A 576,716-nucleotide genomic window follows, 5' to 3' on the forward strand; every position below is an offset into this window, starting at 1 on the left:
CTTCTCTTTGGTTCTTTTGGTTGTAGCATTAGGGTATATTATTTAAGAGCATAGAGGGGAAGTGGCTTGCAATGGGGGTCAGGGCCCTAAGAGGTTTTGAAGGTAACTTATAGTAAGTTGACTTAATAAGTTGCAACTTAATAAACTTTAGGTTGGGATAAAACATTAATGAGATAAATGTGTTCCTCACTCATAACTTGAGTGCTAGTACAATGTAAGATGTGAGTGGGAGAAGATGGTTGGTTGAGGTATTTTATTGTTGACTTTCCTTGCGTGTGCAAAAGGATTACTAATACTGCATAGAGTCAGTAGGGGGTCGGGGTCTAGAGAGGCAACACAGATAAATCTAGGGTTGACTTATGTGATGAGACTTCCCCCATATGTATTATAGGTTCTTACATTGCTTTTGGCATACCTGATTTATGTCTTGATTACTTATACTTCATAACCTTATAACCATTTTTTACCACTTTATTAAATCTATCATTTGCTTTATTATTGCTTGTTGGTTACTTTGTGTGAGGCATGGTGTTATCTCTTCAACACGATGGGAGTGGACTTTCGAGTTTCATGTGGTGATGTGGTACGATTCTTTTACCATTGAGATATGACGTACATGATATTGCCATTGGACGATCCTTGTTGCTGCTTCTACCTTCTTGTTCATTGCTTGGAGTCTTTCATATTGTTCATCATGAGATGTTGTCATCTATTCTATGATGTATTGCTATGTGACATCCATTCACGAATGTATATTTGTACTTTTATTTTATCATGACTTGATACATTATTGTTATTATCCGTGTGACTTGTGCAATGAAAGATGAGCCATTATATATGCCATGGTGTATCATTGTATCTTACCTTTGCTTGTATGGATATGATAAGTGTAATTTGGTTTCTTCTATGTCATGTAGATGTTAGAGCCTACTTCATTAATATGAGTTCATTTCATTATGGCTAATTGAAGGATTGGGAATATTTCATATGGGTTTTAAAACAAACTTGGGATATGTCATTTGATTATGTTATGGTTGATCTCAGTATTTTAATTAATGTAGTAAAAAAAACTACATCTTGGAACTCTTGGAATAATTAAGCTGTATTGTAGTGTCATATGTTAATGATAGTTGTACTTCCTTCCACATTTGTAATATGTAGTGTATGTTAAACATTTAAGAATATAGTGTAAAGTTTGGCTAATGTCTAGTAGGTTATAGGACAAAGTGTGGCAAGAATCTACTTTAATCATACAACTCATCTATAAGCACCATAGATTTAGTTAGTGATCATACAATTACTTAAAATTCATATCGACTGATTCAATATTTACATTTCATATATTGTAATATATAAATAGAAAATTGTGCATTTAATATGTAATCATTAATTGAATTAATAAATATGAATATATTTTGAATGAAATATCTTTTTCATTAGGTGTTATTTTGCACCATTACGAGCCCTTATTCCACTCCTATTGCACGCATCTAAACTACATGAGAATCGTGGACATTCATAGCAGCTTATGCTCGTTGTCCGTTTAATTAAGTAAAAAATTTCCATAAAGCATTTTTATGATTATGTACAATTGATCCTCGTCAAGGAATAATAAGCCGCCGGTTCGTCCTTAATCTAGAGTCAAATATTCTAAAAGCCAATAAAAAGTATACACAGAGTTGCCAGTAGAAGTCTTCTGTCCCGTTTGTATTTAGAGCGACTTTCCGATTATTCGGGGAATGAAGGGCAGCAGAGATTCAGGAGGGTCGGCCAGGTAGCAGCGATAATAATGACGATGGCGATGAAAGCAGCACTAATGCTTGTTCTATTAGCCAGTACTCCTAGTGAAGGAGAAACATGGGGAGATCATAAGGGGAAGCTCTCAGGAGTCATCATACCTGGCTTTGCTTCAACACAGCTCAGAGCATGGGCCATGCTTGATTGCCCCTTTTCTCCTCTTGATTTCCATCCACTCGATTCAGTATGGCTCGACACTAGAAAGGTACAATTATCTGTTTCTAAAAATACATACGATAGGATTTTTATTACTCCGATGCATTTTAATTATAATTTTCGATTCTTATATGTGATTTTTTATAGATGTCAGGGTGATTTTTAATAGATGTCAGAGTGAATTCAATGTTGTGAAAAATGTTCAAATGATTTACCTCCCAAGCGTCATATGGATCAGCTCAAACATCGAAAGGGTTCTTGAAAATTGTACCACTGAAAAACAAGGTGAAAAAAAGGAAAATTAAATTAAATATACGTTCCACGGAAGGAAGGAGATCCAAAAGTATCTAAAAGCAGTTTAGAGAACTCATTGAGAAGTCGGAGGAGTCGCAAGAGACAAAGACATTAAACAGATTACAGTTGGGGGTTTCAGTCTCCTTAAAAAACTTCTCTGTCAACAGAAACTGGAGGAGAAATAGGTCTCTCGTGGAGGAGGCATGTTAAACTGTGGATTTTCAACCCTTTATAGATTCTATTAACAACATTTATCATGCTCTGGAGTCTTATTTCAATGATGGGCCATGGCTTGGGTAGGCCTTGTACATACTCCAACATATCCAGCTTCAGGAAGAGAAATGCTAGCTAATTCTGAGTTTGGAGAACTTGAGATCGAAGCCTCAGTTATTCTTTCCGAAGAAATGTTCTGTGCTATCACATGCTCAAGTATCTGTCTCCTCCTTTATAAAATATCAACAATGTCTATGGTGGTACTATGACAACTGACAGTTGAGGTGTAACGATAGCTTCAGTTGTATAATCTAAACCAGAATACTTCTCCTTTTTAACTATACAGAAACCATGAACACTCTCACCTGCCATTACAGTAGAAAGCCCAGCTCTCTTTGCACAACCTTCACTGCTCAGCAACACTTACAGGAGAATGAGTGAGATTGACATTCCATTCCAAGACTTGATCAATCCTAGGAAACAACCAATAACTCATCAAAGTGAAAGCATTAGCCTGAATGGTACCTCCATTGAGAAAACCTTTCAAATTCTGATTCAGACACTTTTTGACAATAATTCTTATGTACATGAAATTTTGAGCATAAGAGAATAAGCTAAAATGACATTAACCTATTCTACCCAAAACAAATACAGCACTCAAGATAAGGCAAAGAGTTAGCAAACACTGATAAAAACACATAACATTCTCTCCAAACTAACCCTTGTTGCACTATGGCAAGATGGTGGCGCTCAAACTGATTGTATGTAGGTGCCTTCTCCAGCAGCATAGGGTTGCATTTCAAGGAGCTGTTCTAAATGGCTTATGATATCTTATTTATTGATTTTTGGGCTAGGGAATGGATGGCTTAGATAATAAAGAGTCAAGATAAATAGCTCAAATTGGTTGAGACCCTTGGGAGGATGAGGAGAGGACAAGTTTCCTTAAATGATTAGTTGGTGGAGAGTGGACCAAGATTGTATGGGGAGAATCGCCTTGGAAAAGGTGGATGGTCAAGATGGAAAGGATACTTGAGGGATGGGCAATTACTGGGACCCATGCTTGTGTACACCTTGGAGGATTTTGGGGATTTGAGGGAGTAAATCAAGGATTTGGTTGTGCAGGGAGTAAATCAAGGATTTGGTTGTGCAAGTGGAGGATTAATGGGCTAATTGAAAGGGAAAAATGTTTTTCATTTTGTGGATTACAAGTAACTCTAAATAGCACATCAAACCATATTATTTCCTTGTGAGCATATATAGACCAAGCCAACATGCTTCCAAACAATTTTAGCACACATAATCAAAAAAGATACAAGTAATGTATTTTGTAATGGTCCTTGTCCACACACAGAGAGGAATATGGTGGAGATAGAACCCTATGACAGATTTTTGTGGTTACAGAGAGATATATGGACAGTGGTGTACATACGGTAGAGAGGACCTTAGTACGGTGGTTGGTAGTAGGAGGCCAAAAAAAGAAGTATGGAGGTGATGGAAGTGTATGGAATATGGAAGATGGATTATGGAAGTGTATGGAGGAGTACGACAGTAGTGGAGGTGTAGAGAAGAGATGGAATATGGAAGTGTATGCAGGATTACGGCAGTATTGGAGGTAGTAGGGTGGATGGAGGGAGGAGTACGGAGGGAGGCAGTACGATGGATGGAGGGAGAAATCATGCCGAAGGTGGGGAAGAGATGTACAGTGGATGGAGGGAGAAATCGTGCTGAAGGGGGGGAAGAGATGTGAGGTGGTACGACTGGGAAACTGAGGTGGTATGATTGGGGAAGAGATGTACAGTGGATGGAGGGAGAAATCGTGTTGAAGGGGGGGAAGAGATGTGAGGTGGTACGACTGGGAAACTGCAAAGATTGGAAGAAGTACTTTTACTTTGAGGTGAGAGCCAAGGATGTGGAAACAAATATGATTCAGTAAATGCATCCAATACTCGCCAAATATAGATGTGTACACCAAACACAAAGATATAACAATTTGTTGCCGAAATACAAAATATTATTTTCCCAAATAAGATGGTGCTCCAATTTGCCAAATTCGAACAAGTAATACAGATAATGGATTAGGATGAGGCTTGAATCCCATTGAAACCAGAATAGCCAAGTAGGGAAGATCTCTCACTTCTGAAATGGCAAAAACAGAGAACTCCAACAGGCATTCACTGTACAAAGAAGAAAATCCAAATCGCATGCCTAAAACAACCTACAAGATGGCCTTACAAAGGGCTTCGGGGAAGCTTCCCGAAGGATTACAAAAACATCAACAGGCCAACAAGTGACAAAGAAAATAAAATAAAGAGTAAGCCCGAGAGATAAAACCATTGATTGTTGGCCACATAACAAAAAAATATTATTTAATAATATTAGGAACATCACATTATTCATCTTTCCCACAAACAAGTCAGGGGCTCATGATTGCTAGTTTTTGATGCAACAATAGCTATCTAAAACATAACTTTTTATGCTCCAAGCAGGAAGCCCAAATTACTTATAACTTATCGGCCCGTCTTCTTGGAAAATCATTAATATCTATTTAGCATCTAGTTTTCTGATCACCTACAGAGAGCCAGCCAACTTACCACACAACACCCTTTTATTCATCTATATTTATTTCGGACTTGGGTAGCAAAGCCCAAAGAAAAATCATCAGGGTCCTTTTTTTAGGCCCAAACAAGCTTTGAGAAAGTTGTTATTTGGAAGGAAGGAATCTTATACACAAAAAAGGTCAGACCATAAAATGACTTAACCTTCTGTAAAGTTATGAGAGAATGATTAGATGCCTTTGCTATACCAAAACCTAACAAATCATCTTGCAATGCAAGCTAGGGGCATGCTTTTCTATTAAAAATCCTGCCAAATGGATCCAAAAGCTTGGCATCTAGTACCGGAGAGAAAAACAAAAGCCTGAAGTGTCAATAACTAGTTGCTTTATGGGCAGGCTTCCCATGCAGAGCAAATATGACTGACCCTGCAGGAACAATGGAAAAAAGGCTCAAAGATAAGATCCACTGGGTGCAATGTTTTCCTTGACCATTTCCTAAAGGTACAATTCTCTAAATATGTTTTCTCATTAGAACCTTCCAAACTCCATCAACGAAGATGTTAGTTTTACGGCTGTCGATGTTCAACTTATCGAGGCTTGACTTTCCGTAGTCGCTCAATGGTGTTCCTCATTTAATTGCTTCTTATAATGTTCAGCTGGTTATCAACAAACTCTTTGGAGATGGAATTCGCAAGAAGAGCTGCGCAGACTGAAAGAGTCCTCTTTTGTTTAGTATCTTGTAACTTAATATTCACATTCCATGCTGTTCTGAAGATAATTTTGGAGATCGCAAGGGTTAATCTGCACTCATTTATATATTGGCAATTTCCTTGTTTTGGTGTTCTGATTCCTATTGCAATTTCAATTCCAAGCATTAATAATTTGATATATCATATATCAGTGATAACCTTTAAGAGTACAACACTAAAGACAACAAGCAAGGGCAATTTTCAAATCTATGACAGCAACAGCACAGAGACTCCAGTGCACATATAGATACGGAACCATACCATTAATCCACTTATCTAATTACTGAAGCAACTATTCATAACCTCTACGATCTTCTATTTATACGTGCATGACAGATGCAATTTGCTGACATTATCAGAAGAAAAACCTGCACCTGAATAAAGTACTAATTAGTTATCTAATGTATAATATAATAGTTACAGGCTGTAGAAACTTTAAAAGCATGTTACAGTTATTTAATTTTCCAAGTAGTGCTTCTCTCTTTATTTTAGAGTCTTATACATTTTATGATTTTTTAACTTGGAAAAGTTTACAATGACATTAAGATTTGGAGGTGAATAAATAGAGAATTGTTTGAAGTCAATAGTCAATCCCATGTAACTTTTACTCTGTTAAACATCACGATCACTTTGTCTTTTTGCTAAGTGAATCCTTAATTGTTAGTACCCAATCAGGTGGACTGTCAGAAATGTAAAGTTTTCAATTTTGCCTGCTAGTCTCCGCATGCTATGGAATCATTAATACTACAATTGTCTCAACCACTAATAGGAGTTGCAAATTTGCACCAATTTTCTTCCTTATGAAGGTTGGTTCTTATGGAAACATTATCACTTGCATTCAATTGGATGAGTAAGTTAATATACATTCTACCCTATGTGGGGATTGCTCCAACAAGCTTAGTATATTATTTGGCCACATATGATTTGGTAAGTTGATAATGATTTCAAGCTAATAGGGATTGTAATATCAGGCTTAGAGCATTGTTTTGCTAAGAAGATCATGTGAAAATTGTGTTGGAACTTATGTTCGGCATTAATCATTATAACATTCACACCTTTTTGCTAGAAAAGCTAATTAATTCTACACTATGTGGGGATTGCTCCAACAAGCTTAGTATATTATTTGGCCACATATGATTGGGTAAGTTGATAATGATTTCAAGCTAATAGGGATTGCAATATCAGGCTTAGAGGATTGTTTTGCTAAGAAGATCATGTGAAAATTGTGTTGGAACTTATGTTTGACATTAATCATTATAACATTCACACCTTTTTGCTAGAAAAGCTAATTAACATTTAACAAGTGATAGGAAGGTTCCCATTAGGTTTATGATAATGTTATAGTTTGACCAAGTATTATGATAATAGATAGTCATCTATTATTAGTTAATGGTAAGCTATTGTAAATATCTAGTTAGCTTTCTCTGTTAGAATAGAATGTTTCTATTCTTTGCGACCGTTTCCTAAGGAAACATCATTTTATTCTTTTGCATATATTGACCTTTTGGTCTTCAATTTTTTTTGAAAAATCTATAATTTCTTTTGAAATTATTTGCTCAGATTTTTCGAAATTGTTTCTACATTTTTTTCTCAAAAAATCTGTGTAGGGTTTCCATAGTTGAGAAAAATTCTTCTATTAAAATGTTGGTCGCAGCTAGGTTTTTTTGGCTCAGTGAATGCAAAATCGCAGCATCAAAGGCATAAAATCGCGGCAACAAATTGAGCCCAGTTTGTACATGATCTTGGTTTGCACCCGATTTGATCTCAATCTCCATGAACATGTTGAGTCTGCTCAAGCACAAATCCTAGAAATTGTGATTTTTTTGTGACGTTTTTTAAAAACAAAAGTTGGGTTTGTCTTTTTTCTTGCGTTTGAGTTTGCATTTTCATTCTTGGTGGTTTTTTTGAGAGCTCAATTGGGTGGTTGTCCGATTTTTTTCGGTGCCTTGTTTTTCGTGTTTTGATTTTAAGCCAACAGATCTAGAGAACAACAACATATTCCTTTTGGTTTTTCGAGCTCTCTTCTGGGTCACTCTTTGAATTTTTTGGGTCTTCCATTTTTTTCGAAGATCGTGACTTCATAGATTTTCATGTTTTTCATTGAAAAACGTACCATGGCATCTTTGACAAACATTTTGCTCGAGCACAACTCCAAATTCAATGGTCGAAATTATGGCACTTGGAAGCAACAGATCATCACAATTTTTGAATATCGGAACACCGATCAACTTGTTCTGGGTGTTACGAAGCGTCCCACTTCTCCTTGTCCTGATCAAGATACATGAGATCTGAATAATCGAGAGGTGGTGATGCTTCTCAAATTATCCGTGGCTGATGATCAGCTTTCTCAGATTCTATCCGCCAAGACAACTGCCAAGATCTAGACACATCTCAAAGGTCTTCATGAGACTTTTGACAAAAGAAGAGCTTTCTTTCTGAAGAACACTCTGTTTTCTATTGTCATGGATGAGCGCACCTCGCTCTAGGCACACCTGAATCGGATTCAGGAAATCCGTGATTAGTTACTTGCCATCAATCGCAAGATGGAGGAAGATGATATTGTGGTTATCACTCTTCGGAGTTTACAAAAGTCCTATGAGTATTTTATCGAGACTCTCAACATCATGTCTTTTGGTGTTGATTTGAAGTTCACTGATCTCTGCACACTTTTGCTTTAGCAAGATCAGTGGAAACAACAGTTCGGTACCAGCTCTAGCTCCACCTCCACAGAGCAAGCCTTTGCTGCGAAATCCTTTCAGAAGGATAAAGGTAAGTTTCAACAACCATCTTAGTAGAAATCTTCTGCTCCAACATCAGATGGTTCCTGAAAGAACATTCAATGCACCTACTGCCACAAGTTTGGACACATGAAGGTTGAATGTCAGAAATGCTTAGCTGTACAATCTAAGCAATTAGGTTCCAAGCTTAAAGCGAATAGTGTAGAGCACACTGAGCAGACAAAGTCTACCTTTTACGCCTTCATGGCTAAAAGACCTGTAGATCATGTGAAGTCATTTGCCTGGTACATTAATTCAGCTGCCTCTCGTCATTTCACTCATTGCAGAGACTGGTTACTGACTACCAGCCTTATTCAGACTCTTTATTTTTTGGTGGCGGAGAAGAGTACACAGTTGTCAGCAAAGGCAACATTTAGAATCAGTCTGTTGGGAGGAATCTCGTATTCCTTGATGTGTACTACGTTCCAGGGATGGAACTAAATCTACTCTCAGTCAGTCAGTTGCTGCAATATTCTCCACACTTGGATGTCACCTTCAGTTCACATCAGTGCACCATCATTGATCGGGCGACTTAGTCTACTATTGCAGTGGGTCTTGAGGATCATGGACTTTTCAAACCTACTAATTTTGGTGATTCTCGAGACTTAGCTATGGTTGCTTGACGGTCTTCTATCAGTACACTTTGGGATCAACGATATGGTCACTTAAATGTGCATTATCTCTCACAACTTGCTTGGGATGGGCTTGTTCTTGGATTGCCAGAGATTCAGACTCAACAGCTTGGAGTTTGTGATGTATGCCAGGCTAGGAAGCAACATCTCACACCTTTCACCAGCAGGCGATTCATGACAAGCTTCTCGGGTACTTTGGCTTGTTCATGCCGATATTTGTGGCCCTATGACCACTCCTATTCTTGGTTCCAGGTATTTTTTGTTGTTTGTTGATGATTTCAATAGAAAAATGTGGGTGTATTTCCTTAAAAAGAAATCAGATGCATTTCTTGTATTTCAGAAGTTTAAATCTTTAGTTGAAAAAGAATTTGGGAAATCTATTATTACTCTTAGATCAGACAATGGGGGGAAATTTTGTTCTAATGTTTTCGCTAGCTTCTTGGATACACATGGCATCAAACGCTACTTAACCACACCCCACACGCCACAACAGAACAATGTAGTTGAACGTCAGAATCAGACAATCACCTAGATGGCTCGATCCATGCTCGAACATAGAAATGTTCCGAAGAAGTTTTGGGCAGAAGCAATTAATATTGCAGTTTATTTGTTAAACCGGTCACCAACAGTGGCGGTCAAGGTTAAACTCTGGAAGAGGCCTGGTCAAGTCGCAAGCCCAGAATCAATTACTTGAAGGTTTTTAGCTCCCTTGCTTTTGTTTGGATCCTTGATGCGTCACGCACCAAGTTGGATGCCAAGAGTCAGAAACTCATGCTTGTTGGATACAACAGTCTTCATAAAGCCTAACGCTTGATCGATGCCGAGACATCTCGTCTCATCTATAGTTGTGATGTAGTCTTTGATGAGCAACGAGGACCATTCATGCCTGTTTCTCCTGTTTCTGATCCAACAGATCAACCTATGAATACTCATGATTGGGAGTTTGACTTCCATTAGGTCCACCTCATGGGAGGGCTCCAGTAGCTCCAGTTATGCCAGTGATACTTGTACAGACACCTCTGACTTCTCCTGTAGGATCACCTCGATTTGTAGATGATTCACCTGAGTTTGATCTAGATTCTTCTGACAAGGAACCTGATCACCAAGCATCTCCTAATACTAATGTTGGTCATTCTCCTTTCCGGCCTAAGTGGTGGGCTAAGACACTTGCTGATCTTCGTGATGATGAGCTCATTGATGGGAGAATTGCTCGGAAAAAGAGCAAACCTAGAGAGTCTATTAATTTTGCTCTCATGGCCAACATTCACAGTGTGTTTGAACCTCAAACATATTCTAAGGCTAAAGGAATTCTAGAGTGGGAACAGGCCATGACATTTAAACACCAGAGCTTGCTGAAGAACAACACCTGGGTCCTTTTTGATCTTCCACCAGGGAAGAAACCCATTGGCTACAAATGGGTTTACAAAATCAAATACAAATCAAATGGTACTTTGGATAAGTACAAAGCTCATTTAGTGGTGAAGGGCTTTTCTCAATGTTAGGCCATTGATTATGAAGAGACCTTTGCTCCTACTACGAAAATGAGCACCATCAAATTAGTCCTAGTCATGACAACCCAATTTGGCTGGAAGGTCCATCGGATGGATGTCAAGAGTGCTTTCCTGAATGGTGATCTCCATGAAGAGGTCTACATGACGCAGCCTCCTGGTTTCAAGGTTGCTGGTAAAGACCATCAGGTTCTCAGATTGGTAAAAGCTTTCTATAGCTTGAAGTAGGCCTCTCGGGCATGGTACATAAAAATTGATAAGTACCTCGATGATCAAAGCTTCAAGAGAAGTTTTTCAGACTCAAATCTATACATCATGACTACTGATAGTGACATCATCCTTCTGGTTATTTATGTGGATGATTTAATCATCACTAACAATTTGACATCTTTGATTTAAGGAATCAAACAAAATTTATGCCAGTCTTTTGATATGATCGACCTTTGGCTCATGCATTATTGCCTAGGTGTTGAAGTTTGACAATAGTCTTTTGGTATATTTATCTCTTAGTCCAAATATGTCAGGGCCCTGTTAGACAAATTCCGTATGCAGGATTACAAGCCTTCATCTACACCTATGGAGAAAGGTCTCATGTTATTCACAAAGTCTGATTCTCCTTCCGTTGATGATACTACATACAGGCAACTAGTAGGTAGCCTCATCTACCTCTCTGCTACTAGGCTTGATATCAACTTCGCAGTTAGCTATATCTCACGCTTTATGACAGCTCCTAAGGCTGATCATTAGATGGCAGCAAAGTGTGTGCTTTGTTATGTGCAGGGCATTTCAGCTTATGGACTTTTGTACTCTCAAAGTTCTAATTCTAAACTATGTGGGTTCATAGATTTAGATTGGGCAGACTCTGTTGATGATAAAAAGTCAACTTCTGGATATGTGTTTAGTTTGGGATTTGGTGCAGTCACATGGACCCGTAAGAAGCAGCAGGCAGTTTCTCTCTCCTCTATAGAGGGACTGTTAAGGCAGGATGTGAAGTTGTTTGGCTTTGTCGAATGCTTGGGGATATGCAAATGTCACCAATAGGACCAACTACTCTGTTTGTTGATAATAAAGGTGTTATCAAGTTAGCATGAAATCCAGTCTTCCATGAACGAACCGAGCATGTAGATGTTCACTGTCATTACATACGATAGCTGGTTGAAGACGAGACTATAGATTTGCAGTATGTTCCTACTGCAGATCAGATTGCAGACATTCTCACCAAGCCTCTTGGTCCTGATAAGTTTGTCAAATTCAGAGGACAACTTGGTGTTCTAGATAGATTAACCATTAAGGGAGGGTATTTTTTTTTGATCGGTAAACGGCCATAGCCATGATTAATTTTATTAATTAAAACAAATTTACAAGCTATCCTCCATTCTGACAGGCACTGGTAGGAAAGAACGGGGAAGAAAACCTCCAGTCTTGCCCGGGACCGAAGTCCTATATTATACAAAATAAAAGGGGCATACCCCAGTGAGATATACAATTGAAATTACATGATAATATTTGAATCTCTCAAAAAATCTCAAGATTAAAGAGGAGACCTCATTTCTGCATACAAAATACCACAATCAACAGGCGTTATGGGTTAGAGAAATCCAATAAAGCCTAGTTACAAAGCCTTGGGTTAAGTTGATTTAGAAAAATGAGTGTAAATGTGATAGAATTTTAAACTTAATATTTATTATGATTTTACTTTGTTATGTTGACTGATTTCTTTTTTAAAATTTATGTTGCTAAGTACTTATTAAAAGGATAAGAAACAATTAATTGAGATTGAGTTTAAAGATCCTAACAATTTAACATGCTTAATACTTAATATATTAATAAAAGCAGTGAATTTGTTACGAATTGTAATCTGCCAAATATGCTTTTAGGGGAGCAAACCGAAACTAGTAATACGTGAAGGAGATACTGATATAATTCCATGGCGGAAATGACACCTCAATGATCTTAATAGCTCCACTTGGATTCATCATAAGATTTTGTGATATAAGGTACTCTGCCCAAGTCATGTGAAATCAATACTCACATAGGAATATGATTGATATCGAGAATATCATCATAAGTGAGATTCAGAATTATGATTAAAAGATAGAGTATTAATACCATCAGTGCCCAGATTCGCTAACTTATCGGCCTCTTTATTTCCTTCTCGAAAGATATGCAAAAATATTACTTCTTCAAATGTTGAAAGAGAATTTACAATGTCTTCCAGTTTAGAGTTTAGAACCCAGTTTGGTGTTTCTCTTTTCCTGAGAGCATTAATAATAATTTGGAAATCCCCTTCGATCATCAATTTTTTGATTTTAAGTTTTATACTAAGATTAATTCCTTCTGCTACTGCTTCAAGTTCTGCAATATTATTCAACGCCTTCTCAAGAGATTTGGATCTTTCTGCTAGTCTATTACCATACTCATCCTGTATTATACATCCTATTCCCGCTTTACCAAGATTCCCTCTAGAAGCCCCATCAAAGTTTAATTTCTTCCACACCGGTGGCGGGGGTTCCCATTTGCAATTTAATCTGGCTAGATTGTTCTTTTTTTGTAATACAAAGGGGGATTAATTAGTAATGGCCACCTTTTTTTGATTTCTGCATCCCAAACAGAGAAGGATCCTTCTTCTCTTGGCCGCTTCTTGAGATCACTATTCATCACTTTTGAAATTGCCACTTCTATTTTAGCATAAAACGCTTGCTCAGATAGGTTTTGATTTAAAAATATTCGTCGATTTTGCTCTTTCCAAATCTCCCATAAAGTTATTGCCGTAGCAATATTCCAGAGTTTGCAATAGATTCTCTGGGAGACATCTTTTGGCCATCCTAATAAGTGATCTATCCAATTGCTAGCTAGTGGAGAGGCCCAATTTAGTTTATTTTGAAGCCATCTCCAGCTATCCTGAGAAAATTTGCATCCATATAAGAGGTGATCAGCGTTTTCCTCTGCTTCTTTGCATAGGATACATCTAGAAGGTCCTACAATACCCATTTTCCTAATTCTATTTGCTGTTAAAATTCTTTTTTGCATTGCCGCCCAGAGGAACATTCCTGCTTTAGGGAGGCTTGCAGGGTCCCAGCATAAATCCAAGGGAAGAGTGCTAACTTCCCAGTTTTGCGAGTTCGTAATCATTCTGTATCCTTCCTTAACTTTATAACACCCATCTTTTGAAGCAGCCCAAATAAGTTTGTCCTCCCTATCTTTAAGTGAGATGATTCTATTTTTTAGAATATGCTCTATTTTTTCCTTCTCTGATAGGTTGATTCCTCCTTCAGGTAATGTTTTCCACTTCCATTTGTTGTCAGAACTAGAATCAGATTCTTCTATGTAGTCTTTTACTTTATTTCCACGAAGAGTTTTAAGGAGGGATATTACCTCAGGAGAAATGTTAGTGCTAATAAGGGGGGGGGGGGTATCCATTCCACGAATCTTCCCAAAATAAAGCGTCCTCTCCATTCCCTAAATCCCAGGTGAGATACTTGGTGATCAATTTTCTGCAGTTAACTATAAAATTCCAACCTGCGGAACCTTTGGGGGGGGGTTTTAACTCTGAATAAAGAAGTTTTATCTAGCGGATTAAGATATTTGTGGAATAGGATTTTTGCCCATTTTCTATCTCTCTCTTGATATAATCTCCATATTTGTTTAGCTCCAAGAGCTTCATTTTGCCATTCTAGATTTTTGATCCCTAATCCACCATATTCTTTTGGTTTGCAAATTTTACTCCAACTAATTAATGTAGCTTTTTTCTTCTCCTCTAATCCATTCCAAAAGAAATTCCTAAGTTTACTTTCCAGTTTTGAATTGATTCCTTTGGGAAGATAAGAGCATGAAAGCTGATAGGTGGGAATAGCTGATAATATGGCTTTAATCTTGGTCGTTCTACCAGCCTTTGTTAACCACCTTCCTTTCCATGATTCTGTTTGGTTATCAATTTTCGTAAGGATATGGTCCCATCCTGGGTTATTATGACTTTTTTTGTCGAGATAAATCCCTAAGTATTTGAAAGGAAATTTACCTTTCTTAAATCCTAGTTTATTGCAGATTTGATCTTCGATTACCTCTGTAGTATTGAGGAAGAAGATTTCTGATTTGTCCACATTTATCATTTGCCCTGATGCTTTAGAGTATGTATCTAGAATTTGTTGAAAATGTTTAGCCTCTTGTAGATTACTAATGCCAGCTAGAATGGTATCATCAGCAAATTGCTGATGAGTGGTGTTTTCAACTTCATTTGTGACTTTTACCGCTTTAATGTTTCCTACCAATTGGGCTTCTTTAACTGCTCTTCCAAAAGCTTCCGCCATTATGATAAACAAAAATGGAGAAATAGTATCTCCTTGTCTGATCCCCCTGGATATGTTGAAAAAACCTTCCGGGGTTCCATTGATGAGAATAGAGATTTTGGGGGTTGAAATACATTGAAAAATAATATTAACCCATTGTTTTGAGAAGTCAAAGGCCTCAAGAGTTTTACAAAGAAATCTCCAATCTACCTTATCATAAGCTTTATGAATATCGAGTTTGAGAAACATACATGCTTCTTTGTTTTTAATAGCCGAGTGAATAGTTTCTTGAATAATAGAAATGCCGTCTAAAATCGATCTTCCCGAAACAAAACCAGTTTGCTCCTCCGAAATAAGTTTAGGAAGAAATCTTTTAATACGGTTAGCTAGAGTTTTTGAGAAGATTTTATAAACAGTATTACATAAAGCAATAGGTCTAAAGTCTCCAGGCATTATACACTCGCATTTTTTTGGAATGAGTGTCAAAAAGGTGTGGTTAATTTCAGTTAAAATAGAACCACCATTACGTGTGGCTTCAAGGGCTTTCCATAACTCCTCACCTAATATGTCCCAACATTGTTGGAAGAAAAAGGCTTGAAAGCCATCTGGACCCGGAGATTTATCTGGTTTCATACTAAATAGCGCTATTTTCACCTCTTGCAGAGTGAAGGGTTCATTAAGGAGTCTATTATCTTCTTCCGTAATAAGTTTTGGTATATGTTTTAACATTTCTTCCTGAGCAGTTCTGTTAGAAGAATCATAATTATTAAGAGTATTGGTGAAATACTTGATGAAGATGTCTGCGATTTCATTTGGGTTTTCAGTTTGCTCCTCCATAGAATTCTTAATTTTAGCAATGTTGGTGTAATTTCTGTTTGAGAGAGTGCTATTATGAAAAAATTTTGTATTACGGTCCCCTTCTAGGAGCCATTTTTCTCTAGATTTCTGTCTCGAGAATGTTTCTTCTTTAGCTAAGATTTCTTCATGTTTTAGCAAATATTCTTTTTCAAGAAGAAAGGAATCATTATTCATTCCTTTTGAGATAATTTCTTTATTTAGTTTGCCAATCTTTTCTTCAATTTCTAATTTTTCTTTGAATATGTTTTTAAAGATATTCCATTTTAATATCTTTTCTTTAACGTATTTTAATTTTGAGACCAGGCAAAACATTTTAGAACCTTTGAACTGTTCCTCCTGCCACCATTCTCTGACATGATCCAGGAAAGCTTTGTCTTGAAACCACATTTTTTCGCATTTGAAGGGATTCCTGCTTGGTTTGACCTGTTCTTTAATTTCCAGTTTTACTGGGAAATGATCTGATCCAGCCATAGGAAGAATTTCTGCATTAATTAGCTTATCCAGATTGTGTTCTCCTCTAAGAAGAAATCTATCCAGTCTTTCTGCTATATAGCAGAATCCTTTCCTTCTATTGTTCCACGTATAAATACCATTTTTAGTCTTAATATCCATGAATGAGTCTTTCTGAATCCAGTCTTTGAAATCTTCCATAGATTTACAACCATGATTGATTCCTCCCTGTTTTTCTTCCATACTTAATACTGCATTAAAATCTCCCCCTATAATAATATTTACTAGGGGCATTGAATGGATGAAATCATTGATTTCTTTCCATACTGTTAGCTTATCTGCTGTTAGTGAGGGCCCATATACATTGGCAATGATAGTTTGAAGATTTGATTTAGTGCTTGTTATTCTTGCTCCCATCCAATTTGTTTGGGAGGAAAGTAGTTCGATGTTTATTTTTCGTGGATTCCATATTATTCCCAATCCTCCTGATGCTCCTTGAGAGTGTTGTAACTTTGTTTTCCATTTGCCCAGTTTTTGACCCAATTTTTGTCCTTCTTCTTTGTTAAGTTTAGTTTCCTGTAGTAATAAGATATCGGTATCAAATAAGGTGAGGTTACGCTTGAGTAAGCGCTTTTTGCTAGGGGCATTTAGACCACTAGCATTCCAAGTTGTTAACTTCATTGCTCCTTGGGAAGGCGCTTCCCCTTCCCAATGTTCAATAGATTGAAAATTTTGGCTTGCTCCTTTTCCTGTCCTGCGGCCTCTCTAAGTTCTTTTAACGATTTCCTTCCCCTTTTTTGCTTTGTTTTACCACACATAGGAGTCTTCCGACCTTCTTGATTCTCTGCTATTCCAATTTTTTCAAGGCATTGCTCTTTCACTACCTTTGCTGCAATTTCTGATTCCTTGCCTACTTGGTTCGCTTCTGAAATGATCTCTTTAACCAATAGATTACTGATTTGTAATTCTCCTTCATTGATGATGTTGTTGGGCCTTGAATCTTCAACCTCTATACTTAATTTTTCTTTACTAGGACTATTTACTGTCAAATTCCACCAGGCGTCATCTATATCAGCTGTAACAGAAGAGTCTCTCAAGGTATTATAAGTTTTTCCTATATCTAGTGCAAACATATCCTGCCCATTACTGGGGGTTTGCCAGAATTTGTAGCTTCTCTTTTTCCCTCTTTTCCTGATTGTAATATTGCTCCATTTGGCGGAGTTTGCCGATGGAATGACAGTGTTTTTCTCTATGCTTTCCTTTTGAGAGTCTAATACTTGCTGGACATCTGTGTCTGGTTCCCTACTCATGTAATCTCTTTGTTCCTCATGCTTGTCATAGTTGAATTTTGTCTCAATCCTCTGAGTCTCTATTTGAGTTTCACACCTTCCTAACTTCTCCTCTACTTCTGTAGAATTTGTTTTTTTCCCTTTATGTTCCCTATGAGATTCTTCCGCCAGTAGACTTTGATCTATTAAGTCATTTTGAATTAAAAGAGCTTCATGCCACAGTTTATTTAAATTTGAAATATTCCGATCCATATCCTCTATGACTACCCTTTCCATTTGACATTCTAAACAGTTTTTAAATTTGTTTAGTGAATGCAGATAATTGATATTTTCCATCCCTTCAGCTTCCATCAATTCCTTTGCTGCCTTACCAATATCTATCTCATCTTTCCTGCTGTCTGAAAATTTTTCTGTATTATTATTGACTGCTTGTTCCTCAATCGGATTTTCTCTGAATCTTGTAGTCTTGCTAATGCCCTCTTCCTTCTTTCTAGTTGTTTTGCCTGTCCTCTTTTTTGCGGTTATGAAGTTTTTAATGTTATTTTTTATATTGGTTTTAATTAGATTTGAATCTACCATTTTATTGATGTCTCCTGAGAATTCTTTGAAGATTAAATTATAAATTGATTTGTTTGTAATGATTCTCCTGTTAACCGAATTTTGGTTTATTTTAACCAAAACTCTAATTTTATTATCTCTATAAAAATTATCTTCAAATCCAATTACATTACCTAAAGAGTTACCAATTTTTTTAATGGTTGATTCTTCCATTAATTCTGAAGGAATCTCTATACTTTCCATCCATTTTATGGATTCTGAATTTGCAAAATGGTTTCTATGTAAATTAGGTTTCCAGGATATGAATTTGATGTGATGACCCTTGTAGAAGACAAGATTGGATTTCAATATTTCCTCTTTATCCGGTGAGTTTCGGCATAAAATGAACCAAATTTTTTTTAGAAAAAGAGTTAAGACTACTTACCTTTTTGCCCCAGATCATTGAAATTATACGCACCAGTCTAGATCGTTTCCTTGACGGTCCATTCCAGTACATGTAAATGCCCTTGTTTTCGCATTCCGCCCATCTCTTTTCACCGTTAGGGTTACTGATAATGATTTCCTCATTACATGAATTCCTTTTCAAAAAACAAGGCTTTGGGTGCCTTTCCATATTTAGTTTAAAGTCACTATGATCTTTTCGATGTGGCGGGATGTATAATGCTTTCTCCTTGTCGGGGGAACAATTCCACGGATTATGCTCATAGATTTCCTTTGACAATGTCAAAGGATTTTTTATTGTAGATCCATTTCCCCGGGCTCCTCCTAGAGGGATAGAATTGACCTCTGAAAGCATTCGGGGCTTTTGGGGTATTTCCAGTTTGTGGATGGATTTTACCTCAGGAGCCGCCACATTTTTGTAAGGAATTTTGTATTGATGGATATTTCCATCCTTTCCTTTTTGCACATGTCTTTGCGGTGGTCGTTTTTTCTTCTTGCGTACAATTTGCCATCCTTCTTCTTTTTTATTGGGCTGGTTAACAGAGATCTCCCGATTTCGATTGATATGTTGCCGCACAAAAGAGTTGAACTTGCTTTCATTTGCTTCCCGAGCTTTGCTTTGTTCATGAGATCGCTGAGATAGGGCCTTGAATTTGTTGAAGGTATTCAAGGTAGGTTGTAGGCCTGTCTTTCGCTGAAATGAATAGAAATTCGTGTTGGGGCGTCTTCTTTTTGATTGAAATTTTGCCAAATTCGGCATTTTACAGAGCCAATTTTTTTTAAAAATAATTGTTTAAGATACAATGCCAATATTGTCCTCTGTCTACATAAATGTTTTACGCACAGCAGCTTGAAAGCTAGGGTTATTAGAATGCTCGCTCTAGAAGGTCTCTGTCGTTAATGCAATTCTCTGCCATTTTCGCAATTATGAAAATCTCTAATCTCCTCGAAAATTTGAAAAGAAATGCAAATTATCTGCCGTTTTCGCAAATCTCTGCAAATTCGCAAATTTCCTCCCATATTTATTTTTGACTTGAGGTCTTTCTTTTAATCCATTAAGGGAGGGTATTACGATAATAGATAGTCGTCTATTATTCCTTAATGGTAATCTATTGTAAATATCTAGTCAGCTTTTGTTAGCTTTAGCTTTTTTAACTTTCTCTGTTAGAATAGAATGTTTCTATTCTTTAAGATCGTTTCCTAAGGAAACATCGTTTTATTATTTTGTATATATTGACCTTTCGGTCTCTGTTAATAACAAGAAAGTATTTTACTCATTACTTCGTAATACCAAGAAGGATTGTATACTTTTGCTAGGTAAATTGGCAAAAACTTAAAATTAACAGGGAATGCATCATAAAGCTTAGGGTACTTTGGTTATGTTGAAATTTGCCTAGGACTTGCACTTACATCATTTTAGTTTTTGCCTACATTATGAAAATTGTTGCAACATCGAGATATTAATGCTCTTTGCTAATGCCTGGAGGTGGATGCAAAAGAATGTGGATGTGTGATGCGCCCTAGAGGCCATGTGGAGGTGCTCAGGAAGCACTTCCATGAGCATCCACAGGCTTAGGCAGCGCTTCTTGAGCACCTTCACAGAGCTTTCGTGGACATTTGCAGTCCCCATGCCATATTGGATGCCCAAAACAACGTAAAAAATGTTTTTTGCATGTGCAAAATTGATTTTTTAATTCTCTTTTGCTCCTAAATCCTAAAATGACACTTTTCGGTTCAAATGGTCTTGAACTTGCAGCAGTTGGAGATGATGAGAATGTGGATTTTGTTGAGAATCTTTATGATTCTGAATCTGGTTAGTGAATCTTGAGTCTTGGTTATTGATTGATCAACATTGAATTGTGAACTAAGTTTTGATTTTGTAATTCAAATTGCATTGGAATCTTGTACTTGAGTAATTTACTAATTAGTTATTTCAATTTGTACATTTGTGTTTGTGAAGTTTGAAGTTGAACTATCAATGGGGAAGTATCATTCTATGGAATGATTTATTTTTGTATATTTCTTGCATTTCTTTGCAGATATATTCTCTCTCTCTCTCTCTCTCTCTCTCTCTCTCTCTCTCTCTCTCTCTCTCTCTCTCTCTCTCTCTCTTTCTCTACACACACACACACACCCAATATTTTTTAATTTTTTTCGCGTATCCAATTCGTTGGGTGGATATTTTGCAACCAATAGTTTTGGGTAAAAATTCAGTCGCAAAATAGGATGACCAGCCACAGTGTGTGAAACAGAGTCTCTTCTATGTTAAAGGGAAGGTTCCCCCTTCTCACCGTTCCTTGGAGCAACTCAAGGTAAGCAAGAAGATGAGAGATTTTGTAAGGGGCGTTACCAATTTTCTTTCCTCTTAGCTTTCAGGAAAGAGTCCACTAACCCGCAGAGCGAGTAATGGGTAGGGTGAAATCGCTAACTACACTTCTATCTAAAGCTGGAATCGGTGATACTGATAAACCAACACTAACCTAAAGGTTAGCTGAAAGTGTACTAGTTTGGCTCTAAGTCCAATCGTACTTCTATATGAAAAAGCTTTACAATTAGGGCACAAAGACTCCTAAAAGTAAAAATAACTATTTTGCAAATTAAGAAAGAAGTATAAGCTACAGACAAAGCTTCTAGCTATATATCTCCACAATTGCTCCTAGTTAAACCTCTGGCTCCAATTGCTTCTTAACTCTTATATTTAATTACCAAGAACGTAAGATAACATGAATCAAAGATAATGTATGTGAATTACAGACAAAGCTTCTAATTCACACAAATAACTATCTAGCTCAATCAAAGTTAAGTCTAAATCGCTCCTTTGTATTCACTTTTCTCTCAAAATAGTGCTACATAAACAAAGTTCTACTAGCACAATTTCTCGATAGCTCTCTTGCATACAATAAAAGATAAAAGATGATTTTACAATGAGGGGGGTACTCCTTTATATAGGCATAGGAGTTGAGAAAAAGATGGAGGAAAAAGTGGGAGCAACTCAACCAACTTTGACCTAGTCTAACTAGAAGAAAATTATAGGGTTACATGCAACTACAGATGCAACTCCCATCACATCTTTTATGCATATGTAACTCGCATTACTTGTAATTACATCTTTTTATGCAATGTATCCTCTTAGACCTACAAACATAAATAAAAACAAAAACAACAATCTTAAAGATTGTTTTTCAGTGCCTTGAACTTGACGGTGACATCACGCACTACAGGAAGATCAATAATCTCCATTGTTTTTGATATGGCATCAATCCTCACTGCATCTGCATACGCTGATTGTACACTTTTGGTTTGTTGCCACAGAATCTAACAAATGCTTTGTCGAGGATTTACACAAGACAAACTTGTTCACTGTGTGTGGACCAAAGTCTTCAAAATCCACATCAGAATTGATCCTGATTGTATGTTTTGAGCTTGCCCTTTCAACTGTAATAAGATTACCATACTCATCAAGAACTTGGCATCCCATTTGTTCTAAATCATAAGTGACATCTATTTTAACTGCTTGACAATCTCCAAGGTCTGCTTGCAACTTTGTAATCAGCTTCCTCAATGTTTCCTCTTTGTAGCCAATAAGTCCTTGAAATCAGAAGAACATTTCACATGATAGAAGAATGTCACATGAGACCAAGGCATCTAGTTCAAATTTTGCAATTTCATCCTAATCATTGAGGATTTCCTTAAAATCATTTACTTCTAGAGTCAAAGAAGAGATCAAGTTTTGCTCCATTTCATTCATTTCTTTGACATGCCTAAGAATTGCAAATGTTTTTGTGATGGCTCGAAGTCCTTTAGAGATGATTTCTCCTATCCAAGACTTGGCGGCTTCAATTAGCTTTCTCTCGTTGGTTGTCTGAGACATAACAACTGCACTCCGAGAAGATTGTTGCCGAATGACCTCGTTCAGGCGAGAAACCTCCTGTTTGAGTTGATTTTTCTTCTCCCATAGCTCATGATTGCTTTTCAATACATTAGCTAATGCATCTTGTAAACAACTTAGACGTGATTGTTTGCCGATCTCAACCTTGGTGAACTTGTAATTAGAACGAGTAAGTTCTTCAACAGGTTTGCCCACCAAGGGCTCAACAACTTCTACAAATTTGCCTTTATCCAAATCAACCGAAATCCTTGAAACAATCTTATCTTTCAAAGATTTGGATTTGGTTTTCTTGACAGGGAGATTATCCGGAGGTACAACCACTTTTCTTCTCTTTGTTGTTATTCTGCTCAACCATGTAGGCAAATTGAAACTTTCATCTGCAGAAGCAGGTATAGTGGAGACCATTGGCACTGATCCAGATTTTATCTTTGTCGTGATTGAACGAGATTCAGTCTGCACAGCTGAATTCATTGGTGCATGATGAGAGGATTCCATCATAAAAAGCTCAAAACCCTTCAAAGATGTATCAAGTTGGGAAACTTGATCACTTGTAAGAGTTGGAAAATCCTCAAACACATTTGCCAAATGCTCATATTGTTCATTTGCCAAGATGAGAGGAGCAACAAAAGAAAAAGGAAGAGCCATTGTATTGACATCCGAGACTGGAATAGAAGGTGTGAAAACAGTGGAGAATGAATCCACATCATCATCTACTTCATCCAGAAAAGGTGCTTCATGCACGGATGGTGCATGAGTTTGTGTAGGCCTTGGGGGAGATATGATCATGACTTCTCCTTCTTCCTTCTTATCTTCTTATCCGATTCTGTCTCCAGTTCCTCCGTTGATTCTTTTGACTTTTCTTCATTTGGTTTTGGAATCTGAGATGACTTGATCCTTTTCGGTCCTTTAATTTGAATTTGAGGGAATTCTTCACATCAAAAGAGGAGGCACCATCGTTTCTTGTAATTTCTAGTTGTGACTTATTTTTGGGAGGGCCAAAGCTTCCACAATCCAAACCCATCTTAGGATTTACTCTTTTTAGGCCTTTAATCTTTAGTCACTTGTTGGTGTTTGCCAAAATGGATTGATATCTGTCCAAGATAGATGTACCTTCTTTCTGTTGCCACTGAGTAGGAAAAGGGCACCTATTATCAAAGTCGGCTTGATGAAATTCCGGATCAAGAATGTTGCCTTCATCTTCGACTTGGAAATTTGAAGGAATCTCCAACATCTTAAGATCGATTATTTGCCGCAAGGTTAGTCTGTAGTAGTCCATCTTCATTATATCCAGCTCCGTTCTCATATCAATCTAGACATCCTCAATGCGATGAACATGTGTGAATGCCCTTTTCATTTGAGAATTCATTTCTCGATAATTGAAATCAAATCGGCCTTTGAACTTCTTCGAAGTAACCAACTGCAACTCTACTTCCATATTCTTCGCTTTGTGCACAAAGTTGATTGAGTAATTGCTGATTGCTAAGGGTTTGGCTGAAGTAATACTGAAACCAGGCCTATGCATAGTATGCTGATCACACTGCACTTCCATGAGCTGTCTAGCTAGCTTCATCAAGATGATTCAATCAGTAGCATACCTAAGTAAGGTATATGGTTCTCCTTTAAAGTATCCTACTCTCAAGTATGTAAAAGTTGGAAATTGAATGAAAATACAATTGTATTGATTCACCTTTTCTCATGTTGCGTTAGATACCCTCTTGATGGATAACTGTTTATTGAATAAGCACTAGAAATGCCCAAAGAAAGCATCTTGGATTCTTCTGAAATGAAACTTACTATTAGCCAGAGTGATTTTGTCATAGTAATCCCAAATTGTAATTTGAGGACGATCTCCTTTGGTTGAGAGACTAGAGAAAGATCCCATAGCAGCAGTAATGTAAACAAGGTAGGAGCTCATGTAAAAGGGATCTAAAGTTCCTACGTTGAGCAACTGCTAGCAAAGTGCAACGCTAATCAACTCTCCCCAAAAGATGTGTTTTCTGTTTTCCATGATTTGGAAGATAAACTTGTACATCCATGGCTCAAAATCAGTAGAATCTTTGAAATTGCAAACTTTGCTGAGTGGAATGATGAGATCTTTGTATTGTGGTTTGAAATTAAACCAATGAACGGTCTTTGGCCATCTTGAGAAGTTATTTCTTTTATTGTCTAATTAGTATTGGTTAACATATTTATGATAATCACCTTTCTTCCCATTCCAGCTTGCCAAAGATGATTCTCTGGTTAGATCTGCACACTCTGCATTATGTGGTACCTTGAAGATCTGCTCAATGACCTCTAGATCATGACTAATGACAACCTTGCCGTAAACATTCTTGATTGTTTTCGATTTTGGGCTAAAGCGTCTTGCACATCCAAGAACAAAATCAGGTTCCATAGCAGCCATAGGAAAAATAGACACCAAGTGAATGTGACTTCTTTTGATGCACTTCATCTCGTGGCCAATAGGAGTTACTACTCTCTGCAGAAAATCAGCCATGTCCACATGACCGATCTTTGTGTCCATTACGTTATCAAGAACAAATACAATTGATGATGGAGTTGCATGAGCCAACTCTTTATCGAATTGATATTTCATCTTGCCTTTGGATTTTAATTTTGATAGTGAGGGCATCTCTTGCACTTGTGTTGCAACACAAAAATCCCAAAACATAAACACATCACCAGAGGAAATCACCATACAAATTAATTCTCGATCAACAACAAAGGTTCGAAAATGGATTGGAGGCTTTGTAGATCCAATGAAATGATCTCAAAAAGAAAACATATACTTATGTAGTGAATGGAGATGAAATGTGAATGGAAATGGAATGTGGAATGAAGTGTTATGAAGGTGAAAAATGGAAGATGGAAATGAAATGAAAATATGTGAAGGTGAAACACATAGGAATGCGTGTGAATGGAGATTGCTGATTTTCAAACGTAACTTAGGGTTTTCAAGATGTTATTGCATGGAAAATGAATTTACATGTAAGTGCAACATGTAACAAGGGATGAAAGATGAGATGAGATGCGAATGGAGGATGAGCTTTTACATGTAAGTGCGGAAAACGGATGAGATGTGAAGCATGTAAAAAACGCGGAAAATGGAAAAACATGTATTTGTTCATGAAAGCATGAGTGCATATCGAGAGATGGAAATGGAAAAGGGAAGAGGGAAAATGAAGTTTAGAGTCATCTTTGGTGAAAAGGTGAAGTCAAAGCACATGGGAAATGAAAATGACATTTTTTTGACTTTTCAAAAAGTGACTTTTAAGTCAAAAATGGGTTTTGGAGATGCAATTGCACGTAAAGCTTTTTCATGTAATTGTGTCGTGTGAGTGGATATAGAAAGTGATATGAGTGAAAATGGAAGTGGAAAATGAGATTACATGCATGTGTGGATGGTGAGTGAGATGGAAAACATGTAATCATATTTGTCAAATGAGATGCAAAGTGTTGTGGCATGGAAGATGGAAATGGAATGTGATGATGCTTTCGCATGAAATGAAACAAGAACAAGTTCTTGGGAAAGAACTTGTAACTTCTCCAAAGTGGAGAAAAGTGGAAAGAAAACACACAAAACACAAAAACTTCGAAAGAAAAACGTACCTATGGCAAATGACTCAAACATGACAATATGCAAAGCACTTCAACATGCAATTTCGAATTTGGAGTTTGGGGAAAAACCAAAAATATGAAAATGAACATTTTCATCATTTTTAAAAGAAAAATGCACTTTTCATGGTATCAATTTCAACAAGTGGCAATCATTAAGCAATAATGTGCATAAAATCAGCGAGATAAGCACAAATTAAATAACAAGAAAGAAAATGTCCACTTACATGAAGATTAAGTGCCAACAATGATGGAGGAAAATGCTCCAAAGTCGATTTTTTTTTCAAAAACACTTGGACTCTTTCAAACTTTGCAATTTCAAAATGGAGAAGGCAACAAATGAGGCGTTTTTAATGGTAGATGCCAAAAACGTGCCCTATCTTTGCTCTAAATCCCAATGTTTTTGGTTGCACATGCATGTGGGATGTTTTCGACCAAAAATGTGATTCTTCAAGGTGAGAGATCAAAACGTTTTGGCTTCCAAAAGCCAAAACGTGCATCACAATGCAAGGAGAACACTAAAGCATACCAAATTGATTCCTCTTTGGGCAAACACGTGAGCCAAAAATGTTGTTATTTGAAGATTTTTCCAAAAAATGCCCTTAAGAGGAGTTTGAAATAATGTTTTTTAGCAAGATAAATCCATTTTCATTGCTTGAAAACCCATGGCTTAGCAAAAATGATCCTATTGGAGAAAATTTCATGAAAAACCATGAAGGAAATCTCCCACAATCATCAAAAATGGGTTTTTGGAGGCTCTTTGCATTTGTTCTTCCAAAAACGGGTTTCTTGAGGGCAAGAACATAAACTTTCATTCAAAACGCACCTTTTAGTGTGCAATGCATATATTAAAAACATGCCAAGATGCAAATCACACTTTTTAGGAGGCATTGCATGTTTTAAAATATGCATTTAGCTTGAAAACTCACCTTTTTGGGGCGATTGCATATTTTAAGTGAAAGCTCACATTTTGTGTGCAAAATCATATTTAAGTTATAAAACTCACCTTTTTGATGTCATTGCGTATTTCAAGTGAGTAATATGCAATGGCATCAAAAGGTCCATTTTTGATGACTTTTATATGCAAAAACATGAAAAGGTCCACTTTTGATGGATTTATGTTTCTCAGTTGAATTTCATATGCAATGACATGTAAAAGGTCCACTTTTGATGGATTTTACATGTAATAACATATAAAATGTCCACTTTTGATGACTTTTTAAAGTGATTTAATAAGCACATGTCAATTCAAATTCATTAAAATATTACTTAAGTGGGACATAAATTGCATTTACATATCATATTAATAATATAACATGTAAATATCATTTAAAAAGTAATATTTACTAGAGCATTTGATTTAAATGCTAAAAATTAAATTGAACTATATAGTTAATATAGTCACTTAAGTGAAAAATAAAAAAGTAAACTCAACTTAAAAATATAACATAAAGTACACTATAGTTACTTTAAGTGAAAATTAAAATGATAAAGTAACTTAAAAACATAACATAAAGTGAATTTAAGTTATATTTTTCAAAAAGTGAATGTCAAATTAAAAATATAACGTGATATTTTTAATTCGTGCTGTTCTGTTAAAAAGGTCCACTTTTTGGGCACTAAAATGACCATATTTCTTGACTGACAACTCAAATTACGCTCTAGGTTAGATCAATGAAAGGAAAACCGAAAGTCATGACTTGAGCAAGACCAAAGGACTAAAAACCAACAAACGCACATTCAAAAGCAAAGAAAAGGATGATGAAGGCCTCAAAAATCAAGCATAGGCGCGCCAGAAAGAAAAACAAAAAAGACTTGACGAAGGCCTTCAGTAAAAGAATTTGATATACGAATTGGAGTTGATTGATCGATCAACATTAAGCAATTAAATATCAAATTCAACTTAGAGAGACACGAAACTAGTTTGAAAAAGTTTCTTACTGTTACCTGCATTTTGTGGTGACAAAATATAGGACAACACAATTCTCACATTCGCATCCACATCGACAACTTAGTTTTAACAGGAACAATACCTAACCGGGCATGAGACCATCTCAATAATCCTTGTATTACTCTTCATTCCTATTAGACCATGACCTATATAAACATTGATTTAAGAAAATCTTTTGACATTTTCTAGTTCTTATATTGGAGTGTTAATTTTTTTATATTGTTAATAAGGGTTAGTTGGTGAGAAGCGTATTAGCAGTCCATTTACACAACAGTGGCACAATGTGATCAAATTATTCAATTATCTAGGTTTGAGCACATAAAAACTTGATAGGCAAAATAATATATTGCTATTGATAAAAATTAAACAAAAAGAAACAATTTTGTTAGAAGAAAAGTATAGTGCATACAATAAACCAATGTTTCGTGGAGCTGTGCCCCACCTTCCCCCCAAAAAAAAAGAAAAAAGAAAAAAAAGAGAGACCTCATGTCCTCATGACGTAGGGATTTGGAGGAAACATTCTCCCTCAATGCCGTCAAATCTACCACTTCCATTGCGGTGCCACCGAGTTGCTTGCTATGTGTCTCTGGCCATAACATTTGATTGCAACCTTTAACTTTGTGAAAACTAGTTTGCCATTCATTGGGCACTCACAGATATGTTGCATTGCAGATTTTGCCTTGATTTCAATTCATCTCAGTTTGCATATCAGCGTCGACCCCTACCATCGCTCCACAACCGTCCCCTCAACATGCCCTCAACATCCTCAAATTCGGGCCCTTGATCCATTGTCCTTAAAACTTGTCCCCACGTCCTTACGTTCCTTTGTCAAGAAACTCCATAGAACTATAAATGAAACTTAATATAAGACATTAAAAAGGGCACAAGCTTAAAAAAAATAGGTTTACTACTATAAGAGGGATCATGTAAAAAAAGTGCTAGTCCTACATTTGAAGGCTCTTTTGTCATGAATGATTGATCCTACTATTTTAGTGGCAGACTCGGAAGTTTTTACTTGAACCCTCATTATGGTTTAAAATTATCATTTACTAGGAATAACAACCAATAATTGGCTCCACAACATGTTGATGTGTGTTTCATGATAGTACCAACATTGGAATAAAATACCAAAGTATCTTATCCTCTCTTGAGCCAAATCATGTGTATGCTAAGATTGCAAAGGATCATACAATAGACTCTAGGGTTCTTTTATGTCAGTTTTTGATTTTGGATAAGCTCAATGTTTGATGTGATATGTTGGTATTACAAGGGGACTTACTCATTCTAAAGATGATTGAGACGATAATAATGTATGGGAGCTTTCATATGATATAGAAATGAAAGTACATTTTCAGTTTTTTATGATATATGTAGAAATTAAGTGAGGGTATGGTTGAGAGTTCTATTCTAATCCTAAGAATGTGAAAGATGAATGCTACTACAATGAATACTAGGTATGGGAGATTTCATATGGTAATATGATATAGAAATGAAAGTACCTTTTCGGGTTTTTACGATATATGTAGAAAGTAAATGAGAGTAGGGTTGAGAGTCCTATTCTAATCCTAAGAATGTGAAAGATGAATACTACTACAATGAATACTAGGTATGGGAGCTTACCTATGATATAGAAATGAAAGTACATTTTTGGGTTTTTACGATATATGTAGAAAGTAAATGGGGATAGGGTTGAGAGTTCTATCCTAATCCTAAGAACATGAAAGATGAATACTACTACAATGAAATCTACCAATCTTTGCTTCGCCAAATTCAACTACCCAAAGGTGGTGCAATCTTCAAGGGTTGTGCAAATAATTTTCATATCACAATGATCGACATCGTAATAAATAATTTATATCAATTATAGAAGTGAAACATCCACATATGGGCTTGAAATCCTGCATCCACCACATAAACTAATGCGACATAAAAAGGATATGTACATATACTCAATAATGCAAACATTGTTAATAAATGATCAAGGATTAGAGTAAAGACAATACATCTTCATAATCATGCAATACATGAATTATATTTGAATTCCAACTATAGAAGACGTGTAGTAAGGAAGCAAAGCAGGGTGACCTAAGATTGCTGTTCTCCCTCTATACATCTTCTACCATTCTTCTATAATTGTAGTTAACCATGTTTGACCACTAGACATATGAGCTGGAAGGTACTTGCAATAGAGTTTGCAGTTATCCTTTAATCATAGTGTAGTAGGGTGCCTTTATAGTTCTTCCTTAACTGGCACAACAATATGGTGCCCCTAGCAGTTCTCCCTTAATTGCCACTGTTATAGGGTGCCCTTGGCAGTTCTTTCTTAATTGCCACTGCAATTGGGTACCCTTAGCAGTTCTTCCTTCATTGCAGACTCTCCTCTATTTCCTTATGATTGCCCATTGTGAGATTCTACTTATGTTTTAATATTGATTAGTTTAAAACAAAGATGCGTAAGATCGTATAACTAAGCTAATTAATAATGGGCAGATATAGATGCTATTAACTATGGTGTACTAAGAACTATTGTTTCTGTATCTGGAACAAAGCTATACATATACAGGTTTAGTAACTATTGCATTTCCTTAACAATCATAGTTGTTAACTCATATTTGATGATTATCGATGACATATATCTCTCCTTCTATGGCTGACAATAATACACGTATGAAAAATTCTTAAATTTGATATTGCTTGGCATTACCTGCGAGGGTCTCCTTTGCCGCTGAATTTATGAGGGAGTATATACATTACACAGGATCATTGTAAATGATCCACTACAATTCTTTCTATTATATATTGATTCCATCTCATAAATTTCATAAAGCATTGCTATGCTTGCTGGCCCTTGTGCCTCTTGTCCTTAATTTGTATGTGGATGTTGTATTTCAACATTGTTTGATGCTCAAATTTATTTTTGATGATATCTTTTCAATTGTTTATTGAAGGCATTTCATGGTGGGGATATGACACTTAGGCTCATCCTTGCATTTGAACATCATTAACATATTCAAATTGTGCATCTGAGAGCTGGTATTCTTTATGTAGGTTATTTGGCTTGAATAAGACTTGAGTTTTTACACGATCTATTTTCTTTTTGGTGACTTAGGGCTCAAACCTAGTTGACACACTTCTTTGATACCCAAACATTCAGTGTTATTTGATTGATATTTCTGTTCTGTTATTCTATCAGTTGTCATCATCTATGTGGTGTGATATGCCTAATTAAATTTTGAATTATTGTAGCTAGCAAGGTATGGAAGAATTTTATTGGACTGCTACAGCCAACCTTTGTACTAAAATTTATCTGCTAATAGGAGTTGAATTGTCATCATGAAAGTTCTCCCCCACAATGTTTTCCTATGCGTGGCTTCATTTTTGGTATCATGCACATCATTATCAGTAATTACAGTAATTCATGAAGACATTCCCATTATCATATTCTACTGTGTTTTTACAAGATGGTTGTAGTAAATTCTTCTAGATAGTTTCTTTTCTTCTACAAATGGGTCAACTATTCTGGCTGCATTGTATTTATCCATGTATTTTCTCACTACATCACCAAGATTTTGTGTAGTGACCCTTGCTAAAAAGCCACTAGGACTTACCAATGCTGAGGTATGGAATTTTGTCAAACACTTGACATACAATCTGGACTGTACTGCTGAAGAATGAAACTAAATATGTACTATGAAAATTCCGTCGAACACTTGGCATGCACGCAGCTCTACTGCTGTTAGTAAACAACTGATTGCAGAAATTGTTGATGCCAAATCCACACAATACAATGATGCAAATAACAGTGCCAATATATATATGCATTCAATATAGATGTCAATTACAGCTTCATTGTCTCACACAATAGATTCTAACTAATACAAAATGACAGTATTTGTGCAAAGACTATTACACAGTGACTGAATTTTTTCAGACCCTTATATCTGAATATAACATATGCAATTTTCATAATCAAGTGCAATCAAAATGGAACCTGATTACTGCCAAAATGCTGTAGCCGAATGCTGATGATGAAACAACAGTGCTGCAGCCCATAAACTGCTCCCAATCCAGTCCCTGTACCGCCAGCAGGTACAGCCGTACCTGTACTAACTGTACGGCTTCTAGCAAAAATAATTGCTGGGGTTTTAGCTGCCGAAAATGCCAAGGAAAGGGGTGCCTAGGTTAGAAGAATGCCCTCCCAAAATTATAAAATCATACTCCCAGCCGATTGGTAGTTATGAGCAAAAATGTGTATCCATTGCATAACAGGCCCTGTCAAAAACTCCTCAAAAATGCCCTGATTTCTTTCCAGATTGCTCCCAAATGATCCTCTCGAGGAATAAGTAGAGCACAAGTCTTCTTGCAACACAAATCACAAACCCTTAACCAAATCTCTGTTCAAAACTGAATATACCAATGAAGTTCAACATGAAATGGCTGATTACCACATCCAATGTGCAACCTTCAGAAGGTCTCTCACTTCCTCAGTTATGCAATCTCTTGAGAGGTATCGTTCTTAAGGATTATGCTGAATATTTGCAGACCTAGATGGTGCCACAAATGCTCATAGAGAAAAGGTAGTAAATCATCAAATTCCCGTCCCAAATGAGAGGCCAAGCCCTCTATTTATTTACTTTTCTAAGAAGTTACTAAGAACTTCTAGAAGCATCCTTTTCTAAGAAGTTACTAAGAACTTCTAGAAACATCCATTATAAAATCCCATTATAATGCACTTTTATAATAAATAACTTTATAAAAGAAAAGTGCAACTCAACTTAGAATTATAACATGTAGGCCCCGTAAAAAAAATGATAGTAAAATAATATCTCCAAGAGCATAATGAGCCATCAAATCACCAAATAAATGCCAAAATGACTCTCTCACCAAACCCATCTGCCTACGAGAGTCTGTAATAGGCAAATCCACGAACAATGCCATGTCATACTAAAGAGGGGACATTACATTTTGATTCCTCTTTCCATCCCAATGGCATCTGGTTTTCCAAATCATGTATGATCATTTTGGGATAATGTGTGAGGGATATCAATTGACCGAGTAATTATAATTTTTTTGAAATTTCAATCTTGCTAAAATAAATTTATTCTTTTTGAATCTACTATAATTTGTGGTAAAGCTGTGGATTTTATGTAATGATGAAAGAATGCTAACACTGTCAAATTTTCTATTCAATAGGTAATTTCTGTTGTAAATTGTTGGCTTAAGTGCATGATGCTCGATCCATACAATCAAACAGACAATCCAGAATGCAAGTCAAGGCCAGACACTGGCTTATCTGCTATTACAGAGCTTGACCCTGGTTACATAACAGGTATCTATAGCATCTTTTACATTTAAAGGGTTACTTTATATCCAATGAACCATGGATATAACTTCTTTTAAAATTGAACTCTCTTTAATGTCTAAAAACTATGTTTGTAATCTTTCCTGTCAATACAGATTTCATGTGTCATAAACTGATCCAATGCTTTAGATTGCTGTGAGCATGACATGCTTTCATTGTTTAAAAGTCATAGGCATCTTGTATTAAATCATATTCAGCTAAAGCATTACAAGGAGAATTGATTTACTTTTAAAGTTCCATAGAGTCAGTTTCCTTTTGAAAGGCTCTTTTTTTGAAAAAAGGCATAAATGCTTTGACCTGGAGCTATGGATGGTGAGGCCACAAATGGGGGACCTCATCCCAATGGGATTTGAACCTTGATGGCAAGAACAACACAACAACTTAACCATCACAACATGCCACTTTTGGCTTTTTGAAAGACTTTTAATCTAAGTGCAATATGAGATATTAAATGTGATCTGGCATTAAGTATTACAAATTAATTTGTAAAATACTTGCTTGTTATTGACAGTGATCAATAGATCAATAGATACAAATGAATAAACGACATTTCCTCAGGAATTGATCATAAAGAATAGAAACATTCTATTCTAGCTAACAGTTAACTAAAAGTAACAACAAACTAAATATTAGAAACATTCTAATATTTACAATAGATTACAAATAGATAACCATGAAATAATAATTGATAATAATAGAAGCTATCTATAATCATAATATTAAGACCTTGTAAGAGAGGATAAGGTTTTTAATAGGCTATTTGGCATCTACACTTGCACAGAATAGATGTTCAATAGCCTTTACAGTTTGACAATTTCATTTTTATGGACCTTGATCATCCAAGTGTCTCCCTATGATACACTTATTTATATTGAAGGGGGACATAGTAAACCATATTCAGGCTCAAAGTAGTTGTGAAAATTCTATTTACTTGGTACTTCTAGGAGTTTTTGATCAAAATTTCTATTTTCTACCTTCAAAACTAGGTAAGGATGGTGAAATTTTTGCCAAGGACAAGGCTGCAATGAATAGAAGCCATCACAACACTTTGTGCGGAAGAAGTTCATCTCTCTTAAATATTATTGCATTGGAGCAACCATGTCTATCTGTTTGATTTAAATTTTTTCTTTCTGTCACTTTTCTCCTTTTGGAAGTCGATGCCCTTTTCAAGAACTATTGATCATCTTTTGATGATCTTATGAATGTTTGAATCATATTTGATTTCTTTCTTCTTTTTCACATGGATTGGCTACTTTTATTTCACATGAGAACAGTTTGAGAATCTGCAATGCATTTGTTAGAAAAGCTCTCATTGCTCCAGTGCTGAGCCCTTGGATGTGGATGTTGATCTACAGTTTTACCTTATTTAAGAATGCATTTGTTTAGTAACAAGCTCATAGCATTAGAAAAGCTCTCATCGCTCCAATGCTGAGCCCTTTGATGTGGATGTTGATCTACAGTATTGTCTTATTTAAGAATCCTGTTGATCCACACTAAATCATTTTTTTCTGTTTCCAATAGGTCCTTCCAAAAGTAGATTTTTTTGTTGTGAATTGTTCACCCCAATTTTTTTACTTGTAATTTTTCTATCTTCACTGTCACTGCATTTCATGTCAAGTGTTGCAGACAAGGATGGTTTGTTTAACCAATGTAGTCACTGCTGTTTTTTTGAATGAATTTTGATGTATGTGTTTTGAACTCCCAATTGCCAAAAAAAATTAATCTAACTTAAGTAAAATGAAAAAGTTGAATAACATTTAACACTTAAAATGAAAACATTAATCTTACTACTTTTTGACAGCAGAAATATTTAGAACTAATTTTCAAAGCTGTATTCTTGTAATTGAAAGAGTGAATCACTTGCTGTCACTGCATTTCATGTCAAGTGTTGCAGACAAGGATGGTTTGTTTAACCAATGTGGTGACTGCTGTTTTTTTGAATGAATTTTGATGTATGTGTTTTGAACTCCCAATTGCCAAAAAAAATTAATCTAACTTAAGAAAAATGAAAAAGTTGAATAACATTTAACATTTAAAATCACAACATTAATCTTACTACTTTTTGACAGCAGAAATATTTAGAATTACTTTTCAAAGCTGTATTCTTGTAATTGAAAGAGTGAATCACTTGATTTGTCATTCGAATCACCTAGATGAAGCTCTCCAGTCTACAGTCTTTTCTGGGTAGACCAAACTCCAGCAGACAGGCATCAAAGTAACTGACATAACAGAAATCCAAAAGATGTGATTTTGACAACTGTGTTATTTTAAATCAGCTCCAGACTCACTCCTTTCCCAGCACTCAAGAAAGCAGGGGTGAACTCTAAAATGTTCACACAATTTACCAATATGCTTGTTCACTGCTAAACTGATTTTAATTAATTAATTTGTGCCCAGATGTCTACAGTAAGCCTTCAAAATCTGTTACATTTACTAGTATATGCTTCAAAACAATCCCACGACCTTAATCAGGTAGTTAGCAGTTCAGTCTAAAGCTTGACCTTTAATTGAAATTTCAAACCTGCTATTTGTTGTCGGTAAAATCTATAGTGTAGCCGACAAGTAGAATTGTATCCGAAAGGGCATGTGACAGTTGAGTCACCCCTTCGGGAAAGTATATGTACACCGTCCAGAAGGGACTATTGATGATGATGATGATGATGATGACGATCATTATTGTAAGCAGCGTACTTGGAGTGCATATTGTGTATACGAATAAAGCATCTGTTCTGTGTTATATCTTACTGTACTACATGCGATAAGTATCCTTTTATCTTGTATGGTAAACATTTGGCACCGTTGCCGGGGAGTGAACCTGGGTCTACTCACCACTATACTACAACGACTTGCTTATTTCCTTCATGAGATTAGGATGTCCGATGGCCTTTATAGTTTGTTTTAAGGAGCAAGGATGGCCGAGTGTGGAGATTGCAGAGATGTGCTAGGATTGGGCCACTACGAGAGATCCAGGTATGGAGAGCCGAATAGAGGCTTTGACTCAGGAGATAGTCGAGATACAAAAGGATGCGTATTATACCCTTCGGAGGAGCCAGACAGACCAGGTAGCAGCGGAGAGCGCTTGGGAGGAGTCAACTACCAGACTAGCTGCAGAGAGGGCAGCTTGGGGTTCCGAGAGGGCAGCATTGTTAGCTCGACAGAGTCAGCTACATAAGATGGCAGCGGAAAAGGACCAGTTAGCAGTAGAGAAGGAGCGGGTGGTAGAGGAGAAAGAGAGAGAGCTTGGAGAAATTGCTGAAATGATGCAATTAGCTTTGGAGCTTCAGATGGAGGCTGAAGCAGAATTGAAAATACGGAAGGAGCAAGTGTATAGGCTATGAGCAGAGTTGAACGAGCTTTGGGCACGAACAACTACTACACTAGGGACGAATCCCTCTTCTTAGTGTCTAAATATTGATGTAATTTTTTATTTTATTTTATTTTATTTGAGTTTTGTTGTAAGGGTTGTCTTTATTTTGTCGTCCGGGGTAGACTTTACTTTTTGGGGGGATGATGTTGTCGGTAAAATCTATAGTGTAGTTGACAGGTAAAATTGTATCCAAAAGGGTGCGTGATGGTTGAGTCACCCCTTCAGGAAAGTATATGTACACCATTCGGAAGGAACTATTGATCATCATCATCATCATTATTGTAAGCATTGTACTTGGAGTGCATATTGCGTATATGAATAAAGCATCTGTTCTGTGTTATATCTTACTGTACTACATGCGATAAGTATCCTTTTACCCTGTATGGTAAACACTGTTTTAATCTTGAAAAAGGCGATCCTCAAGAAGACTCAAAAATTTAAAAGACACCCAAACTCTTTATATCCTATCAGCTAGAAGGGTCAACATATTTCCAAAAATTCAATTCAAATCTTCACTAGAAAGCCTGGAAACTGCCTCAGGCAGCACCAACAATAGGGAAATTTAATGAAGCAATACCCAGAAAATTATATTCTGATCCACACATAGGTTGAGTCAATATTTGAGCTCACAACCTCTCCAAAGATGCAATGTAGTTGCATAATCTTCAGGAAATAAGCAAATCCTTCTACTAATTTTCCAGATTGATAAAACCACTTTCAGAAAGAGATTAATGCAAATTAAAATACAGAAAATATCTTCATCTTTGAATCAAACCTGATACCAATTCCCTCATAAATTACTGACTATTTACCCACCTTAGCCTCTAAATGAGATTAACTGTATACCATCTCAGAGATATCTTTCACTCCTGAAGACGATGTCTTTAAGGAAGTTTGGTGTCTTCCAAAAGCAAACCAAAATCCTGCAAATTCTTTCTATTCTTCTTCACATATGCATAAGAGAAAATGAAACACAGAAGCTTCCTTTATTCTCCACAAAACCTCACAACAAACTTAGGCAGATGAAATTAAAATAAGTTATGCTTACGCTACTCCATGCCCAACATGAAGTTAAAAATAATATTTTACTGGGTCTGCCTATCCATAGCAAACATAGGAGGGAAAGAAATCAGTAATGTAATTCCCTTATATTTCCTTTTCTTTCATGCCCAAGTGTAAGTACTTTAAGCAATAAAATGGAATATTTCATTTTTTAGTATTTTGCCAATATTGGTGCAACACCAAAATCCAAATAAAGTAATTAATTAAATGCATTAAAGTGCAAAAATGAGAGCTTTTTTGCATTTAATTAATAAATTCCCCTCTAAATTGTATAAATGACTTATGAGTAACCATATGCAGGGCTGAAAGTGTTGGGCGTTGCAAGGTGCGAGGAAAATTGCTTGAGCTAAAAATTGACTTATAAAAAATGGGCAAAAGCTTGAAAATTGATCAAAACAAGTCGAAGAAGGAACTACATAGACTTAAAACCCAAGAGCCCTCCTAACCACACACATAGCCTTGAAATATGCCAACAATCCCCAAATACTTAGGCCTAGGGAGGGGACATTACAGTCCTCCCTTCGCATAATTGCTTTGACCAATCAATTTTAACTTTGGATGCTGAAAAATCTGCTCACTCTCCCAGGTAGCATCCTCAACCAACAAGTTCTTCCTCTGTTCACTCTCCTAGGTTGTCTCTGCTCTTCGTTCCTTGTTTCCGCTTCCTTTTGTGTCTCTCTTGGTCACCTGTTTTTTTTTTGGCTAGTTCCTACCCTGTGGGTTGATTCATGGGTTGGCTATTCTCGGTGTTTGCTCTTTATGGGTTCTTGTTGCTTCGTCTTTTTCGGCCTTCTGTTCCTTTGTCTCTGTGCGTGGATTTTTCTCTCTGTCATCGCTCGGATTTTCTCTCTATATGCATGTGGGTTGTTGCTCGCTCTCTATTTGTAATTGTCTCAACTGTGGGGGGCCTCGTTGGTAGGTTTGTGCATCCTCTGCCATGCTTTCTTTGCTCGGTCTCCCACCTTGCTGGTTTACCGACAGCTGGGCACTGGTTTACATTTCTGCTACTATTTACAGGCTACAATGCGCTTGTTGCTGACCTCCTCTTGCAATTGTTCCCTTGCTGGTCGCTGGACATTCCTTGGATCATGCTCAGCCCTTGCTACCCACAGTCGAACCTGTCTTCAATCCTCAATTCAACCTTGATCAGTGTTCTTTGCTCTCTGCCAGCTCTCTTTGAGCGCCATTTTCGTTGGTAGTTCTGTGCATCCTCCTCTGCCATGCTTTCTTTGCTTGGTCTCCCACCCTGCTGGTTTACCGACAGCCGGGCATTGGTTTACATTTCCGCTACTACTTACAGGCTACAATGTGCGGGTTGCTGACCTCTTCTTGCAATTGTGCCATTTCTGGTCGCTGGGCATTCCTTGGATCATGCTCGGCCCTTGCTACCCACAGTCGAACTTGTCTTCAATCCTCAATTCAACCTTGATCAATGTTCTCTGCTCTCTGCCAGCTCTCTCCGAGAGCCGTTTTTGCTGTTCCTGCAGACTATTCTAGACTTGCTCTCGTAGACTTTTGCCTTGATGCCTTTGTGTGGTCAGCGTATTTGATACTAGTTGCTTTGAGCCATGGATCCTCCACCCACGCCGGTCACCTACTAGTGTCTTGTGGACTGCATGGCCAAACTTGAAACTGAAAGATCTGGTCCTTTCTCTACCCTCCACTGTTGCTGATTTGAAATTACAGTCTGTGGGGTTTTCCTCTATGTTAGACGATGCCTCTGCCAATCTAAGCAGGTGGTTGATACAGGCAAAGAGCAGGTTCGTGAGTTTCGTGACCAGTAGGCTGAGTTGGTGTGCAGACATTCCTCCCTAGCATCTAGAACTGAGCAGCAATTAAAATCACAGGCCTCCATTTGCAGCGATTCCAGCTCTGTACTACTCTCGGGGGCTGAGGAGCTTGTCCAGGCCAAGCTGGCCGATGAGCGTGTTAGTCATAAGTTTATCATTTGCAATATGTCATTGTTATATGATTTATGATCCTCTTGAACATGTTTAAAGTCTTCCTGCTCTGTTATGCGTCTAAACATTTAACATATATTATTACAAACATATTGCAAATCTGAAACTGAAAACAATAAATTACCTAAGTAGCTGAATCGCTCCCCCCAGCCCATCGTTTCCGGGTACGAGTCGATTCGGAATCAGAAACCGAGGGGAATCGACTGTGGGCACGAACAGGAATCGGATTTTCATTTCGTTTCGTTTCAAAGCGATTCTGTGTTGACGTGGTGATTCCACGTCGACTCCAAGTCGACTCCTTGACTTTGACCGCGTGTAAAACCCTAAAATATCTTCGTAAACATAACGCGGCGCGGCTTTTTTTTGGGTTATTTTCACTTCGCGCGGCCGCGTTTTATTTTCTCCTACGTGCGTTTGTGTTTGCTGAGTCTGGGGTTTGCAACTCTCCTGCATTTGCACGGACGACCTCCATTAATGCAACCTCGACCTCGACCTGTGTCTGCGATCTTCAACCACGACCTTTGTTTGCAGACTGTGACCTTCAACAACGTGACGCGACCATTATCCAGGCAAGTCAGCGACCTTCATCTGGTTTTTCCGACTCCATTTTCGACCATGGATTTTTAAAATTTTTTACTGCCACAGTTTCATTCGTTTTCAAGGATAGTTTTAATTTTTACTACCATAGTTTCAAAATTATTATTTCATTTTCGGGTTCAAAAATACATGTTTATTAAATTATATATTTATCATTAGAAATATGATAAGGTTTATAATTTATAAACTTGAGTTTATAGTATATCATATAGTTTATTTAAAAAGGATATACTATATATAGTTTAGAGTATATCATTTAGTGAGTTTATAAATATGATAGAGTTTATAGTATATCATATACAAGTTTATAAACACTAAAATAATCATATTTTTATAAACATATATGATATATATATATAAATATATATATATATATATATATATATATATATTATTAGACTATTACTATTAGTAAATACTAAATGCTAAATAAGTATATTAAATATTATTTATTTCAAATTTTATTATTTTACTATTGAAATTAAATTATCTGTTTTAAAAGTTATTCTTGTATGAATTGCAGGGTGCTAGTAGTTATTCAAATTTAACATGGCAGACACTACTCCTGCATTTACTGTCGACTCAGCTTCACCATTATGGAGGCATGTGAACATATTAGAACATGTTCCTGGTGGAGGGACATGTATTTGGATATGTCCCGGATGTGATGTGCAGTATACAAGTTCATACAGCCGAGTGAAAGGGCATTTGTGTGCGATTCCTGGAAAGGGAATCAAAGCTTGTCCAGGAAAAAATAAGGTACCCATACCGGTTTCTAAAATAGCAGCATATATTAAGGAACAAGAGGAAGCGGATGCAAGAATTGAAAGTAGGTATGGGCATCCATTGTTGAAGACCAAAGGAAGGGGCTCACGGAAGTCACGTGCTTCATCATCTCAAAGCTATACACCTAGTGCTGCTCCTGATATTGTTGTAGAAAGCCATCCATTTATGACGAGAAATGAAGATGAGACTAGTAATCTGAAGAGAGCAAGAGGACCATTGGAGATGGCATTTAGTAATGATTATAGAGATATTGCTGATGAAGCGATTGCTAGGTGCCTCTATGCAAACGGTTTATCATTCAATGTTGTCAGATCACCCTATTGGCAAGACATGATAAGAAAAATAAATGAAGCTCCAAAGGGGTACACAGGCCCAGGTTATGAGAAGGTTCGTACCACTTTATTGACAAAGGAGGTCAAGCATATAAAAACTTCATTGGCTCCTATTAAAGCCTCATGGAAAGAAACAGGGGTGTCCATTATTTCTGATGGGTGGAAGGATGCAAAAAACAGACCCTTAATTAATGTGATTGCAATGTCCCCTAAAGGGGCAATGTTTCTAAAAGCTGTTGATTGTGAGGGTGAAGTAAAGGATGCACAATTCATTGCAAACATTCTCATAGAATGCATTAATGAAGTAGGCTCTCAAAATGTTGTCCAAGTTGTAACAGACAATGCAAAGAACTGTAGAGCAGCTGGTATGTTTGTTGAGAAACAATTCCCACATATATTTTGGACACCTTGTGCCGTGCATTCACTCAACCTCATGCTACAGAAGTTGGGTACTAAAATAGCTTGGATCAAACAAGTTTATGATGAAGCTCAAGATATCCAAATGTTCATAACGAACCACCACTTCTCCCAAGCCATTTTTAGATCATTCTCGCGCCTGGAGCTATTGAAGGTAATCCAAAATTCAAATACTACAATTTTATGTTTTACGTTAGTTATAAGTTTATAACTTATTATCTTATTTATTTCAGCCAAACTATATATGTACATATTCTTTATTTTTAATTACTTGTTTTTTAAATTTTCAAATAGGTTGCTGAGACTAGATTTGCATCAAATACAATTGTCTTGAGACGGCTTGTGAAGGTTCAAGAGGCACTTTCTAGTATGGTGATCAGCCACCAATGGAACACATGGAGGCAATCCAATAATGAGAGGGCAATTGATATTAGGAGAAGGATTTTGGATGAAACTTGGTGGAGTCGTGCAAAATACCTTCTTAGTTTCACAGAGCCCATCCTAGGTATGATACGCTTTACTGACATGGATAAGCCATGCTTGGGGGAGGTTTATGATGGAATAGACTCAATGATTGAGAATATGAGATCTGTCATAAATGCAAAAGAGCAAGACTCTGAAGAAACCTTCTTCAAGGAGGTGCAATTAATATGTGTTGAGCGATGGAACAAAATGACCGCCCCACTCCATCTTCTTGCCTTCTCATTGAGTCCCAAATATTATAGTGAAGAGATTCTTGCTTTGCCAACAAGGGTGCCACCATATCGTGATGCAGAAGTAGGTGAAGGGGCTAGGAAAGCTATTTCTAAACTCTTCCCTGATATTGAAATGGAGGATGCAGTTACAAGTGAATTTGCTGATTTTGTATCATCCACTGGTCATACTCTTGCTGCTATTCGTGACAAGTATAGGAAGGATGCTCACTCTTGGTGGTACCTCAATGGCCACAAATCGCCAAACCTCCAAATTCTAGCAATCAAAGTTCTATCACAGGTAAGTTTGTATATACTATAAACTCTAAATCTGGTTGTCATTTTGAAATTAACAAACTCATTTGATTTACTTAAATTTTAGAGACTCCAATGAGATCTTCCTTTGCTTCATTAGGTTGCTAGTTCATCTTGAGCTGAACGAAATTGGAGTATATACTCCTTCATCCATTCAGTGAAGCGCAATCGGTTGGCATCAAGCAAAGCTGAGGATTTAGTCTATGTGCATTCAAACTTGCGCCTTCTTACTCACAAATCTTATGAGTACAAGGAAGGGGCAGCAAAATTATGGGATGTAGAACCGGAGTCTACTGACTTTGATCTTCCTATTGGTGCACCAGCTTTACCAATGGAGGATTTAAGTAGCCAGCATATTTTTAGTGCAAATACCAGTGGGATTCAATCATCTAATGTCAATGTTGATGACAATCTTTCTATTGATGATGACCCATATGGTTCTGATTAGTGAGCTGATCAGTGATACTGATTTCTAGTATTATTTCTATTGCAAACAATAACTATATTTCATGACACTAGCTCGATCTTTTTTGATATCAAAAACTGAATTTCAGATTAATTACTTATGCTAATTAGTACTTATGTTTCAAAGTCTGAAATTTATAATGGTTTTGTTTAGCTGCTAGCATATGTGTTGGTATTTAAATTCTAAATTTAATTTGTTTTTGATATTGGTATGTTTTCTAGCAGCACACATACATATATTTTATCTATATATATATAGATTTTTTGTATATATATGTGGACGTACCCGTACCCGTACCCAACACCTAAAAAAAAATCTGCCGTACCAACGTTTCGTACCCACGTACCCGTACCCGTTCCCGTACCCGATTCGGCTACTTAGTAAATTACATTTGCAAAGTTTACCATTGTTTGTCTTTTGAAAAACCATTGTCATGGCTCATATTTTCAGATTTTCTATACATATTAAATTATAGTTAAAAAATTTAATGTACCCAAGCACCCACATCCCCTATTTTGAAAATAGCCGTACCTGTACTTTAACTGTACCTAAGTACCCACGTACCCGTCCCCATACAACCTTGATTCTCAGTCAAGAGAGTTGGAAGATTGACATATATGTTTAAATTAAAGATCTAGACATAATAAACCATAGTTCAAAATATTGCAGATATATCTATGATAAGTCTACTTATCACAATATCTTTTGGCTCCTGAGAAGTAACGTCAACTTATCGCAGATAATTTATCAAATAGAAGTTTGAAAATATTGCAGAGAATTTGGTAAAATATTAGCGATATTTCTCTGTTTTATTGCGATAAATAGCAAACTTATCACCTGCAGGTTTGTTATAGGGAGGGATGGCCCAAAAAAGGGCAAAACACATTTCTTTGATTGGAAAAAACAGATTTGGGGAGGAGTGAAAGGGAAAAGAGGAGAAAGAAGCTCCATTAGGATTGGGAAAACATATTTTGATTGGAAAAACAAATTTAAGTTCCTGATGTTTTCCCAAGAAGTTTTTAACTTATCTCCGATATTTTCTGATGTCTTTTTTTTCGGCCCTCAGCGATAAGTTGCCAGTAACAATATTTTGAACTATGTAATAAACAATATAACAAGATTATAAATAGGAGCAATTAAATGATAGTGAACAAACTAATAGAGTGGTAAATGTAAAGTCCAGCCTGGCAACATATTGCAAACAGAAATTAAAGTAGAGGTTTAATGATCTATTTTTCAGTGAGTAATATATCTCCACTTAATGCCTCAAATGAATGATTAAGGTAACAGTATTTAAAAGATTTGATGATTGGAAACAATGACCTCAATTACAAATGATACAATTACAAGGGCCGATTGGAGTTGAGGAACAAACAAAGATTGAAGCACTGATCGAAAGAAGATTAACATACTACAATGCGGCCGCTACCTTTATAGCAGACAAAGCAAATTTGATTCAGTATTTTGTTGGGCTGACCAAACCAAATATTATCAAGAATTGGTCATTTATATTTTGCAAAACAATCACCTGAGTATTATGTATGGTAAATAATGATTATATTGGAGGCAGCACTGTTGATAATGAAAAAACGGTGATCAGAATTTGATGATAGCCAATTATATTAGGTTAGACACAGTAGTGATAATTTAGTGGCAGCAATAAAGACAAAGAATGACATATGTTTATTTGTTAGATTAATAAAGAGAATGTTTTATTTAAAGAAATGCAGTGATTATGCTTCTAAAGAAAGCACTCCATATAGAGACAAATAACAATCAAAAGATACATCTATTTAACACAGAGCAGTAATTAAAGGTTAAGTTAGCACTTAAGCCTAAAATAAAAAGACATCTCCCTTTAAACAGTCATACCTCTTCATGAATGACATAGAAAATATGGAAGTGTAAGATTCAAAGAGGAACCTTCGAGATTTTATGACAAGGGTACTGGTTTGCACTGTGGAGCAGCATGTGATGTATTTACCATTGCCAAGTATACATACACAACAGCATGTTTATTTACTGTAATAAGAAGGCCAGTTTGACTATACATAAATAAACAAATGATAAATAGAGGAAGTATGAGTAGTCACCACTCTTGGAAAGTCATCTCTATTTGAAAGACTCACCTCTCTTCATGAAGGTGATGAATATATAAAGGAGCGGAAGTTTGAAACTAGAAGAAGATAAAGTTAAAATGATATATGAAATTTAAAGCAATGATGGTGAAAATAGAATAATAAGAGTAACAACGATTCATTATGAAAGGGTAGTCATCATTAACAAAAGATGTGATAAAGTTTTTTAAGGCAGTGACTATATAGAAAAGGTGTGAACCTTTCAACATTAAAGAATGAGACACTTATGAGATGAGCATGTGTGGAGTGTAAGGAATACAAGTACTATATCAGATTTTGGATTAAGGAAAGTAATGGAAATAATTGAATTAAAGACCACACTTTAAGCAGATTTATGAAGAAGATGTAAGCTATGTTACCGGATTCGTACCTGAGGCCCTCAAATTGGGTCCGAGTTCGAGTGTGATTTGGATCCGTGAATCAGTTTGTGGCTTTGGATCCATCAATCCAAATGGGCCCACAGTGTTAAATACGAACCTTGTGGAGTAAGGAATATATGTAATATATCATATTTTTGAAGGCGGTTGATTGTGAGGGGGAAGTAAAAGATGTAGAGTTTATTTACTAGATTCTCATTGATTCCATAGAGGCGGTGGGTAGTAATAATGCCGTCCCAGTATAATGAACAATGAAATTTTTTGTAGGAGTGCAGGTGATTTGGAAGAGGCTAGATATGATCACATGTTTTAGACACCGTGCACCATCCACTCCCTCAGTTTGGTGATGCAGGCAATTCGCACCCAGATAAAATGGGTGAAGCAAATATATGAGGAGGGCAAGGAGATTTGAATGTTTGTTACAAATCACCATATGTCACAAGCAATTTTCAGATCTTTCTCCAAATTGGAATTATTGAAGGTAAACTCTAATATTTACTTAATTTAGTTTCATTTATCATCTTATGTCATGTTTTAGATAATTGATTTTTTTGTTGTTTACATATTTTAAATGTGTTATTAACTTACTATTAACATGTTATCAGGTTGTTGAAATCTGCATTGCATCACACTATTGTTCTTAGACAACTTTTGAGGGTAAACAAGGTATTCACAAATGGTTATTAGTAACCAATGGGGCATTTGGAAGCAATCTAATACAACAGGGTCCCAAAAGGTGAATGCAATGATATTAGATGATGATTGGTGGGCTTGTGTGGATTAGGTATTAGAATTCACTAAGCCTATCAGTTTATGCTTCGGTTTTACTGACATTAATAAACCATGCTTGTGGAACATCTATAATGCCATGGGCACCATGTTGGAGAAAGTAACATTGGTAAGTTATAACATAATCCTCTATCCTTGTCTATTAAGATATATCTAAATTATTAATTAACTTACATCAAGATAACTTACATGAACATCATTTGAAATCCTAGATCATACAAAAGGGAGAGAATAATCCCGAGGACACCTTATACAAAAAGGTGGAAGCAATTGTTCTTCACCGCTGGAACAAGATGGCTACACCTTTGCACCTTCTAGCATTTGCGCTATCTCCCAAGCATTATAATGTAGAGGTAGCTATTCTAGGTAGAGTGACACCATATAGAAATGTTGAGGCTGCGAGTAGGTATAGGAGGGCATTTAGTAGACTCTTCAGCAATTCAAAGGTGGGGGCAACTGTTAGGACAAAATTTGGATTATTCATCTCAGGAAAAGATGCAGATCCTATTGCTGTGAATGACCAAAGCAAAATGGATGCTATTACATGGTGTTTCCTTCATGGGCAAGATTATGTCTATCTCTAGCCTCTTTCAATTAGGATCCTATCAGAAGTAAGTTTTATAAGTTTTTTTGGCCACTTGCATTATAGAATTTAAAACTTAACACTCTTGAATTCATCTTGTATTTTTTATTTTTAACTTTGTTGGTTTTCTCTCTAGGCTGTGAGCTCTCCTACTGCTGAGCGGAATCAGAGTACGTGCTTCTTTATCCACTTAATGAAGCTTAAGCGGTTGGGTTAAAAAAAGAAGAAGACTTGATGTTGGTTCACAATACCTTGCACCTCCTAGCACGTAAGGAGTCAAAATACAAGAAAGGGGGCAGAGAAGCTTTGAGATGTCGCACTTGAGTCAGCTGACTTGGATATGATCGTTCAAGATCTTGCTAGAGTCACTTTACTTGATATGTGATGATGAGGATGACACAATGCCCTCTAGTACTAGTGGAACTGGTTTGGGTTCCAATGATGATGATAATCCATTTGATGATTAATGACACTTTCATGAGTCATCAATATTGAGTCATGTTTCAAACTTTAATGAACTATATATTGAATTTTCATTTTGTAATTTAGTAATTCAATGTGATGATTTTCTTTAGAATTGGGAACATGGCCAATAATCAAGTACTTAAATTTTTAATTATAAAGTTTATCTTTGAGATTTGGCATTGATCAATGATCAAGCACCATAGATTCATACTATGGAATGATTTAGTTTTACAATTATGTATATTTATCTTATTTTTTTGTATATATAATGCATATATATACACACATGAATCCATATGAATCATAATGGATTTTTATTTCATGAATCCACAAGCTGCATTCTCGTAGACGAGCCCGAATCAATAGCTTAGGATGTAAGTGAAGCTGCAGATTTGAAAGAGAAGAATATGTATACCTATTGTATTGTGTGTGATAAAGATTTATCATATAAATTGACAATCTTTATCTCAGTGATATTATATGCAGATTTATAAGAGTATATGGCAGAATTATAAAGAGAATAAATGCAGATTTGAGAGAATTGTAAGCGCAGATACAAGAGGATAAAAAGTGCGGATTTGAGAAAAGGATAAGTCCTTTCAAGGCAGATTTTTATGATGAAACTATAAAGGACAGATTTATATGAAAAAATTATGAAAGGAAAATTTATGAGAAGATCATTGGAGTAAAGTACAAGAAGGGAGGTATAAGAGTTGAAGAGATTGTAATGTCCATCATCTGTTGAAGGAGAAACATAGAAGGTGGAATCTTGATTTGGAAGTTTGTGCTTGCTAAAGGAGAGATTGGTGTGTCTCGCTAAGTTGGTGCTTAGCAGTAGGGGTTGGTGTAATAACCCCTAAATGAATAAATTGTAGACTATAAAACTATAAGAAATATACAAGTTTTCCATTGCAAAAGAAATATGTATTAAATCCATAGATATTCATTTACACAGATATATATATATATATATATATATATATATATATATATATATATATATATATATATATATATATATATATATATATATATATATATATATATGTATGTATGTATGTATGTATGTATATACAAATATATACATATACGTACATATATATGCATACACTAATTATATTTACACCACATTCCAAAAGAAAAAAAAAAAAATCATAACATCTACTGCATATACATATACATATACATACACATATTTAAGAATTCGTACAAATAAAATTCAAAATGACAATTTTATAATAAAATAAATAATAATAATGACATCCGTATCAATACTAAAGTAGCGCCCATTGATCGCTTGACCAAAGTCGCGAACTAAGGTTGTGGCCTCTGGTCAGCAACCCATGGTTACTGTCCCTTGAAAGAAGCCGGTGGCATATATATACGGTGGAAGCCCACATGGAATGGGGACAAGTAGAGAAATAGATGAAAGGTGGAGCAAAACAAAAACAGTAACATAAGAACAAACAAGGCAAGGAACGAACAATACATTAAAAAGAACAAGAGTTGGTAGTGAAAGTAAATCTGTACTCATGTAGCAGTGACATAAGAAAAGGGATGCAAAGATTACAAGAGGACAAGGACCCACAACTATAAGGAAATAGGGAATTTTAAATAACAACAATATCAAAAATAGAATAATATTAAAGAGAAGTGTAAATGTGGAGAACAATCAGAGTTATATATATATTTTTTTCATGCTTAATATATATGAGATAGCAGAAAATAATTCATGATGAGATAAGAACTAATATTCCTTATAGTGACCAAGTAATCTTGGTAGAGGGCGTCAATTATGGATGTCAAGTTTTTCTTGCAAAGAACTCAGAGATTAGAGGGCATTCATTTTGAATGTCGAGTTTCTTTAAAGGAGAATTTAGAGATTAGAGGGGTATTCTATATGATTGTCGAGATTCCAAATTGGAATCTAGAGAGAGATTCGTTTTGAATCTCTAGAGACTATATATATATAGTAGTGGTTAATCATATGCATATGTTAGAGATTAGAGGCTTGGTCATAGGTGGGATCTTTGCCAAGTTGTTTTTGTTAATGAGTACACTCATTAATAGAGATTCCAGAGGCCTTAGAGAGGTACTCTCAATGTGATGGTTGCCTAATCGAGAATTATTCACATCAGAGGGTTAGGTAAATCTGAGAGAAGTACCTTCTAAAGATTAGGTAGGTTAACATGGTATTAGTGAATAGCTAATTTAATAATCATTTATCTTATTATCTACTAACGCTTGTTGCAGGTTCTTATAAGTAGTTGATTTCATATTTATATATATTTCATCATGCACTAACAAATTGCTACATTTTATAGGTCCTGATTATTTAATCCAAGAAGCGGGGACATTACTATTGGTGCTTAGAAATTTAGAAGTGAGAGTTGGTGTTCATAAACTTGGGGGTTGGTGTGGAATGCCTAACTCGGAAATCTTTGGAACACAAGGATTAAACATGCACTAAAAATATTCTTCTTTTAACAAGTTACCTAACATCATTATTAAGTAACCAAGTGCAATAGATAACCATCTACACATAATGTATAACTCAAGGAGGATCGCACAAATCACATACTCACAAACACAAGCGAAAGTCTTTGTAACACTTCCAAAGATTCCAAAGCCACTAACAAAGTACTTGGAACAAAGAACACATGTTCCCAAGATTACCTTCTAGGGATATGGTTAACACCCACAAATCAAAAGAGGCCAAGTTGACAACCATTCCGAGCTAACAAGAGGGAGGTGACTGCACTATCAATTCCAAGAAAGATTCTAAGAAAAGTTCCTTTAATGATTAACCTTACAAGTTTATTTACCTTTGTAACACTTCCAAAGATTCCAAAGCCACTAACAAAGTACTTGGAACAAAGAACACATGTTCCCAAGATTACTCTCTAGGGATATGGTTAACACCCACAAACCACAAGAGGCCAAGTTGACAACCATTCTTGGCTAACAAGAGGGAGGTGACTACACTATCAATACCAAGAAAGATTCTAAGAAAAGTTCCTTTAATGATTAACCTTACAAGTTTATTTACCTTATTATTCATAGACTAAGGCATTAAGTTCACATACAAGTTATACAACTATAACCAGACATCATTAAGGCCTGCAAAGCAATAAGGGACCCTTGAGAGTCCAACTTGGAAGCTCTCGCAAAATACCCATCACCTCAAACTATTAGCAACTCTACTAGGCGAATATGTAGTGATCAGGCACAAACATTGATTGCGAAGTGCAGACTTTGAATGACGAGGATGCCGATTTGCGACTAGTGGGCTTCCGAACAAAAAGTCCTAGTCTAGTAAGGTTGAAGGCATTGTTCCTCAGTTGAAGACTCTAGCCTATGTAGACGTCGATTGACAACTAAAAGGGGTTTAAATTGGAAATTTTGTTTTTATACAGAATTACCTCCATGGGAAGATGAATCATCCAAATGTGAATTTTGGCACTCATTTAAATAATCATGAGTGGAAGTACTATGGGATGATGAAATGTAATATGAATTTTATGAATAATCATCACACCTAGTGATATTTCAATTTAGTGAATCTAAATATCTCTATAAGCGAGCATCTAGTGCTCATCTATCTTGCCCCATATGGTGTGATTTGTCACACTCAATTCCATCATTCCAAAAATCAACTTTGGAAGTGACATCATCCAATCATGAAGGGACTCATAACTCAGCTCAATAGGGTCAAAGGTTCCTTCGCAACGCTTTCTATATCCTTCTCTATATTCTAGTCTCCTATGTAACTACTATGAAATAAATTTCTTGGATCTATTGTCTTCCTTGTCTCAATGGGAAACAATCATTTAATATGAATGAAGGTCCTGATTTGAATAAATATTAGCGGAAGAACAATTGGATGATGAACTCTTCAATGAATAACTAGAACTTAGTGATATCTTGATATTATGGAATTAATCATCATTTGTAGAGTGTTCCCCCCATCACAATGTCTTTAAAAAGGAAATTGAATGCCTATTGACAACAACTTGAAGTGCTTGGAATTCATTATGCTAAGAGATATAAGTGTAGTTCACAAACAAGAATTTTGAGAGTGCTTGACAAGTCCAAAATTTCCAACTTGGAAAAAAACCTGGCAAAATTTAACAACTTAAAAGAAATACTGATATCTCTTGAGAAATACAATTTTGTTTGCAATTTTCTTTCACAAAATTTATGAAACAAGTCTAAAGAAGTATGTGGATCTGTATACCATGTTATTAGGTTTGCCTGTTGTATTGATATGGTTTGGTCCAAGTGGTCAATCTTGTTTGGCCTCAGGTACTAGGAAGGCCCCTTGGGTCCCCAAGGGATCCTTCATCCAATTTGGGTGTGGGTTTGATTTTGCTGCCATTTAGACACCTTGGGTGAAGTCGTGGTGAACCTAGGGGGATCTATGAACACTAGGCCCCAAAAGCATTAAAAAAATAAAAAAAAAGAAAAATAACTTTAAAGCATTTACTCGCCCCAAAGTGAGGGTCTAAGACTTTCTTCAACACATTTGGTAAAAACTTAAGACAAAAATTGTATGAATACTTTGATGCTTTTGATGAAGAGAAATTTGAAGATAATTAAATATTGATTATGATTTTTGTTGTGTATTTAAATTTAAAATTTAATTTTTTTGGATAAGCAAGAGGCCAAAGCCATATATTAATGGAAAAATAGTTATACAACTCCACTCAAAGGACACTGAGAGGACAAAAGTGGGTGTTAGTTTGTGAGTATTGCCCTTTCTCTCTCAAAACTAGTGGAGATTCCTTAATTCCTTAGTTATCCTTTCTATTTGTATGACCTGAAATAGCATAGATAAACATCCAACAAAACTCTATACTACTTGTTAGGAGGTTAGAGAATCCTAAGAAAGACATGAATCTGCTAAAGATATTGAGATCCTAAAAAGATAGACATCAAGGAAACAACAAAAATTAAATAAAAAAGAGAAAGAAACACAAAATAAACACATAAATCTGCTAAAGATATTGAGATCCTAAAAAGATAGACATCAAGGAAACAACAAAAATTAAATTAAAAATAGAAAGAAAAACAGAATAAACATAAGAAAGTGATTTAAGAGCTTTCAAAGGGAATCGATTACTGAAAAAAGGAAAATAATTTAAACACTTCTGAGGATATCAAAAGTATGCCAAGTTATCATTTAATCTATTTTAGATAATAATTACCGAAGGGGACCGAAGTGAAGATTAAAACTTTATTTAATATGTTTATCAATCCCCATATCAGCTAGCTCATCTGTTATCATATTCCCTTCCTGATAAATGTGTTTAATTATTATTTTGTTGAAGGCTTTGCATAGTTCTAAAGCTTTCGAGAGCTTTGCATCTAGCTTCCAGTTAGAAAGAGCTCCTTTCCTAAGAGCATTTATAATTATGGTTGAGTCTCCTTCTATTTCTAACTTAATTATTCCCAAATGTTTGCATAATAATAGTCCTCTACTAAAGTAGAAATCTCTGCCCAGTTATTAGTAGCTTCTCCAATGTATCTTGCTATATTGGCAATTTCCTCTACTTTGTCATTGTGAATGCAATATTGTAATAATCCCAATAGGTTATAACTTCTTCCAACACCAAAAATCTTTATACTTCAGTTGTTTGACATTTCGTCAAACACTTTGCAAGCAAGGGTCCTCTGACTGATATAACTTTTTAGATTGCTGCAGTGATTCTTGTTTGGATTTGCCTCAAAGAGAATGCTTACAAAAGACTCCAAATTGTCTAAACAATGACCTAACATAAATATGCAACTAATTTTGGCAATAGTGAATGCATGTATGAGTTCTAATCATGAAAATGATCACCTACAGCCAACTGGTATTTTAACAAACAGTTGGTATGCAAGCTAACTGACTAATAAGAAATGATATATTAACGCTCAAAGACAACTATTAATGACCAGCAATTTTATCTCCTTAATTGAAAATGAGTGTCCAATACAATATTCATACTAAGTTAGCCAAGACTCTTGGCATTTACAAAGATATCAAAATATGACGATTGCTGGTAAAGTAATATGCACCTACAGCTGCCAATGAAAACTAATGCAACACTAAATATCTAACTTCAATACTCCCCTACAGCAGTACGCTAATCACATGCATGATTAAATATAACTAAAGCCATGGATTGCTGATACCATTGTGAGGAATGTAAAAATGAATGATATATCTATTAATGAATGATAGGTCTGATACGAAATGACAATTACAACAGCACTCTATAGTGAAAGGCAACTATGAAAAATACACATCAGACCTAGCATATGAAGTCGCCTTAGAGAATAGATGTATTGTAATACCACTGAACAGAAAATAACCTCCTCAAGTGCCCAAGTCGTGCCTCTCTAGCTGCCGCCCCTGATTGTAGATGGCTGTTATAATTTTCTTTGCTTTTTCGGATTGCTTTTTTTTTTTGGATTGCTTTTCTGGACATGCTTTTTCGGCCTGCTTTTTCGGTTTTGCTTTTTCGGCCTGCTTTTTTTTCGGATTGCTTTTTTTCGAACTGCTTTTTCGGCTTGCTTTTTCGAACTGCTTTTTTCGGCCTGCTTTTTCGAACTGCTTTTTCAGTCTGCTTTTTCGAACTGCTTTTTCGGCTTGCTTTTTGTACTCAAATATTTTTTCTCAATGTAGCACAAATAGAAGACTGAAGTATCTTCCTCCCAGCTGCAATAATTCAAGTGATATTTCACACCCTCAAAATCGCGTACCAATTGAGAGTTTTCGTTCTCAATGGCCACAAATATTTTTTCTCAATGTAGCACAAATAGAAGACTGAAGTATCTTCCTCCCAACTGCAATAATTGAAGTGATATTTCACACCGTCAAAATTGCGTACCAATTGAGAGTTTTCGTTCTCAATGGCCAGTTGTGACTATTGCAGAAACCCTAGGCTCCACAATGCACATCAACAAACATCAACATCAACAATAACAAATCTGGATGATTAGAATGAAACCCGAGGTGCCTATTTATTCTTTTTCTCCACTTTCTCCAAAAACTTCTAGAACATTATTTTATTTTATCTATTAGTGACTTTATAAAAAATATTTTATAATTCAAGTCACTTTATTAAATTAATTAAATATAAAGTTACCTTTTAATATTTATTTATTTGATAACTTTATAAATAATTAACTTAATATCACTTATTTATTTAATTAAAATAATTAATTAGTCATCCTCATAAAATATTCATTATTTTGGACAACTTAATTAATTAAATTAATTAAATCAAATTGCCTCCAAAATGGGGACATGACAGTCCGCCCTTCCTAAAATTGCTTGTCCCTAAGCAATGGCTGAACAATAAACCAATCAATCCGCCTGGATCCCAAATGTAGTCATGAACTATACTACTGTCAATTAACACAGGCTCCTGTGATATCCTCTGCAATATAACCAAGAGGAATCCATAATCAAACTGACAATTACAGCTCAACCAAACTCCAAAATCACAACTGCCACAGTCAAAAACCCACGAGACACAAACTCCTAGAACATCAGAACCCAAGTAAAGTGGACAAATCAAACTGCCAACACAGTAAATTCCATCAATGCATCCCACTGACCTATACGGAATGTACAATCCAACTCTGCAACAATGGTGAACACTCTCGAATGAAACTGTACCAAGTATGGAGAATCCACACACTGTATAACTCTTGCAGTCAACACAACTCTGCAGATCACCAGCCACTATCTCATATCCATAACTCCCATGCACCGTTGATGGCGAAAAGACATCACAAGATAAACAGCAAGGAATGGAACCCAAACCAAATCTGCCTACCATCAACTCCTCAACACAGGGATCAAATGCTAACTGATGTACATACCCTGCAGTATAATGTTGATAAAAAGAACTAACCTCCATCAACAGCTCACCATGAACAAGTGATACAACCCACTGTGACTGATCACTAGCTAAGTCAGGAGATGTCATAGCCAAAGGAGTAGAATCAATAACAACAACTACTGAAGCATCACTCTCAAACTCTTGCTCTAAGTCATGTATTATCAAGCTGTCAACCGCAGAACCTATCGCCATGTCATGCCCATCACAACTCTCATCCCGAGGCATCAAACTGTCCCATAATTGATGACAAGCACTAGGAGCCAAAGTACATCTCTGTATCATCATCTCATCAACATGGTCATCAAAGGTAAATTGATGAGCATACCTCACAGTGTAATGCCGATAGAATGCGCCAATCTCAGTCAGTGGCTCAGACTGCAATCCAGATGAAACTAATTGCAATCGATCACTAACCAAGTTGGAACTGACTACTACCTTCGAAGACATTGCCAAGGGAGTAGTATTACTAGCAGGAACCATGCCAACTGTCGGCTCACCAACATCACACATGATCTTTGATACAACATCTCTAGTCTCTGTGCCATTAATACTAGAGGCCACCACCATGTCAGGCATACCACAACAATCTGCTGCAGCACCCAACTCAATTGAACCTGACTCTAGTGGGAACGAACTCGATATGCGAATGTTAGTATCAAGGATGGATGCATCCCCATCTCCACTGTCTTTGACAATCTCGACCATGGACATCCTCGGATCACCAGACACCATAGCTTGTGACTATACATTTTCAGGTAAAGACTATAGTCGCTCTAACTCCATGGTCACCTTAGCCAAATGAAACTGTGACTCCTCGAAAGCCAACTGTGTACTCTCAAGAATCTCAAATGTCACCTCGAGCTGCTGAGTAAGCTCGCTCACCTCATCTTCCTTGGCCAATAATGCATCGTATGCTGTACTTCCCCACTCCATAAGATAATCTCTATCGACTACCAACTGCATATAATTCTGTCTCAGGATCCGAATAGCCTCCCATAAAGAGTGAATCTCTGTCAAGGAAAGATAACTGCCTCCCTGCTCATCACTAGTAGGAGAACCCCATCCATAAACTGCTAACAACTGACGAGCAACATTGAAATGCTGGCAAGTGATAGCAATGTCTCGTTCACTAACTCTCGACTGACTAGACAGATGATGGCACTGGCTAGATTGTCTCCTACAAACCTCTTCTGATGCACTGTCTAAAGGAGTATCCTCAAAGTTACTGGTCTCTAGAGTATTACCAACCATATCCTGCGAATCAACTCCAAAGCTCATGTCAACATATGGAGTATCAAAATCCGTAGCACTGCTGTCCAACTCCTCTGTACCAAAAGGAACTGCCAAGGAAACTAAGTCTTCAAAACTACCCACTGCATCCTCCTGGATATCATCAATGCCAATATTATCCTGGGACTCATCTGTACACACTGCAAAATATGAAAGATTATCAACACATTCCAGCAATAATGGTCGACTGGATATATGAACAATGCCCAACATCGGTGAATAAAAACTAATACCGACATCAGACAAGTTGCTGGCACAAGGAAAGACAACACCGTGCAATCTGCTAGTCAAATCCATGATAGTATCCAAACAATCACTGCTACTAAAAAGTGATAATGATTTCCAGTCAACTGAATCCCAAACGTCAATATAACAATCTTGAGTCCATATCCGTAAACTAGAATCAGCTGGTAAGTCAAGCAAACTCCTCACCTGAGTAATATGACCAATACCAACTAACTCCACATACCTGTCTGACATTGTCCCTGTATCCTGGATGTGAATGCAAGATGAACTCACAACATTATCAACGAACACATGATTTACGTGCCACAGAAAGCTGAGTATCAGGAGTACAAGATGAAACTAAACTCAACTCCATGCCATGCTTATCCCCATGTCTCTCCCAGTCCTGTAATGCCAATGGAGTATTTACCAAAGAAGCTTGAGTGTCCTCAAGCTCGTGAGAAAGCTTGTTAACTTCCTTCCTCCTCAAGGCATCTGAATAGTCTCCGACAAGGCTACGAAGATGGTCACGATCTGATAGAAGATGTAAATAACTCAACTTCATCGTTCCCATTCCTTCCCTAATCACCTGTAAGTCAACACAAGAAGACTTTCCTGAACTCCCTTATGTCTACCTTGTAACTGAATCATCCGGATGTGATCCTCTATCATACCCTGCATTCTGTCATGATGAGATAATGAAGTCACAATACTATCTTCGCTCACCTTCAGCTGGCTAGATAAATCATGTGAAGTACTACCAGCCTCAACCTCATGTGACGAAGCATCTATCTGTGCCTAGTACTCTCTCTCAGCAAAGTCATGAATGCTCAATGTCTGCTCATCTCTACCAAGTATCTCACCATCTTGCACAACAACATCCTCATACTCATCATCTGAACCCACTACGTTGTAGTCACTGCCTGTTGGAACTAAACCATCCTGAGTACCTATGACATCACCCTCTGACGACCTGTATACAATTGTCTCAACTTGAGTATCAAGTTGACCGTTACTATCAATCTGCGTAATATCCATTCCCACTACCTTCTGAAGTATTGTGTGCCCAACATCTTCCTCCAAGCTAGTCTGATTTTTGTCCTCCCTAGATTCGGCTATATGCTGGTCACCAACTGCTGCAAACTCCTTATAGAGGTTTCTAGATACCTCACTTGTAGACACCTCTTGTTCCTCTTTGTCTTTGTTCTGTGATGTAGTCCTCTTAAACATGGAAACCATCAATTCATTCATCCTTTTCTGACTTTCATTCAACCTTTTCAAATTTTGTTTAAGCTTCTTCATATCCTTGTCCCACTGCTTTTGGGTACTTGAAGTAAACATGATTAACTAACTGATTCAATGTCCAATCTACCCAACATGATGGCAGGTCAATAGCTCTGATACCACTGTAATAACCCCAATAGGTTATAACTTCTTCCAACACCAAAAATCTTTATACTTCAGTTGTTTGACATTTCGTCAAACACTTTGCAAGCAAGGGTCCTCTGACTGATATAACTTTTTAGATTGCTACAGTGATTCTTGTTTGGATTTGCCTCAAAGAGAATGCTTACAAAAGACTCCAAATTGTCTAAACAATGACCTAACATAAATATGCAACTAATTTTGGCAATAGTGAATGCATATATGAGTTCTAATCATGAAAATGATCACCTACAGCCAACTGGTATTTTAACAAACAGTTGGTATGCAAGCTAACTGGTTGATAAGAAATGATATATTAACGCTCAAAGACAACTATTAATGACCAGCAATTGTATCTCCTTAATTGAGAATGAGTGTCCAATACAATATTCATACTAAGTTAGCCAAGACTCTTGGCATTTACAAAGATATCAAAATATGACGATTGCTGGTAAAGTAATATGCACCTACAGCTGCCAATGAAAACTAATGCAACACTAAATATCTAACTTCAATACTCCCCTACAGCAGTACGCTAATCACATGCATGATTAAATACAACTAAAGCCATGGATTCTGATACCATTGTGAGGAATGTAAAAATGAATGATATATCTATTAATGAATGATAGGTCTGATACGAAATGACAATTACAACAGCACTCTATAATGAAAGGCAACTATGAAAAATACACATCAGACTTGGCATATGAAGTTGCCTTAGAGAATAGATGTATTGCAATACCACTGAACAGAAAATAACCTCCTCAAGTGCCCAAGTCGTGCCTCTCTAGCTGCCGCCCCTGATTGTAGATGGTTGTAATAATTTTCTTTGCTTTTTCGAATTTTCTTTTTCGGATTGCTTTTTTTTTTTTGATTGCTTTTCCGGACCTGCTTTTTCGGCCTGCTTTTTCGGTTTTGCTTTTTCGGCCTGCTTTTTTTTCGGACTGCTTTTTTTCAAACTGCTTTTTCGGCCTGCTTTTTCTAACTACTTTTTCGGCATGCGTTTTGTACTCAAATATTTTTTCTCAATGTAGCACAAATAGAAGACTGAAGTATCTTCCTCCTAGCTGCAATAATTCAAGTGATATTTCACACCCTCAAAATCGCGTACCAATTGAGAGTTTTCGTTCTCAATGACCACAAATATTTTTTCTCAATGTAGCACAAATAAAAGACTGAAGTATCTTCCTCCTAGCTGCAATAATTCAAGTGATATTTCACACCCTCAAAATTGCGTACCAATTGAGAGTTTTCGTTCTCAATGGCCAGTTGTGACTATTGCAGAAACCCAAGGCTCCACAATGCACATCAACAAACATCAACATCAACAATAACAAATCTGGATGATTAGAATGAAGCCCGAGGTGCCTATTTATTCTTTTTCTCCACTTTCTCCAGAAACTTCTAGAACATTATTTTATTTTATCTATTAGTGACTTTATAAAAAATATTTTATAATTCAAGTCACTTTATTAAATTAATTAAATATAAAGTTACCTTTTAATATTTATTTATTTGATAACTTTATAAATAATTAACTTAATCACTTATTTATTTAATTAAAATAATTAATTAGTCATCCTCATAAAATATTCATTATTTTGGACAACTTAATTAATTAAATTAATTAAATCAAATTGCCTCCAAAATGGGGACATGACAAATATCCTTTGCCAGCTTTACTTGGGTTGCCTCGTGATGCTCCATCAAAATTTAGCTTGAACCATCCCTTTTTTGGAATTTTCCATCTACATTCTTCCCTCGAAGATTTACCTTCATCAACCCCTTTTCCTAGAAAGGGTGGAATTTTTAACCCAATCCATCCTCCACGCATCTTGTCATCCCAATAAGTCATCCTAGTTTGTTTTATGTTAGAATTAAGCAATCTATTATTTGTTAACTCTATAAGTGAAATTTCTATTTTGGTAATAAGTTGATTAACCGACATCTTACAATCTTGAAAAATTCTTCTATTCCTTTCCTTCCATAGTTCCCAAAGAACTATGGAAGGGGAGGAGATCCAAAGGCTGTGAAAGACACTATCTGACCTTAAGAGGGACCAAGACATCATCATACTGAGAATGGAGTTAGGGAAGGCCATCACCAGGCCTAATTGAGAGCAAAGCCATTACCAACAAATAGTTGAATAAGGGCAATGAAGGGAGAGATGATCTGCGGTTTCTTCCTCAACTTCACATAATGGACATCTAGTTGGACATTGAAATCCAAACTTCCTTAGTCTTTCTGCAGTGAGGGTCCTTTGGTGAAGGACTATCTAAGAAAAAGATCTTGCCTTAGGGAGACAAAACTTATCCCAACATAATCTAAGAGGAAGAATGCTTTGATTTGATAAATCATTGAATTAAAAACCAAGTTATTTTATTTTTGCAAAATTATGAATGAGGCATTTAAGTGTTTTGTTCATTGGTAATCACGAGATTTATTGTTTGTTAAAATTTATAATTTATGATTTTGTATATATTTATAAACTTGAGCTTGCACCTCTATATATATCATAATTGAACCCGTACCTATACCCAAGGAAACAAAGTTATATACCACCTTACCTATAGTTGCACCAATACTCATATTGAGATTGGCAACTTAGGTTTAAACATTTTAGTACTTCTATGGCTTCCATTGTCAACTCCAATTACCATTTTCTCCTCTTATGGTCATCTATGTTCTTCTCCTATATTGTTTTGTTGGGTTGGAGGTGCTTTATGTCATATTATTTTTGAAAATTGATTTGTTGATTGCATGTCTAATTCATATTTACTTGTTTAATATTGAAAGCTTTGTTGTAGGGTTCTTTTTGTAACCCCTTGTACTCGCACAGATTAAGGAAATGTCTAGGGTTAGGACAACTTTGTGTAAGAATTTGGTATAGCTCTGATACCATGCAAGAGTTTGCCTGAGGCAAGAATGAAATGCCAAGATCTAGAAGCTCAAGAGATAGCCCAAGAGAGACAAGATATGATCAAATGAGAATGGATATCAGATGATTGGATGAATACATCATAGAAATGCCTTGTATATAAAGGCAACTGATATGACTAGGAGTCAGTAAAGAGATAAGCATACCAACTAAGCACATGTCCACCAAGAGTGGATTATCCTCCATTGTGCATGAATGTATGTGCAACAATGAGAGGATAAGAATGTAAAGGTGTATCTCATAAAGAGATGTAGTAGACAACATGTGATCAATTGGAGTGAAAACTACTATTTTGTCAACAGGACAACTCATATGAATATGCAAACTTTTAGGTGTCTATATGACAACTAATATGAATATGCATTAACCTAAGTAAACTTAAGTGTAAATAGTAAACACTTATTTACACCAACACCCCCCCTTAAGTGCAACTTAGGAGAATGTACTTAAGCTCACAAACTCTAGATAATAATGCAAGATGAGTCTTGGCTACTAGGCCATGTTAGGTACCCATGTACAATATGCAAGTGCAAACGATATGCAATGAAATCTCTCATAAAGCGAAGAAAGAGGGAAAACCACATGGGAAAAACCCTTTTCAAAAAAGATAGATAAATACAATAAAAGAAAATGAGAGAGAAGAAGACCTCATGTGAGGAAAAGATACCCCCATAAGAGAGAAGAAGAGGAAGATAGACCAAGTAACCCCCCCTCAATGTAGAATGTACACCTGTGGTAGATGCACAAGGCTCAATGTAGAAACTCCTCCATGAGTGTAGAACAACATTCCTCCTCTTATGAAGAAACATAACCAAAGGTGTATCAATGAAGCCTCTCCCATCTATAGGAAGAAACCTCAAAATGTATGAAATCTCTGAAACTTGCTCAAGTGTCCCCATGTCAATATTGAAAGGTGCCTCCTCCAAATCATGTGTACTATGCCATTCTGTTGAAAAAGACAAATCAGGATCAACTAAGGATGAATGTAGAACATGTATCAAAGACTCAAATATCTCCTCTGAAAAGAAAGTGACCTCCTCAAATTGTTGTATCAAAGGATCTACCATTATGTCAACCTCAAAAGATTGATCAAGTAGAGAATGAAGATCAGGGTCAGCATGCTGCCTCACAACAACTAAACAAGGACCATCTTCACCAAAGAGAAGATGAATGTCATCAATAGTGTCTCCCAAATCTACAATGTAGGACTCCACAAATAAACTGGAAATATCTGTCAAGTAGTCATCCCATGGAATTGAGTCTGGAAGACAGTGAGTGTTCTGCTGCTTTGAATCACTCTAATCCATGGCTATGTGAATACAACTATCATCAGGAACAACAATAGATGGAATATCAGTAGGAGGAGAAGCAATGGATGGCTCAAGAACTTGATCACATGTGAGAATACCCAAGTTCAAGTAGCCAAAGTCCTCCTGAAAGTCTGAATCAACAGTAGAAGTGTGATCAAAATCTGCTGAGAAATCATTGTCGTTATCATGAGAAAAATCTGAGAAGTAGTATAGCCTAGATGTGTGATCAACCACCCCTGTAGCAATGATTTGTCTAGTCTCCAAGTCATTGATAAAAACTGAATCAGGTGTAAATTCCATAGTCCTTCTATCTCCACGAGTGAGTTGATAGATGGAAAGAAGATTATGATTTAGGTGAGGTACACACAACACATCTTTGAAGTATCCCTCCCCTTATCAATAGTTCCTTTCCCAATCACATTCATGTAAGTATGATTGCCCATCAAAATAGATGGAGTATGATAAAGATCAAATGATGAAAACATAGACTATGAAGACGCCATATGATGAGAAGCCCCTAAATCTAGAAGCCATCTCCCTGAATCTTGACTTGAAGTAGCTAGTAAGGCTTGACCTTTGCCCATGTGATCCTTTCCTTTATCAAAATCTGAATGTGAAGAAGAGAATGAAGTGGACATTCTTGAAGGTAAACCAATTTGATTCTTCTTAAGAAGATTCTTGAGTTCATCTATTTCCTTCTTGTAACAATGACATTCTTCATGTCCATTCTTCTTGCAATATGCACGAGTAAGCAACTCCTTCTTGGATGATTTTCCCTTATTGTTGGAGTTGTGTTATGGTGAGGAGGTTGAGTATTCTTTCTCTTGTGAATTTTGTTGCCATGATTTTTGCTTCTTGTTAGACCCTTTTTTTGATTCCCTTTACTAGCCATCAATGCTTTAGACTTTGAAGACTTCAGCATCCCCATGCTCATCAAATTTGATTGTTCTACCATCAACACCTCTGTGAAGGAATCAAATGAAGGCATGGTGTAGGAAGAACCTAAGGTCAACTTATGAGTGTTGAAGCGCGAAACAAATGATGCGTACTCTGGAGGAAGTTTTCTCATCAAATTATAGATCAATTTTTCATCCTCTATGGTAATTCCACAATCCTTAACCATTGACCTTAGCTCATGTGCCTTGGTGATATAGTTTTGAATTGTGTCAAACTCCTTTGGATCTAATGGCATGAGATTTTCATCAAGTTCAAAACCCCTAGCTTTGTCTACTTTTGCATACAAGCTAGCAAACTTATCCCATGCTTCCTTTACTATTCTACAATTATCAATATGGAAGATAAGATCTTCATGTACATACTTCCTCAAAGTACCAATAGCAACCTTACTGTTATGATTCCATTCATTCAGTTTATTAGGATTAGATGGTGCAACCATGGTTCCATCAACATAATCAATTAAACCTTTTTCCTTCATTTTACTCCATGCTTTAATTTTTCATGTAGCATAATTATGTGGAGTTAAAAGTGGAAACCTAGGAGAACCCATGATGCAAAATAAAAGACCACAAGAGAAAGAGAAGTGGAAGCACTCAAGACACACCCCCCAAATCACTCAATCAAAGAACCCCGCCAAAATGGATGATTTTGATACTTTATACTTAGTACGTGTACAATTGTCACTTGTCAAAATGAACGAAAGTGGACTTTTGATTTTGATGGCTACAACAACAAATATGAAGCTATATTGGACTCAATAAGATAAGACACAAGACCTCTCAAGGATCTAATTAATTACAAGTGCCAGAATAGGCCAAAAATACTAAATGTTGAAAGTATCATGTCTACTCAGAATTACTCCAAACTAATGCTAGATCTGGAAAGTAGACAAAAAAATATGCACTTTTAAAAAAAATAGCACTTGAATATGTGTCCAAATGAGCCCGAACTAAGCTTTTGAAGTTGCAAAAATCATAATTTGTGATTTTAAAAAAAATTCTAGAATAGGGATTGCAAACAACCTGCAGTAATGTGTAAATCATGAAATTCTATCCAAAACAAAAAAAAATTACTCGAAAAAAGGAGTTTGTATGAAGGGGATATCGCTGTTTGAAAATCACCTCTGTAATTATTTTTCCTGAATCGCCACCGTCGCATCTCCAAAAATCAAATGACTCTAGATTTCACCTCAGATGTTCAATTTTGATGAAACAAAAGTCGATTTAGGGGTTTTTTGACCTTCTGAATGTGATACCAACATCTGATTTGCACCAGAAAGCTCCAATCTTAACTTGCAAAAAAAATTAAAATCTCTCCAATGGCTATGCAATGAAACTCCTATGGATTTGATACCATGTAAGAATTTGGCATAGCTCTGATACCATGTAAGAATTTGCCTGAGGCAAGAATGAAATGCCAAGATCTAGAAGCTCAAGAGATAGCACAAGAGAGACAAGATATGATCAAATGAGAATGGATATCAGATGATTGGACAAATACATCATAGAAGTGCCTTGTATATAAAGACAACTGATATGACTAGGAGTCAGCAAAGAGATAAGCATACCAACTAAGCACATGTCCACCAAGAGTGGATTATCCTCCATTGTGCATGAATGTACGTGCAACAATGAGAGGATAAGAATGTAAAGGTGTATTTCATAAAGAGATGTAGTAGACAACATGTAATTGGAGTGAAAACTACTATTTTGTCAACATAACAACTCATATTAATATGCAAACTCCTAGGTGCCTATATGACAACTAATATGAATATGCATTAACCTAAGTAAACTTAAGTAAAGTGTAAATAGTAAATACTTATTTACACCAACACTTTGGGTTTACCAAGGTTTTGCCTTGGTTAACCTAAGTGAACCTAGACAAGACTAGGGTGAATCCAAGAGGATGCGTGGTCCAAGCGACCATAAAATAGAGAAAAGAACAATTTTGAAAGCAAAAACAAAACCCCCCCAAAACCTTATGTTTCTTTAAAGTGAGGGAGCTTAACTTCTTTTGCCTTATTTCACAAATACAAGTGGCTAAAGCAGTTTTTTATCTCCATGCTACTATTGTTGTTTATGAAGGTTCTTGTATTTTTCTTTGAAGGTGAAGGCTATAGGAGAGAAAAAACCTACACCAGTGGTGGACGATTTGCACAAGGAAGATTTATTATTCAAAGGTGAGTGAATCTTGTATTTTTTTTCAAGTTTCAAAGAATATATTTACATTTTTTAAAACCTTTTTTTAAAGTTTTGAATATTGGATTTTTTAAGGACATAATAATGAGTTGTAATGTTGATTTTTTTAATTTTAAAATCTGTGTTGTAAACTTGCAATGCTTTTTTATTTTGTTATGTTCATATTGAATGGTTGGTAGGTCTAGTTCAATTGCTTCATATTTAGAGAGCTTATTTAAATATAAAGCAATGCCACTTCTTTGGTGACGTACAACCATAGCTGAACAACTTTTTGATGGTGGGGTTTATTGTTGGCATTGTAACCAATGTGGAAATGAGTATAAGAGCTCGTACAATTGAGTGAAAGCTTGCTTATGCACTATTTACATCTTAGGAATAAGATTTTTTCTAGGACTAAATGAAAAGAGTTGCAAAAGCAACAAATAATGAGATATATTAAAGAAAAAGAGGTTGGAAACATGGTAAGTAATGGAAAAAAGCAAAGATCACATCCTCTTTCTAAGGAAGACCACACCCCACTTCCTTTCATGCCATGTTCCTATGAAGAGAATATCCCCTTCTTTTGTGTAAAAGATGCCCATTTGAAAATACCTTAAAAATGAGGCAAGGGAGGTTGCAAATTATAGCATTGCTCGTTGCATATATGACAATGGGTTTCATTTCAATCTTGTTGGAGCCCATAATGGTGGGATATGGTGATAGCGATTGTTAATGCACTTGCCGAATACATTAGTCTAACTCTTGACTATGTAAAGGTGTGAACCATTATATCACCCCAAGTTTTCAGGATGGTGATGATAGAGATTGGGGGAATGAGTTTCAACGGTGGCTATTTTAGGCTATTTTTTGGGACTACAAGTGATGGCTATTAGAATGTTACTATTTTTGTTACTTTAATGGTCATCATTTGTATACGATGTAATTTGGTTAGATAAGATCCATTGACTAAGTTGTCGATTCGGGTTCAGGGTTCGGGTTCATGGGTCCGGGCAAAAAAAATAATTTCCCATTTGGGTTTGTGGGTGGGTTTGTGAGTGTATATATATAATTATATATATATAATAATAATAATATATATATATATATATGTGTGTGTGTGTGTGTGTGTGTGTGTGTGCGCATTATATATACAAAAAAAAAGAGAAACCTGTGGGTCCTCTTCGGTTCATCGTGGGTCCTCTTGGGTTGCTGTGGGTCCTCCTGGATTCACCATGGGTTCTCCTTGGTTCGTCGTGGGTTTGTCTGGGTTCGCTGTGGGTCCGGGAAAGGTCCTTATTTTGAATTGTGGGTCCACCTAGGTTCGCGTCACCATGGGTCCTCTTGGGTTCGCGTTGGGCGAACCCAAAGTCCAAAATAAGGACCCTGCCCGGACTCGCAGCGAACTCGGGCGCAAACCCGAACCTGTGCAAACCTGTACCCGGGTCCGGGCAGCAAGGTTCGAACCCGATAACTCAGTCTATTACTCTATCTTCTTAAGTTTCTTAATACAAACTTTCCGTTTCATACATTTATAAAATTCTTTATAATGATTGTCTTGATCATTTGTTAATACATCAAACATTTTACCAAGTACTTTGCGTAATATGGCATTAGAGCAAAAGGTAGTTTTTTGATTTTAATTTTTTTTTTGGTAGGAAATTATCAGTTCAAAAAATTTCAATTTTTTTCCTGAGATTTTGCTCTTAGTTTTCAAATGTTGGTTAGGTTTGCATGTTTTATGGGCCGTTTTCGCTATAAAAACACAAGCAGCAGTGCTGGGCTTTTTTTTGGTGTTGTATATTTTCTTCGAGGGTCATTTTTTTTTGGGTGCAATTGCGAAAATGTGAGCCGATTTTGCTTACTGGTCAAAAACAAAAATCATGGCTTTATTAGACTTGTTGCTGGGATGTTTTTGCTGCAAACGAAAATCATTTTTCAGATCCTCAACCTGTTTTTCTGCAACTTGTCTCTTTATATGGCGCATTTAGGCCCGACAATGACCATAGCTGCATTGTGCAACCTCTTCATAGGTTTTTCAACCATATGTCTAGTTTTTTTTGCTGCTGGCATTTTTTTCCTGCACCAAGTTCTTTTTCGGCCATGGCTGCCTAGGGTTTTTTTAGTTTTGACTAGAGTTTTGACCTCTCAGTTCAAGTCAGATTTTTTTTTGAATGCATTTCCTTGTGGGTTTTTTTGAGATCTCAATTGGGTTGTTAGATTTTTTGGGTACCTTGGTTTTTGTGCCTCAAATACTATATCAGTCAGAATTTTATTCTAATTTCATATTCTTATTGGGTTTTTTGAGATCTCTTTTATGTCATTGTCGAATTTCTTTAGGTCATCCATAATTTTTTCTCAAAATCTGTGCTTGCCATACTTCATTTTTTTGAAGTTCGTACTTGCTCTTGCCTCTATTTTCTGCATTGAGATTTGTATTTTTTTGAATCTGTGCTATCACGTCTTTATTTTTGTTTTTCATGCATTGGGAAACGTGCAAGATGGTGTCATTGACTAACTTAATGTTGGTGGGCAATCGATCATTCAACATCAAAATTATAACACCAGGAAGTAGCACATGCTGATAATCTTCGAATATCGCTACCTTGAGACAATTGTTTTGGACACAGAAACTCGTCCTACCGAAGTCATGCTTCTCAAGCTTTGTGTCACAAACGATCAATTGCCTTAGATTCCTTTGGGCCAGTTTGCAACATACATCTGGAAGCATCTAAAGGAGTTGCATGAGACAGAATCAGTTCTCCATCATGATGGATGAACACGTCCTTACAAGTGCATCTCACCAAGATTAAGATCATTTGAGATCAACTCGAAGCTATTGGTTAGAATATGGAGGATGAAGATATGGTAGTCATCACCTTGAAGAGTCTACCAAAATCTTATTAGCATTTTATAGAGACTCTCAACATTATTTCCACTAATGTTGATTTGAAATTTTTAGAGTTATGCACCAAGCTTCTGCAGAAGGATCATTGGAAACAATAGTTTCGTAGCAGTGCCACCTCATCCTCCTCAAAGATGAAAGGCTCTAATCAGTGTCAGGTTGGTTCAAAGAAGGTGATTTAGTGTAACTATTGGCACAAATATGGCCATTTACTCAAGGATTGTCGCAATCGATTGGCTTCTAAACAATGTAAGCAAGGAGGGTCTCGGCCTCAAACCAATTTTGATGAGCACACAGAGAAAAAAGAGCTTGCCTTTTATGCCTTCATGGCCAAAAAGACCTACAAACCATGTTAAATATTTTGCTTGGTATATAGATTCTGGTGCTTCTTGACATTTCAGTCACAGACATGATTAGCTCACAGATTTTTCTCCCTTTATTGATTCAATTATATTTGGAGGTGAAGATTAGACTATTGTCGGCAAGGGTTAACATGCAAATACAATTTGGTGGAGGAATCTCATTTTCCTGAATGTATACTATGTTCCTGGCATTCTCATTGAGTCAGATCATGCGGTATTCTCCTCAAGTTGATGTAGTATTGAGTACACACAAGTGTTTGATTGTTGATCGTGCGACATGCACTACTGTTGCTGTCGGTATTGAGGGTCATGGTCTATAGAGACTTGTGGATACTAGTAATTCTCTTAAGTATGCCTTCGCAACAACATCACTTCTATCATCAGTCTTTGGCATTAGCGATATGGTCACCAAAACATTCACTATGTTGCTTAGCTTGTTCAGGATGATTTAGTACATGGCCTACTTGAAATTCAAACTCAGAGTCAACGAGCTTGTGGAGCTTGTCAGGATGGAAAGCAACACAGGATCCCATTCAAGGGTGGTGACTCATGGCAAGCCTCTAAGGTACTACGATTGGTTTATGTTGATCTATGTGGTACAATGAATACTCCTATTATTGGGTGTACAAATTTCTTACTTTTTGTTGACGATTTCAGTAGAAAAATGTGGGTGTATTTTATTAAATAGAAATCAAATGTGTTTATTGCATTTCAAATATTTAAGGCCTTAGTAGAAAAAGAATCTGGTTGTTTTATTATATCTCTTAGGTCTGATGATGAGGGGTGTTTTGTTCTATTGCCTTTTCCACTTTTTGTGATATACATGGTATAAAACATCAGTTAACTACACCATACACCTCTCAACAAAATGACGTCGTAGATTATCATAACTGCACCATTATAGAAATGACCAAGTCTATGATGGAACTTAGAAATGTTCCTAAGAAATATTGGGCAGAAGCAGTGTTTATTGCGGTCTATCTCCTTAATGAGTCTCCAATACATGTTTTTAAGGGGAAGATTCTTGAGGAAGTCTAAACTGGTTGCAAACCTTAGCCATCTAAAACTTTTTGTCTCTTTAGCATATGTTTAGATTCCAGATGGCTAATGCTCTAAGTTGGATTCCAAGAGTTAGAAGCTCATGTTTATAGCATATATTGACAACCATACCGAATGTTAAGCTAAAAGGATCAATGTTCATCATCCTAATGAGCTCATTAAGGGTAGATCTTCTAGAAATAAGGGAAAACGACCAGATATAGTTAACTTTGCTCTCATGGCCAACCTCATAGTATCTATGAGCCTAAGATATTTAAAGAGGCGAAAGGGATTGTAGAGTGGGAACATGCTATGGATGCAAAATACCAGAGTCTTTTGAAGAATCACACATGGGTTCTTTCTAATCTTCCTCTAGGGAAGAAACCCATTAGCTACAAATGGGTTTATAAGATCAAGTATAATATTGATGGCGCTTTAGATAAATACAAGGCCAAATTAGTTGCTCGAGGGTTCGCACAACGAGAGGGCATTGATTATGAGGAGAGTTTTGCTCGTACTGCCATGATGAATACAATTCATCTTTGTCTTGCCATAGAAGCTCAACTTGGATGGAAAGTCCATCAAATGGATCTTAAGAATGCCTTCCTCAATGGTATGTCGTAGGAAGAAACCTACATGACATAGCCTTCTGGTTTCAAGGTTGCCACCAAAGAGCACTAAGTTTCTAGTCTCAAGAAAGCACTCTATGGACTCAAATAGGATCCTCAAGTGTGGTCCATCAAGATTGATTAGTACCTGGATCTTCATGGTTTTCAAAGTTGCCCTTCTAACAATAATTTGTATATCTAGCGCTCTGGTGATGATTTTCTTGTTGTCTATATGGACGACTTGATCATTACTGGTAGCTCAACATATTTGATTGCATAAATCAAACAAAATCTATGCAAGCATTTTGATATGACAAATTTGGGGTTTCTTCATTATTGTTTAGGTGTTGAGGTTTGGCAGACTAATGATAGTATCCTTATTTTTCAGTCTAAGTATTCTAGGAACTTGCTTGACAAGTTTCGTATGCAGGATTGTAAACCTGTTTCCACATCTATGGAGAAAGGATTGAAGTTGTCAATAAGTATGATTCTCCTTCTGTTGATGAAACTACTTGCAAACAACCAGTGGATATTCTCATCTCTCATTGCCATTAGACCTGATCTCGGTTTTGCAATGAGCTACATTTCACGCTTAATGACAACTCCTAGGGCTAATTATTAGGTAGCAATGAAGCATATCCTCCATTATTTGAAAGGCACCTTTGATTATGGTCTTCTTTGCACTAGGAGTCAGGATTCCAGACTCAGTGGGTTCATACATTTAGATTGGGTAGGTTCGATTGATGATGAGACATCAACTTCTGGATATGTGTTCAGTTTGGGATCTAGTGCAATCACTTGGACTAGTAAGAAGCAACATGTAGTCTCACTCTCCTCCACATAAGCAAAATATTGACGGGCTGTTAAGACAATTTGTGAGGCAGTTTGGCTTCGTCAGATGCTTGCGAATATGCATTTATTTGAAGTAGGTCTGACTCCCTTGTTCTTTGATTATCAATGAGTGCTCAAACTTGCCAAGAACCTGATCTTCCATGAGAGAACCGAACATGTGGACGTTCATTGTCATTACATTTAGTAGTTGGATGAAGATGAGATTGTTCACTTGCAGTATGTTCCAAAAACGGAATAGAGTGCAAACATTCTCACCAAGCCTCTTGGTCGAGATAAGCTTGTTAAATTTTGAGCTTAACTTGGCGTTGTGGACATTTTGACCATTAAGGGAGGGTATTAGAGTATTATTATTTTATTACTTTAATGGTCATCTTTTGTATATAATGCGTTGTCCTCAATTGTGGCAACCCTACGGAAATTTTCTCATGGATTTTTAGGTGTATCCTTTATGTTTCAATGCATTGATAACATGTAATAGAGGAAGTTTGTAATCCTTGAATTGTGCTTCACATAATCTTGTTTATGTGTTCTTTTTGAAAAGATTTTGTCAATTCAATCCTCATAAACACTTGTTAGAACAAGTTTTTGTTTTCTAACTGCAAGTACTTGATTTTTGACGATCTTCAAGCATGTTCTTCAGTTTTCTCTTTCTTTTTAGTAGTTTTTAATCTTGTTTTTCCATCAGGTTAATAGCCCTTGAAATCCTACTCATTTCAAGCTATGATAGGCGTCAAATAGAGTTGTCTATGTTACAAACGTAAATGGCAAAATACTTGATTGATTAAACAGAGATCATAATGATCTATATATACAAAAAGGAGAGTCGAATAGAATAGAAACATTCTATTCTAGACTACACCTAAATATTAGAAGCATTCTAATATTTACAGAGATACAATAGTGAGCATGAAAAAGAAACATAAAAATTATTCTAATACCCCCTCTTAATGCTCAATCTATTTACTACACCAATGGATCCCTTGAATTTAAGAAACTTGTCAGGACCAAGGGGTTTTGTGAAAATATCTGCTGGTTGCTCTGAGGTAGGGACATAGAGTAACTGAATAGATCTATCTTCTATTAATTGTTGGATATAATGGCAATAAAGCTCTATGTGCTTGGTTCGTTCATGAAACATTGGGTTCTTGGCAAGTTTGAGTACTCTGTGATTGTCTGAAAACAAAGAAGTTGGACTTGCTTGAGGAATATGCATATCTGCAAGCATTTGACGTAGCCAAACTGCTTCACAAGCTACCTTGACAGCTCCTCTATATTTTGCTTCTGTAGAGGAGAGTGCATGTGCCTGTTGCTTCTTACTGGTCCAGGTAACTTCTGCAGATCCAATACTGAACACAGCCAGAAGTAGATTTCTTGTCATCAACTGAGCCGGCCCAATCGGAATCGGTGAATCCACTGAACTGAGGAGTAGTACTCCTTGTGTAAAGAAAACCATAATCTGAAGTACCATGTACATAGCGTAACACACGTTTCACTGCAATCCAATGATTAGTCTTGGGGTTCGTCATGAATCGTGAGATGTAGCTGACTGCAAAACTGAGATCAGGTCTCGTAGTAGTAAGGTAGATGAGACCACCTACTAGCTGCCTAAAGAGTGTTTCATCTATAAGAGGAGAATCAGATTGTGCAGACAATTTCAGACCAGTCTCCATAGGAGTGGAAGCAAGTTTGCAATCCTGCATTCGAAACCTATCAAGCAAATTTTTGGCATACTTGAGCTGAGACAAAAAAATATTGTTGTCAGTCTGCCAAACCTCAATACCTAAACAATAATGAAGCAATCCGAGATCGGTCATATCAAAAGTTCTGCATAGATCCTATTTGATTTCTGAAATCAAATGTTTTGAACTCCTAGTAATGATCAAATCATCCACATAGACAACAAGAAAAAGAATATCATTACCAGAGTGTTTAATATCAAGATTACTGTCGGACGGGCTGCACTGAAATCCTTGAGCAATCAAGTACTGATCAATCTTTATGTACCAAGCCCGAGGGGCCTGTTTAAGACCATAGATGGCCTTCTGGAGTCAACATACTTTTGGTTCTGAACCGACAACCTTGAAACTTGGGGGCTGTGTCATGTAGACTTCTTCCTGTAATTCACCATTGAGAAAAACACGCTTCACATCCATTTGATGAACTTTCCAACCATGCTGAGCTGCAATGGCAAGAAGAATGCAAATAGTGCTCATATTGGCTGTCGGGGCAAAGGTCTCCTCACAGTCAATGCCTTTGCACTAGGTGAATCCTCGAGCAACAAGTCTGGCTTTGTATTTGTCCAAGGTACCATCTGCATGGTACTTGACCTTATAGACCCATTTACAACTAATGGGTTTCTTCCAAGGAGGGAGATCTGAAAGAACCTAGGTGTGATTCTTTTGAAGACTCTGAAGCTCAACATCTATTGCCTGTTCCCATTCTGGAATTCCTTTGGCCTCTGCATATGTCTGGGGCTCAGGGATACTGTGGATGTTGGCCATAAGTGCAACATTAACTGTGTTGTGCTGAATGCTCTTATTTCTGGAGGTTCTACCCTCAATAAGTTCATGGGGACGAAGATCACTAATTGTTTGAGACCACCATTTTGGCCGAAGAGTTGAGGAGCCAATATCAGATGCTGTCGGAATAGCTGGACGAGGAATAGGAGTAGGAGCTGTATTCTCTGGAAGTGGCTGAGGTGGTGTATCAGTAGCATTAGATGACTCATATAAAATAGGACCCAACTCAGAGATTGCTGAAGACTGAATCTCAGAATGCGGTGGGGAGGCAGAGAGCTGAAATGGTTTGAGTTGCTCATCAAACACAACATCACGACTGAAGATTAAATGATCAGTGTTTACATCAATTAGTCTGTAGGCCTTATGTGTGTGACTGTATCCTGTAAACATGAGTTTCTGGCTTTTAGAATCCAACTTAGTGCGTTTGGCATTAGGAATCCATACATATGCTAGAGAGCCAAAAACTTTCAAATTGTTGATCCTAGGTTTGCGATCAGACCAAGCTTCCTCAGGAGTCTTATGGTTTACTGCAAGGGTGGGTGACTCGTTAAGAAGGTAGACAGCTGTGGATACTGCTTCTGCCCATTATTTTTTGGGAACATTTCTATGTTCTAGCATAGCTCTAGCCATTTCTTTGATCGTACGGTTTCAACGCTCTACAAAACTGTTTTGTTGAGGGGTGTGAGGTGTGGTGAATTGACGTCTAATGCCATGAGTAGTACAGAGGGCAGAGAAAGCAGAAGAATAGAATTCCTCTCCATTATCGGTCCTAAGGATACGGATGGGGGAACCAGACTCTTTTTCTACTAGGGCTTTAAACTGCTGAAATACAGGAAAAGCATTTGATTTTTGTTTAAGAAAATATACCCACATTTTGCGACTGAAATCATCCACAAAGAGTAAGAAGTACCTGTTCCCAGTAACAGAAGGAGTATTCATAGGACCACATACATCAGCGGGGATCAGTTGGAGTACTTTAGATGCCCGCCATGATTCACCATCCTTAAATGGTGTCCTATCTTGCTTCCCTGCTTGGCAAGCTCCGCAAACGTGATGGTTTTGGGTCTGGATATTAGGTAGACCATGGACTAAATTATCCCGAGCAAGTTGTGCTAGATATTGAATGTTCAGGTGACCGTATCGCTGATGCTAGAGGCTACTGAGAGCAGATGATTTTATGATGAAGGCACGCTGAAGGGAATCGCCTGAATCTACAAGCCTATAAATACCATGATCCTCAAGACTGACAACAAGTGTAGTGCGAGAAGTATGATCAATAATCGAACACTTATTTCCCTTGAAAATGACATCCAACTGAGGGGAGTGCTTCATAATCTGACTAACAGACAGAAGATTATGTTTCATGCCAGGAACATAACATACATTGAGGAACATGAGTCTTCTTCCTTCGGACTGAATCTGAACATTGCCCTTGCTGACAATATTGTATTCTTCGCCGCCTCCAAAGATTACTGAGTCAGAATAGGGAGTGAATTCAACAAACCAATCACGCTTGAGTGAAATGTCGTGAGGCACTGGAATCTATGTACCAGGCAGAAGATTTCACATGATCTGTAGGTATGCTGGCCATAAAGGCATGGTAGATAGATTCTTTCTATTCTGAGTGTTGGGCAGCATTAGCTTGCTTTTTAATTGAGTCCGACTTCTGATGCTCATAATATGTGAATATCTCAAATGGCACAAACTTGGAGGTGAGAAAATGAAAGATCCAGAAAAATTGGAGAAGTACCCAGAAGGGAGCTCGAAAAAACTAGAAATAATATGGTGTTAGAATTCGGGTCCATTGGCTCAAAAATCGAGGCATGGAAAACAAGGCACCCACAAAAAATTGATGAAGACCCATTTGAGATCTCGAAAAACCCACCAAGAATATGTGATCAAAATTTTTTTCCGAGGTCAAAAACTAGGGTTTCGAAGAAAACCCTAGTTGACAATTATGAAGGTCGATAGTTGCAGAAAAATGGCAGATTGCTTATAAAAAAAAAGGTCTGTTGTTGTTCCAGAATGAGACCCTCAACCAGAGACGACTGTGTGAGCCAAAAAAACTTGATTTCGCTATTGTAGGCGTGTGAAAGAACCAAATCGCGTTTGCAAAAAAAAAGCCAAAAAAAACAGACGTCTTCAAGTTGAGACGGTGGAAGGAAGTCGTGGGTTCAAAGACAACCCTCGATTTTCCAGTTTGGATACCAGTAACAAAATACCAGTAAATCATGATTTTAATGGCGCGATTTTCCAGTTTGGGTTTTTCAGATTTTGAAAAAAACCTTAGTCAAAAAAATGTGATGATCTCCAAGATTCAAATACCCCCAAGATTCGGACAGACGAAAGTCTTCACAATAAAACTGAAACCCTAGCCGGGTTTATGTGAAAAATTTGAGAAATTTGAAGTATTTGTTCAATTCTGATACCAAGCTCTGATACCATGTTACAAACGTAAATGGCAGAATACTTGATTGATTAACAGAGATCATAATGATCTATATATACAAAAAGGAGAGTCAAATAGAATGGAAACATTCTATTCTAGACTACACCTAAATATTAGAAACATTCTAATATTTACAGAGATACAATAGTGAGCATTAAAAGGAAACATAAAGTTTATTCTAATAGTCTAGCCCAAATTATGAAGGAAAAGGTGGGGCTTTGAGTCTAGCAACAAATTTAAATAAAAAATCCTCCAAAAGTGGGCTTTTTATTGACAATAGCATAAAATAAAATTATCATTAATATAAAGTGGGTTTTTGAACCCCCATTTTCAAATTTCAACTAATTATGAGTTGATTTGACCATAATTTTTAATGTTTTAATAAAAATGACATTTAAAAGTCTATTTTCATGTTATTTCATTGAAACTATAGTTATATATTAAAAATAATTAAATGAGACATTTTAAATGCATAATGGTGGGCTTTTTATTACTCATTGCATATCATCCACATACAAATCACCCTGTAAAAACTATTACCAATCAATCTAAGTCCTAAATGCATAAAAGTGGGGTTTTTAAATGCAACTACATATTTTAAATTAAAAATATGTCACTTAAAATGCGTACGTGGGGTTTTTATGTGCATTTGCATAGTAAAATCTTGTTTTTATGAACCTTTTATGACTTAAAGGCTTATAGTGGGGAATTTGAACCTAGTAACACATGCATATGCATTTTAAAACCTATTATTATGTATTTTAACTTGAGTTATGATGTAAAGCAGAAAAGTGGGAATTTTGAATTCAATAACACAAATGCTATGCACATTTGATGTTCTAAAAGTAAAAATATGTGTTATTGATGTTTAAAAACCCGTTTTTTGTTCTCCAGAAGATACGTTTTCACTAAAAAGCACAAAGGTGGGGATTCTTAACTCTTGACACACATATATATGTGCATTTGAGGTTTCAAAAGTAAAAGTATATGCTATTGATATTAAAAAAACATCATTATTTCTCCAGATGAGGCTTTTTGCTTTAAAAGTGCATATGGTGGTGACTTTTGGGTTGAAAGCACACGTTATTGATACCAAAAAGCCCGTTGTGTATTTTACCTTAAGTTTTCACTCAAAAATCCAAGGGTGGCGATTTTGACTCATATGATTTTGGCTTGGAAAAATCCGTTTTTGCCCTTTCTTCTTGAATGTTTGAAGCTGGATGGTGATTTGGGGCAGCAAATGCACGTGATTTGTGTTGATTTTCATGGATCGCTTGTAGATGTAGTAGCACTGCCTTCTTGGTATGTGTGTTCCAAATGGCAACAACCTCTAATTTATAATGAGCAAAGGCTATGAAGAGATTGAAGGGACATGTCTATTCGATAATTAGATATTAATATAATAACAAATAATAATATCTCAGATAATAATATATTAATTAATTAATAAATAGGTATATATTATATCTCTTTCTCTCTCTCACACACACACACATATCTGCACTTTAGTCTCATAGTTTTAATATGTAGATATATCTTATTTCTCTCTCTCTCTCTCACACACACACATATCTGCACTTTGGTCTCATAGGTTTAATATGTAGATATATCTTATATATCTCTCTCTCTCTCTCACACACACACATATATCTGCACTTTAGTTTCATAGTTATTCCAACTGAAGCTACCAAACATTAACACTTCCTTTTAAGCTAGGGAATATAAACACAAGACAAATATTACACCATTTGATAAGAAGATCTCCACCATTTTGATATCTTATTTAATATCATGAGTATTGACCTCTAGAATATCAACACATGATATTCACTAATTACTTTGAGTAATGGTCTGCAAAATATCAACACATGATATTCACTATGTACTCAATAAGGTTTGATATCACATTTGATATCATGAGTATTGGCCTCCAGAATATCAACATATGATATTCACCAAATACTCTTTGACCAATGGCCTCCTGAATTTTGAGTTGCAAGATATTCACCAAGTATTGAGTAATGACCTCCTGAAGATCAAGTTGCATGATATTCACCAAGTACTCTGTGTAATGGCCTCCTGAACATGAATTTGCATAACATTCACCATATAGTCAACATGTTTATAAGGTATGTGTACATGTATTCTCATAATGCATACCATATAAACATCCACCATGCAAAACATGATTTATTATGATCTGCATAGACATCGTAAGATATCCATCATTATAGAAAATAAAGTTATTGTAAGGTTGTCACCTTTCAATAACATCTGCAAATACAAGTGATGATCATTTGCAAGTCGTCACTTCCTAATGATGCACATAGGGGGTAGGCCTATCAAATCATGCAATCACACACATTATACCAAAAGTTTACATGAAGTTAAAATTTCCTCTGATTCTGATGTGATCAAGATCTTCAAAGATCAACTGCAACATATCCTCTATCTACAAAGATTAACTGGAACAAATCCTCTATCTACAAAGATCAATTGGAACATATCCTCTGTCTGCTCCTTCAGACCGATGTGTCAGTCTCCCTTTGAACATCAATCTTGTGAACTCCTTTACCTTTGAAGAAGTGTCAAACTCCCTCCAAATCTGATATCAATCTTCCTTTTCCTACAAGATCATCCCAAGAAAAGAAAGAAATCAAGGCAAATAGCTCTAATAGTATGTATAAGTGAGACTATAATGTAGTACTTAAGAATAATAATTACTTTTTTGTACATCATCATCCTTAATACAAGATGCTTCAAATCCTTTACTCAATTCTTATGGCATTTCAATACTACGCTTTATTTCTTCATTGTATCTTCTTATATATTTTAACATTCATGCTTATTCATCGAGAGGGCACTCTCTATAACCACTTGACATGTTCAACTACGTACTATTTCCCATGATAATGGTAAAATAATATTTTTATTGGCTTTGCTAAATGTCTTCTACGTTCTGTGTGGCAGGACAAAGACGACTTCCATAGGCTCCGCCCAAGTAATATCAAAGGCCCAGAAAATATTATTCTTAGAGTTGGAAATCCTATACGTTCTTTACAAGTCACAGATAATTTTTAAACTTCGATCTCTCAATAATGAATGCAATAGATTTTCATTGTAAATCTTAGTGCCATAAAGAGCCCTCAGACTGGAGTTCCATCATTACTGTCATACAGCATGCACAAGGAATGATTATTGCTTAATTCTCATGGACGTTGTTGAAGATAAGTTTGATGACTCCCCATATGTTGTTTATGTATCTACTGAGAACATGTATTAGTTACTGATGACCATTCAATCGCTTCCTCCATTTCTTTTTGTTATAGTCTGCAACCTTGGAATATTAACCATTCATTCGTTAAACATTTATTCACGGCCTATAATTTAGACTATATGCTGGAATATATTTTATGCTTTAATCAAATATGTTGTCGGCTTTGTATTTTATAACATTTCTGCTTCAGTAATATTATTGGCGTTGTAAATTACAATACTTTACATTAACTGCTGCACCAAATACAAGACATTCAAGGTATTTCATGTTTTAACTAATCTTCATCGTATGGCATTTAAGTCACATCTCGTAATGAAATCACATGCAAGTTAAGGAATTTTTTTTAACAAATTCATGTCGTTTGATTATTTGTAGATCACTGCATATAAGATGTTAGTAATAACATGTTGTGTAGAACAAATATCGTTACATACTTTTTAGGAGTTGCACCATTATAATTGTAGCCTTTGAACAATATGTTATCACTGGTTCAGAGCAAAGCAGTGCTACCAAAGAACAGAATGCTATCTGCTACCCTCCAGCACTGAGAAGACCCGTGCTACATGATCAAAGAAGACTCATGTAATCAGAGGAGAATCTGCTGCTCACCATCTGTTGCCCACTCCAGACAGGAGTTATTGACTGTGTGAGGTTACCAGATTTGGAAATGATGGTCTTATAATATTTTTTTCCTGTAAAGACAACTCTTGCTTCTCTAAGCACGAAATATTAATTTAAATACAATTTCAAAGAATTGAAATCTTCCTCCACGAATGTAGAGTGCAATAATATTTCCAAGTGTGATAGCTCAAACAATAGCCAAATGAAAGATTGGTCTCACAGGAAGTTTTACACAGACTTGGGGTTGTCTAAATTCAGCTTCATAAATTCAATAATATTCAGGCTCAAATAATATCATAATATAAAGATATTATTATTCGAGGTGGATTTCTCATGAAATGTGGACTGGTATATAAATTTCACAGCCTGGGAGGGAACCTGGCTTTCATACCATGTTGATTTTCATGGATTGCTTGCAGATGTAGTAGCACTGCCTTCTTGGTATGTGTGTTCCAAATGGCAGCAACCTCTAATTTATAATGAGCAAAGGCTATGAAGAGACATGTCCCTTCTATTCGATAATTAGATATTAATATAGTAACAAATAATAATATGTCATATAATATATTATTTAATTAATATGTAGATATATATTATATCTCACACACAACACAAGCACATATATATATCTGCACTTTAGTCTCATAGTTTATCCAACTGAAGCTACCAAACATCAACACTTTGGAGTCTAAAAACCTTGTTTTTCTCCCAACAATTGGGCTGTTTGGCTGCGTATTCAACAGTGGTGATTTTGGTTGCAAAAACACGTTTTTCTTTCTTCCAAACAGCCTGTTTAGGGCTTTTTTGCTAAAAAATGACCCATATTTGACCATTTTTCTTCCTCAAAACCATATGTTTTGCTTCTAAGGTGAGTTCTTGGGCATTATATTTCATTTACAGCTTGTTTATCCAAGTTGTTTTTAATGCCCTAGGTGCCGTTTTTGGTTGCACTTACAAATTGCATTTGATTTGGTCAATATGGTTGCTATTTTCGTGCATTTTAATACAACTTCTCCACACTTGGTAAACAATGCATCTTGACTTTGCAATGCATTTATTTTGAGAGAAGTGAGTCAAGATTCAAAATTTCTACATTTCGTTGCTTCAATCTTTACTAAATCTGAAAATCTTCTTGGATTTATTTCAGATTTTGCATAGAGATTTAAAGAGATTACTTCCTTTGCTTTTAATGGAAAAGAGGTAAGATTTATTGTGATTTTCATAGGGCTAAGTTGTATATGTGTTCGTTCTTTTTGTTGTTGCAAATTTCTTCATTTCATTTTCAGATTTGCATTTATTTTGATGCATAATATGTGCTCCTATCTTCTGCCTCATTTCTCCAATTGCATTTGCAAGTGCTTCATCTTGCTTGCATATGCAATCGAGATTAGAAACCTTGTTCTTGAGTGAAATTACCAAGGAAAGCAATCTCAGTTTGCAACATGTTTTTGCATCCAAAAATCCCACTTTCATTCTTACACACACTTCACCCGCACTTGTTATATCGCTGCTACATGACTTAAAACTCATGATGGTGGTTGCTTGCACGCTTGCTTATGATGAAAACATTACAATTCATTGTAAGTTAATGTTATGCCGCCCATTTTCGATGCATTCTTCACACATAAAGCTTGCTGCCTACTCATCTTATTACCCCCCAAAAACCCGTTTTTGGGTTTTTCCATTATATAAGAACACGTTTTGAGCTCAAATGCACGTGTCCAGTAGCTGTCCCAAAAATTTCCAGCCATCCTCCATATGCAATGCTCCTAGAAAATCTCATTTCTGGTTTTTCCCTCATTTGAAGAGTTGATTTTGACTAAAATCCTTCTCCCTTTGTTACTTAAACGCCTTCCACTTATATCCTATACCCATATTCTTCCAGATTTGCAAAGTTCGAGCTTGAAAGACCAGGTTATGGCTTTTTTTGGTGACTAAAGAATGACAACATACAAAAAAAAGATGGAATGATTGTAGGCATAGAATGCTTTCAAGATGGAGATGGAAAGAAACAAATGTGCTTTTTAAGAAACAACCACCATTATACTACAAAACATTGAAGGATGCAAGTTCTTGTTCTAGATCTAGATGCTTCCACCAAACTTGAGCACATCAATTGTAAAGCATCCTTGTAGCAGCATGAAGACCAACAATGGATGATGTAATAGGGGACATGTCTTGTCAGACACTTTGAATATTTTCATCATGTATTTGTAATTTGTAATTGACATGTTACGTGTAATGGAAAAACAAGATGTAATCACATGTGATAGTATCACGTGCAAAACTGTAACATGTAACCATGTTGCAAGAGCTTTAAGCCTTGTAGCCTTGAATAAGTCAAAGTTAGTTAGTTAGAGAATAAGTCAAGGTGTTTAAGGGTTTTCCCCTTCTTTCTCCACTTTTCTGTCCACTCTTTTTCTATATAAAGGAGGGAGATCATTGTAAATAAGCATTTGTTGACAAGGCAAGAAAATTCTGCCAATTTGTAAAAGAACTCTTAAGACTTTGAGCTTAGGTGTAAATATGAATTGCTCTCAATAAAAGAAGCAGGTTGTTTTGAGATTTTGTGCCAATCCAACCTGTTATGTGATGACATTTTCTTAAATTGATTGTGCGTTTTGACTACTTTTTTCAAGAGGGGTTTGAATTCAATTGTCCAGACTTTGAGCTGCCTATTATATTCAGAGTCAATTTGAACTTTTGAGTACTTTGTGTTGCGAGAGAACAAATTGTTCAAGATAGTAGTGGCTGCAATTACTTAGAGCTTCAGTTGTAGGAATTTTTTTATTAAATTTGAGAGTATCTAGTAATAGACTTTGTGCCTTACTGGTTATTCTACTTGAATCCTCATTCGAGGCAAGCAGAGGAGACTTTGGGTTTTCGTTTTTGCTCCACAAAATACAAAAAGTAAACTGCTGTGCCTGGTATTGTTCTTATGTCAATTTCAAGGTCACTGGTATTAGCAATAATGTACTTTTTGTTAAGTTGGAAAATTGTAGTCATATGCAAATCATTCCTGGAAAAAGAGGAATTGATTAAGAGAACCACCTTTTTTGTAATTTGAGTTATGTTTCTATCGAAGCCACCTACGGTAAGAAGGGAGCTTCCCCTATTGCTGAGGGGAGAGAGAAATCTCATGAGACATTCGTAACAAGCTATTTTCCTCCTCTTGAATTAAACAATTAAATATAAATAAAACACACATCTATTCATATTCGCATGAATGAAAGACAATTATAATAACTACTTGACATATTCACATGAATGAAAGACAATTATAATAACTACTTGACATATTCACTTGAAAGAGTTTAACGAATTAACTGAATTTTGGTTAAGCAAAATAAATAACTTAGTTAATTGCTTGCAAAATTAACATCTATCTAAACATAACTTAGCTGAAATTCAAAATACATAAAGGTAAAATACTTGAGGAAATAAGATAACATGAATGCAGATCCTTTTGTATTGGGCAAGTCTTGGCTTCTGGTAGAGAGGAGAAGCATTGTTAGGGGCTTAACCTCCCAATTGTGGACCCTTAAGTATCCCCACACAAACTCAACCGAGAAAGACCCTCCCTACCTAGGATTAAGCATGGGACACCCTTGTCCTACCATTAAGCATCTTGGTGTTAGAGTGTCCGCTATGCAGCCAGCCAGGCTATGGAGCCCTTCCCATCAACCCATCTATCCCATTGCTAGCAACCTGACCTCTAGTGATCACAGCAGCAAACATGCCACTAAACCTACACTGGCTAGGGATTTACATGGACAGTAGGTACCTGATCACCCATCGCTCAATTTGACAACAAGAATAGTACCATTTGATCACCATGAGTTGATTTGTCCATTAGGTAGCTTATGTTCATTAGTTTAATTATTATTGATTTCTTTCTCTTCTCATGCAGGGATAACCCACTGTTCATGTGTTATTAGCCCACACTCGTCATCTCGACCTTTCTGGTCATCCTTAATGAATCTCAGTGTGGCTGTCTATTTCAATGAATATTCTCATTTTATCACATCCAATTACTTTCAACCCAGCCTGGGCTTATAATCATACAATATACATGGAGCTCATGGTATTTCCCTATGGTTTGGTTAACTCTCCGTGAGTGCTTTCTCTTATCTCAAGGGCATATAGATGATGCGTAGAGTTGAAATCTTTTCAATTTATTTAAAGTTCTGGAAGAGTAATCATAAAAGTACACAACAAATAATTCAATCCCTTCTTGCATACATTTTATCATTCAAGTTGTTTAGTTTGGACCTAGTCCATCAAGCTCCATCTTAATTTATCATCTTTCCTTCAGATTATCGAACTAGAATTCAAAGCCTTTAAATGTAACAAGTTGGAAAGAGAAATGCATAAAGGAGTGCATGACCTGGTTAGAAAAACAAGGGTTATATCACCCTCACTACATACGAAAACTAGAATGCTTGGTATGACCCTTTGTAGATTCTAGCAATCACTAGTATGAATATATCGCAGGTTGCTGAACAATGGCTTCTTTGTATGCAATCACAATTATGCATCATGAGGTTGTAGGTACACTGTAGAAGAGAGATAAAGGGCGGTATTGAAAGCGATCTTAATATGAAGCACGACAACTATAAAAAGAAAGCTGTAAATGGCAATGTAATTACTTATGGAAATAGCGAGTGTAAACACTATTATGGAAATGGAAGAATTTGAATGCAACTTGCAGCTAATAATTACTGGTATTATCAATGCAATGTGCAGATAGCAATAGAAATCACAAAGCATTGATGAATGAAATCGCCAATGTATAGCATGGTTGCTAATATGAAATGCAATTGCCTATCTTGTCTTCTTATTTCAAGCATGCTTAGTTATGAGCAAGATGAGGGAAGGTGAGAACAAAAGGAGTTACGCCCAAGAGCCATCAAAAGGTCGATAAAACATATGGCAACACAATAGTAATAAAGGCCTGATGAAAAGTATACAAATTATGGCCCTTGGAAATTATAAAGGCTGATGACGTGAATTAATAATTTTAAAACATTGCCAAAGGTGGACGTATTAATTGCTCTCAATGTATTAATATAAGGACATCATTTTGTATCTACCCATACCAGTATATGCATGTACACATATACATACATATACGCAAAATTCTAATTATATGTACCTTGTGTATATGTCATATTTTAAGTTAGCATATATGTTCATATACGTCATTATTGAATTACGCATATGTATGTTTATATATGTATATACATGTACGTGGACATGTAGGTATCATGGCCTCCTTGTATTAAGACATGTCTCTTATAACAGGAAGGTCTGAGGTTATCCCAATAAATATAAAGCTAATCATTTGTTCTAGATCAATTATTTTATTAACTTATTAAATGCGTAGACCAATTTAGTTAATGGCGATCACTTGGTATACCCTTGCTTGCCTAGTCCAGTTTTCCCTTGACCAAGGTGGTTTAGGTTCCATACCTATTAGGTCAATGGTAGGAGGTTCCCACATGCCCTTTACTTTTATGGCAATGCTTCCCCCCGTCATTGCGTTTCTGCAAAAGAAGTTAATCAAGGTAATAACAAATATCCAAGTTGTTAAATCAAAATTAGATAATCATATTAGCTAAACCACTTGCCATTCATATAACATCATAACGAAAACCATTATTTCAATTTCTCATTAAACATAACAATTAATCAACTCTTCAAATCACATGAAACCATAACGAACAACTAACACTTCATTTTCACGTGTAGTCAAAATAAATAACAATTTAACCAACCAACTCATTTTCATTTGAAGTCCCAACAACATTTTAATTAATAAAATTTTTGGGATGTAACAAGATTGCCTAAAGTCACCATTTTGTAAGTTTTAGTCTTTGGTGACTTACAATTTTTTTAGCCAACTCCATCAAAGTTCATTTTTATCGAGCCCGACTTCTTGCAATCTTAATTCGATCTTTGACTTCCTTATCCCAACAACATTGCTTCTACAATTTTTTTTAATTCTTGAGCATTCTTCTTGAATCTTCATATCCTCCCTAGAAAAGGCCACTTTTTGTTTACAATGGCTAATAGCAACATTCAAAACTTCCTCTATAGCCCTATTTATCTTGTGTTTAATTCTTTCCAAGGATTCCTCTTTTGCTTGAAAAATGCATCTGCTTCGAGCTCTTTCCATAACTCCCAAATAACTAAAGAAGGACAAATAAGCCAAATTTTGGAAAAGGAAGGTCTATTATGTTTATGAGGCCAACTCATAAAAAGCTCCTTTAGACTATTCATAACAGGCCCAACAAAATTTAGTTTTGCTCTAGCCATATCCCGACATTCCTAGGCAAAGGGGGATTGCAGAAGGAAATGGTCAACATCCTCAGAAGCAACATTACGCAAGACACACATTGTAGGCCCTACAAAACCAAACTTCTTCCTTCTTTCACCTGTCAAGATTCTACCTCTATCTGCTAACCAAGCAAAGGATCTTGTCTTTGGAAGACATTCCTTGCTCCAACATAAACTTGTTGGTCATTTTGAGAACTCATCCTCAAGATCCAACATATGATAGCCTGTTTTCACGGGATAGTTCTCATTTTTTGCTGCACACCAGATGATGCTCTCCTCCTTATCAGTTCTTAAGAATTCCCTACTTTGCATCAAAGCTTTCATCAACCCCATTTGTCGGTCTTTTAATTCCAACTGAGAAATATCTTTCTGTCTCCATTGCACACCGAATTCTGTTTGTGTTCTTTCCATAAAATCTGAAACCTTGTCCCTCCATTTATTCACACAAAGTTCCACTACGTCCCTTAAGCCTTCATTATTCATCAGTGCTGGATGCCCATTCCATGATCCCTTCCAAAAGGACACCTTACTACCATCACCAACCTGCCATGACAAATGATTGGTAATGACCTTCCTGCATTTAAAAACAATGTTCCATATTACAAAGCCTTTGGGAGGATTCAGGATACTCAAAATTCTATTATCTACATTAGAATCTAAATACTTAGCCTTAAATATTCGAACCCGCAACTTACTAGGATTAGTATAAATACACCACACCAATTTTGCACCTAAGGCCAAATTCATTTTCTGCCACTTTTTTAGACCGGCACCACCTCAAATCTTAGATTAAGCTCCATTCCCAGAAGGTCTCCTCTTTCTTTGTTCAATGCAGTTCAAGGTTGTCAAGGGGACCTTAAGGCAGCTCACTGAATAAATTAGAATTGTGGATATGACTGATTGCAACATTCAGATTCAGCCTGCAGAGGTTCACCATGTACTCTTCCGTCCATCTATCCTCTCGACACATTTATCAGTCAAATCCTTCCATAATCCTGGCTTACTTGGCCCTTTAAACAATGGGACATCCAAATATTTTCGAGGTGATTTCCCTGTCCCCATGCCAAGAATATCACAAATTTGTCTCCACTCTTCCCTGCTCGTGTTAAATAAGTAAATCTCAGATTTATTCCAGTTTATACATTACCTTGAGGTTTCCCCATATCCGTCCACAATAGATTTGATTATTCTTGCTTCCTTTGCTGACGCCTCTCCCATTAAGTAAGTGTCATCCACAAATTTTAAATGTGATAAATAGTCAATTCCATCAGCTGCTTCAATCCCTTGTCATTGACCTGAGGCTCTCTTGCTAGTTATGAGTCTGCCCAACACTTCAGCTAAAATGATATAAATAAGAAAGGTGAAGTAAGGTCCCCTTGGCGAATGCCCATTGTAGTCTCAAAGAAACCTTGAGGACTGTCATTGACCTAAACAAATATCCTGGGGGTCCTCCAAATGCAACTTTTAATCCACTTGATCCAACTGTTACAAAAACCAAACCTCTCCAACACCTTAAGTAGAAAGTCTCTGTTTACATTATCATATGCTTTTCTAACATCGAGTTTAATCATCATTTTTTTTCCATTTTTGCGGACCTCACCAATTGTACAACTTCATGGGCTATAATTATCCCTTCAAAAATAGGCTTATTAGGGGCAAAGCCACTTCATTCCAGAGAGATGACTGATTAGAGAATAGGCTTCAATCTATTGGATATAACATTAGCAGTAACCTTATATGATGTGTTGCAAAGAACAATAGGTTTTAAATCATCAAAGGAGGTCCTGTCAGATATCTTTGGAATTAAGGCAATAAAGGTCTTGTTGAAATACTTCAGAACAAAACCACCCCTTTTGGATTCCTCCACAACTTCCCATAAATCTCTCCCAAACTCTCACATGTTTTTTTGAAAAAACAAAGCTGGGAAGCCATCAGGCCCTGGAGCCTTATCCTCTCCTAAATTAAAAAGAGCTCTTTTTACTTCCATATGAGAAACGAGTTTAGTTAGAGAATTATTTTGTGCCTCCGTGATGCATTAGGGTATAATATCCAATAGTCCAGCATCCAGGTCTTCTCGATTACATTCCCCAACAAAAATACTAGTAAAATAACTCACAACTTCCTTATTTATAGCATCACTATCTTGCAGGATATTACAATTGTTGCCCTTGATGAAATTTTTTGTTACATGACCTCTTTACCTTGACTGCTTTATGAAAGAACTTTGTATTCCGATCACCCTCCTGTAACCAAGTCTCACTTGATTTTTGCCTCCAAAAAACTCCTTCCCTAGAACGAATCTCCGCATGACATTTTGTTAAAATGATTTTTTGCTCAAAGTCCTGCTCACTCATCCCATCAACTGACTCTAGAATTCAAATATGCTAGCTCAGTCTCCAGATTAAGCTTATCCAAAAAATATTTCTGAAAACCTCTCTATTCCACACTTTCAATTGATCTTTTAAGAATTGCATTTTTTTGATAAAAGTAAAGGCTTTATTACTTTCCTAGCAGGGGCTGTATTCCACCAGTGAGCTATCTCAACTCTAAGAAGTGATCATCTCTAAACCACATTGCCTCGAACTTGAAGGGTGACCTTTCAGGTGTAGCATCCTCCTGGACTTTGAAACATACTGGAAAGTGATCTGAACCTATGATGGGTACGATCTCAACACTATAAACCCAATCCTTTGTATCCCATTTCCCAGCCAATAAAAACCTATCTAACTTCTCTTCAATATTGAGAAAACCACTCCTATTAGTCCAGGTAAAGTCATCATTCCTCAACTCCAGATCCACTAAACCATTCTTTAACACGAAATCACTAAAGTCCGGTTAGCTCTGTCCAGCCCAACATAGCCCAAGAGAAAAAGGTTGTCTTTCCTACTCTCCAGAATATCCGAGATCTCCTGCCACAATATTCTTTTCTTTGTTCAGCATTCGGACCATAGATATTGATAACAAATAAAGTTGGAACAAACCTCAAGCAATTGCTACTTTCCAGATTGCCTAATCAGATTTACCTCCAAAGTATTCTCATCCCACATTACCCCCAAACCTCCAAAGGCGCCGTCAGCTCCCACATAACATTTTCCATGTTAAACAATGCTTTTTAAAAGAATCTATGTCTTCTACTTCTATTTTAGTTTCTTGAAGAATTACCATCTAGGGTCACACCTGATCAAGACATCTCTTGATCAAGCAAAGCTTATCAGGGGCATTGCAGCCTCTGACATTCCACAGTAGTTACCTCATTGTTGCCGAGAAAAGGCTACCTTTTCCCAATCTCAACAATTTTGACTAGTCTGCTGCATTACCATCTTGTTCCAACTTCATCTTTATTGCTTTGGGACCTCTCTTTTTTCTCTTCCCTTTCTTAAGCTTGCTTACATTTGAAGGAGTCTGGGTTATCTCCCTCAGTTCTAATATCCCTGGAACATCCAACAAACCAAGATCCACTTTATCATCTGTTTCATTATAAGTATCATAAGAGTTATCCCCACTATCCTGAGCTTCCTCCAAGGCATTTTCCAGGTTCCTTATAGGAGAGATCTTAATATCTAAAAAAATTGGCATGTTCTCTTCGAAGACTACTCTGTTTGGTGCTGGAACATTACAGGCCTCTCCAATCTGAGTTCACTGACATATTATTTCACTCTCCAAATCTGTTCCTTAATTTCATCGATCACCCACATAGTTAACCAGCTGTTCGGCTTCTGGAATTGAGTCCAAGACAAATCCTCTTGACAAGACCACATTTTGTGGAGACGTTTCCCTGGGCTGCACCTCCACCATTCCAAGATCACTCATCTAAGCATTATCATCTCCACCATGATCAACATTAGGGGCACCAGCATTATGTCTCCCATCACTAGCAGGTCCTACCATTGCTTCATATGCTTCATTTTGCGTTGAGAAAGGAGTCTCTTTGACACATTGAACGAAACTACTCATCACATCCTGGTTCAATCGTCCATCCTATTAAGAGCAAAGATTTGATCCATCAAATCCTTTCTATCTCTCAGCACCCCCCAAGGTGTTTCAGTCTTATTCTCATAACTCAGAAGCATCCTTTCTTCCCATTCCAACAAATTCTACAGACTTGCACTCTCCTTCCTGTTTGTAATTGTGAACCATGTAATCTTAGCATTTAATCTATCCTCTTCTAGACCCTTGTGTTTGAGCCCTATTTCTATTCCTTTACCCTCAGCCTTCATAGTCTTTTGAATTTTCTTCTCCCTTTTGAACCACAAGGGGTCGTGTCCACTCTCCTTTTCTGAGCTTAAAACAACATAGTTTGGCAGCTCATAACAATCTTGCCACTAAACCTTGATTCCAGGGCACAGAAAAATCTTCAGGATCCACAGCTTCCTCAACTTTGATCAAGGTTCCCAGAGCCTCACCAATCAGTTTAAGAGTTTCCTCAGCCCAATATTCCTGTGTTAGTTTTGCAAATGAAACCAAATAGGAATTACCTCCACTTCTTCCTTTTTTGGGTCAAAGTTTGGCTTCCAGTCTTTCACATATAACCCTCTTCCATCAAGCATGTAAGGGCCATTTTGAAGGGTCCAGTCCTTATCTTCTTTGGTGTCAAATATCACCAGAAGAAACCCATTCACTAATGTTTTCAAGGAGTAAAACCCACTTAAGTTATCCTTGCACCATTTATTTATTTCACTCAAAGAGGGCCAAGGACCCAACCATTTCATGATTAGAGCTTTTGCTTTGAGAAAAGCCATAGATTCTAGCCATTGCCTATTACTTACCTGTGTTGAGGCAGTCCTTGTATGGATGATCTTTTCATTCCCACTAGCCGGCTGATCTGCCACTTGATCAACCTGTTGCGTTTTTGGCCTTCAGAACTTCTGCTCAATCTGCTGAAACTTGACACACTTTTGGCCACGAAGAAACCCTGGCATTGGTCTTCTGCAATTATTCTCTCATTGCCTTCCATTCCCACCTCTGTAATCATTGAGCCTCCCTGTCTGAGGCCATTTTCCATCCCTGCTGTTGTGGGTCTAGAAACCACAAGATTGAATCTTGTTTCTCCATCCATAGTGGTGTCTGCTACTGAATCAATCACTGTAAATCAGCCTTGGGTGCTTTCGAAAACCCTCCCTGCCTGTTTCTGCCAATTGACATCGTTATAGCTAATGCACTCAAAAGATATATTTTCATATAGAATTTAATTTCAAACAACTCATTAGCTACAAGTTGAACCATATGGGATATGAATTTCTAATGCTCATATTAAATTTTATCTCTACTTTTAAAATAAGATGTGAATGATTTTATTGCATTTTTGTTGAGGAGTTATCTGGTTTTTGCTCTTTTGTTTGGAACACAGTATCATATTTATCAAATACATATTGTATTTTATTATTCTTTGAGTTGTAATTATGTGATAATGGTGCAGGTCCACTGTCTTCAGTTTGGAGAGAATGGGTTAAGTGGTGTGTTGAATTTGGAATTGATGCAAATGCTATTTTGGCTGTTCCATATGATTGGAGGCTATCAGCTTCAATGCTTGAAGAACGAGATTTGTATTTTCACAAACTGAAGTATGTAATCTTTATCATTTATACTTAAAATTATTGTGTTTGTGAACAAATCCTAGAAATGGGTTAAATCATGTTGATGCATTCACATCACCCCTCTCCCTCCCCTTCTCTTTCTCTCATACACACATATACAAACATGTGCTCATGCATTAATACACAAGTAGAACACAGATAAATGTAATTTCCTTGATTGTATTCTCATTCCCCATAATACTTTCACTAGGGATTGTACTTTAAGTAAACCTCTCTTTAAATAAGCAAGCAAAGTTTTGGTGTGTTCAATTAATTGAGACTAAGTGCAGCTTTCTTTAACCTTTTTTCTCTTTATGATGTGGATATATGAGAGACATTTAGAAAGTTACTGTCAAAAGATGCTTTGTTTCCTGGTGGTTAACAACGAAGTAAGGAAGTATTGCAAAGTTATCACAACAGTTGGAAAGTCAATGCAGTCTATATAGATGTAGACATTTTTGGGTAACGTGTTATTGTGCTTATTTACAGCTGTTAATGACTAAAATTACATATTATAATGATGTGTCAATCACTTATGCTTACTAAATTATTAATCTTTTGATCACGTTTAGCCTTGTAAAGATCCAACATATCCATTTGTTACTATTATTTTCTGAATACTTATCTTGATAACTGTTGACAGAGTTTTTAAAATTAAAAGACAAGACCTATATTGTATGGAGACAAGACACATTGCATATTAGCATAATGAAAGCATTCATGTTTTCTACATCTAGTGTATTGTGCTATGTGTATAAGATTATTTGTATGCGACATATATAGATTCACTTATATTTTCTGTAGGTATGTTGTAGATCTTGTTGCTCAATTACTTATCCTCATTTGTATTACTATCATTTTATGCATTGTCAGCTGTACGTAGTATGTACTCATAGACTTGCAATCACAAGTGATGAAAAACATAGTCATATTAAGAAATTACAAACTAACGAGCCGTGATATTAAAGAGTCACTAACAAGATTCAACCAACTCACGAAACATGAGATTTGTCCTACAGATGTCAACAATTTTATCTAGCAAGAAAGTAAAACTGTAAAACATATCTAACCTATATCTCTAGATCTATGATTCTTCTCTCACACTCTTCTTCCTAAAGGTTATTCTGACTAGAAGAGGGAGCCCATCACTAGAAGTAAGGTGGAGGCAAGTATAGAGGCAACACATGGAATAGCTTTTGCAAAGAAAGAGAACATTAGATAATTATTTGTGTTCCTAACTTGATGAGAGAATTGTCTATCCAGTCTAAAGAAAATAAGAGTAAAATTAGTATAAAAGATATATGGCTCCAACTTTTTTAAATATTTAATATAACTATTTGATAAGCTACTAGAGAAGAACAGACTTGGGAAGATAATTGTTTGAGGTTGAGTATGCATGAGTGGATATCCAGTGGAGAGAGCTGACTCCTTCAGTGAGGCACAAGAAAGAGTTTTGATGATCTTAGCATTACCCTGATGGTCTGAGCTCTCACCTATGTTGTACATATAGAGACACAAATTGGTGTGATGTAGAAAAACAACATGCATCAATGCCATACATTTTTCCAAATATGGACATGCCTTATGGAACAACACCATTGTATGGTGCGCCACCCTATTGGTGCTCTCTAGATCAATGTAATGTCACAGTTTAACTAATTATGTGTAATTGAACTTAAGTTTAATATACTTAAATTAAATTATGTTAACTCATGCTATATAGATAACAATTGTGGGTAAATTAGTAATAAGCTATATATGTGAAATGAGAAGACCATGCTATCTTGGTTATTATTCCTGTTTATGAGAATTCTGAAATACAATAGGTTGCTTAGACACCAAACTCAACGGTTTCCCTCAAGGTTTTTATAGATCCAAGCTCTTAAGCTTTTCTTGGACATGTCCGCAAGGCACTTGGGGTCATCAATCTTTATCCTGTCTTGGGACTGACTGATTCACTGGATTTACACACGCATCTCCCTTATAGCATTTATGCTCTTCTTCTCAGTCTTGGAAATAATAACTAGACTTGAGCATGTATGTTTAAAATAGTGCTATAATATTTCTTAAATTTATTATTTAAATAGGAAAATTGTTCAACAGTTTCATAGATGCATAAATCCCTGACTTATGATTTGAAAGTTTTCCTTACTTGCCTGATGCTATTGGTGGTATAGGGATCTAACTGTATTTAATATACAGTTGCAGACAATGCGTAATTAGTTTCCCTTTCTTATAGTTGTGTGGAATGTTTTGTAGATATCCTGTGGTGAATTCTCAGATGTTATTCCGCTGTTCTTACCAAAATTCCTCCATTATATTCTATATTTCCCCACTGACTAAGTATGAAGTTATCTTTTGTATCTTCCAAACCAAGAGGTGGCAACTTTTGGAGTTGAAAAGTCATTTCCTTTCATTATATTTGGTTCTTTCTTTAATTATATTATATTATAATTGGTTACTATTCATTTTTTAATATGCTAATTTTATTATTATTATTCAATCCTATTTTCAAATAGGGGACGTCACAGCCCTACTCTCCCCAAAATTGCTTGTCTTGAAGCAATATGATTTTTAATATAGGTCTTTTGTGAGTAATTACACATTCATACTTGAGTTTGACTATTCTAGATTAGTTTAATATAGAATCACATCCATTTGTAAGTATGAAATATATGAATATATGAAGATGCAAAGCATAATGAAGAATACACTTTAATGCATGAAGCATACACTTTATACGCACCTTGTTAGATTTCTTCTGATTGAAATAAATGTTTCTTTCGATACATAACATTTATAATTTGTTTCTTTACTTCAATATTTTCTCAAGTACACATGTATGTATTTCTAGATTCCTTTTTATCTACTAGAATGATTCCTTGATTTGTCCTTTTACCCTAGAGAATGGCAGAATCATGCTTTGATACCATTTGTAATGTCCCGATGTAAGTTTAACTAATTATGTGTAATTGAACTTATGTTTAATATACTTAAATCAAATTATATTAACATAACTCATGCTATAAAGATAGCTACTGTAGTTAAAATAGTAATAAGCTATATATGTGAAATGAGAAGACCATGCTATTGTGCTTATTATTCCCGTTTATGAGAATGCTGAAATGCAATTGGTTGCTTAGACACCAAACTCAATGGTTTCCCTCAAGATTTATATAGATCCAAGCCCTTAAGCCTTTCTTGGACATGTCTGCAAAAGGCACTTGGGTTCGTTGATCTTTATCCTATCTTGGGACTGACCAATTGGCTGAATTTACACAGGCCTCTCCCTTGTTGCCTCTTCTTCTAAATGTTAGAAATAATAACTAGACTGGAGCATGTATGTTTAAAATAGTGCTCTGATATTTCTTAAGTTTATTATTTAAATAGGCAAACTGTTCATACCAGTCACGTAGATGCATAGATCCCTTATGATCTATTTTCCTTACTTGCCCGATGCTATTGGTTATATAGGGATCTAACTGTATTTAATATATAGTTTCAAACAATGTGTAATTAATTTCCCTTTCTTTATTTCTTCCACAATTCCAGTATTGTGTGGAATGTTCTGTAGATATTCTGTGGTGATTTCTCAGATTTGATTCTGTTGTTCTTACCAAAATTCCTCTATTATATTCTATATTCCCCCATTGACTGAGTATGAACTTCTTTTATATCTTCCAAACCAAGAGGTGGCAGCTTTTGGAATAGAAAGTCATTTCGTTTCATTATATTTGGTTTTTTCATTAAGAATAATATAATATAATTGGTTACTATTCATTTATTTTTATATTTATTATTATTATTATTCAATCCTATTTCAAATAGGGGACGTTACAATCAATGCATTGTCAACGATCTTTAGGTACAAGGTAGGCACAATAACAGCTGTAGTGCTGGTTGGAACCATTCATGTTTGTAACCAACTCTTTTATTTGCATGTGTGTGTACACCTGCATACACTCAAATTAGTTAGGATGCTTTTCCAAGTTTGTGATCACAAGGACCCTGATTCTTGGTCATCTAGACCTTCATATGCAGATTTATTTTCCTTGTTCATATTGAATAGAAGAGAGTTGTTTTCCTACATTGTTTACATGAATGTGTAGTAGGCTTTGTGATTTTATTCTACTACATGTTCATTATAATATAGTACAAAGTTTTGGAAAACTTGGACTCCACAATATCTCAGCCCACTCAAATTTTTTAAAAATCTCAGAATTTGCCAAAAACTTGGCAATTTGACACTTTTATTGTACATTTGAAAATATACAATTTCTTAGAACTAGAAGCATAAGCTAAAATTAGATTGTCACATAGTATCATAAAATCATATGATTTAATCATTTAAACAACATAAACACCGTAAACTTTAAACTTGTAGTTGTAATCTTAGCATCATTACAAATCATTGTCCAATTGATTGGCATAACTTAGACCTTGCTAGACAAGTTGAATACAAACAAGTGAGCTCCTTTGTCAAAAGCCTCGTTTATTACAATAGGCATAGAAGAAGCGCTTGGAAAGAAGTGTATCATGCTATAAAAGAAGCAGACTTATACCTGCAATATTGTTCTATCCATCAATGATGGATTTATTCTATTCATGTGTACCACTAGAGAAGCTCATTGTCTCCACATTCACGATCTAGTCTAGTTCATTTTGTGCAATTAAACATACTCTATGTCAAAGATGCAACTTGGGATGCCTACATATACATCTTGCAGGAAAATCAATGAGTTGTTGATGCTCCAAATATTTTTGAACCCTAGGCGAATTTTGGATGAATTGGACCCGAATTCGGTAGTGGTTCGAACCAATACATGGTTCAAAGGGCAAAGTGACGAACCTTGGTAACTAAACACACACACCCCAAATTTGTAGAACATATACTAATTTGAGATATCCACCATATATTAATCAAAGTTTTGAGTTAAATACATAACAATTAAAACCTAGTAGATTATCATAGAATCATATACCAAAAAACAAGTATGACATTTGAATAAAAATAAGTTCAATACATATAGAAATCAAACTATATGAAGCTACAACTTCTGAATGCATATTAAATTCAAGCAATAGTATTAGTGAAAACTAGAAGTAGAAATCATTAATTGTGTCTACGACTAAAGCTCAAAAGAGATCGTTGCTGCTGAGTGGGTTAGGCTGAAGTAGTTGCAGGCGCAACATCCTTAAAAAGTGCATGAATAGGTGTCTCAGTCTCAACAAAAGACTCAGATGGATGACCAAGCCCATGTTCCTCCTCACGTGCTGCCACTTTTACATCCTAGTCATCTGCCTCCATCTCAAACTCAACTAGCTGCTCATCAGTCAGTAAAGAATCCACATGCGCATCTACATCATCACCTTCAAGAGGGGCAATCCAATATGCTGAACATGGATCAATCTCATCAAATTCAAGTGCTTCATTTCAAGCTTGCCCTTGCACATTCTTTCATGCAACCAAAGGTTGTATCACGCATAAACCAAGTTATTCTAGTGCTTCTAAATAAACCTATTGCACTTCTTTATGTGTATGTTCTGAAAAGTAATTCAATTTCTCTCGCAACCAGAAGCACTACAGAGCTATGATAATATTTAGAGGACAAGCTTTTGAAGATTATGTGTTTTGGTACCATAAAAAAAGTTCTTTATGATGTGGTGAAGATTCTAATAAATTTAATGAGCAAAATAAATGGTATAATAAAACTAAACACGTTCTTTTTTACCTGATTTCACTGTGTATCTCCTACATTTGCAATCAGAGAAGAAAACAATGGTTCCTCTTACATTTTATAGCTTTGTAACTCATGAAGTACGAGGTCTTTGTTTAGTGGTGAAAAATGGATAGATGTTAATGATGTAAACTATGTTAGGTGAATTCACTAACAAACCATTTCCACACATCAAACATTGAACACAAGAGAAAGAGGGGCCTCCAAACATAACTCTTATTATAACCCAAGTTAGATTAGCATAATCCAAATGGATGAAGGGATGCTAATGCTAAACCCAAATTATATCAAAGAAGTATGCAAGCAAGTCCTCTTTCACACAATGCTAATTGATTTAAGATATGTAATGTGAATGTGAGTTGAACCAATTGATTTAATGACAAGTGTAAGATAGGTGTAGGTGCTAAATAACGCAATAAGCCAAATTAAAATATAGAAATAGGTCTATGTGAAAAGGTGAAATAAATGATGAAGGACTTACCTTGAGATGTGTGACAAAAGATGTCTTTTTGCTCTGAAAATCACGGTTCCGAAACAATAATAGAATTTCCGATTGCAAATTTCTGATCATGACAGAAAACCCGGAAAACCCAATTTTTCGCAGACCCCACGAACAAGTTGACTTGGTGGGAAAGTGTCCGGACACTTTACAAGAAGATGGACATGTTCCCAAGGCATTGTAACAAATCGTCCAACTTCTCCAGAAAAGTCTCAACGAGTAGTTTTGGATCTATAACCAGAATGTGGATATTCTCCTCCTGCACAGAAGAAAAATTGGTTTTGTTTGTTGGAGGAGGGCTTCCCTTGGTTAAGGCTTGGATCAAGGAATCGACCTTGAAATGAATTGTAATGTAAAGCATGAAAGGAAGCAAGACAAATGTAAATATTCACCTTGCTTGATGAAAGGATTTTGCAATGCATGTGTGTTGTCAATGTTGAATGTGCAATGAAGGATGTAGGAACTCTCCACAAGTACAATGGATCTACCAAAACCACATCATGGAGCCATTGATGTAAATGTGCATCAATGAAGAAGATGATGAATGCCACAATGTAGATCTCCTCCCTTGATGACGAACAAAATGCTAAATCTTGAAGAAGAAATGTTTACAAATGATCCTTGAATCTTCAATGCTTTGAATGCTTGATGGATGCTTGAAATGCCTTAGGAAATTTTGCAATGAACCCTGCTGGCTCACTTCGAATCTTTGTTGAAGAAATCTTCCTTTTTTAATGAAGTTTTACAATTTTTTTGAGTTTTTGCAATATATGATTTTTGTTTTTTTTCAAATGTAAATGATATATTGAAATGAATACCGAATTAACAATTGATAACAATGCCAGTATGAAGCTAATGATTTGCGATTATAAACTTGCAATTTATTACAATCTGTTATCATGTAAATGCAATTAAAATTTAGAAACCTGATTATGATTGATGTCCAAATTAGTTGCAACAGACTTAGTGAAATTCAACGCCCATCCAATGAGCAGCAGGTCTAGATAATAACGTTGCCTGACAGATTGCAACGTCACCTCAAAACAGGTCCAAACATAGGCTGTGTACATGCAAATGCTACTTCCTAATGACCACAACCTCTGCAAGGAAATTGGCCCCCAAGTTGTATGTGCATTTACAGGCTGTAAATGCTAAATTTGCAACAGGAAAAGACGGCCTTCAAGCAACAGTAATTACAGTAGAAGGCAAGCAAAACCACATCCAAATAGGGTATGAGTCACAACTCCAGTCATTCTCCAAAAATGGCTAGCAATGGCCTTCCCAAACAACTACAAACTCACAGGAAAAGACGGCCTTCAAGCAACAGTAATTACAGTAGAAGGCAAGCAAAACCACATCCAAACAGGGTATGAGTCACAACTCCAGTCATTCTCCAAAAACGGCTAGCAATGGCCTTCCCAAACAACTACAAACTCACACCAAAATGAAGGAAATGATTGGCATCCAAACCCTGTTCAAATTGCAGCAAGATAATGGATAATTTTGGTATACAACAAAACCAAAATTCCAATCAATATAATCAGAATTTATCTCAGTATTTTTGAACACAATTCACCATTGTCTTTCAATGATTTAAAGTGCAGATCAGAAGAGGAACCAATCCTCACAAATCCTTGAAGAAACCTTCAGCCAAAATTCACAAGTAATAAAAGTCAATAGACAAGAATGAATCCCTTTCTTTCATGAAGTCTCTTTTATAATACAAAGTGCAACTTGTCTTCTTTAATACACTTTTTATTAAAGATACTTCTTCAATACACCTTTTACTTAGAAGCTTTCATTTAACAATTTTGAATAAATAACTCCGAAGCTAAAAGCTTCATGAAGACACTTTTTGGTGCAGGAGCACCCTCATAAAACTATGTGTTTCTATACACTTGAAGGACTTCTTGAAGGTCCTATGAACTATTAGAATAGTTTAGGAATGAAGATTAATTTATTTGGACCCAATTGTAAGACCTAGTTCCAAGATTGACACATTATAAGCCCTTGGTCAACTATTGTTCAAAGGTGTCAAATAACCTTAGATCTTAGCATATTTCCTTATTTCCGTGTTTTTGACATTTTTGGATCCACGTTGGATCATTTAGTTAAATCTTGACCATGATTTGGTAAAAAATTTGCAAAAGTTGCTAATTATTTCAAAATTGCTAAAAAGTTGTCAAGCAACTTTTTAGCAAGAAGTTGCAAAATTTGTATTTTCACTCCCCAACTGCCAAATTTGGTTTTAAAGGTTGTTGTGACCATTGGGGATGCCTACATAGCCATTTTAGGTGGGTGGTAGGATTATTATGTTGTAACTTTTGCTTTGAATCAATAAAATATAACTATTTTCCTGTAAATCTGATGCTGTAACTGGTTGTACGGACTTGTACGGACACATCAGACTGATTGGGCCACATTTTTGGATTCCTTGATGAACTAGCTTTCCAATGCATTTGATTTGAAATTCTGAATCGATTTCTAACTCTAGATATCTGAGCTCCTTTAAATACTGTCACAAATTCTTGCCTAGACCTAGGGTTTCAGACTAAATTGGTTATAACTTGGGATTTCACCTTGGGAATCTGATAATCTTTGGTCAAATCCAAGTATTGACCTTGTACATTAAGATGAATTTGGTCTTAAGTGCTAACTTGTAAGAGGCAGGAAGGAAACTGATGCCCTAGGCATGCAAGACCTATGCGCATATCTACACCATGTAGCAACAACTCCCATAACTCGCTACAGAGAAGTCATCAGGACTTGAAATCTCGTTTCTAGGCTTCATTTGTGTGCCCCTTCATGTTCCAACTGCTAAGTTGGGGTCTTGTTAAGGAGAAATTGCACTTCCTTTGAAAATGGAGGTTTAATAAGGCTAATTGCCTAGGAGAAAAGGTGTATAATACTTGATCGATCAATACCTTCAAGTCTTGGTGCTCTAGTATGTTTTGTGAACCCCAAAAGGTATCCAAATCCATGACTCATTTCAGTGGTTGTGTGGAGTTTGTTCATTTTAGGCTTCTTTTGCAATATTAAAGGGCTGCAAGCGTAGGATTGGAATTGTGAAGTGACCTTTGGAAGAAAGTTGCACAGTATGGGTTTATCCATCACCACATCTTGTTTAGGACCTAAATAGACCAGGTGTTCATCCTAGAGTCACCCCTGGTCCTAGTTTGCGTTTTAGGAGATTTGTGTCAAAAGTTGTCACTGTGCATATTAAGCAACTAGTGATTAGGTGTCTTGGAAACTTGGGTTGTCCTAGTGATTAGGATTGCCTAGTTTGGGTTGGGTTGTGAGAACCTTGAACCACCCATTTAACACTTGTGATGAGTGTTTGAGCACTTTGGCTTGAAATAGACACCTTTTTTATTCAATACTTTAGTGGAGAGGATCTTGAGGACTTATTTCAGTCTTTGAAGACTTTTATGGTTGGCTCCGTTGCATCACTTTTCACTTAAAAGACTTCTTCAATACACCATCAAATTATAACACTAAAATGATAGTCATTTATTAAGATAGTCTTAATTAACAACTTATAATGTAAAGCTCCATCAATTGATCCAATCCAATACTGATGATACCAAACATAGGTGCCTCCACTACACTGCTAAAAGTAGTAATTGCCCACAGTTACTAAAAATAGAAAGTGAATTAACAGAGACCCTCAAAACTATCTGTCAACTCATGAGGGTCGCAATGATGAACTGAACTCTCCTAGCTATAGGAACCTGCTAAAATTGGGGACATTACAAATTTGCTTGCTTGAGTGCTAGTATTGGTGCCTTCTAATTGCTCTAATGGATGATAGATGTCCTTGGATGTGAAAATGAAGTGCCTAGGCTTCCTTTTACACTAGTTTTCAGGCACGAAAATGAAGCAAGCTGACAGGGTCACCCGATTTTCGAATTTGCAATCCCGAGAGAAAACTAGTCCTAGGACCTAAAGTCCCAAGGGAAAAGGTCGACCTATTCAGGGTCTCGGGAACTACGAGATGAAAATGCAAGTAGGAGAGAATAGGAGAAAGAGCCGATTGAGCACAAGTTGATCCATGGTCTATAAGGTCACCAGAGGGTGGGAGCTAAAAGGTCTTGAATAATGGGTACTTCCATTTTAAGATGGTACAGTCTCGAAGGTCCAAATCAACAACCAATCCTTGAATACTTGTGTCCAGGCCAACTTGAACCTCGACATTTTCTCTAAAAGTGTTGAAGAAATAGGACTTGGGGTTCAAGTAGTAGACAACTGCATGAATATGGTAGTGTAGTTGTCACCTATGATCGATTATGTTCCATATGGGTTTATATTTGGTCTCATTTGACTTATACAAGTGCTGAATGGCTTCTTTGCCCTTATCCATTGCCTCATATAGACACCCCATACAGTTTTTATCCCCATCCACCATTCGTAGAAGCCTCACCAATATTTCTGACACCTAGAGAGAAAATTATACAATAATCAGCAAATTGCAATATTTGAAAATTATACAATAAATCATCAATCAAATTTGAAAACTTGCATTGATGATCTCCATTAGCTTCCCGAATCTAACATCAAACACAACTTTCACAACCTTCTCTGCTTCAGCCTTCTCGGCATAAGAATTCTCCAATCATTTCTCACTCACAAATGCACCCACCTCAAGTTTGGCAATGTGGCTAATATGCTCTTCAAGGTGAGAAAATTGGTAGCAAAGCATGTGGCCCTCAATTGCACAAGATTCTTACCATCAATGTGCTCTCTTATAAGACTTAGGATATTCCTTTCATCTTCAACCACCATCTCCACCCAACCCAATTTGTCTTGGTCTTCAAGGAGCAAGTCATGATGATGGGCAACACAAGGGCTCCAAAATAATGTGGGATGCCTATCAATCAAAAGTCTATTGACTGTAACAAATGCAGTTGCATTATCAGTCACAATTTGGATGACATTACTGACTCCCTCTTCCACCACCACCTCATCCAACATGTTGCACAAGTCTCCGCATTTTTCACTTGATCAGAGACATCAATTGAGTTTAGAAATACCAATTGTCCTCTTGAATCAACTAGAAAGGTTGATGAGCGTCTTATTCCTGCCACCTCTGCACCCATTAGATATAATAGTGCAGGCTCTTTGTTACCAAGTTCTTTGCTCTTCCACAAGTTGATGAATGCTTTGGACCTCATGCTATAACAACAGTCCACTCATCTCATAACGAGTTGGGGGCTTGAACCCCTTACTAGACACAAAAATCACTGTGACTAATTGATTTCAATATGGACTACATAAAGCATTGAAGGGAACATCGTTATAGTACAAAAATCTTGCAACTGACACCCTTGTTTTCACATGAATCTTTTTGTTTCATACAATGCCTAGCAATTCGGGTTGAGCACTAGGAGTGTGAGGTGGAACCCAAAAGTCTACTATATACCTGCCCACATTTCTCGATCTTCGTATCTGTGGCCCAATGGAAGAAGCCCCTACACCTATTTGTGACCCTTTAGAACTAAAAACCCCCTGTTGGGCTGCCATGGCCTATGATGTCCTCTTTTTTACTGCCTTCTTTTGTGACTGTGCTTCAAGGCTTGCCAAAGCCTCTCTTGTAGCCTCTCCCAAACATTTATCACAATATAATATCATTGCATGAAATCTTTGCAAGATTATGTTTCAACTGGCTTATGCCTGAAGTAATCTGCTTAACGCAGTGGATACAAGTGACATCCCCTTAATTTGGTCTTGGGATTCCATGTTTCCATAAAGGGTCCCTCTTTCTGCCACCAACCATTTTCTACATTGGAAGCCTGCAAGTCCAAGGATAAAGATTCAAATATTAGATAACTTATAACTTCTAGGTGGACTTTTAACTAAAACTTTGAATTCTACATGTTTAAGTACAGTTAATGCGGTAACAATATTAGTGATAACAATAAACATACTGTGAATTTAATTAATATTGAACATATTATAAATCTTAAAATAAATTCATAATGAACATACTGTAAATTTAATTTATAATAAACGTACTGTAAATTTAATTTCAATATTCATAGTGTAACTGTATATACTATTTTACACTTGTAGTATGTTACTAGTAAACTTTAACGATATTACAGTTTACTGGTAACATACTGTAACCGTAATTACTAGCAGTAACATAATATTAAAATTAAAATTATAAATTTATGTTAAATATTCAATATACTATATTGTGGTAACAATATACTGCCAGCGATGAAGTACAGTTCCATGCTACTGGCGATGAAATTGAATTTACAGTGTATTTGTTGCTTGTTATTTGTGATGAAATTAAATTATTTAGAAAACCCTTATATGAAAAAATCTGCAAATAGCAAATAAATGTTTGTATTGTAAACTGTAACATTAACCTGCCAATGTCGTTGATCCCAGGCTCCAGCAAATGGAAATGTCATTGATCTGAGAATGTCGCGTCTTAAAAAAATGTTGTTGATCGCAGAGGGAATATTGCATGACTTGCGTCTTCAGAAAATGTGTTGCAGTTGCATCTTTAGAAAATGTTGTTGCTTAATCAAAAAATGTCCTTGCATCTGTCCTTTTTTACTTAAAACCTAAATTGTCAAGTTCACTTTTTACCTAATTTTTGGGTGTTGACTGAGCCACTGGTTTTTTGCAAAAGACCACCTTCGTTTGTGGCAATAATTTCAGTAAAACACGCTGCATGATATTCATTAAATCACTGCCAATATAAACAGTGATAATGTCATCCGACACAGAATTGCACAAAATATCGTGAGTTATAAAAAAATACTGGTAATAGTTTCAACTATGATATAATAGATTATCAACTAGTTTATTTGTTGTCCTCTACACTTTCTGTTCTCTATAGTGTGGATTTTTCTAACAGAGGTAATTGTTACCATTCCGCACCAATTCAAAAAATTGGCACCAAGGCATAGAATCTTGTATTCGTTCACTAATATCTTTAGAAAGTTCGTTTAAGCTTGTCAAGATATGTGCACAACTTGAGAAATGAGTACAACTTGTTTTTGAATCATTCTATCCAAGCAACCATTCTACATAGGTAAGATGGTTGTGATTTCCAGATAACAGCTTTTGATGCCTATTTAGATGTTCAACAACTCACAAGGACATGTTTGAAGAATAGCACAATATTTGTTTTGACGGATGCTATCACCTCAAAATGCAACTTGGTCCTTTTGACCTTAAGTTCCTATTTCTATATGCACATTGACAAACCATTTCAACATCAAAGGCCTGTCAAGGTTTAATTCAGTGTTGACATACCATTTTTCCAAGGTAAGATTGAGACTGAAACATGGGCTACTTGGATCCAACAATTTGAGCCTTGAGACATAATGTTGTGTTAAGCATCTCATAATATTGAGAAGATAACCTTCTCATGCTAAATATGTTTGCATGAGTTACACATTGATGGGCCATTGAGCATAAGAAATAATTTGAGCCTATTGAACTTAGGAAAAGTTTGTAAACTATGTCTCTGAAGAATTCTCTCCTTTTAAAAACTACAAGGATGAATACATAAATTTGAAGCATTTATGCCAAAGGATAGAATTCAATGGATTGCCCTATGTATTCAATGGATAACTTGCCCAATAAACCCCCAAACATCACTGATATATGCTTTCGAAATGATGATCAATCTTGCATAATATGGGCGTGTGCTAGCTAACGGAAGAAGGATATCGAATCTGGAAACAACTGCTCACAGAACTCTTTCAATCTGCAATTAAATATCTTCAAACTGACCCGAATGATCAGATAAGACCCTTGTAAATTTATAAACCTCTCAAAGGCTGATTTAGAACAATGACAAGTGTTAAATCCTCAGACTTTATTTATTAGTGAAGAAAACCTTATTTCTTCTGATCTTATATGCTTATTATAATGTGTGTGTGTGTGTGTGTATATATATATATACATCTCTTTGTAACATAAATTGAAGATAGGAAATGTGTCTGTGTCAGAATGCTGCTGGTATTTAGTTTGAAGGCAGACTGCTTAATATATCTACAGAAATCTGTGAGAGATGAAGTGGACCAAACTCCGACTGGTCAAGGCTGAAGATAGTACACTGCAATACCAATGCCGAAGATTATATCTGAATGTAATTTTATCAACACCTGATCGAATGTATCTGTAGGCGGACAGAACTCGAAGACAGATAATATGATGTTATATATTTTCTGCACCCTCCAAACTGCATATTAATATGATGTATGAAGTGGTGAATCATGTCCATGAAGAAACACGACTCCACGATATGTTTAGTCATGTTCCTTTGTGGTTATGATTCCACGTAATGACTTTATTAAACACCGCCAATAATAATAATCCATTCGAATAATATATTGAAAGATCATAGTGATATATGACACTAATATATCTATATTTTATCTGACTGAACTAACACATAAACACTCCGTCTTAGTTTAGAAGGATAAACACATGTATTGATATTACACTATTGGTAACATTTAATAATGGCACAAGGAAGAAGGGAAGGAAGGGAAGGGGGTTTTATAGTCCACGACACTATGCCATAGTTTTTGGGTTTATGTATGGTGACAGTGATATGGGACTACCTTGTACTCTTTTTCTAGAGGCGCTTGGCTCTACAAACAAGCCATACATACCCTACACCCCAGTGGGATTTGACCTTGTGACCTCTCTTTCAAGAGTACAAATTCTCCACCACTAGGCCAACTCAGGATATCTTTGATCAAAAAATATCCACCATTTGATATCATGAGTATTGGTCTTTTAAAATAACAACACATGATATTCACCAGGTACTCAAACAAGGTTCGATATCACATTTGATATAATGAGTATTGGTCATCTAGAATATCAACACATGATATTCAACAAGTACTCTTTGAGTAATGGTCTTCGAGAATGTCGAGATGTAAGATATTTACCAAGTACTGTGAGTAATGGCCTCTATAACATCAAGTTGCATGACATTCACCATGTACTCAAAAAAAATGTTTATAAGATATGTGCACACACATTCTCATAATGCTTACCATATAAACATCCACCATGCAAAGTATAATCTATCATGATCTGCATAGACATCATAGATATCCATCATAATAGAAAATTTAGTTATTGTAAGATCGTCACCTTTCAATAACTTCTGCAAATAGAAGTGATGATCATTTGGAATTCGTCACTTCCTCATGATTTACATAGGGGATAGGCCCATTAAATCATGCAATCACACACATGATACCAAAAGTTTACATGCAATAAAAAACTCCCTCTACTTCTGATATGATCAAGATCTTCAAAGATCGATTGAAATGTATCCTCTATCCGCTCCTTCAGACGGATGTGTCAGTCTACCTCTTCTTGCAATTAAATTCTTGGACGAAAAGATCAAGGCACATAACTATTATAGTATGTATTGAAAATATAACCTAATTATTGTGATTTTCAAGTTAGATTTATATAAAAGATATATTACTGTAATTTGGTATTTTGAGACTCCATCTCAGAATTGTAACCAGGCCGAGTTCACTTTGAAAGTGATTCACATTTATTTTGTAGTTTGATAAGAATGATAAGGAAATAGAGAACTCCCTCTTAATCCGATACTTCACACATGTTAAAGGATATTTTAAATTTCTTTATAATAGACATCTCCCTAAATCTATATCTGAATTGCTGACTATGGCAAATGATGCTTGATGTCTTAGTTGTCAGATCTAAAGCACTGCATTTTAGAATAATCTATTTGTTTCCTTTTCTTTTGAATTTAGGTTTCTCCTTTTTATCAACTTGAGTTGTGAGAGTCTAAATATCATCTCCAATAAAAATATCATCTTGAGACATTAACATGCACTCCTCTTGTATGCAGTCAACTTTTAGTCGAGTAAGTTTAAGAAGCTTGGATCGTGAGCATACTTCTTGTCTAAAAGTTTTCTATGACGGTGACAGTATTTTTAGTGCTATCATGGTTAATTCTTTGTCATCATAGATGTGACCAATTGTAGAGAGTTGGTTCCTTGGTTTTGTTATCCTCATAAAATATGAAGCGATGGATTCTCCTTTATTCATCTTAATGTTGGAGAGTTTGTCTTTCAATGTGAGAATTCTGGCTGTAGTTTTGTAATGACGGGAAGTAGATGATCCTTCACCTTGTCCACTAGTGACTTCATAACTTAGTATTTTCTTTTTCCCATTTACTCAATTCATCACTCCCTTTGGGTGGTGGGTCTGATTTTTCAATAAACCGTTTTATAGTTTTAGATCATGCTCTTTAAAGATCAAGATTACTCACAATTTCCAAGCTGCAAAATTTGAGTCACTTCCGAGTCTGTCTTCTAATCTCATACCATTCACCATTTTGAAAGATGTGGAATTTTAAGAATTTCTGAGTGCATTAGATAGATAAGGTCTGATCAGGATTGTCACTTAGACCTGCTCTGATACCATGTGAAATTATCATACTTTATCTATTAGTGAAGAAAACCTTCTTCTGATTTATATGCTTATTATAATGTATATATATGTATGTCAATACACACACACATATCTTTGTAATATAAATTGAAGATAGGAAATGTCTATGTGTCAGAATGCTGACAGTATTTAGTTTGAAGGCAGACTGCTTAATATATCTAGAAAAATCTGTGAGTGATGAAGTGGACCAAACTCCGATTAGTCAAGGCTGAAGATGGTACGCTGCAATACCAATGCCGAAGACTATAAGTGAGTGTAATTTTATCAACACCTGATCAAATGTATCTACAGGCAGACATAACTTGAAGATAGATAATATGATATGTTATATATTTTCTGCACCCTTCGAACTGCATATTAATATGGTGTACGAAGTGGTGAATCACGTCCATGAAGGAACATGACTCCACGATATGTGGAGTCATCTTCCTTTGTGGACATGATTCCAGGTAATGACTTTATTAAACACCACTAGTAATAATAATACATTCGAATAAGGTTTAAAACACAAACATTCTATGCACCTTAAGACAGTTGATGCAGTTAGACAGTCAGGGCTTTGGTCAGTCGGCATTTTATAATACGATATTATTATTGTATAATGAACCTTTAGAAATATCAACTTTAGTAAGTATATATATATATATATATATATATGTCTATGTTTGTTATATTTTAAATTATTATACAATCATAACAACATAATATATTGAAAGAGCATAGTGATATATGACACAAATATATCTATATTAAATCTGACTGAACTAACACATTAACAAGAAGCACAACCAACAATCTAAGTGCAATCTTTGAGCACCTCAAAGCTGAGTAATAATGGCTTCCAAACTTGCAATGGCTCCTTGAAACCCTTGCTGGAGAAACTCATAAAATTCACCTAGTATTGAAGCACAAAAATGATCGATTCAATATATGAGAATGAGCTCTTAAGTCACTTTTTATTCTTACACATTCCTTACCAATGTGGGATAAAAAAAAAAATATTCCTATATATTTTCTTTTGTTTCATTTAAAGTAATATAACTTTTGTGTGCTTTTCCATAGTTTTGACTTACGCCCATTTAAAATAAAATTAAGTCACATAAGAACTAATTAATGGGTGTTGGCCCCATTGTCCTTTTAAATGATCGTTGAAGTGACTCCATTGTGGCAACTGATGACACTCTGCACTATACCATGATTGCATCTGTTGTCGGTAAAAACTATATTGTAGCCGACGGGTTGAGCTAGTATCCGAAAGGTTGCATGACGGTTGAGTCACCCCTTCAGGAAGTACATGTACATTGTCCAAATGGATTTATGGATCATCATAGTATTTGAAATTGCATATGTGCTTATATGAATAAAGTATCTATTCTGCATTACATTCTAATCTATTAATGCAATAAGTATTTGTTTATCCTATAGGGTAAACATTTGGTGTCGTTGCTAGTCAAACCTAGTACAAAAGAGGTGTTATGAAGATTGATGCTGACTTCGCTCAATAAGGATAGGAATAAAGTAAAAGACGAGGATGAGATGCTCACAACGTGGGAAGCATTAATATTCACACAATAGGCAGAGCGCAGACAAAACTTTCAGCAGCTGACCGACGGGCACCAAAGTGGTGAACGAGCACAGAGATAGGGAGTGCATTCACCTAGCAGACCGAGGAGTGTTGAGGACTTGATTTTAGAAACGTGCTAGAGATTGAATTTGGTAGAAGAGACAAGGGAGGAGTTCTTAAACTTGTATACGCCAAGGGTAGAGAATCCAAACACAAGGGAAGGAACTCACATGGCTCGAGGTGCCGAAGGAGCACGAGCATGGGGTGAACTCTTCGTTCCCGATACACCTGATAAGTAGATACAAGTAGAGAATCAAACAATTTCTCTTGAAGATCTCTTCGCACTGAATAACGCGGTTGTCCATATGAAGGAGGTTGTCCGAAGTAGTGCAGTTGTATAGAGCAATGCGAGTACTTAGAACAATGCGGGTACTTAGAACAACGCGGGTATTCAGAGCAGCAACGTAATTACTCAGAACAATGTAGGTGCGCAACAAGTACCACCGATTCAAAAGAAATTAATAATCGCAGGACCGAAGGAATGATTGCCAAAATTTAATTGGGATGGGACGACTGATCCTGTCAAGCATTGTAAAACAATCTGGATTGCGAACAATAAAATGGATCAAGATGACTGGGTCCAACAATTTCCAGCTACCTTATGGGGTGTAGTGATCAATTGGTTTTTAGACACCGATCCGAAGAAGTTGGCTACATGGCCAGACATCAAGAAAGAATTCATAGCAGAGTTCTGACTACTAAGAGATGATAATGAGATAGCAATGGAAATCTATAGTACCAAATAGGGCAAGAATGAAATAGTTTGCGTGTATGCTAGGAAGCTGAAGGAGCTTGTAGGAAAAATGGAAAGCCAACTAGTAGACGAGTTGAAGAAAAGTTGGTTTGTTAAAGGGTTATGACCATCACTGTGGAAAAAGATGAAAGTTTTACCTCCAACATCATACATGGATGCATAGAACCGTACGATGGACTTGGAAAGTGAACAGAAAACGGGTAAGAAGAAGAAAATTAGATCATCGAACTCAGAAGATTCATCCTCTGAAAGCAACAACGATGAGGAGTCAAGTAAGAAGGTTTGGGCACTACATAAGGACATGTTACGTATGATGAAGCAATTCAAAAACATGCAAAAGAATCCTGGCCAAGCAAGAGAAGGGGAACTGTGTTGTACAGATTATAAGGAGGGCCACATAAAAGGCTACTGCCCAAAGAATCAATTCTGTGATATCTGCCAAATTGCGGGACATTCCACTAAGGAATGCCCGTTCAATATGAAAACAAAGGGACATCAACAAGTATTACTAACGTAGGAAGTGTCCACCTCGGGAGCAGGAACGAATATGAGTAATGATGCGGCAAGCTTTGGAGGGTACCATAACAACAATCAATGCGGACGAGGAAGTAACAACAACAATAATAATAACAATAATGAGGGCTGAAGCTGGATATAGTACGATCTAAGTGGATGACAAATGATACAATGTCATGCATGCAACTTATGGGGACACTTCGCTAGAGACTATACCACTAAGGGAACACCACAGCTGTTGTGCAGATGGTGTAGCCCTGGAGACCATGAGGATTCAAAATGCCCTAAGCCTGGGTTGAACTTGTTAAGTATAGAAACATGTGATGATGAGGAGACATTAGCCATCACTCGAGCGCAAACGAAAATGTATCCAGATCTGGAAGAGGAAAAGAAAAGGTTGCAGAAAGCGTGAGTAGCAATAGAAAAAGAAATGGAGGCTGAAAAATCATAGCCGAAGGAAATTGCTGACACCTCAAGGAGGAACCTGGTAGAACAAAATATCATACGGTAGGTAATGCAAGCTGAGGTTCCCATGAAGTTGAATGACCACCTTACAATGCCGTAGTTACGGACTGCAATCTTGAACATGACACAATCACCGAAGGCGATGGAAGAGCCAGGAAGAGACGCACGAGGTGGAAGCAGAATGACCACAACGGACCCAATGCTACTTGCGCTCACCACATGAAGACACCCTTGCAGTGGTGGAGATGGGTATTCTTGAAACTATTCTCACGGACATCATTGTAGATGGAGGGTCAGGAGTGAATGTACTACCGAAAGAAACATGGAAGAAGTTGGGGCAACCTACGCTATGGCCATCTACATTTCGACTGCTCATTGTAGATCAACATGGGATCAAACCCCTAGGGACCCTGACGACACAACTTGTAATGATTGGGAAATTCTTACTGGACTTCGTGGTCATACCGCTGAAAAGAAAGGGGTACGATGCTATCCTCAGACAGGGTTGGTTAGTACAAGTGAAAGTAAAATACGACTGGAAAAAGAACACTTTGTCCATGGAAGGATGTCATAGATTTATAATTGACCTTCATACATAGATGGCAAAAAAAGAAGCAACATCGTCAGATTCCGAAGGCGAAGGAGACGACGAAGTGAAGAAATGGATGGAACTCAACGAAGAAGGAATCCTGAGATTGGAAGGGGGGGTCCAACGATGACAATCTGGATTCGGTGAACGACTTCATTGGCAAATGGAGGACTATGAGCACTTCTCGAGATGTCACATGTTAGGGGTCGAGGAAGGAAATAAAGGAGAAGAAAATGAATTCCCGAAGGAATATAGAGAAGTGAAGGAGGGAGAGGTGCAAATAGACAAAATATTGGCACATACATTTAGTGAAGATAAGCCTATCAAATACGAAGAACCCATAGTAAAGACGATGAACTTAGGGGATGAGGCTAACCCATTAAATATATTTGTGGGAGATGATTGGAATCTAGTTTTGAAAGTGACAGTGTTTAAAATATTTATGGAATATAAGTATGTTTTTGTGTGAACGTATGAGGACCTTAAAGCGGTACCACCAGAATTATGCGTCCACCGCATCTCACTGATAGGAGCAGTACCCGTACAAAAGCGGTCATACTGGATGAAGAAAAACTATGTCGCACAGGTCACAGATGAGATTAACCGAATGCTTGAAGCAGGCATTATTTTTAGGGTATAAACGAGTGAGTGGGTATCACTGATTGTGCTATCTCTAAAGAAAGACACCACTCAGATAAGGATATGTGTGGACTTTCAATGCTTGAGTGCAGTAACGATTAAGGATCCATTCCTGAAACCGTTCACCGAGAATGTTTTGAAAGAAGTTGCAGGGCATGAAATCTATTCATTCATAGATGGATCTTCTGGATACAACCAGATATCCATTGCATGAGAAGATAGGCTCAAAACAACTTTCATAGTACAAGATGGAGTATATGCCTACAATAGAATGTCGTTCGGTCTATGCAATGCCCCGACAACATTTCAAAGAATTATCCTACACATCTTTGAGAAGATGTCAGTCGGGAATTTCAAGGCATTTTTGAACGATTGGTCAATTTTCAGTGCGGAGGACAATCATCTAATTGCACTTAGAGAATGCATGGAAAGATGTAGACGAGCAAGATTGGCACTAAACCCAAAGAAGTGTAGATTTATGGTATCGCAGAGGAAACTATTGGGACACATGGTTTACAAAGTAGGATTAAAGATGGATCTTGACAAAGTTCGGGTAATCTTGGAAATGCCACCTTCGACGGATGTGACTGAGGTAAAATAATTGTTGGGACACATTGGATACTACCAAAAGTTCATTAAAAACTTTGCGAAAATACCTTACCCGCTCGACAAATTAACATGCAAAGGAGAACCCTACAAATGGGAAATTGATCAGAACGAAGGCTTCGAGGGATTGAAAACACGCTTAGTTACAACATTGATTTTGGCTTATCGAAACTGGGACAAGTAGTTCCATGTCCATGTCGATACATCGAACTATGCAATTAGAGCAACATTGGCATAGACAGGCGATCACGGATTGTATCATCTGGTATACTTTGCAAGTAGACTATTGTCTAAAGCAGAGAAGAATTATAGTACAACAAAGCGGGAGGCTCTCGTGCAGAAGTTTAGACATTATCTACTAGTGACTCCATTCGTATTTTATGTAGATCGTCAAGCATTGTTATATCTCGTGAACAAACTGATCATCCAAGGATGGATAAGCAGGTGGTTACTATTGTTGCAGGAGTTTACATTTAAAATTGTGGTACGGCTAGGAAAAACCCATGTAAGTGCGGATCATTTATTGAGGATTAAGTCAGGAGAGCCTCCGAAGGGAGTCAACGATGATTTTCTCGACGCTCAACTATTCCAGATTGTCGTACTACCATCCTAGTATGCGAGTATCGGGGAATATCTTTTAACATGTTTCAACGGGGCAATTTCTTGGGGAAATGCCGCCAAGTGAAAGACGGGAATTGATGTTGAGAAGTTGAACGTTCCAATTGATTAACGAATTGCTGTATAAGATGGGACCCGTCTAGATTTTATGACGATGTGTTCTAGAAGAAGAAATCCTGAAGGTATTGAAGGAAGCACACGAAGGACCTGCAGGAGGACATATGGGGCCAGATACAATTGCATGGAAGATACTTTTGGCAGGGTTATGGTGGCCAACTATACAGAACGCTAGGGAGTGGGTCGTCGCAAGCGATCAAACCAGGCAAATTTAAGGTGAAGTGGGTCGGGCCATTTAAAATTCGTGAAGTAGGTGATAACGGAGCAATAAAGCTATGGACGTTGGACGAAAAGGAGGTGATGGATGCAGTAAATGGGTCGAAATAAAAAATACATCATGAAAGGAATAAGGTCTTGGGAGAGAATGAGACCCAAACGAACATCTTAGAAGCAGTATAAAAAATACATAAATATAATAAATAGTAGATAATAGTAATATTTGTATTTATATAATAATATTAAGGGAAAAGGTATGCCAGAAACAAAGTGAGAGCAAAGAAGGCCCACATTAAAGTTACTCTAGATTAAAGAGAGCACCTTAGTAGATATTGACCTATAAGCAAAGTACAAATAAAGGTAAGTACCATACGACCAATGGAGAAGGAGAAAGTAGAGCCGTATAGACGTGGAAGACAATAGAGTCATATAGATGTAGAAGACAAAGTATAAGAAGCATAGCAAGTTGTAAGACCTTGACAAACAGGTTATAAGAGGAAAAAAGCAAATCTGCAGAGTGAAATACACATACCGTACGGTGTACGAACTGACCGATTTCTAGGATCCCTCAAGAAAAGAGTTATACGGTATTGCATACGGACTTTGTAGAGAAGAGGTGTGTAGCACACTATACAAACATTGCAAGAAGAACAACCTATACCGTACGAACATAGTATAGAGCATTACTAAGCGAGCCATCGTACAACCGAAGAGAACTAGAAGAAAATATAGATCAGAGCACGAGTAAATATGAATACCGTACGGTATTGAAGACTTGATTAGAGGCAGAATACAAGCCATACGGTTAAGCTGATGCAATGCAGGGGATACCATATGGCCTAAGCCGATGTAGTTTAGAGGATATCGTATGATCTAAGTTGATGCAGTGTAGAGGATATCGTACGACCATGGAGCAAGGGAACATTAAGGGTGTCATACGACCAAAACAAGCAATAGGAAAGCATGTGTGAATAGATGACAAGGTCTATCGTATGCATTAGAGTGGAAAACTTTGAAGTTGGAAGAAGTCACCATACGACCTGGTAGGTTTCAGAAAAGGGAAAAGTATTATAAATAGGCACAAACACAACAGTTAATAATCATCATTAGAAGACACCGTGCGGATGCAAGTGTGGATACATAATGATTTGAGGAATAAATTGATTAACGATACAACAGGATCAATGTATGGATTAAGGAGAGGAGAGCAAGGAGTCAGTCCCATCAGGATACAAGATATCCCTTACGACAACAAGGAAAACGACTTGCAGTCAACCTAGAGAGGCTGTATAGCCGTACCTAGCACGTGAGTAACAAAATTCAAAGGGCTATCTCTTAGGAGCCGTATAGAAGCAAAAGACCCTCGGGATAAGTTATACAGAGGAGTCTGAGCAACTGACCTAACCATGCCTGTCCTTTTCACACAAAAAGACAAAAGAGGCGACAGTTATGCATTCAGCCAAGAAGAGAGTGTGAAAGAAGAAATTAGAAGACTCAGCAAGCAACACAATGAATAGGCTTTACCATTGGGAGTGCTTATTGTAGGAAGTATAGGCAAAAAGAAGGCAAGGGCACAACTGGCTGCAACTGTACAGCTCACACCCTAGAATGTGACATTTGATGGCTTGAATGAACTGGAGTGTAGGAAGTGGTGGCAGGAGACTTCAAATGACCATTTTGAGAAGGAAAGCATACGGAGGGCATAGGAAGAATGGGCACTGCGGATGCGAGTATTCTGCATTTGTGACTTTGAGGGTTTTCTCTGCACCATGTTAGAAGCCTACGATCGATTTTCGTGAACGAGTTCATTTCTGTACCTGGGACAGAATCTCGTGATATCTTGTAGAGCCGTAGACTTCACTAGGGTGTTTGGCATACTTGGTCATGCGCAGGGAGAGAGAAAAATTAACAAGCCAAAGAAATTGAGTCGGGAAGTCAAGGCGCAATTGGTAGAACTAGTATGTGGGAAATGACCTCAGGTAGAAAATGAAGCCTTAGTGGATACTTCGAAGGGAAGAGGATTGAAGAAATCCGGTATACAGGAAGAATATTGGTGTTGTCTGATGAACCTAGTAAAAAGGAAACTCACTGGATCAATTAGGGCATCAAATATTTCATTCCCACAGGTGAGCATGATGAAAGACATCATGATTGGTAGAGTATATAAGTGGGCATCTTTATTGGCTGAGCGCATGCATGAGTTCATGACGTTGCAACATAAAACATTGTATATGTCACATTACGCCATCGGCCTATTTCTTGACGCCACAACATGGATGATACTTATTGATAGACTAGAGATTAAGCCAGATCTAATAGAACCATGGGAGCCTCTGGTCATGTAGTGGAAGCACCTTGATACCATCAGTGGTGAATTTTGTATTTATTATATTTATTGGTTTAGTGCTCGGTGACTTTTCCTATTCACATTATATGTATGTCTCCTAAAGCTAGATGTAATATAATTGATTCTTCTGTATATCTAATCAAGACCTTTCCTCGACTCATTCTCTACTTATTTTATGTCTCCTTTCATTCGCTCGTTTGCTAGGTAATGTCTTCGGTATGCAATTAAATACATATAAAATATTTATGCCAATTACACCCTTCTTGAATCGCGTAGATCAAAATATAGATTTATACCCTCCTTCACATTCGTTGATTGTATGTGATCACCGACTAAATATTATCGTTTCTTCCTGTTTGTATTTGAATATCTTTTACGACAAGCTTACTTTCTCTTTTGTTTGCCATATGGTGCTAAAATAGACAAATCTTTCCTTTGAAGTAGATGTCTCTTCAAAGTCATTGTGACATAGGATTTTGAGTGTGTATTGACGGCGCATGCAAGATTCCTCAATGTTGGATATCAACCAATTTATTTCCCCTTCCCATAGCTGACTGGATTGGTATATATGCTTGTTTAGAATGTAATGTCCAAAACACTAGTTTCATCCTTGTGTATGTCAATTCTCTATTAAACTCACTTGTAATTGATGCTTTTGTCTGTATCATGTACATGAATGATTCTCTTCCATAGTTGCTGACTGGACTATTCCTTAAACATTGCGTGTCAACTCTTATTGCCCTTGCCCTTTCTCTATCACAGGTTGTGCATATCCTCTTCCCTAGGCATCTTCAATCTCTTATATATGATGATCGTTTCCCATTTGATACTGAGTCTTATATCAACAAATTTGAATGATTTGTTTCTATCAAATCGATCTACCTATAGGTATTGGTTTGATGTTGAATGATACAAGCTATACTGCCAATCAGTATCATCGTTGGTGGCTTGTAATGGATGTCATGTTCATAATAAATCTAGCATCGACTTCTCCTCTTTAACACTGTTTATAATGTAACATGTCTACTATGATGATCCTTCCGCTGACTAGATTTTCTATCCCTCTTTTCTTTGTGCCCTGCTTCTTCATATATATATATATATATTTGTGTGACTAGGAAGGGTCACGACTCGTCCTGGGCGGTGACTTTAGTTCAGTTATTATTTATTTTTTCATATTATCATACTTTGATACGTATATTTTATGTATTCAAATTATATTTATACTTTAGAATATATGAAATATATATGATTATTTATTTAATATTTTATTGTATCATACCTATGATAGTTGTTTATCAACTATTTAGTTGTGCTGTAGAATATAATTCCTCATTCTATATATTTTAGTTAACTATTATTTTATTTATTGATAATACTATTTTTTAAATTTAAAATTATTGGTAAACGACCTAAGCCTTTGATTATATGGATAAACTTAAAAATTACAGATAGTGAGTATCTCTGTTCAAACGGGCACTGGTAAGAAAGAACGTAGAAGAAAACCTCTAGTCTAGCCCGGGACCATAGTCCTATACAAAGTACAAAATAAAAGGCACATACCCGAGTCTTTATTACATATTTCTGTTGTTGCCTAATCAATTTTAATCTCTAAATCTTGATTAAAAGTTATAAGGAGACTAAAATGCTCTACAATAGTTAAAGACCCAAAATCGATTTTAGGATCATTCATTCCGCTTTCTATTATGCTTTATGTTTTGATCATATTGCATTTTGCTATCTCACTGCACACACAAAACACTTCAAACTTGTTTTGAAAATCAATATTAACTGTAAATAAAATGATAACTATCTATGTTGGAATAATTCCTAAACAATTCTGATATAAGATAGCACCAAGAGGGAAGAACTAATAAGCATTAACAATATTCCTAAAATTCTTGCATTATATAGTGATTTAAACTGTGATTTGATCTAAAAACGAAAGTTTAATACAATATCTAAGCAAGATTCACTCATTAATATATTGATCTCCTAGCTAGTATCTGTTAGCTTGGTAATCCTCATTCTTAAAAGTTCTATTCAGTCATCCATATTGCTGACTACAAATTTAATGTGTTAATTTGAAATATTTAGGAACCCAATTGAAACTTTGTCATACGGGTCCGAATAATTAAAAGTTCAAGTGAAAATGTCCTGACAGCAAATGATCAATTCCCAAAAAAATAAGATATCAGTGTCTAGGGGAATATATTGCAAAACCCGTCGAAGCATGAAGAAAATAGATATGCCCTTTGATCGATTGAAAAGTTAAAGTTAATGAATTAACAAGAATTGCTGAAATATTGATAATACTAAATTATAACATATATTATATAAAAATTTATTATAATTTATTCTTTTTTTCATATTATGGTATTCATCATATTAATCACATTATAACCATATGATTATATAGTATGATTAAATCAATCAATATATATTTTATGTTATTAATTTTCTATTATATTTCTAATAATAAATAATAAATTATTTATTATTCATTCTATTATTAATTTATTTATTATTAAATCTTATAAATATGGGGACATGACACAAATATAGTAACCACTAGGATAATTGACATACTATAAATAGTAAGTCTCTCAAACTGAACTAAACAAAAAGCTAATGCACCTAGACCTGGTCAGTAACTGCTTTGCACCTTGGAGATGTCCCAAAATAATAGGTAACAATGAACTAGTTTGCCTTTTATCGAAATCACTATCTCATTAGGGCTAAGTCAGAAGGTTTGAGTTAGAGTTCAACGACTATGAAGTTCAGATGAAATTCAACAAGGTCAAAAAATTTGACATTATATTTGCTTTGTATATTTTTTTGTAGTAGTATAAAATGTTAGTATATCCAATAAGTTGTCAAAATTGTTTAACATTACAACATAGATTTGAAATCTTTGTAAATGAGATCACATTTTGAAAATAAATACAAATAAAACTAAAGCCTTAGAAGGAGTACGTAATTCAAGTAAACTTCTAAAGGAGGTGAATAATTGCCTTTATCCCAAAAAAGGAGAAAACAGAGACCTTTAACGATTGCCATCTTATTGCTCTTTGCAATATTCTTTATAAATTATTTACCAAGACTGTGGCAATTAGAATCCATAAACTTCTCCCAAACTTAATTAGTGAGGAACAAATACGTTTTATTCCAGGCAGATCAATCTTTGATGGGGTAATTATAGCCCAAGAAGCCATACATACAGTACAAAATAATAAGGAGCCAAGTATGTTAATCAAGTTAGATATTAAAAAAAACATATGATAAAGTGGATTGGGCTTTTTTAAGAAATGCCTCGAAGCCTTTGGGTTCGCAAAACAATGGGTGAATTTGATCTTTGAATGCGTTTTAACCCTTAAGCTATCAATAATAATAAATGGATCACTGGAAGGGTTTTTGGGATAAACAGAGGACTTAGATAGGGGGACCCAATATTCCCCTTTCTCTTCATCTTGATGGCAAAAGTTTTATGAAGATCAATAAACAATGCAAGAATGGAGGGAACAATTAAAGGAATAAGGATTACAAGTGATTTGGATCCAACAACTCACCAATAGTTTGTAGATGATACTATGCTTAATGGACATAGTAGTATAGAGGAGGCCAAAGCATTTAAAACAATATTAAGTTAATACACTAGTGCATTAGGTCAAGAGATTAACTCAGAAAATGAAAAAATCTTCTTCAATACTTAGCCTCATGTGGAGCAGCAGATTTGCCGAATTCTGAACTTCAAAAGAGGTAGCTTACCTTGCAAGTACCTAGGTCTTCCTTTAGAGAGATGGGTACAGTCTACAAAATTATGGGAACAAACAACTGAAAAAATCAAGAGAAAAATGGAATCCTGGAAAGAAAAATGTCTCTCTTCTTCGGGGAGAGCAACAATGATAGAATCAGTCCTCTCATTACAACCTATTTATCAGTGATCATGGTTTGATCTCCCTGGAAAAAATAGGGAGGAACTAAATAAACTCCGTAAGGTTTTTTTTTGGAAAGGAATAAGGGATTAAAAAAAATCTCCCTATTAGTGTGGGACAAGCTATGCAAACCTAAACACGAGGGAGGGGTAGGGCTTAGGGACATCAACATCCAAAGTAAAGCTTTAGGTGCCTGTACACTAGAATTGTGCACCACTCTAAACCCTTCTATCCAAGTGATTCCATGAGTTGGAATGCTTGAATGACAGCCTAGAGCTCCCTATCCATGGAGTGCAAGGAAGTGTCTTGAGCAATATGAATAGCTCTCAACTGAGCCTTAGAGACACATTCCTAGCTAGTAAACCATGCAATGGGAGGTTCTTTAGACAAGAGCAAGAGTGCAAGTGTCCACAAGAATGCTCAATTATGCAATGCAAGAGTGAAACTAAGCTAGAATGATATGCCAAATACAACTAGATTAAGCAAATGAGAGTGTTACAACAGCCAATGCTAATTAAACTATGTGATTTAAACTATTACAAGATGAACTAATCTACCATGCAAGATGGATCTAAGCTAATATGCCATGGTGATGAGAGAATTTAGACAAGAAGTAGAAGTTCTCCACAAGCTTTAAAAAGATCAATTGATAAACCTGTAGGATAACAATACTCAAGAATGTGGATCCTTTGAGCTCTTTCTTTTAAAGGTGTACGGACGGTCAAGATCAAGATCAAGGGATTGACAATCAAGGGTGGTGGTTGACTTTTGGCATAATCCATGTGTAAGAGCAAGACAACCAATGAAAAAGGAGTTGACTTTTCATGTGAGACAAAAGCCTTTTCTTTTAATTTGTTAATAGAGAAAGGACTTTATGTGTGCATATTGAGTGGGTTAGAAGAATGGGGTCTTTTATTTGCTTAAAAGGGGACATGTTCTTTTAATCAAATAAGGACTTAGAACAATATAGTCAAACTATAGGTTATAATCAAATTAATTGATTTTTAGCAATTTTGCCTAGGAATAATTTAGCCAAAATGTTGGGAAGGGGGCTAATAATCTTGATGACCATTTTTAGGTGATTACAGTGCCAAACTAGTATGGAGAATGTATAGAAATCCACACCTTAGATGGGCAAAGATCCTAATAAAGAAATATCTAAACAATACTGACCCAATTATCATGTTTAGAGAAAAATCACCACTAAGAGGATCAAGAATATGGAGCTTCATGCTGGATCCAGATCTATCATCTAGGACAAATTAACATGGAACTTGGGTAAGGGGGAAGAAGCTCTCTTTTGGCGAGACTCATGGGAGGGTTATGATGCTTTGGAGAAGGAAGGTTATCTTGCCCAATTAAGGACCATTCGTGAAGCTAGTGTGGGAAAATGGGTTATAGATTATGTGACCTTTAAGGATGGAGGGAGGGGTTGGGATTGGAAGGATTTAGAGTGTAAATGTTAATCAAATTTATGATCAGATTGGTGAAGTAATGTCAATTTTTCAGATTTGAGGGATACTAATATTTAATTTACTTGCAGATGATAATCAAATTATTCTAGAATGAATCTGAATAGCAATGATAATGTAAACTGTAAGTTAGATCTGAATATTTATTTGCTTTCTAATCAAAGATCCTTGATCTGAAGGAGAGAATACATTTATTGATTTTCGATGCTTCGCTCTTGGTTTTTCCTTCTCAATGGATATGTCATGAGTGGACATGTCCGCTCATGACATGTCCCCTCATGAAAAGACAAAAAGTTCTCAATAGACCCGAAAATAGTCGGGTATGTTTATGTTATAAACAAAATGCTTTTAATAAGTTTTGCTGATCTGCATAACCATAAAAGAATCATTTGCTTGATTCATTATGACATGACAATAATATATATATATATATATATATATATATATATATATATATATATATATATATATATCATTCCTTGATCGTATTTCTGGAATAGATCATTACTCGATCACCAAGAGATGGAAGATATTTGGATCTGTCAATACAGATTTCAGTATGCTTAACATATGTATATACACGCTTTCGATTTAAATGCAAGGATAATTTTATCTCCAAGGTATGAAGAATCATTTTGGTTTAGCACATAAATTATGTCAAAGTGTATGTATGCATGTAAGTCAATTCACACAGCGAACTAACATACATACATACATGCACTGTGATCAGTTATCTTTGTATCTGATCGAAGCTATATATATCAACACTCCCTCTTAGCTAAGGAAGATAGTTAAGAGTACATCAATTTAGATATCACCTAACTTGTAATATCAAGAAATATAGAGAATATCAAGTCACATGACATTCGTATATCCTAGTTATGGTATGTGCACTGACATCACATCTCATGATGTCTATCATAACATATCATGACATGTGCATAGATATTACATCACATAATATCCACTATGATCATCTCAAATAGAAGATAATGATACAATAGATATCATGTCTCATGATATCTCTCAAAATGCCAACAGATGCTAACTATCATGACACATATATCAAGTCACATGATATTCAACATGATAGTGAACATTGCAAAGTCACCACCTTACTGTAAAATATCTACAAATTCTGTTGTAAATCAGACTTAAATAATACCTTCTATGTGCTTGCTGAAGATGATTTTCCTTCTACAGACTTTTATAAGGAAATGTAAATAAAACTTTAATATTCTGAAATGTTCTATTTTTGCAATTATTCATTTAGGGCAGACTTGCTTAAAGGAGCAGACTGTATGTTCTTCTTGTGTGTCCTTTAACTACAACCACACCCTATTAAATATAGAATCAAGGGGCATGTCCTTACAAAGGACATTTCCCTTCCAAAGTCGGCTTTGATTGATCTCTCAAAATCAATGACTTTCCAAGCACGATTTAGTTTAGTACCTAAACTAACCAAGGAGATTAGTTAGTTCATAAACTAGTTGTTCAAGATAGGCACTGATACCTACTAAGAAGATAAGACAATTATATAATGACTTAGGAAGGGATTTAATGCAAGAACAGATCAGTATGATCTGTAATTAGATCAATATGATTTTAAGTTACAAAATTAACATTCCCTTTTAACTTGATAATCATACTGAGAGATATTATATCTAGCAACATTAATTAAGATGAACATGCAAGGATTGATACTCTATATCTTTTTGAATCTTCTTAGCATGTGGTATCAATAAACACATGATGCAATGTCATATTACTAAACCTGTGATATGACATATCACTGAGACTTGTGATAACAGTATTGCAAAAAATACAATATACAGGATAAATCCGGAGAATAATTAAATTCTTCATTTATTCAAGTTGTGACTCATAGGTACTGGTATTCTTATATCACAACATTATCGTGAGTTAAGATCTACCAGAACACAGGATAAACTCTGGAGAATAATGAAATTCTTCCTTTTCCAAATTGTGACTTATAGGCATAACAATGTCTACATCACAATGTGATCTTGAACTCATCTAGATGTTATAGTAGATCTCTACTGTTTAGCACATTATCTAAGAGATCGTCATCTCTCATAAGGTCTTTTATACAAGTGTTCATTATCTCAGAGATCGCCACCTCTTAGATAATGTATACAAACGATGGAGCCCATTACAGTCAATAGCCTAACAATAAAATTATTTTATTAATAATTTAAAGAATACAAATGTATTACAATTCAACCATACCAAGTCTTTTCTTGAAGTGATCTATCTTCACTCGAGAGAGAAGCTTGGTAAGAATATCTACTGTTTGATTTGTAGTGCAAATGTATTCTAATTTTACAGTATTCCTGTTTACGATATTTCTTACATAATGGTAAGGAATTTCGATATGCTTGGACTTGTCATGAAAAACTAGATTCACAGAAAGCTTGATTGAACTCTAATTATCACAATGAATAATCATAGGATTCATGGTTTGACCAAATAATCCCACAAGTAACTTTCTAAGCCAAACTACTTCCCGAGACGCCATTGTTGCTGCAATGTATTCGGCTTCTGTGGAACTTTGTGCTACTAAAGACTGCTTTCTACATATCCATGATATCATTGCTAAGCCTAAACTGAAACAACATCCTGAAGTGCTTTTCCTGTCAGTAACACTTCTAGCCCAATCCGAGTTTGTGTATCCATGTGGGTCCAATTAAACTTTCTCATACTTGAGCCCAAGGTTAAGAGTGCCTTGTAAATATCTCATGATGTGTTTGACTGCAACTAGGTGAATCTCCTTTGGCTCACACATAAACTGACTTAATGCATTAACAACATAGCAAATATCAGGTCTTGTATTTACCAAGTACATAAGGGACCCAATCATCTGTCTGTAAAGAGAAGATTCTATGGAAGGTGATTCTGCTGCTGCTTCCTTAAGTTTATGTAAATTAGTCTCGATGGGAGAAGACATAGGCCTGCAGTTCCACATTCCAAATCTTTTCAAGATATCTAATGTATACTTTCCTTGATTGAGTATGACGCTGTCAGAATTCTGCCATACTTCCAGTCCTAGGAAGTAATGAAGGAGTCCTAAATCTTTCATGTCATATTCTCTGATTAGATCTTTTTTGCATTGATCTATGAGATGATCATCACTCGCTATTAGTAAATCATCAACATACAGTATCAAAATTACCATATCATCTTTATCCCATTTATAATAAAGATTTGGATCAGCTTCATTCTTAGAGAATCCTAAGCTAGTGAGATACTTATCAATTCTTTCATATCGTGCCCTTGGAGTCTATTTAAGACCATAGAGAGCTTTCTTGAGCTTGCAAACAAAATTTTTAGGGTTATGAGTTTCAAATCCTTTAGGTTGGTTCAAATGCACCTCTTCTGTAATCTTTCCATTCAAAAATGTTGTTTTTACATCCATTTGATGTACTTTCCATCCCTTCGATGCTGCAATAGCATGGACTGCTCTTACAGAGGTGTATTTGGCAACAGGCGCAAAGGTTTCTTCATAATCAATCCCCTCTTTCTGAGAGAATCTCCTATCTATGAATCGGGCTTTATATTTTTCAATGCTACTGTTAACAACATGCTTGATTTTAAATATCCACTTGGAATAAACAACAGATTTTCCTTCAGGACTGGGAACAATTTCCCAAACATCATTCTTCATAATGGATTGGTATTCTTCCGTTATGGCATCCTTCCAAGTTGTATGTTTAATAGCATTTGAAACATTGGTTGGTTCTGATTTAGACAAATCATTCATGTTTGCTGCATAACTAGAAAATCTTTTGGGTCTGTTGCTTTCTCTGAAGGTTCCAGATGGTGCAACAAAGTCTTGTACTTCCTCTACTGTCTTAATGGCCCAAAGTGGTCTTTTCTTAGAATTTTGAGTTTCTTCAAGATTGAGATTTTGAATTTTATCTTCAATTTCTTTAATTTTCTCCCTCTGAGACTTAGATTCAATATTTTTTTCAGAACTAGGTAAGGGAGAGGGATCTCCAGAACTTAGGGCTCATTTGAATGCTAAATCTTTTTAAAAAATTACATGCTTACTAAGTTCAATATTTCTCTGTCTAGGTATGAAAATCCTATATGCTTTAGATCTTTCACTATACCTTACAAAAATACCTTTCCTCCCGAAAGGTTTTAACTTAGTTCTCTTTTCTTTTGGAACATGTATATATACTGGGCATCCAAAAATCTTAAGATGACTTATATTAGGTTTAACCTTTGTAAAGACTTCTTCAAGAGTTTTATCTCATAGGTAGGAGTGAGGACTTCTATTTTGAATAGAGAGAGCACTGCAAGAGGCTTCTGCCCAAAGATAATATGCTAGATTTTGATCAAATATCATAGCTTTTGTAGCTTCTATAATTGTCTTATTCTTCCTTTCTGCTACCCCATTTTGTTGTGGTTTATAAGGAATGATATATTCCCTCTTAATTTTTGTTTCTTTACAAAACTCTTTAAACAAATCTAAGGAAAATTCCCCTCCATTATCTGTCCTAAGAGTTTTAATCTTATGTCATGATAAGTTTTCAATTAAGGTTTTAAATTCTTTAAATCTCTCAAGCATTTCATCTGATTCTTTACATTTTAAGAAGTAAATCCAAGTTTTTCTGGAGAAGTCATCTATAAAAAGTATACAGTACCAGAATCCTTTAAGAGAAAGAACAGACATAGGTCCACATAAATCTGAGTGGATTAATTCTAATACATTGCTATTTTTTCTAGTGCTATCATGAAATGGACTTTTAGTGTTCTTACCCAGATGCATCCTTTGCATGTGCTTGAGTGTTCTTTATTTAGTTTAGGTAAACCAGTAACCATCTTCTCCATAGTTGATAAGGTTTTGAAATTTAGATGTCCTAACCTTTTGTGCTATATTTTGTTTATATCAGCAGCTCCATGAATTAAGGTTTGAATAGGTCGACTAGGTTCTGAATTTAATTCATACAAGTACCCCTTTCTTTGACCAATCAATTTTGCTTTCTTAAATGAGGAGTTCTTAGCCCAGGTTATTACTTTACCGTCCATGAATGCAATATTATGTCCCTCATCTTCAAGCGCTGTAACTGGGATTAGATTCTTTTTTATTCCTGGTACATAGAGTACTCTTTTGAGAAGAAGAGAACTACTCAACTTTAGTTTCAAGATGCAATTTCCAATTCCTTTGACAGAATGTGTTGAATTATCACCAATGGTGACTTCACTATTAACTTTTTTTGATATAGAGTCTAGTGCTTCTTTGTATCCTGTAATATGTCGAGATGATCCACTATCAATCACCCATGCCTTACTTGAGACTTCATTTGATAGTGCTGAATACAGTACAAAATTCTCAGGATTATAGTTATCTTCTTTCCTAGTAATGCTTGTACAATTTACTTGTTGTTTAGAATTCTCAGGGCAATTAGATTTGCAGTGTCCAAACTTTTTGCATTTGAAGCATTTTATTTTGGATAAATCTTTCTTAGGTTTGTCATTCTTTTGATTACCCTTCTTCTTCTTGAAGTGCTTCTTCTTACCTTTATAGGAATTCATGTTGAGAACATGAAGTTCTTCGTCTTCAGTTTTCAACTTTCCTCCTTTCTTAAGTTTTCTGGATTCTTCCTAAAGACAATCTCCCTTAAGTCTATTGAAGTCAGAAAGATTGTCTCTAGCACTTACTCCTTGTGCGAATGTTTCCCATGAATGTGGTAATCCATCTATAGCCATCAATGTTAATTCTTTGTCATCAATTATGGTTCCTATACTTGCAAGTTCATCTCTTAGACTAGCAACCCTTAGGAAGTGAGAATTCATCGATTCTCTCTTCTTTATCGGTATATGATTTTGTTGCCTTTTTAGTGCGAGGACTCTGGTTGCATTGTTAACCTCATATGCATTCAATAATGCATTCATCATATTAAATGCTGTTTAATGTTTTGTTAACATGGGTACTATTTCATTTTTTACTCCATTTAATATGATTTTCATGGCTTTCCTGTTTCGTTTACTCCAGATAGTTTTATTAGGTTCAGTATTAGGTGCTTGGATGCTTTATCAACAAACTTTTTCACATCATTTTCTTCAAAAATCATCATGATTTTGAATTTCCAATCATCAAAGTGTTCTTTCCCATCAAACCTGTCCTCGGGTCTGATTGTGTATGCCATTGAAGATAGGAGAATGTTGCTAGATATACTAACTTTGATTGTTTAATTCGAAGAGCCTAGGTTTGACTACTAAATGCTCTGATACCATGTAAAATATCTACAAATTCTGTTGTAAATCAGACTTAAATAATACCTTCTATGTGCTTGTTGAAGATGATTTTCCTTCTATAGACTTGTATAAGGAAATGTCCATAAAACTTTAATATTCTGAAATGTTCTATTTCTGCAATTATTTGGATAGGGCAGACTTGCTTAAAGGAGCAGACTGAATGTTCTTCTTGTGTGTCCTTTACCTACAACCACACCCTATTAAATATAGAACCAATGGGCATGTCCTTACAAAGGACATGTCCCTTCCAAAGTTGACTTTGACTGATCTCTCAAAATCGGCAACTTTCCAAGCAAGATTTAGTTTAGTACCTAAACTAAGCAAGGAGATTAGTTAGTTCATAAACCGGTTGTCCAAGATAGGCGCCAATACCTATTAAGAAGATAAGACAATTATATAATGACTTAGGAAGGGATTTAATGCAAGAATAGATCAGTATGATTTAAAGTTATGAAATTAACACTTTCAATGTTCGATACAAGTGTATATTATCCGAAAGATCGTCACCTTTCACTAATGTACATAGGGCCCATAAAGTCATTGAGTCACACATATGACAAATAAAGCAAATAAAGCAATTTTGAGACTTGGTCTCAATAAACCACATTTCAACCATACCAAGTTTCTTTCTGAAGTGTTCAACTTTAACTCTAGAGGGAGGCTTGGTGAGAATGTTTGGTGTTTGATCACTTGTATTGATATACTCCAATTGGATCACATTCCTTTCAACCATATCTCTCACATAATGGTAATGAATTCTATATGCTTAGTTTAATTAGATTCACTGAGAGCTTGATGCAACTTTGATAGTTGCAGTGGATAGTAGTAGGTTTCAGGGGCTCACCAAATAGTGCCACGATCAACTTCCGACACCATACTGCTTCTCTAGCTCCCATAGAGGCTGCGATGTATTCGACTTCTGTAGAACTTTGTGTTACGGGAGACTACTTTCTGCTTATCCTAGAAATCATGGCTGATTCCAAACTGAAGCAACAACCAAATGCGCTTTTCCAGTTAGTCACAATCCTAGCCCAATCTGAAGCAGAGTATCCATGTAGATCTAGGTTCGCCTTCATAGGTTTCAGACCATATCCAGCAGTACCTTGTAGGTACCTTAATATATGTTTTGTAGCAATGAGGTGCATCTCTCGTGCTTCACACATAAACTGACTCGAAGCATTCACTGCATAGTAAATATCAGGTCGAGTGTTAACCTTGTACATCAGAGATACAATAATCTGTCTATAAAGGGTAGGATCTGCAAATCTAGATTTTGCTGCTATGTCTTTTAACTTATGTAAGTTGGTTTCCATGGGTGTGGACATCACTGTAAAATTTAACATCCCAAATCTTTCTAGAATTTCGATAGTGTATTTTCCTTTACTCAGAAGACTACCATCAAGTTTCTGCCAAACTTCCATGCCTATATTGAATTCTGAAGCCAAGTCCCTTTTGCATTGAACAAGAAGATGATCCTCTCCTGTAAGTAGTAGGTCATCAACATAAAGGATTAGTATTAACATATCACCTTTGATAATATTAAAATAAAGGTTTGAATCAATACTTATTTGCCGATGGTCTCTTATTGAGTGTGCTCTTTATATCATTCATGGTGTCTATTGCTAAAACTCTCTAAGTTCCTTTGTGGCAAATAAATAATATAGTATATTTGCTGAATCCCTTTTGGTGACATGTCTTTGATTCATTATACTTGGCACTGCATGAGCTATTATAGTTTTGGGCTATGTCTGCTCAATACCATTACATCTGATATTTATCTCTCCTCAATGATCCCTTATTGACCAATGCGAATGTTTTTTTATACTATCTTCATGGAATGAGGAGTTGCTTTGAAGGAGACATGTCTCATATACTACCCATTCTACTTTTAATCCATACTCAATTAAGATTAGTTTCTCCTTATTAATTTAATTATCATTACTATTTATTTTTTATTATTAGGTTTTATTATATAATATCATTATGAGTTTTTATATATAATTTAGAAAAAGTAATATATAATTATTATAGTTGGCAATACTATAATAATATCTAATTGTAAGTAAGACATTTAATGTAATTTAATTATTTTTATTTACTATTGTAATAGTGCATTATATTGTACTGGTTTAATTTTCTTTTATGATTACTTATTATGGAATTTATTATTTATTTTTGTCAATGTAATTATAATTATTGTAGTAATATATCATTATAATAATATTTTATTAATTATTCTTATATTTTCTATCATTGCATCTTATATTCTAATTCCTATTGTTATTAAATTTGCTCTAGAAAGGGGGACATTACACTCTCCACCCATCCTAGCCTTCGCATTACTTATATAACTTTTGTGCTTTTCCATAGTGTTGACTTAGGCACCATTTCAAATAAAATTAAGTCACTCAATTAAAGTGACTTTATTAATTAACTTTATTATAAGTTATTTAATATGATTAATTATGCTCATTTTAGTAATTCCTAAGTCAACCAGTAATTTCCACTGCAAATGGAGGTTTTGATTGAGAAACACTCCAAATGAAGGTAGCAGGAAACTGCAACTTATGACACTGCATTGTACTATGACCTCCTTCAGCAGCCACTGCCAAATATAGTAATTGCCAAGATAATTGACTTACTATAAATAATAAGTTCCTTAAGCTAAAACCAAACAAAAATATGATGTGCCTACACCTAGCCAGTAACCGCTCTGCATTCTGGAGATGTCCTAAAATAGCAGGTTACAGTGAACCAATGTGCCCTCTATCCAAACAATTGGCCCACGACGGTCATAGTGATGGACTAATCCTACAATTGCTGGACTGATTGAAAAAGGGGACATTACAAATAGATGAACTCTCATGGCAATTTTGAATTCCATGCATCGTGCAATCCTTATTAGTTCCCTTCCAAGAGGATGGCGCTCATCTTGATGTATGAGGATGGTGCAGCAATATGTAGTTAGGATGGTTGATTTTCAGATCTTGACTTAGAATGTTTGATCTTCTATAGCTTGTGTTTGAAGGCAACGTGATCTGCATTTTCTCCATTTCAGTAATTCATGACTGGTCAGTATTCATTGCATAAGTCCTTTTCATGGCCTGTGTATATTGCCTTTGAGACAACAATCTATACAGGTATCAAATGGAGAATGGTTATGAAGTTTCATAAGTATTGACTGGAGATCATAAGGATTGAGAAGATGCTTCATATTTTTGCCACACACAACAGTTGGCCATGGAGATTGTTCTTTTTCTTTGATTGATTTCATTGTGTCAACATTATAATACTATTGAGCAATGAATCAATTATGTATTATGTAGACTTTTGATAGCCTTTTGAAGCCTGATTTCTATCAATAAACATATTTATAAAGTCACCTTGCTGGAGAATGAAATAAACCACGATGAGTAAGTTTGGGTGGTGGTTGGTAGTTGGAGATTGTTTACAATTGCTTAAAACTTCCTAACTATATGCATAGCCGAGCACTTTAGACATTTCTATATAAGCAATTTCATTTGAATGGTTGGAGATGTGTGTGAAGTATATGCGAGTGAAAAAGGTAAGACAGTATTGTCCTCAATTTTGGGATCACAAAATGCGACAACCCTGTCATATATTCCTAGGTGTGTCCTTTGATTTTTTGATGCTCTGAATGGTGTGTTATAAAGGCAATTTGTCATCCATGAGTTGTCCTAAATTTCACTCTTTTTGTGCATCCTTCTTGAAGGTTTCCATCAAGCTTATCATCATCTTTCATGTCATGACAGGTTTCTCTTCCCTAATTGCATGAACTTGATTTTTAGCAACCTTTGAGTCGTTTATTTCTTTTTTTTGGTGGTGTGCTTTGTTTTTAGTTTTATTTTTGCCTTGGGATTGTTGCATTTTAATTTTCGCTTGTTTCGAGCTTTCTTTGGCCTTAATTGGAGTTGTTTATCGAAAGTTATTAAAGAATTAAGAATTCAGCTGTTGTGCTTTTTAAGCTCGACTGCATATATTTATTCTTTAATTAAAAGGCTCACCTTGGTGGACTTTTTGTTCACCATTGCATATCAGTATGAGTGCATTTACATCTAAAATAGAAATAAAACTCTTATCTTTGTATGTTTGCAAGGGGATATATGAATTTTTAATGTAATAGTGGACTTTTAAAGTCTTATTACATATTTTCACTTTTTAAAATTACCTGTAGTTATCAATGAGAAGCCCATACCTGTTTAAATATTAAACTATATGCCAAAGATTTCGAAGTTTTGGACCATTTCATATCTTAAATCAAGGTTGAATATTGATTATGTTCCCAGAAGTTCATATTGGTGGTTTTTGAAGGCATTGCATGTATTTTAAAATCAATATTTTAACATGTAAGTGGGCCGAAACAGCCCGTCATGACTAGGGGTGGCATTTGTACAAGTGATTGCATGTTTTGGCATACATGTTTTGACATGTAATGACTTCCCAAAATCCTGTTTTAAGTCAAGGTGCTGATTATGGAGGTCATTGCACATACATGTTATGACCTAACATTTTCTCAAATGCCCTTTATAGCTAGACAATGATTTTTATAGCCTTTACATGTTTGTAAATGCACGGAGACCAATGCAACTCTGCCCTAGGGTCATGTTAAAACTCGTAATGCTGATTTTGAAGGTCATTACATTGTATGCAACATGCGTATGCATCTAAAAAGCCCGTTTTGAACCAAGTGTCAATTTTTGAGGCCTTTACATGTTTTAATCTGCCTTTTTAACTCGTGCACCTGGGACTTTGAATCATGTCATAGCTCATGGTGGTGACTTTTATAATGCATTTGCATATGGGAAATGCCTATGTAATAACATGCAAATGAGTTGTTAAAGCCCGTTCTGATTAGAGGGCATAATTTTTAAAATTCTAATGTCTGTTTTTCTTTCTAAACTCATTTTAGGCTGAAGACAGTGATTTAGAGGGCATTTGCCCTTTGTAAAGCCCGTATTTGATGCTTGCGCAGGTTGTTAAGGGCATATCAAAGGCCGTTTTTATCAAAAACACAAACCACCAGCAGTGTCTTGGATGTAATCACTCATGAGAAGCCCATCATTACTTTTCCAAGGCTTGTACTCATCTTCAGAAAGCCTGTATAGGGCATCTACAGCTTGTATTTGAAATTCCAAAGCATGTATGTGTTAAGAACTTAACCTGGATAATCCACAGGTCTATGGGTGCAGATTGTGCCTAACTTTCCTTGTTATATATTCTATTTAATGGCATTTGTAATTACTTATACTTGCTCTATAGGTGCCGGCGATCTGGGGTAATAGGTTTTAGTTTTTTCCTTAACTAACTTTAGTTAGTACTAACTAACAACTATTCTATGGTCGCTGACTTAGGGTGAATTAATCACTTGTTAAATACTAAGGGTTATGTCCATTAAGGGACATACCCTCTAAAATGGATATATAGGCGGGCAATCAAGGCAGTTTGGAGACACACAGCACACTTACAGTCTGATCTCCAAGCCTTCATAGCCTCACGGGTTCTTAGCAACAATTTCAGTACTCCAGTTTGCACATATACCAGGATCTACAGTCATCTTATCTGCATATTCAGACCTGAATATAAGATTTATTGCCAAGGTTATTTCTGAACCTAACTAGACTTTGATCTTGAAGTCTGATCCTGTTATCAAAATCTGCAGAACATTACATGGTATCAGAGACAGGTTATCAGATCTAGGGCTTTGTAGATTTTCAATTATCAGACCTGTTTATATCCAGTAGTTATCCTTCATTTCCAATGGCATATACAATCAGGCTTGACGACAGATTCGATGGAAAGGAACATTTTGAAGTATGGAAATTCAGAATCTCAATGATTCTCGAAGAAAATAATGTGAGACAGTTTGTTGATGGAGCATCCAAACAGCCACCCGTTGAACCTCACAAATCCATATGGACCAATGGAAATAGGAAAGCCATTCAAATCATCTTGGATGGAGTTAAGAATGACATCGTACCTATGCTTACAAAACACCAAACTGCCTACGATATGATGAATGCATTTGAAGTAAATAATGCAACAAGGGTCCTTGCACTAAAGAGACAACTAAATCACATCCAAATAAAGAAAGCAGAATCAATAAACTCCTATTTTCTAAGAGTTGCTGTTATTAGTGATGAATTGTCAAGCATAGAAACCATCATAAATGACACCGAACTAATGCTCAGAATCATGGGAAACATTTGCACAAGGAATAAGTGCTAGAGATCAGCTTCTGTATTTTAACAGACTTAAGAATGATTGTCTTCAGGAAGAATCAAGAGAACTAAAGAAAGGAGGAAAACCTAAAGTGGAAGATGAAGAACTTCACGTTCTTAATGCCAACTCTTATAAAGGCAAGAAAAATTTTTTCAAGAAAAATAAAGGAAATCAGAAGAATGGAAAGCCCAAGAAAGACCTATCAAAAATAAAATGTTTCAAATGTGAAAAATTTGGACACTATAGATCTAATTGTCCAGAAAACACCAAACAACAAGCGAATTGCACAAATGTTGTTAGAGAAGAAGAAACTTATAATCCAGAGAATTGTGTTTTGTATTCCTCCTTATCAAATGAAATCTCAAATAAGGCATGGGTAATCGATAGTGGATCCTCCAGGCATATAACAGGATACAAAGAAACTCTAGATTTCTTGTCCGAGAAAGTTAACGGTGAAGTTACTATTGGTGATAACTCAGCACATTCAGTTAAAGGAATTTGGAGCTGCACTTTGACACTAAAGACAGGAAATACTTTTCTTCTTAAAGATGTATTATATGTACCAGGGATAAAAAGGAACCTAATATCAATTACAACGTTAGAAGATGATGGACACAATGTTGCATTCGTGGATGGCAAAGTATTAACTTGGGCTAAGAACTCTTCCATCAAGAAAGCTCAAGTAATTGGTCAAAGAAAGGGATATTTGTATGAATTGACTATAGAACCCATTCAAGCCCTTGTTCACAAATCAGAAGATTCAAACGAAATATGGCACAGAAGATTAGGGCACCTAAACATTAAAACCCTATCTACTATGGAAAAGATGGTTATCGGATTACCAAAATTAAACCAAGATCACCCTAGTATTTGCAAAGGGTGTGCGCTAGGTAAAAGTATTAGAAGTCCTTTTCATGATAGTACTAGAAAAACAAATAATGTACTAGAATTAATTCATTTAAATTTATGTGGACCCATGTCCGTTGCCTCCCTTGGAGAATTCTGGTATTATGTCTTGTTAATAGATGACTTCTCTAGGAAAACATGGATTTTTTTTTTTAAATGCAAAGAATTAGAAGAAATCTTACAAAGATTTAAGGAATTCAAAGCATTAACTGAAAATTTTTCAGGACATAAAATTAAAACCCATAGAACAGATAATCGAGGAGAATATGCCTCAGATTTGTTCAATTTTTTTTTGTAAAGAATTAGGGATCAAGAGGGAGTATACTGTTCCTTATAACCTTGAACAAAACAGGGTAGCTGAAAGGAAAAATAAGACAATTATAAAAGCTACTAGGGCTATGATTTTTGACCAAAATCTAGAATACTATCGTTGGGTAGAAGCCTCTAGTATTGTTGTATACATCCAAAACAGAAGCCCTCACTCCTATCTTAAAGATAAGACCCTTGAAGAAGTATTTACTAAAATAAAACCTAATATGAGTCATCTCATAATCTTTGGATGTCCTATATACATTCATGTGCCAAAAGAAAAGAGAACCAAATTAGAACCATTTGGAAGGAAGGGTATCTTTGTAGGGTATAGTGAAACTTCTAAAGCATATAGAATTTTCATACTTGGAGAAAAAACTATTGAACTTAGCAGAGATGTAATCTTTGAGGAAGATCTTGCATTTAAAAGAGCAATAAATTCCCATGAACCCTCTCCTTTATCAAATTCTGAAAGAATAAGTGAATCTGAATCCCAAAGAGAGAACTTACAAGAGGTCGAAGATGAAATAAACCTTGAAGAAAGTTCAAAGAAAAGACCACTTTGGGCCATAAAAACAGTTGAAGCAGCTCAAGATTTTGCTGCACCTTCAGGATTAGTTAGAGAAAGTAAAAGATCTAAAAGATTCTTTGGTTGTACAACAAATATGATTGATTTATCCAAAACAAAGCCAACCAATCCTTTTGATGCTATTAAACATCCAGCCTGGAAAGAAGCTATGACAAAAGAATATCAATCAATTATGAAAAATGATGTTTGGGAAATAGCTCCAAGGCCAAAAGGGAAATCCATTGTTTCTTCAAATGGATATTCAAAATAAAGCATGCTGCTGATGGAAGTATTGAGAAATATAAGGCCAGATTTGTAGCCAAAGGTTTTTCTTAGAAAGAAAGAATTGATTATGAAGAAACCTTTGCTCCTATCATCAGATATAATACCATTAGAGCTGTTTTAGCAATTGCCGCATCTAAGGGATGGAAGGTACACCAGATGGATGTAAAGACAACATTTCTCAATGGGAAGATTTCAGAAGAAGTCTATATAGAGCAACTAGAAGGATTTGAAACCCATGATCCAAATGCCTTTGTTTGCCGACTCAAGAAAGCTCTTTATGGGCTTAAACAGGCTCCCAGGGCCTGGTATGAAAGGATTGATAAATATCTCACTAGCTTAGGATTCTCTAAGAATGAAGCCGATCCGAACTTGTATTATAAAAGAGATAAAGATGGTATGGTAATATTGATATTGTATGTTGATGATTTATTAATCACAGGTGATGATCATCTTATAGATCAGTGCAAAAAAGATCTTATTAGAAAATTCGAGATGAAAGACTCTGGTCTTCTCCATTACTTCCTAGGATTGGAAGTGCGACAGAATGTTGATAGTATCATACTGAATCAAAGGAAGTACACTTCAAATATCTTGAAGAAATTCGAAATGTGGAACTGGAAGTCCATGTCTTCTCCAACGGAGACCAATTTGCATAAACTTAAAGAAGCAGCTGCAGAATCACCTCCAATAGATTCTACTCTTTACATGCAGATAATTGGGTCCTTGATGTACCTAGTAAATACAAGACCTGATATTTGCTATGCGGTTCATGCCTTAAGTCAGTTGTGTGAACCTAAGGAGATTCACCTAGTTGCTGTTAAACACATTATGAGATACCTACAAGGTACTCTTAATTATGACTCAAATATGAGAGAGTTGCTTTAGATTTGCATGGATTCACTGATTTAGATTGGGTTGGAAGTGTTAAAGACAAGAAAAGCACTTCAGGATGCTGTTTTAGTTTAGGATCAGCTATGATTTCATGGATATGCAGAAAGCAGTCTTCAGTAGCTTAGAGCTCCACAAAAGTTGAATACATTGCAGCAGCAATGGCCTCTCGAGAAGCAGTATGACTGAGGAAGTTGCTTGTGGGATTATTTGGGCAAGCCATGAATCCTACTATCATTCATTGTGATAATCAGAGTTCCATCAAGCTCTCAGTGAATCTAGTTTTCCATGATAGATCCAAGTATATTGAAATTCCTTACCATTATGTAAGAGATATGGTAGATAGGAATTTTGTTAAATTGGAATACATTTGCACCGCAGATCAGACAACAGACATACTCACCAAACCTCTATCTAGAGTAAAGATAGAACATTTCAGAAAAAGACTTGGTATGGTTGAGTTGTAATTCATTAGTACTCTTTGATTATTAATAAAATAAAATTTTATTTTGTCAGGCTATTGACTGTTTATGGGCTCCACCATGTGTAATCATTATTTAGAGGTGACGATCTCTGAAATAATGAATACTTCTGCAAAAGGCATTATGAGAGGTGACGATCTCTTAGATAATGTCCTAACAGTAGATTTTACTATAAGATCCAGGTGAATTTTAGATTGTCTTGTGACATTGACATGTTCATGGGTCACAAATTGGATAAAGAAAGAATTTTAGAAATTCTTCGGGTTTATCTTGTATTCTGGTAGATCTTAAATTTAGGATCTAGTTGTGATTTAGAAATACCAGTTTCTATGAGTCACAACATGTGTCTTATCACTAGTAGCAGTGATTTGTCATATTACAGGTTTAGTAATATGACTTTGTATCATGTGTTTTATGATACTATGTATTAAGAAGAGATAGACAGATATAGAGTATTAATTCTTTCCTATACATTTGTATTGATGTTGCTAGATATGATATCTCTCTGTAGGATTATCAGGTTAAGAGGGAGTGTTAAGAAGTAAACCTGGATAATCCACAGGTCTATGGGTGCAGATCGTGCCTAACTCTCCTTGTTATATATTCCATTTAATGGCATTTGTAATTACTTATACTTCCTCTATAGGTGCCGGCGATCTTTGGTAATAGGTTTTAGTTTTTTCCTTAACTAACTTTAGTTAGTACTAACTAACAACTATTCTATGGTCGCCGACTTAGAGTGAATTAATCACTTGTTAAATACTAAGGGTTATGTCCCTTAAGGGACATACCTTCTAATATGGATATATAGGCGGGCAATCAAGGCAATTTGGAGACACACAGCACACTTACAGTTGATCTCCAAGCCTTCATAACCTCACAGGTTTTTAGCAACAATTTCAGTACTCCAGTTTGCACATATACCAGGATCTACAGTCATCTTATCTGCATATTCAGACCTGAATATAAGATTTATTGCCAAGGTTATTCCTGAACCTAACTAGACTTTGATCTTGAAGTCTGATCCTGTTATCAGAGTCTGCAGAACGTTACAGTATGGGCTGTTTTTAAACAAAAGCCTCATTCTCAACACCTGCAACATTGATTCAAAAGCCTGTATAGGACATTCAAAGGCTCTAAATGACATTTGGAGGGACAGATACAAGTTTTAAAACTTGCAATACTAAGTGAAGTCCGCTCCAGGGTCAAAAAAATACTTTTATTTTTTCCAGCTTGTATGCACTTCCACTAACTGCATTTATACATCAATGACACTATTTTTCTTATCATTACATCTATGCTTGTGATGGCATCTAAGATCAGCGTGGGGCAAGTTTGAACAGGTCTTTGGCTTCCTGTCTTAATGCATTTTGGCTCTCATTTATGACCATTTGTCAGAGATTTGTGGAGGACTGAGTTTTGTCTTCTTTTTTGAGAAGATTTGGTATCTGCTGGTTACCCATATAGCTGCAGATTGGAGGTCTTTCCTGGATCCAAAGTTATCAAAATTTGAGAGATTTGTTTTTATATTTGTGTGGTCTTTGGTTTGAGAACATTGTTTGTCAAAACAATGTGAGGGTCTTACCTAAATTTCACTGAAAGTTCTTCCCAGATGATACAAGTTCTTCCCACAAAGAAAAAACCCAAGTATGTGTTTTTGCTTAATATGCAGTCAGGAGTAAAAATCCCGTCCATAAACTTTTCTTGCATGAAAGACAAAGGTTTTCTCCCCATTATGTAATGCAGGATAAAACCCACCTACAATCATTTTCTAAGCACATTTTGACTTTTTCTCAAAGCTGAAAATGAGCATTTAAAACACGTTTGTATTGTAGGCCACAAGTACTTTCCTGACTTGTAGTGGGACTTAAAAACCCCACTTACAAGAGAAAAGTCTCACCAGTTATCTATATATGCTTGTGCAAGGAGGTGAAAAATGGAATGAGGAGAGCATAGAATGCTTTCAAGAATGAAATGGTCATGAAAAGGTACTCTCCTAGTAACAACCACTATGATGTAGAACAATCAAGGATGTGGGTTCTCATTCCAATTCAAGACGATCCCAAACCTGAACAGTTCAAACACAGAGCATCATGTAGCAACATGAAGACCGAAAAAGGATGATGTAGTGGAAGTCGTGTCTTGTCTGACACTTAATCATTTTCAGATGCTTTATAAATAGGTGTAGCATTGTTTACAAATTACATGTAATTAGGTAACAAGTTGTAATTACATGTGATAGTATCACGTGTAAAGCTGTAGCACGTAATCAGATTACAAGTGCATTAGGCTTTGTAATCTTCAATAAGTCCAAGGTAATTAAGGGTTTCCCCTTCTTTCTCAACCTTTTTGTCCACTCCTCTTCTACAAATAAAAGAGGGGGCTCACTGTATTTTTCATCTTTTGGCTATGCAAGAAAACTGTGTCAATTTGTATATCCACGCTCTAAGACTTTGTGCTTGGATGAAGATTAAATTGCTTCGAATAAAAAAAGTAAGTTATTTTGAGACTTTGTGCCAATCCAAACTGTGATGTGACGGCATTTTCTTGAGTTAATTGTGAGTTTTTGTACTATTGTTCAAAAGGGATTTGAACAAAATCTTGCAGACTTTGAGCTGTTTATCAAGTTTGAAGCTATTATAGGACACACAGACAAAGAGGTAACTTGGAGACTTTGTGCTGCTTTTACTTTCTCAGTTTGTGCATACGAGGTGGAATATGTGCTAGAGACTTTGAGTTGCACATAAGTTTATTTCTCGTTCTTAAAATCTCGTAAGAAGCCATGGAAAGATTTCGAGCTTTCACAAGTTTCTTGGTTACATAAAATGCTAGTACGTTGAAGATTATTCTTATGTCTAATCTTCCATTTATCGGAATGGTTGCTCCAACAAATGCTTTGTAAGTGAATTTCACTATTGCTTTAAGTTTGTTTTGCAATAGTAACATCTATTTTGAAATAAGAGAATAAAATGAATGACCCACCCTGATTTAGCTTAGTGTAAAAAAGTAGGTAAGTGTTATGTTAATTCTAGTAGCAATAAGAGGGGGGAGCCTTCCATGAGAATTAGTAGAGACTGTGTCTCACATGCAATGGTTGGAACCACTATTTTGCAATTGATCCTAAAAAACTGTCTGTTGCAAACTATCCACAACTTTGTAAGTAGTGGTCATAGTGACTTACAAAATTGCCACCCAAAATAGAGAAGAGTTTAAAAGAATATATTTTAAGAGAGAATGTATGACATATATGTGGTGATTAAATGTTCTTGAAATCAGTGATGAGTAAAATTCTGAACATTTCCACAAAATAGGTCAAATATTCAGATACCACCATTTGCTAAGGGTTGAAGTTTGGCATGGTTTAAAGGAGGAAGGAAGATAACTCTTCAGGCTGATTGACAGGTATAACCATGATTGTTTCTCTCTCTCTCTCTCTCTCTCTCTCTCTCACTCACTCACTCACTCTCACACAGATTTATTTAACAGTGATCTGATTTTCAATATCCATGTTGGCAATAAGAGTCTGATTTTATTTCATCAAGTGATCATATTGTAAAATATCAAAAAAGTAAGATAACAGAGAAGATAATTTGTAGATTATTTTCAGATTACATAAAATTTGCAGAGAGATTTAATTTGATAAATCAGAAAGCTATGAATGTTTAATCACATAATTTGTAATCATTCGTATCTATCGTATAGTCAAAGAGTTGGTGCTCAGTTCATTAAATTTTACTCTTGGTTAGGTTGGTGCTCATAGAAGGGGATTTGGCAATTACTGGGTTGGTGCCCTAAACTCCTGTAATTCTTCAACTGCGAGGCTAGATTAGGACAGTAAATTCTAGCAGCATTTCTCAGAGTGGTTTTTCCAACTTGGTTATCCACGTAAAATCTTGTGCACCGTCTCATGTGTGGTTATGTTGCTTTCTTGTTTCTCTTACAGTTTCTTTCGGCTTTCAGTTTGAAGGTTAAATAGTTATAATTGCACCAAAGTTAAAAAGGAGGCATCTATTATTGATTCATCTCCACTCTCGGTAGTAGAGTTGTGTACTTGACTAACCGCCTTACAAGTCCTTGCGAACACTGTTGTGATACAAATGTTAGGATTATATTGTTGTTAATATTTTATTATTATTTGTATCTCCAAAGATAACTTGATGAGTGAGAAAGGATGCCAGTGAGGCACATGTGGAATGGAACATTCTTTTAGGTGCTGGGCAATATTGGTTGTAAGAGGCATTGAGTAGGGGATTTATTTTGCAATTCATCCTTAGCCACTTGGCATGAAGTGGAAGAGAATCAATGATGGGGAGTTTTGTTGTAAGAGAGTCCATGAGAAATAAGATGTGTAATAGTTTTCAATTACGAGTTTATGATTCTGACCTTAAGATGCAGTCAGTTTTTTTATTGAGTTTTAGTTCATGGTAAGTTTAGAAGAGACTTGTAGAAGTGCTGTATTAGTCCTGCAGTGTCCTTGGGAACCCTAAGGAGCAGATGGCTTGAATCCTTGGTGATTAGAATTGACATAAGGAGGCACAGGCTTATGTAGTTGGATATTCTCCTTATTGGAAGTTTCCAGGGTGAATCTGTATCCTTTTTATTTGTTTCTGATTGATTCTCACTCATTTATTCACTCTATTGTTTGTAGATTTCATGTTATAGATTCCATCACTTGAATAGCTTCACAACTCTATGTTTAAGAGTTGTTCTAAGAAAGACATATAAAGAACAATGGTCTACCTGAGTTTATCAGTTATATATAACTTAGGATCTGTGTTGATGAATTAAAACACAAATATTATTCTGATTACAGTTCAGATCCCCTATCTATATGGATACATACTCTACATTGAAAATTTTGTTCAAGGAATGGTTGTTTCTTGGCATAATGACTTATGCAGGGAACTTAATGCCTCAGTAAGTCTCTTCTCTAGAGTGTACCATTGTTAGCTTGGAATGCTTTTTACTTTTTGGTAGAGGACATTGAGATCACATCAATAGTAAATTTAGTTAGTGAGGCAACATTTTTTGATTCAAAAGCCCGTAAGTGTTGGTCCTTTATAACAATATTTTAAGGTGGTTCTCTTTATTGTATATCCTATTTGTGCTCATTATCTCTGGCAGTTGATTTTTCAGGTTGACTTTTGAAACGGCACTCAAGCTTCGTGGAGGCCCATCATTAGTGTTTGCGCATTCAATGGGAAACAATGTCTTTCGCTATTTTTTAGAGTGGCTGAAGCTGGAAATTGCTCCCAAGCTCTATAACCAATGGTTGGACGATCATATCTATGCTTATTTTGCTGTTGGTCTGACTCCTTTCCATTGCATATTTTCTTACAGTTTGGTTTGAGAAATGGGAGTATTTATGTGGTCCTAATTCGTTCTAAATGTAATATTTATTTTTACTTTATTGATCTGTTTTTCAGGAGCCCCTTTTCTTGGAGCAGTAGAGACAATAAAAGCAACATTGTCTGGTGTTACATTTGGCCTTCCTGTCCCAGAGGTAATTTTCGAATCAAGTTAGTTTGGAGGATTTATACATGTTTTTCCGCTAAACAACATTTGTACTAAAACTACTAACTCTAGACCAGCATCGTCATGCTATAGCCACTTCCTCCCGTAGATGCTGCCTCCTATGCCAACATCTGACCAATAGTAACAAGCATAGTTCGACAAATACCTGGGAAGGACAGGAAAAAATTGACAACTTAGAATGTGTCAAAGATTAAAATCTCTTAAAGAAACATGCTTTTTTGTAAATTTGAATTACAAAATTTATAAACTTAGAAATTGACATCTTGAAAGAGAAAATGCAACGTTCTATGGCAAAAGAATGTCAGCAATGTATTTTTAACCAGTGTAGTACTTGTGTTGACATTTTTGCCCCTTTTTTTTGCATCTATAAAATCCCAAGAGTTAAACTTGTGAAAACTTACCCATCAAAATAAATTGGGAGGACTTGGCAACAACTCGGAGATTAATCCTAGAATTTACAAACTATGGTAAGAAGAACCCAAAATATCAAGGAAATGGTTGAAACCATACATGATTTCATCAAATTTCATGCCCAAAATGTCATTTCAAAACTAATGTTCCATCAAGAAATGAGAATATTGCTATTTGAAGATGGAAGACCCTCCAAAAATCAGCTTGGCAATAGAAGAGGTGGAAGATCAGCTTTGTCTCATTAAGAAGTGGGCACCGATTTGTCACTTTATGGGAGCTTTCCATGGATCCAAAACTTTGAGACTTTTGGTCATGAAAACTGCACCTACCAGATCAGTGGAGGTGGTCTAGATGCTGGAAAAATATTTTTTGGTATTCTTGTCGAAAGGATAAAGAAACCAAATCTCACAAGGAGGACCCTAGATTATGAAAAGGTGTGGGTTCCATGAAACACTAATACTTGAGTTTCAAGTAATGGATGGTTTACTATGTATAGTGCCTGTATGTTAAAGCCTTTCTCTCATTCCAAGTTTATATTGCTTGCAAAGAGTGCTCCAATGAATAGGTCGAACAGTTTGGGACTACTCACAATTTTAAAGATAATAATGCTATTGTATACATCCAGTTTATTTTGTATTTAGTTATTCTTTGAGTGAAGTTACATAACTTAGACATACTATGAGTCATACTTGAATCTTGTCATGGTCATTAGTGTTGTTTTTGTATTTTGTAGTCAATGCCTTTGCACAATCTACAAAAGAAGGTTTAACATGCATCTCATGAAGGTAGGATTGAAGCTCTTAGAAATAAGAAAACGTTCCCCAATAAAGGATGCAAAATTTGCCAAAGTCAGAAACGTACATCATAGTGTAGCATCTTGTGCTTGACCAAGAGGAACACAAGTTAATTTGGAAAAGATGTCTGCTAATGCAATAGCATGAGCCTTGCCTATGGTGTGCATTGATGTTAAGAAAGTGTTACTGTAATGTCCCTTTTTTGAGACATTAGTAAAATTATGGCCAAATTCATGTAATACTAAAATTGGCTTATGAGAGCTCAATGGAGATTTATAAAAACAAGAATCTAATATTAGAAAGTGGATTAAAAGGTGACAAAGGAGGAAAGGACGAAACTACATGAGATGGAAGTTGAAGGGTGACAACCTTGAGCATTGAAACAAGGAAGCTAGTTCATTTTCAAAATGCTTGGGATTTAGATATTGTTTCAGATTTCTCTTTGAGAATGTCCCCTATTTTTAGGTTTTGGCTGGTGGTCAGTGAGACCCAGTCCATCATTGTGATCCTTGTGGTTTGTTAGGATGTTTAGAGGGTTTGGCAGGCATCTAGGCGCTATATTCAGTCGGCAATTTTACCATACGAATTTTACATAGCTGAAAATAGATAATCATGCCCTAGGGTTAGGTAACATATCATTTGTAATAAGCTAAAAAAAGATGACTTTCCCTAGGGTTATAACCGAATGATAAAAAATGATATGACCAAAAGTAACATCATTTTGGAAATGATCAAGTAACTGAAATTTGAAAGTATTATAATTCAAAACAATGGCTATTTTTATTTCATGTGTTTACCACATAGATTAATTAAGTAATGCACACAGAGAATGAACACGAACAGCAACAATAGTACTCCTTTATTCGCATATGCCAAGAGATTACATAACTGATGATAAGATAAGATAAGATGATTTACAATGATCCCAGACAGGGTATAAATACCTCCCGCCGAACCTTCCCGAAGGGGTCCATCGGCTACATAACAATCCTAATCTACCTGTAGGCTACAAATCTTTACCGACGACAACACCTTGTTGGCTACACAATATTTACAGACGACATCATCCCCTCCAAAAGAAAAAGTTGTTTCCAGATGACAATTGCAAAATATACGAGACAAATTAACAAACAAAATACATTAACTGACTAACTACAACAAGATAGATCACTTTCACATTCATCCCGTGCCTGCACCAAATTGTTTTCCAACCCACGATGCATCTGCAACCTCTACTACACAATATTGTTTTCTTAATCAAGTTGACCTTGATAGCCACCTGTGCCGCTTTTTCTGCTTCCAACTCTTGGGTACCTTGAACCAAGTGTCGCTGTACTGCCTTCAACTGGATGATCAACTCCTTCCGAGCTCTCTATACATCCACCAAGATAGCCTCATGTCCAACACTTGCTCCAAGTACCTCTGGTACCCAGACACTCCATACCTATAGCAGCTCCAGGTCTCATCAACTGGTCACATGTCCCATGACTAATAACCGCAATGATTGGGGGTCTAGGGGGCAACGCCCCCAACAGGGTTGAGGGGCAGCTCCCCTCGCCGCCAAGACCAAATTAGCACTTCCGAAGCCACACAAAACACCATTTTTGTGATTTTCTTCTGATCCAACACTCTTTTTGACAACCACTTATATTTTCTACCTGATTATGTATTTCTCTTCCCTTTGGCATCATGTGTTACTCATTCTAAATTGTTTCAATCTGTCGTCGTGTTTTTTTTTTTAGCTCCTACACTTCTGACAGCTTCCTTCTACCTTCACTCTTGGCAAGACGCTTGATTGCAACAATTTACTAACCTCCACGGGAACATCAGCCACAGGAATTCATTCCACGGAAGAATAAAACACCCCTGCTGAAATCATAAACACCTTCGTTGAGATAGCACCGTCCGCGGAAGAGGGGTTATAGAAGATTGGAGCCGCGGAAAGAAGGAATGAAAGTAGATGGAAGCACTCCCTCACAACAAATACCACCAACAACTCAGTGTGTCGTCTACAAGTCTTGCCCTTCACATTGCCAACCATGGGGATACAAGGGAACCTGCTCCATATAGTGTCCGTGTGAGAAAAAGAGACATCCGTAGGTTGATGGTGGTAGAAAGAATCCTTTACTTCCTACAACACAAGATGCAATGGCCACTGCAAGTGCACATGCTGCTTTGCTAACTTCTGCTAATGTTGGAGTTGGATAGACATGTCTCACTATAGACCCCTTCGTGCACTGATTATGATTGTGGCACCAAGCAATTTATAAGATTAAGCAATTTAAGCCACCGGAGAACACAACGGCCACGGAGGAAAAACACCCACAGAAGGAAGAACAAAGCTGTGGAGATAGAAAGACACGCCGCCTGCGGGGAATCAAAGCAGGGTTGTCTGCGGGAAAGAGAACACACGCGGGAGAAGAAACTTATCCGTGAACGAAGACCATTTTGTGGGGAAGTTAAGACGTCCGCGGGGTGTAAGAAAAATCATCCACGGCAGCAAAAACATCCGCGGAAGGAAATGCAAAGGCTCGTGGGGAGAATGAAAGGCCCGTAGACTATTTCCACCGAATAACATCCTGCAGAACAGGTGTCCGCGGACATCCTGTCTGCAGGACCCTTTATCGCTGCGAAAACTTCTTTTTTTAATTTAAAATTTTTTTTTTTATTGTTTTAAATTTTATTTTCCTATTCAACTCTTTTCTTTTTTTTTCTTCTTTTTAAATACACATATCGAGTTATCCCTCCAGACTTTGCGAACCTTTTGGCGACGGCGAGGGAGTTCGGACTTTTCCATTCTGTGCGGATGAGGGAGGCTTCTTGGAATGGTACATCTTCAACTTTGACTTGTTCTCTGCCTTAGACACCTCTTGTCCATCTAAGGTCCACAATTTTATTGCTCTAATGTCACCTACCTCGTGGATCTGGTATGGCCCGACCCACCTGACCTTAAACTTTCTTAGTTTATTTCGTCCGTCACACTTCAACACCAACTGCCCCGGCTGAAACTTGTTCACTTCCAGGTGCTTAACACGCTGCGCTTTGCTTCTGCTCTATTATATCCTTCCTGCCGGCACCCTTCAACTAATTTTATGGTGCGGCGTATTCTTTTCTTTCTGTGCGGTCTGTTCACCATGTACCGTACGGTGGGATCTTTCTTTTTTCTGGGTTCGTACTGTATGTTCTTCCCCTTAGCTTCAACCGTAACCACCTTTCCTTCTTCCGCTTCTCTGTATTGCTTCGGACATTCATTTCCCTCTTTTTTCTCACCTTCGTCGACTCTTAACATATTACAACTCGGAAAGAGTTCGTAGTCTTCTATCTACCAGTGGTAAAGGCCATTCACTGAGTCCAAATCGTCATCTGTTGATCCTCCTTCCAACCGCAAGACCCCCTTCTGATCTGGTCCCATACGCTGCCTCCCTTCATCTTCCTCTTCAGAATCTGATGATAGAGCTTCTTCTCCCACCATTTGAGTGTGCAAATCAATGACGAATTTCTTCCCTTTGCTTTCAAGTGATAAAGTGTTTTTCTTCCAATCGTGTTTAACTTAGGCTTGAATAAGCCATTCGCGGCCCAGAATGGCGTCGTATCCTTTTCTCTTCAGCAGGATCATGACAAAGTCAAGCAGGAATGGCTGTGTGCCAATTGTCACCAGTTGTGCCATCAGGACGCCGAGAGGTTTAATGCTGTGTTGGTCCGCTGTCAGTAACTGGAATGTGGGTGGCCACAATGTCGGCTGTCCCAACCTCTTCCAAGTATCCTTGGGTAAGACATTCACGCCGGACCCTCCGTCAACAATTGTATCCGTCAACACATTTCCTAGAATCCCCATCTTGACGACCGCCGGATGCCATCCGGATGTGAGGGCTAGCAACATTGGGTCTTCTCCACCGATGGCAATTTCCTTCCCTCTTCCGGGTTCTCCTGGTAACTTAGCAGCTGGCGCAATATTTGAGAGTGCCGATCAAAGCTGAGGCATTGTGAGCAATAGATCGCTTATTTTGCAGGTACCTCAGTTTGCAGTATTTGCCGTACGATGTTCTATTCCGCGCAGTTCCTTGCTGAGGTGCCGATGGTGTCCTTCAACTGAGATGTTTCCCCCTGCGTCACTTTCTCAATTTCCTTACGTACTTCCTCCAGCCTCTTTTCTTCTGTCGGGTTGGGGTAGGGTTTTTCTTGTTTTCGTGTGATGGCCAGCACCTCCTCTTCGTCCGCCCCGACGATGATCAGATTCACTCCAGACTTCGGGCACTTGGCGTCTTCATGATCGTCGGGTCCACACCATCTGCATAATAATTTTGGTGTGTTCGCCGTTGTACAATTTCGGGCAAAGTGGCCTCACAAATTGCATGCGTGGCATTAAACTATCAGTCAGCCGTTCGCATCGTATTGAATTCAACTCCTCCCGCCATTAGTGGTGTTGCCGCTATTGTTGTTGTTTTGCCCTCTGCTATTATTTTTGTACCCACCCGAAGTGGCACCATCAATGTTTGTGTTTCCGTTCCCTCCCAATGTGGAAGCTGCCTGTGTCAGGAGCACTTGTTGAGGTCCTCTGGTTTTCATATTGAAGGGACATTCTTTTGTGGAATGTCCCATGATCTGACAGATGTCGCATAATTGGTTCTTTGGATAGGACCTTTTGGTGTGACCTTCTATCTTACACTCTGTACACCATAGCTCGTTGCCCTTTGTTTTTTTCTGCATGTTCTTAAATTCCTTCATCATACGAATCATGTCTTTCTGGAGGGCTCAGACCTTCTTGCTGCTACTTTCATCATCGTTGCTATCTTTTGCTGAAGATGTGTCGTCATCTGAATCCGACGAGCTACTCTTCTTCTTCTTTTTCGTCTTCTACTCACTTTCCAGGTTCATTGCCTGATTATATGCTTTAGTGTATGATGATGGCGGCACGATCTTCATCTTCTTTCACAGCTTCGGGTAAAGGCCTTCAATGAACCACCTTTTCTGTAGCCCATTAGCCGGCTTATTCTCCATTTTATTGATCAAGTCCTTTAGCTTCCTAGCGTTAACTCGAACTGTTTCGTTCTTCCCCTGTTTTGTATTGTATATCTCTGCGACAATTTCATTGTCGTTGCGGAGTAGTTGAAATTCCGCCGTAAACTCCTTCAGGTTATCCCAAGTGGTAAAGTTTTGGGGATCTGCATCGGCAAACCAATCAATTGCAACACCCCGTAGGGTTGTTGGAAACTGCCGGACACATTCGTTTGTATCTGTTACGCCATTTGCCCTCCAAATTGTTTCGCATGTTTTGCAGTGTCGGATCGGATCGGCTGTACCATCACCATCGAATTTCGGCAACTTTTCCTTTGGTCCTGCCATCACTACTGGATGTTGTGCACGGGTGTTGTTCGGTCCTGCAACACTGGCGCTATTCACTCCCACACCGGCGGTCTGCACTCCCACATCGGCGGTTTGCACTCCCACACCGGCTGTCTGTTCTCCCAAACCAGTGGTTTGCTCTCCCACATCGACGGTCTCAACAGTTGCGAACGTTGGTGAAGAAGAATCTTCTAAAGTTGTCCCTTCTGGAAGTGTATCCCGGATGAAGAGTTCACTCCACGCTCTTGCTCCCTCGGCACTCCGAGCCGTGCGAGTCGATTCTCTTCCGTCTGGACTCTCTTCCCTCGGCGAATACAAATTCGAAAACTCCTCCCTTGCTTCTTCCACCAACTCTACTTGCTGTTGACTCTCTTGAAACAATTCTTCCGCGCTTTTGTGTCTGTCGACAATCTTCTGGAACCTCCTTCTACGGTCGGCTTGTTGTGCCAAAATTAAATTTTCTTGCACAATACATATGCCATCTTTTCCCTTTACCTTATTTCAATCTTTGTTAAGCTGATTTGACATTAATCTTCATTCCTCCCTCCCTCCAGGTTCATAGGGCAACAACGCCAAATGTTTACTGCATAGATTAATTAAGTAATGCACACAGATAATGAACACGAAGAGCAACAATAGTACTCCTTTATTGACATATGCTAAGAGATTACATAACTGATGATAAGATAAGATAAGATGATTTACAATGATCCCAGATGGGGTATAAATACCTTCCGCCGAAACTTCCCGAAGGGGTCCATCGGCTACATAACAATCCTAATCTACTCGTCGGCTACAAATCTTTACCGATGACAACACCTTGTCGGCTACACAATATTTATAGACGACATCATGATACCAGATTAACGTTTATAAGTAACTTACATCATTTTGGAAATGATTAAGTAACTGAAATTCAAAAGTATTATAATTCAAAACAATTATGGATTTAGAAATGAACAAAATGAAAATGTGGTAAGGGATGCTGATAGGGAGTTAGCTTGTATAGTGTAAGAAATTCAAAAGGCCAAGAGACACTGATAGGGAAGCCAAGCGGATGCTGTAGGGAGTTAGCTTGTATGGTGTAAGCAATTCAAACGGTCAATAGACACCGATAGGGAAGCCAAGCAGATGAAATTAATTTTCTTGGATTAATTTTTGTTATTACTTCTATTGTTTTTATCTTCAAAATTCACTTCATCTTATTGGTGCCCTTAATAATCGAGAGCAATCAAATGGAATTAAGAAATATTGATAAAGTTACTTAAAGGCAGCGACAAAAGTGCAGCGATAAAGTGTGATTAAGAACATTGGGAATTATGAAATATATTTGATTAAATGAGGAAGGTATAGAGTTCTCATATTAAACTAGATCATATATGATAATTGATAAGCACTCACAACCTTGACGGGAAGTTAAAGAATTATATATGGTTGGAAGATTAATAATCATAAATGAATCATCTTTCCAAGTACGAGGAACATTAATTTCATTACTACCACTTAATAAACATATCACACGCTGAAACGGTAGTGATAGAAAGAAGTAGCAGTTTCCGATCAATTGCAAGATTCTTATACAGAGGATAGTAGCAAAATAAATTATATAACCAGAACATTGGTGCAGATAAATCTAAGGCACTTTAGCACCGTGTATTTATAAAAGAGGCCAATTCAAGTCATTATCACACACAAGAAAAGCAATATTATCTCTGCCTGTAGCAGCGAACTACATCCCCATTAGCAAGGATTTTTTATTTTATTGGACCGCGAACTGTTTGTGATATACAGATTAGTGGATCAATAATTAGGAGGGGGATAGAATCTTTTGAGAGGCTATAATTGTCGGGGAGGGAGCAGTTTTCCTTAAATAATCAGATCTGGAAGGTGGGGGAAATGCTAGACATTGTGTGATAGAGAATAATCAGAATTATATTCAAATGAATTTCAAATCTTCTTTACTGACATAGGAGATGAACAAGGATGAGACCAAAATAGTCAAAGATGAGTGATCATAGAGGACAATAAACTCATGGTATTTTCTAACCATCTACTACCAGCGATGTCAAAGATGTAGTCTATCATATATGATGCGATACAAAATTGTTCAAACAATTAAAGAGTGAGAATTTTACATTGTGGCGGGGATAATAACAAATGTTCCATTCCCACCTAGACCAAATTTAGAGGGGAGATGTTTCATTCTAAAATAAACTAAGAAGGCATTTTATGATTTTATGTCTATGGACCTTCATGTGTAGATAAGTATTTCTCATCTTTCATTATTACACTTATGTACTCATTGTATTCTCTCTCTTATTTGTACTTCTATATGTGCTAGAAAGAGTCATTTGCCTTAATCTTTTCTTTCGTCTTTGAGGATGTCCTTGTGGGAAAGAAGATTGGAACATTAGGCATGCTACCAAATATTGTACAGACTCAATTTTATGATAGTAGCTCCAAAGAAGCTATAATTTAGGACTCATGAATCATCTGATGATTCGTTTGGATAATGCGAGTTTCTTGAAGCAAATATCCTTGATGATTGAGATTATGAGACGGAGTTTGACAGTTCATTAGAGGCAACCTTGAACAAAGAGAGGGAGCAGATATAATATATGATTCAGTCAAAAGATCTTATGCTATCAGGATACCTCTTAAACTAGGGAAGCATGGCATGACATGTTGCTAGGCGGTTAAAAGGCTGATAACATATTCAAAGGGAGTTTGAAAGGTTGATATCAGAGGTCATAAGTGAAATCCCTTGTAATACATTCTTATCTATGAGAGATAAGTTTGAGGTGAAAACCTTATTCTCTGATGTGTTTCATGGTGGATCTTATGACAACACCACATGACAAAATCAGTACTAACTTCATGTGAACTTTTCTTGTAATATGTGTATGGGCCTACCCCCTATGTACGTCATGAGGAAGTGATGACTTTCAAATGATGTCACTTGTATTTGGAGAAGTTATTGAAAGGTGATGACCTTACAATAACTTGTATCATGATATACATTTTGTGTAAATGTTGAAATAAATCATGAAAGACTTTATCTTATAAGTCAACAACTAGGTGTTAGATGTTATTAATTTAACTATCTACAAATTGTTTGTACAGATATATTTCAGGTACTTGGTGAATATCTTGCTTTGATATTCTGATAGGCCATTACCACATTGAGTACTTGGTGAATATCATTTAGTTGATGTTCTGATAGGCTATTACTCAGAGTAGTTGGTGAATATCATTTGATTGATGTTCTGATAGGCTATTACTCAGAGTAGTTGGTGAATATCATTTGATTGATATTATAAGTCAACAACTAGGTGTTAGATGTTATTAATTTAACTATCTACAAATTGTTTGTACAGATATATTTCAGGTACTTGGTGAATATCTTGCTTTGATATTCTGATAGGCCATTACCACATTGAGTACTTGGTGAATATCATTTAGTTGATGTTCTGATAGGCTATTACTCAGAGTAGTTGGTGAATATCATTTGATTGATGTTCTAATAGGCCAATGCTCATGTTACCTAATATGATATCAAATAGTAATTGGTGAATATCATGTGTTGATATTCTGATAGGCCAATACTTATATGATATCATATACTGGAAATGTTTTGATCAAAGATTTCCTATATGTACTATTCTTAAAATATTACCTATGATGTAATATCTATGTGTTTTATCCTTCTTCATTAAGAGGGAGTGTTAATGTTATAATTCCGTCGGATAAATTATATTATATATATGAGATATATAAATAATAAATGTCAAATTTATATATGGAATAATTAACTTATGTTAAGAGTGTATATATATATATATTTTTATATAACCATTATAATATATTGAGGATATATTACTTGTGTTGTAACTATAACTAATGTAATTTAATATGTTAAAAAGACATGCCTCTTTATTTCACATATATATTCATTCATATAGTAACTTGGAATACACATAAAATATCCAAAAGTGCTATTACAAGTTATCGAATAGATTAATCAATCCTATTTCACTAACACATATGAATGATAACAAATTAATGTTCATAACTAACTTCTATCATACATTTAGAAAGGAGCCAGAAATGAAATCTACATTCACAAGTATACATAAAAGTAAATAAGAATTTTAGAATTTATACATATTTCGGAACTAACTATCAATGTGTTGTGCAAGCCTCGACATTTAGAGAAGAGGAGAAGCATTGACATAGGCGTAACATCCCAACCACGGACCTTATCATATCCCCACACAATCTCTTACAAGAAAGGCCCTCCCTACCCTAAGTTAGGTTTGGAGCACTATATCTAGCCATTTTCCAGCATAGTGGTGTTACAGTGTCCACTTAGAAGCAGACAAGGTTGAGGATATACCTCCACAAACCTTGTTTTTGTCAGTTGACACCATCGACCTCTTTGTGATCCAATTAGGCAAGCATGCCTCTAATCTACCTTGGCCAAGAATTTAGATGGGCAAATGAATACCCCGATCACCACCTTTCGACTTGACAACAGAGCTCAAATTGGACAATCATGAGCTGACCTAGGTTTAGCAACTTCTTTTAAGATGTTTTAATGCATTAGAGTTCTGATCATAATAGTTTTTCCCCTGCAGGAATCCTTTCCTCTTCACCCATTCACATCGGCTTCACTAGCCTTGGGTGCATCCCAGGAGACTACTATTAATATTGTGATCTTTATCATATAGTTTTCTTTGAACACTTTTCTGATTCATGTCATAGCTGATATATAACAAATACCAGTGTGCAAGACGAAATGTCATAACTCTGATTTCACATTCCATACAAGAATACTCATGCAAAATATAATTAAGAATATTCGACAAGGGAACTACAAGTCATCCCTATGGTTATGCAATCAGCATATCAAGAGTTGTGATTCAAAAGTAAATAAAATTTCAGAGCTTCAAACATGTTTGAATTTATTTCCATACTAAAACATAGTTGCATTTCATGTTATCTGCAACTATTAATATGGTTATCTTCATATGGATGAAACAGATGCTTAATGACATTAATGAGAACATAAAATGGAAAGAAGAGTTGATCGTGAGTAACCATAACCTATAATGATACCAGTTCTGTTGATGGCAATCGATTCAATAACAAAGCTTTTCCCTTGTAATAACCCAAACCGGTTATAACTTCAACAAACACCGAATTCTTTTATAATTCAGTTGTTTGATATCCTCAGAATGAAAACTCAGAATTGAATCTATAACACTTCAGCTGTAGATCCCAAACCCTTATACTTCAGCAAGGGCACAAAATTTCAGAACTTCAGATGTGTCAGAAAGACAACAAGAGAAAAATAATATTCAATCGGATGCCTTACTCATCAAATGGGCTCATATTTATGATCTCCAAATGGCACAAAGTTTTCCAAATGAACTTCACTTAAGAAGCTTCCCACACACAACATTAAAATATAATTAAATGCTATTATAATCTAATTTATTAATTGCTTTTGGATCCGAAAATGACCTTTTCTACCATAACTTAATTTTCTGACACGTAAGGCCATTGTTTCTTGTTCCCACGATTTAAGAATTTTCGTCCCGGTTCCAATGAGCTATGATATTGAGGTGACCAACCAACAACACCAACAAAAATAGAAACCTCAGTGTATTTAGATTAATAATAGTTCACCCATCTTGCGAAAACAATTGAAGAAGCATCAAAATCAAAATCTAATAACTCCAAAATGATCCTAATGATGAAAGATGATGAATGAACCTGACGGGGTGACTTACTATAAATAGACGCTCCCTCCAAGATTCTTGGAGCTCAAACCAGAAGCTTGAAATAAAAACTGAGAGCATCCTCCAACTCCTCTAAGTTAACTTAGCTCATTGGAACCAATAGATTGACTTACTATAACTAGTAAGTCCCTCAAACAGAGCCAAACACATCATAGGCTATTGGAAATACTATAAGCACACAAGTGAGGCCCTCAAATCCCATTATCAGCTCATGAGGGTCACGATGGTGAACTAACCTGGCCAAGTGCAGGAACTTGCTAAAAATGGGGACATTACATCCACCGTATGGCAAAGTAGACAAGACTAAGATCCCGATAGAAAAGGTAAAGAAGAGAATAGGAAGTAAGATAGAAAGGAAGAGCACGAATCTGTTTTCAGATGCCACACAATAACAAGATGATTTCCTTATGTTTTGGCTACATGTGGATGCGAGAGTTTATAAGGAACATCGGTTTGAAAGGGTATTAGCTTCCAAGCCGGCTTCAAAACTATATTTAAAAGTTATTACCAATCTTGAAGGTGGCCTCCGCTCATGAGGAGTTATAAGGATTATATTTTTATGGTGTTAAAAAGAAACACACACACACACACACACACACATATATATAATCTAAATATATTATATCATCATGCTATTTTGCCATATCTATAGTCCTACCTAGATGTATACATCTATCTATATAAGTGTGCGTTACATTTGATTTATTTCTAACATAAATATTCTCTTTATATATGCGCGCACGCACACACGTACATATATATACGCATAGGTATGATTCATAGATATCATATGAGTATCATGGTGGTATCATATATCGATATATTTGAAAATTCATAATGTTAGTCACTTCTGAGGTCTCAAAGCAAGAGAGAGGTAATTGTTCTTATCATGATTATGAAATGTTTTTATGTTATAAAAGAATGACCAAGTAGCTCATGACTGTGCAAGGTGTACTTTGTTGCCTAGCCATTAAATCCTTTATCAAGGTAGTTAGAGTCCATACCTGATGGTTTGATGATGGACTAAAATAGTTCCCCATTCCTTGAATCCCATTTAGCAATGCTTTCTCCCATTCATCTACTCTTGCAACCACAGTTGCACCATTTCCACAATAATAACATGTTCATCCATTTAAATCGAAATATGAAGAACATAATAATTGATAACTGTAAAAACGGCTAACCCTCATTAACAATAAATAAGTATAAATGATAAATCTTTTTCACATGAGATAACAGTTAACCATAATTACAAGATCATAACGAATCAACTACCAAGTCCTTTTCGTATAAAATAAATGGTTAACCATAGTTTCCACTTCACAAGATCACAACATTCGATAGTTTTAACTAATCAAATAATGGCTATAAGCTTATTTTAAATAGGTCAAAATTTGGGACGTAACAACAATGATATTCGCACTTTCAGTGGTATATATTGAGTTTAAGTTTCATAAATTGCTTTGGGCGCCTAGTGTGGGTAGTAAATTTAAATAATTAATTCGTATGGATATACTCTTTATGTCTTGAAAACAATGCTTTTAAGTAAAAGGTGTGTTGAATAAGCTTCTTAAGAGAAAAGTGTCTTCATGAAGCTTTTAGCTTGGGAGTTGTTTATTATTAATTCAAAGTTATTAAATGAAGGTTTCTAATTGAAAAGTGTATTGATGAAAGTTCTTTACTGAAAAGTGTGTGAGAGAAGCTACTTGCTTTTGGTGTCTTGAAGAAGACATCTTTAATTATTATAAACACAATGCTTTGTGAGAAAGCAATTTATTCATGGTGCTTATGTTTGATGAAATTGGGTAATGAGGGTCTGAGAATATTTTTTCAAGTTGAGACATTTTCTCTCTTGAAAATATTGCACTTAGAGCCAATTGGTGATTTGTGTTCTTGTGCGTTGGGTTGAATTTCCTTGAGCTAGGTGTCAACAACTATAGACAACCATTATTGTTTTTTGGGTTGTAATTACACGATCAAGACCATCGATTTCTCTCTAGTATTAATGACATTGAATAAGGTGACAATGAATCATGTGACTTTTTGATCTGTTTTCCATCTGAGGAATGAAGGTATTCAATTGAGGGTTTATAAATTGATTCTTCAAGTTCTTTTGGAGTGAGGAATAAGAGCTAGCTTGGCTTCTAGTTCTCTGCAAGAATTCCTTCCCCATACTGCCGTTGGGAGTCACTAATATGTGCTGCATTCCAGTCTTCTGAAGCAGTGTTTACATTTCATACATCTGCCAACTAAGTATAGGGTGCTACGATTTAGTCATTTCTAGCAGCATTGACATGCTGACTGCGTTTCAAATAGAGGGACTGCTAATAGATAGTGGTGTAGGTCTTATAACTGCTGCAAATCATTGTAATGTCCCCAATTTTGTCAGCATCTAAGTTTTAGGGATTAGCCTATTATTGTCATCTTCTGTGGCAGAGGCTTGGCTTGGGAGGGTCTTATCTTCTCCACATTTTAGTAATCTACAATTTGGCCTTCGTTTGGCTCAGATTGGACTTCGTTTGGGCTTAGTTTTGTGTACTTACTATTTGTGGTAAGTTGTTGTTGATTGAGATGGACCCTTTCTATTTTTGAAAAGTGCATTTGATCACATGGAGAAATAATAAGTATGACTCCTATTTCAGACGACATATTTAAATGATGGGTATTTTGGGAGTTATTATATTTTTAGTGGCCAAATTATTATTAATTATTAAATGGCTTATTATAAAGTTATAATTTAACTTTATAATTTCACTTAAGTTGGGAGTTGAGTTATTATTGGAAAGTGCCATTTATTAATTAGTTAAGCCAAGTCAAGTGAGAGAATTTAGAGGAAGCTTCTAATTAATGTTGTGTGGTGAAGCTTCTTAAGTGAAGTTACATTTTGACAGCAAAAGGGAATTTGAAAGTTATAAATACAAGCCCATTTGTTGAGAAAAGCAAGCTTGAAATTTTTTTTTTTCTTTTGTTGCCTTTGTGGCTTTTTTTGAGGCTCTGATTTTCAAATCCCTTGTTGAGGTATAAGGGTTGAGTCTAAGAAGTTCTTGGCAATTGTGCTGAAGTATACAATTGGCCAACATCTCCTACTGTAAATTCTGTGGCTAAGGAGAATAATCTTGAATAATATATTTTATTGATCATCAGGCTGAGTGTTTGCGAAGTTTTGAGAAATGATCTAAAGTGATTATTGCATATTGTTGCTGAGGTATAACAGTTTGCAAATCTCCTACTGTGCTTGCTATGTCTGGGAGATTGGATCTGAAATCATTAGTAGTAGTGTGAAAGAAATCTGAAAAGGATTATATAAAATTGTGTGACTACTAATTGGTGAATTGACTTGTGCTGGAAGGCTGCTGTTTTGCTTCTACAAGCTGTGTGGGGAATCCAAATCTCATTTTTCATACAACACAGGACTAGCGGACACCCCTTGGATACCTCTGGTTATTATCTCTGCAATTCGCAAGAGTATTCTGGGCTGCATTTGTAATTGTGTAGGGTTGCAGCCATTATAAGGAACATCTGTGGCCATGGCTGGGAAGGAAATCGAGCTTACATTGATCAGATGTAAATTGGCGGCCTGTACAAACAAATAGGAAGCTATATCCACCTTCAGCATTAGCATTTCTCCGGGATTTGGAATTCTAGTGGAATCGGCAATCATATGCTTGGAGAAAATTGCTATTGAAATCTGCAATCATATGCTTGGAGAAAATTGCTATTGAAATCTGCAATCAGCCCACTATGATCAGGTTCATTGGTTGTTAGTAGTTCGAAATTAATTGTGAGAACATTGTTAATTTGGTTATTTCCCTTTTGCAAATAAATTCTGGAAAAATTCAGGGAATGTATGTTTTGCAATTTGGTTCTAGTCTTCGTATCTTCTTGAAGAGTTATTTTTTTAGAGATAGATATATATTTCAAAAGATTAAAATTAGAAAAACATTGAAAGAACAAAAAACTTCAGTTTGTGCAACGACAATACAGTTTGGGACTGGTTGGGGTTTTTACAATCATTTCTGCTCTCTATTATCCCAATGTCGATCTATATAGCTAGGTTCTTTCAGTAACATTAAGTTTGGTATTTGCAAATTGTATGTACCTAGCAATTCTGAAATTAAATTGCCTTCCAAGTTAGTTATTTTCTTGCATTTTAGTTGTCAATATCATTATTTGGAGAAAACAAAACCTAACTCTTTCATACATATAAAAAATCAGAACTTGACTTTGTTTGCCAACAGTTTGACAAAATGTCAAACAAAGCCAGCAGGGTTTAGTACAAGGACGAAGCCCTTTAGGCTTCTTAGGTGGATTGGATACAAACTCGATCATCTGCGTGGTGGATTCACATTAGAGTTCATATTTGGAATTATATTGTGCATCAAATAGTTTTTTCCAATCTGACCATTGGCACTATTTCCAAGACTAGATTTTTTATCTTGCTATCTTATATAGGAGAGGTGATTGACACGAGCCTCTCCCATGCCCCTTTCATTGATTCAGCATTGGTGTCTAGGTAGATGGATATTTGTCAGATTTTCGAACAATCTACGCCGAGGTTGAATCAATTAAAGGGGCATGAAGCCACCTTCAGGTGCAATAACAAATTCTGAATATTTTATATAAGCTTTGCTGGTTAATATTGTTGGTTTGTTTGCATAAAATTATCTGTTGTATTTTGAAAATTACTTGGGGAAAGAATATCCAGGTGGATATTCCAGTGGTATCATAGCCCTTTTTTTGCCACATTGTGAGCTTTTATTACAAAGAAAGGAAGTTCTGTTATCATAAATATCAAAAAAAATCAAATTTGTAAGAATCTCTATGTAATTCATTTTTTTCTAGAAAAGCTTTGTAGAAGATTGAAGCCAAATCTTTGAGAGGAATGTTTACCGCATAGGTTAATTAAGAATTGCACACAGATAATGAACATGAACACAAACAGTAGAACTCTTCTTATTATTATTTGCATATGCCAAACAGTACATTATGCTTGAATGATAAGATGAATACAATGCTTCCCGAAAGGGTTATAGATACTTTCCGAAGAACTTTCCCGAAGGAGTCCGTCGGCCACATACAACATGTCGCTACATAACAAAAACCTTTCCGAAGGGACCCGTCGGCTACATAACAAGAACCTTTCTGAAAGGACCCGTTGGCTGATACACAATTTCCTTTTCGAACGGACCCGTCGGCTGATACACAATTTCTACTGACAACATCATCCCCCCCAAAAAGAAAAGTCATCTCTTGACGACTATAGAACAAAACTCAAACAACTAATACAACAATATTGATCTGCCACATCACTTTCACATTCATCCCGTTGCATCTATAGCCTTTGCTAACACAATACTGACTCCTCGAGTTGACCTTGATAGCCACCTGTGCTGCTTTCTCTGCTTCCAACTCCTCAGTACCTTGAGCCAAGTGTTGCTGCACTGCCTCCAACTGGATGATCAGCTCCTCCCGAGCTCTCTACGCATCCACCAAGACAGCCTCACGGCCAACACCTACTCTCAGTGCCTCTGGTACACAGACACTCTATGCCTGCAGCAACTACAAGTCTTCTCAACTGGTCAAACTCCCACGACTGATATCCGCAATGACTGGGGGTCCAGGGGGCAACGCCCCCGGCGGGGTCAAGGGGCAGCGCCCTCGCAGGGTCTTGGGGCACTCCGAAACCTATAGAAAAATGCATGGGACACACTATTTCTGCAATTCAAAAAACTTTACACTGCATTATTGTTATAAAATCCGTACATCACATATTAAAATCCGTACTGTTCAGAGCTCTAGTAAATTCGTACATTGCCTTCACTTCAGCGTCTTCCAAAATCCGTACATCGTACGGATGTAGAAACATGGTGAAATCCGTACAACACAAAAATGTATACTTGATTGGAAAATCCGTACAGGAAAAGCCGTACGCTCTCAGACTTAATGCAAAAAAAATTTCGTAACAAGATGCTAAACCTGATGAAATCTGTACTGCACAAAAACCGTACTCTTGACTGAAAAATCCGTACAGGGAAAGCCGTACACTCAGACTTTATAATATGCAAAACCCGTACTCTTCCTCCAACAACCGTACGGTGAACAGTTAAGAATCTGTACAGTGGTGAGTATTTAAGAAGCTGTACGTTAGTTGGCTTTAAAATCCGTACGGTGGCTTGGGCTAGAAAAGCCGTATGGTGACCCTGACTCAAATTGCTTACTTGGAAATCTGTACGATGCTTGGTTTCCAAAATCCGTACGGTAGCTTTTTCATCACTTTTTTTTTTTTGTTTTTTTTTTTTTTTGGGAACAATTATGTACAATATTTACATATATACAATACTGATAGTCTTCTCTTAGTTGTTCGTCCATGGAGGTGCATTATCATGGTAGACATTCAACTTCGACCTCTTCATTGCGTCGGCGACTTCCTTTCCCTCTAGCATCTATAGTTTTATTGCTCCGTTATCACCCACTTCTCGAAGCTGATACGACCCTACCCATTTCATTTGAAACTTGCCTGAGTTGATCTCGTTCCATCCGTCATACCTCAACACCCACTGTCTTGGTTAGAACTTGCTCAATTTTAGGTGTCTATCGTGCCATGGTTTGCACCTGTTCTATGTCACCTCCGTAGCCCACTCTTGCAACTGTTGCTCATCAAGTTTATTTAAGGTACATGATCTCTCCATCCGGTTTTCCATATCGCCCGGTTTGTTTTCGAAGCTCGGTACCATGGACTCCATCAGCTGCCCCTTCTGGCTGTCAATAACACGTCCACTCTGTACTGCTACAACTTTTATTAAACACTTCCGCTTTGTTTCCTGTGCGGACCGTATGATGTGTCTTCCTTGCTGCTGGCACCTTTCTGCTATATCTGTGGTTTGACGTAATACTTTCTTCCTGTGCGGTCGTACAATGGAATCTTTCCTCCTTTTGAGTTCGTATTGTATGTTCTTTCCTTCAGCTTCAGTCATACCTGCGTTTCCTTCTTCGGCTTCTCTGTGTTGCTTCGAACATTCATTTCCTTCTTTGGCTTCTCCAAGTTCCTTTGGACATTCATTTCCTTCTTCGGCTTCTCTGTGTTCTTTCGGACATTCATTTCCTTCTTTCTTACCTTCGTCAACTCTTAACATGTTACAGCTCGGAAAGAGTTCGTAGTCCTCTATCTGCCAATGGTAAAGACCGTTCACTGAATCCAGATCGTCGTCTGTCAATCCTCCTTCCAACCGCAGGACTCCCTCCTGATCTGGTTCCATATTCTGCCTCCTTTCATCTCTTCTTCTTCGAAATTTCAAGATAGAGCTTCTTCCCCGACCATTTGAGTTTGTAGATCGATGACGTACTTCCACCCTTTGCTTTCAAGTGATAAAGTATTTTTCTTCCAATCGTGCTTCTCCTTGGCTTGTATCAGCCATCCTCGGCCCAGAATGGCATCATATCCTCTCCGCTTTAGTGGGATCACGACGAAGTCCAACAGGAATGGTTGTGTTCCAATCGTTACTGGTTGCGCTGTGAGTATTCCCAATGGCTTGATTCCATGTTGATCGGCTGTTAACAACTGGAAGGTAGGTGGCCACAATGTCGGCTGTCCCAACTTTTTCCAGGTATCCTTTGGCAGCACATTGACACCAAACCCTTCGTCCACGATCGTGTCCGTTAGCACAGTCCCGAGAATGTGCATTTCAACAATCGCCGGATAGCGTCCGGATGAAAGAGCTAACAGCATCGGATCTTCTACACTTGCGCCACTTTCCTTCTCCTTTTTGTCCACTGTACTTGCTCCACTTTCCTGCTTCCTTCCATGTTCTCCTAGTAGTTGAGCAGCGAGAATGATGTTTGTGAGTGCCGATCGGAGCTGAGGCATAGTGAGCAACAGATCATTTATCTTGACGGGTATCTCGGCTTGTAATATTTGCCGTACAATGTTCTGTTCTGCACAGTTCCATATGGAGGTACTCTGCATGTCCTTCAGGTGTGCCGTTTCCATCTGCGTTGCTCTCTGGATCTCTGCTCATGCTTCCTCCAGTCTCTTCTTTTCCTCCATCGGATCGGGGTATAGCTTTGCCTGCTTCCGAGTGATTGCCAAAACTTCTTCCTCGTCCGTCCTGACGGTAATCAAGTTTACTCCGGACTTCGGGCACCTAGCATCGTCATGATCGCCCGGTCCACACCATCGGCATAGGAACTTCAGTGTGTTCGCCGTTGTGCACTCTCGGGCAAAGTGACCCCACAGATTGCATGTGCGGCATTGAACAATTGGCCGACCATTCGCATCATACTGAATACTACTCCTTCCACCATTATTGTTGTTATTTTGCCCTTTGCTATTATTCCTGTACCCACCTGAAGTGGCACTATCAATGTTTGCATTTCCGTTCCCTCTTGATGTGGAAGCTTCCTGAGTCAGGAACACTTGCTGTGGTGTTCTTGTTTTCAAATTGAAAGGGCATTCCTTTACCGAGTGTCCCATAATCTAGCAAATCTCACAAAATTGATCTTTCGGGCAGGATCCCTTCGTATGGCCTTCTTTCTTGCACTCCGTACACCATAGGTCATTGCCCTTAGTTTCCTTGTTCATCTTTTTGAATTCTTTCATCATCCGAAGCATGTCCTTTTGAAGAGAATGGACTTTCTTGCTGCTACCTTCATCGTCGTTGCTATCTTCTCCTGAAGGCTCATCGTCATCTGAATCGGATGAGCTGGTCTTCTTGTTCTTCTTTGTCTTCTGTTCACTTTCGAGGTTCAATGCCCGATTGTATGCTTCAATATATGTCGATGGTGGCACGATCTTCATCTTTTTCCGCAGCTTCGGGTGAAGGCCTTCAATGAACCATCTTTTTTGGAGCCCATCTGCCAGCTTATTCTCCATTTTATTGATTAAGTCCTTCAACCTCCTGGCGAAGACCCGTACTGTTTCATTCTTCTTTTGCTTGGTATTGAATATCTCCATTACAATTTCATTATCGTCACGTAGAAGTTGAAATTTTGCAATGAATTCCTTCTTAATGTTATCCCAACTGTTTAACTTTTGTGGATCAGTATTAGTAAACCAATCAATTGCAACACCCTGTAGGGTAGCGGGAAATTGTCGGATCCATTTGTTTGTATCTGTTATACCATTTGCTCTCTAGATCGTTTCAGATGTTTTATAATGTCGAATCGAATCGGCGGTTCCTTCACCATCAAATTTAGGCAACTTTTCTTTTGGACCTACCATTATTACTGTATGTTGGGGGTTTTGTTGTGTACCTGCGCTGTTCTGAACACCCGCGCTGTTTTGAGCTCCCACGCTGTTTTGAACACCCACGTTGTTCTGCACACCCACGCTGTTTTGAACACCTGCGCTGTTTTCTACACCCGCATTGTTTTCTGCTTCTGCACTATTTTCAACACCCGCACTGTTTGCAACACCTGTGCTGTTTTTGACTTCTACGCTATTTGGTGAAGAAGAGGTTTTGTCAACCGAAGCTATTCATTCCGAAAGTATATCTCGGACGAAGAGGTCACTCCAGGCTCGTGCTCCTTCAGCACTTCGAGCCGTGTGAGTCGATCTCCTTCCGTCAGGATTCTCTTCCTGGGGTGTATGCAGGTTTAGAAACTCCTCCCTCGCTTCTTCCACCAAATTGAGCCGTTGTCGAGTCCCTTCTAACAATTTTTCAGTGCTTTTGTGTTCGTCGGTAACTTGCTGAAATCTCTGTCTGCGTTCAGCCTGTTGTGCCAAAATTAAATTTTCCTGTGCTGTGCGTAATTCATCCTTTTCCTTCAACTTATTCTTATTCTTGTTCAATTGATTCGGCATTTAATTCATATCTGTCTGCCTACGTACCAGGTCCATCGGGCAACGACGCTAAATGTTTACCGCATAGGTTAATTAAGAATTGCACACAGATAATGAACACGACACGAACAATAGAACTTCTTATTATTATTCGCATATGCCAAACAGTACATTATGCTTGAATGATAAGATGAATACAATGCTTCCCGAAGGGGTTATAAATAATTTTTGAAGAACTTTCCCGAAGGAGTCCGTTGGCCACATACAATATGTCGCTACATAACAAAAACCTTTCCGAAGGGACCTGTCGACTGATACACAATTTCCTTTCCAAAGGAACTCATCGGCTGATACACAATTTCTACTGATGACAAGGAATAATATTAGCAGAAGATTGAATCAAAGGTCAAATGGCTGCAAAAGTCGCATAAATATTTGTGTTGGTGTGTTTATATTTCATATTAAAGAAATATAAATACTTAATCTGAATGGTATCGTGGACAATTAAATACTTAATCCGAATCTGAATGGTATTGTGGCTATGTTGTTAAGTGTCGTTATGTAAGGGCCTTAGCTGTTATACATGAAGCATTAAGCTTGGTTATGGACAATGTTTTGTACGTTTTCCGTCTGGTTTGGAATCATTGACAAAGCTGCTACAATACTGAATTTCCGCTTGGATTCTCTCTTGGTATATAGATTCTTGGTGCAGAAAACCTAGGAGAGTTGGAAATTCAAATAACATGATAAGCTTGGAAAACTATTGATAGGGAAGGGCTCTCAGAAAATTAGTTCTGAGCATACGATATTGAAAAGCAAATCTTAAGCATTACCGTGAAGTCACGATTGAAGTTGTTACTGTTGGGTGAGTAATTCATTGTTGAGTGCTAAGGGGCCATTAGTATTAAAGATTGGAATGATAGCAGTTGGACTGTTAGCTATGTTGGCAATATGGCTTAGTAAGTTGAGTAAAGGGTTGTTATTTATGGCAACATATATCTCAGGATGAGATGGCAAATTGCTCAGTTGAAGATTCTATGTTAAGAGACAAAAAATTGTCCAAGTGTTAGACAGTTTTAATATCAGTACAAAGATAGTTCTTGGTATTGCGAAGTCTACAGTGAAAATTGGCACGTGCACAGTTAAGGACAGGTAGAACAGATAGCGCTGATGACGTATCTAAGTGCACAGATCAGTACAAACAGAACAAAACAAGTTACAGGTCAAACATCAGTAAGGGCAGTGAACAAAGCAGAAACCCTAAGTCAACATGGGCTAATTTTTGTACATAGCCAAACATGTGGAAGTATCACACTGACTGGACAAAATTTTCTAAAAGAGAAAGGTATAAATAAGAAGTCATTACTTGCGAAGAAATGAGGCGTGAATGTGAAGTATATGGTGTATATGCAAATTATATATACAACATGCGAACTTATGTGAAAGATCTATGATGCAAATTCTGATGTAAGATCAGAGATATGCAAAGTACAACAATCAATATTAAAGAGGTTTTGTATCTATCTCATTATGTTTAAGGTACTGAGTTGTATAATTGCATGTTTGGGCAGTAGACTCTTCTTGCATACATATGTAATTGTATTACCAACTCCTAATAGGGTTGAAACAACTCCTAACAGGGTTGAGGCTTTTAACAGGGCCTAGTCCTCTAACAAGAACTGAGACACTATATGTAATTCATAGATTCCTAACAAAGTCAATATCCTTAACAAGATTCTTTTGTTTAGTGAATCATTTTGTAGGTATCATCTCCACTGGGGTTTTCCCTTGGCTAGGGTTTCCCCAATTAACAAAATATGGTGTTATGAGTTCTCTTTGTGTATGGATTTATTTACTATCCAACATTATTGGTTTACTTTCATATGCATGTTATAAAGTGATTAACAATATTCAGTTGTGGGCAAAAGTTTGTAGAATAGTGATTCACCCCGCCCTTAGTATTATCTATTTCTAACAATTGGTATCAGAGCATAGTTGCTCAGAAGGGGCTTAACAACTTGAGTAAGATCCCTATGGATATGGAACAGTTAAAGAGGAATCTTCAAGAAGCCCTTGAGCAAATTGATCTTCTTACAGAAGAAAGAGGCAACTTGAAAGAAAGGTATGAAGATGCAAAAGATTACATTGGTAAACTGAAAGATAAGATTGATCATCTCAAATCTAGAAAAGATCCTAGAGAGCAGACTAATGATAGTGATGAGGTAGCAACCCTTAAGAAAGAAAATGAAATTTTGAAACATGAAACTGAACCAGACCTGAAGTCTGAGAATGCAAATTTAAGATCTCATCTAACAAAAGTGACATCTAAACTAGATTCTAACAAAATAGAGCATGGACAATTAGAGAAGTGCAATATCATTGTGAAAGGAGAATTGACCTAGGCTAAGCGACAGTTAGAAAAGTTATATTTTAGTAGTGAGAAAATTGATGAACAACTATTCTATTAGAGATCTTCTTGTGATAAGACAGGTCTTGGATATGGTATTGGAGAAAAATCAACATAGAAAATAGAAGTTAGAAAGGAACCAGATCCAGTGGTTGAAACCTCGAAACCTAAGGAGAATGATCAGAATAGGATTGAACCAAGCAAGTCTACAAAAGTACCTAAAGAAGTTGAGCAAGAAAATCAACCTGAGAAATGTGATGAACCAAAGCAAACAGAGCAAGTTGAACCACCTAAGGAAGTAAGACATGAATTCAGAGGTAGATGTTTTATATGCAATGAAGTTGGTCATATGAAGAGATATTGCATTGGTAAGTCTTTCAAACCTATTATAATTTCTATTGTTATAATTGTCATGGTTTTGGACATAAAGTAGTAGATTGTAGAAAACCTAAGTTTGATATTAATAATGGAAATAGTAGAATGTTTAGGGATACTAGCCTTGCAGGTAATGAGAAAAGGAGATCCTCAAGCGGATCCAATGATGGAGAAGGAAGTAGTGGAACAAGGAGAAATGCTATGTTACAAGTGTAACAACTTTGGACACATTGCAAGGAATTGCAGTGCACTAGACAATCAGAATCAACCTAATCAAAGAAGGAGTACACCTGTATGTCAATTATGCAACAACTTTGGTCACATAGCGAGGTTTTGCAAAATGGATAGAAAGAACTTCAATAGGAATCCAAACTACAAAAGGAACAACAACAAAAATGACAGAAGGAATGACAGTAGCAACAACAGTCAAAAAGAGGCACTCAAAGAGCATGTTGAAGAATATAAGGAAGTATGTGTGAAGGCAAATGATCCATCAAGTTCATATGTGGTTTTAGAAGAACAATTTTTTAATGCACCTAGAGAGAGATTAAATCAGCCATAGTGTGTGATTCATCTTACTTAAATTAAACACTTTTCTACCGAAGACAAAAACATCAGACAAAATCTTCGTAGCAAACTGTGTCAGATTGGTGATGTATACATGGCAAGCCTATTAAAAGGTTTGGAACCTTATCTCAGGAATAAGAAGCGAGCCATACTGATAATGGGAGGAAATTATTAGGAAGTGAACGGAGAGACAGACAAAGCAATTGTGTAGATGATGAAGGATTTGAAATCAGCAGCAACAACGCCACAAATCACAATTGGAGTTGACACCATGCAAGTTGGTGCTACATAGGTGACAGTAAACATTGCAGAAGATCCTTTCAAGGATCTTGGGCCAAGCATTGTTGGCAATATCTCTAGCTCTAATGATGAAGAAGAGAGAAGAAAGAGTGAAGAAGAAGAAAAGAAGAAGGATGAAGAAGAAAAGAAGAGAAAAGAAGGAGAGAAGAAGCATACGGAAGAGGAAGAGAAAGAGAGAAAAGAAGAGGAAGGAAGAGGTAGAAAAGAAGCATAAAGAAGAGGAAGAAAATAAAAAGAGAGAAGATGAAAAACAAAAGAGGAAAGAAGATGAAGCAAATAAAAAGAAAGAAGAGGAGAGAAGATGAAGAGAAGAAGAAGAAAGAAGAGGAAGAAAAGAAGAGGAGAGAAGATGAAGAGAAGAAGAGGAAGGAAGAGGAAGAAAATAAGAAGAGAGAAGAGGAAGAGAAGAAGAGGAAAGAAGAGGAAGAGAAGAGAAACAAGGAAGAAGAGAAGAAGAGAAATGAGGAAGAAGAAAAGAAGATAGAAGATGAGAAGAGGAACAAAGAAAGAATGTAGAAGCAAGTGCGCCAAGCACTTCTCTCACCTTAGCATCTCTTAGAGGCTCATATGATGATGATCATTCAAAATTGATATCATCACTTAGTAAGATCATCAGTGAAAATAGGCAAGTGAAGAGATTGCAGAAAACTCACATGGAGGTAACTGAAAAGTTAGAAGGAACCTTGACTATAAAATCTCTTGATCCAAATCCTGAAGATAGGGCCAAAGCTGTGATTCAAGCATTTGATGCTCAATTCACAAGTTTATCAGAAGTTGCAGTGGCACAAGCTCAAGCAAAGCATGACATGTAGATTGTTGACACTGTTTATCAGAACTTCAGGAATGATTTGACAACTCTTGAGGTTTGCATCAAGGCATTGAGAAAGTGTGAACTTGAAGGGAAAACCTTGTATGCAAAATGTGCAATGTCTTCCATTTTTACAAAAGACATTGATCAGGAGCTTAAGAAGAAGTGCAAAGAAGTTAAGGCACTGATAGATCAAATAAATCAACCTAGAGTAAAGATTGAAGTAATTAAAGCATAGGTTAGTAAGACTTATGATGAGATAAGTCTGTTGGAAGACAAAAAGACAAGGATCACAAAGAGGTTCTCACTTCTAAGAGAACACCTATCTGTGAAGTTGAGCACCATTGGAAGAATGTCTGTTAGCCAAGACATCTTTTGACAACTTCATTCACTTAGATTTAAATGCGGTGGAGATTGCATCCTATGGATTATGCGCTCTCCTCAACATCTTAGGAGTATAAGATTCATGGGAGAAGAACATGAAGAGTTTAACAATAAGTTTTGGAGACTGTATTTCTCACCTATCAGCCTAGCAAGGAGGTAAAGAATTCAATTTTGACATGTAAATAAGTTTTGACACTTTTGTCATTGATGTTAAAGGGGGAGAAGTATACAGGAAAATTGTATAGAATAATTGTATAGAAGAAGTAATAGTTATATACTAAGGGAGAATAGTATTATAGTAATATTATTAGGAGATATAAGGAAAAGATGGTTATATGTGTATTGATCTACAATTTTGTAATTTTGAAATTTTGTAAAGGCCAATTTTGAGAATGTTTTTTGAAGTAACATTTGAGGAATTAGCCAATTTTCCCATATGTTGCCATCAATGCTAAAGGGGGATATTGTTGGCAATATGGCTAAGTAAGTTAAGGGTTGTCATTTATGGCAACATATATCTCAGGATGACATGGCAGATTGTTCAGTTGAAGATTCTATGTTCAGAGACAATTTTAATATTAGTACAGAGATAGTTAAGCAAAACTCTAAAAAGAGATAAAAAAGATATAGAAAAGTGAAAACTTCAGAAATAAAGATAAAATCTTACCCTTTTTTTTTTTTTTGTATTGTGAAGTCTACAGTGACAAGTGGCACGTGTGTAGTTAAGGATAGGTAGAACAGATAGTTTTAATGACGTATCTAAGTGCGCAGATCAATATAGACAGTACGAAACAAGTTATAGGTTAAACACCGGTAAGTGCAGTGAATAGAGCAGAACAAAGCACAATAGAAACAAATGAATTAATGGTTAAGGAATTATTTTGTTTACAAAATAATTACTTAATTATTTAGGGATGACATTCTAGATGTTAAGCCTAAGTCAGCATGGGCTAATTTTGTATATAGCCAAACTTGTGGAAGCTTCAAGCCGATTTGACAGAGTTTTGTAAAAGAGAAAGGTATAAGTAAGAAGTCATTACTTGCGAAGTAATGTGGTGCGATTGTGAAGTATATGGTGTATATGCAAGCTATGTATATGACATGCAAACTTATGTGAAAGATCTATGATGTGAATTTTGATGTAAGATTAGAGATATGTGAAGTGCAACGGTCAACATTAAAGAGGTTTTTGTATCTAAATCATTTTGTTTAAGGCACTGAATTGTATAATTGCATGTTTGGTAGTGGCCTCTTCTTGCATACATATGTAATTGTACAACCAACACTTAACAGGGTTGTAGCAACTCCTAATAGGGTTGAGGCTTTTAATAGGTCCTAGTCCTTTAACAAGGATTGAGACACTATATGTAATTCATAGATTTCTAATAGGGTCAATATCCTTAACAAGATTCTTTTGTTTAGTGGATCATTTTGTGGGTACCATCCCCACTAGGGTTTTTGCTTGACCAGGGTTTCCCTCGCTAACAAACTATGGTGTTATGAATTCTATTTGTGTATGGATTTATTTACTGTTCAACATTATTGGTTTTCTTTTATATGCATGTTATAAAGTGATTAACAATATTCAGTTGTGGGCAAAAGTTTGTAGAATACCGATTTACCCTCCCTCTAAGTATTATCTATTTCTAACTAGATATAGACGCAAAAACTCTTTGATATTTTTTCAAGGTACCAAGAAGAACGTTAAGGAAAATTATACATCAGTTTGGGGTGCCTTTTCCAATGCTGTAGAACCAGAGATTACTTTATTTTGAAACAAGAATTGCAAATCGCAGTAAGAGAAGTCCATGATAGGCTAATGTTTCAAGTGGTTACCTTATTGGAAGGGACTGTCAACATTTTTTGGAATTTGTTGTCGTTTCCTAGTGTAGACATTCATAGAGCTGCTGGATATATTGGGCGTTCCCTTGATGTGGGATTGGCATGAGTCTATGTCATGACTCTAGTTTATTTAGGTTAGAAATTTTGCAACCTATTTGACAAAATCCTTCGAAGGGAAGGAGTGAAACAAGGTGAACTTGAAAATATTCTGAGATTTGAATTGGCAACAAAGGACAGTTTAGCCAAAGTGATTTATGAGACGAGCAACAAGCTAGGTTTGGATTTACAAACAAGGGAAAATGCTCTCATCACTTTAATCCAATTGGAAGGATGCTTGACCATTGTAGATCAATCATCTCATGACTTGTTGCAAATTGCTCTCGTACCTACAATAACTACATTGAATCAACACAAGTTGTTGAAACATTATGACGGCGAGATAAAAGTATTAGTTGCTTCTTGTTTGATGGAAGTCACAAGAATTTGAGCACGTCAAGAACCTTATGAAGTGTACATAATGAAGGAGGTAGTTCAGCTTATTGCTGATAGTTTTCAAAATCTTGGGGGCATCAATAATATTCATTTCTCTAGAAGGGTTGCCATACTAAAATCATTTGCAGAAATCAGATTGTGCAATCTTCTACTTGACCTGGGATTGTATGATATAATTCATACCATGTTCTAGTGTTTCTTGGGCACAATTGGGGAAGAGCATCATGCAGATACTTTTGCAGCTATAGAAACTATTATGGTTATGACCGTAAACAAGAGAGATACTTCTTTTCGGCCTCTTATGTATATGTTGTTAGCAATTTAAAAGCAAGAAAAGGATGTTTCAAAATTTACTTATAAGTTGGTCAACAAGGTGCTCACAATGCGAGTGAAAAACTGAGAAGTACAAACAACAATAGTCTGAAGCAGATTTAAATGCAATTTGCACACACTTTGCAGGATCTCCAGAAATGAGAAATAATCAAATGAGAAGAGAACTGGTTTGTTTTACTTGTCATGAACTTTGGACATTTGATCATTATTGTGGAGTCAAAGTAGAAAAAGAACTAATACAGCCAAACATTGGTAAGGACATAGAAGCATATATAAGTGAAGATTTGATGTATTAAGGCACAAGCTGAAACAAATAAACTTAAAAGAAAACTGCTTGTTGACTTGTAACTTTGGATGACATTATGGAAGAATCCATCACTATGAATGAGAGGTATTCAAAGCTCTTAATTGGTGAAATGCTGATCTTTGACAAAACTAGCGAAGGGGATAAATCCTTTGATGAATCCAAATATGAACATGATGTTATTCCCTTAACTCCTCAAGAGGAATACATGACACCAGCTGTAGAAACAATTAAGTATGATGATGATGTTGCTCCAGCAGATGAGAACAAATCAAGAAATTTGGTATATGGCAACCCTTACTCCTTGGATGAATTTGAACACAAATTTTTATCGCTGCAAGATTTGAAGGACATGTTATTAGTTGCGAAGGAGAAACTTGTACAATTGTTAGATGACCCTAACAAATTCATAGAAGAACTTATAGGGAAAACTCAAACTGAAGGAAGGCAACAAGAGTTTTCATGTGGAGTCCCTAGCTCACAAATACAAACAATCAAAGAAGCATTTGAGTGGATGAAATCAAGTAACTTCCAGCTCCAACTCGTAATTGATAGGGAACTTACTATAAAATTTGGGAATGACAAAAGAAAGGGAGGTAAATGAACTTTATCTTCAACTAAGTATGGCACAGTACTCGCTGTAGAAAGCTGAAAATCAGAATTCTATGACATACACTCACTAAGAAGATGAACTTAATTCAAAAACCAAGAAAGTCATAAATTGGTTGAATGAATCCAGATTCCAGACTATTTGTGAAGATTAAAGTGAGCATATCATTCCCACCTCACTCTACTCAAACAAGACATATTATACTAATGGTGATCATAAGGACCAGTGAGAAGTTAGTCTCAAGAATTCTAATTTTCACAACTATAGTAATTTGCCTTCACAAAACCATTAGGTATTACTTTCTCCACATGACGATGAAGATGAATTAAGTGATACTAGCCTTGATATTTGGTGTAGTGATGATCCTTTTCTGTGTGAAGGTGATGACTCTTATGCTGAATCAGAAAATTCAGAGTTGTCCTTAATGCAAACTGAAGGCTCCTGCAGTCCAGCTAGAGAGTTGACACTGAGTTCTTATCATATGGCAGCTATTTGTTTATTAATTGGTGATCTTATCTTTGTGCCTACTTCAGTTATCAGTAGCTCTCCTACTTGGTCTACCATTCTATTTTCAAACTTTGCCTGGCCTATAAGTTGGTGAGTTACAGGCAAATGCTTGGGGGCATTACACTTTGAAATACATGCCTTATGAGATGTTTAACTTTCCATTTCAGGGACATAGTGACGACATTGTTGACATTCTTGTTGCTGATCTGGGTCATAGCATTGACATTGGGCGACTTGTTGGGTTGATTATCATGTATAGTGAAGGTGTGTTCGACATCTATAGGGTTGACCACGCCTTTAGATGGTTATTGTGGGAAGATAGCAGGATGATACACATCCATTTCTACTCCTAGGATCAGATGTATAGACTATTTTGGGATCCAAGAGTTGATAGGATGAGTGCCTTGCATTTTATGGATTTTGTTGGGCTGCTGAATTGTTTGAGGCATGGGGCGGTTTGGCTTAGAGCAGCATAGTAGGTAGAAGCTGCAGTGTGTCAGGCTGACTTGGGATCCAGGGATCTTACCTATGGATGATTCACATCCTTGACTTTGGTCACAAAATGGCACGTTCTAGTCTCAGGGGTACTAGGATGAGCTCTAGAGTGGCTTGTAGATTGATATGGGATGCTGGTATCAATTTATAGATCCATGATTGCTTGATGGAAAGCAATCTCAAGGACGGGGGATTGTAATGTCCCTTTTTTGGGACATTAGGAAAATTAAGGCCAAATTCATGTAAATTGGCTTATGAGAGTTTAATGGAGATTTATAAAAAAGACAATTTAATATTATAAAGTAGGTTAAAAGGTGACAAAGGAGGAAAAGACAAAAAGATAGGATAGGAAGTTGAAGGGTTACAACCTTGAGCAGTAAAAGAAGGAAGCTAGTCTCATTTTCAGAATGCTTGGAATTCGGATATTGTTTCAGATTACTCTTTGAGAAGGTGGAAGCTTGTTGCTTTCAATATCAGAACTTGAGGATGAACCCCTTCAGGCTTCTCGGGTGGATCGGACGCATACTTGATTCATTTACATGGTGGATTGACATTAGAGTTTACATCTAGAGTTATAGGTGCATTATATAGTTTTGTCCAAACTGATTGTTGGCACCATAGTTGGCATAATGACCAAAAAATTGGTGAGTTAGAAGTAATCGCCGAGTTTTTCCTGGATTTACTTGCGACTTGATAGGTGAAAAAATCGCCGAGTGCAAAAAATTGACGAGTTTTTCAGAAAAAGTCTTTTTAATTTTTTTTTTAAAAATTTAAAAGAAAAAAGCTAAATTCTTATATATATTATGTAAAATAGAGAATTACAATATGCTAGTGGAGTTGGGAATAGGAAGATGTGATTGTAATGATGTATTTACTTCTAGTTTGACACAAACTATTTACTATTTTGCTTCTTGCCATCAACTGCATGAGAATGCGATTTTGTACACACTATGCATTTATATATATCTAAATTCTGCTTGTTTCTTTTGTTTTCTCTTTAATTACCTCATTACATGTATCTTCTCATTGAATTTTGCCAAAAAAATGTATTTTAAATTAAAATTTAAGTGGATTTTAGGTTCCCGAGTTTTTTTGTGAGATTTTCCCCTTTTTTTTTGGGGCTTGGTGAGTTGTTGCCAAGTGAGAGTTTTCCAACTATGGTTGGCATAGTTTGTAAGATTGAATGTTTTATCATGTTATTGTATTACTGAAATTATAATGCATTAGCAAATTCTGAATATTTTATATGAGCTTTGCTGGATAATACTGGTGGATTATTTGCATAAAGTTATCTATTGTATTTTGAAAATTGCTTGCAGAAGAAATTGGGGAAAGAATATCTTGTGGTATAGTACAGTTACATTAATAATATCTCCGACTGTAAGAGCACACACTTTGTTGGGTTGCGAAAAGTAAGCTTTAAAACAATAGATGGTTGCCAATGGAGATGCATGTGCCTCATTAAAGGTTTGCATTTACATTTAAATTTGTGAAAGTGCATGTCTATGGTGGCATGTACTCTTCCAAAGGAAAACATCAAGTTGGAAAAAGAAATTGCAGTGATCTATAGAAGCATGTTGCCTATATGTAGAGATGCAAACCAGATGAAATTAACAATTTGCAACTCAATGCAAAGAAGCACACTCCATCAAATAAGGGTCTTTCTAATTTCCAGGCCATAGAAGGAAGTGTTTACAAAAATCTCTCACTGAATCAATGCTGTGAAAGGCTCAACAAGAGCCACAAATAGGCATTAAATTGTTTGCTTCAATCAGATTTACTATGGAGACTTACAAGTGAGTAGGAATAATATCCCAAAGGGTATTCCAATTGTCAACCCACCACGATGGATCCATCTGCATCGAACAACAGAAGAAACACAGGGAACTTGCTTTTTCTCCATAAAAAAAATCATCAGCACCCATAATGGGATGGAAGAGAAGTACATTGGTTGCACTTTTAGTAGCAATCTATATTAACTATCTGAGGGTTGTAGGTCTGTTATAGTTGTTTTAGTCTGTATAAGCACTTGATTTTTCATTTTTGTTTCTCCATATAATTATCTCTTTAGCAGTTTTTCTTGCTGCTACTAGTAATGTTCTGGCTCATTGAAGTTTTTTTGTAAAAGTTGGCCTTTGTATGTTGATCTTCGTTTGCTAAGAAGGTGTTTTTCTGTAATAGAGATTGAATTATTGTAATTGGGAAGTGGATCTTTTAATTTAAATGCTAATTAAGAAACAAATAAAGTTTTCGAAAACTGAAAAATCATCCTATATCAATGCTTCAACAAAGTTACCTTAGAACATGAATTGATTTTTCTATACCTTAACTAGTCTAATTCTACAGGATCCTACACTTAAACAGTGCACTTTGAGAATTGAATACCCTTATCTAGTAATATGAGCTTTTTGCAATGGAAAGTTGATGCTAATAGATAAAGCTTATATGCTAGACTCCATCTCAACAGATGAACTCGTCTGATTTTATTACAATTGGAATGAAATATGATTCAGTTTGAAGACAGGAAATATGAGAGAGCGAATTTGCAAACAATGCACATAAATTAAGATAAAATTTAGAATGTTGAGGTGAAAATACCATACTGTTACTAGATCATCTTATGTCCAAATAAATTTTTACATTGGTGTGCATTTGGTCAACTCTTATGCTGCCAATGCTTTTAGCTTTTTCAATTTCCATAATTTTATAAGGACTCCGGATCATGAATAGTGGAAAGAATATGCGCTGTGTCAAATGAGGTTTCACCATCAAAGTGCTTTGATATTTTCTGGTAAACATAGTGTCGTTTGTGGAATCCTTGGCTTTTGCAAGTTGTACCCTATAAGTTTTAACAGTTTCTTCCACTTTTAGCATCATGTAAAGAAAAATGACTCTATCAGATAGTTTATCTTTACAGATTTCAATCAATCCCTTAACAGCTTCAATAGATTCAGACAAAGCTAATCAGTTTTTGAGGGGATTCATGATTTTTCAGATTGCATCCTGAAAGTTGTAACAGTTTGTGCCTCCTGGAGCGTCATGTGAAGAATACCTTTTTTTCATTACAAATTTCTTAAGTTTGGACAAAATTAAATGATTATTTGAGGGAATTCACAAATATGATTTGAAAATTGTCATGTGGAATGTGACTAGTGGAGGATCCAAAAGTTACTAATCCTCCTTTATTGTAGATTCTAAATATGATTGAACAGCATTCAAAGCAAAATTGCAACTTCCCTTCTTTGAGGAAATTTAGTTTGTTAATTGATTGTTTGGGCCATTTAGCTTTTCTTCATGATTTTGTAATAGTACCATTCTAGAAGGAAATGCTTGAGAATTTAAATTCTAAGCTTTGGTGTCTGTGGAAACAACCTTTATGGTCCTTGATGTTAACAGATATATATTTTTACAGTCCCCATAATTCTTTTTTGGTGATTAAGCAGGGAACATCCCGCTTGATGTGCAATTCATTTGGATCATCTCTGTGGATGTTGCCCTTCTCAGAGAACTGTCGTAGAGATCACATATATTGGAAGAGTTTTTTTGATGGAATAAAGAGGGAAGGCTATAATGTCAATTGTGATGAGAAGGAATACATATCTAATTTCTCTGGATGGCCTGTGGACCTTGTAAACATTGAAATTCCAGTTTCACCAGGTGACTTGTGAATTTTTACATATGAAGTTAAAGAAAGATTGTATAATTATTATTAATTAATGTTTTATTTATTCCTCTTTTTGTCTGCAAAAATTGCAGGTGCAGATGCTGTGTACCCTGGAATTTCAAAAGAAGCTGAGGCTGTAACTTCAGCTTTTGAGTGTGGCATTCCTTTGCAACAATCCTTTTCTGCACGTGAGGTGGCAGATGGTACACTTTTTAATGAGATTGGTGATATTGATCCAAATAGCAAAACAGTTCTTCATCAACTTCACAAGTGAGTATATTTTATATGCAACTATAAATATTAATAAATATGTAATAATAACACACAAGGAATTTGAGAATAAATATGTGGATATTATCAGTTCTGACCAGTGTCCTTTGTCTATATCCATCATAGCACTCTGTTTATTGTTTTCCGTGTTCATGCTAACTATCAGCGTTTGTCTATTGCATCCTGTTGCCATTTATGTATGAATCAAACTCTTATAGCGTCTCTTTTTTTTTGGTGCTGAAAATTTCCCCCAACATCAATCATAACTATCAGAATAGACAATGCTCATATTCTACCTGGTCGTGATCTTTATGATCTAGTTAGTTATTAATGAATTGGTAGTTATGAGTTCCTTGACAATTACTGGGTAATTGTTATAGGGTTTTGTTGATGAACACCATTATAAATGTAATGCGGATTGTAATGTTCTTGTCATAAAAGAAATAAATTATTAAAAACTTTGTTTATGGGCCGATTAATTTAGCATATGTTAGACCCATTTTTATTTAATTGTTTTGGTAGGTGTTTGTCATGCCTCCTGTCGGCACTTAGTTTCTCCCTCTGTTTCTCCCTCAACGGGGTATTTATGTCCACGAGGTTAAGTTGTTTAGGCATGCAATTTGGATTATTTCTTTGTATTATGAATTTCTTTGTTTATTCCAGAATAAACAATGCTCATATTCTACTTGGTCATGATCTTTATGATTTAGTTGGTTGATAATGAATTGGAAGTTATGAGTTCCTTGACAATTTCTAGGTAAATGTTATATGGTTTTGTTGATGAACACCATTATAAATGTAATGCGGATTGTAATGTTCTTGTCATAAAAGAAATAAATTATTAAAACATTTGTTTATGGGCCAATTAATTTAGCATATCTCAGACCCATTTTTATTTAATTGTTTTGGTAGGTGCTTGCTATGCCTCTTGTCAACACTTAGTTTCTCCCTCAACAAGGTATTTATGTCCACGAGGTTGAGTTGTTTAGGCATGCAATTTGGATTATTTCTTTGTATTGCGAATTCCTATTGGGGTTAGTATTGTTCACCATTTTAGAAGTGAAAGATCTTCCCTATTTGGCTTTTCCAGTTTCGGTGGTATTCAAGCCTCACCCTATTCCATTCTGTATTACCTTGTTCGGATTTGGCAAGTCTGAGCACCTTTCTTGTTTGCATCTTTATGTTTTACTAGGTGATATCAAATTAATCTGGTTTGGCATTAATTATTGTTTGTGGTTATTATCCATGTTTGGAGAATCTACCTCTATCTTAAGTTCTTAACTTCAGCACCGAGTCATTGGGCATTCATTCTTGCCTCTTTTAGCATACTATACATCTTCCTGTTGCATAACTTACCCTACGATCCTCATATCATTCCGTATGTCCCTCATATCGATTGTGCTACAGACCTTGTAACACTGTATGCTAGCAACCACAACAGAGTCCCCACAACTGTACAACCATAGTCATTTTCGTACACCGTACAAACAAGCTCCTTCCAACTTTTGGTAGTGACCACACAAACTCCCCACATTCACCGTATGGACCACTTGGTCTCATTGTATGGTCTCCCCATATCCCCTATACTACCTGCCTGGCATCACTGTTTGCCCTTAGCCATTTTTGTATGGACACCTCCAACAACAACCCCAACATCGTACGACCTGCTGCTACCATATGGGCTTTTTACCGCATGTCTAATGCCTAAGATTTGGAATTACATTTAGAAATTGCTTTCCTACATAGTGTCCAGTTTGAAACATTACAATGGTATCAGAGCCAGTGATCTTGCCAGCCTGTGGACAGTGAATGAAAGTTTATTGTCGAAAATGAAGGAGATCCCACTTAGTTGATAGAATGACGGATTCACAAGAACTCATTCCTACTGAAGTCATGGCACTACTAAGGGATCTTTGAAGGAATCATGCACAAATCATCGACACTCAACAACTAATGGAAGAAACTCTCTAAAAACTAGCAGAAAATAAGATATCTGGTGAACAAAATGGTTACAATGCCGATTTGGTCTCAGGAAAGACAAATCCTCATCCAACACACTTTTGACCTTTCATGCCAACTTTCCCTCCATGGATGGAGGTACTACATTTAGTAAGGGAACCAACCTTTGAGGAAGTTCAAGAATAGTTGAAAGAAGGCTAGAAGAATGCAAACTGCGAAGAGGATATATCTTACAAAGATTACACGGAATTGAGAATTTGATATTATAGTTGATCGAAAGAGTACCATTAAAATGATAAGGGGTGTTAAAATTTTATATTTTCTGACTTTCATCAAGGCTATTGGTTGCTATTTTACTATCACCATTGATAGCTTTCAGCATAAGAATTGGAAAAAATAGTGATGAATCCTAGACAGTTCAAGATCCTAGATTGGCTTCCTAACAAAAAGGAGGACCACAAAGAATGGGTGTTTCTCTCTGGTGATTTTCAATACCCTTGACATGAAGCTTAGAGATGATTTGGATTGCCTGAAGAAGATCATGAATCACTGTAGTCTAAGATTTTATTGGAACAACATTGAAATAACTATTGTTCATAGGTGAAAGACTATTGATGTCTCAAAGAACGGTTGATTACTTTCTTTCCAAGGAGAAGGGTGTTCTGCTTGGGCATTATGTTCAATGATATTTATACACATTTTTGAATAGAAACATTAATGAGAATTATCATAATTGATGACGTTTTTGTTGAGCACATAAGTTGTTTTATAAAATTCATAAAATATGAAGTCTACTCATTCCTTCAAGGTCATGACTCTTTCTTTAATTGGCATTTACTAAAATGAGACAATGATATCTTTTCTTTTCAAGATTGTGACTTTTTTTTGATGGGTTGTATCTTATTTTACAAGACAATGATATAAGAAGGAATATTTACCAAAGAAATGACAAAGAATCCTTTGTAGCTCTTAAAAAAAATTGTTAATTGAAATAAAAAATTAAATTTTAATCTTAAAAAATGTATGTCATAAAATTCATTCTTTTTTCATGTCAATTCAGGAAATAAATTAGGAAAAAAATTGCTAAAAGAAAATTATCTTTTTTTTCAAACTAGCTTTACAAAATACACTTGAACGTGGTAGGTTGATTTGTAGTATTTTGAAACTACAAAGTGATATATATCATTAATGTTGATTGAGTATAAGGAGGCTTCTCATCAACTTTTATATTTTTCCTATAAAAATTATTAGCATAGCCTAACTTGCTTTGATATCATGTTAGGATTTAGGATCTTACGATACCAATCATTATAAACAAGATATAAATAAATAAGATGAGAATCATACAACCATAAATGTAAATAATACACAAGATATCCATGGGGAAATTCTTTCGGATAAAAAATCACATAAATGCATCATTTTATTAAATCACAAACAAATGTGGCACATTATTAAATTAATAAATAGAGTGGAACCTAGAGATAATTCTCCTTACTTCTATTATGGTAAAATAATGAATGTGTTATTAAAAAAAGATCATGAATGATCTATATATACAAGACACAAGAGAATGTTTCTATAACGAACAAGAGAGGAAATAGAAACATTCTTGTAGAGTGAAAGAGAAAGTTTCCATAACGAACAGAGGAGTTTATGGAAACATTAAAAAAAATGACTGACCATTAGAAAAGGACGAAGGAGAGAGAAAACAGAAACTATCTAGTATCGTAATAACTTCCACATGGCCCACAATACCTTTTATGCATAGAACCTAGGAATACTTAGTAATCACACCTTTTCAATAACCCCTATTCATGATTAATTAATATTCTTATAATTATTTCAAATGGAATATGCTTATAAAGCTTATAATATATAGAGTTTGATAATCTTATATTAGAGCAATATATAAATGTTAGAAGAATATGACCCTATACACATTATTGTGTAATAATCATTATTCATTGACCTCAATCACAATTGAGTTGAGGGATGATGCCTTAATTTTATGATTGTATATCTACAAAAATGTTTTATTTTTCTTTTCTTTTTTTAATTACAAAGCATTGTCTTCATTTAAACTTTGAATAGTTAATGTACATGCATATTTTGATTTATAGCTTGTTTTAATTGTTTTTGGCAGGTTTTATCACAACGATCCTGTGTTAAATTCACTTACTCCATGGGATAGGCCTCCGATAAAAAATATCTTTTGCATATACGGAATTGATCTTAAAACAGAGGTGTTTATTACACTATCAATTTTACAATGTAGCCTAGATCTTTATTTTGTGCTGTTTTCCAACTTGGGAAAATCCTTTCTAGGCCTTCTGAAGAGAAGATACATTGATGTTGAGAAATATTTAGTCCTGCATTACTTTATATGTATTTTTATGAATAAAATGGAGATATTGGCAGACAACAAACATATTTCAACTCCCAATAAGAATTTCTGTGTATACGAGATCAGTTTATATGGTTTAATTAAAGTGACATTGGATATCCAAAAGATTTCATTCTTGAAAATGTTGAAAAGAGACATGCTCGATTGACATCTGATGTGAAAACCAATTCATAAGTTGATCCAATATCCTAGGCCTGAGGATAGTGACTTTGTATCAACCCTGTTGTTATTAATAATAATTGTCTATTTAATAATAATAATAAAATATGCAATGACTTCTACATTTGGAAATAATTCACACATCATCGTGACAGGTAACCTTGATTTAAGATAAATGGGTGATGACTTTGGGATGTTTATTGACTAGGGAGGATAATTTGTGAAATATCTTATAGAATTTGAAATTATTCTTTACAAAACTAAGCTCACATTTTGAAACTTGATCTGTGATGTCGAGCATGTCACAATTGATGACATCTATGCATAGTAGACAATATACAACTCAGTCAAAAGTTAAAGAGTACATCATAGGAATTTTATTTTCTATTGCAGATTGATAATTTTGCTTTACATACCATTTTCCTTTGTAGATATAGGTCTATGCCTTGTGGAGAATGTAGATTTGAGTTTTGTCATTCTTAGTCAATCATCCTAGGGTGTCATTTTAATTAAGGAGGAATTTCTTCAAACTATTATCTTTAGCAAAGTTGTATATCCAAACCAAAAACACAGAGAATGCATTGGTTATCATACATTATATATCTGTTAGTGTTCCAATTTGCACCTCAAAATGTACTGTTGTATGAGGACAAACTCTTCTTCAAATTGGAAGAGGAAGCTCCTTGTAACACAACGTAAAACGAACACCCTAAAATCTAAGGTGACTAGGTACCAGCCTTTTACAATGTGTACAATTTAATGACTCATTTCAAAATGAAATTTAATAACTGCCTATCTTTTAGTTCTTGGGAAAGGGCACAAAGCTTGACAATATTTTTACTCAATTCATGAGATTTATGTCTTTTGACTTAAAGCAAACAACCTATAGTTGCTAATAAGGGCTCACTCTTCTCGCATGATGAAGAGGACCAAAGAAGTGTGAGAACAACATGAGAACTGGATTGGTTTGAGCAAAGGATGCTAACAAGATTAAACATGTCGTATAAAGGGAAGTACGTGGGAAGCTGCAACAAACATTCTTGATTGAAATTAGCAATACAAATTTTATTTTCCTAATCACACACACAAGATTTCAAAAAGATAAAAGAGTAGAGGCAATAGTAAAATAGGCATGCAAACTTCTATTCATTCTCTCTTCCTTTTATTTCAGTACAAATGACATTTATTTATAAGAGTTTACAATGTTTTGTGAAATAATTAATTCATAAAGCTAGCTAGTACTTCGACACTATATAGTTTTATTGTGCAGAAAGCAAGCTTATTATATTATACAGTTTTGTCTTCAAATTCCAAATTCCAAATTAGGAAACATTCAAATAGATTGCTGTAAGGATGAATTTCAAGTAAAATTAGAGCTTCTAGAGTAACATCTAAAAATAGCCAATATATAATAGCCATGTGGCGAATTTGGCAGATATACATAGGTATGAAATTTCTCAGAATCAGGTATTATCATATTAGTTCAAATTGCTTGTGGATTCGACCAAGCTTCATTGTTTTCCATTAGAAATGGTTCCTCTCTTTGCCAATCAGACTCAATTGATTTGAGTGGAAACATAGTTTTTTTAAGTATTCCTGTGTGTCACACTAGTGTCTCGGGTTCGATCGCCGGCAGCAGCACCGAATGTTTTCTCTGTAGGGTCTGTTTAGAACAAAATAGAGTGCATATAGAACATAATAGTTAGCATATACAATGTATTTGAGAGAACATGGAACTGTTTATTCATTGCTTTTAGAATTATTACAATATATCTCAGGGACAGTACTATTACCACACATAACATTCCATCACCACAACCAAAGGTAAATTCAATGCATATATAGAGAGGTTTTGGGTGGCAACTGTTGGTAACCATTGGCTAACTGCCAACCCCTTGACACAATACTAACAAATGCTAATAACCCAACAACAATCCTGAGTGCTTTTAAAGGAAGTCATGATTTTCAAAGTTTTAAGACAACTTTTCAGTGAAAAAATTCCCTAAACAGTCAATAGCTTTTTTTAATATCGTGAGTTTAATCTGCCATGGAAGGGGAAGGATGATTTCAGAAACTTGATAAATCCCATCAAATTTCTGCAACTATTCATATATTATTAATTTTTTTTGATTCAGAGTTCATTGAAATAATATAGTGAAAGAAGCTCTATATTTTAAAGATACTTCTGAATTTATACATATACATATAGGAAGCTCATTAAATAAACTCACACCTTATACAAATCTGTTTGAAATTTAACATGATTGACTTTGACAACAGAATATTTTCTATTACATAACTATACCTTAAGATACTTTATCAGTGCTAAAGAATTGAGTGCACCTATATTTTGTGCCCTGGAAATTTTGAATTTGAATATATTATGCTAACCTTCTATTTGACATGTGCCTTATCATGAGATGCAATTGTTTCTTTGAATGTAATGCTTCACCTCACAGAGCCACACTCCTATGTATTAACTGTCAAGGAACATTCTACATTACTGGATGATTGCTTGCATTTATCTTCATGATCCAAACTTTGATCTCCTCACCAGATGCATTGAACACTATTACTTGACTGAAGACAGACAATAGAAATAACACAGATGGTCACAAGTCAGTGAAATGACAAAGTTTTGGCCTAAAATGTGTAGTATACCAAAATAGGGATAATGGAAAAACATCTTCAAAACTATCCAATAGTAATTCTTGAAATTTTATTCGCAAATAGATTAGCATATCCGCTGTCTGAAGCCCTAGTTGCAAGAACCCAGCAATCGAATAGCAGCGATTATATTAAAGAGGGGGGATCTTCTTTAACAACTATCACAATTAGATTATAAAGTAAAACAACTAACTCATGAAGGCTGACACATTAAGAACTAATTAATAATATAGCTGACTATTTTAAGGCCGATCTGTATAAGCAGTGACTAATTACTTAGGCTGACTCCCAATACGCATAATCAATTTTGAAATATAATATAATAAAAGTAACAAAGGGGTGTGATCTGGAAACGAAGTGACTACAGAAGGGGTGCTAAGGGAAGAGACACGCCTCTTCCATCCTAAGAAGGCATAAAGGGCTCAAGGATTGATTCCAAGAGAGGCATCATCCGCAGAAAAAATCCAAAGACAGACAACAGACATCATCAAATCAAATATAATTAAAAAGGGAACAGGTCGCAGTGATGTTTTTGCTTACTATGGTATGACAGAATAAATATACCGCTGATGCATGTTTGAATGGATGTGACTATTAATATTTCTTGCAGACTTTATGTCTGATATACTTATATGCATAGAATGGGCATATTTGAATTTTTGATATATTTTATATGCTTAGAATAAAACATATGCAATTATCTGATATATTTATATGCTTAGAACAAACATGTCCAGAATAAATGTATGTTTACAATATCATATACCTGCAATAATAAATCATATTAGGAAGGAGAGGAAGTGCAAGGAGGGGGAATGGTGACACATTACTAGATACACCACCTTGTGAGATTGGTTAAGGACTGCATGAGACCAAGGGAGATGAAGATTCCATTCTTGAGCCTATGGTCGAGTTAAAGGCATCCTACTGCTATCTTCTCTCCTAGCCCTCTACGGGTTAGTTATTAAGGTAAGTAAGAAATGGATCTTTGATCATAAGAAGAGAGAAGGGTGATGTAATGGGGGGGAATGATGTACAATTTCCATTAGGTGCAATGCCTCATGAGTTTGGTTGTGACTTGTGTTTGCAAATGGGCCCCCCCTCTTTTTCTTGCTTTCTTGGTTTAGTTTGGCTTAGTTTGTCTTAGGTGTTTGTTAGTTTTGTCTAGATTGGTAGTAATATTGGTCTTTTAGTCTCCTAGCAGTCTGAAAGCTTGTAGTGTTTTGTCAAGTCTGGAGGGAATCTTGATCAAATAGTAGACATGAGGGCGAAGTTGTGAAAAATTACTCAAGTGTAAACGGTGTCAAAATGTTGTCAATTGTCCTCAAGTTGCAAGGTGATATCAAAATGTTGTTGTAGAATCAGGCTGTTGTAAGCGGAATTTGGAAGGTCACAATTCAAATTTAAGTCAAGAATGGTAAATGAGAATCAGTGAGTGAAATGGTTAGGTAAACATGAGCGAAGACTTCTGGCCTTGATCAAAAAATGCAAAAAATTCAAGTACAAATAAGAGGAGAAAACTTGTTCATTTCCAGCTGTAATAACCCTCAACAGGTGGTAGCTTAATTAAACATCAATATTTCTTCACAAGATTAATAGTTTGACATTTCGTAATATTTTTTTGACCATTCAAATACATACATGTGATTTCATGTTACATCCCAAATTTTGCCCTAATTTTTAATTTGATAATAACTGTTGGTTTAACGAATTATTTCTTTCATGATCATGTGAAATGAGTTAGTTATTTGTATATGTTGTACCAACTGTTGATGAATTATTCTTTTCATGATCATGTGAAATGAGTTAGTTATTTATATACATTGTACTAACTGTTGATGAAATGGTCGGTAACCTGTAACTGTTATTAGATGATTAGCAGTTGTTTGATTTGAATTAACGATTAATATATTTTATTTTGAATTACTATGGAATTAATATTTTGGCGAGAATGTTTTACATGGGTGATTGTAGGAGAAGACTGAAGAGAGGGGAAGCATTGCTAAAGGGAATCATCGAAATAGGATGTTCGTTTGGTTCAGTCATCAGGATTGGTAGGTATGACCCTAGACTTCCTTGGAAGGGATACGATGACTTGTCCACAGGTTACATTATGGGACTTGCATGAGCTATAAAGGAAACAATATAGGAAAAAACATAAAATAAGCTAAATTAAATTATAATACATACCTTAAGAGATTGTTTATTAATTTTTATCATATCATTATAATAAACACTTACATACGAACACATAAATATAAAAATGAAATGACACCAATAAATTATAATAATATAATCTAATGATGTCACCTCATCAATATACTTATGTAAACATATATAAGAACATATTATTATAATAAAATAAAAATTATAACTCTTCAACTCCTCCTTTCTCCTTATTTCTTTTCCCTCTTCATTTATTATTTTATTTTCAAATCGAATTTATGTTTCTGAATTCGAATAGACATCTTGGAAACGGATAGAAGCTGAGGAGTCTCGGGAAGCCTTTAAAGAAGCCGTGAAACGACCAAGGCAGCATCAACCTATTTCCATGTCTGCTACGTTTTCCATCCAAGCCGTGTGGATCATTCAAGCTGTGAGTTTCCTTCTCAGTCGAATCATTCATTTTGTTAGCACACCCCGTATCATAGTCTCTTCCTTACTCCGCCAACGTTTGTATCCCACAAACCGAGTCTTAGAGCTAGCGGGTGAAACAATTTGCCGAACAGGGGATTCGGCCAAGGATGGGAGGAGCCACGTCCAGACCAACTTCAATCCCAATCATAGGTCATGATTAAATGCAATCGGATTTCATAAGAGTCCTTTTGCTGAGTATATGACCGACTGTAGTCGGCTACACATTGCTAGGGCTGAAAGAAATATAACATATGCATTTGTAATTCATAGTTTCTTCCTTCTCTAATTGTTGTCGGCTACTTATTGTTAGAACTGAGAATAATGCAAAATATGTTTTCATATTCATAACTTCTTTCTTTCCTGATTTGAATGTCTGACTGTAGCTGGCTATGCATTGTAAACTGAGATTAATTCACAAACCATGCTGTTGGTCTCTTACATTACATAGAGTTCATTGAAGAACTACATGACTAAACATCTTTTATAAATTCGAATGATAGCTATTGATACTTAAAATGATTGTATGAACTGACATCAATAAACATGCTGATATAATTTCCAAAACAAAGATCAGAGTACTCTTAGATTCTCTAACACCTAGGATTCACCGACAATGAAGCCATTGAAATGGTGAAGAGGTGGAGTTAACTTGCAAGAACCAAGAATGAAATTAGATATGAATAACTATGTAATGAAACACTTAATAGCTCATGTTGTCCCTATAATGGAATCTGTTGTCAAGTCGAGTGGTGGTGATCGGGTCGTTGAACCCAAATGGAAATCCTTGGCCAAGGTAGTTTATAGGCATATGTGCCAATCTTATGATCACTTGATGCTCGTAGACATCAGTTATATAGGTATAACTGATTGGGCACTCAAAACCACTCGATAACTCGGATGGCTGGATTGAAGAACATCCCAAGCCCGGTCTTGAAGTAGGGAGGGCCATTCTAATATGTTAGGACATGTGGGGATAAGTATGGTCTGAGGTTGGGAGGTTAAGCCTATGTCAATGCTTCTCCTCTCACCAATGCCAAAGCTTGCACAACCAGATAAAGGATCCTCCGTTATTACTGTATATTTTTCATTCTTTTACTTGTTAATCATCTAGCATGAATAGTAGATAGCCTTTTTATTTCAATTAAGGTAATTAATTGCCATCTAAGTTTGAGTAAGAATATGTATACTTTCAGTTAAGCATGATTTCAATTAAGGAAGATAGTTGTTGCTTTATTTTTTCAGCTGAATATGTTATCAGCTAGAAATGGTTAAATTATTTACAATGAATATGTTTCTCGTTATTTCAGCTGAACATGAAAATATGGTTGGATTAGTAATAGTCGTTTAATCGAATATTAATACTGTTATTGCTAAAAAGAAGTCTTTGTCATGTGAAATGGAATCAGTTACTTTGTAATTGTTAGAAGATATAGATCTTCAGATGTCTTTGAATTGGTTATGAAAATTCTTTTGTTACATTTTAGCTTGTGAAATGTGCATCTACAACCAATAGACATTTTTACAAACACTTGGAATGCAATCTAATGACTGAAACACAACAAAAATCTCATGAAATTTGCAATTAAATGAAGAACCTGTAGGTGACTATTGTATATATAAAATTGCCATAGATTTGTATGAGGAGCAACGTACAACAATATGCTTCCTCCAACTTAAGGTAGATCATAAATAGTATGTAATAGACACTACCCTAGTAAAGAAAACATCAAAATCCAAAGGAAAACACAGGTTTGCAACTTATAATTTCTATCTCCAAACCCTTTCGAATCAAACCAATTCACTCACAAACATCAATTTCTCTTGCACAGTTAATGTAGTTGAGAAGAAAAATGAATATGCTATACGTCAACAGAAATTTGCACTACCAATTTCAGACAATCTTCCACTATACTTCAGTAGTGGATAACAAATCCTTACAATAGACCCTTATACTTCAGCAAGGGCACAAAAATTCAGAACTTCAGAAGCGTCACAAAGACAACAAAGAAAGATAAGATCATCAAATGTCCTCATATTTATAATCTCCATATGGCACCAGTTTCCCAAAAGAACTCCACTTACACAACATTAAAATATAATAAAGTGCCATTAATATAATTTATTAATTGCTTTTGGTTGCAAAATGACTTTTTCCATCATAAATTAATATTTTGACATGCAAGGCCATTGTTTCTTGTTCCCATGATTTAAAACTTTTTGTCCCAATTCCAACGAGCTATGTTACTAAGGTGACCAACCAACAACACTAACAAAAATAGCAACCTCAGCATATTTAGATGAATACTAATAATAATTCACTCATCTTGTGAAAACAATTGAAGAGGCATTACAATTGAAATCTGACAACACCAAAGATGATGAATGAACCTAACGGAGTGACTTACTATAAATAGATGCTCCCTCCAAGATTCTTGGAGCCCAAACTAGAAGCCTGAAATAAAAACTGAGAACATCACTCAACTCTTCTAACTCAACTAAACTCATCTGAACCAATATATTGACTTACCATAAATAGTAAGTCCCTCAAATAGAGCGAGAACACACCATAGGCTAATGAAAAACCTATAACCTCACAATTGAGACCCTCATATCCCACTGTCAGTTCATGAGGGTTGCGATGATGACTTGACCAAGTCAAGTGCAGGAACTTGCTAAAAATGGGGACATTACACTAGCGTCGTGTCTCATTTGCGTCGAAGAACTTGATGAATTTCAGGTTCTTAATGGAAAACCAACTAGCTTGGAAGTAGTTCCAACTTACCTCTTTAAACCCGCCAAGATCATTTTGAGGTAAAATGAAGGGGACAATAGCAAGTTTGTTCAAGGTTGAAGAAGATTAATGATAGGGGAAGATATTTCAAGAATAGGAGCGCAGAGGAAGAAATTTCAAGAAGATGAAGCAATTAGGGTTGGTTGTGGTGAATCTTTTTGTGTTCTAAGTGTCGTGGTGATGTGGCTGATTAGATGTGTAACAATGAGGTGGACTCATATCGACATGGTGATAGAATTTCTCAAAGTTATGGAAGCATGTTGGAAAGAGTAAAAAGGTTTGAGTGATCTTGATCAAATTGATGTGTGATTGCTTTTGGAGGCAATGTGGATTTGTAAATGTTAAGTTTAGGGTTTGGTAATACATTTTGGTGGATCAAGTGAATCATGAAGATTCAAAGAATGAAATTCAAACGTAACTCATTTTGCTTATGGTAGTGGCTGCCCTAGAAAGTGAAAAATGTATTTGTCTAGATTGATAAATTGTGAAGTTGTAGATCGTGGATGTTGGGCTTTTGATGTGAGTTTTGTTCCTCTACAACATGCAAAATCAAATACTTAATGTTTCGAGGAGAAACACCAAATACTCAATCCTCTTTTGATATAAGGTCATCTCTCATGCTAAGCTTGCAAAGTAAGATCATGAAATAACTTCAAGGTTCCTTCTTAATTGTGGACTTCACTCAATTTTATAATGTGATATGTTGGTTATCACAATGGGACTTACACCAAACACTCAATCCTCTCTTGATATAAGCTCATCTCTGGTGCTAAGCTTGCAAACTAAGATCATGAAATGACTTCAAGATTCCTTCTTAATTGTGGACTTCACTCTGTTTTATGATGTGATATGCTATTTATCATAAAGGGATTTATGCTATTCATTCAATGGATATCAACTATTGTACCTCTAAAGATTTGGCTCTACATTGTGTAATGAAGATGTAGTTTTGATTTTACAACCCTTCTACTTCAAACTAAACTTAACTTCTACTACTACTTTTACCACTAACTAGGAATGAAAGCAATCATGGATGACTCAGACTCTACTAGATGTCAGCTCACCAATGGCTACACCCACCTAGTGCAAGCTTGTAAGTAATACACAAATGATTTTCACATCAATATCCTCTCTCCAATCCCATCATCTAGATGCAAACTAAAGATTAAATATCATTCGAAGTTAAGTGTTTTCATCGGCTTACCATGCAATGTACTCTTACCATTGGCAAGAGGTTAGTGGCTCGGATTTGTTTGAGTCAAACAAGTAAACATCCACAATAACTTCCATTCAACTAAACTAATTCAACATGAAAATAAATCTACTCCAAGTGAAAGATTGAGGAAACCATGCAATGCTACAAAGCAATATTAAGTAATCCACCATGAAAAATCAACAATGAATTATACATTACTTTGAAAATTATTGTAGCAACAACTTCATCAAGTCTCTCCCTTAGCTAGCCTATTCTACTATAACTTTCTAATCGTACCCCCTAAACTAATGAATGACAAATGAGAGGGCCTTGGCCTTTTATAGTTGTTCAATTACAATGAAGGGCCAAGATTGATTAAATATCAAGGGCTGAGATTTCTTCCCACAAACCCTAATTAGGGTTGCCAAATTTCCAACCAATTACACGAAGGCACTAATTTATGGTCCAATAAGAGAATTACAATGATTTTGATATGGGAAAATAGGACACTTGGTGTAACATATCAAATATGTACTTAATTTTGAATTTCGTAACTAGATCCAAATAACCATATTACCGAAGTAAGCATCTTGTACACCTAACAGTCCATTTCATGTGAAAAATAACTACATTACTCTTTGAAAAACTGAAATAACTAATTGATTTCTACAATGATTCAAGAGAAACTAATCATTTCCATCTATCCCATAAATAATATAATGATTATGATAAATGAACTTGCAAGATAGGATTTATAAAAGAAAGCATACTGAATCTAATTGAGGTATCTGAAGTCGTTATGCAAGCCTCGACTTTCTGGTAAGAGGAGAAACATTGACATAGGCTTAACCTCCCAACCACGAACTTTATTAATCCCCACACAATCTTTTGACAAGAAAGACCCTCCCTACTTTAGGGTTAGGCTTGGGGCACTATCAGTCCATCCATCAAGCATACCTGTGTTTAGAATGTCCGCTCAGTAACAGGCTGGCATGCTTGAGTAACTGGCACCATTGGCATCATGTGATCAAATGGAAGGCAAGCATGCCTCAAAACGACCTTGGCCAAGGATTTAGATGGGTTTATGATGCTCGATCACCACCGCTCGACTTGACAACAGGGTATATAATTGGACAAACATGAGCTTACTTGGGAAATCTGGAGAAGTTTATTATAAAATTTATTGTGTTATCATCTATGGTAGTTCTGATTCCTGTTCTTCCCTTACAGGGATTTCTTTACTTCTTCACCCTCTTTCATTGGCCATTCTATTTAGGGCGAGTCCTTGGTGTTGTTCAACTTTGTTAATCATGGAATTCTATCCATTGGCAGGTACACTACTAGTAAACAACTGATGGAAAGATGTACTTTAAATCAGGCATCATTCGTTCTTATGATTTAGAACCACACTTTTTCAAACAAAAGACAAATCAAAAACTTATCACAAAAAGGAAAATACTTGTTTTTTTATGAAAATCTTTCATATTGTATATCGGCCCCAATCTGATATTGATAGTTTGCATTGATCTTGAATGAAAAAAAGGGTCGGCAGAACATAAGCCGAGTGTATAAACAATGAATGTACATCTAATGTGTAATTGATGAGAGTTGGATGCATGATTTATCCATCAAGAAATATTTGCATTGATTAAGAGGTATGAAGAAAAGAATATATAAACACCAACATAACTTGAACGAATGCTTGTGGGATTTAAGGAGCCTCTGTTGAGTGATTCAAGCGGACTTGATTGTGAATGAAATGCGATTATTGTTTGGAGAAGCTCGTGTTGAATCAGAGTTATTATGCTTGGTGCATAAATTGAATAGTAAGAAAAGAGATAAGGAGAAGAATGTCGTCTTCGCTAGATGTGAAATGTTTTAAATCTTTTTTAGGCTCAAGCAAGCTGTGGCCCAAGGTGGCAGTTTTGATCAAGACCATCAGTTTCAAGTTCACCGATTTAAAAGAAAAGGTGATGCCAAGTGTACATGGTCGCCTCTCATGGAGAGCTATAAGTTTGAATTATTAAAGAATTCCTTTTGAAAAACTTATATATATATATATATATATATATATATATATATATATATATATATATATATATATATATATATATATATATATATATATATATAATTTTCAAATGATTCCATCATGCTATTATTATATCTAAGGTCCCATCCATTAAAATACGTATATCTATACATGTGTAGTTCGGAGAAATATGATTTATTTTACCAACATGTACTCTTGATATACGCACATGTGTATATATACATATATTAATAGGTACGAACTATAGATATTATTTTAATATCATTGTGGTATCATACATATATATATATATATATATATGTGTGTGTGTGTGTGTGTGTGTGTGTGTGTGTGTGTGTGTGTGTGTACATATATATAGGTGAAGATAAAAAACAATGGTGGTGACATCACAAAACAACAAAGGTAATGATTCTTAACATGAATTTTGATTATGATTAAATATATATGTTTTATATGTTGTCCAAGTAGCTCATGTGTGTCCAATGTGTGTACCCTATTATGAAGTCACTAGTTCCTTACCAAGGTAGTTAGAGGCCATATCTGGTGATCAGACAAATGGACTAAAGTAGTACCCCATTCTTTAAATCCTGTTTAACAATGCTTTCTCCCCTTCGTCTACTCTTGCAACCATTAATGCAACAATTCCACTATAATAACAAGTTCTCCCATTTAAATTAATATTAAAATATATCACAAAATAACTGTAGTAATAGTTAACCACCATCATCAATAACAAGTAATTAAAATAAAACAACAGTTAACTACCATCTCCATAAACAAGTATTATAACAATCACTTTCGCATGAAATAAGCAATTAAATATAACTTCCTCTTTTCACATGATCAAGAAAATGACAGTTTTTAAATAATCATCTCAATGGCTATAGCTTATTCTAATTAAGTCAAATTTTGGGATGTAATACTTGGCATGTTGTTATTGATTGTGCTTGAAACTGAAATTTTCTGATTGGAGGAGACAAACAATTGCCACCTCATCATCCTTATTGTGTGGTTGGAGTCTTGGATTTTAGAGTATCTCCCAACGTTTATGATATTCTCCATGCTTCGAAATTTCCCCGTGGAATCAACTTGAACCACTTCATCTTCGTGAAAATGTGAACTTGATCTCTCTTAATATTCCTTAGATATTTCCTCATGTGGTTGGATCCTCCGTGCTTTCTTGAATTTCCTCTTGATTTTGACTTGAGTTTGTAGGTTGATGGCTTGACCATGAATCCTTCTCACTTGAGTCCTCCCCAGGCTTGAGTTGTCTCCTTGTAGTACCCACCTGAAGTTTTGAGGCCTTGATCATCACCTTGCCCTACAGGTTCCTTCTCATTGGCATGATGATGGAGGGTATGTGCACCAACAATGCTAGGATTCTCCAAGATTTCCCAAGAATGAATTTCAATTCAACCCTTCTCCTTGAATTGACCTTGCAAAACAACAGAGAAAAGCATTAAACTTGTGGGAAAAATCTTGAAAATAAAACACATCAATCTTAATCCCAATTTGTAACCAACCAACTTGCAAAGTAGAGGCAGATTTTTATCTCACCACAATCCAAAACAATTTATTATTATTATTACTTTTATTTCTAATTATCGTCACTTTCTCTCTCCTCACGTTTGTTTTCTTGAAGAGAGGTAAGATGGTTTTGACGATTAACAAAGGATGATGGTTGGGGAAATTTCGAAAAGATGCAAAATTTCCATTGATGGGGAGATTTCGAAAGATTCAAAATTTCCATTGAAGGTGGGATTTTGGAAGATCTGAAATTTCCACCAAGACTTGGAGTTCTTAAAGTTTCTTCATTCTAATGCTCCTTGGCGATTTCTTGGTTTACTCTCGGTCATGATGTTGCCTTCATGCCATAAATCGATCTACTAATGTCTTAGAGGATGGCAAAACCTGAGAGACTCAATGTGGGGAAATTTCGGAAGATGCAAAATTTCCACCGGTGTAAAATTCTAAACTTGCAAAATTTCCAACGAAGGGAAAATCCTTTGGAAAAATTATCAAATTCTTCCCCTCATCATTCTAAAATTGCAATGCTTGAGTTGGCCCCAAATAACAAGTCCAAGTTCTAAGAGTTTTGGGAGAAATGAGAAGGGGATAAATTTTAGAAGATCCAAAATTTCTACTAAAAGGGAGATTTTGAAAGATACGAAATTTCCACCAAAGGGGAGATTTTGGAAGATCCGAAATTTTCACCAAAACTTGATTCTCTCACAAACCTTGTCCCCTTTTCCAACATAGAAACCCATCTCTCCCGAACCAAAAATTTACACTTGGACTTGGACTATGAAATTCCTCTAATTGGCATCAAAATACTTGTACAAGCCCAAGAGCAAAACTTGCTTCCCAATGAACCAAAATCTCAGAGACTTGAAAATGTTGCCAACTAAAAGCATCTAAGACAGACTCCTACTGGCTTAAGTGAAAGAGGGGATCCCCATTTGCAATGGGACAATAGTGTGAAAACCACACAACATGTGCGATCGGGAGAAAGCTGTGGATAATCTGCAAGAGAGCCAGAGATTGTGCTTAATTTGATTTGTACAAGCAAAAGTGTATTGCTATTCTAAGATCATTGTACTTGTTGAATCCTAAAAGGCTTTCCAAGATAATCCCTTAAGTGTATAGATCCTAACAGATCTGAAGTTGAAATCCCTAACCGGGTGGCTCTTTAATTAGGATTGGAAACTCCTAACCGATTTACTCCTAATAGGGTAAAGCTTCTAACGAGGTAAACCCTTAATCGGGTGACTCTAGCAGGGAATTTGTAAAGCTCCTAACAAGGCTATGCCTTTAACCGGGTGTCCTTCAAAAGAGTGCAAACAATTGTGGGCACTGATTTCCACCATAGTCTTTCACTCTAACCAAGGGTTTCCATGACAAAAATACTGGTGTTTTTGTGTTTCAGAGTTGGATGGTTTCATGTGTTTCATTGTTTGTTGATACACAGCTTAAAAGTGAATGAATGTTGCTGAATGGTTAATGAAAATATTTGATTTGGTAGATTACTGATTCACCCTTCCCCTCTCTCAGTAATCTTGGACCTTATAATACTAGCAATTGGTCTCAAAGCTTTGGTCTTCTTTGTGCTAAGCTTAACAGCTTGGGGAAAATATCCAATGATGAAGAAAGAAGGTCCCAAGTTTAGAAGGGATAACTACACAATATGTAGCGACCAGATGAAGATTTACTTAAAAGGTAGAAGCCCACATTTTTGGAATCATGTTGAGACTAAATATGTAGTTCTTGCTCTAACTCTTAGTGCAAATTAATTGAAGGTTTAATAGGAAAACATACAGGCATTGGAAGCTATAGTAAGTACTCTATCTGACATTGAATACATTGATATACATGGATTTGAGACTGCTTTGGGAAAAGCGGAAACTAATTTGTGGTGGAGACAAACATGTGCAAAAAGCCAAGATAGTTAGTCTAAAGGGCAAATATGAAGACATAAAAATGGTGGAAATTGAGAACATTACTTAATATGGTCAAAGGATAAAGGAAGTAGTTGATGCTATCAAAAGTGTAGGTGGAAACATTGAAGAAGAGGATGTGGTAAGTAAGAAGTTGAGAACTCTATTACTAGTTAATACCATTCATGACTTAAGAACTATAGATATTAAATAATGTCTCCATTGATTGATTGATTGGTAAGCTTATTGCTTTTGAATTGAGTAACTATGATAATAGTATTCCTAACGTTGAAGTAGCTTTCAAGGCCTCTTTGTCTATGGTTTTGGTGAAGAATGGTAAAGAGAGAAGTCATGAATCAATCAATTATTCCAAAGAACTTGAATCAATTTTTGAAGATTAAAGAAATCAAGAAGAATTTGAAGTATCACTTGCAAAGAGACTGCCTAGAGGTACCAATAGGTAGAAAGGAAAGGTACCCTTGAAGTGTTTCTCATGCAATAAGATATCACATATTGCTGTTAGGTGTCCTAATGGTGAGTAGAGAGTGATCAGGAGATTCAAGGAAAAAGCAAAGAAGCAATGTTATGTTGCAGACTTGCAGTAGATGAAGGTGTAACCGATGAAGAGTCTAAAGATAATTAAGAAGTAAAGGTGGTATTTGTTTCAGTAGAACATCCCTCAAAAGGTGAAAAGGCATTCTTAACATGGAATAGTGTAATGAATGGGTTATTGACAGTGGATGCCTACATCACATGATCGGTGACAAATGTAAGTCCACAAAGTTGGAAGAATTTTTTGGTGGTGTGGTCAACTTTGGGAGCAACTCACCCTGCTTGGTAAAAGGTAAATGATCAATCTCTATAAATGGAAAAAGCAATCTTGATGATGTCTCTTTGGTAGAAGGTCTGAAAGATAATTTGTTGATTGTCAGTCAGTTGAATGAGAAAGGTTATCATCTAGAGCTCAAAGGAGGTATATGTCGGATACTTGGAAGCTCAAGAGATTTGATTGCTATCAGAAGGCAAACTAAAGGTCATTTATTCCATCTAAACACTATTGCTAATAGTTGTTTGGTTGCCAGAGTTGACGAAAATTAGTTATGGCATAAAAGGTTCTGCCATGTGAACTTTCATGATATGAACAAAGTTAGTAAGTCAAATGTAGTTAGGGGATTGCCACAACTAGTAAAGCCAAACAATATAATGTGCAAAGAATGTCACTTGGGTAAATCAGCAAGTTCTACTTTCAGTAGTTAGACATTATCATCTGAGAACACATTGGATTTAGTAAATACTGATCTTTGTGGGTATGAGGATAGGAAGTTACCATTATGATAAATGCTTTGTGTTATTTATTGATGATTACTCAAGGATGATATGGGTGACTTTCTTGAAGAATAAGTTTAAAGCCTTCTATAAGTTCAAAGTGTTCAAAGCACTTGTTCAGAATAAAACAAGTGAAAGCTTGAAGTGCTCAAGGTTTGAAGAGGAGGACAATCTACTTCATAAGAGTTTATTGAATACTGTGGCAAAGGATGGAATCAAGAGACAAATGTTAGCTCAAAGGACTCCACAAAATAATGGTATTGCATACAAAATGAATAAGACCATAGTTGATGCAGTTTGAAGAGTGATGATTCAAAGGGATGTGTACAAGATGCATTGGAGAGAAGCCATTAGCATTGCAGTATACACAATGAATTGGATAAAGGTGAAGAAAGGAACCGGTAAGACACCTTATGAATTATGGTATTGACATACACCTAATGTTAAGCATTTTAATGTCTTTGGTAGCATATGTTATATCAAGAGAGATGAGTTCACAGGAAAATTCGATCCTAAGAGTGATGAAGTTATTTTCTTGGGATATTGTACAAAATACAAGTCCTGCTAGTGTTTCAACAAAAGGACAAACAAGATTATTGAACGGGCGAATGTGAAGGTGGATGAATATCTTGAAAAATCTAATGAATTCAACAAGCAAGAATCAAAAGATAACTAGGAGAAAGTGTATGTGCTACTGGAAGTGCAAGATACAGTTGAACAAAATGATGAGGAAGAAGTGATTCAATCGTATTTAGTTGCTCCAAGACTTGGACCATTTGTTCCAAGATATATAAAGTTGAATCATTCTACTGATCAAATCGTAGGTGATAAGAACATATGCGTACAAACAAGGAAAATCGGGGGAAGTACATGTTAGATTTATGAATTTGAGCCTAAGATTGTGAATGAAGCTTCGAAGAATGAAGATTGGATAAAAGCTATGGAAGAGGAACTTGGTCAGATTGAAAATAATGACACATGAACACTTTTCCCTAGAGCAAAATATAGGATTGTGATTGGTACAAAATGGGTTTTTTGAAACAAACTTAATGAAACTAGAGAAGTGATCAAGAACAAGGCAAGACTTGTGTGTAAGGGCTATGCACAAGAAGAAGGATTAGATTATGGAGAGACTTTTGCACTAGTGGCAAGGCTTGAAGGGGTAATAATGTTACTTGCTTATGTACAGTACAAAAGTTTTAAAGTTTTCCAAATGGATGTTAAGTTTGCTTTTCTAAATGGGATTCTTGAGGAAGAAGCATACTAGAACAACTGGATGGATTTGCATTGCCAAAAGACAAGGATATGGTGTGAGTTATAAAATGCATTGTACGAATTGAAACAAGCACCTAGAGCGTGCTATGAAAGACTACACTCTTATCTTGTTAAGATTGGTTTCAGAAGAATAGGTGAAGATAACAATGTATTCTTGAAGGTTGAAGGAGACAAGTTACTATTAGCAGAAGTGTGGATGAAATAATCTTTGGTGGAGATAATAAAATGAGTTTGGCATTTGCATAAGCGATGAAGGAATTAAAAATGTTAATGATTGGAGAAGTCAAGTTCTTCATTGGACTACAACTTTTGTAGCTAAAGGATGGCATTTATATCAATCAATCTAAGTATGTAAAGGAAGTTCTTAAACCTTTGGAATAGAAGACTCCAAGCTAGTCCAAACCCTCATGGTGACCGGATGTAGATTGTCAAAAGATGATGAGTCATGTATAGTGGATGAAACTTTATATAGGTCTATGATAGGAAAATTGTAATATGTTGTTTATAGCAGACAAGATATGATTAGAGCTTGTTTGAGGCTATCCACATGAAGTAGAGGAGCACGTTGGTACAAAAAAGCCTCAATGGCCTTTTCATATTGCAACATAACCTTTGGTTGCACACAACAAAGGTAGAGGAAACACTCGTTGATCCACTTGTTTTGGATGACATAGATCCTTACTATGATTGGAAGTCACAGGAGTAGCTTCCATTGTTTATAGAGGATGGGATCTACAACTTGGAGAGTTGGGCTATGAAGGAAGGTAGATTCACAATGGGATTGGATCACATTGAGGAGGATGAGAATGGTGAGGACTCATTGCTAGAGCTAGCACCATACACATATAGGATGGATGTCAAGTCACAACCAATTGTGCAGAGAGAGAAGGTGCAACAATAGTGGACCTCAAGGACTAGACCCTGTACTCCTCCTGTAGTTTTTACTAGAGTTGTTCGAAGGGGGATGAGGAATATGTAGATTATTTTGATGTTGTATTTACTTATAGGTTTACTGATATAATTTTCTATTTTAAATTTGTTAAGACCTTGTACCTTCGGTCAGATATTCAGGTAATAAATTGTATGACTATAATTCTATCACCTCATATCAGAACTCTATCTGCATTTACAGATACTGAGTATATCTGTCCTCTCTTAATCATGATCAAACATGCCATTAGTGAGCCTCTTTGTGATCGAGCAAATGATCTATAAGGCTATGGTAGATAGACGATTTGCCTAGAGCTATATTAGGCAATGTATTAGCTAAACAAACTAAAGATTATATTAACTAAGTTGTTAAATATAAAGTCATGTCATGAGCGGACATGAGACATGTCCACTCATGACATGTGGTAGATAGACGATTTTCCTAGAGCTATATTAGGCAATGTATTAGCTAAACAAACTAAAGATTATATTAACTAAGTTGTTAAATATAAAGTCATGTCATGAGCGGACATGAGACATGTCTTTTGTAATCACACCTCTTTGAAGTAATATTAATATCAAATCGATTGGACCAAGAGAGGATATTGAAATCAATAAATATTCTGCCTTGTTGGAGATCAAAGACCACTAGTTCAGATACAGACCTGTGAATCTATATTTAGTATGTTTACTATTGATTAAGCATTATGTCATCATCATGGTATCAGAGCCATGGTTACAATTCTTGAGGTGTAATTTTTCACATGCCCATGGATCTATTGCAGAGATCTATGTGTAAGAGCATTTATAAAAAATTATTTTGTGGATTTCACTGTGGTAATGCTTCAATGGTCACCTATGAAGTATGGAGAATCAGAACTGGCATTGCCTTTAATCTGATAGTAATCACCTCCTATGGTAGGGGAAGATGTGCAGTTGGAGGCGAAAATGGGTTTCACAAGTGTAGATTTGAAAAGAAATAGACAAAGGGTCTCTATTTAGAGTTACCGAAACTAGCCATGTGTTTTTTTAAGGTGTGAGAGAAAAAGGTGGAGAAGCCCTATTGCCTGAATGTCATTTTTGAAATAAGTAAATAAGGCGGCTCTTTAATGGCCTCTAGACAGCTTGGCATCCATCACCAAAATGTTGTGTACAAACCTTTAGGGAAGGATGGTAAATTACTTTTTAATCACAGTCCCTTTGTCTCATATTCATCATCCTCATTATTGGAATGGTCTTCATACTTTTGAATAATTCCACAGCTAGTGATTTGCATTTAGAAACTGCCAGTAATGAGAAGAAATGATTTGCTTATAAAATAAACTCGCCTCCTGCATTGGCAAAGCATTTTCTCTAGATTCACAGAACAAACACCTTTTGGCATTCTCACAAAACATGACAGGCCTCAGTTTTGGTCATATGCAGACATTAGATGAATATCACAGTTTCAAAATGCGTCTATCATCTGCAATAGTAAGCCAACGCGCTCCAAACAGTCAGGAATATGACAGAAAAGTGCAGCCTTGACTAAAGCAAAGCAGTTGCAAGAATCACACAAGAAAACTCTGAGTCTTTTATCAAAGGTTTGGTCTTCATTGCTTGGAATTGAACTTGCATTAAGGGCTATTGCATTTATCAGCAGGGAGGATTGGCCAGAAAGCTTCATCAGTGGAAGGATGACTTTATTCAAGCATTTCAACATTATTGGATTGCATTTAAGCTTCTTTGGGCTGATATAAGGATATGCTCCAGGTTACTGTTAAAACTTGCTGGGAGGAAAAGTCTCTCACGAAGAGAGAGAGAGCAATTAACAAGAATGACAGATATTTTCAGGATAAGATGAAAGAAGTGGTGGTCTGCTGGAAAAACAACAAAAGACAGTAAACCAAAGACACAATTGGAGTAGAAATCTTTAGTAAACGTGTGCCATTTGTATTCATTAAACAGTGACAATATTGAAGACTGAGAAAAGATCAAGAATAGAAAACTATATTAAGAGATTATTACAAATTCAGAACTACTGTTATGTTAAGGAATGTCACCACCTTGGGCCATGTTAAGTAAATGTTCACCTGTTTTTAGCTATGGATATATATCCTCATCATCACATGGAGGAGCGAAGACCAATATGATTAATAAGTTGATATGATTAAGGAATGCATTTGGCTGGGGAGCTCATTTCACATACTGATTATTATTATGGAGATTATGCAAAGTTTATATCTACAAAGTTTGACTAACTTTGTTCAGTACTGAATATTATTATTAAATGAAACATAAGAGTACATGATAAAAATGGTTTTCTAGTCCAAACCTCCAAAGGCACAAATACCCAATACGTAACAACCACTTTTACCGGGTCTTAACTAACAACTTGCATATCAAAGAAATGCAATTATTATTGCATATTCATAGGAAGACAATTATATCAGTTATGTTCATGTGAATGAGATAAATGGTTACAATCAGTTAAACGGAAAATTTCATAACTAACAATTGAAAGACACCGTTAATGAATTTAACACGGAATTTTAAAATCTACATACCGTAGAATTCAACTCCGAAATCCGTCTAGGGATGCTTCTGCAAAACCAAGGTTAATCCTTAAATACCGCTTAGGAACAAGAGCTATACCACTTTATCATTTAGGGCATCACATACCACTGTATCAATTAGGGCATCAATTACCATTGTATCATTTAGGGCATCAAATACCATTGTATCATCTCTTCTCCTTCCATTGCTAACTATGGCAATAACATTCAATTAAGAAAATATGTTCATATTCATTATTCAAATAAATGGAAGATTGAAATAACAATCTATTAGATAAACCTATCTCTTGCATATAGATTTATTCCATGTTCAGTGGGAAGATCAACCGATCTAACTAGTTGCCAATTATATTGACGAGAAGAGTTGTTTTCATTTAAGAGAATAATTGAAACGATCATATAAATCAATCCATCTTATGTTCTACTTGAATAAGCATCATAAAAGTAAAATACTTGCCACCAATAAATGTTTGAATGCTTAACTTATCTTTGTCTGATGCATGTCTTCACATTTTGTGGAGAGGGGAAACATTGTTAGGGGCTTAACCTCCCAACCACAGACCTTAAATTTATCCCCACACTTTCTCTAACTAGAAAAACCCTCCCTACCCGAAATAAACATGGAACACCTTGTCTAGCCACTGAGCATACTGGTACTTAATTCCACCACTCGACTTGACAACAAAGTATATGAATTGGACAACATGAGCTATTGAATAGTTCTTTAAAAGTAATAAAATTATCATATCAAATCTGATTCCATTTTCTTGTTCTTGTAAAACTTTCTTTCCACCTCTTCACCCTCTTTCTAGTCAACCAGCTAGGTGAGTCCTGGGTGTTTGTTCATAGAGGGTATCAATTCATTTGCTGAACTTAGTTGATGGAAAAGTAAATTATATATTTCAGTACTGGTATAATACAGTCCTTAAGACTCAAGAACTTCAGAGGATATAATTCAAACCAGAAACCATAGCACGACAAGGTATGTGGTTCAGACTTGATCATGGTGAAATAACTTGATATGCTTGATCAAATGTACTATTCGATTGACTTAGATTATATCAAGGCCGTGCATCATTAGTTGGAAATCCTTGGAACTATTCTTGCATCTATTCTTTTGAATGCAATACATATATCAAAATAAGATAAGGAGATCTGATCGCATAGCTTGATCAATGAAAGAAAGTGGATCTTTGATTAACTCTAAATGGCCAGCTCTCAAAGCCGGCTTCTCAATGTGGAATTCAGGTTCGATGACCATACAATAATAAAAATAGAAGCTCAGATTTTCCTCAATATTTAGTCGCAGGAAAAGAAGAGAAAAGAAGTAAGAAGAGGTAACATAAGTAAAATTCTAGAATCGGGTGCTTGCTCACCCACACTCCCCCTGAACATAAAATCATATGGAATTAATATAGAAGGCTTCAAGGAAGCCGCAGCTCTTAGTAGTAGTTATAAAAAAGATAACTGGCTTCTTGGATCACCGGTTTTAAAAGAAGATGCCAAGTGTACTCCTCGCCTCTTATAAAGATTTATATTTATGAGGAAAGAATTCAAAGGTCTTTTAATCAAAAGAATAATTATAATTATAATTATATGTGTATATATATATATATATATATATATATATATATATATATATATATATATATATATATAGCACATATATATTTATATATATTATCGAATGGTGACATCATATTATTATCTTGCCCAAGGTTATACCTGTTAGGATACACATATCTAAATACGTGTATACTTGGGAGATTATTTTAGATTCATATCTTCTCAAGATATACACATTTATGTACACGTATATTAATAGAGATGAGCTTATATAATCTAGTTCTATGGTGGCACCATACTCTTATACTTACGTGCACACGCACGCACACACACACCCACATAATTTTGAAGTGATGAGAATGTCAACATAAACCATTAAAGGTACGTATTTTGATTATGTTAAAATGTTTAATGTTATATTGATTGTCCAACTAGCTCATGCGTGTCCAATGTATGTATTTGTTATACAATCACTAGGTCCTTAACCATGGTGATTCAAGATTCATATCCTTTTGCGTAGTGATGGTGATGCCCCTGTGCCCAATTCTTTTTTGACAATGCTTCCACCCCTTTGACGTGCTCTCTACAAGGAAATTCTCCACAATTAAATCATAATATCATAACAAGTTATTAATCATAAATGATCATAATGACTAACCGCCTTTTCAATTCTTGTGCATTTATAATAAATAACCAACTATTCGAAATAGCTTTAAAATATTATCATAATGGTTAACTAGCATGCCATCTTCATATGAAATTATAATGATTAACCATCTTACCATTTCACATGACGACTATATGAACATTTTAAATTGGGTCAAAAATTGAGATGTAACACATTAATACCCGAACCATTATCATAAGACTCTGAAATACAAGATGGACATATCAAATATAATCTTAATATGCTTGGGCGTTTGTAGTAAATGTATCATGGAGATTTTACTACTAAACATGGAAAGACTCTCTTCCATTATGCAGCCGAATTAGGGAATAGAGATATTTTCTCTAGCATCGAGTCTTGCATCTTCTCCCTCAAATAAAAGCAGATGAGTATAGGGTTAAGAGGGCTACTGAACAATCTATAATGTCTAACAGTTGTATTGGTCTTATGAGAGAATGGCATTATATGGCAATGTAATGTCCCCTTTTTAGCATTCATAGCATGATGTTGTCGTTAGCCTATTTCCCCACGGTCCCATAGGCTAACCAGGACATTAAAGGGGCTTAGAGGCCATTTGGCCTAGATAGTTTCAGTTGCAGGTCTTTTTGAGGGGTTTTGAGGCAACTTTGGGCACACTTACCATTTATAGTAAGTCATCTTAGATATGGTCGGACATCCAGTGGCAGCGGTATGTCGATTGTAATTGTTTAAAATTGGCAAGAAGACTTGTTTATCATTGATAAGATTTGTTACGCATTGATAAAGCTATTTTATAAAGTTTAATTTAAATATTTAACTTTATTAATGTATAGACTATAGTTTGTGGGAAATATTTAAATTAAAAGAGTCCCCTTTATTTTATAACACATTGGAGACATAAGTTACATAAAAGGAAGTGATGTTTTATCCCACATTGAGAAAACAAAGGATGGAGCCCTTGTGAGAACACTATAAAAGAAATGTAAGAGCTTCTTTTAGGCATGCTTGGAAATATCAAAGAAATTGGAGAATTTTTTGGAGATTATGTCTCGATAGTTTGAAGGACAAAATCCCTTCAAGCTGAAAATTTTGACGCCATTGAAAGATATGGTCTTGAGATTCAACATAGTAGCAATCCGAAAAAGCAAATACGAAAAAGCAGTCTGAAAAAGCGGAACCGAAAAAACAGACTGAAAAAGCGAGTACGAAAAAGCAGTCCGAAAAAGCGGAACCGAAAAAGCAGGCCAGAAAAGCAGTTCGAAAAAAGCAAAGCAGAAGGGACAGCAATGAAGGAAATTATTACAGCCATCTACAACCAGGTTCTTTTGTTAGTATTGCTTTTTAGGGTGTTACAAGCTTTCAGCTGTAAGTGTGCATTATACCAGCATTATCATTTTGTAATCCATGTAAATGCCAAAGTCTTGGCCATATTTCATGAGCATTGTATTTTTCATTGCAATTAAGAAGATAATAGTTGCTGCTGACATTTGAGCAATTTAATATCATTATTTATCAGCTAGTTAGTTTGCAAACCAATTGTTTATAAAAATGCCAGTTGGCTGTAGGTGTTCATTTCTCATGCTTAGATCATATATATGCACTGAATATTGTCAAAATTAGTAGCACACTCATGTTAGGTCATTGTGTAGTCCATTGTAGTCTTCTAGCACAAGATTCTCATTGATGCAAATTGAAAAAAAAGTCATTTGAAGCTAGCTGAAATACTATATCAGCCATACGTCCCTTGCATGTGAATTGTTTGATGAAATTCTTTGAGCTTTCATCAACATTTTTTGAGGGCAGATTTGAGGAGGGTTATTACAGTGGTATCAGAGCTTGCCTGCAAAGTGTTTGACGAAATGTCAAACAACTGAAATATAAAGATTTTTGGTGTTTGAAGAAGTTATAACCTATTGGGGTTATTACAGTGGTATCAGAGCTATAAGTCCTGCCATCCTGTGGAGGTCTTATAGGGAATTTGGAATAGCCAGATAGAGAGAAAAATGTTTGACAAAATGAATGTCAGTCCAGATCAGGGAAAGGAAAGATTCTTACAATTATTAGACACCTTAGCACAGGGACAGCGATCAACAAAGCAAAGAGCACAGGAACAGAGTCAGAGATTTGAGCTTATGATGCAGATGATGGCTTGTCAAATGGGGTTGAATGCTAATGTGGGTGGAGGAAATAATCAGAATGGTAATAATCAGGATGGTAATAATAATGCAGGCAAACAAGTTGGGAACAATTTTGGTCATGCACCCTAGCAAACTAGGACAGTGACTTCGCGGCCCATGATTCCCATATTTCCTCCTAGAGCTCCAGAGCAGCCCGTACCAGAGCCCCACATCACTGATATACAGGACCAGCTGAGGAGAGATTGGGAAGCCGGAGGTCCAGATTTTATTGCTGCAATCACCTTTAGGGAGTATATAGATGTGCGGATGAAGCATATGCCACGTGGACATGACAGGAACCAGAGCTATGAGCTACAGAAGAAAGTAGGGAAAATTCAGTTACCATATTATGATGGTTTAGGGAAGTCTACAGCAAGAGCTTGGGTTCAAAAGCTTGACACATACTTTCAAATGAACCCTATGCCTGAGGAAGAAGCTATTAAGTATGCAGCAATTCACCTGGATGGCTTAGCACACGAGTGGTGGCATCATGGTATGGTCACTATGGGTCATGCACACATTACCTCATATGTGGAGTTTACAGGGAGACTGATTGAACGTTTTGATAGGCCTAAGGATCGTACGTTCCCTATGACAGGCAGAAACTTGTATGAGGAGTTTAACAAACATGCTGATTTAATACAGGGAGACATTAGCACATTTCAGGTAATGGTTTATCTGCATCATCTTCACAGGCAGAAGGGGTTTCAGATGTTGTGCAGGTTGAGCCAGTTGCATCAGAAGGTGATATCATAGGCACACCGAATTGCGTGATTGACACAAATAGTGCTTCCAGTACAGTTGGGCTAGATGAAGTTACAACAGTTGAGGATATTGTCATGTTTGAGGATAGTACAGTTGATCAGAAAGTGAGCATTCAGGACTTTGCAAAAAATAAGTATCAAGCACAGTTGGATGCTTCTTCACATGAGATAGAGGCTAGTAGCTCTTCACTTGGTTTGGCAAGCCAGCTGAAGACAGGGGACAAGGATATTGTCGCGGCTTTATCTCATCATGACAGGATGCATGGATTGATTGAGAATCACATTTGGATGATTCAACTGTAGGAGAGACAGAAAGGAGTCACAATAGGTTCTTCTTGTGATGACTTACAGCAGATCAAGGAAGGCATGGAGGCAATGAAGGTAAGTTACATACACCTACTTTCAGATTGCGATCATCTCCTTAATCTTGCAGGGATCTATTTAGATGCATTGAAGAAGGAGGAGGAGGAGGTTGACCGGCTTTCTCATGAGCTGGAAGATACTTGGAATTCCTTGGTGTGTATTCCGTTGGCTCTCCAGGGTTTCTGAGAGACATGTGGACGAGCTTTGTCTTGACGTGAGCTCATTTCGGGAGTTAGCGCATATAGGAGGGACTCAGTTTTCTTTTATAGTCAGGTCACATGTTGATGATTTTTCAGAGATGACAGAGTTTACAAGAGAGTCCCAGGATCTGAGTATTACAGATGATAGCTATTCTGAGGTTACTCCTTTGGACAGTGTACCAGGGATAGAGTATAGGAGTTCAACCAATCGGCACAATCATGTGTCTAGTCAGCTGAGAGTTGGCAAGCGAGACATTGCTATTGCGTGCGAACATTTTGATGCTGCTCGCCAGTTGTTAGCAGTTTATGGATGGGGTTCTACTAGTGATGAGCAGGGAGGCAGTTATCTTTCCTTGACAGAGATCCACTCTTTATGGGAGGCTATCCGGATTCTGAGACAGAATTATATGCAGTTGGTAGCCGATAGAGATTATCTTATGGAGTGGGGCAGTACAGCATATGACGCATTATTGGTCAAGGAAGATGAGGTGAGTGAGCTTACTCAGCAGCTCGAGGCGACTTCTAAAATTCTTGAGAGTACACAGTTGGCTTTCGAGGAGTCACAATTTCATTTGGCTAAGGTGACCGTGAGTTAGAGCAATTGCAGTCTTTACCAAATTCTGTACAGTCACTAGCTATGGTGTCTGGTGATCCGAGGATGTCCATGGTCGAGATTGTCAAAGACAGTGGAGATGGAAATGCATCCATCCTTGATAACATTGGCATATCGGGTTCGTTCCCACTAGAGTCAGGATCAGTTGAGTTGGGTGCTGTAGCAGATTGTTGTGGTATGCTTGACATGGTGGTGGCCTCTAGTATTGATGGCACGGAGACTAGGGATGTTGTATCAAAGATCATGTGTGATATTGGTGAGCCAGCAGTTGGCATGGTTCCTGCTAGTAATAGTACTCCCTTGGTGATGTCTTCGAAGGTAGTAGTCAGTTCCAACATGGTTAATGAACGATTGCAGTCTAAGCCACTGACTAAGATTGGCGCATTCTATCGGCATTATACTGTGAGGTATGCTCATCAATTTACCTTTGATGACCATGTTGATGAGATGATGATACAGAGATGTACTTTGGTTCCTAGTGCTTGTCATCAGTTATGGGACAGTTTGATGCCTTGGGATGAGAGTTGTGATGGGCATGACATGGCGAAAGGTTGTGCGGTTGACAGCCTGATAATACATAACTTAGAGCAGGAGTTTGGGAGTGATGCTTCAGCGGTTGTTGTTATTGATTCTACGCCTTTAGCTATGACATCTCTTGACTTAACTGGTGATCAGTCACAGTGGGCTGTATCACTTGTTCATGGTGAGCTGTTGACTGAGGTTGGTTCTTTTTATCAGCATTATACTGCAGGGTATGTACATCAGTTAGCATTTGATCCTTGTGTTGAGGAGTTGATGGCAGGCAAATTTGGTTTGGGTTCCATTTCTTGTTGTTTATCTTGTGATGTCTTTTCACCATCAACGGTGCATGGGAGTTATGGCTATGAGACAGTGGCCGGTGATCTGCAGAGTTGTGTTGACTGCAGGAGTTGTGCAGTGTGTGGATTCTCCATACTTGGTGCAGTTTCATTCGGGAGCATCCACCATTGTTGCAGAGTTGGATTATACATTCCGTATAGGCCAGTGGGATGCGTTGATGGTATTTACTGTGTTGGCAGCTTGATTTGTCCACTTTACTTGGGTTCTGATGTTCTAAGAGTTTGTGTCGTGGGTTTCTGACTGTGGCAGTTGTGATTTTGGAGTTTGGTTGAGCTGTAATTGTCAATTTGATTATGGATTCCTCTTGGTTAATTTTCAGAGGTTGTTGCAGGAGCCTATGTTGACTGACAGCAATATAGTTCATGACTACATTTGGGATCCAGGTGGATTGATTGGGTTGTTGTTCGACCATTGCTTGGGGACAAGCAATTTTGGGAAGGGCGGACTGTAATGTCCCCTTTTTAGCATTCATAGCATGATGTTGTCGTTAGCCTATTTCCCCACGGTCTCATAGGCTAACCAGGACATTAAAGGGGCTTAGAGGCCATTTGGCCTAAATAGTTTCAGTTGTAGGTCTTTTTGAGGGGTTTTGAGGCAACTTTGGGCACACTTACTATTTATAGTAAGTTATCTTGGATATGGTCGGACATCCAATCGCAGCGGTATGTCGATGGTAATTGTTTAAAATCGGAAAGAAGACTTGTTTATCATTGATAAGATTTGTTACGCATTGATGAAGCTATTTTATAAAGTTAAATTTAAATATTTAACTTTATTAATGTATAGACTATAGTTTGTGGGAAATATTTAAATTAAAAGAGTCCCCTTTATTTTATAACACATTGGAGACATAAGTTACATAAAAGAGAGTGATGTCTTATCCCACATTGAGAAAACGAAGGATGGAGCCCTTGTGAGAACACTATAAAAGAAATGGAAGAGCTTCTTTTAGGCATGCTTGGAAATATCAAAGAAATTGGGGAATTTTCCGATGATTATGTCTCAATAGTTTGAAGGACGAAATCCCTTCAAGCTGGAAATCTTGACGCTATTGAAAGATATGGTCTTGAGATTCAACATAGTAGCAATCCGAAAAAGCAGATACGAAAAAGCAATCCAAAAAAGCGGAATGGAAAAAGCAGGTTGAAAAAGCGGGTACGAAAAAGCAGTCCGAAAAAGCGGAACTGAAAAAGCAGGCCAGAAAAGCAGTTTGAAAAAAGCAAAGCAAAAGGGACAGCATTGAAGGAAATTATTACAGCCATCTACAACCAGGTTTTTTTGTTAGTATTGCTTTTTAGGGTGTTACAAGCTTTCAGCTGTATGTGTGCATTATACTAGCATTATCATTTTGTAATCCATGTAAATGCCAAAGTCTTGGCTATGAGCATTGTATTTTTCATTGCAATTAAGAAGATAATAGTTGCTGGTGACATTTGAGCAATTTAATATCATTATTTATCAGCTAGTTAGTTTGCAAACCAACTATTTGTAAAAATGCCAGTTGGCTGTAGGTGTTCATTTCTCATGCTTAGATCATATATATGCACTGAATATTTTCAAAATTAGTAGCACACTCATGTTAGGTCATTGTGTAGTCCATTGTAGTCTTCTAGCACAAGATTCTCATTGATGCAAATTGAAGAAAAAGTCATTTGAAGCTAGCTGAAATACTATATCAGCCATAAGTCCCTTGCATGTGAATTGTTTGATGAAATTCCTTGAGCTTTCATTAGCATTTTTTGAGGGCAGATTTGAGGAGGGTTATTACAGTGGTATCAGAGCTTGCTTGCAAAGTGTTTGACGAAATGTCAAACAACTGAAGTATAAAGATTTTTGGTGTTTGAAGAAGTTATAACCTATTGGGGTTATTACAGGCAATTGGGTGGGCATGATTAGAAGCTCTGAGTAGGCCTATGCTCTATGCAGATGTGGCAAGTAACTAGATTACCTAGTCTAGGTCACCCGTTTAGCATTTTACTTAGAAGTTATGCATCTTCTTGGGAAGCATCACTTCCAAATGAAATTTCAAATATAATAGTGTCTAATGGACCGAGAGAGCTTTCTTTGTTTCTCTTAAGGTCTGAATTGAGACATCTATCGAAGAGGTAGAGTTTATACAGATTGTGACAAATTACTTTGTAGTAGAATTACCATCCAGAGGGAGTTTAACAGTTTGTCGAGCAATTTTCTTATGTACTAAAGAATAATTGATACACTTGTGAATAGTACAGCCTGAGCCACTTGAGTTGATTCAACTTTCATACTTGGTTGGAATGTGAAAATTTCAATCTATATAACAATATGACAGCTAACATGGGATATGCAAACAAATTCAGCGTACTTGGAACAAGTGGGAATTCTAAATTGTTGGGGGGATAATAACCAATGTTTCAGTCCCATCCTTAGAGGAGAGATGTTGAAGAAGAAACACTGTCGAAGTTCCAATTTGAACCATCCTTAGAGGGGAGATAAGATAAGATAAAATTATTAATGTCCAACAGAATACCACAAAAGGTCTATGGGACTGAGAATTTACAACCAGACAGTTGACAACAGCAGGAGCACTAAACGGTATCCGAGAAAAGCGAACAACAAGAAACAGGAAGAGAGATAATCATAGGGGGTATTATGTGATGTAATATCTGTGGAAATGCCATGATATGATATGGTAGACATCATGTGACGTGATGTCAGTGCTTATACCATAACTAGGATATAAGAATGTCATGTGACTTGATGTTGTCTATATTCCTTGATATCATGAGTTAGGTGGTATCTAAAATGAGTTATACTTAATTATCTTCCCTAGCTAAGAGGAAGTGTTAAGACATTGTAGCTTCGGTCAGATATTTAGGTAATAAATTGTATGACAATAATTCTATCACCTCATATCAAAACATTATCTGCACTTATAGATACTAAGTATATCTATCCTCTCTTAATCATGATCGTACATTCCATTGGTGAGCCTCTTTGTAATCGAGCAAATGATCTATAAGGTTATGGCAGGTCGAAACTAAAGATTACTTTAACTAAGTTGTTAAATATAAAGTCAAGTCATAAGCAGACATGAGACATGTCCACTCATGACATGCCTTCCGTAATCATGCTTCTTTGAGGTAATATTAATATCAAAACGATTAGACCAGGAGAGAATATTGAAATCAATAAATATTCTCCCTTGTTGGAGATTGAAGATAACTACTTCAGATTCAGACCTGTGAGTCTATATTTAGTGTGTTTAATATTGATGAAGCATTATGTCATCATCAAAAAAAAATCTCCATACTATCAGGCTACTAGCCTCAATATTCCATATGGGGATGTCATTGTGGACCTCATTTGCATTTAAATATATCTAGGCTCATCTTGTTTCTTTTGTTTTCTCATTTACTAAGACATTAGATGCATCTCCTTATTGAATTTAAAAGAAATCTAAGTTACCAATTTGGGTTTGGGGATAGGTGCAGGTGCAAGTTTCGGTACATGGGTATGTGAATTCTTTTAGGTGTTTGGGTACATATGGATACGTATTTGTATATATATATATAAAATATGTATTATATATATGAAAAAAAGAGAAATATAGAATTCTAAAACTAAATCATTTCATAGTATGATATTTGATCATTGATCAATGTCAAAAGCCAACGATAAATATTAAATGCGAATTGATAGGTAGAAAAGTATTTGAATAAGCATTATGTACCCATGAGGTACCCTATGTGAAGACATGTACCCACAGACATACCTTAACCTAGTACAAACCCGGTGACTAAGAAAAAATTGCATTTCTAAAATAATTTAAGAATTTTTTTAAGATGCCAATCTTTTTGATGAGAAGTTGCTGGGTAATCACCAATTTTTTGTCGATTTATTTATTTGGCACTTGGGCGATAAGTTGTCGAGTACAAGTAATTCAAGTATGGAACATAGTACATAGTACATCTGTGTGTGCATCATAGATGATCAAGTGCATGTATACCATATTCCTCTTGATAGGTGTTCATGTAACAAACATGGATCTGTTTCACAATCAAAGTTGTCCATACTCTTGGTATGGTTGTACATGATATAGAATCCTAGGGGATCATTTTCAATGGTTTATGTTGTGGTAGATATGGCTCTTATCCTCTAATTATAATTTTACAAGTTATTTATCATTGTGTGGGTTTATTTAATTAGTATAAGAGATGATTTATTGAACTTTGTTTTCTTTACTGAATTTCCTAATCCTCATGTGATGCTCAAATTTATTGATTATTTGGCAGCTTGTGCATCTCTTTCTGTAATAATCTCTCTCTCTTTCTGTATATATATATATATATATATATATATATACATATACATATACATATACATATACATATACATATACATATACATATAGGTATAGACTCCAACATTAGTGTGTTTACGCATTGAGATCTCTTGATTTTCTATTCTTTAATGCTGCGTTGACGTACTTTGAGGGACCAATGGTTAAAGTAGTTTAGTCTTCAGTCTGGCATACTTTTCATACATATACCTAAAAATATCATCAAAGCTGTTATCTGGTGGGACTGTCCGTGAGAAAGGTGTAGTGGCCAATGGACTGCTGGTTGTCTTATGTAGCTTGTAATTTATTTTTTGGTTGCCTGATTTAAATACCTGAATTTTTTAGTTTTCTATAGCGAATTTCCTGGCAAATTGTAAAGAATGCATTTTTTAGGAGAATTATTTTGTCAAAACCCATATTTACGTATGACGAGTATGATGAAAATTTCCCATTTTTAATATTGGCAGGTGGGCTTTCACTTTGCACCCAGTGGGAAACCATACCCTGATAATTGGATCATTACAGATATTATCTATGAGATTGAAGGGGGAACTCTGCAGTCCAGGTTATTATCTTGTTATAAACCCAATTAGAAAAAAGAGTATGGCTGAAGAGAACATTTAGAGCTTTTCCTTTCATTCAGTCTTTTCCATTTGAATTATTTAGTCCATTTATGAGATAAACAAAACTTAAAAACATCTCAGTGACGAGTATTGGGCATTTCTGCTGATTCTACCTTATGGTTATGCTGATTACACCTGTAAGTCTCATAACTTCAATTGGATTAGGCAAAAATCAATGAAGCTCTTGTTGTTGTTTAAGACTCATAAAGATGGAGTGTTGAATCTTATTGGCTTTATTAGGGTTACTGGTAATCCATACAACTTGTATAATGCATTTTTAACCAGTTGCACATCATAGCATTATTTTTTATTGTATATTCACAAAAAAAAAAATGGGGGAAACTTTCTGAGACAAAAGGTGTAAAGTTACTCTTATTTATTAGTTATTTCCTGTTAAAAATATTATTTTCTTGTTAATAGAAAATCAAGGGGAATGAGAGTACAATAGATTGCTCAGCTTGGGGGATCTAAGGATATTGATTTTAAAGATTAGGGAAACTTTGGCCGGCATTCAGATGCTTTGAAAGATTTGTTAAACTTCTATTCCCGCTTGTGGTGACCATAAAAATATTGCATTTCCAAAAATATATCTACAAGATTTTGCAAGGGAACTCTTTAACATAAAAGCTGAATTATGGAAGAAAAACTGAAAATCTTTCAACTAGGAGTTAGTTACTATTGAGTGCATACTTTAATGTGATCCTTCTAATAAAAGCTTATTGTCAGGTAATGTACTTCTTGTCTATCACCTCCTTCATGATATCTGCACATATTGACATACACAAGCATTTGTGACCTGGTAGTAAGTTGTAAAATGAACAAATATGCTAAGTTGATGAGGCCCAGTACAGTAACATGTATGAGTTTTTTATATTTAAAATTTAAAATTTTAGATTCTTTTGAAATTATAAATACAGGAATACTCATAATTGTCAATAGACAAAACAATTGTACACCTCACATTAGAAAAAAAAGAAAGTGCCATTGAAATTCAAAATTCAGTGGTTCGTTCCATGTCAATAGTAAATACACAATAAACATTACAATCAATATTTAATGATATTCATACTGTTCTTCATTGAGAGCATCAAAATCAAAATTCGGTTCAATTTCATTTTAACTACAATCAGCTACCAGCCAATTCTACTAGTGGAACTGAATAAGAAACTCAGAACATTCCCAAAGATCTACTATTTCAGGTGAGAACTATCTATATTTGGTATGAATTTAAATTTTTCGTAAAAAATCTATATTATCATTACATATTTAAGCAAACAAATCCTTATTGCATAGCAAATGCAAAAAGGTTCCCTTATAAACGAAGTAAAACTGCTACTTAGAATATACAGAACTGTGAAAATTTGGAAGCGAGCATTAGTCTGTGTAGTTTTACAGGAAGCATTAAGACAAAGCACGGAAAGGTTTGATGAAAAAATTCATTGTGCAGTGAACCCCACAAATCATCCATTGATTTTTTAAGGAATTAATAAATCAAAATGGTAACCAAATTAGCAATTTAGAAAACCTTTAGAAAAAACAAATTTGGCGCATACAAAGAGAAACATTTGGTGATGTGTTCATCTTGCAATCTTCAATGTATTTAACTCAGCCGTGTTACTCAGAATTGCATTAAAAAACTGTGAATTGAGTCAACCATTCCAACTACCCAAACATAGTGTCCATCAAGCTCACATTCAAGTGTGTATCATACATAAATGGAAGCTTACAGATCTTTTCTCCCTAAATCGTAGAATAGAGAAGAGTATTCCACACAGAAAAAGATTGGGACGTATATAGAAGGCCAGAGTTATTCAAATTATAGAACCAGTGACACCTCCCCAATTTAAAATCCTTTAGGCATGACATGTCAAGATTATGAACAAGTATTGATTCATTTCAACTCAAGATCAAAATATTCTTCTGTATTTATTTTTATGCTGACACCATGTCATCACACAATCTATAAATCATATTTTTCTCCATTTCAAAGCCAAAATCATTTCCCTGACTAGTGCTTACAAGGTATGCATTAGAATCCACTGCGAATTTTTGGATTAATCAAATGAAGAACACAACAAATGCCTCACAGACATTAAATTTTTCTAATGAAAAACCTTCGGTGATTAAGTTTGCATTGAAGTTTTTAGGGAAATTCATTGTGGGTAGCTTTTTTTAGAAGGGCTCGAAATTCATCTTGGTGTGGACAGGAATCATAGTTAGCAGAGTGCTAGATGAATTAATAGGGAGTTTGATGCAGGAAATAACATGTGTCTTATGTGCAAATTCCCAGTTGAAAAGTGGGATTCGACCGGGCTCCTGTCAACCTGCTGAGCAGACGGCTCGTGCTTTCAATATTCTCATTCATTGTCTTCCATGATTGTGCCTGTAATACCCCCAAGAATTCTTGGAACAAAAGGGTAAAACATGAATTGAATAATTTTTTTATAAGCTAATTAACAACATAGAGTGACCAAGTGTAATAATAAAATAGGGAACATGGCATGACTCACAGGTTCACCTACACAAGATAAAGTCTTTCTAACACTTCCAAAGACCCCCAAGAATTAAACATCACTTAGAATCAAAGATTAAATGATCATGAGGATACTCGAAGAAGATCTAGATAACATCCAGAAACCCTAAAGGGGAGATACTGAACTTTTTATCCCAAGCAGGATTTTTTTTCAAGCACAAAATAAAAGTTCTTAATATGGTTAAACATACATGTCCATTTCCAACTAACCATAGCATAATCAAAGTAGTAAACAGCCACCCTCAAACGGTCTTGCAAGAGACAAGGGCTCAAGGTTACAATCATACGTCCATAGGACACCATGCTGAAGGCCAAAAGATGAATCCTTAAATTTGGTTGTCTGAGATCTTTGGAAAACCTCCAAAGTCTGAATCTTTATCTTAACTCACAAAGAGCTGAAACCCATCTCAAATGAATTGTCGTATATATAAAATATATCTTAAGTAAAAGAAGAGCAGACTTATACTTAAATGATATATTTTATATACAGTCCTGGTGCTTGTGAATGTTATTAAACTTATAATCAGACTGTGAAATTGATATGAATAAATATGAACATAATACTGACTCTCTTGTGAATTGTTTTGCAGATACTTTTATCAACTATAGAAAGAATGTTGTAATAGTCAAGATTCCAATTTGAGTGTCTATATTGAAGTCGACTGCTCTGCTATTGTCAATCTGTAGGGAGAGGACAATTATTTGATTTCGACATCTTTCCTCTTACATTCAGTCAATATAAATATAGTACTCAAGGGGCTTAATCACGGACAGACATGACAGTTCGGTGAAGAGTCTCATTGAAGAGACACAATGTCTAAACTTAACTAATTCAAATGACCAGATTATGATTGGGTGTAATCATACGTCAAGTGAACTAGTAATCCCTATGATTATCGGGCATGTTAATATGCAATAAGATAATCATTTGGCACCCTGATCTGATGACTAAATAGGATCATTCGCTTGATCCATATAAATGCATTCAAGATCAAAATAATAAGGAATTCGCAACCTGATTATAAGAGAAAGATAATCAAATATTCATACTTGGTTCGATCAGATTAATTTCAAGGAAAAATCTCAAAGAGTTTTATAACAGAGTAGATCATATGAATGTATATGTTTGTGAATGTATATCAGTTCACATGGTTAACTCATAGACATGCACATACATACACATATATTCTGCTAATTGATATTTCTTTGAATTCTGACCAAGGCTATAGTTTCTCAACACTCTCTCTTAGCTAGGGAAGATAACAAGGTATGAATAGGTTAAGATATCACCTAACATGTAATATCAAGGAGTATACAAAATATCAAGTCAGCATGATATTTGTATATCCTAGTTATGGTATGTGCACTGACACTACATTCCATGATGTCTACCATAACATGCCATGGCATGTCCACAGACAATATGTCACATAATTTCCACCATGATTATCTCATTAAGACCATATTGATCTACAACGAATATAAAGTTAGCATGATATCGATCAACAAGTCCAAGAGATATTAACTATCAAGACATTTCCATGAATATTAAGTCAACATGATATTCATCATGATAGTACACATTGTAAAGTCGTCAAGTCATAAAGGCACACATATGACAAAAGAATTTACAAATTAAACATCTTTAATATATGTAATAGTACAAATAAAATAATTTTGAGACTTAGTCTCAATAAATTACAGCTCAACCATACCAACTTTCTTTCTGAAGTGTTCCACTTTAACTTTGGAGAGTGGTTTGGTGAGAATGTCTATTGTTTGATCGCTTGTACTAATATACTCCAGTTGGATTGCATTCTTTTCAACCATATCCCTCACATAGTGATAAGGAATCTCTATATGCTTGGACCGATCATGGAATACAAGATTCAGAGAAAGTTTGATACAACTTTGATTGTTGCAATAGATAGGGGTTCGCCAAATAGTCCCACAATCAACTTTCTGAGCATTACTGCTTCTCTAGCCCCATAGAGGCTACAATATATTCTGCTTCTGTAAAACTTTGTGCTATTGAATACTATTTTGTGTTTATCCAAGAACTAATGGCTGATCCCAAACTGAAGTAATATCTTGAGGTACTTTTTCGATTAGTCACACTTCCAACCCAATGTGAGTTTTTCTATTTGTTGATGTTTTGATTTTCCTCTTGATGCTCCCTCTGATTCTCAAAATCAGGTTGGTTTTCATTTGAAACTTCTTCAAGATACTACCTTTGAGTCTCAGGAGAAGAGTCTATTTCCATGGAGGTTAGGGCACGAAAGTGTATATGCCCTAATCTTCTAGGCTAGTCTTGTTGGAGTCATAAGTTCCATGAATGAGTGCTTGTTTAGTCTCCATGTAGAGTTTGTATAGGTATCCTTGTCTTTTACCTATAGTTTTGGCTTTCTTAAATGTAGCGTTCTTAGGCCATGCTAGAACTTTCCCATCCATGAATGCGACTCGGTATCCATTATCTTCTAGGGAAAATATTGATGCTAAATTTCTTTTGATTCCAAGTACAAATAATACATCTTGAAGTTGGATAGTGATGCTTGATTCTAATTTGATGTTAGAGGTTCCCACTCCTCTTACAGAATATGCAGAATCATTTCCAATAGTTACCTCTTCCTTAATCTTTTCCACCAGAGTGTCTAGATGTTCTCAAAATTCGGTGATATATCTAGATGACCTTCTATCAAACACCCAAGTATTGAATTTATTTGATATATGATTTGACAGTGCTGAATAGAATAGGAACTTCTCAAAATCTTCTTCTGTATTTGTTTCTCTAACTTCAGCATAGGATACTTGTTTCTCTAACTTCAGCATAGGCATTTGGCAGTATAGTGACCGTTTCGATCACATCTAAAATACTGAATTTGTGAAACATCTTTATTTTGTCTGAACCTTTTCCAATATAAATTTTCTTCCTTTTTTTATGATGGTTGGTATTCAAAACATCAATGTCTTCATTTATGGATTTTTGTTTGTTTCCTCTTGCTAATTGTCTAGCTTCTTCTTGTAGACAATTAGATCTTAGACGGTCTAACTATGGGAGTTTTGACCTTGCACTTAATGTTTGACAATTGAACCCTTAATACTATTATTCTAATGAAGTAGGCATTCACAAATTCACCTTTGATTTATACTTATGTGATTAAATTGAGTTTTGAGTGCAAGGGTTCTATTGATATTGTTTATCTCAAATGTGTTCTCTAGAGATTTGAGCATGAGGTACACAGTTGTTTGTTTCACTAACATAGGTACTATGGGGTCCTTTATAGAATCCATTATTAATTTCATAGCTTTCTTATTATTTCCAATCCATTGGGATTTTTTTGTTTCATCTTTAGGTTCTGTCCTTTTGTCCTTTACATGTGAGTCTAACTTGCACTCTTCTAATATCATCATTATCCTTAGCTTCCATGCAATAAAGTTGTTGGCCCCTTCTAGGCAATCCTCAAATCTCATTGTGTTTGTTGAGGGATGGAGAAGTGACTGTACTTATCAAGGTAGTTGATCTAATTTCTTAAGTTTAACTTTGATCTTATTGACCATGCTCTGATACCATGTGAATGTTATTAAACTTATAATCAGACTGTGAACCTGATATGAATAAATAATACTGAATCAGTCGTGAATTGTTTTGCAGATACTTTTACCAACTATAGAAGGAATATTGTAATACACAAGGTTCCAACTATGTTGATGTTTGATAGCTTCAGTCACATTAACCTATTATGTGTGTTCTTTGTATTTGAGATATAAGGTTATTGTTATATGAGAAAAAATAATTATAGATATGTTTATATGATTAAATTTATTTTTATATTAGGCAAGAGCCTACAACACAACAATAAATTGTGAGCCTCTTATCGAAGAGGTCTTGGGTTCAAATCTACTTGTGCTTAATAAAATAATAATTAATAATAATACATAATAATTAATCTTGGCTTCGGCCTCTTACCAATCAAAAAATAAATAAATTTATTTTTATATTAATTATCTAATTAATGAATAGACATCTCCTATGAAGGGACATGTCTATTCATGGCCTATTCTCTATATATAAATTTAAGAGGATGTTGCATTTGGAATACACATCTAATAAGGCAATGCTTAATATATTTGTTGCAAATCCATGAAAATTCAACATGGTATCAGAGCCATGGTTGGAAATGCATACTACTAAGCATGGATACTATGTCCAAAACAATAAGGTAGAAGTGAAGGGAGTTGTAGTGGTTAGTGTGAGTATTTCTAGAGAGGTTGTACCAACCTTTGCTCGAGTCTTGTTGCATACATCCTTGGGACAACACTTATTCCGTCCTCTTTTACGGACTGAGATAATCCAAGTAGCTAATCGTCGTTCTTGGCATGATGCATCAAAATTAACAGCTGATGTTTTTGAACTTTACAAAGCCCCATTGCGAGTTGAAGGATGGGATAAAGCAATTGCAGAAGTCAACAGATTGTCTATAGGAACTATGCTCTCAGCAAGCCATGCCTCGGTTTTGTTGAAACTAGTGCAAGGCCTACCGATACTGGTAACAGTTGGGTTAGAAGATATTTTAGTCTCCTTATGATCTTCCTAGCTTCTAGCATCTAAGATCTCTAATTCTAAACTAGATGTGATTTCTGGTGCGGGCATCTCACTCATGAAGAGTGTCCAAAAGAATTGTTAGCAACTACAGTACCTTTTGTCTCTAACTTGCGCATGGAGTTAATTTGCCAGTCAAATTCCTATCTAATGAATAAAGATAAGAGTTCTGTGAGAGTTTTGATGCTTTGATTGATGACTTCAGCACTTCTAAATGGACACTTTAGTAAAAAAATGGAGCAAGTGCATGATGCTTGTCATTTTGAATAAAGCAATAGTTTGATTTAAAGAAAAAGCAGATGAACCCAGCTTGCTATTGAATTAACTATTTTACTGAAATCAGAGAAGGATATGGTTTGAGACAGAGGGAGTTGCATTTAATTCCAAAGAAGTTTAAGTAGAGTTTTCTAGCAAAGGATACAATTTTTGCAATCCACTATTGCACAGAAGGGTGTCCTTGCTACACGGATTATGATTCTCAAAAGTCATTCCCATTACAGATGAAAATGGTAGCATCCAACATGCGCGGGTGATAGAAGTTATTTTATAGAAAATGTAAATAATAAGGAATCAATTTCTTTAATGAATCGAGGCGACCATGTGGATGGGGTTTGGAAAGTAGAGATGGCCAATGACCACCCAAATGTCATTCACAACTTTATTATCAGTGAACACCTAAGAATAAGGTAATATAAAAATATTTTTCTAATAAGGTGAGTATGCTTTATTTATTTGAATGATTATTAATTCAAATAAATGTCTATTCATGATAATATTATAATGGGAGAAATCCTTAATATTATTATTAGAAATATAAAATGGAATGGAATTCATAATAATGCTGAATATATGTAAGAATTTTATTTTAATAAGAATAGAATAACAATATTATTTGGAGAATAGAGATGATATTATTATTTGTTAATATCATTATTATTATTAGAAAAACTAAATATTATTATTGTCCTTGAGCAATGTTACTGGACTCAAACTCGCCTCTGACTTGGAAAGTCAAAATCAGACTCGGACTCGAAAAATTGAAAAACCCATGGAATTCAAAGATTTTTAAGGATTTTAAGATTTTTTCATGCATCTTTTAGTCAATTAACATCAGACACGCAATAATTGAGATAAATAAAAGCTACTTAATACACATAAACAATTTTGCACAGATCACATAAGTATAAAAGCGAATTTCTAAAGGAAAAACAATTAATAACACAATATAAAGTAATAAACATAGTGTCACTGCAGTGTCATTTCTACAATATTCATGGATTACAAAATCTATGGTATCAAAAGTTCAAAACATATATCAAAATAACAACTAGAGTGTAGAACAGTAGAAGACTAAGGCTCATAGTAGCCTATGTCCTACGAGTACGCTTAAGATAAGTCAGGGAAGACTATAGAGCCATCCTCTCTCCCTCTATTTGAGGCTGAACCTTATCCTCATCCTCATCCTCATCCTTACCCACATAATCCTCATCATCAGACTCAGATCCATCACTCCTAGCTTGAGGGTTTTGCACTCTGTCTCCTTGTGCTTTAGTCTCCTCGACTGCCATCACTACTGCCTTAGCCTCTCGATCCACTTGATCAACCCACTCGACATCTTCGTCACTAAACATAGGATCAACAATCTTTGTGTTCCACTCTGCATGTGGATCAATATTCTCTAATATAATTGATGATGTATCAGTGCCCAAGATCTCTCTATGGCGAAGGCGAAAGTTGTAGTGAACAAAGACAAGATCATTTAATTTTTGCACTACCAACCTATTGTGCTTCTTTGAGTGTATATGCTCGAATAGAATCCAATTACGTTCACATCCTGATGCACTCTATGGCTGGCTGAAGATACGAATCACAATCCTCTGTAAATTTGGCACCTTAGTGCCAAACGTCTCCCACCATGCATCTGAAACAATTTTTTTTTAAATCAATTCAATAACTTTGACTTTATCAAATTAAAATGGTAATAGAATTAGAAATTAGGATGTAGAATCATAGATTTTTACCAGGCATCAGTACTGTCTTATTTTTCTTGCACAAGTCTCGTGCAAATAAGTCCCCTTGAGCTTTCTTAAATAATTCAATCTCACAGACTATTATTGTTCCAACTCTTGAATCAGGTGACATTCTTTATACAACGTCATAGAGGCCACTTCACACCTCATCATTAGCCTTGAAATGTGGGCTGAATTGGTATGTTGGATTAAGAAAATAGGGCGTTACATGTATAGGCCTGTGAAATAGATAATGCCAACGTCTATCAATGACATCCCATATAGGCCCATACCTATCTTGATTCCTTGCAAAAGAAGAGTGAGTGGCTTCTACCCTATCCATGCTCTCATAAATGTAGCCTATTGAGGGCTTCTCTCCATCAACAATTCATAGGAGAACAACAAGTGGTTTTATGAATTGCATTCATTATGAAAGTTGAAAGAGAAACAATCAGCTTTAAGTTTTTCTTTAAAAAATGAACAACAATTTATAACATAATTTCATAACAAAAAAGTTGAAATGAGTACAAAAAGAAAAATCACCATCATAATCTCCGCATCGGTGTCCAAAAGGAAGCCTCATCAAAAATGCGATCTATTGTATCAGCGCCTGCAGTGGTCTTTGGTTATGGCGACGTGATCCACTCTTCACAAACATGCGTCTCAAACCTCCCTTTGAATCAAGCAAGGAATGCGATGTGAGAAAATTGGTTGCAAATCTAGTGAGCCCTCAATGAGACAACTCCTTTTGTACTATGTATTTCCTCATGAGGTTGAGGACCCATGTATGATTATATATGAATTTGCATACACTCCTTGCTCTATAATTGTTTTTATCCAAGGGAGTTTACCAAGATCCCCTAACATGAGGTCAATGTAGTAAGCAGCACAAGTGGTCCAAAATAAGTGAGGGTGTCTCTCCATAAGTAACTTTCTTGCAGCAACATAATTTGTTGCATTATCTGTAACCATTTGCACCGCATTCTCCTCACCCATGTCCTTTATCACTTCATTTATTACTTCACAAAGATATTCAACATTCTTTGTTTTTCCTTAAGCATTAGTTGATTTCAAAAAAACCATGGCATTTGAAGAAGATGAAACAAATTAGTATAATGATCAATGATCAATCATAAATTCATAATCTATAAACTTAATCATTTAATCAAGATTCTAAATTTTTAAGTACAAGTTCTACTTCTAAATTTTTAATGTGTATAATTACGTGATGAGGAGACAAGAAAGTTGAGAAGTGTTCTACTCCTATTAGTCTAACCATCAGTCATGATGGTGCAACCCTTTGTCTTCCACACCTCATGTTGCTCCTTGATTGGGTCAAAATAGAGCCTCCTAGCTCGTCAACACTAGGGTCTTTGAACCCCGGACCACAAATAGTAACAATACCGATTGCAATTTGCCAATAAAGGGACCTAAAACAAATTAAAATAAACAAAATAAGCATATTGTGTCTCTTGAAACTTGAAAGCAAAATAGGTAAGACAAATTAGATAAATAAGTACCTTGCTGCATTGACTGAATTGTTGTTGTAGATGAAGAAGTCTCCAAGTGCCAATTTTGCATTATCATGCTTCTCTTTGTTCCAACCCATGCTCTCAAGTGATGGTTGTGCACCTGGAGTCATGCGTGAAACAAAGATGGAATCAAGTGCGGATATTTTCTTACGAATGCGAGGCCTAATGGTCACACTCGTAGAAGTAGTGGCAGTAGTAGGTTTAGTAGGGGATAATGGAGAGCGAAAACTAGAAGATCCCTCTCGAGCTAGTTGTGCCATTTCTTCTTGTTGCTTCTTTTTCAATACTTTTTTCTCCATTTTTGTCTCTAGAAGAGCTTGCATGTCTCGCATAACATCTTGGGGTACTTGTTTGCATTTTTTAGCATCACTCTTAGGTATATGTGCTAGGTGATACTTCAATCTATTTATGCCTCCCCCGATATATATTATACTGCAATGCCAACATATAACAACTCACATTTTGTGGCCCGAGATGGCATGTTTCCAAGCCCTATCCCTAGTTATTGCAGTTGGCTCTGCATCAGGGTTACATGCAGCCCTAGTTCCACTTCCACAAGGCTCACCTTGAGGCATGATGAATATGAATATATTATATATATTCATAAGTTAGCATCAAATCAAATTTTTAAACTTTAGGGCCTTCTTACTTATCAAGTTTGTCACCGAGATAAATTAGAATAAATCTAAATAGTAGATACTAGAAGTAGAGACTAAAACAAATGTAAACAATATGGAAAGTTAAAAATATGAATGTATGTAACAAACGAATTTTCCTAACCAATTTAAATACTTAATAACTGATTCCATTTCACATGAAAAAGATTTCCATTAATTATTTTAACTAGAAAGAAGTAACTACTTCCTCTTCTATATTCAATTGTTGATATGAAATAAATAAATGAATACGTTGCTAACATTTTAATCATTCTAACTGATAATATGTTCAGCTGAAAGTAAAGTAACAACTATCTTCTTTATCAACTAATTTCTTCAATCTAATTGATAACATGTTCAGCTGAAAGTAAAGTAACAACTATCCATTTATTCTTCTATGAATCTAAAGGTTAAGGTGCAAAAGAAAGCATACAGAAAATAATGGAGGAATCCGTTTGTCATGTTGTTCAAGCCTCAACATTGGTGAGAGGAGAAGCATTGACATAGGCTTAACCTCGCAACTGCGGACCATACTTATCCCCCCAACTGCAGACCATACTTATCCCACACATCCTAACTTAATAGAACGACCCTCCCTACCTCGAAATCGGGCATGGGATGTTTTTAAGTCCAACCATCCGAGCTACCTGGTGGTTTGAGTGTCCCATCAGTTATTCCTAAATAACTGAAGCTTATGGACAAACAAAAAGATCTAATGATTGGCACATATGCCTATAACTACCTTGGCCAAGGATTTCATTTTGGGTTCGTAAACACGATCTCCACCACTTGACTTGACAACCAATTTCATTATCAGGACATGCATGAGCTATTATGTGTTTTTATTACATAGTTATCTGATTTCATTCTTGATTCTTGCAGGTTATATTCACCTCTTCACTATTCATGGCTTCTTTGCTGGTGAATCCCAAGTGCTTGAGAGATTATATCCATTCCATCTTATTTACACCTCTGCAATAATGTATGAAAAGAAATAGTAATATTATGGACAGGATCATTGACTCATGGATTTTATTATAGTTTTCCATCCTCCATATCCATAACTGAGGCAATCTCATGGTTATTTGGTAGTAAGCAAGTGACATGATATCAATTCCTTATGAAGTTTCGACTAAGGAAGCTATGTTTTCTATATTGTATATTACATTTAGATTAGTATTCAAATTCGACAGTAGTATTAACATCAACAAGGATAGATGTACGAAACAGAGCACAAACTTGATGTAACATTGAGAATAGAAGAAAAGATAGAACAGGCAAGCAATGGAATGAACTTAGCATGACTCACGTGACCCGTAGCAAGATATTTCTTCCTCCCGCGGCCGGAATTAAATAACTTCTACGGTTTCCTTTGCTCTGTACTCGTTGACGGACGAGAAAGGAAAGAAGGATTCAATTTAGAATGGTAAGATATAAATCCAATGTCGTTCTGAGAATAACTTGGCTTGCTAAGCAACATGCAGATGTAAGGATAGAGGTAATGCAGTTAGAAAAGGAGTTGTGTCAAATATGATCAATGATATTCTATTAAATGGCTAGCCTTGGCTCTTCGACTACCTTCGGTTATCAAGAAGGCCATTCGAATGCATCACAAATTCGAATTATAAAAGAAAGAAATAAAGAGGGAAAAGGAATAAGGAGTTGAAGAGTTTTAATTTTAATTTTATAATTATTATGCGCTATTTTATACATTCATGTGTATATATTGGTGAAATGACATCAGTAGATTATAAAATTATAATTTATTGGTGTCACTTCATTTTTATATACATGTGTTCATATTTAAGGGTTTATAATAATGATTAAATAAGAGATTCCAATAATAAATCTTCAAAGGCATGAATTTTATATTTATAATTTAGATTATTTAAGTTTTTGTTATATTGTTTTTATAATAGCTCATGCGGTCCCATAATGCAACCTGTGGTCAAGTCTTCGTATTCTTTCCAAGGTAGTCTTAGGTCATAGTTGTCGATCTTGATGACTGGACCAATTGACCATCCCCTTCCGATGATCTCATTTAACAATGCTTCCCCTCTCTTTAGTCTTCTTCCTGCAATCACCCAAGCAAAACATTCTTGCCAAGACATTAATTCAAAAATATATTGATCAATAATTCCAATCAAGCAATTGTCAATCATCTAATGATAGTTATAGGTTGCTTGATTATTTTCATCAACGTCTATAATACCTAACTCATTTCACATGATCATGAACAAAATAATTTGTTATTAGTTTGTACAACGTATATAATTAACTTGTTTCACATGATCAGGAAATAAATAAATTGATACAACGTATATAATTAACTAACTTGTTTCACATGGTCATGAAAAGAAATAATTCGTTAACCAACAGTTATGATCAAATTTAAAACTTAGGGCAAAATTTGGGATGTAACATACCTAGTCCCTTAGATTTTTCATCGTCCTCGATGAACATAATAACAAACTTAAGTAATACTTAGTAGTCAATCTATAGAGGAAGAAAAGAAATATTCAGTTTTCAGTTTCAGAGAAAAGATGGGGATATCTTTGTAAAATGTCATGATAATCCTCCTAGGGGGCATTATCCTCAGCATATTGGTCCCACTGGACCTTGCACTACGTCACTTCCCGATTTCGTAAGTGTAACTTATGTACCTCGGGTATTTTGAGTGGTTTTACCTCCACCACCCCTGTTCTCGCACTTGCAATAGTTTCCAATCAATCATATGTTCATGGTGAGTAGTAGACTTTCTAAGATATGACACATGGAAGACATCATGCATCCTGGCAAGGGCTGGTGGTAAAGCAATCTTGTAAGCTACTGGGTTCACAACTTCCAGAACTTCAAAGGGTCCCATGTATCTTGGGGCTAACTTAGCATTTTTGCCAAACTTGATAGTACTCTTCTGAGGTTTTACCCTTAGTAATACTTTGTCCCCTACTGAGAATTCTCTAGTTATTCTTTTGGCATCAGCATAACTTTTCTGTCTTTCATTAGCTTCCTTTAATCTTTGATGAATCTGGATTATGTGCTCTTCCATCTCTTGAAGCATTTCATGCCCAACAAGGATTCTATCTTCCAACCGATTCCAACTCACTGGAGTTCTGCATTTACAACCATACAAGGCTTCAATTGGAGCCATTCTAATGGTGGGCTGATAGGAGTTGTTATATGCAAATTCTACCAAGGGTAAGTATGTTTCCCATTGGTGCTGTCAGTCCATATGGTATACTCTTAGGAGATCTTCTAATACTTGATTTACCCATTCTGTTTGACCATCTGTCTCAGGATGATAGGCTGAACTAATGTTTAACTTAGTACCCAAGGCTGTAAATAATGTTTGCCAGAATCTAAAAGTTATCCTAGCATCCCTATCCGAAATAATTTTCTCCGAAATTTCATGCAACCTGAAAATCTCTTACATGAACTTATGGGCAATCTCGGGTGCTCCATGAGTTAAATTTCCTGGTATGAAATGAGCAACCTTTGTCAATCTATCAACCATGACCAAGATAGTGTTGTGTTGATTTTGTGTCATGGGTAATCCTTGTACAAAATCCATGGATATTACTTGTCATTTACACTCGGGTACCTCATTAGGGTGTAACAAACTTGTTGGGTACCGATGTTCTGCTTTTACTCTCTGGCATTCCAAGCAATCTGCGACAAACTCGGTTATATCCCTTTTCATCTCTTTCCAAAAATATAGAGGTTTTATATCAGATAACATTTTTGTTACTCTCGGATGTCCTGAATATGGGGTCGAATGAAATTCACCTAAAATGAGTCTTCAGAGTTTAGAGTCACTGGGTACATAAATCCTATGGTGATATCTTAATAATCCATCCTCTTCTAAGCTAAATTCTGAATACTTGGGATCTTGTGGGTCCCTGATAAGGGCTAGACTGATTTTTGCATAAAATTCATCACACTCCAATTGTCGTAAAATCTGATCCCTTAACCTGAAATTTATAGTAGTTATTGCTGAGATGTGTCTTCTCTGGTTTAGTGCATTTGCCACCTTGTTTTCCTTGCCTTTAATGTAACTTATATCGAACTCATAATCTACTAAGAACTCCAACCACCTCCTTTGTCTAGCATTAAGATTTGGTTGCTTGAAAATATACTTCAAACCATGATGATCGGTTCTAAGTTCAAAAGGTTTTCCGATTAGGTAATGTCTCTACATTTGTAAGGCATTCACAATAGCTGCTAACTCGAGATCATGGGGTGCATAGTTCTGTTCATAGTTTTTCAGTTTCCTAGATTCATAAGCAATGACCTATTCATCCTACATTAGCACTCCTCCTAATCCTTCTCCGGATGCATTTGTTATAACCACGAACTACTTTTGTGGGTCAGGTACCCTTAGAATAGGTGCTGTAGTCAATTTTTCTTTCAAAAACTTGAAGGTTGTTTGACACTTTTTTGTCCAGACAAATTTCTTTCCCTTTCTCTAAAGTGAGATGATCGGGTAGGCTATCCTTGAGAAATCTCTGACAAACTTCCTATAGAATTCTGCTAAGCCCATAAAGCTCCTAACTTTAGATACATTCCTAGGTATGGGCCATTCCTTAATTGCTTTTATCTTTGATGGATCCACTGCTATACCCTGAGCTAATATAATGTGTCCTAGATACTGAATCTCCTTTTGGTAGAAAGCGCACTTAAATAATTTCCCATATAGTTTGTGTTCTCTTAATCTTTGCATAACTATTTCTAAATGCCTTTGATGTTCTTCCTCGTTCTTAGAATATATTAAGATGTCATCTATAAAGACCAACACAAACTTATCCAGACAATCCTAAAATATGCAGTTCATTAAATTCATGAAAGCTGCTGGGGCATTGGTTAAATCGAATGGCAACACTGTAAACTCGTAATGTCCATGCCTGATTCTAAATGCGGTTTTATGTATATCCTCATCCTTTATTCGAAGTTGATGGTATCTTAACCTCAAGTCAATTTTTGAAAATACTGTCGCACCCTTCATTTGATCAAAAAGATCATCTATCCTAGGCAATGGGTACCGGTTTTTGATGGTGACTTTATTGAGCATCCTGTAATCTATGCATAATCTCATTGTTCCATCCTTCTTCCTCACAAACAACACTGGGGCTCCCCATGGTGAGACACTAGGCCGGATCAACTTCTTATCTAGCATATCTTGAAGTTGGATTTGTAATTCCATTAATTCTGTAGTTGTCATCCTATATGGTGCCCGAGATATGGGTTCTGCTCCTGGGATCAAGTCTATGGTGAAATCAAATGCTCGAGAAGGGGGTAGGCCAAGAAGTTCTTCAGGAAACACGTCTTGATAATTCTTCAAATAAGGGTATTTTGTCATAACCCCAACAGGTTATAACTTCTTCAAACACAAAAAATCTTTATAGTTCAGTGGTTTGACATTTCGTCAAACACTTTGCAAGCAAGGGTCCTCTGATTGATATAACTTTTCAAATTGCTGCAGTGATTCTTGTTTGGATTTGCCTCAAAGAGAATGCTTACAAAAGACTCCAAATTGTCTAAACAATGACCTAACATAAATATGCAACTAATTTTGGCAATAGTGAATGCATATATGAGTTCTAATCATGAAAATGATCACCTACAGCCAACTGGTATTTTAACAAACAATTGGTATGCAAGCTAACTGGCTGATAAAAAATGATATATTAATGCTCAAAGACAACTATTAATGACTAGCAATTGTATCTCCTTGATTGAGAATGAGTGTCCAATACAATATTCATACTAAGTTAGCCAAGACTCTTGGCATTTACAAAGATACCAAAATATGATGATTGCTGGTAAAGTAATATGCACCTACAGCTGCCAATGAAAACTAATGCAACACTAAATATCTAACTTTAATACTCCCCTACAGCAGTACGCTAATCACATGCATGATTAAATACAACTAAAGCCATGGACTGCTGATACCATTGTGAGGAATGTAAAAAAGAATGATATATCTATTAATGAATGATAGGTCTGATACGAAATGACAATTACAACAGCACTCTATAGTGAAAGGCAACTATGAAAATACACATCAGACCTGGCATATGAAGTCGCCTTAAAGAATAGATGTATTGCAATACCACTAAACAGAAAATAACCTCCTCAAGTGCCCAAGTCGTGCCTCTTTAGCTGCCGCCCCTGATTGTAGATGGCTGTAATAATTTTCTTTGCTTTTTCGGCTTTTTTTTTCGGACTGCTTTTTCAGCCTGTTTTTTTCGAACTGCTTCTTTGGCCTGCTTTTTCGAATTGCTTTTCCGGCCTGCTTTTTCGGCTTGCTTTTTCGGCTTGCTTTTTTGGCCTGCTTTTTGTACTCAAATATTTTTCCTCAATGTAGCACAAATAGAAGACTGAAGTATCTTCCTCCCAGCTGCAATAATTCAAGTGATATTTCACACCCTCAAAATCGCGTACCAATTGAGAGTTTTCGTTCTCAATGGCCACAAATATTTTTTTCTCAATGTAGCACAAATAGAAGACTGAAGTATCTTCCTCCCAGCTGCAATAATTCAAGTGATATTTCACACCCTCAAAATTGTGTACCAATTGAGAGTTTTCGTTCTCAATGGCCAGTTGTGACTATTGTAGAAACCCTAGGCTCCACAATGCACATCAACAAACATCAACATCAACATCAACAACAACAAATCTGGATGATTAGAATGAAGCCCGGGGTGCCTATTTATTCTTTTTTCTCCACTTTCTCCAGAAGCTTCTAGAACATTATTTTATTTTATCTATTAAGTGACTTTATAAAATATTTTATAATTCAAGTCACTTTATTAAATTAATTAAATATAAAGTTACCTTTTAATATTTATTTATTTGATAACTTTATAAATAATTAACTTAATACCACTTATTTATTTAATTAAAATAATTAATTAGTCATCCTCATAAAATATTGATTATTTTCGACAACCTAATTAATTAAATTAATTAAATCAAATTGCGTCCAAAATGGGGACGTGACATATTTTTCCTCGAAGGACTCTTAACTTTCCTCTGATTTCCCCATCTTTATAAATGTAGTCATCTCCATAAGTGGTGGTTTTAGGTTCTCTTGTGTCTTCAATCCTAATTGCAAAAATCTCACATCCCTTCCTTCATTACCTTTTAAGTTGCATTGCATAAATATGTTTTGATCTAATTTCATGCTTAATCCCTGAAATGCTTGTGGGTCTACCCCAATTATCCACACAACTTACCGTTTTGGCAAGGTAGTCTACTTTGGTCTTATGTTCACTGAGCCAATTGATTCCTATGATAATGTCGTATGACCCAAGAGGTGCTACATATAAGTTCAGTTCTGTTGAAAAATTCAGGAAGTCAACCTGAGCTTCGAACAGGCACTGCTCTACCTTGGCCCTTAACTAGTTCGCATATTTGACTATCCATGGTTTTGTCATTAAACTAGATCTTTTCGGAAACCTACTTAATAGTCTAAGTGATATACAACATTCAAATGCTCCAGTATCAATTAAAATGGACATAGGGTTTCCGCAGATCTTACTCGGAGTTTCAATGGGGCCTATTTGTTGTTCTGCCTGTCTATTATCCAGGGCTGCGTGAATCCTCTGTTGGAAAACTTGCTGCTGCTGCGGTAAAGGTGGTCGCTATGGGTGGCTGACGTTGGGTTTACTAGGGCACCGATTTGCATAGTGATTCCCTTCGCAGGTTAAACATCCTCCTAGTGGTCCCTTCTTTTCATTATTCCTGTTGTTTTTACTCATATTATAATTGCTTTTAACATCCTTAACTCTATTGCCCTTTAGCTCTGGTTTGTTATATTTGTAGTCATTATATTGCTTTTTCTGGGGCCCAAAATCAGCACCCTCTGAATTCCAGGTTGTCTTTTTCTTGTTATCTCGGATGGAGTCATCCTTCCTGATCTTGTGTTCTTGCCGAACAGCCTTATCTAGGACTTCTTCCATGGTTCGGGGAGCGAGAACATCAATAGCTCCTCCTATCCTATTGTTCAGGCCCATGATGAATTTCCTCACCTTCAAATTGGTGTCTTGCTGATATGGTGGCACGTATTTTAGCAATCGAGTGAACTTTTTCCAGTATTTATGTACTGAATTGTCTCCTTGTTTTAGGTTTTGGAAGACTAAAAGCTTTTGATCATAAAAGGTTTGCGGCAGCCAATGGTTCTGAAATATGTTCACAAATTTTTCCCAAGTGATCTTAGTGGTTCTAATGTTCTGTTCAACCTTGGTGTTTCCCCACCAAGTTGTAGCTTCTCTGGTAAAATGATATATTCCCCAAACTTCTTTTGAGGTTTCAAAGGAATTCCTAATCTCAAAATACTGTTCCATAACAGTTAACCAAGCTTCTACTTTCTCCCCGGATTCAGAACTGGAAAACTTAGGCGGTTTTATTTTCTTAACGTCTATTGATAAATCAGCCACTATCTCTTTCTTCTTTTGTTTCTCCAATTGCTTGGGAGAAGAAGTTTTGTTATGCTCAGAGACTTCTATTTCCGCTCTAGGAGGTGGTGAGGTTTGAGTTTCCTCGTGGTTCTGCCCTATCTGGGCTGCCATTTCACTCATTCTTTTTTCCATGTTTTATAACTTCAGTTGCGTTTCTTGCAAGATTTGAAATAGCAAATCATTTGAAGATTGGGTATTCTCACAGATTATGTCTTGATTTACAATGTTCTCATTTCTGTTCATTGTTATGTTATGGTTCCCACCTGTTATTTTGTGTCAATTATGTGGAAAAAGAAAAGATTTTTTTTTACAAAAAAAAGAAATGTCTTGCAAACACATGATTTCCAAATAACTTAATTTAACTTATTATTTCATTGCTTCACTTAGAGCAACCTTATTTACAAAATTTCCTCTACTGAGGATGTTTACATCAACATATCATTCAATCTTGCTTTGCAACACTAAATTTTGGTTCAGATTGGTACATATCTCGCACCATCCAGGATCTGTGAAACTATAAAAGAGTATTGCTCTGTCGAGCGTTCCAGCTTTGAATCAATATGTTGCTTTGCTAGCAGGAGTCCACTTGACTCTTTCTTTCTTCATCTGCTGAATTGCTTGATTTAGAGTTTCATTGTCTCTGGGTATAGAAGAACAAGTGTAGTCATATTTAGTCATGTTTTTAATGAGAGAGGGAAAGATGGGATGTCGAGTCTTCTTGTGGGGTATTTTACGTACTTGCATCTTGTACAGTTAGTCCAAAATCTTTCAGGTTTCAAGAAGGTAGGGTTCCCTAGGTTCAGTGTTGAACCCAGAGCTCTAAAACCATATGTAACAAATGAATTTTCCTAACCAATTTAAACACCTAATAATTGATTCCATTTCACATGAAAAAGACTTGCATTAATTATTTTAACTAGAAAGAAGTAACTACTTTCTATTCTATTTGCAAATTATATTCAACTGTTGATATGAAATAAATAAATGAATACATTGCTAACATTTTAATCATTCTAGGTGATAACATGTTCAGCTGAAAGTAAAGTAACAACTATCTTCTTTATCAACTAATTTCTTCAATCTATCTGAGAACATGTTCAGCTGAAAATAAAGTAACAACTATCCACTTATTCTTCTATGAATCTAAAGGTTAAGGTGCAAAAGAAAACATACAGAAAATAATGGAGAAATCCCTTTGTTATGTTGTTCAAGCCTCGGCATTGGTGAGAGGAGAAGCATTGACATAGGCTTAACCTCCCAACTGTGGACCATATTTATCCCCACACATCCTGACTTAATAGAATGACCCTCCCTACCTTGGGATCGGGCTTGGGATGTTCTTAAGTCAAGCCATCCGAGTTATCTGGTGGTTTGAGTGCCCCATCAGTTATTCCTAAATAATTGAAGCTTATGGATAAACAAAAAGATCTAATGATTGACACATATGCCTATACCTACCTTGGCCAAGGATTTCAATTTGGGTTTGTAAACCCGATCTCCACCACTCGACGCGACGACAGATTTCATTATCAGGACATGCATGAGCTATTATGTTTTTTATTACATAGTTAACTAATTTCATTCTTGATTCTTACAGGTTATATTCACCTCTTCACCATTCATGGCTTCTTTGTTGGTGAATCCTAGGTGCTTGAGAGATTATATCCATTCCATGTTATTTACACCTCTTTACCTTTAATGGCGTCTCTGCCGTTGAATTCCTCAATGTTTGAGCATCATGACATTATTTACATCTCTGCAATAATGCATGAAAATAAATAGTAATATTACGGATAGGATCATTGACTCATGGATTTTATTATAGTTTTCCATCCTCCATATCCATAATTGGGGCAATGTCATGGTTATTTGGTAGTAAGCAAGTGACATGACATCAGTTCCTTGTGAAGTTCCGACTAAGGAAGCTATGTTTTATATATTGTATATTACGTTCAGACCAATATTCAAATTCGACAGTAGTATTAACATCAAAAAGGATAGATGTACGAAACAGAGCACAGACTTAGTGTAACATTGAGAATAGAGGAAAAGACAAAGCAGACAAGCAACGGAATGAACTTAGCATGACTCACGTGACCTGTAGCAAGATATTTCTTCCTCCCACAGCCGGAATTAATGAACTTCCACGGTTTCCTTTGCTCTATACTCGTTGATAGATGAAGGAAAGAAGGATTCAATTTGGAATGGTAAGATATAAATCTGATGTCATTCTGAGAATAACTCAGCTTGGTAAGCAACAGGTAGATGTAAGGATAATGGTAATGCAGTAAGAAAAGGAGTTGTGTCAAATACGATCAATGATATTCTAGTAAATGGCCAGCCTTGGCTCTTCAACTACCTTCGGCTATCAAGAAGGCCATTCAAATGCATCACAAATTCGAATTTTAAAAGAAAGAAATAAAGAGGGAAAAGGAATAAGGAGTTGAAGAGTTTTAATTTTTATTTTTTTATTATTATGCGCTCTTTTATACGTTCATGTGTATATATTGGTGAAATGACATGATTAGATTATAAAATTATAATTTATTGGTGTCACTTCATTTTTATATACATGTGTTCATATTTAAGGGTTTATAATAATAATTAAATAAGAGATTTCAATAATAAATCTTCAAAGGTATGAATTTTATATTTATAATTTAGATTATTTAAGTTTTTATTATATTGTTTTTATAATAGCTCGTGCATTCCCATAATGCAACCTGTGGTCAAGTCTTCGTATCCTTTCCAAGGTAGTCTTAGGTCATACCTGTTGATCCTAATGACTGGACCAATCAATCATCCCCTTCTGATGATCCCGTTTAGCAGTGGTTCCCCTCTCTTCAGTCTTCTTCCTACAATCACCCAACAAGACATTCTCGCCAAGACATTAATTCAAAAATATATTGATCGTTAATTCCAATCAAACAATTGTCAATCATCTAATGACAGTTATAGGTTGCTTGATTATTTTCATCAACGTCTATAATAACTAACTCATTTCACATGATGATGAACGAAATAATTCATTATCAATTGGTACAATGTATATAATTAACTAACTCATTTCACAAGATCAGGAAAGAAATAAATTGATACAACATATATAATTAACTCGTTTCACATGGTCATGAAAAGAAATAATTTGTTAAATCAATGGTTATGATCAAATTTAAAACTTAAGGCAAAATTTGGGAGGGAAAAATTTGGGATGTAACAATGTCAAACAATTTACAAAACAATACAAAGAAATGCAACTTGTTGCTTACCTCTTCAAATTTGCACAAACAATGGAAATGCAAGTAAGTTTGTAGAAGCCTCCTCAAAATGTATCCTTAAGCTCCTCTTAATGCTTAAGTGCAAGCGACAAAGTTGCACAAACCATCAACAATAGATATGGGAGAGCCAACTAGTTTGCTAATTTCTCTCTCAAAACCCCAATACTCTTCTCTAACTATTTTCTCTTTATCACAAGCACTAGCAAAGGGTGGAATGATCTTTTTGGGTCAAATGGATGTTATACAAGACAAAAAAAAGTTAACTTCTTTTTTGGCTCTTTTTTGCTGCACCCGCTGGCAAGAGTCGTGAGCTCGAGACTTGGCGAGTACACGTGGACTCTGCCAGGACTCGGCCGAGTCCGAGTTTAGAGGTCATTTGCCTCGAAAATTTGGACTCTGCTTCGTACTCGCAGATTGCCATAACTATATCCTGAGTATTATAGTAATCTCTCTCTTATTTGTTTGTATTTTCAATACATACGATAAGAGTTATGGGAGAGCCAACTGGTTTGCTAATTTCTCTCTCAAAACCCCAATACTTTTCTCTAACTATTTCCTCTTTATCACACGCACTAGCAAAGGGTGGAATGACCTTTTTGGGTCAAATGGATGTTATACAAGACAAAAAAAAGTTAACTTCTTTTTTTGGCTCATTTTTGCTGCATCTGCCAGCAAGAGTCTTGATCTCGGGACTCGGCGAGTACACGTGGACTCTGCTAGGACTTGGCTAAGCCCGAGTCCAAAGGTCATTTGCCTCGGAAATCTAGACTCTGCCTCATACTTGCAGAGTCCCATAACTATTTCCTTGAGTATTATAGTAATCCCTCTCTTATTTGGTTGTATTTTCAATACATACTATAAGAGTTTGTGCCTTGATCTTTTCCTTCGAGAACGTTATTGCTAGAAGAGGTAGATTGAGATTTAGAGGGAGCCTGACATTTGATTAGAGGCAACCTTGAAAGAGAGGTTGCAAATAGAGGATCTAATCAGTCAACTTCTGGTGATCTTGGTCATATTGATTCAAAAGGAGTAAACCAAACTAGGATGGATTCTCTGGTGATCAATAAATTGTAGCAGTCAAGAGGATTGTGATTCATGAATATACCTTGTGACTGTGTGATTTTAATGGGCCTACCCGCATGCACATCATGAGGAAGTGATGACTTCCAAATGATGTCACTTGTATTTGCAGAAGTTACTGTAAGGTAATGATCTTACAATAACTTGTATTATGAGATCAAATAAATTGAGTATATGGTGAATGTCTTGCATCAAAACATTCAAGAAGGCCATTATTCAGAGTATTTGGTTAATATCATTGATATTCTGGGAGGCCAATACTCTTAATATCAGATGTGATATCAAACCTTATTTTGAGTATTTGGTGAATATCATTGATATTCTGGGAGGGCAATACTCTTGATATCAAATGTGATATCAAACCTTATTTTGAGTATTTGGTGAATATCATTGATATTCTGGGAGGTCTATACTCTTGATATCAAACCTTATTTTGAGTACTTGGTGAGTATCATTGATATTCTGGGAGACCAATACTCTTGATATCAGATGTGATATCAAAACCTTTCGAGTACTTGGTGAATATCATGTGTTGATATTCTGGAAGACCAATACTCATGATATTGAATGCAATATCAAATGGTGGAAATCTTCTGAGATATCCTTAATATTGATATTTGTAATATTATGTTGAAGTAATATTTATTGTTATGTGGTTATCCTTCTAAGCTAGAGGGAGTGTTGATGTTTGATAGCTTTGGTCACATAAACCTATTATATTTGTTTTCTTTATATTTGAGATATAAGGTTATTGTTGTATGAGAAAAATTTATATATATATATATATATATATCTGATTAAATTTGGTTCTATATTAGTTATCTGATTAATGAATAGACATGTCTTATGAAGGGACATGTCTATTCATGGCCTATTGTCTATATATAAAACTAAGAGGATGTTGCATTTGGAATACACATAGCTAATAAGACAGTGCTTAGTGCATGTGTAGCAGATCCATGAAAACTCAACAATGTGAGTGACTATATTGAAGTCGACTGCTTTGTTATTGTCGATCTGTAGAGAGAGGACATTTATCTAATTTCGATGTCTTTCCTCTTACATTCAGTCAATATCAATATAGTACTCAAGGGGCTTAATCATGAACAAACATGACAGTTCGATGAAGAGTCTCATTGAAGAGATATGATGTCTAAACTTAACTAATTCAAATGATCCGATTATTATTGGGTGTGGTCATACATCAAGTGAACTAGTAAGCCCTATGATTATTGGGCATGTTAATGTGCAATAAGATAATCATTTAGCCCCCCGATCTAATGAGTAAATAGGATCATTTGCTCGATCCATATAAATGAATTCAAGATTGAAATAATTAGGAATTCACAACCTGATTCTAAGAGAAAGATAATCAAATATTCATACTTGGTTCAATCAGATTAATTTCAAGGAAAAATGTCAAAAAGTTTTATAACAAAGTAGATCATATCAATGTGCATGTGTGTGAATGTATATCAATTGACATGGTGAACTCATATACATGCAAAAACATACACATATATTCTGCTAGTTGATATTTCTTTGAATCCTGACTGACACTATAGTTTCTCAACAGTGCTAAAGTAGGCATGAAAGCCAACCTTGAGCACCTAGTTGGTTCCCAAAACCGCAGATTGGAAATCCAAGAGCCTGTCACTTCTCTGATAGGATGAGAATCACCTTGATTCCCTTGCACTTCAGATGTCACTATACATAGGTGGGTAGACCTTCACCTCAAACGGTGACTGTTTGGCTCAATGCTTTTTTGTAGCGAATTTAAGCTTTGCGAGTTTTTTGATTGGCAGTGTCTTCAAACTCAATCAAAATGAAACTGAATGCTGAGTGTTTGAATTGAATGAATTGTATAAGGTTTTAATAATAGATTTGAGGTTTGTAAGAAGGAAGTTATAGATTTTTTGACTTCAAATATTGATCCAACACTTAAACGATAAAAGGACTAGTGCTTTATCTCATTTGGGCAATATAGTCAACCACAATGAAGATTATAGCATACAACTTTATAATGTTCTATGCACAAACTATAAATAGTTTAATAATCAATACACAACAGTTAAATATATATACGCAACTCTAAACTAGTCCAAAGTTTGCTTTCACTCCTAAGGTCGAGGAGACAGATTGGACACATATTCAAAAACAATTAAATATTTCACAATATCTACGATGATTGAGTTTAAAATGCCATAGATGACCTCGTCCACTTATCTAACATGATTGTTTATGGAATTTTTAAAAATAATTGTAAAGGACGAATCAACTATAGTTTAAATCTCCATCCGTTTAATAAAAATAAACAAAGGACATTTTATTTTATTTTGTTATTAAAATAAAATAATTGAATCTACATTACAAAGTCATATTAAAGCTCCTTATTCCTTCGTACAAATATAAAATTGATCTTTGTCAAATGGTTTTTATCGAATATGTCTTTGTTTGGAATGTCTTCACTTCTTATTTATATCTTATTCTAAGTTAGTGACTTTTCAAATGAAGAATCATACTCTTTCATCTCAAATAATTATAATTTTATTTAGCATATTGTTACTTCTAAATAATATGTTGAACTTTGTTAACTTGTTTATTGTCGAAACACCATTTCACCCAAGTTTCTTCCCACCATGAAATATGTGTCGAACCTTGCCAAAAACATATCGAGCTACTATATAGTTGATTATCGCCAACTCTGGGCACTTTCTTCCTGCCGCCCCTTCTCTACTCGTTCAAAATCTGAACTATTCCTTTTGACAAATGTCTGAAGCTGCTCTTGATACCATAAATGGATATCGTGCTTGAAATTCTAGCATAGTAAAAAACATATGTATATTCCATCGCCCCTATGTATTTTCATAAGAAAATCGATTGATCACTACCATGGATGAGAAAATGGCCCTATTGGATATCGTAAACATCCAATCTTTCAACGACAATTTTCTTTGCCCCTGCGTTGATGTGCTCACGCTGATCTCCCCCTATGTGGGGCTTTCGCTTTTCACCCTAGGCTTTTTGGCTCTGCCTGTAATGTGAAAGGTGATACTAAACGTCTTGTGTTTGTATTTTTCTGAGACACCTACACTCTCAAAGACACTTCCACACTAATTCATTGTTCGTGTCTGAAGGTGAATGAAGATTTTTTATCACATTAAGATCTCCAAACAAGGGTTTTTGCAGTTTGGAAATGGGTTGCACTAGAATCTACAAACACCTATGCGGCTTTGCACTTTCCAGTCTATTTTATTTCTGATGTTCATCCATAATCATTTCTTCACTTGACATTCCTCAAATTTCTTAACGGAATCACAATACATACTTCACAAAATTGTTCTTTGCCATTGACTTTATTCAAATATGCATGCACTCTATTTGGCATTCTGCTTCTATGACAAGGATAGGTTTTATTCTTCTATATCGTGAATCATGTCCATTCCATCGACTTAGCATGTGTGGTGTGTTGTGTCTGATCTTCACAATTGCTGATGTATAACTGATAACCATCCCAATGCAAAAACGATGTTGTGTAATTGTTATTGGCGAAGTTGACTACTCATTGGAATTGCAAGGGCATCTTTGTTGAATCTTGTTTTATCACTCATTACAACTCTTCATATCCTCTTGAGACCAATGTGTGTTCCATAATTGATATCAGCCTTCGAGATATCCTTTGTGATAGATTTGGCTCTTCTCGACTTATATGTTGATTTTCTTACAATCATTGATTAGTCTTCATATATGAGCACATACCAGCATTGACTTCACTTCTTCATAGATATCATTCAATATATCATCAATCATCTTCATCATGATCATTGGTATCCCTCTTTGTCTTCCCATCTTTTAGATCTCCATGACAAATCTCAAACAATGTTTCATAAATGGAGGTCCCAAATTTTTGTAAAACTTTTGGACTCCATCAGACCCCACTTCAGTAGGCTTCTCCTTCCTTAAGGATCTTCTAGGTATCTTAGATATTACATTAGATAGATGCTAGCTTGGCATGGGTAACACCCTGTACCTCAGATTTCTATCTCTAGCTGATAGACTCCAAGCACTTAGAGCGTAGAGGTTATTATTCCCTCTTCCTACTCGATCTTTCTTGATGAGGATCTCAAGGGATCATAGGTGGCAAAGTTGAAGCAGGCCGAAGAGCTTGTTACAAAGGCAAGGCGCAACAACAAATCGGTTTTTATTCAGAACCTTAGAGCGGTTATTTGAGACTCACCTCCCAATGGCTGGGTGTTGAGATTGGTTCCCAAATGACGGTCTCACTAACAGTTGGACAAGTGTGAGCCCTCTACTGACTCCCTTCTTGTCATCTACTGGAATGGTAATGGATCTTTGTGGTCCTTACATGGTCTACTTCAGGATGTAGTTGGGTCTGTAGATATTTTGGTCGTCACTAAGACTCATGAGAGCCCTGTCCGTCCTCCACCTGGTTATGCTGGTTACAAGTGGTTGTCGATTTGCAGAGATGAAGTTTGCATTTCATGCGGTGTTCGCGGTTTGGGGGGGTGTTGCCTGCTTGATTAGAGATGATCTTTTCAGCTCTAACTCTATTGTACACTCTCACACGTTTGCGAGGTTTCTATGGATTTGGATTGGCTGCAGTAGTCATCGCAACAATGATATAATTGTGGTTGTTTGCTACTTTTCGCTTGCCTCTTCACCATATGCTATACACAATAACAGGGACGGGTACCCTTTTGTGGACTTGCACGAGTGCATCTCCAAGTTTGTCGCTATGGGGGATATCATCATCTTGGGGGACTTCAATGCACGCACAAGAAATCTTGAGACTCCCTTTAATGATCCGATCTGACCTGTTCCACTAAGATTGATCCCACCAGTTTGGGTTTGTAGCGTCTCTCTGATGATGTCGTTGGACCTCTTTCCTATTATGGTCGCCACCTCCCCCAACTTTGCGAGTCTTTTGGGCTTATTATTCTAAATGGCCTCCTATGCTTCCTTAGTTTTGGGCACTTTACTTGCTGGCCTCATTGTGGTGGCACGAGCGTGGTGGATTATGCTCTTACCAGAGTCTCTTTCATTCACCTTGTTTACAGTTTCACTATTCCCCCATCTCTCGATGGCCAACCATGCCCTCCTTAGCCTCGCTATTTGCCTCTCTCCCCCCTCTTCCCCCCACTCTCCGCTCTATTATGCTCACACTCATCTTTGTCCTCCACCTTAGGCAACTCATCCCCCTCGATCGCTTCATTGACTCTAGCTAGGCATTTTCCATGTTTGACTTATTGGCTATGGCGATTAGGGAGTCTGCTTTCCTCTCCATCCCACATCACCAAGCTCTGAAATACCTGCCCTATGAACCAATGGTTCAATGATGACTGCAAAACCTTCAATTGCTACTTGCGCTTTGCCTTTGCCATTGGCTCCCCCACTTATGCTCGTCTTCGCCTCTCTTACCACCACTTTCTTCACCATAAGAAATGACTTTTCATCATCTCCCAGTGTAGATCTATTCATAGTATGCTTATCTGGGACCCCAAGCCTTTTTGACACACCTTGTTCCCCCGCCACCCCCCATCCTTCCACCCTCGACCTTTGCTCTCTCACCACCCATACCTCTTCTCTTTATGATATTCCTAGCAAGCCCTCGATCCATCTTACTTCCCTACCCCATTGCCGCTTAGTCACCCCCTCCAGGATTTACGAGGCTATCAGATCTATGAGATGTAGCAGAGCAATTGATGAGGAAGGGTTTCACTTTGAACTATTCAAGCTCAGTTCCTCTATCTTGAGCTCCATCCTTCCCACGCTCTTTAACAAAGTAGCATACACTAGTTTCCCTAACTCTTGGTTGATGCATGTGATCTACTTGATACATAAGGCAGGGGTGACTTCAAAACCAAGTAACTACAAGACCATCATGATCGGTCACACCTTCGCCAAGTTGTATGCCACAGTGTTGAATACCATCTTATCTAGCAAGCTTGACAGGAGTCGTTGCTGCCTTAGAGGGCAGGCATGGTTTCAGGTTGACTATCAGACCATGGATCACATCTTCACACTACGAGCTATTATTGAGGAGGCTCAACACTGCTTGACAAAATTCTACTGTTGCTTTGTGGACTTTCGCAAGGCCCCTTTGATTCCATCCCTCAGAGGGCCTTTTTCCAGAGGCTTACAGACATCAGGATTTCTGAGATTTTGATGTCAACTATTATGAGGCTATATGAGACTGTTGTGGGCAGGATTCAGACTCCAGAGGGTTTCTTGGATTTCATCTAGAGCACCATTAGTGTGAAGCAGGGCTGCCCTCTCTCTCCCACCCTATTTGGCATCTACATCAATGAGCTCGAGGCTTTTCTGAGAGACTCTTGTTTCTTATACCAAGTCTTGATCTCCATCCTTCTCTTCGTGGATGATGTGGTTTCTTTGGCCTCTTCTTCGAAGAGTCTTCAAATGCTTCTTGATGGGGTGACTTCTTTCTGTGACTTGCGGTTGTTTCTTACACCAAGTCTTGATCTCCATCCTTCTCTTCGCGGATGATGTGGTTCCTTTGGCCTCTTCTTCGGAGAGTCTTCAAATGCTTCTTGATGGGGTGGCTTCTTTCTGCAACTTGTGCCAATTGGTTGTGAACTTAAGTAAGTCCAGGGTCATGCCTTTCAATTGCTCAAAGACTTCACAGTTGCACTTATATTTTTAGGGACAGGAGTTTAAGATAGCCTCATTTTATATGTATCTCAGGGTCAACGTTGTGGGACATTGCTTTAGCTTGAGATCTGTGATCCAGCCCAGGATCTGCAAAGGGTTAGGCTCGCTTGTCATGTTGGAGAGGCAGTGCTTTAGGCATCACTTTCAGGACACTTCTTCTAAATTGTCCCTCTTGGACTCCCTAGTAAGACCTACCGTGCTCTATGGCTCTATGGTGTGGGGTCCCTCTCTTCTTGACTCTGATTGGGCCTTGATTGAGCGGATTCAGACACTCTTACTTTGGCGTATCATCAGATGTCATCGGTCCACCTAACACAATATTATCTTTGCTAAGTTTGGTGGGCATCCCTTTAGGCTTGGTATTGTCTTTGACTTGATTTGATATCTCCACTGCATTTGTGGTTTTGCGGATTTTGTTGACGGCTGTGACCTCTACTTGTACTTGGCCTATTGTTCCTTTATTTCTATTTCTGACTCAGACATTACCACTAGGGCCCATTGCTAGTATGCTCAAGCCACCACCTTGTTGAGATCTGTAGGGATTGAGATTGACCACCTCCCCCCGTATCAGTTCTCACTGGATGCTCCTTCTCACCTTCTACCCCCTCGACAAGAGTTGAACAAACACATCAGACTGGATATTTACAAATGCTACATTCTTGCGACTTGGTGTGATTCTCCGAGGGGGTTTCATCAACAGATAACCTTTTATGTAGAGCACTTTCTAGATATTCACGATGAGATCATTGTGTGCCCTAGCTATTTGTTTTGGCGTTGGAGCCATGCATTGTGTATCTCCTTGAGTTCCTTTCCTGTTGGTTCTCACAGACTTCGGATTCAAACTGATCATCACATTGATGGAGATGACCGAATTTGTCGGTTATGTTCTTTGGTTGAGGCCGAATTTAAGATCCACTTCATTTTTTGGTGCCCCATTTACTCTGAGATTAGAGGGAGGTTCTACTATTTGTTTAGAGGGTGTTGTCCCCTCTCCACCTTTTTTAGTTACTCGGATCATAGATGCCTCACACTTTACCTATAAGAGGCATCACAGCTTTGTGACTGCACTCTATATGTACTTTTTCCTCAGCATCAGGGCTCTGCTTAGCTTATCATGGCTTTCTTCTCACCCTTGCCTCTCATTCGGGGTAAGAAGAGGCCACTGAACACTCATACCACCTATCACTCCAGGTTAGTCGGATCTTGCAGCAGGTCCACTCATCAGCGTCACTCCTCCAGTGGTATTTAGAGACAATCTCGTATCCCAGGCGACTCCTCTCGACAATGTCACTCCAATAGTTTTCAAAGACAGACTAGTGTCCTTGGCAGTCTTAGTCTGTACTCGTCGGTGCAAGACTTTTTTATGTCGAGGATAGACCCTTAATCTTGACCTTCTTCGTCTTCTTTCTCTTCTGCTCTCCATCTTGTTCTTTGCTTGCTCTTTTTTGGACACCGTTTGGTGTTCCCTTTGTTTGTTGTCTCTTTTGTTGTACGTTTTTAATCTCTTAGACCCTTTTTGTGGTCTTTTGTTGGACATTAACGGATTTATCTTATCTTCAAAATTGAACTCTCCAAGTGTATTTGCATACAACAACTCAATATCCTTTGACCCTTTCAATGTTGCAATGCAAATCTATATGCTCAAACACTTGGACGTTTTGCATGTAATGACAAAATGCAAATCACAAAAACTCCAAAATGCAAAACGTTTCTGCATGTATAATGTTCTTGAGGTATTTTCAATCAAAACACTCCCTTTCAATGCAAAGACATGGGTTGTTTTTGATATAAAAGGGCAAAAAAATGATTCCTAAATGCCAAAATAAGCTCACAAATGCAAAAATGTGCCCTTGTTGTTGGTTTCTTTGAGCTGGAAATGAATTTATATGACCTCCAAATGCAAAAAACGGGACTGCAAATATGGTTTTCGTGGCTTCTAAATGCAGATTTATGGGCGTTTTAAAAAAATAATGTGGCCTTGAAATGCATATATATGGGTCATTTTTTACTTGAGAATGCAAAAACTTGCTCCCGAAATGCCAAAACATGGGTTCAAATGCAAAGACGTGGATGAAATCCCAATTTCTGGGCCTTTTTGGCGAAAGCGTGCCCTTGAAATGCATGTATTTGAAACGTTTTTGACTTAGGAATGCAAAAATGTGAGCTCCAAATCCATTTGCATGTGTTGAATGGTGAAATTGGACCCTAAACATGTATATACATGTTTTACTTTGCGTTGGAAAACCAATATTTTGGCTGTAGATGCATAATCGGGCTCTCAAAGGTCAATTATGTAGTGTTTGGAGAAAAATGCATGTATTTGATGTAAATCACACTCTCAAAGCCTCATTACATATTTAAAATATGTAATGCATACCATACTTTAGACGTTTTTGCTTTGTGAAGCAAAAATCATGGCCTTGAGATGTCTTTAAATATGTTATAGTGCAAAATCGCATTCTATAAGAGGCATTACATATTTAAAACATGTAATGCATATTATAACTTGGTCATTTTTAAGCTTGGAAAGCCAAAAATGGGTTCTTGGGTCTTCATTACATGAGTTTTAAGTGCAAAATCGAATTCTCCAAGGCCCATTATTCATTGGCTGGAAGTGCATTTACATGTAAATGGACTCTTAGAAGTTCATTACATATTTCAAATATGCATTTTCAAGCAAAAATTGGGTTCTCTATATGCATTTACATGTAAACATGTAAAAAGACGTGATTGAGTTTGCACAACTTAAGTGACCGATTAAGCACATATCTAATTGATTTTTGAGTTAATATCACTTAATTGGGTCAAAAATAATATTTACGCTATAAAGTTTATATATCATGTGCAAATATTATTCAAAAAGTAATATTTAACTGAAATGTTTTAAAATAAAATGTAAAGGAATACTCAAAATTAAATCAGAACTATATAGTTAATAAAGTCACTTAAGTGAAAAATTTAAAAGCAGCTCAACATGGAAATATAACATAAAGTGCACTAAGTCACTTAAATGATAAATTTAAGTGATAAAGTGACTTAAAAACATAACATAAAGTCAAATTATGTCATTTTATTCAAAAAGTGAATGTCAACATTAAAATATAACATCTGTATTTTAAATATACAATTGTGCTGGAGAGTCCACTTTTTGGGCACTTAAATGGTCATAGCTTTTGACGACTAAGTCCGATTAAGCCCTAAGATACACAGAATGGAAAGAAAACCGAAAGCAAGAGATTGGATGAAACAAATAGACTTAAAGCAACTAAACACACACAAAAACACAAGAAAGGACATTGAAGGCTTCAAAAATCAAGCATAGGCTTAATAAAATGAAAAATGTAAAGGACTTGAAGAAAGCCTTTAGTAAAAGGGTTCATTATGTGAACTAGGGCCGATTGATTGATCAATGTTTGCCAATTAAATGATGAATTGTCTCAGAGAAATACAAAACTAAGTTGAAAAAGTTTCATACTATTTCCTACATTTTGTGGCGACAAAATGCAAAACAACAAGGTTAATTTCGGAGTAGGACTTAATAGCTCCTATTGGGCAAACCAAGTTTGAAGATTCCCAGTTATTCAACATATTAGTGCAGAATTCCACTATTTCTCCATTAGCGGTTGTGATTTTTAAGATGTTGATAATGTTTCTTTTATTCAGTGTGCTATTGTGAAAGAATTTAGTGTTTTGATCTCCTATTAACTAGGTTTTGCATGATGTTTGTTTCCAAATAATTTCTTCTTTGGCTAGTATGTCTTCATGTCTATCTAAGAGTTATATATGTCTTCATGTCTATCTAAGAGTTATATTTCTTTCAGATATTTATCTCTATTCATACCTGATTTAATAACTTCTTCATTTAACTCACTTATCTTTGATGGAAGAATTGTCATTGATGTCAAAGGGCTTCACTAGTAATAGATTGTGTCTAATGTCGAAAGCAGACAACATATGTTAGATGGTTTGGAGAGATGTTAACCACAAAGAACAAGCTCGATAAAAGGTTGGTGTCTCTCACTGTGACGAGCTGATTGTGCATAGAACTACAACAGCTATTATAAAAGACAGAGATATTAATAATGGATAGTGCACATACTTTGAGACAAGACACGGGATATAGTAATGCACAAGACTCACGAAGACATGTAAGACAGTCTTGCAATGATAAAGGGCGATTATGTTTGACTAGCAATGATGACATAAAATACAGATTAATATTATAATATTCTCCAGCAGCGAATTAACAAGTAGCAACAAACCTCTAAAGTCAACATTTATAATGAAGACACTGTACGGAGTATTTTAAGTTGGGCATGTGCGATTCTATTGGAGATACTGTTATTTTTTAGGATAAAAGACAGAGTACACCAGATCTTTGTGGATTTCCAATCAGTGTCCAACTTCATACCATTGGGAGTTGTTTGAAAAACCATCGCACAAAGACCTCGGGAGCAGTTTTCAAAATGTGGTATATGGAAATGATGAAAGATATAATGACTGCCAATATTTGAACATGCCAACGATCATACGGCCAGCATAAAAAGCCATGTATCTTAGAAGACAAGTCAAAATATACAAGTCACGCCATCAGAGAAAGGACACTGCATATAAGATAAACACGTCTTTGCGAACTTGATGATACAATATGCCAAAAGGAGCGGCAATATGCATTAAGCCACAAAAGACCGATAGAGCCACCATAAAATCAACTAAAGAAATGTCAAAATCAAGGAATGGGTAAGTCCGTGTATAGAAGGAAATAATAATAGAGACAACGTATAGGGCTCAAATGGAGATATCAAGACCAGCATAGAAGCTTTGAATATATGAAAGGCTACTATATGAAGTCTTCGTATGTATTAAAAGAGTTTATGAATGAAACAAAACTATGCCTCCGCCTATAATTAAAAAGCATGTTTGATTAATTTCAAATCATAGAGAAGATCACAGATACGATAATCAATAAGGTGGAGTAGGTGACATGTATAAGTAAATGCCATTGTGGTTTGCTAGCTTCGATAATCTCAAACGAATCGATCATCTAAACCGAGCAAATTGAAAGTATTATTCCATGTCGGCGATTCAAATGAGCAGAGACTTACACACTGAACCCAATAAATCCAAGGTCAATAGTAATTGCCATAAAGTTACAAGAGGTGGGAAAGTAGAACAAAGCCCTCATGCATCTCCAATCCGCGTTAAACTTTTGATGATATAATACACCTAAGGCAAAGAATGATGTTTGGAGGACTTGGTATATGGCAGCAAGATCATTGGATTCTATTAGACCAATATAGGATACAGTGTGCATGTTTGACAGAACAATTGGAATATAACAAGGATACACTATGCAACGATAATAATGCAGTTGATGGAAACCTGAAGTGGAGAGTTGTCCCATGTTTACCTAATGAAGGAGCAGAGACATGTCAGTAGAAAGAAATGCCACAACTTTATGGACTACATCAGATTGCAAACAAAGCCCGATGAAACATAAGCACCGTCAGATTCATCAGACGGGGATTAAGAAACATTAGATAATCAATAGAATGCAGATATGTATCGGGTGTGTTTGTTGATAACAACAGGTAGAAGAATATTTGATTCAATAAGCTGCAATCTTAATAAAATATATCATAGACAAGCAAGTGATATGTTAAATAAGTTAAATAAAATAGGTATGATTATTTAAGGAGAGGTGTCATTTAATTAAAAGGGATGTAACTATTCAGTAGATAGGATATAAAGAAGACTTACAAATGGTAAGTTAAAATAAGATAAATAGGTGAAAATAAATAGAAGTCAGCATTGAGAAGAAGGGCAGTAGACTAAGGGAAGCATAAATATTAATATATATTCAGGGTTTTTTAATCTGATATATATATATATATATATATATATATATATCAGTGAGAAGTATGTGAAGAAGTATAAAAGTAAGAAGGGGAATATATTTAAAGAATATTAAAAAGAAAAATGTGTGAGCAGATTGAGTAAAAGAAAAAATGAAGAGGACATCAGAATATAAATTTGAAATATATTATATAAAAGACTAACTTTAAGGAGATGTAAGAAGTGTGTGCTAAATTAAAGAATTCATGCATAGAAGAATTATGTGCTAAAGGGTCCATCTCAGTTGAAGATAGCAACATTACCAAGGTGGAAAAGAAGTTTGCAAGCAGTGGGCGGGTGCTGACGAAGACAAATAGAGGGAGTTGGAGCTTCCAGTAGGTCAGAGCCTACGAAGTGTGGGAGTTGGAGCTTTCAGTGAGTAGGTGCTCATAAACATATGGGTTGGAGCCTACAAACCAATTTGTAAAAGATCAAGTTTATATAAAAGCAATTATCAGTCGTGGTTTTCTCCCGCATTGGGTTTCCATGTAAATCTTGTGTTATTGTGTTATGTACATAATTGTTGATTCCAGCATTTAAAGTTATCTCCCCCCCCTTAGTATAATCATGTGCTCTTCAATCTCATTTTCAACATTAAGCTTATCTTCAAAATTGTTTTTTGAAATGATCATAATTCCAGTTTAAGATTTTGTTTTTTAATGATTTCAATTTAGATACAAAGCAAAATATCTTAGATCCTTCAAAAGAATCTTCCTGCCACCATTTTTCCAACAGTTCAAGGATTTATGAATCTTGGTACCACATTTTTTTTAAAGAATCTTCCTGCCTCCATGTTTCCAACAGTTCAAGGAATTCTGAATCTTGGTACCACAATTTTTCAAATTTTAAAGGATTTCTAATTGGTTTTCTAACTTCATCAATTATTAGTTTTATCAGAAAGAGATCAAATCCCGTCATTGGAAGGATGGATGGTGATAAATTATTATCAAAATTTCTCATATCTCCCTTAAACATAAATCTATCTAATCTCTCTGCAATGTAGCTAAATCCTTCTCTTCTTTTGTTCCATGTATAATTCCCATTGCCCGTAGGTATATTTATAAGATTATTCTTAACATACCATTCTCTAAAATCTATCAGAAGTTGCGAAATCAATTGATTCCCTCCAATTTTTTCAGTAGAGTCTAAAATCGTGTTGAAATCTCCACCTATAAAAAAGTTTTTATCATTATTGAGCTCTAGAAAGTTCTCAATATCAGTCCATACTGCCTTCTTACAAGATGTAGGTGTTGGGCTGTAAACATTAATTAGAAAGAAACTTAAAGAACTCAGATTGATACTTCACATCCAGCCGCCCATTCAGTTGGCATGTGTAATTCTACACTCAAAATCCACCTTCCTAAGATCCCTCAAAATTGCCAAACCCCATGAGGCCCCTGCATATTCAACCTTTTCAGCCTTCCATAATTCTATTCTTTTCTTCAATTTATTGCCTTCATTCTTATTTAATTTATTTTCCTGTATTAATATGATATCAGATTCAAATAAGGACAGATTGCACTTCAATAAGTGTTGTTTTTTAGGGGCATTAACATTCCACAAAGTGAGCTTCATTGCTCCGTGGGAAGGAACTTCCCCTTCTCTACATTAAACAGACCAGTAATTTTCTGTTGGTTATCAGCAGCTTCATCCATTAATCCAAGCTCCTTTAAAGACTTTTTGCCTTTCTTTTTCAGTTGTTTGCTACAAATAGGATGAACTATTCCTTCCTTTGTCATGGCTATACCCATCTTATCTTGGTTTTCCAAGGCATTAGTGAAGACATGCTTGCTTTGCTTTTTTATTTGTACACTTAGTTTTAATTTACCTCCAGTCACTATATTTCCTTTTACCCAATGAATGTCTATTGTAGCCAAATGTTGTTCAAGTCCCATTGCCTACCTTAAGTTAGTCATGGACTTCAACATAATTTCATTCTTTGTTCTGTAGCTCTCATCTGCATAAAATTTTTTTTTATTTCGTAGAGAAAATGTTTAGTTTTTCGGAGGAATATATAGGATTGAGAAGGAATACTAAATGCGTAATGTGTTGTGCTCAATTGATTTTCATAGTTGAATTTACTCATCAAATATTTTCCTTCCATACTGTATTTTTAGGACTATTATCGGTGGCAACAAGGTGGATTCACCCGTTACCCTTTTCCCCATGTTTTAAAAAAGGATTTCCTTTTAGGAACAACTTGACGAACCTATGGATGCGAGAACCATTAAGAAAGAAATCTGATTTCTGGTGAGGTGAACCTTTTTTAGTTAATAAGGATTTTGGAAGTTTTTAACTCATTAACTCATTAAACTAGTAAGATCTGCTGTGAGTCAAACCTCCTTGTCCTAGAGAGTAATTGAGTTTTTATACATTCATGAACACATCTCTATTGCTAAGTTACTGATGCTGGTTCTGATGCTGATATGGGTGCGGGGTGCTGATGCGCAGTTATTTTTGAGGGGGGGATTTTTGGATGCGTTTGGGTGTGTCCACATATATATATATTTAAAAATATGTACATAGTGTATAATTTATGTATGCAAAGAAATATACAAAAATAAACCATTCCTCTTTTAGGGCCATTTTAGGATTTTGGGGCAAAAAAGAGCAAAAATATAATTAAAAAATAAAATTAAACACTTGTTTTTTAAAGTCGCTTAAGTGAATGGGCATTGAAAAAGTCCGGATGCTCTTCAAATGCACCCGGATGCTCTCTGGATGCACTCAAACACATCTGTGGGCGTTGGACGAGCTTCCAGTGAGCACCAGTGCAGCATCCAAACGCATCCATGCATCCGAAAGCACCAGAACCAGCATCTGGTGATTTCCTGGACACACCAGTAACTTAGCTCTATTGTTTAGGCATACATGGTTTCTAGTACTACTGTCTAATGCTTTGTAAAACAGTACGTTGTAGTGTTGTGTTTCTGCTATTCCTCTTTAATTAATGCTTGCTTCTCTGAAGAAGAATATGTTTATACCAATAGTTTATTTCATGCATCTTTGGGATCTTTCTGTCGTTTTCCTTAACATATTGTGTCTTGACAGATCTGGAAATCCTGTGCATGGAAATCCTACAAAAGCAAGTGGAGACACAACTGTATGTTTTAGTATTCTACACTGGATGTGAATTTTATTTCCTTGTGATTATTGCACAACATGGATTAACATTGAACATTTGTCTCATACAAGGCAACATTGGCTATTCAGGTTTTTTTTTTCTTTCTTTGCTCAGTAAAATCTTTTGAAGTTGCAATACAAATTTTGTGTTTGGCACAGGTTCCGTATCATTCATTATCATGGTGCAAAACATGGCTTGGCTCTCATGTGAATATAACTAGGACACCTCAGGTGCTTTATATTTTACACCTCATCATGGTAGTTATGGTAGTTTGACAAGTGCATGCATAGAAAACATTTGCTTAATTTTATTACCAATATATTTTTGTGTTCAAATTTAGCTATGAGAAATGAGCTTGGTAGTGTCATTGGAATTGTACTTAAAAAATCCACTTGAACCATGCTAAAAACTATGCTAATTCGAACTTGACAGCTTTGGTACCCACCTGTAAGTGATATAGTGGCCTAAGCAAGTTCAAAGTTTGATTTGCTTTGGTTTTTTATCAACTTGCAGATTTGCTATAGCCTACCATTCATTCTGATCCTTATTATTCAGTCTTGTAATTGTGGGGATGCTGATTGATCTCTCCAAATAAAATTGGGGCACTCCTCAAATGACGTAACCTTAGTTGAATACTATAAGGATGACATATATACCATAGTGCTGATGGTCATAGGCACAAAGCATTTGCACAGTGATCCCAATGCTCTACCACTTTTCTACACATTAGTTTGTTAATGAAACATTGTAATGTGCTTCAGGAAAGTATCCATGAGAGTCAACAAAAAAGGTATGTAACAAAATATTCACCGGATTTGTTATCGTGTTTCCAGATGGTGGCTTTAGCAACCCAAAATAGATCTAGACATTTTTACAGAATAATTGTTTAACTTGTTTCTAGAGGATAGTGTGCTTATGTGCATTTAGAATGCCATAACCTACACAATCAAGTGCACTAATTAATAGGCCAGCAACAACCGTAAAAACCTATAACATTGTATCACAGGCATCAAGGATCAAGTACTGGGTGATAGCTTCGTAGCTTCGTTTGGAAGTCCTTGAAATGTTGTAAGTCATGCAGTTCCCTGAATTGGGTGTGATCGGTTGACATCAAGGCCTACGAAATTATCTTTATGAGCTTTATGCACCCTGAAATTGGTTTCTATTACAAGTATGTGCTCTGCCAATGAGCTGACCTTACCTTCGAAATGTTCAAAGTCATGCAAGTTCAAAAACTTATGTATGGTCTGTTGACATCAAGTCCTAATGAAATGCCTTAGCACAATTTCCTGTTTTATGCACCCTGAAATTTCTTTACCTTATGTACCCTTCCAACTCTTACAAGGACCGTGGAATATGCAATTGGTGCGGAGTACACATGGACTCCATTTTGGAGGTATCCTGAGTATGCTCAGTAGTGTGAAGTTTATTTATTGATAGAAGAAAAGACAATGCCAATATTTGGTCATTGGCTTAGACATCCTTGAACTTGGTTTACTTGAAATGCACCAGTTGGATCAAGGTGCTCAATGTTGCACTGAAATTCAATGGAATGTTGTGGACTATCACCTACTAGGTCTTAACAATTAGAAGCATAGCAATAAGAATGCATAAATTTTTTGCCTTTTAGGTGTTATCAAAATTTGTGGCCTTCGGAAGAGGTAATTTGCAACCTAGTTGGATGTTCACCACCCAATATTTTGGTGAAGAAATCAAATAGTTATTAGCTATGCTGTTCAAATATTTGTGGCTGACATCCTGAAGTTTTGACCAGATTTATGGATACACCATTTCTGACCAGTTCAAATTAGTTAGTATGCTTTTTTATCATAGGGTGGACATCTTTGCACTGTTGCAGATAGTATCTTAAAGTAATAGGTAATATAGATGCCTTTCGAGGACAAACTACAATATGGTTCCATTTTAACATAAATAGTTGTCTGACATTGGGAAGCTCCATAAGCGGGGTAATGCAGCACAAATAATGGCATCAAATGCTTCCTTAAAACTTCTTCCAAGTGAAGAACTTATTGCTTCAAAATATACGGAATGCTCTTCTTACCTTTCAGCAGGGGCACAAATTTTCAGAGTTGAATATTGTCACTAATAACTGTGGATCAAAACAGATCAGTGCATGCAATTCCACAATAATGTGGAATTTTATGGAATGTAATGTAAAAGCACCTACCATTTCCAATTCATTTCCTCATTGGAGATGACAATCTAATCTGAATGTAATGCAGATAATATTGTCAATTAATGGTCTGATAATTGCATTCATTAGACTGGACAATTACGCAGGTGAAGAATTGGACAAACCTAATTACACTGCCTATTTAATTAGGCAATAACAAACCTTAATTAAGGTAAATATTATCGGTGATATGAACAGACTTGGATCTGTCATAAATAAGCAATATTTTCTTTCATATCGATTAGCAATCGATACCTATAATCAACAAAATAAATCAATCAGAATAGATCAATAGAATCATATTTATACTTGGAGATAAAGATCAGATTTAGTGGATGATAGTATAATTATTTGGATTCCAATGTGTATGTGTACGTGTACGTGTATGTGCGTGTGTATGTATTAATATAAGAAAAGTATATTGGTATGCATGCATGTATGTTAAATACATATCAAATAGTTATATTATCATCCAACTTTATCTGAACAAAGCTATTAAATTTAACACTTCCTCTTAGCTAGGGAAGATAAAGAATCCAACCAAGTATATAAATCACAATAGGCTCATCTATTGCAATTAGAGATATCACCTATCTCATGATATCTAAGGATATAATATGCTCAAGAATATCAAGTCACATGACATTCTTCTTATATATCCAAGTTATGGTATGTACACTAACATCAAGTCTCATGATGTCTACCATAGCCAATCATGGCATAGCCAAGGAAACACTTATCTACCATGATTTATCTCATAAGGAGCATGATGATCTTCAACTGATATCAAGTCTCATGATATCAATAAAAAATATGCAAGAGATACTTAACTATCATGACATGTCCACGAATATCAAGTGACATGATATTCATCATGATAGAGAACTAATCATTGTAAAGTCGTCACCTTACAATGTTAGACACAAATGTATATTATCTGAAAGATTGTAACCTCTCAATAATGTACACAGGGGGGGTCATAAACTCATGGAGTGGATCCACTATGGCTCAATCCATTGGGTGAAATCAATGGCTTCCACCTCAAACTTCTCTCTCAAAGGAAAGAATATGCAAGGATACAGATGATAGATCATTGATGCTGAAGTTCCTTTTCAGCTGAGGCTTCATTCTCCAATGTATCAAGCTTGTCCCAGAAGTACAAGAAACTTCTTTCTAGCATGGAGCTTGGTGAGAATGTCGGTCGTTTGTTCTTCAGTGATAATGTACCTCAATTGAAAGTTAGAGAAACAATCTCGACATGGTCTACTCCTTTTGAATCAGTACCATTGGATGTCAACAGATTTAGATCCTTAAGTTGCTTCCTTTGTCATGGAGGCATGTCCTGTTCATATACTCCAATCATGGAAAATATCTTGTTCCAAGGGTCTCATCATTAGGCACATGATTTACTAGTTTAATAATGACAACATTGTTCAAAAGAGCAACTTCCCATATACAAATGTACATTTCTGATTCCATAGTAACATGAGTGAATGTAATAACCTGTGGATTTATCCCCAGATTTGACCACACCAGACATTCATGCTAATTTGGCTTCCTTCTAAAGCTCCAAGTACATTCATCAACCTCCTAATCTCTTCGTCCAAGGTTGCTTCTAATGTAATGTCAGAGTCCCTCTAAATGATATTTTCCTCCTCTTCAAAAATGTTTCAGCCATTGACCTAGTCACATGACTGTAAGTCTGTAAGCATTAAAGTATACAGCTATCCTCGAAGATCAATTGAATCAGATACTCTAGCTGCTCCCTCGTCATGGAAAGATATCCTTCTTACATAATTCCAATTATAGAAGATAGTTTTCTTTAATATACTCACGTCTTCTAGCATGATCAACATATGACTAAGATCCAAAACCACTTTGGAGCTACAGTCCTAGGATTGAGTCCTATACAATGCCTCGGTAGCATGCCTAATGCACCATTCTTCTTTTCTTGTAAGAACATCCCTGGATATGATCAAGTCAAACAGCTCTTATAGTACATACATGAATACATATAAGAGAGTCTCTACAATAAGCAAATAAATGTAATATTCAAAAGATTAAAAAATACCTATCTCATTAGTCATGAGTAAATACTCATCAATATCCTTCCTGATAGAAGATGCTCCAATGAAAGTCCTGTTGTTAAGGATTGATATTCTAAGCAAAAAATGTTGTTCACAAAGCAATAGACCTCCCATATGCATCAATTCAGAAAATGCCTTTATAAGAGCATTTATCAAACAATTACAATGCATAACCAGTGAGCTCTTCCACTTTGTACTGGCCTTTGTAACAGCTGGACCAATTTGTGAATACCAAAACATGACCAAGGTGCGATTATAAAACACATTGCCCAACTTCAAATATGCCTGCCCTCTCGACCATCTCTATAAATTCTCCATGGGCTAAAACAAAAGTCTTGCCAAGACTTCCGCACTGTTAATTTAAACAGTTACACTATCACCAAATCCCCTCATAATTTGATGTTTAATATCAAATCTTCAGATGTCCAGACATAATTAAGTCGTTAACTTCTATTTTGATTTTAATCTGTGTATTGCGTAGAACCAGGAGGCAAGTCATTTTTCTTCCTCAACTTCCAATAATGCATATGCAGCCAAAGAGTGCTCATCATCTTTGGCACTAGTGCAATAAGATCCAACTATAAATGTTATGGAGCTCTTTCCAAGACCAATGCAATTTTCTGGAAGAAAGTTTTTATCCTTAGCTCCAGATTACATGGTAGCATTTGATAGAAATGCTTATTTCATCATCACTCAAAGAAGACCATAATATAAGTATGTCATGATAATTAGTCCATAGTTTTACAATGAAGTCTCAGCCTCAGAAAATATGTATAAAATCACAACAGCACATTGTACATAAAATGTCGCTACATTGGAATGCAAACATGCAGTGATCTCTTATTCAATACTCGGGATATTGTATCTGAGGTTTATTTATTCAAATCACCAAAATATCTAGTTGATACTCTGCCTGTGCTGATCCAATAAAGAAAGGAGGCAAGAGGCAAGGTATACAAGCCAATCAAACACCAAAACTAGCTCTCTGCAAGGTACATCGCAGTACACAGGCTGCAAACTCATAACATCACCTCCATTTAAATGTACTGTATATACTGTCGCTAATGAATACATCGAGTCCATCAATATCTTGCAATGCAAAGATTGTACTTCAGGCAATTTGAGTAGTTTAGAATTTTGAGATAATATTGCTCCAATTTTGGAGTGCTTTTCTCAACAAATTTCTAACCATGAATGTCGTCAATCCAGAACAAATTGACCATCTCTGGAAATAATGAGAATTCCCCAGAATTGTATAGTCAAACAACTTATCTTCTGCTGGCATAAGTCTGGGCTGAAGTGGACTGGTTTTATGTCCCGACTGTAACTTTCCAACCCAATTCATGCACATGCATCTCAGCTGGGTGTTTCAGGTTACACGCCAAACATAGAGGGTGTAAGTGGTTTGAGTCTATGGCTTTGTGTTTTCTTGAAAGATACCAATGTGCAAGTACTATGACTACCATTTAAGGCCCAACAAAAAATAAAACTCTAATTTGGAGGTATGCGATTAATGTTGAGTTTTCCTGTGCATACACATCAACATGATCTTGATCCATTGATCATTAGGGGAACATGATCCTCTATAGAGCTTCAGAAACAACTCACGATATATACATCCTCTAATAACCAATTCTTTCGTTCATACAAACTGAGAACCTTCTCTCAGTAGCTTGTGCTTAATAACATGGGCTTCTCAAGTCGCAGATACTTATGACATTGGTGAGTTGTATCTATTTGAAAGAAACGTATCCCTTGTAAATGGATCACACCTCTTACCTTCATACATAAATGTTGCTTGATTATGGTGATCGCTGATAACTAATCATTAATACATTTTCCCTCAAGTCAATCTTGTTGATCAAAATAGTGACTCTTATTATTCGAATTTTATTATCGGTTCCGTGAACTCTCATAAAATCCGACCACCTGATGTTTTCTATCCAGCAAAAGACATACACCAAAGATGTGCTTTGTAATTTGCAGGCTATATAAGTGCAATCTACATCTAATATTAATGTCTTTACATTGTCATCCATCACCAACAAGTCAGGCTGCTGCAATGATGAAGCTGTTTACATCCCATTCTGAGTTTATGGATTTTATCAATCTGCTAACAATTTAGTGAATATTCATTCCCTAGTCCAGCCTCCTAAAAAGAAGATTTAATGCTTGGGAAAAGACACCCGATATGATTTCAGAAGCACAAGGAGTATTCGTACCCAGAATATACACAAATAAGTTGCACCTGTAAAAACTCGGCATATCTTTGAAATGTTAGGGCACACAAAGCTCATCAATAATGCATACCATTCTGGTATTTTTCTCAGGGAAAAATAGAACTTAATCTCTGACTAATTTCTGCAGTCACTAGTTGGTCACGACATGCAGGTGATGGAAAAAATATTTCCATATTATCGTTTTTAATTAAATCTGGCTTTAAATTTAAATCAGGTCCACACTAGTAAACTATACAAACTCAAAATACATCGAGTTTCAGAATTATGAAGTATTCAAAAGTTGTGGAAGTTCGGAAAGAATTAGAGTAATTTGATATCTCAAATTTAATCGGATCTTCCTTAGCAAGGCTCTAATACCATGTTAAAGATAATTAAATTTCTTTCAGATTTGATCTGTTTGTGTCTTGTACAAAGTTTTTTCTATAGGAAGTGAAGCTTGATTTGGGGGCAGTGTGCTGCTTGTGTGTATGATTAGCTCATGAAGCATGGCATTCGCTTGTTGTATCTGCTCAAAAGTACCTTGCCGTAAAGAACCAAACTAAAGCATATAAATGTTAATTGACCTGTACAAGTGAAGAGCTCGGGAAGATTTTAGTATTGTTATGCCATGGGTTTGGAGGTTTCGACATCAACTTTTCCTTTAACTTTATCATGATTAATTCGGTCAAGAAGGAGAAAAATCAAAGCTTCGTAAGAAAATAATCTAAGGCATACACAATAAAAGAAAGTGGGACAATCACAGGATCCGACATGACAAGGTAAAAGAAGGTATAATATGATATTTCAAAAATATATTAATATTGTTCTAGGAGTGTGATCCTCACTATACAATGTTTATAATTATTCATTCATTTATATGGATAGATAAAAATGTATATATATGGTGATTATATATGTATATAAAGCAATAATATATGAAAACATAAATTGAAGATATATACTTAGAAGATTGAATATATATGCATATATGTTCAAATTATATATTTAAATTAGATCTTTATCTATATTACATTGGAATGATCTTAGATCATTATGCAGAATTATCCTTGAGTATTATGTTAGTCTCTCTCTTATTCTTTTATTTCAATACATACTATACGAGCTATTTGCCTTGATCTTTTCCAAGGATGTTCTTGCAGGAAAAGGAGGATTGCTATTAGATTCAGAGGGAATCTGACGCTCCATCAAAAGCATCATTGGATGAGGAGATCAGATGATTGATATTCGAAGGGAGTTCGGAAGTCCATATGTGTGACTATATGATTTTAATGCGCCTACCCCCTGTGTACATCATGAGGAAGTGACGACTTCCAAATGATTATCACTTGTATTTGCAGAAGTTATTGGAAGGTGATGATCTTACAATAACTTAAATCATGATACACATTTTATATAAATGTTGAAATAGATCATGATAAATATTATCTTTTAAATCAACAACCAAATGTTAGATGTCACTCACTTGACGATCTTTGAGTTGTTTGTATAGATATATGATAGGTATTTGGTGAATATCACGCATTGATATTCTGCAGGCCATTACCTTACTGAGTACTTGGTGAATATCATATGTTGATATTCTGCAGGCGAATACTCATGATATCAAACGTGATATCAAAATGGTGGATATCTTCTGATGAAGGATATCCTTAATTTTTGTCATTTTGTATATTACCAATGGTGTAATATCTGTGTTATCCTCCCTAGCATAAGACTAAACTTAAGATATATATATATATATATATATATATATAAAATAATTAATTGTTATATTGATTAAATAATAATGACTAGACATGTCCCATGAAGTTACGTGTCTCTCCATGTGTTTTCCACAATATAAGAGAGATCACTGCTCTTGGAAAACATATACCAAAGAGGCAATGTTAATACATTTGCAACAATCTCGATAAACTAACACTAATTACTCCTTGAAATTTGTTGGCATATGAAGGAAATTCCGTCTCTATTGAAGGCTATTGTTTTCTAGTTTTCTTGCTTGTTATCTCTTCTTTCTTGCAGGTTAAGCGTTTAGTGGAAGAACAAAGATGTTATCTATGGACTCTCTGATCAAGCTTAACTCTTGAGTCGACAAACAACTTTTGATACACCCATCACGAAACAAAGAATAAAGAAAGAGTCTAGATACAAACATTGTTTTATCACCCATGCCATCAGAAGGATTCTCGGCTTCAATTACATTCGCACAAACCATTGTCTCAGAGTGGACTCAAGTATATGCTCTATGTTCCTAGCTTCTATCTTGGTGGTGGGGATGCCAAAAATGATAGATGAAGAATTCTACAACAAACTTTTCAAGGAGAAGTATTTGTTGGGCCTTAATGAGGCCATTGTTAACATAGATAACAATCTCACCATCCTCTTTCCTTTTGATTGATCCATTGTCATGTGAGTTGGAGAAAGGCTCCCCGGTTTTGCAAACCAAGAAGAAATATTTATGGAGCACCACCCTGGTGTTTCTTTGTACTCGTGGGTTATGAATGAGAATTTCAAGGGTTGAGGTCAAGCATAATGAACAGAGGCATAAAGTTCGTAAAAAAGGTTTAGGGCATCAATGAAATTTTCAAACGCCCTATTAGAGACAATATAAACGATATGATGAAAGGGTTCTCAAATAATAATACAATTAAAGTTTAGATGTATTGGGAAGCAAGGATTCCTCTAAGGCAAAAGACCGGGAAGAAGATAACAACGCTGAGGTAAATATTTAATATGAGGCGAGAACTTTGGTTGACATGGAGGTTGAAAGGCAACCTTGGCAGGGACCACATACAAATTCTACATAACAAAAGACAATTGAAGATAAGAATTTTTTATGTTTTTTAGGATAATGTCATTAGAGCTGTTTTTAAGTAGACTTTGTTTAGTTCCATTTAGCAGCAGCATACCTTTAGGTGCTTATATATGTATATTTTTGGCATCTCCCTGACTTTACATTTAGATTAGGAGCCACAAGTATCCGTTAATTTTGGCTAATTAATATCTCCATGGTTCCCCTGTTTTACACTCTGATCTTGTGATCTGGGCCCAGGTTTTGTAAATCTGAAACTATTTTCTTAATTATTAATATATACCTATCGGCTTTAGCCCCTTATTTATGAAAAAAAATTAAAATATACTTTTATATGTATTTTGTAAATGAAGATAAATTGGTTTTTTAATCAATAATTTATTTATGTTTTACAAGTAAAATTATTATTATTATTTTACTTGGAATGTTGTTCAATGATTCTTTTGATTATATCTGTTATCTATGAAGAATTATTCATTTTTACTCTATGGCATAGTAGAGTTATATGCCTCTATATTGACAACATGATATAATATTCCAATGACAGCAGGTTGAGATTTCAAAAGAAGAAAATTTTAACATCCGCAAGGCTAAACATAGCCTATGGGATAGCCTACTGACTTCAGTTAACCAGTTATTTTCTTATGCAAGTTGATGATGAGTGCTTCTAACTTCTCAATTTACTCCTCACTGAATAAGTTATGCCAAGAGCTAGCCATTAAAATATTTTAAAATTTCTCCATTTTGTCCTTGTAAGCAACACACTTGACAATAAAAAGTTGTTTTCATATTCCCAGAATTACAAAAGGAACAAACTCTCACTTCTCATGCCTCTTTTTGGCCTTTTCCAATGCCTGGTCTCACAACAACGTTGACAAGAGTTAGTTTTGTGTTGGGCAATAAGAATATATGCACTTTATGAAATACTGGCACATATGTAAGCTTTTTGAAGTTGATTGCATGTGGGATTAAACTCTCTGATATAGTATTTTTTCTTCCTTCCAATCACAATACCTCAATTTTTCTTGTAGAACTTATACATAACAAAAACATTTATTTCTTTGTCATTCGTGTGGCACATATTAAAATGAAAATTCAATTTTCTCATCTACTTGATGTTTTGTTGCATCCACATCTTCTTCCTTTTGCACAATATGTCACTAGAGACAACCTTAAGCCATCTACATTCTTCCATTTGCTCGGCTCTTTTAAGATAGCTTATGAGACCCACAATAGCCATTGCTTCAATAGGGGCAGCTCTCGTTTCAGTTGACATGATAGCATATGGAACAATGCTTTTGATGTTGAACTTGCTTTTGATCAAATGTTTTTGGATTCCCTCTATTTCCTACATTGTGAGACTGAGGTGTTGCTGGCACACACCTCACAACCATAAAGAACAACTAGCAAAACCTGAGTTACTGATTCGAGTTTGATTCTAAGTTTGGGTTCAAAGGACCAGTTCTCCGGTATGGAAAATCTTTCGAAAGGGAATTGGGTTCACTTATACAAAAACATGTAATATATATATATGAAGCCTAGAAGCATGAATTAAAATGAGAATGTCACATAGTATCATAAAATCATATGATTTAGCAACAAGAACATCATAAACTTTTGAATTTGTAATCATAGCTTCATGAATAGTAATCATATCATCATATACTTCAAGTTCAACATCAAAGATTCAAAACATTAAAATTAAATCATAACAAGTTCAAGTATCATTGTTTCAAGTTCAAGTAATGGATTAAAGATTTATTAATATTCTTCTTCTTCTTCTTATTCTTTGGCATTAGTTGACTCAGCAATAGAGCTGAGGCTGATGGGATCAGCAGCAACAATAATATAATTGGTATCAAAATCTTCAAAGTCATCAATTTGAAGTTGAGAAGTGGAAGCATCCAAGTTCACAAGCTTGGCATTTACATCCCACCTTTGTGTCTCCCCTTCTTTGTATTCGTGACTTTTGTGAGATAAGACACAAGTTGTAGTGCAGAAATATCAAGTGTTCCACTTTGATTGCAACCTATTGCACTTCACTAAGTGGATGAAATAATATGTGCTCCAATTTCTTTCTGATGTAGATGAACTAGCAACCTATGAAGACATGACAAAGTAAACAATAAAAATAAAATTATCAATGTCAATTCTTATAAAGTAAAAATTACTGGCAATTTTTGAAGACAAAGTAAACTATTAGTAACTTGTTTAAAAAATAAAACGTACTTGTAATATAACTTTGATTGCAAAGGGCTGCAATATTTGGAATCTTTGGTCATGGAGGTTCCACCAACTATGAGCGTCATTACTTAGACCTCTTGTATTCACAAATTGTATGAACTCATTCGTAATCAAATCTCACATGTCATCATTAGGAAAGAGTCCTTCAAATGTTGTTTTGTATCAATCAGACACTTCTAAATCTCTATAGGGTGGTAGCCTTCCTTGTATATTAGTATATTAGGTAGAGGCAAGCAAATGTAAAGGAGTACGTTCTAGCTCAATTGCTTGCAATTGTTTGAACAAGGTTACTCGAGGATCTTGCTCTTTTTCATTTACAATTCGTTTGATCTTCTCAGGTATTGAGTCTATGCCATCATAGATCTCTCCAAGGCAACGTCTATCCATGTCAGTGTGATGGTCCGACCCATGCAACTACTCTTGACAATCTCTCTGGCAATATAGCAATCAGATGAAAAAAAAACGTACAAGATTCTGGAGGGTAGTACGGTAAGATTGGCGTTTGATGTACGGATGCCAATTGGAACAGTACAGACAATATGGAGGTCATACAGTGTTTGGGTGACTGTATGGTATGATGGAGTGGAGATGGCAAACAGGTCGTACACCAAGGATGTGAAGGCTGTATGGCGTAAAGTAACTTGTACGGTGGACAGTGGGGTCTGTACGGTGGATAGGTTGTACAGGGGAGAGGCACAATGGTTGTACGAAGGAGGGACGAGAAGCACAATGGCCATACGGTTAGGTGTTGAACAAGCTGTATGGTGGATGCAAGTCAGGGCTGTATAGTGGATTCAGAGGGTCATACAGTGTAAGAGGAGCCGTATGGTGTAGGTGTTTGAGTCCAATAATGTTGTGCTAATGAAGTCAAGTGTTTGTGGATAATTGAATCACTTAATACAACCAAGATAAAACTCGAACAATAAATGGAAAGTGAACACAGAAACATTCAATTAATATTCGCAATGTGATGGTGCTCTGATTTGCCAGATCCAAGGGAAGTATTATAGGTGACGAAATAGGGTGAGGGTTGAATTCCATCGAAACTGGAATAGCCAAGTAGGGAAGATCTCTCACTTCCAAAATGGCGAACAATAGAGAATCCCAATTGTAATTCGCATTACAAAAAAAAATCCAAAATGCATACCTAAAGACTACCTATAAGCCATGCTTAAATACTCGTTGAGAAAGCTTTCCAAGGGTGTACAAAGATAGCCGACGGCGACACAAACTATAGAAAACAAAACAAAAATAGGTCTGAGATATATTAAATCAATCAGTCCATTAACAATAGTTTGATTAATAATCTATTTTATGACAAAGATATTATAGTCCTCTCATCCCAAAATTTGCTTGTCCTCAAGCAAACACAATGCTGAATGCTGTGAAATGTGCTCACCTTCCCAGATTGCATCATCTAGTGGCAAGTGTCTCCAGCGTACCAAATATTCCTTCAGAGTTCGGTTCCGCAGGGTCTTCTCACGTACTTCAATAATCTCTGTCGGTTCCAATATGAGCTTTCCTTCTTTATTGACCGGTAGAAAGTTTGTAGCTACTGTGACGTTCTGTCCCATAGCTTTCTTCAAGCAAGAAACGTGAAAAACATTATGAATACGACTCCCCTCTAGGAGTTCCAGCTCATAGGTGACTTCACTGATGCGGCACACTACACGATAAGGGCCATAAAATCGTGGCTTTAGTTTTTCTTTTCCCTTTTCTTTCAATGAGGATTGTCGGTACAGCTAGGGCTTAAGATAGACCAAGTCTCCCAGTTCAAAACTATTCTTTATTCGATGTCTATTGACGTACATCTTTTGTTGATCCTGTGCCCGTTTTAAGTTTTCTTTCAGGTATCTTAGGATGAATTTTCCTTTCTATAGCCAGTCCTTCACTCTTGGTTTGCAACTGTCTCCCAGCGCTGTGTCGATGAAGGAGAGGGGTTCATACCCATATAGAGCTTTGAATTGTGCCATCTTAATGGACATGTGATACATGGTATTGTAACAATATTCTCCTAGGTGTATCCATTTGACCCATGCCTGTTGTTGTGTCGAAACGTAGTTTCAAAGGTAACCTTCGAGCCACTTGTTCACAATCTCTATTTGTCCGTCTGTCTAAGGGTGGTAACTTGTACTTGGTGACAATTCTGTCCCTGCCAATCGAAACAGTTTTGTCCAGAAGATACTAATGAATCATCCATCCGGATCACTGACAATGTTTCGGGGTAACCCGTGCAGATGAAAGACTTATCTAAAAAACAGATTGACAACTTGTGCGGCCTAAAAATTTGAGGGGATGGCGGAGAAATGTGCGTACTTTGTCAATCTGTCAACAACCATGAAAATACAATCCTTTCTGTTCACCTTGGGAAGTCTAGTTATGAAATCCATCGAAATACTTTCCCACTTATGTTCTAGAATTGGTAGAGGTTGCAGTAACCCGATAGGTAGAGTATATTCAGGTTTGTTCTGCTGGCAGACCGCACTCTCTCTTACATACTGCAATATGTCTCCTTTAAGTCCTTTCCATGAAAACCTGTCCCTGAGACTTCTATAAGTTTTGAGGAAGTTTGAGTGACTTACCAAGGGTGAATCGTGTACTTCTTTCAAGATTTTTTGCTTTAATTTGGATTTCGGAACTAAAGATATCCAACTCTTATAGTAAATGATGTCATCCACCACTTTGTACCAATCATCTTGGGTGTTGCCATCTATTAGCTCAGGCAAATGTGTTTTTGGAATATTCTACCAACAAATGTGCCTTCCAGTCTACTGAAATCTGGTTTAGTGAGCAAATGGTGGGTTTCCTGGACAAGGCATCTACAACCACATTGTTCTTTCCTTTCACATATTAAATGTCAAAATCAAAAGCCTGAACCTTGCTTACCCATTTTTGTTGCCTCTCGTTCAAGTCCCGTTGTTCTAAAAAAAATCTCAAACTATTGTGATCTGTACGAACAACAAACTTGGCACCCACTAGATACTGCTAAAACTTGGTTAGTGCATGTACAATGGCCAACATCTCTTTGTCGTAGATGGAATATAAACATTTTGTTTGCGTAAGCTTCCTGCTCTCATAAGCTATGGGGTGTCTATCTTGCATCAACACTACGCCAATGCCTTCTCCAGATGCGTTGCACTCCAAAATGAACAGTCAAGTGAAATCAAGTAATGCAAGTACGAGACAAGTGCTCATTGCCTCTTTTAGCTTATCAAAATCGAGTTGTGCCTTCTCATTCCACTGGAAAGACCCCTTGTCAGATCTGTTAAGAGTGCGCTGAGCTAAGAGAATCCTTTAACGAACCTCTGGTAATAACTGCACAGTCCGAAAAACCCTCGCAAATCCCTAAGTGATTTTGGGGGAGGCCAATCAAGGATAGCCTAAATCTTCTCTTGATGAACTTGAACTCCATATTTACTGACAACATGCCTCAAGTACAATATTTCTGTCGTACCGAATTCACACTTGGATTGCTTGGCGAGCAAAAACTACTCCATTATCCTTAAGACTTCATCCAGATGCTTCAAATGCTTCTCCCATGTCCTATAAATAAGAAGATCATCAAAAAATACTAGTAAGTACTTACGCAATTGTTTGTTGAAGATGCAATTCATGCATGATTGGAATGTAGCAGGTGCATTTGTTAATCCAAATAGCATGACCAGGAACTCATAATGTCTGTAGTGACAATGAAAGGCCATCTTTTCCACATCTTCCTCCCTTGTGCAGATTTGATGGTAATCGGAACAGAGAACTAATTTCGAAAAATAGACTGCACCATGTAATTCATCCAACAACTCATCGATCCTTGGAATGGGATATCTATTTATTATTGTTTTTTGTTCAACGCATGGTAGTCCACACATGTGCACATTGTCCCATCCTTTTTGACCAAAACCACTAATGACGCGAAGGGGTTGGAACTGGGACGGATCCATCCTTTCTCTAGCAGTTCTTGCATCGTCTTTTCGATCTCATCTTTGAATTTCTTGGGATGGCGGTAGGGTGTGTTTATGACCGACTTGGCTCCTACTTCCAACTTGATAGTGTGTTCAAACCCTCGATGAGGCGGTATGCCAAGAGGAATGTCTATAAAAATTTTATCATGTTTACTCAAAATTTTTTGGAGATCATCATCCTGGGGAGGTGTCCATTGCCCCTTTATTGGTTCTGCTGAGAAAAAACAATGCTCAGCCCAATCAACATCATTATTCCTAAAAATTGCCTCCATCCAATGTGCAGGAATTTCCTTTGGACCCTCTTTTTCCATTCCACAGAGAACAACCTTCTTTCCATCGACAACAAAAGTGAAGTCCATTCGTTTGAAACTTTGAGTGTATTGATCAAGTGTCTCCATCCATTGTATGCCCAAAATAACCATCATGCCATCAAGGTCCACTATGAAGAAATCCTCGGTAACCGTGTGATTTGCCATTGTGATACTTAGCTAAGGAACAAGATGTGTGCAGGGTAGAAGAGTCCCTTCGACGACCTTGACCTGAAATCCTGCATGTATCTCTCTAGGTAGACCTCTTCATTTTACTAGAGATGAGTTTATGAAGTTAAGGGTAGCTCCGCTGTCAAGCATCTCCATAATCCTTTGTCCTTGAAGAGTTCCCCGTACACGAAACACTGTGCACCTCGAGCTATCGGCTAGGACAATAGTTCCTCCACGTCGTACCAATGTTGCAATTCTTTCTATATGATTCAAACTAAACATTTTGGTATCCTCGTGGGGTTGGTTATCTTCGGTGGGTATATCTTCCTTTTCGTCCTCATCATCAGACACGACCTTAATGTAGTGGATCTTTCCTTTCCCGAGGCATCTATACCTAGGTTCCCATGGTCCCTTGTAGTTAAAACATAGTTTCTTCCTTTGGAGTTCTTATCTGGTAGCTTCATCCAACAATGGCTTCCTTGGCAGAGGTTTATTATCTTTGTCCCTCAGAAACATCGGCGGTTTGGAGTGTAACCCCGAGAGGATGACACCGATGATGTTGCCATACTTCGTGCCTTCTTAATGGCCTCTAATAGGGTGGCAAGGTTGAACCCTTTCACCCAACCTTTTAGGGGTTCTGTCAGTCTGTCCATGAAAAGCACCATCTGTCTTCTTTCGGAAATGTCCGTGACCAAAATGGAGAGTTTTTAGAATTCCGCAATGTACTGGTCAACCGATCCAGTTTGCCTCAATTGTGCCAAATCTTTGAAATTGAGTTTCGAATCTTTACCATCAAATCAATCTATCAATCTCTTAGTGAATTCCACATAGGTATTGATTTGATCATGCCCCAGTGTGATGGTGTTGTAATGCCACCATTCATGCGCAACTCCCTCCAAGTGTAATGCCGCAAATTTAATTGCTTCTTTTGGCATAGGATTAAGCTGGAAATATCGGCCTCCATTACCCACGCTTGCACAGATAGGGATCTAGATCCATTAAATGGAGATAAATTTACTTTACTCAACTTCCTCCTGAGATCATCTTTAAAATATCCTCTGTTTCCACCTCCCGAATACCTCATTCTTAGATCTACGTAATCTTTGTAGGATATATCTTCCTCCAAATTCGCATTCTTCCAGTCTTCTCTCAGTTGTTCTTGCATTTCTTCAAAGGTCGGTTGCTTCCCTCCGGGTGGTGCCTTTGTCCGTGAGGGAAAAGATGGCATGGAAGGTCGAGAGCGTGTTGGATGAGGGTTTTCTTTACCCGACACCAAGTCCGCGCTATGACCATTTTCTTCTCTAGATATTTTAGTGTCTACCAACTTCTTGAGAATCTCTTCCATGAGTCGCTGAGTATCATTGATCTGTGCCTGATTGATTATTCGCAAGTTCTCTCAATAGTGTCACAAGATCGGCAATTGTGGGTTCCGGTTTGGCAACCATTCTATCAACAGAGTGGGTTCTTTTTCTCTTCCGGCTATAAACTTTCATTCACTATTCACAGGTTGGCAGGATCGAAGCTCTGATACTACTATGATGATCCCACCCACGCAACTACTCTTGACAATCTCTCTGGCAATATAGCAATCATATGAAAAAAACCGTACACGATTTTGGAGGGTAGTACGGTAAGATTGGCATTTGATGTACGGATGCCAATTGGAACAATACAGACAATATGGAGGCCATATGGTGTTTGGGTGACTATACAATATACACAATGGTCGTATGGTTAGGTGTTGAACAGGCCGTACGGTGGATCCTAGAGTGTCATACAGTGTAAGATGAGCCATATGGTGTAGGTGTCTGAGTCCAATAATGTTGTGCTGTTGAAGTCAAGTGTTGGTGGATAATCAAATCACTTAATACAACCACAATAAAACTCGAACAATAAATGGAGAGTGAACACAAAAACATTCAATTAATAATTGCAATGTGATGGTGCTCCGATTTGCCAGATCCGAGCGAAGTATTACAGGCAAAGGAAGAGGGTGAGGGTTGAATCCCACTGAAATTGGAATAGGCAAGTAGGGAAGATCTTTCACCTTCGAAATGGCTAACAACATCGAATCCCAACTAGAATTTGCAGCACAAAGAAATAATCTAAAATGCATACTTAAAGACTACCTATAAGCCGTGCTTAAATACCCGTCGGAAAAACTTTTCAAGAATGTACAAAGATAGCCAACGATGACACAAACTATGAAAAACAAAACAAAAATGGGTCCGAGATATATTAAATCAATTGGCTCATTAACAATAGTTTGATTAATAATCTATTTTATGACGTAGATATTACAGTCAGTGTACCTAAGCACACTCATAATGGCTCAATGAACTTAATGAGATATACCACACATTCCCACCACGAGTCATCCAATATCCTAATCTTTATTTTGGCTTCCCTCTCACTGTGACTTTGCCTCCATATAGCCCAATTGTTGTTGATTACCTTATTAGAAAGTGCCTATTTCACTTGCACAAGTTGTCTCAAAACGATTAAATTTGATGCAAAACAAGTCTTAGCACCCTGTAACATAAAATAGAGAAAAATAAATAAATTATTATTTGCATACTTTAGATAAGATAAGATATATGAGATAATAGTATTAATGTCCAACGAAAGACCATCAAAGGTCTATGGGACTGGAAGGTTACAACCAAGAAGCAGAAAACAATAGGAGCACCAAACGATGTCTGAAAAAAGCAAACAACTAAAGTACAGAAGAAGAAGAGAGACAGAACGAGACACAGAGAAAGAGGCCACGACAAAGACAAAGACAAAGACTAGGAGTCCTTTCTTGGCGAGAAGAAATTAGTCACAAAAGGATATGACTGTGAGTGCAAAGAAGCTCTAGTATGTCTCTGCGAGCTCGTAGAGGAGTGTCATTGATGTAAGAGCCCAGTACAGGGTCTAGCAAACCTGGAATGACCAAAAGAACTAGAAGAACTAGATTTCCTTTTCACACCATGTAAAGGAGATAAGGGTGTGAGAAAAGCAGTAATGAGCTGAGTCGAAGTATGTCAGTGAGGAAGAAGTGCATGTAAAGTGCTATCACGGAGCAAAGTGGCCTCTTGAAGATAGAGTGCTAGACATTGCTGGTCATAGTAACTAAAGAAGTCAGAAAGAGAAAAGAAATCTCGAAACAGGCAGTAAAATCTCCCTCTGATCTCATAATAGATAGGGCAACAAAATAAAAAGTGAGTCTCTGTCTCGACCTCAGCTAAAGACATAGCTTACAAATCCGCTCTCCACTATCAATATGATGGTCTATCTAAGCATGAAGATGGTGAGAACCAACTCTGAAGGACCCCAGGGAGATACGCAGAGCATGAGACCACCATCGAGATAGGTAACCAGGACAGACAACAATCCCATCACTGATCTCCAAAAAGTGCATCACATAGGACATCATCGGTCCCAGCCCACCTGACGAGTTAGTCTAGGTAATGATAATGTACTGCCTGTAAATATCAAGTCTGACATGCTAATGTAACTCTTGTCGAGAGGGGAGAAGATGAGCAGGGTCATTCAGCGAGAATTGATAGGGAGGGAGATGATCAATATCTATCCCAATCGAACTCAGCAGGGAAGATGCTTGTATATACTAGCAATGAGCACAAGAGTAGGTATCAGAACTCGCAATAGCGACAGAAGAGGAATATGCCAATTAGGAGTATCTATTGCGATCAGTAGCAGAATCCGCAAAACAACACAAAGGATGAAGGAACCAAATCAGATCAAATATGGCAGCAAGACTAAAAGTATGAGCGCCAAACTTAGCAAGAATGATACTATGAGGAGTGAAACTGTGTCATCTAATGATGCGCCGCAAAAGAAGAGTCTGAACCTGCTCAACTAAGGCTCAATCTGAGCTAAGGAGAGATGGACCCCAAACCACAGAGCCATAAAGAACTGTCGACCAAACAAGGGAGTATAAAAGGGATAACTTAGATGAGGTATCCTGAAAGTGGTTTTTGAAACACTGTTTCTCAAGCATAGCAAGAGAACCCATACACCTGCTGACTCTCAATTGAATCGCCGGTCTCATACTAAAGCAAGGACCGAAAAAATTCACCCCTAGATACATATATGAAGGAGTGATCTCAATCTCCTGTCCTTGAAAAAAGAAGTGTAGGTGAGAAGTCTTTAAGCAATTAAAGATCATAACCCGAGTCTTACCCAGGTTAACTACAAGTTGTTGCTGATCACAAAAAGAAGCCAAACCATCAAGAAGCCTCTATAAACTCTTTGGAGAAGAGGCAAGAAGAACCACATCATCAGCAGAAAGAAGAATGATCAAAACCCAGTGTAAATAACAATTGTCACCTAGGAGCGATGACTTCAAAAGGAAGTCCTAAAGCTCATCAATATATAAACCAAACAAAGTAGGGGAGAGAGGACAACCCTATGGATCGGAACGAAGAATCCCTCCAAGGTCCTGAATCGACCCACAACACTCTCATATAATCTCATAATAGTAGTAACATCTCAGAAATCCAATTGCCCGAAGCCTCTCAAAAAGAGCCACTCCAGGAACATAATCAAAAGCGTTGTGAAAGTCAACAAAGCAGCAATAAACTTTTGTCGATCTGTGTCTAGCCTCCTCAATAATAGCTCGTAGAGTAAAAATGTTATCCATGGTTTGGTAGTCTACTCGGAAACCAGCCTGACCACTAGCTCTACACCCTTTCTTGTCAAGGTCACTAGATAACATAGCATTGAGAGCTGTGGCATAAAGTTTGGCAAACACTTGTCCAATCATAATTGTTCTGTAATTCCTAGGATTCGAGACAAGACCGGACTTGTGAATAGGGTAAATCAAATGCTTGGACCAAGTCAGGAAACTAGTGCAAACCACTCTATTGAAAAAAGTAGAAATATAGGGGCCCAAAACCAAGGCACCAAACTTAAAGAGTTCGGCCTGGAATCCCTCTTTATCCGTTGCTCTAGTGCATCTCATGGATCTGATGGCCTCATAGATGAAAGAGGGGGTGAACAAATGGCAGAAAGGAGGCAAGGTGAGGAGAATACGAGGCTATCCAGGAATATCATAAAGAGCCATAGTATGAGTGGTAAGGGAGCGAAAGTCAAGGATGGTGGACGGAGGGGGACATTGGGGAAAAAGGGTGCGCCAGAAAAGCTGGGGGTTGCGGATCAGTGTGGAGCAAAGGGATTTGCACTAGGAAGCGGTAAAGGATTGTTTCTTACAATGAAGAAAACAAAGGTAAGACAAACAAAGGCGAGCAAAGTCAAGGGAGTGAGTTTCAAAAGCAGAACGAACTGAGCGATGAAAAGCTTTGCAGTCAACATCGAACCATTGGTTCATAGGACAAGTATTACGACGTTTGTTACCAAGAGGAAGGGAAGGACAGTGGGGAATGGAAAGGATGGCAGATTTCCGAATGGCTGTCGCAAGCAAGTCAAACAGGGAAGAGGTTTCACAGGAATCCATAAAACATTCTGGACTAAGGAGTCTCAAAAGATGGAAGGAGAAGAGATCACTGTCACTGTCAAGGAAGCAGAAGCAAATGGGGGAACGAGCAACAGTAAGAGAAAGACGAGGAGACAGGCGAAAGGAGAGGAGAAATATGAGTACGAATACTAAGGAGAGCATGATCCGCAAGAGGGAGGCATAAGATGTTGAAGTTGTGCATGAAGGGGGTGAAGGAGGATGAGGTGAGGGCATAATCAACAACGCTAGCACCATCGCAATGAGGCCAGCAAGTGAAGAGCTCAAATCTAGGGAAGCAAGGAAGACTGTTCAAGATCACAAGCCTAGAAGACTCACAAAGCTATAGAAGATGGCGACCATAACCAGAAATCGGACCAAGAACATCATCAGAAGAACGCTGAAGCCCTAAAGTAGCCGGATCAACCTCAGTGGAGCACATGGAATCAAAACTACGATAAAAAATCGAAGTCTGGAGTTCTCTGGTCCTCGCATTGAAATCACCAAGAAGCATGATGTCTCCCAAAGCAGCAAAATGAGAAATACTCTCGCTAAGGTTAACATAAAGGTTTCCGTCCTCAAAACCATGTATAGCATAATGGGAGGAAGTTGGTGGAAAATAGCAAACAGCAATATAGAAATCTCTCTCACGGTGACTCTTATGATCAATGCGGACCCATAAAAATTTGGCAAACGGATCATAATGAACAATAGAAGTACGGTTGAATATAGCATCTCTAATCAACCAAGCCACACCCTCGAACCACGGACCCCACTCGAAGCGTGAACCTCCTCTCTACAAACAAATAACCACTAATAACCTGGGAATCCTAGAAGATGCCTAACAGGACTCTCATGAGTCTCGGTAATGACAAGAATATCGGTGGATCCCATAGTATCATGTAAGATACTGGGTAATGACCATAAAGAGCCATTACCATTCCAGTAGTTAACAAGAAGGGAGCAAGTGGGAGTCTCCCTCATGTCTGACTGCTGGCGAGACCGTCATTTGGTCTTGGGGCCCAGTCTTGCTTCCCATCCACCGGGGGGAATCTCGAATAACTGCTTTGAGATTTCTAATAACAACCCATTTACCCGCACTTCTAGGCTCTGCCACAATACCACTAGCATGTTTCAGTTCTGCAACCTAAGCCTTCACGAGATCTTCATCAAGGAAATCTTAGAAGGAAGAGAAAACAACTTTCTCTTAGCTCTGAGAGCACGGAGCCTATCTGCAAGTGTGAGGGATCGGACAAATAGAACGTCTCCATGACCAACCTAGCATTTGTCCAATGTAATGTCAAATATGCCAAGCTGATCACAAAGAAAAGAATGTCCAGCCAAGAGAGGATTAGATATGGAAGGGAGTCCACAAACTCGAAAATTGAGCTCTCGAACCTGTCTTACCCTATCATCAATTTTTCCTTGAACCATCTTGTCTATACTAGCTATAGGCGTAGTAGCTGTGTTATTATAGAGGGAAGCTCATGATTTAACTTTCTGTTTGGTTTCTGAGATTGGAGAAGAATGCTTAGTTGCTATAATAGATTGTTTCTCTTTGATGGTGTCTAGTCCCTCAAGTTGCTCAATAATGGAATGGATATTGGCTTGTAAACCTGCAATCTTTAAGGTAAAGTATTAGAAAAATGTTGGATCAAAGACGAATTTGGGCTTGTGGTTGTTCTGAGTTTTGAGATAGTGCCATTCAAAGAGATAATTTGCTCTTTGAGATGTAGGTTATCCACCTCTAGCTTAGTAATCCTGTCACAAAGTCTCTGATAGGTTAAAGTTTGTTGGCCTTGTGTAGAGCATGAATCCCCAATATCAGACATTGCAAGGAACTTTGAAACAGTAATAAAAAACAACAATAGGAGTTCATGCCAACACCCCCAAAACCCCAAAGAAGTTGCAATAGTCCTCAAGGAAGCAGTACAACAACCAACAGATCCGTGAGCAAACCGCCAACCCATGCCTGCAAGAGGAAACAAGTATCGCAAACAGAGAAACAATAATCACCAAAAAAACGGCAAACTGTAGCATGTAGCACACCCGACAAAAGGAAGGAGGTGCAACAGTAGACATAGTTCATAGCAAAACTGAAGAAAGAAAGTCCGTGATCAACCTACAGCGGAACTAGTAACTCGTGCAACCACCAAAAAACGTGACAAAAAGAGAGTACAGATAGCACAAGTAGGCAAAGAAAGAAAACCCCTTCATCAACGCAGAGGTCAAAGATGCCATTACAAGGAACATCAACGATGCACAGACATAGGCTCAGGCACAGAAGAGGAGAGGAGGATGAGAAAGGCAGATGCGAAAGTGGAAGAGGAAGAAAGAAAGCTAGACGCAAACGCAAGGGAAAATGGGTCGCATCACAGGAGATTGCGTTGGGAGGTCATTGCGACCTTAAAACTCTAATCACAATTAGAAATTGTAAGATACTTTCAGAAAAAAACGAAATTACTAACTTGAGTTCAAGTTCTCTTACCTTCAATAACTCCAAAAGTGAGAGCATTCTAAATATTCCTTGAGCCATGTGGTGCTTTCTGATGAACATATGGATGTCCTCAACCTCTATATAACCTCCTTGATCTACTCAATATTATTTTGAATCTTTTGTAGCATAAGATTGAGTGAATGGACCACACAGGGTGTCCCAAAAAAATCAAACGCTCTACAATTCTTTGTGTTGTCCATTATGACTTGGACAATGTTTCTAGCACCCACTTGTTCAATGGTAGAGATGAGAATATTAGCAATAAATGGTCCATCTTTTACTTGCCCCTCACAATCCATTGCTTTCAAAAACATTGATCCTTCAGGGGACACCAACAAGACATTGATCGATAGAAAATTTCTAGCATCTTTTCACCCCTGTCTCAATCTATGAATCTTTTATGGGCTTCAATCGTTCATCAATCAACTTGACCTCTTCATCCAACTAGGTGGTTCGTACTCGCTCAAAATCAGGGCCATAATACCCTCTAAGAGCTTCATTAGCACTTCCCCACATCTTCTTCCAATATGGAGAGTGAACAACAATAAAAGACAGCCTATTTGCATACAAGCATCTTTCCACATCAATGTTGGCAATTTCACTACTCTGATTTTGAAATGCAATTTCTAGTGGCCCTTCTTTTGTGCGTAAGGAGTGCTTCATTTTCAGAATGAAGGGTAGTTGAGGTAGTACAGAAACGGTGATCTTCTATCACAACATTTGTGGGGGATTGCACTTCCTTTGCCTTTTTTTTTTAACTTTTATTGCAAGTGCCATCGATGGTATTTTGCCTACATTCTTCTTTCTCTTTTGCCACTTCATGCTTTGGAATATATTTTAATATTGTTGAATTTGGTATAGTTGCATTTTTTTTCTAGGACATTTGTCCGCTCCTCTTCTAGGGTATCCGCACAAATGGCCTACCACACAAAAATATGAAGTATTCCTTTCTAGATCACAACCATGACATTTCCAACGAAATGCACCACCTCCTGGAAGGGATCTTACAATATCTACATATTTTCACAAAGGAGAATCAGGTTGGGATTCTACTCTTTGTTCGGTATTGCCTACCAAGGAAGAGGTAGATGCCATTGTAGTTCATTTTCCTATGGCAAGAAATTGCATGCCTATTCAATAGAAAACTTAAAAGCAAGACAGTGAAAGTTTTTGGAAAACAATGACTAGATCTTATGGACAATGGAATATAAATGAAAAAATAGAAAAAAGATTAAACAAAGCAAAAAGCAAATTGAACAAGAACTTACTTATTCCACTCCTTGTAAGCTTGAAAAGTTGTAGGGCACAAACACTTAAAGAAGGCTCACAAATCAATCTTCAAACTCCTCCTTGCACAACAAAACTCTTGCTCAAGACACAATAACCTACATGCACAACACAAATGAGAATTAGAAGCCAACATAAGCCTTTCCTTTCCACCTTTTAGGGTTAAGGATGACAAAATTTTAATAAAAAATGCAAAAAATATGTCACTTAAATGATCTATGTGGGTCCCAATTTGTCGAAATTTGTGCATGGTTCGACCTGTTTGAGCATGGTTTGCCCATGTCCACTTTTCCAACCTGCTAGTTCAAACTTGGTCCTTGTTTCTTGAGCCCTACATAGAATACCAGGGGAACTGGACCAGGTAGCAATTCATACTGTAACATCCCTTGTCCAGACTAAGGACTGTAACTACCAAATGAAATGCTTTTGATACAGTTATAATGGAAATTATGTGTGATCTTATCTTGCTACTTCTGATATGATCAGAAAATGATCTCGTTTCTTTAGATGAGAGATGATCTAAGGATTCTTCTTTCCTCAATACTTGATAGTATAATGATTCTTAGTTGTCTCGACTCATTATAAATGTTATCTTCCTCTGTATAAGTATATATATCTATATACTTTTACATTTTCTATTTACTAATGTTCCAATATATATTATGTATATATACTAAACTTTCAATAATGTGTTTTCTCCTGCTAAAGATGTTAACTCTTTATATTATTTCCTCCTTTTAATATATGAATCGTGACGAAAATATTGTCAGTGATGTCAAAGGATATCATGAGCATGTACAAAACTACCAATGTTAGCATCATCAATGTACAAGAAGCCAAAGCTATGATATGTGAACACGTTTCAGACTTACAGAGCAGCCAATAGCATATAAGGAACAATAAAAAGACGCAGTGACTATAGGACTAAATGATAGAATGTGCATTTGAGGGAAGACAACAAAGTGATGATGAAGGCATATATGATAAGTAAAGAGAAAGGTTGAACAAGCAATTCTAAGACAACCAACAATGATAACAACAGTGAAGATAAAGTTCATTTAATTATTGTTACAAACCAATTTATGTAATGAAATGATGAAGGGTAAAAACTACAGTATAATGTGAAGACAAAGCTATTAAGAAGTAATTCTATACAATTATGAAGATAGAAGTACAACGTGGACAAAATTGATGGAAGCAATGGTAATCTGTGAATGCAGTGATTTAATAAGTTGGTCAGACAACAATTAGAAATCTGTTTTGAAGGAGTAATATGTGATTATATATTGGCACCTATAATGAGTATAGCAGCGAACATGTTAACATCAATTATTGAACACATACTCCACATCACGTTGAAGATATGTCTGAACAAGATGACGAAGGAGCAATTACCATAAGCAGAAAGTTCGTGAATGAGTCAGCAGCATACACATTATCAAAAATAAATAAAAAAGGGGAAATAGTGATTACACAAATTGAGCAGTGATGATTCTATTAGAATAGGAAGGCCTGTTAAAGCAAGACAAGATAGAAGCAGCATTTTTTTGGTACAACTTATTCATGGGTCATTAAAAGAAAATGGAATGAGAATAAGTTTCACGGCAGTGACAATTTTTAAGCAAGGTTGCGCATGGTATCAGGATACACAGCTATGTGAAAATGGAACCATAATAAGCTAAGTTACCACATTCATATGTTGAACCTGACATTCGGTAGTCAGTTCGTTCAACATTCGAATGTGATTCTCATTCAATGGGAATTCACTATTTTCTGAGTCATTCGCTGCCTGTGCAATGTTTACATGAATGCCGACGAATTTAAGAATTACAAAACAACTCGACACCAAATTCACAGCAATTTCGTATGTATTTTCCCAGTCGTCAGTTCAACGTAACTTTTTAACAGTGATTTTTGTTTTTTATTTCTGTCATTTTTGGGCCACAAAAGATTACAAACCTAAATATTTTTGAGCAATGTCAACAAACTATTAATTGTCCCTTGGGATATATGCTTGAAAAGTCCTTTACATTTGCTGAGTAAGCTTCTTGCTTCCTGTTGGCACAATAAAGATTGTATTCATTATGCAGAGAAGGAATTTTTTTTTTGTCTTCAAGTGATGTGTTTCTGCAGAAGTTGAGTAATAACACCATCTCCAGATCTTTGAAATGCTTCTAGGAAATAGGCAAACTCGTTATAAGGACGTTTGGGGAATGAGCAGTTAAAATTTGCCACATAAAAAGTGGTTCATAGTCATACTGTTTATTAGATTATTATGATTACTGTTTTATTTTTCTGTTAAAGATCAGTTGCCCGCCTGATATAAAGAAGTTGATACTAGTCTCAACTATCACCCAACAAATATATATATGACTTGGCTTCTCTTTATAGTGTGTTTTGGAAGATAAAACACACACACACACACACATATATATATATATATTTTGTATGAACGAATCCAAAATGAACCCAAACCCAGCTCAAAATTTTTTGAGTGAATGTTGAACCAGAATTTCGAACCAACATACGAACCGGCAACTTAGATGATAAGTATTTACGATACAGCGATGTTATGGCCATGTTATAAAACAACGATTACAAACGAGTCAACTAAAGTGTCCGGCATCATCAGTGACTTCGTCAGAAACATACAACGGAATCTCATCATGAGAGGTATTGTCTCTTAAACTAGGAGCTGTCACCTAGATCCCTGTTCTCAGTTTTATTGACTCTCATTTTTATATCTCTATGCTATTAAATGTCTGTTATAAAAATAATAGATTTTTCTGTCTTTTAATGTTCTCTAATAACCTGTAATTTCCCAATTTTTCCCTCAGAAGATTTTTGGGGCTATGATTCAAACAAACCTTCTCACGTTTTGAATGTTCCCTTATCGCCCAGGATACATACTTAGGAGATAGGATCTAAGTGTGTTGACTGTATTGTGCAATAACAGTTATTGACTTGGCTAATTATATCCTAATTAGAAATAGACTTGGCAATCTCCAGGCATCCTAACAAGAATTATAAGATTGATAATTATTTATCCGATTTCCATCCGCAATCATATGTGGAATCAATTTGAAATATGTGATGAGAAGATGCAGCAATACTGGTTCCCTCACCAAGTAGACCACCCCAACTTGGTTTACTTGTGAGCCGAGGAGCTGAACAACTCAGAGGCTCATTTTGCACCCTTGCACTTGATTGAGGACAATCTCTCAATGCCTTACCATCCTTTTCCATCAAGTTCCTAGTATGTTGGCTGTTGGAAATATGCTATGAAAAGGATCCAATGCATTTAGGATACTTTGTTTTCAATAAGGATTATTTTTTATGATATGATTGATGTTAGTTAATTATAATTTTTTCTGAGCTTACTTTCCATTATGTAACTTATTTATAGAATAAATCTGGTATGTTCCAAAAGGGGAGCTTACATATACGATACATGATAAATGCAGGTCCTGCTAGCTTCCCTGTGATATTTGTTTGAGTCTGTGTTCCATATTTTTTTACATAAAAGAGTGTATCTTTGTTTCTTTTTTCTGTCCTTAGTTGTGTACTGCTTAGCTTGCCTGGAAATGTCAAATTTATATTTCTTTCTGACTTTAAAGGAAAAATAAGATAAACATTTTGTAGTTACTATTCGAGACAGCTTCATTCCCCGTTGTTGTATTGTATGCAGTCAGAACATGATGGTTCTGATGTACAAGAAGCATTTAACATAGAGCGTCAACATGGAAGAGATTTTATTCCAAACATGACAAGGGATAGCCGTCTCAAATACATTACATTTTATGAAGACGGAGAGAGCATTCCTGGGAAAAGAACAGCAGTGTGGGAACTTGATAAAGGTACCTTAAGCCAAATCTTTTACATTAACCTTTCATTGTGAAGCACTGAGCTTGTTTTTTTTGTTTTTGTTTTACTTGGAGAGAATTTGTTTATCTTCTCACTGGAATGAGCTCAGCAAACTTTCATTGTCATAGTGAGCCACAGGAATCTTGTTCAATCACCAGTGATAATGAGAGAACTCTGGTTGGAGATGTGGCATAGCTTTCATCCTGACGCCAAAACAAAATTTGTAACAAAAGGTTCTTGCAACTCCTTTTGTTGTATGGTAGCATATATGGTTTTTTTCCCTCGGGATTTCTCTAACACTTTAATATTCTAACTAGCAGCTAAACGGGGGCCGCTTAGGGATGAAGAATGTTACTGGGACTACGCCAAAGCACGATGTGCTCTGCCAGATCATTGTGAATATAGGTTTCAAAACAAACATTTTTATAATGATTTCTTCTCTGTTTAGGTGTCTTTTAATTACGTAAAAATAATTTAGTGTAATATTGCATTCGTTGTTACCAAATATGCCTCCCAGCTCACTTAATTTGAATATTGTGCTAGGTATGTATTTGGAGACGTTCATCTTGGACAAAGCTGCAGATTAAAAGCTTCTCCTGTAGATCTGTTACACCACTATCTGTGATTAGCACATTCTTTATCTACCCATTTTTGTTGTAAAGTACAAGCTATTCTTGTGGTTACATTTTATTTACCACAAGCCATCATTCATTCCAAAATTAAATCGATCATGTAATTAGTGTGTGCCGCGATAAGCAGCATGCAGAGGAAATTCCTTTAATCCTATTCAATTTTCGTATCCTTCAATTTCTGTAATTGCAAATACCTTGTTTCATTACAGAAGAAAGAATTTATTGATTCCATTTGCAGAATAAAGTACTTGTTCAGCCCATATATGCTATGCCACTGCAGTGCTCATTATTTTTGTTTGTTGGTGGTTTGGTCTGCATTAGTCTTAATTCCAAAATACATTTATTTTTGGCACGATATGAGATTACCATGTCTGAACTGATATAGCACCTCCAAAATCTCTCGATGGAAAACAACTCACAAATTTTATACATGTAGGGAGAATATGACCATAAATCTAGCTATCCTCCATGGTTTTCTTTTGAATTTAATAGCTGTTCTTTAATTAAAAAATATTCAACGGCCCAATTTTTTAACTTAAATGTCGTGCCTTTATATTTAGTGTAAATCAATATTCAGACTATCTGAAGCTTGAATATCACTCGAGAAAAATCTAGGCTTGCCATGGAAAAAGCTTAATCTTATTACTCATGAAGAAACCTCTGCCAGACAGTCAAGTTTTACATTTTCTTTAAACTCAAATTGCATTGTGCAGTGTTAGCCAAAAAAAACTCTAAGTGTCTGTTTCCTGGAAGACGAAGAATGTAACATGAAAACATTTTCTAATCATTTTTTTCAAGAGTTTTTAACCAAGACTGAGGAGGATAGACATAGGTATGGTCACGTCTAAGGTGATCTAAACAACTTTGATGTGGAATCAAGTTCAATTTAGCGGATGACCTATAAACACAGGTTCCATGGATTGTAGCTGAATCGACAATTCAATGAGGGGGTAGTTAGCTACTTTTCCATGCAGGCCATCAATTTCTTCAGTTTTCAAATCTCTGTTGTGCCAATTAATGGTTTCAACAAAGGTAATTTTTGCCAACAACGAGTCAAGTTTATTGGAACAACTGCGTGCATTTTCTCTTCGCTTTCTTAGTTTTTAACTTCTTTCTCAAGCTTCTAGAGATTTATAAATGTAAATGCCCTACGTGGCCATTATAACGGGATTGCTAGACTTAGTGTTAGCGCTTACCAGGCTTGAGTAAAGAGTTTAAGTGAATGGGAAGTGAACTAAGCATGTTTCAAAGCTTTTAAGGGTGTAAAGACTTGTATGGCCCAAAAGAAAAGAGGCAATGCATGGAATTCCTTCACTCGTGTTGTTTTGTTTATTCTTGCTCTTATTCTACAGGTGTAATATTCCTCTTCCAAATGACTACATTTGACAATGCAAGTCTTAGTACAGATGATTGCTTTCCCCTTGAATTGCATATGGTGTGGCGACTTATTCAATTCAATTGTTGTTCTAAATAAGATTCATCTTGGTGTAAGTAATGGACTATCCATACTAACAGTGGATCATATTGGTATCCAAGCAAAATTTCCTTCTTATATGTCTCTGTGTGATGTGACAGTTCTGCAAATTGAGGGTCTGCAAATTCATACCCTCTACTAGACTATATGTGCTAGATGAGAAGCGCTCTTTAATTCTTTTGCAACAAGATATGCCCACAAGAGAATGCGTAGAGAAGTCAGAAGCTTGGTTCTTTAGTTGGTGAAGGTTTGGTCAAGTGGACGATAGTGTTACAAAATCTTCTCATTCAATAAAAATTGAATAGACATATAAAATTTTGGGTACCCAATTTCTTCTCATTATGCTAGTATTTAGTGGTGAAAGTTGGCTAATGTTAAAAAAAATTAATTGAAAAATAGAAAATTGTAAGGAATTGGCTTATCATGTTGCATCTTGTATCATAATAGTATCAAATATAAGCAAAAAATAATAATTAGGTAGATCTAACATGTGCATACAAATAAATAAGTAATAAAATAACATTATTATCATAATATTTTTATTAATTCTTGTTGTACTATTATTATTGTAAAATAATTAAAGATTGAAAAACAAATAATATTTTGATGAAGACAAATCACATTAGGGTGAGGTAACATACTTTAACCTTGGGAAGGATCATCAATTTTTTAACTGTTTTAAACACTAAATTATTTTCTTTTGTAAGTTTGGCACCATCTAGTTGTGGAAATTACTATTGCAGTCACTGTTTATTAATCTCATATTTGAAACAATTATTTAACTCTTAAAAATTAATTCACATCTAACATTGAAAAATAACACAATTGCAACTTCATGAATAAAATATGGAAAGAAATAAGCAACAAAATGATACAATATATTCAGACAAATCGTCCTTGGAAAATTTTTTAAGGGAAAATGAATTCTACATATGAGGAATTATATTAAACTTCAGCAAATCAAGAGATGCAAAATTACTTGACTCTTACTAATAGAACTTCAACAACCTCCCAATTTCTCATTGATATTTTCCATTACTATCTCCAATGCTATTACTGCGCCCTTGCTAACACTGCAAATACTTCACAAACCTATGTTCTCCAAATGCCCCCTTGACCCCCTTATGTATGACTCTTGTTGGAGAACCAACAACCAAAATTAATTCTCAATCGACAGTTGAGATTAAAAACAACCTAACAACCACTAATAAAATTGGTTGCAAGGTGTCACTAGGGAAATCAAACAATTCATTAAATAATTGTCTCAACTTTAACAAACATTGTTTTAGAAACAATTATTTACTAGTGTTTAGCAAATGGACAAACAGTTGTCCAAGCTAACTAACACACACTCCCTCTTAGCAAGGAAGTTGTTATGTATGACACTTAACTTATCTTTGAAGAAGATAAATTTTGCCTTCCCCAATGCCTAGTCAAAATGTTTTCTACTTGCTCCTCTATAGGTATGTATTGTAGTTGAACAACCCCTCATTGTATACAATCTCTGATGAAGTGATATCTGATACCTATATGTTTAGATTTATCACAAAACATTGAATTCTTAGACAGTTGGTTGCAACTTTGATTTTCGTAGTTTATCATACTAGTCTCAACCTTCTGACCAAATAAGGCTACTGGCAACTTCTGAAGCCATATAACTTCACATGTCACCATGCTAGTTGTTATGTATTATGCTTCTATTGAACCAAGATACAACTTCTAATCCCAAATTGAAACAACACCCTAAAGTGCTTCTTTTGTCTATTGTATTGCATGCCCAATCTCTATCAGTATATATTATCAATTTGGTCCCTTACCTTGAACATATTTGATCCCATACTCAATTGTACCACACAAGTAACACAACACATGCTTAGTCATTGTCTAATGCATTCTCTTTGGATCAACCATGAAGTGACTAAGAGAGTTTATTGCAAATGTTATATCTGACCTAGTGTTGACCAAATACATAAGTGAACCAATCAATTGCCTATATAAGGTGGGATCTACGTCCTTTTCCTTGGATGTGTCTACCTTCCTTTAGTCCGTGATTATGGGTATAGACATGACTTTGCAATCCTCCATCCCAAATCTCTTCAAGATTTCAATGCAATATTTCCCTTGACCAAGGAAAATCTCATAAAGAAAAAGAATGAGAACCTCACCCCCAACCACCAAGTAGTAGAGATTAGCATCCACTTCACTCTTCACAAAGCCCATTTCTTGCAAGTATGTATCAATGCACTCATAACACACTATAGGAGCTTGCTTGAGTCCTTAAAAGGCTCTCTTCAATCTGTACATGTGACTCTCTTTGTTGTGTACTACAAAGCCTTCTAGTTGCCCTATGTATACCTCCTTCAAATCACCATTAAGGAATGTTGACTTAACATCCATTTAATGGATTTGCCATTTGATCTATGTTACAAATGAGATCACAACTCATATAGAAGTATGTCTGGCCACTAGAGCAAGTGTTTCCTCATAGTCTATTCCCTCCTTTTGAGAGAACCCCTTTGCCACAAACTTTTCCTTGTATTTCTCGATGCTACCATCTACACCATGCTTTATCTTATATATTTTGCGTGATCCAACTACTACCCTATCTGTTGGTCTAGGCACTACCTCCCACACATCATTCTCCATTATTGAGGAATATTCTTTGACCATAGCATCTCACCATACCTGATGCTCTATAACTTCCTAATAGCTAGAAGGCTCACTGTCTACCAATAGACTACCTAATGCCACATAGTCATTGAACTTGGTTGGTTGTCTCTGTTGTCTAGTACTCTTTCTAAGAGCTCCCACAAACTTTTGAGTATCCCTTTGTGTATCTTGAACCTCATGGTTCCTACTGTCAACTATAGAGGATGAAATATCAACCTCTATGTCTTCTTGATACATTTCTTGTTGCACTAGTTGCTCCATATTATGTGAGTGTTCACCACCCAAGCCTAAACTTGTACAGGTAATTGTACTTGAGATTTTCTTTCCTTGACTTGGTCTTGGAGCTTCTATTGGTTGCTCACTCTGATCATCTACTAGAAAAATTTTGGACTTTCTAAATGCCTTATCCTCCATGAACTTGTCATCACATCTAAGAATAATTCTTCAAGTCTTGAGGATAAAAATCATATATGCCTTTGAGGTTTCACTGTACCCAACAAGGTACCATCTCTCTACAGTCTTATTGAAGTTCGTACGTGTATCATTTGGAATATGACAATATGTCAAACTCCCAAATACCCTAATGTGACCAACATTTGGCTTCTTTCCTATGAAAGCTTCCTCTGGTGTTATCTTCCCTAACACCTTGTGTGGAGCCCTATTCTAAATGCAAACTATTGTACTATACGTCTATGCCCATAAGTAGTGGGGCATGTCTTGGACGTGTAGCATAGCCCTTGTTTCCTCTGATATAGAGTGATTATTCCTCTTAGCTACTCCATTCTATTATGGATTGTAAGGAATAATCCACTTTCTCTTGATTTCTTCCTTGGTACAAAACCCTTGGAAAATGTTTCCTTTGTACTCGCCTCCAATGTTTGATCGAAGAATCTTTATCTTCCTATCGAGTTCTCCACAAGAGCCTTGAACGCTTGGAAGTGACTAAAAGCCTCATCCTTGGTCTTCAAGAAGTATATCCTGGTCTTCTTGGAAAAATCACCAATAAAAGTAACATAGTACTCATATCCTCTAAGAGATTTCATCGACATTGGTCCACAAACCTTAGAATGTACTAGATCAAGAATACCCTCAAATTTGGTGTTACTCTTTGGAAAATATGCTTTTGCAAACTTTCCCAACACACATCCCTTACATACATCATCATGCTCTATGCTCACCTCTAGAATACCCGTCACTATCTCACAAAGCAATATAAGTGCTCCGTGATAAATATGGCCCATCCTCCTACGCCATAGCTCTCCAATCTCTCTAGGATTATTGTTGTTCATGAGTATCTTAAGAGTATCAAACTCCAACCTATAAAGGCAACCATTCCTAACTCCAATAATTATGGGTGAGTTCCAATCCTTATACTCGATCAACACATGTGCCCCCTCTAAAGAGTACACTATGCCTGTTATCCTAAAGGACAAATACATAAACTAGATTCATACCTAAGCCTAACACATGCAACATGTCATGAAGTAGAATTATCTTTCCATTCTCCCTTTATAACTAAACACTCCCTCTCCCAACTGGGTTGAGTTTGGACAAGTTTCCCATAGAGATTTGGATACTGGTGTTCTCTTTATAATTGGAGAAGTACTCTTTAACTCCTATCATATGAAATGGCACCTCACTATCTATATACCAAACACATTGTGAGTTTGACCTAACCATAGAAGCTATGAGTGCAAACTCATCTCCCATTCTACTAGAGAGTTCTTTTGCACTTGTTGAAGTTGTCACTTGCTTCTTTCCCTTCTTCCTTTCAAGACAGTGACTGACCATACTCATGACAACCAAAGTGCTTGATCTTAGACAGGTCTTTCTCACTTTTTGAATCCAATGCTTTATTAGACCCCTTCTTTGCTTTCCCTTTTCGCGCTAGTGCAACGTTTTCCTATTCCACCTCACTTTTTTTTACTCTTATTGGCCCCATTGGTAAGACTTAGTCTAAACTCCTCTTGAGTGAAATAACTCCATAGTCGATCCCAACTCAGTAAGGTGTCTCGTCCACTGACAACTTGAGCAAAGACACCCTATTGCTTAGTAAACCCATTTAGGGCTATTCTCACTAGCTTGTCATCACTAGGGCTATCTCCAACAACTGTTAACTTGTCCTTGACAAGTCTAAGCCTGGTGAGGTAACTTGTGACATCTTCTCCCCGATTCTTTCAAGTATTCTCCAAATTCTCTCTCAAATTCATCTTCATGTTGATGGTAGCATTCTAGAACATATTCAAAATGGCATCCCACATCTTCTTCATTGTATCTAGCTCCGGATATGTGGAACAATATGATCCTTGACACCATCAAGGATTATCCTCCTTGCTTTGGAATCATCCTTCTTGTATGTTGCAAGTTTTATCACATCTGTAGATATAGCTACAACATCAATAACATAATCCTTGGTGCAATTCTCTTCCAACAATAAAGAAAGTCTAGCCTTCCAAACACCAAAATTTGAGGCACCATCCAATTCATTATGATCTCTCAAACCAGTTGAAGCCATCTCAAGGGATAAAAGCAATAATAAATCCAAAGGGATCGACCTAGGTTTTATGAACCCTTAATTTCTTTCCTAGGGAAAAAAATTTCTCCACTCAACACTACTCTGATACCATGTGAAGAATACTATTGTAGTCACTGATTATTAATCTCCTACCTTAAAAGATTATTTAATTGTCAAAAATTAATTCACGGCTAATATCGAAAAATAGCACAACTACAACTTCACCAATAAAAAATAGAAAGAAATAAGCAACACAATCTGTTCGGACAAATCGTCCATGGAAAAACCCTTAAGGGAAAACCAGTTCTACAGATGAGGAACTATATTAAACTTAAGTAAATCAAGAAATACAAAATTTCTTTCCTCTTACTAGCAAAACTCTAACAACCTCCCAATTTCTCCTGTTGATATTCCCCACTACTATATCCAATGCTATCAATGTGCCCTGGCTAACATCAAGACTATTTTCTATCACTGCAAATACTTCACAAACTTTTGTTCTCCAAATGCCCCCCTTGCCCCCTTATATACTACTCTTGTTAGAAAACCAACAACTGAGATTGATTCTCAATCAACGAATGAGATTTAAAATAACCTAACAACCACTAACAAAATTGGTTGCAAGGTGTCACTAGGGAAACTAGAAATCATTAAATAACTATCCCCACAAATGTTTTTTTAGAAATAATTATTTACTATTGTTTAACAAATGGACAAACAATTGTCCAAGCTAACTAACTAACACTAGTTATGTGATAACTTAATTTTAGGGTTATGTATAGGATAAAATTAGACACTCTTTTCTAGTTGTAGTGTTGTAAGTAAATTGCATCCCTATGTAATATCTTTCTCAATTAGGCCTTACTGATCTAAGAAGCTTACACCTAGATAAGGGCACTTGAGAAGTTTCACAAGTATAAGATAAGATAAGATAAGATAAGATAATAATATTAACGTCCAACAAAAGACCACAACGAGGGTCTATGGGACTGGAAGCTTACATCAAGAAAATAGCAGACAAATGGAGCACCAAATGGTGACCACAAAATAACAAGTACAAAAGAAGAAGAAGAAGAAGAAAGTAGGAGACATCACGGAAAGATTAGGTGTAGGAATTATTCCACCCTATGGAACAACCTCCAAGATTTTAGAAGATGACTCTTCACATTTAGAGTGGATGGAAAGGGGAAAAGATTTTCCTTGAAAGTGAAAAATAGGCTAATGGAGATGATTCGTTGCTGCAAATACAAAGTATTGCAAATGCTTCATTGTTGAAAAGGAGAAGATAAAATATGAAGTAACAAAGCCATACAATGTAATGTTCAGATCCTAAAGATGGGAAGCATCGATATGGATTCGAATAGAGGCACATGTTTCCCTAGGAATGCATTTATCTCTTAAAAGAAAAACACAATGCAAAAAAAAACTTTCTAAAGTAGGTTAGAACTAAGCACAAAGTGCTTAGTGTTCATTTCCCAAATAAAAAGTAGTTAGTACAACAAAAACATAAGGATTCCAATTTTTATAATAGTTAACCATTCTAGGGAATAAGCTTCTACTAGTACAATTCATCCTATATTCTTAAAACATGTGGAGTAGTAAAACATATAGGATCCATACATTTTTAGGAAAGTATAATATAAAGGGACCAACATTAGTAAACAAAACCTCCAATGTGTGTCTTGACACATAGTATAGGTAGATGCTCTCAAAAATGGTTATGTACTAGAGCATTCAGGTTTGATTGTGTTTCCCCATGGTTGCCCATGACCTAGGGAATTCACAAACCCAAATACTTGTATAATGATCTTGTATGTCCATCAGATGGAAAAAGGGGAAACCTTGGTCGCTGAAGAAATTTAAGTCAGTGAAGTTGGTCCTACTGTAGAAAATATCTACAAATATGGTGACTCATAAGGGGTTTTTGCCTATTGAGGATGGACCTAAAAAAAATTATTACACAGTCTAGTGCCTCGTTCATTTGGCATGCTTCTATCCACCTAAACATGTTTGATATCTCAAACTGGATCCTTGATATGAGCTATGGTGGATTAGAGGTTGATGATACATTATCTCTCTTGTAAGTTTTCTCAAGGACAAGAAATTTTCAAAGTCAAAACCTTACCACATTAACAAAATGAAATCATGCCTTCTATTTGGTGACTTGAATATAAAGACATTTGAGAGGTAACATGTCATTCGGCATGAGGAATAAGACTTATGAAGGCAATTAGAAGGTTGGCAAGTGTCGATAGCATGTACCATGAAACAATATCCTAAGGCTTGAAAAATCTTAGTGAACATTTAAAAGAACTAGTGTTGTATAACAAACTAGGACAAAAGAAAGTATCATTCCCTGAAATTAGAGAAGAGAGAATGCATTAAAACACAAGCTTACCATGTGAGATTATGAATGATTTTACAAGGAGGCCAAATCAAAAATCAAGAAATGGCATATACATAATCTATCTCACAGACATGTCAATGACTTTTTCCAATTGGGTGCATGTATTTTCATTTCTTCTTTTTCCAAGATAGTTAAAGATGAAAACAATTCTCAAAGAAAGCTACGTAGTTGGTCCAAGGCTTCATCCTCAATGAGATAGAGCCTTACCATCAGTCAATCATCTATAGCCTTGAAAAAGATATTTCCTTGGATTTAGTGAATCATAGCTATGTTGCCAACCAAGCATCCATATGTCTAGTAAAGTTATTGACATTGCCTCTTATAATAAACTTTTAGTTTTCTATTTATTTTCTCATTTTATAGATAGTGACCTTGAAGTCACTTTTGTCAAGTTGGAAATTGAGGTGGTGGCAAGGCGCAACCTTTAGTTTTTTTCACTTACTAAGAGTTTGATAATGTACCAAAAAATCTTTCAAAAGTGATTAATATGTATTTATCATGGGAATTCGTGGGTGACACTATTTGTGCATGACAAGACATGCAAAAACTTCACCTTTATTTAAAAGCTAGTATCTAAGAAAAAATAAGGTTAATCTTAGACCATAAAAATTGATACAAATGCACTTAATTCTTTTCTAAAAATGAATCATATGATATACCTCATATTATCCTTGTCATGCAACTCAATGCACAAAATGAATGTCCACTAAGAGAATAAAAGCCTCTGAAATGTAGCTCTAGTATGTCAGACATCACTTTGTAATAATAACTTGCCATAATAAATAAACAAACAAACCTATGTAGAATGACTTGAGGGGTTATAAATTAAACCATCTTTGCATAGTAAATCTGTTAGAAACATTAATCTTCCCTTGGATGTATTTAATTGGGATATTCCAAGGATCCCTAAATGTAGTTTGTCCTATTGTACACATGTGGAGGACATGTCACTATTTGTCCTTTATTCCACATGTGAGGACAACTCATTTTTATAATTCCTTTATTAAGAAATTTAGTTTATCCTTTTTAAGAGGATTGTGACACTTTGCACACACCTATTATGAATGTGGCATTCATAGAAATGGGAGTTACACATGCAACTCCTTTCTCATCTCTTTAAAAGAGATGCTCCTCCTTCTTTCTTCTTTTCACATCAATTTGATGTTATTGTATTGAGCTATTTTGCTCCAACATTCTCTCTCTCTCTTCTCTAGACATTTGCCTTCATTCATAATACTCACAAGGGGTTTTCTTTGCTTTCCCTTTATAAATCCTTGTCTCCATTGTTGAACCATCTTGGTGTATGCTCTTGGATTTTGCTTATCTCATGGTAACATTGTTTCACACTTAACTTACTTGGATTGTTTCTCGTTCCTTGCTCATTCTTATCGTTTCTTTCATGGTATCAGAGCTTGGTTACTAATCCTCGTTTTAAGTTTTGTGTTGAACGTTGTCATTCATTGGAGCACACCTTATTTGGAGACGTTATTGAGAGAAGAAGTTTGAGTTGTGGTTGTTTGCTCATTCTAACATCTTTTGTGTGTAGGTTTTATTGTATCTTTTTTTATCATTTTTTACTAACCCTCTTTGGAAGGCTTGCCGCCAAAGGGTTTTTCGTTCAAAAAATTTCAATTTTTTTTTGCTCTTGTTTTGGAAGGCGTGTCACCAAAACAAGAAGCATTACTTCATAGCACTCATTTATTATAAATTGTGCAAATTTTTTTTCTTTAATTATTTATATATATAGATATATATTTATTACTCTTATGATTTCTCCTTTATATTATTGAAGGAAATCATAATTTAAGTGTGTTTGTTAAAAAAACCATAGATTAGTTTTAAAAAATTTAAAACATTTCCTATATCTCTAATTTAAAATTTATATTTCTTTATATATGAGATTCTAATATCTCTAATTTGTAAAGCGGAATTTTTAATTTTTTAAATCTAATATATTTTCTTTTTGAACTTTAAAATATAATAGTTTCACCTATATGTTTTTTAAATTTATATCTTTATATATATATATATATATATATATATATATATATATATATATATATATATATATATATATATATATATATATATATATATAATAACTTTATGAGATTTTACTTTTGGTATCTTTGCTTTTTCAAATTAGAATCTTTTTAACTTCTTAATATCTCATTCTTTCCAATTTTGTATCTCACCTTCTATTTTTCTTTCAAGTTTTTAAGGATTTTTCTTTGTTTTTGTTATTAATCTTCCATTCTATTCTTCCTTACCTCTTGCCTTAGCCGTGCTTGCCTTGCTGGCTGTAAGCTTCTTTGCTAGCAGCGCATTCAAGTCTACGCATTCGGATTTGCATCATTTGCATTCTTTTTTGCTTGCCTGTCGTGCTTGACCTTTGATCTGGTGTCTTCGTTCCTACCCTTGGTTCTATTTCCTGCCTCCTTTGTTTGTCTTCTCTCACCTCACCGTGAAAGGAAACCTTGGGCGACCGTACGCATTTACTAGAGCCGCAGAAGACTCTTTAATTAGTCTGCTTGTGCCCTCTTCTCTGTGTGTTCCAACGACGATTTCTTTCATTTGTCTGCTCATTACGTCTTTTTGTTGTTACATTTGTTTCCCTTGCATGTGTGTTTCCTTGGCGTGATCAGGTTTGATCATTTCTTAAAGCATTTTTTTTCTTTCTTGTCAGCTCGACTCGTTTTTTATATGCTTTATTCACTATTTTAAGGCATATCAAAGCTATATCATCTCTAACTACATTTGTAAGCTTTGTGAGATGGTTTTCCCTGCTAGTACATTTTTTTAAAATGCATCTGAAGTTTTAATTGTTGCATTTTTTTAATCTAGTGTTTTTCAAACACGTGTGAAGGGTTCTCTGTTATTTTTTAAAGTTTAATAAGTGTGCTGCATTTTTTTTTCTTCTAGCATTTGGATAAAAGCGTTTGATTTTTTTTAGTTGTTGCGTATTAAGTTTGCATGCTGTTGTTTTCTTTTTTAAAGAAAAGAGTATTACGAATTTTTTTTAAATATATTAAGGATTGTTAAGTTTTAATCTCTTAAGTCTTTCTATCATTTTTTTTTACCTTTAGCAAGATAAGCCTTAAGTTCTAATCCTTATTATAACTCGTTAGATTCTTTTTTAAGCAATTCTTTTTAATCATTATATAACGCATCTGTATTTTTTTGTTTGTTTCAGATTAATCATTATACTAACGTTTCTGTGTAGGGCTGTTTTATTATTTTTCTTTAGAAACTTAATCATAGTTTCTTTTGCAAGCATTTTTTAATTCCAGTTAATTTTTTAAGTCATATTTCTATTAGGGGGGACATTTTTTTTTCCATAAAAATGTCAACCTTAATTCTAAAAATAAAACTTAATCATACTAATTATCATTCCTGGAAAACTCACATTTTGTTCATTTTTCATTTTAAACACCTCTTCGAGATAGCCACTGATCCTTCTGTTGAACCTGGTTCAGCGGCTACTTAAGATGAAAAAGATACTTGGAAACTTAAAAATGAAGAATCTTTAGGTTTAATTGGTATTTCCATTATTCCATATTTATATGTGTTAATTGCACACTGTTCTAAAGCTCATGATGCCTGGTTAATTTTGCAAACCAAGTATGACAGTGGAGATGAATATCGCAAAATACAATTGTAGGATCAACTTGAAGATCTCAGGTATACAGATTTTAAGAGTATGGATGAATTTTTGTTAAAATTTGATTCTATTAAAAGCCAAATTATTGCTTTAGGTGTTCAGTTAGATAACATTCGTTTAATTCATCTTATTCTTAAAAAGTGTCTTCCTAGACAGTTTCAACAGTTTATAACTAATGTTCATGCACAGCTTGCTATTCCTACTTTAACTACTCAGTTAACTTATGTTATTTTTCAAACTTTATTAAAATAGGAAGAAGCTAAGTTGATTCAGTTTGGTACCCTTAAATCAACTGAACATGCATGTATGTCTCGAAATTCAAATAATAATAATTTTTCTTCAAATAATAATAATAACAAACACTATAATAATAATTCTAATAATTTCAACAATAAATCTCATGCAAAATCTAACAATAATAACAATCACCATAAAAATCATCATAATAACAATCGCAATAATAATAATCAAAGGAATCATTCAAATTCCAAACCTCATTGTTCTTATTGTGGCAAAGATGGACATGTTGTCAATAACTGTTTTAAAAAGCAAAATGATAAAAAACCTATGAACAACAATAACCATAATCAAAAATCAAATCATAAAAAAGGTAACTCTAATGGTTCCACTTCTCATCATGCTTTTACTTGTAGTTTTAATGTTTGTAGACCTTTAGAGTGGATTGTTGACAGTGGTGCATCACAACATGTAACTTCTCATAAAGAAATTTTTTTTTCTCTGCAACCTAATATTGTGAACATTCCTATTCAGTTAGCTAATAATCAGACTTTTAAAGTTGAAGGTTTAGGTGATGTAACTATTCCTAATGGTAAATTGCATGATGTATTGTATGTACCTGATCTGAAAACTAATTTGCTTTCTGTTTCACAGTTATGTCAGGACTATAAAGTTGAATTCTATAAAGATACATGTTATGTCATAGATCCTCAAACTAAACAAGTGATTGCTCATGCTAAAATGGATAATGACAATTTATTTAAATTCCATGAATTTGCTAGTTCACGATATTCTTTACATACTTCTATTGATTTCAATATATGGCATGAAAGACTTGGCCATTTAAATTCGGATTATATTACTTTAATGCAAAAAAGCAATATGGTTGATGGCTTGCCTCACATTATTCCTTCTAAGATTGCTTGTACTGGTTGTCTAAGTGGTAAAATGCATAGGGAGCCCTTTCCAAGTGGAAAATCATGGCGGGCAACTCAAAAGTTGCATCTTGTCAATAGTGACCTTTTGGGCCCCATGGAGAATAAGTCCATCCAAGGTTCTTGGTATGCACTTACCTTTGTTGATGATTTTTCTAGACGAACTTGGATCTATTTTTTGCATAGCAAGGATCAAGTTCTTAATATATTCATTGAATTTCAGTTATATGTTGAAAGGCAATCTGGTTTTAAACTTAAAATTCTCAGAACTGATAATGGAAAGGAATATGTGAATAATGCCTTTCATTCTTATTTGAAATCATGTGGAATTAAACACGAACTTACTATTCCTTATACACCACAGCAAAATGGTGTGGCGGAAAGAAAGCATCGGACCATTGTTGAAATGGCTAGATGCATGTTGCATGCTAAAAATTTGCATTATAAATTTTGGGTTGAAGCCATGTTTTGTGCAACTTATATTCTTAATAGGACTCCTACCAAAGCTCTCAAGGATATTACTCCAGAAGAGGCTTGGTCTAGTAGGAAACCTGATTTACATCATTTGCGGATTTTTGGATCTGTTGCTTATGTTCATACTCCTAAACAGAAAAGGCATAAATTATATGCTAAGTCTTCTCCTTATATTTTTGTTGGTTATGATGAAAACACTAAGGGTTATCGTGTTTATGATTCCACTACTAACAAAGTTCAAGTTGCTAGAGATGTTTGTATTGCAGAAAATGGTGTCCATGACTGTTCTACTACACATGATGCAGAATTCAGTGGCACTAAAATTGTGCTAGTGGAGGAACAACCTCCTTATCTTAACCCTACTCCTCCTCTTAACCCTACAACTCAAGCACCACCTATTATTTCTGCTTCTACAAGTAATGATTTTCAAGTAGCTACTAATGATGCTTTTATTGATAATGATTCTTCCTCTAGTGATGATTCCATTGCAACTAAACGTAAACCTAAATGGGCTCAAAACTTAATCAATGAAAGTGATGACTACATTTCTAGATTTGGTGGAATTAAACATAGAAGGATTAATTATTGTAATTATGCTTTGATGACTACTATTATGAATTCTAATGATCCTAAGTCTTTTCATCAAGATAACTCTCAACCTCATTGGCAAAAGGCCATGCAAGAGGAATATGACTCTTTAATTGCTAATCAAACTTGGGACTTAGTCAAGTTACCTCATGGCAAGAATACTGTTTCATGTAAATAGTTATACAAAACAAAATTGAATGTTAATAATGAAATTAGTAAATTTAAGGCTAGATTAGTTGCTAGAGGTTTTTCACAAATTGAAGGATTAGATTATAATGAAACGTTTGCTCCTGTTGCTAAAATGCCTACTATTAAATTAGTTCTTGCTTTAGCATCCAAAATGAATTGGCCTATTCACCAAATGGATGTTAAAAGTGCCTTCTTAAATGGTGATTTACATGAAGAAATCTATATGGCTCAACCTCTTGGATTTGTTAAGAAAGGTAGTGAAAATCTGGTTTGCAAATTGAAAAAATCTATTTATGGTCTTAAACAATCACCTAGAGAATGGTATTCTAAAATTAATTCTTTCTTTATTTCTCAAGGTTTTTCTAGAAGTAAGAATGATCTTAATTTGTATATTAAACATACTGAAGATCATATTATCATTGTTATTGTTTATGTTGATGATCTAATTCTCACTTCTAGTTCAGATGCTTTGATTTCTGATATTAAGTTTCAACTTAAACAGAAATTTCAAATGACTGATTTAGGTATTTTACATTACTTCTTAGGTATGCAAATTTTCCAAACCCGTAAGGGTATCTTTCGTTCTCAAAGCAAGTATGCTCATGATCGTTTAGACAAATTTAAGATGAATGATTCTGACGATGTTTCAATTCCATGTGAATTAGGAACTAAATTAATGGCTGATATGAATACTCCTTTTGTTGATGAAACTTTGTATAGGCAATTGGTAGGAAGTTTAAATTATTTAACTCTTACTAGACCTGATATTGCTTATAGTGTTGGTTTGGTTTCTAGATTTATGTCTGAACCTCAACAAACTCACTTTAAAGTTTCTAAAAGAATCTTTTAAAGGAACTATTAATATGGGATTATTCTATGATGCCAATTCTGAATTTATTTTACATGGCTATACTGATTCCGATCTAGATGGAGATCCCAATGATGGGAAATCCACTTGTGGCTATTGTTTCTTTGTTGGTTCAGGTGCAATTTCTTGGAAAAGTAAAAAAGAACACTCTATTTCCCTTTGCTCAACTGAAGCTGAATACAAAGGTTGTACCAATGTAACTAAAGAAGCTTTATGGCTTAGAAGACTTCTTGAAGATTTGGGTCTACCTCAACAAGCACCTACCCCACTACATTGTGATAATCAAAGTGTTATTGCCTTGGCAAAGAATCCAATTTTTCATGCAAGGACCAAACATATTTCACTTCAAAATCACTTCATTCGAGAACAAGTTGAAGACAAGCAAGTTACTCTTCTTTATTGTAAAGGTGAACACCAAGTGGCAGATATTTTGACAAAACCACTTTCTAAAAAGAGATTTCAATTTCATTGTAAAAATTTGGGTTTACAACCCTTTGATGTAAACTCCCCAAGTAAAGATTAAGGGGGGAAATGTTAGAAACATTAATCTTCCCTTGGATGTATTTAATTGGGATATTCCAAGGATCCCTAAGTGTAGTTTGTCCTATTGTACACATGTGGAGGACATGTCACTATTTGTCCTTTATTCCACATGTGAGGACAACTCATTTTTATAATTCTTTTATGAAAGAATTTAGTTTATCCTCCTTAAGAGGATTGTGACACTTTGCACACACCTATTATGAATGTGGCATTCATAGAAATGAGAGTTACACATGCAACTCCTTTCTCATCTCTTTAAAAGAGATGCTCCTCCTTCTTTCTTCTTTTCACATCAATTTGATGTTATTGTATTGAGCTATTTTGCTCCAACATTCTCTCTCTCTCTTCTCTAGGCATTTGCCTTCATTCATTATACTCACAAGGGGTTTTCTTTGCTTTCCCCTTATAAATCTTTGTCTTCATTGTTGAACCATCTTGGTGTATGCTCTTGGATTTTGCTTATCTCATGGTAACATTGTTTCACACTTAACTTACTTGGATTGTTTCTCGTTCCTTGCTCATTCTTATCGTTTCTTTCAAAATCACACTTATTATAATATTTTTTTGCAGTTTATTTTAATGGTTATTGTGGGTTCAGTAGAGCAAAAATAACAATTATGGATACTCCCATAAGTCTAACCACCATTTTGGAACCTCATTTTTTTTATTGTCCCTTGAAGTAAAATAATACTAAAAAGGTCTTCAATAGTTACTTTCCATAATCACTTTCCATGAGTTATCACCAAGCTTTTGTATTTGATCTAGTAGGTTGAAGCTATAGAAGTTTTCTTGAAATAATTACCATCCACATGTGAGTACTAGTTTTAACTTTCCACTAATACTCAAGACCAATACCCTATTAACAATTCCACTGCTATCCTTGATGCATCTCAAAGCCATTATATTTGTCCCATAAGTTTCTTGTAGAAAATAACCCACATCTAGAAAACATAATACAGGTTTCTCAAATTTTCATTTTGTTTTTGGGTATTAGATTTCAACATATCAAAGGAGGCATATCATTTTATGCTAGTTGAGAAAATACAACAATATGCAACTTCAACATAATGAATCACTAGAGTAGCTCAACAAATCAACTCATAGTTATGCTGATGAAAGCTTCAAAATGATGGAAGCTTGCATGGAAATGTATCAATTTGTTTAGTTGAAAAAGAAAATGCAAATAATAAAATAAAAACAAAATATTCAAGACAATAAATGCAAATAAGAAAGACATGGTTTATAGTGGTTCATCCATAGTACTAGACTGTACACTCTTCAAGCAAGGGTAAGTCTCTTTATTCTAATAATACATAGTACAATGAAAAAGCATTCAAAAACTACAAATGCTTTTACATCTCCCTTTTCAGTCACACCCAATGGAAGGCAAAGAAGTTTGGAAGTTGTAGAGTCGGCATTGATTGGGCTTCAAAAATTGCAAAGTCATAATATTATTCTAGAAACATTACAATCTCCCACTTGAAGTCCAATCAGAGGCACACAAAGGTATCCTCCACTTGGAATCTTATGGACAATGTTGAGAGAAGCTCTACATAATTCAAATTTCTCCTAGTGTATTTTTCCTTCTTCAAGAGTTGAACGAATGAAATGATATATGGTCTCTATATGCTTTGTGTGATTGTGGAAAGCTGAATTTTTAGCCAAATGAAGAACACTCCTAGCACAAAATAGAGTGAAATTTGATTTCTTATACCCTAATTGTCCAAACAATCATTGTAACCGTATAAACTCTTTAGCTCCCTCAGTAAGAGAAATGTATTCAACCTTGGTAGAGGAAAGAGCAACTACTTGTTGCTTACAAGAAGCCCAACTAATCTTTGCCTCGATAAAAGTAAACACATAGCCTATAGTAGATCTTCTCTTGTCAAAATCTCCATCCATATCGAAATTAGTATAACCATGAAGTTGAGTAGCCTTACTTGTAAAACATAAAACATGAGCAAAGTTGCCTCTCAAATACCAAAGAATCCATTGAGTTACTTGCCAATGAATTTTTCCCAGATTACTCATAAAGTTTCTCACAAGTTACACTGCATGAGCAATATTTGGTATTGTGCTAACCACTGCATACATCATAGTGCCAACTTGTGTAGAGCACGAAACACCATCCATCTTGTTTTCTTCTTTCAGGGTTGAAGGACACATCTTAGAAGACACGCAAAAGTGATCAACCAATGGATTAGTAATAGTTTTGACATTTGACATATTGAACTTATCCAACACTTTTAAAATATATTTATCTTGAGATAATCTGATTTCCTATTTTTGTCTATTTCTAATTATATCTATTCCAAGAATCCTCTTCACTGCCCCTAAATCTTTCATAGAAAAATGAAGAGCCAAATGCATTTTCAGTTCATGGACAACTTGCACACTATTCATAACAAGAAACATATCATCAACATAAAGTAGAAGAATCACAAACTTGTCATTTGGAAGTCACTTGTAATAAACACATGGATCTCATTCCCAACAATTAAAATTTTGGTGTGTCATAAAATTATCAAATTTTAAGTACCATTGTCTTGGAGATTTCTCAAGCCGATACAACCTCCTCTTCAACCTACAATATAACTGTTCATCCATGTTCAATAAAAATTTAAGTCTACTCTATATATAATTCTTCCTCGATATCACCATGTAGAAACATTATTTCACATCAAGCTGCTCAAGCTTAAGATCCCAAGCCACTGCCATTCCCAAACCAAACAAATTGTTTGCATTTTTACAACTAGTGAGAAAATTTCATTAAAGTCGATGCCCTTTTGTTGAGAAAAACCTTTCACCACTAATTTGGCCCTATATCTTTTTTGTCCTCCATCTTCCTCTTTTATCTCATAAACGTTGTGATTTTTCAAAACTCTGTGATTTGGTGGAAGAGGAACCAAATCTCAAGTCTCATTTTCTCTTAAAGACTCCAACTCATCATTCATTACATCCATCCAATGCTCTAAATTAACATCATTACATGCTTGCATAAATGTTTAAGGCTCTACCTAATCAGAACATAAAGAAAAGAACAATTCATAATCATCAAATTTTCATGGACATTTTTCTCTCTCCGGTAGATCTTCATACGTGTAAACATTGGTCATGAACGTTAGTAATACCCTTTGTATTTCCAACAGAAAAGTAATTACCAACAGCTTATTCAATGGCTTGATTTTGGATTTGAGAATCGATTTGGATGTTATCGATGCTCTAAATTAATATCATTACATGTTTGCATAAATGTTTAAGGCTCTACCTAATCGGAACATAAAGAAAAGAATAATTCATAATCATCAAATTTTCATGGACATTTTCTCTCTCAGTAGATCTTCATACGTGTAAACTTTGGTCATGAACGTTAGTAATACCCTTTGTATTTCCAACGGAAAAATAATTAGTAGTAGCTTATTCAATGGCTTGATTTTGAATTTGAGAATCGATTTGGATGTTATCGGTCCCTTATTTTATATCTTGATGTTGGTTGTTGTGTATTGGGGTGTCAAAATCCTAGCAAACTATGCTATCACCGAAAGATTGTCAAATAAAAGGTGGAATCAAATATGGCATATTTTTGGTAGAGAGAGGAATTTAATCTACAAGTTCTGAGGGTGTTTGTAGAGAATTTTTTGATTGGGGAGGATGCAACTAATGTCCATCCAACATGGAAGGTGTGGTCAACAACACAGTTAGAGCATTGTGCTTGGTATTTAAGACATAGCCCAACTTTGAAGCTTGAACATTGGAGTGTAGTATGGTCTCAGGTCGAGGAAATAGATAAAGGAGATGGACTATTGGGATGTCCAGTCAACATATGATTGGGCACAAGGTACGTGAGCAATGTTGGAAACAGAATGAGGTGCTTTGTTGAAGTAGTACCAGCCAACGTGGAAGAGACACATGCAGGTTGAGTAAAAACCAAGTAGGAGCCTATCTCATAAGGAGCGCAAGGAGACACTTCGCTTTAATGAGGGGATGTGGGTAGGTCAAACATAGATGAGAGTGCATCATAACCTCTGTTGGCCTACAGTTGAGTAGGAATATCCATAGACGTGGGGTTGGCATGTGAGGGGATGGAAGAGGCATTTACGTGCATAGGAGGTTGACGAAGAATATTGGAGGGAAGTAGTGGAATTGATAGAGAAAAACTAAAGATTTAGCATTTGGTACAATGTTGTAAGTAATGGAATTTAGAACATTATCAAATAAATCAAATTTAATACAATCATGAGAAGTGGTATTCAATTTTGGTAAACCTGAAAAAAGACATCCCATTAAACACATCATTCCAATTCTAAAGAAGTTTGAGAGAAATTGGATCCCTCAAGGAAAAACCAAATTGATCCTCACCAAACTCTAGAAATATGCATTTCTTGGATTTAAAATCCAACTTTATTCATTGCTCCTTAGGAATGTGAGCATACACATCACAACCAAATACACACAAGGGATTGAAAGAAATCCTTTGCCCAGGCCATTGTTGATCCAAAATGTCAAAGTCAAGATGAGATGAAGAGGCATGATTAATCAAATAAATAGTTGTATTACACACATTATTCCAAACCTCTTTCCCCAGACCAACATTGAAGAGCATAATTCGGGCTCTCTCCAAGATAGCCTGGTTCAACCTCTTAAGTGCACCATTTTATTGAGGTTTAAAGGGGACTATTTTAATCCTTGGAATAACATTATTTGCACAAAAATTATCAAACTCTAAAGAACAAAACTCACCATCATTATCTATTAGTAAGCATTTGATCTTCTTCCCAATTTGATTTTCAGCCATGGCCTTAAAAATTTTGAATTTTAAAAGTACCTTTGATTTCTTGTTCAACATATAAATCTAGACTTTACAAGTGCAATCATCAAGAAATCTAATAAAGTAATTTGCACCATTGATAGAAGTTACCTTCGTAGAACCAGAAAACATTACAATGCACAAGCTCTATAAAGAAGACTTACTCTCATGACTCGTCCATACGAAGTTGGTTCAATTTTGTTTTCCATAAAGGTAATGTTCACATAACTCCAAATGGATTGTTCAAAGACCTAGAAGTTGGTCTCTTTTAAGTATTACTTTAAGACCCTTCTTGGTCATGTGACCAAGTCTTTTGTGCCAAAGTTTGGTGTTACTATCTATAATAGCCATAGTTTCTCCCACTTCAACATTGCACTCTAAAACATATAAACTTCATAATTTCTTTCCCTTTGACAACAACAACTAACCTTTGGTGACTTGTGAAGAAGAAAATTTGATATTGTAACCTTGAGAGTAAAGTTGACTCATAGAAATTAGATTGTATTTAAGAGTTGGGACATGCCTAACATCTTTTAGAAGCCATTTACCACCATTTTGCAGTGATAATAAATGTCTCCTCTGCCAACAATGTCACAATATTTGTCATCTCCAAGAAAAATTTACTAAACATATCTTCGTGATAATTTGTGAAAACACTATGGTATGGGATAGCATGAAAGGATGCACCAAAATTGAGAACCCAAGAACTTGTATTGGTTTCACTAGCTACAAGAACTAAAACTCCATCATATTTAACATCTAAAATATTTACACCATCATTTATCACTTAATTTTGGGCCCTTTTTATAATTCCAACATTACTTACTTGTGTGTCCTAATTTACCACAAAACTAGCAAGTACCATTTCTACCTCTTGATTTTGAATGATGAGTCTCTCTTCCCCTTTCATTGTTGTTATGCTTGCCCCTTTCTCAATTTCTTGAGCTTACAATAGTTAATGCATCACCAAAACAAGATTCTCGGTTCTTCCTTCACATGTCTTTGCTGAGAACTGTAGCTGCAATCTCATCAAATTTCAACTTGGTTTTGGCAACTACTGAAGTGTTGACTTCCATTACTACTACTTCCTAGCTATTTGGTAGTGAACATAACAATAAAATGACTTTTATCTCATCATTTAAAGGTATATCAACTGAAATCAATTTGGAAACTAGAGTATTGAACTCATTAAGATTATGACATAACCTCACCTTCTTTCATGTTCAGATTGTACAACTTCTTCATTATAAATACCTTGTTTGATGTTGTTGGTATCTCATATAATGAAGACAATTTTTCATGTTCTCGTGTTTTCTTCTTTGTTAAAACATTAAATAACACATTACTAGAAAGTGATAGAAAGATTGTTGATGTTTCCTTCAAATCAAGTGTCTCTCACTAATTGTTCATTAGATAATTTTTTCCCTTTTCTTTACCAAGCAATATAGGTTGTAAATCCTTCTTGATAAGCAATGATTCCATTTACAGTTTCCATAACCCAAAATTCTGCCCATAATTTTTTTTGATTTTTCATTTGTCTGCCTAATCCATGGCAACAAGAAATCTTCATTGATTTCCAAAAAATTGAATTTTGCTTAACCGACTCTAATAGAAATTGTTAAGTTGAAAAAGAAAATGGAGATAACAAAATATTCAAGACAATAAACTCAAAGAAGAGAAACATGATTTATAGTGTTTTATCCAGAGTATTGGACTATATCGACTTTTCAAGAATGGGGAAATCTCTTTATTCTTATAATACACAATAGAATGAAAAAACATTCAGTAGCTACAAATGGTTTTACATCTCCCTTTTCAATCACACTTATTGGAAGACGAAGCAATTTGGAAGTTGGAGAGTTGACACTGATTGAGCTTCAAAAATTATAAAGCCATTACATTATTCCAAAATCATTACACAAGTTACTCTAATTAAAGAATTAAAAAAATGCATCATGAGGTTATCAAAGTAACATTGTCTATCAGAGAAGAAAATTCAAGGTAGTATAAGAGAATATGCTACCCTAATGAACCTTTATTATAAGACACTGACATCAAATTTATCGATGATTCACATAGGGGGAATTATAACTATCTAAAGAAGAAATTTAGATAAGAATGATATCATAAGCTACTCTAATGATGTTTCTCTCTGTTATATTGATTGAAGGAGTGTCCTACTTGTTTCATCGATTAAGGGATTTAAAGAAATGAAAATACTTTTTGAAAGGCATATTTCATTAACAAGATTTATAGGAGGTTATCTAGATGAGGATGAATACAAAAAAAAAAAGTCGAGTCTTGTATCTATAGAAGTTCCACTAACTCTATATTTAATAGGAGAAGTGATAACTATCAAAGCAAGAAATAATGTTCAATCCAATTTCATAAGTTACCCCAATGGTAATTACTAAAGTCATATTAGAAAGATATTTCATTAGCTCCATGATGAAGAAGTTAAAGTTGATGAAGAGTGTGTCTCATCAATATTTAGCACCATAATTTCCAATGATGTAACATGTTATTGAGGGGAGTAATAAATGAAAGTATATTGACAAGCATTTAATGCTGAAATACTTATTGGGGAAACTATAACCATCAAGATGGAGGAATGATATTGTGTTGATAATGGAAGTTTCTTTAATGATAATGTCACACTTTTATAAAAGAAACATAGGGTAAGTTTCACCAAAAAGGAAACCATGAATGAGCTTACACATCGAAGAGACTTCCAACATTGGGGTAATTCTTAATGACCTATCCCATAATGTATGCTATGCTGGTAATATTAATGGACATTATGGTTGTAAGTGTTTTTGATAAGTTTTGCTAATGAAATTTAGTTGAGGAACTCAAGATATCAAGATGAATTTTTGAAACCTTTTTGAAAGACCAACTTCCTTTTATGGTGAACATATAACAATCTTTAAAAGATGGTCGATGAGAGTTACATTAAAATGCATTTCTAAAGAAGGTATAGAGAACTAAACAAAATATTTATAGGGGGGGAGAATTTTTGGTTGTTTCTATAATAAAAGTGTTGAAGACTGGGAAGAGGGAAAGTGTGACTATAGAAGCAAATTGGATAGATGATAGTTATACAAATAGAATAAAAAGGAGATCAAAAGACACTAAAAGATCAAAGAGATATTTCAAAAGGTTTACCGGTCTACTAAATAAAATTATAAATGTGACACCAAGTGAGATTATATCGACATTAAACAAAGAGGATTTTAGTGATGCAAACAAGTGTTATTATGACATAATTTTGAAAATTGATGCACTAATGACCGATTGTACAAAATTAATGGCTTACATGAAAGTGTTTTGTAATTGTTGATTTGTGCAAGTTTTATTAGAAGATCTTTGAGAATGAACATTGTAGAAGAATAGAGTTGAAGAAGTTTACAAATAGAGAAGTGAGAAACTTCAATTAGTCCCAAATATCTATTTTCTTTTCCAATACATTTAAGTTTTTTTGTCATATCATTCAGTTGTGCAACTAGAAAACCCTAGTAGTTTAAAGGGTAAAAGATAGAAGAAAGGAGGGAAAAGTAGCAAAAACTAAAAACTAAAACTAAACAAATACTAGAAAGAAAATTGCATCAACATTTGTTGGACCAAATGGAAGGATCAAGGACAAAATCTAGAAAGGCTAAACAAAGTAAACTTGATTCATAGTAAATTCATAGAAAAATGAAGGCAAACTATAATGCCCCACCCAAAGATCCTTGGAACAAGGATTCAATACAAGCCAAGATATTTTTTATTTTTAATTATTTTTACAAGTATGAATGCACATGACAACATCATACAGGGATCACAAAGATTGTAATGGAAGACTTCACCAACAATCCCAGCAACCAAAAGATCTCCAAGTGCCACAACCGACCAAAATGACAACCCTGGAAGAACACAAACGATTTCGAATTTGAAATATTTCAAAATAAAAATCCAAAACCAAGTGATTCAACAACACCGTAAAGGGTAATCAAAACACCTCTGAAAAACTTCTGGTCAAACCAAAAAATGCCCACTGTCCACTCGGATAGGTTTTTCCAAAACTTAGGCAATACTTTAAATCAGCATGGTACAATACTTTCTAGTATCATATGACCTTTCTAAAGAAGGCATGCAACACAATTAGGGTTTGGGTGACACTTCTCGTGATGGCGTACAATACTTCACAAGTATCGTACGACTTTTCTCCAAGAGGTGTGTGATACAAGAGAGTGTTGCACAATAGAGTTTACAAGGGCATGCAATACTTTCCAGTATCGCTTGATTCTTCTCCTTTGGGCATGTGATACTTTAAAGTATCATCCAATGTTGATGCATGGTTACCCAAAGATAGCAAGAATAACTCTCAAGACCAGAACAAGGGATAAAATGGGATTCAAACCTCCATATTGGGGAGCACCAGATCCACAATCGAGGCAAAGACACTCGAAACAAAACCTACAAGACAGAATCTACATCTAACCATCTAACATAGCAGTGAAGGGAAATAATTGAAAGCAACATCACACTATACTAAAACAACATCGCAATGAACTAAACAATCAAACTAAATACATGGTTCCTCCCAACTGTAATAGCATCATGAGACCATTGTGGGTCCTAGCCATCCCCCGCACATAACTTCCCAAACCACTAACCAAATCGTTAGAGCTATCTTATGATGAAATCACTGCTAAAACATGCTACAACATAAGAATAAGGAAATTTAACATGCTAGAAGTAAAGCATAAGATAATTCTACAAATCAAACTCATCATCTAACATATGCAAAACATCATACAAATAGGAATGTGTCAAATAAACTAGCATCATCTAAACATGATATCCAAGCATTCAAATGAAAGAATAAATCACAAGAAAGCATACTCTAGAACCCAAAATATCAAGTGAAAATGTCTAGCAATAGTCACACTAGGACAAAAGACCATCTCTGTACATCGATCCATAGCAATGGTGAAGGTAGCTATGCCTCCCAACCACATGGATCCCATGTAGGTCCACTCCCACTGTGCTGATGGAGATAATGATCTAACCACAAACACACATAAAGCACAATATTTGTGGCTAGCATTCATGCTAGACAATAATGATGACAGAAACCAAGATCATGAAATAATGCATAAACTATAGGTCCTGGTTAGACACTCAATGGGCTAACATCATGAAGATTCTCTTCGCATCCAAAAGCCCAAGCTCAAACCATGTTGATTCAACTCCTCGACAGAAGGCTCTAGTACACCATATTCTTTTATTAAGTTTTATTACCACTCACACATTTTATTTAGTTATCACTTGATTAATGCTCCCTTTGCCAACCTATGACACCATGATAGCCAAGCTATGAGATAAAAGACCCCTCCATATGCTAACCTATTGTACCCATGCTCATCCAATGAGGAGTGCTCTTAGGCATGCATATTCCCAACCCAAACCCAAATGATCACAACTCCCAGAAGTAACACGAAAGATTAGGCCTCACAAGTCACCTGATAAATGTACGTGCATGTACTCATGTGTGGCACACCACCATCACAAAAATCATAACAGAAGGATTGGATGAGAATACAAGCAAAATATCACTCAACTGAAACAAAGCTCAGGAGGACGAAATCTACACAAATCTCAAAGAACAATAAAACCATACATTATGAACTCACTCAACCGACCTCAATCTGGAAATATGGATTCTACACAAATCCCAATGATGCAACAAGACCAGACATCATGAACTCACTCAACCAACCTCAATCTAGGATTATGGATTCTACACAAATCCTAGTGTCCACGAAACAACAACAAGGGTCCAAAAAAATATATCATCGGGTATAAAATCATTCAACCAAACATAAAGTTGGGAGTATGCATGTGGAACACATCCCAATACAAACATGAAAGTGCAACAATAGTTTGACTGAAATCCTATGGATAATCCAAGTCCACAAACAACATCATGTTAAGAAAACCCAAGAAAACTAGGCAGCACACAAACTAAGGTGAAAATATCAAAACTCAAAAACTTTGAAATTAAAACCCATTTGGTATTAGGGCACAGAAGCCCCAAATATCAAAAAAATATGGGTTTGGAGTCCATATGCAAAAATGGCCATCATAACGATGCAAAACCCCAAACCCTCATCTCGAAAAATAGGGAAATGCTCATACTCGCCAACCAGGTAGAGCTAGCATATAGAAATGGAGGGGAACACTAGTTCTTGTTAATTATTGTGGATCTCTGATAGATAAAACAATTACAAATAAATGTTTGTAGAGAATATCTTACTTGAACAATGCAAAATCTCTTGGCTTTTCTATGGCAACAATCTCAATAATATATTTGCTTATCTTTCTCCTTCAACAATAATTGTAACACTAAAGTGTTGTATAACAAATGAAATAATGATGATAACAGAAAGTAATGTTTATCCAATATTATCACTTACTGCAGGTACTTGAATGTTGTGTGATTGATGCTTTCCCTATGGTAGCATACTCACATATATATGAGGGTAAAGGACATGACTAATAACGACACACGATAAAGAAATTGTCACCTAATAACAAGGCACAATAAACATAAGTGCCTGATCATTATGAAGTCTACCAATTAATCAATAAACATGATCTTAGTACTGCTGATAATCCATGAAACATTACAAGGATGTAAGCATATGTATGTGTATACATATATTAATATATATATATACATATATTTATGCTTATATCTCTATGATTATGGAAATCAACAGTAGTTTTAGTATATCAATTAATTCATGGTTTGCTTCTTCTGACGCTAAACATTAACACTCTCTCTTTAGCCAGCAAGAAATAAAACATTAATTAAGTTAGAATCATCATATAATCAACACAATATGAACAGTAAATGATCTCTACTTGCACTTAAGCAATGTCTAGAGATATCCATTGTGATTAAGTTTCCATGTTCTCTACTTGCACTTAAGCAATGTCTAGAGATGTCCATGATATACTCATAATCTCTACTTGCAGTTAAGCAATGTCTAGAGATGCACATATAATCTCTACTTGCACTTAAGAAATGTCTAGAGATGCCCATATAATCTCTACTTGCACTTAAGCAATGTCTAGAGATGTTCATTATAGATTTATTATTTACAAAATCATCACCTTGTAAATAATTTTCTACAAATGAATATGTCCATGAAAGATCATCACCTTTCATTGCATATCAAATACTACCAAGTAACCAATAGAGGCATAAACTCAAATAGAATAAATATTTTATTTCAAAAATTTATCATTACAATTAATCATACCAAGTTTTTCTCTAAAGTATTTTAGTTTCACTTTAGCAAGAGGCTTGGTAAGGATACCAGTTGTTTGATCATTTGTACATATGTATTCCAATTGAATAACTCCTCGATTCACCATATCTATGATGTAATGAAATGGAATTTCAATACTTTTGGAGTGGCTGTGAAATACTAGAGTAGATGAAAGCTTAATACTACTTTGATTATCACAATAAATCATAGTGGGCTTCAAATGTCTTTTGAAGAGATCTAAAAGCAACTTTCATAGCCATACTGCTTCTCTAGCACCCAAGGAAGACGCAATGTACTCAACTTCGATGAAACTCAATGCTACTGAAGTTTGTTTTTGACTAGACCAAGAAATCATACCAGATCCAACACTAAAACAATATCCTAAAGTACTCTTTCACTCAATGGAGCTTCTAGCCCAATTAGAATCTAAATATCCAAGTAGTTCAATGTTGACTTTGTCATGTTTGATTCCCATTCCAATAGTACCCTTTAGATATCTCAATATGTATTTAGCTGCATGTAAATGTATCTTCTTAGGAGCACACATAAACTAACTCAAGGTATGAGTTGCATAGCATATGTCGGAACAAGTATTGACCAAATACATCAGGGATCCAGTAATTTTTCTGTAGTAAGTAGGATCTGTAGCCTCAGATTTGTTCATATCATCTTTTAGTTTGTGTAGATTTATTTCCATAGGGGTAGCAATTGGTTTACATTCCATCATTCCAAATTTGGTTAAGATATCAATTGTATATTTTCCCTAGTTTAGTATAATACAGTTGTCTTGTTGCCAAATTTCTATCCCAGAAAGTAGTGAAGTAACCCTAAGTCCTTCATTTCAAATTCTGCAGTGAGTTATTGCTTACATTTCTTTATGAGATGTTCCTCACCTATAATTAGCAAATCATCAACATATAATACAAGAATAGCCATATCAACACCTTCAGTTTTGAAGTATAGATTTGGGTCAGCTTCATTTTTGGCATATCCTAATTTCAATAGGTAATTATCTATTCTTTCATACCAGGCTCTAGGAGCCTATTTGAGTCCATAAAGTGCTTTCTTTAATTTACAAACATGAATCTTTCTATCATAAATATTGAACCCTTCTAGTTATTCAATGTGAACTTCTTCTTCAATCTTACCATTGAGAAATGTTGTTTTGACATCCATCTGATGTACTTTCCATCCTTTGGATGCTGTAATTGCTAGGATTGCTCTCACTGAAGTGTACCTGGAAACAGGGGCAAAGGTTTCTTTATAATTAATACCTTCTTTCTGAGAGAAACCTCGGTCTACAAATCTTGCCTTGTATTTTTTAATACTACCATCTGAAGCATGTTTAATCTTGAACAACCATTTGGAAGAGACAATTGATTTATTCTTAGGTCTAGGTACAACATCCCATACATCATTTTTAAGTATAGAGTTATATTCCTCAATCATTGCTTCCTTCCAAGATTGATGTGAAAGTGCTTCTTCAACATTAGTAGATTCAAATTTTATGAGTTCAAATAGTAAGGCAACATAACAAGATTGATTTCTGGTCCTTTTGTTTTCCTGAATTACTTCATATGGTTCAACTTGATTTTCTTTTAACATTTTTCTACCCCAAAGAGGTCTCTTCTTATTGATATTGTTGATGTTTTCAGGTTCTATATGATTAGATATGGAAGAGAAGTCATAATCATCCTCCCTCTCAATTTTTGTAGGTTGACCTTCTTCTGAAATAGATTCATCACTATTACTAGAAATTTTAAAGGTTGTGTTTTCTTCAAATATTACATCTTTTCTAATTTCAATTGTCCTTTGCCTATGAATGTAGATCATGTATCCTTTTGTAGTTTCACTATATCCAATGAATATTCCCTTTTCCCGGGAAGGCTCCAATTTGTTCTTTTGTCTTTTGGTATGTGAATATAGACTAGACATCCAAATATTCTTAGGTGGCTTGAATCTAGTTTAATGCCTGTAAATACTTTTTTTGGAGTGGTATTTTCTAATATGGAGTGAGGGCATCAATTTTGAATGTAGACAATAGTATTGGATACTTCACCCCAAAATGAGTAATGAAGATTTTGATCATGTAACATGGCTCTGGCTGATTCAACAATAGATCTAGTTTTTCTTTTAGCTATTCCATTCTGTTGAGGATTATAAGGTATAGAAAACACTCTCTTAATCTCAACAGAAATATAGAATTTTTTAAAGATATCAGATGTGTATTCACCTCCATTGTTAGACCTTACGATTTTGATCTTTTGACCTAATTGGTTTTCAACTAAGGCTTTAAATTCTTTAAACTTGGATAAGACCTCGGATGACTCCTTTTGTTTCAGAAAATAGATCCAAATTCTCCTAGAGTAATCATCAATGAAAATTATATAGAAAAGACATCCATTAAAAGAGGGGATTGGCATAGGACCACAAAGATCTATATGAATCAATTCAAGAATGGATTTAGATTTATGATCACTTTTGGGAAAGGAATGTTTAGTATTTTTACCTAATGCACACCCTTTACAAATACTTGAATGATCTACTTTCAGATTAAGTAGACCTTTTACAATTTTCCCTGTAGATGATAAGGCTCAAAAGTTAAGATGACCTAGTCTCCTATGCCATATTTTAGAAGAGTTTGACTTATCATTACTAAGGGTTAAGTTTAAATTAGGGTTTTGATTATTACAAATCTTATAAAGACTTCCATCTCTGATTCCAATGGAGATGGCTTTCTTAATATTTGAGTTCTTAGGCCAAGATAGAACTCTATCTTCTTGAAATGCAATTTTGTACCCTTGATCATCAAGTTCGAAGATGGAGACAAGATTTTTTTTGATCCCTGGTACATATAGGACATTCTTGAGTTGAAGCATGATTCCAAAATTTAGTTGTATAGAACAAGAACCAATTCCTTTAATAGGGTGAGAGGAATTATCTCCAATGATTACTTCTTTTGATTCATGTTTTGAGAAGGTTTCAAACTTATCCTTAAATTTGGTGATGTGACGAGAAGCTCCACTATCTATGATCCAAGTATTGTGATTAGTGTTTAATTTGATTGAGAGAGCTATGAAGAATGCATAATTTTCTTTATCTATTTTCTCAACATTTTCGTCTTTAACTTCTGCTAAAGCTGCTTGAATTTTTTGCTTTTCTGGACATACATAATAAGAGTGACCAAGCTTATCACATTTAAAACATCTAACTTTGGACCAGTCACGTTGTTTGTGAGATTTGTGATTTTTTTTGAAATCCTTCTTGTTATTCTTAAACTTTCTTTTCTTATTTGATTTGGTATATAGTGCTTGGATGTCTCCCTCTTGATTTGAACTTAGACCTCTGGAAGCTAGTCTAGACTCCTCTTGAGTGCATTCATTCTTTAGTTGATCAAATTTCAGAAGTTTGGATTGAGAACTTAAACCTTGAATGAAGGTTTCACATGACAGAGGAAGACCTCTAAGAGCAATCATACTTAGTTCCTTATCATCCACTTGGTTTTTCATAGTTGCAAATTGATCTTTTAATTCAGTATTTCTTAAGAAATATGAGGTTATGGATTCTCCACTTTTCATCTTTATATAAAGTAGATCTTGTTTCAAAGTTAATAATCTACTTGTATTATTGATTTCAAAAGTATTTTGAATGGAGGAGAACATTTCAAATGCAATTTGAAGATTAGCTATAGATGGAAGTATATGATCCTTTACTGAGTCTATAATGATCTTCATTGCTTTATTATTATGCCTTTTCTACGTTACTTTCTCAGATTCATTTTTAGGCATGGGTAAATTTGATTCAATGTATTTTTCTAATTCCATTTCTATTAGTACTATTAATAATCTAATTTTCCAAGATGAGAAGTTTGATGCTCCATCTATCCTATCTTCTATTCTTACGTGATTCACCATTTTAATGCTTTAATTTTTAAAACCTCTTTCTATAACTTTTGAAATTTAGATTAGAATGAATACTTTGTAAAAAAAATCATATCAGTAAAGCTCTGATACCATGTTAATTGTGAATCTCTGATAGATAAAATAATTACAAATAAATGCTTACAAAGAATATCTTACTTGAACAATGCAGAATATCTTGGCTTTTCTATGGCAGCGATCTCAGTAATATATTTTCTTATCTTTCTCCTTCAACAGTAACTATAACATTAAAGTGTTGTATAAAAAATGAAATAATGATGATAACAGAAAGTAATGTTTATGCAATATTGTCACTGACTGTAGGTACTTGAATGTCGTGTGATTGATGCTTTCCCTGCGGCAGCATACTCACATATATATGAGGGTAAAGGACATGACTCTGAAGAGTCATGTCTCTATGTGGCCCAAGGGCCATGTAGAGACATGTCTCTTCAGAGGCATGTTATTTTAATCAATAACGAAAAAACTTTATTTAAGTGCTTGATAACAATAACAAGGCATGATAAAGAAATTGTCACCCGATAACAAGGCACGATAAACATAAGTGCCTGATCATTATGAAGTCTGTCGATTAATCAATAAACATGATCTCAATATTACTAATAATCCATGAAACATTACAAGGATGTAGGCATATGTATGTGTATACATATATTAATATATATACATATATGTATGTTTATATCTCTGTGATTATGGAAATCAGCAATAGTTTTAGTATATCAATTAATTCATGTTTTGCTTCTTCTAATGCTAAACATTAACAGTTCTCAACCTCCTAACAAAGGGCTACCAAAACCAGAAGTAGAAATAGGGCCAAAATATTAAAACAAGAGAGACCTACCTCACCGCCAAAAGGGAAAAATGGGAATCTGAACCATAAAATAAAAATCCGACAAAAGTAGCCAAAAATCATGGCAATCCAAGGTCTCCCCGTGCTAGATCAAACGAGACCAACCTCATGAGGATCCCATGCTCGTAGCTCCCATAACAAGCAAAACAATAATTCCTTATGAATAGGATTTTGGATTTTACTCTCAAACTTTCTAATTCAAAGGTGAGAACTGATGAATTATATTCCTTTTTCAATACTTATTCACTTTTCAAGTGAATAATCAATTAGGGAAAATAACTAACCAACCTAGGTAAACACTGAATCGACCTAAATGAAAACAAATTATTCTTAGTAATAGGAATTCATATATGGAAAAGCTGCCCAAAATTAAAATAAAATAAAATAAAGCCCCAAAACCCCAAAATCACATTATTTCCTTAAAAACCTTCACAACAATGCAAACCTCTAAATGCACAGACATGCTCACAGGTCTAGTCACCTAATGCAGATGAGTCTAGATTTATCAAATCACTAGAAGGTTTAATTTAAACATTTAAATAAGATACTTCGACCATATAGGGACAACAATGGTAAAATATGAATAGTTGAATCACTAACTCCATGTGCCACTACTGTGAATATAAATCCTACACAATAAAATACATGATCAAGTGCAATTGCATATAATAACTTAGCCAAAGAAATAAATGCATTAAATCACCTAATTTAACCATTTATTCAATTGTACTAAAATAATCTATTTACATCACTCATGTTCGCATATAGCATAATGAAGCAAGAATGAAGTAAATAACCATAGCATTAAATCCATCACATAACATAAGCAGAGTTATGTCCAAATATCAAGTAACTAGGTATCATTATAAAACATATTGTCATCTCAAAATGGCCTCATCATGCAAATATGATCAACTGAACAACATAGTAGTCTAACATCTATGATATTGAAATCAAAGTATAACATCTGATCTTTAGGTCATCTCAAATGTAAAACATGACATGAGTAACAAGTATCTCTTTGATCAAAATATAACAAGGTAAATATCCACAACACATAACCAAGAATCCAAAATGGACAATCCATTTATAATTATTTAAGCATTTAATAACAGTAGTTTACACAACATGAAAAGGCACTTAAAACACATAAGCGAACACAGTCATAAACATGACTAACCTTTGCTACATTAACCTGGTCTAGTGTAGCAGAGTAATAGTACATAGTGCAATCTCTACAAACATCTCAAGGTAATCTTGGAACAACATCATTATACCACCTTGATCTGGGTAGCCACTAGCACAAACCTCAGTGAACCATAAATCACATCATAATCTCATAAATCATCCATAAGCATAATCAAAGAAACTAATACAAAAACCTAAATCCAATCACCTCAAGGGTGTAGACCACTCATGGTCACAACCACAATCCCTTCTCAAGGAGAGATCAACAAGGCTACATCCATTGGGATGACTTACTGAAGTCAAATGGGAGAGGCACTACAGAAACACAAAGATGATGGGAATGTGTGGACTAGTGTAAGGGTATATGAGTTGTTTATATTTCATTTTGCTAGAAGAAGTTATCATGAACTAGTTTGAAATCCATGGAGGATGAACTTGGGGAGGCTTATAGTGCTAAATTTCTTTGTGAATGTTGATTTTCTCAAGTTGTTGCCAAACAACTATGACCTGAAGAAAAAAAAACCTATGCAATTTTCAAGGAGAACCATTTGTATATATATGAAATAATTTAGTAAATGAATTATTTAGCCTATTATACCTACTATATTATCCCATAGTTATTAAAGACCCAAAGAGTGTATATTCCAGATTAGATACTACATGTAGGGAATGGAGATTGTCACTACATAGGCCCAATCATGAGAGGAAATTGGTAGTGTTGAATGACGAAGATGGTCCTCCTTTTAATGTTAGAATTCTTTCAACCCTATATGAAGTAGATTTCCCATTAAATGAGACAAGTGATTGGTGTTGAGGTACCATAATTTATTTCCCCAATGGTGGTGGTTGTACAATTCCTAACCCTAAGCCTTATGATTATATGTAGGATATGTCTCAAGGGCGATTGACATTGGGGTGAAATTTATCAAAGATGACTATGAGCACATTTTTTTCAAACTATTCTCTATCATGTTGCACATGATGCTTTTCTACAGTTGGAAGATTAGGATATTCCATGAAGACTAAAAATTCAAATAGGTCGGTGAAGAGAGAGAGTCACTACCACTCCAATTATGGAATTTCATTTGGGACCTCAAGTTTGCAAACTCAAATTATGTTTTGAGGAATTTCTTTTGAAAACTCTTTACATGATGTATAATCATCCTTGTGATCATTCAAATTTTTAATGAAATTGAGAACTTCTTAAGGCCAAAGCACTTTGATGAGAGAAACATAGTTGATCAGAGTTCGGGCAATTAGTATGTCCACAAGGATTTCACAATGTTCTATTCTTTCAATTTTGAAGGAGCATTGTACAAATTACCTAAAGTAATTCCTAATAAATTGCCTTATTTGGATATTGCTAGACAACTATAATATTAAGTTTTATGCATCTAGCTACATATCATGAAAAATCCTTCATGTCAAGTAAATCAGATTTAACGATTGTTTTAGCTAAGGCATATGATCTTATCAAGGATAGATTATTTTGCATAATACAACTTAAAGGGGCCATCCCAAGGATGGGATATGATCGTAAAGGCTACATCCATTTTTCAAGGAGGGAAAAAGCCTTGATGAATATATGCATATTACATTTTCTATCAAAGATATATTTAGAAATAGAGAGGATGAAGTGGCTAAGGAATTAGTTGAATAATGTAATAGAGAAAATGAGCACAAGATAAGGGAAATGCAAGATGTAGAATAAATATCATCTATTGAAGCTTCCTTTGGTGAAAACTAAGAGTAGTCACAATTTGAGTAGATCACAAGGATAATAATACATGGGTATATGGTTTTTTTTGATAAAGGAACACTTTTAGTCTTGGAATGGAGCTTAGTGTATGATGCTTGAGCCATTGGGAGCATTTGTGGCTAAGAATATTAATGTTGATCATGATGGTAAGCTCCAGCCTATTGAATCATTTGTAAATGATGACTAGTATGTCAAAATAGATGAATTAATAAATTTTCCATATAATTTCAAAGGAAGTTAAGGGATTCAATCCCCACTATTAACCCTAAAAAATAAACAATAATTATTGAACATATTAAAAATGGATATCAATCAAGAAGTTAATAAGATGAAATCTAACAGGGGAAGATAGTTATTGTGAGAGGTAGGAATTATGGTGTTCCCTCGATGGGGCTTAAGTGCAGGCATAGTATTTGATAGTTTTGCAAATAGTGATGATAAAGAATTCGATATAAATGTGGGAAGAGTAAAATAAATCTAAATTGGGTCGAGTTTCAATGAAAATGAAGAATATATACTAATATGGTAATTATATCCTCCCTGTATCACCTATTTTAGTAGAGTAAAATGAACACTAATCTATAAAAATCATTCTCAATACTAAAAAACAAATAAACACTTAAGATAGGACCAAAGAAGACAAAATTGAGGAAAGTAGACCAAAGATGGTAAACTCCTCAAGTGCTTCTCATGATGACGAAGCTATGTCCCTGATGGATAGTGGATGTATGCTCATGATGTGCTCAAGCTCCAAATGGATGAGTGATAATCAAATATGAGTGTGGATGAATGATTCAACAATGAAGGTATGGAGGCTTTTCAGCATTATAATAGTATTTTGGTAGTTTTTAGGCTCTCAAAATAGCATTATAAGTTTGCTTCAAAAGTGGATGATTTTAGTGAAGGGAGAGGCTTCTATTTATAGGCCAAGGGGTGGAAGGATGGACAGTCAGGATGCAAGGATGGCAAGATGGTAAGGGAGGGCTAGAATGCACTCAAAGGGGAGCACATGGATTGTGCTTGTTTAAAGCCAATTAGGAGGTGACACATGTCACAAGGTGATTGGATGTGAGAGGGTAGGATATGGGTTGGTCAAAGGAGTAATGAGGGAGGTTGAGCCATAAATGGGGATGGTTGGGTCAAATAGAGATGGTTGGGTCATAAATAAAGATGGTTGGAAGGAGGATGAGATTGTTGACTTTGGCTTAGAGGTGGTTGGGAGGAGGATGAGATTATTGACTTTGGCTTGGGTTAGCAAGTCTTAACCCTTGCTTAAGTTGTGCACATGATTAGAAGAGGGATTAGGATTAGCTTAGGAGTTGGCTAACCTTGTTTAGGGAATGTGACAAGGTTAGGAGGGGATTAGGATTAGAATTGACATCTTCTAGAAGAGTCTAGGTTTTTAGGATGAGGATAAATAAGATTTTTTAGAAAATAAATAAAGTTTTATTTATTTCAAGAGTTTAGGTTGAGGAAATATTTATTAAAATATTTTTAATAAATATGAGGATTAATATTTAATCTTAATTAAATATTTTGAGTTGGGATTAGGGGTAGGAAATGATGGGATTAGCCTTTAATCAAAATTAAAGAAGGATTTAGAAGATTTTGGAAGAGGTTAGTGGTCTTAAGGAAATTGGCCAAGTTTTGGAAAAAAAAAAAAAAAATTATTTATTTTGAGATTTTTGGTTAATTTATTAATTAAATAATTAATAAATAAGGAAATAATGTTTAAATAAGATTTAAACATTTTTGGGAGGGATTCCTTAATTAAATATTTTTAATTAAGATAAAGGGATTTAATGGCATAAAAATAAATTAAATAATTAAATAATTAATTAATTAATTAATGATGATATCATCAGAGATTTTTTTCAAAAAATAAAAATACTTTATTTTCTAAAGGATTTTTAGGTGTCTACACTCCCCACTTGATATAGAGAAAGCATTCGGCCATCTGATGACCCTCAAGTTAGGAGAAGTTGATCCAATTGTGAACGTTGCTAATGGTATCAATATTGCCAAGCTAGGCCCACATGAAACTGTTGGTGAAGAAAAACAAAACTTTTAAATTGCAAAATGGAAGATTATTGTTAGAGAACACTTCATTAAAAGATAGGAATAGGATGGTCTAGAGAAGACATAAATTTGAAAGATGAGCATGAAGAGTTACAGGAGGTGCACCAACAACTATTTATTAAAATGCATGATTACAAAATTGAGACAATATCTACTTTACTTCTCAAAAAAGTTTCAAATCCGATGATATGGATTAACAGTTTTTGGATTTCTCATTGTAAGAGTTTTACGACCATCTTGGAGTGTTGAAGGGTGAAGAACATATCAAACTCAAAAGTTTCATGATATACGCATTATTAAAGCTTCTAATATTAGTTCCATTTCTCACACTAAAAAGATAATAACACAAGTATTATGAGGCCCTAGAATCAGAATATGAAGGATTTGAGAGAAGATTAAAAAAATGGAGTACCTGCATTATGTGCAAGACATGGAACTTTGAAAGATCAAGATGATAGTTGGTTAGAAGGATGCAACTAGATAATTTAAAATGCTTTGGACACAATAAGGAATTATGGGATATCACGTGAGGGTGGTCATCAACATATGGAAAAATGATTTTGACCAAGTTTAAGGTAAGGAACACAATCCATGATACAATACCCATGAGGATAAGAAGTATAAAGATAACATGTAACAAGTTTATTTATGGCTAGATTAAGATTAGTTTCATGTTCATTTTGTTAGTTTTTTTAATGTTAATATTGCTAGTTACTCTTTCAAAGGACTTAAAAGAATTAATAAAGAGGCATGATCTATCTAGATTTTCATATACAATGAGCTTTAGTTGTAATGTTTTATCATCATCAATGTGATATTTTATCATAAGAATCAAACATTTTGTTATTTGACAATATATATCATTAATTTATTTTTTAAATCTTCTCAAAAACAAATTATTTGTTTTCATTGAAATTTGAGTATTGAGATTCATTTGAGAGGTTATTGTCTGTATGTTTCTTTTCTAATTGGTCTTTCTAGTAAAAATTAAATTCAATTGGGCCAATTGTGGTGGTATATAAATATTTAAATAATATTGAGGGTTAGATAGTGTTGGGCACTCATTTTGCATGATCAACGACAGGAATCCATAGTGTAATTCCTCTCTTGAAAAGCAAATCTTTTTAAGGATCCACTCCAAGGTTCAATGTTTGTCTTGTGACGTACCAAAATCCACTCAGTAGAAGATAAATGTGAATGTTCATAAGGAGGCCTTTGCTGGTTCCAACAACTCTTTTACCTTGGAATCAAGTAAAACCTGTTTGTTGTCTCAAAATATCACACCAAAAGAACAATATTTTCTATTTTCTATTTTTCAATGAATGCAACTCTAACAATGCAGCTAGTATGAGGTCCTATTCTAATAGGGGGGTTAGCAAAGCAAATAACAAAACTGAAAGAAAATAACATGAAATCAAATAACTTGAAATTGAAATTCCTAAACGGACATAAGCTACAGAACATCACACGCTGCGAGTTAAACCTTTGAAGAAATCGGTGAGAAACCAATGAAAACAGGAGCAGCGCTTCCTAGAATCCATCGATGCAATCGTCGGTGAGAATCTTTAACAAATCGAATGATGTTTCACTCTTCATCAAATCGCAAGGCCACAAAAAGTGCACTCATGTGAGACAAAAAGCTATGTAGACACAATCGGTTGATCTCTTCTCAAACTCGTTACATCAACGAAATTCATATATTTGTAGCAAACACCAGAACTAAAAGATTGCACAACCAGAAACAACGCAATAAACCTTTGGCTGAATCATAATCTCATGAATAAAATTCACAAAATAATGACACATTCAGGCAAGAATAACTACACTCCAAATGCTAGCACCAAAAGCATAACTTTATTGCATAATAACGGTGACCCTTTTTACATTTTACAATGGGGTATTTATAAGAAATCATCTACTCAATTTTTGTTGAGAGTGAGAGATATCTTAATGCAATAAAATGCTTTTAAAACATTAAAACAAATTAAATATATACAAACTGATAATCTAACTGGTGCTTAGAGGGACTCCATCCATATTTTATTCATTAATTGGATGCATGAGCCCTTTACATGTCAAAAACAATGAAAGCATGAGAGAGAAAGTAGGAGGAAGTCATCAGTCAAAGTAGAAGTGCATGAAGACACCAAAAATAGAAGCTGGCGCTTCACTTGATGTGTGTCGGAGTTAACTTGCCAACAAAATGTGTTTCCAATGCATGGAAAGTGCTATTTTTGGAATTGGCAGTCAACTGTCGGTGCACCTATGAATTGTGAAGCTGCAGACCTTGACTGAGTCAAAAATCTCAAAAATTTTCTAAGTGTCAAAATTGAAATTCTAGCATCTGGGTTTCGCTCATCTTCATCCTAAAGATATATTTGGATGTTTGCCCTTGAATTTTTCTATAATCTCAGTAATCTTAGCAGCATCGGGAAGATCCAAAGCCTCATACTTATCTTTGACCTTATGTCTGTAGTTGTCCACCTCAATTCGAGTTTCTGCAAAATCCCCGAGTTTGGTATCGAACTCTAACAATGCTTCTTCTGGACTGAAGGCTTGTCCAATGTCTTCATCACTAGATGCTTCCTCTAAAGTCTTTCTAAAGTTTTCTACAACTACCTCAACTCGTAAAAGCTTCTCTCATTCTTCATCTTCAAAAATATCCAAGCATGCATCACTATATAACTTTTCTGCTTCCAAAATTCACTCTCGAGCTTGGTCCTTGAGCCTATGTATATCATCATGCAATGTTTCCATCACTTTATTTCCCTCTGCAATCTTTTCTATCTAATCATCTATCATGTCTAGCTCTTCTCTGGTATATACATCAATCACAATGCGGTACCTTTGTCCTTTTATGGCCTGTAGAATTTGCAAATCCTTGCTCCAAACCCGTACCTCATCCATAATACTAAAGTCCTGCCTCAAAATTGCCACGATCTTATCAACATTGTCTTGTGTAGCATGTAATAATTTCAGACTTCCTATAATTATAGTGACACCCCTATCCTCAAGGTTGTCTCGGCACTCCTGACAAGCTCTCAAGAATGGACTAAGACGTACACCTTCCCCTTCTTTAAGAATGATAGTCAAAGTCTCCTTAGGGCATTCAAAATCAAGAGGACCAATAACTTCAGCTAGATATCCTTTCAAGATCTCAACTTGCCTTCGAAGTGCTCTGATTTCAATCCCATCAGGTTCCATATGGTTAAGAACCTCTTTGACTCCCATAGTCATCATCTGTCGAGAAGTATCCCGTGTAGGCTTCCCTAACATGATATCCTTCACTTCATAGTCCTAAAGGCTGATAGCTTCTTCATTTGTACCTTTTAGAGGATGAGCCACCTATGCAAATAAGTCCTGATTTCGAGTAGTGGTAATGAATGCAAATGGTCTTGCATCTTGTAATGGAGAGTCAGGCTTGTTTAAAATCTTTGCAATGTCACAAATATCATCCTCTGAAGCAAGGAATTGATGCTTAGCACTTCTCATTATTTCCTTTCGGAACCATCTCAAGATATGTCTTTCTGTAACCTTGGCTCTAGATGATGAAGGGATGTGTTCAACTACCTCCTTCCCTCTACTACTTTTTCTTGGAGTTTCTTATTGTGAGGGTTCTTCTTCTGTAGTCTTAGTTTCTATAGATCCCATAGTTTGATCCTCAACTTCCTGAAAAGGTTGTTGTATACATTCCCTTACATGTGCCTCTTTTGATGGCTCACTAGTAGTCCTCGGTTCTTTTTCTCCTTGTAATGATGATTCTTTCTGAACATGTTCCTCTGAACTTGAAGGTGGAGGTGTCACTAAAACCTTATCTACCATCATAGCCTGAGGTGAAGATGGGGACATTGGATGAGGACCTTGTGTCTCAGGTGGCATCTGCGTCCAATCTTGCTGTTGAAATTCACTTGTAGGAGTATCTCTAATCTTATCTCCAACCAATTCTGTACCCACTGGCATGAAATCAAAATCTAGAATGGAGAGAATATAATCACCTAGCTCTATTTTCTCATTCACCCATCGTTGTACTTCATCTTCTGAAGAATAGAGCTCTACTGTTTCAACTTGGGTAGGTGGTGGGGTATTTGTGACATTCTTCTTTCTTTCCAATTTTGTGGCTTTGGCAAGTCGAGTTCTCCCTTGTAAAGGCACTTTTTCTTCCTCCCCATCTGACTCTGTCTCATCCTCATCTGATTCTTCCTCATGAATGGTTTCAGGAACAGATGGATTAGGCACTAATCTTTTACGAACTCTCTGCCTCTTGTTTATTCTAACCTTAACCCTCCTTTGCTTTTGTGGAACCATAGGAGAAGCAGGTTCTTCATGCATCACATGAATGGATGTCTCTGAAATCTCTACTTCTTCTTGTTGGCTTGACAAAATAGGAGGGAATAGAAAATCAACCTGGATATGAGAAATTCCAGGGTCTCGGGGGTCTTGGGAAGTAGATTCATGTTGCTGCAAAGGGGCTTATTCTTCAACATGCTCTATCTGGATCCTCTGAGGAGAGGCTCTCTTCCTCTTTTCTTTCTTCTTCTCTAAAGGATGGTAGTATCCCACTGGACGATCAAGCTAGTAGACTATTTCTAGCCTGATAGGAGACTGGAGCGCAAAGATAGGAACTATGACCTTCCTCCCCTTTACCCTTTCTAGGTGAGCATGTGCATGGAATATCACTGTGTCCGGAATTAGATCAAGTGGAAAGGGTTTCTTGATCCAACTCTTTTTCATTCTGATGACATGTCTTGCTCGATGATTAATATCATCTCCTTCCTCCCTATCAACTTCTGCATTCAGAATGGGCCTCTCGCCAACTTTATCTATATTGAATGAGGGATCCAGTAGCTCCTACGAATCTTGTAGCCTTATCTCATCCGAGATTGTCAAATGGAGAGCCTTCTTTGCTAAATACAAAGTCATTCTACAATAGTCCCTGATACAGACATCATAGTCATTTGTGGCATTCATCCAATGATCTTCAATGGCATCCCCGTGGTAGAACTCTTTTCCTGCCAGATTTTCCACTGTACCAACATTGTTGAAGAATGGCTGTGGAGAGTTATATTCTTCGAGAGGATAGTTCTCCCATTCCCACTCGAAAGTCAAGATATCCTGCTTTCTCTTTACCTAGTATGCTCCTATTACAAATGGCCAATCCCAACAAGGCCTTCATTTTTTCTTGATCCTCTCATAAGCTAACTCAATCTGCTTAGAAATTTTCAATAGAACCAACTTGTCACTTGGGTACCTTGGGAGCTTCTTTGGATGAATGGATGCACCACCAACCTGAATGTATGTGAATGTTCAAAACTGGATGAAATATGCACCAAGAGCTGTAATCTGTGCCTTGGCTTCATTAGACAATCTCCCATAATCTCCTTTGATGAATCGAATGATGGCAAAGATGAAGGCCTCATTCACAATCTTGTACTCTTTGCTTTGTGGCAAGATCTTCTTCTTAACTAGATGAGGATAAACTATATATAGCATGTGTTAGGGTCCTGCATACTGCCCTTTTTGTTCAACCTGAGATAGTTAGTGGCTCTTGATGCAAGTAGATATACCACATAAGAAGTCATATAGAACTTCTTATCCTTTATTGTCCGCAACTGATCACACACCTTCTCACTAAGTGTGGTGGCCCAATCTAGTGGCATCTTTGCATGTCTGATGGTTTCAATGAAGTTAACCATGAATGGAGCAAGATGACTCGCTGCAAGCAATCCCATAACTTTGCTCAGGAGAATGATTGAATATCCAATGTCATCCTTCATGTATCCTCGAGCCATATCTACTTTATTGATTTTCTTTCCCCAAGATGGCTTCTCAATGAAGTATGAGGAATATATGATGTCAATGGCCTCCTAGTGATGATCCTTATGCCACCTCTCAGCTGCTTCATATGAAAGCTTGATAAACTGATCAGCTCTAGGTAAGTGAAAAACTCTCTCGATATTATCAGGTCGTAGATCTAAAACCACTTCCCCAGTGATGCTCTTTACCACCCTTTCCTCAAGAACAAAATGTCGAGATAAGGTTATAATCAATTCAGCTAACTGAATAGTCCCAGGATGTGATGCTGCATTTACCAATCCAGACCGAATTAAGGTGGATCTCAAAGAAGATCTTTCAGTTGGGTTGTTGCAAACCCTCAAAAACTCTCCCAAGTCCGTGTGTCCAAGTTTTGTGTCTTTGATCTTAGAGTGTTCATTGTGCAATCATGACTTCGGGGTTACGCCTTAAAACTTGTACACAACTAGCTTTGTTGTTGATCTGGATGTGGACACGATTTGATTCTATTACCTACATGTCACAAAGAAAAGAATGATTAATTACCAGATACACTAAAAAACATTTTTTTTAAATGATATTCTAGAACTTATTTTGTTGTGATTTTTTTTTTTTTGGGGTTTTTTGAATCTTATATATTTTTTTTTAAAAAATTAAATTTAATTTAAAAAAAACAAAATGAGGAAAAAAAATGTGACTAGTGGCCCAAAGGACGTGGCAGCACGGCAGTCGCGCGCGCGTCCAATAGGGCACGTGACAGCGGTCGCGTACGACCCAGGAGGCGTGCCCAGCGTCGTGCCATCACACGTCCAAAAGGATGTGGTGGCAGCGGCCGTTGTGTGGCTCAGAAGGCATGCGCAGCTACAGCTGCACGTGGCCCAAGAAGTGCACACAACGCTGCGCCGTCGTGCGTCCAAAAGGACGCGGCAGCAACAGCCACTACATGGCCAGAAAGGCACTATGGCCATGTGGCGCCCATGCAGCCCAGAAGGGTGCCACGAAGGTGCGGCATGTGCGCATCCAAAAGGGTGCGTGCAGCGCCATGTCGCGTGCTTCCTCTTCTAGTTGTGCGTGTGCGCAAATGCTAGGACTGCATAAAAGGTGGAGGGGGGAAGGTTTCCATACCTTTCCCTCCTCAGCTCTGCTTTCAACATCAAAAAACAAAAAAACAACAAGGGGGGGAGGGGGTTTTTATAACCTCCCTTCCTCCTCTCCTTGCATGCGCACTTGCCTCAATATGCGCGTGCACAATTTTTTTTTTTAAAAAATTTTTAACTTATTTAATCAAGACTTCTTCTACCAACTCCCGAACTATGAGTTTGAGAGTCAGAAAAAGTAGGGGTCCCCATTCCTAGTGAGGAATGGGGTGTTTTTTGTGGATACCACAACAAATAGCCCCGAAAAAAGGAAGAAATGACCAAGGCATTTCTTCATCAACAAACATTCTTCCACTGTGTCAAACACCAACCGAACATCGAACACCTCGAGCGTATCTCAGATGACCTTGTAATCCAAATTTTCAAAGTCTTGTATGCACCCAAAAATGGTCGCCTAGACTATGGGCCCCCATTATTCAATTTATCAATTTATCAAATTTTCTGAATCAATGGTTTGTAATATTTTATTAAATCAATTCAAATCAATTTCCTTGATCAAATTTGATTTATTTCATTTCTAAGATTGATCATTTTATTCCAAGTCTTATTTAATTAAAAGAAAATCTTCTCTTTTAATTAAATAAAATAAAATCCCCATTTAATTAAAAGAAAACCTCTCTTTTAATTAAACAGTTCATCCACATTTAATTAATTAGGAGAAAAACCTCTCTTTTAATTAAATTAAATATCTTCTATTTAATTAAAAATAAATTGCTCCCTTTTAATTAAATAAAAATCCCACTTAAATATCTCTTTTGATGAAAAAAGGAAATAAAATAAATTATTTTTATTTAATTTTTCTACACTTAAAAATGTGATCTAAGTGGGATTTATCTTTCCACTTTCTCCTCAACCACTCCTCTTTTTTAATTGGTGGAATTTTGTCTCACATGGATCAAGCTCTATTATCCCATATTGGTTGTGAGAAGCCTCTCACCTCCATAATTTCTTTTATAAGAGAGAGCCCTCTCCTCATGTTAGAGACCCATGATTATGCTATCGTTATGCTGCAGGTTTGAAGACCAATTTTTGAAGGAGTTTGAATACAAAAGCTTTTTGTGGAGAACTTCTATTTTATTGTCTTTTTCTCTCTTGCACCCATCATGGGCTTTTAGCTTAGATCTTGCATTTATAGATTAGATTTTTCTTTCATAGATTAGATCTTATCTTCATGCATATTTGAAGATCATGGAGACTAGCATTCTTGCTTTTCCTCTTTGAATCTCTCATCTCATGGTGTACTTGCATGAGCACAAAAATAGGTCAAACTGAGGGCCTCCATTGTAAACCCTTGCACTCTATGAGTAGAGAGCTATGGATTGATTTGTGAGGGCTCATTCTTGAGTTTTCTTACATGTAATGATTCATAGAAGTGTGACAACATTTTAGCACACATTTTTGGCGCCCACCGCGGGGCTTGAATCAAGTTTCTAGCTCCATTTGCTATTATTTTTCATCTCTGATTTTTTACAGCAGCATATTGGATCTAATCAAGTGCTTTTGTAAATTTTTCACTTTGGTTTTAAGGCCAACCCATAAATAGATTGGTTTGCAGGCAAAAAATCTAGTTGGTTTAAAGATTCAATCATATCTTTTAAACCACTTAGAATTTGGTTCTAAAACTTTTTTTGTGCGTTGGGTATGTGCCCAACATGTCTCAGTTAGATTTTCAGAGAATTTTGACATGATTTGCGTGAGTTATGAATTTCTCTTTGTTTTTCATAAAAAGTCATTTCTGATCGCAAATCAGCATATTTTTTAGAAAAAATTACATTTTCAGAAATTTTATTGAATTCTAAGGGGGGCTCTTTCTTTGTTTTTTGAATTTTGAGGCCGTATTAAGGATCAAAAACTCGATTTGATGAATCTGGGCTATTTTGAAAAATTGGGTCCCTAGGGCACAAATGAAGAGATTTTTTTGAATTTCTTACATTTTTGGAAAGCTCTTTAGTTTTTAGTAGGGGTCTCTTCTTTTCATTTCTATTTTTGGGTTCAAAATCATAGCAAAAAAAAGGTCTAATCATGTTGACTAGGTTATTCGTATTTTTTTTGCAGGAATTTTCGTGTTTTTTTGGTTTTTTCTGCTAACTGCTCACTGTTTTGGGTTTTTCTGTGTTTTCTGATTTTTTTGGAATAGCATAGCAGCAAGTTATGATTTCATTGAAAAAAAGTGCTAAAGTTGTTAAAAATAGGTAAGATCTACTAAGCGCGTTACGAGGACTTCAGGTATTCTTCTTTGGCTGATAACACTTTGATTTAGAACCTTAAAATGAACCTCTCATGTGTCTAGCTTGTGTGTTTTTCTTATGCTTTTAGTTTTCAAACACATGTATAATTGATACTAGGTTGTAATCTCCATTGATTTTTATTTAGCAAGCTTGATTATTAGTGATAGATTTAGATAGCTATATTGGGTTATTGGACTTGCTGAATCCGTCGGCCCCTCATTCCACCCTGTGGTTGCAAGATCAGTGCCACATTAAAGGGGAGGGGTCTACAGGATAGAAGCGTTAAGTGCTCCACTTGGCAACCCTCTTGTGCTTTCTAAAACTCACTAATCTTTGAGTTGTGGACTTGTTTTGGCTTGTGTGAGGGGTTAAGTGTTCCACATCTTTGGACTCACCTTGCATTAGTTAAAGCGTTAAGTGTACCACCTTGTGCTTTTTTATTATTCTTGAATAGATTTTCTTTTGGGGAACTAACATCTGTACACACATAGTAATTAGGGCCCATGAATACTATTCGTGGATCTTGAGGAAGTGAGTTCCTAGTGAAACTCTTCTCAAAGACGGATTCCTTGTGGGTGGGGAGGATACTTTGAGAGTCTATTAGATAGATGGATCTTCAACTTGGTGATTGAGGCATCCTTTCTCCAGAGAGGTTGATAGATCACTAGGGGTTGATATCATAGATCTTGAGATAATCTTAGTTAGTGTGTTAGATTAATCTGCTTGCTTTGATTGGGCTAAAAGTGAAAAGGTGTCAAAATTTTGGATCTGAAAGCTAAGAGTCCCCTTGTGGTCCACTATTGTGATTCGGTCACCTTTAGAGAGGGTTAACCATAGCAGACAATCCCTATACAAGGAAAACTGCGGACGGAACCTCAAGCGGTAATAGCCACTTCTTCCGTGGTTACAACAATCGCTATATAAATGTCCTCGTGGAAGAAATCTCCATGGGGTATGGTTCATTGTGGGTTGTCAGATCTCCCTAGCAGCTCTTGAAGATTAAGTTCTCAGACTGTGTCAAAACCTCGGTGCGTCGGGATTGGAGGTCACCCCTGTGAATCATAAAAGTTGCAGAGTCAAACCATTACTAAAAACCTTAGAGAAGCCAACTTTTATTTTCTAGGGATGTATGCAATGATTGTGGAACTCTTTGAGAACATACACAATTAGCTCTCCTAGGGATTAGCATAAACTAAGTCACTTGATTGCTTATGCGCAAGGTTGTTTTGCCCCTTGTTCATTGTTTGAAGACTGTTTGCTTGAAATCCCTATTTTCTATCTTGCATGCTTGGTTTATGATAAAGAATCTATTGATACATCTAGTTGGATATTTAAAATGAAAAAAATCTAAGTTCTTGACTTGAGACTTTACGATCGAATAACTTTGTTATCCCATTATTTCTAGTCTCCCTAGGTTGGTCCTATTTGGATTAGGCTACTTTTCTCATTGTTAAAAGCCTTTTTACACCATGGGTTATTGTGCTTTGACCTCTTGAATTAGTAATCATTGATTTCACAAGAGACCTGTTTAGAGTCGATAAGTTAGAAACCATCCTTATTGAGAAAGATATACACTTGGATCCTTTGATATTACACTTGGAGAGTCTTAGTAATCTCTTGTCCATTGACTTTCATCAAAATTCAATTTTAATTAATTAAAATTTGGGTCAATCATCCTCCTGGTCCATATGTGCTAGGGTATTCACCCAAAGTTGTGAGCACCTCTGTGGCAGTGTTCATTTACACCTATTGCAAAATTCTATCTTATCACATCTATTTTGGACAAGTGAGAGCTTTTACTATCCTAGTTTGGTACCAATGTTTCTTAGGGTTATCCTATCAACCAGTGCCTTTTCTTTCATGTTGATTACAAGTGCTATTACATGTTGCTCAACATTCAAATGATCTCAAATGGTATCAAATTTTCCAAAATGACTCTTGGTCTTCTTTCTTCTTTATCTTCCATGTCTTTCTAATCTGTCATTTCCACTCTTCCTCTTCTTCATGTCTTCTTGATTCTTTTCCTCCTATTATCATATAGTCTACCTTCTTCTATTCATTCTTTCTCTTCTTCCATACTTGATTCTTCTTCTTCTAGAACCATGGATCTTGGATATCTTTTTAGGGATCCTCATTTGAGCTCAGATGAAATCCACCTCCTTCTTGAATTTGAAAAGTGTTGTCACTCCAATAGATGCATGGATGCTAACGTTGCAACAAAAATGATTTAAAAAATGGATAAATCAGACACTTTTGCTAGGATCATGTGCAAGATTAAATCACAATATCCTTCTTCCAAATATTTTCCATCTTCCAAGTCTTATCATGATTCTTCTAAATATCATTCAAATTCTTCATCTTCTAAGTCTTATCATGATTCTTCTAAATATCATTCTCATTCTTCATATTCTAAGTCTTATGATGATTCTTCTAAATATTATTCATGTAGGTCTTCACCTACCTCTTCCTCACAATATCATTCTTCTTCTACTTCTACCAAGAGTCTTATTCCTCTTATTGAGACATATGATAATGAACAACATGAAAAGTCTTGTGATATGCCTATCTACAATGCCTATAGTGACAATGATGATGATGATGATGATTATTACATTCCTACAGTTCCTAAAAGTCTTCCTAATCCTATGCTTTTGCTTAAAGGTGATGAGTCACAGATGGATATTGATGGTAATCCACATGAATCAAATCTTGAAAACAACATTGATAAATTTTGTGAACAATACCTAAATGATAAATCTGCATTTCTTGATGAAGAGAAAGCATTTTTTTGTGCTGAAATACAACATCAATGGGATAAGAGTTCCTCTTCTAAGAACCCTCATGCTGAACATAAAGATTACACTCTTGAGCAAGATCATGTTAATGTTGAACCTTTGTCTTCTAATGCTCCCCTTCCATCATCTACTTCCTCCACTATCCATACATCTCTTAAAGATTCAAAGTCTTTCATATCTCCTACCAATCCTTCATCCAACAAAGATCCTAATGCTTTTCATGCAGTTCCCTATAGTTATCCTCAAGGGCTACCTCTTAAAGAAACTCAAGCTAACTTTCACCTAGCTGCAAATAATTTTGATAATGCTAAATCTAAAGATCCTAAGCCTTCATGTGCTATAATGCATACTTCAGCTAGTCCTTCATCATTTATTCCAAAGTCTTCCATACAATTCCAACATGCTTCCTTCTCCTTAGCACTGGCTTCATGTCAAGAGGACTCTAAAAATGATAAAGAAAATAATATAAAAAAAGATCAAGATCAAGAACCTTCCATGTCATCCAATCCTTTTCATAATGTTTCTGATACATTTCATGGTTCTTTTGATCCCTTACACCCTTTCTCATTCATTCCACCATGTCTTAAGCCTTCTCCTAAGCAAGATCAAGATACTACTTGCACCACTGAGCCTATTGACAATAAAAATGGCCTTAGTACACTTTCTCCTTCCAAAGATGATACTTCCATTAAGGTTATTAAAAATGATGCTATTACTTCCAATGTTGAGCCTATTGAAAATCAAGAGAACAATTCTATGCTTATGTTATCCAAAGATCCTTGTCAAGATCAAAGTCTTCCATCTTCTTGTTCTACCACTCCATGTTCCCTTCCACTTTCTACTCTTCCTAAGTCTTCTCAAGCTATAAGTTCTCCTATCAGAGAAGTTGCTCCTATTAAAGATGTTTATGTTCCTATTGAAAATCCTGATGCTCACTCTAAAGATGCTGATGTCCTTGATTGTGATATAGATGTTGATGAACTTATTGATTACCCTTTTGCATCTTCTACATCCATCCTTGGACCTCCCCCACCAATACTAAATGCTTCATATCTTCCTTCCATCTTGGGTCCTTATGTCCCTTTAATTTCCCCTCCCTCTCCTATCTTTCCTCAAGATCAACATAGATGCATATCCTTGAATCCTTTTCATCCACCCACTCACCTAAACCAGTCATATCATCCTTCTTCTTCCACAAGTCCCAAGTCTTTTGGAAGTAACTTGAATGTTCAATACAATAAAAAGAAGCAATTCAAGAATCCATATAAAAGGAAGACCACCATGTCTCCTCTAATCGACATGGGGGTATAAAGTCAAAAGAGATATCTAAGAAAAAAATTACAAGACAAGTATGGGTTCCAAAATCCATCATTGACGATATTATCTCTAAATCATGAAAAAAAAATGAAAAGAAGCCTAAGGCTATATGGATTCCAAAATCTCTCTTGAGAGAGTCTAATGTTGAACAACAATTAAATTTGACATTCAAGCTTCCAAAGAATTCTGCTTCATCTTCTTCCAAAAGCATTCTTCCATTCCATGTGCCTAAACTGCAACCTTTTCTATCCACTCACCATATTCCTTCACATATTCCTTCATTCACATTTTTTCCATCCTTTCACCACCCTTCAAAGTGTGTGTTGACATTGATCTTGTCTTTATTTTCATCTTCCAATCTCACTCACTTTGCATAAAGCCATATCCTCCATTTTTTTGTCTTCCATCTTCCTTTCCCTATCGGCATCTTTGAGCATATCATTTCAACTCCTTTGCATGTCATGGTTTAAAATTTCAAGGAGCATTATCTATAAAGCTTGACTTCTTCCAAAAAAAAATTGAAAAAGATTGAAAAAAAAAAATGAAAAAAATGAAAAATTTGAAAATGTGCCTTGGTGAAAACCTGGTAATTAGGCACCTTGGTAGCAAAAGTAAAGAGAAACAAATTCATCCTATGGCGAAAACCACTCCCTTGTGGTGCCTTGGATAAGTACCATGATGAAAACCTAACAAATAGGCATCATGCGTAGTTCTTCTACATCTTTCATTCATTTCGTCTTCTCTCTTTGATCTTGACAATGTTGACCTATAGAAAAACATTTGGCTATCTTGTGAGATATCTTATGATGATCTTGTTTTCATTCCTTTCATGTTTAGCCTTCATATCTATTTTCCTCCATTCATTCTAGTCTTTTGCTACCCTTTTCCCATTTACCCCTTTGGTCTTGATCTAATAAAATAGAGTAAAATATGATGCTATAAAATCTCTTGACATGTCTACTTCTTTGGATTGCATCTTTCCCACTTTTACATTATGCTTTCTTGAATTATCCTATATTGGCCTTTCATTTCTTGTCCAAATTTTCTTTACATGACAAATTTTCCGTAGCTTGGGTACTCTTGAGGAGTCAACCTTTGAAGATCACTTTCACTTGCTTCATACACTCCTTGCTTATCCATAATATCCATTAGCTTATTGCTTCATCATGTCCTCCACCTTGTTAGACATTGGGACTGCACGATGTAATCTTGCTTAAGAGTTTAATGCCCATTCTGTCTAGGGGTATCTTTGTACATATTTATTGATCCTGAAAAAAGAAAAATTCAAAAAAATTGATATATTTTAAAAAATCCAAAAAAATGATATATTGTAAAAATTCTAAAATTTGAAAAATGTCCTGAAAAAATGATCATCTTAGTGACAATCTAGCAAAAAGCACTTTGATGTATCTTCAAAAAAATTATATATTCCAAAAATACAAAAAAAATAAAAAATTCAAAAATTTTAAAAAAAAATAGAAAAAGTGCCTTGGTGAAAACTTGGAAACAGGCGCCTTGGTAGCAAAAATACAAAAAAAAAATTTATAAAAAGTCTTGAAAAAAAAAAAAAATTCAAGCGGTGAAAACCTGGAAATGAGCGCTACTTGAGGCCTTTGCACCCCTTCTTCTTAGCACATGTCCTCGACACTTAGCCTTTCTCCACCATGCCTTGTCCTTGTTACCTTGGTTTGGAATTGGTCTTTGTCTAGGGGGCATAACTATGTTAGCTTTAGTTTCTTAGATGTGTGAGTCTTTAGGACACCTCACAAATGGTGTTTTTCAACATCCATTGACATCGAGTGTTTTTCAACACTTACTGGTTTGGTCTTACCCAGTATCATCATGTGATCTTACCTTCCTGCAAGCATTTGATCCTTGTCCTCAGAACTCAGTATTAGTTAACACACTTAAATTTTTAAACGCAACACTTAATGCTTGACTTATGTCATGATCTTTTCTTTGTGTACTGACTGTTATTGATTTTTGTTGAGTGTCCTTTTTTGATAAGTCTCTCCGGGATGCATCGCTAGAGGACTTGGAGCATGGGACATGTTTTTATTTGTTTTTTTTGCTTGCGGGTGTGGTCTTGAACTCTAGAGTGTCTTTTTTTGTCCCCTTGAAACACTTAGGAGATTTGAGACATCATCCTTGATTGTTTTTGCACAACCATTCTTATAGTCATCTTGGCATCTATGCCTTGATGCGAGCATAGTTTTTCTATATTAAATTGGGTAAGTTAACATTGAAGTCATCTTGACCTTTATGTCTTTGATGCTTATGTTAGAATCTTTCCACTTTTCAATCCAATATAAATCGCATTCATATCTTCATAGTTACATTTGTAACTAGTGATGATTGTGTGATTTTTGGATGTCCGTTAATAATGGCCCAATGATGAAAATAAGTTCTTTTACATTCTCTAATGAATGATGAACACAAAATCCTATGTTATAGTTGCTCTTTTGCAAGTACACCATTGCATTTCATGTAGCTTGCATTATTAGACTTCATGTTAGTTTGCATTTTTAGGCTGCATTATGAGTTTGAGAGGGTTCTTCTTTCATCTTTATTGTGGACATTTAATCAATTGTGGTCACATTTTGATCTTCATTTCCTTATTTTCTTTCGTGATCTCAATCAAAATTTCTATCTTAAACAATTGATTGATTTTTGGAGCATTTTCTTTTCTTATTTCTATTTCTTTCCATATCTTTCAAACTTCTATCTTCCATTTTCTTTTTCCCCACTTCTTTTCTTCTAAATCACCTTTGGGGCATAATATTTCATGCTTGATGATCTACCTTGGTTCTATGATTCTTATATCTTTCATCTTACATCAAGAACCTTATCTTTTGTTCGATTTGATCAAATTTATCAATTTTTTGTTTCTCCTCTATCTCATTTCGATTTCGATCACGAGGAGGCAGTAATTATCAATTTCAATCCTTGATTCAGTTTTATCAATTTTATCCTCAACTTTTTCAAGTTAAAATTTATTTGTATTCTTTGTCCTGATGTGTTCCCGAGTCGACCACACATCTGGGTTGTTTTGTGATCCCAAATTGACCTCACACTTCAATTTCTTTCTTTGACTACATGTGTTCCCGAATCAATCACACATTAGTCAAAGAGGGGCAAATGTATGCACCCAAAAATGGTTGCCTAGACTATGGGCCCCCATTATTCAATTTATCAATTTATCAAATTTTCTGAATCAATGGTTTGTAATATTTTATTAAATCAATTCAAATCAATTTCTTTGATCAAATTTGATTTATTTCATTTCTACGATTGATCATTTTATTCCAAGTCTTATTTAATTAAAAGAAAATCTTCTCTTTTAATTAAATAAAATAAAATCCCCATTTAATTAAAAGAAAACCTCTCTTTTAATTAAACAGTTCATCCACATTTAATTAATTAAGAGAAAAACCTCTCTTTTAATTAAATTAAATATCTTCTATTTAATTAAAAATAACTTGCTCCCTTTTAATTAAATAAAAATCCCACTTAAATATCTCTTTTGATGAAAAAAGGAAATAAAATAAATTCTTTTTATTTAATTTTTTTACACTTAAAAATGTGATCTAAGTGGGATTTATCTTTCCACTTTCTCCTCAACCACTCCTCTTTTCTAATTGGTGGAATTTTGTCTCACATGGATCAAGCTCTATTATCCCATATTGGTTGTGAGAAGCCTCTCACCTCCATAATTTCCTTTATAAGGGAGACCCCTCTCCTCATGTTAGAGACCCGTGATTATGCTATCATTATGCTACAGGTTTGAAGACCAATTTTTGAAGGAGTTTGAATACAAAAGCTTTTTGTGGAGAACTTATATTTTCTTGTCTTTTTCTCTCTTGCACCCATCATGGGCTTTTAGCTTAGATCTTGCATTTATAGATTAGATTTTGCTTTCATAGATTAGATCTTATTTTCATGCATATTTGAAGATCATGGAAACTAGCATTCTTGCTTTTCCTCTTTGAATCTCTCATCTCATGGTGTACTTGCATGGGCACAAAAATAGGTCAAACTGAGGGCCTCCATTGCAAACCCTTGCACTCTATGAGTAGAGAGCTATGGATCGATTTGTGAGGGCTCATTCTTGAGTTTTCTTACATGTAATGATTCATAGAAGTGTGACAACATTTTAGCACACAAGTCTAAGCCTTCAAACTCAATGTGTGCATTGTGTATTCATTCTCTTTGACGTATCAGGATGTCATCAATCAAAGTCCTTTGTCAACTCAATACAATCTTCCACCCCTCCCAGTTCATTCATTCAGAATTTCCACGAAGGCTCTTTGTCAATCAATTGCTTGACCAGATAAGAGAATTAGTTCAAGGTCTCTTGGCAAGATGTCACATTGTTTTAATTTCAGACTTTTTTGCATAATTGCTCCATACCATTTAAAACGTTACTTTTTGATGAAACAATACTTTTGACTGCAAGGCGCTTTATTTTGTAATGCATCTCTAGCCATTTCAGATCGGTAGAATCCTTCTACCTTAACACCATCCCTTTTTTTCTTTTTTAATAAGTTTTTGTATCCTGACTACGCTTAGATTGTATAGCCAGAACATCGGTGTCATTTCTTGGATATGATCTCTTATGAACATCCCTTGCATTCCTCTTTTAGAACTTTTTAAGAAACTCTTACATCGAACAATGATCTTAGCAACCTTCCGAGGAGACCCCTCCTGCTTGAACCAGTTCAAATTTGGATCACTTCTCATCATCTTTGACTTGAAATTGAACAACACCTAACACCATAAAATCTTTAAATTTGCAAAGTGTTGAGAGCTTGTTAGTCTAGGCTTCTAATTTCCAGACTGAAAGTCCCTTTAATTCCATAAGAGATGTATGTTGCTTGGTTGGTATAAAACACACAATCGTCCAAATGTTTTGACAAAGAAATACCTCCTCTTGAAATCAAGACCAAAGAGTGGTTAGTGAAATCTCGAAAAAATTCCCAAGTACACCTTACCCCCTACGACTGACCTAACTTTAAAAGAAAACACACGACTGAAAGCAAACACACAACTTAGAAAAAAGGAAACACACTTGCAGAAGTAAACACCATTGCAAAAATGAAAATTTAATCTACGTGCGGAAATGAAACCTAACTAATTTATTTTATTTTTTATTTTTTTCTCTTAGGCTTCAAAATAATGTTTCAGAAATTGCCCATTTACGGGCAAAGGTAGAAACTCCCCCTATAAGGAACTTAGCCTAAATGTGTTTTCTCTAAGAATTTTTGCAATCTGATATGGGCCTATCCACAAGTGTTGAAACTTGGTATGGCTTCTCGGCTTTTATTTCGCCTTATCCCAAAGTAGGACTAGGTTAGAAATCTTGAAGGATTTTATTATGGCCCTCTTGTCGAACCATCTTTTAACAACAGCTTGATGTTTAGCCATGTGTTCTAATGCAGTTGTTCATTTCTCATCCATTTTCAAAAGATTTATCAATCAAATTTGTACTCTATCAGTGTCATCAGCATACCCACTCATGAATTTTAAAACAAGAATCTTGAGGTTGAGCGAGAATATCAATTCTTGCCTGTAAACAAGTAGATAGGGAGAAGTACCCAAGGCCTTTTTCACTCTGACCCAATTTTTCCACAAGGCGTATTTCAATTTTGTATGCCAATCCCTAGGGTTCTCCTTCAACAGTCATTTTATCACAGTGATCAAATTTTTGTTTGTAGACTCCGCTACCCCATTTCCTTATGGGTAGTAATTTGAAAAGAATCTGATGATGACTTTGTTTTCAAATGCCCATTGTGTCAAAAATGCAGATGCAAATGCAAATCCATTGTCGCATACATGAGCAAATGGCATTCCAAATCTGCTAACAATATGTTCTTCCAAAAAGTCTGTCACCACCTTAGCAGTGCAATTTTTGAAATTGTTAGCCTCCGTCCATCGTGTGCAGTAATCTGTAGCTGTAAGGATGAATGTGTCTAGTTGATAACGATGGGTTTACTGGACCAATGAAATCCAGTCCCCACTTTGCGAAAGGGCACACCTCGTATACCGGTTATAATGGCATTGCTAGGTGCCTCTCTTTGTTAGCAGTAGTTTGGCATGTATGACAAGAACGTAAATGTTCAAAAGTATCCTTGAATATTGAGGGCCAAAAATAACCCGATCTTAAAATCATGTGAGCTATTGCTTCTGCTGAACCGTGCCCCATACCATACTTATCATGAAAATGTTCCAGGACATCCTTAGCTTCTTCACGTCCTAAGCATTTCAAATAAATCCCTTCATAGTTCCTTTTATACAACTTGTTACCAAGTAACTTGTAAGACTCACATTTCATCTTAAGTCGCCTACGTTGTGAACTGTTCATCCACTTGGGGCATTGATCTTGTAGGAGATAATAGACAATATCCTGGTACCACACATCTATCACCACACCTTGATTGATATCAACTTGTGATACAACCATCTTCGTTTGATCATCTTCATCAATTTCATCATCAAATTTGAATTCCTTTTGATTTCCTTCTTGGTTGTTAGCGATCATTTTGGATAATCCTTGGCCTCTGACTAATCGCATAGGTTGAATCTCTAGATTGAATTCTTGAAGTATTTCCATCCACTTTCCTCTTCTTTCACCAAGTTCATTTTGCATCAAAAGCGTCTTTACTACTAGGTCAGGTACAATTGCATACACCTTACTTCTAAGTATGTAGTGATGAAACTTCTTTACTTCCTTGATTAACGCAAAGGACTATTTATCAAGATTTGAAAAATTCAACTCAGCGTTCTTTAGAGGACAACTCATGAAAGCAATGGGTCGTTCATCCTCCTTCTCTCTTTTTTACGTCGAGATCCTTGCGCAAGAATGTTCGGAAGTAAAGGAATAGATCTTGAAAGGTAACCCGTAATTTGGACTTACCAAAACTGGGGCTGTGGAAATGGCAACCTTGATATCTTGAAAGGATTTCTTTATCTCTGGTACCCATTCTATTTTAGCCCCTTTTTTGAGTAAATCATTGAGGGGGTGGACTATCTCTTCGAAACCACTTATGAATTTGTGTACAAAGTTTATCTTTCCAAAGAAAGATTTCAATTCCTTCCAGCTTTGAGGAGGCGCTAACTTCAAAATAGACTCAACTCTATCTAGATCAATGGAAATTCCAACTTCAAAAATGACATGTCCCAGGAGCTTTCCTTTAGTAACACCGAACAAACATTTCTTGGGATTGAGTGATATGTCATACCTATGACATCTGTTGAATACCTTCCTTAGATCAGCAATATGAGTACTTTGATCCTTTGAAAAGATAGTCAAGTCATCCATGTAGATGACTATACACCTGTTTATCAATCCTTTGAAAGCTTCATCCATTGCTCGTTGAAATGTAGCTCCCACATTAATCAACCCGAAAGGCATCCTTCTATAGGCAAATGTTCCCCGCTTGGTTGTGAAAGCAGTCTTTAGCCTATCTTCTTCATCAACCATCACCTGGTTATATCCTGAGTAACCGTCCAAGAATGACATCATCTTTGAACCATTAACGATTTGCAACACTTCATCTAACGAGGGTAGAGGGTAGTTATCCTTCTAAGATGCCAAGTACAAGTTACAAAAGTCAACACAAAGGTGAATCTCTTAGGTCTTTTTCCGTACAGGGACCAAATTTGCTACCTAGGTGGAATGACGGATAGGAAATATGATCTTAGCATCTAGTATTTTTTTGACTTCTTTCATAATCAGTGGTTCGATTATCGAATTTACTGGTCATTGTCTTTTTCGAAAAGGTTTAGCATCTGGTTTCAACGGGATGTCATGTGTGATAATCTCAGGATCATAAGTCTTTAACTCTTCATAGCTCCAAGAAATAACATCTTTATACTCAGTGAGCAACTTGAGCATGTCATCTCATTCCTTTTGATTGCATGCTTTTCCTATTTGCACCATTTTTGGTTCTTCATTAGTACCTAAATTTTACGAGTCACATTCTTCGATTCCTTTCTCTTGAGTTTCCCTTCTATTGAGTGCTAATTCGTCACAGTCAAAGATGCGTTTAAGTTCAACCATCCTTTTCGGAATGCTATTGGTTTTCAAATTAAGGATTCCATCATCATCCTCAAGCTCATCATCTTCAAGCTTGTCTTCAAGTGTATCATCAATCTCTTGTCCTTGGAAATGGAAACTGCACATAATAAACTTGAGTATATGTTGATCATCTTGGAAGACTTGAAAGTTTGTGATATTGTCAGGAATGGCAAGAATGGCAACTAATTCAACTGAGAATCTTTTCAACTTTGTTCTTTCTACTAGTTGTAAAGCACTGGTTGAAATAGCAAGGGCGTCTGCTACCACATTCTTTCTTCTTGGAATGGATTTGATGTTTAGAGCTTCAAAGTCATCCATTATATCCCATACCCTTTTCCTGTAAGCGATTAATCTTTTGTCATTGCATGAGTATATGGATTTTACTTGTCTTATCACTAGTTGAGAATCCCCTTCGATTATAAGAGCAGTGACTCCCTTTTCCAATGCAAAGAGAAACCCTCGGATCAAAGCTTCATATTCTGCACCATTATTAGTACATCTAAACTGCAATCGATATGCGGCATAGTAAGACCTACCTTTCAGGTTGATTAGCTCAATACCTGCACTGGCTCCTGATTTGCATCTAGAACCATCAAAGTGGAGTGTTCAAACTGCATTTTCCTTGGGTTTTTTGACTTTGTGCTTATTCGTCCTTAACTTTTCTTTTACTTGAGCCTTGAATGACTATTTCTTGGGCACCCAATGTAACTTTTCTCGTGTAGGGCTTGATGAATCTCCTTCATACCCCATGGATAGAGGAAGAGTGTGTTTTTCTTGCTTCTCCTGAATTTCCCCTATTAGCTTAGTGATTTGTTCAACTTTAGGTTTAGGATGAATGACTATTGAGATCCATCCTTTACCTTTAACATATCATCTTCTTCTCTAAACTTTAATCATCCCAGGAGGAGGAGAAGATAAACCTCCACCATATGAAGAGGTATCGCTGTATGATACATTTAAATCTTCACTTTCCTCTTTAGTTTGCTCAATAAGGTTGGATGAATCCACTGAATCTTGACTTTGGATAATTTCATCACTTGAGGTCTTTGTACTTTTGTTTCCCATTATTTGTGTCAAAACTTTTACTACTGCTTCTTGGCATGCTGAACATTCAAACTCTGAATGGCTAATTTTGTGCAACTGGCAAAATCTTGGAAGGAGGAGGATACTGGGGTCAACTTCCTCTCCTAAACACTATAGATTAATCACCATACTTTCTATGAATTGTGTCACGGTCTCACTTTTGGGTATCGACATCTTAGGCTCTTCATTTTGGTCTTGAGATGTCTTGTTTGGAACCATGTTCAATGCCATTACTTTGCACAAACCCAAGTCAGATTGTAAGAATGCTACCTCATTCGAGGTGTTGTAATCTGTGATCATTATTTTTTGTTTGGGTTCAGCATCTATCTTGATTTGATTGTTCAAACCTTTCCATGGCAACCATAATTGAGTGAAATCTGTAGAGAACCATCCTCTAAGATATTTTTTCCATTCTCTACTCGGGAGTAATCTGTATGTTTCTGGAATGTCAAGTACATGTATGTCAACAATATCTTGGATCCAAGGATCAATTTTTAACTATATCTGCACATCTTTCAATACCCTAATGACTTTTACCTCTATTTTATCCAACTGTATTACCACTCGATTAGAGGGTTGAGGATTAACTCCTAGCCTTTGAGCTATTGATAATGGCATCACATTACATGAAGCTCCTGAATCAATAAGACAATTGTGAAGTTTTTTTCCATATATCCTTATGCTTAGCAAAAATGGAGGTACCTCGACTTTGTCCTTGAACATAGTAGGCATTGCTTTCGCACCATTTACTTGTTGCGACACCATCTTTTGAGGGACATTATTCATATTATGGGAAACCTTTGTATTATCTAGTGTCTTCATGAGTGCTTCTCTTTGTTGTGGACAATTCTGCAACATGTCAAACATGGACATATTGGCTTTTTTTTTTGTTCAGGTCTTCAACCGCATTATATTTTTTAGTAGACCAAGCAGGGTTCTTCAGTATTGTCGATATGTTTACTTGATTCTGATACTGTGGTCCTCCTTGGGCTGGCCTTACCGGTGGTGGATTGTTGCTTGCTCTAGGATCAAGTGGGGTTAGTTGCAAACCAGGAGGAATTCCATCAATTAAGGGATCATTTTTGTTTTTGAGATTATATGTGTTTCAATTATTATTCCGAAAGGCAAACATCTCATCATGTTGAAGATCGAGTTCTTGACTAAAAGGGAATGAGAATTCTTCACTTGCCTATTGTTCCACTTGTACATTCTATGTAGAATCATAAGATTCTAATAGCATTGAATTGAATTGAATAGGAGGAGGGTTTTCATTCATTGGTGGGTTTTGATTCACATCCTGATTACCATTGTAGTATGCACCATCATTGCTAGGCATATTTTGGCCATCATCATACTGATTAATGTCAGCATACTCAATGTTGTTGTTATCGGCAGGAATGCTTCCATTATTTGGTCGAGTGTTCCATTGTCAGTTTTATCTTTGGAAGCCATTGATGCTATCAGGAGGGTTGAAGTTGTTTCCTCCCCCATTGTTTCCTGCATTGTTGTTACCGTTATTGTTGAAGTTCCTGTTGTAATTCTGACCAAAATTGTTGTTGTAGGGGCTAGCATTGTTTCTCTAGAAGTTTTTACTTTGTCCTTGAGACAATCTAAGATGAGTCAATTCATTGTTCATTTGTGGCATGGTTTTCTTCATTTGACCAACTTTCGAAAGGAGATTGTTATTTGCTTCCATAGGAACCGTTGCCTTTTGTTCAAAGAAGGCTATTTTCGGGGGCTCATACCCTGGTTATGTTATCGCTTGAGTTTGTGGAGCGGGTACCTATTGTAATGGAATTGGGTTCATAGGTATGAACTGACTAGGTACAGTGGGTGCTCCCACAAGAACCATTGGCATAGTAGGAACTATTTGTGTAGGAAGCATCATTCCCCCTCCATTAGGATTAGCTTGCTTTGTGAAAGTGATTGCTTTTGCAAAGACTTTGTCCAATGTGTCAATATTTGTTGCAGGAAGTCTTCTCAAAAAAATTGCAGTAAGAGGATCCATGGCATTGAAATAAACTTGGATGGCAGCTTCAACCAGAATTGTATACAATATTTCCAACTTGTGGTAGGTCATATGAAAACGATGATTGAAGCGTGAAACTATTTAAGCTGGGTCCCTTTTTATTGATATGAATTGTTGATGTATCACTGCTGGATTGATGAATGTTTTGAATTGTTCCAAAAATGATTTTTTGAAAGTGTCCTAGTCTCTAATACATCCTGGTGGTAGGTTCACATACCAATTGAAGGCAATTTCCCCCAAAGAGTAGGCGAAAAAGGCCATCAAAGGATTTTGTGGACCTAAAGGTGGTTAGAATGGTGATGGGAGTGTTGGAATATGTGGTGGTCCACTTGGTGGTTGAATGGGTGGTGGAGTAGAAGAAGATGATGAAATGTCAAATGGATGTGGTTGAATTCAAGGTATTCCTTTGTCACTACGTGGCTTACAAAAATGAGTAAGCTCTAGAAATTCTTGGGCACTTGGTGAAGATCTTAATGCTTGCTAGAATGGGGATCTAGGATCAATATCTTCCAACTTGTATCAATTCTAGGAAAAGTGCACCTCTGCAGAAGTACACTTCCTCACTTCTAAATTTTGTGGACCACAGAGTTCTACGGACCTATAGAGCTATGGAGCTACGGACCTGGGGACCTGCAAACTTGTGGAGCTATGGACCTAAATTTCTAAAAAAATTAGAAGTGATTTCTGAACTTTTTACATAGTGTATATTATTGCAAGGCTGCAAAATTTTTGAAACTTGATCAAATCTTTCTTGTTTCCATTGTATGTTCTTTGTATGGCCCTCCTTCTGGTGCCACTTTTGTTGGGCGTTCATTTTGCATGAGGTCAATAGCAGGAATCCATAGTGTAATTCCTCTCTTGAAAAGAAAATCTTTTTAAGGATCCACTCCAAGGTTCAGTGTTTGTCTTGCAACATACCAAAATCCACTCAGTAGAAGATAAATGTGAATGTTCATGAGGAGGCCTTTGCTGGTTCCAAAAACTCTTTTACCTTGGAATCAAGTAAAATCTATTTGTTGTCTCAAAATATCACACCAAAAGAACAATATTTTCTATTTTCTATTTTTCAATGAATGCAACTCTAACAATGCAGCTAGTATGAGGTCCTATTCTAACAGGGGGGTTAGCAAAGAAAATAACGAAACTGAAAGCAAATAACATGAAATCAAATAACTTGAAATTGAAATTCCTAAACGGACATAAGCTATAGAACACAACACGCTGCGAGTTAAACCTTTGAAGAAATATGTAGGAAACTAATGAAAACAGGAGCAATGCTTCCTAGAATCCACTGATGTAATCGTCGGTGAGAATCCTTAACAAATCGAATGATGTTTCACTCTTCATCAAATTGCAAGGCCACAAAAAGTGCATACATGTGAGACAAAAAGCTATGTAGACACAATCGGGTGATCTCTTCTCAAGCTCGTTACGTCAATGAAATTCATATATCTGTAGCAAACACCAAAACTAAAAGATCGCACAACCAAAAACAACACAATAAACTTTTGGCTCAATCACAATCTCATGAATAAAATCCAAAAAATAATGACACATTCAGGAAAGAATAACTACACTCCAAATGCTACCACCAAAAGCATAAATTTATTGCATAATAACGGCAGCCCTTTTTACATTTTACAATGGGGTATTTATAAGAAATCGTCTCCTCAATTTGTGTTGAGAGTGAGAGATATCTTAATGCAATAAAATTCTTTTAAAACATTAAAACAAATTAAATATATACAAACTGGAAATCTAACTAGTGCTTAGAGGGACTCCATCCATATTTTATTCATTAATTGGATGCATGAGCCCTTTACATTCAAAAACATTGAAATCATGAGAGAGAAAGTAGGAGGAAGCCATCAGTCAAAGTAGAAGTGCATGGAGACACCAAAAATAGAAGTTGGCCCTTCACCTGATGTGTGTCGGAGTTAACTTGCCATCAAAATGTGTTTCCAATGCATGGAAAGTGTTATTTATGGAATTGGAAGTCAACTATCGACGCACCTTTGAATTTCAAAGCTGTGGACCTCGACTGAGTCAAAAATCTCAAAAAAATTCCAAGTGTCAAAATTGAAATTCCTGCATCTGGGTATTGCTCATCTTCATCCTAAAGATATGTTTGGATGTTTTCCCTTGAATTTTAATTTCTATAATATTAGTAATCTTAGTAGCATCAAGAAGATCCAAAGCCTCATACTTATCTTTGACCTTTTATCTGTAGTTGTCCACCTCAATTTGAGTTTTTGCAAAATCCTCGAGTTTGGTATCCAACTCTAACAATGCTTCTTCTATCCTGAAGGCTTGTCTGATGTCTTCATCACTAGATGCTTCCTCTAAAGTCTTTCTAAAGTTTTCTACAACTACCTCAACTAGTAAAAGCTTCTCTCATTCTTCATCTTCAAAAATATCCAAGCATGCATCACTATATAACTTTTCTGCTTCCAAAATTTGCTCTCAAGCTTGGTCCTTGAGCCTATGTATCTCATAATGCAATGTTTCCATCACTTTATTTCCCTCTGCAATATTTTCTATCCAATCATCTATCATGTCTAGCTCTTCTCCGGTATATACATCAATCACAATGCGGTACCTTTATCTTTTTATGGCCTATAGAATTTGCAAATGCTTGCTCCAAATCCATACCTCATCCATAATGTTGAAGTCCTACCTTAGAATTGCCACGATCTTATCAACATTGTCTTGTGTAGCATGTAATAATTTTAGACTTCCTATAATTATAGTGACACCCCTATCCTCAAGGTTGTCTCGCCAATCCTGACAAGCTCTCAAGAATGGACTAAGATGTACACCTTCCCCTTCTTTAAGAATGGTAGTCAAAGTCTCCTCAGGGCGTTCAGAATCAAGAGGACCAATAACTTCAGCTAGATATCCTTTCAAGATCTCAACTTGCCTTCGAAGTGCTCTGATTTCAATGTAATCACGTTCCATATGGTTAAGAACCTCTTTGACTCCCATAGTCATCATCTATCGAGAAGTATCCCATGTAGGCTTCGCTAACATGATATCCTTCACTTCATAGTCCTGAAGGCTGACAGCTTCTTCATCTGTACCTTTCAGAGGATGAGTCACCTATGCAAATAAGTCTTGATTTCGAGTAGTGGTAATGAATGCAAATGGTGTTGAATCCTATAAAGGAGAGTCAAGCTTGTTCAAAATCTCTGCAATGTCACAAATATCATCCTCTGAAGCAAGGAATTGATGCTTAGCACTTCTCATTATTTCCTTCCAAAACCATCTCAGGATATGTCTTTCTGTAACCTTGGCTCTAGATGATGAAGGGATGTGTTCAATTACCTCCTTCCCACTTTTTCTTGGAGTTTCCTGTTGTGAGGGTTCTTCTTCTGTAGTCTCAATTTCTGGAGATCCCGTAGTTTGATCCTCAACTTCCTGAAAAGGCTATTGTATACATTCCATTACTTGTGCCTCTTTTGATGGCTCACTAGTAGTCCTTGGTTCTAGTTCTCCTTGTAATGATGATTCTTTCTGAACATGTTCCTTTGAACACGGAGGTGGAGGTGTCACTAAAACCTTATCTACCATCATAGCCTGAGGTGAATATGGGGGCATTGGATGAGGACCTTGTGTCTCAGGTGGCATCTGCATCTAATCTTGCTATTGAAATTCACCTGTAGGAGTATCTCTAATCTTATCTCCAACCAATTTTTTACCCACTGGCATGAAATCAAAATCTGGAATGGAGAGAATATAATCACCTAGCTCTCTTTGCTCATTCACCCATCATTGTACTTCATCTTTTGAAGAAGAGAGCTCTACCATTTTAGCTTGGGTAGGTGGTGGGGTATGTGACATTCTTCTTTCTTTCCAATTATTTGGCTTTGGCAAGTTGAGTTCTCCCCTGTAAGGCACTTTTTCTTCCTCCCCATCTGACTCTGTCTCATCCTCATCTAATTCTTCATCAAAAATGGTTTCAAGAACAGATGGATTAGGCACTAATCTTTTACGAACTCTCTGCCTCTTATTCATTCTAACCTTAACCCTCTTTTTCTTTTGTGGAACCATAGGAGAAGCAGTTTCTTCATGCATCAGATGAATGGATGTCTTTGAAATCTCTCCTTCTTCTTGTTGGCTTGACAAAACAAGAGGCAATGGAAAATCAACCTGGATATGAGAAATTCCAGGGTCTCTGGGATCTTGGGAAGTAGATTCATGTTGCTACAAAGGGGCTTGTTCTTCAACATGCTCTATCTGGATCCTCTGAGGAGAGGCTCTCTTCCTCTTTTCTGTCTTCTTCTCTAAAGGATGGTAGTATCCCATTGGATGATCAAGCTGGTACACTATTTCTGGCCTGATAGGAGACTGGAGCGCAAAGATAGGAACTGTGACCTTCCTCCCCTTTACCCTTTCTAGGTGAGCATGTGCATGGAATATCACTGTGTCCGAAATCAGATCAAGTGGAAAGGGTTTCTTGATCCAACTCTTTGTCATTATGATGACATGTCTTTCTCGATAATTAATATCATCTCCTTCCTCCCTATCAACTTCTACATTCAGAATGTGCCTCTCGTCAACTTTATCTATATTGAATAAGGGATCCAGTGGCTCCTGTGAATCTTGTAGCCTTATCTCATTCAAGATGGTCAAATGGAGAGCCTTCTCTACTAAATACAAAGTCATTCTACAATAGTCCCTGATACAGACATCATAGTCATTTGTGGCATTCATCCAATGATCTTCAATGGTGTCCTCGTGGTAGAACTCTTTTCCTGCCAAATTTTCCACTTTACCAACATTGTTGAAGAATGGATGGGGAGAGTTATATTCTTCGAGAGGATAGTTCTCTCATTCTCACTCAAAAGTTAGGATATCTTGCTTTCTCTTTACCTGGTATGCTCCTATTACAAATGGCTAATCCCAACAAGGCCTTCATTGTTTCTTGATCCTCTCATAAGCTAACTCAATCTGCCTAGAAATTTCCATTAGAACCAACTTGTCACTTGGGTACCTTGGGAGCTTCTTTCGATGAATGGATGCACCACCAACCCGAATGTATGTGAATGTCCAGAACTGGATGAAATATGCACCAAGAGCTGTGATCTGTGCCTTGGCTTCATCAGACAATCTCTTCCCATAATCTCCTTCGATGAATTGAATGATGGCAAAGATGAAGGCATCATTCACAATCCTGTACTCTTTTCTTTACGGCGAGAGCTTCTTCTTAACTAGCTGAGGATAAACTATATACGGCCATGCTTTAGGGTCCTGCATACTACCCTTTTTGTTCAACCCGAGATAGTCGGTGGCTCTTTTTGCAAGTAGATATACCACATAAGAAGTCATATAGAACTTCTTCTTGTCCTTTATTGTCCGCAACTGATCACACACATTCTCACTAAGTGTGGTGACCCAATCTAGTGGCATCTTTGCATGTCTGATGGTTTCAATGAAGTTAACCATGAATGGAGCAGGATGACCCACTACAGGCAATCCCATAACTTTGCTCAGGAGAATGATTGAATATCCAATGTCATCCTTCATGTATCATCAAGCCATATCTACTTTATTGATTTTCTTTCCCCGAGATGGCTTCTCAATGAAGTATAAGGAATATATGATGTCGATGGTCTCTTGGTGATGATCCGTATGCCACCTCTCAGCTGCTTTATATGAAAGCCTAATAAACTAATCAGCTCTAGGTAAGTGAAAAACTCTCTCGATATTATCAGATCGTAGATCTAAAACCACTTTCCTAGTGATGCTCTTTACCACCCTTTCCTCAAGAAAAAAATGTCGAGATAAGGTCATAATCAATTTAGCTGACTGAACTGTCCCAAGATGTGATGCTGCATTTACCAATCTAGACCGAATTAAGGTGGATCTCAAAGAAGATCTTTCAGTTGGGTTGTTACAAACCCTCAAAAACTCTCCCAAGTCTGTGTGTCCAAGTTCTATGTCTTTGATCTCAGAGTGTTCATTGTGCAATCGTGACTTTGGGGTTACACCTTGGAACTTGTACACAACTGGCTTCGTTGTTGATCCGGATGTGGACGCCATTTGATTCTATTACCTACACGTCACAAAGAAAAGAATGATTAATTACCGGATACATTAAAAAAAAAAAAAATTAATGATATTCTAGAACTTATTTTGTTGTGATTTTTTTTATTTTTTTTATTTTTTTTATTTTTGGGTTTTTTTAATCTTATATAAAGAAAAAAAAATTATTTAATTTAAAAAATCAAAATCAGGAAAAAAAATGTGACTAGTGGCCTAAGGGACGCGACGGTGCAGCGGTCGCACGCTCAAAAGGGCGTAGCGGCGACCGCACGCGCGCGTCCAATAGGCGTGTCCAAAAGGACTACCACCAAATGGCTTAGAAGGCATGTGCAACGGCAGTCGCACATGACGCAGGAGGCGCACACAATGTCATGTCATCGCGCGTCCCAAATGATGCAGCGGCAGTGGCCACCACGCAGCCCAGAATGGCGTCGCGGCGGTGCGGCACGTGCATAGCCCAAAAGGGTGTCATGACGGCGTGGCACGCGCACGCTTCCTCTTCTAGTTGCCCGCACGCGCGAGCACTAGGACTGCATAAAAGGTGGAGGCGGGAAGGTTTCCATACCTTTCCCTCCTCAGCTCTACTTTCAACATCAAAAAACAAAAAAAAAAGGGGGGGGGGAGGGGGTTTTTATAACCTCCCTTCCTCCTCTATTTGCATGGACATGTGCCTCGATATGCATGAGCACACAATTTTTTTTTTTACTTATTTAATCGAGACTTCTTCTTTCAACTCCCGAACTATGAGTCCGGGAGTCAAAAAAAGTAGGGGGTCCCCATTCCTAGTGAGGAATGGGGCATGTGTTGTGGATAGCACAATAGATAGGTGATAGATTCATTCAAGTGGTGAGTTTAAAATTTTGATTATAGATTTATGTGTGAAGATATTGATCAAGGGTGATTCTATAGTCCAAAAGAGAAGACAGTACTAGTGTATTCTATATGGCGTTATTCAAAACATAAATCAAATTACAAGTAGAAAATAGATTGAAGCAAGAATTAGTCAAAGATAAAGATAGTTATAGGTATGAATTACATAAGAAACACTAGAAGAAAAAGTAAGAAGTTAAAAGGAATCAAGTAGTCAAAAAAAATATTATTCTATTTCAAAGATATATATGTCATTTTAAGATGAAGACTAGAAGTAGAATACATATAGGAAATATATTTGTCTATAAAAAGCATTTAATTAAACATCTTGTTGGTGAATAGTTCTACCTACTTATGTCTTACAAAGCCTAAAGTGTAGGGGAAGTTTAACCAAAACACCACAAGGCCATAGAAATATTAACTATGTCATATTACATATAGGTGACTAATGTTTCTAGTTAACATAGATGATCACTTAGTGTTCTATTTACTATTAAATGGATAATGGGAGAAAATTTAAATTATAGCGAGGATAGATATGGTCTTGAAACATCAATATAGTACCTCAATTTGTCAACCCCTTACTAGATTTGGTTGAGGCAAGGAAAGGGGTTGCAAGGATGACTTGTGGGTATTTTGGAAAAAATTATGCTAGTGGTGTAGACCAAATTTTGGAGGTGGAATGGAATGGAATATCCATTCCTCTATCTATATACTTAAAAGCTTACTTGGGAAGGGACATAGTTTCCCCTTAGCTCCTATTTATCTTCGATTTCCATACCATGGTTTTTAGTTCTCATAGAGAGCATGTGTGAGATGTTCTTAGCTCTCTTAAATGAATTACTAGTTGTGGTATAACTATTGAGAAGGGTTAGAGAAGTTCATTAACATAGAAGGGAAGAAACATGGTTTGGATTCCCCTATTAAGAGTCTATCAGACCCTACTAGGGAATTTTTTGATTTGAGTAGAGAAGGAAAAATTAAGGTTGTTGATTCTCTTGTTGGCTCAATTCAGGATCCTTTTTTTGATATGCCAATTAAGCCCTCTATGAGGGATAGTCCTTCTAAGGAGAGGAAGGTTGTGTGGGAAAATTTCAATATGGACTTGGTGTAGCTAGGTATTTCTAGGGAGAAGATTCAGTTGGATTATAAAGGGATGAGGGGGGAAAGGTAGATCTTAGGGAGCTCATTGACCCCTCAATACTGATTTTGAGTGACTCCAGCAAAGAGTCAACCCTAGATGTTAGAAGAATATGGATATTGAGACTGGGGATGGGGTTAACATGGGTTCTCTCATGGATATGGCTACCTTTTATAAATTGGAAGAAAAGTTTTTATTAATTGGATAATAGGACTTCAAGAATGGAGTATACTTTAAAGAACATTGGTGATGAGAGAAACATAATTCTGGAGGACTCCAATGAGCATAAGGCCATTGTGAAGATTTTTTATTAGGAAGACTTTGCAGATAGTCAAGGTGGGCTAGAAAAAAGAACCAGGTCTAACACCAAGAAGCAAGTTGTTGCAGCCACTAAGGAGATTATGAAAATTAAGAAGGTTATTGAAGGTACGAGTTAGTTGGAACTGCAAGCAATGGATCTTCTTAAGAGCATGGCCTAAGTGGCCTTTTTTTGTGTGGTCTCTAATCTTTGTATTTTTATTTTTTAGTTATGTGGTGTCTCTCGACTACTATCTTTTATTGGCTAGCCTTTTTTTTTTTTTTGGTCTATCATTTTTTTTTATGTTGACTATATGGGATTAATGGATTGAATCTTTATCTATTGTACAAGTCTTTAGGGCCTCTTCATAACTTATTTTACTTAATCAAAAAAATTGAACAAGGGTGGATGAATGAATTCTAGGCTTGGGTGGTTTATGAACTAGGTATAGATTCATCATACAATAATAGGATATGAGAGGAGGGTCTCTTTGTTTCTAATAAGGAGGATATAGACATGGGATTGACAAATATGGCACCCCTATTGATGCCCTAGGACAACATAATCTTCCTACTTTCCCTTATAATGCAAAATATGAATGAATTTTGTAATATGTTTCTCTAGAAGGAAAAGAAAAAAATTATCCATAATTAAAATGAAGTGCTCTTAGGAAAATGTATATATAGAATATTTCATGTGCATATAATTTTTCTTTTCCATTTTTATAATCTACCTTATGGGTTTCCTTTTCTAGGGATACAATTTTATGATAGAAATATGGAAAGTGTTAAAATCATAACATGTACTTTAAGGAGACAGAATAACACAATGTCTCTTCATAACATGTGTTTGAAGGATACAAAATAATATAATGTAGAACACTATATTTTTTCTTTTGGTGAAAAATCTTAAAATTTCTTTGAGTTGTAAAGAGAAGCTTGTCCAATATATACAATAACCAGCAGTAAACATGAAAATACTTTACTCTGAGGGACATACAAACACAATTAGGAAAACCTCATTTTATCCTTAACATGTTTGGCTCTAACAAATTACTTAAACATGAATTGGAAATTTTTCACCTTAATTATTTCTTCCTCTTTAGTCACATAATGACATTGGTTAACAAGCTAATCTTTTGCAATTTTCACTCCTATTAGGACACCCAAAAAATGTGTTCAATGCACTTATGGAGTTATACAAGGAATCTTTCAAGAAATAGAAACATGTGGAATAAAAATTCATGGAAAAGTTAAAAAACCTACCCACTCTAACCTAATTGGCTAAATGAGATTCTATAGGGACCCATTAATCAAAATTTGGAAATAACTCTTTTTGCAACTTAATTTTTTTCCTCTATTTTCCACATTTTTTCACACACAACTTAGGATATACAAGAAGCGGATATCTACATTTTAATATTTGTTTCATGTTAGAAACATGACATACTCATTGAGTTGAAAATCACTTCTAATGACCTAGGAACAAGTTGAATTACATGTAATGAACTATCTTCATGTTCTTACATGAACCTATTTGGGGTTGACTAGTGAGCATCTTGCTTTGCTAGATATTTAATGGGACATCCTCATGTGCAAAAAAGGTACTTTTTTGTCAAAATTTACTCTTTTTCCTATCACACACAATAATTTATTACTATTTTCATGTACTTTCTTCATGATGTCCAAAGGTTTTCGGCTACAAAGGCACTGGCTTGTCTTTAAATGACAAGATAAAAAAATTAGGTTGTCCCATAACTACAAATTATCATCTTCAAAATTGTATTTCTCTTTATCAGTGTTGTGACTAAATTTTTCTCCCTATAAGGTCTCTTGGATGAAGAGTTTCTTTGTTATTTGGTAGGATTCTTCTTTAGGAAATTGAAGTGCTAGAAATAGCTTGATCTTGTAGTATCACACATTTGCACCACATTGTCATTTATCATCTAGCATTACCCATACATTATCCCAAATACTTAAATTCCACATCATTTGTACTTTCTCACTCACCTTACCTTGTCATCACTTTCTTTAAATCTCAACCATGTGGACTAATAAAATAGGGCACATGTACACTATATACATTTATGCAATAAACACTTGTCTTTGAATCTATAGATATGTAGGTTGTTAAGTCATGAGAAACTTTCTCCCTCTAGAATGTAACACCTAATTAATCCACTACCCATTGATGAGGGATTCAACCTTACATGCATGTATCTCATTTCCAAGCTTTTGTGGATTGTGCAGTTTCTTTTTTTTTATTTTATAAGTTTCTCCAAGAATTTTGGACAAATTTCTTCATATCACCATTATACAACTTGCTCATATTTTCTTATCAACTCTTACTTCATCACACCTTGAAATTCCTATCTAGGAGTGGAATTTTCTCGTCCAATCCTTGTTTGGGTTTGATAACATACTATTTCAACTTGATCATATCCTTGTTATCAAACTAGTGTATATTGTTTGTCTCTTATCATCTTTGGTAATCTATTACTTATTTTGTGTCTAGTCAGCTATTGTGAAGATGGAAACACTAAATAGGGGATTTCATAGATTGAAATTTTATAATATTCAAACTTGTATGTTATATAGGAGCTCATTGAAGTATGTACATCATACTAATCATATGGAATTAAATCAGAAGAAAATAACTAAATAAAACAAAGAAAAATAAAAAGAGTGTTGTCCTAAGAAAAACTCAATGAAGTTAGAAGGAAATAAAAGATTCCATGATAGATAATTAGATCACTCTAGACTTTAGTTTTATGAAGATGGTCTCCCTATAATGGTTGAACAAAATTCTCATAAGATGTTAGAACAAGAAATTATTATAACTCATTCAAATAAATCATTCAATTAAGAAATAATAAAAAACCAATGGGAAGAGTGTCAAGATTATTTGTTGTAATATGACCTATTGATGGTTATCATTTTAGTTTTATTTGATTTTAACATGGTTTTAATTAGTACCAAAAAAATTATATTGACCTTCTGAATTTTGATGATGCATCAGTGGTTGTAAACTAATTAGTTTCTAGTAGTTGTGGTGTATGAGTTGGTCATTCATCGATTATCTTTCACTGATAGCTTGTGCTTCTTATGTTATTCATGACCATTGACTGAGTAGTAATTGTAATCATATTTCATTCCTAGATGGTTTCTTGCATCACCTCAACCATTGTATGGAGATTATGTTTTGGTTTGATACTTTGCAAAGCATGTTGATGTTTTTGGTCCCAATAGTTTTTCCTAACATGTCCATAATATTTGTTGGCATAAAAGATCATGGTAGCATGTTCTCAAGTATTTTTGTATTGATTTAGGTTGTGTGTCTCATCTTAAATCTATTTTGGCCAAAAGGTTTATGGAGGGAATTTGATATGTATTGATAAATTTAAAGATGCATTAAATCATGTAGAGTGTGTATATATGTGATCATATTTTTTATTCTTTTGTAATGGAAGTTTGAACTACTTAGATAACTAGTAGGGTAGGTATAGTTATTTCTTAACTAAAATTGTAGAGGTTTGGTACTAGACTTTGTTTTGGCTTCACATTTTATTTTGTTGGCAATGAGCCTTAATAATGAGCCTTTTTTATTTAGGGTATATCAACTTAGGGATTTATCCTTTTGGTAGTACCCCTCATTCTAATAACTATCATTATTATAATAAATCACCTAATTCATGCCACCTCAACCAATTATTTTATCATTTCATGAGAATTACCTTCTCCATGGTTTTCTCCCAATCGGGGTTTTCACATAAAAAATTTGGTGTCCATTATGTCATTGTACTTATGACTTAATGATTATATTTTGATGGTGTATTATTAGAGTTAACCAAAAGATCTTAAGTAGTATTGAATGTGTTTTAAGTGTTTTCCAATAGTTGGAAAATAATTTGAGTGTGTTATAATTGATTCACCCCTCCTCTTAGTTATTCATCATATTAAAAAATTTGTATTAGAGATTTTTTCCTTAGCTTAGAGCTTAATCACTTTAGGTATGTATGATGGTGTATTCATTTAATATCCCTATATTTGATGAATTATATTATAGTACGTGGAAGGGTAAGATGAAAGGTTTCCTAAGATTGATTGGATGTTACAAGACTTGGAATCATGTTGAGATGAAGTATGTGTTCCCTATGAATGGCTTACAAATAATAGATGAGATATAAGCATATGAATAAAATGTGAAGGAAATGTATTCAATTACTAGTGATTTATATAAATAATAACTTGCTAGGTTATTTTGTTGAAGACTTTTTATGAAGATTGGGAAAACTTGAAAGATATTTATGAATAAAATGTGGAAGTAAAACTATCTAGGAAATTAACAACTAAGAGACACTATGAAAATATTTGGATGGGAATAGGTGAAGATATCAAGAGTTAATTTTAGAGAGTTGAGTGTGTAGTTAATGAAGTCATGGATCAAGTTGGTAGTATAACTAATGAAGACTTTATGGAGATCCTAATGAAATTACTTCATAGTTACAATGATAGGGTTTCAGTTATTAAAGAAGTGTAAGATGTGCATACATTTACCAAAGAGAAATTGTTTGGCACTTTGATATTGTTTGAGATGAGAAATTTTGGCACTAACAAGAGTGAATCTGAAACAAATTTCAAATAAGAAGAGGTTGAGGAAGAGCCTAATGATGATGAAGATGGTGAATAACTTGAAGATAGTTTTGAAAAAATATTGAGGAAAGGTACCAACAAGTATAAAGGTATGCTACACCTAAAATAATTTAGGTTTTTGTAATATTCATCTACTAGATGTCCAAAGTAAGGTCCTAAACAAGAATTTAAGAGGTTCAATAAGAAGGCTTTTTATGTGAATGAAAATGTTAGCATTCCAAATGATAAGTTTGATGGTGAAGATTTATTATTTTATGTTGCAAAATAGAAGGAAGATGTTAGATTTGAGATTGATATATATATATATATATATATATATATATATATATATATATATATATATATATATATATATATATATATATATATATATATATATATATATATATATATAAAATTGTATTATCTTAAATTGGAAGCACTCCAATACAATGAAGGTTTAGCACCTATATAATGTAAGATCTCATCTCACTGCATCTCTCCTCCTTTCTTACCTTTCCTTCTCCTTTCTCTTAGGTGGAATTGGGGTAAGACTAATTGATCCTCTTTAAAGCTCATGTTTTCATGGAATAAAGCTAAAGGTAGGATCTAACCACCTAGGTCCTCCCTTTCCTTCATCCATTCACTTGGTATCTCTTATCCACACCAAAATGAATATATCTTGGATTTTGTACCTAATTTCTTGGATCTAAAACTTATTTTAGGATTATGAAGGTATTGCGAGGTTTTTGGTCCCTATTGATAGGGACATGGTGCACTCCTAATATTTCAATCAGGGACACATTGCATCCCTGTTTGGGCCCTATATTTTTTGGTCCACTTATCAGGTCCTATGTGTGGACTATTTTGTGTTAAGTTCTAGGTAGGTCAACCTACAGGAATTAGTCAATTTTGAGACCTTTATAATCCCATCCATTTACTCTATTTTTTAATTCTACAAATATCTCACAAGAATTCATTTGCACTAGCATTCAAGCACTCAATCCATTGAAGGATTTTATCTAGCAAGATCTTCTTCAAGATTATTTATTGCATCTTCTATATCCATTAACCTTCATCTTCTTGATCCAAATTAATTAGTGAAGTAAGCACACTGCATGTGATTTGAGAGATCATACTATCGTAAGGTGAATTCATACATATAATTTACATTTATGCAATTAAATCATTTTAATTCAAGCTTAGTTCCTAAAATAGGGTTTGACAAAGGTAACCCCTCCCCCCCCCCCCCACAAAAAAAACCTTTTTTTATTGTAGATTGTGGATCTCAAATTGGAAAAAATGTTTCAAATTTGAGTACCCTTTTCAACTTTCTCCATAATTGTGGAATTAGAATTAGCGGCAAATATAGTTTTATAGGGTCACAAAGGTCAAACTTATATTTAGGGTCATGAAGGTCACCCCTGATGTGGAGAAGGTCACCTTGGTCATATCATCAAATGATTTTTTGGTTTTTCATATTTTAGCATTTTAGGCTTAGATCCAATGTTACTTATCAAATTTGAGTAGCATAACAAACATAAAATCATATCTAAAAGGTGTGTCTTCTATCTTCTTTTTCATTTCAGCATATATACTTATTTTATTTGCATATCTTTCCCTAACTCTCATTATAATTAAGGGTTTCCAAGGACCTTTGTATCTTTTCCCCTATTCTAACTCAACTTCTAGTTTGTATTGGTACTCCTTTCTCACTTGGCTAGCACTAATCTTTCTAGATCTAGTCCTTTTGACTTAGGATTGAAAGGATCAATTTCCTTAACTCCCTCTTTGAGTTGTGTAAGTTTGGTTATGTGATGAACTTTGGGTTTCATATCCTTGATTCACATTTCTCCCTTAACATCTTTGGTGAACCCTACTTGTACCCCCATTTCTTTTTGGAGTTTGACTATTCTTCACCTTTCTTTGATGGTGTTAGATCTCTCTTTGCATGCTTTATATATGCATTGGATTATATTTTATACTTTGTGATTTACTTCATATCATAAGGTTATATTTATTTTTTGTTTTATTTCCTTGTTTGTGTATGATCTTTACTACCTTAAGTCCTACTTATAGTATTCCTATTAGGAGAAGTCATAAACTCATGGCTCATTTTGTTCTAGATTCCTCTTCTCCTCTCTTTAGGAACCTTAGTGACCCTATGGCTTCTCATGATCCTAATCCTCCTATGTATCATGACTCTTCTAACTCATCTCATTATGAAGATGAGGCTTTAAGGGATCCCCCTAAACAAGTTGATAAGATTTATAATGAGATTTATAAAATACATGATTGGATTCTTCAAGAGAATTTGAATAGTGATGTTATTTCTTCTTTTAAGGCTCTTAAGAAAGTGATCTATAATGATGAACATGGTGTTGATCTTTTTGTGTGGTCTTACTCACCTTACCCATTCTCATGTTAAGTCTTTGGCTCAAGTTGCATCTGAATAGGGATGGCTCCACCAATTACTACTCTTTCCTTGTCTATTTTTTCACCTCTCTCCTACTTATATATTGCTCCTATTGTGACTATTTTTGTTCATTTTTTTAATCCTCTTATTAGTATTCTTCATATTCCTTCTTTTCTTGTGAGTATTTTTCCTTCTTCATTGCCTACTTCACAACCTTCATAATAGTGTTTCTTTCACTTATTCTAATCCTTCTACTATGGTTCCTAGTGCCCCACCAGTAGCACCTTCTATTCCAGCTAACTCTTACACTCTTCCTAATGTATCAAACACGTCTATGCCTCCTATTTCCTCTAATGTTTTCACTATCATTAGTCTTGCTCAAACTATTTCCTTTTTGCAACAACTTGCTTCCTTCACTCAATTTAAGTTTAATGTGCCTACATGTGATATGGGTAGTCCTTTATCTTTTAACATTATCTATACCAATTCTCCTAAACAAGTTGATATTCCTTTCCTTGATACTTATAATCATAAAGTTTACCCTGTGACTTGCCTTAAAAAATTTAAGTTCTATGTAGTGATTATTCTCACAATCATAGGATTTTAGCTAAGTTGCTTGCACGTACCTTTTGTGACAAAGATTTGCAATGGTACTTCCCTTTGCCACCTTATTTTATTTATTCTTTTCATAAACTCGCCAATACTTTTATCTAGTAGTTTTAGAATAATATTGGTCCTTCAATGTCTTTGATTGATTTGATGCATTGTAAACAATGTCCTAAGAAAAGGTGATTGATTTATCGATAAGTTTAACCATTTGCATGCTTAGATTTCTTATATTGTGCTTGATCTTGATATTCAACATATGTTTATTGTGAATTTACAAAAAGACATTAGAGATGAGACTTCGCTTATTGGATTTACTTCTTTTTCACAACTTCTTTCAATGCTTCACCATTATCCATTACAAGTGAGTCAGTTTGAGAGAGCCACTCTAATGGGTCTTGTACCCATTGATAAGAGTGATGTCGCACCTAATTATAAAAAATTATAGAAACCTAACAAATATATCAAAATTTTCAAAGACACAAATACATTAGATGAACAAGTAGCTATTGCATCCTAAGGTTATATTGCTTCTTCCTCTACTTCTTTGATGAATCATAAATTTACTCCTCTTTATAAATATTTACATTCTATTATGGGTTAGTTGGTTAGTTCTATTACTATTAAACTTCCTTCTATTTGACCACTTCTTCCCTCTACTGCATCGAGTCCACACTTTGATTATAAATCCTTTTGTCAATATCAACATCATCCTGGCCATGATACTAAGGTGTTTTATAGTCTGAAACATAAGATAAGGGATTTGATTAATTCTAATGCTTTGTCTATTTATATTCAAGATCCCCTAATTGAACCTTCCAAATCTATAAAAATCCTTTACCTCAACACACTACTAATACCATTGTTCAACCTCTTCTTCTTCTCTTGCTCTGAATATTTCTTGTGATAATTTGTTGGAAGAGAATGATCATACTATTAACAGTATGGAATGTGTAGCTCCACCTCTACCTCTACCTTTTCCTCTACCTAAGTAGAAAGATCCATCTATGTCTAATGATCAACCAAAGCCCAAACCTAAAAATAAGTGTACTAGAGCCCTTTCTATTTCATTTAACGATTCTAATACTTTCAAGGTTCTTGATGGTCCTCTTTATATTGCTACTTAGATTTCTAAGTATCCTTCTTATGGATGTCTTGTTGGTCCTACTTTTATGGTTAATGTTATAACTACATAACATTTATATGTTAAGAAAATATATCGTGATTTCTATGATTCAACTAATACTTGGATTTAGACTTGTAATAGTTTCTTATATTCCCCTCAAGGTTCCATTTATTTTCTTGTTTAGCTCTATTGAAAAGTGTTGACTAGTACCTTTGGTGTCATTCCCGCTTCTTATCAATTCCAAGTGAAGCTTGGTTTACCCTTGTTGACTTCCATGCAAGCCATTGCTTCTCCTATTCATTAGTGCACTAAATTTCCTTATGATGGTGAGATTAAGATGATCAACCATAGTCTCTATCACCCTTCTAGACCTTGACATTTCACTACTCTTGTTTTTTTTTGCCTTCTACTCCTACTACACCTCATACTTGTCCTAATTATCTTCTTCAAACTTATCAAACTGATAAATGCCAAAATATTGTTGATTTGAGTATGCTTAGGAATACCTATCATGGTCTTTTTCCTACACCATCTAAACCTATTTATTTTTATTATTCAACCACCTCTTACATTTAATGATCATGTTAGTGTGGTCCCTCCTTCTAGTGTAGTTCCTCCTCCTAGTGTGTTTTACCTTTCTAGTTCTCAACCTATTGTTTTTCCTCTGTTAACATGACTATTGGTACTAAGGAACCTATGGTTGTTGATCCTTCTTATCAACAAATTTGTGGTAAGACTAGGCATAACCAACATGCTCATGAATTTTGAAAGAATTTCTAGGCTTGTGCTAAAGCTCATATGCATGATTCTTATCATCTCATGTCTATAGAGGAAGTTAATCATACTAATGAGATAGATAACTATGATATTCATATTTTGGATTTTATTGCTATTAATGTTGATGTAGAAGATACTTTAGATGATTATGAGTTGGTCTTGATGTTGATTTTCCTAACATTATTTCTACATAGCTTACACTCACATTTGATTTGGAGCATATCAACTCTCAAGAGGGTTCTTCTTTAGATATAAATATTTTTCCTACTACATTGGATGTTTCTCCTCTTGAAATTTGTCCACCTTTTATGTATACCATTGATCAAGATAGGGAAGAAGAGAAATGTACTTGAAGTGAGTGCTCTAGAATAGTAGTTTTTTGTGTGATTTCATGTTGTGATGTGTTTCCCCAATATTTTATTTTCTATATGTTTTCTATATGCATGTTGTGGTGTTTTTCCTCTGTTTCAACATTCTTTAGCTAAGAGTTGAAGTTTGAAGTTTCTTAAACTGTGATTTTCCAACTAACTTTCATTTTCTTAGTTACTTTCTTAATTTTTCCTTCCTTGTCTTCTTCTCTCTTCTTTTCTTCTTCTTTATTCTCCCTTATTCTTCTCTCATCTTCATTTCTTCTTCTCTCTTCTTCTTTTCTTCTCTCTTCTTCCTTTCTTCTTTCTCATTCCCTTCATCTTCAAAGCTTGTGTAATCTACCAAATTGTCAACAATAGAGGGACCAAAATCCTTAAAAGGATCTTCTATTGTATCCATGAAACTCTTTCAAAAAAGATCATTTTTTAATGCTTCCAATTTGATGATTTCATAAAGAGATAATAAGCAAGCTGCCAATTTGGTGATTTCACAAAGAGATGATAAGAAAGGTTCTGATTTTAGGATTGGTGTTCTAAAGAACTTCCAATTTTGAGATTTTGGGAATGATGTCGTAAGGCATTTCCAATTTTATGATCTCGAGAATAGGGTTTAAAGGCATAATTGATTTCACAATTTTGTGTTCAAGATGGTTATCTCTGCCCAATGTCACCAGTTTGCAAGACTAGATCTCTTGGCATTTTAATTTTGCATGCTATGTCTATTCATCAGGTTGAATTAGCAAAGATTTTCCTTCTAAATATATCTTTTCAAATTCCAATAAAGTAACACGAGCATTTAATGCTAAGTACATGTGCATTCTATCTTAAATTAGCAAAAAATTAGATGTGACAAGTTCTTTGCATTTGCACATGTGATCTATTGGTTGGAGTTAAATGAATTTATTGATCGTTGTTGAGTAAGGACATTATAAGGAAACATTCTCTCAGAATTTCCTTGTATTACAAATTTGTTGTTCTATTTTTGTGCATGTTTTAAAGACTCTTCAAAATGGGACTTCCCATTCAAGTATACAATGATTAGGATAACCCAAAACTAGTCATGTAGCCTAATTTGTCACCAGAAGCGTAGGACCAACTTAATATTCTTAATAGTACATAGTAGCATAGGATTTGCAGAAGAATTACACTAGCTATGTCAATAATGTGTAGGAGTTGGATATTGCAGAAGTTAGAGCTAAGGTTAGAGCCATCTTGGTTGATTTTGAAGACCTTCATGGGAACTAACATTTTCAAGAAATTCTTGATGTGATTTGAAAATTATGATATGTTTTTTAAAAGCTTCTTTAAAAAGCTTATCATTGTAAAAAAATTGTGAATGGTTATAAGTAGTTATTAGTTAGTTTTTCTATAAAAGTATGAAGCTTTTTTGCACCCTTTCATTTTCTATAAGGAACGGTAACAAGACCTAATAGATACAGGAAGATAGATATACAAAGATATGGATATATGAATGTGTAGCATAGATACAGACATTACAATCAGTCACCGCCCAATTGTACTTATTTTCAAAATTAATAAAAATACTATGTTTCTCTTCTAAAGTTTGGGAATAAATCATAACTTCTGGAATTTGTGAATCATCTTCTTCGATTTACATTGTTGTTGATGGATTGAAATTGAAGAAATAAAATCCTCGATAAGTAGAATCTATGCTATGCCCTTAATATTATTGTATATAGGGTTATGAATAGTTAACTTGTGGCTATCTTAGTCCTTAATTAAGTCATGTTATCATTATTATATTATAATTTATTTAGGTAGGTTGGCCTAGGTGTTATGAAGGGTTGTGTCTATTCAACCTAAGCATAATTAGGTATATATAGGAGTTTGTGAGTCTTATTTCATCATGGTATTGTGAAGTGTGTTCTCATTGAAGATATTTGGAGGTTTCCCCCTCGAAGTGACCTATTACTCTCAGCTATTATCAATAATTTGTATATTATTTCATATTATTTCTTCTATTGTGTGAGTTATTCCATTACAAGTGGTATCAAAGCATGATCTTGGCACCATAGAGGCAAGATTTTTTTGTCAAGATTGCGGCGATTTTGGGAAGAGCATAACTTTCAGATTTTAGCAAATTTTGCAAATATTTTTAAAGGTTTATTGAAGAACATATTAAAGAAGCTATAATCCAAAATTTAGAAAAATTGGACCAAATTTGAGGAAATTATTGCAGAATTACTATTTGTACACAATTTTTTGAGATCTTCATATCTCTCACATCTTGTCGAATTGGAGTATAACTTGTATTGGGTTTTTCAATACATAGTAGAGGAGACTAAATTCAAAGCTTGGAGAAATTGAAAAACAAAAATAAGCAAGATATTGTAAAATTGGGAAAATTCTCTCTCAAGGCAGCAAATTTGCTATTTTTTTGGGGGGGGGGATTTTTTTAGAGTAAGGATTTCTTGGCCCAAGTAAGTTACAATTAAAATAAATAAATCAAAGAATTTACATTTCATTTGTGTGATTTATTTCAAAAACATTGGTCTCCATCATGAAGGGGCCTCCAAGAAGAGGCAAAAAGAATTCTACCACACCAGGAAAATCCTCTAATCAAGATTGGGAAGCAACAGAGGATAGTAATCCCAATGAGGAACTTAGAAAGTTCAAGGAAAAGGTTAAGAAGGATATGTGTGACCTACAAGGAGATATATCATATATACAAAGCATTTTAAGCACCAATATGAATGAAACAAGGAAGGAGCTCTCAAGCAATCAAGGTGAAACATTCAAGTCAACAAATAATGAGATAAATTTTATTAATCCTATGGGATCTAGGATTTTTTTCCAAAGGTGGATATGCACAAATTTGATGGCAAGGATCCTCTAACATGGATAAATCAAATGGTGAACTTTTTTGAAGTACATCAAATCCCATACGGACAAAAGGTTACGATGGCTTCCTTATATCTAGAACTAGATTAATTTATTGGCTATCATTGGCTTCGTACTCATAGGAGGAAAAAGGGTCTCACTATATCATGGTCAATTTTTATAGAACTCCAAGCACAATATAGCAATAGTGTGACAGAAAACTTCTTTAGCCAACTTGCTAAGCTTCAACAAATAGGATCAGTTAAGGATTATATTCAACAATTCCAAAATCTATCCTTAAGAGTAGATACAATTACATAGGAAAACTTGAATGATTTATCCTTGGGTGGTCTCAAGGATCACATTCAACATGAGGTATGCATGTTTTTTCCTAGTTCAGTAAATGAATCTTTTATATTGGCACACAGGGTAGAGAAAAAGTTCTTGATTCCTAGAAAGCAAGGGCATAAGGTGACAAGAGACAAAGGATATTCAACACCTTATCTTCCTCAACTTACTAGGTTGACTCCACAACAAATTGAGGAGAAAAGAGAAAAAGGGTTTTGTTTCAATTGTGATAGAAAATATAGTCAAGGATATAAATGTAGTGAAAAGAAATTGTTCTATATTGAAGGTCCAAGTGAGGAAGAAGAAGATAAACCCATATCAGAGGAGGATAGGGAGTTAGGTGAGGAATCACATGATTCTCAACAAATCATTTCTTGGCATACACTTTTAGGTTTCAATGCACCACAAACTCTTAAGGTAGTGGGTTTCTTAAAGAAGGAGAAAGTAACAGTGTTGATTGACTCGAGTAGTACTCATAATTTCATCAACAAAAAGTTGACAACTGTTCTAAATTGTTTTATATATCTAGCTTCAGAGTTTCATGTTTTGATTATAGATGGGGGCATAGTTAGTTGTTCAGGAAAGTGTCATAGCATCAAATTATCCATGGGAGATTATCAACTTGATACCCCAATGTATGTGATATCCATGGGTGGAGCAGATATTGTTTTGGGAGTACAATGGCTTACTACATTGGAAACAATTAAGATGAACTTCCAAGAACTATTCATGTGATTTCGATCACAAGGAAAGGTAGTGGAGCTAAGGGGGTGGAAGGAAAAATCCACACATATGGTAAACTCTCATCAAATGCAAAAAATTCTTAAGAAAGGTGGGGATAGATTTGTGGCCTAGCTATGTTCATTAGAAGTCTCTCAATCTAATGCTCTTACTCATCCAAATTTACAAGAAATAATTGATCTACACTTAGTGATTCTTGGAGATATGCCTAAAGGACTTCCTCCTAAGAGGGATTGTGACCATGCCATACAACTAGTTCTAGGGAGTTAGCCACCAAATATTAGGCCTTATAGGTACCCACACATTAAAAAAAGTGAGATAGAAAAAATTGTTGAGAAAATGCTATAAGAAAGAATTATTAGGTATAGGCAAAGTGCTTACTCCTCACTTGTCATGCAGGTGCATAAGAATGATGAAACTTGGTGCATGTGTCTAGATTATAGAGTGCTCAACAAGTAAACCATTAAAGATAAGTTTCCAATTCCAATCATCGATGATATTCTAGATGAATTAAATGGAGCTATGTATTTTACCAAGTTAGATCTTAGATCTGGTTATCACCAAATTCGGATTAAGGAGGAAGATATTTGTAAGACAAAATTTCAAACTCATGAAAGTCATCATGAATTTTTTGTGATGCCATTTGGTCTTACCAATGCACCATCTACATCCCAAAGCTTGATGAATTCCATTTTTAAGAAGTTCTTGAGAAAGTTTTTGTTAGTGTTTTTTGATGATATATTAATTTATAGCAAGACTTGGGAAGAACATTTGTAGCATATAGACCAAGCATTACAATTAATCAAAGATCATCAACTCTATGCTAAGCCATCCAAGTGTGCTTTTGGTCTTAAGGAGGTGGATTATTTGGGATACATAGTTTCTCATGAAGGAGTAAAGGTGGACCCTAACAAAATTAAGGCTATCATGGAATGGCCTATTCCAAAAACTATTAAGAAGTTGAGGGGTTTCTTGGGATTGATAGGATAATATAGAATATTTGTGAAGAATTATGGTTGTATAGCAACACCCCTTACGACTCTATTGAATAATGATTCCTTTCATTGTAATAAATTTGCTAATGTATCATTTGAGCAATTGAGGAAGGCTATATGTACAACTCCAGTGCTTGCCACTCCATACTTCACCAAGGAATTCATTTTGGAATGTGATGCTTCTGGAAATGGGATAGGAGCAGTTCTCAAACAAGAAGGTTGACCAATTTCTTTTGAGAGTCATCAATTAAAAGGTAAAATTCAACTTGAACCTATTTATGAGAAGGAAATGTTAGCAATCCTTCATGTAGTTAAAAAATGGAGGCCTTATTTAATGGGTCGACACTTCAAGGTTAAGACAAATCATGATAGCCTAAAATATTTTTTGGAAAAAATACTTTCATCAGAAGAGAAACAAAAATGGGTCACTAAGATGTTGGGATATGACTTTGAAATTGTATACAAGAAAGGGAAGGAAAATATTATGGCCGATGCACTTTCTAGGAAGGATGAAAAAGATGAAGCCTTATTGTGTGCCCTTTCAATGTTACAAGAAAATTGGGTGGTAGAAGCCAAAGAAGAGTGGAAAAATGATGTTGCAACAAGTACTCTCATCCAGAAAATAAAAAATGACCCTAGTAGTTTAGATAAGTTTTTTTTTAAAGGGGGATATTCTTTGGTATAAAGAGAACTTGTATCCCTACAAGAATTCCACTCTTTGACACAAGATTCTCAAAGAACTACATGAGTCCCCAATTGGTGGTCATTCAAGCTTTTTGAAGACATATCATAAAGGTCAAGCAAGATTATTTTTGGGAAGGGCTAAAAGGTGATGTTCAAAAGTTTGTGGCTAAATGTCTGGTTTGTCAAAGAAATAAGGGCAAAACAATTAAGATACCAGGTCTCTTGCAACATTTATCTATCCCTAGCCAATGTTGGGAAGAGGTATTTATGGACTTCATCACAAGGCTCCCCAAATCCAAAGGTCATAATTTCATCATGGTAGTAGTTGATCACCTCACTAATTATGCACATTTTATTGCATTATCACATCCTTTTATAGCAAGTATAGTGGCAAAATTTTTCTTGGAGAATATCCAAAAGCTACATGGTACACTTAAGGTTATTATTAGTGGTCGTGATCCTATATTTACTAGTCGCTTTTGGAATGATTTATCGTCATGTTTGGGTACTCAATTGGCTCATAGTTCTTCATACCATTCACAATCAGATGGGAAAACTAAGGTGGTTAATAAATGTTCGAAAGGATATCTACATTGTTTCACTTTAGAAAAACAATCTCAATGGGTAGATTGGCTACCTCTTGCATAATGGTGGTACAATACTTGTTTTCATAGCTCATAAAAAATGTATCCATTTTTGGCACTTTATGGATATCATCCTCCTTTCATCACATCATCATTAAAGGTGTCATCAAGAGTTCAAGTAGTAGAGGATCACTTGCTTCATCAATAATAGGTACTTTTAGGACTCAAGGAGAATTTAGCTATGGCAAAAAATAAAATGAAACAACAAGTGGACCAACATCATAGGAAAGAAATTTTGAAGTTGGGGACTGGGTCTTCTTGAGATTGTAGCCTTATAAACAAATCTCAATAAAGCAACAAAAAAAGAATAATAAATTGTCTCCAGGATATTATGGACCATACCAAATCATGCAAAATATTGGTAGTGTTGCCTACAAGCTTGAGTTTCCACAACAACAAAGATACATCCAATTTTTCATGTTTCTTGTTGGAAGAAGGTAATTGGGTAGAATATTCCTAGTCAAACAGTACTACCAGAACTTGATGAAGAAGGAAGAATAATTTTGGAACCAAAGTACATTCTTTAAACACACATGAAGAATCTAAGGAACAAAACCCTAACTTAGTATTTCACCCAATGGAAGAATTTACTAGTTGAAGAGGCCACATGGGAGGATGAGGAGTTCATTCAAAAGAATCCACACTTGGTTAGCATTGAGGAAAATTCTTCTTTCAAGAGAGGGGGCATGCTACACCCTTAATATTGTTGTATGTAGGGTTATGAATAGTCAACTTGTGGCTATCTTAATCTTTAATTAAATTATGTTATCATTATTATATTATAATTTAGGTAGGTAGGTCAGCCTAGGTGTTATGAAGAATTGTGTCTATTCAACCTAAGCATAATTGGGTATATATAAGAGGTTGTGAGTCTTATTTCATCATGGTATTGTGAAGTGTGTTCTCATTAGAGATATTTGGGAGTTTCCCCCTCAAAGTGGCCTATTACTCTCAACTATTATCAAGCATTTATATAATATTTCATATTATTTCTTCTATTGTGCAAGTTATTTCATTACAATCTATGCATGGATTTTGTGTACTTGGTCTTCAATACTATTGGAGTTAAATTCAATTGACTAAGGTTTTAAAATCTCAAGTTCTTTCTCTAGAAATTGATATAAGCATGCATGTCTCCAATTTATTGGATAATTGCAACAAACATTGTAATTGACTCTATTCTCCCATCGGGAAAGGACCGGTCTTTTATTCTTTGTAGGGAAAAGTACAATTCAGTGGAAGAAAAAATTATTTGTCTCGTATTATTGCTTGCATATATCACTTTACATTTTAATTTTTAGAAATATCATCTCTTGATTTCTCCATGAGAAAGTAATTTCCTACTCAAGATTATCATTTTTAAGTCTATATTGTCAATTTTTCTCCTCTATAAGAGTTGAGACAAGAAAGTAGAACCACCTAGGCTTTGTAGAGCCTGAAGGGTGAGGGTTGAGTAAGTGTGTTTTCAACCTTCTTCATTGACCAAAATTATGTTTATTTCCTAGCATCAAGTAGGAAAGGATTGTAGGTTTTTAAGCAACAATTTTGAGAACCAACACACTATAATGCTTTTGTTGTCCACATTCATTGTATATGTGCTAATTTTTATTTGTGGCATCTTTGATGTCTCTGCTGCCTCTTTCATTTCTAAATCTTTTTATGCTTATTTTTTTGCTAGTGTGGATACTAATCTATCTTGTTTATCTTCTTGTGTGTCTATTGTAGAGTGAATACGGATTTTTCCCCTGTCACTTTGATTTCCTTTCTTGAGCTTGGTTCCACAAAAGTCATAAGTTTTACAATAGCCTCTTGTGTTTCTTTGTTATCTCTTCATAGTTTTCTCCCATTTTTAATATGTCTCATCGTATTTCTCAGTAAGGTTCAATGCTCTTCATTATTCTTGCAAGATGCTCATCATCTTCTACTTCACATAATTTCCATATTAATCTTTCCCTTATTGTCCTATCCTCTTCAATAGCTCTCTTATTTATGTTAACTAACATCTCATATAGATATCTATGGTTATGTCCTTGTATGTCTCTAAATTTCTTGTTAAACAATATCATATGTCTAATAACTACATTCTCTAGCTCAAACTTCTCAAAATTATTATACAAGTCATAAAATTTGTTCAATTGTGCAAAATCTCCATCATTAATTATTATGCAATTCAATCTCTTAACTTTTGGTTTCCATTTCTTCCTTTCCCCATTGGAAACTTCCACTAGTACATTTTGGGATAATTTTTTATAGTAATTTTCGACGGCAGGCCAATTTGGCTTGTCAAATTTATTTATTTTAAATTTGTTCCTAATAACATTGAAATTTTGATGACAATTAAGATTGGCATCAAAATTTTGACATTTTTGGGGATATAAACAAAAAAAATAAAACTTCATTTCAAATCACGTGGAAAAGTGTGGGTAGGAAGCTTCAAGAATGACCAATTAAGAGATTTCCAGTGCCATCAAGGTAAGCTTGATGGATTCATTTGCATTATCCATGTCCTCTTCTATTTGGAACTTGCTTTCAAGGTAAGGTCTCGTCCTCTTTTGTTTGCTTGTTTAATTTCTATGTAAGGATTAAAGGTACTTTTCATTTTCATTGTAAGCATTCAAGGTAATTTGTGTTTGTAATGTGCTTAATTTCAAGGTAAGGATTTAAGGTAATTTTTACTTTGGCCATCGATTATATTGATTCAAAAATTGTTCATATTGCCTAATTTCAAATAGATTGCCTAATTAATCTGAATGTATAACCCTAGAAAAAAATTGGGAGACTTGTGGACATTAAGCTATTTCTCTTCCTTCATCTCCTAGTGAGAGTGCTACTGAGGAATCTTCCATGGAGGTGTTGATATCCTAGTAATGGATATGTATGCATAGTCGCTAGAAGAGCCTATTGGAAACATGAAGTTTGAGGTGTTTTCTATCAAGATATTACAAGGATTTAATGTCTCACTAGTTGACTTGACTTAGCCCATGATCCTATTCCAAAATATTCTTCTTCAGCAAAATAAATGTTCTATTTACCATACATGATTTTCAGTTTTAGAAACACATTATTTATCGATATTATTCCTATTTTGAAGTGGACCCAATTTTCAATAGCATAATTTTTATCTTTCCAGAGATTGGATGAACTCTTGGATTTAGGATTTATCATAATTCTTTATTAAGGTAAGTAGGGATTTTAAAAGGGCCCAAACCCTTTAACAAAGAAATGGGAAAATAGATTTTGACCCTCGATTGGATTCTATAAAGACCCATCCATCTAAGATTTTTAAGTGTTTATTGAACCAAAAAAGTGCCCTTGATGGTATAAAATATAATAAATTGGGTCTATGCCTTCATGGTATTCATGATAAACCTAGGATACAAGACCTCAGAAATGTTTGAAATACATTTGATATTGGGATACAATTGATATTGTTTTGCAAGTGCACTTGGACTTGGACACCTTAAACCTTTCAATATTTATTTGTGACTTTATTTTGCATGTTCATTATATCTAGAAGTTATAATTGATTGAACCTATTAGACTGTAGAGATTGGTTCTAATTTGGATGCTTCCTCAACTATGTGTTGAACCACAAGAGTATTGCCATCCTCTTTATCATTTGCATATCTATCATTGCTTTGTTTCCATCATTGGCTTGGTCTATCTCCATTCTTCTCTCTATTTAAATTTGGTTATTATGTTTCCATCTTCCATTAATGAGCCCTCTTCATGATAAATATTTATAATGGGAATCACAGAGATGGATTTTTTTTTTGGATAATGATTTATTTTAGAATCTTCAAGGATGTTTTCTATCTAGGAATTTTTAATGGATGTTGGGAAGAAAATCATGTTGTTATGGGTTTTGATGTTGATGTGACCATTATTTGAAACAACTCTTAGCCCTGATGTGATCTTACCTCAGATTATTCTATTGAATCATATGCAAACTAGGGAATGTATCTTCCCACTCATTGTGGAAGATGAATAGTGTCTTCCCAAGTTTCTCATATACAAGTTGTATTTCTAACATCAAGCATAAATCTCTGCAACCAACCATTTTTTTAAAAGAAAAACCTTACAATATGCTATACATAACCTTGATTATTATAGGCTATAGAACTTATCTACACATTGGACCCATGAACTTTCAACATACAATTCAAGCGTAAACATCAGAATCGTGATTTCCAAAATGAAAATTTTGTAGAAATTCTTTAAAGACAACTTTCAAAAACAAAAATTCAATAGAAAAAGTCAATGAAATTTCTTCAAAAGCCTATTAAGGAGAAACGAACCTGCAGATACTATTGTTGTGCTTCTTTGATACCTATGACAACTTGTATTTCTTACATTAGGCATAAATCCCTACAACCAACCTTTGTTTTTTTAAATAAAAACCTTGCAACATGCTATACATAACCTTGATTATTATAAGCTATGGAACCTATCTGCACATTGGAACCATGAAATTTCAATTTATAATTCAAGTGTAAAAATTAGAATCATGACTTCCAAAATGAAAATTCTATAGAAATGCTTGAAAGACAACTTTGAAAAACAAGAATTTAATAGAAAAGGTCAATGAAATTTCCTCAAAAGTCTATTAAGGAGCAAGTAATCTTCAGATATTGTGAAGGTAACTACTACTTTCCATCATGAACATAGAAATTAAAAAGCAAGAACCATCAAATTCCATATCCATTCATGATGATTGGTGCTTCCTATCATTAATGTCTATACCTTCCAACATTTATTTGCTTACTTGTTTCACTTTCCTCCATGATTCCTTTGTATGATTCCAATATTTTAGTTCTTAAATTTCCATTTGAAAGTAAATTTAGTTAAATGAGGTGATAAAATTTCATATGTAGATGTATGTATGTATGTATGTATGGATGTATGTATGTATGTATGTATGTATGTATGTGTATATATATGTATGTATGTATATATTATGTATGTATATATGTATGTATATGTATGTAAATGTATGTATGTATGTATGTGTGTGTGTGTGTGTGTGTGTGTGTGTGTGTGTGTGTGTGTGTGTGTGTGTGTGTTATGATGGGATGAAGACCGAATCAACAAGAGTAAGGATTTTCCCACCAAAAGGATTGTTATTTCATTCCAAATATGTACAGTACTATTCCAATTCCATACTAGGTTGAAGATAATCAATTTATAGGTCACAACTCTTGACCCTACAACTTCATCCATACATGTTTGATGAAAATAATGATCTAACTATTACACTTCAAGATTGCAAGAAAAAATGCAAAAAGTTGCATGATAACTTTTATTGCATTTTTTTGCATTTTTTACAACTTTTACACAATCTTCAAATAAAAGATTCCACATGCCTTCAAAACTATGCCACAATATGAAAAAAAATTATAAAACATAAAAATGGAGATTTTTGGTCAACTCACAATGTTTGACCAATTGTTGACCAACCTTTGACTTTCCTATAACCTTATAATGACATGTAAACAACTTGCCTAAATGCATGTTTGAGATTATCTAAACTAACTTGTGTCAACTTGGGTGCTTATTGATCACTTTCTATACTATTCTACATGGTGTTTGACCACCTTATTTAGGACCTAGGGCCTCTACACCAAGATCTAGGATTTCGTTATCTTTCCCTTTTTATCAATGTATATGTATGTATGTATGTATGTACATATATATACATATGTATATGTATATATGTGTGTATGTATGTATGTATGTATATAAATAATAAAAGTCACTCAACAGATAGCATGACCACAAGCTTTTAAACATAACTATATAAGGAATGAGTTAGGGTGTATACAAGTCAATTGGTCTAGTTGTTGATCAGCTGGGTTGATTACAAATTCCTATAGAACTATCATTAGATTAGGTACAATAAAATAAACTATCCTCTATTCCTAGGTAGCATTAAATTGACTAGCCTATTTAGACCACTAATTATTGTCACAAGCTTTTTAAAATAACTATATAAGGAGTGAGTGTATATAGGTTAACCTTACATTTATTGTAAACTAAAACACAAAGGTTGTACTGGGGTATTATAGGATTGTAATTATAGAGAACCACCTGATTCGCCCTAGTGGGTGTATGATGGCGAAGAGTTGTATTAGGTGAGTAAATCTCACAAGTGGTTATAGGAATACAACTACATCAAAACAATTAGAAACTAGAACTACATATTCATTAGAATGAGTAGTTCAAAGGTCTTGATCCCATGTATATGGGTATGTAGGCAACCTAGTAGGCAGAGTATGCCTCTAGTGTGCAGACACCTTGGACATAGCTCGGTAGCCTTGGACATATTTAGGTAGCATGGATCATCACAATGCAGTATGCACTTTCTCTGGCCTTACCTCGTGGATGTAATAATTCAAAAGCTTTCTACCAAGTTGAATGAAGTCTAGAATCAATACTAATGCTATGTTGTTCAAAATCAATGCCAATATTTTTATTGTATAATTCATTTGATTTGTTTAGATGTCATATGTACTAAAGAAATGGTAATATTTAATTATTTTATTATTATTGATTATATACAACATACTACTAATGCTTGTATGTTTATATTTGTTATAATTTTATAGCCCAAATTTTTTCTTCTAAAGAAAGTCCACGCCTAGCAATATGGACCCAGAACAAAATAAGGCAAAAATTGCTAGATTATGGTCTCAGTTCAAAAGAAATGGTGATGGAAAATGTTATTTTCCTTGAAAAAAATGCAAGGGCTTAAAGAATTGAAAAAATCTAAGCACAACAGCTGAGAGACATTGTAGGCAACATGCTCAAATTGAAGGGGAAAGGATTTTATCCTTTGGTGAATGTGAATTTCGAACTAATGGAACATGGAGGTGTGAATATCAAAGAAGAAGGTAATGCTCCCATGGAAGAATATGATCATGAGGTGGAAAACATAATTGAAGATGTTGGTAGTGGTGCAGTTGATAATTTTCTAGAGAATAGGATTGAAGAAGATGTTATTGGCGCAACCGATGAAGATGATGAAAACAATAATAGTTGTGCATCTAATGATAATGATGAAGAGAACTTGATATACCTATAATTGAAAATGCATATGAGCCCTTTTACCAAGGCTTGCAAACAACACTTCTCTCAGTTGTATTATTGCTAGTAAACTTCAAGGTTATGAATGGTATATCCAATGTAGCAATCTCATGTATGCTAAGGTATAGTGTCATTTTTTTCATCTTCTATGTTAGTACACCATTAATTTTCTTTATATTAATATCAATTTTTTTCCATAGGTTGATAGGTGAGTGTTTGTTACCACCACCAAACATTTTATCTCGCTCTTACCAAGAATTATTGACCATTATGAAAGATATTGGAATGGAGTACCAAAAAATACATGCATGTCCTAATGATCATATTATATATCATAAACAACATGAATTTTTAATAGAATGCCCTTATTTTCACATTTTTAGATATTGATCAAATCAAATAATGAAAAAGGTGTCTCATAAGGTTCTTCGGTACATTCCCATTATTCCACATCTACAATAATTATTCATGTGTACTAGCTTGGCACAATTTATGGATTACCATGCACACAATAGAAGTCAAGATGACATTATGTGAATGCATGTGGATGGTTATATTTAAGGACATAGAAGATAGGTGGCTAGTATTTAAACAATAACCTCATAATCTAAAGCTTTCATTGGTAGTAAACAGTGTCAATTGATTTGGAGAGATGAGATATGTTTACTCAATTTGGTCTATTTTTCATATTAACAATAGCATTCCTCCTTGGATTTTTGTAAAGAGGGAGCACGTAATTTTAGAAATGATTGTACTAGGTATTTTTCCATTTAATAGTCATGTAAATTAATTTATAATTATTCAAATAGGTAAGTACCAAGTGAAAGATATGAATGTATATATTGAGCCCTTGACTAATGAGTTGTTGGAGTTATGGAATGGGGTCACTATGTATGACATCTCTAGACCAATTGGTGAAAGGAAATTTCAATTCTGTGCAATGCTTGTATGGACTATATATGATGCTCCTAGACTAATACACTTTTGTGGTATGTAAAATTGTTAACGCATATTTTCATTGTATGTTTAAGTTGCATGTGATAATTGTAAATATGAATATTATAGTACACATGTCATCCAATTATACACAATCTTGTAGATCTTTAGACAAAGGGGAAAAATTGCATGTCCAATTTGTGGTCCAAAGATGAAATCTTGTCATTTAAAAAGTTTAGGAAAATAGGTGTTCGATGAGCATAGACACTTTCTCCACAAAATCATAAGTATCAAATTTTTGAAAAACATCTTTTCAATGGGAAAGAAGAGACAACATCAAAGCCATGAAGAATGACACCTCACATGTGGAAGTTGGAATACAATAGAATGAATTGTCAAGGTAATGTCATTCTATCTGATGCAGGTTTTTGTATGAAAATTAAAAGTTGGATATTAACTTTTGTTTAACAATGATATAATTGATTTTTTTGAAGGTCGTCAAGGCATCGATAAGAAACTTCCAAAAGGACTTAAAAGCTATCATAGATAGTTTTGTAGGTTGTTTTACTATGAGCACCTCCCAATTTTGAATTTGTTTGATGCTATGCATATTGGAAAGAATTTAATAGAGACACTATGGAAAATATTGGATGGAAGGTGTGACAACAAAAAATTGGTCAAAATTTGTAATGACATTGATTAATCCAATCATTTATTGAAGTTTTTTGTTGAATCAAACAAAGATGGAAACTAGATTAATATGAACGTCATTACTTGGTTATTAACGCAGCAACAAACTGATGCCATATATGGAGCCATATAAAAAACTAAATTTCCCATAGGATTCGTTGCAAATAGAAGCAGTCTCATATCAAAGAAAGGTGATTTTGTGTTAGGGTTGAAAATGTATGATTGGCATACCTTCATCAAGGTAAGTCATGTTCTTCTCTATTTACAATAAATTTGTAAAACATCATGTAATTTTGATTGTTTTATTTTATAATATATTGAAAAGATCATTTTATTATTACTGTAGTGTGTTCCACCTCTATCTCTCGCACACAACTTTGACAACATGAGTGTCAAACACATTATATATGATCTTAGGAAATACATGAGGTTAGAAGTGTTATTTTTTTTATTTGTTGTATAGAAGTGTTATTAGTCTCTTTAATATATTTTTGTGTCATGAACATCTTCTAGGTGGTAGTCATCTAAAGAAATTGATAAAAAAGACATAAGGAAATGGAAGAGAAAAAAATCCTTAGCTTTTGTGTGAGATGCAAAAGTGTTTACCTTCAACTTTTTTCAATGCACAAGAACACTTCTCATACATCTAGTGAGGAGATTGAATTGTGTGGACCTATACAACTAGGTCAATGTGGATGGTTGATTGGCACTTAGAATTTTTGAAGGGCTTGTTTCAACAGAGAGAACATCCTAAGGTTTCCATGGTCGAGGGATATATGGTCTACTAGACCATGGTTTACATTAGTGAATATCTTCCCAAGTTTGCATCAAAGATCCATGTAGATCGCATTTGGGATCCCAACTCTATTAACAAATTTGAAGGGGAGTACTTTATGGGGAAAGGTAGATTGAGGAAAGTGACAAGTGATTATAAAATGTTATTGTAGTTAATTAATTCTCATCCATCATCAATATAAGTTGTTTCTAATTGGTCTATTTATTTTATATAGTTGCTCATGAGCAGGATGCACTTCATTTGTATATTACAAACAATCTTGATTGGATGATGCTATGGATTGAACGATCTCAACAAAATGGTCGCTCATTAGCATGGAAAGGTGTTGCTTCATTGGTTAAAGAAGCTCATCGTAATGGAGATCCCAATGTTATGCCAATAGTAATTGATCTAGAAAATGGTTTAAGAGGTGGAAAGGTACATATAAGTTAATCTATCATGACCCATTTGATTAATATAAACTCAAGAATGGATGCATAATTTTGACATGTTTGAAAAATAATAAGTTAAACACCACAAAGCTATGTACTGCAATGACCATAAATTTTGCATTAAAAAGGTGGACAAGAGTAAGAGAACTATTAGTGTAAATAATTAATTATTATTACACTTTACTTAAGTTTACTTAGGTTAAAGCATTATTCTATTAGTTGTCATGTAGACACCTAGGAGTATGTGTACTCATATGAGTTGTCTTGTTGACAACACAGGAGTTAGAAACTCATTTAAGCACATGGTGTCTACAATACCTCTTTATGAGATACACCTTGTTATGTTTATCCTCTCATTGTTGCACGTATATTAATGCACAATGGAGGATAATCCACTTCTGGTAGACATGTGTTAGTTGTTGAGCTTATCTCTTTGTTCACTCCTAGTCATTCTAGATGCCTTTATATATAGGCACTTCTAATGTGTATATACATAAATTATACATAAATTATTGAATGATCTAATATCCAAATATAATTAGATATTCATTCTCATATTTTTATTATGATCATACATCATTTGGTTCATATTGTGCTTTGTTCTTGAGCTTCTTGATCTTGGTGTCATTTTTTCCTAAGAAAAATTCTTACATGGTATCAAAGCTGAGGGAGCTTCATTTCATAGCCATTGGAGACCATTTTTTGCTTCACCTCTCAAAAGACTATGATTTAGATCTAGAGTATCTACAGTTATTGAGAGTATTCTACATAACTTGGGTTGTCATTTGTTGTTAGACACGATCCAAGAGGAATATTGGTAAAGTATAATTTGATTAAAGGAGAAGATGAAGGAGGAGATGATGATGATGATGATGATGATGATGGCAAAGATGGAGGAGATGATGATGCTACTAGTGGTGAAGATGAAGAAAGCGATGATGATGATGAAGATTTTCATGATTATGGTGATGGCATTAATGATGGTAATGGTGGTGGTGGTGGTGGTGGTGGTGGTGGTGGTGGTGGTGGTGGTGGCGGCGGCAAAGATGATAATGGTGGTGATGGTAATGGTGATGATGATGACAATGATGATGATGTTCATAGTGATGATTCTAACAAATTGGATGATGGTGGTGATAATGATGATGTTCATGATGATGAGATGGATGAATAAAATGATCAATAGAAATATATTAGGTGTTGATTGCTTATAATATGTTTTTTGTAGAGGTAACCAATTGAAAAAAATACAATGTTATGTTTTTTTCGATTTAGGCATATTGTTCATATTATGTTCTATGCATCATTTGTAGCATAACTATCATGTAATTTGTAACTAACTTAGGACAAATGATTTACATATGTGGGAAACTATACCCCTTTAACGAGGATCATACAAAGTGACATGGATCAGGAGGTATAAGTTTATTACATGCTTTCTTTCTCTTTACTTTTGAAATTAACTTTAGGCAAACTTTATATCCTGATATTTTTTTTCCTTCAGCTATATCTCTCATTTGATGGGCTCCAGGTACCACCAAATAGGTATTTGTCAAATTTGTCTTCCTCGAGTGAGGGAAATGTGAGAATAGAAGAGGACAATGAGACATGTAGTAGGTCTATGAAAGAGAGACAAGCAAGAGGGAAAAAGATTAGAAGAAAATTCAATAAATACATGCAATTTTTCCTTGCTCAAGGGGGGTCATGTTCTTATGATGATGAGACAAAGGGTGATATTAATGTTCCCTTAAGGTACACACTGTATATGAGCAATGTTAGTATGCTAATAGAAACTAAATTTAAATAAAGCTTCTACAAACTAAACAAAATTCATAAACTTCAAGATAGACTAAGATGAACTCTCAATTGAGAATATGAGCCATTAATGGACTCTCTCAATGAGAAGCTCTCTTGTTGAGTAGCTTTATCTAAATGGATAGGATGTATGCTCAATATGCTTCCAAAGGCTTCAATGGATGATTGTGGATTTTTGGTGTGGATAGATGGATTTAGTATGGATTTGGCTCTCAAAATAGCATTATAAATTTACTTCATGGATTGTGTTCTTTTGCAAAGGGGAAGGATCCAATTTATAGGCAAGAGGCTTGAGGGATTGAGGGCTAAGATGCAAGGATGGAAAAAAGCTTATGGAGGGCTCAGATTGCATGAGAAGAGAGCACATGGATTGTGCTTCCTTACAACCAATCAGGGAGTGACACATGTCACATGGTGAGAGGATGGAGGAAAGGGGAAGGATGAGTCAACAAAAGAGGCTCAAGGGATAAAATCCTCATAAAGATCCTCATAATGACTTGTAAGAGCAATAAAAGGGCTTGGAAGAGTCATTTATGGCCTAGTGGACTTCATAAAGTTTTATGGTTGAGATATTTTGAGGGTGATGAGAGAAATTTTGACTTGGACTTGATTAGGAGGGTTTTAAGCTTGCTTAGGCTTGTGCAAATGATTAGAGGATGGATTAGGATGGTTTAGGATTAGCTTAGGAATAGGCAAGTGGATGGAATTTAATGAGGGTGGGTGAAGGAGGAGATATTTGTTAACTTTGGCTTGGGTTAGTAATTCTTAACCCATGTTTAGGGAATGTGACAAGGTTAGGAGGGGATTAGGATTAGGTTTAAAGACATCTTCTAGAAGAGTCTAGACTTTGGATGAGGATAAAGACTTTCTAGAATAGTCTAGAATTTCCTAGGATGAGGATGAAGACTTTCTAGAAGAGTCTAGAACTTCTTAGGATGAGGATAAATTAGATTTTTAGGAAATAAATAAAGTTTTATTTATTTCAAGGGTTTGGGTTGAGGAGATATTTATTAAAACTTTTTTTAATAAACATGAGGATTAATATTTAATCTTAATTAAATATTTCGAGTTGAGATTAGGGGTAGGAAATGATGGGATTAGCCTTTAATCGAAATTAAAGAAGGATTAGAAGATTTTGGAAGAGGTTATTGGTCATAAGGAAATTGGCCAAGTTTTGGGCAAAAAATAAATTTTTTATTTATTTTAGGATTTTTGGTCAATTTATTAATTAAATAATTAATAAATAAGAAAATAATGTTTAAATAAGATTTAAACATTTTTGGGAGGGATTTCTTAATTAAATATTTTTAATTAAGATAAAGGGATTTAATGGCATAAAAATAAATTAATTAATTAAATAAATAATTAATTAATAAATGATGATGTCATCAGGACTTTTTCAGAAAATAAAAATAATTTATTTTCTAAAGATTTTTAGGTGTCTACATTTTGCCCCTCTTTGATGTGATGCCACAAGTGGCATGGCATCAAAGATAAGAAAATAAGATGCCCAAGGCTAGAGCAGAAAAGGAGAGAATGGACTGCAAGATGCCCCCTCAAGAAGGTGACGGGGAGAGAAAGTGAGGCTCGACGACTTCTTGAAAAGTACAAGAATCTCGGATGAGCAAGGAAACTCAGATTGGCAAAGAGAAGGGGCTGAATTACCTCAAACTCTCACTATGGGAGAATGATAAAGGGAGAATTAGAGGCACAAGAGGAAGCAAGCTTAAGATCTCATGGATTGCAGAGGATGAAGGAGCGGAGCGCTATAAAAAAGAATCTAAGATAGGGAGATGGATGATAGGATGATAAAGCTGATGCAACAGGATTTCAAAGAGTCAGATTGGTGGAAGATGGGTTTTGGAGATCCCTAGGACTAGGATTGTGGATCTCGAAAGATGAGGCTTGGTGGATTGATTTGGATTGGTGGATCCCTAAGACTAGGATTGTGGATCCCTAAAGCTAAGAGTGATGAGTGATTCAAAGAGATACTGATGCATAAGCTGGGGTAGGAGAGATGGATGCTAGATATGGATGCGGGATAATGGAGATGAAGGGAATCCATTGAAGCTTTTTGAGCGGGGGGATACTTCAAAGAGAAGTACCACCATGTAGTTGAGCACTAGATTTGCTATAGGACTGTTGGTTAATTGCCAAGGTTACCAAGAACATCAAGGCCTTTTTACCAACCGTCCAGAGGACTGACGAACTGACTCAAAAAAAAACACACAAGGATTGCCCCAATATCACACATGAATCCCAGAGGAAGCAGCGTGGAAACGACACTAGGTAACCCACAAGCAGAAAAAGAAAACAAGCAAAAGACCTGATCAAGACCTTACGCTCTAATTGCCCCATTTGCAGCATACCATGATATGGAAGATCGTGGCAACCTTGAGGAGGGAACAAGGAGATTGCTTGGAAAAGATATTTCAAGACCCAAAAGGGAAGATCCCAAATCAAAAGAAAGCAAAAATCCAAAAGAGAACTGTTTGCCAACGAGATGGGTAGGACAAGGTACTAACGGACCAAGATAAGACATGAGGAAAGCTATATCCTGCAAAGACCTATCGGAGAGCACCGAAGCTGGTGGATTTGGATGAGTGATGCATCTGGAAAGCTGAACTAAGAAAGATAACACTTTGGTGACAGGAAATCTAGCTAAAGGATGCATTGGAATATCTAACCAAAGTGTGCGATGTGTGCAAGATGTTGACCAAGGATGAACTGACATAAACGCTGGATAGATACAATGGTACTAAGCTAAAGAGGATGTACAAGCTGACAGACCAAGATATTTACAAGTGGGCTAATCAAGATATGGTACAAACTAACAGACCAATGATATGTATGATACAGATGGATAAAAGCTCAAGATGAGAGGATAGCAGGATGGTTCAATGTTGTGTAAGATGTGAAAGCTAAGGGTGGGGTGATAGCGAAAGATATGGATTTGGCAGGATGCATCCAATGATGATGAGAGATTTTGTGACCAGGGATAGCTAGAGGAGCAGGATGAGATGGCTAGATAGGATGGTAGATAGCTAGGATTATGATGGATATAAAGAGATGACATTGGGTTTGCATGAGGATAGCCTAGAGCTAGATACCAATGACAAGGGAGGATGGACAAGACAAGATCTCCAAGGAATATAGTGCCGCCAATTAGAAGATAACATGTGGAAGGAGGTCTTATGATGGATGTGATAGGATTGAAGCTAGGATGGAAAAAGCTGAAGGGGCTAGGGAGATGGATGATAGCTGAGATGATTGGTTGAAGCTGCATAAGATTAGTGGATGGTGTGAGATGGAAGCTGGAGGATGGAGGATAGGTGGATAGATCGGAAGATGGAGTTGGATGTCAAGAGATGACCAAAAGCATGAGGGTGATAGGCTAAGCTGGGGATGGTGGGATTACGCATGACGCCTGTTTGCCAAGTTTTCATCATGGTACTTGTCCAAGGCGCTTGAATTGCCAAGTTTTCACCAGTGGACGCTTTATTTTTCTTTTCTTTTTTGAATTTTTGACTTTGGACTTAGCTGAAATGATTTTGGCTTTCTTCAGCTATTTTGGCTTTTTTGGGATTTTTCACTGGCTGTTGGAATGTTCAATTTTGTTGCTAGTTGTTGGTACACCGGATGTGTGATTTATCCAATAGATTGGATTAGATGGGATTGATGGTAGGAGATGGAGGGATGAAAAGGTTGGAAAGGAGCATGATATGGGGATGCTTGCAAGAGAAACATTGGCACATGTTGGGATGGGTGTGAAAAGAGCATATGGGGGATAGATGGTAGATGCGAGCGTGATGGAGGATTTGTGGAAGCGTGCTTGGGGATATAGGCACCCAAGATGGAGTTAGGAGATGGGGGACATGAGTCACTAGATGGGGGATTAGCAATGGTGGATGCCATTATGCATTAGGTTTCAACTTTTTTCTTGGGGATCCACATGGTTTTGGATTTTCTTTTCATAGGCTTTTGCATTGTTTTGCATTCTTTGATTGGATTTTTCTTTTTTGGAGTATGTCTTTTAGAATAGACATATGATTGCCTAGGATGTGGATTTTTAGCTTTATGCATTCTGAAGTTGGAATTTACATTGTTGTGGTAAGCTTTGGGAAGATGGTTAGGAGAAGCTTTGTGAGATGGAGAGGATATGAAAGAGCATGTAGGGGGATGATGATGGATGATGTGCCCTGATATGTGCCTTTGTTGATCTTGCATAGGAATGGATGGAATAGGATTTTTATGATGGTTGATAGGAGGATGGAGGATGGTAGATTTTGGGACATAGGGACCCAAAATGGATTTAGCGGATGAAGGGGGGATATGGTAGGTTGTTTTCGGTTGCAAAGATGGTGGAGGGAAGATGACATAAGATTTCTTGAAGGAGTGATGGGAGGCTGGCATGGTGGGCTTGGAGATAGGCTTGGTTTGGGGGTGTGGTGTACCAACACCTTTAGATGGTGAGCCTTTGGATACATATCCAAGACCATGAAATCCTAGATTTTTTTGTGCAATAATAGGCTCTCTAATTCCTTGCTCTTGTGGTCCTAAACCTTGACCTTGATAATGCCATCGATTGAGCATTTGAACAAGCTGAGGAAACTTTTTGCTTGCAGAAAATTGTAGAAGTGATTTATTAGGTGTATTACAATGGGGAGATACTATTCTTAATTCTTCTGCTGAGAGAGGGCCACCATGGATGAATGTAAGTGAACCAAGAGGGTAGATTATAGATGGTGGAATAGCTTGGATAGGTGGTAAGATGGAAGCATGGAGCGGGGGAGATGGAAGGATAGGATCTTGATGTAGCTGGTGGGATGACAAGATATCTTGTAGTGGAGGAGATATGGCTTTAGGTTTTGGAGATGGAGGAGATGGTGACTGCACTATGGATGGAAGACATGGTACGATGATATCTTCATTTATGCTTTGGGGGATGTCAACATGCTTTTGGGCAGGATCTTGATAGGATTGGTTTGGAGTGGATGGTGCGATAGGAGGTGAAGGGATGGATTCTTCAAAGGTAGCAGATGGATAGATGGGAGATTCAGTAGTGGAGATGGGTGAGTAGAAGATGGATGCATAAGGGTCATTACGAGAGATTTGGGAAATGCTTGGAGGCGATGTGGATAGGATTTGGAGGGATTTGATAGGTGGTGTGATTTTGATGCTTGCGGGAAGTGGAAGGATTTTAAGCAATTTGATGGATGGTATGGGGATGATAGCTATGGGAGATGGAGGTGATATTATAGATGGGGAAGCTTCATCATTGACTACTTCGCATGGTTGGATTAGATGACATGGCTTATCGACTGTTGGAGGCAACTTTTCTTGTATTTCCTCTAGGAGATTCCTTGGAGACTCGTGTGTTGAAGGTGGAGGTGGATTGACAGGAATAGCTAGTGTGATGGGGGTGGAAGATTGGAAGCTTGGTTGATGGGGTGATGGAGGGGAAGCTGGAATATCAGATGGCATGACTAGATAGTTTGGAATAACTCTTGGATTTTGGGGGATGCTTGGGGGAATGTTTCTAAGGCTTTCAATATACCCGTCATAGTCAACAAGATTTTCATCATCATTGGAATAGGAGGTGGCGGGAGCAAGGACAATGCGACCAAACACATCATGATAGGATTGGTACTTCATGCTTTGATGATGAGTTTGATGGGGATGGGGTCTTGCATATGGATGAACACGGAAGCTCATGGTTGGATTTGGGTTAAGCACAGATTTTGGATTGGCTGATGAAAGATTTCCTAGGGAGAGTCAAAGTTGTATGACAGACCTAAGGAGGATTGGCTAGAGATTTTTGGCTATCTTGTGGGTGGAAGACTTCAAGGGTATGCTGTCAAAAAGTGAGAGTTTTGCTTTCCTATGCGCTGGATTGGTGGAGATTGTGTCAACTTAAGGATAGACTAATGATCCTATGGGCATGACATGAGATTGACCACTTGTGGATCCTAACCTTTAGCTCAAGGTGACGAGGTATGCAAGTGACAAAGCTAGATTACCCTAGACAATGCTCTGTTAGAGGGATAACCTTGGTGAGATTGGTTGATTGGTAGGATTGATTGGATAGCAAACTCTGGCAAAGTGACAACAACTCTTTAAAGGCTTGGGTGATTTTGGATTGGGTTGCTAGCTAGCTGGGGGGATGATTTGGATGGACTTTGGATTTGGGATTGTTCTAAGGCAAAGAACTAGATAGATTTGGTTGCAACGAGGGAGCTTGGATGATTTTTTGATAAGGCAGTGACTACGCTAAGTATGCCTTGAGCTGGGAGATTTCTACTTTTCTGGGATTTCGACCAAAATTGGCAAACATTCATTTAAAAGCTATGAACAAACAAGCAAACAAAAGTTTTTAGCAAGCACGTCAAACACACCAACATCCTAGGAAGCTTTCTGCAAGGATGAAATTTGGTTTAGCTAGGGAGTCCTCGATATATACAAGGTACGTGAGGCCCAAATCTGTAGATGAAACCAAAAAGATGTCACATAGCCGAGAGGAGCGGTAACCCACTTCTCCTCTTTCACTTCTCAAGGGTATAAAGTTCCTTGAGGCTTAGCCTGAGTGACAAAATTTTGATCCCAAGAGAGGTGTCTTTGGATTCACCTCCCGATCTTTATACTCCGCCGGAACGCTAGAGTTGAGGTCGTCCCAAGGGGTGATGAAATCCCCAAGCAGGCCTCCTAAAAAGCTAAGACAAGATTTTGGATCCTAATCTTATGCACCCAAGATGGCCTCAAAAGACGACAAGGGGAGAGAAGACTTGGATGATCTTGGGCTAAAAAACATGCTTGTTCTTTTACCAACTGACGCTTAAGTTTTTTGATCTAGACTTTGCAAGCATTCATGTTTAAGATACAATGATTATTCCAACTTTGAAGCGTCAACAAAAATAAAATTGATCGAAGAATGCAAACAAGAAGAAGAGTTAGGGTCAACAAGAAGGTAAACCCGTGCGCCCAGAGGCCCTCCACGTCAAGTATCGATTGATTTTTTTTTAAGGCATTCAAGATTGAGTGTGAGTTTATTTTAAGCCCAAAACAAAGGTGTGTGAGATTCGATTTCAAGCACGCGCTCGGAGGCCCTCCACATCAAGATTTGTCCAATTTTTATGCCCAAATGAAGTGTGAGCGAGATTAATGCGCATTCAAGGAATTTTCTAACTTAGAAAAACCACTAAAGACCCAAGTGAGTGGAGTTTGATTTGTGTGGAGCACTTAACACCCTCTTAGGTAGACCCATCCCCATAGATGGTGCTGAGATTGCAACCAATGGTTAAATTTATGGGTGATTAAAGAGGGTGAGTCCAACTACAAACTTACTCAAAGCGTCTTTATTAGTTTTTATAACTTAGAAGATTTCAAAAATGTGGATTCTTTTTATGCCCCAAAAGATGATTATTTGATCTATGGCATTCAAGATTGGATTTGTTGTTTTAATCATGCATTCATAAAAAAAACAAACTTGATTTTAATCCATGGCACTCAAGAGTGATTTTAGCAACATGCATTCAAAGAAAAGTGATTAAACATTCAAGTTTTTTCCTTTGAGCATTCAAGATTGAGATTTTGTGTGTTGTTTTAAGAACTTTGAAGTGCTTTGTTTTAACCTTAGATCATTCAAGATTGTTTTGGACTCAAAAGTGAAAATGACTCTTTGGACTTTGGTTTTCATTCAAGATTTTGTGTTCTAGTTTGCATGTTTTAAGCCCAAAAATGATATTCCTAGATTATTTTGATGCATAAAAAACCTAAGAAACATTCAAGATTTTGCAATAAGACATTTGTTTGGAACAAATAACAAAGCTTTTAGGACAATTTTTGGCAACCATTTAGGACTCTTAGTTTTCATGAGATTTTTTAAAAGAACTTTAGTGTGCACTTAGTGTTGATTTTGAACCTTTTGAAATGGAAACTTGAAGTTCTTTTTAAATTCCCAAAAATGAAGTGTTCCTAATTTTGCATGAATGCATCTAAAACCTTGGTGTTGCAAGGATGCAAATGATTAGATTGGTTTAGTTTCACTTGTTAAAAGATTTTTTCTTTTTTGCAAATTTTTAATTTTTCAATGGATTTAAGTATGATTTGGGGGTTCATTTTAAGCACTAAAAAGAAGTGTGTATGATTTTGCTTCCTTAAAAAAAAATGGCCAAGATCTCCCACAAGAAGAAGAAGAAGAAGAAGTTGATGGAATAAGAAGAATATAGACAAGAAAAGGAAGAAGAATTTCAAGTTCTTTGTCCACCTATAAGCTTGAAAAATCTGCAAACACTATGAGATAGATTATGAGTTCCTTTGTCTTCTTCATGCTCATGTGGACCTACAAAACCAATTTATACAATCCTACCAATCACAAAAATAAGTAAAATTAGCCAAAATCAGCAAATGACATACAAAACTTGACTAAAAAAGCTAATGAAGATGACCCATGCGGGGTCCCACCGGGCGTGCCAAAATGTATATGAGCAATGTTAGTATGCTAATAGAAACTAAATTTAAATAAAGCTTCTACAAACTAAACAAAATTCATAAACTTAAGATAGACTAAGATGAACTCTCAATTGAGAATATGAGCCATTAATGGACTCTCTCAATGAGAAGCTCTCTTGTTGAGTAGCTTTATCTAAATGGATAGGATGTATGCTCAATATGCTTCCAAAGGCTTCAATGGATGATTGTGGATTTTTGGTGTGGATAGATGGCTTTAGTATGGATTTGGCTCTCAAAATAGCATTATAACTTTACTTCATGGATTGTGTTCTTTTGCAAAGGGGAAGGATCTAATTTATAGGCAAGAGGCTTGAGGGATTGAGGGCTAAGATGAAAGGATGGAAAAAAGCTTATGGAGGGCTCAGATTGCATGAGAAGAGAGCACATGGATTGTGCTTCTTTACAACCAATCAGGAAGTGACACATGTCACATGGTGAGAGGATGGAGGAAAGGGGAAGGATGAGTCAACAAAGGAGGCTCAAGGGATAAAATCCTCATAAAGACCCTCATAATGACTTGTAAGAGCAATAAAAGGGCTTGGAAGAGTCATTTATGGCCTAGTGGACTTCATAAAGTTTTATGGTTGAGATATTTTGAGGGTGATGAGAGAAATTTCGACTTGGACTTTATTAGGAGGGTTTTAAGCTTTCTTAGGCTTGTGCAAATGATTAGAGGATGGATTAGGATGGTTTAGGATTAGCTTAGGAATAGGCAAGTGGATGGAATTTAATGAGGGTGGGTGAAGGAGGAGATATTTGTTAACTTTGGCTTGGGTTAGTAATTCTTAACCCATGTTTAGGGAATGTGACAAGGTTAGGAGGGGATTAGGATGAGGTTTAAAGACATCTTCTAGAAGAGTCTAGAATTTGGATGAGGATAAAGACTTTCTAGAATAGTCTAGAATTTCCTAGGATGAGGATGAAGACTTTCTAGAAGAGTCTAGAACTTCTTAGGATGAGGATAAATTAGATTTTTAGGAAATAAATAAAGTTTTATTTATTTCAAGGGTTTGGGTTGAGGAGATATTTATTAAAACTTTTTTAATAAACATGAGGATTAATATTTAATCTTAATTAAATATTTTGAGTTGGGATTAGGGGTAGGAAATGATGGGATTAGCCTTTAATCGAAATTAAAGAAGGATTAGAAGATTTTGGAAGAGGTTATTGGTCATAAGGAAATTGGCCAAGTTTTGGGCAAAAAATAAATTTTTTATTTATTTTAGGATTTTTGGTCAATTTATTAATTAAATAATTAATAAATAAGAAAATAATGTTTAAATAAGATTTAAACATTTTTGGGAGGGATTTCTTAATTAAATATTTTTAATTAAGATAAAGGGATTTAATGGCATAAAAATAAATTAATTAATTAATTAAATAATTAATTAATAAATGATGATGTCATCAGGACTTTTTCAGAAAATAAAAATACTTTATTTTTTAAAGATTTTTAGGTGTCTACACACACATCTTGAGAAAGAATGGGTACCCAAGGAATTGCCTCCAATTAATGTTGATATCTAATTGAAAAGATCATTGATTAAAAAGATTGTTGAAAAAGACTATGTGTTTCAATCATTGTTTTGTCACTAATGTCAAACCTGCTATTTGTTGGTAATAAGATAATTTCTTATATGTTTCAAGTACTATCACTTAGTTGATTGATAAGGGAGATTTGATCAATAAGATGTAACAAAAATACCTAGAGGAAAGGTTGAGTTATGATTATGTAATGAAGTGCAAGGATTAGTGAAGACAGCGATAACATAATGTATTGATGATCTACTTGAGATTAGAAAATGGTTGGCTACACTTAGAAAGATTAGAAAAATAAGTTAAACAATGTTCATTTGTCAAGCTTGACCAAATGGATAGTAGGTGCCGAGAAAAGTTAGTCCAAGCTGAGCAAAAAGTCAGTTGGAGCCAAGTGAAAACAAATTCTAGTGGATACTGAGCAAGTTAGTAGATGTTGAGTAACTTTCAGTTGATGTCGAGCACCAATAAAATCTAGTTGATGCCGAGTGACTTTGTAGTTGATGTCAAGTGATGCAGTATGTGCTAAGCATCAAAAGATTGATAATGTTGAGTTGCTACATTAGAACAAAGATCGAAGATTCACCAAATAAAAGATGACAAGTTTGTTTTCTTGGAACTTGTGAATCAAGAGTAAGTTCAGATTGATGAGCTGGTGGCACAAAATCTTATGTAAACCATGTTTGAGGCAAATTCAAAAGGATTATAAGAGAAGTTTCTAGAGAAGACAAGATATTAGGTAGATACATTGTATCCTACCTAATCCATCTAAAACCCTAATGTAGATGATGAATAATGAGCAGAAAAATGTTCTAATTTCCTATATATAGGAATGTTTGGTCACAAAGAAAAAGAGTTAGAGAGTTTGGTATGAAAATATGATAAGGAGAAGGAAAAAGGGGTTTTGCTTCATCAAGTGATCCAAGAGAAGAGTCTGCAATGGTGTACTAAGAAAGAAGGCTTAATAGGATGAATGCTTGAAGGGTGAATAAGTTGTCAAAGATACAAAGAATGGAAGCCAAGTAGAGTTGAGGACTGAATAAAGATCTGTAATCTACAAGTAAGGTTGTAAGTTGTATCAGATCAAAGCTCTACTATTAATTTCTAACAATTGTATCAGTCTAGGATAAATCCTTTGGAGTAAGGTTGACTTAAAAATCATTGGAAAATCCTTTAATAGAGTGGCATTCCAAGTGAATGGCCTAAATTCCTCTAACAAGGCTCACTTTTAACAAGGTGAATGAAATCCCTTAACCGGGTCACATTTAATAGTGTGCATTGTAACCTTTAACAGGGTTGGCATTTAACAAGGCATCACTTTAGAAGAGTGAAAAAAGAGTAGCATGTTATTGGTGGTTTTTCCCAAATTGAGTTTCCACATTAAATCATTGTGTCAAATGTGTTGATGGATGTTTTGCATTTCATGTTTTACATTTCTACAAGTTGATTTAACAGTAACATATAAGTTTTAGTTGATACACAATGAATGCATGCACAGGTATGAATTTTTTATGGGATCACTAAATTTTGAAAAGTTCTATTTGTACATCTAGACCTTGAATAACTGATTCACCCCCCCCCCCCCCCCCCCCCGGAATTATTCTAAAATAATTTAAGCAATTAACACTATTTTTTGTGTTAACAAGAGGATATATCATATAGCTCCATCATCATTGCATGGTTTGGGCCTATTTTCCATGGATGGCATAAAGGTTAGTTATAACAAGGTTGTTGAATTGATGGAGTATGTAGGATCTTGTTACATTTACAAATGCTAGATGCAAATAGTTCAATATAAAAAAAGGTATGCATAGGTATGCACTGTTAGCAAATTATCTATAATGGAAAGGAAATGATCAAAGTAAAAGACTTGCTATGTACATTGATGGGAGGACAAAAGCAACAAGGAAAATTGTAGGTTTTATAAATAGTATGTGTCCTAGGTCAACTAATAAGTGAACTAATTACATTTTTGAGGCATGTGCAAAAAACCATGTTTTTCTATGTCTGATAAAATCAATAAGTTTAGGGGAAGAGTTGCTAATAGATTATAATTTGAATCACATAGATACAAAGAAAGTTACTATCATGGGACTTGTAAGTACTATATATAAAATTTAAACTAATTACTTCCAATTACAACTCTAATATACAATATACCATTTTAATAATAAGTTTTTTCACTAAGTGGACTATTCCTTTGATTATGCTAATGTTTTTATATATATTCTTTGTCATAGGGTGACATGGATAAACCATCAGATGATAGAGGTAGGGATGTTGCTCCCACCTCTTCTTGCTCCCACCTCTTCTCTAGCATAGGTAAACCTTCTGTATAAAAATTAATGCAATTTTAATTTTACAAAATGTCAGATTATTATGTTACTTTCATGAAGCTTTTGGACTTGTTTTGATTGTTTTATTGATATTTTTTGTCACAATTTGATTCATAAGGAAAGGGAAAGGGAAAGGAAAAAATTGCACAACAATAATTACTTGTTGATATGGCAGCCATTGTATTATGTGATGATGACATTGAATATAGCAATGGCCTTGTTAACCTATGTAAAAAGACCCTGAAGAATGTCAAACTACAAATTCTTGGGTTTGTGATGGATCCAAATCCAACAGAAGAAAAAGAGGCCACAAGAAATGAATTGTGTCATAGAGAACATTGTCTGAAAGTAAGCAACAATGAGTCTTTTGCTAGGACAATAGCTCAATAAAGCTTTATGTTTTATACTAATTTATGGATCATAAACCACAATATATATGTTTTGTTATGGGATTTTTTGAGACCATACTGAGTTCTTCCACCTAATGAGGGTACCGGTGTACATCGTATAGGTATGTGATTTCAATTCTCAATCATCAAAAGGGACATTATTTTCTTCATGATTATTATTCACAGTTTTATATTATTGTTCTTATGTTCACTCTTCTCCTTTACTTAACCACTTGTATTCATTCTTTGATACTTAAGATAATTTTTGTATAAGGAAAAATTGTTAGAGTAAATAATTAATGTACTAATTATTTATTCTATTTACTTAAGCTTACTTAGGTAAATACATTTTATTAATTAGTTGTAGCCTAGGAGTTAGTTATAAGTTGTTGACAATACAGGAGTTTGTTCTCTCCTAAGTCATACTTATCCTCTCACATTGTTTGAGGACTTTCCACCTTATGTGGATGTATGCTTAGTTGTCACACTTATCTCCTAGCATCTTCTAGCTTGTTCTAGAAGATTTCTAGAGCTCTTTATATTCAAGCTCCCTCATTGTATAACAATATCACTTCTTGCATATTGTAAATACATATTTTCTTGTGTTTGTAATATTTTCTCTCTCATGTCCATTTAGGGTTTTTCCTTGCTCCACGCTCTTCCTTCCTTGGCTTCCCTTTGACAGGTTTTCACATGCAGGTGATCTTGGGCATCTTCAAAGTTGGATTTCATCAACTCCAACAAAAATCATATATCTTTTCTAATTATAATTGCTGAACCTTTACAATGATATAGTCTTAAAAGTATATCCTCTTGACCAATTCCATGTCCATGAGCTTGTGATGATATGATTTTTGTATCTATGCTGTACATAATAGTTGGTCATTGGCCATATGATTTATTGGTCATGTGGTTTATCGTTGAAAGTTTCTTTTATACTATATCTTGTCTTTGAAGTGACTCAACATATGATTTATAAAGTTTCTCTTTCTCTCATTTAATGCATAGCACCCAATGTTTTCTTCTCTTCATTACTTTTGCTCCACATTTCTTGGTTAATGAATAGTGAGACTCTTTAAATATAATCCCATTGTATATATACATATCACTCCTAATTTATGTGCTCTTTAATGTTGATTGTTCAATCTATCAAATTGTTATTAATGTTGGTTGTTTCCATCTTGGCTTGCCTTGTCTTATGTGTCTCTCCTTCATTTGCTATCTCCAATAGTAGTGCATTGTATTTGTTAACAAATGGATCTTATTTTTATATCTAAAAATGTAGATGATGTTTATTCTTGGTTAGTGTGAGGAAAATATCACTCCATATCACAATTTCCAATGCACTCTTCAGTGAATCAGTTTGTCCTTCAAGTTCAATTATAATTGACATATTCATATTTATTTTCAATGCTTAAATGCCAAGTAATGTATATGTTGGTCCTAATATAAATTTTCCTAATAAACATACTTTTGACATCAATAACAACTTCTAACAATCATCTGAATTCTTTTGACATCAATGACAATATTTCCATTAGCTTCCTTATCATATTGTGATTATTTCCATTTGCATATATTAATTTTCATATCCAAAATAGGATATTTTTGGTTCAAGTTTCATTAATTGCTTTATTTTCATTCAATTAGCATAGTAGAAAGGGAAGTTGAAGTAATTATCCCTATTTCCTAACACATCTAAATAGAGGACATTACAAGAAGGGCTTTTTGTCTTCCCTCATCTCTTATTATTTATTAAGTCTGTTAAAAAAGAGTACTACTTTAAAAGAAAAGAGAATGCATTTCATCATGCTGAATATTGTAGTAAATATAATTAATAAATATTTTGGTAGAAAACTTGGTTATGTTTTTAGTTCCTATTTTTCTAGGTTTGATTGTGTACTAGTCATCTTCTAATGATGGGTAATTTGGTTGATTGTTTGGCCTTCATTTAAAAGTATCAGTCTTATAAATAGCAATTTCAAAACAAGGTTAGGAGTATATTTAATACTATGTATACAATTAAATCATTGTTCTCTTGATTTTATGTGTGGCGTTCATTGGTCATATGGTTTAATTGAGATATGAGCTTGTCATATGGTGTTGTACATATGAAATTATCTTTCAAATATTTCTTATTGCGATATGATGATTAGTTGCTCTCGATATATTGTTATAGGACCAATTCCACTTATAGTGGTATAATGCTTACCCTCGACTTGATAATATTTATTTGGAATGACTTATGGGTGGAGAGTTTCTCCCAATAGTGATGCCATTGTTATTTATTATAAATTATTAAATTCTACTAGAGGAAAATAGGGGACATGACAAATACATTGTGTGTGTGTGTGTGTGTGTGTGTGTGTGTGTGTGTGTGTGTGTGTGTGTGTGTGTGTATGATTATTTTTTAGGTTCTAATGATTTCCATATGCCTACTTCCATGAGGCCATCCAACACTCTGAGATTGTCGACTAGAGGATCGGCAACAAGGAGAATGCAAACATCCACACCTGATGCAACTAGAGATGGTAAATCCTTGTTTTGCTACATTTTGTTATGTGTTAAATATGATAATATTTGTACTTTCTTGTTCATTTGAGTATATTATGACATTGATTAACTTTTTTATGTGACAGATACACCTTGTCATGTTGATGATAGAAATGATACCAGTACAGCTAATAATTTACCAGCCTTTCCTAGAGCAGCCTGTGTTACTTGTTGGATCATTGGAGGCATCATTGTTGATGGCCAAGAAAGATATGATTCCCTTAAAATTTCCTAAGCTTCTAGGTACTTTAAAATGGAATTATTTAGAGTTTAATTGTAGTCTACTTATTCATAACTCATTTTTGACTAATGATATGGTGATAATTTTGCAGGAAATGATCTTTTTTATGAATATTTTTATGATTTAACATTGAAGATATTTGGGCCCACATTATGTAAAAGGTATGTAGCTTGATATAATTGGTTGCTACATTTTTTCGTTCATCCTTGAACTAATTTTTTATCGAACAATTTTGTTTTTTGTTAAAATTTGGACTAACCAAGCCCCTGAATTAAAAGATCATCTCATAAAAATTGTGGAGTTCTTTGGTCAAAATATTTTGAATAGAGGCCAACTTCTAAAAAAATCTTGCAAACATCTAAAGACTATGAGAGACCAGTATAGAAGGGATCTAAAGCTCAACCCAAAGTATGAGCATCCTCCTATGGTGCTATAGCTAGAGTGGAATGAAATCATTGAAGACGCAAAAGAGAAGAGAGTAAGGGATAAAGGAACTAACCCACCACCTGAAAAAAATAGGTATGTGTCTCATAAACTTCAATCTCATTTTTTTTCAAGATGTTGATTTATAGTATTATTCATACAATGAGAATCATACAATAAATGTATTCTTCATTTTGAATTTGCACAATATTTACTATCTAACAGTGAGCAGTGAGGCCTTTTGCCTTTGGGATTTTAAAACTTTCCAAGTAAATGAAAATGAAAATGTGTCCCTCAGAGATGTTGTCTTGTGTGTTTCAATGAGTGCACAAAATAATTGTAGGTTGAAGTTCTAATTTAATTTTTTTAACAACATCCAAGCCAAGTTGCAAGGTAAATGCCTTGGTGCCTTTTTTCCTATGTTGAGAGGGAATTTTTGAGTTTTGGAGGTATGAAAGCCACAATACACAAATGTAGCTAGTGGAAGTATAGATCATCCATGTCAAAAATGTGGTTTCATGGCTACCATCATTTTTCTATGAGCACCCAAAAAAAAATCGCTTTGCCTTCAGCTGTCTTGAATATATTCTTCAGCTCTCTTGAATATATTCAAACAACATTTTTTTGAAGACTGAAGAAACAACATGTGATGTTAAAAGATATATCCTTTTTGGACATGTAGCCCATTTCCTATTAATGGTATTTAATATGCCTCCCTCTCTTATATTCTTACCATAATTAATGATAGTAATGGATGCTTAGCTCACCAATATCCCCTTCTTCTTTATTTCACCTCTCATTTTGTCTATGTCCAACCTTCGTTATTATTTATGATATATTTAGTGGAGCCATGCTAGCATTACACCATATTAAATTAGATGGATTTTACATAGCATCAAGTGCTACTAGTTAGGTGGAGATAAATGCAAGGAATGATTTTATCTTATCTATATAAATGCATATGATTGTATATTGCCATATTTGTAACTCTTTTCTTTAATATATAGAAGTTGATTCACTAAATAAAAAGAAGACACCCCTTAATGAGTTAATCCTTATAAGTTATTATATATAACACATAAAGAAATTCTATAATGTGTCGATGTTAGCAATGTGTAAGTTATACTCTAGATATAGAATGCATCTCATTCAAGAGTTTGTGCTTTTATTTCAAATGTTAACCTATTAAAGAGTTTAATAGAGAAGATCAGCCATGTTGATTGTGCATTTATATAATCTAAAATTTTTCAAAGTTTACATAAATAGTCTACAAGACACATTGAAGGCAACACAAGCTAGGAAAGAGAAGGTTGGTCAACACCATCTTGGCTTTGGTGCATATATGAAAATTCACTCATGCCTTGTAAGTAACAGTAAATAAAATTTCATATCAATTTTTTTATATAAAATTACAAATAAGAAATACATTAATTATTGAAGATATTATGCAAAAAATGTAGGGCATTGAATTTAATCTAGCACCCACAAAAGAGGACAAACAAATTGGCTTCAAGCAAGGCTATAAAGTAGTGGTTTCCCACCACTGCACAGATTCCAGTGACCAAATAGGTGTAGAAGATTCTAGTGTAGTGGTTAACACATAGGTAAATAGGCCAAATGAATAATAATAGTAATTGAGAACTTCATGATAAATAATCTATTTGATGTTAATTTCAAACAATGATAACAATGCGTGCATGACATTTCACTGCAGCCTACTACTCCCAGCACAGATCTTACTCATAATGATGAAGGCATAGATCCTACACATGATGAAGACCACAATGTGAATCACAATGATATAGGTACATATTTAATTTCTATTTCATATTAATCATGAAATTATTAATATAATTTAACATATTAAATTGTAATTGGTGTAACCTTTATGCGATATTTTTTGAGTATGTAGAGTGTGATGCTAGTGTTGAGCATGTTGAGGTTGGGGCTAAACAGAATGTGATAGTAGATGATGTGGCACTATCAGGTAAAAAAAAAATCCTTGTTATGTTCTTTCGGTTAATGAAATAGTTATAACATATAATAAAAATCTAGAATTAAACCCATTTATTTCTTATTGCAAGGGTGCATAAGCCTTGTCCTCGACGAAAGAAGATGAAGCCTCATGTCATAAGATCATAACCACAAGAGCCATAGGATGTCAAAGATAATCAGGATGTGTCTATTAGCCTTTATCTTCAAAAAAAGGAAAAAGAAAAGAAGAAATGAATGTTAAAAACCTTGTTTGATGATGAATGTGTTGATGGATATTTATGAATGTTGCTTATTAATGGATTTTTATGATTATGAATGTTGCTTATTAATGGACTTTTATGATGTTGAATGTTTCTTATTAATGGATTTTTATGAATGTTGCTTATTGATGATGAATGTTGATGGGTTTTTATGAATGTTGATGAATTTTATGTCATGTTATTGAATATTGTTATGTGATTATAATGATTAACATGTTCACAAATTATTGATGATAGGTATTAATGAATTATATATCGTGTTAATGAATGTTATGTGAATATAATTATTGATGAATTTTTATATGTATTAATTAATTTTATGTTGTGTTAATGTATGTTATGTGATTATAATGATTCAATGATATACTTCTAAAATGAATGAATGAGATATTTACTTAGTTTTTAATGGGGAATTTAGAATGATTATGGGGGGGAGAGACCAAATGAGCTTCCACCTTCACATCGTTGGCCTTGTTATTTAGAGAATATGGAAGGATTCTCAAAAACCAATTGAAGCTCAAACTAAACCCATTAAAAGCATTTTAATTACAACTTATTTTTGTATTACATCATCATTGACAACTTTCCCTATTTCTAACAACTTTCTCCATAAGTTGTATGCAGATATGGAGCTACTCTCGCAAGAGATTGTGTATCACACTTGTCCACCAAGGAGTATAAAGTCTTTGATTGTCATTATTAAGGTATATTAAGCTTCTAATTTTACTAGCTTTAGGTTTCTTATACTATCTTTGTTACTATCAATATCTTATGAGACTCTCTACAAGTACAAGCTATGAATCCATACAAGTCAAATGAAGGTGAATGAATGCACAAGTCTAATGCTAATTGGCATTCTTGTCTTCATATAAACTATTGGAAGACTGATAATGGAATCCTCCTTTGCTTTCTAAGTGCCCAAAAAAATATTTTGTAGATACAATTCATGCTTAAAAAATGGTTTCTAATATGTCATCTTTGGCAGCAATTATTTGAAGATCAATTATTTTATAGAATTATACTTGTTGCTGCATTTTTTTTTAAATCTAACTATTGTCAATATTTTGACATTTACCATCATTGATAGTATAAGTAACCCATTGAAATATTTTTACATGTCATTGATAGTTCAAAATCTCCTATTGTCAAGAGTATATCAAATCCATCAAAACATATCTCCAGGTCATCAATACTTCAACTCCCCCTGTCATTGATGATGTGGACTACCTATCAAAACATCTCTCATAGGCATCAATAGTTTGAAATTCTGAACTAGTTGTCTAGCATTGCCATGGGATAGTGATGACAATTATTTTTGACAATTTTTATTGTCGATATATCGACACCCATCTTGGCTATCAGAATTTTGACTCCAATTTAGTGATGGTAGGTTTCAACATTTTTGCATCACAATTAAGATGGATAAGCATCGAAAATAGGTCCAAATTTACTAGTGTTCAATTTAATCTTTCTCTCTCTTTCTTGGATACTTCTTCCTTTGATTTTGATTTATGTGTTTCTTGTTCATTTCTTTTCTTCTTTTTTCTTACCCATGGAAGTAACTAATCTATTTTTCTTTTTCCCTAGACCACTGGCCATTTATTTCACTCTCTTATGTTTAGGTGGCTCAATTGGTTCCTATTTTACTTATGGAAATCTCATTGATCTTCTAGTGTTGGGTGGAGTAGTTGAATGTGCTTCAATTATACTAAGATATTCTTTATCATTTGATTGAATTGGTGGAACAAATGGTGGTATCACATGTGCAACTGATGCATAAGGTGCAATAGGAGTCTACATAGATGATACTACTATGGTTACTTTCTCTATTACTCTATCTATGACTAATGGCTTGGCAATAAGAATGTTAGATTTTCCACTTTCTTTCATTTCCATTACAATTCCCATGGCTTCTCTAAATTATTCTTTGTTCCTAACTAATTCCTTCAGTATATTATTTATCTTCTTATCTACTCTCTTCTTGATATCCTTACTATGTAGTTCACTTTCCACTTCTTTGACCTTTTCTTCATCAATGCCTATCTAGGACACTCCTAATCCTTCTCTGATTCAAGAATGACATTTACATAACCTTCAATTAATTCCTCTATCATCTCATATCTCATAGGATCAATGAACTTCACTCTTGGTTCTACTGCTTCCATGCAAGTAACATCTATTTCAACCATAAAACAAATTTTGTCCTTGTACTTCTTAACTAGGGATGGTGGAATCATAAATCTTTTTTTCATTTCTCCTTGGAAACTCTTCATCATCCTAGTTATATCTTATGTCATTCTATCATCTGGTTGATTTCTATAATATTATGTGATCAGGTCCATTGTGTATCTATTAGAATTCCATTCAAAACTTGGCATACTAGAGAACTTCCCTATTACTTGGAAAAACAAATGTGTCAAAAAGGATTCAAATCTGAATATTGCATTCTTGGTCTTCTTTATTCTATCTATGTTGTCTATTATTTGCTACTTTAGAATTTCACACATACTGAAATTTTCCTTTTCAACTTTCATCATATACACTACATGAATGATGTTAATCTCATATTTTTTTTGACATATTAGTGACAATATACTTAAGTCATTTACTTAGTTCATGTCGAACAAGTAATACATTCTGAGCATAAGTTGCCAGATAGTATATGTCGAGCAAGAGATATATAGTAAGTGTCGAGTTACTCAAGTGTTGAGTAGATAGTAAGTGTCAAGTCATTGAGATGTCAAGTGATCAATGTATGTTGAGTCATTCAGAGGTTGAGTTACAACATTGAAGTTGTAGTTGATGTCGAGCATCAGGGACTTCAAGTGTTGAGTAATATAGTTTTGACATAGTTGTTTCTAATGGCACAAACTACTATGTAAACCATTTTTTGAGCCGACTTAAGGATTATTTTTTGATCTTAGATGATAAGGAAGAATCTTTTTTGAGAACCCCTATGTAGTACATACAACCAATTAGGAATAGGGAAGAATTAAGCAGCATAATGAGTGAATCACAATTGTTGATTCATACCTAACCCTAAGTCACCTAGGTCTTCTTAAGGATGAAAAACCCTAAACTTTTTATGAATGTAGAAGGAGAAAAGAGAGAAGTTTGCATGTGTAAATAGAGTATTCATGGTGACTAACGAGTTGTGAATTGAGATTCATTATAGAATCAGATAGAGGAGAACAGAGGAAAGGAATTAGAGTATAGAAGAGATACATCTTATCAGTGAGGATCACTTGTACACATTAGGAAAGAGGTGATATGTTATCTAGCAGTAGAGTGCTAACTATAGGATTATTGTCGAGACATTCTAACAAGTGAATCAGTTAAATCTCTTTAAAAAGTGGTCTTAATAGGCTTTTGTAAATCCTTTAATAGGGTGTTTACTTCATTGTAAGTTAAAGTCCTTTTACCAGGCATACTTCTAATAGGATGTTGAAATCCCTTAATAGGGTAAGATCTAACAATCTTCTAAGCTCTTAACAGGGTAGACCTTTCACGGGGTAGATCATGTTTCATGATAAAACATTGTAACCTTCATTGGATACACTTTATTACCATAGTAGTGGAGATTTGCAGGTGTCATCCCCACCCCAATTTTACCTTCTCCTCAAAGGCTTTCTATGTAACCAAATATCTTCTATCATACATGTTTTGAATGTTATTTACTTTCAAGTTATAGATGTATGTGCTTAATTTGGTATTTCAATTTACATACATTGATTGTGAGATGGATGTGTTTGAATGATTTTAAGGTTGAAGTTTTAAGTAATGATCCACCCCCCCCCTCCCCCCCTACCCTTTTAGAGTTTACTTTCCCTGTTGTATTTGGAACAAAATGAACCTTGATGGAAGAAAGTTCAATCTAGAACTATAATTCATTATGTATCCAATTATATGGCTTACAAGTCTAACATCAACTTCCTTGATCATATTTAACTTCATGTTCCTTCCATCTAATAATGTTTTCAGGTTGGTTTCCACTAACTTCTTAACATTATTAATATTACAGGGTTGCTATCCTCATTTCACTATCCATTTAATTTGTGAATCATATTGTCAATCATAATCGGTGTGTCTCCTACCCAGAACATATCTTCATGTACATGGCTTAGAATTATCCTTGTCCACTCATGGTTATCAAATTCCATAAAGAACATATGTATTGTGATGTTTAGGTTTGCCAAATATTCAAACCCTTGTTTTATTTTTAGGTCATTAATATACACTAGATTCATGTCTTTATAAATGTCACTATCTCCTACCACTTCAAATTTGTAGTGAATGTAAGCATGGATGTCTTCTACATGCAAAATCATATTTGACACTTGTAAAAATGCTCCTAATGTTTCATATCTAATGAAATGTATGGTGCTTCTTAAATTTGTATCTAGGTCTCTCACTCACATCACAAACCATTAGGGTTTCCATTCTTTTCAAATTAAACTTCAAATTATGATTGCAAATTTTAGGGCTTTCTAAATTCGCTTTTAAATCTTCTTCAAAACACTTTAAATTGTCTCTTAAATCTTTTCAATTACTTTTTAACTTCTTGAATGATCAAATGGTACTCAAAAATTCAGTTTTGATCTTTAAATCACTTCCAATTAACTTCTATATTAATTGCGTAAGCATGCAGGTGACAAAATGATGTTTCTAGTTACCAGTGAACTTCTTTTACTTTGTGCGCTCACATATAAAACTCTACATTGCATGTGCTCTTAACCTATACCTTCCTTAAATTATTTTCTACCTCATATTAACTTCACAAGTCACAATTCCTACCCTAAAGTTTTCTATATTGTTCTAATGCTAAATCAATTATATTAATTGATGAAATGAATTGCTCAGTCATATTGTGATTGGTTGGTGACTATCACTAAATTTAATATTTTTTTAGGTGCTTCACTTGACTAACTTGCCAACACAACATATGAACTCGTTGGTTCCTTAGCCTTAATAAATAATTCATCAAGGTTTCCTACGAGATCTTTCACATTCTCTTTCTAATTGGTACTATTACTCTCATTGTTATTGTTATTCTTATTCCTTTTGTTGTTGTTCATTTTCCTTATAAGATTTGGGTTTCTCATCTTATTCCTCATGTTGTTTGGAATTTTCATATTGTTTATCCTACAATATCTTACTGTATGTCCCATGTTGTTATAAATCTGACAAACTGTACAATTATTTCCTTATCTATGTCTTGACTAATTGTGATGCGGGAGCATCCAGAGGTATAAGGGCAGTCATGTGTCACCCCAAAAAATGTACCTAGACATAGTTTTTTTTTCATGTTTTTTCATTTCTAAATACCCATTTGGGTCAAATAAAGGTTACAACTCTCACAGTTCCACTATCAGTGTTCTAGGTTAAAGTATTTAAGCACCTTGGAATACGTGTAAATGCCAAAAAAAATAGGACTATGTAATTGAGCCATAATTATGGTGAATCAAAAGGTGTAAATTAGAAGGAGGATTAAAATTTTACTTTAGAACATTCCAGAAAAAGAATCAGATCAAAAGGTTGCACGGTTTGAAAGTTATCGCAAATTTTCAGTTTTTGGAGACCTAAGAATGCTTCAAAGTTAGGTTTGAGGCATTAAATGACCTCTTATAGGGCCTAAAAATGGGGGGCGAGTGATGCTGGTCCATAAGGCTATAGAGAACTTTGAGAGCTTTCCAAAAATGTAAACAGTTTGTTGATTGGAGCTACGGTTCAAAAGTTATGCCTCCCGAAAGTTCAGCTACCGTTTCTGGATTCTTCTAATTTTGTACCGACTTCTAAAGTGAATTCTAGAGCCTTCCATTTTGGTGGTGGATTCCAACTAGCACTTTCTAAAATTTATTCCTAATCCTTAACCCTTTGGGGTCTATTTAAGGATATTTCTGGCATTGTAAAAGGCAATTTGGAGTGGAGTTTGAGAGAAGAAATTATCTCCAAATTTATGCTATTGTAAGCCCATAGGGCATGTTTTGGAGTTTGTTTCCTCTGCACTAAGTGTACTAGCATATTTTCATAGTTAATAAAGTTTCCCCTTTCCTGTTGTGTCCATTTTGTGCTTGGGTTGTGTCCCCATCAAATTGATTTGTGCTCTACAATCTCTAGCTATATGTCCAAAGTTGTTGCACTTATAAAACATAATTCCATTCATTATTGTAAGAATTTTCCTAATGGAAAAATTCACTCAGGAACTAAGAACTCAAACACAAGCACAATTGTAGACCGAGAGAGAGAGAGAGAGAGAGAGAGAGAGAGAGAGAGTATGATCAGAATGACGATATATTCAATATGCCATGTTAAGAGTACACTAGGAGTGCCTATATATAAAGGCCTCTAAGATACATCTAGAATGCCTCATAATTAGCTACATGATAAGTCATACAACCAGGTACATGTCCACCAGATATGGGTTATCCTCCATTAAGCATGGAAGTAAGTGTGGTGATCAGAGGATAAGCCTACAAGGGTGTGACACGTAAGTCAATGTTGTAGACACCATGTGCTAAAATAGAGTTGTGTACGCTCATGTTGTCAACATGACAACTCAAAAGGTGCACAAACTTTTAAGTGTCTCACAAAATAAAATAATAAAATAATGCAAAATATTAAAGTAATGCATTAACCTAAGTAAATTTAAGTAAGTGTAAATAGTAAATACATATTTACACCAACACCTCCCCTTAAGTGCAACCTAGGGGAATGCCCTTAAGCTTACAAAAACTAGCATGAAGATGCATGATGGGTCCCAGCTACTAGGCCATGTTAGGTATCCATGTACATAATGAAAATGCAATCTCTTGTAAAGCAGAGAAAGAGGGAAAACCTCATGGGAAAAACCCTCCCTCAAAAAGAGAGATAAATAGGGATGGATGGATGGATGGAGTAATCAAGACCCCCGCATTACTACATACATCCAGTATATACATAAGAGAATGATGAGAGAAGGAAGAGAGATAGAATAGGCTCCCCTCCCCCCCAAAGAAGAATGTTGACAAGTGAAAGTTGCTTTGATGAAGAAGTTGGTCCAAGAATGCAAAATTGTGTTCCTTCCCTTAGGAAGAAACAATGGTAAAGATACAATCCTGAAGATGTATGGTGGCCCTAAAACCTGTTCAAGTATCCCTATGCTGATGCTAATGTTCTCCCCTTCCAATTGTGCTGAAAAGAATGAATGAAAATTTGGTAAGGATGTCTGTTGAACTTGTTCCACTTAACCATCTGTCTCCTCTATTGACAAAGAGACCTCTACCAATTGTTGTTCATAAGGATCCACAATCATGCCAACCTATGAAGATTAATCATGTAGAGAATGGACATGAGGGTCAAAGTGAGCCCTCACAACAACTGTTGAAGGATCACCTTCATCAATGAGAAGATATAAGTCCTCAAGTCTATCTCCCAAGTCAACTAAAGCTAGAGCTAGAAGATAAGATGTACCATGTTGTGATGGACCTTTCACTATGGTAATGTAAGCATGTGGATTGGACTGATGTGACCTCTCACTACAACTATTGATAGAACCCCACGTGTCTAAACCTATTGAAGCACTATCGCATTTGTCACTATTAGTTTCCACTGTGTATGATGTGCAAAGAGGAGTAGAGGATAAACTTGGAGAACTTTCCTCAAAGTGAACATCCTTCTCCACAAAGATCTCATGAGTCTTTGGATCCATTAGTTTGTATGCCTTCGCATTGTCTTCATAACTGATGAAGATAGAAGGCCTAGGTGTCAGTGCCTTACAACTCCTAGAAGATAGGTTAGCCCATGTTGGACAACCAAAGACTTTGAAGTGACTCACAACTGGTTTTTTTCCACACCATGCCTCAAAAGGAGTCTTCCCATCTAAGGCATTATGAGGAGACCTATTAAGTATGTGAGTAGCACTGCTAATGGCTTCAACTTCAAGTGTAGGATCGAGAGACTTGACCTTTATCATGCAACTTGCCATGGTCTTGAGGGTCCTAATCCTCATAGTTGCAAAATTTGTCTTGTGTGGATTAAATTCTGGTGGGTTTTGAAGATCAATCCCCTCAATTCTGCAAAAGTCCTTAAGTCTTATGTCTACATATCTATTCTCATTGTCCACCCTTAGTACCTTGATGGATTTCCTTAACTCATGTTCAACATGAGTCTTGAAGTCTTGAAGCTTATGAACCACTTCACTCTTGTGATGAAGGAAGTAGAACCAAGTGAATCTTGAAAAGTCATCAACAAATGTGAGGATGTAGCGGCCTTAGCTAACTAAATTTGTTGCAAAGGGTCCTGCTAAAACCATGTGAACTAGCTAAAGAAAAACTCGAGCTCTAGAAGACTTTCCTTTATCATACTTCTGCTTGAGATTCATATCCACTAAACATGATGAACATTCTCCCTTAGAAAAGTTGATATTAGGTAGACCTTTGACCATATGTTTTAAGCAAAGTTGTTGAAGAGAGTGGAAGTCAATATGACCAAACCACTCATGCCATAATGTAATTTGTGAAGTAAAGTGAGTCAACAAGACTTGAGAAGGAGACTTAGGCACAAAGTGGGAAAATGAATAAAGCATCTTATCATCATTGACTTTCCCCACTACAACCAATGAATCATCTCTAAGACTTTGCATCATCACTAAATTTGGAAGGTACTCGACCTTATGACCATCTGCAGGGTGAGTGATTTGGTAAACTGGTAGGAGATCAGAGCTAAGGTTTGGAATGTAGAGAACATCTTTGAATTCCCCATTTTCCATTTCCACATGTCCTTTTCCTTCAACTTCCATTTCAATAACATCTCCCACAAAGATTTGTGGCACCTTTGATTGCTTCAATGAAGAAAATTCTTCCTTTGAAGAATCCATATGGTAAGAGGCACCTGAGTCAAGTATCCATTCTAAAGAAGAACTTGTGTTTTCCATAAGTGCTTTCCCTTTACCCTTTGAAGAGGTTGGAGTTCAATACTTGGAAGTACCTAGCACTTGAATCTTGTTCTTCCTGAGTAGGTTTTCTAACTCATCGATTCTTTTTGTCTTGCAATGATGGTCATCATGATTTGGCTTTTTACAATATGCACAAAAGAGTTTGTCCTTCTTTTTATTATTTCCCTTCTTGTTTGAAGAAGAACTCCCTTTTTGAGAGGAGGATTGTTGTGTCTCAGATTGTGTTTTCTGCTTCCACTACTTCTTCTTCTTCTTGTTTTTCCCTCCTTGACTTGATTTGTGCTCATCACTAGCCACCAAGGCTTTGGCCTTTGATGACTTGAGAAGTCCTAAATACATAAAGTGAGATTGTTCAACAATGAACATCTCTGCAAATGCATCAAATGAAGGCTTCTAGTAGGCAGATCCCATGGTTAATCTATGAGTATTAAAACTCGAAACAAAGGAAGCATACTCTAAAGGTGGCCTCTTCAGGATGTGATGAATCAACCTATCATCCTTCATGGGGTTTCCACAATCTTTTAGAAGTGCCCTATACTCATTGGCTTTGATGATATAAGCCTAAATTGTGTCAAAATTCTTTGGATTCAAGAGAAGTAGATCATCTTCAACCTGAAATCCCTTTTCTTCATCCACCTTACCATACAATCATTCAAGTTTATCCCAAACTTCTTTAGAGTCTGAACAATTTTTAATGTGAAAGATAAGATCCCCATGTACACAACTCCTAATAACTCCTAAAGTGTATTGGTCTTGAATTTTTCAATCAATGAGTTCTTTAGCATCAGTAGGTTTAGTTATTTTACCATCAACATCTATATCCTTATTCCATTAATCTACTCCATGCAATATCTTTCCATGTAGAATAGTTGTGTGAAGTTAGAGGAGGACATTTAAAACCCATGATGCAGAAATGAAAAGAGCACAATAGAGAGACACAAAAAACACAATACACACCCCCCCTTTTCACTCAATCAAAAGACCCCTCCAAAAAATATGTTTTTGGTACTTTATAAGTAGTGCGTGTACAATGGGCCACTTGTCAAAATGATCAAAGTGGACTTTCTAATTTTACTTTTACAACTACCTTATGAGGCTCAAATCTGTCACTAAGCACTATAGCTTAGATTTACAACAATTTTGAAAAAGAATCAAAGCTTTACAATATCAAAAAATGCCTAATTCTAAAAGTGAGAAATTAGTCCACACAACCCTAGAATCTGACTTTAGATTTGGAAAGTAGATGAAAAAATATGCACTTTCAAAAAAAATGAAACTTGAAAAAGTGACCAGATGTGCCTGTACGAAGTGTTGAAGTTGCAAAATGTAGGATTATGCAGGTACAGTCACCAAAAAATGCAATTTCTACAAAATTTGTGCACCAAAACTAGAACAAAACACCATCACTAAAAAATTTAGAAAATTTTACCTAATTTCAAAAAAAAATCCACTTGAATTAGAGTCTAGATGTCTGAGTTATGGGCTTGCAAATTAAGGCTACCAAATTGAAAAGCAATCTAGAGAGGGGTCTAGAGCAAAAACTATGACTCTAAATTTGATGATCAAATAGCCATCACTGTAGTTGTAAAATGACTAGGTTTGATGGTCAAATGGCCATCAAATTTAACCTAGTGATTGGCTGACATCAATGAAAAATAACCCCTATTGACGTGTCTGACGACGTGGTCATATGGTCTATATGGAATTGACACGTGGTGAATGTACGGATGAAGTGGCAGTCACTTACATGGCAACAAAAATTTTGAATTTCCACATGGCTGACATGGAAATTTTGGGATGATTTGTATGTTAGGATAAACCATGGACAGAAATAAAAACTACATGCAAATATAACCAATAACAAAAAATAATAGATCACACAGAAATGAACACAAGGCACCAAGATTTAACAGGGTTCACCCAATCCCTGGGCTACGTCCACCAAACAGCAAGTCCGATCTTATTACAATCCAATGATTACAACTTGATTACAATCTGTAATCCCTTACAGCTCAATACCGCCGCAAGAACCAATTTCGCATCACAACATAATGAAAAATACCCAACCCTAAACCCCTTTTATACAATTATTAAACCGCTTTAGGGTTATAACATGTCGGCCATAATTAGCCATAACTTTAGTGGCAAATCTACGAATGGTGAATAGTACCAAAATGATTGGTGAATAGTACCAAAAAAAAATTTCACTAATTATGAAGTATGTATAGTACTTTCCTGATCAGTCACCACAATCTAACAGTGTCAGTAAATATGGCAGATTATGGCGGTCTATGTTTCAAGTTGCAAATGGCTCATCAGTTCTACATGTCATAGGAGTGACATGGTGTGGGTTTTCTATCTAGGTGAATGAACAAGGTCCACGTGACCTACACGGGCTATGGCTTCAGCGCAGAGGTGGTCAATAGAAGTTAGCCGCGTGGCAGGGGCCAAAAAGTGTCGCAAATTGTCGAGAACTACTATGTGAACACCGGAATTCTATTGAATAGTTACTAGTGTTAGTGGGAAATATCCCACATTAATGGGGTGGGCGGGTTGTAAGGCTTTTATAAGCCAAATCCCATCGAACTCAAACCAAAGAGGAGCCACCAGTTCATTGTGGAGGGGGGCTTATCCGATTGGCTATGGTCGCTGAAAAATGTTGAGTACAATGTCAAATTTTGAATTGATTGTCCTCTACAGATTTATGGTACAACCTATGTTTTGAATGTGTGTTGAAGCCCTGCGATAAATAATAAACTCTCCAAAAATGGTAGAGCTAGGGTGTCACTACCCAGTTCTACTAAAACGATTTTCTCTATCGGGAAATAAATTTCAAAAAAAATCGAAAAAATGCAAAGAAAAAAATAATTATAGACCCAAAAATTAAATCATAGATCTGAAAGTAATGACCATACCCAAATTGCAAATCAGGGCCTCTAGGGTCCAATTTGCAAAAAAAATTGCCTCGCAGTCGACTTTGGGCCAAGGTAGTTGAGTTTATAGTCAATCTTCACCAAATCAACATTCTGGACACTGGTGAGGTCAAATTTGGCTCTAAACACTCCCAATTTTTGCAGTACTCCAAATTCAGGTTGAGGTGTTGAAGAAACAATGGTCTCAAATGACTATGTGATGAGAAAATCTCCAAGCTCTGATACCATGTAAGAATTTTCCTAATAGAAAAATTCACTCAGGAACTAAGAACTCAAACACAAGTACAACTATAGACTAAGAGAGAGAGAGTAATATCAGAATGATGATATATTCAATATGCCATGTTAAGAGTACACTAGGAGTGCCTGTATATAAAGGCCTTTGAGATACATCTAGAATCCTTTGTAATCAACTACATGATAAGTCATAAAACCAAGCACATGTCCACCAAATATGGGTTATCCTCCATTAAGCATGAAAGTAATTGCGGTGATGAGAGGATAAGCCTACAAGAGTGTGACACACAAATTAGTGTTGTAGGAACCATGTGCTAAAATAGAGTTGTGTACTCCTGTGTTGTCAACATGACAACTCAAAAGGTGTGCAAACTCCTAAGTGTCTCACAAAATAAAATAATAAAATAATGCAAAATATTAAAATAATGCATTAACCTAAGTAAACTTAAGTAAGTGTAAATAGTAAATACATATTTACACCAACAATTATAATATTGGTTCCTCCAATAGGTCTGTTAGTTGTAGGGTTAGTACCTCTAAATATTCTACTATTATCAATATTGAATTTAGGTTTCGTACACTCAATAGCTCTATGACCAGAACTATGACAATTATAACAATAATTAAAAAGGAGTTTAGATGACTTACCTATACAATCGTTCTTCATGTGACCAAATTCATTATTTGCATATCAACTTCCTCTAAATTGGTTCCTTACTTCTTTAGGTGATTCAACTTGTTCATGTTTCTTAGGTACATTTTAAGAAAGATTTTAGTCAACATTATTCAAATCTTATTTTTCTTGCTTAAGTTTTTGGATCATAGTATTTGATTCCTTTGTAACCTCCTTTCTCTTAGATGATTCTCCTTCAAAATATCCATAAAAAGGTCTTTGTACATAGATTTGTTCATCAAGTTTCTTAGTGTTTGGAGTACAACTTCTCAAGATGTAGATGATTCTCCTTTCACAATTGTATTATACTTCTCATGTTCTACATTTGCAATTTTGATTATTCAAGTTAAAATGCCATCTTCACAAGTTTAGATCTTGTATTTTCATTCTCAGATCTCAACTCTAATTCAATCTTCTTACCATCATCCTTCATGCTCAACTTTATATTTTTAATCTCTAGATCATGCTTCAGGATCTCATTATCTTTCTTAAGCCTTGAAACTTCATCGTAATCCTTGGTTTGATCTTTGGACTCTTTCTTAGATCTGATTTGCTCAATTTTGTTCTTTGGCTTCTCAATGTAATCTTTAGCATCTTTGTATTTTTCTTTCAAGGTATCTCTTTCTTTTGTAAGTACATCAAGTTGTTCAAGAGATTCTCAAGATTCTTCTGTAACTAATCCATATCCATAGAGATCTTACTCAAGATTTTATACCTTCTCTGAGTAACTGTGTTTTGATACCAATTTTTAGAAATAGGAAACATTGAGAGGGAGAGTGTAAATCAGTATTCCAAAAAATTTTGTCCAATTATGGATATCATTAACAATATTATAACTTGCATATGAAAGTAAACTAGTTAAGTTGAACAATAAACACAGTCATAAAGTTGTGCAATAGATAACACCATCTTTTATTAACTAGGAAAATAGTGGCCAAGGGAAAACCCTGATGGGGATGGTACCCACAAAATTATCCTAGTTGAATGGTCTATGCTCTATAATCTCTATCTATATGTCTAAAGTTGTTGCACTTATAACACATAATTCAATTCCTTATAACATTGGTTCCTCCAATAGGTCTACTAATTCCAGGGTTAGTACCTCTAAACATTCTATTATTATCATTATTGAATTTAGGTTTCTTATGGTCAATAGCTCTATGACTAAAACCATGAAAATTATAATAATAACTAGAAAGTTGTTTAAATGACTTACCTATACTATTCATCTTCACGTGACCAAATTCATTGCATACATAAAATCTTCCTCTAAATTGGTTCCTTAATTTTATTTAGCTGATTCAACTTGTTCATGTTGCTTAAGTACATCTTCCACAATGATTTTACTCAAGATTATTCAAATCTTCTTTTTCTTACTTAGATCGTTGGATCACAATGTCTGATACATTTGTAACCTCATTTTGCTTAGATGATTCTCCTTCACAATATCCAAGACAAGTCTTTTCATAAGAAGGTCTCTGTACATAGATCTTCTCATCAATCTTCTTAGTGTTGGAGTAAAACTTCTCAATATATAGCTTAGATTGTGTTAACTCTCCTTTTATAGTTACATTATACTTCTCAAGTTCTACATACTACAACATTGATGATTCAAGTTCAAATTCCATCTTTGCAAATTTAGATCTCATATTTGCATTCTCATATCTCAACTCTAATTCAATCTTCTTATCATCATCCTTCATCCTCAAATCCAGATTTGTAATATCTATCACATGCTTCAAAATCTCATTCTCTTTCTTAAGCCTTGAAATTTCATTACAATCCTTGATCTAATCTTTAGACTCTTTCTTAGATCTAATATGTTCAATTTTGTCCTACAAATTCTTAATGTAATCTTTAACATCTTCATATTTGTCTTTTAAGAAATACTTTTGTAAGTACATCAAGTTGTTCAAGAGCTTATTTAAGATTAATATGTATTTGATCCATGTCCATAGAGATCTTACTCAAGTTTTTAGGCCTTCTCTAAGTAATTGTGCTCTCATACCAATTTTTAGAAATAGGAAATACTTAGAGGGTGGGGTGAATTAGTATTCCACAAAATTTTGTCCAATTATGGATATCATTAAAAATCTAATAACTTGCATATGGAAGTAAACTAATTAAGTTGAATATTAAATGATGAAGGGTACTCCCCTTAATACCAAAAATACATAACAAATAAAAATAGCAATTAGCAAGAACAAAAATGGGCTTCTTATTATCACGTCAAATGTGAAATTATAGAATTTTGAAATACAATATGTGAACCCACACAAGTGCCTTCCTTACAATAATTTGTAACATAGAGTAGTGAACTATCACCCAGAGTTGTCTTAGACAATGTACAGGTATTTTTACACTACTCAAGAAGTTTCTAGACATCAAACCCTAACCCTTTAGACCCACTAACTCTAAAATTATATACAGAGTTAGCCTAATAACCTTTGACATTTATTTTGGAAATTTTGGTCAGCCCAACTTTGGAAGGCCATAACTTTCAAACTTCTATTATGATTAGCCATTAAAACCACTTTTTGGAATGCTCTCCTTTTGATCTATAGGGCCCAACTCGCTCAAGGTTTAGACGACTCCATTTTGGAGCCCATCTAGGGCCTTTAAGGTCTTCAATGCTAAGTTAAGTTTGTATACCAAAATTACACACCAAAAATCTATAAATAATCTACAAATACTCATGAAATGGCACTAACCCTCAATAGGTAGGCTAATATATCCAAGATGAACATCCACCTCTAAAATTAGGACATTCTGAGCTCATACAACTAACTTACTAAGTAGAAAGCCTTCATAGAGAAAAATTTGCATTGAGAAAACCCTTTTTCAAGAAACAAAAAGGAAATATTTTTGGGTGATATAAGATTGCTCTTACACCCAAGATGCTCTTGTATCAGACAGATGGGGCAATTTAAGAAGTGACCATGTCACATCTCAGGTGTTAAGAGGAAAACCAAGAAGATTAACCTCCTCCCTTGCTAGAAATGGTGAATCTTCTACTAGCCTCCCTTTTCATTTGACTAGGTACTCTTCATAAGTTATATTTATTATACTTTTTCCACACGACTATCTAGTATCTCCTCAATCTCCTTTGTAGAAAAAACTAGCTGCTAGAATACTCCATTGTGCTTATGAAACATTGTCTTCATTACCTCCATCATTATACTTTGTCAAATCTAAAACTTTAAATACTGCTGAAATATTCAGTTCAATAGGAAACTCCATTTCATAGGCATTTCCAATATCATACATTTTGACTATCTTGCATGATCCAAACTTCTTCATTTTTAGCTTATTATATGTACCCCCTAGAAAATGTTCCTTTCTCAAATTAATCATAACTTCATCTCCAATATAAAATTCCTTATACCTCCTTTTTACAATTGCATTAGCCTTGTATTGGATAATCATCTATGAAATGTGCTTCTTCATCTCCTCATGGATGTTCTTCAAATGTTCAACAAAATCTTTTGCTTTGGTACTACTTATTTATCCTTTATTCAATTACCTCAATTTAGAAGCATTTCTAGGATTGCTCCCATAAACAATCTTGACTGGTGATTTATTAGTACTCTTGTTGACAATATTATTGTATGCAAATTCTACCTGTGGAAAAATCAGATCCCAGCCCTTTGGTTTATCTCCAACCAAGCATCTCAGAAAATTCCCCAAACTCTAATTCAAAACTTCATCTATCCATCAATCTGTGGATGATATGATGAAATGAACTTCAAATATATCTTTGATTTATTCCACAATGTTCACTAGAAATACCCAACAAACTTGGTATCTCAATCAAAAACTATACTCTTTTGCATACCATGTAGTCTCACCACTTCTCTAAAGAATAACTTTGTCACATGAACAACACCACTAGTATTATTGTAGGGAATGAAATGTGTCATTTTTTAAAATCTATCAACTACTACAAATATGGAATCATTCCCCTATTGTGTCTTTGGTAAACCAAGAACAAAATCCATCCTAACATGCTCCCACGACTTCTCTAGTACAAGTAATGGCTCATACAACCTAGTAATTTACTTCACTCCTTTTGTCTTTTGACATACTCTACAACTCTACACAAACTTCTTTAGATATTGTCACAACTATGGCCAATAGTAATTCTCAACAACGAAAGCAATGGTATTATCTCTACCAAAGTGTCTAGGCAACCCTCCTCTGTGCTTCTCCTTGATGAGATTCTCTTTCATAGAACTTTTGGAAATGCACAACTAACTTCCTTTGAACAACATACAATCTTGGATTATGAAAACCAACCACTTTATCCTGTCAAGTGTAACAAGTTCTTTACAAGCCTTCCAAGCTTCACCAAAATCAAAATCCTTTGGATACAAATTCTTGATTTCATTGAAAACAACCTCCTCAATCTACATTTATTTTAGAAAAAAAATTCTTCTACTAAGAGCATATGCAACTTTATTAGACTTCCCACTCGTGTGTTTCAAAAAAAATGTATCACTTTGCAAAAATTCAACCCACTTCAAATGCCTTTGGTTCAATTTTTCTTGACTATTCAAATATTGAAAATCTTGATGATCAATATACAAAAAAAACTCGTAAGAAAGAAGATAGTGTCTCCACTTTTTCAATGTATGAACTATAGCATAAAATTTCTAATCATTAATAGAATACTTTCTTTTGGCATCATTCAATTTCTCATTGAAATAAGCAATAGGTCTACCTTCTTGGCTCAAAACAACTCCTATTACAATACCACTAGCATCATAGTCCACTTGAAACACCTTATTAAAATCGTGAAGTACTAAAATAGGTTACTCTGTAGCTTTTTGTTTAAATAGATTAAAACTCTTATCTTCTCCTATGGTCCACTTAAATTCTTTCCTATTTCCTCTCATTTTTTCAATCAAAGGTCCACAAATACTGTTAAGACCTCTAACAAACTTTCTATAAAAACTAGCCAGTCTATGGAAAGATCTTACCCCAATTGCACTCATTGAAGTAGGTCATTCAAGGATAACATTCACTTTCCTAGGGTCCATTTTTAGATCTTCCACTGAAACTACAAATCCTAGGTACACCAACTCCTTCACAAAATTACACTTCCTTAGATTTATCAGCAGCTCTTCTTTCCTCAACTTATCAAACACCTTATGAATATGCATCAAATTCTCTTCCAATTTCTTACTAAAGATCAAAATTTCATCTGATTAAAAAATGAAAAACTTACCCAAAAACTCTTTTAGTACCTTATTCATGAGCCTCACGAGAGTGCTTTGTGCATTGGTTAGCCCCAAAGGCATGACTAACCACTCATGCAATCATTCCCTTATCTTTTAAATAGTCTTCCACTCATCTCCTTCTCTTATGTGAATCTTATGGTACCCACCCTTCAAATATATCTTTGTGAAATACATAGGTCCACTCAAACAGTCCATAATATTATCTGTCCTTGGTAATAAAAATTTGTACTTAATTGTGATCTTGTTGATAACCCATATATATGTGCACATTCTTCATTCTATATTCTTCTATGGTGGTAATACTACTGGTACAACACATGGACTCGGGCTCTCCCAAATCAACCCCTTTTGCAATAACTCATGTACTTGTCTATTCAACTCCTCACTTTTTGCTAGTGTCATTCTGTAAGCTACCTTGTTTGGAAAACTGGCTACTAGAATCAAGTCCCTCTAGTGATTGATCTTCCTTATTGGAGGTAATCCATCAGGTACATTATCTAACACAATATCAAAAAACTCTCCCAACAAATTTGTAACTTTTGCAAGTACCTCCTCTACTTCTTCTTTACCATATTCTAGGATTATAGCAAAACACATATTCCCATGCTTCTTACCTTTGAGAAACTCCTTTCCATCAACAAAACATATTCTAGAAGCACAAGATACCTTCTTTTCTTTCTCCTTTAATTTCTTCAACTTATGTTTCACTCCATCCTTTGTCAAAGTGCAGGTATTTTCTTACCCATCATGTACAACATGCCCGTCAAACTACCACAACCTACCTAGCAACATAGGTATGATATTACAAAGCACCTCATCTTAGTAGCTTCCAATGTTGAACTTCACTAGGCATTGATCATTAACCATGACCATGTGGTCATCCTGCACCCAGGCAATACACTATGGATGTGGGTGTTTCTCCCTCTTGAGATTTAATTTTGTGACCATCTTTTCTAAAACCAGATTTTTAGTGCTTCATCCATCAATGATCACATAACATACTTATCTTCACACTTGTACCTTGTACAAAACAAACTCCTCCTTTGATCAAGTTCATTCTCACCACTCCGCTAGACTCTTAGATTAACTAGGACTTATCCTCTTTTAGCATCTTCATAATGAGACTATTTGGCACCTTCATCAACATGCATAATTCTATCTTGGCCTTCAATTCTTCTATCTCTCATTCCTTGGTGCTAAAAAAATTCAAATGTTCTATGCCCTCTAGGGATAACTTTAAGAAACCCCTCCTGAAAAAATGGCTAAAATGTTGGTGAATCCAACATTCTGTGGGCAGGAAAATTTCAATGTTGAGGGTGATTTTTTTGTTCCATATAGGGAAATAAAATATTATATGTTGGTGATTTTTTTCTTTCCCTAGCAAAAATCATTTTAAATATGGCAAATTAATGTTTTTCCTTGCTGACAGATAAATAAATGATGGCTATTTTTTCCCTTGCCAAAAATGAATTAATAATGTCAGAGGAAAATTACTTACTTTGTAGGAAAATGAATAATAATGGTCTTGGCTAACCTTTAGTGGTAAACTGAAAAATTGTTTAATCTGAAAGTGAATTTGCATGTCTATTGGCTAGTGATTGTATTGACTACCAAGTAGTCACTTCAACTCATGTATTGTCTTAGGTCTACTATTGATAATATCATTACATCAATGTCACCATTACCAAGTTAGCTATCATCACTTTCATATTGTTAATACTATAGTTTTATTGACCATTGATTAATTAGAGGTCAATGATAGAAGATGAATTTTGGGGCCAGTCCCTTGGAAAAACTTGGAGTCACATGAAATTCTCCAGAATGGAGACATGTGGAAATTTTTACACGAAAGCCATTAATTGTAATTTACTGAATATAGTGAACATCACACTCAAGATTAAAATCACAAATGTGGTACTAACAGTTACAATTATTACATTCCATTTATAGCCACCTTGGCAGGCACTTTCAACTGTTTGACATTAATGCGAGTACATTGCTCACACTTGAAAATTAATAGGAATATGAAAATATAAGATATGAAAGATTGTGAATGCCAAACAATTTAATGGAACTATCATTAAATTAATTCATCTTTAATTATCATTTCTCAAATTATTGAATCTGAAATTAGTTTGCAAAGTTTCTTAGTCATGGATACACCAATTCACTTGAAATGCACTACAATGACTTTGCAAAAGCCCTTTTTGGGCATGATACCTAATGATGTCCTAGCCATGATTTGCAAGGAAGATTCCTAAGGTCCTTTTATCTATCATGCTTTATTCATGGTCCTTAGCAATGAATTCTTAAGAAATGATAAGAGGTACCATGTGTCCATAGATATTACCTCTTGCTTCCTCACGTCTCTTCTTGACCTTGAAGGCAATCAAGTAGACATTCTAATGCTTTTGCATAATTTTTTTAAGGAAACATTTTTAGAAGATGACATCAAAATTATTGTATTGGTCAAGTAGGTACCAAGGTTAGGCATTAGCATCCCTTTTGCAGACATAGTAGACAAGTGTTGGGAGCAAGGCATATGGAGCATTGTACAAAAGCATCCCTTCCTACTCGTAATCAATGAACGCGAATTGACTCTCCATCAGAAGTGGGAGTGACTCAAAAGGGATTTTCCATGTAAGTGGTTGTTGTTGGATGACATCAGTGAGACTGATTTCACATGGTTGGATGAGTTCAAGGACATCATCTTCTCCAATAGATTCCTTGTAGAGGGACTTGAAGACCTGTCTGATTGAAGGCTTCAAGCCCTCAACCCCTTAGCTCGTTGATGCTTCCAGCCTCCCTATTCCCTAGTTCCCTGTTCCCTATTTCTTGAATCCTATCTCCTTAACCCTTGTCCTTTGGGAAAAAAAATATTTTTAAGATATCTATTTTTTCATCAGATTGGGCCTTTCCCTTTAATGTAAATTATGAAATAGTAAAACCAGGCTGATTTAATCAGCTATTTTGAATATATATGCTATGAATCAGTATTATATATATTGTATACTCTAAAATATTATCAATGAAAACAATAGTTTTTGGCTTCTCAAATCGTTGTTCATGTTAGTCTACAATTTTTTTTTGGCATCTCAATGCACTGTTGAAATGTTAGTCTATGACTCTATTATAAAAAATTAAATGTTAATATTTATAAAGTTAGAAACAAAAAAAAGGGTTTCAACAATCCCTTTATGGTTTCATGTTTGATTAATGATTTATAGTAAAAAAATTATTCAATTGAAAATTATCCAATGAAATTTTGTAAATTTGTAAATGTATATGTATCTCCTTTAAATTTCAAAACTTGTAGAATTTGATAATATACGGACATAGGGGCCAGGGCCATGCAAGTTAATAGTTATTAGTTATAATAGTTTTAACTATTATTAATTTATTTTAAAATATTAAATAAATAAATAATAGTTTGTTAAAGTTAAACTTATGATACATGTAACATCATGAATCATGAATCATGAATCCTAATCAATGATCATGCAATTTAAATTGTATAGATAATATTAAAATTTGATTTGAAAATAAAAAGTTCAAATTATAATTTATATATAAATGTTCATATAAAATATTGAATATTAATTTATTTATTCATTTCTTCCTATTTTGAAATGTAGATTTATTTAAATATGATGATTGTCATAATATTTTTAACTTTTTTATCATATTTTTGTTGGAGTTCTTTAGAATAACTAAGAGGGAGGGGTGAATCGGTTATTCAAGGTCTAGATGTCCAAATAAAACTTTTTCATAAATCAATGAACCTATAAAACTTTCTTAACCATGCATGCATTCATTGTGTGTTAACCAAAATTGATATGTCATTGTTAGACTAACATGCAAAAATGTAAAGCATAAAACACAACACATCCATCAGTACACATGACACAATGATTTAATGTGGAAACCCAATTTGGAAAAAACCACTAGTAACATGCTACTCCTTTCTCACTCTTCTGAAGTGATGCCCTGTTAAAGGCCAACCCTGTTAAAGGTTACAACACACACTGTTAAATGTGACCCGGTTAAGAGATTACAATCACCCTATTAAAAGTGAGCCTTGTTAGAGGACTTTAATTCATTCACTTGGAATTCCACCCTGTTAAAGGATTTTCCAATGACTATTAAGTCAACCTTTCTCCAAAGGATTTACCCTAATCTGATACAATTGTTAGAGAGTAACAGTAGAGTTTGATCTGATACAACTAATAGATTACAAATCACTATTCAGTCCTCAACTCTATTTGGCTTCCTATCTTTGTAGTTCTGATAGCTTGTTCACCCTTCAAGCATTCTTCTTTAGTAAGCCTTCTTTCCTTGCTCACCATTGCAGACTTCTCCTCTTTAGGTCACTTGATGGAGCAAACCCTTCTTCCTTCACCTTGTTAGATTTTTGCATCCAAAAACTCTTTGACCTCTCACCTACCTTGCTTCATGACCAAGCATCCCTAGATATAGGGAATTAGAATTCTTTTTCTCGCTCATTATCCATCTCAAAATTTAGGGTTTTTTATGGATTAGGTAGGATACAATGTATCTAACCCATATCTTGTTTTTTTTAGAAACTTCTTCTAGAATTTACATAAAATTATGTTCCTCTAGCTCATCAATATTATCTTCCTCTTGATTTACAAGTTCCAAGAAAAAAAAATTTCAACTTTTATTAGGCGATTCTTTGATATTTTTCATAATGCAATAGCTTGGCATTATCAATTTATTGATGCTCAACACATACTGTGTTACTCAGCTTCTATTGTAAAATCACTTGGCATCAACTGGATTTTACTAGTGCTTGGCACATACTGAAAATCACTCGGCATCTACTAACTTGCTCGACACCTATTTGTTTTCTCGGCATCCACTATAAATTTCTTTCACTCGACTCCAACTAACTTTTTTCTCAGCTTGCACTCACTTTACTCGGCACTTTCTATCAACTTGGTCAAGCTTAGCAAATGAAATTTTGTAACCTTTTTCATTTAAACTTTTAAAGTGTAGCCAAACATTTGTAACCCCAAGTAGATTATCAATACATTATGTTATTATTGTTTTAACTAACTCTTGCACTTCAATACATAATCATAACTCAACCTGTCCTCTAGGTACTCTTGTTACATCTTGTTGATCAAATCCTCTTCATCAATCAACTAAGTGATAGTGCTTGAAGCATATAAGCAATTGTCTTACCAACATATAGTAGGTTCGGCATCAGTGACAAAACAATGATTGAAAACACTTCTTACAACAATTTTCTAACTCAAATGATCTTTTCAATCATATATCAACAATCTCCCTCTTTGGCATTGATGGAAAACCAAATTGATCAACCAATCAAACAAATGATGAACTACCTAGGTTAAAATAGTAAGGCAATACCAAAAGAAAGCTTGTGAATAAAACTTCTCCCTATATCAGTAACTCCTTCTTAGGTTACAAAATCTCACTTATCTTATTCTCTTTTGTTTTTCTACTTCCAGTCTTTTGATCTTCTGATGATGTACCTTGTACCTTCACTTTATTGAACTTCTTTTGCACTGTACTTTCAATGTACTTTCTCCCTTTGACTTGATCTTCTACTTTGATCATCTCCCTCTTGATCAATTTCTTAAACATTCTCCCTCTTTGACAACAATGCCAAAGACATGTGCTCAACACTTGGCATCTTTGCATATGCAAATATAAACTCTTGCAAGCTCTTCAATTTTATCCCTATGTCACCTTGCTTGTGACTGTTTTGAAATTCTAGCTCTATAATTACTTTAGACAACTTAATAAAGTAAGATCCACTGCATCAATTAGTATGAAATGAATGTCAGTTTGTTTGATGCAGGATACTCCATCTATCTTTTATATAGCCTTTGATAGTGGTATCACCCCCTAATTTACCTCTCAGATACTCATAATCATCCTTAGGTAATTCATTGGTGAAGATATAAGCAATTTTCTCCTTTGTGTTGATATATTCCATTTTCACCTCTTTGTCTTGAACCAACTCCCTTGCATAATGATACTTTATTGCAATGTGCTTTTTCTTTGTATGCATGACAAGATTCTTTGATATGTTTATAGCACTTGTATTATCACAATAACATGTCGTTGGTTCGGTAATTTCTTCCTTCATTCCCTTTAGTAGCTATTTGATCCATACAATGTTTATGCAATTGATAGCAGTAGCAACGTACTCTACTTCTGTAGTAGATTGAGAAATACAGCTTTGCTTCTTTCTTTTCCATGTAACAAATCTTCTACCTAAGAAGAATGCTCCTCCATTGGTGCTCTTTCTATCATCAATATATTTAGCCCAATTAGCATCAATGTAGGCTTTCAGTTCAAACTTTTCATTCTTCTTATAGTATAAGCCATACTCTTCTGTTCCTTTTAGGTATCTCATTATCCTTTTCACTGCCATCAAGTGATTCTCTCTATGATTAGCAAAGAATCTAGCAACTATCCCCATAGCTAATGCAATATCAGGTCTACTATGTACTACATATTGCAATTTTCCAATCATGGATCTATACAATGTTTGATAGACCTCAGTTGATTCATCATTCTTTGATAGTTTGAGTGTTGTTACCATAGGTGTACTTTCTGGTTTTGAGTCCTCAAGTCCAAAAGTCTTCAATATCTCCTTGATATATTTTGACTGAGTGATATATACACCATACTTCATTTGATATACTTGTAGTCCCACAAAGAATTTGATCTCACCAAACATTGACATTTCAAACTCTTGCTTCATCTGATTTGCAAAATCTTTACACAAAGCATCTTGTCCTCCAAATATTATGTCATCAACAAATATCTCAGATAATAGTATACCTTTTTCTTTATCTTTTTTCATGTAAAAATTTTTGTTATCATCTAGTCTTTCAAATCCAATCTTAACAAGATAAGTATGAAGTCTCTCATACCATTCTCTTGGTGCTTGTTTTAATCCATACAGGGCTTTGTGCAGTTTGTATACCATGTTTTTATTGTTTTTGTCCACAAATCCTTTTGACTATTCTATATAGACCTCTTCTTCTAATATTCCATTTAGAAATGCAAACTTGACATACATCTAGTAAACTTTGAAACCTTTGTAAGTAGCATAAGCAAGTAGAATTCTTACTCCTTCCATTCTTGCAACAGGGGCAAGTGTTTCACCATAGTCAATTCCTTCTTCTTGTGCATACCCTTTGCAAACTAGTCTTGTTTTATTTCTTGTTACTTCACCATTCTCATCTAGCTTGTTTCTAAATACCCATTTTGTGCCACTCACATTCTTGTCTTCTAGTCTACGAACTAGGCTCCAAGTCTTGTTCTTTTCTATCTACTGAATTTCCTCTTCCACAGCCTTGTACCAATCATCATCTTCCAATGCATCTCTCACTGTCTTAGGCTCTTTCATGCTTAAGAAACATGATTCACCTCTCAATCTATTTCTTTTTATTGGCCTTGCATCTTTGTCTCCAATGATTTGATCTACAAGATGGTGTCTTTTAACATATTTGGATAGTCTAGGCTTAGTTCTTGTGGCTACATTTTGTCTCTCAGCTTCAATATCACTATGTGCATCTCAGTTAGGTATTTTAGAATATATTTCATGTGTGCTAATCTTAGAGTCAAATTGTGCATTCTCCTCATTTTATAGCTTAGCATCTAAATGTAACTTGATATTCACAAGATGTGACTCGGCAGTTGTTGAAACTTATTATAGATTTGCTACATGATTAATGATATCTTCTTTAGTAGGAATTCCTTCATAGTAATATGAAAATGTCTTGTAATCTTTTGGTTCTTTTGTAGGTTTAGCTTCATTTCCTTTTGTAAACTCATGAAAATTCATATTTGCACTTTCCACAATTTTGTTAGTGTTAGAAATTAAACACTTGTAAGCTTTACTTCTTGTGGAGTAACCAAAGAATATACCTTCTTCGCTCTTTTCATTAAACTTTCCACCTCTAACATCTTTGAAAATATAGCCTTGGCTTCCAAATACCATAAAACATTTCACATTAGGTGGATGACCATACCATAGTTCAAGAGGTGTTGAGTGAGTACCTTTCTTTACTTGCACATGGTTCAAATTCTATACTATAGTACTTACAACTTCTCTACAGTATTTCAACGCAACATTTTTCTCCATCATTAGTGTTTTGGCACAGTCCATTATAGATCTATTTCTTCTTTCAGCAACTCCATTTTGTGGGGGAGTTCTTGGTGTTTATGTATATCTTCCTTTGTCATTGCAAAACACTTCAAATTCATGTGAAGTGAATTCGCCTCCTTTGTCTAATCTCAAACACATCAAGCTCTTACTTGTTTCTTTCTCAACTCTTGCCAAGTACCATTTAAACATTTGAAAAGCATCTAATTTTTGTCTTAGAAACATGACAATCATCATCCTAGAGTAATCATCAAAAAGTAGCATCATATACCTATCTCCTTTCTAGCTTTGCACTTCAATAGGTCCACACAAGTTAGTATGAACAATTTCAAGTATTTCCTTATAGCTATAAGCTTGACTTTGTCATCTTGCCTAGCTGACATTGTTTGCACATTATGTTTTCTAGTTTCTTCAACTTAGGCAAACCTTTGACTCTTTTCATGTTATTAATACTAATCAAATTATCAAAGTTAACATGACATAATCTCTTGTGCCAAAGCTATACATCATCAAATTTTGCAATAAGACAAGTAGCATCTTCAATGTCCAAATAGAATAGATTACTCCTAGTTTGATCACCTTTTCCAATCAAGTTTCCATTTATATCATATATCTTAGCTTATTTTCTTTCAAAATCAACTTTGCACCCTAGACTATTTAATTGTGACACACTTAACAAGTTTCAATTCAATCCTTCAACATAATAAGCATTTTCACATGAGATCTTGTTTTTAAGCTTAATAGACCCTTTTTCTTTTATTGAACATGGTGCATCATTACCAAATCTTACAATATTTTGATCATAATAGGTTAAGGTAGTGAACTTACTTTTGTCTCCGGTCATGTGATGTGAGCATCCACTGTCAATGATCCATTTGTCATTCTTGTTCACACAAGTCATAAGTGTAGTAGCTTCATCCTCATCTAACTCATCCTTCATTGCAACATATACTACTTCATCATCATTTTCATCAGAGTTATTTTCATCAGCAACATAGCATGACTTCTTGCCTTTATCTCTGTAGTCTCTTCCATCATCTTCTCTTCTATTTTTGTACTTGTTCCCTTCTCTAGAGTTCTTCTTCTATGTACATCTTACTGCAATATGACCAACTTCATTGCAATTAAAACAAATGATAGGCATCTTACCTTTGAATTTACCTTTTCCTTTGTGGAATCTTCTGGCCAGCAATGCTTACAATTATTCAATTTCTTCCTCATCTATACTGATGTCACTAGATGCATACTTTATCTTTCTTTTCTTCTTCTTTGGCTTTACCTCCTCAGAATCTTTCAGTAACAATTTGGCTTTGAAAGTTGATTCAGTACTTTCTAGTCTGTAGTTGTCAAAATTAGATAACTCAAATGTAGTGAGTCTACCCACTATACCTTCAAGGGTTAGATCATTTCCTAGTATATATCTTAACTCTTGAATTTTACATACTCTAATGGCATACACAGGCAACAATGTTCTCAAGACTTTATTTATCACAGTTTCATCATCTATTTTACCAGTTGCACCTTTTATAGCACTAACAACCTCTTTTATTCTAGCAACATATTGAGCAATGTTTTCACCTTCTTCCATTCTCTTGTCATCAAACTTACCTCTAAGGCTCTTTTATTTCACTCTTTGAACATTTTTATCTCCTCCATAGATGGTGTTTAGGGAATCCCACATCTGCTTCGCACTTTTGAGGTCTTTGATATCATCAAACTCAACATAGTTTAAGGCAGAGGCAATCCCCAACATAGCCTAATTGTGCTCCTTCTTTTTCTTCAAATCTTTAGTAGTTAGGGCTCCTGCTAGATCAATGTGTTCTGCTATGATGCAAGTTTGTGCATAATCTCCAAGTCCTCTAAGGTGTAGCTTCATCAAAATTTTCCATGTAGAAAAGTTATCTATGTTTAGCTTGGGTACCTCTCTCTTTGACATCTTGATATTTATGCTTTTAGTACTTTAAAACTAATCCTCTTAAGCAACTACAATCTAATACCAATTGTTCGAATTCTTTAGAACAACTGAGAAGGGGGGTGAATAAGTTATTCAAGGTCTAGATGTCCAAATAAAACATTTTCACAAATTATTGAACCTATAAAACTTTCTTAACCATGCATGCATTCATTGTGTGTTAACCAAAATTGATATGTCACTATTAGACTAACATGCAGAAATGTAAAGCATAAAACACAACACATCCATCAGTATACATGACATAATGATTTAACATGGAAACTCAACTTGGGAAAAACCACCAATAACATGCTACTTCTTTCTCACTCTTCTGAAATAATGCACTGTTAAAAGCCAACCCTGTTAAAGGTTACAACACACACTATTAAATGTGACTCGGTTAAGGGATTTTAATCACCGTATTAAAAGTGAGCCTTGTTAGAAGACTTTAGGTCATTCACTTGGAATGCTACCCTATTAAAGTATTTTTCAATGACTGTTAAGTCAACCTTTCTCCAAAGGATTTACCCTAATCTGATACAATTATTAGAGAGTAACGGTAGAGTTTGATCTTATACAAATTACAACCTTATTTATAGATTATAGATCACTATTCAGTCCTCAACTCTGCTTGGCTTCTTATCTTTGTAGTTCTGACAGCTTGTTCACCCTTCAAGCATTCTTCTTCAATAAGTCTTCTTGCTTAGCTCACCATTGTAGACTTCTCCTCTTTAGGTCACTTGATGAAGAAAACCCTTCTTCCTTCACCTTGTCATATTTTCACATCCAAAAACTCTCTGACCTCTCACCTACTTTTCTTCATGACTAGGCATCCCTAGATATAGGGAATTAGAACTCTTTTTCCCACTCATTATCCATCTCAAAAGTTAAGGTTTTCGATGGATTAGGTAGGATACAATGTATCTACCCCATATGTTGTCCTTTCTAGAAACTTCTTCTAAAATCCATTTGAATTCACCTCAAAAATGGTTTACATAAAATTTTGTGCCTCCAGCTCATCAATCTTATCTTCCTCTTGATTCACAAGTTCCAAGAAAACAAACTTGTCAGCTTTTATTAAGCGATTCTCTGATCTTTTTCATAATGCAGTAGCTCAGCATTATCAATTTACTGATGCTTGGCACATACTATGTTACTCATCTTCTATTGTAAAATCACTCGGCATCAACTAGATTTTTCTACTGCTCGGTATATACTGAAAATCAGTGGGCATCTACTAACTTGCTTGACACCTATTTGTTTGCTCGACATCCACTAGAAATTTCTTCCACTCAGCTCCAACTAACTTTTGCTCAGCTTGCACTCACTTTACTCGGCACTTTCTATCAACTTGGTCAAGCTTAGCAAATGAAATTTTGTTCAACCTTTTTCATCTAAACTTTCTAAGTGTAGCCAAACATTTGTAACTCCAAGTTGATTATCAATACATTATGTTATCACTGTCTTAACTAATTCTTGCACTTAAATACATAATCATAACTCAATCTTTCCTCTAAGTACTTTTGTTACATCTTATTGATCAAATCCTCTTCATCAATCAACTAAGTGATAGTGCTTGAAACATATAAGCAATTGTCTTACCAACATATAGTAGGTTTGACATTAGTGACAAAATAATGATTGAAAACACTTCTTACAATAATTATCTAACTCAAATGATCTTTTCAATCATATATCAACAATTTTGAATTAAATGAAAAATGCCACGATTATTTAAATTTAAATTAAGTTATCACTTATCATTATCAAGTTGAAGTAATTTATCAAATATATTATAATCTAAATTAATTTTAATTAAGTAAAAATGCTACGATTATTAAATCAAGTTATCATTATCAAGCAATTAATGATCAATGAATGGTAATTGATTATAATTTACAAATTATAATTTTATATTTTAAAAAATTTGATGTTTCATTAATTTTACATGTTTAATTTTATTCATCCAAATCATGGATTTTGGAAATTGTCAAGAACTTCAAATAATTGGTATGTTTGCAACTAGTTACTGCACTTTGTGATTTAAGTTTTAATTTGCATTGTGCAACAATAAGATAGGGGAGAGGAACCATAGTCGTGAGGGCTAACTTTTCAACATGTAGCCGCTACATGGGATATTGTAAGACCTTCATTTTTTTAGAAATGTAAAATGGACATTGAACTACCTATAGGATACAACTAAGGTTTGAAGTTGTGACTCATCACACAACTCGTTAAAATAGTGCACCTAGTGAGATGTGTCCAAAAAATGACTTTTTAAACATTCAACCAAAGCTTAATCAAAAAATATCTAATAATTAAATTTAAAATTATTTTTTTTGTTAATATAATAATGTATAACTATATGAAATATAACATATATGTAACTTAAATGGACCAAATAGTTATTATTAATCACACATATTTGTTATATATAACACAAAATGACAAATACTTCAACAATAAAAAAAGTATTTGTTATTATAAAAATAACACATTATCATATAAAATACAACCTATAATCAACACAAAGGGACCATTAGTTTAACACTAAAAGTTTTTGACACTCTCACACATTTCATAAGAAAATACAAAATATTTATTAGTATTCACCTTTTATATTTGTCAAACATATTATTGATATGATTTACTCTATGCATATACATTAGTAGCCCAATAGTTGTACACATAAGAGTGGTATTTGTACACTAAGATATCAATGTTTATTTGATTGAGCATATTGTGTTTTGAGTGACACACATATATGAAATAGCTATGATATTTTTATTTTTATTTGAGACAAAAAGTAATTTATTTCACTCATTAATGAATTCATATATTTATTTTTCTATAACATTTATAAGTTTTCATGCGTTCAAGTATTGGTATTTTTTTGTCAATGTTTGGATTATTTTATATGTACAAATATTTTAATTAATTACAATATATAGTATAATAGTAAAAATATGTTGGAAGATTGGACTCTATGTTCATGATAGGTTGATCATAATTTAAATAATTAATATTAGTTATACGAAAGATTTAATGATTCATGGTTTGATCTGGACCGTTCAATGAAAGATAAATCAATGACTGTGGCTCTATTTTGGGTCAAATTTTAAAAGATTGAAGTTAAATTCTATTTCTACCCAAAATAAAGACACATGTAGTTGAAGATTCTTTCTTATAAGTTATAGTTATGTCCGACTGCAAACTCCTGACCATTGACTAAAAGAAAGATCAATGACCCGAGATGAATTTCAGACTGATTTGGGGAATGTTTTCCCATGTGCCTAGATTCATCTAGAATTGTGACATGTGTCCAGTTATTACAAAGCTCGATTAAGTGTTAGGACTTTGTTAATATTAATAATAATTATGCATAGTATTTTTTTTAAATTATCACTTAATCCCGACTCAGCAATGTCGCAATTATTACATAAAAGAAAAATCAACGACCTGAGATGAATTTTGGGTAAATTTTGATAATGTTATTATATTTGTCAAGAGTCATCCAAAATCGTGACACTTGTCCTTGACAAGTGTCACGATTCTAGATGACTCTTGACAATAGTGATAGCATTAAACAAATTGACCTGAAAATCATATCAATTATTAGATTTAATTTTTATTAATATATTTATTTAAAATGAAAAATTTTCAAAATTCAAATGTATATTAATGTAATAAATTTTTACTTTTTATTATTATAGTTATGTACATTATTGAGTCTTTATGTCATTTACATGTACATTGTACATAGTATTAATAAAATACCTAAAACTATTAATTACTTAATACTTACATTTTAACTTTTAACTGTTAATCTTTTATGTTTTTAGAGTATGAAATTCAGAGTTCTCCTAGTTGAGAGTCTGATATGATAGGGTTTTCAAATTTCAACTTTTCAAAGACTGACTTAATTCCATTTTGTATTCTGAGGACTAAAAGTGTGAAACTTGAGTATCACAGGTTAGCACCACTTATTTGAGTATCTGCTAGCACCAATATTGTTGAATATTGATTCTTGATTTTGAATATTTAAATTTTTAAAAATAAAATCAGTGAAATTTGCAGCAATAGAAATCTTGATTCTTATTATCTTTGGTTTATACTTTACAATTTTTGTAAAATAGGGATTGAAGAAGAATCTTTTGTAACAACCAGTAGCAAGCATAGGCAAAATAAAGTCAAAAAGTTCTAGTACGAGTGCAAGCATAAAGGAATAGAAAGACATTATAGAACTTAGGAAAGTGCTACAAACCCTAGGTTTCACTGATGAATGTCATGATATTTTTTATCCTATTATCCATGGAGATTTGGGAATCATGGGAATTAGACATTCATTGTTTAATAAGTGGAAAGATCTATAAAAGGGGAGAAATTATTATAAATATAAAAATAATATTTATGCATGTACAAATAAACTAGCTACTTTGGTTACTGGATTAGTAAACCTCATTGTACCTGAAATATTCCCTTGTCCTAAAATTGTAATGTTGTGCACTCAAAATTATGATGAAAATAGAAAGACAATTGTAAACCAAAACAATCAAGAGGAATTTTTATCAATAGCTGAGTGAATTTTTCACTTTGTTAGACCTAGGGCTAGGGTTTAAACTAGAAAGCTTTAACGAGCACATTGACTTGGATAAACTAGCATAGGCTTATGACAAACTGGAAAGAGTTTTTCAAGATTCATATATTAAGGGTTTAATAAACTCATAGAGTCATCTACTAGTGTTACTGTTACACTGGACATAGACCATAAGCCTCCTTATTAGTATGATATTTTTGTGCCATGGGTTAAGAATACTATTTCTTTGTTATCATTTTGTCTGGGATTGGACAGTAACAAGGAAGTGGGGGCCAGTGTTCTTGAAATGATTTATAATATCCATTTTCAAGGTCACTCGATTGAGAAGGTAGATGTAAGATACAATTTTGTTCAGAATATTGTTGAATCTATGCAACAACAATTACTAATGATTAAACAAAATACAACTATAAGCAAGACAAAGATATTTAGGTTCACAAGTTACTTGTGCTACCTTATTTTAGCAAAGCATCACCTAATATTTGAGACAGAGAATAAAAAGCTTTATATTGAGGCCTATAAGTTTGATGAGAAAACTCAGAAGAAAGCAGAGACTCCAAGTTCAGTATATAAGTGGACACATAAGATGAGGATAACTCAAACTGATAATAACTACAACCATTTTGTAGACTTCTTTTTGGTACCTATTTACCAAAAAATCATAGGCACTTTGATGCCTAGATTGCTTATGTCTTGTAAATATTGCATTCAACTAGGAAGTCAAATTCAATTGGTTGATTGGTTCTTCATGGAAGAGTACACTATCTTAAGGTTTTACAATTCAATGATTGAACTGTGTAAACTTCCAATGCATGTTACAGAAATGGTTTTGCACTGGAATATGTATGACAGATGGAGAGGGAAGATGAATTTTTTACTAGACAACAAAAGAAAATGAATTGGTAACTTTTTTTCACTTTGATGTTGTCAGTCACTAGAATTATGATCCACTAAACATAATCAAAACAAGACTTATTGCCAATGGGAACTCTACAAGCAAATATCAACATCAGGAGATGCCATTGATAGAAAAGTTAAAAAACAAGGATGTGTGGGATGGGGTTAAGAAAGGGATGGAGAAACATGCAATAGAGAATAATATTTCAATGCAAGAATTTTCATCCCAAATTATGACATTGCACATATCAAAGTCACACAAATCAAAGCCTCTAACATACTTAAATGTCTACAAGAAATCATCTCAACCTTCTAAGAGGTCTATGTCGAAAGCGATTAAAGAGGCATGTGCATCTAAATTTTGGTATCAAACCAAGATGACTAATTTTTGGAAAATAAGGCAAAATTTGAGTGAACCAAAGATATCAACAGGTTTTGAGGAAATTGAGGAGGATGAACTTTTCAAAAATTATTGGAATAAAGAGCATCCAACTATACTATATGATTTTGGCAATTGCAATGAAAGTAATATTCAAAGAGAAAAGGACCTCAAGTCTAATGGAGACATTCAAGATATTCAGGATTTTTGGTCAACTAGGGGAAAACATATTGTTAATCTTCAAATGAGTGATTCTATTAAACAAACATATAATAAAGGGGCAACCATGATATAAAAAATAGGTTATGCAAGTACAGGACACATTGGTGCAAGTGGTGAAGGGATTTAGAATCTAGTTCTAGTAACAGACACACCCAAAAGAGGAAGTAAAGCAATCATTGGACTCTCTAATGAGATTGAAGATGATTCATCTAGAAAGAGAAAAAAACATTATACTTCTTCTTATAAAGGTCATCCCAACACATTATTTGTTAAATCTTCAAATCCAATTATAGTTGATCCCACTGGCACTAGCACTAGCATAGATGAACCTTGTGCAAAAAAGAAAAAAATTGTCATAGTTATAGTGCAAGCAATGTCAGTGGTTACCTCACCAATATACGCACTAGTAGCTCATGTACAAAATTTTGAAAATAGTCCTAAAATGTCAGTATTTAGAATGGGCCATCATTGATATGTTGGCAATCCTCAAAATACAATTGTAGGTGGAGTAAGTTTTACTGGAGTTGGAGGAGTATACAACAATACAACTAATAATTCACCTTTCAAACACTCAATTGTATCAGCAAACCCATATTTTAGTTTGAAGGAGTTTGCATCAAAGTTTGATTAGACAAGCAAAAGAAATAGGCAAATTATGAAGACATTAAAAAGTGATGTAGTTGTTGAATGTTAGGGATCTACTAACAGTATATTTCCAACATATGATCCAAACACCAAAATAATGAACTTCACGGTTGTTATGCCCCTGGATAGAGATAATAATCCACCAAAAAATGTAATAAATTATAATGATGTACAAGTTACTAGTCTTCAAATGGATTTCTCAAAAGTGAAAAATTTTGACAAAATCAATATATCAAAAGAGAGAAAAAAAATGGTCTACTCTACACTTCTGAAATTGGAAAGGGAAAACAAAAGGCTTACAAAGCAAATAGAAAAGTTACAAGTAGACCTTGGTAATGTGAAGGCCAAGGAGAAATAGTAGACAGTAGATTCAAAGAATTGCAAAATAGGATTAAAAATTCTTCTCCTACAGAGGCAACTATCTAGCAAGAAAAGATGAATGAATATCTGAGAATTTTGACTAAAGAATTGGATGAGTGCAAAAAAAGAATTCAGCATGAAAAAGTCTCTATTACACAGTTGTTCAAGTCTATAGAGACTATTGCACAGGTCAACAATAAATTGAAAACTAACCTAGACTTTGTTGTCAAGGAAAATAATAATTTGAAGATTGAATTGGAGAATGAAAAGAAAAAAGAGGAATCTAAGACAAGGATAATTGATAGTTTGCAAAAGGAATTGGGGAATGAGAAGAAAAAAGAGGAGTCTATTGCAAACACACTCCACAATTTGAAGAAGCAACCAGAGAATATGGAGAAAAAAGAGGAGTCAACTGCAAAAACAATCCTTGATTTGAAGAAGGAATTGGAGAATGAGAAGAAAATAGAGTCTAGTGCTACTGCAAATAGTAACACAATCCACCATATAAAGAAGGAATTGGAGAATGCAAAGAAAAAGAGGAGTCAACTGCAAAGACAATCTTGGATTTGAAGAAGGAATTAGAGAATACGAAGAAAGAGGAATCTATTCAAACACTCCATGATTTGAAGAAAGAATTGGACAATGTGAAGAAAGGAGGAGTCCACTACGAAGACAGTCCATGATTTGAAAAGGAAACTCAAGGTTGAGAATAAAAAAGAGGTGACAACTACAAAGACAATCTAATATTTGAAGAAGAAATTAGAGGATGAGAGGAAGAGAGCAACTAATAGGCAAGGGAAACTAGAGGAAATACAAAAAAAGAGTGAAATAGAGATGTCTGAAATGAAGAAAAAGATGGAGAATGTAATTGCACAAAATATAACATCTTCCAAAGACTATCATGTCAAGGATACTACAATAAACATAGTTAAGCTTATCAAACAAGAAAATTGGGAAAAAATAATGAAGAATAATGATAGTTTGTTTGAATGGCTTGATTTAAATAGCAATCTTAGACTTGTCTTTGAAAATGTAAAAAAAGATGTTGAGGGTAAAAGAAGTATCTTCACCAATTCCCTAAAAAATCTTGCTAAACAAATTTTGAATAAAGTATAGAGATTCAGTGACAGGGATTTTGCAAATCAAGGAATAAACAACTGCTTGGATGTCTCTGTAATGACCTTTGTTGTCTATCACAATTATGAACAAGTAATGGAAATAGATAAAGCTCTTAAATCTACTTCCAGAGACTTGATGAAGATGAATCACAGCATACTGAACTTGCTAAATATTGGATTACCAAATCTAGCTTACTCAGGCAAAAAATTCATTGGAAAAGAAGATTACATGAAAAGTTACACAACACCATGAATTCTGATTGAGGCAACTTGCCTGAGGAAACCGCTCTAGAAAGAATTGCAAGTTGCATCAAACCACTATCAACAGTGAATTCAATTATAGATAAATTCCCCAATTCATGTAAAATATCTCTTCAAAGTATTCATTGACAAGGTTACAACTATTTAGCTACAACCTCAAAAAAATAGAGCTTCCAAATGATGCAAAATGGAGCACCCTAAAGAACATCATTGGAGCTAGGTCATCTTCTCAAACTATTACTGTTGCTGTCAGTGATAGTCATAACTGATAGCACTTAAGAAGTAACAACTTAGTAAGCAATAGTACTATAATCATTTTTTACTTGTTTCTCTTTAATTTCAAATTTTGGATTTAATTTCAACTTTATTTGATGTTAATTGTTACAGTAATCAAGAGCCAGAATATTAAGATAGTTGGACAGTCAAGCACTGGTATAGTATTACTACACAAAGCAGATGGAAAAAATTTCCCTACTCCTACTTGAAAAAATTGTACAATTGGCAATGTGGCAAATTGGCAATGTGATTCTACACACATAATATACTATGTAGTAATAATCTAATTTTATATATAATTGCAAACCAACCTATAGCTATTGTTGCTCATTTGTATCTATAAAAAGGAATTCAGGGTCATTTGACATTTAGTCATTTGCAAAGGGTTGTAGTCATTTGTAATTGTTAAATGTCTTATGTTACAGGTTGATTTATAATAATAAATTATAATATAATTTTTCTAAATAAAGCTTATTATTTTAAATGCATTATGTTATCATTTCTTAAAGAAACTAGAATCAATTAAAATCTAAAAGTTAAAATGTCTAAAAACTAGAATGAATGAAAATCTCAAGTTTAGCATGTATTATTATATTAAAACTAGAATCAATGAAAATCTCAAGTTTCAACATGTTTAAAAAATACAATCAATGAAAATCTCAACATGTTTAAAAATACAATCAATGAAAATCTCAACATGTGTAGATTCTAACAGTAAAAACTAGTTTCAATGAAAATCTCAACATGTAAGTTTGTAACATCGACATGTTTTTAAAAAAAATTAGGCATCTATAAAAGGATAGTGAATGAAGGCTATAAATTATTTTCTACAAACATAATTAATGAGTAGATAGAGTCTTAGATCAGTGCTACTAGCCTACTACTTGACTCATGCAAAAGTTAGAACTTGAAGTTGAGAAGCTGCTATAGTCACCACTCTGCCTAGTCTGGCTCAGCATCACTATCATCAGAATCCTCCTCATTTATTGCATATAAAATTTCATTGTTTGTTGTTTTTTCTTCAAATTCACTATTAGTGCCAGTATGCATGCCAAAATCAACATCATCTTCATTGCTTCCAATATCAGGACATGAACCACTACCACCACCATTGCCACTACCACCGCCACTTCCACTGCCATTGCCACTACCACTTGGGTTTGAAATGTTTGTCATCCCTCTTCTTCCACATTTTTTTCTCCAAATGTTGACAATTTTATCATAAGGGAAACTATCTACCTCATACCTAAAATTATAGAGCCTCATACAACTATCCAATTTTTTGTCTAATTTGTTTCTAACCTTTGACTTTAGGAAGCCCAGAGTACTAAAAACTTTCTCATCTTCCACTAAACCCAATATCATTATCAAAAATAAATTTGTAAGCTTGAAATATTTTGATATTGACTCTATCAATTGATTGCTCTAACTAAGGTTTTTCCAAAGCTTTGTTGCCGCTCCCTCTTCATTTGGATTCTCCATAAGATCATATTGTTCCCTCATTATTTTTGCAAAAGAATATGATTGATCTCTCAATTGAGATTTTTCTAAAATTTCATTTATAGTTACTCCATTGATTACTTTAGGTTTGTAAAAATGTTGAATCAAAGTCGTCATCCTTCTTTGAAAATCAATCAGACAATTTAGAGACCAATATTGAGGAAAAACAATAGACATTGCTTCAAGTAGTTTCTCTAGAGGGAATCTAAATCTAATTTCTAATGAAAGATTTTAGAAAACTCACTTGACAGAGTCAAGCATAGAGTCTTTGATCTTCTTGAAGTCTTCACTTGTAACACATGAAAGTACCTTCTCTAGTTTTGATTCTACTTCGCTTCCTTCTTTGTTGGGGTTGGAGTCAGGGCTGACATGGGCATAGCACTGCATTGATATGTCAACTCCACATACCTTGGCACATAACTCATTGTTTGCACCAATAAGTAAAAAGTTCCTAGGATTGTTCAAATCTGTGATTTCTATCCACTTTGCAAACTTTGATTTATCTAATGGTAGTAATCAATATAGAGTATCCAGGCTACTACATGTCATTTTACGCAGCTTATTATATTTTGCAATGTACATAGCTCTTTTTTTAACCTTTTTTTATAATATTTCTCATGTCCTATAGCATGGGGAAAATAGTTGAGTATCTTAACATTAGTTAGACTCGAATATAGTCGAGGGAATATTTCTGACACGGAGTAGATTAGTCCAAGCAATGATAGATATTCAAAGAATACTTGATGCATTGGTCCATCCAAAGAGATCCATCTGGTATCATTGTCTTTAAGAAGCTTCCTCCCATCAGTAAGTCCTTGAGAAAAGTGTTAAAATTCCTAGACTTATTTTGGACTTTGATAAAAGTATTGGTAAATCTCTTTGATTAGAGATTCCACTTTACTTACACAATCAAAATTGCTGACAATTCCAAAAGCTAGATTCATCTGATGGGTCATGCAATGAATGGGAATAGCATAGGGTGCCAAATCATTCTTGATCTTTTTGCAAAGACCGCCTTTATGACCTTGCATAACCGAAGCTCCATCTTCTCCAACACACACCAACTTTTTGGCAATCTCCATGTTATCCAAACCTCCACATTCAATTGGAGTACTCTTTGATAAATCATATACTTTTTTAATTATCATACTACAATTCAATTTAGCAACAACTAATAGAAGGGTTAACAACAAATTTCATTTATAGTATAAACATGCATGCACACCCAGAAGTATTATCAACTAATGTAACTTCATCTAGAGACAATACAATGATATTTGAGTGTTTTATTTTTTTCTTCATATCTTCTTTTTCAACCTGTGCAAGACAAATAGCCCATTTCGACCTGTTATTTACTAACGAGTGACTATTTGAATAGTTTCAAACTTTAAAAAAGTGCAATAAGGTAGTAATTGAAGGGTAGTCAGTCATAGGATGCCCTCTACTCAAAATATAAAAGACCACACTTAATTGAACTACTTTTCCCATATTTTGCACTTCCATTGCTTTCCCAATGAAATCTTCAATGGAACCTTTTACTACAGAATGATTCTTTCATAATTACTTGTGTAACTCATATATTTTAGCATTCCTGATATGCAAATAGTTGTCCTTTTTTTTCCAATTTAGCATAGATTTTTCAACTCTATCTATAGTTTCCTTTTTCTAAACTCTACTGACATGCTTTTCTATAGTATCAAGTTTAAGCTACAAGCTCTTCTCCTTCTTTTTTATCTCTATGCAAATCTTACATCTGCATTCTACAAGAGGCTCACCATCAATTAGATTGGCCACTAGTTTAATGAATAGGTACTTTTTGACCCATTCTAATTGAAAATTCCTTTTCGATAGGTCCCAACGAGATTGATCCTTTTCTTATTCCAATTTTCTTTTCCCCTTTTATGCATGAACATGATTTATGGAATCACTTTTGGTTTTCTTCAATATGGTCTCCAACTTGTGATGAATCTTCTTTTTCAATAAGCAGTGGAGATCTAACTTGTGAATCTTGTAGGTTGCCAACATTTCCACCACCAAAATATGTGGATATGGTTCTACATTTTGGTAATGGTGGCCTCTCTTTCCTTTCAGGGATCCTACTGGAACCCCTGTTACCCCTCTTCTTTGACATTGCAAACTGATAAAGGCTGCAAAAAAATTAATTAACTTATTTGTTAAACAAAAGACTCAAATAGTGACAAATCAAAGACTATGAATAGTGATAATAGACTACTTAGACTAAATATAATAACAATAATATGATTCGTTCTCATAAAAAGGGTACTAATTATATGGTACTAGAGTCTATGGCACTACCCAAACAAATTTGCAAACCTATAGGCTGTCTTATCATGTGAGATGTCCAGTCACCATTGGACACTAGATAGTAAAACTAAAAATATAACTAGTACTAGTACCACTATCCACATAAAAATTAAATTAAAAAACACTTTCCTTTTATGAAAACCACGGTCCATGAGTGAATGGGCAATGCACTCAGCACTTTAAAAATTTGGCAACAATAAGAAATGCCAGTCTCTAGACTAGAAAAGAGTGAATTGTGTAGAATAATAATATCATACAGTCCAATCTTGGTTGGAAAATTACACGAGATTAATAAGTGGGAGTGTCAAATGTACGTGAAATGCACCTTCCTATACAAGCCTATAATAGGAAATAGTTGGCTAAATGAGGTTGGTGATTGACACACATCAAAAAAATGGTAAATGACACCCAACCCAAGGGAAAATTACTTAGTTGTAGTAATGGAAAAAGAATGTTGTCCAATAAGAAACAACATGCAAAGGATGGAAAAAAATTTAAAATAAATGTATCCAAAACATATATTACATTAACAACTAGACTAATATTTTTGACCAATAATGTGATAACTAATGGGTGACTACCACAGGCGTTGGATCCAAATCTAATAAATATTTGATGACACAATTGACCTATGTTACATGCGTTATTCACCAAATGATGATTGACCCATAAGACAGGATCGCCAAATGACAAAGATTCACTACTAAAGTAATCTTTGATGCCCTTCTTCTCCACAATAAAAACATTTTCCACAAAAACCTTCTCTTCTAGATCCTCATCTTCCTCTAGGGTCTTTATTATTCTAATCATGGAAACAATTGGAATTGTTTCCCCTCTAGTTCTAACTACTACTACTAACCTCATCCTTGTTCTTCTAATCATCATTTCAACCTCCATAAGACACTTCATTCAATCTTAAATCATGACTTCTACCAGTATTTTTCTTATCAAACTTCTTTCTTGGCTTCTCCTCAAATATTGGGAAAATTTGGTATACCTCCTCAATGCTGGTCATTTGAACCAAACTCAAATTCTCTTGAATTCTTGGTCTTAACCCATTAATATAACTATTCTTATTAGCTTCTGTATGGCCAATTCTAATGAGAACTCGATAGAAGTCTTTAGTATATTTTTGAATAGATCTTCCCGCTTGTTCAACCCTTGCATATTCTTTACATCAGGCTCATAATCCATCAAAATGAATTGTCACTTCAATTTAGCTATCATCTTATCCCATCTGGTAATTTCTTTCTTCCCTCTTCTATTTTTATCCAATTGAATCTCCTATCACCAGATCTTTACATGTCCCTTCACTTTTTGTCTTCACAAACTTTACCCTACCAAGATCCTCGATAGCTTTAGACTCAAAGTATTCCTCTAATTCATTGATCTAATTGATCAGCTCCTGTAGGTTTAGATTTCCCAAATATGTAGGAACCTCAAACTTAAGTCTTTTTCCAATCTTGGTGATGGCCTTGAAAAAAATTTCTTCTTCTAGGTTCAAAATTGTCTCTACTTCAGCATTTTCTACTTCTCCATCCTCATCCTCAATTTCATCTCTTATAGCAAGATTTATTCCTCTATGTATTTGTTCTTCCAATGCTTGCATATGTCTCCAGAGGGCTCTAAAACCCTCAGGTGTAATACATAAGGATCTTCCACCATGCTCTCTTCATAGAGGCATATTTTCACTTTCATTGAAACCCTAGTGTAAACTACCTCACAATTGGCAATATGTCTATACGCCTAGCCCAAACCATAGTCCTTATGCAACTACCTTATAGTTGGTGATCTATTTATAGACTCAAGAACTCCTCCTCTAATACCACTTGATGAAGGATGATCCCCTTAATACCAAAAACATATAACATAAACAAAGAAATAACAACAATTGGCAAGAACAAAATATGGGCTTCTTTTTATTATCGCCAATGCAAAATTATAGAATTTTGAAATAGAATATGCAAACCCACATGGGCACCTTCCTTACAATAATTTTCAAGATAGAGCTATAAAATATCACTCAGAACTATCCTAGACAATGTATGGGTATTTCTTAAATAGGCATTCTTACACCACCTGAGAAGTTTCTAGACATCAAACCGTAACTCTTGAGACCAACTAACTCTAAAATTATATATAGAGTCAACTTGATAACCTTTGACACTTATTTTAGAAATTTTGTTCAGTCCAACTTTGGAAGGCCATAACTTTCAAATCGTTACTCTAATTGGCTATTATAACCACTTTTTAGAATCCTTAGTTTTTTATCTACAAGACCTGAGTTGTGCAAGCTCTAGTTGACCCTATTTTGGAGCCCATCTTAGGCCTCTAAGGTCTTCAATGTTGAGCTTGAAGTTTTAATAGAAAAATTGCACACCAAGAATCCATGAATACTCATGATATGGCATTGAGCCTTAACTGGTAGGCTGATATATCCAAGATGAACATCCACCTCTGAAATTAGGACATTCCAAGTTTTTATGAATGACTTACTAAGTAGCAAGCCTTCACAGACAAAAACTCTGCACTAAAACAACTCTTATTCAAAAAACAAAAAGGAAATATTTTTGGGTGATGTAAGATTTCTCTTACACCCAAGATGATCTTGCATTAGTAAATACAATTATAAAGTAATGCAACACATAACACCATATTTTGATAATTAGGGAAACCCTAGCCAAGGGAAGGCCTTAGTGGGGATGGTACCCACAGAATGATCCACAGTATCTTGTGAAAGATATTGACTTTGTTAGGAATTTGTCACAATTGTATAGTGTCTCAGGCCTTATTAGAGGACTAGGCCTTGTTGGAAGCCTCAACCCTATTAGGATTTGTTATTACAATTTTAAAAAGTACACAAGATGAGCCCACTCCCCAAACATTCAATATAAAATAATATTATTCAATACAAGATATAAGTACAAAAACTCATACTACTTTTAATATCTAATTTTCCTTTTCTACTCTTCATAAAACTAAACATATGTCAATATTTCTCTAATCTAACATCAAAATTTTGAATCTCAAAATAATAGACTTTCAATGTCATAGACATCGCTAGACTTCAAATTTCAAATAACTTCCTTTATACCAAGTTATTTTATAATAACTTGCATTATCGGCCTTCATACCTTTACACGCTTGCAAAATACAAAAAGAATCCTTCCTCACTTGGGGTAAACATCTAGGATGTCATTCCTGATTGGTCAAGTAATTATTTTCATAAACAAGATAATTCCTTAACATAAAATATTTGATTCCTTTTCTTTGTCATATTCTATCAGCTCATGATTGCAACTCAAAAAATTGCAATAACTCTGTATGTACAACTTACGTACATACATGTGGTATCCTAACATATTGTACTTATTGTACCTAAGAGTGCACATGCTAATAGTACCTCTATGAATTGTGCTAATCAAAATAGTTTCAGTACTAACAGTAAACTTTGTGATACTTGAACAATTTTTTAAGTACTTCTCTAGAAAAATCCCAAAAACTAGGTTCCAAATATGCAATCCTTTTGTTGATATCCTGTAAATCAACACATAAAAGAAGGGTTTTGGGATTGGGGTTTGATGAGGGCTTTCTTTCATCAAGCCCTAGGTTAATGAATTAACCATAATTGAGAAATGTAAATGTAAATGACTGAAAAACAAGATAAATGTTAGGATTTACCTTACTTAAAACCCTTGTTTGTAAGGATTTTGTATGTATATGTATTGTAGATCTTGAATTAGGAATATATGGTATCTCCACTCTTTACAACACATCTACCATAATCCCATCATGGTGTCATGCATATAAAGTGCATCAAGGTGATGAATACTTCAATGTAGATCTCCTCCCTTAATGGCCAATGATATGCTTGATCTTGAAGATGAAATTCTCACAAAGGATCCTTCAATGCTAGATAGAAATGTCCTTTCTTAAATGCTTGAAAATTTTAAATTCTTGAACTCCTTGGACGTAAAAGGAAAAAATCTAGAATTGATCTTGAGAATATATGAAAATGAATACTACTAGTCTCCTTATATATGATTTTTTCGGTAGGAAGATAATACAAGACAACTTGAGGATAGGAAAAACTAATTAAATGCCTGGAGCACCAAAACCTCTGGGGACTATGTCAACTTGGGTCAACCTAGTGCACCGCAGGTTGATTTGAGTTGACCTAGTCTAGAATAGGTCAACTTGAGTCAACCCAGTCTTGGAGATTAGGTTTGGGAAGCCATAGAGAGAAGAGGCATACACCTGAAGGAATAAGCTAAAAGAGGAAGAAGAGGAGGAAAAAGGAGATCGAGCATAGACATATCCATGGTTTGAAGAGGGCATTATGAAGAGGGAGATAAAAGGTCTTAAAATTCAAGTGTGTCCATTCTATGGTGGTATAGATCAAATACAACATCCACATCTCCAAAATCCAACAAGGAGCTTAGGATCATAACAACATCAATTTATGGCAAAATCTGGCAAGGTTGAAAAATCAACATTTTAACTTTAAAGGACACTTTCAATCCAAGATATAAAATACCTTATGACTATTCTAACTTGACCATCATACACTTTGAATCAAATGCTATCAATATCAAAATTGAAATCATGCCAAGAATGGCAAAGGACAAGCCTAGGAGGGCATGCAAAATGATGCAGTAAAAATTGGTCCAAAATCAAACTTGGAATTTTGCTAAGGAAATAAAACCCATTGGTCAAAATATACCCAACAACATATTTATCAAATAAAATTTCACTTCTAGATACTTTACAAAATTCCAACAGCATTACGGCATAAAAACTTGCATTTTTTAATATAAAACTCACAAATGCACAAATGGACATGGAAAGAGTTCAAATAAGTTGGGAAAACTCATATATACATCCCACATAGAAATAGAAATAAACTAATTGCAATTAGATAGAGATATAAGAGAGGAATGAAGAGCCCTACCTCTCAAATGGAGAAAAACATAAAATAAAGAGGAATACATATAACCACCACCAAATTAATTGACACTTTTGGATAAGGGGAGCAATATCAGCATGAATCCTACAAGCTACTCCACACAAGAATCCAATAAACTAATCAAACCCAACAAGAAAAACTTCAAATTCCTTACAAAAGGGTTTAAGCAATTGTTTCTCTCCAAAATGAAAAGTGAGAGAAATGAATTCTAATTTCTCATTCAAATGTCATTTTTTCCTTCCAAAACTTAAAAGGATAAAATAAAAATACTTAAGGCAATGAAATTGAAACCCCAAAATCAGCACAAACTCAATCTAGGTTGATTTAATCAAATTCCAATTGAATATAATAACTGTATGGAAAAAATTTCAAAAAATATAAAATAACTATAAAATATTTAAATTCAACATTACTAATTAAAATCCTCTTCCATGACAATAGTGAGAAATCTAATGCACAGACACACCACTGGTCTTTCACAAATGCATAATGAACTTGGATTTACCATAAACATAGCAGCTATATTATTTAATAATCAATTAATAATACATCATCCATACAAGGGTGATATTGGCTCAGTATGAAGGGTTGGAACTAGTATCTCTTGTGCCCACTATTAAAGATATAGGTACACACTCAATTCCTTAAACTTGAGATCAATGTACCTAGTACTTATTTGGTAAAAATATAAACATCAATATCAAATGCTCATACTATATAAATATCCAAAGCACATATAACATAAATAATCCCAATGAAGGTGAATGAGACACCATCTAGATCTTGCAAGCAAGTGACTATGGTTCTATCTCACTTTGTACTAGCACCCATGGAAATTCACACAGCATGGGTGTAGTACAATATAGAAACATATAATCACCTTTATATTGCATTTAAATCATTTCTAACAATATGAGCATATGTCAACTTAGATCTCTATAAAATTCCCATTAGCATATGAGGCACAATGTCTAGGAATTATTAGTAATCATCCTAGCAAATTAACCCAATCTTCTTGAATTCAAAACATCACATATTTTATTGTGAGGAATCATCATGAGAATATTCTCTAACTAGTAGATAACCATATAATTAAAAATTAGAATATTTCACTTAATGAAACCTATCTTACTAGTTGCCTCAATAATTATTTAATCATCAAGTATACTTACTTCTTTGCACTTCCAATCCAAGGTTTGAGGCTTCGTTACCTCCTAGTAAGGACTATATTGGAGAGGCACTACAAAGAAGGGGAGAATAGGTTTTGAGACCCTTACGACTTGGATCTAAATGAAGTTTGATGTGATTTTAAGTGTCTATCCATGCATAATATATTGAGTTCATGATTTGTCAAATACTTGTTAGGAAAATTATAGTGAATGATTGAGTCCCACAGAGGTGAAATACCTTTCATAGAAGGATATATATGTTGTTTACAATTGTTGATCAAAGTGAAATTTTGAATTTTTTATTGAAGATCGGTTCAAAGTGGTTGGTTTATGTGGAAGGGATTTAAAAGAGTGGATTGTGGATTGAATAACCTAATTTCCCTTTTACCTCTACATCATACAAGAAGACTTATGAAAGTGGATATATAGGGTAAACTAGATTTCACAAGGATTGCATTATTCCTCAACTAAATAAAAAATGAATTGAGAAAAGCTACCCCTAAATTTAGTGGTAATAATGTTGAAAAAGGAGAAAACCATGTGAGATCATTTGAAAATACCATGGATAACTTTTATTTATGAGATAAGGATGTTTATATGAGTCTCTTTATGCAATCTCTAACAAAATATGTAAGGGAATGGTATAAAGGACTACCATATACATTGGCTTTTGGTTGGTTATAATTTAGGAGTTTATTTCTAGAAGAGTATGGAGAGGATCACAAAAACCCCACATTTTTCTTAAATTAATTATAAGTGTAAAAAAGGGTTATTAATAGTTGAGTTTGACAAGAATTGAATAATTAATTAAATAAACTCCCCAAACATATGAAACTAGTTGATTAGGTTTGTTTAGTATAGATTTGTTTGAAAGTATGACAATTTTTGAAATTCCAATAACTGAACCACATTATACGATGAATTAAAGGAAACAACTTAGCTAAAAGTGCAATAGTCATGGCCTTCACCTCCTTCTTTGCAACCTTCCTTAGTCTAGGGATGATCTCCTTTTCTTGATCTAAAAATAGTTTTTGCATGTAGAATTATTAATTATTTCTTTGAGAAATCACATAAAGCTCCTATCCATATTAGGATGAATAATAATCATCTACACCAAAAAATAGTTTAAATGATAGAGAATAATATGAAAGTAATGGGTAAATTAGGGAGCAATGATGATAAGTTGAAAAACCCCAAGGCACAAAAAATAAATAAAGAAGAATAAAATTGAAAAAAATTCACAAATTCCCTAAAGGATTTGTCTTAAAAGGTTTCTTGAGTTGAGAGGCTTCAATTTCACCAAATTGATAGGTTAAGATTTCATGATATGCCACATAACATAAATTGGAAAGATGGTAAATAAGATATCCCAAAATAAAGTTCTAATAGAAAGCCACCAAATCCTCTAAATAGACAATGGGGAAAACTATTTTAGGAGAAAAACCTCACACACCAAGAACCACCCAATATATTTTTATAAATAAAAAATGCAATACAATATACTTACTAAGAAACCTTCTCATAGGGATAACAATTTATAAGACTCTTAAACATAAACTCCATATCACACACCTACAATATAGGAAATACAACTCATGAATTTTTTTAACAATATTACAAAAGAATGTGCTAAAAGCACCCAAAAATTTTACCCTAATTATCTTTAATAAAAGGTTCCCTATGATGTCTCAAAACACACACCAACACATGTAAATGCCTTTTACAACTCATTTATATCTCTAATCCATTTTTAATATTTCCTATTTCAAGAGACCTAACTTCTGAAGCCTCAATGTTTGATATGGGAATTTGATTTACAAACTATTTAAAGAACCAAAAATATTGTGAAGTGTGATATCAAGAAATAACTCATTATGTCATCAGTGAACACTTTCAAGACATATTGAAACATCTAAGGCCTTCGATATTGACTTTAAAACTTTCATTCACAACTTATAAAACTAAAACCTTTTACGTATTTGAATCTAGACATAATTTGATTAGAATTGTTGAAGAATCTAGTTGAGTTGTTGCATTTTATGTGCTATCATTGATGTCAACATAGTTCTTTATACTTGATAGTTTTTTTTTTTGTTTAGAGGAGAGATTGGATCAATATGTCTTATGTATTAAGAATTAGCTTTTTGTAGTGACAAATGGTTGAAGGAATTTGTTATTTAAGATGCTTGAAGGGATTAATTACCACTTTGTTTGATAATCACAATTATGCTCTACAAGAAAAAGTTTTTTGTTTGCGTCATCACCCCACCTACAAGTAATCATTTTGCAAGTTTACAAGTGTTTTCATAGGTCAAGCTAGTTCTGGTTCATGTTTACACAAGGATGGGTCCTAAAGTTGTAACATCTCTACATTCTAGTACTCTAGATTGATGTTTTTCCCCTTTGCTTCTTCCTTTTTCCTTTGCAAGCGTGTGTCTTTCCAGGTTTTTGTGTGGTCCATTCTTTCTTTTCATCCTTTTTGGGTCATTTTATTCCTCTATTGCTTCTTGGCATGGTTTTTGTGGTCACTTGTTTCTTTCTTTGGTTGACTTTGTGGTTTTTTTCTTGTGGCCATTTTTCATAGGGTGAAGCTACTTCAGCTCCACCCTCCTCATGTACAGAATAGGTTATCATTCTTTTGATAGAATGGACTTGGTAGTCTAAGTTTTGGGCAACTGTGGGGTCATCCAAAATTCATAGTGCAAAGTACATTCTGCCATGGGGAAGGTGGGTTTAGTTTTGTCTTTCCTTTTGGTTTCTTTGGCTTAGTGGTGTAGCTTTGCTTATTTCTAGTTTTTTTTAGGTGTTTTCCCTATCAGAGGAGTGGTTTTCACCATCTAGGTGTCCTTTGACACTCTCTTTTATCCTAGTTCTACGTGAGTTAGGATCTCACTGGTTGAGTTAGTTTTGTTTGGCTTGGCCAAGAAGTTGCACACACATCTTCATGGTGTCTAGGTTGATGTTGCACTAGTTGTTCCATTCCATTGTGGGTGACTATTATTGGTGAGTTTTTTTTTCTTTGATCATCTAACTAGATGAAACATCCCTCCTTGGGATGACTATCTTGTGTCATTTACAAAAAGTTGGTTGTTATTTAAAACTTAAATGATTGTCATATCAAAAAGTACCCATCATTTATTAATCACATGTGTCAAGCAAGAGAATGTTGAATAGTGGTCTTGTCAATCATATAAGGAAAAATCAACATCATAAGCCACATCAGTAGAAGTTTTTTTGAGAAACATTTTTTTTTTTTTTTGATGGAGAAAAAAATATTGATGTTTTGTTAAGTTTGAAACTATCTATTTCACACTCACAATATTTGAAATTGTAGGTTCTTAGGATTCAAGGATTTTATCCCGTACCATAGGTGTGAGGTAGTTTTCATGCTTCCCAATTATGGCTTCCAAATACCATTCTTTTTCTTTTATCAAAATTTAATTTACTTATTTACGATTTTGGGTTTTATGTTTCTTCCCCATGTGGTGTATTTTTCCTTCAAAAGGATAGGAAGGCATCATATCCCAAAAACCCTAAAATCTTAAAGTCTGATAAAGAAATGTGGTTTTCAAAAGGGATCATAATATTAACATGTGTCTGGTCTCCTCAAGTGCTAATGGGTATTGGCTTTGGAGGATCAAAAAAAAATTGGGTATCATGGTGGGACAAGGAGCAGTGTAAATTACAGTAAATGGTTCTCACCTTATACGATAAGAACCTCTGAGCAAAGATGGGAAGGCAGTTTCCCAATTATTCTAGGTCAGTTAGGTCTTGAGATCTAAACCATGGAAGGACCAATTGTTAATACATGAGTCAAGGCATCCCAAGAAGGGAATTTTTGGAAGTAATAAGTTAGCATACATAAGGATACTTGCACAATCGGCACTCTGTGAGAGTGAGTTTGAAATATTTATCTTTCATGATCAACCAGGCATCTCATTCCACATCTGACCTTATTGGTTTCATGATATGGTAGGGTGCATAACAAGGACCCTCCTACATGTGATATGTTTAGCATGGAGGGATCCTTTTAGTTGGATTCAATACCTACTCAAAAGGGGCTTTACTTTCTTTTATAGGCACCACAATTGTACAAAGTATAAATATGGGTTTGGGGTTCCCTTTCCCCTATGATTTGGTTGGGTGAGCTTGCATTATGTGGTAGTTGGCATTTAGTGTTTTGTGCCAGGAATCTTGGACCTCAAGTCCTTCTAATGTGTGGGTGGATGTGTTGGGATTCCCTCTAAACATGGCTTTTCACCATTGTTGTTGGTTGACAGACTTATTAATGATGTTCCAGATAGTTAATTAATGATGCTAGATAAATAAAATTTTTTTGTCAACTCTATGTTTCCTTGCATACTTGATGCATTTAATATTGTCAAAGAAGTAGAGTGCTCTTATAAATCAATGGGTGCCTTGAGGAGATAACTGAAAAATATTTCAAAAAAAAAAAGTGTATACAGATCAACATTTATAGATTGGATTTTCCTTGGGAAATCCCCTCTTCCATTCCCCACTTCTTTACATCCCCCATTCATGGATTTTCAAGTGTACTTTCCTCTTCTAAATATTATTTTACATAAAGATAGCAGTAAATATTGTATATTTAGGCAATAAAGGCAGTAGGTGAGTTAGTTAGGGTAGGAAGTTGGTTTCCTACCCAAAATTGTAGATACTCACCTATAAATAAGAATAATTTTGACTATTCTATGGTCGATAAAATTGATGATTTGTTCTTCCATTTCATTGTAATGTCATTGTTATGAATGAAAGAAATAGTATTCTTTATGTAATACTTGTTATTTCACCTAGCTCATGTTGGTATTTAGATGCTATGTTTCAAGTAAAAGAATCTTTTAGTGCTTTCTATGGGATTCATTTATCTTTGAAAGCAGTGAGATCTTTTCTATTTTGTTGCTATTATCTTCCGTGTCTTGGATAAAACTAATTATCTTGTTTACTTTGGTACTATTTCATTTGTAGCACTTATTAATGTTAGATGGATTGATCGAGCATGTATGTAAGTAATCACGCCATTCAAGCATGTATTGTTGATAATAATAGCAGAAAAGTAGACAATAGGTAGATTAAATCTATGAGGCCTCACCTAGTCTATCATAGTATAGATGACATATTTGCATTATGATACTTTTAATTTGATGTTTTGATATACTTTTAAGACTATAGGGTTATGTTATTTTGATATGTGCATTTTGATAATCCACACTTATGTCTACACATTAAGACCTAAATGATATAATTAATGATTTCATTCATGTTCTAACCTTTTTCAATTTCTTTGATAGAAGCTGAATTGTAGAAGTGCTTGTAATGTGAAATTGTAATGTTTTTTATTAAGGAAAATAGGATTTAACAAGGCCCTGAAACCCATACAATAAAAAGAATAGTCATAAAAGATCGCTTAAAGTAGCAACAGTAACTAAAAACATACCTGTTGATATATGATTGAAAAGATTATTTGAGTAGAAAGATTGTTGAATAAGACTATGTGTTTCAATCATTATTTTGTCACTGATGTCAAACCTGCTAAATGCTAATAAGACAATTTCTTATATTATTCAAGCACTACCACTTAGTTTATTGATGAGGAGGATTTGATCAACAAACAAAAGTACATAGAGGAAAGGTTGAGTTATGATTATGTATTGAAGTGCAAGAATCAATTAAGATACTGATAACATAATGTATTGATGATCTACTTGAGGTTACAAAATGACTAGCTACACTTAGAAAGTTTAGAAGAATAAGGTTGAACAAAGTTCATTTGCCAAGCCTAACCAAGTTGATAGAAGGTGTCGAGCAAAGATAGTGCAAGCTAAGCAAAAAGTCAATTGGAGCTGAGTGAAAGAAAATTCTAGTGGATGTTGAGCAAGTTAGTAGATGTCGAGTAAAATTCAGTTGATGTTGAGCACTAGTAAAATCTAGTTGATGTCAAGTGATTTGACAGTAGATGTCGAGTAACACAGTATGCGTCGAGCATTAGTAAATTGATATTGTTGAATTGTTGCATTATGAAAAGATCGAAGATTTGTCAAATAAAAGTTGAAAAGTTTGTTTTCTTCGAACTTGTGAATCATAGGAAGATAAGATTGATGAGTTGATGGCACAGAATCATATGTAAACCATTTTAGAGGTGAATTCAAATAAATTCTAGGAGAAGTTTTTGGAAAATACAAGATATGGGGTAGATACATTGTATCCTACCTAATCCATCAAAAATCCTAATTTTGGTGATGGATAATGAGAGGGAAAAGTGTTCTAATTTCCTATATGTAGGGATGTCTGGTCATGAAGCAAAAAGTTTAGAGTTTTAATGCAAAAATTTGACAAGGAGAAGGAAAGGGGGTTTGCTTAATCAAGTGACCCAAGTGAAGAAGTCTGCAATGGCATCCTAAGAAAGAATGATTAAAGAGGATGAATGCTTGAAGGGTGAACAAGTTGTCAAAGCTACAAACTTTGGAAGCCAAGTAGAGTTGAGGACTGAATAGTGATCTGTAATCTGCAAGTAAGGTTGTAAGTTGTGTCAAATAAAAGCTCTACTATTACTTTCTAAAAATTGTATTAGCATAGGGTAAATCCTTTGGAGTAAGGTTGACTTAGCATTCATTGGAAAATTCTTTAACAGGGTGGCATTCCAAGCAAATGGCCTAAAGACCTCTAATAAGGATCACCTTTGACAAGGTGATTGAAATCCCTTAACCAAGTCACATTTAATAGTGTGTATTGTAACCTTTAACAGGGTTGGCCTTTAACAAGGCATCACTTCATAAGAGAGAAAAAGGAGTAGCATGTTACTGGTGGTTTTTCTCAAATTGGGTTTCCACATTAAATCATTGTGTCAGATATGCTGATGGATATGTTGTGTTTTATGTTTTACATTTTTTCCTATTGATTTAACAATAACATATCAATTTTAGGTAACACACAATGAATGCATGCATGGTTAAGAATATTTTATGGGTTCATTGAATTGTGAAAAGTTTTATTTGTACATCTAGATCTTGAATAACTGATCCACCCCCCCCCCTTAGTTATTCTAAAAGAATTTCAACAATTGGTGTCAGAGTCATCTACTTAAGAGGATTAGTTTTAAGGTACTAGAAGCACAAAGATCAAGATGTCAAAAAGAGAGGTACCCAAGCTCAACAGAGATAATTTTCCTGCATGGAAAAGTTTAGTGAACCTACACCTTAGAGGACTTGGAGATTATGCACAATCTTGCATTTCATTAGAACATGTTGATCCAGCAAGAGCCCTAACTGCTGAAGATTTGAAGAAAAAGAAAGAACACAAGTAGGCAATGTTGGTGATTGCCTTTGCCCTAAGCTATGCTAAATTTGATGATATCAAAGGCCTTAAGAATGCAAAGCAGATTTGGGATGCCCTAGACACCATCTATGGAGGAGACAAAAATGTTCAAAAAGCCAAGTCAGAGAGCCTCAAAAGGTAAGTTTCATGAAATGAGAATGGAAGAAGGTGAGAATATTGCTCAATATGTTTCTAGAATAAAAGAAGTTGTTAGTGCAATAACAGGTGCTACTAGTAAAATAGATGATGATATTGTGCTAAGTAAAGTATTGAGAACACTATTTCTTGTGTATACCATTAGAGTATCTACAATTCAAGAATTAAGATGTATACTAGGAAATGATCTAACCCTTAAAGTTCTAGTGGGAAGACTCACTACTTTTGAGCTATCTAATTTTGACAACTATAGACCAAAGAGTATTGAATCGGCCTTTAAAGAAAAATTGTTACTGGAGGATTCTGAGGAGGTAAAACAAAAGAAGAAGAAAAAGAAAAAGAAGAAAAGAAAGATAAAGTATGCATCCAATGATAGTAACACAAATGAGGAAGACATTGAAAAATTGGTAGCATTTTTGGCAAGAAGATTCCACAAAGGAAAAGGTAAATTCAAAGGTAAGTTGCCCGTCATTTTTTTCAATTGCAATGAAGTTGGTCATATTGCAGCAAGATGTACACAAAAGAAGAACTTCAAAGAAGGGAACAAGCACAAAAATAGAAGAGAAGATGATAGAAGAGACTATAGAGATAAAGGCAAGAAGTCATGCTACATTGCTGATGAACATGACTCTAATGAAAATGATGATGAAGTGGTATTTGTTGCAATTAAGGATGAATCTGATGAGGATGAGGCAACTGCACTTATGCCTTGTGTGAAAAGAATGACAAATGGATCATTGATAGTGGATGCTCATATCACATGACTGGAGACAAAGGTAAGTTCGTTATCTTAACCTGTGATGATGGAAATAGTGTAAGATTTGGTAATGATGCACCATGTTTGATAAAAGGAAAAGGGTCTATCAAACTCATAGACAATATTTCATGTGACAATGCTTATTATGTTGAAGGATTGAATTATACTTTTTTAAGTGTGTCACAATTGAATAATTTGGGATGCAAAGTTGAGTTTGAAAATAAATCAGCCAAAATATATGATACAAATGGAAACTTGATTGGAAAAAGTGATCAAACTAGAAGTAATTTGTTCTATTTGGATATAGAAGATGCTACTTGTCTTATTAAAAAAATTGATGATGTATGGATTTGGCACAAGAGACTATGTCATGTTAACTTTGTTAATCTAATTAGTATCAGCAACATGAAAAGAGTTAGAGGTTTGCCTAAGTTGAAGAAACCAAAAAATATAATGTGCAAACAATGTCAACTAAGCAAGATGACAAAGTCAAGCTTTAAAACTAAAGCTTATACCTCTAAGGAAATACTTGAAATTGTCCATGGTAACTTGTGTGGACCTATTGAAGTGCAAAGCTACATGGGAGATAAGTATATAATGGTGTATGTTGATGATTACTCTAGGATGATGGTAGTCATGTTTCTAAAATAAAAATCAGATGCTTTTCAAATGTTTAAATGGTACTTGGCAAGAGTGGAAAAGAAAATAGGTAAGAGTTTGAAATGTTTGAGATCAGATAGAGGAGGAGAATTCACTTCAAATGAGTTTGAGATGTTCTACAATGACAAAGGAATTAAGAGATAGACAACTGCACCTAGGACCCCTCTACAAAATAGAATTGTTGAAAGAAGAAATAGGTCTATAATGGACTATGCTAGGAAACTTATGATGGAGAAGAATATTGCTCTAAAATACTAGAGAGAAGTTGTAAGTACTGATGTATGCACCTTGAACTATGTGCAAGTCAAGAAACGTACACACTCAACACCTTTTGAACTATGGTATGGTCATCCACCTAATGTGAAATATTTTAAGGTATTTAGAAGCAAATGTTATATTCTCAAAGATGTTAGGAGTGGAAACTTTGATGCAAAGAGCGAAGAAGGTATATTCCTTGGTTACTCCACAAGAAGTAAAGCTTACAAGTGTTTAAATACTAACACTAACAAAATTTTGGAAAGTGCAAATGTGAATTTTGATGAGTTTACAGAAGCACATGAGGCAGAATCTACAAAAGAACTAGAAGAATACAAGTCATTTGTCTACTATTATGAAGGAATGCCTGGTGAAGAAGATGCTACAAATCATGCAGCAAACCAACAGCAAGTCTCAACAATTGTCGAGTCACATCCTATGTGCATTCAGATGTCAAGTTGTAGAATGAGGAAAATGCACAATTTGACTCTGAGATTATCACACATGAAAGAGATGTTGAAACACCTGACAGAGATGTACACACTTATATTGAAGCTGAGAGACAAAATACAGCTACAAGAATTGAGCCTAGACTATCCAAATATGTCAAAAGACACCATCCTATAGATCAAATCATTGGAGACAAAGATGCAAGGCCAATGACAAGAAATAGGTTCAGAAGTAAATCATGTTTATTAAGCATGAAGAAACCTAAGACAATGAAAGATGCATTGGAAGATGATGATTGGTACAAGGCCATGGAAGAGGAATTTAGCAAATAGAAAAGAACAAGGCTTGGAGTCTAGTTCCTAGACCAGAAGACAACAATGTGATTGGCACAAAATTGGTATTTAGAAACAAGTTAGATGAGAATGGTGAAGTAGCAAGAAACAAAGCAAGACTAGTTTGTAAAGGGTATGCTCAAGAAGAAGGAATTGACTATGTTGAAACATTTTCCCTTGTTGCAAGAATGGAAGAAATGAGAATTTTGCTTGCTTATGTTGCATATAAAGGTTTCAAAGTTTATCAAATGGATGTTAAGTCTACATTTTTGAATGGCATATTAGAAGAAGAAGTCTACATAGAATGGCCAAAAGGTTTTGTTGATAAAAATAATAAGAATGTAGACTGCACAAAGCCCTATATGGATTGAAACAAGCACCAAGAACATGGCATGAGAGACTTTATACTTATCTTGTTAAGATTGGATTTGAAAGGACAGATGACAACAGCAATTTGTACATGAAGACAGATAAAGAAAAAGGTATATTTTTATTTGAAATATTTGTTGATGACAAAATATTTGAAGGATAGATGCTTTGTGTAAAGATTTTGCAAATCAGATGAAGCAAGAGTTTGAAATGTCAATGTTTGGGGAGATCAAATTTTTTATGGGATTACATGTCTATCAAATGAAATATGGTCTATATATCACTCAATCAAAATATTTCAAAGAGATATTGAAGACATTTGGACATAAGGATTCAAAACTAGTAAGTACACCTATGGTGATAACACTCAAGCTATCAAAGAATGATGATTCAACTGAGGTCAACCAAACATTATACAAATCCATGATTGGAAAATTGCAATATATAGTACACAGCAAACTTGATATTGCATTAGTTGTGGGGATAGTTGTAAGATTCTCTGCTAACCCTAGAGAGAATCACTTGATGACTATGAAAAGGATAATGAGATACTTGAAAGGAACAAAAGAGTATGGTTTATACCATAAGAAGAATGAAAATTTTGAACTAAAAGCCTACAGTAATGCTGATTGGGCTGGAAATATTGATGACAGAAAGAGAATTAGTGGAGGAGCATTCTTCTTAGGCAAAAGACTTGTTACATGGACTAGCAAGAAGTAGAGTTGTACTTCCCAATCTACTGCTGAAGTAGAGTATGTTGTTGTTGCTATTAACTACACAAACATTGTATGGATCAAAAAACTACTTATGGGAATGAAGGAAGAAATCACAAAACCAATGATACTTTATTGTGATAATACAAGTGCTATAAATATATCAAAGAATCATGTAATGCATACAAAGACAAAGCACATTGCAATAAAGTATCATTATGTAAGGGAATTGGTTCAAGACAAAGAGGTGAAGATGGAATATATTAACATAAAGGAGAAACTTGTTGATATCTTCACTAAAGCATTACCTAAGGATACTTATGAGTATCTAAGAGGTAAACTAGGGGTGATACCCCTATCAAAGGCAATGTAAAAGACAGAGGGATACCCTGCATCAAACAAGCTAACATTTATTTCATACAAATTGATGCAGTGGATCTTGCTTTAAGAATTTCCTAAAGTAATTACAGAACTGGAATTACAAGTCAGTCACAAGCAAGGTGATAGAGAGAGAAAATTGAAGAGCTTGCAAAAGCCTATGTTTGCATATATCAAAGATGCCAAGTGTTGAGTATATGTCTTTAGCATTAAAAATCAAAGAGGGAGAAAGTACATTAAATTGATCAAGGGAGATGATCAAGGGAGAAAGTACATTATTGATTGGTTTGATAAGAAAGAAAGAGGGAGAAAGAAAAAGGAAAGCAGAGGAAGGATTAGAACAAAAAGGGGGAGATATTTTGATATTTTTCTGATCCATGATAGAAGAGAATCAAAAAAGAAAGAACACACAAGGAGTTTTATTTTGTAACCTAAGAAAAAGAGGGAGTTGATGATAGAGGGAGAAGTTTTAATCGCAAACTTTCTTTTTGGTATTGCCTTATTGTTTTAACCTAGTTAGTTTGATGGAACAAGATGTTTACATTTGTTTAACTGGTTGATTAGTTTGGTTTTCCATCAATGCCAAAGAGGGAGATTACTGATATATGATTGAAAAGATCATTTGAGTAGAAATATTGTTGAAGAAGATTGTGAATCAATCTTTTTTTTGTCACTGATGTAAAACCTACTACATTCTTGTAAGACAATTTCTTATATGTTTCAAGCACTATCACTTAGGTTATTGATGAGGAGGATTTGATCAACAAGATGTAGCAAAAGTACCTAGAGGAAAGGTTGACTTATGATTATGTATTGAAGTACAAGAATTAGTTAAGATAGTGATAACATAATGTATTGATGATCTACTTGAGGTTACAAAATGACTGGCTACACATAAAAAGTTCAGAAGAATAAGGTTGAACAAAGTTCATTTTCCAAGCTTGAACAAGTTGATAGAAGGTGTCAAGCAAAGACAGTGCAAGCCGAGAAAAAATTTAGTTAGAGCTGAGTGAAAGCAAATTCTAGTGGATGTCAAGCAAGTTAGTAGATGCCAAGTAAAATTCAGTTGATGCTAAGCTCCAGTAAAATGCAGTTGATACGGAGTGATTTTACAGTAGATGTTGAGTAACACAATATGTGTCGAGCATCAGTAAATTGATAATGTTGAGTTTCTACATTATGAAAAGATGGAAGATTCACCAAATAAAAGCTGACAAGTTTTTTTTCTTCAAACTTGTGAATCAGGGGAAGATAAGATTGATGAGTTGGTGGCACAAAATCTTATGTAAACTATTTTGGAGGTGAATTCAAATAGATTCTAGGAGAAGTTTCTAGAAAAGACAAGATATGGGGTAGATACATTGTATCCTACCTAATCCATCAAAAACCCTAATTTTTGTGATAGATAATGAGCAAGAAAAGTGTTCTAATTTCCTATATTTAGGGATGTCTAGTCATGAAGCAAAGAGGTTAGAGAGTTTTAATGCAAAAATTTGACAAGGAGAAGGAAAGGGGGTTTGCTTCATCAAGTGACCCAAGTGAAGAAGTCTATAATGGCGTACTAAGCAAGAAGGCTTAAAGAGGATAAATGCTTGAAGGGTGAACAAGCTATCAGAGCTATAATTATTGGAAGCCAAGAAGAGTTGAGGACTAAATAGTGATCTGTAATCTACAAGTAAGGTTGTAAGTTGTATCAAATCAAAGCTCTACTATTACTTTCTAACAATTGTATCAACCTAGGGTTAATCCTTTGGAGTAAGGTTGAATTAATAGTCATTAGAAAATCCTTTAACAAGGTGGCATTCCAAGTGAATGGCCTAAAGTCCTCTAACAAGGCTCACTTTTGACAAGGTGATTGAAATTCCTTAATCGGGTCACATTTAACAGTGTGTATTGTAACCTTTAACAGGTCATCACTTCAAAACAGTGAAAAAGGAGTAGCATGTTACTGGTGGTTTTTCCTAAATTGGGTTTCCACTTTAAATCATTGTGTCAAATGTGTTGATGGATATGTTGTGTTTTATGCTTTACATTTATGCATGTTGATTTAATAGTAACATAGCAGTTTTAGGTATCACACAATGAATGCATGCATGGTTAACAATGTTTTATGGGTTCACTAAATCGTGAAAAGTTTTATTTGTACATCTGGACCTTGAATAATTGATTCAACCCCCTCTTAGTTATTCTAAAATAATTCCAACAATACCAAAGCAACATCTCCCTACAAAAAGATAGGAACTAGTGAAAAGCCAGGGAGAAAGGACAAAAAGCAAGGCCAACCCAAAAAAGCTAGGGCACTCAAGAAATCTCTCTTGACATTCCTATTGCATTAATCTCAAGCTCCAAAAATTTTCCTACCACCTCCTTCATTTATGAATGCTCTTTATCAAGATCTAGAGTTTCCTTCTTCCTTGTGCTAGATCTTCTGCACTTCCTAGAGCAATCCTCAGGGGTCTTTTCCTTGGTGTTGTGGGAGGTTGGATCCTCATCCTTACTGGTTCTCTAATCCTCCATATTGGTGTTAAGGATCTTGATGTTTTCATTAGCTTCCTTTAGGATATTGAAGCTTTGTTCTACAATGATCCTCATGGAGCTTTCCATAATTTCAACCCTTTTTATGACTTCATGCACCTTGTCATCCTTGTTCTTTTCTTCTTCGATAATTCTGTTCTTTAGGATGTAGTTTTCTCTTTCAAGGTTGCATAACTTGTACTTTAGATCTTGGATTTCATGTAAGATCTATTTAGTAGTATGGAAACTATCGACTACACTACTCTTGGCATTGTTGATGACGTCCATATCTGGGTGCTCCTTAGCAGTGTCACTGAAAATAATTAGGGCTAGATCAATTAATTGCTCCATTAGTATTTTTCCTTCATCATCCTCTTTTACTTGAGTTCTAATTAGTTCTCTATTTAGCCCCATCTTGGTCGAGGTAGTGTCAAAATTTCTCCATACCACCTTTCTGTCTCTGCCAGTAATTGAGCACTTGTATCAACTGGTACCAAAATCCTCAAAGCCTTGGTTTTGATCATCCCTCTTGCTTCCTTCGAAAACATCCCCCTCAACCCCTTTTTTCTCCTTCTTGGCTTCAAGATGTTTTCTTTTTTGACCTCTTACAATATTCTCAGAATCCTCTTTGTTTTTCAGCATTTTTATAGTGATGGTTTTGTTTCCCTTTTTCCTCTCCAAACCCTCCTCTTCTCTATTCTCCTTCGTGCCTTCATCACTCTCTTCGCTCATGTCCATTCCTTCAGCCCCTTCATTATACTCCCTATCAGAGGAGGAATCAAGGTCATGCTTGGGTTGAGGAGTAGTATCTCTTTTATTTTCTTGTCTGATGTTGTGTTTTTTAGAGCCTCTCTATGGAGTATCATCCTTATCTGATTCAGTGTGCATATCTTGGCTATCTTTTGTGTTTGATGGCAAATAGTTATCTGCTGACTCTTCTATGTCCTCTCTATCCTTCTTCCCATCATTTTTAGGTTTAATTTGTTTTCCCATTTTCCTAGCTTTGAAGAATTCATAAATTAAAAGCAAAAGCACCTCATGGAGTGCAAAATTCCTAGTGTGCTTCTCCTGGTATTCATTTATATTCTCATTCATTGAAAAGTAAAGATAAAAGGGGATAGAAATTTTGGCCCCATACCTGAAGTGATTTAAAATCACAAAGTGGTAAGTGCATAGCCAATCAAATCTGGTATCAAGGGTGATATACTTGATAATAGCCCTTAAAAAACACCTCCATAGCCACTTTATGGAACTTGGGAGACAATGGGTACCTCTCTTCACAAGAGCTTTCTTCTCCTCTTGATCCTTAGTAAATTCCACCACTACTTGGCTCGAGATTTTTTGATCTCTATAAAATTTCTTCTCCATGATGGGAATACGAGTAACCATAGAAATAACATCATCAATCATAGTAAACTTAACTCCATCAATTTTCACAATGCCCTCATTCCAGCTTTTCACCATAGCTTTGGTGACTAAGGGATTCCAACCATGTGGCCTTTCTATAAAAGTTTTGAGATCCCCTTTTTTCAAAATTTCCTAGACCTTTGACCTTCTCTACCCTTTCTGGGCTTCATCCTCTGGTTCCCTCTTGTGCCTTTCCCCAACCATCTTACCCTTGATGCTAACCTGAAACCCAATATCAAAACCCCTCAGAGTAAAAGAGTATCTTCTCATTTTCTTTACCCTATTATCAGTCTTATTATCCAACAATCTAAAATCTATCATTGAATTAAGAGGATAAAGATGATTGATGTGAGAAGTACGAGTAATATCGTACTTCCACATCACATTTTTGCACATTCCCCATAAAGTACTAACTATCATAATAAATTATACATCAAATTTCTGACCCTCCTCCAAGTTGTATTATCTATCATAATGATTTTTAATTATGCCCAATCTTCCCGGGATCCTTTCCTATTCAATCATATCTTTAATTTATGATGGGAGATTATTTCCTTTTGTCTACTTGGCCATCCCATTGTACTTGATGGCCCAATTAGTCAAGCTGTTAGCCACTTGGTTGGCCTCCCAATACTCATGTGCCATGTAGATTTCTTCAAAAGATTTGAGAAGAAGAATGCATTCTTCTATAATGTTCTCTGTTGTCTAGGTAGGTTTATTCTTCTCCTTAAGGAAATCTATAATATTTTTCAAATTTTCTTCCAACCAAATTTTTCTCACACCCATTTCTTTAGCCATCTTAATGATATAATGAGCCACTATAGCCTTCATATAATGGTTGGTTTGAGTTCCAAGGGGAGAAGCCACCATAGCAATACCTTTTCCGAAGTTGTTTCTAATAATACCTCCCACTCCAGCCTTTCTCGGGTTACCTTTGGCTGCCCCATAAAAGTTAGCTTTACACCATCCCTTAGGTGGCATCAACCATATACACCCTTCCCTCTTGATTTTCTTATTTTCATCAGTGCCAATCGAGGGGATAGGACCTTTAGTAGTAGAACAATTCTCCATTAGAGAATTAAAGCATTTGTGGAAAACAACCTCGACCTGGGTTGCCTTGTCCCTAAAAATTCTATTGTTACACTCTTTCCAAACCCCCAACAAACATGGGGTAAGGTCCAAGAGAAATGGATGAAAAGGTGATCAACACTCTGACATTGATTTTTTACAAAGAATGCATCTGTTAGGCATCATATTTCCCCTCTTTGTGAGGTTATTCATCATTAGGATGCAATTTTGAAGCATAATCCAAAAGAAGATGTTGATTTTTTGAATGAGCCCCAAGAACCAAGCTTTGGCCCATACAGGGAAGGACCAAAATTTTGTACATTCTCATAGCTAGAGGCCACAATGTAAATGCCATTAAAACAGTCTCTCCCCATATAATGGTGTCTTTCTTGAGAGATAAGGGAATATGTCTAATTAGGTCCATGAATTCCTTGAGATCCAATGATATCTCAGCCAAGTCAATCCATTCATTTTGGTTCCTGTAGTTAGTCACCCTACTCCCAAATCTATTAATGCAAACATTATTCCATCTGTTGAAAGGTTCAATTTCCTAGAAAGGGCCAACACTGAGCCAATCATCATGCCAAAAGTTGATATCTTCTCCATTGCCAAGTTTCCATTTAGCTTTGTTGAAGGCAAAGCTCTTAGTCCTCAGTATGCCATTGCAAATAATAGAACCCCTAGGATCAACTTCTCTGTTAATGAATTGTTTGAGACTAAGGTTTACCATATAGTTTAGCTCCATAATATGTCTCCATTCCCCTTTAGAATTGAAGATTCTCCAAATTTGTTTTGCTTGGAGAGCATTGTTAACCTATTTCAACTTTCTAATCCCCAGGCCCCCTTTATTCTTGGGTCTACATATATTCTCTCAAACCACCAGAGGGTATTTTTTGTTCTCATTGGTTCCAAACCACATGAATTGCCTCTGAATGGCCTCCAAATGCTCAGCAACCTTGGGAGGGATAGTAAAGAGGTTTAGAGCATAAGTTGGAAGGTTTTGGAGAGTAGACTTGATCAATAATACTTTACTAGCCTGGCTAAGAGTAACACTTTTCCAACCTGTCAATTTTGTATTAAACCTGTCAATGAGATTATCCCAAAACTAGTCAGGTAGTTTGGTTCGCAAAAGAAGGCCTAAGTAAATCGAGGGAAGAGTCCCAATATTACAGCCTAGGATGCAAGCAATTTTCCTCTATCTATCAAGGGGAGTATTGAAGAAAAAATTGAACTCTTAACCTAGTTAATGAGCTGACCAGAGGCCTTGCAATAAGTATTGAGAATCCCTTTGATACTTCGTGCTTCTCTAACCGAGGCCTCACCTCCCAAAATTGTATCATCCACAAATTATTGATGAGTAAAGACCAAAGGACCTAAATAATTTTTTAGTCCCACCAAATCCCCCCTACTTCTTTTGGAATTAATAAGTCTGCCTAGACCTTTAGCAAGGATGATGAAAAGAATAGATGATAAAGAATCCCCCTAACGGAGACCTCTAGAAGATTTGAAAAAATCTAAAGGGGTTCCATTAACAATAACCGCAAAGGTAGGGGAGGAGATCAATTGAGAAATTATCTTTCTCACTCTAGAATTGAGACCAAAAGCTTCAAGCACCCTATCCAAAAACCCCTAATCCACCCTATCATAAGCTTTGGAAAGATCAAGTTTAAGCAAGAAGCCCTCATGTTTACTAGCTTCCAAAGAATGAATAACTTCATGGACCTCAATTATGGAGTTAAGAATTTGTCTACTAGGCACAAACCTAGATTGTTGTAGAGCAATAATCCCAGGAAGTAATTTAATAACTATGTTGGTTAAGACTTTAGAAAAAATCTTATAGAGAGAATTGCAAGGGCTAATAGGCCTGAAAGATCCAAAAGAATTAGCCCCTGTAACTTTTAGAATCAAGACCAAAAAAGTAGCATTAATTTCTTTAAGTAGGTTCCTAGCACCAAAGAATTCTTGAACAGCTTTGACAAGGTCATAATAGATAATATCCTAGTACATCTAGAAGAAAAACATGGGGAACCCATCAGGACCAAGGGCCTTTTCAGCAGGCAAAGCAAAAATTGCCTCTTTAATTTCCTTCATTTTAGGAATAGCCAGTAAGGCCCTATTCTAAGCCTCATATATATTAAAAGGGATAGCATCAATGATAATATTTTGATCCTCTTTAGCCAAATTGAGGTCTTTAATATGAATAGAGGAAAAATACCTAATAGCCTCCTCAATTGTCTCGTTATCTTCCCTTATCAAATCATCTGCCTTTTTAATCTGACTAATTATGTTGACTACCCTATGTTTCATAATGGAAAGGTGAAAGAACCTCAAGTTTTTATCCCCTTCTTTGAGCCAAATCGATCGTGACCTCTGTCTCCAAAACATTTCCTCCTTTCCAACAATATTGTGAAGATCAGCAAGAATATTTTCTCTGTATTCATCTTAATTTCATCATACCCCCATGTCTAGATCTCTTCCTGAACCTCTACAAGTTCCTCCATAACCCTTTCTTTGGTTTTGAAAATATTTCCAAAGTCACTTTTGTTCCATATTCAGATTTCAGATTTATTGAATCTTAGTTTTTTGGCCACCTTATACATAGTTGTTCCATGAACCTCTATCCCCCACCACCCCTTGATTTTATCATATAGGTTAGGGTGTACCAAACACATCTTCTCAAATCTAAAAGGGAAATCTTTCTTTCTATTAATTCTATCAATAGAGAGAGATTGAGGAGTGATCCAAACCAAGCCAAACCAGCAAAGAAAGCTTGCATTGAAACTGACACATCCAATCCAAAGTTAAGAGAGCTCTATCTAGTCTCACCTGAATACAATCTAAGCCTATTCTCCTATTGGACCATGTGAACTAGCATCCACCAAGATCCACATCCATGAGAGCTAAGTCTCTTATTAGGTCAACTAAATGTTGCCTACTATCCACATCAGGTGGAAAACCTCCTAGCTTCTCGGTAGCCAAAATGGAGGTATTAAAATCTCCCATAATAATACCCTTAAACTATCCAATCTGAGAAAATAAGTTAAAATTTTTATGCCAAAAGTTTCTTCTACCATTCTTAGTATTGGGGGCATATAGATTAAGAAGAAACCATCTCTCTAAAGTATTTGGATCAAAAAAATCATTTGTAAGATATTATCTTCATCAAAAATGATATTAGCTTCCAAGGAATCCTTTCATATAGTAAGAAGACCACCAGACGCCCCATTTGAGTTAGTGGCTAAGTTTCTCCAACCTTTACCAAAGGAGATCTTATCAACTTTTTCCTTTTTCATTTTAGTTTCCTGAATAAAAAAAAGATCTTGCCTATGATCCCTAATCATATTCCTAATAGTTTCTTGTTTGTGGATTCCATTGAGTCCACAAATGTTCCAAGATATAATCTTCATATTTTAAAATTTTGGCAAGCTTCCTAGATTTCCTTTTGAGTTCCATCCAAAATATTCATCCTTGCTTCTTCCTTTCTAATTTGTTTCAAGCTCTTCTTGCCTGGGTTACTTGAAGATCCTTCAGTATCGGCTTTGATTGTGCTTCTTATTGTTGTTGGTGAGGCCAGTGAATGGTCTCTATTCTTTTTCTTTTTCTTATGGGTAACTTGAGTCCAAGGGTTCTCATTAGTATCCTTGCAACTATCAAGAGTGATTCCAAATGAGATAAGTGCTTAGGTGAGGCAGTTGAGACCATGTCTAGGAATCTACTTACCATCGATGGAGAGAACCCTTTACCCTGAGATGGTTTATTCTCCGCAAGAGTCCCATCTAGAGAATCTATGGATTCGAAAACAATATGATTCTCAGTGATATTGGCTACCTCCATTCCTCCTTTGTCCTCCTTGAGAGATATATTGCCAGAAAGATCCTTTCCTACATTGTCTTCCACATTTTTGTTCTACTTTGGCTCAGAGTCTTTTAGGATCTTATTATTATCCCCTAAAGGGACAATAAGCTATGATTTCTACATGGATGCAATATCCCCAGTTTTTTCATATTCATCCAATGTGTTGGGTTCCTTAGGTGGAGGCAAAAAGTCCTTTTTCCCTTGGTCCTTTTCATGTGAGTTTTTTTCCTTCTATACCTTTTTGGGTGCCTCAACTGAAAACATTTGGTTGTGTTTTCCTTTTTGATATTTTATTTTTGGGCCTTTTCCTTGTCTTTGAAAACTAGGCAAGCCTTCGCTTTGTATCCAACCTTTTTACAGTGGAAACAAGCAAAAGGAACCAACTCATAGTCAATTTTCTACACTCTTTTACCCAGACAAGACTGTAACTCAATCACCTAAGGCATATCATATCCTTCAACCACACCCACACATAGCCTAGCATATTTTAGTCTCTTCTTGGTTGCTATGATTAGATCTATAAACAAGCATTCCTCCAAATGCTCTATGTACCAAAACATGACCAAGAATCTCACCTAGGTGTGGTTGTAAGTCATGTGGGTCCTCATCTTCTGTAGCTTCACCCTTCCCATCATCATTGACCTGCTCAAAACCCACAGACTGGGATCCCTGTATCCCTATGGAGTTCTTGCTCATACAATTCAAACCTTCCACCCCTTCCTACTCTTCTCTACTCTACTCTTCCATCCTTCTTAGCTAATTTGATGTTAACCTTTTGAAATTAACCCTTGGTTGTAAGCACTACAAGCAAGAAGCCCCACTATTTCACCAAGGGTCAATAGAAAATATTCTCAATTAAGATCCATAGTAGAGAATAGCCCTTTGGGGACTTGAACTTTGGTTCTAGGCCCTACAGGCAAGAAGCCCCACCATTTCATCAGGACAAGCCCATGTGAAATTGTAATGTTTAAGTGGAGGTATATTATTTTCATTTTGATATTCAAGATTTGGCTATTTTGATATTATTCAGGACTTAGATGGACAGTGGCTTATTTTATCTATTGATTTTGACATTTACAGTAGTGTTTTGCATTTATTACATGTACTAAGAACCTAATATTGTGAATGGGATGATTGAATACATATAGATGCAACTTTATGATAGGATAAAATTAGATTATGATGTGATGCGAAATGTTAATTTGATTATGATGATTATGATTTAATGTGATATGCAGATAAATGTTAATTTGATTATGATCATTATGATTTAATGTGATATGCAGATAAATATTAATTTGATTATATGTAGATTTTGATATTTTAATATTTTGAATGATTTATTTGAAATGATTAGGAAAGAAAATTTAATTGAATTATGTTAATATGATTACGTAACATTTGAAATTATATGCATTTATGATATATATTTTATATGACTTCCTTGGACTACTAATGCTCAAGTTGAATGTACAAGAAGTGGAACCATGGAAATTTTGGGGGAAATAAGATCCAAACCTATGTGAACACAATTTAACCAAGGCAAATCTTTGGAAGATTCAAAAGCCTCGTTGTGATGTATTTTATTTCATAAATGTAAGTTTTCTTGTATGTGGAAATTTTTAATCATAAAGATGCATTAGGAACATGTCGTGGTGATGTGGAATGTACTTTTATGTGTCACTTGACACTTCTATATTTTGTGTGTAATGACATGTCATTTAGGGTTTTGGTCATGGTGGCATTTTACCCTAAAACTAATTACCTTTTTAATGAGTAAGTAAACCCACTTGACAAGGGGTAGGATGGGTCACAATCAAAGGAAATTCGAATTTAGACTTGACTAGGGTTTTGAGGGGTCATTAGGTGGTCCCAAAGTGTCTTCTATGTGAAAATGAGCTACACATATGATAGTATAACATGGTAGGGACCTAATTCTGACCATGATAGTGACTAGACAACCTAGGGGGCCCCTTTACCCATGCATTCTTCCATCAATTCGAAATTGGAGTTGTCACATGTGTTCTCTCCCATGTTTTCACTAAGTCAAATATAGAAAACTTAGAGGGAGACAAGTTTTTAAGAGGAAGTGGCTTGGTGTTTTTGCTAAAAAGTTAGTGGGAAGGCCTTTTTAGGGAGTCTTGGACAAACTAGTGGGGTGTTCACCCACTCTCTAAGTTTAGAGACAGTTAGGGTTTGAAGGGAGATTAAGGGAGCTCAACAAAAACTATCATTGCCCTTAGCTTGGATCAAGGTTGGTGCTCAAACCATGATCATTTTTCTTTTAGCATTGCATAATGAATCTACAAGCATGGAGTGTTGTATGGGATCTTGTATTGTTATTGTGAATCTTGGTATTGTGTTGTGTTGGTGTGATTGTGCATTGTGTTTCATGAAATTTTTTATTTTCTTTCTTGAATCTCCTTGTTTTAATTTCAATGTCAAGTGTTGTTATGGGTGTGAGGGCTTCACTCACCCTTTGGGAAGGGAGAGAAGTCTAGGGTGAAGGGCTTAGTTGGGCTTGAAATAAAGTTGAGAACCTTGGAGTATATGCTCCATTGTATGTCATATTCATTCATATCTTTCTTTGGGGGTGATAAGGGAAAAGATGGTGTAGAAAGGAAGTTTATGGAGTATGGGTTTTTAGGGGTGCTATAGTTGGTAGTAGTATTTTTGAAGGGTATTTGTGAAAGCCCTGAAAGGGCATGGAGTTTGTTTATTTGTGAAAGCCCCAAAAGGGCATGGAATTTTTTGATTTGTGATAGCCCCAAAAGGGCATGAAAATATTTTATTGTAGATATGGTATGATATGGCAAGTCTCCTTTTCCAAAGCACACCTTTACCCTATGTTCAAGGTTCCATTGGTGAACCATTGTGAAATGCCCTTGGGATGGGATTGTTCAAGTGTTGTAACTATGATGTTTATGCATTTGTAAGATTGGAATGAAACCCAATCTAAATCTTATTTCCCCTGCTCAATGGGTGGCTTCATAGAAGCCTAGGATGGGAGGTGAGCCTCCATGGTTCCAAGTTTTGTGTTGTTTTGCAAGCTTTGGAGAAGATGTTTCTATGAAGAGATTAAGGTTCCCTTGGTAATGTTGAAAAACAAAACAAGTGTGTAGACAAAGACCAATGTTCCATGCCATCTCAGAATGTGTTGTGACATCAATCCTCCATTGTTATATCATTGTGATGTAAAAGGCGATTTGTTTATCATTGTGTATTTTTGAAATTGTGTAAGGAAAGATTGAGAAATTGTATATAGTTTACTTGTAAGGATATATTCATTTTAAGTCTCCACATTATCTGATTTGATGTAATAGGGAGAAATTATGAAAGGAGATCCTCCTTCTTATGATGATTTATAAATGATCTGTTAGGAACATTTCATAGTTTTTGTGTGAAATATTTCTTTTGATATATCTAATTTAATATTGATGATTGCATTGTAAAATAATATGTTATGAAATGGAAGAAAGTTAGCATATTTTGATAGTTCATTTTATGTGCATGAGAGTTAGATTATTTGGTTTTCAAGATCTAATAATTCCCTAGGTTAGTTAACACCATCACATCATCAACCATGTTCTCTAAAATTCAATGGAAGGATTAAAACAAATTTAGCTTGAGGAAAATACATAGTCCAAAATGAGAAGACTTGTTATAGCTACACAATTCCTCTCTAGAAAATGTATGGGAGAAGGAAATAATTCCTCTCCTTAATTACAGACAATAAAATATTCATAAGATTAACCCAAGTATCATGTCCTATCAACTAAATAGACACACCAAATGAGGATTAGAATATAAGATTTGAAGGAATGTTATGAAAATCTCAGACATGTGACTGCATATCACAATCTACATCTAAAAATAATAATGAAATAAAATTCCTATGAATAGAATTTATAAATATATAATAATGCATTCCACTACCATAAAAATAAGATTTGGATAATACATTTATACACACACACACACACACACACATTAACCTAACACCTAACCTAAGCATCCCTAAGTGAAAAGACATGACTATCAACCCTTAAACAAAATATATATACATATTTTATGCATTCAAAATAGAACATTCACCACACATAATAACTAGCCTCCACATCCCAGAAAAATTCACTAGCCTTGGGGGATGGTGATTTGATGGAGACTGGGCAAAAAAAATTCATAATAAAATCTTGCACTTTACCCCATCTTAACCTAGGAAAAGGTGCTCAAAAAGGGAAAAAGTAAACCAAGGTCCCCTCCTTCCCATGTCACATTAGTCTTGGGAAAGGAGGAGGACCATGTTTTGGGAAGGAATACGGGCTTAAGTTAAGTTAAAAGCATATGAGGGAAGTTAGGAGTAAACAGAATTAGGTAGATATGGGTAGAGGTAATTTGGGTTAGATTAATATACTTAATAATGATGTTTGGGCTAGCTAAATAAATAGGTTTAGATAAAGTATTAGATTAATAGTAGTAAGGTTAGATAGTTATATGGGAAGTTAGTAATATTTTGTAGTTAAAGTATTATTCAAAAAAAAATTATATGAAAGTAAGGTTGTTAGTTTATGGGATAATTAGTGATGAGTTAGGACTATGTATTTCTAGGAGTATTAGGAAGAATGGTGAAAAGTAAGTAGGTAGTTATGATATATATATATATATATATATATATATATATATATAAAGTTAGTAATAGATATGTAGGAAATATTAATGTTAAATTGATAATTAAGATGTTTTATGTTATCTTTTTGTTTTAGGGTCTTGAAAAGTGGAAGTGTATTTAGTAAAGTTAGGATTATAACATTATAAGAAAATTGTCAAGTTGAAATGGAAAGATGTAATTAGAAATCACATATGGATATAAGTTACTTTGAGACTATGTATTTCATAGCTAATTGTAAGAAGAATCAATCTGTGTTAGAGGCTATGTTATCCATAGTCTTCATATTATAATTACTTTATTATAATAATAAACATAATTTCTTTTAGAAGCAATGTGAAATTATTACATACATATATTAAATAATATGTATATTTATGCCAAGACATGGTACGTAATCCTTTCCACAAACTAAGACCAAATGAACGTTGCATCCTAGCATCCATGTGTAATATGATACATAGGTAAAGGTAAAGAAAGACATTGAGAAATTAACATGTTAGTTAGGGCATGCAAGTATCTAGTATGTACATCATTTTGATGATATATATAGAATGAAAAATTACAAGCCTTCTAAAATTAAGTGCGAAGAAGTCGATTAAAAATGATGTTTGTACGTTAAGTAATATAAAAGAGACTAGTGGAGATTCTTGTTAGTAAGCAACATAGTATTAGAAAACATGTAAGCTCAGTGTTAATAATATTAAATATATTAATTATTGACAAGGGATTAGTTGGTAGTAATACAATGTAGTAGGTTCGAGGAAATAAATAATTGATCATCAATCTAGTCAGTAACACCTAGTTCATAAGACATCAATATAGTTGGAGATGATAAAGGATTAAATGCAAGATTTTTATTAAAGAGTCATACTTATATCATAAATAAACTAGAATAGAATTGGGTATAGAAAGTAACTAGTTAAGTTTATGTATACCTAGGACAATTATTGAACATCTTCATTTTGCAAAGCTATGAAATAATTAAAACCACTTGGACCTAGGATTTGCACTTCACACTTGCAAACTTGAAGCTGGAATTGTGAATAAAACTAATTACTGAACAAAGTAACATTCTTATATCCTTCAGAAACATAAGTTGTATTGGATGTATACCTAGGACAATTATTGAACATCTTCATTTTGCAAAGCTAAGAAATTATTAAAACCAGTTGGACCCAGGATTTGCACTTCACACTTGCAAACTTGAAGTTGGAATTGTGAATAAAACTAATTACCGAACAAAATAGCATTCTTATATCCTTCAGAAACATAAGTTGTATATATATATATATATATATATATATATATATATCATCCTTAGTCCACCTTTCAAAAAAAATTGTTGGTTGTGTTCTAACCTGTTAAATTTAGGGCATGACAAAATCTCTAACCATATGGGTTCTTTAATTTATGTTATTTACTTTCCTTGTACCCCCTAGTTTCATCCTAAAGTATTTTCCCAACCAAGTTAGAGTGATTCATTGCCCAAATCAAGATACACAAAGAATTTTTGAGGTCTTCACCCTCCTTATTATAAATTTAGTCACCTTCTCATCCAACTTTTCCTATCCTTGCACGATTGGGACTTAGTCTACAAGGATCTTTTTATTAGAGATTTTTTTTTCTTCTCTTTCAAGTGATATTGATCAAATATTCTAGTCTGGTGATAATTATTGCAACTATCAATAGTACATGAAACAAAGTCTCATCAATAGATTAAATGGCACTAGAATAAGGGTTAATTCACTCCTTCACATGAATTACATTAATATCATGGTGAGTCTTGGCATTGTTTGATTATATACACTTTAAAAACTAGCTTAGGTAAGTTTGAATTTGTTGGCTCAGCCCAATTTTAGTTTTGGATTTGAAGATCCTGGTTGATCTCCACCTGAATGATGGTTTAGAAAATATCATAGCCCCCAAACCTTGCATTGACTTAGCTCCTTTTTTTGTGACTCACCTTCAGTAGTTGCAATCAACTTATCTGTAGAGTTTATAGAACTTGGACCTATAGTACAAAAGAAGAAGAAATATATAGAAGAAGAAGGGTAAAGTATATGTGTCTCAACCTACTATTACTCAAAGTATAACTACATCACAATTACCAATGGGGATAATGGCTATTCTAGAACAACTCGTGTTTCTTGGGGATCAGTTGTCTCCCTTGGCAACTTTCCCTACAATGCATAATATGCCATCACACCCTGAGAAATATGTTTGAAATATGAACATTTGGGTCCTCAAATAGAAGAAGAACATATACAGACATATAAGGATACTCTAGTTAGGAATAGTGTGGAACATGAAAATATTTCTTCTAGTTAGGAATAATGTGGAACATGAAGATGTGTATTATCACCTATTCTTGATGACCTCATGACTCAATATGTTAACCTTCTTGCCAAGGTAAAATTTAAGAAAGTCAGCTCCAAAAAAGGATATAAAATATTGGCGAATCTTTCATTATTTTGAAAAAACAAAATTATTTCAATTGGTGAATTTCTCAAATTTGTATTCTAAATATGATCAATATTGACGATTATTTCTGAATCATAATTTTTTGTTTAAAATATTGATCAATCTCAATAATAATAGGAAGTTCACTAATCACCATGGAATATTAAAAATCAAAATTGAACATTTTTTTACCTCGTGGAATATTATGAGGATCATTACATATACTTTAAATCAATAGTGAAAACTAAATATTAGTGATATATCCCTAAAGTAACTAATAATTATGATAATTATTGGTCCAAGTTCAATTTAATTTCTCCACTAATATATTATATTTAGGTGACTCAAATCTAATAATGTAACAAATATTGTGGCGAATATTTGAATTTAAATTTTTTAATAAAATAAATTATTGAGTGATTTTAAATATTCTAGAACTAAATTTTATAAAACTATGGCGATTTAGGTTTTATTAAATCTTAAGTTATTAGCCAAATTACTAGCCAAAAATTTATAAAATTAGCCAATTTGTGAATATTAGCCACTAAAATATACCTAGCTTCTTGCTAATTCCATCACAAAATGGTTCAATATGGAGATAACCTTTCTTTTGGAATTTCAATTCGAAATTAACCCCATCTTATACTGCTAGATACAATTGATCAATTGTGTGTTGTCTTTGATGTTACACAAATGTCATATCAGTTATCAGACAGAGTCTATCGAGCTTAGTTGGTCAACAAAGAAAAAGACAAAGTCTACCGAGTTCAAAAGGTTAGAAAAGTGAATTACAAAGTCTACTAAGTGTTTCTAGAAGTTACGCTATAAAGACAATTTCTACCGGGCTCACTCAGGTGCTAAAGGATTCTAAGTTAGAAGTCAGTTTCTACCAAGCTCACAAGGTCAGAAAAGGAAAATTAGTTCTTACCGAGTTCACTCAGTCTCCAAAGGATTTAGCAAAGTTTGCAATGTCTACCAAGCTTCACTTGGTTAACACTGGAAATCATTTCTGGAGCAGTGTTTACTGAGCAAGGTCGGCCAATGAAGGATTTCATTATTTTGGGAAATAAAGTTTAATTGTTTCATGTAATGTTTGTAACTGACTGATGTTTTTTTTATTGGTAAATATAACTTGTAAATGATCTGACTTGACAATTTGTAATGTATAAATAAAAGGTCAAGTTGTGAATTCTAAAGTATGAATGGATGTATAAATGAACGAGCATGCAAGTGAGTTGATTTTGTGAAGAGGAAGTGTGAGTGAATTTTGAAGAAGGATTAGATATCATTGAGGAGCAGCAAAGGTGTATTTGATCAGTAAGGATCTAGTGAAGTAGAACAGAGATCTGTATCAGCAAAGATCAGTTGCATCTCATTCAGGTCACTCATTGTTACTTTCTCACAATTGTAGTAGTGAATTTTAAATCTCTTAATAAAATTGATTTAGTAGCCATTTTTAAATCCTCTAACAAGGTCACACCTAACAATATGTTTTGTAACCTTTAATAGGGTTGGCTCCTAATAGGGCTCACTTCAGAAGAGTGAAAATTGGTAGCTAGTTACTTGGTGGTTTTTCCCATATTGGGTTTCCACATTAAATCTAGTGCTTCTTGTGTTCATGTTATTTCTTTTTGCATGCATGTTAATAATTATGAATGCTTAAAGATCAATAATAAGTTAATACATAGTTCATCTATCGAGTTAAAGCATTTTTCTATGTAGCTACTGTGTAACAGCAGTAACTAGTTATTTAAGACATCTAAGGGATCTATGGATTTGTTTTTGCCATAATTGATTCACCCCCCCCCCCCCCCCCCCTCTCAAATACTCCATCTATATTTCCAACAATTGGTATCAGAGCTTTTGGTGCTTATAGGAAGGATTTCAAGGATCTAAGCTAAAAATCAAGATTTTTTATAGGAGGTAAATTCCAAGGCTTAACAGGGATAACTTTTCAACATGGCAATGTCTCATGAGACTCCATCTGGCTTCCACTAGAGATATAGGATTGAAATATCTTGATGAAGCATATGTGACTCCTTCTAGTACATTATCTGCTAATGACATTGCTGACAAAAAGACTCATAACACCATGATGATAGATATTGCATCTACCTTGAGCTATGAAGAATTTGATGATGTCAAGGACTACAAAACTGCCTTTAAAATGTGGAACAAGCTGAAAGATATCTATGGAGGTGATGATAATGTGATAAGAGCCAAAGTAGAAAGTCTAAGAGGACAATTTGATTAGATAAGGATGAGAGAGGATGAAAACGTTGCCAAATATGTTGAAAGAGTCAAAGTAGTTGTCAGTGCTATCAAGGCTTCTAGAGGAGATATTAAGGAGGAAACAGTTGTAAGTAAAGTTCTTAGAACATTACTTCCTATTTATGCAATTAGAGTTTATGCAATTCAAGAAAGAAGATGTGAAGAAAATCATAAGATAAATTTAGAAGCAATAGTAGGAAGATTGACTGCATTTGAACTAGATAACTATGATAACTATGTTCTAGCTTCCAAGAACATTGAATCAGCATTTGAAGCCAAGCTTTCACTCAAAGAGAAAGGCAAGAAAATAAAGGATTCTCAATCAAAAAGTGAAGAAGAATCATACCAGAGTTCAAACAATGATCTTGAGGTGGTTGATTCTCTGCTTGCAAGGAAATATTCTAGAGGCAGAGGGAAATACAAAAGTAAGGTTCCTCTAATCTATTTTTCATGTGACGAAATTGGTCATATTGCTGCTAGGTACCCAAACAAGCAAAACAAGGATGAGAAGAAAGGTCACAAATGCAATGGCAAGAAAGACTTCAAATCACTCAAGGACAAAGGTAAGAAAACATGTTTCATGGCGAAGGATTCTAATGATTCTGATGAAGAAGAAGATGAAATTGTTTATATTGTTGTGAAAGATGAATCTGATAATGATGAGGAAGATAAAATGGCACTTATCTCTCATGTGAGAAAAAATGATACATGGATTATAGATAGTGGTTGCTCTCATCATATGACTGGTGATAAAACTAAGTTTGAACAATTTAAGACTATGATGGTGGTAGTGTGAGGTTTGGTAATAATGAACCTTGTTGCATAAAAGGAAGAGGAAGAATCTCACTAACCAAAGACCTTGTATGTGATAATGCCTATTGGGTTGAATGTCTAAAACACAATCTATTGAGTGTGGCATAGCTACTCAATAATGGATTCAAAGTGGAATTCATGCATGGAAATGCAAGATTGATGGATGACAAAGGAAAGCTGATTGGATCAAGCATACAAACAAAAAGTAACTTGTTCTATCTTGAACTTGGTGAATGTTCATGTTTTATTGCTCAGGTTGAAGAAAGTCGGTTATGGCATAGAAGGTTGTGTCATGTGAACTTTGATAATCTAGTGAAGATAAGCAAATTTAAGAAAGTTAGAGGCATTCCTAGTATAAAGAAACTTGATGTTGGTCTATGCAAGAATTGTCAAATTGGTAAGATGGGAAAAACTAGCTTTAAAAGTAAGGACTATCAGTCTAAAGAGGTTTTAGAAATTGTGCATACTGATTTGTGTGGACCTATTGGAATTGAAAGCTATACTAGAGAAAATTTCTTTATTCTTTTGTTGACGATTACTCTAGAATGATGATTGTCATGTATGTGAGAGAGAAATCAGAAGCTTTTGAAAAGTTCAAGTGGTATTTGGCTAGAGTAGAAAAGGAAATAGGCAAAAGACTAAAATGCTTGAGGTCAAATAGAGGTGATGAATTCATCTGCCATGAGTTCAATAACTTTTTCATTGAAAGGGGAATCAAAAGATAGGTATCAACCCCTAGCACTCCCAAGAAAAATGGAAAAGTTGAAAGGAAGAACAGATCTATCATGGACTAGGTAAGAACTTTAATGATTGAAAAGAACATTACTACCAAATACTGGAAGGAAGCTATCAGTACTGCAGTTCATACCTTGAACTGAGTATAGCTAAAGGACTCGTTCAAAAACCCCTATGAGTTATGGTATGGCTATAAACCTAATGTAAGTTACCTAAAAGTATTTGGAAGTAAATGTTACATTTTGAAAGAATCTAGAAAAGGTAAATTTGATGGGAAAGGTGATGAAGGAATATTTTTGGGATATTCTTGCAAGAGTAAAGTATATAGATGTTTGAATTTGTTCACTCACAAAGTCATAGAAAGAGCACATGTGAAAGTTGATGAGTTTGTAGAAAGGACTAAAGAAGAAAGCAAAAAGGAACTAGAAGATTACAGGAGATTTGTTTTCATTGAACCTAATATAATGCCAGATACATCTATCAATCAAGAATCTTCTACTCCCGAATCTTCAAAAACCAAGTTGCAAGAAGTTCAAACTGAGCTGCAGGAACCCGAGTCATAGTCAGATGCTACCGAGCCAATGCCTACCAAGTTTGAAGGACCCGAGTAGCAAACAAAATAGCTAGAACCTAAAGTTGAAGTGCAAGAGGATGAAAATGCAATTCGTTCAAAAGGCAAGGAACCTATATTAGCCAAGTATGTCAGGAGACATCATGTACAGGATCAGATTATTGGAGACAAATATAAAGGTACTATGACAAGAAGTAAGCTAAAAGGTACTTGTTTACTTACTAATTTTGAACCTATAAGTGTCAAAGATGCATTAGAAAATGAAAGTTGGATTGAGGCTATGAATGAAGAGATAGAGAAAATAGAAAAGAACAAAACATGGACTCTTGTACCTGGGCCTAAAGATAAAAATGTGATTGGAACTAAGTGGATATTCAAAAATAAGTTGAATGAAGATGGTAAGGTGTCAAGGAACAAAGCTAGACTGGTATGCAAAGGATACTCTCAAGAAGAAGGAATAGACTATGGGGAGACTTTTGCTCATGTTGCAAGATTGGAAGGTGTCAAGAACCTACTTGCATATGCTACATACAAAGGTCTTAAGGTTTATTAGATGGATGTCAAGTTAGCATTTTTCAATGGTATACTAGATGAAGTCTACATTGAACAACCTAAAGGTTTTGTTAATCCAAATAAGAAGGACATGGTTTGCAAATTACACAAAGCATTTTATGGTCTAAAACAAGCCCCTGGAGCATGGTATGAAAGTTTGCATAACTAACTAATTCATATTGGTTTTCAAAGAACTAATGATAATACTAGCTTGTATATCAAGGAAGGACCAAATAATAAGATTGTTTTGGAAAAAATATTTGTGAATAATACTTTTTTTATAGGAAATGATGATTTATGCAAAGAGTTTTTAGAGCAAATGAACAAAGAATTTGAGATGTCTATGTTTAGTGAGATCAAATTCTTTGTTGGTCTTCAAATTCAGCAAAGTAAGAATGGCATCTACATCACTCAATCTAAATACATCAAGGAGATATTGAAAAAGTTTGGTATGGAAGATTGTAAACCAGTTGGAACTCCTATGTGCACTGGTTTAAAGCTTACCAAGGATGGTGGATCAAAGGAGGTAGATCAGACATTGTATAGATCTATGATTGGAAATTTGTAGTATGTAGTTCATACAAGGTTAGATATTACCCTTGCAGTTGGTATTGTAGCAAGATTTTCAACAAAACCAAGAGAAAATCAAATGATGGCAATCAAAAGGATCATGAGATACTTGAAAGGCGCTAAAGATTATGGATTATGGTACAAATTTGGAGGTTATCTGGACTTGAAAGTGTCTACTGATGTAGATTGGGCAGGAAACATTGATGACAGAAAGAGTACAAGTGGAGGTGCATTCTTTCTTGGAAAGAGGTTGGTTTCTTAGACAAGTAAGAAGTGAAATTGTACATCCCAAGCTACAGTAGAAGCAAAGTATGTTGTAGCAATAGTAAATTGTTCTAATATTGTTTGGTTCAAATAGTTATTGGAAGGCATGAAGGAGGAAATCAAAGAACCTCTTGTTATGTTTTGTGACAATACAAGTGCAATCAACATATCTAAAAATCTAGTGATGCACTCAAAAACCAAGCACATTGCAATAAAATATCACTTTTTCAGAGAATTGGTGCAAGATAAGGAGATCAAATTGGAATATGTCCATACAAAAGAACAAATTGTTGACATATTCACCAAGCCTTTATCTAATGATGCATTCTTGTATCTAAGAGATAAGTTAGGGGTCATTCCCCTATCTGAAGCTCACTAAAATGAAGTATTAGTGATGCATCAACATGTATCAAGTTGAAGATCTTTTCAGTTGATGCAGCATAGTTATGAGAATATTGCATATGAATCAGTACATAAGGTACATTGCTATTCATTTGATTTATGTTGTCTTTGGCATGTGTTATCAAAGAGGGAGAGTATACTCTCATATCTTTCTAAAATTTGAATTTGTTTGTGAATAATTTGATGTTTGAAAAGAAGCTATTTAATTCCTTCACAGAGGGAGATTACTATGTTTGAGAAGTTTGTAGAATTAAATCTAAGAGGGAGAAACATTCTGTCAGAAAAAGACTTCTTCTCAAATTTTATTCTACTATGACATGTTGTGTTGCCATCAATGCCAAAGAGGGAGATTGTTGGATACAATTGATCAATTGTGTGTAGTATTTGATGTTACACAAATGTCATATCAATTATCAGACAGAGTCTACCAAGCTCAGTTGGTTAGCAAAGAAAAAGACAGAGTCTACCAAGTTTAGAAGGTCAGCAAAATGAATTATAGAGTCTACTGATCATTTTTGGAAGTTACACTATGAAGATAGTTTCTACCGAGCTCACTCGGGCGTGAAGAATTCTATAGCAAAAATTAGTTTCTATCGAGCTCACAAGATCAACAAAGGAAAATTAGTTCTTATCGAGTTCACTCGGTCTCCAAAGGATTTTGCAGAGTTCACAATGTTTACCAAGCTTCAGTTGGTTAACACTGAAAATCATTTCTGAAGCAGTGTTTATTGAACAAGGTCAGCCAATGAAGGATTTCATTGTTTTGGAAAATAAAGTTTAATTGTTTCATGTAATGTTTGTAGCCAACTGATGTATTGTTTATTGGTAAATGTAACTTGTAAATGAGCCAACTTGACAATTTGTAATGTATAAATAAAAGGTCAAGTTGTGAATTCTAAAGTATGAATGGATGTCTGAATGAGTGAGTATACAAGTGATTGATTGTGTGAAGAGGAAGTGTGAGTGAATTTTGAAGAAGGGTCAAGTATCCTTGAGGAGTAGCAAAGGTGTATTTGATCAGTAAGGATCTAGTGAAGCAAAATAGAGATCTATATTAGCAAAGATCAATTGCATCTCATTTAGGTCACTCATTGTTACTTTCTCACAATTGTAGCAGTGAATTTTAAATCTCTTAATAGAGTTGGTTTTACAACCATTTTTAAATCCTCTAACAAGGTGGACAGTTCTATTGAATTGTTCTAAAGTCCTCTAGCAAGGCCACTCCTAGCAGGGTGATTAAACCCTCTAACAAGGTCACACCTAACAGTGTGTTTTGTAACCTTTAACAGGGTTGGCTCCTAACAGGGCTCACTTCAAAAGAGTGAAAATTGGTAGCTAGTTACTTGGTGGTTTTTCCCATATTGGGTTTCCATGTTAAATCTAGTGTCTCTTGTGTTCATGCTATTTATTTTTGCATCCATGTTAATAATTGTGAATGCTTAAAGATCAGTAATAAGTTAATACATAGTTCATCTACTGAGTTATAGCATTTTTCTATGTGGTTACCATGTAATAGTAGTAACTAGTTATTTAAGACATCTAAAGGATCTATGGATTTTTTTTTGCGATAACTAATTCACCCCCCCCCCCCTTCAATTACTCCATCTATATTTCCAACATATACCACCATCAATTTAGTCGAATCAGAAAGGAACCCAACAAACCTTTTCCTATGTTCAATAACTTATTTTAATGTTCTCTCATGAGATGTTCAAATTATTTCACACCCACAACATAAATTTCCCTGAGGAATTACCTGGATGTTATTGACTGAGTCATGTCAACCTTTATCATGTAGGTCATACCCCAAGGGGACCAAGATACCTCACCCTAGACTAGCTCCTCACCTAGGTAGTCATAACATAATCCCTATGGCAGAACTTCAAGACTATCCCACCTCCTATTATACATATGCACTGTAGGAAACTCCTACCCTCACTTCAAAATATTCTCATTGGACTCAACAAATGGTACCAAAGGTACTCGGGACTTCATTCCCCACTACAACCCTATAGACCATGTCACCATATGAAGTCCCTTTTTTTCTATTTGTCAACCAAAATGGGCAAAACCCTATTGCTTCGGTTAATTTGGTGGGCATGCAAGTGCAGTCATCAAAACCATCTAATCAAGTTACACGTCATGCAACTGATATAAAAGCCTTCTGGAGGATTTTTCTAGTATGGCTAATGACATGAGCTTACTCAAGATAGACAAGATTTTGGCAACCAACCAACAGTCTTCTCTACCATGATTGGGTAATATATTCTTGGGACAAAGAGGTTCCTATAAATGTGGTCCCCATGGCACCAATAATGGTAATTAAAACCAATGGTCAAGAAAATGATAATGGAATAACACATCGGATAATGGGGCATCCCCCCAAGTTAGCTAAATAATCAAGGGAATGCAAGACCTCTAAGTCATTATTCCCACCTAAAAGAATTATACCCCTTGACTAATTGGTATTAATTGCATGATACTAGATTGCATTAAGAGGCCACTTGTGCCACCCTAGAGAAAGTAATTTAGATTTCCCACTTGGATTTGCAATCGTGATCCAAGAAAACATCTCAAAAAATTTTGGTGGAACCCTCCATCTCTACCTTCATTTGCGAGACTGTCTTTTATGGGTAGGGTGAAAAAGACGATGAGGAACCTATTCTCTAAGAATTCTTTGATGACTCCATCCCTACTTACGAGGCAAATGCTTTCACTAACTCACAACCTCCTTACAACATTGGGATGTAATTCAATAAGGTCACATTTACAACATCATTCCCACCTAATAACACATCCATAACTCTAGATCCTCATGCTAATGTGAATCCACCTCCTTCTATAGGATTGGCCTAGTAACCTCGCATCATTCTAATGAAAGACTATGGCCCCTACAAAGTGAAGTTTGATATTAAATAGGTGATGGAGAATAAAATTACTACCATTTCCTTGATGGAAAACCTATTAAGATACCTTGAGTAGTGGAAGGACATCATACAACAACTTGACCTTCCCAAAACATGCCCGATCACTACGAAGAAATACTAAAGATCCTCCCTTCCTGCTCAACCTAAAAAATTATGGTAAAAACTTGTACAACTAACTAGTTGAATTCAAAGATTTTATAAATTTCATATCTATTTCCATCTACAAGAATCTCATATTGGTCCCCATGTCATCCAAAGGTGCAGCACTACATCTTGATAAGACTACTATCAGAATGGTGGGAGAGCTAAAGTAAACATTCAAATCTAGCTCATCCAAGAATCGAATGTCTAGTATCATTGACACCCAAGTGGTGGACATCCTTGGAACTTATGAGATGTTGTTAATTTGGAATTGGTCAAAGCTCCTAAATGGGTATATTTCTACATATGCTTTCCACATGTGGCTTTTTTAGAGAGGGAAAGAAAATCAAATCAAATGATCAAAAACATTGAATGAAACAAGCTTTTATTAACTATGGTCAAGTGAGAAAAGTTTCCTATGCTCAACCTAAACCTAGCCTATATCGTGCCATGGAGACTTTAGCCGTAGATTTTGTTCTAGGAGGGACTCTCCTCGATGAGAACCTAGTCATTACATGGAGAATTCATGATCTTGTTATCCAATTGAAGCATGACATCAACCTGTAGGGTGATTACTTTTCCCTACAAGTCGGGTCCACTGCAAAGAACACTCTGAGTTGGAATGTGAGCCTTGTATAAATGTATCTTTTGTCCACCTTTTTTACATTTCCTAGGAAGAATAACAATAAAAAAATCCCCACCCAAAATAGCCCTTCAACGATCATATCTAAAGGATTGATCATTGAGGGACTCATCTTGGTGTTGCCTCTGGAGATAACTCTTACCCCTATGTCCCCCACATTAGGGGACAAGTTGGAATCACCTCGACCAAAAGTATTACTATTTTCCTCTCCCTCAAAGCCTTCACCCATGGAAACTGGTCTTTGGACCCTAAAATTTGAGGGATCTTGGGCTAAGGTTGGATGAAGTGTAAGGATAGAATTGATTGACCCGAAGAGGATATTTTTCCTTGCTTCAAATGCACAAATAATGTGGTTGAGTATGAAGCTTTGGTTTTAAGTCTTCTTTTTTCTCTACAAAATAGAGTCCCTCATCTTTGATTTCTCAAAAACTTGGAACTAATTTTCAAATAGGCTCAGAGCCAGAATACATACCATGAGAAATGGTTAGTCTCTTATCACAATTAAGTTTGGGGCTTAATCAAGGATTTGATTCTTTTGGTATCAAAGTCATCCCATAATGTCCCTGATTCCCATTTTGTATTCACCATTACTCTTGAAATCATGGTTGTTTCTCTCCTCTAATGCTTTTATGTTGAAATAATAGCTACCCAATCCATCCTACATAGGATCAAATACTTATAGGATTTTGAAAATGATTAACATATTCTATCCCATTTAGCCAATAGTAGTGTATTCAAAAACCAAATATTAGAAGAAGAAGCACATGATGACATGGGACAAGAAAATGATTTAGGAGATATTCTTGATCTTCCCACAAACACTATCTTGAAAGGATGATAGCACTTGAATTTATCTTTGACTTAGACACATGGGTCAAAGATAAAAATCCCCCCTCTTCTGAGGGAGGGAAGTATGAAAAGGTCAACCTTGGGATAAATGCTCAGGAAAAAATAAAATTCATTGGAACCTTCTCTTTCCTTGAGGAAAAGAGGAAGATCCTCAAAGTTCTCTAAGAATGCATCGATGTCATTGTCTAGGGTTATGAATATTTGAAAACATATGACACGTCTATAATGACACACACTATACCCCTCAAACCAGGTACCAATCCATTCAAGAAGAGACAAAGGCATGTGAACCCGCTAATCAAACCCTGGATTTATCAAGATGTTCAGAAGCTACTATCTAGAAGAATAATCATCCATGTTTGACATACCACATTGATATCTAATTTGGTCCTAGTCTGGAAGAAGAGTGGAGAGATTAGGTAATGTGTAGATTTCTAGAACTTGAACATGACATCAATCAAAGATAGCCATCCTTTTCCTTCATTTCACAAAGTCCTATAGATTGTAAATGACACACAAATGATTACCTTCCTTGATAGATATTTGAGCTACAATCATATCATATTTAATAATGATGACCAACTTAAGATGGTGTTTACCACCAAGTGGGGAACATTTTCCTATTGATAAATGCCCTCTGAGATAATCAATGTTGTGGAAACTTTTTAGAAAGTTATAAATACAACCCTCAAGGGATTAGTCAATAAATGCACAATCATCTACATGGATGATTTAAAAATCTTTTCTAGGGATAGGCATGATCACCCTGCCCACCTTGCCAAAATTTGTGAGAGATTTCACTGATTCAGTACCTCACTAAACTTCAAGAAATGAATATTTGGGGTCACTAAAGGGAATCTATTGGGACATATCATCTCTAAGAATGGTATTACTATTGACCTTGAGAGAGTAGAGGCTATGTTGAGTTTGTAGATTTCGGGTACTAAGAAAGAAATGAGATCTTTATTTGGGAAGATAAACTTTGTCCAACATGTCATCACAAGATTTACCAAGGTTGTAAAATCCTTAAAGGACATGATAAAAAGGGACAATAAGATCAAGTGGAGTTCAAGGGAAAACAAGTCCTTTGTGCATATTAAATAATCTATAATGGAAGCTCTAATCTTGGGTAGCCCCTATTATGACCTATCATTCTATATTTATTCCTTCACATCTGCACACTATATCATTGTCATATTAACTCAAAAGATTAAAAGAAGGGATTAACCCATTGCATTTATGATCTCCCCCTTCAAGAATTTTGAGATGTAGTATTCCACCCTTGAAAAGAGAGTATTCTCCCTAGTTATGGAAATAAATTAAAAAATTGGCATTATATTCTTTGAAGCAAAGTACACACAATTATTTTGGACCAAGTAGTAAAATCACTGCTTATGTATATTGAGCTTGGTGAAAGATGTGGGAAGTGTATGAAAATTCTCCAAGAGTGTGACTTAGAAATGCAACCCATGAAGTTAGTTTGTGGGAAAGGATCATCAAAATTCATGACCTCAACTAACCCTCAATTATAATGCCAAACATATATCATTAAAACTCTAACCCAAGACCTATGGTACATCAATCTAGTAGACCTCTTGATGTACAAAAAATGTCAACAGGGACTCCTTTCTCACAAACATTGTGTCCTTCAATTGAAAAGTGCATTTTCATGATTAAGGGAGGGGCCTTATTTTGTCAAAATTTAGAAGCTATATATCTAAGATACCTTGATTAGGAAGAGGAAAAGACAATTATTAAGTAATTCCATGGGAAATTCGGGACTAGACATGGCTCAGCTAATGCTATGGACCATGAAATTCTCTAGGCTAGGTATTATTAGCCTTTTTTATTTCAAGATATCCATAACCATGTGAGGAAAAGTGACACTTTCCAAATTGTTTCTCTCAAAAAGTATTATCCTATGATGCCCCTTCAACTAGTTTTTGAAGCTAGACCATTCACATAGTAGGCATTTGATTTCATCAAGGAGATAAACTCCAATTCATTTGTCACACTACTATGTGCTAATCAAGATAGACTATTATACCTAATAATCTGAAGCTATCCCTTGTAAGAAAAATATAGTGGATGTAGTAATTTAGTTCATTGAGAACATTTCCACTAGACTTGCAATGCCTTTTTTTCTTCATGTGTGAAAATGGCACAGCGCTCACCTCCACCCAGCTCCTAGAGTGGACTTATAAAAGAAATGTTAACTTGAAATACTCAAGTAGGCATTACTCACATGGTAATGGAGTAGCAGAATCAAACAGTAAGAGCCTCCTAGAGGTTACTAAATATTTTCAAGAGAGAAATTTCTTGGATTGGTACAAGTAGCTTAGATTTTCCCTTTGGGAAGATTGCATTCAAACTAAGGCCACTCTAGGAACTTCTCTATTCTACCTGGTCTATGGCTAGAATCTAGTATTCCTAATGAATTGATAGATTCTAGTCTTGCAATTGATGAGATAATTTTATGAGATGGATAATATCAAGTGGATTTTTGTCTCCTCAATCTTGTCTACCTTGAAGAACAGAAGGATGCATCCCTTGAGCACTTCACAAAGCACCAAGTTGTGGTCAAAGTATGGTTTGACAAAAGATCCCTATAGATGGCCTTTTGGATTTTGGACCCATTTCTCCTATGGGATAAGGCCCATGAGAATAAAGGGAAGCGCACAAATTTTTGATGGCTTTTGCTTAGGCCTTATTAGATTGTAGACATTTGTAGGGCTAATACCTATAGTATATTTTTTTCTAACTAAAGAACATGTCCCATTTCTTGTCAACAAGTAGTTTCTCAAACATTACTTTGAATAAGGAGATGGTATGAGGGTGTCCATTCCCCTTTTTTGTACCATATGTATAGTTTCTTGTAATATTTCTCTGGTGTAACTCTAGGTTCACCCTATAAATTTTTTTCTTTTACTTGTGTTTCTCTATCCCTATTATTTCATTGGCCCTTGTAAATAGTATGGTTGAGTCTTTTTTTCTCATTTTGGTTTCTTGTCTTTTGAGTTTTCTTTTGCCTCTTTTAAGGGGATTTTGTTTCATGTTCCTCCAAGTAGGTGGGTATGCTTCACATGACATTGTTTAACTCAATGGAATTTGTCTCTTTGTATTCAAGTATTCCTTTACCCATCTTTTTGATGTAAGGAGGGATAGAAAAGTTAGGGCCAAAGGCACACCTAACTATCCAATCACCTTGTTGAGTAAACACAATAGAAGAAAACAACATAGAGAACATCACAAGACAAGATCCTTATATTAAATTCACAACCTAAATAAAATACATAAGTCAACTCAAACTAAGAACCAATCATAGAAAAAATCGATCAAAGAAGGAACCAAGCATCAAAAAATATTAGGTTCACTCAGCACATGTAGGAACACTCAGTCGCCAAGCATTTGGTCAATATTGGGAAGCTTAGCCAATACTGAACAACTTGTCCAACACTAAACTTGGTAGCAACTACAACTTGGCAACCATTGGAACTCGGCACTAACAAGCATAATGAACAAAGATGAGTAGAATATCAAAGCAACCAAGGATGCTCCTATATCAAACAACTAAGGTTGAAAGAAATGATTTTCCTGAATAATGCAAGTATCACAACCTTAGTTTAATCTAACTCTGATTAAGAAACCAATGTATCATCTTCAACTGGTCCCTTCTTCCACTCCACCACATATTCATACTAATATTTTCCAGTTGTGCTCTTACTAATTATCTGATCCAATGTATGTTTAACCTCTTTAATATGCTTCTTAGCATAATCATCAAGTACAAGAACTTCATCATCTGACTCATGATACTTATGCATATCAACAACATTCAATATAGGAGATATATCCATGTTATCAGGCAACTAAATTTCATAAGCATTACCACTGTCAAACTTCCTCGAGATTTTACAAGGACCAAACTTCTTAATACAAGACTTCTTCTCAAGACAAGTTCCTCATCAACTATCTTATTACACAAAGTTCTCCTTACCATCAAGTTTTCTACAATCTCAAACCCACAAGGTGAACCCTCAAGATCTCCTTGAATCATAGCATTTATTTTACCTTTTTTATTTTCACCAAAGTATCTACACTCAAAGGATTTATGCCCTTTTTCACCACAAATGAAACAATTACCATGCAAACCACCTCTAGAATAAAAATTACCTCTTCCTCGATAAGAACTAGCTCTTCCTCCATAGGAATTACCACCTTTCCACTCAGTCTTACCCTTCTCATCAATTTTCCATTCAAATTTTCCCTTATCCTGTGTAGAATTGTTAGATCTTCCACCTTCTCCATAAGATTGGCCTCTACCTTTCTAGAATCTAATACCTCTACCTCTATGTCTGTGTTCATGCTTCTTTGTCAAGATCTCCTTAGCTTTCAAGGCATATTGATGTGTTCATTCCACACTTTCCAATTTCATGAAACTTATTTCACCTTGAATTTGAGAACTTGGTCCATTTAGATACCTTGCAACTTTCTCAACCTCATTATCCACATGTCTAGATCTGATGTCAATCTATCAAATTCCTCAATGTACTCTTACACAGTCATGTCTTTTGTCTCATATTTTGCATCTTCCATAACAAGCTAACTTGTCAATTAATAGTAACGAACTCCTTATTCATTTTGTTCAACATTTTCAACCAGGATTTGACCTTTTCATTTCCTCTTTTTTTTTTATAAGTTTTCAAATGCTCCCACTATAGTGAGGCATGACCTTTTAGCCTAGTGATTTCAATCTTCACCTTCTTATTAAGAGGAGTGCCTTCAAACTCAAAGAACTTCTCCATAACTAAGATCCAATCCAACACACATTGGTGTCCAATTTTCCATCATAAGGAATAATTTCCATAGTAGACTTTGAATGTGACCTAGACAATTCCCTCAATAATATTTCCTCATCTTGATCTTCTTTAGGTTTTGGATTAGGGGTTGGTGTCATTGCTTCACCATCACTCACATCATCAAGATGCTCTCCTCTCCTTTAGTTTGTCTCCACAACATCTAATCTAGTAGTAATTTTTCTCAACATGTCCTTAATAGTAGTTTCAGTATTTCCTCTACTTTGGACCATCTTTACAAAAAGGTTCCTACAACATTGTAACCCTCTACAAGTTATGGGTCAATATAAGGTCTACTACCCTACAACCAAATCCAACTTAGGTTTCTACATGATCTACTCTCCTCAAGGATGAACCTCAAGATTTGATACCACCTGACACAAGGAAGGATTGAAAAGCTAGGGCCAGAGGCACACCTAACTATTCAATCACCTTGCCAAATAAACACAATGGAAGCAAACAACACAAAGAACAACACCAAGACAATATCCTTGCATTTTATTCACAACCTAAATTAAATACATAAGTCATCTTAAACTAAGAACCAATCATAGACAAACTCAATCAAAGAAGGAACCAAGCATCAAAAAATATTAGATTCACTTGGCACATGAAGAAACACTCAGCCACCAAGCACTCAGTCAATATTGGGAAACTTGGCCAATACTAAACAACTCAGCCAATACTGAACAACTTGGCCAACACTAAACTCAGCACTAACTATAGCTCAAAAACCACTAGAACTTTAAACTAATAGGAATAATGAACAAAGATGAGTAGGATAGAAAGGAAACCTAGGATGCTCCTACATCACTTTTGGATCTCACTTTTTCTTGACATTGTAAGTTGAAAAATTGCAAGTATGAACTCAAGGTATGACCAACCTTCATCAAATCTGGACAACTCTACTCTTGTCTCAAGCTAATCAAATGAAAAACTAAGTTGGAAAGAAAAAGGGAAGAGAAGAATCATGATAAGAATGGAATGAATAGATCAAACCTCCTCAAACTTGATGAAATTTAGTGCTAAGTGATATCTCAGGAAGTGAGTATCTTTTTCCTTCCAAAGTGAGAAAGCGCATAAGAATGGAATGGTGAATGAAGTATCCCCACAATGAATAAATTAAATTTTAAATCTAAGGAAATAAGTACCTACTCTCATGCATTAAAGAATAATAAAGAATAAGATCCTTGATTCTTGAGCAATGCGAGATATTCGGCAAAAGAGAAATGAAGGAATTCTTGAGTGAGCTTGGTTTCTCTATTTTCTTTGAGAATTAAATGATATACCTCCTTTCAAAGCATACACTTTACTATTGGACATTAGTAAATTTCCTGGATTATGATGAATTAGGATGTTTTATCTAGAGTTCATGTTTAAAGGGATTTTATTTGGAGTATCAAGGAACTAGTAATTTCAAAGGATGAGTTCTAGAGTATAAGGAATTATCCTAGTTAAGTAACCATTTGTTATGCCCTTCATGCTCATCCTTACTTTTTGTGATCAAAAATTTGGGTTCCCTTTTTTTGCTCATTTTCCTTACCTCATTTGAGGTAAGCCTTTTTGTTTTGGTTTTTGTTTTCAATGTTTGGGTCCTCGCATCCCTATCCAAGATGTTGGATCCTTTCATGTGGGAGAAGGAAGTGAGGACTCCTGACCTCACAGTAGGAATCTATGGTCTTCGATAAAGTGACTTTTAGATCAGACAAGAGTTTTCCCCACGTGTCCTTAGTTGTGAGGAAAGGTTCCTATGGTCTTAACTTGGATTTTTGGAAAAACTCATTAATGAAGGACAAGTACAATTAATTTTCCCTTTTGATTATCATGATTGATGGGTTATTTAAGATGCCTAAAGAGATTAATTATCACTTTTTTTGATAATCACATTTCTGCTTTGCAAGAAAAAAATTGTTTGGGTCACCACCCTACTTGCTAATCATTTCATAGCTCTACAAGTGTTTTCTTGGGTTAAGCTAGTTTTGGTTCATATTTGGATAAGGACGGATCCTAGTGTTGTGAAATCTCTACATTCTAGTGCTCTAGATTGGTGTTTTTCCACTTTGCTTCTTCTTTCTCATTTGTAGGTATGTGTCTTTCCTATTTTTTGCATGGTTTATTCTTTCTTTTCTTCCTTTTTGGGTCATTTTATTCCTTTTTTCTTCTTGACATTGTTTTGGTGGTCACTCAGCTCTTCCTTTGGTCAAGTTTGTGTTTTTATTTCTTATTTTCCTTTGTCTTAGGGTGGAGCTTCTTTGGTTCCACCCTCCTTGTGTACAAAATGGACTAGCATTCTTCCAATAGAATGTACTTGGTAGTCTCAAGTTCTGGCAACCATGGGGCTATTCAAAATTCATAATGCAAAGAACATTCCACCATGGAGAAGGTGGGTTTGGTTTTGTGTTTCCTTTTGGTTTTTTTGTCTTGGTGGTGAAGTTCCACTTCTTTCTATTTTTGTTTTCACCATTTAGGTGCCCCCTGGCATCCTCTTTTGTCATGGTTTTGTGTGAGGTAGGATCTCAATGGTTGAGTTGGTTTATTTGGCTCAACCAAGAAGTTGTAGATATGCATTCATGGGTGTTTGGTTTCTGGTCTTGGCTCTAAAAGATAGAAATTATGGGTATGTTTTCACTGTTACATACACACATGCAAGCATAGTCCTAGTAGGGTAAGTGGTTGCTTTTTGGTGTTGTGTTGGAGGTTCCATTGTATTTTTTGTGACTCTTAGTGGTGGTTTTTTCCTTTGATCATCTACTTGAATGCAACATCCCTCCTTAGGCTAAGTCTCTTATGTCATTTATAATAATTTTTTTTTTATTTCAAATTTAAATGCTTATTACATCAAAAAGTACCCAACATTTATTAATCCCATGTGTTACACAAGCAAATATTGAATAGTGGTTTTGTCAATTACATAAAGATTACTTAGCATCATAAGCCACCTTTTCTAAAGTTTTGTTTAAGTGACTTATTTTGGGTTTTTGGGGGATAGAAAATAACTAATATTTTGTTATGTTTGAAACTATTTATTTTGCACTCACAAGACTTCAAATTGTAGGTTCTCAAGATTCAAGGATTTTGTCCCCTGATACTAGTGAGAGGTAGCTTTCGTTCTTTCCAAGTATGGATTTCAGATGCCCTTCTTTTATCTTTTATCAGAAGTTAATTTACTTGTTTAGGCTTTTAGATTTTATATTCCTTCCCCATGTGGAGCATTTTTTCTTCAAAAAGAAGAGAAGGCATAAGATCTCAAAAACCATAAAATCTTGAAGTCTAATAAAAAGATAATGTTTTTGAAAAGGGATCATGATATTAACATATGTCTAGTCTCTGCATATGCTAATGGATACTGGATTTGGAGGACTTGCAAAAATTTCCAAGAATCATGGCAATACAAGGACTGGTGTAAATTCTAGCAAGTGGTTGACACCTTATAAAATAGGCACCTCTGAGAAAATATGGAAAGGCAATTTCCCAAGGGTTCTAAGTCAACCAAGTCCTAAGATCTAAACCATGGAAAGACTAGTTTCCAATACAGGAGTCAAGGCTTCCTAAGAAGGGAAGTTCTAAAAGCAATGAGTTAGAAAATGAAAGGATGCTTGCCCGATTGGCATTCTGTGAGAGTGGGCCTGAAATATTTATCTTCTAGGATCGATGAGGCTTCCCCTTCCATGTCCAACCCTCTTGGTGTTGTGACATAGGTGGGCGCATAATGAGGACCCTCTTACATGTGATATGTTCAGCATTGAGGGCTCCTTTTGGTTAGATTCAATACCTTGTCATAAGGAGCTTCACTTTCTTCCAAAAGCATAAAAACTCTATGAAGTGCAAAATTGGATTCAAGGTTCCTTTTTCCCTATGACATGGTCAAGTGAGCTTTCACCATCATTTCTAGCTGATAGACTTATTAATGATGTAGTGGGTAGTTAATGATGATAGATAATAATAATAATAAAATTGTCAACTTCACATTTCCCTACATACCCTATACATTTAATATTGTTATAGAAGTGGAGTGTTCTTTTCAACCAATGGGCACCTCAATGAGATAACAGGAAGAGATTTCCTTGGTAAAACCCCTCTTCCATCCCCCACTTCTTTTTTTCTCCCTTTCATGAGTTTTCAAGTGTAATTTCCTCTTCCATAGTTGTTTTTGCATGAAGATAGCAGTAGATCTTGTAGATTTAGGCAATAAAGGTAGTAGGTGAGTTAGTTAGGGTAGGAAGTTAGTTTCCTACCCAAAGTCATAGATACTTGCCTATAAATAAGAAGAATGTTAACTATTCTAGAGTCGATAAAATTGATGATTTTATCTTCCATTCCATTGTAACACCATTGTTATGAATGAAAGCAACACTGTCATTTCTACAATACTTGTTATTTCATCTGGTGCATGTTGGTATTTAGAAGTTGTGTTTTGAGTAGAAAAATCATGGAGTGCTTGCTATGGTAGGATTTTTTTATTTTTAAAGTGGTGAGATATTTTCTATTTTGTTTCTATTATCTTTCTTGACTTGTATAAAACTAAATGGTCTTGTTTACTTCAATACTATTTCATTTGTAGCACTTATTTATGTTAGATTGATTGATCAAGCATGTATTTAAGTTACCCCACCATTCAAGCATGTATTTTTGATAATAATAGCACAAAAGTAGACTATAGGTAGATTAAATCTCTAACCCTAGCATATCTTTCATTTATGTTGTTTACTTTCCTTATACCCCCCAGTTTCATCCTAAGATATTCTCCCAACCTAATTTGAATGATTCATTTCCTCAACCAAGATGCATAGAGAAATGTTGAAGTCTCTTCCCACATTATTATAAATTTAGTCACGTTCTCATCCAACTTTTCCTATCCATACACGATTAAGACCCAATCTGAAGCTTAGGAGTAGAGATTTTTTTTCTTTTCACTCTTTTAGGTAATATTGGTTGAACATTCTAGTTTGGTGACAATTTTTATATCTATCAGTAGTATGTGAAACAAAGTCTCATCAATAGAATATTTGTAGCAAACTTTATAGAGTTTCATGTTATGATTTGATGAAGTTGTATTTTGTTGATTAGAGATCGGTTTATTGGATTTTCTAGTTATTCTAGAGATGAGAATGTTGTAGTTTTTGGATTAGTGTGTATTGGTGTAATTAATTATTATATAATTAAAATTTACTTAAGTTTACTTAGGATAATGCATTTGTGTATTATTTTTCAAGTAGGCACGTACAAGTTTGCATTCTATTTGGGCACATATTGTCTCACACTCAATTGTTTGTGAGCTCCACCTTTGTGTTCTTATCACATGATCATTCTCTCAATGTTGCACATACTTTATTTCACAATGGAGGATGATCCACCTTTAGTGGATATGTGATTACACTTTTTGTATTTGATAGCTTACCTTTATCATCACTCCTATTTATCATGCATTGCTTATATATTTTGGCACATCTATAATATAATTGTCCATTATCTATTATCAATTAATAATTGATCATCATTTTCATTTGAGGATCATATCATTTTGTCTCTCTTTTTGTGCTATCTATTAAACTTCTAGATCTTAGAATTTTTATTCTTTTCCTCGGAAAAATTCTTGGATATATTAGAGCCAAAGGAGCATTCATTCTATAGCCATTGGAGAGCTTTTTGCTTCATTTTGTAAAGGGTCGTGATCCAGACTTGGAGGTGCAATATCTTGTGGGAGTGTCTAGAGAAAGATTTGACCTCACCAATGCATTTAGGTGGTTGTTCTAACAATTTTGACTATAAATTTGCCTACCTTAGACAAAATTCAAATCTGAGACAAAAATATTGCAAACTAGAATTAGAAGCCCAATTTGTAGTTTCGATATTCTTTTACAATAATTCAATTATATTTTGAAATTGAGTTTAGATTTGAGAAATTATTGCAAAATTCTAGTAATGTATATCATTTCAAAATTTTGGGTTTTTGTTAGGCTCCCACTCCTATTTTTACCACTATTTTGTGTATAGTTTAGCTAGAAAATTTAGCACAAGTCCACATTGACCATGCATTTGGTGAGCTTACCAATCACTATGATGTGATTTTTTATTTGAGAGAAGATTTTTTTGTATATAAAGGGAAAAATAATAGTTATAGAAAATTTGGGATTAGAATCCCACATCACTCCACCATTAAGTGATGCTCAGCCCCACCATGGGCTTCTACAAACTCACTCTATTCCACATAAGCATCCATTTTTTTCTACATTGGTATCTACATTCTAATCTTACATCAAATCGCATACAACACCCTTTGAGCTAAGAATTCCTAGTTCAAGTTAGTGGATCTACAAATAATCTTGATTTGGTAGTGACCATGCATCACCACTACCTCAACATGTGTAGGTTAAAGATCTAAGCCTAGTATTGAGTAAAATCTCATTGCCCAATCCCATCAGGACCGGTTTGGTGCACTCTTTCTATATGTTTGATCACTACCCATTCCCATATTTGACTTAGTGGATTCAAGCCATCCATGACTATTACATCTAATAAGTCAAGCCTAAGAGCCTCATTCAATCCAATCAAGCACAAGATCCTCATATAATATTTGGTGATAATGAGAAAATATTACAACATTAGCATTTTAGCTTGATCTATTTCAAGTTCAAATCCAAATGTGAGTCTTCTAGTCAATCCAAAATTGACCTAGGCAAACCCAAATCAATGCATGTCTAGATCCCAACACGTGGTTCACATCATAAATTTATGCACTACTCAAGATCCCAACATGTGATACTCAACAACATATTTAACCCAATCTAGTAAATTTTATTTAATTTTATTTTTTGCATTTTGACAATTCTCAAGAGTGCAAAGTTGATGGGCATATAAGTATTGTGATACCCACCCTAGTGATATATTATGAGACTAGACGTGTTTCTTAAATTATTAGTTCAACATCATGCTATATGTTTTATGAGATTAGCACATGCTTAAACTCTAGTATATTCTTTACATTATGATTAGATATGATATGTATCATCTCTCACACCTCATTTTTGATAACTTGTTCTAAATAAACTATTACTTTGGATATTGTTTACCTTTGATATGATGTTATCTTGAAATATGATTATGGTTTTTGGACCAATCCTGCTAACGTACCATGTGTTATGTATATGTCTATCATTGTTGTCTATGTTTCCATTTCTTGTCACTACTTATAATATGTATGTGTATTAATATTTTCAGATGGTAATGCAAGTGTACATAGATACTAGGCATTGACTACACCTGAGTACACAAGTTTGAACATGCCTCAAAATTCTTGAACAAGTTGATTTATATGGAGATAACATAATGATCCATATAGGCACCCCATACCTAGAATTTTGATAGGAAGTCAAACACCTAATTTGGTTATTGAATTTTCCCTTTTTATATAGTGATTTGGAAATTGATAATTAAATATGTTATGATTTTGTGGTTATTGATGTATGATTTCCTAATTTGAATGTTTAGCTGTATTTATTTGAGTATATATGGGTGCACATATAGATGCCCAAATAAAAACACATGTATTGTGTCTATGGTAGTAAGTCAAAATACATCCTCATATTCTTGCATTAATTGTGTTTGTGGCATTAAAAATAATTAAAATAAAATAAAATAAATAAATAAAAGGAACTAAAAATATATATTATAACATCCTACCTCTTGGAGACTCAAACCTTTGACTTCTCATTATCCAAGATACTAATAGTACCATCTTAAATTCGATGCACTCTAATTTAATGAAGGTTTAGCACCTATTCAATGTGATATCATCAATCTCTTTGCATCTCTCTTCCTTTTTTACCTTTTATATCCTTTATCCTAGGTGGAATTGGGGTAAAAACTAATAGATCCTCTTTAAAGCTCTTATTTTTTATAGCATTAGTCTTAAGGTATGATCTATCCTCTTAGGTCCTCCCCTTTCTTTATCTATCCACTTGGAATATACTCTGTATATTGAAACAATTATATCTCATACTTTATGCCTGATTTCAAAGATCTCAAACCTATTTTGTGATCTTGAAGGTTCTAGGACCTAGTTATCAAAGGCGTAGAGCACCCCTGATCAATCAAGGCTATAGTACACCCCTAATTGGGCCCTATTTTGTGTATCCTCTTTGAGTCTCATATCCAAGTACATTAGGGGTGTTAATTCCTACGCAGGTCAGCCTACAAGAGTTAGTCAATTCTGAGCTCTATTGAAACCCTTTCATTTCCTCATTTTCACATCATGCACTCACAAGTTCAAGCACTCATGCTCAAGTTCTCAATATCTCAAGCATTCAATTCATTCAAGGCATTGATGGATTTTATGCAAGATCTATCATTCCAACATTCATGATCTCCCTACATACATTCAAGATCCTTTATTGCATCTTCTACATTCATCCTCTCAAGATCTACATTCATCTAAAAGGAAAATTTCAAGCATATTCACTCATGAAGATTTTTATTTTACTTTGATTTCCTTTCTATGGTTTTTGAAGTTGATTCAAAGCTATTACATCTACATACTTGATTACATTCTAAATTCAAGAGCACATTCATAGATTTACATTGCTTCTATGTTAGATCTATCAGTACTACTTGCTAGCATTCTATTTCAATTCAAGATTAATTCCTAAATTAGGTTTGACTAGAAAACCCCCCTCCTCCCCAACAAAAAATAAATAAATCTTTTGTTTTGCAGATTTTGGATCTCATATTGATGAACATATTGTAGATCGAGATAACCTTTTCATCTTTCTTCATAACTACAAAATCAAAATCAATGTTACACATAGTCAATCAAGGATACACTACATCCTTGATGATCCAATATTTTTTTCCCTAAAGTTCTAGTTCACCCCTGATAGATCATCACACAATTTTAGATTTTTGTTCATAGCATAGTTTTCAATCGATATTGTAGGAATTGGCCCTTTTGGAGGTCATTTGTATCTCATAAGGTATATCATCGTCCTTTGTTTCATTTCTATATACTTTATCATTTTGTCATATCTTTATATCTCCGCTCTATATTGTGTACCTTCTTGCTAAAACCCTCTTAAGGTGGAGGTGAGAGGGAAATAAATTTGAGTTATTCATTCTTTTGTCCATTAAGTTTCCACTGATACTTCCTCTTGTATCAATCAACTTTAATCGAAGGGGTGGATCTCGTTCTTCCTCCTTCATTAATGTAGTGGTCGGATTGCTTCCATTTTCCTATTGTACATTAATTGGTGAACCTAACTTACTTGCATCTCTTGTTTTATTATGGAGTTAGATTATTCTATTTCATTAGGTGTTTACCTTCTTTTTGGTGAACTTGTCCTATGACATTTCTTTTCTTTGATTTTGGAGTTAGATTTCACTTTGGTGTATCTAGATCTACTCTGTTTTGTTTGCATTAGTGGTATTTAGATCTCCTTTTGCATTATTTTCATATAGATTGCATTTCATATATTTTAATTTTTGAAATACAAAAAGAAAAAAAGAAAAAAAATTGCATCTAGTTCCTTTCAAAGTCATTGCATTTCCTTTCAATTGAGATCTTGTCATCTTTTCAAATTTTATTCATTAGATTAAAGATGTTCCATTTCATGCATATGATGAGAATTTGGTATTTCCTTGCATTGATTCCCCTTCAAAGGGTATCATTTCAAAGATGATGTTGATGAACCTTTACTAATTCATGGTGTTCATACCCTTGATAGTGATACTATTTGGGATGATCCCTTGATCCCTTGGATACGAATATTGATTACTCCCTCCTTTTTGAAACTTCTTTGAATCATGATCATTCATCCTTTAATGTGATTTTTCTTCCATACTTGGATGATTCTCCTATATGGGATGAACCCTTAGATAAGGATGTAGATTACTCTCTTCCTCATGAGACCAAGGTAAACTTTAAGCAACCCCCCTTGAGAAAAATATATAAAAATATTGGCAAATCTTATATTAATTTTTAAAATAAAATATTTTTTGTTATTTAATTGGTGAATCTTACATTATTTGAATATTTTTAGAACTAAATTTTATAAAAATGTGGCAATTTTAAAATATTTTTAAGAACTAAATTATTAGCCAATTTTTCCTAAAACTATCTAATTGACAGATATTAGCCACTAAATAATACCCTCCATGAAACACCTTTGGATGATTTCATGGTTCTTTCTCCTATTGACCAACCTCTTTTTATGAATATTCCTTCTATACATAAGGCCTTTATGAGTTTTTTTCTATCCTTCTCCTAAGAGTGTCTTAGTCATAAAAGACCACACTCTTAACTCTTCTCGTTTTTCCTTTCAAAATAAATCACAAATCACTTTAGGTCTTGTTGAACATGATAATCATTATGAACTTCCTTTCACTATTTCAAACATATATCATAAGAATCCTACTCATATTGACCCTTTAAGTGGCTTCTTGACTCTTCAAGATTGGGAACCTTTAGATTTGACCAATGTCCTACATTCTTGACTTTGTGCAAAAATTGAATTTATTTCATAAATATATGCATGTTGATTGCCTCTCTTTACATTTTCATCTAATTACACCTAAAAGATCTCTTTCTTCTATATTTTTTCAATTCTTTTCTTATATTATGTTTCATATGACTTGTAATGTTGAATAGTATATTTTTCATGATCATTTTACTTGATATACATACATATCTATTATTTTTCTCCTAGATTTATGACATTGGTAGCCTATATTTTGACGGCTCATTGTCCTATTTTTTGAGAAACATAATAGTCATTTCTCTTGTCTCTTCACTTGTGGGGCAAGGGCCCTATTACCTATTTCTATCATTGGATCCATTATCTCCCTTTCCTAACTTATTTTACACAAAGGGAGGCATAATATATCCTTCTTCCCTTCTTCAATGCATCTAATATCCATTTTGAATTTTCATCTTATTATAAGGAATCTATCATTTTGAGCCTAAACTGGATTTCATTTCTCTCTTTTCTCTAGGATCCATTATCCCTTTGTTTTTTTTTTTTTTTAATAACTATGTAGGAATAATATGGTAATCATTTCATCTCTCTATCTCATTTCTTTATATATTTGTTAGTGTAGTTTTTTATTTTTCCTATTTTGATAGGTTTTTCCTACACTTTTAATAATCTCGCTTAGGTTAATAAAGCATGTCTTATTAGGTGAATGGTTGTGAGGTGCCACCTTCCTACATGTGAGCATCCATTAGCTATCTTGGGAAGATACTTTGCTATCTTTAGTCCAATAGATGGTTGCTCCTCATTGGTTGGTGTTGCCACCTCCTCCCTCTTCCTAGCCTATATAAGCATGCTACCTGGCTTGTATTTACATCTCTTATTTTTGCATCCTCTTAATGCTATTTTGCTTCCAGCATTTGCATTACTCTCTTGGAGACTAACTCTATGATGCTATTTTGATTTTGTATCATTTGCATTCATAGTTTAGATATTTATTCTTTGCACTAATTTTCTGGGTTATTAATCTAATCAGATTCTAACATGGTATCAGAGCTTTTCTATGTGCAAGAGTAGATTTTAGTTTCCTTATTTGAGAGATTCGGGGGGGGGGGGGGGGGCTAATAAACTTTATTGTAATTTTTTGAAAAATGAAGTATGTTCCTCTCTTGCATCTTTGGATGATCCTGAGAATCAAAAAAAAATTGACAAAAATGATTTTTCTCTGGGGTTTCAATCTCAAATCTGATAACCAACTTGCATATTTGGAGTTTTCAATCAGTATTGCAGGTTCCAGCATGCCATTGATGGACTTAGGAAGCTGATCCAGCATTTGCATGTCATATTTTGGTTTTTGGGGTCAGTTTTTTATTTTTGGAGCCATTTTTTTACTGTTAAAGGCGTTTGATTTACACTACAGCAACATCTTCTATACATAAGCAAGGAAAATACTTTTTGGGTTTTGTTTGCAGCGCCGAAAAACCATCTGGGTATCTTTTAGATTTTGCATGCAATCTATATATTTTGTAGGATCTAGCACGGAAAGCTACAGCAATACCCCTCTCCATTGGCAGTCACAGATTTGAACGCAGTTTTCAAATGTCTCGTTCTTGCTCATACGGACTCTGATTTTGATGATTCTTGTTATGAACTTGGCAATTTTTTTGTGCTCTATCCACTAGTGAAGTTGTTTTCTGATTTTCATGCATGAATTCTTTAGAAATTGCAGATTCTCAGTCGTGACTGTGCACAGTTCTCGTTTTGGAAACTTTGAAGGATCATAACTTTCTCATACGACCTCGTATCGAGGCGATTTTTTTTTTGAAAGTGCATGATTTTTTGAGTAGATCACAGTGGTGCTATTTTTTTCTTGATTATTGTGCCCAAGTTTCACTTTTAGCATATGCTCTTCATGAGGGTATGTAATGCATTGAAATTAAGACCACTAAGTATTTCTTTCTATTGGTAGTTGTAAACACACTAAAATAAAGTGCCAAATCATATTTCTTTGGGGGGGGGGGGGGGGAGGTGTTCTTTGATTGAGTAAAGAGGGGGGGGCATTGTCGTGGCTGGGTTCTCTTCTTTCTAGCATTTCTTCTCTGCATTTCTTCATCATGGATCAAACAAATATGCCCATCCTAACTCCATACAATTACTTTGAGTGGAAATCACGCATGACAATTCACTTAAGAAAAGCTGGATTAAATAGGATAACTATGGGACTTGAAACTAAACCTGCTAAAGATGAAGATAAGCCTAAGTGGTTTAACAAATGTGATGAGGCATTTGGAACATTGCGTTTGTCTATTTCTCCTGACTTTCTATTTCACATTGAGTCTTTGGATACACCAAATGAAGTATGGACAAAGCTAGAAACACTATTTGGCACACAAGATTCAATGAGGGGTCATATGTTGGAAAATGAATTAATTAGTTTGAGTCCAGGCAATTTCAACACAATCCAAGATTTCTTCACCGAATTGAAATCACTAAGGCTGCAGTTAAAACAATGTGGAATTGAAAAAAAAGATGAACAACTTATTCTTAGTATTCTCTCTAAGCTAAGTTCAGAATATTCTGTGTTTGTCTCTACCTTCTATGCTACTAAGGGTGCACTTGGTACTCAATTCACTATGCCATCTTTAGATGATTTTGCTATCAATCTCACTCGAGAATAGGACAAGCTAATCTAGATGGGCATTCGTAAGTCCTCTAAGTCACATGCCTTGGCTGCCAACCAAGGCACAAAAGAACAACAAGGACAAAATAGTAACAACAATAGTAAGGACAAGAAACAAAAGAATAGCGAGGAGAAGAAGGATCAGATGTTGGTTTCTTCAAAAGCAACTATTGATACAGCATCTTCCAAGGGTGATAAGCCTAAGAAAGAAAAGGTCAAATGTGCCTATTGTAAAAGACTTGGTCATGATGAACATAAATGTTTGCAGAAACAACTTGATCACTTAACATACATTCTTGAGAAGAATAATATCAGTGTTCCTGAGTCTATCAAATAAAGTTCTAATGAAGGTTCTAACAAAGAAAAAGAAAATTGCAAGGGGAAAGGAAAGGGCAAGGCCCTTTTTGCAGTTGCTTCCTAACCATCCACTTGGGTTCTTGATTCGGGTGCTTCACACCACATGGCTTCATCTAAGGAAGAACTTGCATCCTTGGAGCCGTGTACTATGCCTTCTATTTTGATGGGTGATAACACTCTTGTTGAGGTGTGTGGGAGAGGGTCTATTGATGTGGGGGATGGCACATTCCATGATGTTCCTTATGTACCCTCATTATCAACTAATCTCCTATCGGTACACCAGATCACTCACACAGGTTTAGGCAAGCGAGTTGAGTTCACTCCTGATTCAGTGGAGATACGTGAGTTGCACAATGATTCTATAGTTGTAGTTGGGAGAGCAGATCATCAGTCACGACTCTATATGTTTTCTCACTTTGTTTATGATCCTCCTTTGATTGTTTTGCTCACTCACTTTAATGATGTGAGCAGATTATGGCATGAGCGGTTTGGCCATCTTAACTTTCACTACTTGCATCAGCTTAACCAGCAGAGCATGGTCATAGGGTTTCCTTCTACTTTGACATTGGAGTCACTTGGAATACATGATAGATCTTCTGATGGGTCAGATTCACTTGAGCAGTCTTCTACCTCCACTTTTGATGCAGAGAGTGATTTAGAGGACTCACCTCCTTCCTCTCCTAGTCATCATTCACAAGTTGATGATTCTCCTCTAGATTCTCCATCTTTTGGTCCACTTTGGGCTAGACAGACCTTGTAGTTTGCAAGTGATTGGGTTGGGGATCCATCAGACACCAAGCAGACTCGTTTACAATTCCAAGATGCTCTACATATCTTCATTGCTACTGCCTCAAATCCATAGTCCTTTCATGAGGCTTCTGGTATTTCTGAGTGGGATACAGCTATGCAGGAAGAGTATAGTTCCTTGATGAGGAACCACACTTGGGATCTTGTCCCTTTTCCTAAAGAAATAAAACTTGTTCGATGTAAGTGGATCAATCGGACAAAATTTGCAAGCTTTACTGGAGGTGCGGGATGCTTCATCTTTTGGGGGGGCCTCTTCCTCTCGCTTGGAGTCCTAATTTTCTTTGGGGAGTCTCTTTTCTCTCTCTTTTGGGGGAATTTTATGTACATGGGTACCTCATCAGGCTTGACTTGCCGGGACCCATTTCTACATCCACCTAAGCTTCGCTTATGGGGGGGTGTTAGTGTAGTTTTTTATTTTTCCTATTTTGATAGGTTTTTCCTACACTTTTAATAATCTCGCTTAGGTTAATAAAACATGTCTTATTAGGTGAATGGTTGTGAGGTGCCACCTTCCTACATGTGAGCATCCATTAGCTATCTTGGGAAGATACTTTGCTATCTTTAGTCCAATAGATGGTTGCTCCTCATTGGTTGGTGTTGCCACCTCCTCCCTCTTCCTAGCCTATATAAGCATGCTACCTGGCTTGTATTTACATCTCTTATTTTTGCATCCTCTTAATGCTATTTTGCTTCCAGCATTTGCATTACTCTCTTGGAGACTAACTCTATGATGCTATTTTGATTTTGTATCATTTGCATTCATAGTTTAGATATTTATTCTTTACACTAGTTTTCTGGGTTATTAATCTTATCAAATTCTAACAATATTTGTACTGCTTTGTGAAACAATCTTATCTATGGTATGCATTGCTTTGTTACATGCATGGTTGTGGTTGATTCCTAACAAGTGTCTTTTCATCTTCAATTTTATGCTTCTTATTCAATGATCATATATAGCTTACTTCATCTATAATGTTCTTTTCTAGCATCTTACAGTGTTTAGAATTTATTATCCTATGATGTTTCTTTCTTTTATCCCCTGTATGGTGTAGCATTTAATCCTTCTTGTTGGATATCAACTATTTGTGTTTTGTACACTGCAATCAGTTTTTGCTTATGACTCATCCTTATATCTTGAAATATTTTGTTATGTAATCCACCATAGATTTCCTTTTCTTGTCTCCCACTTGGGAAGAAATAAGCTTTGTATATTCGTTATCTCTTCTTTCTAAGGATCTACTTTCTTTAAATTTACATGTGACATTGATCTTTTCTTTATAAAAATTTGTGTCTTGACTATGGATTCTCTCTCTTGTAAGAGGTGTATGTCCCACATCATCACCTCTTCTTTATCAATTAAAGTTATGTCCATTATATGCACTTTCCTTTCATATAGATTATTTTCCTTCATCCAAGGATCCTTATTCTACCTTTATACATAGGGGGTTGAATAGGTGTATTCTTGTTATTCTTCCCTTCTTCTCGAAGATGATATCTTAATCAAGTGCTCCTCTTAGGTGGGAATCTTGTCACTAAGATTTATCCCTTTTGAGGATCCTCTTTCCATGAGTGATATATCCTTTCATGATTTTTCTATGTTCTTAGATTGTAAGAGTTATGGATCTTTGCTATGAATGTAGTCCACATTATTGTTCTAAATATATCTCCATGTTGAGTAAAGTAGATATCCTCTTTTTCTTCCTTCTCATGTCTACTATCTAGACATGGTAAGGAGGGGGCATACATATATTCTCCTTGTACATATTTTTTTCTCTCATGGGGTAGAAAGTACAGATTATGAGCATGGTTTAGAATACTTTAGCCCTAGATGCTAGGTATACTTTCTAAGTCATTTTCAAATCTATGAATTTTCACTTCATCTCTCTTTTGTACACATAGACACATATTCTAAATATCATAATGAGCAACACTAATAAACTTGTTAAATCTCTTTCAAGGGTAACACATCTAGACACATATATGCTAAATCTTATATTTGTGTAATGCATAATTATTGACATATTAGTCAAGTTTATTATTGTTGGCACACACTTATTTAGATTGTGCATAGCTACCAAGCTTATTGAATAGTTTACAGTGTTTGCCATGTAATTTAGTAGCCACCGAGTTCTACAGTTGCTATCGAGTCCTTTGGAAAAATCCTAGTGGTTACTGAGCAACTTCAGTCAGTGTGAAGTCTAGCAGTTTAAACCGTGCATTTCAGTATATGTCCAGTTTATCAATGGTTACCGAGCATTACAATGTCTATTGAGTTCATAGTTCATAAGATGTGAAGCAAATGTTAATTGAGCTACTTTATGCTAACCAAATGATTTAGTTTTTTCCGAGTTACACAATATCTATCGAGTCACCAGTGTAGACCGAGTTCAAGACTACTTGAAATTGATCAGTATGGATCAAGCTTCTATGTCTACCGAGTGCATGATGATGCCGAGCATTGATAGTGAATGTCGAGTATCAAAACCTCACTGAGTCAATCTTCAAAACCTAAGTGTCTTCATGTGGGCTGACTTTGTAATATTTGTGTTAACTTGTACTTATGGCCGACTTTGTAATTATGTAATTTGGATTGGTGTATATATGTAATGTATTGTACCATATCATTGTGAATGCATTTTGATGTGATGAAAATGTGAATGCAAAAAGTTCAAGTTATGAATGCAGTAGAAAAAGAGCAAATTATAAAGGCCATGATAGCATGAGGAGCAATAAAGACATATCTATCATAGAAAGGTGATGAGTACACAAAGAATCTCTTTTAACAAATCCAGTTGAAAATTAGAGATCTACTACTACTTCATCCTAATAGGTGAACCAGTCAAAATTCTTTAACAAGGTAGACCTAACAGTCTTTCATAAATCTCTTTATTGAGTGCAAACTTCATTGTATGTTTGTAAATCCTCTCACAAGGTGGACCTAGTAGTCCTAATTGCTCCTAATAGGGCACATCATCAAAAGTGATCAATGTAAGTCTTAACAAGCCAACTTTATGATGCAGTACTAAATTTTGTGGGTATTATCCCCACCCTAGTTTTACTTTCTATTTGGAAGGTTTTTGGGTCACGAAATCTTTGTGTTGAAGTGTTATGGATGCTTTCATGTTTTTAGTTTCTCATGCATGCAATTAGATAAGATGTGATGAATTAATTACTAATTGTATTATTGGATTAAGAATTGAAATTGTTAAAGTTTTAGAAGTTACTGATTCACCCCTCCCCTCTCAGTAACTTAGGATAGTTCTAAATATTTCCATTAATAACAACTTGTTAAGTCCCAATATAGGTAACACATTTTTTATACAAGACCATTTTATGGTGATACAATGGATGTTGATCTATGGATAGAACTTTGGTGAGTTGACTAGCAAGTTACAACCTTGTTAGACTATTCAACGCCATCTTTTGCATCAACTCTTTTGGTGATTCATAGTAGGGTGGGCACTATACTAGGCAAGGTAATCACTTTCTCTCCCTTTCTCTATTTCTCTTTCATGCTAATAGAGATATATCTTGAAGCTATGTTGATTAATGTTCTTTCTCATTTATTTATTGTGTCATCGTCTATGCTCTTATGATAGCTTTTCAAATATGATATTAGTGGGTGAGACATTTTGTTAAGTTGAGGTCTCCTTCACTAATTTATTTAGGTTTTACTTTCATACTAACCCCTTTTTATATTTTTATATATTTCTTTGCACCCTAGTGCATGGATGTGGAGTTAGGACCTTGGTCTTGGGGGTTTGTTCTCTTTGACTAAGTGATGTTCTATCTCATTTTGATTCATTGGATTCTTCTCTTCTTCTTCTCTCTACTTTATCACAAGCATGGTTTGACCCACACTCACTAAAGTGGGGGCTAAAATGCACCATCTTAAATTGGAAGGACTCCAATTTAATTAAGTTATAGCAACTCTTTAATGTGAGATCATCAATATATTTTCATCTCTCTTTCATTTTCCCTTTTATGTCCTTTCTCCTAGGTGGAATTGGGGTAAAACCTAATAGGTCCTCTTTAAAGCTCATATTTTTAGAGTGTTAAGCTTAAGGTAGGATCTATCCTCCAAGGTCCTCCCTTTTCTTCATCTATCCACTTGGAATCTACTCTTTGCACCAAAACAACTATATATTGGACTTTGTCCCAAATTTTAGATATTCGTGATATATTTTGGGATCCCTAAGGTTCTAGGACCTAGTTATCAAGGCTTTAGTGCACCCTTGATCAATTAGGCTATAATGTACCCCTGATTAGGCCCTAATTTGGGTCTCCTCTTTGGGTCTCGTATCTAAGTATGTTGGGGTGTCAATTCTTAAGTGGGTTGAGTTAATCAATTCTGAGCTTTATATAAACCCTTCCATTTCCCCATTTTCACATCATCCACTCACAATTTCAAGTACTCACACTCAAGCTCTCAAGTTCTCAATAAAGATATCCCTCCATTAAAGATCAAAGATTTACACATTCAAGCTATTCAAGGATTTATGCAAGATCTATCATTCCAACATTCTAGATCATTTGATACATATTCTACATTCATCCTCTTAGGATCTAGATTTGTCTACAAGGAATATTTCAAGCACATTCGTTCATGAAGGTTTTGATTTCCATTCTTTGGATTTATGAGCTGAGTCAAAGCTATTACATCTACATTCTTGATTGCATTCTAAGTTCGAGAGCACATTCATAGATTTAAATTGCTTCTATGTTAGATCTATCACTACTACTTTTTATCATTTCATTTCAATTATTTAAATTAAATGTTATTTCCTAAACTAGAGTTTGACTAAGGTAACCACCCCCCCACCCCTCTAACAACAACAACAAACAAATAAACAAATATTTTGTTTTGCAGGTTTTGGATCTCATATTGGTGAACAAGTTGTAGATCTAGATACCTTTTTTTTTACCTTCTTCAAAATTGTGAAATTAGAATCAATGTCGCACATGGTCAATCATGGGTGCACTATACCCCTGATGGTCCATTATTTCTCCCCTAATGGTTCATTTATACCCTAAAGATCTTGTTTTCATCTAATATATCACCATAAAATTTTTGGGTTTTGTTTGTAGTACAATTTTCAATCTATGTAATGGGAATCAGTCCTTTTAGAGGTCATTTGATAGCCCAATTTTTATGTTTATATCTCATAAGGTATATCATCTTCCCCTCCTTCATTTATATATACTTTATCATTTTTTCATATCTTTATATCTCATCTCTATATTGCATACCTTTTGGTTAGAACCTTCTTAAGGTGGAGGTGAGAGGGAAATAAATTAGAGTTATTCATTCTTTTGTCCATTAGGTTTTCATTGATACTTCCTCTTGTACCAATCAAATCAAATCCAAGGGGTGGATCTTGGTCTTCCCTCTTCATTAATGTAGTGGTTGGATTTCTTCCATTTTCCTAGCCTACACTAACCTACCAACATGCCACTAATACTCCTTGAGGCTAGAAGTATAGAAGTTTAGTTTTGATTTGATTAAGAGGGGTAGTTAGAAAAAAAATTAAAAATATAATCTTAAAGCTATTCTAGGTTTGAACCCTTGACCTGCTAGCTAGGAGGGATGTTCTTGGTCATCGATCCATATGTGTTCATTGAGATCTATACCCTTATGATATATTCATAATAGTAATTTCATTAATTATAAACATACATACATACATACATACATATATATATATATATATATATATATATATACACGTATATATATATATACACACACACACACACACACACACACATATATATATATATAAAAGGTTGATTTAATAAATACAAATATTTATTAATTAAATGTTATGGTTGTACAAATGATAACTTCTACAAAAAATACAACCATAAGGTTGCCTATAAATTTGAACCTTCAAGGGAAGCCATGATCTAGGCTGCTAGGAGATTCAAAAGGAAAGAAGAATTTTGGAGATTTTTCATCATTTAAAATAATTTAGAGAATTTAGGAAGAATCTATTATCCAAGGGGATTTTAAGATTGTAAGCAAGATTATAGGAAAGGAGGAAGGAAGGCAATCAAATCAGTAGGATCACTGAATTATTTATCCTTCTTAATTTGCATTTTAGTAATTAGCAATTAAAGAAAAGAATGGAAAAAATTTTCTTGAATTGTTTGATTACTACATGTTTAATTATATCTACATTTTGAGTGTCTTCTTCTGGAATATGTCTAGTTATTGTTGATTAAGTTTCCATGATTCCTTTGTTGTAATGATATCAATTGTAAATTTGGTAATGATATGGTTTGAATCCCAAGGACAAGATTTTCATGATAGGGATTCTTAACTAGAATCCAATCTAGGGGTGGAAATAGTAACCATGTCATGCCCAAATCCAATATGGACTTGGAACTATGTCGTTCATATTTTTTTTGTTTTACACAAACAAGAATGGATGCACAAAAATAGTGCATAGATTTATATAAAGGCATCATGAATGCATAGTTTCTATTACATCCATCAGTTTGTTAATATTTTCAATTAGTTGCACAAATGTCTAGATCTAGTAAACAATGGGTATTATGTTTAGATACACAACAATGCTTTATAGATGTGCAGATAATGCTTGCAAATGCACAAAATTCAAAAAATCATAGAAAAATCTAATGAATGTGCAAGAGTATTGCATATATGTGAAAAATTGCTAATTGAATGCTCAATTTTAGGGTTTTAACCTATTAAGCCTCTTAAATGATCTATTTGAGTTTTTCATAGTTCTATTTTTTAGGTCACCTAAGGATTTTCACTTTCTAAGATGTTTTACATACATGTATCTTCTTCCATATCTCCTTATAAAAATTTTGTTATATGTCTATGTATTGTATGGATTAGTCTAATGGGTTCATGTTTTGAACTAGTGGTATGGGACCCTAGAAATATTCCCTAAACTTGTGTATATTCTTGTTATTTTTCTATGAAAAGGGTAGAAGGCCTATTTGAGTGGTTTGCCATAGGTGTTAAGACCCAGAAATGGTTGCTAGAGGATCCTACGTGATAGAGAATAGAACCTGGAGTAGGTTGGCTCTATGTGTGAGTTGTGTAATCAACTAGAAACATTGATAAATAAATGGGTTCTGGGGGTTTGGGGGTTTGGTTCTCACATTAATCAAGATAATTGGATAGTATGGCCACACATGTCCTATTGGAGTATTCGCGGCAAGGACGTTATGTAGAAGGCTTGAGTGGGCCAAGATGATCCTCAGCTCGGGTGTTTAATCCCAACACTATAAGAATATGTAATGACATTCACCTAGATGTGGTCTATACCCTCTTTCATTTTTTACTTCTACTTTTCCTTTTTATTATGCTTTTCATATTTATTACAAAATTTTGGAAAGGGTTAACCTAGTGTAGTAAGGTAGGACAATCCCTAGAGGAGATGTCCTGGCCCTCGACAAGTAACCACACAGTGGAAGTATAACAATAATAGAGATTTAGATCCAAAACAATGTCAATTCTCATAATAGAATCATAAGATTTTCATCCAACATGCCCAATTGTAAGGCCTTCTAGGTTATGGCCAAATACAAACAATTACAATAATAGCTCCACAAGATCTTGTAAGATCCAACCACTAGCTAGCCTAGACACACAATCTATAAGAAACACCAAGAAGAGTCTAAACTTGTGCTCACAAGCCACCAAGAAACTTTCTTGTTTCTCAAGCCATACTTAGGTACTAGCTCTATTGAACTTTTCTCTTCACAACTACTCCATATTGAATTCAATCATTCTAGATTTAACAAGACCCTCTACTTATACTAAACCAAGTGACAGGTTGGCCTAACAAGTTACATTAAATAAACACTTACATTAAATACACCCTCAAAGCACAAGTAGGCTTGAAAGACAAAATTAAATAACACTTAGGACAGCCCCTAAGTTTATAATTCCTAACTAACTCATATGATAACATAAAAGTATGTGACCTTAGGAATAGGTCCACGTGCCATCCAACTATCCAAATCCAAGAACATGCAAGATTACTCCCACAGATCAAAGCTTGTGGAAATAATCTATAAAATCTACCATAACATCAAGAACATGCTACCAACAGCCACCAAAATAGCTCTAACTCCAACACAATTACTCCAAAATTTATGTGCACTTAAGAAAAGGTTCTCTAATGTGCCTCAAATACATCCCCAATTGTGAAACCATAAGTCCACAAATCTAAGCCCAATGCTCATGCATACATGATTGTTAACTACTCTAGGATGCTCTTGCATCAAACACCCAGGTGTAAAGAAAATATGTTCTCAATAGTTAGAAGAACATCTTTTGGGATTCAACATATAAACCCTAAAGTGGTTCTTCACATGAAAGTCCTCCAAGTTATCAACTTGTACATTCTTGACTTTGTTAAATTTCTATAAATCTTCTCTTGCAACAAACAACTATTTACTATATTTATTTGCATCCTTCCTTAGTGTTCCACAAGTCTATTTCCCACACTGATCTCTAACCCTTTTAGAATTATTCAACTCAAATCGGTTACCAGAACTTAAGTTTCTCCTACCAAGTTTTGTATTTTGCAAAAGAATCAAGGAAGACTTCATGTCATCCTTCTCAATAGTAAACACATTCTTGATCTTCCAAGACCTACTAAGTAATATGTGACAAATAATCATGTCTACAATATCATACAACACTCGATCCACTTATTGTCTAATATGAGAATCAACAAGACACTACTCCCTTACTTCCAAAGCATGTGCATCTTGCAACCAATTGATTATATAAGGACAAGGATGTCTCACTTTCTTCAAACCAAGATTTTGAACCATCTCCTCAATAGCTTGGTTATTAGTACTACCACAATCACATTCCATAATTTACCTACAAACTTATGTCAAACTCTAAACAAGTTCATCCTTTAACAAGGTTCCAACACCTTCTTACCAAACAAGGAAGCTCTCCTCCTCCTACTCAGGCTCATTTTTCAAATCCACATTCTCAATATGAAAGTAGCTCTTCTATCACTAGCCTTCTAGGAACATTCAAAGTTTATATCCTTCTTCATCGCATCTGAAACAAGTGCCCTTAAATACCTCTATCTATTATCTTCCTCTGTTCAATAGGTTTTGGTTCATCCTCAACAATCTTTTTATTATTCACATGCTTCTACTTCCCTCGAGAATTACCTTGATGTCTTCTCTTCAACTTTTCTTCTTCCCTCAATGCATATTGATAAGCATCCTCCACAAAATCAATCTTTAACATACCAATCTCATCTAGAATACTAAATCTCGAACCATTAATAAAATATGGCCACCTTTTCTTTAGAAAACTCTTTATGCCTAGACCGAATAGTCAACTTGTAAAAATCCTCAGTATAATCTTTGATAGTCATATCCTTCTCTTTCAAATTCTACAACCGTTTAAACAACTCAAGTTCATAATCAATAGGAATAAACTTACCCTTCTATTTAGTTACCATCAATCTCCACCTAGTGATCTTCATTTCACCTTCCTCTTCTCTATCTCTCTAAACTTCTTTCCACCATAACGAAGCATGTCCTTTCAACTTGGTTTTTGCCAACCTCACTCTAAGAGGATTGCTAGTATCTTCTAACTCAAAATAGTCTTCCAATTCACCAATCCAATCTTTAGGATTCAAAGGACCTAAGAAATTAGAAACATCCATCTTATGCTTCAACTTCAACTGAGTTCCAGATCTATCCAACCAACTAGTTTTATCTTCCATAAGCATCTCCATATGATTATCTCTATATTTTCCACTAGATATAGAAGCCTCAAAGTCTTTAGTAGCTTTCTCATAAACATCTTGAGTAACCACGTTTCTATGTACACCAATTATAGCTCTCATGGTCTTGGTAATCATAACTTTCTTCATTGGCTCCCTCTCAGATCTAAAATCTACTTTAGCCTTCTCTAAAATCTTAGTCTCCACAACATCACATAGATCTACAATCACCCTATGGTCTAATATTCTCAGAGGCATCTTCCAAGATCTTCATAAACCCTATGCAAAAAATCCATAAGATCATCTAGATCAAACCTACACTTTGATTCAACTTCATGTAGTACAAGGTAGAAGAATCTCGAGAGGCGATGTCCTAGCCCCCAACAAGTAACCACACAATGGAAGTATAATAATAATAGAGATCTAGATCCAAACCAATGCCAATTATCATAATAGAATCACAAGGTTTTCAACCAACATGCCTGACTGTAAGGTCCTATGAGTTATGGCCAAATACAAACAATTACAATAATAGTTCTGCATGATTTCACAAGATCCAACTAGTAGCTAGCCTAGACCCACAATCTTGTAGGAAATCCAAGAAGAATCTAAATGTATTCTCACAAGCCACCAAGAAACCTTCTTGTTTCCCGAGCCACACTTAGCTACTAACTCTACTAAACTTTGTTCTTTTTAGTCACTCCATGCTGAAATCAATCACTCTAGACATCACAAGACCCTCTACTTATACTAAACCAAGCCATAGGTTAGCTTAGCAAGTTAAATTTAATAAAGATTCACATTAAATACACCCACAAGCCACAAGTCAGCCTAACAAACTAAATTAAATAACACGTAAGATAGGCCCCAAGTTTACAATGCATAACTAACTCATATGACAACATAAAAGTATGCATTTTTAGGCATAGGCCCATGTGTCATCCTACTGTCCAAATCTAAGAGCACAAGATAACTCCCATGGATCAAAGCTTGTGATAAAAATCTCCAAAGCTTGCCATGAAATTAGGAACATGCTACTAGTAGCCACCAAAATGGCTCTACTCCAACATAGTTACTCCAAACTTTATGTGCATTTAGGACACGATTCTCCAATATGCCTCAAATACATCCCCAATTTCATGAACCATAAGTCCACAAATTTGAGCTTGATGCTCCTATATATGGGAATGTTGCCTACCCCATGACCCTCCTACATACAAGATTGCTAACTACCCCATGATTCTGTTGCATCATAACTTAAGCCTTAGATTTCCTTATAACCTATGAGGATCAATATCTTATCTCCTGGCTTAGGGGAGTGGACCATTTATGGCTTTATGTGGTTGGGTGGTAAAATGTTTCAAGTTATTTTTTTCATGGTTCAAGCATGAATTCCCTTCTTGTTGGAAAAAGAATTTTCTTGTTGTGAGGAGGAATATTGTTCTGTCTATGATTATGATTTGGGTTCCACTACCTTTTCTTATCATTGAAATTTGTCTCACTGTGATTTCTTTGGTTCTCATTGTTAGCCACCAATGCCTTAGAATTTAAAGACTTGATAATTCCCATATACATCAAACTTGACTATTCCAACATCAACGTTTTTGCAAATGCATCAAATGAAGGCTTAGTAAAGGAACTTCACATACTCAACTTGTGAGTATTGTAACTAAAAAAAAGTTTCATCTTCTGAAGGTAGCCTCTTCAAGATGAGATGCATCCATCTATCATCCTTCATGGAATTACCAAAATCTTTAAATAGTGATCTCACCTCAAATGCTTTGTTGACATAATCTTGAATTGTGTCAAAATTCATAGGATCCAAGTGAAGTGGAACATCCTCAATTTGGAATACCTTTTCCAAATCCACCTTACCATATGAATCTTTAAGTTTTCCCCAAGCACCCTTGTAATCATATTTAAATGTGGAAGAACATATCTTTATAAATACAACACTAATAATTCCTAAAATTGTATTGTCTTTAATTTTCCAATATTATATGTATTATAATCAATGGGTTCAAAAAATTTACCATATATATAGAGATTTAAACCTTTTTCCATGAATTTACTCCATACAATAACTTTCTATGTAACATAATTGTGTGAAGTTAAAAGTCATCATTTAGGTGAACTCATGTTGTGCCCTTAGTGGTGAGGAACACCTTAGGAAATGTAGTGACATGTTAAATGATTATGAGGTGGAGTATGAGGATGTTGTCATGAAAATTTTTTTGCATTCGCTCATTGAAGATGCTAGGGATTGGTTTAGAAGGCTCCCTGATGATAGTATCAGTTCATGGGATGACTTTAAAAAAAATGTTTTAAAGAGAAATATGGAGATAGCACCAATGTCAGTTTACTTTTAAATGAGTTTAACAATATCAAGAAGAAAAAAAATGAGCATACATTTGATTTTAACATTAGATTTGAAAAGGGCATTTACAAGTTATTCCAAGTCATGAAACTAGATGAGAATGTATTCTTAACCACATATTTCAATACTTTTGATAGTAACATGGAATATATGTTAAGAGATAAATATCCTAAGATGCTAAGAGATGCTTTTAGAGTTGTTATGAATATTCAAAACAACAAAAGAGCTTTAGGAAATTTGGGGAGGAGAGATGATCTAAAGCTTTTCAACCCTAGAGGAAATAAGGAAGAAGGTGATAAACCTGCTACAAACAAGAAGCCTAAAGGGGACAAGATGGATCAGATTGAATTTGTTGAAAAATATGAAATCTTCGCTAGGCAATGTCAACAAGTCTAATACTAGTGTCAAAACACAGTTTAACAACAACTTCAATAGGCAAACTAGATTGCAAAATTACCCCTACAACACATAGTGGAAGGATGGAAAATCCATTGGTAACACCGTGCAAGGTGCAAATGAGAAAAATACACTAGATCCATTACAAAGGAATTTTGTGAATGTTGCTAAAGAAATGCCCTAGTGTATGGTTTTTCAATCCCCTCATTCTTATGAATATTGTGCAGTGGCTCAATCAATCTTTGCATCTCAATAATCACAATCAAACCAAGTGGTGAAAGAGGAAAATCCTGATGATGTGGCATGTAACATGATAATTACCTATTATGATTGTGAGGAATCAGATGTAGAAGAATCTAAATGGGATTTAAACAATCAATGAGGTGTATATGGAATCTATCATTAGCAATTTTTTTCAAATGATGAGGAAGAAAATGATGAAAAAGCATGCAACATGACATCAGAACTAGGGCACATGAGTTTGAGGAAGCCATCTAAGGAGGAAATTGACAAAATAACTACATAGATGGTCACTCAAGTTTAGAGTACCTATAATCTGAGAAACAGGGCATTGAATGATAACACTAATAAATCATTTGACATATTTATCAAGGATATTTCTCACAAAGAAGTTGATACTAATAAAGGAAAGTGTCCATTGGTTGTTAAGGTGAAGAGTGTTAAAGATAAGAAATGGGATCCCAAAAAGAGTTTGCTAGTTCAAAATATTGATCAAAAGAAAGACCCTACTACTACAAAGGGACCTACAATAGGAGCTCATAGCCATCTTGAAACTACTATTGAGACACCACAAGAAGATATAGGTATGGTTGTTAATTTTCCCCCTTATACTCCCATTGATATGATGACCATGTTGCCATAGATTACTCTAAAGGTTCCTTTATCTGAAATGTTTAAAATAGTGATATTGCTATCTAAATTTTACTGTGTGATTTTGAGTCAAACTCATTGACCCATGTTTCATGAGTACTGATTCAACATGAATATATCTCTCATGAGAATAAATGGAACACTTAGCACTCATTGGATCTAGGTGATGCCCACAGGAATAAGTTTAGAATAGAAGAACATAGGAATAAGGCCTTAGCATGGTTGCGAGGAAATGTAAAATGTAATTCCATTGAGATTGAAAATACCTTGGGAGATAAGACCTAATCCTCACCTAAAATTAAGAAGGATGAAAGAGTGATATCTCAGATACATCCAATATACCTTGACAATTTAGCTGCAGCCTCTATTGAAAACATTGACCCTTTGTTTTTGAACTTGATAGTAAATGGGAAGGTTGTACAAAATTGTATGATTAACTCTAGTGCTTCAAACACCTTAATGTCTTTTAAGATCATGAAGTCCCTAGGTTTGAAGGTAGGTACTAAATAAGGGAGATGTTGTGCCTTGGATTCAAGAGAGGTCCCTATTATAGGTACCACCAGTGGATTTCCATACAAGCTAGTTGCACACCCTGACAGTGACCTTACCATGAGTGTCTTACTAGTGGACATCCCTCCACAGTATGGTAAGTTGTTATCAAGAAACTGGAGTGTTTCCATGGGAGGAAGTATAACCTTTTCTACTTTTCACATTGGTGATAAAGTTATTAAGGTGAACAAAGAGCCTAGGGTAACTCATATGATCAAAGAGAACATAGACAAGAATACCACATATTTTTTTGGATACTGGTATAAATGCCTTCAGAGTTGAAGTGACTATTCTAGAAAAGGAGAAACCAACCCCATTGATTATAGAAGAAGTATCTAAATGCTCTGATTTAGATGGATTATGGACTATGTATTTTGATGGAGTTAACTTAAATGAGGGGTCAAGGGCTAGAATATGACAAATAAGAAAAAAATTTAAATATTCTTTTACCCTAGACTTCACATGTACCAACATTATAGTAGAGTATGAAGCACTCTTGCTAGGGTTGAAAGTAGTTGCTAAACATGGTATAAGGAATTACATGTGATTGGTGATTCTAAACTAGTAGTATCTCAAATCAGGAAAACATATGCATCCAAGAAAAAAAGGCTCAAACATTATAGAAATGTTGTTTGGAATGAGATTGAAGCATTTGATGCATTTGGGATAACTTGGATGGATAGGACAAATAATAAAATGGCTGATTTGTTGGCTAATGTGGGTATTAAACTAGATGATGTGTCTTTTACAGGGGTTTCTAAAATTGAAAAACTAACAAGACCTTCAATACAAGATAACATTGAAAATTGGCTAGTGTTTGAAGATGACCAAGATATATTAAAATTCCTCTTAAATGATGATAGATATCATGGTTAGGAATTGCATTGCATTTCATTAGTGGAAACTGTTGATGGTAAAGATACAATTCTAGGCCAAGAAATCTTTCAGCTATAAAAAATAAAGTACCCAAAGGGTTAGTAGTACTAGAAAGTGTTTTTTACCATCAGGCTAGATTTCAACTAGAGGTGAATGACAAAAAACTAGAAGAGTTGGAAGAAGTGAACCTTGGAACCACTAAATCTCCTACAAAGGTCTAAATTGGTAAGAAATTATCTCCTGCTATAAGGAAATCTAATTTGTTGAGGAATTTTATGCATGTTTTTGCATGGTCATATGATGACCTACAGGCATATAGGGAAGATCTTTTCAAACATGTCATTCCCCTAAACAAAAATGTCAAACCTTTCAAACAAAAACAAAGGCCCATCAACCCTACATTAGCTCCAAAGATGCAAGAGGAATTGATGAAACTCAGAGATGGGGGTATTATAAAACCAATAAGATATTCCAGTTGGGTTTCTAATGTTGACTTTAGGAATTTTCCAAATATGGAGGCTATGCTAAAATAGGTGATAGGATCAGAGCTAATGTCTATGATGGATGGTTTCTCAAGGTATAACTAGGTGTGGGTAGATGAATCAGAGCAATATAAAATTGCTTTTACAACACCCTAGGGCACATATGTGTATGTTAGAATACCTTTTGGTTTGACTAATGTAGGGGTGACATTTCAGAGATCCATGGATGTAGCTTTTATAGACATCATAAACAAGTTTATGGTTGTATTCCAAAATGATCTTAGTGCATACTTCAAAGGTGTAGGGGACGATTATAAACATTTGGAACTTTTTGAAGGCCCTAGAATATGGGGTTTCCTTAAACCCAAAGGAATGAGCATTTGGAGTGACTGAGGGTAAACTCTTAGGTCACATATTATCCAAAGAGGGAGTAAGGATAGACCATGAGAGATTTTTCATTGTTGACAAGATCCCCAAGACCAAAAATATCAAAGGAATCCAATCAGTTTTTGGCCAACTAGATTTGTCAAGGAGATTTATAACAAACTTTGTGGAAATCAGCAGGCCCATTTCTAAAATTCTCAAGAAGGGAGCAGAGATCATATGGGATGGTGAACCTTTTGTAGCATTCTAGAATATTAAAGATGCTAAAAATGCACCAAAGCTAAAGACCCTAGACTATATTAAGCCTATGCATATATTTTCTTTTGCTTTCTTTCACACTGTTGCTACATTATTACTTCAAAAGAACGAGGAGGGCTTTGAATGACCTATTTTATTTTCTAGCAAGTCCCTTCAAGCACCTAAGCTTAAATATGATATAAATGAAAAATAGGCATATGCCTTGGTAAAAGAAGTTAATTCTTTTAGATATTATCTTGTTGTGAAGGATATTTTCTCTTAGTAAGAAGTTTTTGGCAGAAGGTGTAGGTGGATTAATAGGATACAAGATTCAATATTGATGTTCAAATCACAAAATTAGTAAGAGGGCAAGGTTTAGCTAAACGTATGGCACAATCCAACTTAGATGCAAACCAAATCAATTTTGTAGATAATCAACTTTATCGCTATATCTGGGATATGGATCAAACTGACTGGTAAAAGGATATTATTTACTATTTACAAAATATGTTTGCCCCACCTAGAATGAATGACAATGATAAGAAGTCTTTAAAACTTCAGGCCATTAGATACATTATTGTTGAAGGACAATTATGGTGGATAAATATTGAAGGGGTATTGTTGAAATGTGTTGATAAGGAGGAATATGTCAAGATTTTAGTTGAAACACACAATGGAGTGTGTGATGGCCATTACATGGCCAAGACAACAGCACATAAGGTAGTAAGGGCAAGATTCTAGTGGTTGACCATGTTCAAAGATGCTCATGAATTGGTTAAGAAATGTGACCCCTCCTAGAGATTTGTTGGTAGGCTAAAGTTTTTTGGTAACACACCATTAAGACCAATGGAGGGTCAAGCACCTTTGCAATAGTGGGGGATTGACTTCATAAGTGAGATAGCCAACAAGTCAAACAATGGTTACTCATAGATTCTTGTTGCAACTGATTGTAACTAATTTCATGTTAAATAATATAATTACTAGATTTGGGTGCCTAGAAAAAAATGTAATAGATAATGCTCTGTGTTTTACATCTGATGAGTTTGTGCAATTTTGTGATAAGTATAGCATAACTAGGTCCACTTCTTCCCCATAACACCTATAGGAAAATGGACAAGCTGAGTCCAAAAAAAAAGTCTATTGAAGATCATAAAAAGGATCCTAGATAAAAATAAGAAAGCTCAGGACTCTAGATTACCTTTCGTAGTATGGGCAAACATGACGATAGTGGAAAAGGCTATTGGATTGGCACTTTTTGACTTGGTGTATGGGATCCAGACCAGATTTCCTCAAAATAATATGATGGGTATGTACAAGTTCATCCAAAAGTATGAAGGTTATGTGATAGATTATATGTAAGAGACGATTGATGAACCCACTAGATTGAATGAACAAAGGAGAGAAGCATTAGCAAGAAATGCCAAATTACAACTACAAGTAAAGCACATATTTTATGAAAAGGCAATAGAAAGAAAATTTGAGCCTGAGGACCTTGTTGATGTGGAATTCAAGATTGGAAGACAAACGGAAGCATGGTAAGTTTGATCCCATATGGCTTGGCCCTTGTCTAATTGACTCTAGGTGGGGAGAAGACTCATACATACTAAAGGAACTCTCTAAAAATCTTCTTGAACTTTCCATTCATGGACAATTCTTGAAGATGTATTTTTGTTGAAAAAGACATTTTCTTTCCATAATCAATAGTTAGGTTTTGTATATAGGTGTATTTCTTTTCTTGTTTGTGTGGTTGTTGCTCTCTGTAGCATTGTCGAGTTTTTGGTATGCTTCATCCAGAAATTCTAAGCTCTTGCATGAACATCTAAACTCTTTAATCCTTAGAAAGAGCCATTATTGGAATGTTTCTCTAGATTTGTTTTCCTTTTACTACCAGTAGGGTTTTTTCTATAAAAAAATTAATGCTTGTGGATGCCCCTTTTAGGCAAAAGGCCTAGTTGAAAAAGGTTTTAGGTAAAAACCCTAGGCAAAATTAAAAAATTCCCTAAGTTTCTATGTCTTCTTTACTTTTTCTTAGCTTAAGGGAGGGGTCTTTTCCATGTGTTATATTTTAGCACCTAGGTGTTATCAACTTAAGTCCTAACCATGCGGCCATTTTATTTTAATGTGCCTGTGATTTTAGATCGCTTAAGTAAGGGTGGTTTCTACGTGAAGGGGGTCCTGATGTTCATATCCTATGAATTAATATATTTTGTCACCAATGGTCCTTTCATTTAAATAAAATGTTATCTCTAATTTTAATGATCTTTGGTGCTTTTTCAATTTTAAGCACGTAAAAATAGTGGATTCCTAAATCAATGGCATACGTACTTGCATTGGACCTGACATGTATGTTAGTGAAGACGCATGATCATGCCACATAGAGATGGCATTATCGAGTACCTCACATTTGAGGTTTTTGATAGATCAACAACCATCATTGTTGCACTAAGTATCCTTTCCCCAATGATACTATAATGCGATGGTAACACGCATCCAGCAAGTAACCCATATACTAGAAAATATAAAAGAAAAGATCAACAACCTGTGTTAGCTCGCTATCTTTAGCTACTAATATAGTGGTGAAGTGAGATATTGACACATGGATTCAACTTCAGGACCAAAGTCTTAGATGGGACTAGCTCCAACAAAGATTGATGTACTCTCTGATTGGTCTGTGTGTGATCATGTTAGTTGGTAAGAGTGAGGTGGATGCATGAGTTATACAATGGGAAAAATAGATGTTGTCATGTGGATTTAGTGATAATTTTTCATTTTTATATTACGGTGGGTACATTTTCATTATGATTTAGCAATGTCATGGATACTCAAGATCTGATAAGGGTTATGGCAGATAAGAGAGATTATGACATGTCTCTCATCCCCTAAGTAAGTTTTTGAATGGGACCCGAGGAGTCTATCAAGACTTTATAAATGATTGGGCCATGTGAACTATGTCAGAAAGTTTAGTAATGAAGTAATCATGCTCACTTTTTAAAAGGGATAATCTAACAATCTACATTGTTTAGTTGAAGACTAGCTCTCTCATAGTGAAGAAGAGTGATGCTTCCAGATGTCCAACTCACACCAAAGTAAATGTGTTGTCACTTTTAGAAGATATAACACACGAGAAATGAATCAACTATTGGGACTTAATCTCTTGGTCAAGATCAATCATCCATGTGTTTGAGAAGAGAATGGTGAATCAAAAGTCCACATGTTATAACAAGGAAATGGTGATGTGTCCACGTGTCTCTCTCACTCAGAAGGTGTTGAATTTTCAAATAGGCTTATTTAGTCACTTTATTGACTCCTCATTGGTTGGTGATGGGTCTTGAAGACTGAGTAGGATGGTTAGTGAAAGTCAAAAGGATTCTTGGTCATCTGATGCAAAGTTAGAACATGATCAGTGGTAGTTTTTCAAAGCTGAGTACAAATCCTAGTAAAGGAGTGTTCTTCAATATGGTGAATTGATAGTTATTTTGCATGAGCTTGTGTTTTATATGATGGTATAACAAGTTTAAAGGCTATGATCTCACCTCAATTGTTGCCAACTACATACTAAATTTGCAAGAAATAGAATTGTCGAGCTTGAGGGGTTTTTTAAAACAAAATTAACATGCTTTAGAAACTGCTAATTGAATAAGTGTTGCATTATCCCCTGTGTTCCAAATTTGATAATTAGATCACCTAAGATTTGCATTTTCTATGAGCACGCCCTAGTTTGTGTCTTTGAACCCTAGATAAAACTTAGTTGTGCGGATCATCTGTTCTTAGAAAAAATGAATCTGAATAAGTATTCTAGGAAATATAATAATGAAGATTGGAGGCTTTAGGGTAATTTTATTGAATAGTTTTCTATGTCAAGGGAGGGTAGAGAAACCACAGAGAGGTGGAAGGTATTGAAAAATGAAGCGTGGTTAGGTAGACTCAAGTTTAAAAGATAGATATAGAAATGTGTATGACACAAACATGCCCACTAAAAGCCTAGAAAAAATTTAGATGCTAGTACAGCCAGGCCAATGTAGGAAGCCCACATAGAAATGTGTGGCAGTAAGACCTAGGCAAGTTAGTAATCCCTACACTTTTCCTTGATGTCGGCCTACTTTTAGAGTTAGTGGATAAGTATGATCTGGTATCATAGGTAATCAAGGATATAAATGGATATACCCTACTAAGAATAGATGTTTATTCTATCAAAGAAGCCTTTGGTTTCCACCCTACTGAAGATGTGACTGATGATATAGATTTTAAGATGTTTGAAGAATATTTTGACACAACAGGGAAGGATGTGCAACAAAATTTGATAACTTCTTTCTTAAAATAAGTAAATGGCATAAAATTGACTCCCTTGTCTATTTCATGTACAATAGGCAATTGGAGCACTACAATGACACTTTGGTAAATACCCACACTAACCTCTATCAGGTATTAGGATTGACCAATAGGAGGAAGTTCAGTAAGAAAAAAATATGGATGTGCTTAGGAATTTAGAAATATGGGGATGCAGTAATTTATGACTTCCCAAATACTTGGGGAAAAACATTAATGAAGGATTGATAGTTCTAAAGAAGGAGGAGTCCATGAATTTTAGGTGGTACTCCTTGTTGATACTTTTATGGTTCTATTCCATAATAAAGATTATCTTGTAGTGGATATGAATCTAGACATTGAGAGAGATGGAGAGAAATTACGTGTTCAATTGTGGTCTACTATTTTGTCTTTGGATTGGGAAGGTTCAAGTTTTATGTTGTTTGAAAACCAATTTGGAATTTTCCTAAGAATAATTCTACATGTGGTTCATGATTTTCCCAAACCATTTAAAACCTTCTTAAGACCTATTGGTTTCAATGCAATGCCAAAGATGTGTCACCAACGGGGGAAATATATTTCTACCCTTTCACCATAGTCATAAGGATATAGAGGTTCCCAGGAAGACCTTTTGTGCTTCCAAAATATGTCCTATTGAGAATTGGTTTCCTTGAGATTATGAGATAGAATGTTGTGTTATAAGATACTAATTTCCCCCCAGAGAAGGGTAGGAAGGGAAATTTCTTTCCAGACCACTTGGATGGAATTGAAGTTTGGTACTCTAGGTGCACATGAGGAGGAAAAATTGGAGTTGACACGTATTAATAGATTTCACATTTTGCTACTATTAAGGATGGGAGAAATAATTTGGTTAAGTTGCTAAGACCTTATAACATGAATGTTAGTTCAAAGAGAATGAATGATATTGAAGGATTTTATGAAAGATTGATGTGTAAAATAAAAAAAGCTCCAAGAGGTGAGCATTAATTTGATTACCCTAAATACATTATTAGAAATGAACAAGATTTGAAGTCTCAGAGAAGAAAGAAAACATACTCATGTGTGTATCAGGAAACCCTAGAAGAAATAAGAGAAAAGAACCCCAAATATGATCCACTCTCATATTGCAAGAGTCTAGAGCAAAGATTGAGAATACTTTTAGGAAATTTCCAAAGTATATATGATACTATGACCAAGAATTCGGGGAGAGGAAGAAAAACAAAAGTTAATTTTGTTGATATTGAAGAAACTTTGAATGTGTTGCTACAATCCACTAATATAGTCCCAAAGGAAAGAAAAGGACAAAAGAGGATCATTAAAGAAGCACAAGCCCATTATGTTAAATAAGAAAATGACCTTGAAACTCTAGAGGACTTGAGGTTGTATCAAAGAAGAAGAATGGGGGGAAAGGCCTATTGATCCAAAGATTGTAGAAATACTAAGTGTGGAGGCAATAGTGTTAGATGATCCAGCAAGAAGATCTCCATCTTCTGAATCTCCTAGACCACCTCCTATAGCTTCCCCACATGAAAGGCATGATGAAGACATACATGAAGAAAAGGAGGGAGAGACTAATAAAGGAGAGGTCATAGCAGAGGTAGAGCATATTGAAAATTAAATCTTTCCTATGGAGATGATGATGATGAAGAAGAGGAATACATTTATGTTCCTAAAGAAGATGTCATGGGAAGAGATCTTCAACTCCTTATAGCACCAATCTATAATATTACTATATAAGAAATAAAGGGATTTTTCCCAAGGGAACTCAAGATGGAGTCTTGTAAGGTGGATAGTTTTTATTTATGATTTTGTTAAATCAATCCCCTTTAAAAAATTACTATGGTAGTATTTCAAGGAAGATTTTCACAGGATGATGATGATTCAAATGACATTGGTAAAGAAGTTGAACATGAGATGATGATCAAATTTGATGCTATTAGACCAAAGGAGGGGATAAAGATTATAAAATAATCAAGGGTGCAATTGTTTTGAAATCTCAACATTGCTAATGTCATTGTATTTGACTCTATCATGAAAGATATGATGTTAAATAAACCTAAGAGGGATATAAATATCCACTTTTGGGATGTATTATAGTGAAGACCTAGCTAGTTTGGCTATGTATCTATTTCTCCTTCTTCAGGTCAAGGCACTAGTGAAGATAGTGGACTCAAGGGAAATGTGGTTTTGCATAGAGTTAAAGATGCCAAACTTTTCTAATCCATGAGGAATGTGTAAGAACATGTGTCTTATGTTCACAATGTAGCAGAGAGAATAGAGAAGAAACATGAGAAGTTACAAGATAAGTATAACCATGTGTATGTTGCCTATGAACAGAGAATAAAGGAAAATGTTGGTTTGTAGAGCAGAATAAGTTCACTAGAAAGGAAAATAATAGACCTTGAAGCAACAAAAGCATCTAATGTGGATCAACCACCTATTCCAAGGCAAACCACCTCATCAAGGCAACTAAGCATGGTGCCTTTTTCTTCCATGGTTTTTTCAGCACCTCCTAAGGAAACTCTTTCAAAGAAGATCAAAAGTGATGATGCCCTAATAAAGGAGGTTGTGGATCTATAGATGTAGTTGAAGAGTAAACAGAGTGATTTTGATTATGTTGGTCTCAATTTGGTTTTGAAATTTGAGTTTCAACACACTTAACCAATTCTCAAGATGATGCTAAGTATAATATAGAAGTCGAGCTATAGTGTGTGTCGAGCTAGAGAATTCAATAAGTGTCGAGTGAACTTCAAGTGTCGAGTGAAGTTCAAGTGTCAAGTGATAAGTAATGCCAAGTCACTATAGGTGTCGAGCAGAGTATAGATGTTGAGTGAAACAAAATTACTATAGGAGCCGAGTGAGACAGAATTCCTATATGTGTTGAGCATCAGCAATTAGTAAGTACCAAGTAACACAGAATCGGCATATGAGTTTGTATCTTCACAAACTCACATGTAAACCATTTTTTGAGTTGACATAGGATGAATCTCGAAGGATCTTGAAGATAAGATTGAATCTTTTGCATTACCTATGTAATCAACATGCAACCAATAAGAAAAATGGAGAAGGCATGCAACCAATAGAAAAAGTGCAAGAATTAAGTGGGAAATGAAGATTTAATATTGATCACAGATTCATATCTAACCCTAAGTCTTTGAAATCTTTAAAAGGAGGATGAAACCCCATTATGCATGTGTGGATGTGAGAAGTGTATGGGTGAATTATAGCAAAGTGCAGAGGAGTGTAAAGACTTAGTGAAGAATAGAGCAGCATTGTAAAATCTAGTTGAGCAAGAATAGAGTATCAGAACTTCGAAGAGTGACATATCAGATCAAGCAAGGATCAGAGCAGTCAGAGTAAAATGATGATCTGGAATCAGTAATTGAGTATTGCAAGTTATCAAGTCAAGACTTTTTTAATACTCTCTAGCAATTGTATTAGGACTGGAAATCCTATAGACTTAGGTTGGCCTAACAACCATTTGTAAATCCTTTAATAGGGTGGCATTCCAAGTGAATGTACTAAAGTCCTTTAACCATGCCCACTTCTAATAGGGTGGTTAAATCCTTTAACCAGGTTACTTTTAATAGGGTGTAAAATCTTTAACAGGATAGACCTTTCACAGGGCAGACCATTGGAAGTGGTCAAACTTTGTAACCTTGAATAGTTACATATTGTTGCAGTGATACTTTGTGGGTGTCATCCCCACCCCAGTTTTACCTTCTTATTTTGGAGGGTTTCTCGGTTACTAAATCTTGTGTTATCTATTTCATGCATGTCTTTACTTTCATATTATTAGATGAATTAGATGCATGTGAATGATATCAGTTAAAAGGTTTTGAAATGGTTAAAGTTAGTTACTTTTGATTCACCCTCTCTCTCAAAAGTAAATCTTCCCAGATGTAAATTCTAATAGATTATAACAAAGAAGTTATAGTCCATACTAAATTAATGTTTTTGTTTGAGAGGGTCAATTCAAAATTATTTAGAATTCATGTGGTTTGCAAAATTCTTTATTTAGCAATTAGTAAAATGGAGGATGATAGCAGGTTGGTGAAGCCAACATATTAGAAATGGATAGGGAGAATTGAAAAATAAGGCAAATTGAACTTTTTGTAAGAGTGGACCCCAATCCTCCTCCAAATTGCATGGCTATGGTAAAAATCACTAAATCATTAAGAATTTTTTTAGTTTTGCCAGATTTTATTGAAAATAAAATGGTGGAATTAAGGGATCAAATAGAAGGATTCAAAAATACCCTGGTGCCACCTATTTCAAATGGTGACAAAGTAATTAAGGATTTTGCCATCTGGAGTATAGAAGCTATAACTATAATGAATGACTTGGTTAGAAAGATAGTTGAAGATGTGGACATGTACCTTTGTAAAGAATGTATGTCCACGTTGATTAAATCATTAATTATTCTATGAAAATTTTGAGAAAGAAGACGGCTAGGCCACAAGTTAAATATATTCCTTATAGGCAGGTGAAAAATCAAATCTTGGAGCATATGTGGCCTTCTGAAGATGAGTTTGAAGAGTGGGTTAAGAAGTAAATCCCATTATACCTTAAAGATTCCCCACAATAGAAAAAATAACAAGGGGATACTAGAGATGAAATAAAGTGCAAGGAAAAGGACATGTAGTCACGTGACCACAAACTATCACATCATCTTGTTATGAATTAACTTTGTTAATAGTTTGTAAAACTAACATGTTACTCAGATGGTAACATATGTGTTAAACTCTATGCTTGAAGCTTGTAATAACTCACATAAATAAGTGAGTTCCCAGGGATAGAGGGGGGTCTGGAATTTTGATAAATGAATGTATTATCTCATTTTCTAGTAAGTTTGTTACTATATATTGTTATCTAGGATTTCTTTAATGGAAACTGAAAGTAGGATGTATTGAGTCTTTTTTTTTTTTTTCTCATGAAAATTGATACTAAATTGTATATTCTCAAGCAAGATAATACAAAGTGCATACATATTGGTGACTCAATCTATATTTTGTCTCTTGTTTGTGTTGCTTTCAATTTTCTAAGGTTTGATAACTAAGTTTATTGAATTCTCAATTGTAATTCATTTTGAGTTATATATTTTTCATGTCTTGTTGATAACTAAATTAATTGTATAATTCTTGATAGGAATTAAGAGGATTCAGGGTTTCATGGAAATATTTTGATTAGAATAAGATTTAGGATTAGGTATTGATTTCTTCTTCACAAAGTGGGAAGATAGATCTAATGTCATGTGTCAATTTTGTGAGTAAATGGCCCAATTGATAAAGCACTAGTCATATAAAAAGTTGTGGAATATGGATCATCTATATAGTGTAAAATCCTTAAATCAAATCTTTTAAATATATATTGTTTGTAGATCTAAAAAGATAGCCTACACTTGATTCATGGAGTCTTAGGGTTCGAAGAATTAGTCATTTCCCATCCCTTTTACAGTTATTGAATTAGAAGAGTTAGAGGCAAACCCGTCTATTATGCTAGAATTTATGTTTTCATATTACTGTTGAAAAGAAAAGTGATAAATTCTAAGGTACGCCCACCTTAATCTTGCAAAATTCAAAGGGAAGAAGACTAAAAGGTCTTAATAGTTGGTCCTATTGATTTGTTTTGAATACCCACTATAAACTTTAGCTAATTCCTAGGTATTTCTTGCACTTTCATAAGGTATTTTAAATCCAATCAAATCAAGAGCCAACACAACCTAGCAATGATAATTTTGCAAATAAAAAATATGAACCTTTATTAGTAAAGTATGTGAGAAAGAACCATTTACTTGAACAAATCATTGGAGATAGGAGTGTTGGAGTCATGACTAGAAGTAAGTTAAAGAATAATACTTATTTAATTATTGATATTGAGCCAATAATTGTGAGAGCTGCATTTGATAATGAAGATTGTATCAATACTATGAACTAAGAAATAGATAAGATTGAGAAGAACAATACATGGACACTGGTGTTGAGACTTGCTGACAATAATGTAATTGGAACAAAGTAAATTTTCAAAAACAAATTGAATGAGAATGAAGAATTTGTAAGGAACAAGGCCAAATTAGTTCATAAAGGTTATGCCCAATAAGAAGGTATTGATTATGGTGAGGCCTTTGCACCTATAGCTAGACTATAAGGAGTTAGAAATCTACTAGTATATGCAACTTACAATAAATTATAGGTGCATCAAATGGATGTTAAGTTTACTTTTTTTAATGGAATACTAGATGATGAGGTATAAATTGAACAACCAAAAGGGTTTGTAGATCCAAATTAGAAGCATCTAGTATGCAAGTTGAATAAAGCACTATATGTACTATAGCAAGCACTCAGAGCATAGGATGCAAGGTTGCATTTATATTTGATAAAAGATCGTATTTGTTAGAACCAATGAGAATAGTAACCTATACTTGAAGAGTGAAGCTAAAAATAAGGTACTAATTGTTGAAATATTTGTGGATGATATCATTTTGGGTGGGAATGATTTGTTGTGCAAATCATTTGTTGATCAGATGAGTAAAGAGTTTGAGATGTCTATGTTTGGAGAGATCAAATTTTTCACTGGTTTGCAAGTTCATCAAATAGAAGTCATATATGTGACATAGTCTAAGTAAATTAAGGAGATCTTGAAAACATCTGGTATGGATGATTCAAGGCCAAATGATTCAATTGCTGAAGTAAATGAGACACAATACAGATTAGTTGGGAAACTACAATATGTTATGCATAGTAATCTTGATATTGCACATGCAGCTGGTATTGTTGCAAGGTTTTCCTCTATTCCAAAGGAAACATGCATGACTATTGTTAAAAGGATATTCAGATACCTAAAAAGAACAAAAGAATATGGATTGTGGTATAAACAAGAAGGCGATATTGAACTTAGAGTCTACATTGATGTTGATTGGGCTAAAAATATTGATGAAATTAAAAGCACACATGGTGGAGCTTTATTTTTAGGAGAAAGATTGATTACATGGTTGAGCAAGAAATAAAGGTGCATATCAGAATCTATAGCTAACGCTAAGTACATTATTGTTGAAGTTAATTGTTTAAAGATTGTTTGGATTAAGCAATTAGTGGAAGGAATGCAAGAAGAAGTTATTGATCCTATCACTATCTATTGTGATAACATAAGTGCAGCAAATATATCTAAGAATTATGTGATGCATGCAAAAACCATGCAAATGGTTACTCTTATGGACATTCATGTTGTCATTAGTGCGAGAAAGATAAAGAAGAATATGTGAAGGTATTGGTTAGTGAACATTATCATTGATTCACTCTATACTTCCCAAGTACAAGTGAAGATAGAAGTATAAGTTTATAGTTATACTTGAGCTTGGTACTCACTATGTAATCCAATATTCACCGATAACATAACCCACCGAGAAGATCAAGCATAATCGAGCAAGAAGGTCACTGACCTACAACATTTCTACTAAGTTGCATAGAGAACACTTAAATGTTTGAAATGACACAAAATACTATTTGGAATGAATACACTGACCATGAAACAAAATTCTCACAACTCAAGAAAATATTTGGAAAGATTTATTGGGAAATGTACTTTGATTGTGAATGATTCCAAGGTAGAAGCGAGACCAATGAAATGAAAATAAAATAAAATTATGGAACGGGGATTATTCTAGATCATTGATTTTGATCAATGTCATATTCTAGATGTTTTCTAAACCCTATTTTTGGTAAGGATCAAAAAGGAACAAGGAATCCTATATAAGGAGAAACAAGGAACAATTTAAGGTTGTTGTTGTTGTTGTTGTTGTTGTTATTGTTATGTTGAGAAAGGATTTTGCCAAAAGGATGAATAGTTGAGTCTAACAAAGTTCATAGATTCAAGCAACATAGAGATGACTTTATATTAGTCAGTAGAGGTGATAAGTCAGTGAGAAGAAGAGGGATATGATTGGAAAGTAAGTTTCATATATACATATCAGTTTCATTTCTATTCTCTAATAATTGTAGCTATTAAATCCTTTAACAGGGTGGCGGGGGTCGTAGCCCAGTTGGCTAAATCTTCCCTATTGTAGGGGGTTGGTCACGGGTTCTAGTCTCCCCCATCCCTGTGGTACCGGTAGGTGTGTCACTCCAACGCTACTGATCACATTAAGAAGTTTACCCGGCACACTGCAGTTTATAGGGGGGACCGTGCTGCACCCGACTCCTGTAGTTTAAGCAAAAAAAAAAATTCCTTTAACAAGTAGACCTAACATTCTTATTATAAATCTCTTAATTGAGTACATAATTATATAGTGTTGTAAAATCCTTGAGGAAGATAGATCTTCGTAGATTTGTCTGTATTATTCCTAGAAGAGAAATCATTAGAAGTGACACGATATTGTAGCCCTAATAAGGCACCTTCTTACTACAGTAGTGAATGATTTGCAGGTAAGATTTCTCTCTAACCAATTGTTTCTATGTAACCAAATACTTGTGTTATGTGTTAATAATTTTATGGTTTATGTTTTCTTGATACATACAAATTACAATAGATAAAGGTATTTCCATTTTTAGTATTTTAGTTAATGCTATATGCTTATCGGGTTGTGAAAAGAACAAGGGAATTACAAATTTTGTTTAAAGGTTAAATTTTAAAGGATACTAATTCACACCCACCACCACCACCACCACCCCCTGGCCCCCCTTCCTCCCCACACCTTTCAATGTCTTACATTTTCTATATAATTAAACAATTGGTATTAGAGCTTAGTTCTCTTGTTAAAGGGTTTTATTACCTAACAGAAAGATCTGAGATATGAAAAGGTATAGGATTGACAAGAGTATTGAATTTTTATAAGATGGAACTAAGGATGGCCTTTAAACAAATCAATGACATGAAGGAGAAACTGAAGTAGTCACTACATAAAAGGAAGGAAACTGCTCAATAAATGAATGACACAACATATCAAGAGGAATTTATCAAGGAACTATCTAATGGAAACATGTCTGGTGAATTTGGTGCTACCATAGTTGATCTACTACAGAAAACCCATAAACTTACCAAGAAAATGATATCATTGAAAAGAGAGCAAGAACTACAATCTACAAGAATGTCTAAAGTGTTGGAACATAAGAGACAAGTTGAGGATGGGAAAAGAATGATCTAAAAGGATAAGTTACAGATCACTGCAAGACTAGATATTAAGGTTGAATAAATCATGAGGTTGACCCAAAATCACTATGATATGGTAAACTAATAACTTGGTGAAAACCATGATATTGGAGGAAAGATGGAAGAAAATTTTGAATTGAGAACTAAGAATGAGAAACTAAATATTGAACTCACATTAGAGAAAATAAATGAAAGGTTTAAGATATTAGAAGAAAGTATAAGAATACCAAATGAACAACTAGGAGGATAGAGGTGACCAGAAGATACTTCAGGACTAGGCTATACCAAGAATTCCACCATCAAGAAAGGAGAATCATCTAAGAAAGTTGAACAAAGGAATGTCTACACAAATCCTAAGCCAAAGAAGCCTACAGACTATCATTGTGGAAAAATGGGACACACGGATAATGTTTACAAAAAAAAATTGGTATGACAAGTGTTACTCCTAAATTTGATGGTTATTTTTACAACTACAAAAAGTATAGTCATCAAGCATATGAATGTAGATCCAAGATTAATAAATCTCCCAGAAAATATGAGTTTAATGGCTACTATTACACTTGTAATAAGTTTAGACACAAGTTCCAAAATTGCAGATCTTGAAAGAAAACCAATTGGGTACCTAGCAATAAAGGTAATACTATCAACTGGGATTACAACACAAACATTACTTCTACTACATGTGGAAGATATGGTCACATTGTTTCTAACTACATGAGATTACATTTCAGAGGAAGACTAAGAAATTGGAGAAATACTAGAATGACATGTCATCATTATCATAAGATTAGTCGTCTGAGTAGAAATTATAGGTACTGAGTATCAGCACCCAAGGAAGAAGATACCAAAGGAAAAGGAAAAGTTAATGTTGATGAAATGTGTGATCAGATGAGAAAAACATGGACAAAAAAGGCTAAAGGAAATGAGACTTCAAATGCAATTGTAAGTGACACCTAATCCAATGGATAAGGTGAAACTACTACTTTTAATTAAATCATGCAAAGAGGTACAAAACTACATTTAGTATTGTTAAGTCTTACATTAATTCCTTAAATTATTGAAATAAAGAATATATCAGCATATTGTATGATGCAATAGGACAACTCATTTAAAATCTAGAAGTTAGTGAAATCGGTGAAGTCACACCAAACAAAGAAGATAAGTTATGTGTTAACCAAGTAAGTATGTTTTTATGTTAACCAAATTGGAGTTAGAAGCACTACTTAACAAAGTATTCAATGGTAACCAAGTAAATATTGGAGTATGTGTATTAAACAAGGATGTAGTATGACGCATTTATTGCCCTAACAAATATTAAATCCCCTCTATTATAAAAATAGGTTTGAACAGTTCATTTGCTTACCTTGCATTAACAAGACTTGAAGAGAAAATCTTGAGAGACTAATATTGATCAAGATTTCATCTATGTAATTGAATTGACTAAGTGTTCTAACCAAACTAAACTTCAAGTGCATGCTAAAATCCTAATGTTATGAAATAGCCTCAACCTTTGCACCATTAAAGGCTACCAAGGTCAATAGGGTTAGATTGATTTAGAATGAAGATTGTGAGGAACCAAAGTGCAAACCACAAAAATAAGTGGAAACAAAGATAGATGAGTCAGAAGCCCTATTTACGATTCCACCTAGGGTTTTACTAGTGTGTGATGTTTGAGCATTTTATCATTATAAAACCACTGAAGTAGGATATCATGAATTAGAAGAGGTTTATTAAAAAATGTGTGTGGATGAAAAGTTGAAAGAAGAACCCAAGCACTTAGAAATGAAGGGTCTCACATAGATTCTTCATTACCCCAAGGTATTCAAAACTATGTGGATTCAAATTGTTTTGAGCAGGGTTCACAACATGACTATGTGGTTGGATATGCTTGTAAAGATTTCCCAAGATGTTAGTCACATGGTTACATGATATTCCATTACCAAGAAAGTTAAAGAAAATAGGATATATCAGAGAAAGAAATTGAAGGCAACACTAACATTGAGTGGGATGAAATTCATTTAAAAGTCTCTACAATTACTGATTTGAAGACAAGATTTTGTGCATATGTTCTTTCATATAACATTTATCAATAAATAAGACCTGGTGGTGTGTTGTGTGTTGTTATTGATTTTCCATACAAAATTGTCAATAAAGGTTTCAAACTTGACCTAGCTGAGTTGTAATTAGAGCAGCTAGAAACGAATATGAAAACAATCAGAGTTGCTAAGACCAACACTTGTAAATTTGGTTCATTGTTGGTATGTATATTTTTTCTATGTGAAAAACTATTCCCCATGATTGGAAATGTTAATTGGGATGTGAATAAACCAGTCATCTACCAGATAAAAGAGTACATTAAGAGACTAGATGATAACTTTGTCAGCAATTTGGATGCTTATTTCAAAGAATTAAAGGACAAAATGCATCAAATGTATAGAGCACCACCCACACTTGTGGAGAAATACAAGGCTGATATTAATTTCTTGGTGGACACTAACTCTACATATGTTGAAGTTGGTAATCCTAGGGTTGCTTGGCTTGAACCTATGGATATGAGTAAATATTGATCATGATATTGAAGCTATTGAGGAGTTGCTAAAAGAATCTATGGATTAGTTGGAAAAACTATTTGGTGCCTATGAACAAGCTAAGGAGAGAATCAAAATGGATACCACAACTCCTAGAATTGGGAGGAAAATGGTCCACCTCACAATAGGTGTATAATAATCATGCTCTATGCCATGCTTAGGAATAGTGTATTCAATCTAAGGACTATTTTTCCCACTATGAGGTGCATTTAATCTTGTCAACCCAAGGACATATACTTGAAATGGTCAGCACAGTATGTGCACTAGGTCTCTTAATGAGTCATTATGCTTATGTTGCAAGAAAGTAAAAATGTAAGGAAAAGAACCTACACTATTTTTGTAGGAAACTAACATGCTTAACTCTTTACAAATACTAGAAATGCAATGAAATGCTAACATATATTCCAACTTAGTTCATCTACTATAATTGTTCTTGCAGATGTTGCAGGAACATTCACAAAGTATGATGCTATAGGAGGGAACTTACAACTTCTACTTGCAATACTAGAAATGATTGGAAATAAATCTATACTACTCTAATATAATCCACCTCCCAAGTGGGGCCCCTTGGTTGGCTTCAACTAATCTACTAACATAGGATAGAAGCCAAAAACTATTTCATTTCATTTCAAAAATTCATTACATGGGAACAATACATAGAACTGTAAAAACAACTCACAACAAAAGTTAATAGTTTGTTTTCATAATAATTCTTCTTCTAACCCCTAACATAATTGGTATGATCCTTATATATAGAAGATCGACAATTATTCTGAAACAAAAGATCAAACAAACTCACTACAAATCTGCAGGCGAAGAAGAAGGCAAGATAACAGCTCAAGGCGGGAAGAAAAGATAACGACTCAAGGTGGGAATAATAAATTCTAAAAAACCACTTGACATAATAATAAATATAGAGAATGCAGTAAGTCTTCATAACTACTCCATACTCACAGCCATGTCCTTTGGTACCATTATGATTTTTCTCCATCGTGGCTAAACCTTAATGTTCTTCTCTCCTTGAATGCTATTGGTTGTCTTCAACATTCATCTTTGAATTCTTCCAATCATCTTTAGCTTCATTGCTAACAAGTTAGTTATAATGTAGAGATATTTTCAAATAAGCATTATCAAATTAAATTCAAATATAAGAACACACATTCTCATAATTATATGAAATATTGCATCATATATATAATATTGGCAAAAGATGACATATTATCTACCCATAGGTTAATCATTGGTTTAGGTAAACATAAGTTCACAAATGTCCACATGAAAATAAAACAAAGTATTCAACAAAGTGTTTAAAACTATCATAAAATAGAGGCAATAATTAGCCTCGTCATCTGCCCCCTAGTAAATTGATGCTTGTCCTCAAGCATTGCATTTCATGTTGAGTGACCTAAATTCCCCAACTTTTTCCCTTCCTTTCCTACTACTCTTGAAGGTATAATAGAATCCTCGTGTTCTTTCCCAAACCTCCCTTCTGTTGTCCTCCTACAGCTTGTCAAGTCTGTTAGCATTAATGTCATATAAAGGCCACATGAGCATTGGAGGTTGCATAGTGAGTGGGCACCATAGTTTTGGTCTAGCCTGTTTCCCTAACTCTAGATACTTTGGAGCTTGATGAAGGGAAGCCTCCAAATTGATGGGACTATGTGGCTCTGACCTTTTAAGTGACTCAGGTAATCTGGCCCATCTACTTCTAGCACCAGCCATAGCTCTCTGGAAGGCAAAGTAGGATAAGTTCTCATAATCAGCATAGGCCTTAGTTCTAGTAGTGAAGGTTCTATCCCTTACTCCCTTGTTCTTATCCCCATAAGTTAATTTGAACTAGTCCCTAAGAACTTCTTCTAGTTTACTACTCTCAGCTCTTAATGTCAAGGGCTCTATTCTTTCCTCATCTCTATAATTATTCAATTGCCTATCATAGTTTGCTTCATTAGACATCCAGGACATCAAAGCCCTCAGATGTATATCCCCTATATAGAGTAAAGGATTCCATTGGGTTTCTGATGGGATAATAAAATTATGCACATATAATTCACATAGAAAATTATGCTGCCAGGATGGTAGAGTCTAGTATAAACCATAGAATTCCTGGGTTGATTTGAATTATGCATTTATATCCTTAAGGGTTAGCATAAGTTGGAATAAAAGAAATTGTTCTTTTAAACAAAGAGCATAAATCCGTGGTGACGGTCTATAGGCAAGTGCTTGATCAACCAATTTGAGGGCATAATCCATCCTTTGTTTTTTATTTGCTAATTTCTCTTTCAAATCTGTAATTTCTGCACTTAGAGACACTATGTCTTTCTTCATTCTTTTCCTCTCTTCTTCCCATAGGGTTGCAATAAACATATGTTGTCCAAACAACTGGAAAAGGAGTTTCTATACGGTAATGGAACCATTGTCCTCTTCATGGTTTATTTTCCTCTTCCTCTGTTCCCTCCATAAATGTTCTACAAAATCAATAAGCCATGTTGATTTATAGGGAACTAGGGAAATTTTTGGATAAACTTTCTCAAGAACTATTTCATCTCTATAGCTTGAAGTACCTGGTTGGCCTATTGAGGTATCATTTTAATTTTTATTGACTTCAACCCTACATTCCTTATTAGGGTTTCCAAGAATATTTGTAGTTTCAGGATGAGGAGAGTGATCAGGAACAATTTGTACTAGGGATTCTTTAGTAGATGGCTTGGATGAAGTGGATTCTTTAGAAATTTGTCCTCTCATTCTAGAACTTCTTCTTACAGGGGTTTCTTCTAGTATCACAACCTTCTACCTACCTCTTCTTTTTGGTGTCTCTGCTACAGGAGTAACTGCTGCAGGACCCATCTTAGTTCTCTTTTACCTCATGACTGTAGGGTTTGGCTTTTCTTTTACCAGAGCAGAGATCTCTTCTTACAATTTTTATTCTCTTTGCTCAGCTAGAGGTAAGTTTTTGAGTTTCTTGAACAGGTAACGACACAGTTTCTTGCACATTCTCTTGGATATTTTCTTGTACATTACCTTGCACATTTTTGGCTTCAGCCTCTTGAGTGCTTTTCTCAGTAGGTTCATTAGTGGGAACTACATTCTCCTCACTAGGCTATTCATTAAGGGCAGCCTAGGGTTGTAAAGTTTTAGCTTGGAAAAATTCTACCCATGACATGGGGGAAATATCCCTAAGTGATCTCTCTATGATTAATTTAATTATGGCATGATGGGTGACGAAATTGTCCTTTCCTTTTTGGGTTTCTTCAGCACTAATACACAACATATTGTAAAAGAAATTAGGAACATTTACTAGATGATTATGCCTTATATGACTAAGCAATTTAAAATGATGTGTATGTAAATATGAAAATCTCCCTTCAACCGTGAGGTACCTGATAATGTGCATGGCCAGCTCATTGTATGGCGATAGAAGAGATGTTCTTTTGCAACCTTGCTTGGTAATATCCATCTGAGGATTAGTTGGTATGACAAACTAAGCTCTAGTTGATCTTGCATCATGCATATTAGGATAGTGTTCTCCTATTGTCGGTAACCCAGTTACTTTTTCTATTTGCTCTTGTGTAGCAACCACCGTTAAACCCCATACAGAAGCTTCTCCTTCATCAAACATCCTTGTGAATTATGTGGCTACTTCTTCATCAAATGCAGTCAAAACTTAAGAAACACCCTAACTAGCCACACACATTAAATCTCCTTATTGCCTCTACATCTAAGAGCAAAATGGTAAACTCGATTAGTTCTCGTCATTGTAATTGTCCACCCATTTCTGCTTAACACTTTCACTATCTACACTGCTTGCACTATTTCTCCCTTATGAATTCAGGTTTCTTTTGTCGTTTTACAAAGCCATTTTCACATTTCATTTGACAGGTAATTAATGTCATAACAATTCATTATGAGCAATAATGTGGCTTTAATGAGAGTAAATCATGGATGTGTGTGAAAATCTTTTGAAAATGGGATTCATATCACTTAAAATTTAAATATGAGTCACATCACAACCTGACAATAAAATCATTCAAAAACGGGGGGCACGATACCTAGACACTTGTGTACTTATGACAATTGAATTCCATCAATAAAGGAAATATGAAGATTTGGAAAAATCTTTACGAATAAATAGGAATGTCATTGGGTTTAGTAACCTTCCCTGCCCCCTACAAAATATGGACAAGTGTCCACACTTGTTAGACTTAGTATGGGGTATGGAACTAGCATAACACCGCCATAATATAAAGAATGCAATATTAGATATAATCAAAAAAATCTGTGTACTATAAATGAATAATAATTTTAAAATCTTATACCTATTAATTGATTATCATACATAACAAAAGGTGGCAGAAGTTACATCAGCAGTGACAGCATCCGTCAGCAAACTTATGGTGTTTATTGAAAGCATTAGAAAATGATGACGTGGAAGGTGGGTGGGTGGAAGGTAAAGAAAGTGAATGGAGAAGTTTGGAACTTTATGTGGGCATAATTTTTTTATTATGAGCATGCACAAAGAAATTAGTGTTGAAGAGCGGCAGATGGAAGGTTAACACCTTCAGCTACAGGAAGAGTTACCTAGTGTGTATTTGAATTTAGCTGTTAAAACTACTGCAAGAAGTCCTCTTTTGTTTGGGGTCGTTTATATAACTTGAGTCTGTGACCATTGACTAATAATTTAAAAGGCACTAGATCAATGGTAGTTAATTGGATAGCTCCATTGTCAAAGACACGATTAATTTCATATGGAACCAGCCATCTTGTTTGTAGCTTGCCTGACATATCTTTAAATATGGAATCATATAGTAGTGCCCAGTCACCAACTTGAAATTGTTTATTGATAATGTGAGAGTCATACCATTGTTTTCTTTGTTTTTGTATAATTCTAGTACATTCCAAAGTAGCTTTGCACATTTCATCCAAAGAGTTAAGATGCAGAAGACATTCTCTTTGTGCTACAGGAAGTTCAATGTCTAACTCTAGTGTAATTCTTAAAGTTTTATGTTCAAATTCCATGGGAAGCATTGCTACTTTCCCGTATAGGAGCTCAAATGGTGTGAATCCTATAGTAGTCTTCCATGTTGTTCCATAGGCCCAAATGGCTTCTTGTAATCTGTTGATCCAATCCCTACGGTGTAAATGAACTATTTTTGTTAGGATGTTCTCTAGCTCGCGATTTGTGACCTCTGCTTGCCCAGTAGCTTGAGGGTGATAAGGACTTGATTTCTAGTTAGTGACTAGCTCTTTGGGTACACCATAGTGAGTAAAAATTTCTTCATACAAAAATTTTGCAATTTTTTCATCACAAGCATGCTTCATGGCTTTGACTTCAACCCATTTTGTTAGGTAATCAGTGCACACAAGGATATAGGATTTTCCATTGGATGGAGGATCAGTTGGACCAATGAAGTCCATGCCCCATTTGTCAAATGGTGTTAACACCATCTATGGGTTAAGAGGCATTTCATATGTTCTTGTTGGTCGGCCCATCCTTTGACACTTATCACACTTCTGTGTATAGTTAGTTGCATCTTTCTGTAGTGTAGGCCAATAATAGCCAGTTGCCAAGATTTTCAAGGTTGTTCTTTTTGCTGCAAAGTGTCCTCCACATTATTCATTATGACATGCATGTAGAATGTCATATGCCTCGTCCTCTCTCACACATCTTCTCATAACTTGATTAGGTCTAGTGTAAAATAAGAGATTATCTATCCAAGAGAAATATAAACTTTTCTCTACAAGCAACTTATTTTCCTTGTAATAAAAATGTTCTTGTATTTTATTAGCTACAATGTAGTTAGCAATTTCTACATACCATGGAGTTTGAACAGCAATATGAAATCAATGCTCATCTGAAAATGCATCATCTACCAGAGTAGTTTCATAATCATCATGATGGATTCTTGATAAATAACCAACAACAACATTGGCTCTTCCAAGCTTACCAATGATAGTTATATCAAATTCTTGCAACAATAGTAGTCATCTTGCTAACCTGCATGTTATAGTAGGTTTGTTCATGAGATATTTAATTGATGCATGATCAGTATGAACAAATATGGGATAGCTAGTTATGTAATGTTGGAATTTGTTCAAGGCATAAACTACTACTAATAGTTCTTTTTCAATCACTGTGTAGTTTAATTCTGGTCCATGAAGGCTCTTGCTAATATAATATATTGCATTTTCAAGATTTTGAGATTGTTGTCCTAGAACTGCACCTATGGCATAGTCAAAAGCATCTGTATATATATATATATGAAAAGGTAAATTCCAATCAAAGCCTTGTAAAACTGGGGCTATAGTGAGAAGTATCTTAAGCTGCAGGAAGGCTTCATTACATTCGGATGTCCAACTAAATTTAGCTTCCTTTGTGAGTAATTTATACAAGGGACTAGCTATTTTGCTAAAATCTTTTATGAAACATCTATAATATCCAGCATGATCTAGAAAAGATCTTACATCTTTCAATTTTGTAGGTATGGGCAATGTTTGAATTACCTCTATCTTAGCTGGATCTACTTGTATTCCTACAGCTGATATGAAATGACCAAGTACCACACTGTCCTACATGAGCATGAAACATTTTTCACTATTAAGTGTCAAATTATGTTCTTGACACCTTACCAAAACTTTTTCAAGATTCATCACTGCTTCCTCAAAGGTGACTCCAAATGTTGTGAAATCATCCATATATATTTCCATACAATCATGTGATAGATCAGCAAAGATGCTAATAACAGCTCATTGGAATGTTGCAGGAGCATTACATAGACCAAATGGTAAAATAGAGTATGCAAAAGTAACCCATGGGCATGTAAATGTGGTTTTGTCTTGATCTTCAAGAGCAATATTGATTTGATTATAACCACTATACCCATCTAGAAAAGAGAAATACTTATTTCCAGCTAAAGTGTCTAGAAGTTGGTCTATAAATGGTAAAGGAAAGTGGGCCTTTTTGGTGGCCTTGTTCAATTCTCTGTAATCTACACAAATTCTCCATTTTCCTCCCTTTTTGGGCACTATGACCAAGGGTGACACCCATCTACTATCAGAGATAGGAAAAATAAAACCAGCATCAAGCAATTTTTGCAATTCAGTTTTAGCTATTTCTCTAAGGGTTAGATTTATCCTTCTCTAGGGTTGACAGAGTGGTAAACACCCTTCATTGATGTATATCCTATGGGTGCACAATGTAGGACATAACCCTTTCATAACAACATAGTCCCACGCAAAGGCCTTTTCATGCCTTTGAAGCAACTCTATTAATTTTTCCATTTGTGTGGGTGTTAATTTGGGATTAACATGGAGATTATAACCTTTAGACAATTCAACAATAGTGGTAGACTCTATCATAGCAGCTTTAGAGATTGGACTTGCTTCTAATTCACATGGTAAGAGTGGACAAAGAATGTCAGGTTCTTTGAGTAGAGTACAATTCTCATCACATTCCTCATATGTTGTTAATTCCAACACAAAACTTTCATATACATATTTTTCTACTACACAATTGTTAATAAGGATACTCTAAAGTACTGAATCTTCCTCCTGCAGCTTTAGAAAGGATTGTCTATGTAACATCATGAGTTGTACTATAGAATTCAACTCTTCTCCTTCATTCCCCAAATCTGGCCAAACAAATGTGCTTAAATCTGGTAATGGTTGTGCTAGAGGATATAAATTAAATTTATTTGTTGCTTGGCCATTGGATATGTTCATATTCCCTGATCTACAACTTATATTTGCATTAGCTATAGCTAACCATGGTCGACCTAGGATGATAGGGTAACCAAATAGATTAACTTTGGGGGATAGAATCATGAAGTTTGTAGGATCCTCTAGAGAATCTAAGGTTACAACAATGTTTTCTATCATCCCATCAGGGGTGATAGTAGAACTATCTACAAGTTACAAAATTGTCAGAGTAGCCCTTAATCCTTCTATAATCAACTTCTTCATAGTGTCCTTGGTCATGACATTTCTAGCAACAACAAGATCTATTAAAGCATTTTTAACAAACTACTCATTTATGCTCACATCCACTACTGGACTACCTGGATCATAATATTTTGTTGTGATCAATTTTCCTAACATAATGTCAGCCAATTGTCCCACAACATGGACTGTAGTGGACTCCTTTTTCTTCCTTCCAAGCTTCTTCAGGCAGGCATCTCTAATGGCTTTTCCATAGATTGGAGCATCTTTAATGGCTTGGAACAGGGGTATTTGTACATGCATGCTCTTCAACTGATCAACAATATCAAAAGGTTGTTCCTCTATTTGTATAGGTTTATTTCATATAAGCTTTTTAAGAAAAAAAGGTTCCACTATAGGTTGAGCTTGGGTTGAAATGGTGACATTGGTTGGGTCAACCTCTTTAGTGACTGAGGCTTCTGATGTTATAGGAGTATCTGGTATTTTAGTTATAAGAGGCATTTTAGGCATTAGTAAAGTTGTACTAGATCTCATATGTATATCTGCAACACTCAGAGCATAAGCAGGATATTGTTGAACATTAGCACTATACATGGGTTGTTGTGGCTATTGGCTATTTGGATTTGGCTGAGGTTGTACAGGTAACTATGTCTACTTTTGAGGTCCAGGATTTGCAGGTGGTGGCATTAGAGCAGGTTGTTGAACTAGAGGTGGTAATTGTGGAGTACTAGTATTTCAGTTAGGCCACTATTGAGATCCCCTCCATTGGTTCGTAGACTGTCAATTCCCTTGGGGTGGTTTCCATTGGTTCTACTCATTTTTCCAATAGTTCTCTTGGTTCTTCCATTGGTTATTCTATTTGTTGAGCCAGGATGGTTGGGAATTCTGAGGTCATTAGGGTTGTTGCAAATTGTTTTGCCCAGCATTATTCCAATTAGGTTGATATTGTGGAGGACCTTGGAAATTATGATTTTGCCATTGATTACCATATGAATTTGAATTTTGCAAAGGGTTTTGAGGCATACCTTGACATTGGGCCCATGGTCGGCGTTGAGCAACAAAAAAAACTTGCTCATCATCTCCATCTATCTTGAGGTACTGAGTTGGAAGATGTTGGTTCTCCATGCTTGCAACTAGTTTGCATTGAAAATCCTTCTTTTGCTTCCGGCAATGAGAGCAATATTCAGCTAGTTGTAACTCAGCCTCTGCATACTTCTTCTTTGTAGTCATTGTGTCGGGATGTGTAGCGACATCATTGATGATATCCTGCTTGAAATATGACAATAGGTTAGATATCTCAAGCTTTGAAATCCCTTGGTTGATTCCTTTAGTGACTGTGGAATGAGGTCCTCGACCTTTCTCCATGGTTGACCTTGAATAGTTTTAATAGATATTCTTGAGGTCATCCCAAGAAGCTTGATATACATCACTACTAGCCCATCAGGTCTAATGCTTCTAAAGAGTTATCATTCACACCTCTCAGAAAGACTAGTTTTTATGAATCCTCGAACAACACATGTTGAGGGTTCTTTTGTAGTGTATACAAGAAACATGAAACATACTCTTCCAATGTTTCTTCCTCCTATGATATCCTAAAGACATCATCTCCTCTTGAACTAGATGCTTTGCAATACTCTTTAAACTTATCTAGAAATAGAATTTGCATTTCATCCCAAGTTCCTACTGCATTGGCTCCTAAGCCCATGAACCATCGTAGAGTTGACTCTTTCAATGTTGTTGGAAATAATTTGAGCTTATGGGCATCAGTGTTGTAGTCAAAACTACGACAAAGTATGTCAAATTCAAACAAGAAAGTATCAGGATTTTCGATTGCAAGGCCATAGAACTTTGGAAGAGCAGTTGTAGGTATATTCTTGAGATTATCAGTATTTATGAGGCTTGGGAGAGGAAATGGAAATGCGGATTGTACCATTACTGGAGGTATTAGATTATGAGGTTGCTAGTAAAAAGGAACACTAGGTACTAGATTATTAACAACTGGTGGATTTAAAGCAGTATTATCAAGAAAACTGGTCAAAATTTAAGCAAAAGGTTGAAGAACACTTGTATCTATAGGTTCTGCCCTTGAAGATGATTCTATAGGAAAAACAAGGCTTGCGTCTTCAAAAGGAAACTCAGCTTCTTCTTCTTCAATTTCTTCGTTCAAATTAATAGGCTCCTGTGGAAGAAATTTTCCATATTCACCTTGTCGTCTTCCTCTTCAATGCATGCAATTGAACTCTTCACACTAGTGAAGGAAGCTTTAAAACTAGAAATTTCTATAAAAAAAATTTATCTAAGAACTATGACTCAAGAATGCTCCTAACTTGACTACATCCCCGGCAACGATGCCAAAACTGGTCTGCCTCACAATAGGTGTATAATAATCATGCTCTAGGCCATGCTTAGGAATAATGTATTCAATCTAAGGACTATTTTTCCCACTATGAGGTGCATTTAATCTTGTCAAACTAGGGACATATACTTGAAATGGTCAGCATAGTATGTGCACCAGGTCTCTTAATGAGTCATTATGCTTATGCTACAGGAAAGTAAAAATGTAAGGAAAAGAACCTACACTATTGTTGTAGGAAACTAACATGCTTAACTCTTTACAAATACTAGAAATGCTAACATATATTCCAACTCAGTTCATCTACTATAACTATTCTCGCAAATGCTATAGGAACATTCACAAAGTATGATGCTACAAGAAGGAACTTAAAACTTCTACTTGCAATACTAGAAATGCTTGGAAATAAATCTATACTACTCTAATCTAATCCACCTCCCAAGTGGGCCCCCTTGGTTGGCTTCAACTAATCTACTAACATAGGATAGAAGCCAAAAACTATTTCATTTCATTTCAAGAATTCATTACATGGGAATAATACATAGAATTGTAAAAACAACTCACTGCAAAAGTTAACAGTTTGTTTTCATAAAATTTCTTCTTCTAACCCCTAACACAATTGGTTTGATCCTTATATATAGAAGATCAACACTTATTCTAAAATAGAAGATCAAACCAACTAGCTACAAATCCAAAAGCAAAGAAGAAGGAAATATAACAGCTCAAGGCAGGAAGAAAAGCTAACGGCTCAAGGCGGGAATAATAAAGTCTAAACAATTGCTTGACATAATAATAAATGCAAAGAATGCAGTAAGTCTTCATAGCTCCTCCATACTCATAGCCATGTCCTTTGGTACCGTTATGATTTTTCTCCATCATGGCTAAACTTTAACGTTCTTCTCTCCTCGAATGCTATTGGCTATCTTCAACGTTCATCTTTGAATTCTTCCAATCATCTTTAGCTTCATTGCTAACAGGTTAGTTATAATGCAGAGATATTTGTAAATAAGCATTATCAAATTAAATTCAAATATAAGAACACACATTCTCATAATTATATGAAATATTGCATCATATATATAATATTGGCAAAAGATGACATACTATCTACCCATAGGTTAATCATTGGTTTAGGTAAACATAAGTTCACAAATGTCCTAATGAAAATAAAATAGAATGTTCAATAAAGTGTTTAAAACTATCATAAAATAGAGGTAATAATTATCCTCATTAGAAAACACAAAAGATGATTAGTAATCTTCAAGGAAAATTTGGTGAGGAATAGAAGGAACCAACCCTAAAGATCATTGAGGGTAAGGGTGAATATGTTGAGGGTATTTGAGAAGATAAAGGAAAAGAAAATATTTTGATTGAACCAAAGAAGAAGGAAAAAAAAGAGAAAAAGTACCTAAAATTTATTCTAACCCCGAGAAAACTAGGTGAAGAACAAAAGTTGTTGTCAATGTCGAGTCATCTTAGAAGAAAGGAGTTTCAAAAATGATTAAACCTACACAATCATAAGTAGGGACATATCATAGATAGAAGGATGTTCCTACATCATCTAGTAAACCAATTGAGAGAAAATGAAGAAAGTTGATTCTTAAGGATGAAGAAGAAGATAGTGAAAGAGCAAAATCAGATGATATTACTCAATTCAGAGTTGTTGTCCATAAGTGTGTTGATCTCAGATTGGTTTTGACAATTGAGTGTCAATACACTTAAGACATTTACTTAGTTCATGTTGAATTAGTAATGCATGTCAAGTATAATATTTAAATATAGACCATGCCGAGTTACAATGAGTGTTGAGTCACTCATGTGTCGAGTCACTAAAGTGTTGAGCAGATAGACCATGCCGAGCAATTCAAGTGCTGAGTGAACAGTAGATGTCGAACAGTTCAAGTGCCGAGTCAAAAGTAGAATTATAGTATATGCTAAGCATCAATAACTACATATGCCGAGTAACACAGATTGGACATATTTATTTGTTATGGCACAAACAACTATGTAAACCATTTTTCAACTGACATAAGAATATATTTCGATTCTTTAGAGACAGGGACAAATCTAAATGTAGATTCCCTATGCAATTACATGTAGCCAATCAGAAAATGGGAAGGTTTAAGCGAAAAAATGGATGAATCTCAACCTTAGATTCATACCTAACCCTAAGCCACCTCATTATTCTTAAGGAGGATGAAGCCCTAAATTTTTAAGAGAGTAGAGAGCATTGTGAAGGGGTGAATGATTGAAGAAGTGAACAAGACAATTTACAAAACATTCAAGGTGACTTAGCAATAAGAATGAATTGTAGAATCAGTTATGTAAAGAATAGAGGATAGAGGATACAATATTGTTACATCAGATTGTGAAGGATTAATCAGAGATTGGATATAGGTGATATGTTACCAAGCAAGCAAGTGCTAACCACAAGATCTATGTTGAGACATTTTAACAGGTGATTTCATTAAATCTCCTAGGCAGAGTAGTCCTAATAGGCTTTACCAAATTCTTTAACAGGGTGGCATTCCAAGTGAATGATCTAAAGTCCTTTAACCAGGAACACTTCTAACAAGGTGTTGAAATCCTCTAACAAGGTAGGACTTAACAGTCTTTGTAATCCTTTAACAGGGCAGGCCTTTCACAAGGTAGATCATGATTCATGGCCAAATCATTGTAACCTTAATTGGCTACACTTTATTGCTGTGGTATTGAAGATTTGTGGGTTTCATCCCCACCCTAGTTTTACCTTCTCATTTGGAGGGTTTATAGGTAATCATATCTAGTGTCAAGTGTGTGTTTGATTACTTATATGTTTTAGATGCATTTACTTTACATGTTATTTTAGTATGTCAATGCATGTGACGTATGAAAGGTGAAAGTTTTATGGGTTGAAGTTTAAACTCTTGATTCACCCCCCCCCCCAGAAGTTTACCTTTCCCACTTATAATTCCAAGAATTGGTATCAGAGCCAAGTTCTCAGAAGGAGAAGCTTTGCAGCGTAGAGGAAAGATCTTGAAATGGAAATCTACAAATTGGGAAAGACTATTAAGAACTAGGAGACTGAGATACATCTTATACTACATCAATTGAATGAAGCCAGGGATGCTTTGAAGAGTTCCTTGAAGAGAAGGAAAGAAATTGCCATAGTAGAGAATGACACACAATACAAAGATATCACCACCACAAAGCTATTTGCAGATGGTAACTCCAATGATTTTTGAGGCAGTAGTTGCAAATCTAATGGAGAAGAATAGAATCCAAGCTGAAGAAATCATAAATCTCAATTTGGAGCAAGAAACACAAGCTATACTGCTATGTGAGGTGAGTGAACAAAAGAAGAAAGCCATGGAAGACAAAGCCATGATCGAAGAAGACAAAAGAATTCTAGCAAACAGACTAGAAGAGAAGTTAACAGAGCTAACCAGGATCTCAAACATGCAATTGGATACCTTGAGCCAAATGATGAATGCTCATCATGAGTTGAATGTCAAGGACATTGAGATAACTACATTGAAGTTGCAGAATGAAAAACTGCAAAATGACCTGAAAAGAGAAAAGAAATTTGTTGAAAGTTTCAACAACCCAAATGAAGCCATCAAATACTTTGAGCAATTACTGAGATCCCCTAGATCCAATAGAGATACAATAGGATTTGGCTACACAAGTACTGAAGAAGGAGAATAATCCAAAGTTGATAAAGAAAGGAACAACAGAGGTAAGAATTCCAAACCTACTTGTCATAATTGTGGAAAGAAAGGACATACTACTAATGTGTGTAGGAGCAACAATACAAATCAAAATGTCAAGCCTAAGAACATGGTCCACTATCATAAGTGCAATAAACAAGGTCATCAAGCACATGAATGTAGAACCAGAACCATGCATGCACCAAAATTTGAAGGATATTGCTACAACTATTAGAAGTATGGACATAGAACATTTGAATGCAAATCTAAGTCCATGTGGTCATCAAACTAGCCAGCAAAGGTAAGAAGCTATAGAAACTCTTATCATTGGGATTACGATACAAGATCTAGTTGCCACTATTGTCAAGAATACAGACATATTCCTAAGAATTGTATTAGGACTCACTTTATTGGTAACTACAAAAGGTGGTTGAGTTAAACTACATGTTTTAGTTGTTTGAAGACTAGTCATATTAGCAAACATTTTCCAACTAGGTCAAAGGCACCAAGTTGTCAATTTGATAAAGGCAAAGGCAAGGCAGATGTTGAACACACTAGGAGTGAAATAAATATGACATGGAAGAAGAAAGATGGTTGTAGTACATCAAATGGAAAAGGGATCACTTCACCCAATGGATCAAGTGATCATACCTCATCAAACTAAGAAAACGAGAGTTATGTGGGACTGATATTCAAAGTATTATATCATACATCAGTTCCAAAAGAAGTTAGTACTAAAAGGACTACATTAGCATGAATGAAGACGCAAGATTTTGTTGAAAGTTCAAGACTAAATTTCCAGGTTTTCATGTTGTTTTTGAGCTTGAAATTTTTTTCAATGAATGCCAAGTTGAATACTAGTTAGTGCTGAGCTGCCAGATTAGCTAGTTGATGTCGAGTCTGTAGAAGCTTTTGAGTGATGGTAATATCAATGGATGTTGAATAAATCTAAAATCAAGTTAATGTCAAGTTTACAACTGTATGAGCACTAAGCATTAATTGCAAGGGTTTTTAAAGGGTATATGGTCATTTTTTCACTCATTTCTCGTCATTTTGAATTCGAGCAAGAGCTAAAAGAGCAGAAGGAAACTTGAAAATTTGTTCAAGGTATTCACAAAGATCTTAGCAATGATTTCACACCAATTCTACAAGATTTTAAAGAATAAATTCCCATCTTTTGGTAAAATAGGATGGAAGACAAACATGACAGTTGCTGCTAAGATAAATTAGTACATTGAGCAGATGGGTGTGAACTTTGAAACTATCATGACAAGCTATTTTGAATACTTTAGGAAATCTATGAAGCAAACAATGAATATACATATTTCTTTAGTTGAACAATACTACAATGATATATGTTATCTTGTAGATATTCACTATACATATGTATAGGCTACTACACCTAGGGTAAGATGGCTATGTACAGGCTACTACACCTAGGGTAAGATGGCTAAGACCCTTAGGATATGAGATCAATGTTGATGAAGCCTCAACATCCATTACTACTCTTCTAGTTGAGGAAGTTGATAAAATAGCTAAAATCTTTGGAAATTATGATGTAATAAAATCAAAGTTAGAAATGGAATTGAAGACAGCCTCTACGCTAAAAAAGGACAAATTAGTAAAGAAACTCAAGGAAAATTTTGGTGAAGGTGTTGAAGAGGAAGAAGAGGAAGGAGATGAAGAGGATGAAGAGGAAGAACAAGCACAAACCAAAGAACATCTTGTATTGACCCAAGGCATGGGTGAGGACAAAGAAGAAGAGGAAACAGAGGGTATCGAGGAAGAGGAAGCTAAGGAAGCACCAACACATGCCAAACCTAAGAAGAGAAAGGCCAAGGCATAGCATGTGGATAAAGCTAAGAAATTTGCTAAGCCAAGTCCAACAAAGCCAACAACACCTACCACCAGAGCTAGCACACGAGCCACCACACAAAAGGCCAAGGAGAAAACCAAGCAGACAGAATAAGGAGGCCAAGAGCAGAAGAAATAGAGAAGGAAATACATTGGTCAACCTGACTCAGATGAAGAGAGAACTAAATCAAATGATCAAAGCCAATTCAAAGTAGTAAGTCATACACCACTTTCTGATCTTGAAAATATCAAAAATAATGCAGATCTATCTGGCCTTAAGAATTTAAATTTTGATAATCTGGGAAAAGAGGACAAAAAGTTAGTAGAAGAAGCCCTATACACAATGATGTCCAAATTTAAGAATATGCCATTAAAATTTTCTAGCTCATTACCCAAGCCATTATATGATTTAGTTGAGAAAAAACAACACTATTGTTCAAATTTGGAGAAGCAAATAAGGGAAACTACTCTAGCCCAAGTAATGCCAGAACTAACAAAAGGGAAAATTACTAAAACAAACAAGAAATGTGGAGGAAGGTTCACACCAAAGTATAGAGCCTTCAGCATTCTCCAAAATGACATTGAAGATGTTGTGAAGAAATCTACTCAAATGTGCAAATTAATCTATGGATTAACTATAGTGAAGCAAGGAGAGGAGGATCCCTTTGAGGGTAAACAAGATGATAAAGAAGAGGATGACAAAGATGATAGCAAGGAAGAGAGAAATACAGAGGAGGATATTGAGAAGATGGACACTAACACGGCAATAGTTGAACAACAATATGAGGAACAAAGTGTGCAAGACACACAAATGCTGAGTGCCAGTCCTCGTCATGATACAAGTGTGCCTACAAAAACCATAATTGTCAAGGATTTCTCTAATGTATTAGCTCAGAAAATCAATCTATTAACTGTAGAAGATTTGAAGAAGATTCTAGATCAATATACAATGCAAGTATAATTATGTACAAATCCTACTCTAATCAGTGTAGAAGAACTTCAAAAGGCAGTAACAGAAGTTACAAGGGATAAGGTGAACACATAAGAACCACCTTCTATCATCCCTTCAGTTACTAGAGTGATCAACCATTGATTCAAAAAACTATAGACACATCAAGTTGATACAAGTGTCAAAGAGGACATAGTTGAGCAGAGGTAGACTGCTATAGAAGAAAATGAGACAGCAACAAAGCAAACAGGACAGATAGATACATTTGTACCTGAAGCACAAACACAAGGTGCAAGACATGTCATTTTCATAGATCAGGATAAGTCTAAAGAATGTGAACAAACACTGAAGGTAAAGGATTAGGAGGCCATCCAAGCATTGGTAACTTTACCAACATCTAGCTCTTCACCTACAAAACTTCTTCAAAAGCTGAGCACGGAAGCTATACCCCTGCAAATCTCAGTGTCAGGATCAAGCTCTTCTAAGGTTGAAAAGGTAATTCATTATGGTGATATTACTTTAGATGAAGAGATAATAATTCCAAAATTTTATTATGACACAATGAAAATAGATCAAATAAGCATTCTACAACAAGCCTTAGAGAAAAAGAAACACCAAGAAATGCTTAGGAAGAAGTACATGCAAAAGGAAGAACTACAAGAAATTAAAGACATCTTTAGATGCATTCAGCTTGCCTACTCCTAAAGAAACCAAGCCACTATTGGAACAATTGTTAAATATTGTGGAGAAGGTTAATAATGAAGACCTAGATACAAATGCTAAACTTTTAGAATGGTCTGAAAGAAAGTTTCAAGGAAAAGTAAATGAAAATATATCTAGTGATATAGCACTGACACAAGTTGCATTGGCAACCAAGGTTGAGAATGTGAAGAAGGTACTTGAGAATATCTTCTCATTGTACACCAAATTATGTGATCCCACACTCTTCACCCAAGACACCAGACATAGAATTCTAATCCTGGAGAGGAATCTAAGCATATCAGGTACACAGCTACCTAAGAACCTAGCTCAAAGTGAGAAGAATTTCCATACATTGCTTCAATCTCATAGTCAATTAGCTATATTAATAGAAAAAGAGGCTAAAATAAGAACCAAATTGACACAAATATAGGCCTCTCTCACCCCACACATGGAAATATCCATAAATAATTAGGCATGCAAAAACTTTGTTAAAGAAAGATCTCATTCTTTCTACACTAGATGGCCTAGTACACCTTGTAGTCGAGCTCGCTATCCAAGTTAAGTCATTGGATGTTGCATGTGACAATTGGGATGCAGCTCTGAAAATAATCATGGAAGTCCATATATTCTTTTTGGACAAATACACTATAAGTGTATAGCCCATTAACATAAGTGTCAAAAAGGGGGAGTAAATATGAAAGGAGTTAAGTGAGAGCAAGTGAGTAAGTAAGAGAGGGGGAGAATAATGAAAGGGGGCGAGATACAATGAATAAAGAAAAAGAGGAAACATGAGGGAAGATATCAATTTTGACCCTAGTGATATACATTTTTTAGAAATACAATGCAGAGATAGAAACAGAGCAGAGCAAATATCAACAAAGACAGAACATAAAGAGTATAAGTGCATTGAAGTCAAAGAGTATCAATCAGTAGAGACAAATCTACTCACAATGGAGAATAGATTTTGGATACAGAACATATATATTAACTCAAGGGGAGTTATACATTATGAGGTACATAGGTTATTGCAAAATTTTAAAATTTTGAAGTTCTGTATATAAGCCAAGTGATGTATATGTTATCGTCAAGAAGATTAGATTGATTATGTATATTCAATTGTTTTTGACACTCATGTCAAAGGGGGATATTGTTGATCTCAGATTGGTTTTGACAATTGAGTGTCAACACACTTAAGACATTTACTTAGTTCATGCCAAATTAGTAATGCATGTCAAGTATGATACGTAAATACAGACCATGCCAAGTTGTAATGAGTGTTGATTCACTCATGTGCCGAGTCACTCAAGTGTCGAGCAGTTCAAGTGCTGAGTGAACAATAGATGTTGAGCAATTTAGGTGTTGAGTTAGAAGCAAAATTACAGTATATGCCAAGCATCAATAACTACATATGCCGAGTAACACAGATTGGACATATTTGTTTGTTATGGCATAAACAACTATGTAAACCATTTTTCAACTAACATAAAGATAGATTTCGATTATTTAGAGATAAGGACGAATCTACATGCAGATTCCCTATGCAATTACATGCAGCCAATCAAAAAATGGGAAGATTTAAGTGGAAAAATGGATGAATCTCAGCCGTAGATTCATACCTAACCCTAAGTCACCTCAGTCTTCTTAAGGAGGACGAAGCCCTAAATTTTCAAGAGAGTAGAGAACATTGTGAAGAGGTGAATGATCGAAGGAGCGAACAAGATAGTTTGTAGAACATTCAAGGTGACTTAATAGTAAGAATGAATTGCAGAATCAGTTATGTAAAGAACAGAGGATAAAGGATACAACATTGTTACATCAGATCGTAAAGTATTAATTAGAGATTGGATAGAGGTGATATGTTATCAGGCAAGCAAGTGCTAACTACAAGATCTATGCTGAGACATTTTAACAGGTGATTTTAGTTAAATCTCTTAGGTGGAGTAGTCCTAATAGGCTTTACCAAATCCTTTAATAGGGTGGCATTCCAAGTGAATGATCTAAAGTCCTTTAACCAAGCACACTTCTAATAAGGTGTTGAAATCCTCTAACAAGATGGGACTTAATAGTCTTTGTAAGCCTTTAATAGGGTAGGCCTTTCACAGTGCAGATCATGATTCATGGCCAAATCATTGTAACCTTAATTGGCTACACTTTATTGCTGTGGTAGTGAAGATTTGTGGGTGTCATCCCCAACCCAGTTTACCTTCTCATTTGGAGGGTTTCTGGGTAATCATATTTGGTGTCAAGTGTGTGTTTGATTACTTATATGTTTTAGATGCATTTACTTTACATGTTATTTCTGTATGTTAATGCATGTGATGTATGAAAGGTAAAAGTTTGATAGGTTGAAGTTTAAACTCCTGATTCACTCCCCCCCCCCCCCCCCCCCTCCCCCAAAATTTACCTTTCCCGCTTGTAATTCCAACATAAGTGGCCAAAAATAGTTGATGAGATGGTAGATTCCCTAAGGGGACATCTAGGTTTTCTACATTTAATTATTTTAAATATCATACTATGAATAAAGAGGATAAATAGAAAATAGAAGATGCCTTAATAGCTATGATGGCTAAGTTTAAATATGCAGCCATATAAATAGGTGATAAGATACTTGATGAATTATTCAAGAAACTTAAAAACCAATGGAAATATGCATTGACTACTGAAAAAAATGAGAAGAAGATCATTTTCCACAATAATGTCAAACTTTGATGTTATTCAAATCAGTAAGGCAATGAAATCATGGGAAAAATTTTGTTAAAAAATGAAGAGCATTGTATATAGTGGTAATTCAACTACAGGATGTTGATGAGGATGGATAAAGTATCTAGAAACAAATATACAATATTAAGGATGCAAAGGAGAAAATTCAACAAAAGAATGTTGAGCACATTGATCTTGATGATAAAGAAAATGATAATGATAATGCTTCACCCCAAGACTTTGCAGATGAGGTGCATAATATGATGAATCATATCATTGGTAAAGAAGAAATAGCTACCATTGAGGACATTGCAAAAGAAAATGTAGTAGAGAATGTGAGAAAGGATGGAGATATATTGGTTGTTACCAAGTAGAAAACTAAGGAACAAATAGATATTGGACCTGCACCTACCAAAATCCCAGGATTCACACCACTCGTTGCACAAATCAAGGAATATCCAAAACCTAACACACAAAATGAATCTCAAAATATTCCTATTGGTTCTTTACATTCTACTATTTCTAATATGCCTATAGATACAAATTAAACTCAAATGGATACATATGCAAAGGATATTGAGTAAAAAGCTCAAAATACTCAAGGGGGAGATTCAACTACTAAAAAGAAGAATGATAATGTTAATGATATATATAGTCGAATGGGAGGAGACACAATTGAGAGAAAAGAAGATGATTATGCTACTGATACAAGACCACAAGCCTAGGGACCTCCTAGTGAGGGAAATAAATGGAAAGGATACACAAATTCACCAAGTGAAAAGAAGAAAGAAGATTTGACACAATATGGGGTTACATCCTAAATAATATTTTAGTATGCATCAGTTATACCGACTTTTATATGACATGAAGAGAAGAAAGATGAGGAAAAGAAAAATGAAATGAAAACTACTACACCAAATCTATTAGAGGTTATTCCTCATTTAATATTTATTTTCCTCATCTTTCTTCTTTTCATGTCTTGTAATAGAAAGGTAAAACAAGATAGATCGAGGAAGGAATTCAAGTAGAAAAAGGTTCTTTATGACATCAAAGCTTTATTATTGAATGATGTTATTGATATTACTCTTAATGGGAAGACCCCAATCTTGGAGAAACTTGTGCAAATAGTTGAGAAACTAAATGAAACTAAAGTGGATAGCCAAGCCAAATTAAGGGAGAGATTAGAAGAAGAAAAAAAACTTGAAAATAAGGCCTTGGAAAAGATTGCAAGTGAGAGTGTACTTTAGCTAGGGGAACTTTCCACTAGTATCACTGAGTTGGACAACTTAGTCCAAAATGTTCTTACTTTGTTTAACAAATTGTGTGATATAGCAAAACTCACCCATAATGTCAAGGAAAAATTGTACAAGGTTGGTGGAGATATGAAATCTAGTGCAAATGTACTCAATGTTGGTCCTAGTACATCTTTAGTACATTACCCCCAAGTCATATTCCTAAAATGACTTTAGTCTAACCTTCTAAATGAAGAATGTAGAATAAGAGCTTAGATAAATAAAATATAAGCTCTATTGCTACCTTGAGGTAATTAAGACACATTCCAAGTTGGAAAAAGATCTCATTGCTACCCCTAGTTTAATTATTGCAGACCACATGATTGATTTATTAGCACAGTTAAAGGTAGAAATACAAATTTTGAATATATTGAAGTCAATTTGGGATACCATACTAACAATAATGATAAATAATCATCAATCTTTTCTTGAAAAATTTGGTATAAAACTAAGGTAAATATTTTAACTGTGAAGTTTTTGGCATAAGGGTAAAAAAATGGGGATATGTATATTTATAGGGGGAGTTATGTATGAGTTATGTATGTATATATTTATGTGAGTTTTTATCTAGAGATAAGGAGATATTATTATCATGAATGTTAATGATATTCCTATGGGGGAGTATCTTAGCATTGCTAGAAGCATTTGGTTGATTAATAGTATGATCATATGTTGCATTCATGACAATATTCGTCATTGATTTCAACATACTAAATAATGATAGAGTAGCAGATAGTGTTTGATGTTGTATGGTTTGACAATTGAAGATGAGGTCAAGTATGGTTGATGACATGTTCTACAAAGTGTACTAAGTTAAGAAATTAAGATGGCATACAAAAAGTTAAAGACTGGTAATAGTTATTCAAGATTTAGAGAAGATGGTATATAGATAGAGTTCCTAAGAAGTGGTTTCTAGTAATCAAACTATATTTGCTAACATGGATAGAATATGGCTGAGCACAATTATATAGAGGAAGAAGACATCATGATTACATGAAGTGTGAGGTCACACTTATGAAGATTTGTGAAGACTGTGAGCTGACAATGTTATGTAAATATGAAAAGATGTAGTGTAACTTGTATTATTTTATTTTACTGAGGTCCTATTGTAATTATAATTTGGGAAAGCCTCAAGGCTGACTCAATAAATTATGTTGAAGGACTTGGTATAAAGGAAAGTTGTTTTCCTTGTGATTATGGATGTATGCAAAAAATGTATTGAAGTAAAAAAGAGAATTATAAGTACAAATTATATATAAGTGAGCAATATAAGGGATTCATGTGGTGTGAGTTTATAGATCTAGTATTGAGATCTAGGAAGTATTTGGTGCAATAGAAGCATAGTGATAGAGCAAAGAGATTATATTTGGCCAAAAGTACTAGTGGACAATTAATCTTTTGGTATTATTTTGAAAGGAATAATACACAAGCTAGTTTGATAGTGAGTTTGGTGGTCTTGCCCTAAAGATGTTTCAACAGTGTGTCCTTTTACCTTCCACAACTTTTAACAAGGTTGGCACAATTCCTAATATGGTTGGAATTTCTTCACAGAGACTCAAATTCTCCTAACAGGGTCTGATATGCATTGAATGTATTTCATTGACTCCTAACAAGGTCCATCCTCTTACAAGGAACTTATATATTAGTACACCATTTTGTGGGTACCATCCCCACCAGGTTTTCCCTAGTTAACAAATCTTGTGGTATTGTGTATAGTTACCTTCTTGTGGTTATTGCACTTGTTGATTAGATTGTTTAGATTTAATAAGGATAAAAAAAAAGTTATTGTTATTGCATAATTGATTCACCCCCACCGCCACCCCACCCCACTCTTAGTCATCTTGGTGGACTTTACTTTCTAACAATTGGTATCAAAGCATCGGGTCCTTGAAGGAAAATCTTAACAACTTAAGGAGATCTATGGCGAATCATTTCAAAAAGGATAGTTTGAAGTTTGATAGAACCAACTATGAAAATTGAAAAGAGATATGAAGACACGTTTGATATGCATGGGTCTAGCATATTAGTTGTTTACTAAGGATAAGAAAGAAGTGATTGATAAAGAAAAGCTTGAAGATTAAACTGAAAGACAAAGAGATTTATTTGTGTGTAACATGCTTTCTAAGGAAGCACTCTTGTAAGACCTTCCTAAAAATGAATATAGTAAGGTAAAATATTTTAGATTATCAAATAAAATTTGGAAAGTTTTGGAATCTACTTATGAAGGCGATAAGCATGCTAAAAAGGTTAGATTATAGAACTGGATGTGTTTGTTTCAAGAAGCTAAAATGATGGAAGATGAATCTGTAAGAAGTTATTTAGGTAGAATATAAAAAATTGTTGCAATAATTTAAGTGTGTGATGGGAAGAAGGATGAAGATGAAATTGTATGGAAGATTTTGAAAACCTTGACACCTACATATAAGAAGATAGCATAGATGATTGAACAAGTTATACCATGCTCAAAATAGTTTACAAGAGAGACTATTCTTGGAATATTGGAAGAAGTAGAGATAAGCTTCAGACATGGTGGATATTTTCCTAGAATTAAAACTTCATTCAGTGCATTAAGTGTTTGACCTACATTGTGTAGGGGTGTGAGTATTAGTCAAGATTACACTAGCAGTAGAAGAGGAAGAACTAAAAAGATAGAAAGATTGAAGAAGGAATTTCCCTAATTGTGAGAAGAGAACCTGAAGGAAAGAAAATATTTAAATGTTGGACTTGTAATGAATTTGGTCATTATGCTTCTAATGTCCTAAGAGAATAAAGTAGTATAAGAGGAATTTCAAGCCTAGGAGATCTAGAGGATGTCTTTATGAAAATGATGAAGATATGGAAGCTATCATGGAAAGATTCTTGAGTGAAAGTGATAATGATAATGATGAACTAAGATTTATTGCAATTAAAGAAGAAACTCCTAAAAATGAAGAAGTTAGAGAAGAAAAGGCATTAGTGTCACAAGTTGAAACATAGAAATCTAATTGGATCATAAACAGTGATTGTTCACATTATATGATCGGTGATATGAAAAAAATTGTTGAGTTCAAGAGTTTTGATGGAGGAATTGCCAGAGTTGGAAACATGTGATTTCTCGTATTAAGGGAATAAAATCTATTACTCTTTATATTAAACTAATATTGATGATATTTATTTTGTTGATGAACTGAAACATAATCTTCTAAGTGTTGGACAATTAGTTGATAAGAGATATTCATTGCAGTTCATAAAGAAGGCATGTATTATCAAGGATAAAAATGGTAAGATGATTTGTACTAGCACAAGATCAAGATCTAATGTTTTTCAGCAAAATCCTATAGAGATGACATGGTTGGTTGCTAAATTTGATAATAGTTGGTTATGGCACAAAGGGTTTTGTCATATACTTTTCATAATATTGTGAAAGTGAGAAGTACACTTGTTGTTACAGATTTTCCAAAAATAATGAAGCCAACTAACATGGTAAGCAAGGAATGTGTAATGGAACAACAGAAGAAAAGCTCTTTTCCATGCAAGAAGTTTACAACATCAGCAAAGTTGGAGATAGTTCACACAAATTTGGGTAGTCTTACAAAATAAGAGCATTCTACGGTAAAAGGTAATTTATCATTCCTTTATTATGATTTTACTAGGATGATGTGGATAGCATTTATTAGAGAGAAATATGAAGCATTTGAAAATTTAAGTTGTTTAACAACATAGTTGAAAAGGAATCTAGATTAAAGTTTAAGTGTTTAAGATATGATAGAGGTGGAGAATTTACCTCAAATGAGTTTAATAGTGTAGTAAAGACACCTGAGCAGAATAGTATAGTAAAGAGGAGAAACATATTAGTGGTAGAAGTAGAAAGCTATGATGTTTGAGAATAATGTCTCAAAGACATCTTCGAGAGAAGTAGTTAACACTATAGTATATACAATGAATAGGTACTAATAAAACAAGGTACCAGTAAGACCCCTTATGAGTTTTGGTTTGGACATGCTTCATCAATTAAGTATTTTAGAATTTTTGAAAGTAAGTGTTACATTAAGAGAGAAGAGTACATTAGTAAGTTCAATTCAAAAAGTGACAAAGGTATGTTTCTTGGTTATTCATTAAAGAGTAAAGACTACAAATGTTTCAATCAAAGGACTAAGACTATTGTTGAGAGCGCAAATGGTAGAATTGATGAGAAGTTTGGAATTCAAGAAAGAATACTTGATTATTATTATGATGAATAAACTAATTCAAAGGCTCACCAAGAGAATGTTGAGTTGTTTTATGAAATTGAGACAAATTTGCAAAATGATATACAATTTGTGGAATAGAGAGAATAAAGGAGTGAACCTAGAGCTAAAGTAATAGTTGAGATGGTGATGCCTAATAAGAACCTAATAAAGAATCATCCTAAAAATCAAATTATTGGTAGCAAGGACAAAGGTGTGATGACAAGAAACAAGGTACAAAGAGAATAATTATGTTTGATTTCTCAAGTAGTGCCTAAAAGTACAAATGAAGCTAGTAGAGATGACTTTGGATTAAAGCTATGAGAGAGGAATCATATCATATTGAGAAGAATGATACATGGTAATTGGTTCCTAGACCTAAGTACAAGAGCATTATAGGAACTAAATGTGTTTTCAAAAATAAGATGAATGAACAAGGTGATGTGTGAGAAATAAAGCAAGACTAGTATGTAAAGGATATTCATACCAAGAAGCTATTAATTATGAGGAAAGATTTGCATGAATTGCTAGAGTATAGGTTGTTAGAATATTTTTGGGTTATGCAACTAAAATGAAATTCAAAGTGCATTAGATATGGTCTACAAGTTGAAGAAAGCATTGTATGGTTTGAAACAAGCACCTGGAGCTTGGTATGTGAGGTTGGACAAATATTTGGCAAAATTGGGATTTGCTAAAGGTATAGAAGATAATAACTTGTATTTAAAAGAAATTGAGATTGGTTTAGTTATTATTGAAGCATTTGTGGATGATATAATATTTGAAGGAGATGATTAAGCAAGTTCTAGTGAAATGAAGAAGAAGTTTGAAATAATCATGATTGGTGAGATGATTGGAAAAATAGTGAAGGTATTTTCTTGTCGCAGACAAGTACTTGAAGGCCTTGTTGACAATATTTGGTTGGAAAGTTGTAAAAATATCAGCACACCTATGGTAACTGGTTGTAAGTTATCTAGCAAAGACGAGACACCTATTGTTGAGTATAATAGTACAGATCCATGATTGGAGGTTTGAAATACTTGACACATACAAGAAGAAACATAGCTAATGCAATTGGCATTGTTTTGAGGTTTCAAGTTGATCCTAAAGTGCACATTATGCAGTAGTAAAAAGGAGTTTCATATATTCAAAGGGTATACCTAATTTTGGGTTGTGGTATGATAGATCAAATGAATTTTCTCTATCTGTATATATTGGTGTGGATTGGCTAGGTAGTATGGATGATAGAAAGAGTACAAGTGGTGGAGCATTTTTCTTAGGAGGAGTATTGGTTTTTTGGCTAAGCAAGAAACAAGATTGCATCTCATAGATCATAAGAGAAGCAGAGAATGTAGCAACAAGAAATAATTGCAATCAGATTATGTGGATGAAGCAAATATTGAAGGATATTGGAGTTGAGTTTATAGAGCCCATTGTCATACATTATGATAATACAAGTACAATGAGTATGTCTAAGAATCCTGTGTTACATTCTATGACAAAGCTAGTATCTATTATCATGTTTTGAGAGAGAAAGTTGCAGAGAAAGAGATCATATTAGAGTATATTAGTACAAAGGACTAGATAAAAGATATATTTACAAAACCTTTGTTGAAGGGTACATTTGAGTATTTGAGAGGTATTCTTGGGGTTATGCCCTACCTACTTCTGAGTGGATGATGCAAAGATTGCATGATTTCAGTGGTATAGAGCTGTTAGTAACCAATATGAGCATGGTTTTAAAACTTAGAGTTTTTGTTTTTGAACCACTTTGAACCTTAGTTCAAAGTAGTTCGAAATGGTTCAATGGTTCAGATAACCCATTCTGCAAGCTCAATACAATCGAAGTAAAACTTCAAGTTCAGAACTTTTGAACCACTTTTAACTAAAGTTTTAAGTAGTTCAAAGTGGTTCGATAAGTCCAAATCGTTCATTCTGCATGTTCAGTTCAACAAGTTCAGAATCTCATCATTTAGGCTCAGACTCTACCAGTTCAGCAGTTTCGAGAAAGTGTAAAGGTACAGGTCAAGATGGAGAACAGTTTAGTAGTTCAGAAAGTTGAAGATAATGGTAATATGATGGAAGTTGACATTAATGATGCTGAGAGACAGATGGAGCCATAGGTTATTTCAAGATGGTCTTTGGTATTGCAGATAAAGTTCATCATTCAAAGGCACTTCTTGAATGTGAAGAGGAGGCTTTAGATTTCAGTGGAGATGTTGGTTCTATTGGTCAATTGGTTGTATCTAAATCATCTTTTGGAGATCTTGAAATCTTACTGGACCTCAAAGGTGTCATTTAAAGGTGCCATTTATAAAACAACAATTGTTCCATCATATAAATTTTGTATTGTCAATATTGGGACCTCAGAGGCAAAGATTAAGTCCATTGTGGATGGTTTCATATAGCTTGAACCGCATTCCAATATCCATGAAGCTGAGACTTGGTTGAAGAAACATTGCATGGCTTTATGTTTGATTTTGATGATGAGGGAGACAGAGTGATTGAGATGTCAGGAAAACAAGGAGCCCTATGTTAGCCACGGTATTTAAAGATGAAAACCTCTTGAACCTTGTTTTGAACCAATAAAATGGAGACTATAATAGAGCACGGGAGGATTCAGATTTATGTTTGCTCATATCCTTGACTCCACCAAAACAAAGCATTCCTGCTCTGATGATCGATTCAATACCCATTGAATATGGCTCACTGATCCCATATATATGTTGATAAGGCATATTAGACATCCAAATCAAGAAATGCTTATGTCACTCATCGAGTGCCTATAAAAAGAATGCTCGGGCATCCGTGACAATTGGCATACTATGGTTTCAATAGAGCAAGGTGCTGACTATGAAGAAGTTGATAAAGATATCATAATGGAGGATAATTTGTAACACCAAACCTAACCTTCCCTTACATCCATGAAGTCTTTCACACACAATGGTAGACAAACATGTTACGTGAAAGCAAGTGAAACTACAAGGCTTGCTTGTGTTCAATATGGAAAGTCAAGTGAAGTTTATTGGAATCCACATGGAAACTGTCATGGTGGTGATTTATGTCTAAAAATGTTCATCCCGCGGACTCTTTAGTGAAAATAAACATTCGCACAGAGAGTATTTTGAGACACCGAATACTTCAAGGTTGAGTATAGGCGCGGCTTCCTCCAACTCTTCCTCTGACCAAGGATATATTTGATGATGACATCACCACTGATTTAGCTGTGGAAAATGGCATAGATTAGATGGAGATTGAGAGCAGATGTAGAGCTATCTATGCCTTCACAGAGAATAAAATATGCTTCAGAATGGGTAATGTAGAGGCACAAGTTCTTCATAACACAGTGCCTTGTTCTCAAACATACTCATTGGCTTGATCTTTCCTATCATGATTGGTGGATCCATCGAGATAATGACACATGGTGAGTAGCGATATAACCCTGGGCTCTCCTATTTGCAGAGAATAAGCAATTGAACATCTATCGACATGGAGGCCAGCTAATAAAGGTTATTGCGAACAAAGATGGGATAAGCTCAGGTATGTAAAAGATAGGAGTTTGTGAGTGCATTGAACCGACATGTGCAGATAAAAAAGCCACGAGTTTTCGAGGAGACAATATGGGCAACGACATTCTTCCTTATACAAAGTGGGTGATATTTTTTATCAAAAGAGAGGACCAAACTTTGACAACACATTATGATATCCACAGGTGTAATGCTAAGTGTCAAGAATTCCCTAAGGATTACTTCATGATCTTGTGCGATGTCATCAATTTAAAATGATCAAATATTATAAATTCGAACACACTATATAAGAGGAGGTTCCAAAAAATAAAAGTGGAAAGTCTGAAAGCTTTCAAGAATCAGTTATGAAACTGAAAAGCCATGGGAAATAGAACAAGAACCGACATCAGAAAGGATAAAAGGGGACAGCAAATGAGTGCAAGGGGTTCCATTCTTCCAGCTTCCAACTGTAGACTTTGTGCTCCAGAAGGGAAGGAGATTCTGCAAATTACTCCATTTTCCTTGAGAGGTTGTGAGAGGCAGAGCATGGGTTATTTCTCTTTTCTAGAACTGTGTGTCTAATTTAGAGATAGGATTTTAATGGTTGATGTAACATTGTGAAAGAAGTTTTTGTCTTTCTTGAAATAGTGATTTGGTTCTACTGTGTACAAGATACTTTGTGATCTTTTGTAGTCAGGGAAGGGAGGCTGGAGGTTAATTACATCAGAACTTTGATTATGGTGTATTTTCCTTCCACTAATCATGAACTTTGCATCATTTTCAGTTTTCTCTTAATTACGTTTCAATATCATTGTTTTCTTGTTGCATCATCTTTTCAAAACGTCTTTTAAAGCTCTGATTTTTTTTAAATTCTCTCAAGAGAATGGAAGATATATTTTATTTCATTACACAATGCAGTGTTCAACAAATGAACTTTGTGTTACTTGTTGTGCTTTGCTTTCTTTCTATGCAGTAGTATAGGTTTTTGTATCTACGTTGTATTTATGGGTAGATATTTGATATCCTTTTGTGCTTTCTGGTAAAAGCACCCACATTTAATTCATTGAACATCTTGTATGGGGAGTTGTACTCGATAATAATTCAGAGGAAGGTTATCAATTCGTGATAACCTATCCAACTGTTGGTGTTAGTTTGTCCTCTCACTCAAGCATTCAGGGTCAGATTTGCACATACTTTCTCGAAGGACAATTTGTTCACTAACAAGAGCACTAATTTTTATCTAGGCTGGATGTTAATGCTTCCTCTATGGGGGAGTATCTATGTACTTAGGGGTTGATGAATAATGATGGAAGTATATCAATGGGGGAGAAATGTTCATGTGAGATTCAATTTTGATTGATGAAGAGGATTTGAATAGAAGATGACTACAATACTGGAGCAGTTGCAACAAAGTGGTATGTTTGGTATTCTTGGGACATTAGATGTTTTTCATCTATGTTGTCGTCAATGTCAAAGGGGGAGATTGTTAGCATGAATGTTGATGATATCAAGATGGGGGAGTATCTTAGCATTACTAGAAGCACTTGGGACATTGATAGTATGATCATATGTTGTATTCATGATAGTGTTTCTCATTGATGTCAACATACTAAAGGCTGACAGAGTAGCAGATAGTGTTTGAGGTCATATGGTGTGAGGATTGAAGATGAGGTAAAGTGTAGTTGAATACATGTTTTATAGAGTGTCTTGATTTCATGGTTAAGCGTGCATGTATAAATTCGAAGACTGGTGATAGTTATTCAAGATTTATAGAAGACAATATACAAATAGAGTTCCTCAGAAATGATTTCTAGTAATCAGATTATATATCCTAATATAGATAGAATCTTGTTGAGCATAGTTAAACAAAGGAAGAAGAAATCCTAATGATGATGTCAGTGAGCATGTGAAGTTTGAGATTGCATGTGTGAAGGTTTGTGAAGACTATGAGCCGATAGTGTTATGTAATTATGAAAAGATGTAATGTAACATGTATTATTTTATCTTATTGAGGTCCCATTGTAATTGTAATTTTGGAAAGCCTCAAGGTCGACTCAATAAATTATTTTGAAGACTTGGTATAAAGGAAAGTTATTTTCCTTGTGATTATGAATGTTTGCAAGAAATGTATTAAAGTAAGAAAGCAAATTGTAAGTGTGAATTATATGTGAGGAAGCAATCTAAGGGATTCATGTGGTGCAAGTTGGGAGATCTGGTATTGAGATTTGAGAAGTATTTGGTGCAACAAAGGCATAGTGATACAACGAAGAGATTTTTTTGGCAGAAAGTTCTAGTGGAGAGTTCATCTTTTAGTTTTATTCTAAAAGGAATAATATAGAGGCTAGTTGGATATTGTTGTCCGAAAAACTAGGTAGTCAAACAATTATCAACACAGATATAGTTGTGTTTTTTATTTGCATTGTGTCAAATATTATAAATGTGGCTTACACTTATGTATTTGGCATCATTGTATGGAACATTATTATTATGTACAAAGAATTTGATGAATGAATAGTAATTGACTTTGTTAAGTTATTATATGTTTCTTTCATGTTTACCTACCAGTTGAACATTTGGTGTCGTTGCTAGTTCGAATCTGGAAGTAGTGAATGAAAGGCTGAGGATAAATGGGAATACCCATACTACACAACTGAAAAATGAACGAGGATGACAAAACAAAAATCTTGGAAGGTGAACATGAGACAACCCAAAACTTCCACATCCTGTACTACATAAGCCTTGAAACCTTTGTATGGAGAGAAGTCATAGAGAATGAGGTTACACAGAACATGGTGTGGAGTGCCATGCACGCGAGCCCAAAAATGAACAGATTCCTAGACCAACTTCCCCATTTAATTACACAAGCATACCTATTGCAAAATAGTAGTGAAGAAGTGGAACAAGAGTAATGCCATCAAGAAACCCTCAAGAAATTCTATGAGGAGAGAGATGCATGATGTCACAAAACTAAACCATGAGCTTTTGAGCCATGGTACTAAGAGCACTCAAGGGTTTGTAACTATTGCATAAGTTTACTACATGATGTATATAGACTAAATAAAGAAAAGAGTGTTTTGTTTTGTTTTTTATATAATGGTGTATGTCAAATGCCCAATCTTTTAAATGAAAATAGGAACTTGAGGAAGGATATTGATGAATTACAATTTGTGTGGGGAGATTTAATCCAATCCAAATGAAGGCGATGCCTAAGACAACTTGTCGAAGACAGACTATGGGGCAGTTAGAGGAATCATTGAGTGTGATACGAGGCAACTGTGTAGGGGCACAGGAACCACCAAAGGGTGCCACACCAGAATGACAAGTATGGAGCAATGAGGAGTTGCTTGAGGAAACACAACACAGATTAATTTTTCTCAAGAAGATAAGGGGATAGTTTCTACATTCGTCCCATACACCACTATGAGAGGGAACCTATGAAAAAGTAGGAAAGGAGGCGAGGCCAACAGAAGACACCAGGGCACAAGAAAGTGTCAGAGGGACACTCCACAGTGGTTAGAGTAACCCATTGGGACCAATTCCTAATAGTTCTATGACATAATCAAGTGGTCATCAAATGACAAGAAACACAATGTCTCAAAAGAAAAAAACTCCAAAAGTTCACAAGTGATGGGAAGGAAGACCTTATACTACATTATTGTATATGTGAAACCGTATGAACTGCCAACTCGGTCACCAACGTGAATGAGTGGTTGAACCAATTTCTAGCCAGCCTATGGGGAGTAGTGGTGGATTGGATCTTTGGCCTGGATAAGGCGAAGATCACCACATGGGATGATCTAAAGAAATAATTTCAAGCATAATTTTGACTGCTACGGGATGACAACAAGGTCGTCACCGAGATCTACAGCTATAAACAAGGGAAAAAGGAAACCGTACGAGCCTATAATTGAAGACTCAAGGATATTCTTAGCAAGATGGGTATTCAACCCGTTGATGAACTAAAGAAATGGTGGTTTGTAGAAGGACTTTGTGGGGCACTGAGAAGGAAGATGAAGATATTCTGGCCCACATCATACATAGATGCCTATGACTATGCCGTGAACTTGGAAAGTATGGGCAAGATGACAGAGAAAAAGAAGAAAAAGAAAAGTAAATCTCCATCCTCCTCTGAGAGTGATGAGTCCTCTGAAAAGGAAAGCAATGCAAATAGCAATGAGGAACCCAACAAGAAAGTACACACCCTCCAAAAGGACTTGGAGTGGATGAGGAAGAAATTCAAGCCCATGAAGGGAACCACTAGCCATATGGAGGAGGGAGAAATATGGTCTACCGACTGTAAAGAGAAAAGACACACAAGGGGAGCATGCCCTAAAAAGGCAATGTGCAATATTTGTCAGGTCTTGGGTCATTCTATTAAGTAGTACCCATTCAACTTGAAGACACGAAGACAACAAATACTCTTCATACAGGAACAACCATCAACTACTGAAACTAATAATGAGACCCAGGGGAACAACAACAATAATGCCACATCTGGTGGCTACAGAAACAACAACCAAGGGGGACAAAGCAGAAATGACAATAGGAACTAGATACAATATGATTCCAAGGGAAGGCCCATAATCCAATGTTTTGCATGTAGCCCATGGGGCCACTTTTCTAGAGATTTCCCAAAAAATGACTTTCCTCAAAAATTGTGTCAATTGTGTGGTCCAGGGGACCACAAAGATGTCAACTATCCAAAATAAGGGAACCTCCTTAACATTAATGAGGAGAAAGTTCTTGTTCTCACCCACAACTAGGCCAAGTAGGAAATGCATCTTGATCCCCTCATGAAGAAGCAGAGATTGCGGGAGGCATGAGAAGAAATAGAAAAGGGAATGAAGGATACAAAAGATATCAAAGGTACTACTCCTGTATGAGCAGAGGAGGAGAACAACTTGGTGAACCAGATGTTGCAAATGGAGGTGCCCATCAGACTTCAAGACCTCTTAGAAATAGTGCCATAATTAAGGATGACATTATTGAATGCCTATAAAAACTTGTCAGAGACAAAGGAACAACCAACTTTACTAGGAGGGTCGACCATAGATACCATGTTGCTGCCAGTAAGTAATGGTTGTCACCCAACAGTGGTCGAGATGGGAATCCTCAAAACCATCCTGACAGACACCATCGTGGATGGTGGGTCTAAGGTGAATGTTCTCCTCGAGGAGACATGGAAGAAACTAAGCAAGCCTACCATGTGGCCATCCACATTCAACCTGCTCGATGTTGACTAGTAGGGGATAAAGCCCCTAGAAACCCTAGTGGCTCAATAGGTAACCATCGAAACAAAACCATTTGTGTCCGATTTTGTGGTCATTCCTTTGAAGAAAAAGGGATATAACATCATTTTTGGAACAGGATGGGTGGTGGAAGCCAAGGTCAATCACAATTGGAAGAAAAATATTATGTCAATGGAAAGCGAAGGGTGGAGGTTTTCCATTGACATTTGAACTTAGATAGTAAGTGAAGAAATGACATCGTTGTCAAAGTCGGAGTTAGACAGGGAACATCAGATGGACCAGGGAAGAGCTCGCATGGATCTGAATGACAAAGGCATTTTGGAATTGGAAGAATATTCAAGAGATGAGACTAATTCCATGAATAGACTTTTCCATTGGTAGATGGAAGATTATGACTTCCATCCTTACATGCTTGGCATCGAGGAACCCAAAGGTGAGGAGGTATTCCCACCAGAGTTTGTGGAATACAAAAGAAGGCAACACAGAGATCAACAAGAGTCTCGTCATAGAGGAAAACCATTAGATATGAAGAACTATCAGTGGAGGCCACCAATCTTGGCAATGCAAAGAACCCGAGGAACATACTTGTAGGAGATGATTGGAACCCGATACTAATTTATATGAGCATTGTTAGTATGCTAATAGAAACCAAATTTAAATAAAGCTTCTACAAACTAAACAAAATTCATAAACTTCAAGATAGACTAAGATGAGCTCTCAATTGAGAATATGAGCCATTAATGGGCTCTCTCAATGAGAAGCTCTCTTGTTGAGTAGCTTTGTCTAAATAGATATGATGTATGCTCAAGCTTTATGCTTCAAAAAAGGTTTCAAATGGAGTTGGAATTTGGGTGTGGGTGTATGGTTTTGATGTAAAATGACTTCTTAAAATGGCATTATGACTTTACTTCATGGATTGTGTTCTTTTGCAAAGGGTAAGGATCCAATTTATAGGCAAGAGGCTTGAGGGATTGAGGGCTAAGATGCAAGGATGGGAAAAAGCTCATGGAGGGCTCAGATTGCATGAGAGGAGAGCACATGGATTATGCTTCCTTACAGCCAATCAAGGAGTGACATATGTCACATGGTGAGAGGATGGAGGAAAGGGGAAGGATGAGTCAACAAAGGAGGCTCAAGGGATAAAATCTTCATAAAGACCCTCATAATGGCTTCTAAGAGCAATAAAAGGGCTTGGAAGAGTCATTTATGGCCTAGTGGGTTTCATAAAGTTTTATGGTTGAGATATTTTGAGGGAGATGAGAGCAATTCGACTTGGGCTTGATTAGGAGGGTTTTAAGCTTGCTTAGGCTTGTGCAAATGATTAGAGGATGGATTAGGATGGTTTAGGATTAGCTTAGGGATAGGCAAGTGGATGGCATTTAATGAGGGTGGGTGAAGGAGGAGATATTTGTTAACTTTGGCTTGGGTTAGTAAGTTTTAACCCATGT

General features: G+C 35.2%; 1 protein-coding gene across 2 annotated transcripts; it reads left to right on the top strand.

Annotated features, from left to right (window-relative positions):
* Positions 1 to 1,620: 1,620 nt before the first annotated feature.
* PSAT1 (phospholipid sterol acyl transferase 1) lies at positions 1,621 to 287,492 on the top strand. 2 transcript variants are annotated; one of them, XM_089808807.1, is made up of 15 exons: positions 1,623 to 2,002; positions 33,211 to 33,346; positions 92,333 to 92,477; positions 144,200 to 144,369; positions 144,490 to 144,566; positions 179,596 to 179,809; positions 179,909 to 180,086; positions 184,192 to 184,291; positions 217,468 to 217,565; positions 257,410 to 257,461; positions 257,641 to 257,712; positions 286,425 to 286,593; positions 286,729 to 286,833; positions 286,921 to 287,005; positions 287,144 to 287,492. In XM_089808807.1, exons 1-15 carry the CDS (start codon positions 1,790 to 1,792, stop codon positions 287,223 to 287,225), a joined length of 1,896 nt encoding a protein of 631 aa, XP_089664933.1. In that variant the 5' UTR covers positions 1,623 to 1,789; the 3' UTR covers positions 287,226 to 287,492. The 2 variants fall into 2 exon arrangements, 1 of the variants encoding a protein (XP_089664933.1); XR_016358477.1 differs by lacking the exon at positions 287,144 to 287,492 and having other exon boundaries at positions 1,621 to 2,002; positions 286,739 to 286,833.
* The last annotated feature ends 289,224 nt before the right edge of the window (positions 287,493 to 576,716 follow it).

This window comes from Cupressus sempervirens, chromosome 11, assembly GCF_028749045.1.
Source record: "Cupressus sempervirens isolate cs-2001-9-10 chromosome 11, ASM2874904v1, whole genome shotgun sequence".
Lineage (NCBI taxonomy): Eukaryota > Viridiplantae > Streptophyta > Pinopsida > Cupressales > Cupressaceae > Cupressus > Cupressus sempervirens.

Coding starts and splice junctions, on each gene's coding strand:
- PSAT1 (XM_089808807.1), top strand. CDS start 1,790: ATGACGATGGCGATGAAAGCAGCACTAATGCTTGTTCTATTAGCCAGT. Junction 92,478..144,199: donor TTGTATTTTCACAAACTGAA/GTATGTAATCTT, acceptor TTGATTTTTCAG/GTTGACTTTTGAAACGGCAC. Junction 257,713..286,424: donor ATATAACTAGGACACCTCAG/GTGCTTTATATT, acceptor TATTGTATGCAG/TCAGAACATGATGGTTCTGA.